This window comes from Mobula hypostoma, chromosome 4, assembly GCF_963921235.1.
Source record: "Mobula hypostoma chromosome 4, sMobHyp1.1, whole genome shotgun sequence".
Lineage (NCBI taxonomy): Eukaryota > Metazoa > Chordata > Chondrichthyes > Myliobatiformes > Myliobatidae > Mobula > Mobula hypostoma.
The window spans coordinates 150,655,380-151,097,104 of NC_086100.1; the positions used below are offsets into that span (position 1 = coordinate 150,655,380).

Consider the following 441,725-nt stretch of genomic DNA (forward strand, 5'->3'; position numbering starts at 1 on the left):
CTAGATGCAGGAAGACTGTTCCCGATGTTGGGGAAGTCCAGAACGAGGGGTCACAGTTTGAGGATAGAGGGGAAGCCTTTTAGGACCGAGATTAGGAAAAACTTCTTCACACAGAGAGTGGTGAATCTGTGGAATTCTCTGCCACAGGAAACTGTTGAGGCCAGTTCATTGGCTATATTTAAGAGGGAGTTAGATATGGCCCTTGTGGCTACGGGGGTCAGGGGGTATGGAGGGAAGGCTGGGGCGGGGTTCTGAGTTGGATGATCAGCCATGATCATAATAAATGGCGGTGCAGGCTCGAAGGGCCGAATGGCCTACTCCTGCACCTATTTTCTATGTTTCTATGAACATGTCCTTACCTCAGAAATTACCTAGGGTTACCCATAACCCTCTATTTTTCTAAGCTCCATGTACCTATCCAGGAGTCTCCTAAAAGACCGTATCATATCCGCCTCCACCACTGTTGCCAGCAGCCCATTCCACGCACTCATCACTCTCTGCGTAAAAAACTTATACCTGACATCTCCTCTCTACCTGCTTCCAAGCACCTTAAAACTGTGCCCTCTCATGCTAGCCATTTCAACCCTGGTAAAAATCCTCGGAATATCCACACAATCAATGCCTCTCATCATCTTGTACACTCCTATCAGGTCACCTCTCATCCTCTGTCGCACCAAGGAGAAAAGGCCAAGTTCACTCAACCTATTCTCAAAAGGCATGCTCTCTAATCCAGGCAATGTCCTTGTAAATTTCCTCTGCACCCTTTCTATGGTTTCCACATCGTTCTTGTAGTGAGGTGACCAGAACTGAGCACAGTATTCCAAGTGGGGTCTGACAGGACCCTATATAGCTGCAACATTACCTCTTGGCTCCTAAACTCAAGCCCACAATTGATGAAGGCCAATGCACTGTATGCTTTCTTAACCACAGAGTCAACTGACACAGCAGCTTTGAGTGTCCTATGGACTCTGACCCCAAGATCCCTTTGATCTTCCACACTGCCAAGAGTCTTAACATTAATACTATATTCTGCCATTATATTTGACCTACCAAAATGAACCACCTCTCACTTATCTGGGTTGAATTCCATCTGCCACTTCTCAGCCCAGTTTTGCGTCCTATCAATGTCCCACTGTAACCTCTGATAGCCCTCCACACTATCCACAACACCTCCAACCCTTTTGTCATCAGCAAATTTACTAACCCATCCCTCCACTTCCTCATCCAGGTCTTTTATAAAAATCTCAAAGAATAGGGGTCCAGAGCAGATCCCTGAGGCACACTACTGGTCACCGACCTCCATGCAGAATATGACTCATCTACAACCACTCTTTGCCTTCTGTGGGCAAGCCAGTTCTGGATCCACAAAGCAATGACCCCTTGGACCCCATACCTCCTTACTTTCTCAATAAGCCTTGCATGGGGTACCTTGTCAAATGCCTTGCTGAAATCCATATACACCATATCTACTGCTCTACCTTCATCACTGTGTTTAGTCACATCCTCAAAAAAATAAATCAGGCTTGTAAGGCAGGACCTGCCTTTGACAAAGCCATGCTGACTATTCCTAATCATATTATGCCTCTCCAAATGTTCATAAATCCTGCCTCTCAGGATCTTCTCCATCAACTTACCAACCACTGAAGTAAGACTCACTGGTCTATAATTTCCTGGGCTATCTCTGCTCCCTTTCTTGAATAAGGGAACAACATCCGCAACCCTCCAATCCTCCGGAACCTCTCCCATCCCCATTGATGATGCAAAGATCATCATCAGAGGCTCAGCAACCTCCTCCCTCGCTCCCATAGTAGCCTGGGATATATTTAGTCTGGTCCCGGTGACTTATCCAACATGATGCTTTCCAAAACCTCCAGCACATTCTCTTCATTGATATCTACATGCTCAATCTTTTCAGTCCGTAAAGCTTTGCAATGTAAAGACTAACAAAAGCCAAGCAATATGGTTTACACCAGAAGTGAATGGCAAATTAATTAAAATCGAATTGGATACTTGCTCAGCTATTTCAGTCATTACACAAAATGAGTCTGAACATCATTTCGAAGATATTGGACTGAAGTCTGCAGAAACAGTATCCAACAAATTACTTATACTGTTGAAAAAATAAGTCCTGTGGGAATGTCGTTCACAACAGTGAAACACAACAACCAACAAGCTACATAGGGCATGTATGTGGTAAAAACAGGAGGACCAGCATTGTGGGGATATGATTGACTGAGACAAGTGCAACTGGATTGGATATTCATCCACTATCTGAATGCCACATCACTTGCTATAGAGTCAACTGAAAGTGAATTAAGAAAGGAACTGGATGATGCCACAGAAGTGTTCAAGGATGACATTAAAAAACTCAAACAAGGATAGATATATTGAAAATGCCACACCCAAGTTATACAAAGCCCATCTGGTTCCTTATACCATCAGTGATAATGTAGCCAGAGAGCTAAATATCATGGAGGCTGAAGGACTTTTTTCCAATGTTGAGTGGAGCCCATGGAAAACGCCAGTGATCCTAGTAGCCAAGCAAAATGAGTCTGTCAGGATCTGTAGTGTAGTGATTTTAAGGTCAACCCAGTACTGAAAGTAGATTAATACTCTCTGCCCAGGATAGAGGATATATTTGCAAATGTTTCTGCAGGGAAACACTTCAGCAAAGCGGACTTAGCTGAGGCCTACCTACAGGTGGAGATGGAAGAAGAGTCCAAAGTGTTACTCACCATAAACACTCACAAGGGAATTTATTGCTATAATAGGCTTATTTTGGAGTAGCATCTGCACCTGCAGTCCAGCAGAAAGCTATGGACCAGGTGCTTCAAGGCTGCCCAGGCACTCAGTCTTGCCTGGATGGCATCATAGTTACTGGTGAGAATGACAAAGAACATCTCCAAAATCTCAAGGTAGTTTTAAAAAGATTAGAAAATTATGGGCTCAGAGCACAATGCAATAACTGTGAATTCTTTAAACCAAGCATCACTTGCTGTGATTGTGGTAAACCATTTATATAGGTTGTAACTGGGTTACCTGTCTGGACATGCCTGGACACGCCCCTCTGCTGACTGCTCCTGTGGCTCCTCTCACACACCCCTGAATAAAGACGATTGTGTCACTGCTCCTCCCACAGTCCAGGACAGACATACAGCATGGACATGGATCCATTTTACTGTTCATAAAAGCCTTTCAGTATTTACTCTACTTCCAGCCTTTTGGAGTAATTGATAGTGCATCAGTGGTCACACCACTGATGTGCAAGATTTGCACAAGTGTGCTGAGAAAATTCAAGCAACGGCAGATGCTCCAAGGCCAAATGATGTGTCACAGTTGAGGTCCTTTTTTAGGATTTCCTGCCAAAGAATGCGAAGAAATGGCAATGGACAAAGCAGTGTGAGGTGGCTTTTCAAAAGACAAAGGAAATGGTGACATCAAACACTGTACTCCATTATGATCCACATCATCCAGTGAAACTTGCCTGTGATGCCTCACTTTATGGTATAGGTGCAGTCCTGTTTCATGTTATGAGGGATGGAAATGAAAGCTCAATCACCTTTGCATCATGTTCCCTTACTGCTGCAGAGAAAAACTATGCACAGTTTGACAGAGGCCTTGAGTCTTAGTTTTGGGTGTAAAACCTTTCAATCAGTACTTATATGGGAGACAGTTACGAATCATCAACCAGTAGTGTCTATTTTCAATCCACAGAATGCAGAGAAGAGCTCTGTTTCTTGGAGGACGCAGTTACAAGATTGAATTCAAGAGGACAACTAATTATGGAAATGCTGAAGAATTGTCCCATTTACCCTTGGAAAAAATAATATTTGAAAAACTTACTAAAGAGGATACCCCTCTGCACATATTCTGCCAAATGCAAATTGAAAGTCTTCCTATTATGGCAGAGATGATGGAAAGTGAACCAGAGAAGACCCACACTGTCTAAGGTCTACACGGCAAACCAAATGGCTGGAATGTGCAGCAGAAACTCCAGTTCCCCCATATTTACCAAAACCAGGATGAACCTGCCCTTTACAGAGGTTGCTTTATGTGGGGATTGAGAGTTGTTGTACCATCCAAGCTGAGAGCTAAAGTATTGAATGAGCTAGGCATGGTTAAAATGAAACCATTGGCCTGGGCTTGATCAGCAGATCGAGCAGCTTGCCATGCACTATTCATGATGCCAACATGTCCAGAAGAAAGGCATTCAGAGTTGAGAGCTGTCAGAACTATTTCCTGCAGTCCCAGAGCCGACTTCTACAACCATCACAGAGGAGGCCCCAGAACCTGAGATTGTTTCACAGCCTAAAGTGTCACTTGCCAAGCAGAGTGACCTCCCTGGTCAGGAAAGACATTCACCCACAAGAGTACAAAATCTTCCACAGCAATAAAATCCTTAGGCCTGGATGGGATCATTTAAAACTAATATACATATGTATATAAGATACGATAAGATAAAACTTAATTTATCCCAAAGGAAATTATTGTTGCAAAGTTGCTCAGTCAGAAATTAATACTTTAAAATACAAAGTGTAAGCATTGAGGTATGAATGAATTGCATTCTATATTGAGCTGGAGTTTATAGCTAAGCAGGGAGGAGTCTTATATAGTGAATATTTGAGTAATATTGTAAATGTATTGTTTGGTTAAGCATTCTTCGTAGTCTACATAAATCATTAGGAGTTATATGTAATAGTACGTGAATGGCATACATCATCATGTCACCATTTCATATGTGTGTGTCTTGCTTAAAAATAAAAACGAAACTAAGACACACATCTCCCAGGTTTCCTTGTTTTTATTTCAATTAGTTGTATGTTTTGATGTTACAAACAATTGGCCCTCCACTCATCTCTGGAATACCTGGACAATGAGCATGCATATGTCAGGATGATCATCGTTGCCCACAGTGCAGCATTCAACATTATCGTCCCCTCAAAACTCCAAGACCTGCGCCTCAATACCTCCCTGTACAACTGGATCCTCAATTCCCTCATTTGCATACCCGAGCTCCTTCACAATCACTATCAGCACAGATGCACCACAAGGCTGTGTACTTAATCCCCTGCTCTACTTGCATTATACCTATGATTGTGTGGCTAAACATGCTCATATGCCATATTTAAGTTTGCTGATGACACTGCTGTTGTTGGCCGAATCAAAAATAGTGACAAATTGACATATAGGAGGGCGTTTGAATGGCGCCTCCACAAAAACCTCTCACTCAATGCCAGCAAAACCAAACAACTGATTATCAACTTCAGGAGAAAGAAGCCGGAAATCCATGAGTCTGTCTTATTAGGATATCAGAGTTCAGTAAATTCCATGGTGTTATCATGGGACCCACACATAATTTCTATTACAAAGAAGGTTCACATTTTTACTTTCTTAGAAGATTGTGTGGATCCCTGACCTAAATCTATGCAACATGTCACCTAAAACTTTGACCAACTTCTGTAGATGCACAGTGGAGGGTACCTTAACTGGTTGCACCATGGACTATAATGAAACCATCAATGACTCAGACTGGAAATGTCTACAGAAAGTGGCGGATACAGCCCAGTCTATCACAGGCAAAGCCCTTCCCACCATTGAGCACATTTTCATGGAGCACTGCCACAAGAAAGCAGCAAACATCATCAGGGATCACACCACCCAGCCATGCTCTCTTCTTGCTACTACCATCAGGCAGGAGGTACAGCACCACCAGGTTCAGGAACAGTTATTACCCTGCAACCAAGAGACCCCTGAACCCATGTGGATAACTTCACTGATCTCAACTTTAAACTGATTCCACAACCTACAGATTCAGTTTCAAGGACTCTTACTCATGTTTTATTTGGACAATTTGTCTTCTTTTGCACATCAATTGTTTGTCAGCCTTTGTGTATAGTTTTTCATAAATGCTATTGCCACGTACCCCGTGACGGGTTAAAGAACCAGCAGAAATGGATAACACTTTCCAGTCCAGTATTGCTATTAACTAATGGTATTTATTAGTAACTATGCAATACAGTAATATAAATGCAGATAAATCAAACAGGTTAGCAATGATTATATGTAAGTAAGTGTGGAAATATATGAAAACCAAGCTTCTTCAAGCTTAGGGGTAAATAGATAGTCTTACGATAATGAGTAAAGTTCCACACATCAAAGTTGCTGGTGAACGCAGCAGGCCAGGCAGCATCTCTAGGAAGAGGTACAGTCGACGTTCCAGGTTGAGACCCTTCGTCAGGACTAACTGAAGAAAGATCTAGTAAGAGATTTAAAAGTGGGAGGGGGAGGGGGAGATCCAAAATGATAGGAGAAGACAGGAGGGAGAGGGATGGAGCCAAGAGCTGGACAGATGATTGGCAAAAGGGGTATGAGAGGAGCATGGGACAGGAGGCCCAGGGAGAAGGAAAAGTAGGGGGGGAGAAGCCCAGAGGATGGGCAAGGGGTATAGTCAGAGGGATAGAGGGAGAAAAAAGAGAAAGTGAGAGAAAGAATGTGTGTATATAAATAACGGATGGGGGAGGTGGGGCATTAGCGAAAGTTAGTGAAGTCAATGTTCGTGCCATCAGGTTGGAGGCTACCCAGACGGAATATAAGGTGTTGTTCCTCCAACCGGAGTGTGGCTTCATCTTTATAGTAGAGGAGGCCGTGGATAGACATGTCAGAATGGGAATGGGATGTGGAATTAAAATGTGTGGCCACTGGGAGATCCTGCTTTCTCTGGCGGACAGAGCGTAGGTGTTCAGCAAAATGATCTCCCAGCCTGCGTCGGATCTCGCCAATATATAGAAGGCCACATCGGGAGCACCGGACGCAGTATATCACACCAGCCGACTCACAGGTGAAGTGTCGCCTCACCTGGAAGGACTGTTTGGGGCCCTGAATGGTGGTAAGGGAGGAAGTGTAAGGGCATGTGTATCACTTGTTCCACTCACAAGGATAAATGCCAGGAGGGAGATCAGTGGGGAGGGATTGGGGGGACGAATGGACAGGGGAGTCACATAGGGAGTGATCCCTGCGGAAAGCAGAGGTGGGGGGAGGGAAAGATGTGCTTAGTGGTGGGATCCCGTTGGAGGTGGTGGAAGTTATGGAGAATAATATGTTGGACCCGGAGGCTATTTTGGTTTTTTTTGGTGGAGAGGGGGGGGGAAATTGGGAATTGTCCACATTTGAAGCTGATATCCCACATGGTGTTTAAAAATACCAACCCACAAGTATAAAGATTGTACCAGGGGTTTAGCTAGTTGATGGCAGTTAGTCCTGACGAAGGGTCTCGGCCTGAAACGTTGACTGTACCTTTTCCTAGAGATGCTGCCTGGCCTGCTGCATTCACCAGCAACTTTGATGTGTATTGCTTGAATTTCCAGCATTTGCAGAATTCCTCATGTATGAGTAAAGTTCAGTTCAGTTCATGGTATTGAGTTGAGTAGTGATGGAGAGAGAGAGAGATTTGAATCTTCAGGTGAGCTGACGCCGTCAATCTTCCCGTTGTCCTCCAAAATCCTTTAGAAGGCACAACAAAGCCCATTCGGTGTCCAAAACCATGTGTCTGTAGGTCTATCATCTGACCTTCTATTTATCTCATCGTGCTGAATACCAACTGTCTCTCAAACAGCTCCTCCCTTCTCTCTCTGCAAGAATTTCCAAGCAGGCAGCGTCCTTGTAGAAAGTATAAACATGCTGTGAGCAGTCTTCGCCTCTCTCTTTCTTTCTCTCTCTTGTTAACAAGGTGTTTGTCTTGGGCACCTCTCTCGCTCTCTTTTCAAAAGCACAGTTCATAGGGGTAATTCAGGACTCCGTCACATTATTGTAATTTTTAAATTTTGCTATATGTGCCTCCAAGAATTTGAGTCTTGAGATAGTATATGCTAACATGTATGTACTTTGATAATACTTTTAATTTGACTTTGCCTTTAGTATCCAACTTGATACTGACATTTTAGGTATCCTGTTAGGGCAAGTTGTTTATACCTGGGCCATAATAGTACTGCCCACAAAACATATTGCAAGCCCAACCCTGCCCGGAGACACATAATTTATAAAGCATGAGTTACTTCTCCAGGAATTTCATGCAAATGATCTATATTCAATAAGCACTCAGGAACTGCCAAGAGAAATATCAATCACTAACACAGAAAGTTAATTAGCCCCTAGTATTGACAGAATTAACCTCACACATATCGCTTGAACTTTAAGAAAACTAGTTTTAGGTAAGGCAATTTTAACTTCTTCCACTGATCGGAAAACTGTTGAGCTCAGATACAAGGCTGGTGTTACACCCAACTTGATTTTTTGTCTGCCAGTGGAAGGTAATTTCTGGCAAATGAGCAAAAATAGCATTCTGATAAGTAGAAACAAGAGAAAATCTACAGATGCTGGAAATCCAAGCAAGCTGTGATGAAGGGTCTCAGCCCGAAACATTGACTGTACTGTTTTCCATAGATGTAGCCTGGACTGCTGAGTTCCTCCAGCATTTTGTGTGTGTTGATTCTAATATGCAGCTTAAGTTTAACACAAGAGATTCTGCAGATACTGGAAATCCTGAGCAATGCACAAAAAGTGCTGGAAGAACTCAGGTCAGACAGCATCTCTGGAGGGAAATAGGAGTCAATGTTTTGGGCCAAAACCCTTTACCAGGATTGGAAAGGAAGGGGCGAAGAAGCCAGAATAAGAAGGTGGGGCGATGGGAAGTACAACCTGGTAGGTGATAGGTGAAACCAGATGAGGGGAAAGATGGGTGGATGGAGGAGGGGGGTGAACTGAGAAGCTGGGAAGTGATAAGTGGAAGAGGTAAAGGACTGAAGAAGAAGGAACCTGATAGGAGAGGAGAGTAGGCTGTGAGCAAAAGAGAGGAAGGAGGGGCACTGGAGGGAGAAGGGTAGGTGAGGAGAAGAGAAGGGGGAAGAGGATGATAGAAAAGGGAATGAAAAAAGATAGAACAGGGATGGGGAGAAATTACTGGAAGCTTATGATAAAATTAGTAATTGCATGCTTAAAGTCAGAGTTTAATAAAATAGGTAACAAATATGTAAAAAAGTAGGTAACATATAACTAATCACATTAAATAGTTGGTACATTTTAAATTCAAGGCTTCTCTGCTGCTATATCTTCAGTGTACAGGCTCAATGCATCATAAGCACAAAATAATCTGCAGATGCTGGGGTCAAAGTAATACTCACAACACGCTGGAGGAACTCAGCAGGTCGGGCAGCATCCGTGGAAAGGATCGGTCGATGTTTCAGGCCTGAACCCTTCGTCAGACTGTAGAGGAAAGGGACATCATGTGAGGTTCTGTGTTATTGTTATTCAACTGCTAACTGCTTTCCCACCTAGATCATGAGTGAATTATACTAATTTTCCACAGGAGTTAATAAATATATCATTTTGCATGATTTTAAACTACTTTCTTTGCATGTTAAAATGTAAATCAGACAATGACGGCCTGCCTTGTCTAGATTACATCTTTTATGGGATTAATAGTAAAAGTAAGCTAGAAACAACTGCCCTTTATATTTCAGCAGTTTTTTGGCATGCTCATACTTTGGCACTGGCTCAAACACCACTGCTTTAAGATAATGATGATCATTTCAATATTAAAATAATTTTGCAAATTTAATGTGCTAGTTTTAAAATACAACGTCTTCAAAATTGTTTCCTGCATATGAAAGGCATTGAACTTTGCAATTTAGAGACTATGTTAGTTTTGGAGAGAAATAGATCATTCAATCATTGCCATTGGCATGACCAAATTTACTTGTATTTGTTGATATAATTCAGAGCGAATGAAATATATAGTTCAGTGACACAGGCCAGGCACCAAGACTGGTTTGTAGACCATGTTGAATTGGTTGATCTCATTTGTCAGTGAGTACTGTACTAAAATTGCTCCCAGCACTTTTGGGCCAAAGTGGGGTAAAATAATAGCAGAAGAAATAGGAACACTCCAACAAATAAGTGATTATTTAGTCACCAGGGTGGGGGGGGGAAGCTATTATATTAACCTTGGTTATCATACACGGTAGAGTTAAGTAGTTTTATTAAACTCACTGCTTGACACACATAAAAAACATAGTCTTGTAGCGGTGTGCTACACACAGCGCTAGAATAACCACACGGAGTCGGTGAGTTAGAGTTGCGATGAAAGAGATTTATTCAAACTTCGCGGCCTGCCTTAAAGCCTTCCCGTTTCCGCCCTCCCTGGGGCGGGACTGCTGTGGGGAATGCATATTCCCAGACCCTTTCTGCGCGTGGGATTTTCCCCCTGCTGGTGAAGGTGGCCTGGCGCCTTTTTTGGGGCCGGCCCTCTGCCTGCGCGCGCTGTTGTGAGCCGGTTCTTGGGTGCCAGAAAGTGGGTTGCCACATAACCCCACCCCAGAACCGGCGATACCTCCCCCAATGTCCACAGTCTGGATCGGCCTCTGTTTGGGAGGTCGGCCCCTGCGCCGCCTTTGATTGTGTTGGGTTGGGGGAAGTTGCGGACCGCGTCTACCTTGGCGGGCAGCGGGGTTGCCCTGTCTTTAGTAATCCTGTGGCCCAGGAAGTCGATGGTGTCGAGTCCGAACTGGCATTTGGCTGGGTTGATTGTAAGGCCGAATTCGCTCAGGCGGGAGTAGAGCTGGTGGAGGTGGGACAGATGCTCCTGCCGACTACTGCTGGCTATGAGGATGTCGTCCAAATAGATGAATGCAAAGTCCAGGTCATGTCCCACCGCGTCCATTAGCTGCTGGAAAGTCTGTGCGGCATTCTTTAGACCAAACGGCATTCGGAGGAATTCGAAAAGCCCGAACGGGGTGATAAGTGCTGTTTTGGGGATGTCGTCTGGATGTACAGGGATTTGATGGTATCCCCGGACGAGGTTTACCTTGGAAAAGATCCTTGCGCCGTGAAGGTTTGCTGCGAAGTCTTGAATGTGCGGCAACAGGGTAGCGGTCTGGCATTGTAGCCTCGTTCAGTCTGTGGTAGTCACTGCATGGTCTCCAGCCCCCCGTTGCCTTGGGCACCATGTGAAGCGGGGAGATCCATGGGCTGTCGGACTGTCGTATGATCCCCAATTCCTCCATCTTCTTGAACTCCTTCTTCGCCAGTCGGAGCTTGTCTGGGGGAAGCCTTCGAGCACGGGCGTGGAGGGGTGGTCCCTGGCTCGGGATGTGGTGCTGTACTTAGTGTCTGGGCATGGCTGCCATGAACTGCGGTGTCAGTACTGATGGGAAATCTGCCAGGACCCTGGTGAATTCGTCGTCGGACAGCGTGATGGAGTCCAGGTGTGGGGCTGGCTACTGTGCTTCACCCAGGGAGAACGTTTGAAAAGTCTTGGTGTGGACTAATCGCTTCCCTTGCAGGTCGACCAGCAGGCTGTGGGCTCGTAGAAAATCCGCCCCCAGGAGTGGTTGGGCCACGGCGGCCAGTGTGAAGTCCCACGTGAACCGGCTGGAACTGAACTGTAGCCGTACCGTGCGGGTGCCGTAGGTTCATATTGTGCTGCCATTTGCGGCCCTCAGGGTGGGTCCCGGTTCTCTATTGCGGGTGTCGTAACTCGTTGGAGGTAAGACGCTGATCTCGGCTCCGGTGTCGACCAAAAAGCAGCGTCCTGACTGCTTGTCCCAGACGTACAGGAGGCTGTCCTGATGGCCAGCCGCCTTAGCCATCAGCGGCGGCTGGCCCTGGCGTTTCCCGGGAATTTGAAGGGTGGTCTGCAGCGGCGGGCCTCTGTGCCCCACCACTGGTGGTAGAAACACCATTGTTCGCTGGGCTGCTCACTCCTGTCGCCGGGTTTTGTAGGCTCTGCTGCCGGGCCTGGTCTGGTCTGTCGTTGGGCACGCGGCTTGGTGATCTGTGTGACGGATGCCCCTCTCTCTTTCCTGGCATTCCACAGCACATCTGCTCGGGCCGCCACCTCCCGGGGGTTGCTGAAGTCTGCGTCGGACAGCAGCAGGCATATGTCCTCAGGCAGTTGCTCTAGGAACGCCTGCTCAAACATGAGGCAGAGTTTATGTCCTTCAGCTAGGGCCAGCATCTTGTTCATTAATGCTGACGGCGGCCTGTCTCCCAAACCATCCAGGTGCAGTAAGCGGGCAGCTTGCTCGCACCGTGAGAGTCCAAAAGTCCTTATGAGCAGGGCTTTGAATGCTGTGTATTTGCCGTCCTCCGGGGGGGGGGCGACTGTATAAACTCCTCAACTTGTGCAGAAGTCTCTTGGTCGAGTGAGCTCAGCACGTAGTAGTAGCAAGTGGACTCTGAGGTTATCTGCCGAATGTGGAATTGTGCTTCTGCTTGTTCGAACCATAATTGGTGTCACAGCGTCCAGAAGCTTGGCAGTTTTAATTTAACTGCGTGAACAGATGCAGCATCGGTCATCTCTGGTCCAAATATCGTTTGGGCTGTCGGGGTCACCAATTGTAGCGATGTGCTACACACAGCGCTAGAATAACCACACGGAGTCGGTGAGTTAGAGTTGCGATGAAAGAGATTTATTCAAACTTCGCGGCCTGCTTTAAAGCCTTCCCATTCCTGCCCTCCCTGGGGCGGGACTGCTGTGGGGAATGTATATTCCCAGACCCTTTCTGCGCGCGGGATTTCCCCCCTGCTGGTGAAGATGGCCTGGCGCCCTTTTTGGGGCTGGCCCTCTGCCTGCGCGCGCTGTTGTGAGCCGGTTCGTGATGCCAGAAAGTGGGTCGCCACAGTCTCCTGAGTAAAGTTACCATGTTGCCCATAGAAGCATCTCTGGATAAAAGGTAATGCCTTCATCGCAGGAGAGAAAATTACCAGCAAGAGGAATCTTGATTGAGCACAACAATCATTTTTTATTTAAACAGTGCTAATTGAGAATGAGCCAAAAATCTGCCCTACCTCCAACCAAATACAATTCAATACAATGACTATGGCACATTTCTGCAGAACAGCTAAAAGAGTAGATGAATTTGTACATTTTGACATTTGTTGCTTCAGTTACAGCAAATCTTACTATCAAGGATCTCATTTGTCTACTACAATCAGGTAAAGCCACAGGAAACTACATTTCATCAGCTAGAATAAATAAAACATTGGATTTGTGCAACAGCTGTTCGCCAAGAGAAGTAAAATGGTTCCAGAAATCACTCGGAAAATCAAAAAAAACAATCTAGAAAAAATTAAGCCCGAAGATCAATGTTGAAATTGAAAAATCCCATCAAATTAAAAAATAATATAACACATGGCTTTCAGCACTCCATATTAATTAGTATATACAAACGTTTTCCAAATGAATACTACCCAATAAAGTTAATGACAAGGGAGTAGGATAGAATTTCTGAAAAACAGTAACTCCATGTAGTATATGTCGCAGGTTTGTGAATTAGCTTTTAAGGCAAATATCTGGCTGGTTCTGTTAAAAACACTCTCAGCTGAGCCAGAGGATTTTGAGCTCATATAATTCAACATTTCAGTGCAGCTTTGAAGTCACATTATATTATTTGGGCAATAACTTTCAAATAAGAAATAAGCAATAATGAAATACAGTGCAACACACATAAAAGTTGCTGGTGAACTGCTGCGTTCACCAGCAGCTTTTATGTGTGTTGCTTGAGATTCCAGCATCTGCAGATTTCCTCGTGTTTACGAATGAAATACAATGATCTGTTTCTATGCAAGAATGGTGTGAGACTTAAAAGACAAATTGTAAATGACACAATTCCATATGTCTGTGGCTCTTGTCCTAAGTGGGAAGTTATTTCACAGATGCATTGACAAGTTGCTGATGTGCACAATATTTGTACTTTATAACTTATTGTCGCCAATTGATGCTAGAACGTACAATCATCACAGCAATATTTGATTCTGCGCTTCCCGCTCCCTAGATTACAAATATGAAATATTTTTTTATATATAGGCATCCATTAGTCTCGTGAGACCATAGATTTGTGCCTTGGAAGGTTTCCAGGGCGCAGGCCTGGGCAAGGTTGTACGGAAGACCGGCAATTGCCCAGGTTGCAAGTCTCCCCTCTCCACGACACCAATGTTGTCCAAGGGAAGGGCACTAGAGCTGATACAGCTTGGCACTGGTGTCGTTGCAGAGCAATGTGTGGTTAAGTGCCTTGCTCAAGGACACAACACGCTGCCTCAACTGAGGCGCGAACTAGTGACCTTCAGATCACTAGACTGAGGCCTTAACCACTTGGCCATGCGCCAACACGTGAAATACTAAGAATAGTAAAAATTAGTAAATATTAAAAATTTAAGTTATAAATCATAAATAGAAAATAGAAAAATGGGAAGTAAAGTAGTGCAAAAAACTGAGAGGCAAGTCCGGATATTTGGAGGGTATGGCCCAGATCCGGGTCAGGATCCGTTCAGCAGTCTTATCACAGTTGGAAAGAAGCTGTTCTCAAATCTAGCCGTATGAGTCTTCAAGCTCCTGAGCCTTCTCCCGGAGGGAAGAGGGACGAAAAGTGTGTTGGCTGGGTGGGTCATGTCCTTGATTACCCTGGCAGCACTGCTCCGACAGCGTGCGGTGTAAAGTGAGTCCAAGGACGGAAGATTGGTTTGTGTGATGTGCTGCGCCGTGTTCATGATCTTCTGCAGCTTCTTTCGGTCTTGGACAGGACAACTTCCATACCAGGTTGTGATGCACCCAAGAAGAATGCTTTCTACAGGGCATCTATAAAAATTAGCAAGGGTTAATATGGTGTGAATATCACTACATATTACTAATTACTACATATTGTAGTAATGCAGTGGAGAGATGGAATAAGTTCAGAACAATGAGAAAAGCTGTACTTGAAACAAACAAAATTCTAGTCGAGATGGATAAACTGGATGGAGGATGTTTTTCCCAGCTGTGGAGCCTGATGGGAAGAGTGGTAGGTAGAATATGGGCAACAGTCTCAGGCTACAAAGTAAGGTATTTAGAACAGAGCAGTGGTTTTGTTACTCAGTGAGTTGTTAACCTAGACATTTTCTAGCACAAAAGGTTGAATATATTTAAGGAGGTAAATAGATTTTTCAACAAAAAAGGCATCAATAGGTACCAGGAGACCAAGAAATATGGGGTGTAGTGTTCAATGACTAAGCCAGCATGACCCATTCCTGCATCTATTCTATGTCTATATAATAACTAAAACATTACCTCCCTACTCCTATAATCAATTCCTTTAGCAATATACAAAAACATTCAATTAACTTACTTAATTATTTGTGTTATTTATGTACCAAGCTTATGTAAATGATGCACGAGCACACTTGGCTCCTTCAGGTCCCTACAATCTCTCATCTCTACTTATTGTATCAAAATGGATGTTCTCATTTTTTCCAAATTACACTTTTCCAATCACACTTCCAGATCTTTGCCCATTCACCTTATCTAACATAACCCTTTGTGGCCTCCCTATGTCCTTTTCACATGGACTTTCCTACTGATCAGAACATTTAGTTACCATACCTTTGATGACTTTTATATTTGCATTTGCAGTTTGTTTACAGTTAACTGTTCCTGATGTTTACAGTTACTGTTCTATAGACTTGCTAAATATGCTCACAGAAAAAGAATCTCAGGGTTGTATGTGGTGACATATATGTATTCTGATAATAAATTTTACTTTGAACTTTTTCATCCAAATCATTTCTATAAACTGTAAAATGTGAGACCCCACCACCATCCACAAAATCTTGTCAACTAGAAAAAGTCTATTTAATGCTTACTGTTTCTCATTATCCGACCAATCTTCTGTCCACACCAGCATGCTGCCAATTGCACCATGAGCTTTTATGTTTGTGATGGATATTCTCTTTCCAGGGTCTGAGAGGTTTATTGCTAAACTCAGCATTCTAGCACTTCCAAAGGGTCAGAGTTTACAGTGATAAATTTCAAAATTCAAGATTGTTTAATGTAATTTCCAGTACACGGGTGCAGAGAACAAAATAATTGTTACTCCAGGTCCAATGCAGCATATAAAAAAACACATAAGATAAAGAACACAATCATAAAAGACACAATAAATATGAACACGTAAAATAGCTTACAATCATAGATTGATTATATGTATATTAAATGACACTAGGTACAGGAGTATCTGAACATAAGGTGACTCTGATAAAGTAATGATGAAGCAGTGATGGTGGAGCTGCTGTGTGGTGTGTTAGTGGGACAAGGCGATGATCAGCCTTACTGACTGGAGGAAATAACTGCTTTTGCGTCCGGTTGTCCTGGTGTGGATGCTTCGCAGCCTCCTCTCTGATGGGACTGGGACAAACAGTCCATTAGCAGGGTAGGTGTGATCCTTCATGATATTGCTGGCCTTTTTCTGGCATCTTTCTCTCTATATATGTTTTTGTTGGCGGGTTGTCTGATGCCAGGGCTGTGTTGGGCACTCTTGACTACCTGTTGTAAAGCCTTCGTATCCACTGCAGTTTCTATACCATGCAGTCATGTGGCATATAGAAAGCTGTGAGTAGCAACGTGTATAGTCCACCTCTCTTCAGCTTCCTCAAAAAATAGAGGCATTGGTGAACTTTCTTCATTGTGTAGGATGTGTTCTGGGACCATGAGCAGTACACTCCCAGGAGTTTGAAACGACTCGCAGTATGCACTGCTGTGCTTCAAGTGTAAAGCAGGTTGTGAGTGGTGTGAGTTCTCCAGAAGTCAATAACCATCACCTTTGTCTTGTTGACCTTGAGAAAGAGGTTATTTGCCTGGCACCAAGACCCGAGCTCTTCTTGTTGTTGTTGGTGATGAGCCTCACCACTGTCACCTCATCGGCACTTTGACAATGTGATTGCTGGCTGTGCAGTTAAGTGTAAGCAGAGTGTACTGTACAGCAGTGGGCTCAACACACAGCACTGGGAGGTACCCATGTTAAGGATGATAGGGAGGGAGGAGCTGTTGTGCATCCTGATGATCTGAGGTCTATTGGTTAGGAAGTCCAACACCAGTTGCACTGTGAATGTGAACATAAGAACAAGAGCAGGAGTAGGCCATCTGGCCCGTCAAGCCTGCTCTGCCATTCAATAAGATCATGGCTGATCTGGCCATGGACTCATCTCCACCTACCTGCCTTTCCCCCAAAACCCTTAATTCCCCTACTGTGCAAGAATCTATCCAACCTTGTCTTAAATGTATTTACTGAGGTAGCCTCCACTTTTTCATTGAACAGAGAATTCCACAGATTCACCACCCTTTGGGAAAAGCAGTTCCTCCTCAACTCCATCCTAAATCTGTTGTAGCATGGATGAAATTACCGGAGAGACAGTCACTGGTAGATACAAAGCAGCTTCTTTATTTGACACAACAAAATACAGTACAGTAGGCATCTTACGGAAGGTGACGCTTTCCGCAGAAAGGTCTGCTGGCTAAATGTGGGCTCGATATTTACATGCTAAACACAAAGGCAATCACTACTTAAAAAGTTACAGACAATGCATAGACAATGCCTCCTTTTGAAGTTACATACAAACATCACACCTTCAGATTTCATCCTTTCCTTCTGACGCCAACATGTCTGGGTTGGTATCCACAGCCTTTAGTTCAATCCACAATACATTTATTTGGCATTTTACGTGCTAACATAGAAGACAATTAATATTTATAATGTACAGATAATACTGTCTTTGAAACTACAGCATCAGGCACCAGAAGCATCTAGTATTTACACCTTTTAGGAAGCCCATTGTGGTGGACTCAAACCACAGTCCTTTGTCAAACAGTTAAAATAGAAGTCTGGTGGCCAAAGTCATTTAAGTGTAAACAAATCATCTACCCCAAAAAAATCCACTCTAACAAATCTACTCCCCCGAATGTTAAGGCTATGTCCTATGGTTTATTTAGACTGAGGAATAGGAGGTTGTTCACCTAGGTCTCTGGGACAATAGCGTTGAATACCAAACTGAAATCCAGAAACAGCATTCTGACGTAAGTATCCTTGTTTTCTAGGTGTGTCAAGGCCAGGTGCATGACAGACACTATGGCATCTGTCGTAGAGGCGTTCTGTCACTAAGCATATTGGTGAGTGTCCAGTGTGGCAGAAATAGAGTTCTTGATGTGTACCAATGCCAGCTGTTCAAAGCACTTCATGATGATTGGCATCTGTGCTACTGGGCAGTAGTCATTTAGTTCGGAAGGTGTGGAGTAGCTTGGTACGGGAATGATGGTGGCTGACTTGAAGCATGTGGGCATAGCAGCCTGGATGAATGTTGAAGATGTCAGTGAACGAGTGTGCACTGGGATGCTGTTTCATCCAGCAGCGTTGCGGGGATTGACTATCTGCAGTCCTTCTCATGTCTGCTGCTGTAATAGACATTGGCTGCTCGCCTGGAAGAGGGGCAGCTTTCATGCCTGGCATTGTGCTGCATACCGCAAAGCATGCAAAACATTGTTCAGTGGTTGGAGAGGGAGATGTCACTGTTACAGTCTCTGCTGTTTTCCGTGGCAGAGTTGATAATGCCCTTGATGCCCAGCCACATACACTGGGGATCGGTATTGGACAGGTGTTCCTGAATTTTTTGTGCAAAGGTGATCTTTGCTCTCTTGATGCATAAGTTGAGGTTTCTCCTGGCTGTTCTGTTGCCAGAATTGAAGGCAGCATCTTGGACTTTTAGTAGGGAGCACACTACTGCATTCAGCCAGGGCTTCTGGTTGGGCCTTGGGATGACTGTTCTTGAGATACCAACATCAAACTTACAGAAATAGTCGGTGACAGATGAGGCATATTCGTCAAGGTCTGTGTGGTGGCTTCCTTGAGCATCTGCCAGTTAATACACTCAAAGCAGTCCTAAGACATAGAGATCGTCTCATTAGAAAATATAGTGATGGTCCTCTTGCCTGGTTTCTTAATTTTCAGTGGCGCTAGGTATGCTGAGATTAACATTAAGGAGATGTGGTCCGAGCAACCAAGATGAAGGCATCAGATGGCTTTGCAAGTGCTGCGTCTGTTTGTATAAACATGGTCCATTCTGTTTGTTCCCCTAGTGGTCCTGGTGACATGCTGGAGGAATTTGGGAAAAGTGTCCTGAGGGTTAACATGAGTGAAGTCTCCTAGAATTATGAAGAGAGTCTGGATGTTTGCTTTGTAGAGAGCTGATGATACTGTAAATCTTTCTCAGGGCGTCCTTGGAATTTGCACTTGGGGGGGGATGTAGACTTAGCAGTGATGAACACTACAGTAAACTCCCTGAGCAGGACATGTGGCCAGCATTTAATTGTAAGATGTTCAATTGCCACAGAACAGTAACTGTTAACTACAGATGAGTGTGTGCACCAACCTTTGTTGATGCACATTCAGGGTCCACCTCTCTTGGATTTCCGTAAGACATAGGAGCAGAATTAGGCCATTTGGCCCATCAAGTCTGATCCACCATTCAATCATGGCCGATCTTTTTATCCCCTCCTCAGCCCCACTCCCCAGCTTTCTCCCCATAACTTTTGATGCCATGGCCAATCAAGAACCTATCAATCTCTGTCTTAAATACACTCAACAACATCGCCTCCGCAGCTGCCTGTGGTAACAAGTTCCATAAATTCACCATCCACTGTTAAAGAAATTTCTCTACATCTGTTTTAAGTGGAAATCCCTCTATCCTGGGGCTGTGCCCTCTTATCCTAGACAGCCCTACCATGGGAAACACCCTTTTCACATTTACTCTTGTCTAGGCCTTTCAACATTCGAAAGGTTTCAATGAGATCCCCCTTCATCCTTCTAAATTCCAGCGAGTACAGGCCCACGGCCATCAAACATTCCTCATATGATAACCCTTTCATTCCTGGAATCCTTGTGAACCTCCTCTGAATCTTCTCCAATGCCAGCACATCTTTTCTTAGATAAGGAGCCCAAAACTGTTCACAATACTCAAGGCAAGGCCTCACCAGCGCCTTATAAAGCCTTAGCATCACCTCTCTGCTCTTATACGGTAGACCTCTTGAATTGAATGCTAACATTGCATTTGATTTCATTGTCACTGACTCAACCTGCAAGTTAACCTTTAGGGAGTTCTGCACAAGGATTCCCAAGTCCCTTTGCATCTCAGATTTTGGATTTTCTCCCCATTTAGAAAATAGTCCCCATTTATTTCTTCTGCTAGAGTGCATGACCATGCATTTTCCAACATTTTATTTCACTTGCCATTTTCTTGCCCATTCTCCTAATCTGTCTACGTCCTGTTTCCTCACCACCACCAGCCCTTCCACCTATCTTTGTATCATCTGCAAACTTGGCGACAAAGCCACCTACTCCATCATTGAAATCATTTATATACAGCTTAAAAAGCAGTTCCAACACTGACCCCTGCAGAACACCACTAGTCACTGGCAATCAACCAGAAAAGGATCCTTTTATTCCCACTCGTTACCTCCTACTAATCAGCCAATGTTCTAACCATGCTAGGAACTTTCCTGTAATACCATGGGCTCTTAAGAGAAAACTAGACAGGTATATGGAGGAATTTAAGGTGGGGGTTATATAGGAGGCAGGATTTGAGGGTTGGTACAACATTGTGGGCCTAAGGGCCTGTAATGTGCTGTACTATTCTATGTTCTATGTTAACTTGGTAAGCAGCCTCATGTGTGGCACCTTGTCAAAGGCCTTGTGAAAATTCATTTACACAACATCCATTGCATCCCCTTTATCTATCCTACTTGCAATCTCCTCAAAGAATTCCAACAGGTTCGTCAGTCAAGATTTTCCCTTAAGGAAGTATCACCTTGTTGGTAGGAAGGAGGGGCCCACCACACAAGCAGTAGCTAAACTTCACCTCAGAGGCTAGACAAGGAAGTAAGCTAGTTCTTGAAGAGTAGATGGATACAGTATAACCTCCTAATAGTGAGGGTACCAGTAGATATCTATATGGATAGGGCATTGCAGATGGGGAACCCAATACCACCACATTTTCTCCAAATAATCTTTGATACAGGTGAGTCCAAAGCACATTATCACTCATCAGGCTTGGGTCTTATAGATGGTAGAAAAGTTTTAAGGCGTTCGGAAAAGAAACCTCTTGATTGTTTAAATGGTTGGTGTTTTAGATAAGTGAGTAGTTAATGGTGATCTTTCCATCCCTCCTTTCAATATACTGATGGTTGGCATACAGTACTTTGCTGCAGAATGTCAACCAAGCAAGGATGCAGAAGAGGTTCACAAGAATGCTCTTACATTAAGTACAGTATATGATTAATGGTAGGACTCTTAACCACAATGATGTACAGAGGGATCTTGAAAACTAATTCCATAGCTCACTGAAAGTGTCTACACAAGAGTGGTGTAACGGTTAGTGTAATGCTAACCAGCGGTCAGAGTTCAGTTCGTGACACTGTCTGTAAGGAGTTTGTATGTTCTCCCCCTGACCGTGTGTGCTGCAGTTGCCCCCAACATTCCAAAGACGTACAAGTTCCTGTTAGTAAGTTGTGGGGCCAGAGGCATGGTGACATTTACAAGCTGCACTCAGCATGTTTTTGGAATGTGGGAATGTGTTGGTTATTGATGCAAACGACACATTTCACTGTATTTTTTGATGAACCTGTGACATATATAGTTAATTCTTAAGAGTAGATATGGTAGTAAAGAAAGCATATGACATTAGTTCATTAGGGTATTGAGTTCAAAAGTCAAGAAGTTACATAAAATTGTAGTTAAGCTGCACTTGAAGTTTTGTGAATAATTATCATTGGCCCATTACAAGGGGGATGTGGTGGCTTTGGAAAGGATGGAGAAGAGTTTCACAAGAATGCTGGCGGGATTAAAGCGTGAGGAGAGATTGAACAAAATTGAGCTGTTTTCTCTGAAGCAACAGAAGCTAAGGGACAATCCAACCGTAATTCATAAGATTACGAGAAGCATAGATAAGGTAGACAATCAGAATCTTTTCCCGATTGAAATATCAAGTATTTGACGACATGCATTTAAGCGGAGATATTGAAAGTTCAAAAGCAATATGCAGGAGAAGATTTTTTTTAAAACACAAAAGTGGTAGTTGCTTGTAATGGGCTACCTGTGGAGAGTGGTGGAAGCAGATATGTTACCGGTATTCAAGTGCCTGTTAGTTAGGCACACTAATATGCACAGAATAGAAGGACATGGATCATGTAGAGACGGAAAATAATTAGCTCAATTCAGCAACAATTTCAGTACCAACATTTTGAGCCAAAGGGCCTGTTCCTATGCTGTATATTCTATGTTCAATATTCTATGAACATGGCTCCATTCACTTGCTGCAAATGATCACTGGTCAGTATCTGTGTGTGATGTTACCTGTTCATCAGTCCTGGCTTAAATATTTCCTAGGTCTTGCTGACGTTAAACTGGTGCTGATTCATTAATTTAGGAGTTGCAAATAAACTTAACATGATGAACTCCATCCTGGCATGAAGAGGGAAGGTCACTGATTAAGCAGCAGATATTGGTTGGGCACAGAACATAATACCAAATGACCTTTGCAGCAATTTCCTGGTGTTTAGACAACTGGCCCACAACAATGATATATATAAAGGTGTTAGTTATGCCTCCTCTCTGCTGAGTTTTTGCTCTAGCTCCCATTGACTTCTACCTTGCTACGGAAATGGGAACAGCAAAAGAAAGTTTAATTCAGAAATTAGAATTAAACATTTAACCCAAATTTAGATGATTTATTTACAGTTATATCAACTTTCATTTTCACTTTATCATTTTCAGAATATTGGTGTTACAGAAAGGGCAAATTTAACTTTAACCAGAGCTTTGCTTGCAAAGGATTATTGTTATATGCACAACTACATGTATGCACAGTACAATGAAAAAAAATTACTTGCACAGCATCACATGCACATTGCATCATGTAAGCAATAGTCACAGGAAAAACATACAAAATTTTCACAAACCTTTTCAATTTTTTTAAGCAGGCCTCATTCGAACTAGAAACTGCAAATCACAATTGTATAAATCACTTGAGGCATTTTATGAAGGATCAGTTACTTGAATTTGAAATGGCAGGGCTTCTATTGTAAGACAGAGTTATCATCCAAACCATAGCCATAGTTCAAACGCTCAATGAATAAGCATCAGGGAAATGCAATCTATAAAAATAAAAAAAAACTTCAAATGCTGGAAACTTGAAATAAGAACAATCAATTCTGGCGTGTTTGGAAGGAGAGGTGAAAAGGGTAGAAGAGAGGTGGCTGTGGAAGCCCACTCAACTTTGCGAAATCTGGTTAACACAGAAACGAATTAGATACAAGTTAACATTATGTACAGAATAAACTGTTCAAAAGCTACAATTTCATACGGATTATTTGTGAAGAACTCGACATGGTTTCCATATTTGAGCGGCATCCTTCCGAGCTGTATCTCTCAGGTGCCGTAATACAACTGAGCACGAAAGAACGCCAAGGTGCTCGTCTCTATAGCAACAAAACGCTCTTCCGTCAACATCCTGTAAAATTTACTCTTCCTCCTCCGCAGCCAAAACAACAAAGCCCCCCAAATGATCCTGTTCAACACTCGAATCGCCGCTTGACGCCCTTTCCTCCTAATTCCGAAGTTCCAGCGGTTGCTTCTGCTAACCAAGCTACCGGCGCTCACTGACGGCACCAGCCGCATTGCCGATCGAGTCCCCTAGTGATGACGTTTCTTTCGATGTTGGGGCACGAGAACCTCGGTTGGGTCGCGTTCTGATGAAATCGGCACTGATGACGTGACGGATGAAAAGATGGCAGCGGATATCACATTGCTATTTCGAGCGAGTGTGAAAACTGTGAAAACTCGGAACAAGGCGATCGGAGTCAACGCTGAGCCAGTCAAGGAGGAAATTCTGAGGAAGGGTAGGACCAGGCTGGAGTTCAGCGCCCGAGCGCGAGAAGTGGTGAGTGTCAGAGGTATGCAGAGAGATGGAAACAGTGGTGGAGGAGAATTTATAACAGCTTGTTTTTACGGTGCACCTCTTTTATTATTGTATTATGAAATCCATAAGCTTTCCCCAACTGTCAATGACTGGCGAGCGGTAATCACAATTGTTGTGGCGTAAAATGAGATAAAATTATCTTTTGGGTTCATGTAAACTCAAATGCTGGGAGTAAAAAGGCAGTGAGTAATAAGTAAGAAAATAATATATATAAAGAACTCATCTTTCCTGACAACATTTCACAAGCATTAATTTCTGGTTGAAGTGCATTTATTTAGGTAGACAAATAATGGCAGCTAGTGTATAGAGAATAATACCCTCAACAGTTAGACGTGTTATTTACATCTGGTGTCTGTGAGCAGTGGCCTGCTGGTTTCCCAAATACTATGGAAATAGCATCCAAATAATTTCATGTTTGACAAATGCATCACATTCTCTGCACTACACTGAACACTGAACTGTCAGATCAGTGGAATTGCATAATACTAATTAGGTTCTCATCAATACAGTACTGTTACAGGAAAGAGTTTTGCTAAAAGCTCAAAATCAGAATCAGGTTTATATCACCAGCATATGTAGTAAAATCTGTTGTTTTTGCAGCTGCAGTGCATTGCAATACATAATAATAAAACTGAATTACAATAAATATGTATAAATAGTTAAATTAAGTAGGTAGTGTAAGAAACGTAGTGAGGTAGTGTTGATGGGTTCAATATCCATTCAGAAATCTAATATCAGAGGGGAAGAGGTTCTTGAATTGTTGAGTGTGTGTGGTCAGGTTCCTGTGTCTCCTCTCCTGATGATAGCAATGAGAAGAGGGCATGTCCTGGGTGATGGGGGCCCTTAATGATGGATGCTGCCTTTTTGAGACATCACTTCTTGAAAATGTTCTGGATGCTACAGAGGCTAATGCCCATGATGGAGCTGACTGAGTTCACATCTTTCTGCAGCTTCTTTCAATCCTGTTCAGTAGCACCGCACCACCACCCCCCCCACCATATTAGACATTGATGCAACCAGTTAGAATGCTCTTCACATTACATCTGTAGAGAATTCCAAGTGTTTTTGGTGACATACCAAATCTTCTCAAACTCCTAATGAAATATAGCCACTATCGTGCCTTCTTTGTAGCTGCATTGATATGTTGGACTCTGGATAGATCCTCAGAGATGGCACCCTGGAACTTGCTCCCCTTTCCACTTCTAATTCCTTTATGAAGACTAGTGTATGTTCCCTTTCCTACCCTTTGTCTTACCCTTTCTGAAGTTCACAATCAGTTCTTTGGTCTTTACTGACGTTGAGTGCGAGGTTGTTGCTGAAACACCGTCAGCTAGCTGGTACATCTCACTCCTGTACGCCATCCCTTCACCATCTAAAATTCTGCCAACAATAGTTGTGTCATCAGCAAATTTATAGGTGGTATTTGAGCTGTGCCTAGCCACATAGTCATTGTGCAGAGAGAGTAGAGCAGTGGGCTAAGCACACATTCTTGAAGTGTGCTAGTGTCGATTGTCAGTGAGGTGGTGACGTCAGGACTGGATGAAGGGTCTCGCCCCAAAACGTTGACTGTTTACTGTTTTTTCATAAATGCTGCTTGTCCTGTTGAGTTCCTCCAGTATTTTGTGTGTATAACCTTGCTTTCCAGCATCTGCAGGTTTTCTCTTGTCCGTAAAGTTTGTGCTTGATTAGTACCTCTATGCAGAAGGAAAGAAAATTAACCAGGTTGTGGTTTTCTTCTTTGTGTTCGTGGATTGGAATTTTTTAAAATAACATACTTGGGTCCTGATGAAGGGTTTCGGTCCAAAACGTCAACTGTTTATTCCCATCCATGGATGCTGCCTGAGTTGTGAGTTTCTCGAGAATGCTGTGTTTATTATGCATTAGCCTTTAAAAAAAAAATTCAAATATACGGTTATGGAGAGAACTGTAGTTTCATCGGAGTACATGTGGATGCTTATCTCAAGTTAAACTTGATGAAAATCAGAAAATCCATTCAAAACAACCAATTATTTACATACTGATCATTGTGAGGAAGAACTTCCTAACATCAATGATTGGGTGTATATCCTGTGGTCAGGGCCATTGATGAATTAAGAGAAGTCATCCAGGTTTACCGTTCATCTATTGCTAAATATATTATCTAAAATATTTATGTGCTGCGTGTGATAGAATTTTATTGAAGAAACAATTCTGTACTTTATCATTAATCCTGTTTGGAAAATTGCTTCTGGACCTTTGGTGTATGTAATATTCTAAAGAATAGATACAGTGCCTATAAAAAGTATTTACACCCCCCCCTCCCGGATAAGTTCTCATGTTGTATTGTTTTACAACATTGAATCACGGTGGATTTAATTTGGTTTATTGACACTGATCAACAGAAAAGACTCTTTTGTGTCAAAGTGAAAACAAATTTCTACAGATTGGTCTAAATTTATAATAATTATTAAACACAAAGTAATTGATTGCATAATTACTCACCCCCTTCAAGTCAGTATTTAATAGATGCACCTTTGGCAACAATTTCAGTCATGAGTCTGTGTGGATAGGTACCAATCAGCTTTGCACATCTGAACAAAACTGCCCAAGCTCTGTCGGATTGCATGGGGATTGTGAGTGAACATCTTTTTTCAAGTCCAGCCACAAATTCTCAATTGGATTGAGCTCTGGACTCTGACTTGGCCACTCCAGACATTAACTTTGTTGTTTTTAAGCCATTCCTGTGTAGCTTTGGTTTTATGCTTGGGGTCATTGTCTTCTTAAAAAGCAAATCTTCTCCCAAGTTGCAGTTCTCTTGCAAACTGCATCAGGCTTTCCTCCAGGATTTCCCTGTATTTTGCTGCATTCATTTTACCCTCTACCTTCACAAGCTCTCCAGGGCCTGCTGCAGTGAAGCATTCTCATAGCATAATGCAGCCACCACCATGCTTCATGGTAGGGATAGTGTGTGTTTGATAATGTGCAATATTTTGCTTACGCCAAACATAGCATTTAGTCTGATGGCCAAAAAAGTTAATTTTGGTTTCACCAGACCATGGAACCTTCTTCCAGCTGACTTCAGAGTCTCCCACATGCCTTCTGCAAAACTCTCGCCAAGATTTCATGTGATTTTTTTTTCACCAGTGGCTTTCTTTTTGCCACCCTTCCATAAAGCTGTGACTGGTGAAGCACCCAGGCAGCAGTTGTTGTACGCACGGTCTCTCCCATCTCAGCCACTGAAGCTTGTAACTCCTTCAGAGTTGTCACTGGTCTCTTGGTGGCCTTCCTCACTAATTCCCTTCTTACACATTCACTGTAAGTAAAGCCCTTCGAGATTGAGAATTATCGCCAGCACTTTACTTTAGCCAGGAGTAGTACTGTCGGCCCAGATTGATGAGGTTGCTGAATATAGAGCTGAGAAGGGTGAGTTGAGTGCAGATTAGATTGAATTAGAGTGAAGAGGCAACAAAGAATGAACTATGAAGGAACTGAGAGAGTTTCTCCCATTTAGTGTCTGTAATAATAGAACCCACAGTTAACAGAGATCAATGAAGTGCAATTGTGGCTCAAGAATATTTTGCACATTGTAAAAAATACTGATTGCATTACTTAATTTGGATTGATAATATCTGATTATCACCAGCTAAGTTAGGCATTGCTACATTTGCACAGAGAATCAGCATCAGATTTATTATCACTGACATATGACATGAAGTTTTATTGTTTTACAGCAGCAGTATAATGCTTAGAAATAAAAATCTCTGAATTACAAGACTAAATAGTACAAAAAAGAAATAATGAGTTAGTGTTCATGGCTTAAGGACTGTTCAGAAATCTGTTAGCGGAAGAGAAGAAGCTGGGTGACCCTTCAGACTTCTGCACTACCTCTCCATTAGATTAGGTTATGAGGACACGCAGTCCCCTTTTATTGTCATTTAGTAATGCATGCATTAAGAAATGATACAATGTTCCTCCAGTATGATATCACAGAAACACAAGACAGACCAAGACTGAAAAACTGACAAAAACCGCATAATGATAACATATAGTTACAACAGTGCAAAACAATACCGTAATTTGATAAAGAACAGACCATGGGCACGGTAAAAAAAGAGTCTCAAAGTCTCTCGAAAGTCCCATCATCTCACGCAGATGGTAGAAGGAAGAAAAACTCCCCCTGCCATGAACCTCCAGCGCTGCAAACTTGCCGATGCAGCACCCTGGAAGCACCCGACCACATCTATTGTCAGATATTGTTGTTGTGGTGTTGGAGGTTACGTTCAAGAAAACAATGAAATGCTGCACTGCCATCACCATTTGTTCCGGCAAATTAGCCGGTTACCCCGTACAAACTACAACGGCCAACCGGCGTTTGTAGATTTAAACACTCTGGAGAGTGTTTTAGAAAAGCTCCATTTTCGGGGGAGGAAAACACCGTTTCAGTGTGGACGGAGGGTCCAAACAAAGAGAAAAAGCTTCAGTTATGGATTTTACTGGTCTAGTGTGGACGTAGTCTGAGATTCTTTTTCTGCAAACAGTCTATAGAACAGTAACTGCAAACAGGATCAATGGGCAACAAACTGCAAATGCAGATATAAATAAATAGCAATAAATAACAAACATGAAGTCCTTAAGTGAGTGTCATTGTCCCGTTTTGTTAAAAAGCTTGATGGTTGAGGGGTTGTAACTGTTCTTGATGGAGTGTGGCATCAAAAGTAAAGTCAACAGAAAAACAAAAAAAGTTCACAGAGAGACCTTGGAAAGTCTGGACTACTGACAGAACCCAAAGAATTGGTGTGAAGACAAGTTTCCTTGATCCCAAGAAAATGCCTATGAAGAAGGTAAAGTTTATAGGTTTTGAAGGTAGAATCTAGAAGTCTTCGGGACCTGCTACTGTACATATAGTTACTGATACAGACTGCGAGTATCACCTCCTAGTTTGTCACTCTCTCTCCTCCACCCACCACCTTTTCACTTACCTGATCTTTCCTGTCACCTGTAAGCTTATATTCCTCCCCCTCCCTCCCCAACTTCTTATTTCTGTGTTCCGCCCCCTTTCCAATCCAGATGAAGGTTTTGGCCCAAACCGTCAACTGTTTATTACGTACAATAGATGCTACTTGACCTGCTGAGTTCCTCCAACATTTTCTGTGTGTTGCTCATCTATTTTTGTGATAATATTGGACAGAATGGTTACATAAATAACATGTCCATTGCCAGTTAGAAGGATCACTTGGTCCTCGATGATTTTGGTTTAAAGGTGAAAACTTTTACATTTTAGATATATTTGAGTGTAATATTCCAGAACCTGCATTCAAGGAGTTCTGGAGTGTTGTACCTTCAAGCATGCAGGCAATTGAGAGTATTGTATGCCTTGTAGGTTGCGGAACTGCCTTAGGAAATTCAAGTTGAATCAGTTTCTAGTTCCTGGTCTTGTAGCCATAATGTTAGTGTGATTTAATAATGGTAGAACGGTTGATTGTTAGATTGTTTATTTTTGTACCAATAATTTCCCAACACCTAAGTGGCGCAAAAGTTATTGATCATTAATCAAAATTTATTCTGCTGCCTTAATCTCGCTTGCTTGCTGGGCTCCATGTTGAAGAAAATATTTATCTTGGACCTGGGAGGGGATCCAGGAGTACCCCTATTAACTGTTTGGAGAGGGACATTTATCATTGATGGTTTGTTTGGAAAGGAGAGAGAGACAGAGTTATTTACCACTGATATGTTGCTTTTGAAAAGAGAGAGAGAGACGAAGATTAGCAGTTGGACTGTCACTTTAAGGCATTGGAAGTGACTTTGGATTTTTACTGAGTTTGGAGTTGGAGACAGCACCGAACAGCTCGAAGGTTGCTATGGTGACCGAAGGTGGTGGACACTCGATGTTATGATTTTCAACTGGTTATTGATGTTCTAAGACTTGTTGCCTGCTTGTGCACTCCTTTACAGATAAAGGAAGGAGGGACTCTTTGAATGACAGGTGATGCTCAGCCTGGTGGAATAAATGGGAGGTCAGATGATACAGACCTCAGGACACATGATCCAGACACTGAATGAGCATTGTTGTGCCCGCAGAGAAAGTGGGTTTTGGAGAATTGATCAGACGGATCGATCCAAAGTGCTATCCCAGCTTGAAGGAGAAGGGGTTGACTGGTGGGGAGTTGTCTATGTGTCCACCCTCGCCTGGGTGATAGCTCCACCACAGGAAGACCGGTCCTCCTGGTTAAAGTCACAGTCGGTGACTTGTAAAGGATTTCGGAGGATGACGAGAAGATCGACGGCATCAGCTCACCTGAGGATTCAACTCACTCTCTCTCTCTCTCTCTCTCTCCATCACTACTCAACTAAATACTACGAACTGAACTGAACTTTACTCAACATTGTGAGACTGTATCTTTTTACCCCAAGACTTAACGAAGCTTGTTTTTTTTCATACATATATATTCCACACTTACTTTTATATATAATTATTGCTAACCTGTTTGATTTATTTACATTTATATTACTGTATTGCATAGTTACTAATAAATATTATTAGTTTATAGCAATATGAGACTCCAAAGTGGTTTCTATTTCTGCTGGTTCTTTATCCCCGTCACGGGGTCCGTGACAGACCAAAGAACTGCAGATGCTAGTCATTTCAAAGAAAAACAGAGATTGCTGCCTAACCTGTGCCCACTTCCAGCATTGGTGAGAAGAAAAACTGAACTGAAGTTTCAGGTCAAAGGCCCTCCATCAGAATTGGAAATATGAGAAGACAACTATGTTTTAAATAGCAGAGGCGAGGAGGTGGGCAAAGTGAGGGAGTATCTGTAGTAACATGTAAAGGAGCCGCAGGAACTCAGCAGGTCAGGCGGCATCTGCCAAGGGAAATGGACTCTCTTCATTTCAGTCTGAGACACTTCATCAGGAGTGGAGTGAAAGAGGGAAAATTGCACCTGGGGAGAAGGAATGGAGCAAGAGCTGGTGGGTAATGGGTGGATCCAGGTGCAGGGAGGTATGGGAAAGAGTGTGAATGCTGTAAGAAGCTGGGAGGTGATAGGTGGAAGGACTGGAGAAGATGGAATCTGATAGGAGAGGACAGTGAACTGTCGAATAAAAGGAAGAAGGTGGGGAATATAACTAGTGGGATAAATGTGTAGATGATGGGCAGATGCAATAAATAGCACTGATGAATTCACATGTGAAGGAGTGGCTCACCTGAAAGGACTGTTTCGGGCCCTGACTAGTGGTCAGAAAGGAGGTACAAGTTCAGGTGTGGTGGGGAGGAACAAGCAGACTAAGGAGTTACGTAGAGAGCAATCACTGCAGAAAGTGGAGAGCGGAGGTGAGGAGAAGATGTGCCTGGTGGTGGGATCCCATTGGGGATGACAGAAGTTGTGGGGAATTACATGTTCGACATGCAAGCTAGTGGGTGAGGGTTAGAGGAACTCTAGCCCTTATGTTGGTGGGGACGAAATGGGGTGAGGGTAGATGTGTGGGCAATAGAAGCAATGTGGATGAGGGCTCCATTGATAGCAGTAGGAGAGGGTCCCTATTTTCTGAAAAAGGAATACATCTCTATTGTCTTGGAACGTAAAGTCTCATCGCGAAACAGATGCAGTGGCGACCACTCTTCTGCTCTCTGACATGCCTATCAACCTCATCACCGAGATCCACCTATGACCCCCAACCTTTTTATATTGGTCATCTCCCACGTTTTTTCCCTGACCTAATGAAGGTCTCGATCTGAAACATTTTCCTCCAAAGATGCTGCCTTACCCACTGATTTCCTCCAGTTCCTTTGCTGCAGATTTCTAGCATCTGCAGTCTCTTGTGTCTTCTGAGGGAATATCTGACGCATGCAGATCGAATTTGTCAAAGTAGCAGTCAGTTTAAAAACTGAAATTTGAACAAAATGATCCAAAGACGGATTGAATTGGAATTGGTTTATTATTATCACGTGAGGCAAGATAGTGAAAAGCTTATCTTGCATACCGTTTACACAAATCAGATTATTACATGGTACATTGAGGTAGAGCAAGGTAAAACAATAACAATGTAGAATAAAGTGTTAACAACTATAGAAGAAGCGCAATGCACTGGGTGGAGGAGAGGAAAGAAACAGGAGGATGGGTGCTGTGTGGGGTAGTGGTTAGGAGCAACTGGGTAGAGCAAGATGAGGGAAAAAGGGGACAGAGGGGAGCAGGTTACCTGAAAGTGGAGAATTCAGTATTCATGCTGTTGGGTTGTAGACTACGCAAATGGAATATGAGGTGCTGTTCTTCTGTTTTGTGCCACTCTTCAACTGGAGCCACCTATTGCTTGTCAGCTCTTGCTTTACCCTTTCCCCTCATCTTTTTATACTGGTTACCTCCTCTCTATCTTTCAGTTTACATGAAGGATCTTGACCCAAACTATGAACAGTCCATTTTCCTTCACAGATAATACCTAATCCACTGAGCCGGTGACTCCTCAGCTAGTAGAAACATTTTCCTTGCATCCAGTCAGTCAAGTCCTTTAAGAATTGAGTATGGTTTGATGAGGTCTCTTAATCTTATAAACTGTAAAGAATATAGTCTCAGTCTATCTATTCTCTCATCTGTCAAGGCTTTACAGAGTAAACCCACCGTGCCTGAGTCAGTAAAATGAAACTTAGTGGCATCCCTTAATGGCAGGTACATTCTTTCTTGGGCAAGAAGGCTAAAGCCATAAGCAAGCTAAGAGTGCTCTCAGCAAAGCTATGTATAACAGTAATAAGACTTTCTTTATCCTATTTTCAAATTATCTTGTGATAAAAGTAACTTATTATTTGTACTCTTAATGACTTGATCTCTTTGGCTACCCGTGTGCAAGTATACCTAGGTCCCTATGAACTTTAGTATTACCCAGTCCTCCACCGTTTAAAAACAATTCTACTTTCCTGCTACGTGCATCGAAGTGGAGGACTCCCATATTTCCATGTTATGTTCCATCTGATATAATCTCACTTCCTCATAAATATGTATATACCACCATGAAGCAGCTTTATGTTCTCCTCTATGCTTGCAACACACCTAGGTTATTATTGTTGGCAAACCAAGATGTATGACATTTCGTATTTCATCCAAATACTTGATATAAATCATATAAAGCTGAGGGTCAGGCTTGGAGCCCTGAGGTATCACTGCCTCTTTGCTTTCCAATAACCAGTTCTTGATCCAAGTCAGTGTATTCGTAGTCATAGTCATAGTCATACTTTATTGATCCCGGGGGAAATTGGTTTTCGTTACAGTTGCACCATAAATAATTAAATAGTAATAAAACCATAAATAGTTAAATAGTAATATGTAAATTATGCCAGGAAATAAGTCCAGGACCAGCCTGTTGGCTCAGGGTTTCTGACCCTCCAAGGGAGGAGTTGTAAAGTTTGATGGCCACAGGCAGGAATGACCTCCTGTGACGCTCTGTGTTGCATCTCGGTGGAATGAGTCTCTGGCTGAATGTACTCCTGTGCCCAACCAGTACATTATGTAGTGGATGGGAGACATTATCCGAGATGGCATGCAACTTGGACAGCATCCTCTTTTCAGACACCACCGTCAGAGAGTCCAGTTCCATCCCCACAACATCACTGGCCTTACGAATGAGTTTGTTGATTCTGTTGGTGTCTGCTACCCTCAGCCTGCTGCTCCAGCGCACAACACCAAACATGATCGCACTGGCCACCACAGACTCATAGAACATCCTCAGCATCATCCAGCAGATGTTAAAGGACCTCAGTCTCCTCAGGAAATAGAGACGGCTCTGACCCTTCTTGTAGACAGCCTCAGTGTTCTTTGACCAGTCCAGTTTATTGTCAGTTCGTATTCCCAGGTATTTGTAATCCTCCACCATGTCCACACTGACCCCCTGGATGGAAACAGGGGTCGCCTTTACCTTGGCTCTCCTCAGGTCTACCACCAGCTCCTTAGTCTTTTTCACATTAAGCTGCAGATAATTCTGCTCACACCATGTGACAAAGTTTCCTACCGTAGCCCTGTACTCAGCCTCATCTCCCTTGCTGATGCATCCAACTATGGCAGAGTCATCAGAAAGCTTCTGAAGATGACAAGACTCTGTGCAGTAGTTGAAGTCCGAGGTGTAAATGGTGAAGAGAAAGGGAGACGAGACAGTTCCCTGTGGAGCCCCAGTGCTGCTGATCACTCTGTCGGACACACAGTGTTGTTACCACTAATTACCACCAATTCAACGTGCTCTAACCTTGTTAATTTCCTATGAGATGTGAGCAAATGCTAAGCAAAAATCCAAAACACCACGCCCCTTATCTATTCAGCTAATTCTATCCAGGTCCTTATTTAAGTAAATTTCAAGGCATAGATCTCTTGTGGAAAGCTCATGAAGCATCTAAATTGTAACTGGATCAATTGTAGATGTTGCAATAAGAATACAGATCTGAAATCCTAGGCACATGATAGCAGAAAAGCCTCTACAAGAAAACATCTTCAAACAGGTAATGGATGATTTGTGGGTAATTCCATGTACCCTCCACCTTCAGTGTGGAAAAAACTTGCCCCTCAAGTTCCCTTTTATTCTTTCCCTCTCATGTTAAACCAATGGTTTCTAGTTTTAGACTCCTCTGTCTTGGGTGAAGGACCGTGCCATTGCCTTTCATTTTATAATTTAAGGTCACCCTTGCCTCCTTTGCACCAGGGAAAACAGTGCTAGCTTATTCATTCTCTCCTTGTTATTCAGGCAGTCCCACCAACATCCTTGTGAATCTTTTCTGCACCCCATTTTAGCTTAATCACATCCTTCCTATAGTATGGCAAACAAAGCTGCACACCATATTCCTGGTGCTGCTTCTCCAATTTAACATGACATTCAAACTCTTGTACTCAGTGCATGAACTGATGATGGCAAGTATGCTGTACGCCTTCCTCATGACTCTACCTGTGCCACCACATTCAAGGAATGTGTTCTGCCACACTTCCCAGGATCCTATCATTTACCGTGCAAGTCCTGCCTGGTTTCTTCCTGCAGTGCAATACTTTGCAATTGTCTGAGCTAAGTTCCATCTTCAATTCTTCAGCTTGCTTTTCCAGTTGATCTAGATCAGTGTTTCTCAACCTTTTTTAGCCCAACACCCCCCTAAAGCACTTTCATACTTGTCAGTGCCCCCCTAAAACTCCTTCATACTTGCCAACGCCCCTCTTAGGCACAGTATACTTTCTGGCACCCCCCGGTGTTAAAATATGTCTGCCATATGCCAACATGAGAAAAGTTATTCAGTTTTGAATTTTTATTTGTCTTTAAACCTAGCTTGCACAGTACCTGTGTGCTGTACAACAGCTTCAATATCAATGTGAGCCTTGAGCTTGATGGTTTTTAGCAAGAGTTGAAATATCTGGTTCAAGTTGTGACAGCAAAGGCCTTAAGTCCCAATGTGTAACAATGTCCAAGTAGTTTCTGTTTTTTGTGAGTATGTGGTTCACTGCACTAAAACCTCTTTCAACAATGTAGAAAGATGGAAATGTAATGAAGAGCAGTTTGGCTCTTTTCCAAAGACCAGGAAACTGTATGGCAGTGTAGCCATATACCAGACAAACAAGACATTTTTGTGAATTATTTTTGCTTCTTCATCATTCTGAATTTCGATAATGTCTTCTTGCAAGCTCTCTTCCTGTTCTTCCACCTTGCAAAGAAGTGGGTTAATTGCCCAGTCTAGAATTTGCAGATCGTTCATACCCTTGAATGGCTTCTGAAATTTCTTCAGTGACTGCAGGTGTAAGCAGTACTCTTGTCTGTGAAAGAGAGTGCCATGTTTTCCATGCAGGGAAACTGTGATAACATTCTTCTCCCAATGTTTTGCTTATGTATTTCCAATTTTCTGCTAAAAGTGGACACTGCACTTTTTGCCTGGATGAAATTGAAATTTTCATCATGCAGTTTCATATATTTAGACTGATAATTTTGTCATACAGGGATTCTCCAAGAGGCGCTCATGGAGTGAGGTTGTTTTTGGCTTCGCTCTATTACTGTTACTTTTTTTTTAACCTATGATCTCCCTTACTTAATTTATTTTTACCTACACTAGAAGATTTATTCTGTACTATTGATTTATCCTTGAACTGTAACTGAAACTTGAAGAAATGAGCAAAAAAATAAGTACAAGATCTACAGTGCGAGATCCTAAAAACTGGAAGGATTCCGACGGGAACGGGAAGAAAAAGGTGAATCCAAGCAAACTGAACTATCTTATGATACTCTGTTGAATCTCTTAAATGAAAATTTTGAACAACAAAGTCAAAGTTTTAAAGAAGATATAAAGTCAATTATGGACTCTTTAAAATCGCTTGATTGTGAAGTTCAACATCAAAGTAAAATTACTGAATTGGACATTGAAGCTGGGAAGAGAGATTTGAAAATTGAGAATTTGGAGCAAAAATTATCTTTGACTAAACAAGTAGAACGTTTTAAATCCAAGATTATTGATCTTGAAAACCGATCTAGAAGACAGAACTTACATATAATTGGTCTCCCCGAGGATGTCGAGGAACGAGATCTTTCAAAATTCTTCTCTCAACTTTTAAAAGATGAGTTTAACTCTGTATTCCCGGACGATCCTCCATTGCTTGATCGTGTTCGCCGTACATTGCGTCCCAAACCGTCCTCCGAATTTAAACCAAGGCCAGTGATCCTCCGTTTCCATTATGTTCACGTTATAGAGCATCTCATTCGAATTGCCCGTTGGCAAGGTATGATTAAATTTTAACATTATCATTTCTGTTCAGTGGAAGATTACAGTCGAGAAGTGATGAAGGAGCGGCTGGCTTTTAAACCTCTGATGTCGGAGTTCTACCAAAAAGGTCTCAGTCCCGCCCTATTGTATCCTGCCCGTTTAAGAATTTCTCCTTCGGAGGGTCCACGTTGTGTCTTCCATTTCACAAGTGCGGTTCAAAGTTTTTTGGATGAGCACTATTCAACTGCTATGGATACTTTGCTCTAATTAATGTCTAGCTCTCGCAGCATCGGCTCTGTTTTTAAACGCAAACAACAGGAATTCTGCAGATGCTGGAAATTCAAGCAACACACATAAAAGTTGCTGGTGAACGCTGAAGAGATGCTGCCTGGCCTGCTGCATTCACCAGCAACTTTTATGTGTGTGGCTCTGTTTTTACACGCTTTTTCTTTAAAGCCTATAATCATCGTATGAAGAAGGTATTTTATAAGTTCAAGATTTTCGTTTTCGGTTAACAGTGTAGGCATTTTTCACATCAAAGTTTTTTCTTGTTGATGATTTCATTTTTTTTTCACTTTGTTAATTCCTAATTATTTGACATTGCCACTAACGATTTGATGGTGAATTTCTATTGTATGGAGGAATATCTTGTTTATTTTTTGCTTCGTATAATTAAGATGGCGATCTGTTTCCCTTCTTTCATAATATATTTTGTTCTTTTCACTACGCCATCTCTTCAGTTTCCTTCTCCCCATAATTCCTTTCTTTTTTTTTGAAGTGCCATTTTCAATTATTTATGTTTGTAATTGATTAATAATATGCATCGGCGCTTACTTTTTCCATTCATTTTAGAAATAACAATATGAAGATGATTATAGTACGGTGTTTAATTTTTTTGGATTTTGGGGGGGTTCTCTTTTTAACATATATCTTTGGAGCTGCCTTCTGGAGAAATGGGGGTAGAATTAGTATTAGTTCTTAGTTCTTTTTCTGGCCCTTTCTGGCTTACTTTCGGGACTTTATGGGTGGAGGGCTGGGGGCTCGTTACTTTTTTTTAATTAATTTATTCTCTTGGGCTAATTCAGTACTACAAAGATGTCTGCAGTGTCGTGACTTCCGGTTCCGCTCTGAATATTTATTCCTCTTCTGATTTCATGAGTTTACATTATGGTTAACTCTTTATATACCAAAGGGTTGATTTTCAATTATGGCTCAGTTCATTAGTTTTGTCTCTTGGAATACAAATGGTTTAAACCATCCAATAAAACGGAAAAAGATTTTTATAAAGTATTCCAAAGACTGAATGCTGATATTTTTGCGCAAGAAACTCATGTTAGGAAAGAGGATAATCAATGTTTCTTTAGGTTTTGGAAGGAGACGTTTCTTTAGGTTTTGGAAAGATGGACAGTATCACTCGAACTCTCAGGTCAAAGTAAAAGGAGTTTTAATTTTTATAGATTCCTCAATTACATTTACTCATCAAGACATTGTTTCAGATCTGACTGGTAGATTTTTGTTAATTACTGGGTTACTTTTTAATAAAAAAGTTGCTATGGTTAATGTTTATGCTCCAAACATGGATTATCCTGAATTTTTTAAGCATTTATTCACTTCTTTTCCAAATTTAACTGAGTATATGTTGATAATGGGTGGTCATTTTAATTGCTGTTTAAATCCCCTGATGGAAAGATCCATGTCTAGTCAGGCTTTACCAAATAAGTCGGCTACTCTTATTAACTCTTTTATGATTGACTCTGGAATTTCAGAAATTTGGAGACTTTTATATCCTAAGGATAAAGAGTTTTCATTCTTTTCACATGTTTATCATTCTTATTCTCAAATTGACTACTTTTTTTATTGACTCTTGTTTAATTCCATCTGTAATTTTGACTGTAATTATGACATTATCACTATTTCTGATCATGCTCCAATGAAACTTGCTATCAAGTTAATGGATACTTTCTCTACTATTAGACAATGGCGATTTAATGCTAATTTGCTTCAAGACCCGGATTTTGTTAAGTTTATGAAGGACCAGATTGATCTCTTCTTTTCAACTAATATTACAGAAGAAATCTCCAACAGGATAGTATGGGACACTTTCAAAGCATATATCCGTGGACAGATTATTTCTTATTCTGTTGGTTTGAAAAAAACGTATTAAGAATGAAGCACTTTTATTGGTTAATAAAATTAAAGAAATTAGTAAGGAGCTTTATAAACAGAGAGTCAAACTTCAAATGGAACACAGCTTATTATTAACATCCCCAATTGAAAATCAATTAATGAAAACCAGAAGTGAGTTTTATATACATAGTGACAAATTGGGTAAATTATTAGCTAATCAATTGAAAACTGCTTTGGTTAAACGTCAAATTACAAAGATTCGCAAACATGATGACACCTTGACAGTTAATCAGATGAGATAAACAAATCTTTTCAAGAATTTTACACCTCCTTATACCATTCTGAATTTCCTCTTGATCCCAATTCCATGCATGACTTTTTAAGGAAATTGAATTTTCCGAAATTATCACCCGAACAATGTTTAACATTAGAAACTCCTATTACGGATGAAGAAATAACAGCTGTTATTTCCTCAATGAATTCCGGCAAAGCACCTGGTCCAAATGTTTTACAGTGGAATTTTAAAAGTTTTCTTCTTCTGTTCTTTCTCCTTGGTTGTCTAGAGTTTTTAAAGAAGCAATCAGATTAGGTAAATTACCACAATCATTTTATGGAGCTTCTATTTCTTTAATTCTTAAAAAGAATAAAGATCCTACTGATTGTGGATTATACAGACCAATATCTCTCCTGAATGTACATTCAAAAATTTTTTCTAAAATATTAGCAACTAGGTTAGAGAAGGTATTACCTCAAATTATCTCTGTGGATCAAACTGGATTTATTAAAAATCGTTATTCGTCTTTTAATATTAGGAGGTTAATGAATATTGTTTATACTCCTTCACTTAGTACTCCGGAATGTGATTTTTCATTAGATGCTGAGAAAGCTTTTGATAGAGTTGAATGGCCATATCTATTTGGTGTGCTTGAGAAATTTAATTTTAGTCCGATATTTGTATCTTGGATTAAATTGATATATCAAACCCCTTTAGCTTTGGTTTGTACTAATAATCAAAGATCTCCCTTTTTTCAGTTATCTCGAGGTACTAGGCAGGGATACCCTCTTAGTCCATTATTATTCGATATTGCCCTTGAACCTTTAGCAATTGCTATCCAAGACTCACCTAAGATTTTTGGTATTACCCGTGGGAATGAAATACATGAGTTATCATTATATGCAGATGATTTGTTGTTATACATTTCTAATCCAGGGAAATCCATTCCCGCTATTTTATCTTGGTTGGCTCAGTTTAGTGATTTTTCTGGTTATAAATTGAACCTTAATAAGAGCATACTATTTCCCCTAAATATGCAGTTTCCAATTTATGGTTGTTTACCATTTAAATTGGTTACCGAATTTTTTACATACTTAGGGGTTAAAATTACGAAAAAGCATAAGGATCTCTTTCAGGCTAATATTTTACCTTTAATTGATCAGATTAAACTTTTGTTTGCTAAATAGTCACTAATGTCTCTGTCATTGATCGGTCGGATCAATGCTATCAAGGTGATTATTTTGCCTAAATTTTTATATTTATTTCAAGCGGTGCCAATTTTTATTCTGAAATCCTTTTTTGATAACATTGATTCCAAAATTTCTTCATATATATGGTAGAACAAAAATTCTAGGTTAGGTAAAAGACATTTACAGAAATCTAAAAAGTAGGGGTTTTTGGCTTTGCCAAACTTTAGATTTTACTATTGGGCAATTAATATTCGATATTTAAAATTTTGGTTTTGGGACTTGGACGTAACTTCCAAGTCCACATTGGGTAAATCTTGAATGTAATTCTTTACAAGGGTTTTCATTGGGTACTATTTTAGGGACTTCGCTTCCCTTTACTCTTTCTAAATTCTATAAACAAATGGATAACCCAATAGTAAAACATACTTTACATATATGGTTTCAATTTCAAAAATTTTTTGGGTTGCTAAAATTTATTTTAGCAAGTCCTATTATATCTAATTTCTTCTTTCAACCCTCTATTATGGATCAAGCATATCTGGCTTGGAAAACTAAAGGTATAGCACGATTTTGTGATCTATTTTTGGGTAATTGTTTCATGTCCTTTGAACAATTATCTAATAAATATAACTTGCCTAGATCCCTTTTTTTTTTAGATATTTGCAGATTAGAAACTTTTTAAATGCTGTTTTTCCTACCTTCCGGAATTTATATTGAACGGGTATTTTGGAAAAAATTTTAGATTTAAATCCTTTTCAGAAAGGTGTAATAGCAACTATTTATTCTATAATTATGAAAATACATCCAGACGTATCTAACAAAGTTAAGACTGATTAGGAAAGGGAACTTAAGATTACTTTACCGATTGAAAAATGGGGAAAAATTCTTCAGTTAGTTAACTCATCCTCTATATGTGCTAAACATGCGTTGATACAGTTTAAAGTGGTGCATAGGGCTCATATGTCTAAGGATAAATTAGCTCATTATTATTCTCATATAAATCCTGTATGCGATAGATGCCGCTTTGAGATAGCTTCTTTAACTCAAATGTTTTGGTCATGTCCTCCTTTGAAAAAATATTGGAAAGATTTTTTCGATATTATTTCAACTGTTCTGAATATTGATTTACAACCTCACCCTATTACTGCAATTTTTGAGTTACCAATGATGGAATCAAGTTATTTAACCTCTTCAGCTCGACGGATGATTGCATTTCTTACGTTAATGGCTAGAAGATCCATTTTGCTGAATTGGAAAGAGATTAATCCTCCCACCACATTTCATTGGTTCTCTCAAACTAAGTTGTGTTTAAACTTAGAAAAAAATTAGAAGTGTTATTTATGATCCCTCTATTAAATTTGAAAAGACTTGGAGGCCATTTATTCAATACTTACATATGATATAATTTGACCTTTTCCAAACTTACTCTATTTCTTTTTAATATATGTTGAGAGGAGTGGAGTTGATGATACTAATGGTTCTTTTTTTTTGATGTTACATAACAGCCCATGTCTTTTTTTTAGTTTAGTTGGTTAACACTATTTAGGCTAATTTTTCTTTTGGAATATATTTTTATATTAGATTAGATTAAAAAAGTATAAAGTATGAAGATTAGATTATGAGGACACTCAGTCCTCGTTTATTGTCATTTAGAAATACATGCATTAAGAAATGATACAATGTTCCTCCAGAGTGATATCACAAAAAAAAGGACAAACCAAAGACTAACACTGACAAGACCACATAATTAATAACATATAGTTACAGCAGTGCAAAGCAATACTATAATTTGATAAAGAGCAGACCATGGGCACAGTAAAAAAAAAGTCTCAAAGTTCCGATCAACTCCCGATAGTCCCTGATAGCAGGTGGCAGAAACTCTCCCTGCCATAAACCTCCAGGTGCCGATAACTGTCGATGCATTGGAAGCACCTGACCACAGCTGACTCTGAGTCCGTCCGAAAACTTCAAACCTCCGACCAGCCCTTCGACTCCGAGCACTGAGCACCATTCTCTGCCGAGCACTTCCAGCCCGTCCTAGCCGCTGAGCCACAAGCAAAGCTGACGATTCGGGGCCTTCCCCTCCGGAGATTCTGGATCACGCAGTAGCAGCCGCAGCGAAAAAGGCATTTCAGAAGTTTCTCCAGATGTTCCTCTGTTCTCTCACATCTGTCTCCATCAAATCAGGATTGTGCACAGCACCCTACTTGACAGATTACAGATATCATTCACCAGAGTGGCCACGCAAGCAGCATCACGCCACCATCTTCTCCTCCTAGAGATGTGAGTCCCATGAAAAGCCTGAATATATATATATATCATCTAAATATATATATTTTTTTTTCCTTTTTCATGATTTTTTTTGTATATTATATTTGCATTCTGTATGATTGGGAGGTTTAATACCCGTGTGTCAACTGGGTTTATATTTAAATATGTTAATTCTAACAATGTAATCCCAATAACTTTGTATCAATACTATGTTGTGTTTATCATTATGAACCCAATAAAAGGATTGAAAAAGTAATTTTGTCATACAGATAGGCTGGGTATGCCATCTCTAGCCTGGAAAGGAAAGCCATATCCTGGAAGCAGATGTGACCGAGACAAAAGAACTGAGCAAAGGGTATTTTTACAGGAGACAGGGTGGGAAGAGACATAATCAAGATAGCCATGGGAATTGGTAAGCTTATAATAGATGTTGATCGACAGTTTGTCTCCAGATGTGGAGACAGAGAGATCAAGAAAACGGAGGGAGATGTCAGAAAAGGACGGAGTGAATTTAAGGGCAGGGTGGATGTTGGAAGCTAAGTTGATGAAATTGACAAGCTCAACATGTGTGCATGATGCAGCACCAATGCAGTTGTCAATGTAGCAGAGAAAGAATTGGGGAGCATTACCAAGGAAGGCTTGGAACATGGACTGTTCTGTGTAGCCAACGAAAAGGCAGGCACAGGCACACCACTTGAGTCTGGAAAAAGTGGGAGGAGCCAAAGGAAAAATTGTTAAGTGTGAGGACCAGGTCTGTAAGATGGAAGAGGATGGTGGTGGAGGGGAACTAGTTATTTCTTTTATTGAGAAAGAAACAGGGAGCTTTAAGGCCTTCTGAATGGGGGATAGAAGTGTATAGGGTTTGGAAATCCGCAGTGAAAATGAGGTAGTCAGAGCCAGGGAATTGAAAGTTAGTGAGGAGTTCGAGAGCATGAAAAGTGTCGCTGATGTAGGTGGGAAAGGACTGAACCAATGGGATAGAATAAAGTCGAGGTATGAGGACATGAGTTCAGGGGGGCAGGAGGCAGGAGCAGGCAGAGACAATGGGCCTATCCAGACAGTCAGGTTGTTGATCTTGGGTAGCTGGTATAAGCGAGCATTGCAGGATAAGGGAACTATGAGTTTAGTGGCAGTGGATGGGTATTCACCAGAGTTGATCAGGTCGGTGATGGTGTCGGAGACAGTTTTCTGATGATCAGGAGTGGGGTGCTCTTCAAGGGTTAAGTAAGAGGAGGTGTCTGAGAGTTGACACCTAGCCTCAGCAAGGTAAAGGTCAGTCCATCACACTACAACAGCACCCCCTTTGTCTGTGTGTTTGATGGTAAAGTTGGGATTGGTGGGGAGAGAGTGCAAGGCAGTGCATTCAGAGTGGGTAAGGTTCGAGGAGGGGTGAGCAGTGCTGAATATGATTCGAGATTTCTCCTCTGTCCCTGTCTTTCCAAATACAGATAGATAATGTTTCTCGGAAATCCCTCCAGTAACTTGCCCACCACTGATGTTGTGCGTATCAGCCTGTAGTTCCCTGGCATGTCCTGGCTGCCCTTCTAAAATAAAGGGACAATTTTAGTCAACTTCCAGAGTCTTCCCCATGGTGAAGGAAGAAACAAAAAATCTGTCAAGATTTCAGCAATTTCTTCTGCTTCCCTCAACATCCCAGGGTATGCTTAATCAGGCTCTGAGGATTTATCCACTTATATGTGCCTCAAGACTGCCACCTCCTGTTTAATAATAATATGTTTCAGGACATCACAGTTCTTTTCCAGGAATTTGTTAGTTTTCAAGAATTTTTCACTGTAGATAGAGATGTGAAGTATTTATTTAAAACTTTGCCCATCTCCTGTAGCTCCATAAGTAGATGGCCACATTGATCCTTAGGGAGACCTTTCTCTAATTACCCTTTGCTTTTAACCTACTGAAAGAATCTGTAAGTGTATGGCAGCTATATACTCACTACCGTTCAGGGCCCTAAACAGTCCTTCCAGGTGAGTCTCTTTACCTGTGAGTCTGTTGGGTCATGTACTGTGTCCAGTGCTCCCGATGTGGCTTCCTGTTTATCGGTGAGACCCAACGTAGATTGGGAGACCACTTCATCGAGCACCTATACTCTGTCCCACTGAAAAAGCAGGATCTCCCAGTGGCCACCCATTTTGATTCCACTTCGCATTCCCATTCCAACGTGTTAATCCATGGCAGCCTCCACACATGGGATAAGGCCACACTTAGGTTGGAGGAACAACACCTTATATTCCATTTGGGTAGCCTCCAACCTGATGGCATGAACATTGATTTCTCGAACTTTCGGTTATGCCCCCCGCTTTCACCGTTTCCCATCTCTTTTTCCCTCTCTCACCTTATCTCCTTGCCCGGCCATTGCCTCCCTCTGGTGCTCCTTCCCCCTTTTCTTCCTTCCATGGCCTTCTGTCTCTTTTACCAACTTACTTCCCAGCTCTTTACTTCATCCCCTCTCCCTTCAGGTTTCTCCTATCACAAGGTGATAGTCAAATGCACTCTTCCTAGATGCTGTTTGGCTTGCTGAGTTCCTCCAGCATTTTGTGTGTGTTGCTCAGATTTCCAGCATCTGCAGATTCTCTCTTGTTTGTGAGTATATAGCAGTTAACATGATGTTAAAGTTAAGTCAAAAATACTATATGTGAGCATTAGAGATAGGAATAGCTTAGGATATATAATTCCTTGTGCTTCCTTCAATATTCACTGAAATTAAGGCTGATCGCTCTACCTCTGGTGTGATACCCATAACTCTTGCTTCTTTAGTCCAAAATCAATCTTGAATCTACTTAGTCATTAGACATTTGCAGTTCCGTGGAGCAGAGAAATCATATACACCCTAAAATAGGAAATTTCCCCCGAATGGGAAAATTTGTATTTGTATCTGCCTTTATAAAGCCCTCTGAAAATCGTGCATCTTTCCGTTAGGTTACATGTCATTCTTTGAAAGTATAAGCCAGCATTTTCTTAGGTTTTTTTTTTCATCAGTTGTAAATGATCTGGCACTATCTGTAAGACTTGTTCAGAAGTAACACCTTATTACCTGCTTTAAATACATATTGGATATCTTAAAATATACTTTTTCAAACATGCGGAGATTTCCTGGTTTTCATATGGCAGTTTAGGAGCAGGAGTACATCATTCAAACCCTCAAGCCTGATTGCCATTTAAGAAAAATAATGCTGATCTGATTGTAACCGCATTCCTTCTGCAAATTTTTGTCCCCTTGTTTATAAAATAACTATGTACCTTTGCCTTAATATCCAAAGATTCTGTTTTGGTTGCCTTCAGGAGAAAGAGTTCTAAAGGCTATCAATTCTCTGGCAGAGAATTTCTGAATTGGGTGATTCCTTATTTTTAAATAGTGACCTCCAGTTGTAGATTCTCCCACAGGAGAAGCATCTCCACATTCACTCAATCAACATCCTTTGGTATTGTATATGTTTGCATCATATCTAACTGTTTTAAATGTCAGTAAATGCAGAGCTATCCTATCTAATAATTCCTCAGAACAACAGCAGCACATGTAAAGTATTAGTTTTGTAAACCTCTGAACCTTCTCTGAGGCATTAATGTGGTTGCTTAAACAAGGACACATCCATTATACATAGTATTCAAGATATGGTCTCACCAATATCCTATTTTACTGAAGCAAAACTATTTTTGTTCTTAATAGGAAAACTGATGATTTGGAAGGAAAGGATTTAACTTGCATAGCTGTTTATCTTTCTCTATACAAATGTAAACCTGATTTAATAAAAGATTTTTTAAAAAGTTGTCTTTCCTAATTATTACAATGCTTACACAGTAACTTACTGAGAATTATGCGATAGGGCAGCCAGATCCTTCAGCATCTCAGAGCTTTTCATTTTTTATAATAAATGCCACGTTATATTTCCTGCCAAAATGGACATTTTTCCACATCTTTCTAACTTGTAAAAAATTCATTTATTCCTACAGCCCTATTCCTGTTGGCCAGTGAGTCTCTTACCAACAGCAATGTTGTACTATATGGTTTTAGTTTCTATAATAACCTTTGATGAAGTGCCTTATCAGATACTTTATATAAGTCTTAATGTAATATATCCACAGGTTCTTCTTTATCTGCAACACATTACCTCTTCAAAAAATTCCAGTCAGTTGTTCAAACATGATTTCCCTTAAACGTTTTGATTTTGCCTGATTATCTTTAATACTAACTTCTAACAATTTCTCAATCAATTAATAAAGTATGACTATGACTGTGACTAATGTCAGATAACTGGGCTATAGTATGTAGTGTCCTTCCCTTTTTGAATAAAGGAGTTAAATTTCCTAACTTTCAAACGTAATAGAAATTTTCCTAAATCTGGAAAATTAAAAAAGAGTTAAACCCAATGCATCTGTTTTTCACCAGGTGTTAAAATTAAGGGCACTAGATGAAGTCCTTTAGCACCCAGAGACTTGTCAGTATCCAGGGGCAATAATTTGGTCAGTACAGCTATTCTGGTGATTATAATTTTCCCCTATTCCTCCCTCTTAGTTCTTGATTTAAACCCATTTCTGGTACGTTGGTTGTATTCTCTAAGGCAGGGTTTCTCATCCGGGGTTCTGTGGAACCCTATAGTTCCATGAGAAGTGGCTAGGGGTTCTGCAAGCGCTGTATTGCACAGAGGGGAGGACAGTAGGCTGATGGTGAGCACTGTATTGCACAGAGGGGAGGACGGTAGGCTGATGGTGAACACTATTGTACAGAGGGGAGGACTGCAGGCTGTTGGTGAACACTATTGCATGGAAGGGAGGACTGTAGGCTGATGGTGAACACTATTGCACGGAGGGGAGAACTGTAGGCTGATGGTGAACTATTGCATGGAGGGGAGGACTGTAGGCTGATGGTGAATGCTATATTGCACAGAGGGGAGGATGGTAGGCTGATGGTGAACGCTGTATTGCACAGAGGGGAGGTCGGTAGGCTGATGAGGAGCATGGAGTGTGTTTTCCAAGCATTGAATGGACTCGCCCAACTTGGGCTGTGACATCAGCCTTTCCCTCCCAAATTACTTCCTCAACTTCCCCTTACGCACTGCCAGCTGACTTATGGGAATGAACAAACTCTACTGGTGTGGTAGAAATTTTCATTCTGAAGACGGTGTAGTGTGGCGATTTTTGAAGAGGAGGATTCTAGGCCTAGGCCTATGGACAATTCTGATAAGGTTAGTGATGAAGAATTACAATCTTCTGAGTCATTTCACTGCACGTGTGCAACAACGGGCAAAAACAAAGTGTCTTTTTTTTAACAGAACTATAAAGTTTACTTACACAACACATACACAAAATATTTAAGTATTTACAAGACAGTAAATAGATTCAAATTAAAATATGATTACTACTGTCTGTAAAACAGTCAATTCCCTTTTCGGGGGGGGGGGCGCGGGTGGGAAGGCACCGCTCCCGGAAATCCTCCACTATACCCATTGTGACCACATGCTCCATCTCCAAGGACAGCTGGGCATGACCGTATCCTCAGAAGAGGGGCAGGCAGTTGGCCCTGGCAGAGCCCTCAACTTTCTGCCACTTAGACCCGTGAAGCCCACCATTAAATTCCCCTCACAACCTGCTCCTCCCGCCTGTTTATAAGGAGCGCAAGGCTAAAATGCAACCAGAACCTGAGCAGCTGCTCCTTTAGATACTCAGACAGGGGCTGCAACCTCTCACACCCCATGTAAGCATGGTACAGTGACTCCTCCCAGTCACAGAATGGACAGGTAGATGGGGTGTCAGTGAACCTGCTTAAAAACTTGTTGCACGGAATTGGCCTATGCAATACCTTCCACCCAGGTCCCCAATATACAGGGGAAGGACTCCTGCATAAAGAGATGTCCACTGGGGACCTCCTCCGCTACTGGATGGTAAAACAGACTGCCTAGGCGAGTCTGGTTGGCTGACGAAGGCAAGGAAGTGAAAGATGTGCAGAAGCAGGCCATATAAGAAATGGTTTGGAGCATCATGGAACGGCACACGTTGTGCCAGACCATCTCCTGCGTAGTATCCCAAGGCCTGGGGCTGACGAGCACTTCCAGCCCATCAGATGGTGTTGCAGCCAGAACCCCTCCACTTCCCCTAGCCCCCTCAAAACCCACCGTGATAGGAGGGAGACCAGTTCTCGCAGCTAGAGCACCTTCCCCCATCAGTGTAGGAGTACCCTGTGTGGATGAGACAAGGCCCCATACCCTCAACAGCTCTCGGTAAAAGTGAGGCAATTCCCTCAAAATGGCACAGTTGATGCTGTCCACTGGAAGCTGCATGCCCTCCCACAGGCAGTGTCCCTGGCAGAGAAAGTGCGCGGCCAGTGCATGCCATCTCAGAAGGTGGTTGCTATACATATATCTCTATAGGGTCTGAGGCAGAGAGCTGCCATCTGGTTATGTACACACACCCTCTGCGATCGGAAGACCCAGGACTGCAGCAGAAACCCAATGCCTCCTGTTGCCCCAGAAGAAATCCACCAGCCTCTTCTGGGTCCTGGAGGCGAGCAGTGGACAGGACTAAAGTAATGAGCCGATACTATATCTTTATAATGAACTCTACTTATGACTGGGTTTTACATGGACCGATAATCCAAGTTGTCCTATTCTATTGTGCCTAGTTTGTGGCAAACAACTTACAAATGTAGCAATGACTCCAGCAAAATTGAAAACACACTTTACTACAAATCACAGCCGTATGACACGTAAAAGTGCTGATTATTTTAAATGACTTTTGGAATCTCAATGCAAACAGATTAAAGTTTTCGAGAAAAAGGTCACAGTCAGTAGAAGTGTATCAGGAGGCAAGTTATTTAGTAGCTTTAGGACCAGTTCACTTGAGAATGTTTAAAAAACTGTGTGAAAACCTGGACAAAGAGCAACCAATCTCCTGCTACATACAGAAATCCAGTGGCTTAGCAGAGGAAGAGTTCTCAACAGGGTGTTTGAGCTGAAAGGTGAATTGCAGGAGTACTTTCAAGAAAATAGTAGGCCAGATTTTGCTAAGTGTTTTGAAGATGAAGAATGGCTGCAGAAACTAGCCCACTTAACCGACATTTTCATCAAAGAAACCAGTTGAACAAGTCTCTGCAAGGCCCTGGAGAAAATGTTTTGACTTCAAGTGACAAGATTCTTGGATTTAAAAGGAAATTGAATCTCTGGAAAAATCCTGCTGCGAAACGAAATCTTGAAATTTTTCCACTGCTGCTTGGGCTTAAAGAGTGAGGAAGGATATCAGAAAGTCTCGAGTCTTATTGGAAACCACCTGGAAGAACTGCAGAACACAATTGAACAGTAGTTTTCCTTTCTTTCAACACAAGAGTATGACTGTGTGAGGGACAACTTCTCTGAATATTCTGCTCAGCCTGAGAACTTGACTTTGAGAGAAGAGGAAGAACTTTGTGAGTTGCAGTTTGATTGTGCACTCAAGATGAGATTTACTGACCTGCCCTGAACAAGTTCTGGAATTCTGTGAAAGAAGACTCTCCTACCATTCACAGGAAAGCAATGAACATTTTGCTGCAGTTTTCAAACTTCGTATATGTGTGAGCAAGCTTTTTCTTGTTTAACAAGCATCAAGAACAAGGATAGAGATCATCTTATTTCAGTTGAAGGTGAAGTTTGTGTGTGTTTATCTTGTTTGACCTGGAATTGAGAAATTTATTATGTTTGTCTTATAAATTTTTAAAATTTATGAAAGAAAGATGAGCTCAAGATAGGCTAAATTTAACTATCTTTTTTTCAAAAAAAGGTTGGCTAAAAATTCATCCTCTACTCAAAAGAGTATTTGGTTCAAAAGACAATTTTTTTGGGTTATTATATCTACAACTTACTGATCATGCTAATGTACTATGAGCTCTAGATATAATAATTTTTATGTCGAGGTTCTCGTACACTGATGCTTCCTCGTTGAACTTTTAGTCCAACCTTCGGACATGCCACCTACCTTTGTGTAATTACATGCTTAATCTCAAATTTTGATACTTTTTAAAATATTTTAAATGAACGATGGATGGTGAGTTCTTATCTTGAAATTTCTTTCTCTTGTTGGAATGTATTTGTTCTGTGTAGTTTGCAAGATGTATGCTGTTGTACCTCAACTGAACAATTCCTTAATCTAATTTGCTGGTTCACTTGAGCAAGCACTATTTTCAAGTTTTAGGAAAGTATAATGAATATGGAATATTCATTTGTACTGTGATAACAGAGAAACAATAGTTGACTCTTTGAGAATGGAAGTGTTCTAGAGTTTTCTGTATTTTTTTAATGTAGTAAAATTCCTTTTCTTTACTGTAAGCCTCAAGGAGAGATTTTTTTTCAAGAATCCTGACCTTAATATCAAAGCATTAACATTATTTCAGAGTGCGATCCTATCGTTAGATCATGGAATTATTTTTTCTGGGTATTTATTTAGATTTTTAATTAATATATTTATTTAGGGGTTGGCTGGTGGCGCAATGACATCGGTGCTGGACCCGGGAGTGGAGGTTCCCGGGTTCGAAACCAGTCAGGTCCGCTCCCGAGTACGCTTTCCATCCGTGCCGGGTTGAGTGTCAAGATCGCAACGCAACCTCGTAAAATAAAGGGAAAATGCTGCAGGGGTGTCTGTATTGGTGGGGTGGTGGGGGGGGGGTGGCACGCCACAGTCTCTCTCTCGTTCTGCGCCTTGTAAAAAACCATGAAAAAGACATCATCACGGATGGACGCATGCACATGCAAACGCACACGCACAGACTCACAAGCACGCAGGCACATGCTGAAAAAAATACATATATTTATTTAGGTGATTAGAATTTTCTAAAATAAAGTCCATAAGTACTGCTAATATTGAATACAATTTGAGCATTTGCTCAAACAATCCATTCTTTATCTAATAGGTCAATTCTGCTATTGGTAGAACAATCATATGGCTCATATGAATGAAATTCTGTTTTATTGCTATTAATTTTTATCATTCATTCTTCTATATATACATTGTAATATTGGATTTTTTTTCAATAAATGAACAAGTATAAGGTTTTTTTCTGTTATTTATTTAATTGAGTTCTCCTTATCTAGTTTTAGGACTTGTGAGAAGATTTGTTCACATTTTAGGTAATATTTTTGTAGGAACAAAGAAAATTTTACAGGGTTCACAAACTTTCTAGCACCACTGTAAGTAACTCAACACAGAGTGTCTCAATTTCATTGAGGCAGAGTATGAGAACAAGTAACGTTACTGGCAGTGAGCACTAGCTCCTGTACCAACGCACCCTATTGCACGGTCTTTTTATGGTATGCAAGACAGGGCAATTCCAAACCTGTTCTAACTCATTTTCCATTTGGTCCCAGTAATGTGGAAAATCTTAGTTTCTTGAAAGACCACAGCACGTTGACCCTTGCTCATATTAAAGATACTCAAGATCATTTAATGGCATTTCCCATTACCAAGTGTAAAGAACAAAGTATTCATTACTCTGGATATAATGCAGCACAAAAAACACAAAGAATAAAGAACACAATGAATATAAATACACAAGATAGCTTATATACATAGACTGATTGTATGTCCATAGAGTAACACTAGGCTATGCATAAGGTGAAGTGATATAGAAGTGTTTTATTCAGCAAAAACAGGCATCATAATTTGAGGCTGTCTTGGAAGAAGAAGCCTGCTTGACTCAATATTACATGACATTCTATATGCTAAAGATCAAAGGTAACAGGAAGATAATCCTACGGCTACAATGTATCTACAATGCTTCTTTTGAATTGCATATGGTTTTCAAACACTTCCTTCTCGCACCCACACTCCAAACACCCAAAATGAATGTTAATCCTCACTGACTGTATGCTGAATTCATGCATTTGCAGGCATCTGAGGTCTACGTCAAGTGTTTCTTTGCGATTGATCCCAACCTGCACCTCCAGGAAGACCATTGTTCTGAGCTGCGTTTTAAATTCAATCTGCAATCTACATTCAAATCTGAATCATGGCTGCTATTGAACTTTATATTTGCTATGTACCCTAACTCCAGAATATACCCTATCAGAGGAAGTATTAAAGTAGTGGTGGATTTAGTGGGTAGAGGTGTTGATCAGACTTTCTGCTAGGGATGTTTGAGCTTAATGAACAAATGATTATCATGCCTCAGTTTAAAAAAAAATCAAGACTAGATCTTGGAAATAAATCCCACCTTTCTATATGAGGTAAAATCTCATTACAGTGTAGTTTGATATTGTGTGACCATATGAAAATATATCTATATTTTTGCTTGTCATTTTAAACAAAAATTGCGGAAAAAATGAAGTGATTAACTTGATCATGTGGATTCTTAAAATTAAAATAAGAGTGGCTTAAACTCTACAATCAAAACATTATATTTTCATATTCCCTCTAAATGCAGTTTCATTCACAGAGTGATTTTCTTTAGTGGGGCTAACCTGAAGCCTTTGCTGCCTTTTTATAGTAGACTGACTGGGGCCTGCTCTAATCTTGGAACAGAGAACACTGAACTCAAATTGGATTTGATGGTCTGGAAGTAAATTATCCCTGAAGGCGGAGCTCCTTATTCCATGACTATTGATTGAAAACATCTGAAAACAATTTGCATGTAATATAGTTGATATGATTGTAAAATCTCCTCAGTCTTTGCCTGTATTTGGTACTTGTGATTTATATATTTTATGCAGCAATATTATGCATTGTGGTATAGTCTCACATCATAAAATTGACCGTAATAATCAGTGGTGACACCTAATCCTTCTTGGATAAGATGTTAAACCTAGATCCTGTTTACACACAGATGGACATAAAAGATCCAATGGCTCTATTTCAAAGCACAACAGGGGAGTGCTTCTGATGTCCTAGCAATACATATCCCACAGTTATCATTACAAAATTAGATTATCTGGTTATTCTCAAATTGCTGTTTGTGGGATATTCCTGTCCCCAATCTTATAATGGTAGTAAAATTCAAAAAGCACGTCTTTGACTCCAAATGCATTGGGATATCCTCAGGATATCAATTTGTGTGGAAAGAGAAGCGGAGTTGCTGTTTCAAAATTGGATATCTGTTCTGGTAAAAGATTTTTGACTAGAACACTAAAACTGAAATTTCATCTGTTTCTTTTTTTGACAGATGCTGCCTAACTAGTGTTTCAAGCATTTTCTGGTTTTCTTTCGGATTTTCAACATCTGCATATTTTCTTTAAATGTTTTGTTTTATATATAGAACAAACATTTATCAAAACATTATTATAGAGCAAAACATAGTCTTGGGCTATATTACTATTTTTAAAATATTACTTTGTAACTGTATATTTCTCTGCTATCATTGTTATATGTGCTGCGTGTGACTGTTGCCAGTGTGTTTTGTACCTTGGCCCCTGAGGAATGTAGTTTTGTTTGGCTGTTTTCAGGTGTACGGCTGAAAGGCAATTAAACTTGAACTTGAACTTCTAACGTTTTTCACTTGATTTAGTCATTTAGAATATGTGTTTGTTATCAAGTAAACAAGAATGTATTACCCATCTCAAAATTCTTCCAGCATGCTGACCCATTTAAGAAGATAGTGAAGGATTAGCCATGGGGTACTTGATTTGACTCAGATTACCTTTTTGAAAAAGTAAATTGATAAGTTAGAAGAATGACTTTGTTAGTAGCTACAAGAGACTGCAGATACTGGAGTCTGGAGCCATAAAACAAACTGTGGGGGGAAGTCAGTGGGTTAAGCAGCATCTACCGAGGCAAAGGAATGGTAGAAGTTTCATATAGAGTCCCAGCATCTGGACTGAGAGTGTAGAGGGAAGGTAGCCAAGGAAGAAGACAAATATAGATTTGAGTACAATGTTTGACAAGGTACCCTGTGCTGGGCTCATCCAGAAAGTCATGAGGTGTGAGATCCATGGAAACTTAGCTATATGGATTCGGAACTGGCTTGCTCACAAAAGGCACAGATTGGTAGCAGATGGAACACATTCTCGTTGGACTAAAGTGGCACACTTCAGGAGGTTCCAACACACACAAAATGCTGGAGGAAACCGATAGATCAGGCAGTTTCTATGGCGAGAAATAAACAGGCAATGTTTCAGGCTGAAATCCTTCATCAGGTCTAGAAAGGAAAAGGACAGAAACCAGAATAACAGGGTGGCAGGAAAGAGTGTGAGCTGGCAGGTGATGGGTGAATCCAGGTAAAAGGAGAGTTGTGGGTAGGGTGGAGTGACAGAAGCAAATGGCACAGTACCAGCTCTGCCTGCCTTTATGTCAGCTTTGTGAAACTGTCTGTATTACATTTATATAACTGTCTGTATTAACTCTTTCTTTCCTGTATTCACGCTTGCATCCATGCAGAGCGCGACAGTTTTATCAACTTCTTCTGTAACTTCCACCCCACCCTCTAGCTCAGGGGTCCCCAACCTTTTTTGCACCACGGACCGGTTTAATATTGACAATATTCTTGCGGACCGGCCGACGGCTTGGGGTGGGGGGGAAGGGTGTTAATCACGACTGAAATCTACGTGATGTCAACTGTAAGTCACTTATCAGTGGCTAATACACTCAATTTCGTTTCTAAAAGAGTTTATCTAACGAATTTAATATTAAACACACAGCGCATATTTTCCTCGCATGAATATAGTGATAAGTCAATTATAAGGGGGTTCCTTATGTCCAGTCTAATCCGCAATTTAGTTTTTGTTGCATTCATTGCAGAAAACTCCGCTTCGCAGAGATATGATGTTGGAAATGGAAGCAACGTTTTCAGTGCTTTCGTGGCTCTCTCAGGATATTCAGCCTTGACTTTGATCCAGAATGCCGGCAGTGATTGTTATGTCAAACGTACTTTTCAGCCCACCATCATTTGAAAGTTCGAGGAGTTGATCTTCTTCTCGCGCTGACATGGATGATTCACCAGGGGCATTCACAAATGGGTCACGGACCCATTCCTTTGCACGTCTTGGGTCATTTGCGGTTAGGAAGTAACGCTTGAATTCTGTTGACAGTGAAGATAGCTGATCGCGCACCAGCTGTGAGAAGGACGGTGCGGCCTCAGTCTCTCACAAAATCCCAGCTAATGTTGGGAACATGTCAAATATGCCCTGTCCACTCGCTGTCCCCACAGTTCCAGTTTAGCTGTGAAAGCAGACACTTTATCTGCCAACTTGAAGACAGCTGTCATTCTCCCCTGAAGTGACAAATAGAGTTCATTGAGCGGGTTGAAGATGTCACACAGATAAGGGAGTTTTGCTATCCACTCCTCGTCACTGAAGTGTGCTGCCAGTGGTGACTTTTTTCTTGAAAGAAATCTCTGTAGCTGCTCTCTTATCTCAAAATCCCTGGCCAGGGCTCTCCCCCTTGATAGCCACCTGACTTCAGTGTGTAAGAGGAGGCACTTGTGCTCTGCATCCATTTCCTCGCAAAGCTGCTCAAACAGACGTGAGTTCAGGGCTTTTGCTTTGATGTGATTGATAGCTTCAACAACGTCATTCAATACGCTGTTAAGATCAGGTGACATTTTTCAGCTAGCCAGCATTTCCCTGTGTGTGACACAGTGTGTAGACTGGCATTCAGGAGCAGCCCCTTTGACTTGGGTAGTGAAACCAGACTGGTTAAGCAGTTCCAGCAGCTGTGTTTCGATGTCCTCTGCTATGTCATCGATTCTTCTTGAAACTGTGGTAGCTGAAAGAGAAACCTGTGCCACCTTGTTGGCTGCAGCTTCTCCCAACAGTTCACAGCACATGTCCTTGGCAGCAGGCAGAATCAATTCTTCACCAACAGTGAAAGGCTTCTTTGCCTTAGCAATATGGCTAGCCCCTAAGTACGACACTCTCAGAGCAGCAGCATTTGTGGGGGTGGTGGCTCTCAGCATTTGCTTCTGTCCCGCTTGCTCACGTTTCTTTCGGTCAAAAAAACTCAACAGGGTTGTCTTTAAGTGCAGGGTGCTTGGACTCAAGGTTTCGAAGCAGTTTTAAGGGCTTCATTGCCTCATTAGACAGCTTGTCTCCACGTATCACACACAGGGGGCTTGGAGCGTGTAGTCACCGGTCACAATAAAGCCATATTTTATGTACAACTCGTTGTATTTTCTGTTGAAGGAAGCTTTCTTTTTTTTTTGGCAGTCTCGGCCTCAGCTGTGTCTGTGTTATCATCATCATTAGGCCTTTTATGTCCCCTACCATCTCTTCCAAAGAAATTCACAAGCGACGTTTGTTTTTTACTCATCGAGTAGTTGCAGGTTGATGCCTGACTGATGACCTCGCGTGTGTTCAAGTTTAACAGTGGGCGTGACAGGGAATGAGGAAAGGTGCAGCTGACTCGTATTGTTTCATATCGCCAAATCATATCGTTTCCTCGCGGCCTGGTAGCACATGCTTTGCAGCCCGGTGGTTGGGGCCACTGCTCTAACTCACTTTGTCCATTACCAGTACTTCATTCCCCTATCTCTAGAGAATGACTAACTACTGACTTGTATATATACCCAGTGAATCCCACTGTTACCTTGATCATAGCTCTTCCCACCCTGTCTCCTGTAAAAATACTGTTCCTTTTCTCAGTTCCTTTGCCTCTGCCACATCTGTTCCCAAGATGAGGCTTTCCTATTCAGGATATCAGAATGTCCACTTTCCTTTCCTCCACCATTAATGCTGCTCTCCCCTGCATCTCCTCCATTTCTCGGACATCTGCACTTACCCCATCTTCCCGCCGCCTTAACATGGATAGAGTTCTTCTTGTCCTCACCTACCACCCCATGAGGCTCCGCATCTAACACATCATTCTCCACAACTTCCGCCATCTACAATGGGACACTACCACCAAACACAACTTTACCTCTCCCCACATTCTGCTTTTCACAGTGATTGCTCCTTCCATGATTCCCTTGTCCATTTGTCCCTCCCCACTAATCTCCCTTCTGGCACTTATTCCTACAAGCGGCAGAAGTGCTATACTTATTCCTACAAGTGGCAGAAAAAGCCCATTCACTTCCTCCCTCACCTCCATTCAGGGCCTAAAACTGCCATTTACGTGAGGCAACACTTCACCTGCAAGTTTATTGGGGTTGTCTACTGTATCTGGTGTTCCTGATGCAGCTTTCTCTACATTGGTGAGACCTGACTAGATTGGGGGATCACTTTGTCGAATATTTTCACTCCATTTGCAAAAATCAGGATTTTCCAGTGACCAGCTATTTCAATTCCAATCCCCATTCCCATTCCAACATGTCAGTCCATGGCCACCTTTTCTGCCACAATGAGCCCACTCTCAGGTTGGAGGAGCAACACCTTATGTTCTGTGTAGGTAGTTTCCAACTTGATGACATGAACAATGATTTCTTCTTCCAGTAACTCCTCCCCCCCCCCCCCCGCCAACTTCACTATTCTTCATGTCCCCACTCTGGCCCTCCTCTTACCTCTTCTCACTTGCCAATCACTTCCCCCTGGTGCCCCTCCACCTTCCCTTCCTCCTGTGGTCCACTCTCCTCTCCTAAGTGATTCCTTCTCCAGCCCTTTACCTTTTCCACCTATCATCTCTCAGCTTCTTACTTCATCCACCTGCTCTTCCCCACCCACCTGGCTTTACCTATCACCTTCCAGCTTGTCCTCTGTCCCCTCCCCCAACCTTCTTATTTGGGCAACTACCTCCTTCTTTTCAAGTACTGATGAAGTGTCTCAGCCCGAAACATTGATTGTTTATTCATGTCCTTAGGTGTTGCTTTACCTACTGAGTTCCTCCAGCATATTGCATGTGTTGCCCTGGATTTCTAGCATCTGCAAAATCTCTGGTGTTTGTGGGCTCAGGACCAGTGGTGTTCAATGGTGTTCCCCAGGGATCTATTCTCTGTTATCCAGGTCAGCTATAAATATCAGTTGAGGCAAAGTGGAAGAGTGGGTTAGTAAGTCTGCAGATTACACAAAAAAGGTTGATGGTGTTGTGGACAGTATAGAAGTTTGTCATGGGGTACAGTAGGATTGAGACAGGATGCAGAGCTGGGCAGACAAGTGGCAAATGGGGTTCAATTGGAAAAGAGTGAAGTGATACATTTTGGAAGATCGAACTTGAAGGGAGAATACAAGGTTAATGGCAAAATTCTTAGAAGTACTCAGGAACAGAAGGATCATGGGGTCCTAGTCCATAGATCGCTCAAAGTTGTTGTGCAAGTTAATAGAGTGTTTAAGAAGGTGTATGGCGTGTTGGCCATTGTTAGTCGGGGACTAAGTTCAAGAGCTGTGAGGTAATGCAATCATTTCTGGTTGCCTCATTATAGGAAGGGTGTGGAAGCATTAGAGAGGATGCAGGGGATATGTACCAGGGTGCCGCCTGGATTAGAGAGTATGTGTTATGAGGATAGGTTGAGTGACCTAGGTCTTTCCTCTTTGGAGAGGAGGATGAGAGGCAATATAAGAGAGATGTGTAAGATTATGAGAGGGATAGATAGAGTGGACAGCCAGCATCTTTTTTCCAGGGTGGCAATGGCCAACACCAAAAGACATCTATTTAAAGTGAGTGGAGGAAAGTTGAGAGGAGATGTCAGAGGTAGGTTTTTTTCCACATTAGTAGATGCACTGGCAGAGGTGGTGTTAGAAGCGGATAGAATAGGGATTATTTACAAGACTCTTTAAATGGGTGCATGACTAAGAAAAATGGAGGGTTATGGGCTGAGTAGGAGGGAAGGCTTATATTGATCATCGAGTAGGTTTCTATAGGTAGACACAACATTGTGGGTGGAAGGGCCCGTTCTGTAAAATGTTCTAAAGAAAAGACCGAGCTGGGTTTCTTCTTTCTTTTTTCATTGATTCACCTTTCCTCTCCCCTGCACCACCTAGTTTCATCCACCCATCATCCCTCCCTAATCTCATTCTTTCTAACATCCATCAACCTCTGTCTCTACCCTTCCCCTCTCCTCACTGACCCAGTTCCATCTCCCTAATTTTTTTACCAATCACCTTTGAGCCTCTGTCTCGATATTCCCTTTTCTATATACTGGCCATCTTTCCTCTACGCTCTGGGTATGTCGACTCGAAACACAGTCCCTGCACCTCCGCAGATGCTGTTCAACCTGCTCAAGTTCCTCCTGCATTTGGTTCTTGAGTCATCTTGTCTGCCTAATTAAGAATATTTCAAAATGTTTCTGTTGACATTCCTTGTCTCTGATCTGAATGGTATTCTGGATAGTAAAAAAAATACTTATACTGGTCCTAAACCTAGAAAATCTTGTGTGATGGGGTTTATGAACTTTTGCACTTTGTGAATGCCGGGTTTCTATGTGTTCCATTACTTGGACAATATGTTTGAGATCAGTTATTCAAATGAACATAGAGGATTTGAAGTTGCAGAATGTTACTGAAAATTTTTTTTTTACCCCATCTCGTTATTATGGTTCATTGAAAAAGTTAGCCAACTGGTTTCATTCCCCATTATGTGATGATAATACATAAAACCATTGACACATTGTTTTAAACTATTGTGTTTATATTTTTGATGGTTTGCATTGGTGTTAAATTAAACTAAAAACATTGAATCTACTGATGCAAATAATTTGCTTCTTACCAGTGAGTTATACACTGCAATTTAAAATAATGTCCACATCTCTCTTTATCAATAAGCCATTTTTGAGGTTTTGTTTTGGTGTGCTACATTCACATTGAAATTTTCATTCCAATTCTTGCTTGATGACGGTGAGGATAATATGAGTGAGGTTGATGTTCTGGAGCATGTTGATATTAAGGGAGAGGAGGTGTTGGAGTTGTTAAAATACATTAGGATGGATAAGTCCCTGAGGCCTCATGGAATATTCTCCAGGCTGCTCCACGAGGCAAGGGAAGAGATTGCTGAGCCTCTGGCTAGGATCTTTATGTCGTCGTTGTCCACGGGAATGGTACCGGAGGATTAGAGGGAGGCAAATATTGTCCCCTTGTTCAAAATAGGTAGTAGGAATAGTCCGGGTAATCATAGACCAGTGAGCCTTACGTTTGTGGTGGGAAAGCTGTTGGAAAAGATTCTTAGGGATAGGATCTAAGGGCATTTAGAGAATCATGGTCTGATCAGGGACTGTCAGCATGGCTTTGTGAAGGGCAGATCGTGTCTTACAAGCCTGATAGAGTTCTTTGAGGAGGTGACCAGGCATATAGATGAGGGTAGTGCAGTGGATGTGATCTACGTGGATTTTAGTAAGGCATTTGACAAGGTTCCACACGATAGGCTTATTCAGAAAGTCAGAAGGCATGGGATCCAGGGAAGTTTGGCCAGGTGGATTCAGAATTGGTTTGCTGGCAGAAAACAGAGGGTCGTGGTGGAGGGAGTACTTTCCGATTGGAGGGTTGTGACTAGTCGTGTCCCACTAGGATCGGCTCTGGGACCTCTACTTTTCGTGATTTTTATTAACGACCTGGATGTGGGGGTAGAAGGGTGGGTTGGCAAGTTTCCAGACGACACAAGGGTTGGTGGTGTTGTGGATAGAGTAGTGGATTGTCGAAGATTGCAGAGAGATATTGATAGGATGCAGAAGTGGGCTGAGAAGTGGCAGATGGAGTTCAACCCGGAGAAGTGTGAGGTGGTACACTTTGGAAGGACAAATACCAACTCCATTTACAAAGTAAATGGCAGGATATTTGGTAGTGTGGAGGAGCAGAGGGATCTGGAGGTACATGTCCACAGATCCCTGAAAGTTGCCTCACAGGTAGGTAGGGTAGTTAAGAAAGCTTATGGAGTGTTAGCTTTCATAAGTCGAGGGATAGAGTTTAAGAGTTGCGGGGTAGTGATGCAGCTCTATAAAACTCTGGTGAGGCCACACTTGGAGTACTGTGTCCAGTTCTGGTTGCCTCATTATAGGAAGGATGTGGAAGCATTGGAGGTACAGAAGAGATTTATCAGGATGCTGCCTGGCTTAGGGAGTATGCATTATGATCAGAGATTAAGTGAGCTAGGGCTTTACTCTTTGGAGAGAAGAAGGATGAGAGGAGACATGATAGAGATATACAAGATATTAAGAGGAATAGATAAGAGTGGATAGTCAGCACCTCTTCCCCAGGGCACCACTGCTCAATACAAGAGGACATGGCTTTAATATAAGGGGTGGGAAGTCCAAGGGGGATATTAGAAGAAGGTTTTTTACTCAGAGTGGTTGGTGCGTGGAATGCACTGCCTGAATCAGTGGTGGAGGCAAATACACTAGAGAAATTTAAGGGACTACTGGACAGGTATGTGCAGGAATTTAAGGTGGGGGTTTATATGGGAGGCAGGGTTTGAGGGTCGGCACAACATTGTGGGCCAAAGGGCCTGTACTGTGCTGTACTATTCTATGTTCTGTGTTCCTGTAATTCATTCAAAAAATTTGACTTAATTGCTGTAACTTTTAAAGAAAAGATATTCTCCGGCTATTTTGGTGAAATGATTTGGCAATAATGGAACTGTTCCAAAGTCAGTAACCAATTTTCCCTAACTAAAACTGAACATCATGTTAATCAATTATATACATATATGTTTCGTAATGGATACAGTCCCAGACCACTGGACTACTGATAACTTTCCGGAAGGACTGTTGTAATGCTGCAAACAACAAAAGCAAGATGCCAGAGTGTTTGCAGATTATAGTGCACTGGTAATAATGTGTCTGTCATTTTACTCAGATGTTTATGGTTGTTAATGAGCACCTTAGGGGCTGTGATACTTGTAAATGTTGGTTGAAAGTTTTTTTTGGTAAGTTTTGAATTATCGCATTTACAAAAAAAGTAATTTTGTTGAGCTATGCTGTGCAATTAGACTCTAAAAATATCCCCAGATGCATATTTAAATAGTAATTAAAGATGATAATGTAACAAGTAATGAAAGGCCTATTTGCTGTTGAACAGCTTTGTCCCCTCCAGGATACAGTAAAATACAAATCAGCAAACGGTTGTTCATTTAGGGAGGTTTTTTTAAGCCATTAAATGTAAAAATTAAGTCAAGCAATGGAAAAATATATATTAACTGCATTCTGATATTTGAATTGGTTGTGTATGAACAATAAAATATGCAAAATACATTGTGTTTCTGGGCAGTAAGGCTGAGCTATTGAGGTTACATCATGAACTGCAAAAGGAAAATGTAATCAATTTTCTAGTGAGCTGGCCCTCAGAAAAGTAATACAGGTAAGTACCCCTTATCCAAAATTCCAAAATCTGAAATTGTTCTGAGTGTTGACATGATGTCACAAATGGAATATTCCACAGGCGCTGGGACGTTTCCCAGGCAATACACAGATTTTGTGCACCACAGACTGTACCGAGAAGTGACGTCACATATGTAATGAACTGATGTAAATGAAAAATTTTTTAAAAATTGCATAAAACAAGAAATGAAGGTCTCGATCATGCATTGAAAGAGTGGATTCATCAACGTCGCAGTGAACATATGCTGCTTAACAAACAAAGATCTATCACGGCAAAATGAAAATTAAAGGTAATTGTGAATATTCAGCCAGCTGGTTGCAGAAATTTAAGAAAAGGCGCGGCATTGCATTTTTTAAGGATTTGTGGTGGTAAAGTATCTGCTGATCATGAAGCAGCAGTGAAATTCATTGATGAGTTTGCCAAGATCATCTCTGAGGAAAATCTTAACGCGCTGAGTGGCTGCATCAGTACATGTGTGATGAACAAATGTAAAACAAAGACTGCTTACCCGTAGCATGTAAATTCAGAGTTAGAAATAACGGCGTTCCCAAGCCATCAAATACATATTCCAAAATCCCAAATAAATCCACAATCCAAAACACTACTCTTCCCAAGCATTTCAGATAAGGGTACTCAACCTCTATTTCAGCCTGAAACTATGTTTTAATATAGAAACATGGTGATTGTTTCCAACTTTTGTTTTTCCTCTTGTGGTGTAGTGCTACTTCATCACAAAATTAAGATAAGAGTGCCGTCAATGTTACTTTTAATCAGAGTAATAAAAATATTAAGCACTATTTTGCTTGTTATTATTACGACATTATATTACAAATAACTATTGCAGGCTCAACACTTACAGTTTTACCAAGTAGAAGGGAAAACTACTTAAGAATATGGACTGATTTAGGTAATGTCATGTACTTTTCAGCTCTATCGTACTGCTATCAAATGTATTACCTATTTGTTGTTTTTATTTTCTTTGCTACTTTTCCTGGGGTATTGAACATTTGTTTGCTTATACATACTGTTATAGTGGCCAGTTTTTGTTCTTATATACCTTACAGCAAAATCAATCTATCAATTATAGTTGCCATCCTAGCACTCACTTGTGTTGTTCTTCCCCAATAGGCATACCCTAGCAATCCACATTGCCTTCAGATACTGAGGTTAATTGTGATATACTTCCCCTTTGACTGATAATAGAAAATACAGCAGACACCAATACAGACAACAGCTTCTACTTGTATATCACTTTTAACACATTAAGATGTTGAAAGCTGATTTACAAAATTTGAGGTTGCGAAGCTACATATGGATATTTTAGAGTAAGTGATCAAAAATTTGGATCAAAGACATTTTATGAATTGCCTTACAAGAGAAGTAGACTGAAAACTAACCAAGGTCATCATAGTTGCACAGATTATGTACTTTTTAAACCATGTCGCTGTATGACTTTAATAACACTAAGTACTTGAAAGATTTAACAACTGTTATAATTTGAAGTCAATTAATAAACAAATGTCAACTCAGTATTAAACAATTCAATTAATTAATTCTGGACCCGTTTTTGATTGAGTCTGTTTTCACATTATCTCTTTAAATGGGGAATATCTTCAGATTGTTGATGTCCTTCAAGAAAGAGAAAAAGAAGTATTAACTGAACATGAAGCTTTTCTGTTACTGTGAGAATCCTGTTGCCAAATTACACGGAAAGAGATTATATTAAAACTAAGCTTTCTTTAATAGAGTATTTAGATGTTTTTTAAATTCATTTGATTTGTTTTATAATAGGATGTCTATGTTGGTTATTGCTCTTGAAGAAAATAATACATTTTGTGAAAGGGAGCAAAAGCTAGCTTGTGCCAGCTTATTTCACAGTAATAATGATGGGTTCTTCAGATTGTAATTAAGTAGGGGGAGAGCAATATTGCTGTGTCTTTTGTCCTAAGGTAATCTTACTAGTCTGACATAACAGCATGCTTAAGTGATATGCAATTTTTAAGTGTCTTTCCTTCTATAAGCTATACATGAATTATGCCTGCGAAAAACAGTTATAATCTTAAGGCTGCATGACTTTAGGACTACTGAAATTTGTCTGCATGCTAACATTCCACAGGCACTCGGCATAGGGCCAATAGCAGCAGGTTCTGCGTTGCCTTTTACAAGTTGAGAATGAATGTTTTTAAAATAGATTTTTGTAAGCACTTAATGTCTTAAAAAATCTGAATGTGAATTACCTTCAACCTTTATTCACATTTACTGAAATCTCAGCATATAGATCTACAAGATGAAGGCAAGGGGAAGAATCTTAACACTGAACATTTTTCCCGCAGGAGCATGTACTTTTAAGCTTTTGAATAATAGTTTTATTTTTTATATTTCTGTTTTAGCACATACAGATTATATGCAGGAAGTTTATTTTACACTTGACCTTCATTAACTTTCAGTCTTTTTCCATTTGTTCTTCGCCTCCAACACTATCATTTTAATCAACTAATTTATGTTCCCACTTAATTTCCTACACTTGATGCATCTTGTCTTAATATAGTCACAGTATAATGCAAGCCTTTCACCTTTTCTCCATTCTAATTAAAATGATGTTTCCTTTAAACTTGATACTGTAGTAATATTTGCAAAATTATGTAATATGTTTAATTAAGGCTTACAAAATCAGGTCAGTTTCTCCTAGCTGCCCTCTTCTTTCCTCTTTTTTAAAAGCTGATCTCTTCTTTTGCAGACAGTGACTGCTATTTGCACTTTAGTTTGAAGTACAATTCATACTATAGAATTATCTAAAATTGGCAAGGAATGGCCTGCAGGCAATTAAAATGAAGTTCAATTTTTGCACAGGCATAAACTCTAGCTATGACTTTGGACACACTCAGCAATAACATTTTCTTAATATCTAACAGTTTCTTTCAGAAAACTGATACTCTCATGAGGCTGTGATTAAAGGAACCGCCCCAGAAGAAGTAAACATTAAATTAAAAGTGAAACTATAATAGTTTGCTTATAATATTAAACAGATGTGCCCTTTTTGGAGATCATATTTCTTGTTTCTTTCTCTGCTGTGCACTATTTCAGGGACAGCTACAATTTTTTTGACAATTAGAAAGATTTAATAGCCTCTGCTCACAATTTCCTTGATTTCGAAGTTTCTCTGTCAAAATCATTCTGAGCAAATGTCTGAGCAAAACAAATCTGTTACACTAACACTATGCTATTGAGGTGTACCTGTGATTTGCTAGCTACTCATTTGTCCAGTTATCTTGAAAACTCTTTCTTGCCTCTTAAGCCAGGAAGGAAAATGGAAGAGAGGCTTTTATTTAATATATAAATCATATTCTAAAACATAAAACAAAAAATGTCAGTACCATTCAAAACTGATTTCTAGTCACTTTCAGTATAGTTGTGCTATCCAAAAGAGTGTGCTATTTGTGCTTGCTGAAAGGTACCTAAAAGAACTGGTATCAGTGTTGTTATTACATTTAGTAAGTCTATTATTTTAATTATTATAAAAACTATATCTCCCTTATGTGCCGAAGGGTCTCAGCCCAAATCATTGACTGTACTTTTTTCCATAGATGCTGCCTGGCCTGCTGAGTTCCTTCAGCATTTTGTGTGTGTTGCTTGGATTTCCAGCATCTGCAGATTTTATCTTGTTTGCTATCAGCAAAACTGGCACCTGCTTCTCAAACATAGTTTTTGAACATTTACAGTGGTGATCTTAAAATGTGGAGAACAATCAGAACAAGAATCCAGTATCATTCCCATTCTCCTTCTCTGGGATGTAATTGATTTTAATAAAATTCACTTACATACCTTATGAGTGCTTTTTTAGCTAGTGAGTAAATTAAGATAATTATAGCACTTAAACTGCAGACCCTGTGTTACCAACTAACATCACATTCTAGAAATAAAAGCATGTCTCCATAATACATCCAAAAAATGCTGGTGAACGCAGCAGGCCAGGCAGCATCTATAGGAGGAGGTACAGTCGACGTTTCGGGCCGAGACCTGAAGGGCCCTATAGATGCTGCGTTCACCAGCATTTTTTGTGTGTGTTGCTTGAATTTCCAGCATCTGCAGATTTCCTCGTGTTCAGGTCTCCATAATTTTGTATTATTGATTTGCAGTAATGTGCTTGTAAAGATGAACATTGAGAAAATATGGAGAAATTGCTAATAAAAAAATCCATTGCTCTTCATTTTTTTCCATTTTTGGTCTCTTGTTTCTTTTTTTTCAGGCATACAGCAGTATTAATTGTTTCTATTTGATTATTTATTTATTGAGATACTGTGTGGAATAGGCCCTTCTGGCCCTTCAAGCCACGACGCCCAGCAATCCTTTGATTTAATTCTAACCTAATCCTGGGATAATTGACAATGGCCAATTAACTTACCAACTGGTTCATCTTTGGACTGTGGGACGAAATGCACGTGGTCATGGGGAGAACGTACAAACTCCTTACAGGTAGCAGTGGAAAATGAACCCGGGTTGCTGAAACTGTAAAGTGTTGTGCCAAGCACAGGGCTACTGTGCAGGATTGGATGCCCTACAACTAATAATAACCATCTTTTAAATTTCAGTTCAAAACAAAGATCCTTAAGTGCAAAAGATCTCTTGCTATTATTTAAGGAGGCCGGTGGAATTCTCCTGGTATCTAATCAGCCTCATGTCCGATAATCAGCTTCACCAAAAATAAATTAATCCATTAATTTCACTGCTGTGTTTTGGATTTTGCTGGGTATGGGCTGTACTTTAAAAAAATTCCTCAGTTTTGAAGTGTTCTGTTTTATGTTTGTTTATTATAGCATTTGGACACATGGACATTATTATTAGATAGAATTCTGCCAATTCAATCCATGCCTTGATCACTAATCCAAATAAATAGGTTGAAAGAACTATACATTGTGAGTGATAATATGTTTACTTTATTGTGCATTGTTCACTCCTCAGCTCTTAATTCTTATTTATACATCTGAAACTGTTCTGCCAGTGAAAGGAAATGTCAGAAACAAAGAGAGGACATAAAATACAGCAAAAATTAGTGGGAAGTTGGAGGAGTGGGAAGCTTTTAAAAACCATCCAAAGGCAACTAAAAAAGTCATAAGGAAGGAAAAGACGGAATATGAAGATAAGCTAGTCAATAATATTAAAGGGGATACCAAAAGTTTCTTCAGATGTAAAAAGTGTGAAAGAGAGGCGAGTAGATATCAGACAACTGGAAAACAATGCTAGAAAGGTAGTAATGTGGGACAAGGAAATGGCGGGCGAGCTGAATAAGTATTTTGCTTTAGTCTTCACTGTGGAAGACAGTAGCAGTATGCCAGAAGTCTGAAAGTGTCAGGGGGCAGAAATGAATGAAGTTGCCATTACAAGGGTGTTCTTGGGAAGCTGAAAGGTCTGAAGCTGCACCCTCTCTAACATGCTGGTGGAGAGAGTTTTATTTGGGTTTTTAGCGCTGGAAATAGTTACATTCGGACACGTCTCATTAGCAGGGCAGCAGTATGGTTGCATTGTTTATTCCAGGGACCAGCTGATTGCACTTATGCCGGCCGGTTTAGCAAACAGAGCGGCGGACACCCCGGCTGAAATCTGGAGGAAAACACACAGAGGATGCAGAGGGGGATCAAAAAGGCGAGGAAGGAGGACCGGGTTGAGACAACAGAGACTTATGAAGAAGAGGAGTTCTCCACTTGGACTGCACGTGGACGTACCTGACCAAACCTTTTCCATGGAGGGCTTCCAGACCGTTCGGGCTGACCGGAAGTGTACTGAGAGCAGTAAGCGTAAAGGAGTTGGGGGCTTGCTGTTCTGGTTAACAACGGATGGTGCAATCCTGGTCATATTACGATCGAGGAACGTGTTCGTAGCCCGGATATTGAACTTTTTTCTGTTGGACTCCGGCCATATTCCACCGAGATACAACACTGGGCGTCATGGGAGGTTATTCCTGCCTGTGGCCGTTGACCTTTGCAGCTCCTCCCGTGGAGGGTCACACACCCTGAGCCAATAGGCTGGTCCTGGACTTATTTCCATCTGGCATAGTTTGCATATTGTTGTTTGATTGTTTGTGGTTTTCGTATTTCTATATTTATGCTCTGTTCTTGGTTGGTGCAGCTGTAACGAAACTCAGTTTCCCTCGGGATCAATAAAGTATGTCTGTGTCTATGTCTGTCTATGAAGGTAGGCAAGTCATCTGGAACAGATGGTCTTCACCACCAGCTTCTGAAAGAGGTGGCTGAAGAGAATGTGCAGGCATTAGTAATCCATTCAAGGACTTATGGATTATAGCACAGTTTCAGAGGACTGGAAAATTGCAAATGTCACTCCACTCTTCAAGAAGGGAAAGAGGCTGAAAAAAAGAAGTTATAGGCTGGTTAGTCTGACCTCAGTGGTTGCAAATGTCAGTCCATTATTAAGAATGTGGTTTTAGGGTACTTTGAGGCACATAATAAAGTAGGCCATAGGCAGCATGGTTTCCTTAAGGGAAAATCTTGCCTGACGAATCTGTTGGAATTCTTTGAAGAAATAACAAGCAGGGTAGACATAGGAGAAATGGTGGATGTTGTGTACTTGGACTTTTAGAAGGCCTTTGACAGGGTTCCACACATGAAGCTGCTTAACAAGTTAAGAGCCCATGGTATTACAGGAGGGATACTAGCATGGATGGAGCATTGGCTAATTGGCAGGCAGCAAAGAGCGGGAATAAGGGGAGCCTTTTCCAGTTGGCTGCCAGCAACTAGTGGTGTTCCACTGGGGTCTGTTTTGGGACCACTTCTTTTTAAATTATATATCGGTGATTTGGATGACAGAATTGATAGCTATGTGGCCCAGTTTGCAGACAATACAAAGATAGGTGGAAAGGCAGTTTTGAGGAAGCAGAGTGGCTACAGAAGGATTTAGACAGATTAGGAGAATGGGTAAAGAAGTGGCAGTTGGAATCCAGTGTCTGGAAATGTACGGTCATGCACTTTGGTAGAAGAAATAAAAGTGCAGACTTTTTTTCTAAATGCTGAGAAAATTCAAAAAATCTGAGGTGCAAAGGGACTTGGGAGTCCTCATGCAGAATTCCCTACAGGTTAATTTGCAGGTTGAGTTGGTGATGAGTAAGGATACAAGCAAGGATGCAATGTTGAGGTTTTATAAGGCACTGGTGAGGCTTCACTTGAAGTACTGTGAGCAGGTTTGAGCCCCTTTTCAAAGGCCTCAATAGAGTGGATGACACAAGGATGTTTGCTATTGTAGGAGAGTCTAAGACCAGAAGACACAGCCTCAGAATAGAGGGGTGTCCATTTAGAACAAAGATGAGGTATTTCTTTAGCCAAAGAATGGTGAATCTGTAGAATTCATTGCCACAGGCAGCTGTGGATGCCAAGTCATTGGGTATATTTAAGGGAGAGGTTGATGGATTCTTGATGAGTCTGGGCGTTAAGGGATACAGAGAGAAGGCAGGAGAATGGGGCCGAGAGGGAAATAAGAACATAAGAACTAGGAGCAGCAGTATGCCATCTGGCCCATCGAGCCTGCTCTACCATTCCATAAGATGGTACCTACCTGCCTTTTCCCCATAACAATTCACTTAATATGCAAAAATATACACAACCTTGTCTTAAATACATTTACTGAAGTAGCCTCCACTGCTTCATTGGGCAGAGAATTACACAGATTCACCACTCTCTGAGAAAGGCAGTTCTTCCTCATCTCCATCCTAAATCTACTCCCCCAAATCTTGAGGCTACGTCCCCTAGTTCTAGTCTCATGTACAAGTGGAAACAACTTTCCTGCATATATCTTATCTGTCCTTTTCATAATTTTATATGTTTCCATTGATCGCCTCTCATTCTTCTGAATTCCAGCGAGTACAGTCCCAGGCGACTCAATCTCTCCTCATAGTCTAACCCCCTCATCTCTGGAATCAACCTGGTGAACCTCCTCTGCACCGCCTCCAAAGCCAGTGTATCCTTCTTCAAGTAAGAATATGGTGGAATTCTTCATTAAGATGGAGAGTGATATAGTTAATTCACAAACAAAGGTTCTGAACTTAAAGAAGGCTAACTTTGAAGGTATGAGACGTGAATTAGCTAAGATAGACTGGCAAATGATACTTAAAAGGTTGACGGTGGATATGCAATGGCAAGCATTTAAAGATCGCATGGATGAACTACAACAATTGTTCATCCCAGTTTGGCAAAAGAGTAGACCAGGGAAGGTAGTGCACCCGTGGCTGACAAGGGAAATTAGGGATAGTATCAATTCCAAAGAAAAAACATACAAATTAGCCAGAAAAAGCGGCACACCTGAGGACTGGGAGAAATTCAGAGTCCAGCAGAGGAGGACAAAGGGCTTACTTAGGAAAGGGAAAAAAGATTATGAGAGAAAGCTGGCAGGGAACATAAAAATTGACTGTAAAAGCTTTTATAGACATGTGAAAAGAAAAAGATTGGTTAAGACAAATGTAGGTCCCTTACAGTCCGAAACAGGTGAATTGATCATGGGGAACAAGGACATGGCTGACCAATTGAATAACTACTTTGGTTTTGTCTTCACTAAGGAGGACATAAATAATCTTCCGGAAATAGTCGGGGACCGAGGGTCGAGTGAGATGGAGGAACTGAGGGAAATACATGTTAGTAGGGAAGTGGTGTTAGGTAAATTGAAGGGATTGAAGGCAGATAAATCTCCAGGGTCAGATGGTCTGCATCCCAGAGTGCTTAAGGAAGTAGCCCAAGAAACAGTGGATGCATTAGAGATAATTTTTCAAAACTCTTTAGATTCTGGATTAGTTCCTGAGGATTGGTGGGTAGCTAATGTAACCCCGCTTTTTAAAAAAAGGAAGGGGAGAGAAACTGGGGAATTATAGACCGGTGAGCCTGACATCAGTGGTGGGGAAAATGCTAGAGTCAGTTATTAAAGATGTGATAACAGCACATTTGGAAAGCAGTGAAATCATCAAACAAAGTCAGCATGGATTTGTGAAAGGAAAATCATGTCTGACGAATCTCATAGAACTTTTTGAGGATGTAACAAGTAGAGTGGATAGGGGAGAACCAGTGGATGTGGTATATTTGGATTTTCAAAAGGCTTTTGACGAGGTCCCACACAGGAGAATAGTGTGCAAACTTAAAGCACATGGTATTGGGGGTATGGTATTGATATGGATAGAGAATTGGTTGGCAGACAGGAAGCAAAGAGTGGGAATAAACGGGACCTTTTCAGAATGGCAGGCAGTGACTAGTGGGGTACCACAAGGCTCGGTGCTGGGACCCCAGTTGTTTACAATATATATTAATGACTTGGACGAGGGAATTAAATGCAGCATCTCCAAGTTTGCAGATGATACGAAGCTGGGTGGCAGTGTTAGCTGTGAGGAGGATGCTAAGAGGATGCAGGGTGACTTGGATAGGTTAGGTGAGTGGGAAAATTCATGGCAGATGCAATTTAATGTGGATAAATGTGAAGTTATCCACTTTGGTGGCAAAAATAGGAAAACAGGTTATTATCTGAATGGTGGCCGATTAGGAAAAGGGGAGGTGCAACGAGACCTGGGTGTCATTATACACCAGTCATTGAAAGTGGGCATGCAGGTACAGCAGGCGGTGAAAAAGGCGAATGGTATGCTGGCATTCATAGCAAGAGGATTCGAGTACAGGAGCAGGGAGGTACTACTGCAGTTGTACAAGGCCTTGGTGAGACCACACCTGGAGTATTGTGTGCAGTTTTGGTCCCCTAATCTGAGGAAAGACATTCTTGCCATAGAGGGAGTACAAAGAAGGTTCACCAGATTGATTCCTGGGATGGCAGGACTTTCATATGATGAAAGACTGGATCGACTAGGCTTATACTCTCTGGAATTTAGAAGATTGAGGGGGGATCTGATTGAAACGTATAAAATCCTAAAGGGATTGGGCAGGCTAGATGCAGGAAGATTGTTCCCAATGTTGGGGAAGGCCAGAACGAGGGGTCACAGTTTGAGGATAAAGGGGAAGCCTTTTAGGACCGAGATGAGGAAAAACTTCTTCACACAGAGAGTGGTGAATCTGTGGAATTCTCTGCCACAGGAAACAGTTGAGGCCAGTTCATTGGCTATATTTAAGAGGGAGTTAGATATGGCCCTTGTGGCTAAAGGGATCGGGGGTATGGAGGGAAGGCTGGTACAGGGTTCTGAGTTGGATGATCAGCCATGATCATACTGAATGGCGGTGCAGGCTCGAAGGGCCGAAAGGCCTACTTCTGCACCTATTTTCTATGTTTCTAAGGAGACCAGAACTGCACCCAGTACTCCAGCTGTGGCCACACCAGTACCTTGTGCAGTTGTAGTATAACCTCCCTGCGCTTAAATTCAATTCCTTTAGCAATGAAGGCCAACATTCCATTTTCCTTCTTGATAGCCTGCTGCACCTGCAAAGCAACCTTTTGTGATTCATTCACAAGTACTCCCAAGCCCCTCTGCACAGCAGCATGCTGCAATTTTTTACCATTTAAATGGTTATCTGCTCTTCCATTTTTCCTTCCAGAGTGAATGACCACACATTTATCAACATTGTACTCCATCTGCCAGACCCTTGCCCACACACTTAACCTGTCTATATCTCTCTGCAGACTCTCTTTATCTTCTGCACAATTTGCTTTTCTACTCAATTTAGTATCATCAGCAAACTTAGATACACTACACTCGGTCCCCTATTCTATATCATTAATGTATATCATGAACAGTTGCAGGCCCTGCCGCACACCGCTCACCACTGATTGCCAACCAGAGAAACACCCATGTATCCCAACTCTCTGCTTTCTATTAGTTAGCCAATCTTTCAGCCATGATGAAATGGCAGAGCAGACCCAATGGGTCAAATGGCGGTATTCTCTTCTATATCTTATAGTCGTATGTACATGAAAACATACAATGAAAAGTGTTATTGTTGTTGTCATTTGCAGTGTGCTGGGGCTAGCCTGCAATTATCACCACGTTTCTGGCACCACCGTAGCATGCCCACAGTCATTAATCTTTAAATGAAAACATTTAAATTGTTCCTATTTTACTGAGTTTAATATTGGAAATAACCCGATTTCCAATATTAGACTGAGTAAAATAGGAAAAATTTAAATGTTTTCACAGAAGACATCATTTCTAGTATACAGAGGTATTTTAGCTCCTTAACAGGGGCTGGATGTCACTCTTGATCCCAGAATCTAGAAGTATTCATTCAAAAATACTTACAGTTTAAAAATCTATCACTGTTTCAGCATCATTTTTTTAATATTTTATGTGATCCAGATGGCTTTACCAAGACCTTATTCTTGTCCATCACTACATGAGAAGATGCTGGTTTGAGTCAACTTGAATGCTACAAATCTGTGTTTAAAATACTTATCTAGAGTTGTTGAGTAACAGACTCCAGGATTTTGACCCAGGATATACATTTTCAATACAATATTGTGTGTTCCTTGGAAGTAGTTTTCCCTATCCCTGCTTCCTTTATCCTTTTAGAGATTGTGGACTTGCTAAAGCCTCCTTAACTGCACCTATCAAACTTCTAAACTTTTACCACCTAGGAGGATGAGGGCATTTGACTCACGGAAATCCTTCCTGGACACTTCCCTCCAAGTTGCAGATAATCTTGACTAAAAATAACGTTACTGTTCTGTCCTCAATGAATGGAATTCCTTCCCTAAGAAATAGAAACAGGAGTAGGTCATTCAGTCCTTTGTGCCTACTGTACCATTCAATAAGATCTTATGTAGTCTGTACTTCACTATACAGACTACATATGTACAACATTTCAAAGGGTGATATCTAATGAATATTTTTGGAAGGGAGGCATTGTAGTGGAAATACTTCAAAAAAATTTAAGTTGCATTTCTATTTTACATTTTTTGGTTGAATATTTGCATTCATTTATTAAATATTGATTTATTATGTTTAGTACATTTTGCTAGTAAGTATAAATAAATATGGTTTTTAGATGAACATTGACAATCTATCACAATGGAAAATGAGAAGATATCAATGGATTAAAAAAAACTGCGAGGAAAAACCTTTATTTAAATGATTTTATTACAGAAGTAAATCTTTACCTATTTGAGCTGAATGCCCTAAGTTGTGCTGAAAGATTGCAGACGACAGATTCATGGTTTGGTGGTAAAAACTGCCTTAATTTTGTAGACCTCGTGGTTAGTTACAGGGTAGGAAGTAACAGGTGACACCCAAGCTAATCAACGAACACTGGTGTTTGAGCTGAAACTAGGATCTTGCAGGAAAACATCAATTTATGGTTTGATTTCTACTGTTATAAAATATTGAAAAATTTACAAAATAAAAAGAGCTTCACAAATGCTTAGAAGACAAGAAAATAGAGAATGATGAGGTATATTTTATAGTTCATGTGCACCATTTATTTTAATTCTTAAACTATTTTTCTTCAGAAGAATTCTGTTTTCTTTAAATTGTTTCCATGCAGATTTTTCCTAAAGTAGAAAGGAAAATTGAATGTATATTATTCAGCAATTTTCTTGTCTATATAAACTACCCCACAAGGTACAGAGATGATAGACCAGATTTCCAGTTGACTGGCAACCTGCCTTTGTTGTCAGTGATCTGTCCTTGGCCCATGCCAGTTCTTCTGATGTGGTAGATGCGATAGATGCATAGTTTCCCTTGGGAGGCTGGTGCCCAACTGATCAGCAAGTCTCCTGTGCGGGGAGCATTCTGAATGTTCATAGCCACCTTCAGTTTATAAGCTTTCACATCCAATGAAGGTCACTTAAGGCTCACCATGAGTCAGTGTTGCCAGTGAGATTGAATGTTTGTGAATGTCTTCAAAATCACAAGGATATTATTAAAATTGTATTAAAACTATCATTTTAAAGAAAGATAATTAAGTATATTTAACTAACTGAAGTAAATCAAATAAAAATACTTATCAACAGATGAGCTAGCATCTGTGGAGAGAGGAACAGTTAATGTTTCAGGTCAATGGCCTTTCATTAGAAGTTGAGCTTTTATCTAATGAAATGCTATTTCTTACACTTTTTCCAAAGAAACTGCATGACCTGCTGAGTACTTCAAGCATTTTCTGCCTTTATTTCAGATTTATTCCATCAGCAATTATTCACTTTACATCTGCATGTTGGTGAACTGATAGCCATTTTGTTCTAATCATTCAATGGAACTGCTGTGTTTGTCAAATTCAGCAGGCAGATTGGTCAGTTTAAGAGCTTGGAAATATGATGAAGTCTACGTATGCTGTCCATTGAATTCTATGGGCAAAAGTGTTGTAGGGATTGCAGTTAATGGAGTGAAAGGCAGTGCTTCAACCAAAGTTTTGGAGCCCTAGGCTTCCATCCAGTTGAGTGCTTAAAAGCCAACAGACCCAAGCAAATCTTTCAGCTTTTAAGTGGATGAAATGCCTTGATATATTACCACTACAAGACCACACTGAAGAAGGCACATAGTTTCTTTTATTGAATAAACATTATACTTGAGTACAGTATTTAATAATTGCTCGAGGACAAAGTTGCATGCAAGGGACAGCTGGAGTATGTTTTCAGTATAATGTTGAAATTGTGAGGCATGTATTTGATGGAGTCCTGGAATCTCTGTGCTATCTCATAATAGTGAATACACTTAAGGAAAAGGTACTTCCTTGGCTCTCCCATGAAGATATTGTAATATAAATGCAATGTTTTCTTTTAAATGCACAGTGCCTCATGACTCACTTGGATCAGAACTATTCCAGTTTCTCTGGTCTATTGTGTATCAATTGACCTCATAAACATTGTTTTCTTGAGAGTTAAATATGGAGTTTGAGCAGAATTAAGCTCCCCTGACAGCAAGTACTATTTCGCATGTGAAGCATGCATCTCGAATAAAGCATCAAATTGCAAATAACTCTAAGGAAATAGTGTGCAAATGAAGTAATTGGTTTTGGGAAAGGAAGGGATCAAAATTGAGCTAGCTGGAAAATTGTTGGAATTCCTGCTGACTTTGTGCAATCTAGAACTATTTTAGCAGTGGGATATTATAGTCATGTTCGAGCACAGTTAGAATAGCTGCAGATTCCAGAACTTTGCAGTGGTGTTAAAGCCTGAACTCAAATGTTACTGTAATAGTTGTTGAGTTGGTTATCATTCACTTATTATATGCAAAGATTAATTCAGTCTGAAGTATAATACTGTATGGATCATTTCTGAATGACATTGCATCACCAAGAAGATAGAATGGACACCTCTATATGCTGTTCACATTACCATGGCTGATGATGTTACCATTCATACAATGCTGGCCATACTGGCTTAATTTAAAGCAAGAAGATTGAATCTTTGACCATCATGGGACAGTCTCAATCGAACTAGGAATATTTTGTGCTGCTCTTGATATTAATTAAAGGGTCACTCAGTCGACATGGGAAAACCTGAATGGGAAGTATTTGAACTTGCCACGGGCTACTCAATTATCTCCCAAAGTCTGTAAAGCTAAAACTTCTTTGTATTTAGCAATACATTCTGTGAGCACTATTGAATTACTTTGCTATGGGCAAGACTGATCATTTAAGGTCAAATGTCTGTGCACAAGAAGCAAGGCCCTGCTCTCAGAGTACTAAGAGAAGCAGATTACGCTTAAGCTTGTACAGGCCTAAAATTTTCAAGGCTGTCATCATATGTGAAGTACTGCAATAAGACCTTTCACCATGGTCTCTCACCTAATGCTCAGTTTGTGACTTTCATCTTCCTTGCTAGATGATCTCTCGAAGCACTTGCAGCAGATTTCTGTGCATCACTCAATTTATTACTTGTTGCTGCATCCCACACATGGCATTCACAATCAAATAATTTAATCAACTTTGATTTTGGAGTAGCAGGATTTGCCAATTTTCCAGATAAGTGAGACAATATCTTGAAGGGTTAGTTGTTCTGACTGGGCAAGTAAGCAACTGAACCTTGACTACTTTTTCAGTTACGTGAGCAGTTTTAGTTGGGTAAGCTCCATTCTTAGCCTGACTTGGACTTCAGAATTTCTAAGCTTTAGTCATTTTCTATTTCTACTATCAGCTGTGATGCCTTCTATTTAAGCTAAGCTAGTACATGCCTTAGAACCAGCAAACATTACCATAGGCATTTTTTGGTGCTTAGATTTGAAAAGACTTTTTATTTCACCAGCACACTGTATACTACTAACAGTCTAACATTTGCTCTGATAGAAATAGGACACTTGCTGCAAGGATGGAACTACTTTTTATAATAGTATTTGTTGGTTCCTTTAAAGAATTGCTATCCTGGCTGAAAGCAGTTTACAGAACAATGTAAAGCACATACCAATGTAAGGAATTTCTAAAGTCAGTGGGCCCTTTGGCCTTCAATAATTGCAATAGCAATGCATTAAATCTGAACCTACAGCAAAGGAAAAGAGTAGAAGGGCCCCATTTCTGATGACTAACGTTGCAAATGAAATTAAATAAATGAAAGAGGCATCGAAGCTACTAGTTTCAAATCTCATACCACTAGTTAAATGAGCAAAATATTTTATTAGAACTGAGAACATTTATTTAAAAGTGACCTGTATTTCAAAATGTGCTATTTCTTTTACATACTTATTCCTATAATAGTTTTGTTCTATTTTCAGTTTTGTTATCTTTAGTGAATCTAGCTTATCAGTTTATGAAACATTTTTTTTCTCTCTGTTTGTCACTTGTTTCATAAGTTGCTTCCCCAAGATGTTTCTCCTTACTATTTAGGCAAGAATTGTAAACAAGTGAAAGCAAGTTAACAAAACTCTTAGCTTTGAGGATACAAGTCTCTTCTTGCTAAAATAAACCAATTTGGTGTCTCATTTTCTGTTAGTTGTACTATGGAAGATGAGGCTTGTAATTGACTGGACTCCATGAAAATGTGGAAGCTCTGCATAAATTGCTGGATTAATAATTGCTCGCATGATTAAATCAAAATAGTTGAAAACTATCTTTTAAGATGTACTCCGAGGAATTGCAAACTTATTTAACAGATGAAAGTGAATTTTTAAGAAGTCTGACCTTCCAGGCATTCATGAAAATGAATCAAAACAGCTCTTTTGTGAAGTGCTCACAGCCCATCTGTATCTAATCCAGTAATTATAGACCAAGTTCAATTACCTTTTCAGCATCGGAGGAGACTGGAGACTGGGCAGTGTACAAATTTAACGTTTTGTCTAGACCACAAATAGAACACAGTCTAAAGATTTAATTTGTTTCTAATTCTGTTTTTGTAACTTGACTTTGGTTTGTTAATTTTTCAAAGTATATGGGTTTGCTTTGTTAGAAAAAATTGTAACATAGCTGAACTTTGATAAACTTAAAAATGAGTTCCAATTTCTTTAATGTTTGAATTTAGATGAAGTAAGTGGCAGTTACAAGAATCGTAGTTACAGCCCATAAATTTATTTATTCGTCTAGTCAATCTAAAGATGAACATAAAAATGTACCAAAGAAATGTATTTGAAACATGACCATTTACACAAAGCAATATGCTGTCTGTTGTGTAGCTTTATAATCTAGGATGTCAATTATGCAACTCCATTTTGAAAAGACTCTGTGATTCGTGCTAATTTGGTAGATCCCTGCAAAGACAATTATTTGGAATGTTTCACTTTTTTTTATGTGTGGGATGTAAGTGTTGCTGGCAAGGCTAGATATACTGTAGCATGGATATTGTCCACCCATAACGCCATTGACGAAGTACTGGAAGCAACGTTCTTGAACTGCTGTAGTTCGTGTGGTATAAATACTGGAGAAGATCTTCAAAGACCTTGGTGCATTGATGCTGAAGGAACAGCAATGGATTTCTGCATTAGAATGATTGGGGTGTGTGTGTGTTGGGGGGTGCGGTTGCTGGCTTCATGTTTGGAAACTTTCCATATTTCTGTTGTTCTTTCAGGTGACAGAACTTGTGAGTTTGGGAGTTGCAACTAAAATCACTAGTGAGTTGTTAATGTAACTTAAGGAGGCTCAGGTGCCTCTCTAGTGTCCTGGTGATGAAGTGGAGATCTGAGGTGTTTTCTCCTTGATGCTGCTGAGTTTTTTTGAATGTTGGTACAGTTGCATTTATCTAGCTAAGTAGAAAGCATTTTTGTTACTGTTAATAGTGATTCTGAGGACATGATGGAGGAGCATTCACTGGTAATACTACTCTTGAATATCACGAAAAAAATGTTGGATTATCTTACTGAATCTGGTCACTGGCTGGCACTTTTTTTGACACTTATTAAATCACACCTGAGAGATTCCTGGTTCAGGCTGATACAGATTACAGTACTTCATTATTGAGGAATTAAAAATGGAACTGAATATTCAACTCCAATCAGCAAATATCTCTACTTTTGACCTTATGGACAAAAAGTTGTCAGTTAGGCTGCTGATAACTGCAGGTGCAATCTCCTGTATTGCATCTTTCTTTGTGCTCAAAATGATCAGATAAGTGAAGGCTATTTTATTATTCATTCTCCTGTTCCTCTGTAATTTGTAAAAATAAGGGAATATTATTATGTAGCTGGGTTATTCGAGCAACAATAATGCGGACGTAAAATGAGAAATTCTTAGCATTACTTATCTACAGTACCGAAGTGAGTCATTTTAACAAGATGTCTTACATATCTTCTTTCTAAATTTATGAAGTAGAAAATTTAGCTGATGTTTTGAAGATGTCATAATTACTTCCCAAAAACTAATCAGGGATTTAGTTACAGAGTGATAGAGTTATAAAGCATGGAAATAGGCTTTTAGCCCAGCTCATCCAGGCCAAGCAAGTTGTCTGTCTGGGCCAGTACTGTTTGCCTGCATCTGGCCCATATCCCTCAACCTTTCCTAACCATGTACCTGCTCAAATATCTTTGAAACATTGTAATTGTACTGCCTCTACAGCTTCCTTGGACACCTGTAGAGCCAGTACCCACCATCCTCTATTTGGGAAAAACTTGTTCCAGAGATCCCTTTTTAAAAGAAATATTTCCCCTCTCAGCTTAAACCTATATCCCTTATTTTAGACTCCCTTACTCTGGGAGGTGACCATTCAGCATATCTATGCCTTCATGATTTAATATACTGCTTTAAGTTTACAACTCCGCCTTCTACACACCAGGGAAAAGAATCCCAACCTATCTAGCCTTTCTTTATAATCTAAGCCCACTTGTGCCAATCACACATTTGTGAGCCTTTTTTTTTAACCCTTTGCAGCCTAATACCATCCTTCCCATGGCTGGGTGAACAGAATTGCATACAATACTCCATGTGTGGTCTCACCAATGACATACAGTTGTAAAATGATGTCCCAAATCCTGTGTTCAGTGCCCTTACCAATGGAGAGAAGCATGCTAATTGCATTCTTCACCACCCTATCTCCACTTCAGAGAACTACTCTATGTAGCTATGCCTCTAGGTCTCTTTGTTCTATAACACTGTCCAAGGCACTACCATTTACTGCAAAGTTGTGTACTTGTCCGAGTTAAATTCCACCTGCCATTCTTTAGTCCACTTCCTAGTCGTTCTTGTTCCTGTTATAATTTTACATATTTTGTTGCAATGTTAGGCTACGTCCACACTAGACCGGATAATTTTGAAAACGCCGGTTTCGAGTAAAAATGACAGGCGTCCACACCAAGTATTTTTCAAAATATCTCCATCCACATTAAAACGGATATTTGGGCGAATCTCCTCCCACTGGGCATGCACAGGACGCACAGAAAACAAGCGAAGAGGAAACGGTATATTTGGTGCACGTTTGTCCAGTTACAGTCTAGAAAAACTTTAAAGGAATTGCTGTTGGCTCTCGTGCAGGAGGACTTAAAACTAAAAAACAACAAATACTGGAGCGTATGGAGGCAACTGACAGGGAGTTCACGGACAGACTTACCCAGCTGATGACGAACTCTGAAAAACTGACTAACTCTGTTGCATTAATAAAGTGCCTTGTTAAATGTATAAAACATGTCTGCATCAGCGTTATCTTGTATTTTCATACAACATTACATTAGGCTGTTACCCATCTATTGTCAGAGAAGTACTTGCATAAATAGGTAACCCACCTTCATACAAGCAAGGACAGAAAACAGGGCAAAGTGAGTATAGTTATTTATTCAGTAAGCTGTGGGTCAAAGTATTTGGTGAGTACATTTCTAACTCTTCTGGCTTCAGTCTTGTTGCTGTCTGTTCTGAAATTGTTAGGTTGAGTGGGGGGGTTGTGTTCAAAAAAACAATGGAATGCGGCGCTGCCGCCATCTGTTCCAGCACGTCATGACAGCATTTTTAAAGGGTCAAAAAAGCTCACTTTACAATTTAACTCTCGCGCCGTTCACACCGACTGTGCGTTATAACAGCTGTCCGGCAGTGCTTGTGGAATACCAAGCAGAAGCAGTAAAAGCATTGTTGTGGTGTTGTCTTTACAGCGTTTTTAAATCTCTCCGTTTACCCTGTCCACACTGCAATGCGCAACAATCATTTTCAAATTTACACACTCTGGAGAGTGTTTTAGAAAAGTTCTGTTTTCGGGGGATGAAAACACCGTTTCAATGTGGACGGAGGGTCAAAACGAAGAGAAAAAGCTGTGTTTTCAAAATTATCCGGTGTAGTGTGGACGTAGCCTTAGAGGTTGAAAGGTTTGCAGTGAGAATTCCTTGAAATCTGTGAAAGACCAGATGGACACTGACTGGATTATATAAACTAAATTGTTTAATGAAAAATGATGTTCTGTTTGTTATTTTGCCCTTTAAGTTCTTTTAGCATCATAATAGAATAAGTTTTAGGCAAAATGAAATAGATGCAACTGTATTAAGTATGATGTGTAACAGGGAAAGGGAAGTGTGGATGTTGTTTTGGTAAACATTACATCATTTTCCAGTGATTTTAATTATTTGAAATGCGTTTTATATACAAACGGTAGATACAATAGATCTAGAAGCTAGATCATTGCTAATGAACTCTCACCTACTGGATCAAAAAGCAACCTTTCATCAGAACTGAAGAGTGATGCAGAGGCAGAGCTATAGGACCTGCTACCTTCCTGGTCGATTGATCCAGATTCAGTTCCAATCTCAGGTGTTGCCTGTGCGGAGTTTACATTTTCTCCCTGGATTCCTTCCAGCTAGTTTGTTTTCTTGATACATCCCAAGACAAGCAGGTTAGTATGTTAATTGGCCGGTGTAAATTGACAAGTCTAGATTGGATTAGATTCAACTTTATTGTCTTTGTGCCGAGTACAGATATAAAGCCAATGAAATGTATTTAGCATCTGACCAGAAATGCGAAGAATAGTGTTATTTACAAAATAACTGCGAATAAAAAAAGTGCTACAGCACACAAATATAAAAGTACTGAGACAGTACAATACAGATGCAATACTGCTTAGCGCTGTGATGAGAGGTTCAGCAGTGTCACAGCATCAGGGAAGAAGCTCTTCCTGTGCCTGCTGGTGCAGGAGCGGAGGCTCCTGTAGCACCTACCGGATGGGAGGAGAGTAAAAAGTCCATGGGTGAGATGCATCCCTGATAATACTTTTTGCCCTGCCCAGGCAGCGTTTGCGGTAGATGTTCTCAATGGTAGGCAATTGGGTGCCAATAATCCGCTGGGCAGTTTTCACCACACGCTGGAGTGCTTTGCGGTCCGATACAGGACAATTGCCGTACCACACTGAGATGCAGTTGGTGAGTATGCTCTCAATGGTACAGCGGTAAAAGTCCATCAGTATCCTGGGACAGAGGTGAGCTTTCTTGATGCTCAGCAGCAATTAAAGGCACTATTGCGCCTTTATGATCAGATGGAGGAGTTCAGGGACCAGGTGAGATCCTCAGAAACGTGAACACCAAGGAATTTGAAGCTTGATACACACTACACTACAGTTCCGTTGATGTAGATGGGGACGTGAGTGTGACTTCTGGCGTTCCTGAAGTCCACAATGATCTCCCTGGTCTTCTGGGTGTTAAGGGCCAGATTGTTGTCGGCACACCATGCAGCCAGGTGCTGAACCTCATCCCTGTAGGCCGTCTCGTCATCCCCTCTGATCAGATCAACCACCGTGGTGTCGTCTGCGAACTTGATTATGGAGTTAGAACCATGTACAGGAACGCAGTCATAGGTGAAAAGGGAGTACAAAAGAGGGCTCAGCACACAACCTTGAGGCACACCAGTGTTCAGGGTGAGAGAGGAGGAGGAGAGGTTGTCTAACTTAACTGATTGGGGTCTGTTGGTCAGAAAGTCCAAGGTCCAATTGCAGAGGGGTACACTGATACCAAGATGGCGAAGTTTGGTGATCAGCTTACTGTGACATCTTGGTTCTTGAAACAAAATGAACTTGAAACATTAACTGTTTCTCCCTCCAGAGATGCTAGCTGACCTGAGTACTTCCAGCATTTTCTGTTGTATAACATATAGTGAACGTCTGATTTTCTGTCCTGTTGGGTGTGGTCTCTCATTGGTTTTGTTGTGCTTTTTTGATTTACTGTGTACGCCCGCTAGAAAATGAATCTGAGGGTTGTATATGTGACATACATGTACTTTGTTAATAAATTTACTTTGAACTTTGAATAGTTGAAGGGAAGTAGATGTTTGTGAGCCTGGTGATGTGGGAGTTCTGGTTTCTGTACCTTACATGTTTAGAATGCACATTTAAAAATACAGTGGATTTTGGCTAATTGAGACACATTGGGACCAGAATATTTTATCCCAGTTAAGTGGCTGCCGCAGTTAGCCAAAGCTTCATGGAAGTAGTTTAAAAAGTATAAAAATAGACAAACTGAGTTACATGTGTTTAAATGAAATACAGAACAAATTACAACACTACTGATAGTACCGCAGTACTATGAAGTATATAATATTTCTTAATACTTATTGACAGAGGAATTCAACGAAGTGTATGCAAAGAACAAAGTGCAGATAATGGACTGCTTTCATACAGTGCTATCGACAATTACATCCTCCAAATCTTCATTTTATTTGTAGCATTCAAGATGATTGTCGGTACCTTCAAATTCTTCACAGTTCCTAATGTGAAGTAGATAAATGTTTTATTTTCACTTTCTGCTGTCTCTAGCATCTCCAAGCCTGTATGCTTGAAACTACTGTGAGCAAAATAGTTCAGAATTGTGTCACGCAACACACATCAAAGTTGCTGGTGAACGCAGCAGGCTAGGCAGCATCTCTAGGGAGAGATACAGTTGACGTTTCGGGCCGGGCTGAGACCCTTTGTCAGGACTAACTGAAGGAAGAGCTAGTAAGAGATTTGAAAGTGGGAGGGGGAGGGGGAGATCCAAAATGATGGGAGAAGACAGGAGGGGGAGGGATGGAGCCAAGAGCTGGACAGGTGGTTGGCAAAAGGGATATGAGAGGATCATGGGACAGGAGGCCCAGGGAGAAAGAAAAGGTGGGGGGAACCCAGAGGATGGGCAAGGGGTATAGTCAGAGGGACAGAGGGAGAAAAAGGAGAGTGAGAGAAAGAATGTGTGTATAAAAATAAATAACGGATGGGGTACGAGGGGGAGGTGGGGCATTATCGAAAGTTGGAGAAGTCGATGTTCATGCCATCAGGTTGGAGGCTACCCAGACGGAATATAAGGTGTTGTTCCTCCAACCTGAGTGTGGCTTCATCTTTACAGTAGAGGAGGCCGTGGATAGACATGTCAGAATGGGAATGGGATGTGGAATTAAAATGTGTGGCCACTGGGAGATCCTGCTTTCTCTGGCGGACAGAGCCTAGGTGTTCAGTAAAGCGGTCTCCCAGTCTGCGTCGGATCTCGCCAATATATAGTAGGCCACATCGGGAGCACCGGACACAGTATATCACCCCAGCCAACTCACAGGTGAAGTGTCACCTCACCTGGAAGGACTGTCTGGGGCCCTGAATGGTGGTAAGGGAGGAAGTGTAAGGGCATGTGTAGCACTTGTTCCGCTTACAAGGTCTTTATGTGCTGCTATTGTGACTCCCTTCTCCCCTTCCCCCACCACCACTCTGCTGAACACCTACGCTCTGTCCGCCACTCCCCCTCCCACTTTCAAATCTCTTACTAACTCTTCCTTCAGTTAGTCCTGAGGAAGGGTCTCGGCCTGAAACGTCAACTGTACCTCTTCCTAGAGATGCTGCCTGGCCTGCTGCGTTCACCAGCAACTTTGATGTGTGTTGCAAAGAGAGAAAGAATGTGTGTATATAAATAAATAACGGATGGGGTACGAGGGGGAGGTGGGGCAGTAGCGGAAGTTAGAGAAGTCAATGTTCATGCCATCACATTACCAAACACACACTATACCTACCATGAAGCACAGCGGTGGCTGCATTATGCTGTAGGGATGCTTCACTGCAGCAGGCCCTGGAAAGCTTGTGAAGGTAGAGGGTAAAATGAATGCAGCAAAATACAGGGAAAGCCTGATGCAGTTTGCAAGAGAACTGCAACTTGGGAGAAGATTTGTTTTTCAGCAAGACAATGACCCCAAGCATAAAACCAAAGCTACACAGTAATGGCTTAAAAACAACAAAGTTAATGTCTGGCTCTCACTCTCCTTTTTCTCCCTCTGTCCCTCTGACTATACCCCTTGCCCATCCTCCTGTTTTTTTTCCCCCCTCCCCCTTTTCCTTCTCCCTGGGCCTCTTGTACCATGATCCTTTCATATCCCTTTTGCCAATCAACTGTCCAGCTCTTGGCTCCATCCCTCCCCCTCCTGTCTTCTTCTATCATTTTGGATCTCCCCCTCCCCCTCCCACTTTCAAATCTCTTACTAACTCTTCCTTCAGTTAGTCCCGACGAAGGGTCTCGGCCCGAAACGTCGACTGTACCTCTTCCTAGAGATGCTGCCTGGCCTGCTGCGTTCACCAGCAACTTTGATCTGTGTTGCTTGAATTTCCAGCATCTGCAGAATTCCTCGTGTTCAGAATTGTGTTATTGCTTATTTCTTGTCAACTATTCATGACAAGAATCACTGCTTTTTGAACACAAACGCTTGCAACTCATGCTGTTTAAAACCTGTGCAATTTAAGCATAGTGTGGTATCTATTGGCTACTCAAGTGCACATGACTGATGGTATTTAGGACCTGTTTGGCAATGATCTACTGCCCCATTTAAGCATCATAATGTCCCAAAAAAAGGTAAAGTGAATCCCAGCAATTTTCAAAATTAGTGTTTGTTCTTTAAGAATTGTCCCAAATAATTGGCTGTCACAATTAACCAATGGCTCAATTCACTGGAATCCACTGTATACATTTATCTAGATGTTGTATTTTTCTGTTATTTTTAAAAGATGAAGAATAGTTATGTTTATATAGCATTTTATCTGATTGTCAGAACATACCAAAGCTCTTCATAGCCAAGCATTGTCTTCTGAAGTGCAATTGTTACTTTTAAATAAACAAACACATCAGCCAAGATATGCAAAATTAAGCTGTTCAAATAGAAACTAAGCATAAATGACTTATGAATTTGGTGATATTGTTTGGGTTAGGTCAAGATATATGTTCTGCATTCTTTGAATAGCACCATTTTTTCATGTTTGCCTTAAAAAGCAGTATGGTTTAATATCTCAACTAAGTGTAGCCCCTCCCCCGGCCACCCTCGGTCGCTCAGCTCGCTGTCGTCTGGGGAAACAGCCCTCGGCCCCGGCAAACTGGGTAATTCATTTGTGTGGATGCTGTGTGATGTTGATATTTGTCTGCCCAAATAACAGACAATACACCAGATGCAATTAAATGATTTACAGTTTTTAGATATTACTGGAACTATATAATTAAGAGAGAATAAAATATAAAAGGAAAATAAAAGGCGCCACACTTATCAAAGTCCAATCTCTTCGTGCACAAGCAGTTGGAGCTCAAGGACCTTCTTCTTCACCCTGCGACCCCTCGGACCACCTCGACCAGCTGCCTGGGACCACCAACGGTGGTCGACCAGACGCTCCACACGAGTCCGTCTCCGTTTCCTCGCCAAACGCCCTCCTCGGGATCCGACCCCGTCAGCCGACATCACAGCACCTCGTCCATCCTCTGTCTCGCTTTCCCACCTTCTTCCCCAAAACCCGCCGCATACAGTATGTTCAAATACACCAAAAACATAACAACTATCCCAACTGGTTAATAACATATTTCTTATCACACTCTAAACCAAAACAAGCTGCTAGCGCAAACTTTCTCAACGTTTAACACAACAAAGCCGCATTCCCCAGATTAACATAACAAAGAAGCCATTTTAATTAGCCTACACAGTAAACATAAAAGACGAAACCCCCTTACATAAGAAACAGCATCTGCAGATATCCAAGAATTGTGTTATACTGTACCAGTGAATGGTATGCTAGAGTAATTCAAAAGTTCAAAGTAAGTTTATTACTGAAGTATATACAGTGGCATGCATAAGTTTGGGCACCCCGGTCAAAAATTCTGTTACTGTGAATAGCTAAGTTAGTAAAAGATGGAGCTGATTTCCAAAAGGCATAAAGTCAAAGGAGCACAGAAGTCTTGGTGACTGAGGTTCAGAGCAGTAGAGGAATTTGAAAATATAGATGAACTGAATAGAAAAATTATCCCTTCAACACCAGGATAGGATTAATCAAACTCTAAACATTCTCCTCAGCCAAGAGCAGGAGTAGCTTCAACTATGTGTGGGTAGCGTAGAAAGCTGTTGCAGTTATGGATCGCATAGAAGACTGTCATAGGTTACAATGGGACATTGACAGGTTGCAGAGCTGGGCTGAGAAGTGGTTCACGGAGTTCAGATTAGTAAAGTGTGAAGTAATTCACTTTGGAAGGTCGAATTTGAAGGTAGAATACATTTAATTGCATGATTCTTAGTGTGGAGGAACAGAGTGATCTTGGGGTCCACTACTATGGATCCTTCTTAGTTGTTGTGCAAATTGATAGGATGTCTTCATTAATCAGGCAATGGAATTCAAGTTCCATAAGGTAATGTGGCAGTTCTATAGAACCTGGCTAGACCACACTTGGAATATTGTGTTCAGTTCTGGTCACCTCATTAAAGGAAGGATGAAGAAGCTTTAGAGAGGGTGCTGAGAAGATATGCCAGGATTCTGCCTTGATTGAAGAGCATGTCTTATAAGGATAGGTTGAGCGAGCTAGGACTTTTCTCTTCAGAGCGAAGGAGGATGGGAGGTGACTTGATAGAGGTGTACAAGATAAGAGGCATAGATCAATTGGATAGCCAAAGACCTTTTTCAGGGTGGAAATACTGAGGCATAATTAATTGAAGGAAAGTGTAGAAGTACAGTGACATGCAAAAGTTTGGGCACCCCGGTCAAAATTTCTGTTACTGTGAATAGCTAAGTGAGTAATAGATGACCTGATTTCCAAAAGGCATAAAGTTAAAGATGACACATTTCTTTAATATTTTAAAAAAGATTACTTTTTTATTTCCATCTTTTACAGTTTAAAAAATAACAAAAGAGGAAAAGGGCCCGAACCAAAAGTTTGGGCACACTGCATGGTCAGTACTTAGTAACACCCCCTTTGGCAAGTATCACAGCTTGCAGATGCTTTCGCCAGCTAAGAGTCTTTCACTTATTGTTTGGGGGATTTTTGCCCATTCTTCTTTGCAAAAGGCTTCTAGTTCTGTGAGATTATTGGGCTGTCTTGCATGCACTGTTCTTTTGAGGTCTATCCACAGACTTTCAATAATGTTTAGGTCAGGGGACTGTGAGGGCCATGAAACCTTCAGTTTGAACCTCTTGAGGTAGTCTATTGCATTATCCTGTTGGAGAAGCCATCCTCTTTTCACCTTTTGCTTTTTTACAGATGGTGTGATGTTTGCTTCCAGAATTTGCTGGTGTTTAATTGAATTCATTCTTCCCTCTACCAGTGAAATGTTCCCCATGCCATTGGCTGCAACACAAGCCCAAAGCGTGATCGATCCACCACCCGTGCTTAACAGTTGGAGAGGTGTTCTTTTCATGAAATTCTGCACCTTTTTTTTCTCCAAACATACCTCTGCTCATTGCAGCCAAAAATGTTTCCAAAATGCATCAGGCTTGTTTAGATGTTCCTTTGCAAACTTCTGACGCTGAATTTTGTGGTGAGGATGCAGGAAAGGTTTTCTTATGATGACTCTTCCATGAAGGTCATATTTGTGCAGGTGTTGATGCACAGTAGAACAGTGCACTACTACTCCAGAATTTGCTAAATCTTCCTGAAGGTCTTTTGCAGTCAAATGGGGGTTTTGATTTGCTTTTCTAGCAGTCCTACGAGCAGTTCTCTCGGAAAGTTTTCTTGGTCTTCCAGACCTCAACTTGACCTCTACCGTTCCTGTTAACTGCCATTTCTTAATTACATTACGAACTGAGGAAACAGCTACCTGAAAACGCTTTGCTATCTTCTTATAGCCTTCTCCTGCTTTGTGGGCATCATTTATTTTAATTTTCAGAGTGCTAGGCAGCTGATTAGAGGAGCCCATGGCTGCTGATTTTTGGAACAAGGTTTGAGGAGTCGGTATTTATAAAGCTTTGAAATTTGCATCGACTGGCCTTTCCAATGATGATTGTGAAGAAGCCATAGCCCTAACAAGCTAATTAAGGTCTGAGAACTTGATAAAAGTTATCTGAGAACTCAAATCCCTTGGGGTGCCCAAACTTTTGCATGGTGCTCCTTTCCTTTTTTTCACTCTAAAATTGTACAAAACAATAATAATACACTCATCTTGCTTAAAATGTTGAAAAGAATGTTTCATTTTTAACTTTATGACTTTTGGAGATCAGTTCATCTTCTACTCACTTAACCATTCACAGTAATAGAAATTTTGACCAGGGTTGCCCAAACTTTTGCATGCCACTGTATATGTTATCATATGCTCCCTTGAGCCAGGCATTTAAAGGGAAAAATAAATATAATAGAATTTTGCATAACACTATACATGAAAAGACAAACAACCAATGTACAAAAGAAAGCAAACTGCAAATGAAATATAATTCTGAGAAAGTGAGTTGTAAAGGGTCCTTGAAATAGAGTCTGTAAGTTGTAGAATCAGAGTAGGCCTGTAACCCAGAACTATCAGACAAATTTATATCTTTTTTGTTTGTTTTTTGTCCCCTTAAAGCTGGAGGAATTTGTCTTTCAGCTATCATGATCAACTATTTCAGTATTTTTAACATAGATCAAAACTGTTTAGAAGCACTTAGAGAAGTAATATTTTTAAAAAATCTATGCTGTCAAATGAGCAGAATCTTTGTGCAAATTGCAATGTATTAGTTTTCTATATCTTTTTCCCTTATTTATTTTGAATGCTTTGGGTTTATCACAGCCATTTGTTGCTTAGTATTCCATTCTTCCATAATTTTTAAGACCTTAAATCTTTGCACTTGTTTGTATTGGAATTATGTGTTTTGGCATTGCAGGTGCCATGATGGTAGACATCCAAGAGAAAAGTGAGTTAATTGTATTGCAAAGCCAACCAAATTTATTGTTATCTTGCACTGTCCCACTTAGCAGTTGTCTTTTCAGTTAATGAAAATTCTCTCTCCTGAAAATGTTGCCGAACTTACTGGAAGTTTCCAGCAATTTTTCATTTAATTTGCTCATGCCTGTTGTAGTACAGTGACAGTATTCAAAGCTTAATAGCCAACATGGCATCTGAATGTTTATGCCAGTTGACATGTTCTTGTGTTCTTGTGATCTTGCATGACCAAACTACCTTCTTTCTACCTCATTGTTGTAACTATGAGCAAAGTCACTGGAGAGACACTGAAGCTAAAGGATATTAAAATATGTATTTGACAAAAATGAGCAGCAGGTATCACATTGTGACACTCTTGGAAGAAGAGGCCTGCTTGACCCAATGTTACATGACATTTTCATATGCTAAAGATCAAGGGTAACAGCAGGACAATTCTACAGTTACAATGTATCAACAATGTTTCCTTTGAATTACATATAGTTTTCAAACACCACTTCCCTTGCACCCACATTCTAGGTACCCAAAATGAATGCTAATCCCCACTGACTCTACGCCACTGATTCCTCGTGCATATGCAGGCATCTGAGGTACAGCTCCAGGAAACCCACTGTTCTGAGCTGTGTTTTAAATTCAATCTACAATCCACATTCAAATCTGAAGCATGGCTGCAGTTGAACATAATATTTGCTATATACCCTAACTTCAGAATACACCCTAACACTCATTTTCCAAGATATTAACCAGGTATCTTTGAATGCTGTACTCTATGTGTATCGTCAGAACTACATAATCTTTGAGTTCATTGCATTTTTTTGGCTTGTTTTCTCTTAAAATGCGCAATGTTCACGGGGGCAAAGTTGTTAGAAACACAGGTATAATACTGTTGGCATGATAGTATGCTGATATGTGTCATTTATTGATCTCAATTTTAGAATAACTATAGGTGCCACAGCAGTGTAGCTATTACAGCTTGGGGTGGTTCGGAGTTCAATTCTGGCACTGTTCTGTAAGGGGTCTCTGTACATTCTCAACGTGGAATGCATGGGTTTTCCTCGGGTGCTGCAGTTTCCTCCCACAGTCCAAAGGCATATTGGGTAGCTTAATTAGTCATTGTAAATTGTCCTGTGATTAACTTGGGTTTAATCATGGTTGTAGTATTGCTGGGACAGTGTGGTTCAGAAGGGCCTATTCTGCGCTGTATTGCTAAATAAAAATAAAATAAATAATACATCCCAAAAGGAAATTGAGTCCATGAAATCCATCCTTTCGCAGATAACCAGCTATTCCCGTGTCACCAATTATTTTGTGAAGATTCAAAAATGGTCTGTCCTTAGCAGTCCAAAAGTAGGCACAATTGTGATTTTGTAATGATAAATATAGCCAAAAGCGACTGCTTGTGAGGAGCATTAATTACATGATAATTTCTGTACTCATAACTATTTGTACCATGTGCTGTAGCTCTATGGTTGTAATTAAAAAAAAACACTCTCAAAAGAATTACAGGCTGTGATTATATTTAGATTCATTCTAATTGCAAGGATGTGAGAGGTAAGCCAAGGATACTAATAGATTCCCTTTAGGAGCAGATCTGTCCTGTGTTTTCTGTCTCCCTTTTGAAGACTATGTAAGGTATATTTAGGGCAGAAATATTTGTGTTATTGTTGGAGTAGGTGAGATAACAGAAGCACGAGGAATTCTGCAGATGCTGGAAATTTTTGATGTGTGTTGCTTGAGATAACAGAAGATTAGATTGGAGTGTGGCCTTTATCTTAGAAAGACAAGCGAAGGAACTACAGTCCTATGAGCCTAAGAGACAGGATCTACCTGAATTTGAAAGGGCAAGGGGTGCTTAGGGGTAGTCAGCATGGCTTATGTGCATGGAAAATCATTACATCATTTCTCACAGCGTTCAATTTTTTGAAGAGGTGACTAAAAGGATTGAGGTTTCATGGCAATAGATATTAACTACATGGCTCTGAGCAAGGCCTTTGACAAGGTCCAGCATAGTTACTTATTCTAGAAGGTTATATCACCTGTGATCCTGAGTGAACGAGCCAATTGGTGGGAGAAATCTGAGGATAGTAGTGGAGGAACACACATCAAAGTTGCTGGTGAACGCAGCAGGCCAGGCAGCATCGCTAGGAAGAGGTGCAGTCGACGTTTCAGGCCGAGACCCTTCGTCAGGACTAACTGAAGGAAGAGTGACTTCAGTTAGTCCTAACGAAGCGTCTTGGCCTGAAACGTCGACTGCACCTCTTCCTAGAGATGCTGCCTGGCCTGCTGCGTTCACCAGCAACTTTGATGTGTGTTGCTTGAATTTCCAGCATCTGCAGAATTTCTGTTGATAGTAGTGGAGGGTTGTTTTTCAGATTAGGGGCCTGCAACCATCAAGGTATTCTTCATTTCCAGTACATGAAGAACAGAAAGATTATAGAGTGAGGGTAGGACCAATCAGGGATAAAAGAGGAAACATATCTGGAGTTGGAAGAGATAGATGAGAAGTCCTTAATAAATATTTTGCTTCAGTATTCCCGAGTGAGAAGGACCTTTGTGAATGTGAGGACAGTGTAAAACATGCTGATACGCAAGAGCATACCAGGTTAAGAAAGAGCATGTGCTGGAACTTTTAGAAAACCATTAGGATAGATAAGTCCCTGAGACTGGACAGGATATACCCTAGGTTACTACAGGAAGCAAGGGAAGAGATTCCTACATCTTTTGTGATGATCCTTGTGTCCTCAGCGGCCACACGAGTTGTACTAGAAGATTGGAGGGTAGATATTATTCCTTTGTTCAAGAAAGGTATTAGGGATAGTCTGGGGATTATAGAGTCTTAAGTCAGTGATGGGCAAATTATTGGAGAGGTTTCTTAGCAACAGGATTTACAAGCATTTGGAGAAGCATAGGCTGATTAGGGTTAGTCAGCATAACTTTGTGAGGGCAGTTTGTGCCTCATGAGGCTAATTGAATTCTTTGAGGAAGTGGCAAAATAAATTGATGAAGACAACAAACTTTGCAAATACAAAAAGAAGTAATAATAATAAATAAATAAGCAATAAATATCCAGAACATGAGATGAAGGGTCCTTGAAAGTTAGTCCATAGGTTGTGAGAGCATTTCAGAGATGGGGCAAGTGAATTTGAGTGAAGTTATCCCCTTTGGTTCAAGAGCCCAATGGTGGAAGGGTAATAATCGTTCCTGAACCTGGTGGTGTGAGCCCCGAGGCTTCTGTACCACCTTCCTGATGGAGCAATGAGCATGACCTGGGTGGTGGGGGTCCCTGAAGATGGATGCTGTTTTCCTGTGATAATGCTCTGTGTAGATGTGCTCAATGGTGGAGACGGCTTTACCTGTGATGGACTGGATCCTATCCACCACTTTTCATAGGATTTTCTGTTCAAGGGCATTGCTGTTTCCATACCAGACTGTGATGCAGCCAGTCAATATACTCTCCACCACACATCTGTAGAAGTTTGTCAAAGTTTTAGATGTCATGCTGAATCTTAGCAAACTCCTAAGGAAGCAGAGGTGTTGCCATGCTTTCTTCACAATTGCATTTACATGTTGAATCTAGGACCATAGTGTGTATGTGGAATAAGTTGCCAAACGAAGTGGTAGATGCAGGTACAATTACAATGTTTAAAAAACATTTAGATTGGGACATGGATGGGAAAAACTTAGAGGAATTATGGACCAAACAAGGACAAATGAGCCTAGTTCTGGTAGATAATTTAGCATGGGCAAATTGGACCAAAGGGCATGTTTCCTTAACTCTGATTACTGATTTGTTTGCGGGGCACACACAGTCTAGCCACTGGTACAATTAAGTAAGATCTCTGGAGCACCATTTGTGCAAGAACATTTTTTCTATATATTTGGTATTATAAGATTGAGTAGTAAACTGTGCTGCAATTTATTCTAATGTCAATATTTAAACAATCTCTTCAAAAGATGCATATTGTACCTGACAATTCTACACCACTCAAAGATTCCTAGATTTCAGACAGAGTGGTTGTAATTTTAAAAATCTTGTTGACCTGCATTAAAGTATTCAAACTGGGCTGTTACCTCTGAGTGTTTCAAGAAACCTTAGTGGGTGATGGCACTGGTGTGTGTGTGTGTGTGTGTGTGTGGTCTGAGATCGTCCAATGGAATATGATGGACCATTTGGATTTTTATTGTTATGTTCTTCTTTCATGCCTCTCTAAGTCTTGCCTATAAATTTACTTAGCACTTCTCTTATGAAAAACAATGTTTTTCAGGAGGAACATGATTTTGCTGGATTCCAGGAGGAATTCCACAACTCTGAAATTTGACTGGGCATTTGTTTCTTTTTATCAGTTGTGCCAAATATGCAGGTTAGTAATAGGACAGATCTTTCACCTCAGAGCAGGTATTTCACCTCACAATACCTGCAGAAGTCCCAGTTTTCAGCTGTAGCACTGCTCTAATTTGGTGTAGTATCTTTCAGCTTGCCCAGTGTGCAACCACGTACCCCTCTGCAGGTTTGGTTGACACCTGGTTATAGATAATGGGGTAGCACAAACTTCCTCAGATTTTACTTCGCACAGAGCAGTGTGATATTCACACATCTCCCCATCAAGTTAATCAGCACCATCTTCCACAGATTTCAAGCAACACACATAAAAGTTGCTGGTGAACGCAGCAGGCCAGGCAGCATCTGTAGGAAGGGGTGCAGTCGACGTTTCAGGCCGAGACCCTTCGTCAGGACTAACTGAAGGAAGAGTGAGTAAAGGATTTGAAAGTTGCACGGGGAGGGGGAGATCCAAAATGATAGGAGAAGACAGGAGGGGGAGGGATAGAGCCAAGAGCTGGACAGGTGATAGGCAAAAGGGGATACGAGAGGATCATGGGACAGGAGGTCCGGGAAGAAAGACAAGGGGGGGTGACACAGAGGATGGGCAAGAGGTATATTCAGAGGGACAGAGGGAGAAAAAGGAGAGTGAGAGAAAGAATGTGTGCATAAAAATAAGTAACAGATGGGATTATGCACACATTCTTTCTCTCACTCTCCTTTTTCTCCCTCTGTCCCTCTGAATATACCTCTTGCCCATCCTCTGGGTCCCCCCCCCCCCGTCTTTCTTCCCAGACCTCCTGTCCCATGATCGTCTCGTATCCCCTTTTGCCTATCACCTGTCCAGCTCTTGGCTCTATCCCTCCCCCTCCTGTCTTGTCCTATCATTTTGGATCTCCCCCTCCTCCTCCAACTTTCAAATCCCTTACTCACTCTTCCTTCAGTTAGTCCTGACGAAGGGTCTCGGCCTGAAACGTCGACTGCACCCCTTCCTACAGATGCTGCCTGGCCTGCTGCGTTCACCAGCAACTTTTATGTGTGTTGCTTGAATTTCCAGCATCTGCAGAATTCCTGTTGTTTCCACAGATTTCATCTCAGTCTGGAACACCTCTTGAGCGTGTGCTGGGTTAAATTGGTGCAGAGACAGTTGTTGCATTCAAGCAAATGGGAGACATTGGCTTCTGGGTGAGTGTTATATAATTATGTTTTCATTGTTTCTTGTTGGTTCTAAGAATTTCAATTGATCTTAATATGTGGGTGTGCAATATCTTTATTCTATTTTACATATCCTTAACATATGTGAATGTGAAAGCCATTCATCAACATATATTGCCCCAACTACTCCAAGGGCTTTGCCAACCCACGAATCTCACCATGCAGCCACACTGGCTGTCAAAGCAGTCCTTCGACTGTAGTTGACTCCCTGCACTTAGAAACAAGCTGTACCAACAACACTTTCCTGATGAAATTGCTTCTATGTCTGGTTTATAACCATATAACAATTACAGCATGGAAACAGGCCATCTCGTCCCTTCTAGTCCGTGCCGAACCCTTACTCTCATCTAGGCCCACTGACCTGCAGTCCCGTAACCCTCCATTCCTTTCCTGCGAAATATAGCTATCCAATTTAACTTTAAGTGACAATATCAAACCTGCTTCAACCACTTCTGCTGGAAGCACGTTCCACACAGCTACCACTCTCTGAGTAAAGAAAATTCCCCCTCATGTTACCCATAAACTTTTCCCTTTAACTCTCAGCTCATGTCCTCTTATTTGAATCTCCCCCACTCTCAGTGGAAAAGCTGATCTACGTCAACTCTATCTATCCCCCTCATAATTTTAAATACCTCTATCAAGTCCCCCCTCAACCTTCTACTCTCCAAAGAATAAAGACCCAACTTGTTCAACCTTTCTCTGTAACTTAGGTGATGAAACCCAGGTAATAATCTAGTAAATCTTCTCTGTACTCTCTCTATTTTGTTGACATCTTTCCTATAATTCGGTGACCAGAACTGTACACAATACTCCAAATTTGGCCTTACCAATGCCTTGTGCAATTTTAACATTACATCCCAACTCCTATACTCAATGCTCTGATTTATAAAGGCCAGCATACCAAAAGCTTTCTTCACCACCCTATCCACATGAGATTCCACCTTCAGGGAACTATGCACCATTATTCCCAGATCCCTCTGTCCTGCTGTATTCTTCAATGCCCTACCATTTACCATGTATGTCCTATTTTGATTAGTCCTACCAAAATGTAGCACCTCACATTTATCAGCATTAAACTCTATCTGCCATCTTTCATCCCACTTTTCTAACTGGCCTAAATCTCTGCAAGCTTTGAAAACCTACTTCATTATCCACAACTCTACCTATCTTAGTATCATCTGCATACTTACTAATCCAATTTACCATCCGATCATCCAGATCATTAATGTATATGACAAACAGTACAGTACAGACCCAGTTTGGACCCAGTACAGATCCCTGAGGCACACCACTAGTCACCGGCCTCCAATCTGACAAAGAGTTATCCACCACTACTCTCTGGCGTCTCCCATCCAGCCACTGCTGAATGCATTTTACTACTTCAATATTAATGCCTAATGATTGAACCTTCCTAACTAACCTTCTGTGTGGAACCTTGTCAAAGGCCTTACTGAAGTCCATATAGACAACATCCAATGCTTTACCCTCGTCAACTTTCTGAGTAACCTCTTCAAAAAATTCAATAAGATTTGTCAAATATGACCTTCTACACACAAATCCATGTTGACTGTTCCTAATCAGACCCTGTCTATCCAGATAATTATATATACCATCTCTAAGAATACTTTCCATCAATTTACCCACGTCAAACTCACAGGCCGATAATTGCTTGGTTTACTCTTAGAACCCTTTTAAAATAATGGAACAACATGAGCAATACGCCAATCCTCCGTCACCATCCCCGTTTCTAATGGCATTTCAAATATTTCTGTCAGCGCCCCTGCTATTTCTACACTAACTTCCCTCAAGGTCCTAGGGAATATCCTGTCAGGACCCGGAGACTTATCCACTTTTATATTCCTTAAAAGCGCCAGTACTTCCTCTTCTTTAATCATCATAGTTTCCATAACTTCCCTACCTGTTTCCCTTACCTTACACAATTCAATATCCTTCTCCTTAGTGAATACCGAAGAAAAGAAATTGTTCAAAATGTCCCCCATCTCTTTTGGCTCCACACATAGCTGTCCACTCTGACTCTCTAAGGGACCAATTTTATCCCTCACTATCCTTTTGCTATTAATATAACTATAGAAATCCTTTGGATTTATTTTCAACTCAAAGCAACCTCGTATCCTCTTTTATCTTTTCTAATTTCTTAAGATTCTTTTTACATTCTTTATATTCCTCGAGCACCTCATTTACTCCATGCTGCCTATATTTATTGTAGATATCTCTCTTTTTCCAAACCAAGTTTCCAATATCCCTTAAAAACCATGGCTCTCTCAAACTTTTAACCTTTCCTTTCAACCTAACAGGAACATAAAGATCCTGTACCCTCAAAATTTCACCTTTAAATGACCTCCATTTCTCTATTACATCCTTCCCATAAAACGAATTGTCCCAATCCACTCCTTCTAAATCCTTTCACATCTCCTTAACGTTAGCCTTCCTCCAATCAAAAATCTCAACCCTGCGTCCAGACCTATCCTTCTCCATAATTGTATTGAAACTAATGGCTTTGTGATCACTGGACCCGAAGTGCTCCCCAACACAAACCTCTGTCACCCTATCTCATTCCCTAACAGGAGATCCAGTACTGCCCCTTCTCTACTTGGTACCTCTATGTATTGCTACAAAAAACTATCCTGCACACATTTTATAAACTCCAAACCATCCAGCCCTTTTACAATATGGGCTTCCCAGTCTATATGTGGAAAAATTAAAATCTCCCACAATTACAACCTAGTGCTTTCTACAAATATCTGCTATCTCCTTACAAATTTGCTCCTCCAATTCTCGCTTCCCATTCGGTGGTCTATAATACAGCCCTATAAGTGCTACTACACCTTTCCTATTCCTCAATCCCACCCAAATAGCTTACTTAGACGAGCCCTCCAATCTATCCTGCCAGAGCACCGCTGTAATATTTTCTCTGACAAGCAATGCAACCCCTCCCCCTCTTGTTCCTCCGATTCTATCACACCTGAAGCAATGAAATTCAGGGATATTTAGTTGCCAATCACACCCCTGCTGTAACCATGTTTCACTAATAGCTACCACATCATAGTTCCAGGTATCAATCCATGCTTTAAGCTTATCCACCTTTCTTATAATACTCCTAGCATTAAAATAAATGCATTTAAGAAATTTTCCACCTCTTACTCTCTGTTTATCACTAACGGTGCAAACAACGCTACTATTTTCTTTTTCTTCTTTCTCCCCTACATCTGTTCCTACACTCTGGTTCCCCTCCTCCCTTGTATCTAGTTTAAATCCACTGGAGCGCCTCTAGCAAACCTACCTGCAAGAATATTTGTCCCCCTCCAGTTCAGATGTAAGCCATCCCGCCGGAACAGGTTCCACCATCCCTGGAAAACTGCCCAATTATCTATAAACCTGAAGCCCTCCCTCCTGCACCATGTCTTATCCACGTGTTGATCTGTGCTATCTTACTGTTTCTATACCCGCCTGCACGTTGCACTGGTAGCAATCCTGAGATTACTATCCTGGAGGTCCTGTCCTTTAACTTGGCGCAGGACCTTCTCACTCTTCCTACCCACTTCATTGGTCCGTACATGGACCACGACATCCAGCTGCTCACCCTCCCTTTTGAGAATACTGAGAACTCGATCTGAGATATCACGGACCTTGGCACCAGGGAGGCAACAGACCATCCGGGATTCTCGATCTCTTCCACAGAACCTCTTATCTGTCCCCTTAACTATCGAACCCCCTATCACTACTGCTCTCCTCTTTTCCCTCCTTCCCTTCTGAGCTGAGGGGCCCGTCTTGGTGCCAGAGACGCAACCACCGTGACTTGTCTCTGGTAGGTCGTCCCCATCAACAGTATCCAAAATTATATATTTATTATTGGTGGAAATGGCCACAGAGGTGCTCTGCTCATTCTGTCTGTTCCCCTTCCTTCTCCTGACAGTCACCCAGCTACCTATCTCCTGACTCTTAGGGGTGACTATCTCCCTGTAACTCCTGTTTATTTCTGTCTCTGCCTCCCGAATGATCCGAAGTTCATCCAGCTCTAGCTCCAGTTCCCTAACTCGGTTTGTCAGGAGCTGCAACTGGTTGCACCTTTCACAGGTGTCGTCATCAGAGACAATTGTGCTCACCCTGACTTCCCACATACTGCAAACGGAGCACTCAACTGCCCTAACTGATGCCTCCATTACCTACTCCTAAGGTAATTAAATTACATTAAGGAACTTAACCAGCCTTACCTCACTTGGAGTGAAGCTGGTCCTCAGCCTCTGCTCGCCAAAGCCTCTCGAGCCAAAGCCTTCCTACTCTGTCTCCCACTACTCCATCACCCGCTACGAACAATGGTTTGGTAGACTTTGATTTTTAGATCATTTATCTGTTTAATTATCTTCAACTGTTTGTATTCTAATTTTGCAAAGAATACTTTTATTTAAACTTGGATGGATTAAAGTTATTTTGGTGGCTGCTTATATAATACTGAGTAGTAATTCACATCTTAGTGAAAAATATTGCATTTAGCTCTTTTAAATAAAGCAAGACTTGTATATCATTTATTTTCCTTAATTTTAAAGGTTACATCTCCTATATTTTCACTGTTCTATGGAGTGGGCGATCGGTGGGAAAGGAAGAATGGCAATATGTTCGGCACAGACTAGAAGGGCCGAGATGGCCTGTTTCCGTGCTGTAATTCTTATATGGTTATATAATATTGCAAATGATTATTCTAAGAAAGAAATTTAGATTGCAAGGAGGCTTTGAGACAACCAGTTTTGCCTGTTTCTGAAATACGAGGGGTGATTGATAAGTTCGTGGCCTAAAGTAGAAGCAATCAATTTTAGAAAAACTTAGCTCATTTGTTTTTCCACATAATCCCCTCCTACATTTACAAACTTAATCCAGCGTTTGTGGAGCATACAGATTTCTTCTTTGTAGAAGTGGTCCACAGCATGGGTGATTGATGAGTTTGTGACCTAAGATAGAAGGAGATGAGTTATTAGCTTCAAACTTTCTGCATAATTACTCAAGGAGTTGAACTGTACGTGCATGTAACGAGAGCGTCTTGGACCTCCAGGTGGTCCACAGCAGGGGTGATTAATAAGTTTGTGGCCTAAGGTAGAAGGAGATGAGTTATACAACTCTCGTTACACGCACATGCAGTTCAATTCTTTGAGTGAAAATGCAGAAAGATTGAAGTTAATAACTCATCTCTTTCTACCTTAGGCCACGAACTTATCAATCACCCCTGGTGTGAACCATTTTCTGGAGGTCCAAGACGCTGACTTCTACAAAGAAGGGATCCGTATGCTCCACGACCGCTGGACTAAGTGTAAATGTAGGAAAAATAAATGTGCTAGGTTTTCTAAAATTGACTGGTTCTACCTTAGGCCACGAACTTATCAATCACCCCTCGTATGTTGCAACTTTAAGCTCTAGAGGGTGCCAAGCTGCAACCTCTATTGAGATTGTGTCTTAGTTTTAGTTGTTTTTTTAGTTTTATTTTGGGTTTGGTATGTTCGGAGTTTGAGGCCTGATGTTCAGTGACTGATGGGTCTTGCAGTTGATGCTAAGGATCAATTGGTCAGGGGTCGATTCGGGGCCCCGGCCAGTGGGCTTTAACATCCGTGTCTGAGTATCTCTTTGAGCTCATTGGCTTAGTCGAAGGCTCAATGTCTGTATTTCTACATCTGAATCCAAGTTTGAATCTGGGTCGCTGGAAGCTGGAGGCCAAAGAATCCAGACTGTCTTGGGGTTAGAGGACTGTATATGTGCGTAGCTGGGAGGGAGGCCCAGGGGCTTGTTTTACTTTGTTGTTTTATTGCTTGTTGTGTTCTGCATTTTTCTGCTGAGCACTGTGGCATGCTGTGTTGGTGCCAGAATGTATGGTGACTCTTGCGTGCTCCCCCCACCAGCACATCTTGGGTGTGTTGGTCTTTAACACAAAAATGAGGCATTTTACTGTGTTTCGATAAACACATAATAAATAAACTTGAATCTTGAATAACTACCAGGGCTTGTTTTTGATTGTGAAAATGTAGAAAAAATTGGAAAGAAAACAATATAAAATGACTTCTTGTTGGAGCCTTCTTTACACAGACCTGGCACTTGTCAATTAAGAAATTGCTTGCATTTGTTTTGGCTGAGAAAGCCTTTCTGATCAAATAGCTGCAATTTAGGTTGACATCCAAAGCTGGCATTGCATCCATATACACTTTTTATAAGTCAATCCTTGCTTTGGTTTGTGTTACCATGCATGATTGATGGAATTGTTTATCTATGTAGGCTTTTCTGAATTACAATCACTTAAGCTAATTTAATTTTCATTTGGTAACTCCTCAATATTTAGGAGGCCAAAATGGGTAACTTGAGTTTCTGGGATTAGGAAATAAATACTATATGGAAAACAGTAAGCTTCACATCACAACAGTAATGCTCTGGTTTAGCAGCACTGACAGTGCTGCAGAGCTTTACAATGATAGTGGCCTGGCATGAAAACCATGAAAAAAATCAGCATTATGATGCTGATGCATGAATGCAATGTGGCCCTGTACTTCTGATGACTTAGGCAATTGCAGATTAAATAGATTTTTCCTAAATCTGCAGATATCATGTCTCCACACAATTTTCAAATTAATGCCAACTCTCTTGCAGTACTTGGAGCAATACTCAAGCATACAAGTGAAAGAAAAGGTAAATAAGTAAGAGGCTTGTAGAACAGAAGCATTGGAACTACTGGTGAGCCTAATGTAGACTCTAGTGACTCGATTTAAAGGTTTTAACTAAATAAATTCTGCTCAGGCAAGCATTTCACTTTTTATTCTTGGAATGTTTAACAGTAAATTATGTTTTATAACTGTACTGATGTAAAACAGAGAAGGAGCACATTTCATTGGTGAGATTAGATGCAGCCAGGCTGACTGTCTCTGGAGTCTTGATTTCCTTACGGCATGGGCCACCCCTAATACATTGTTTGCTATTAGGTGCTCTTTAAGGTCTTGAATTACAAGACCAATTGATCCCTCTGACCTAGTTTAAAGCCTTCATCATGGCAATGGGAACCTGAGCTTAAACGTATACATGCAGAAGATCGTTCAACCACAACTGGGCTGTTGTCCTTTGAGACACTTTATAATGTTAGACTTAACGCCCTCCAGTGGATCTTTGAAGTTTTATAGCATCCTTTTTAGTGTTGAAAGGAAATCACAGAAGATAGCTCACAAAGCCATCCTAAAATACTAGAATAAATGAAACCTTATACTTAAACTAATGTTTTAATGGCTGCAGAAAAGTAATGTAGTAATGTAAAAGTAAAAAATCAGTATTATCAGGAGATTAAAAAAAACATGTAACTTTAGAAATACTGTTGATCTTGTAACCTATGATATATTTATAAATTCTTCTTTCATCCTTTAGATCTAAATAATCCTTTAGATGAAAATTATTGGCTTTCTGATGTTCTGTTTGATGGTTTATGTCAGTGAGTATTTTTTTTTGAACTGGATGGGCACAGTTATGTATCTAGCAGATTTGCAGCCTCATAACCCAAGCAATGTGAATTCAATCCTGACTTCTTTGTTGAGTTTGAATGTCCTCCCAGTGACCACATAGTTTTCTCTGGGTGCTGCAGTTTCCTCCTAAATGTCATTGACATGTGGATCAGCAGGCTAATGGACCACAGTAAACTGTTCAAAGTAAGTTTATTATTAAAGTGCATATATGTCACTATATACTGCACTGATGGTAGTTTTCTTGTAGGCATTCACAGTAGAAAAAAATACAATAAAATCAATGATTTAGAAATTGCCACTGCAAATTGCCCCTAATGTGTAGGTGAGTTTTAAAACCTCGAGAAGTTGATGGGATTGTGGAAGAATAGGTACAATGAAAAATTATTGAAGAATGAGACTGCTCTATGGGCCAGGATAGATTTGAAAGGCCAAATGGCATATTGTACTGTAATAAAATATGAATCCTTAAAGACATCAACTGCATATATCAAGCAATTTAGATCATTTAAACATTGCCCAGATGTAACCTGTTAATTTATTATGGGAGCATTTGGTATCTTAAATCAGTTGACACAGTCTTACTATCTTACAGCTTGTGGATAACTTCTGTTTTAGGTAGACAATTAATCTATTATTTTTGGGACTTGAGAGTAATGTTTTATTATTACTTTGCCTGCTTTACATGTTAAGGGTTCTGCAGTTTGTAGCCTTATAAACAATTCACCTTTATAGAGTCAAGGGAGAATTGCAATTTTGGAATCAGAATACCACTTCTGGTTAAAGAACATGCAGAACTAATTTTTTGGGTAAGTTTTTGTGGATGTCAAATGATTTAAGTGTTTTTGTTCTTTCTAAGATCACTCTACTGTGTAATATAGCTATATGGTTAATGATTACATTAATTTAATTAACCAAATGCGTGTATTACACAGTAGACTGGTCTTAAAACGAAATAGATCAGAATCACTTGATGGAATGCAAGCCTCCTGCAGGGGTTCAGTTTGTATTTCTAAATCTTGATTTGCATCAAGTAAAAAAAAAGTTATCTTAATAGTTTATAATATAGAGAAATTAGACATATCTGGGCAAATTGAGGGATAAGCAGTTCATTATCTTGCATAATTGTTATATGGTTATAATTACCTTGCTGTTTTCTGGGTCATTCTTCAGCTTCTGTTTTCAGTCACTGGACTTTAGAAGTTATCTATTGAGTTTAAAATGATTTGGAACATACTGAAAAGGATGTCTAATGCCATTTAGTTCATTGTCCTTTTTCCGTGTTTTCTCTCTGCTTTTCTTACCTTGGCATAAATGACTCAGACAATTAAAGCATTTGAAACCCTAAATTTTCATACTTTTTTTCAGATTGGAAGTATAATTGGCATCATGACATTAAACAAAATTGATTTGCAACGAAGACGTAAATTTACTACAGGATAGAATGCCACAATCATGACAAGGTGACACTGGGGTACATTGTGGTGCAATGTTTAAGTTACTGTATTAGTAATTCATTAATACCTTTTGGGGATCCATCATTACCAGCCTGCTCTATATGTGACTGACAGCACTTGTGCAATATGATTGTTTCAATTCACGCGTTTATTTAAAACAATATTTAATAGGAATGTTATGAGATTGTTTGTACAAATATGCAGATTTAAAGCATTTCTCAACCAGGTGTTTTGGCCATATTCATTGGCAAAGTGCTGTCACTAGCAACCCCACAGCTCCACCGGGTGTTCATTACAGGAAACGCACAGTGACACAAGGCCTTTAAGTGAATTACTTAAACATTTTTAAAAATACAGGTGTCCCCCCGCTTTTCGAACGTCCGCTATACAAAACCTCACTGTTACGAAAGAGCTACATTCGTGCCCTGTTTTTGCTTTCAGAAGGTGTTTTCACTGTTACGAAGAAAGGCAGCGCACGCCCCGAGCTGCTCTGCCCCGGAGTCGGAACGGCATTGCTTAAACACGTTGCATTGAGATTGAACAGCCGTTAGCAAGATGAGTTCTAAGGTGTCAGAAAAGCCTGAAAGAGTAAGGGTGTTACACTTGGCGTAAAACTAGACATAATTAAGCGTCTCGATCGTGGTGAACGAAGCAAGGACAAAGTGAGTTTGGCTTGTGGAAGTTGACGAAGATGGTGTTGAAGAGGTTTTGGCATCCCATGAGCAAGAACTGATAGATGAAGAGCTGATGCAATTGGAAGAGGAAAGGATAACAATCGAGACCGAATGCAGAAAGTGAAGCAACTGCGTGAGATTTTTGCTGCAATGATAAAGTACGACTTTGATTTTGAAAGGGTACATAGGTTTAGGGGATATTTTCAGGGTGGTTTGAGTGCTTACAAACAACTGTATGATAGAAAAATGCACGGGGCTCAGCAGTCAAGCAAGCCTTCCGCATCAGCCACAGCAGACGATGAACCTCGACCTTCAACATCGAGGCGGGCAGTCATAGGAGAAGATGAGCTGCCTGCCCTGATCGATGATGAGATGGCACACCCGTGTCCCACCACCCCAACACCCAGGCCCCGGACAGATACTGTACCAATTCGCGAAGTACGCAGCGGTAGCCGGCAGACACACAGCACATCGTTAAGAAAAAAGCCGAAATAAACATGCTAATTAATTAGGTGCCACCTAGCACATAATTGTCGGCCCAGATCAGAGGCGGTGCAATCGGCAATCGCCTCTGATCTGCGCTGACATTTACGTGCCGGGCAGCACCTAATTAATTAGCATGTTTATTTCGCCTTTTTTCTTAACAATATGCTGTGTGTCTGCTGGCTACCGCTGCATTCTTCGCGGCAATGTACCGGGTCAGGGGCCCGGAGGGTGGGGGCCACTGCACCACCCAGCCTGCGACGACTTAGTCTAACACACCATCATCAGTGTGCTCGGCACTGTTTTCTCAATTCCGGTAAGTGATACTACACGGTACATACATTATTTCTACTTTATAAAGGCTGTGTGTTTTTACGTGTTATTTGGTAGATTTGGCGGCTTCATAGTTTAAAGGTTACTAGAGAGCGCGTTTATGCCAACAGCGCTTGCGTGAGATTTTCTGCCGAGAGCGCTTGCATGAGATTTTCGCTACGGAGATCTGTGCAGGCAATTGTAGAGAAGTATTTCTACTTTATATAGGCTGTGTATTTATCATATCATTCCTGCTTTTACTATATGTTACTGTTATTTTAGGTTTTATGTGTTATTTGGCATGATTTGGTAGGTTATTTATGGGTCTGCAAACACTCACAAGATTATCCCATATAAATAAATGGTAATTGCTTCTTCGCTTTACGACATTTCGGCTTACAAACCGTTTCATAGGAGCGCTCTACCTTCGGATGGCAGGGGAAACCTGTAATTGTGCTTTGTAGCTGTCGCTTTCTCTCTATCTCTCAGTAGTGAAAATTATATAGTTTTCAATTATTTCTCAGGAATTGTACTATTTTGTTTTTGTGTTAATTGCAATAAGTATGTTAGAGTGATTTTTTTGGGCTTAGGACATATACATTTAACAATTGACTTTGGCTTGACTTTCACACCTGATAATGCACTGTGGATTTAATTTGAAGTGCAGCTCTGAACAATGGGTTCCTAAAAGCTGTGATTCCCAGACCAGACAATGCTGATTAAAATTCATTTGGATGTATGTAGTCTCAAAGAAAGTATCGTCCATACATTGGATATATGGAGTCGTCTTTTGAGGTTTGACACATGAAATCTCGAGCCGCACGTTGGGCCCGCAGAACTTTCGACAGGAAGTGTCTCTGTATGATGCCTGTTGTACCTTGTTTTGTTGAATAAAGAAGCTGCTTTGTATCTACCAGTAATTCTCTGGTGACTTCTTTCATGCAACAAGTAGCCTTTTAGCTTTATGCAGAAACAGTCTGAAATTTTGTGATAAGAATGTTACCAGGGCTTTTAGTTTTGAGAAATAAGGCAACATCTTCAAATAATTCCTTTATTTGCAGACATGCAGAAAATTAGTTAGATTCTGCTAAGTAGATTTATTCTAACTTAAAACTTCCCAGTTTAGACCCTGTTGTCTAAAAACTGGATTTCACTTGTGTGAACATAGTCACCATATAGAAATACCGGTAGATATGAAGGAGTCTCTTTATTCAACAAATTATCACCAATAACCTGAGAGCCTTTGGATCCCGTAGGCACTGACCCGAGCAGGGCCAAGTATGAGTGAATGCTAATTTTAAAAATGCTCACCCACTTAGACTGCTGAGATCGCTGGCCACACAGTGGGTCACAAGAAGGTATCCCACTGCTGGCATCAAATGTTGTTGCATGAACAAAGTCACCAGAGAGAAATACTGGTAGATATGAAGCAGTCTGTTTATTCAACAAAGTATCACAAAGAAGCTGAAAGCCTTTGGAGTCACGAGAGTGAAGGAGAGGGAGAAGGAGGTCCACACACCATTTCAGTGCAAGAGGTCTGCTTGACTGTAGAACATCTTATATGCTAAAGAGCAAAGAAAAATTCAGAACAATTCAAACAAATCCATATTTACAATGCTTCCTTTGAAGTACATGTAGCAGTTTCAAGTGCCTAGATCTTTCCACCAACACATCTCCCTATTCACCCCTATATTACAGACACACAAATACACAGAAATAACAAACTTAAATCAGCATGTCTGTTTTTCCAGTTAGTTTGGTTCATGGTTCTTAGGAATCCATTGTACAGAGCTGCATTTTAGATTTAATCCACAATTCAATTCGAATCTGAAACTTAGTGGATGAAGTCATCTAAAGTAATTTGTTTCATGTGCTAACCCCCAAATTCGCTCTAACATCACGCTCCATTATAGAATTGACCACCCAAATTGATACTGTGCAAAAAATAGTGAAGTTGGCCTAAATATATATTACAGTCAAAACCATCAACTAAAACAGAATTTAACTATGCATTTCCTAATTTCGAATAGGAACCGCATATATGCTCCAACTACAGGATCTTTGCTGTTTTGATCACTGGAAGTAGATCAGACATTGAAGGAATTCTTCACAACACCCACAGAACAGCTGCATTTCAGGCTGCCATGGAAGTAAAATGCTGTTAGAGAACTTAGTGAGAAATTATATGTATGGTGCAAAGTAATCAATGAAGCTGGTATTACTTAATACAGCACAAATGTGCAAAGTTTAAAAAGGCTGCCATTAGGTGGAGACTGAGCTTGTAGTGTCTCCAACCTCTGCTGCAGGCTCAATCTATGCACTCGTGACTCTCTTCACCAGTCTTGACCTGGCTTTTCCATGTTGAGTAGTTATTAGCAAGGTTCTCCTACTAAGCAGTGGGATGCCTGACTTTCTACCTTTTTCCTCTTTTAGGTAGTTCTTGAGTTGACTATGGAGCATAGCATTTGACAAGCAAACTTCATGCATATACCACATTTGTTCCATCCAGTAAAGTAGGCAAGCATCCTGCAAAGTTTATGAACCAGATTTTTAGGACCATTTTCTTGTGATCTATTGAACCAAATGAAAAATCATTGATTCCCTTGTAATCACTGTGTAATCTAATGAAATTCATTTTGACATTTAAATGCATTGTTACATTCTAGGGCATAGTTCTTTATCATCTAAACAACTCTCTGTTTTGACTGTTTAATGATATAATAATTACCTAGATTGTCATTTCAGCAGCAGAACATTTTAATGGAAGAACCATAATTTCAATTAAGTCATTAAGTTCATCATTTTATAGACAGAGTTTACTTGTCATTTCTTTGAAGTATTATCTAAAACATAGCATCTCTGCCAACCTAATTTGATATGGCTTTCAAAGACAAACTGGTCCAGGAAGAGATGTGAGCAGCTGCCAAGGAAGTGCATACCACCAGGATGGTAGGAATGGAGCAACGGGGAGCCTGGACAAGGTGGGAGGGTGCGCTGAAGTGGAAGATCTGGTTCTATAACTGGCAGGCAGAATCTCAGTGTATCAAGTTCATGATCCAGGTGAACTTTTTCGCTTAGGACAAAAGCAAGGCACCGTCATGTCCCCTCTGTCCTGGAACATATCAGCAGGTGCCCAAAAGCCCTAGGAGAAGGCCGCTACTACTTATGCCATGACCAGGTGCTGAAGGTAGTGGTTGAAAATATCTCTTTGACCAATAACAAACAGTAAGCACCTCTCCCAACCCCGGAAGCCCATAGCCTTTGTCAAAGTTAGGGACCAACCACAGCCTCAGCAGAGATTACCAGCAGGCTTGCCCGCCATGGCGTCTGACAGGCAACTGGAAGTTGATCTTGGTAAGCAGTTAAAGTTCCCTGACTTCATCAATCATCATCCCTAAAGCCCATGGTCATTCTGTCAGGAACCTTGAAGCAGCTGATCGTGGTAGAACTGACAGTGCCTTGGAAAGACTGGACTGAGGAGCTGTTTGGGTATAAGAAGGACAAATACTAGGAGCAGGTAGAGCAGTGCCAGAGATGGGTGTGGAGGGCACATTGTGAGCCTGTACAGGTGGTGCGTAGAGGTAAATTGGCTGCTCGCTCTGCAGAATCTACTCTCTCCTTGGCATAATGAGGGCTGCAGAGAGAAGAGCCATCAGGACTGTCACAGAGCCTGCTGACTGTGCCTCCAGATGGCTATGGATCAAGAGGTGTGACCTGTGGACCAATGCTGGTTGGACATGCCAGTGCCCGAACAACCCTGGCTGGGTCGTCTGGGTGAAGGTGTCTGACGTTGGAAGACCCAAAGCACCTGATGACCCCAGGTTACATCACTGATGGTGTGTCCTAGCGCATCTGAGGATGTTTCTCAGCATCAGTGGTTAAAGTGGTATTTGCTCATATTTCCAGAGTTGGTACTTGAACCTGCAACTTCTCATTACATCAAGACTAAACCAAAGTTGACATCTAACTGTGCAGTTAACTATAATGTTTGTGTTATTAATTGATTTACTTTATTAAAGCAACCATGCTTGAGTCTCTTAATCAATAGAACATAATTGGATTATGGAATTAAAGGAAATTGGCTGTGTCAGCAAATCTATTTCCAAATGATTTGTGCTTCATTCACCCTGCATCAGTGGTATTGCTGGAAACAATGACACCAAAACAACACACACAAAATGCTGGAGGAACTCAGCAGGACAGGCAGCATCAATGGAAAAGAGTTGACGTTTCAGGGCCAGACCTTTCATGAGGACTGTGGTGCATTCGTCCTGATGAAGGGTCTTGGCCTGAAACGTTGATTCTTTTCCATAGATGCTGCCTGGCTTGCTGAGTTCCTCCAGCATTTTGTGTGTGTTGCTTGGATTTCCAGCAACTGCAGATTTTCTCCTATTTATGACACTCAAAATCTGGAATCTTCCCAAAATCTGACCACTAAATGAAGTATCACTACCAGAGCAGATGGTTTAACTCAATTTCTGCTGATGTCAGTTCTGATATTATTGTGTAGGGTATTCAATTTCATATAAACTTATGGGGCAAAAATACACAATTTAAAAACATCTGGAATGCAATGACTATATTTCAGACCCTTCCCATCAGCTTCTGTTTCACACTTATTGCAGTTGCAGATTTCTTCTGAAATTGCTGGGTAGTATCAAGTCTGAAGTAATGCATTTTGAGAAGCTAAACCAAGGCAGGACATATACAGGGCTCTCACTAAGATGATAAATAGAAATAGAAATGTATAGATGTAAGTACATAATTCCTTGAAAGTGGCAACACAGGTAGAAAGAGTGGTTAAGAAGGCAGATGGCATGCTTGCCCTCATTGATCAAGACACCTAAAGCCAGAGTTGGGACATCGTGTTATGCCAGCTCCTGTAGCCAAGCTGGTACCAAACATCTCAAGGCTGGGCGGAAGGTATGGAGATCCTGAGATGCCCAGTCATCAAGATCCCCCTCTCGGCCTCACCAGTGTAGTCCAAAGGAAAGCTTATGAAGCAATACGTTTGGTACCAGCTTGGCTACAGGAGCTGGCAGAAAGATGTTCAATGACATCCAGCTGCCTTAGGGGCTGCACTCCGGATTTGCTTTCTGGGTTAACTCCCATAACCTTCGTCACTCCCGAGGCTGCCCACAATGCAGTGGGGCTATTTACCCATAGCTGGGCATCTGGTTCTCAAGCACCAGGGTGTGTTCACACACCATTGGGCCTGTGTGTCATGTGTGCATGGGCCAGACCTCCTCCCCGTCTTTTGTAGTGTCGCCAGTGAGGAGGCACTACATGAGGCTTGCTGTTAGAGAGGCTATGTACTGGCAGGGAGAGACTTACATATTCAGCTCTCCTTTTTGCAAGACTGCGAACCAGCGGTGAAAGCTGAAAGTGAGAGCGCCAAGCACTACCCACTACACTACCACACTAGACGCATCACAACAACCATTTTGACACCTGTGACTAGTGATGGCTATCAAAAATCAGTTTTGGAGTTCTAATTTTTTTAAATCGTTATTAACAACTTCATATTCCAGCAGGCGGCACGGCACGGCAGCAGTGGCCTTTTGGATCTGGTGCTACTTTAATTTAGTTTTTTAATTTAATTTTAAGGCACAATTAGGGTTTAGGGCAATGGATAACAGAGCGACTATCTACCATCGCCAGATACTGCTACAATACTGAGATCGCCCAAAAACAAACCTTCATGAAAATCTGCTGGTTAAATTGCGCAACCTCAGCTTGCTGAGGGGATCGGGCCTGCAGTCCTTGGAGTCGCCTGATCCCAGTGGCCGGAGGTTGGGTCGTCGTAAGTGGTGTGTGAGGAAGTGAGGTGAGCGGGCAGGAGTCCGTGCCAGGAGAAAAGCAAGCCCTAGCCGACCAGCTCTCCCGTCCACTCTGCTCTCCAATGGACGTTAAATTGGACTACATCCAACTGCAGCAAAATACTCGGTGGGAATACAGCTGTTTATTTATGTAACAGTTTTTCCCTCAAGCCATCGGACTACCAACCTACTGCCCTCCGCTGTGCCTATTGTCTTGTTTATTATTTATTGTAATGCCTGCACTGTTCTGTGTACTTCATGCAGTCCTGGGTAGGTCTGTAGTCTAGTGTAGTTTTTGTGTTGTTTTATGTAGTTCAGTGTAGTTTTGTATTGTTCCATGTAGCACCATGGTCCTGAAAAACGTTGTCTTGTTTTTATGTGTACTGTACCAGCAGTTATGGTCAAAATGACAATAAAAAGTGACTTGACTTGACATATGACAGTGAAGAAAGCAGCAAGTCCAAGTTAATTGGCTTTTGCAAGAATTGCTAGTATTGTAAGAAATATTGAAGGGTTATAAAACTACAAAGTGATAGTAATAGTAATAAATTAAATACCCTCTCAACCAATCTGAGATGGACTGTATTTGAGTTCACAGCAGTATCTAGTTATTTAGAACTACTGCACAGAGTCTTGTCATCTTCAGAAGTTTTCTGATGATTCTGCCATAGTTGGATGCATCAGCAAAGGGAGATGAGGCTGAGTACAGGGCTACGGTAGGCAACTTTGTCACATAGTGTGAGCAGAATTATCTGCAGCTTAATGTGAAAAAGCCTAAGGAGCTGGTGGTAGACCCAAGGAGAGCTAAGGTACCAGTGACCCCTGTTTCCATTCAGGGGGGTCAGTGTGGACATGGTGGAGGATTACAAATACCTGGGGATATGAATTGACAATAAATTGGACTGGTCAAAGAACACTGAGGCCGTCTACAAGAAGGGTCAGAGCCGTCTCTGTTTCCTGAGGAGACTGAGGTCCTTTAACATCTGCCGGATGATGCTGAGGATGTTCTACGAGTCTGTTGTGGCCAGTGCGATCATGTTTGCTGTTGTGTGCTGGGGCAGCAGGCTGAGGTGGCAGACAGCAACAGAATCAACAAACTCATTCGTAAGGCCAGTGATGTTGTGGGGATGGAACTGGACTCTCTGACGTTGGTGTCTGAAAAGAGGATGCTGCCCAAGTTGCATGCCATCTTGGACAATGTCTTCCATCCATACATAATGGACTGGTTGGGCACAGGAGTACATTCAGCCAGAGACTCATTCCACCGAGATGCAACACAGAGCGTCATAGGAGGTCATTCCTGCCTGTGGCCATCAGACTTTACAACTCCTCCCTTGGTGGGTCAGACACCCTGAGCCAATATTGGACTTATTTCCTGGCATAATTTACATATTACTATTTAACTATTTATGGTTTTATTACTATTTAATTACTTATGGTGCAACTGTAACGAAAACCAATTTCCCCCAGGATCATTAAAGTATGACTATGAGTATGTCTATGACTAAATGCCTTTTTAATGTTGCATTTTCTAAATGATATGTATGAGGTATTTTTCCTTCTCATATGCATCTTCCAAAATCACATATCCATTCACTGGCAGACACTTTAGCTTTAGTTTTCTCAATGAATGGTGATAGCATGATCAACAATAAGAATGACTCACAAGACAGTCCTGCTGCCTCATCAGAAGACTGCAGCAATACAGGAATGTCTAGTTTGAATGTCTAGTACAAAGGCAAGTGCTGTTGGAAATCTAGTCAGATCAGTAGCTTCCTCTTCTCAACACTTAAATAATTTTTGAATGATTTCAAGGTTTTACACTAATGAATCTATTTGATACCAGTATTTTTATTTGGCTTTTGCCATTGATGTCCTTATATCCCTTTATTCAATAGTCAAGGTTTAACTTAAAATTTTAAAATTGATCTTTAATTTTCCATTTTGTATTTTGTACAACTCTAGAAAAGGCTCGGACTCAAGCTTATAAGTTTGCTGCTAAAAAAAATCAAAGCTGTTCTTAGAGCTCAAGAATGTAAACATCAATTGGAATGCAGAAGCGATAAAATTGCTTTGTCAAATACTCCACTCATTTAAGAAGAAGTAGACTATTCCAAAGACGGTTTGGGACTCAGTAACATAGACAAGGTCCCAGAATAAATTTCTGTTCTCTGCTGACTAATAGGCTGGTCCTGAAGTTATTTCCTAATTTACTGGCATAATTTACATATTACTATTTAACTATTTATGGTTTTATTACAATTTATTATGGTGCAACTGTAATGAAAACCAATTTCCCCCGGGATCAATAAAGTATGATTATGACTATGACTAAATAGTTCACTTAAAGAGCAAAGCATAGTTATCTGATACACCGGAGATTCTGCAGATGCTGAAAATCTTGAGCAACATGCACAAAATGCCAGAGAAACTCAAAGTCAGACAGCATCTATGGAGAGGAGTAAACAGATGGCATTTTGGGCTGAGATCCTTCATCAGGAGACAAGGATCTTCTCCCAATGTAAGCATGACTTTTTTGCTAGCAATGCAGGGAAGGGGGGAAGTTGCAAATAAATTGTCTTGCTTAATTTTAATATCAGTCACAACGCCACGTGGTTACTAGACTTGATTGCAGTGAAATGACCTATTTTATTTTCATTCTGTCTTAGAATAGAAGTGGCAATTTACATAGTTCTTAATAAGTGGCAGCACCATGAAAAATACATTCAATTCCTTGAGGAAATAGAGGCAGGATAGACAAAGCAGAATCAGTGACTGTTTTGTACTTGGATTTTCAGAAGGCCTTGACAAGGTGCCATATGTGAGACTGTTAACCAAGATAGGAGCCCATGGTATAACTGGAAGGATATTGACAGAGTATTGGCTGACTTGCTGAAGGCAAAAAGTGGATATCAAGGGGGCCTTTTCTGGTTGGGTGTCCATGACTAGTGTTGGGTCTGTGACTTAACATGTTGTATGCTAATAATGTGGATGACATAACTGATGGTTTTGTGGCTAAGTTTGGAATGATACAAAGATAGGTGGGGGGGAGGTAGAGTTGAGGAAGTAGGGTGTTTGTAGGAGGACTTGGACAAATCAGAAGAATGGGCAAAGAAGTGGAAAATGGAATATAGTGCAGGGAAGTGTATTGTCATACACTTTGGTAGAAGGAATAAACGTGTAAACTATTTCCTGAAAGGCGAGTGAATTTGGAAATCAGAGATGCAAAGGGAATTGGGAATCTTAGTGCAGAATTCCCTAAAGGTTAACTTGCGGGTTGAGTCAGTAGTAAGATGGCAAATGGATTTCAAGAGGACTAGAATATAACAGCCAGGACGTAATGCTGAGGTTTATAAGGCATTAGCCAGACCACATTTGGAGTATTGTGAGCAGCATAAGAAAGGAAGTGCTGGCAGTTAGAGTGCAGAGGTGGTTTATGAGAATGATCCCAAGAGTGAAAGGATTAATGTAAGAAGACTACTTGATAGTTCTGGGCTCTTCTCACTAGAAGAATTGGGGTTGGGGGGGGGATCTCATTGAAACCTACCAAATATTGAAAGGGCTAGAGAGAGTGGACATGTAGGGATGTTTCCACTCATGAGAAAGTCTAGGATCAGAATCAGAATCAGGTTTATTATCACCAGCATGTGTCGTGAAATTTGTTAACTTGCAGCAGCAGTTCAATGCAATACATAATATAGAAGAACAAAACACAAAATAAAATAATAATAAAAAATAAATCAATCAATTACAGTATATGTATATTGAATAGATTAAAAATCATGCAAAAAAACAGGAATACTATATATTTTAAAAGTGAGATAGTGTCCAAGGGTTCAACGTCCATTTAGAAATCGGATGGCAGAGGAGAAGAAGTTGTTCCTGAATTGCTGAGTGTGTGCCTTCAGGATTCTGTACCTCCTACCTGATGGTAACAGTGAGAAAAGGGCTTGGGTACTGGAGGTCCTTAATAATGGACGCTGCCTTTCTGAGACACCACTCCTTGAAGATGTCCTGGGTGCTTTGTAGGCTAATACTCAAGATGGAGCTGACTAAATTTACAACCCTCTGCAGCTTCTTTCAGTCCTGTGCAGTAGCAACCCCCCCCCCCCCCCCGCCACCAGACAGTGATGCAGCTTGTCAGGATCTCTCTATGGTACATCTATAGAAGTTTTTGAGTGTATTTGTTGACATACCAAATCTCTTCAGACTCGTAATGAAGTATAATCGCTGTCTTGCCTTCTTAACAACTACATCAATATGTTGGAACCAGGTTAGATCCTCAGAGATCTTGACACTCAGGAACTTGAAACTGCTCACTCTCTCCACTCTGATCCCTCAATGAGGATTGGTATGTATTCCTTCATCTTACCCTCCTTGAAGTCCACAATCAGCTCTTTTCGTCTTACTGACATTGAATGCCATTAAGTACCAGAGTGCGCAGCCTCAGATTACGAGGATGTCCCTTTCGAAAAGAGGTGAGGAGGAATTTATTTAGCCAAAGGTTGGTTAATCTGTGGAACTAATTGCTGCAGATGGCTGTGGAGGCCAAATCATTAGGTATATTTAAAGCAGAGATTAATAAGCACTTAAATAGTAAGTATATCAAAGGTTACAGGGAGAAGGTAGGAGAATCGGGTTGAATGGGAAAATAAATGAGGGAAATCACTTTTTCATTGTTATTTAGGGGGCTAAGTGAGACGATGGGCCACATGGCCTATTTCTGCGCCTATGCCTTATGGTCCTATTAAAATCGATTTCAGTGATGGTAAAGGCAAGGTCATCCATTTTGCACCTGAAAGGAAAAAGTGGAAAACTCTTTAATGGTTTGAAGCTAGAAATGTTGGGAACCAAAACTGAAGCATAGATCCATTGCATGACCCTTTTAGAATGTCATCTACAGGTCCAGAAAATAACCAAAGAGGTAACAGAGTGCTAGTTTTAGTATCCAAATAACTAAAAATTAAAGTATAAATATATGGTATAGCTAAATGAAATATTTATTAGCCACATCTGAAGTTCTATGAATAGATTCAAGAGCCACACTGAAGGATAAAAATATTGGCCTGAGAGGACATGTAGCATAGATTTACCTGAATGATATCCAGTTAATCAGGGATAACAGTTACTTTACAAGAAGAGGCTACATAACAAGATTATATTCACTTGGTTAAACGTTTCTAAATTTTGCAGAGCAGATAGAGTAAATGGAAACAAACCTCTGCTTAAGAAATTTAGAATGCAGGTCTAAAATTTTGAATGGAGACACAATAGACAGTGGATGCCAGAATTTCGAACAAAATAAAACTGATGGAAAAACTCAGCAAGTCAGGCAGCATGTGGAGGTAGGTGAAGGAGAAGTGGGGTTGGGTGTTGAATGAGAAGTGGGTAATTGATGTGTCATTAAGGATCCTAGCCATCACAACATGCCCTCTTCTCCTTACTAATGGCATCAGGGAGGAAGTATAGGAGCCCGAAAACTCACACTTAGTGATTAAGGATCAGCTTCCCCTCCGCCATCAGATTTCTGAACAACCTGTAAACATTACCTCATTTTTCATTGTTCTTTTCACTAATTATTAATTAATTTACAGATTTTTAGTGTCTTCGCACTGTTCTGTCGCCATAAAACAACAAACTTCACATCATCTCGGTAGTATTAATCTAATTTTGATGGGCAGAAACAGAAAAGGGAGTGATAATGGGCAGATGGAACAAGGCTGGGGAGGGGATAGGGAAAGGTGAATTAAAGGCAAAGCAACCGAGTTGGTGAGGTGGTTAGGTATGTGGGTGATGGGAGTTAGAACCAGGTGAGGAAGGATAATGAGTCTTAGTGAAAGGGGAGGGGGAATGTCGACTCGGACCATGAGAGGCCTGCGTCGGGCATTTTCATGCCTTACAAGGCGCAGATTGGAAGTCTATGTGGGGCGCCACTCCTCGCACAGACTAGAGCAATATGTGATTAAGTGCCTTGCTCAAGGACACAAACACGCTGCCACAGCTGAGACTCGAACTAACGACCTTGAGATAACTAGATGAACGCCTTAACCACTTGGCCACGTGCCCAACACAAAAGAGAGGGATGGAAAGAGTGAACGATGGGTGAAAAAACCCAGATGGTTGGTGAGAATGAGAAAGGGTTAACAAATTTCACGACACATACAAGTGATAATAAGCCTGATTCTGGTTCTGGAACATGGGGTAAAAGATGATGACCAAATGAACTCTGTCCCTGTGCTGTCTGGAGAGGTGGGAGTGGTGAGAGAAGACAGGAGAAATGGAGGAAATGTGTGTGAGGGCTCCAACTTTTATAACCTTTGCCGCCAACTTCTATCCTGCTCCCTAATTTACCTGGACTTGTTCTGAGACTTCTCTTCCTTTACTGGACCACTCTATTTGCATCTCAGGAGACAAATTAGCCACTAGTTTTAAAAACTGTAAGCTCAGGCTCATTCAACTACAGTATCTCAACTACACCTTCTCCACAATCTCTCCCTTTTTCTCAGTTTCTCTATTCAAAATATCCATTCCTTCTGAAAGCATGTGTTCTCCTTTGCCATAGTTAGTGGAGCTCTCACATGCATTTCCCACATGTTTACTGTTGCTCCCCCCTCCTCAGACAGAACAGAGTTTCCTTGATCCTTACTTTTCACTCCGCTGGCCTCCACATCCAGCATATCATCCATTACTACTTCTATCTCTATCAGAAGGATCACATTGGGACATGGGTTGAATGACCCTTGTTATGTCATTTTAGGTCTGTAATGTTATTTCTCAGAATCCGTGATATCTCCAGTTCATTGTTACTACATTCAGTTGGTGTCTTTATTGCCTACAGCTGAAGCTGGTTGATAAGACCCGCTAATGTTCTACATTGATGAAACCTTTAGCGTTGCCATGTAGACTAATCACTGCAAATATCAATATACTCTGAAGGGAAGCTAGATTTTTATATTGGACAATATGGCCATGAAGCATACTACATAAAATTACAGTTGGCACTTTTCCAAATTTTCACAATTAGAAGCAAAAATACTGCAGCTCTCATCCACTAATCATTTTGTTTTCTTTTGTTTTTCAGCTCACCAACATTAGCAAATTGAAAGATTTTCTGTTGGAGCATAGAAAAGATTACATCAATGTCACCAGGTATTACAATTAAAAAAAACACATTTCATTTTGGTTTTCCTTATGTGATTTTCAACCATTGGCTGATATTAAGATTGTTGGCATTGTTGCTGGTGTGTATGCAGTTCACTAATCTAGTTTGAAAAACGGTGCCGATTGGTTGCCACTTTGTTAAATCTCTAGAGATGTTTGGATCGGCCATTGCATGCATACACCATCCTTGGAAATAGGTACAATTGCATCATGTACTGAACTTCCAACATGCAATGTATGATGTGGTACTGAATCCCTCAACATTTGGTCATTTAAAAATAGGAACAGTTAATCTTCCTTCCTCTGAAGTTTGGGTTTTGGAAGGCTTTACAGACCATAGTGGTTTGGAACAACTGCATTGGTGAGATAGGATGAAATGTAAGAAAAAACAGAACTTAAAAAATGGAGACATGGGGTGCTGATGCAGGATCTCAACCTGAAGCTTTGGCCTTGCCTTTGTTTGCACAGATGAGTTTCAAACTCGCTGAGTTTTTCCAGCAGCTTGTATTTTTTTGCTCCAAAGTGAAGTTATTTTTTGCAATATACTTAAATGACCGAGTAAGAATAAATCATAATTTAATCTAGGGGAACCTTAAATGAATGGTTATTGAAGTCAGTGTCTCGAAATATAAATTAGGAGGAGAAAGAAATGCTTGAAGGAACAGAACAGGATCATAATGAGCTGGTCCACTCTTGGTATAACAGATTTCCACAATTTTGACAGCAGAGCAAATTAGAATCCCCACTCTGATTTGGAAGCATTTTTATGTATTTTTTTTGTCTTAAGTGAGAAAACCTTTGAAATATTCTGCACATGAGTGTAAACTTGCAAATTTTCTTAAAGAAGGAATTGCTTTGGTGCATGTAGTCAGTGAGAGCTGTGGTGGTACCAAAATTGTTGAAAACAGAGGTATTTCCTCTACTGAGAACCAGCTCCCCACCCCCATCTGCCACCCAGTCTGCCTTTGTTAGAAGTCAATGAGTTTATCAAAGTTCAAAGTAAACTTATCATCAAAGTACATATGTCATCATATGCTACCCTCAAATTCATTTTCTTGCAAGCATTCACGGTAGAACAAAGAAATACAATAGAATCAACAAAAAACTGCACACAAAGACTGACAAGCAATCAATGTACAAAATAAGACAGACTGTGCAAATACAAATAATAATGTAATGCTCTGCTGCTATGTTGTGAGGTGGTTTATATTAGCAGTTTTCTGTTAAAAGCAGTGTACCATGCTAGTCCTGACGAAGGGTCTCGGCCTGAAACGTCGACTGCGCCTCTTCCTATAGATGCTGCTTGGCCTGCTGCGTTCACCAGCAACTTTGATGTATGTTGCTTGAATTTCCAGCATCTGCAGAATTCCTGTTGTTTACCATGCTGGAAAGTGTTTTTAGCTTTGACTAAGATAAGGACACACGTTGTCCAACTTAGGAATGTGAGTCAGCCAGTCAAGGTTGTGGGATGTGAGAGAAGGTTCCAGAGAGCTGTGGGGAAGGGTTTTCTGAAGGACAATAGTTTGGTTTGGGGTCTTTTGGTGGAACCTGTGGAGTGGGACAGAAGGGAAGATGCCACAGAATGCCGTTGGAAGGAGTATCCCCATTGCAAGAAGTGTTTTATGCAGATGAGTGGCTCCAATGAGGAAGGGGAAATACTCCAGAGAGAGCGAGAGAGAGAGAGCCAGTCTGCTCAAGGTGGTCTTCAAGGGGAGTTTGAAAATGTGGTGGATGTTTTTGTGCAGAATGTGGGTCCAGCACATGCATAAGAGATACACCCCTGTACATTCCAGTAGGAGCTGCAACGGTTATGTGCAGTTGGACTGGTTTAACTTTAATGTGCCTTTTTCTTTTCTTGTCATTTTTTTCCTATTGTTTGATAAAGCTGAAATTGGCAAATATACTTTCTTTTTAATTTTATTCAGTGTACGATCTGTTTTTACTTGCTGACCGATAATTGTGTATGCACAGTATTTACACAGCATTTGCTCAAATTGAGTTTCTGTTAATTGGAATATCTAATCTTTCTGGTTTGGTTGAACCCCAAATTATACCAACCCTGGATGTATATTGTTTATAAAGGTGGCCTTTTCATCGCTGAGTCCTGTGGCTGTCAGCGGAGTTAGCTATCGAGCCAAGTTTGCAAATGAGCACGTTGAGAGGGCTACAATAATAATATTAATAATAATAAGTACTATAATAATAATATGAGTTGTAGAGTCCTTGAAAGTGAGGCCATAGGCAGTGAAATCAGTTCACTGTTGAGGTGACTGAAGTTATCCATGCTAATTCAGGAACCTGGTTGTTGAACAGCAATAGCTATTCCTGAACGTAGTGATTTGGATCGAAAGTTCCTGTACCTCGTTACAAATGGCAGCTGGAAGAAAAGAGCATCATCTGGATGGTGGGCCTCCTTGATGATGGTTGCTGCTTTCTTGTGGCAGCGCTCCTTGTAACTGGGCTCTGTGGTGGGGAGGGCTTTTCCTGTGATGGTTCAGGCTGCATCCACAATTTTTTGTAAGCTTTTCCGTTCCCGGGCATTTCCAGGCCAGGCCGTGATGCATCTAGTCAGAATGCTCTTTACTGTGCATCTATGAAAGTTTGTCAAAGTTTTTGATGACATGCCAAATCTGCACAAACTTCTAAGAGAATAGAGGTGAAGGCATGCCTTCTTTGTAATGGTAATTAAGTGCTGGTCCCAGGACAGATCCTCTGATATGATAAGGAATTTAAAGTTACTGACCCTTTCCACCTTTGATCCCTGTGAATGAGGACTGGCTCATGGACCGCCAGTTTCTTCCTCTTGTAGTCAATAATTAACTCTTTGGTTTTGCTGGTGCTGAGTGAGAGGTTGTTATTGTGGCACCATTCAACCAGATTTTCAGTCTCCCTCCCATATCTAACCAGTCCCTTGCCAGTGAGAAAAATGTTATTCTCTCTGATGTTTAACTGATCCTGCTTAATGGAAAAAGTTCTGACTTCATTAGCATTTCGAAGAGCTGATGAATGAGTTTCACTCTAGCTATGATCTGAACATTAATATTTCCAGAGGCTTTTGGGGATAAATTCAGACCTGATGGAGCCAAGATAGCCATTTTCTGTGAATTGAGTTTTGTAGGCAGCCAAGCCACAAGGGTTCAGAGAAGAAATAGATAGTTAACCTTCATTCTGTACATGTCAACCCCTCCCACATTTCCTTCAGTTCTCATCTTGTTCTTTAGAAGTTCATGACAGAATCCCCTGGTTCCTTATGCTATGCGGGTGTTTTAAGTTTGATGACTTTTATGTGTGTGGGCCTTCATTCATCTAGTCGTGTAGAGTCCAATTGCAGCTCCATACTGTTACTTCAGCTGCAATGAGTTAGTCAGCAGAGAACAGAAATTTATTCTGGGACCTTGTCTATGTTACTGAGTCCCAAACCGTCTTTGGAATAGTCTACTTCTTCTTAAATGAGTGGAGTATTTGACAAAGCAATTTTATCGCTTCTGCATTCCAATTGATGTTTACATTCTTGAGCTCTAAGAACAGCTTTGATTTTTTTTAGCAGCAAACTTATAAGCTTGAGTCCGAGCCTTTTCTAGAGTTGTACAAAATACAAAATGGAAAATTAAAGATCAATTTTAAAATTTTAAGTTAAACCTTGACTATTGAATAAAGGGATATAAGGACATCAATGGCAAAAGCCAAATAAAAATACTGGTATCAAATAGATTCATTAGTGTAAAACCTTGAAATCATTCAAAAATTATTTAAGTGTTGAGAAGAGGAAGCTACTGATCTGACTAGATTTCCAACAGCACTTGCCTTTGTACTAGACATTCAAACTAGACATTCCTGTATTGCTGCAGTCTTCTGATGAGGCAGCAGGACTGTCTTGTGAGTCATTCTTATTGTTGATCATGCTATCACCATTCATTGAGAAAACTAAAGCTAAAGTGTCTGCCAGTGAATGGATATGTGATTTTGGAAGATGCATATGAGAAGGAAAAATACCTCATACATATCATTTAGAAAATGCAACATTAAAAAGGCATTTAGTCATAGACATACTCATAGTCATACTTTAATGATCCTGGGGGAAATTGGTTTTCGTTACAGTTGCACCATAAGTAATTAAATAGTAATAAAACCATAAATAGTTAAATAGTAATATGTAAATTATGCCAGGAAATAAGTCCAATATTGGCTCAGGGTGTCTGACCCACCAAGGGAGGAGTTGTAAAGTCTGATGGCCACAGGCAGGAATGACCTCCTATGACGCTCTGTGTTGCATCTCGGTGGAATGTGTCTCTGGCTGAATGTACTCCTGTGCCCAACCAGTCCATTATGTATGGATGGAAGACATTGTCCAAGATGGCATGCAACTTGGGCAGCATCCTCTTTTCAGACACCAACGTCAGAGAGTCCAGTTCCATCCCCACAACATCACTGGCCTTACGAATGAGTTTGTTGATTCTGTTGCTGTCTGCCACCTCAGCCTGCTGCCCCAGCACACAACAGCAAACATGATCGCACTGGCCACAACAGACTCGTAGAACATCCTCAGCATCATCCGGCAGATGTTAAAGGACCTCAGTCTCCTCAGGAAACAGAGACGGCTCTGACCCTTCTTGTAGACGGCCTCAGTGTTCTTTGACCAGTCCAATTTATTGTCAATTCATATCCCCAGGTATTTGTAATCCTCCACCATGTCCACACTGACCCCCCTGAATGGAAACAGGGGTCACTGGTACCTTAGCTCTCCTTGGGTCTACCACCAGCTCCTTAGGCTTTTTCACATTAAGCTGCAGATAATTCTGCTCACACCATGTGACAAAGTTTCCTACCATAGCCCTGTACTCAGCCTCATCTCCCTTTGCTGATGCATCCAACTATGGCAGAGTCATCAGAAAACTTCTGAAGATGACAAGACTCTGTGCAGTAGTTGAAGTCTGAGGTGTAAATGGTGAAGAGAAAAGGAGACAAGACAGTCCCCTGTGGAGCCCCAGTGCTGCTGATCACTCTGTCGGACACACAATGTTGCAAGCACACGTACTGTGGTCTGCCAGTCAGGTGATCAAGAATCCATGATACCAGGAAAGTATCCACCTGCATCTCTGTCAGCTTCTCCCCCAGCAGAGCAGGGCGGATGGTGTTGAACGCACTGGAGAAGTCAAAAATCATGGCCCTCACAGTGCTCGCTGGCTTGTCCAGGTGGGCATAGACACGGTTCAGCAGGTAGACGATGGCATCCTCAACTCCTAGTCGGGGCTGGTAGGCGAACTGGAGGGGATCTAAGTGTGGCCTGACCATAGGCTGGAGCAGCTCCAGAACAAGTCTCTCCAGGGTCTTCATGATGTGGGAGGTCAATGCCACCGGTCTGTAGTCATTGAGGCCGCTGGGGCACGGCGTCTTCAGCACAGGGACAAGGCAGGACATCTTCCACAGTACAGGAACCCTCCGGAGCCTCAGGCTCAGGTTGAAGACATGGCAAAATACTCCACATAGCTGAAGGGCACAGGCTCTGAGCACCCTGGTACTGACACCATCCGGTCCTGCAAACTCGAACAAGCAGGAAATGGTGGGATACAACAATAGCCATCATGTTTAGCACAAATATCATCGGCCCATAGTTCCTGTGCTATACTGTTCAATGTTCAATCATTGGTCAACTTGTTTTGATAAAAGCAAAGGAGTTGAATCTCAATTTGCAAGAAAAGTACGGTTTCTGTCAGCTCATAAGGTAATAGAAAGAAAATCTGAAACTGTGACCCAACTGACAATGAATGTTTTCATTTCGATTTGTAATAAATGCTAACAAAAGGGCAGGCAACGTATTTGACCTCAAGAAACAGGTTGCCCATTTAATTAGCATAATATGGCTTCTTTCTTTCGATTATTCTATTGTAAACATAACAGCCAGATTAGAAACCCAGTAACTAATAGATGGTAATCAATAGTCAGCTCATGAGTGAAGTGTGTTTACAGTGTTATACCACACCAACTTGCATAAGAATGATACTAGGTTCAACATGCTACTAATAATTCTTTCACCAAGCAATTTATCTGTTTCTCTTAAATATACTTCATTTGAGTTACTTTCACTGCAATCTGCAGAATGTAGATTTCCTCTTAACAATGGACTGTTAAATCACATCAATGATCTTCAGATCTCACGATCAACTGAAGAACCTGGACTAGTCAGACGCAGCACCCTTAAGGCTCATCGACATGGTCAGAAGTGTTGCAGGACAAGGGGAATCCAAGCCAGGCTCAAATGCAGAGGGATGAAGCCTCCTCACCCAGCATCTTGCTGGCAAATGTGTGGTTGCTGGAGAATAAAATTGTGTATCTGAGGGCAAGACTGCTTTAGCAGAGACAGATGAGAAACATCTCAATTGTTTGCTGTATCGGAACTTAGTTATCTGTGGACACGACGAATGCAGCTGTCAAACCAGAAACAGAATGGAATGAACTGCGGACTCGTGTACGGCAAAAGTAGGAAGCGTGTCTTTTATGGCCACTTTTCGTTGGTGCTCTGACGTGAAGGTTCTGTCGAACTCGTGTTCCCCTGACTTGGAACACCTAATGATCAAATGCAGTTCTCATCCATGATCTTGACGGCAGTTTATATACTAACAGCGGCCAATTATAAGCAAGCATTTACGACACTGCATTATGTCATCTGAATGTTATCTTTGGAGACTTCAACCAGGCTTGTTTGAAGAAAACCCTGCCCAGTTATCACCAGCATATAACTTGTAGCACCAGAGGTCCCAACACATTGGACCACTGCTACACTAAGATAAGGGATCCCCACTGTTCCTTGCCCAAACCGCATTTTGGTAAATCAGATCACTTTGGGCCTTGTTCAAGCACTCATCTAGACACCTGAATGAATATACTTGCCCATCCATTGAAATGTTCCCACAACCAATGATCTCACTTGAAGGACTCTTTATCTTGTTAATTCATGTTCTTGTTATTTATTACTCTTTATTTATATTTGCATTTGCACAGTTTGTTGTCCTGCACTCTAGCTGACCTTTCATTCATCTTGTTTTAGTTATTATTTTCTGGTTTTGCTGAGCATGCCCGCAGGAAAATGAATCTCAGGGTTATATATGGTGACAAAGATGTACTTTGACAATAAAATTTACTTTGAACTATATTTTCTTTGTTAATGGTCTTCAGCACCTCACCACCCCATTCCGCCACATCTTACCCATTCACACCCATCCCCATCCCTGATCTTTCCATGACCTATGGGATATTCTTCTTTCCCTCAAATCCTTTCTATCAGGGTTCCTAATCTCACAACCATTATTTTGTCCTCACCAATATTTCCATCTAACCACTCCCCCTCACCCTATGCTGCACACTCCACCTGCTTAAAAAAAAGTCCAGAAACTCACTCTGAGTTCAGATTCCGGCTTTTGTTATTCTGGTCTGCAGTCAACGTAAACATTACCTTTCTACAGGGGCAGAATTGAGAGCATCCTGACTGACTATATCACTGCCTGGTATGGGAACTGTACCTCCCTTAATCACAGGATTCTGCAGAGAGTGGTGCGGACAGCCCAGCGCATCTGTAGTTGTGAACTTCCCATGATTCAGGACGTTTACAAAGACAGGTTTGGAAAAAAGGCCCGAAGGATCATTGGGGACCCAAGTCACCCCAACCACAATATATTCCAGCTGCTACCATCCGGGAAACTGTACCACAGCAGGACAGCTTCTTCCACCAAGCCATCAGACTGATGAACTCACGCTGATTTGAGTGTATTTCGATGTTACATGGACTGTTCTATTTATTATAAATTATTATGATTGCACATTGCACATTTAGACGGAGAGATAATGTAAAGATTTTTACTCCTTGTACTGTATGTGAAGGATGTAAGAAATAAAATCAATTCAAAAACTTCAAAAGACAATCTGCTGGAGGAGCTCAACACGTCAGGGCAGCACCTATGGATGCAGAGGGATATTCGATCTTTCAGATCAAAACCCTGCATCAGGTTCAAATAATACCAACCTGATTAACTGAGTAGTTTGCTGCACAACTTACTGTACTTGTGTTCAAGCAGAAGTTTATTACAAAAATCACCCCCTAAGGTTTCTCACTTGTGAACTCTTTCTTTTTCTTCCTTGCTTGGTTTTAGTTCTGCCAAATAGCAGTGTTTTCCACTTAAATATTTTCAAAATTAGTGCTTAATTGAGAGTAGCTCACTTTAAAAGAAATGGTAAATCTGACATAAACAAACTATTTGGACCATTTGTGCAGACAGTTTTATCTGAGTGAGCCATCTACTATAATTTGAATCTTTTGCTACACTATAATGAGGCATATTACGGTAGATTGAAGAGACGTGTGGTATTATTTGTCAAAAATCTTGTGTTATTGATAGAGCTTTATTGTCATTGTTGAGGACAACGAGCTTGCAGTGCTATCCATTCTGTGCAAAACAGTTTCCTGGCAATTCAATCACTAAAATCACAATGACTAAATCTAAAATAATGTCTGAGTTATTTAGAATGACATCTAAGTTACAACTGAATTAAAAACCAGCAACTCTAAAAATTAAAAGAAACAGTGGCTGTCCCATTCAAATGTTGTGCATGTCCATGTTATACAAAAAAAAAGATTAAAGATAAAATAACTTCAAGAGTCAAAGCTGACATTTAAAAAAAAACAAAGATCTCTGAAAGCAAAGGAAGGTAGCTGCCCCATTTAAACCCAAATATTGTGCATGCCCTCAGCTCAGGGCTAACATCCCTGACTAGTCAAGCAAAATTGTCATGGAAACAGCAACAAAGAATTCTTCTACCTCTGAGTGCGATGGTATTCCTGTATCTCCATCTGGGACTTGCATGACTCACAGTAAGATGAGAGGAAGCTACTGAAATGATGAAGGAAGCCGTGAACGGCGTCAGAGATGGAGGACCTTCATTGCTGCCATAAACGCCAGTGGCGTAATGGGCAAAAGAAGAAAAATTGCACATGGCCCATGTATTGCACTTAGTGATTGACAATAGTGCTTATGGACTATAGGCAGGTTGGGGGTCATTGTTCAGTTGCACAATAGCCCTGGGCAAAACACCATTTTTCAGTCTGGGACGTCCCTGCAGAGGTGTTTCTCTATCTTCTGCCGGATTGTAGGAGGTGAACTGGAGATTACTGGAATGGGATGAGTCCATCAAGATGTTGCGAGCCCACCGTAGCCAGCGTGAATTGTAGATGGTTTCCATGTCTGCTAGTTGTGTCCCAGTGAAGTTCTGTGCAGTCCTGATCACTCGCTGAAATGCCTTTTGGTCGATGTTGTTTCAGCTAGTGTATTGTACTATCATGCAGTAGGTTAATATGCTCTCAGTGACATGTCGGTAAATGTTTTCGAGGCAGATTTGCTGCCTTTGAACTCTTGAGATAGTATAGGCCCTTCCCTACCATCATGGGGGTGTTGGTGGTCCAAGAGAGCTCCTCTGTGTTGTTCACTCCCAAGAACTTAAAACTGGAGACCTTTTCCACTGCTTCACCATTTATGAGTAGTGGACCTTTTTGTCGATAATCATTTCTTTTTTTTTATGTTGAGTGAGAGATTATAATTATTGCACCATTCAGACAGTTTCTGTGCCTTCTCTCTGTGTGCTGTTTCATTGTAATTTGTAATTAATCTGTCATTGCAGTGTCATTTGCAAATGTGATGATGGAGTTGGTGGCATAGGCAAGGGCACAATCATGAATGTAAAGAATTGAGTTCAGTACACATCCCTGTGGTGTATTGTTTTTCAGGGTCAGGTTGATGTGTACTTGCCTAGTCTGGGTGTGATTGGTAAAAAAAAAAGTCCAGAATCCAATTGCAGATTGATGTATTGAGTCCCAGATGGTGGTGTTTAATGGTTGACTTGTTGGGGAGTATAGTGTTGAAGGCAAAATTGTAGTCAATGAAAAGCATTTTGGCGTACGTGTCCTTATGGTCCAGGTGTTCCATTAAGATGTGGAGAGCGATGGAGATGGCGTTTCCATTTGATCTGTTTGTCTTATAGGCAAACTAGTGATGGTCCAGAGTAGCAGGGATGATGTCCTTAATGTGGGACATAACCAGTCTCCCCAGGCTCTTGGCGGCTCTGGGGGTGAGTACAACCAGTCTGTAGTCACTGAGGCATATTATCAGTGAGTGCTTTCAGATTGGTATAATGGTTGATGTTTTGAAGCATGCAGAAACCACAGCAAGTCAGTTCATTCCCGGGACCCGCCTGGGCTCGCTGTCTGGTCCAGCTGCTCTGCATGTGTTGATACAATGGAGAGTACTTCTCACTTTGTGTGCTGAGTGTCAGCACTGTATCCTCCTCGGGTGTCAAGGCCTTCATGAATGGTTCATTGTTGTCCTCGTCAAACTGAGTAAAGAAGTTGTTTAGCTCCTCAGCTAGTGTGGCAGCACAGTTTGCACAGTGGGAAGTCTTTCCTTGATGATCAGTGATGACTTGATGCCTTCCCACGTGCATCGGGGTTAGCGGTGCTATTTGTTGTTTGTATCTGTACTTGGCGATTTTAATGCCTCTTTTAAGGTTTTTGTCTGGCTTTGCTTTGTGCTGCAGTGTCACTGGATCTTTAAATGCAAACCTGAGACCTGAGCATGTTCCAGACTTTGTTGTTCATCCGTGGCTTCTGATACGGGGATACATGGATGTTTTTATTGCTGGTGACATTGTCTACACAAGATACGATATAGTGTATGACCATGTTGGTTTATCCCTCTAAATCAATTTCCAAATTATGCGTTTCTTGGCATGCAATCAGGTTCCTGTCTGTGCACTCGAAGCAGTCCTGAAGCCATAAGACAGCTCCCTCAGGCCAAGCTGTCACTGACTTGGTAATTGGTTTCCTTAACTCTGGTCTGTAGGCAGGGTTTAGAAATAAGGACAGGTGATCGGACAATCCCAGGTGGAGCATGGATGGGCCCTGTATGTGCCCGCAAAATTGGTGTAAAGCTAGTCCACTCTATTGTTGCCCCATGTGGGGCAGTTCACATTCTGGGGAAAAAATTAAGAAATACTTTCTTAAGATTGGCTTGATTGAAATCACTAGCTACGATGAAGGCACCGTCAGGGTATGCAATTACTTATTAATAACATCATGCAGTTGTGCCAATGCTAATGTAGTGCTGACTTGTTACATTACATTTGAAATAATTTAGTAGACATTTTATTTCAGCGAAATGGAAGATCGGAGAAGTTAATAGAAAGTATTCTAAAATTAGAGGAGATTCAAAATTAACATGTGTTGCAGATGTTAATACTTTATGGAAATGCTGAACCCTAGCTTAAAGTTGTTCCATTGAATGATAATGCACACAAAGTTCTGGAGGAACTCAGCAGATCAAGCAGTATCTATGGAAATGAGTGAACATTGAATCATAAGTTGCTTACACAGCAAGTCTTTTCATTTCCTTGCATTTCAAAGTAATTTACATGGGGACTTAACTTTAGTAAAAGTTGATTTTCATTTTATTTACGTTTTAACACAATTTACAGTAGAGTGATTTATGATAAGTATAAATCATCAAATTATTGCATCATCAATGTATTTACACTCTCCTGATATTGTTGTTCAATGTATGTATAAATGGCAATGAATCCAGTAGTAAAATGCTATATTAAACCATTATTTACAATTTTCCAAGTGGTGAATTAAACAACATTCTTAAGTGCAAAAATTTGTTTGGACAATTTTTTTTAAAGGTACTTGACAGTTTTATTTCTAATTGTTTTATTTAAGATTTTCTCATTTACTCCTTAGTTTTTTAAAATATAGAAACCCTTGTCATCTTTATCAAATGGTCATATTTCATATATTAATAGATAGTGATGGGATTAAGCTAGAAAGCTTGCAGAAAGATTCACAGCAATGTTACTTGAATTGGAAAGGAGTTTGAGGAGAGATTCAATAGGCTGGAGCTGTTTTCCTCGAAGGAAACAAAGGAATAACCTTACATTGGTTTGTAATAATTATGAAGAACATAAATAAGATACCTGCAGTGAGTCACAATTTTTCTTTTCCAGTTTAGGGGAGTCGAGAGGGATTTGTTTTCAAATAAGAAGGTAAAGATTCAAGGAGGATTTGAGAGGAAAGATTTTCACAGAGAGGGTGTTGGGTTTATGGAATGAGCTGCATAATAGCTGGTAGAGGCAGGTCAATGGATAGAAAAAGTTTAGAGAGAAATGGGCCAAAAGCAGGCAAATGGGAAATCTTGGTGGGCATGGATGATTTAGCCTGAAAGATTTGTTTCCCTGAATCTGTTAAAAGTGGATATTGTGTAAATTGATCTTTTGTTTTTGGTTTGCCCAACATTCTTTGATTTTGATCAAAGAGACTTTGTTCACATAACAAAGCCCAAGAAAGGTGTGATTACTCATTGAAATATGCAACCAGCTCAACGTAAACGAGGAATATTTAAGATAGTATTTAGAGCTTTATGTTTATGTACTGGGACTGTTCCCTTGAGCAGTGGTCCCCAGCCAACGGGCCACGAGGAAACAATATGATTTGGCGATGTGGGTCAGCTGCACCTTTCCTCATTCCCTGTCATGCCCACTGTTGAACTTGAACGCACGCAAGGTCATTACCCACGCGGTCGTCAGTCGGTATGAGTAAAAAACAAACGTCGCTTGAGAGTTTCTTTGGAAGAGGTGGAAGAGGACTTAAAAGGCCTAACGATGATGATAATGCAGAGACTGCAAAAAAAAAAGAAAGCTTCCTTCAACAGAAAATACAATGAGTGATACATAAAATATGGCTTTATTGCGACCGGTGACTTGCACGCTCCAAGCCCCCTGTGTGTTATTTTGGAGACAAGCTGTCTAATGAGGCAATGAAGCCCTCAAAACTGCTTTGGCACCTTGAGTCCAAGCACCCTGCACTAAAAGACAAACCTGTTGAGTTTTTTGAGCGGAAAACACGTGAGCAAGCGGAACAGAAGCAAATGCTGAGAGCCACCACCTCCACAAATGCTGCTGCTCTGAGAGCGTCGTACTTAGTGGCTAGCCGTGTTGGTGAAGAATTGATTCTGCCTGCTGCCAAGGACATGTGCCGTGAACTGTTGGGAGAAGCTGCAGCTAACAAGATGGCACAGGTTTCTCTTTCAGCTACCACAGTTTCAAGAAGAATCGATGACATAGCGGAGGACATCGAAGCACAGCTGCTGGAATGGCTCAACGAGTCACCGTGATATGCTATCCAGGTTGATGAGTCTACCGATGTTGACAACAAGGCAATACTGCTGGTTTATGTGCAATATATAGTTCAAGACGATGTACACGAGGATATGTTGTGTGCACTGCCGCTGCCAACTAGCACAACTGGGGCAGAACTATTCAAGTCTTTGAATGACTACATGTCAGGCAAACTGGACTGGTCATTCTGTGTTGGAATGTGCACAGACGGGGCTGCAGCTACGACTGGACGGCTGTCTGGTTTCACTACCCGAGTCAAAGAGGTTGCTCCTGAATGCCAGTCTACACACTGTGTCATACACAAGGAAATGCTGGCTAGCCAAAAAATGTCACCTGATCTTAACAGCGTATTGAGTGATGTTGTTGAAGTTATCAATCACATCAAAGCAAAAGCCTTTAACTCATGTCTGTTTGAGCAGCCGAGCGAGGAAATGGATGCAGAGCACAAATGCCTTCTCTTACACCCTGAAGTCAGGTGGCTATCATGGGGGAGAGTGGACAGGGGCATATTTGACATGTTCCCAACATTAGCTGGGATTTTGGGAGAGACTGAGGCTGCACCGTCTTTCTCACAGCTGGTGTGCGATCACCTAACTTCACTGTCGACAGAATTCGAGCGTTACTTCCCAACCGCAAATGACCCAAGACGTGCAAAGGAATGGGTCTGGGACCCATTTGTGAATGTTCCCAGTGGATCATCCATGTCAGCGCGGAAGGAAGATCAACTCCTCGAGCTTGCAAATGACAGTGGGCTGAAAAGTATGTTTGACATAACGTTTCTGCCGGCATTCTGGATCAAAGTCAAGGCTGAATATCCTGAGATAGCCACGAAAGCACTGAAAACGTTGCTTCCATTTCCAGCATCATATCTCTGTGAAGCAGGATTTTCTGCAATGAATGCAACGAAAACTAAATTGCAAAGTAGGCCTAACATAAGGAACCCCCTTGGAGTATTGCTGTCTCCCATCACCCCTCGATGGGACCGTCTTGTTGCAGGGAAACAAGCCCAGGGCTCCCGCTAATTCAGCGATATTGGCGTGTTGCAATGATTTTATATGTTCATACGGGGAAAATATGCGCTGTGTGTTTAATATCCAAACATTACTTAAAATGTTACGATGCTATTGACTTAAAAGTGACTTATAATTGACTTACCACTATATTCATGGGAGGAAAATATGCGCTGTGTGTTTAATATTAAATTCATTTGATAAACCCTTTTAGAAATTAAATTGAGTGTATTGTTAGCCACTTATAAGTGTCTTATAGTCTCACCTATATTCTGGCTGTGATTAACACCCCCCACCCACCAGTCAGCCAGTCCGCAAGAATATTGTCAATATTAAACCAGTCCGCGGTACAAAAAAGGTTGGGGACCCCTGCCCTTGAGCACCTCCAGCCCAATCTGTAGAAGAGTTTGTACCTCTCATATTGACCTTCACCATTACCTCAGAACCAACAAATCCAAAATGGAAGAAAGTCATCATCAATACTGAGAGATTGGATAGCGTGAAGAAATATGGAACATAAAATCAAAGGGATCATAAGAGAAATTTAAAGCTTGCTAGTTTAGCTTTGGACAAAGTATTGTGGACAATTCTGGGGATCATAATTTAGAGAGGCAAATGAACTTTAATCCTTAGGTAACACACATCAAAGTTGCTGGTGAACTTTGCAACTTTGATGTGTGTTGCTTGAATTTCCAGCATCTGCAGAATTCCTGTTGTTTAATCCTTAGGAGATACTTTGGTGGGGGGAGGGATCACATAAAGGAGGCACATATTCAGTAAGTAAGGAACAGTGACCAAAGATTCCTAGAGGTGTTAACACAGACAGATGGGTAACGAAGAAGGCACTGCTGGGTTCTGGTGTTTTTGATCAAAGGTTCTTTGGAAGTCAAGAATGAGGCATAAAACGTTGCTTATGATCATTTATTAAGTGTTACAAGAACAAAGAAGTCAAAGGCAAGGAAGATGAAGCATGAGAGTGAGAGAGTGAAAGTGAGATATTGGGGGGGGGAGCGGGGGGAGAGAGAGAGAGAGGTCCTAATGGCAGAGGAAAGAACAAAGAAGCAAAAATGAGAAAACAACGCAATCTGGTCCTCTTATACGGATTTGCTAATTCCAGGTTCCATTTGAATTCCCACAGCTGTCTGTACGGAATTTGTACGTTCTTCCCGTGGGGTTCCTCCAGTCCAAAGATGTACCAGTAGGTAGGTTAATTAGTCATTGTAAATTATCCCATGATTAGGCTGGGGTTAAATTGGGATTGCTGCGCAACATGGCTTGAAGGGCCAGAAGGGCCTGTTCTGCGCTGTATCTCGATAAATAGATCAATAAATACATAGGTTTCATTACTTAAATTAATCAATAAGGTAGCCCCCATTCAAGTAATGTGATACCTGGCACTGGAACTAAGTTGCTTCCAGGAAGAGGCAACTGCAAAAACATTTTAAAAACACACACTGAGCAATAATATACAGGTAATGATATAAAAATACTAACAAGCATAAGAAGGTTAAACTACAACAATTATGCAGTCCAGTCTGGCAACACTGTGGATTTATTAACCAGGGCATAGAATATAAGAGCTGGAAGGTCTGAGTACAGCATTATAAAGCATTGTTTGGGCCACAGCTGGATTGCTGTGTGTACTTTTCAAGTCGAGTTTGTCATGTGCGCATGATACGGTGAGGTCTAAGAACAATGAAAACCTTGCTTGCGTCAGCACCACATGCACATAGGTGAAATATGCATAAATTAAGTAAGACTGTGCAGAGCAAGATATTAGTGCAAAGAAAAGCCACAGAAACAAGTTCAAGGAAGTACCTAGTCTGATTGCTACATTATTAGGAAGGACAAGAATGTCCTTTAGGGGGTGCAGTGTGTTCACAGGATGTCACTGAGATGGAACATTTCACTTATGAGGAGAGACCAGATAGACTTGGTCTATTTTCCTTGGAGCAGAGGAGGCTGAGATAGGAGCTGATAAAGGGAAGCAAAATTATGTAGGTTTAAATAAATAGGGCGAGTGGTAGCATAGCAGAGTTGTTTAAGACCAGAGGGCATTGGTTTAAGATAAAGAGAAGGAAATTTATAGTGAATCTGAGAAGAATTTTTTTTACCTAAGGGGTGGGGGGTAGTTGAAATCTAAAATTTGTAACCTGAGAAGGTAGTGGAGGCAGATTCTCTTACAACAGTTAAGGAGCTTCTAGACAAGCACTTTGTTGTGTATTTAATATCTCTGTAATATTTGTGTAAATTTGTGTGTGTATATATTATTTTTCCTTTATGCCTTTTTTTTTATCATCGTAGGTCACTGTTGGTTATCAGGTACTACAGGTCTACCCCATTAGCGGGTTGTTTGATAGCGATGGAGCTGGACTTATCATGTACCGTAGTTGTGTTGTTCCCTGGACTTGCTGCATACTATTGTTGTGCAGAGGCAGCGTGCGGTCTAAAAAAAAGGTGTGAGTGATTGTCTTGGACATTTTTCTTGTGATTGCAAGACCCTGTTAGATACTGTTAATGGGGAATACTGCAAGTCTGGTTCATTGGCGAGACCGACAATGGGGGAGTTGCGTTTCCTTGCTTGTGGCAAGGACTAGGCCCTTGGACCGTGGGGTCATCTTTTGCAGCTGCCCAAGAGAGGAGTCACCAAGAGGGTGTGGGAGCGATTAAAGACCTCTGTGAGCACGTTAAAGTCTGTGCTTGGTTGGGGGCTGACCCCGCCTGTCAGTGCTGCCCTCCAGTGTTCGCTCAGTGGAAGAACAAGCTGGACCAGGACAACATTCTATGCACCATCATTCAATAAACCATTTCATTCAGGGGCATATATATGTTTCTGCTATCATAACTATGTGTGCTGTGTGCTATTGGTGATGTGTTTTGCACCTGAGCCCTGGAAAAACACTGTTTCATTTGGCTATATTCATGTATAATTAAACTTAAATTTGAATCTTTTTGCTATACCACTGGGAGATGTGAATACCTCAAGATTTGTGTTGATGATTGGCCTCCATGACCAGTGATCCAGGCTTTCTCAATGCATTGGGTGATTGAATTGCAGAGGGCTGTGGCTGAGTGAGACCTAGGAAGGAGTGAATTCTCTGCCTCATTCTGGAACTTGGGAAGAGGTGGAGTGAAATGTTTATTTTATGCAGTTTGTAGCTAGACAGGAACTATACCCAGTGGAAATGTACAGTAAATTCCATAACTCACACCCTCATTTATAGACGCAAACAACAGGAATTCTGCAGATGCTGGAAATTCAAGCAATGCACGTCAAAGTTGCTGGTGAACGCAGCAGGCCAGGCAGCATCTCTAGGAAGAGGTGCGGTCGGCGTTTCAGGCCTGAAACGTCGACTGCACCTCTTCCTAGAGATGCTGCCTGGCCTGCTGCGTTCACCAGCAACTTTGATGTGTGTTGCCCTCATTTATAGATTTGCCATCCGTGAGTGTGTATCAGAATTTTATGTCTGGTTTATCCAACTGCACAAAATTCACTGCTCTCACTAAATTCCTGCTTCCCACCCCTGCAATCAGCTCTCGCAAAAATGGTTCCTGCAACCATCTATACTATAATTAGGCTAATTCTGCTACCTCCTGGGGTATCAAGCCACAAACTGAATGCAATCCATTCTTAGAAAAGTTAACAATAATATCCAATTATAATCTCTAAAATTATTGCATTAACCAATGGCTCTTCCATCATCACATCATTATTAGATTTTGCATTTTCCAGGATAATCAAGGTTTTCTTTCTTTATTTTCATAATGTGTTATTTTGAAAAGTTAAGGTTGACTAAGAAATTAGTATTGTATTTTAGCCAAATAATGAGGACTGTGTTAGTGGTCGACTAAGCATATCTTTCCCTCCCCCCCCCCGCTTTCCACAGGGATCGCTCCCTACGCGACTCCCTTGTCCATTCGTCCCCCCCATCCCTCCCCACCGATCTCCGTCCTGGCACTTATCCTTGTAAGCGGAACAAGTGCTACACATGCCCTTACACTTCCTCCTTTACCACCATTCAGGGCCCCAGACAGTCCTTCCAGGTGAGGCGACACTTCACCTGTGAGTCGGCTGGGGTGATATACTGTGTCTGGTGCTCCCGATGTGACCTTCTATATATTGGCGAGACCTGACGCAGACTGGGAGATCGTTTTGCTGAACACCTATGCTGTGTCCGCCAGAGAAAGCAGGATCTCCCAGTGGCCACACATTTTAATTCCACGTCCCATTCCCATTCTGATATGTCTATCCACGGCCTCCTCTACTGTAAAGATGAAGCCACACTCAGGTTGAAGGAACAACACCTTATATTCCAACTGGGTAGCCTCCAACCTGATGGCATGAACATTGACTTCTCAAACTTCCGCTAATGCCCCACTTCCCCCTCGTACCCCATCTGTTATTTATTTATATACACACATTCTTTCTCTCTCTCTGCTTTTTCTCCCTCTGACCCTCTCACTATACCCCTTGCCCATCCTCTGGATTTTTCTCTCCCTCCCCTTTTTTATCTCCCTGGGCCTCCTGTCCCATGATCCTCTCATATCCCTTTTGCCAATCACCTGTCCAGCTCTTGGCTCCATCCCTCCCCCTCCCATTTTCAAATCCCTTACTAGCTCTTCTTTCAGTTAGTCCTGATGAGGGATCTCAGCCCGAAACGTCGACTGTACCTCCTCCTAGAGATGCTGCCTGGCCTGCTGCATTCACCAGCAACTTTGATATGTGTTGTAGTCATAGTATAGTCATAGTCATACTTTATGAATCCCAGGGGAAATTGGTTTTCGTTACAGTTGCTCCATAAATAGTAAATAGTAACAGAACCATAAATAGTTAAATAGTAATATGTAAATTATGCCAGTAAATTAGGAAATAAGTCCAGGACCAGCCTATTGGTTCAGGATGTCTGACCCTCCAAGGGACGAGTTGTAAAGATTGATAGCCACAGGCAGGAATGACTTCCTATGACGCTCAGTGCTGTATCTCGGTGGAATGAGTCTCTGGCTGAATGTACTCCTGTGCCCAGCCAGTACATTATGTAGTGGATGGGAGACATTGACCAAGATGGCATGCAACTTAGACAGCATCCTCTTTTCAGACACCACCGTGAGAGAGTCCAGTTCCATCCCCACAATATCACTGGCCTTACAAATGAGTTTGTTGATTCTGTTGGTGTCTGCCATCCTCAGCCTGCTGCCCCAGCACACAACAGCAAACATGATAGCACTGGCCACCACAGACTCGTAGAATATCCTCAGCATCGTCTGGCAGATGTTAAAGGACCTCAGTCTCCTCAGGAAATAGAGACGGCTCTGACCCTTCTTGTAGACAAGCCTCATTGTTCTTTGACCAGTCCAGTTTATTGTCAATTCATATCCCCAGGTATTTGTAATCCTCCACCATGTCCACACTGAACCCCTGGATGGAAACAGGGGTCACCGGTACCTTAGCTCTCCTCAGGTCTACCACCAGCTCCTTAGTCTTTTTCACATTAAGCTGCAGATAATTCTGCTCACACCATGTAACAGTTTCCTACCATAGCCCTGTACTCAGCCTCATCTCCCTTGCTGATGCATCCAACTATGGCAGAGTCATCCGAAAACTTCTGAAAATGACAAGACTCTGTGCAGTAGTTGAAGTCCGAGGTGTAAATGATGAAGAGAAAGGGAGACAAGACAGTGTTGCGTTTATTATTGTATAATTGATTTGATGAGCTTGAGAGTTTTTTTACAGTTTCCTAATATGCTTTCATTCTAAGATTCTTGTGCTAATTTTTTTATTACCTTTGACACATTAAGTTTTGGTCCTATTAAGTAAAGGAATCAATTTTCTAAAGCAGCTCTGTAAAGCAAACACACTAAAACATTAGGAACATTAGGTAATGGTTGAATAGTTCCCATGCTCTCGAATCTTCAGCTGCATGTTCTATTTGACATGAAGAGCTATACAACAGCTCTTAAAGTATTACTTTAGTAGGCATCCAAGTGCTTGATAAGTGGTGTATAGACGGTCAAGGTCTAATTTAATATTATAATCAATAGTAAGGAAATTATTTAGATCATTTGTGTCTGTCAAAAAAGGCAAGTGTAGTCACCAATCACTTGCTTGAAGTCAAGGTTAAATTTCCTTTATAATTAGAGCCTGGGAATCAGGTTATCATATTTCCATCTGATCCTAGTCACCCTCAGGCATGCAATACAGTGGATGGCATCTAACCTGAGATCAAAGTGTATGCATTCTATAGAAAGACCCTGTTAATTGTTTAATACCTATTCTCTGAGTAAAGTCTAGAAATATTCAGCCACTTACTTATTTAACTTTGTTTTTGTTACTTATTCTTCAAAGTCAGTTCAATTCTACAATTCCTGATGGTAAAGCAAACAAGTAACAGAAATGTAATTGCATTCAGAATTCAAAAGAGTATTCTTTGACTTTCAGGAGTTACCACAATTCTGATTTGTAGAAAAAAAATGAACCATTAGGTTTTTTGAAGCTGAGACATTTGTAAATAATCTATGAAGAAAAATATTGGTATCAAGAGGACAAAGGTTATTTGCAAAATTTATACCAAGTTCATAATGGAATCAGTAACAGTGAGGCCAATATATATAGGCTTAAATAGGAGACAACTCTCTGCTATCCATCATAGTAGAGAGTATCCACACCAACTTCCTTTTGTACTTTTCCCACAGTTTCAAGCTATCACTATTGTATTTCATTCTCTTTCACATATTTTTCCCTTTCTATTTTTAATCCGCTGAAGAATAATTTTACAAACAGAACAAAAAGTTATGGCATCTAGATGCAAGTAACTTTTGGTGGCAGCTGATCAAGAACTTCTTATCCTGTGGTGCAGATGTTGAGAGCATGCACAACGAATCCCGGTGAAATAAAGTTGTACGTAGTTATCAGATCTTTTAAAATGCATTTTGCTTGCTACTAGACTACAATCATATATTGCTGAAATCTTGTATGGCAAACCTGAAAATTAAAATGTAAGAATATTGGTAATTAATGATTGCACATATTTTGTTGTATTATTACTCAAAGCCTATTAAAATTTTATGGAGATGAACAGGAGGCATTTTAGGGCTCTGACATGAAGCTTTAAACACCCTCTTTAATGTTTGAATGATGTTATAGTTTTCAAAATTGTGGCCATCTTTTAAGGATTCTCCATTTTTTTTCTTTAGTTCCAATTTTTCAAAATATATTTTTATTTAATATTCATTTCACTCCATAAATTAAGTGCTACAACCAGAATTCAGTTAAGCTGTTCCACTTCATGAAAAGTTAAGTTGCTTCTCACAATATATTGTTGCTGATCTTGTCCATCCGTATAAATTTGTCACACAGAAACCATAATTGTACTGCCAAGTATGTAAGTTCAGTGATACAAATATAATTTACTCATTCCTGCGATTTCACTGGGTAGCATCCTTGTTTCCATTTAGTAAATTGTGGCGCAGAAACTGATTGGATTATGATATGCAATCATTTATAATGTTACCATTGCTTTATTGGCTGTTTGATTACATTTTAAAAGTGCCTACAACTCTTTGAAGACATGACAGAGTGATACAGAAGCACAAGTTCCTCCTTCCCTTTATATACAATATTTGTAATTCCTTAATGATCCAGTTGTAAGGTTATGGAAATGCTGTTCTGGAGTCGTCCATCCTGCACATATTGAAACCTAACCCATTTTCCAAGCAGCATGTGCTTCAAACCTAGGTAGGCTGTTTATGACATTTTTCTTGCTAATTTGGCAGTAATGTAGTTCTGGTGGTGAGCTGTCTCTTTCTAAAATTAAAAACTAATGAGCCACCTGTGGAGATATGAGTGTGCGTGTCAATGACTTCTTATAGCTTTTTTTTAAATGAAGTTTTGCACGAATCATGTCTTTCATTCCAGGTGAAACACTATTCCAGTTCAAAATTTTTTTCCATGCTGAGTTGCAAATGAAATGTCTAAACTGCAAAGTTAAAAGGGAAAAGGCAGTTCTTTTACAGGAGGTTTCAGTTGCAAAGTTTCATACCATTTTACTCTGTGCTGCAAATTTTTAACAAGTAACATTTCAAGGGTGTCGCTATAAACCCATGAGCTGATTTTTCACATGACCTTGCAGTCCCTAATTTGAGACCATCTTCTAGTAATCTAATATGGTTTCAGAACATACTTTGGAGACATAAATGTTGCTGTGCATTATAAGTCGAGAATACAGGAGTGGTGTGGCCATACTGAATGTTATTCATTCCCTTTAACAGTTGATATTTATCAGCAAATCAAATTAGAGCTGGGATAATGGCCTGTCATTTCTGGCAATCCTGTCTAATTTTCAAGAGGAAACAAAGAAAGCCGATGAAAAGTCTTAACAGATTGTCAGCTGCCCAGTTATGAGTTGTAGTTGGGTAGTAACTGATAAGCAAGGCTTAATGTCAAGGTCACATTAATATGTTAGCTATAGTATAAAAGAACTGAAATTGTGGGCCTCCATAAATGGAACCACACAGTAGGAGGTAGCTAGAATTATATACACTGACCCACATAGACAGCATGCGCTGATTCAATCTCAAGGGCATCGACTGTACAGTTACCAGATGGTGCTGATTAGTGGGTGAAGAAACTAGAGCTGGTACTCGTTTATTTAATAAGTAACCTTTTGCTCATCATATATTTGCAGCAGACAGTTAAATGTTTAGTCTGTTCCAGTAAGGAAATATGAAATGAATGTAGAATTTCTTTTGCAATTATGTTTAGCAATTTTTCACTAATTTATATAAGTTACACTAGAATCAGGTATTGGCACATTCAAACTCTATTACTGAGGAAATAGAAAAGAGCTTGTGAATCTAGTTGAATTTAGAATGGGCAGAGTCATAAATATTGTTTAGTAGCAGACAGTTTAATAGAGAATTCATTGTGAAGTTATATATGCAGTTTAGGAAAGATCTATGGTGATGCATTAGACAATAGTTTGTAGCTATTTGCATGTCCAATATTTCTGCACCATTAAGTGCCTCATTGAAAGGTTTTTACGCTGTTGGCTTGACTGGCTTCAATTCAGAAACATTAATAAAAGGGTTACCCATCTCTTGGGGATTGGCTGCTAATCTTTGATATTTTCTGTTACAATAAAAATAGTGGGCTGTTTCTGTACTGAAGTAAAATGCAATATGTTATAAATTCACAGCAATCCAATCAGCATCTTAAAAAGGTAATTAATATTTTAACAATGGCTTATAATCAGAATTGACCATTGTTTTGCAAACAACAGGAATTCTGCAGATGCTGGAAATTCAAGCAACACACATCAAAGTTGCTGGTGAACGCAGCAGGCCAAGCAGCATCTATAGCAAGAGGCGCAGTCAACGTTTCAGGCCGAGTTGTTTTGATAGTTTTAGAATCTGTGCTTATTTAATTCTTTTAGCTCTTGGATTGTGAAAGATAAGATGTTAACAAAAGTCTTCTATAATGTCTTCGGACATTTGGCTACAGCATTCGGTATAATGTAATAGCAGAATATTCTTTCACAGTCTGTTCATCATTAAGGCAACCTATTTGCAATCTTCATGGAAAATTGGATGGCAACGTAGAACATGATTCCAAAAACATCAGTAAAAGTCATGGAAATATCTTAATCCCATGTAATACTAACTTTATTTGACTTGCACAATCACCATAAACCAGTTGGAGTAATTGCAGTCGATAGAATTACGATTCTCAAAATACTGATTTAAAAACATTCATATACAACATAATAAAACTGGAAATGAGCATTATAGGAAATGCTTCATGTTTATGAAATATGAATTTCAGTAATGTTTTTAAGATGCAGATAATGTATAAAATAAATTTAAAGGACAAATTTGTTTTGTTGCTGTTAGAATTGCGTACTAACACATAGCCTGTTAGCACTAACATTTTTTTAATATTTGCTGCATGTAATAGAATTAATACATTAATCCAGAAATGATGGTCTGTGTTTATGCTCTTGGACATTCCATATACTTTATCACATCTAACTCTGCTTTCATCCGCCAACTTCTGTGACTAGTTCTCCAAGAATCACTTATACCCAGAATAAAACATTTTGCATGACTTTTTGACTTAATGAAAAGTAGCTTATGAATTGGATACCATGAACTTATGATTGCCACAATTACGCATTGTTGTCTTTTCAGGAAAATTGGGTGAGATATAGCTAATTGCAAACCAATAAATCAGCTAATTTTACACAAAATATAAGCAGATAATATGTAACCTGCTAGTGAGATGCACCTATTCTCTACTACTGCTTATTACATGAATCAGGTAAAAGATTTGTGCGTTAGTAACACATATAAGTATTGGATAGCATTTGGTCAAGTATAGTTTGTGCTCAAATCATTGTGCTTCTCATAATGTCAAATTCACTGTGGGATCCCTGCATCTTTTAGTATCATAGTTTGCCTTCTAGCACTTTAGTTAACTCATCAGTAAAAGGACAACCATTTTAGTAGGCCTAGAGTGAGATATAAGTCAGTTCAGGTAGGGCAACAAATTTCACCGTTCAAGAGGTGAACCCTCGCAAGGCATCAGGCCTTAACTTTGTACCTGGTAGAGCTCTGAAAACCTATGCCAACCCACTGGAGGGAGTGTTCAACGATATCTTCGATCTTTTACTACTGTGGTCGGAGGTTCCCATCTGCTTCAAAAGGGCAACAATCATACCAGTTCCCAAGAAGAGCTGGGTGAGCTGCCTCAACAACTACTGCCCAGTGGCACTCACGTCTACTGTGATGAAGTGCCTTGAGAGCTTGATGATGACTAGAAACAACTCCTACCCAAGCATGCACCAGGACCCACTACAATTTGCCTGTTGCCATGAGAGGTCTACACCAGATGCTGGTTCTGCACTCGGCCTTTGATCACCTGGACACCTACTTCCATCTGCTGCTTATTGATTACAGCTCAGTATTCAACACAATTCAACCCTCAGTTCTAATTAATAAACTCCAAAACCTAGGTCTCTGTATCTCCCTGTGCACCTAGATCTTTGACTTACTCACCGGGAGACAACAGTCTGTGCGGATCAGACATAACACCTTATCCTCTCTGACAGTCAAGACTAGTGCACCTCAAGGATATGTGCTAAGGCCACTGCTCTACTCTCTCTACACCTACAATTCACAGTTCAAATGCCATCTATAAATTTGCCAATGGCACAACTATTGTTGGCAGAGTTTCTGATGGTGACAAGAAGGCGTACAGTAGGCGAGATAGATCAGCAGGTTGAATGGTGTTGCAACAATGCCTTGCACGCGCCATCAGTAAGAACAAGGAATTGATTGTGGACTTCAGGAAGGGGAAGTTGAGGGCACACACACCAGTCCTCATCCATGCATTAAGGACTCCCATCACCCTGGACGTGCCTTCTTCTCATTGCTACTATCAAGGAGGAGGTACAGAAGCCTGAAGAAACATACTCAATTGCAGGAACAGCTTTCCCTCTGCCATCAGATTTCTAAATGGACAGTGAACCCATGAACACTACATTACTATTTCCCCCTCTCCTGGTTATTAAACTTATATATTTACTGAAACTTTTAGTTTTTTTATTATTATGTATTGCAATGTACTGCTGCCGCCAAACAACAAATTTCACAGCATATGCCAGTGATATTAAACCTGATTTTGATTCCCTCCATGAAACATTAATTTACTAATCTAATTTCGATCAGGATCTAGCTAATCAGCACAAATAACAATGGAATACACAAAGGCTAGATATGGATTCTTACTGGTACACTTGGTCTAGTTTGTAAGCAGATAGGTTTGCTGAATCTTTCAAGAAACCATACTTTAAAATGTTCTTTTATGTCCTTCCGCCAGGTCAGAGCAAGGCATATATAATGAACCCAATATTATGCTGGCAGTGGTGTAATGCTAGGTTTATTAGCCTCTCTAGGAAGGTCATTCAGTGGATGTTGCATGTAAATTTTAATTGAAATTCAATGTGATATGGATACATTGTTCTCTAATTAATGTAAACACTGTAATTCCAATTTTAGATGACTTTGTGAAATCAAGGCCAGGGCTGCTTGCTATTTTAGTAATCCATTACAAATAGGACCTGAAAAAAAATCATAAGCATTTTGCTGGAAACTACCATTGCAGTCTCCTTTAATTGTACATCCAAAAGGAAAAGCAGGACACAGCTGGCAGAAGGTTGGCTCTGAGGTGGAGGAATGCAGAAACGAAAGTGTTTGACCTACATTATTCTTGAACAGCCACAAAAAGATTTTGACTAAACAGGAATACTTTTAGGTTTATGATATTGTGGCCCCTTTCATAAAACCTTTCAAATGTAAGCTTTCAAAATTGTATTGTGACCCTTTGTACAATATAGGTTAAGAGGCTGTTAACTATTTTAGATCAAATCTGTAGATTTGCCGGTGAAATGCAGAAGAATGGCTCTGGGCCTGTTCTTGCTGGAGTTTAGAAGAATGGGGGGATCTCATTTGAGGTGGCATGGTTGCGTAGTGGTTAGCACAATACTTTATAGTACAGGCAATCCCGGTTCAATTCCCATCACTGCCTGTAAAGAGTTGTACATCTTCCCCGTGACCGCGTGGGTTTCCTCTGGGTGCTCCAGTTTTCTCCCATGGTCAAGAAACGTACTGGTTGATAGGTTAATTGTTCATTGTAAATTGTTCCGTGATTAAGTTCGGATTAAATCGGGAGATTGCTGGGCGGCATGGCTCGGAGGGCCAGAAGGGCCTATTCTGTGCTGTATCTCAATAAAGTAAAATAAAGTAGATAGTTCAAAAGGAGAGGAAAAGACTAATTAATTTATCAAGTCAGTCTATCATGTTTAGTTCTGTATTCCTAGAAATCCAATAGCAGTGCACGGTTGGTTGGCATAACATTGAAATAATTCAACCTTGTGCTCATAAAAAAAATTGGCAGGTCTGGTTTGTACAGGGTGATGTCACTTCCTATACATTATTACTTTTTTGAGCATTGAAATTGTGCCATTTTGTTCTGGGAGTGACTATTGAGCCAACTAGATATTTCCAGGAGAATCCTGAGGTGGAGCCCCCATCAGTGAATTCCCTTGATCTAATTATCATCTTTTATTTGGGAGAAATCCTTCCATTTCCATTGTGATCATGTGATATCATCATACCCTGAGGCCCGTCACAATTGCCCAATGTCCCCCAACCCCTCCCTGTACCACCAGCCACAGCGCAGGCCCAGTCAGATCTCCAGCAGTCAACTCTTCTGATCTTTCTTTCCAGTCTTATAATCTACTTGAACATATTTGCACTGGGATGGGGGGAGAAAATCAGGTGAGATAAACAGCTGAAATGGTCATTGGTCCCCAACACAACAGCCAGTTTACCTTATCATATAGTGAAACCTCTGCTATATACTCTACTGATGCAACACAGTAATTCTTATTTATATTCGTGGATATTATACAAGAGATGTTGTATTAGAAATAGACCCTCTATCACATTTGGGGGCATTTGAAGGTTTTCTGGCTTTATCAGCAACTGGCTGGAAGTCTAAGACTGGAGTTTAGAACCAGAGCTGTCAAAAATAAAGGTAATATATACTATTAAATAAGGAGTGTTTGTAGCGCTTTGAAGCTGTCTTCTGCAACTAGGTTAATTGTTAATATTAAATCTGAAATTGTCAGAACTTGGATAATCAAAGATATAAAGGGATATCAGAAAAAATAAAGCATATTTCAGTAAAATTATTATAACATATTTATTGGGTTTATATATTTCATAGCTTAAATAGAGTAATAGAGTAGTGAATTATTAAACTTTTTAAAGCTATAAAGTAATGAGGAAAATTGTGAACTAGTTAAAGTGGAGATTTAGGAGCTCACTTATTGCCTTTGTCAATATTAACAAATAGATGACTTTTTGAATTTATACTTTAACTTCTACAACATCCCAGCCCTGAACCAATGTTGTTGTAACAGTGGAGACCTTAAATTTTTTTCCAGATTTTCTGCCTTGTTGAATTCAAAGTTAATTGCAGTAATTCAGTTTGTGGTAATTGCTAGTGACAGAATTGTTGCCTTGACTGAAACATGGAAGAGAATGAAATCATTCAAACACTATGTTCACCTTTCCTTGGTATTAGAGCACATGTTTGGAAAGAAGTATTTTTCTAACCAGCTAACGAATTCAAATAGCAGAAGGAACACTATATGGCAGATTTGTAAGGCAATTTATACTGAGCTCTGGATGTTATAACTTAGAGCTATAGTTGCAGAGAAATAAACACCAGAACAAAGAACAGATGATTTAGGAAGAGAATCCTAAGCATTACATCTAAATACATGCACTCTGGGGCAAAAAAATGTCCAATATAATACACTGAGGACAGTTAATTCTAGTGGGAGTATTTTTAAAAATTGCACCTTCTGAGTTGAAAGGGAACACTATACTTTTAGGTTTTATGTAATTTTCTCATTCCAAAATGCTTGTTATAAGAGAGTTGTAATAAAACTTTACATTCACAAAATTTAGATTATTTGTGCAAGTTTAAAAATAGATCAGAAATTCTTTCTTATTGCCTTCTAAATACACATTTCTTGGTTTCAGAAGGCTGTGCCTAGTCTATGAGCAATTAAATTGATTTATTAAACAAAGCGTAAAAATTGTTATCATTTAGAATAGTTATAGACTCAATAATTTCTCATCAGAGGTTAGAAAATAGATTTTTTATAAATCTGTTATGTAAAATTGTTGTGCAAGCTGGACTGGACATGGGTTCTTGTATATGGAAGTTTGTTGGCAGATATATGACCTTCCTGCAGTAGTTTCGGGTGCAATGCTATTGTTTATTAAGATAAATTGATAGATGCTTCAAACAAAACTGGAGAGAAAAATTCAGCTCTGTCTCATGAATACAAAATAGCTACCAATTGAAAATGCATATGCAGTGTGCTTGCATTTGAACTGTGTAGCCAGATCCTTCTCTGAAATACTTGCCTAGGCTATTGCCTGAGAATGAAGTAGATAGTTTTCCTTGAGAGAGCATGTAACATAATCCAGTGTATACAGTAGCAAAATAAACCTCGAATGTCTGTAACATAGCATAATATAGTGGGAAGGGTGAAAAATCCAAGCCTGCATTGAAATGACTGGAGAGAAGGAATAAAGGCTTAGAACCGTAGAACATTACAGCACAGAAGCAGGCCTTTTGGCCCTTCTTGGCTGTGCCGAACCATTTTTCTGGCTAGTCCCACTGACCTGCACCTGGACTATATCCCTCCATACACCTCTCATCCATGTACCTGTCCAAGTTTTTCTTAAACGTTAAAAGTGAGTCCGCATTTACCACTTCATCTGGCAGCTCATTCCATATTTCCACCGCTCTCTTTGTGAAGAAGCCCCCACTAATGTTCCCTTTAAACTTTTCCCCCTTCACCCTTAACCCATGTCCTCTGGTTTTTTTTCTCCCCTAGCCTCAGTGGAGTAAGCCTGCTTGCATTCACTCTATCTATACCCATCATAATTTTATATACTGCTATCAAATCTCCCCTCATTCTTCTACGCTCCAGGGAATGAAGTCCTAACCTATTCAACCTTTCTCTGTAACTCAGTTTCTCAAGTCCCGGCAACATCCTTGTAAATCTTCTCTGCACTCTTTCAACTTTATTAATATCCTTCCTGTAATTTGGTGACCAAAACTGAACACAATACTCCAAATTCGGCCTCACCAATGCCTTATACAACCTCACCATAACCTTCCAGCTCTTATACTCAATACTTCGATTAATAAAGGACAATGTACCAAAAGCTCTCTTTACGACCCTATCTACCTGTGACACCACTTTTAGGGAATTTTGTATCTGTGTTCTAAGATCCCTCTGGTCTACTGCACTCCTCAGTGCCCTACCATTTACCTCGTATGTTCTACGTTGGTTTGTCCTTCCAAAGTGCAATACCTCACACTTGTCAGTATTAAACTCCATCTGCCATTTTTTAGCCCATTCTTCCAACTGGTCCAAATCCCTCTGCAAGCTTTGAAAACCTTCCTCACTGTTAACTACACAACACTAGTCTCTTCGTATCATCAGCAAATTTGCTGATCCAGTTTACCACATTATCATCCAGATCATTGATATAGATGACAAATAACAATGGACCCAGCACTGATCCCTGTGGCACACCACTAGTCACAGGCCGCCACTCGCAGAAGCAATCCTCCACTACCACTGTCTGGCTTCTTCCATTGAGCCAATGTCTAATCCAATTTACTACCTCTCCATGTATACCTAGCAACTGAATGTTCCTAGCTAACCTCCTATGCGGGACCTTGTCAAAGGTCTTACTGAAGTCCATGTAGACAACATTCACTGCCTTCCCTTTATCCACTTTCCTGGTAACCTCCTCAAACAACTCTAATAGTTTGGTTAAACATGACCTACCTTGCACAAAGCCATGTTGACTCTCCCTAATAAGTCCCTATCTATCCAAATACTTGTAGATCCTATCTCTTAGTACTCCTTCCAATAATTTACCTACTACCAATGTCAAACTTACCGGCCTATAATTTCCTGGATTACTTTTAGAGCCTTTTTTTAAACAATGGAACAACACGAGCTATCCTCCAATCCTCCGGCACCTCACCCATGGATACCGACATTTTAAATGTATCTGTCAGGGCCCCTACAATTTCAACACTAGTCTCCTTCAAGGTCCGAGGGAATATCCTGTCAGGTCCTGGGGATTTATCTACTCTGATTTGCCTCAAGATAGCACGCACCTCCTCCTCTTCGATCTGTATAGGTTCCATGACCTCACTACTTGTTTGCCTTATTTCCATAGACTCCATGCCAGTTTCCTTAGTAAATACAGATGAAAAAAACCCATTTAAGATCTGTCCCATTTCTTTTGGTTCCGTATATAGCCGACCACTCTGATCTTCAAGAGGACCAATTTTATCCCTTACTATCCTTGATATACCTGTAGAAGGTCTTTGGATTATCCTTCACCTTGACTGCCAAAGCAACCTCATGTCTTCTTTTAACCCTTTCTTAAGTATTTATTGCACTTTTTATACTCCTCAAGCACCTTATATGCTCCCTGTTTCCTATACACGCCATACATCTCTCTCTTCTTCTTTATCAGAGTTCCAATATCCCTTGAGAACCAAGGTTCCTTATTCTTATTCACTTTGCCTTTAATCCTGACAGGAATATACAAACTCTGCACTCTCAAAATTTCTCCTTTGAGGCCTCCCACTTACCAATCACATCCTTGCCAGAGAACAACCTGTCCCAATCCACGCTTTTTAGATCCTTTCTCATTTCATCAAATTTGGCCTTTTTTCCCGTTTAGAACCTCAACCCGAGGACCAGATCTATCTTTATCCATGATCAAGTTGAAACTAATGGTGGTATAATCACTGGAACCGAAGTGTTCCCCTACACACACTTCCGTCACTTGTCCTAACTCATTTCCTAATAGAAGATCTAATATTGCATCCTCTCTAGTTGGTACCTCTATATATTGATATAGAAAACTTTCCTGAACACATTTTACAAACTCTAACCCGTCTAGACCTTTAACAGTATGTTAACAGCTGGTAGGGACATTTTTTGTAAATATAAAAGTATCAAATCAGATACATATACATGCACTGTTAATAGGAATGGGCCTTTCTGATTTGGGGTTGTTTCCATGTTTTAGTTAGAACAAAATAGATCTGAGCTTCTGTTTCATTTACCTAGTTACACCCATTGATACTCTAATTTACCAAAAAGTTAACAACTTCAGTCATGGCCAACTGCAGAGCTTGTCTAGTGAGGCTTTATGGGTAGAACTGAGGAATAAGAAAGGTATGATCACATTAATGGGATTATATTATAGATCACCTAACAGTCCACAGGATTTAGAGGAGCAAGTTTGTAGAGAGATTGCAGACTGAGGCAAGAAATTTGAGGTTGTGATAGTAGGTGAATTTATCTTTTCGCATATGTATTGACTGGGACTCCCGTACTATAAAAGGACTAGATGGGAAGGTGTTTGTCAAGTATGTTCAGGAAAGTTTCCTTAATCAGTACATAGAAGTCCCAACTAGAGAGAGTGCGATACTAGATTTCCTGTTAGGGAATGAAACAGGGTAATAGAATTTTGTGCATGGAATACTGTGCATACAGTGAACTGAATATGCCTGGACTCTTTTGATTTTGTGTTTCATATATTTCGTGTTTTTTGCTAATTTTTTTTGTTGCTGTTTGTGCGATTCTTTGAACGGATTCCATGGTTTCTTTGTTCCGTGGTTGTCTGTGGGAAAGATGATTCTCAGGGTTGTATACTGCATACATACTTCAATAATAAATTGTACTTTGAGCTTTGATCATAATGCCATTAGTTTCAAGATAATGATGCAAAAAAATAGGTCAGGTTGGGATTCTAAATTGGAGAAAGCACAATCTTTTTTTTTTAATTTTATTTTTATTTGGATAAGGAGTTCACAATTATCATGTACTTTTTTCACACATATAACCTTTTCCATTTTTTTATATGTATAGAACTACAATTATTTATACATTCTTAAGTACACATTGAGATGATATAAAAGCAAAATAAACATTTAAATAGATAATTATGTACTGTGGTAAATCTAACCTATTAGGCTAAGTAATGAAATTAGTTGTTAAGAAAAATGGTAATAATAGTATCCATACAACCCTTCTGGACCACTTCCACTGGTCCAAAATGTTGCATACAAGCCTATATACCAACCATTGTAGGTGTTTATATCCCAATTTGTTCGTGCTTGTTCCTGCCCGCAGACATAATTATCCAATCCCTATGTACTTATTTACTTAATTTTTTCATTTTTTTTATCCCTTTCCCAAATCTTTCCCTTTACTTGTGTTAATTCTCTATTTTCCAAAAAAAACCAACAAACATTTAGACTAGGGGTGCTTACGTTAGCAATATTACTGTGTTGATGAGAAGAGCAATATAAATCATTAGGAGAGTCATCTAAAGTCTGCTCGCATTGGGGTTATATATTCAATCCATTTATTCCAGATTTGATAAAATGTTTCTTTTTTAGTTCTCAGGGAGTAAGTCAACTTTTCCATTTTAAATATTTCCAAGATAATTTCGTACCAATCTTCTAATGTAGGTGGTATTGGATTTAGCCATTTTCTAGTGATTGATTTCTTACTTGCCGCTAAGAGGGCCTGCAGCAACTTTATATCTTCCTTCTGTTCAAGGAACAATACATGCCCCAAATAGAGCGTCTCAAAGTTCAGAGGTATCTGGGACCTAAGTACCTTAACTAATGTTCTATGAATACCTTCCCAAAATAGACTTAATTTAGGGCAATCCCAGAAAATATGAAAATGATTTGCCTCCTTGGAGCCGCACCTTCTCCAACACATCACATTTGTATCTTTATATTTTTCCTGATATGGGGTCTTGAAGTATCTTATAATGTTTTTCCAACAATGTTCTCTCCAAGTCAAAGAATTAGTCGAGGACCATTGAAAGCTGCAGATTTTCCCCCAAGCCTCCTCTGAAAGTACCAACCCCGCTTCTTTCTCCCACTTCTCTTTAATATACAGTGTATTTACATTTTTAGCATGGGAGAGTGCATTATATAGGCGAGAAACTGATTTACTAGGTATTGAACTGCAAGCCGAATTCAGAATCTTGAAAAATTCTAATTCTACTGTTGATAGGTCTGTATATCTACAACTCTGGTTAACATAGTTTCGTATTTGAAGGTACCTAAAAAAGTCATTATGTTCTAGGCCATGTTTGTCCTGCAGGATTTGGAAACTTTGTAATACTCTTTTATCTATAAATGAGAGATAGGTTGTAAGACCTTTCTTTATCCATAGCTCAAATCTTTTATCTCCTCTGTTGGGAAGGAATTCGGTATCATATGCACACCATCTAAAGAGTTTTAGCATGTTATTAATTCCACATGAATTAACCACCTTCTGCCATACTTTTAATGTAAGATTTATCCAAGCATTATTAAATTTTTCCAACTGGGCCATCAATCCTTTGTCAGCTATTGAGGCCTGAAGAGGAAAACTGTCAACTAATCCAAATTCTATTTCCTTCCATCTAGCCTTATATTCCCTATTACACCAATATAATAGAGGGGTTATCTGTGAGGCATAAAAATAATTTCTCAGGCAAGGAAGAACCATACCTCCTCTTTCCTTCCCTAACTGTAAGGTGTTATATCGAATTCTAGCTTTCCTTCCTTGCCAAATGAAGCGGGAAATCCATTTGTCCCATTCCCTGAATTGATTATCATCCACCTCCACTGGTAAAGTACGGAAAAGATATAATAACCGAGGAAGAATATTCATTTTTATAGTATTTATCCTTGAATTTAAACTTAAAAAGGGGATAAGATTCCATCTATGCATATCTGCTTTTATCTCTGAGATTAATGGCCCATAATTTACCTGTGACAGTGTTGAAAGATCCTTCAGCAGGGTTATTCCTAAATATTTTAATGATTTAGCTTCCCACTTAAGATCGTATGTATCCTGCAATTTTTTGGATGGTGTATAATTTAGGGACATAACCTGCGTTTTCTTTACATTTATTTTATAACCTGATATTTTCCCAAAGTCATCCAACAGTGTAAACAATCCTATAAATGATTTTTCTGGTTCACTCAGATAGACCAAAACATCATCTGCGAATAACGCCACTTTCTGTTCAATCCCTGCCACCTTGATACCTTTTACGATTTCGCTCTGTCTTATTAGTTGGGCAAGTGGTTCAATATATAGCGCAAAAAGGAGAGGAGAAATTGGGCATCCCTGTCTAGTGCCTCTCTCTAAAATGAAGGAGTCAGAGAGGTCCCCATTTATCTTAATTCGGGCTGTTGGGCTGTCATACAGAGTCTGAATTACTTTAATAAACCTTTCTTGAAAGCCGAATCTTCCTAACACTCTGTATAGGAATGCCCAACTAACCGAATCAAAAGCTTTCTCAGCGTCCAATCCTACTACCATTGTCTCTGTCTCGTTCTTATTAACCTGTTCTAATATGTGCAGAGTTCTCCTTATGTTGTCCTGTGTTTGTCTTTGTTGAATAAATCCAGTCTGGTCTAAATGGATTAGGCCAGGTAAAAGCTTTTCCAATCTGCGCGCTAATATAGATGTAAATAGTTTGTAATCTAAATTAAGAACACTAATTGGCCGATAATTGCCACATTCTAGTTTATCTTTACCCTCTTTAGGAATAACTGAAATAATCGCTTCTCTCCAGGAAGGTGGAGTTTCTCCTCTCTGCAAGATCCAATTAAAGGTGTTAAGTAGTAATGGGGCTAACTGTGTCTTCAGGGACTTGTACCACTCTGAGGTAAACCCATCAGAACCCGGGGACTTTCCAGCCTTTAACCTAGAGATGGCCACGTTCAGTTCTTTGACAGTTACTGGTTCTAATAAACTTTTATTTTGTAAATCTGTAAGTTTAGGTAGATCTAAAAAATTCAATACACTGTCTATATAGGGCTCATTGGGGGCCCGGGGTTGGGAGTACAGCTCTCGATAATATGTTTCAAAACTCTCTTGAATTTTCCCTATTGTACTCTCCACAAGCTTTGTCTTTGGATTCTTTATTTTATGAATTGTATTGTCTGCTTGTTGTTTTCGTAATTTATATGCTAATAATCTAGCTGATTTACCTCCTACTTCATAATTCTTTTGTCTCAGGTAAAGAAAATTTCTTTGAGTTTCCAACGTATAAATATCATCAATTTCACTTTGCAATTTCCTAATTTCCTGTTTTCGATTTGAATTACTTTTGTTGCTATCTACAACTTGAAGTTGTTTTAATTTTCCTTGAAGGTCTGCTAATTTTTGTGCATTGATTTTTTTCATGTGAATTGATTTTTTTCATGTGAGTAGTAATGGAAATAATTTTCCCTCTCAGTACAGCTTTCAATGTATCCCATAAAATCACTGGTGATGTTTCTCCCGTATCATTAAGGTCTAGATATTCTTTGATTTCTCCCCTTAATCTCTCCATTACTTTTGGGTTATTGAGTATATGTGAGTTTAGCCTCCATAGTGTTTTCCTCATTTTCCTTTCCAGGATTAGAGACATAGAGACTGGGCTATGATCCGACAGATCAATTGTTGCAATATTACAGTTTTTTATCCTGAGTCTATCTGTATTAAAGATAAAGAAATAGTCTATCCTTGAATAGGCTGAATGAGGGAAAGAGTAATATGTATAATCTTTACTAGTAGGGTGTAATTCCCTCCAGACATCTATAATTCCCAACTCCTCCATCAATGAATTCACTTTCCGAGTCAGAGGTTTATTCTGAGTAACTATTCTTGAAGAATCTAATATAGGATTTAATCTAATATTAAAATCCCCTCCACAAATTACTACCCCTCGAGAACTGACCATTAGGTCAAAAATGTGCCTATAAAATGACCATTCACTACCTGGAGGAGCATAAACATTCAGCAATGTTATTTCTGTACCTTCTATTCTTCCTGTGATTTTTACAAACCATCCTTCTTTGTCTCTAGTCTCTGAAATATGTTCATAATTAAGAGTACTTGATATTAAAGTAGCTACCCCTCTTTTGTGACTCAATTTATATGATGAATAAAATACATGCTTAAAGCCCATTCTTTTTAATTTTCCATGTTCAGATTGGCTCATATGTGTTTCCTGGAGGAAAGCTATTTGTGCCCTCTCTTTTTTCAATTTAGACATAATCTTATTTCTTTTAATTCGATTCAAAACCCCATTAACATTATAGGAAATTATTTTTACCAATTCAGTTTGCATTTTTCTCTAGTAGAAAAAAAACACTCTCCTTTTCTAACCAAACAGTAAGCAATCCCTTCTCAACAGTAAACCAAGACATATAACCACACCCTAGACATTTCTGAATGTATAACATTTGAAAATTTTCCCCGACTTCCCACAGTGAGGCCTGAGCACCGACCCGCCTCAGTTCAGAGGGATAACCTCTATCTTCACCCTGTGTTAGAGGGCCCTCAGCAGTTTGAATAATCATAGAGAATTTTCTCCTATTTATGTCTCGACCATATTACTATCATTCAAGTTATTCCGCCTAGATTATTTTCAGTTACCAGTTTTCATTTTACTTTTAAGTCCGATTTACTCTTTTCAGTCATTTCTCTTAATTAATCTGTATTCTCTGTACATTCGCGTCTGAATATTTGCAGCTTTTCCTTGTAGTTTGACACTCTGGTTCGTGTGGAGCGTCCTCGCCCCACTAACTGCCACGACTTCTGCCGAATCCTCTCCAGTAGCGACTCCGGTTGGGTGATAACTTTAATAGGTAGTCCCCCGTCCGCCAGGTCCGACGTTGCCTCCTCCACCGTAGCGTAAGTTTTTGTCCCTTCATCGTAAAAGACTCTCAACCGAGCTGGATACAGGGTCTGGAATCTGATGTTGTTTTCCTTCAGGACTCTCCGTGTTTCCGTATATTCCTTCCGTCTGGCAAGAATCCCCGGTGCGTAGTCGTGGTCTAAACTGATTTTACAGTTGTTCCACATGAAACCTTTCTTTTGCCATGCTCTTTTAAGCACCTCTTCCTTCGTTCTGTAACTGAGAAATCTGATCAGAATCGATCTGGGCTGGGCGCCTGCCGGAGGCTGTGGTGCCAACGCACGGTGAGCCCTTTCGATCTGTAGGTCTTTTGCGGCCGGTATATCAAGGTTCTCTCTAAGCAGCTTCTCCACGAAGGGAATCATCAATCTGGGTTTACCTTCGGTTCCTTCGGGAACTCCGTAGATCCTCACATTTTCCCTTCTCGAGCGGCCTTCTTGATCTATTAGTTTCCACTGGAGTTGGTCTTGTAGCTTCAGCATTTCTGCTATCACCTCCTCTGCATTTTGTAGCTTCTCTTCAATTCCAACAATCCTCGCTTCGGCTTCATCTATCCGCGAGTTTGTGTTTACTATTTCTCCTTTAATATCTTCCAGCTGTTTGCTGTTATCTTGTCGGAACTCGCGAATCTCTCCGAGAATCAAAGAGTCACCGATTCCCCCTCATTATCTTCGTCCTGGCTTGCCGTGGGAGAGCTAGGCCCTTCGCCTTGCTGCATTTCTTTATGTTTATCAGCCTTCAGAGCGGACTTTTTATTCTTGTTCTTAGACATCATCCTTGCCCCTTTTATTAATATAGTTATGCAATATTAAGTATTTGTCTAAATTCGATTTTGGGGCAGTTTACCTTCTTTTTTGTTGCGAGACCTTTTCCTTACGCCGCCATTCCCTTGATGACCTGGAAGTCCTCCGAGAAAGCACAATCTTGGTGATATCAGATCTGGCAGGTGTGGATTAGGACAGTACTGTTGAAGGGTCTCAGCTCGAACTGCTGACTGTACTCTCTTCCATAGATGCTGCCTGATCTGCTGAGTTCCACTAGCATTATGTGAGTGCTACATGGATTAAGACACACTGTTTTATGGCAAAGGTGTACTTTCTGGCAAAAGTGGGAGGCTTTCAAAAGTGAAATATTGAGAGTACAGAGTTTGTATGTCCCTGTCAGAATAAAAGGCAGGAATAACAGGTTTAGAGAACCTTGTTTTTTGAGAGCTGTGAAACCCTGGTTAAGAAAAAGAAGGAGATGCATAAAGGTAAAGGTAGGCAGGGACAAATGAGGCACTTGAAGAGTATAAGAAATGCAAGAGGACACTTAAGAAGGAAATCTGAGGGCTAAAGGAAAGTATGAAGTTGCTCTCACAGACAAAGTGAAGGAGAATCCTAACAGCTTCTACAGATATATTAAGAGCAAAAGGACAGCAAGGAACAAAATTGGTCCTCTGGAAAATGAGAGTGGTAACCTGTGTATGGAGCCAAAAGAGATGGGGGATTTTTTTTTCCATCTGTATTAACTCAGGATAAGAGCACAAAATCTTGTGAAGTGAGGCAAAGCCACAGCGAGGACTTGAACCCTGTACAGATGTTTGCTGTCTTGAGGCAAATTAGGGTGGATAAATCCCTAGGGCCTGACAAGGTGTTCTTTCAGACCCTTTGGGAGGCTAGTTTAGAAATTGCATGGGCTATAGCAGAGATGTTTAAAATATCCTCAGCCACAGGTGAGATGCTGGAGGATGGAGAATAGCTAACGTTCCATTATTTAAAAAAGGGTCTAAGAATAAGCCTGGAAATTATAGGCCAGCGAACCTAGCATCAATAGTGGGAAAGTTATTGGAAGGTATTCTAAGGGACCAGATATATAGCTATTTGAATAGACAAGGACTGATTAGGGACAGTCAATGCAGCTTTGAGCATGGTAGGACATATCTTACCAATTTTATATAATTTTTGAGTAAGTTACCAGGAAAGTTGATGAAGGCAAGGCGGTGGATGATGTCTGTATGTACTTTAGCAAAGCCTTTGACACGGTCCTGCATGGGACGTTGGTCAAAGGTTCAGTGGCTTGGCATTTAAGGTGAGGTAGTAAATTTGATTAGACATTGGCTTTGTGGGAGAAGGCAGAAAGTGGTAGTAGATGGTTGCCTCTCTGAGTGCTGTCCTGTGACTAGTAGTGTGCCACTGGGATTGGTGCAGATGACACCAAGATTGAAGGTGTACTGGACAGCAAGGATAACTATCAAAGCTTGCAGTGGAAAAATGGGCTGAAAAATGACAGATGGAATTTAATGCAGACAAGTGTGAGGTGTTGCACATTGGGAGGACCAACCAGGGTAGGTCTTACACAGTGAGCAGTAGAGCACTAAGGAATGTGGTAGAACAGAAGGATCTGGGAATTCACATCCATAACTCCTTAAAAATGGTGTCATGGTAGATAGGGTTGTGAAGAAAGCTTTTGGCGCATTAGCCTTCATAAATCAGTGGATTGAGTACAGGAGTTGGGATGTTATGTTTAAATTGTATAAGATGTTGATGAGGCATAATTTGGAGTATTGTATGCAGTTTTAGTCGCCTACTTACAGGAAAGGTGTAAATAAGATTAAAAGAGTGCAGAGAAAATTTACAAGGAAGTTGCCAGAAATGGAGTAACTGAGATAGGGAAAGGTTGAATAGGTGAGCACTTTATTCCCGAAAACGTAGAAGATTGAGGAGAGATTTGATAGAGGTATACAAAATTATGGGAAGTAATTATAGATAAGGGAAATGCAAGCAGACTTTTATCATTGATGTTGGGTAAGACTAGAGTGCATCGGTTAAGGGTGAAAGGTGAAATGTTTGAGGGGAACCTGAGGGGAAACTTTTTCACTCAGAGGGTGGTGAGAGTGTGGATTTCCACATTTAAGAGAAATTTGGATAGATACATGAATAGGAAGGTAGGGGTGGCTATGGTCTGGGTGCAGATGAATGGAGACAGGCAGATTATTAGCTTGACATGGACTAGATGGGCTGAAGGGCCTGTTTCTGTACTGTAGTGTTCTTTGACTCTAACACTCTATGAAGGTATTAACTGGCCAAACATCCACAACCTTTTGCAGAGTTCCAGATTTCTTTTATGTGCTGATTTGCTGTTTGATTTCACAAACATATGGTTTGGCTGTTATTTTAAGATTATATCACTTTGTTCTGATTTACCTCCAGAACAACTAGCGTCTCTAAATCTACACCATCAAATCCCATTTTGGTTTTAAGATTTTAATTAGATCATTCCTCAACTTCTAAGCTTATTGGAGTACAAACGAAATTTTATGCAATCTGGCTTCATCATTTAACCCTTTGAGTCTGCTTATAACGAGTGAATTTGTACTGTAAGAGCTTCAGAATTTTTCTTTAAAGCTGTTTTTTTATTTAGAAAATGAATACAAATATCCAGCAGAAAGAAATGAAAAACGTGCATATTTAATGTGTTTGGACATTCAAAAGGTTTTACAGCTAATTGCTTAGGTATGTACTATAGTTACTGTTTGTACAAATTGAAATTGTATTTTGGAGCTTTGAACAGCTTAGTGGTGGAGATTTCTCTTCAATGCTTTCATGCATATTAGCATATATTCAGATTAAGAACTATCAGATTCTCTCATGGTAATAGCCTATATGCATTTTATGCAGTGGCATTTTATAATAGGAACAATAATGCTTAATATATTCTTCATATTATCCAGATCTTCAATAATAAGAGGTTTATAGTCAGGATTATGTGATGACCAATTAGAACAAGGAAATCTGGATTCTCAGTTGACATAAAAAGAATTCAGCAGATGGAGGAAGGATAATATGTATGTAAATCTGCAACACTTTCCTTTTGAGAACCTGTGACCTACTTGCAGCTGAGTAAGCGGTTTCTTTATTATCAAAAACTCTTCTGTCAAATTTGATGCTGCAGTACTCAGAATTGAAGTTCCAAATTTACCAGACAACAAGCTGGTCATTTGAATTTATTAATATTAATTTAATGGAGCAAAATTAACACTAGAACAGGAACAAAACAATGGAGTTATATCAATGCTGATAATCTGTTTATTTTTCAATAAATCTGCCTGACCTGCTGACTAGATCAGCATTTCCATTTTCTTATGATAAAACCAAATTCAGAAATATAATATTATTCTAATGTAGATACATTGGATTCTGGTTAATTGGGCTGTTGGTTAATTGGGACAGCCACTTATTTGGGACAACTCTTAAGGAACCAATGCTAACTGGGATGTCCTCTGTTTATTTGGTACACTATGCCACTTAAAAGGGACAGAAGACCATTGCGGAATAGTTTTTAAATAGCATCAATTTCATGCCTACTGTGCTATTCCACGCCCTCACTTAGGGAAGTCTGATCACCTGGCTGTACTTCTACTCCCTGAGTATAGGCAGAGACTGAAGACTGCAGCACCAGCAGTGAGGACCAAGAAGGTTTAGACAAGGGAAGCACAGGAGCGCCTATAGGACTGCTTTGAATTGGTGGACTGGACTGTATTCAGGGATTCATCTTTGAACCTGGATGAGTATGCTGCAGTTGTTACCAACTTCATTAAAACCTGTGTGGATGAGTGTGTGTCCACAAAAGCTTACTGTACATTCACAAACCAAAAGCCTACTGTACATTCACAAACCAAAAGCCATGGATGAACCAGGAGATACTGTTACCAGGTTTGGATATGGCCCAAGTGCGGAGTGAGAGACACTGAATCAGATCGATAGTTCACAAATTTTAATGTGAACAGTGTTAAAGGGAAAATAAAACAATAAACGCCAGGCTGAACAGGACCGTTAACTAAAACTCTCAAAAGGAACACGAAGCCTACAGTGTGGATGAAAAGAACATCTAAACATTCAACGAATACCGCTAGTCTTCAGAGTCAGTTGACTTGAAAGTCCAATACCTCAGGGAAGGCCGAAAGCAAAACAGCAGCGAAGCATTGCTATGCTTTGTCCAAGTCTCAACAAGCACTACGACGACAAGTATGGAGTTAAATAATCACAATTAAATAATAATTACCTGACAAGTGCAAATTCACAAGCGCAATTGCTGTATCTACCGCGCTGCAGAATCCGTGGTTGTGACAGGGCCTTACTCTCTAGACGCGGTCTCTGAGGCGCCACAGACCTGTTCCGCTGGAAGTCCCAGATCAGCGACTTGTCTAAGATGTCCTTTGCCGGGATCTAACTACGTTCTTCTGGGCCATCCCCTTCCCAGTCCACAAGGTACTGGACCTTAACACGTACCAGGCGAGATACCAGTAGGCGCCGCACAGTAAGGACAAGGGAACCATCTACCAGGTAGGGAAGAGGGGGAGGTGGGGTGACTGGGGCCAGGGGAGAGGTAGTAACTGGCTTGAGCTGGGAAACATGGAATACTGGGTGGATCTTCAGTGATGACGGTAGACGCAATCTATAGGACACCTTGTTGACAGCCTTTTCTGCTACAAATGGCCTCACGTAGCATGGTGCCAATTTCCAGTTCTTGACTTTCAGGGGACGATCCCTTGATGCCAACCAGACCTCCTGTCCTGGCTTGAATGGCCTTACCTGTTGACGACGCCAATCAGCCTGCCGGGAATGCTGTTTCTGGGTGTGCAGCAGAGAAGCCCTGGCTCGTCTCCAAGTGCACTTGTAGCGCTGGATCAGCTGTTCAGCAGCAGAAATTCCTATGTCAATCTCCTGATCAGGGAAGAGCGGGGGCTGGAATCCCTTCTGGCATTCAAAGGGAGACATACCGGTGGAGGATGACTGGAGGTTATTGTGGGCGATCTCTGCCCAAACCAACTGGGAGCTCCAGGAGGTGGGGTTGGAAGAGGCAAGACAATGCAAGATTGTCTCCAACTCCTGGTTTACTCTCTCAGTCTGGCTACTAGATTGGGGGTGGATGCCGGACAAGAGGCTGGCTGTGGCTCCTACAAAAGAGCAGGAAGCCTTCTAAAAGCGGGAACTGAACTGTGGTCCACGATCAGACACTATGTCTTGAGGAAAGCCATGGAACCTGAACACTAGTTGAACCATGAGTGTGGCAGTCTCACGAGCCGATGGGAGCTTGGGGAGGGCAATGAAGTGAACAGCCTTGGAAAATCGATCTACAACAACCAAAATGGTAGTGTTTCCATTAGACGGAGCAGATGAAATCTATTGAGAGGTGGGACTAGGGGCGGTGGGGCACAGGCAGTAGACATAACAGACCTGCAGGACGCTGGCGTGATGTCTTGTTCCGAGTGCAGGTGGGACGAGCAGATACAAAGTCGTGGACATCCTGGAACATAGATGGCCACCAAAATTGTCTCTTTATAAACTCCTGAGTCCATTGAAAATTGAAAACTGAGTCTGGACAAAATTGAACCGTGTGAAGAAGAGAGCTCACCAGGCTTGATGAAAGTTGAGTCTCTTAGCATCCTGAAAATAGGAGAGGTTCTTGTGATCTGTCCAGACCAAGAGTGGATGCTCTGCCCCCTCCAGCCAGTGTCGCCATTCCTCCAGGGCCTCCCATGACAACCAGAAGCTCCCAGTTCCCAACGTCGTAATTCCTTTCGGCCAGAGTCAAGCAACAGGAAAGAAAGGCACAAGGGTGCAGCCAACTACCCACAGATGAGCACTGAGAGAGGATATCTCCAATGCCTACATCGGATGCATTGACGTTGACAATGAATGGCTGAGATGGGTCTGGGTGTTGCAGCAGCGGGGCAGTGGTGAAACGTCGCTTTAGCTCAGAAAATGCTTGGCCGGCATCGTCGGTCCAATAGAATCCTGCCGAGGTCTTGGTGAGTGCATTAATTGGAGCCTCGATAGAGCTGAAATTTTGGATGAAGTGGTGATAAAAGTTCGCAAACCCCATGAAGTGCCATACCTGTTTGACTGTAGATGGTTTGGGCCACTCTACAACTGCCTGAACATTACTAGGGTCCATTTGAACACTGGATAGGGTAAGTATATAGCCCAAAAGCGACAACTGGTCTTTATGGAATTCACATTTTTCAGGCTTGGCGTACAGGTTATTTTAAAGAAAGCATCTGAGTACTCTCCGGGCATGCTGGAGAACGGGAATAGATAAGGATGTCATCTAAATACGCAAACACAAACTGGTTCAACATGGCCCTGAGCATATTGTTAACCAGTGGCTGGAATACAGCCAGGGCATTGGCCAGATCAAAAGGCATCACCAGGTATTTATAGTGGCCAGTAGAGGTGCTGAAAGCCGTTTTCCACTCATCCCCTTCTCTTATGTGAATCAGATTGTAAGTATTGCGCTGATCAATTTTGGAAAATATCGTTACTCCCTGGAGGTGTTCAAACGCAGACGCCAGCAAGGAAAGAGGGTAGCAGTTCTTCTCAGTGATGTTGTTCAGGGGCCGATAATCGATGCAGGGACGGAGCTTGCCATCTTTCTTGCTCACAAAAAAGAAGCTCGCTCCTGCCGGCAAGGTTGATGGACAGATAAACCCCACGCTCAATTCCTCTTTAATGTATTCCTCCATGGCCACCGTTTCAGGACAAGAGAAGGAAAAGAGCTGGCCCCGGGGAGGGCTAATGCCAGGTAGGAGGTCTATGGCATAGTCGTATGGCCGGTGTGGGGGCAGGGTGGTGGCCTTTCTTTCACTGAAAACCTCAAGGAGATCCGCGTGTTCAGCCGGAATCCCAAACAGGTCCACATCCTTAGCTAACACAGGAGGGTATCCATGGAATGGAGCTTGAGCTGGACCCAGACAGGTAGACAGGCATGTGGGTCCCCACTCTTGGAGTACCCTCAAGAGACCAATCAATCCGTGGGTTATGTCGGGATAACCAGGGGAGACCAAGTACCAGTGGCAATTCAGGTGAATTAACAGATAGAAGGATATTTCTTCATGATGGTTGCCTTCGAGCCCCAGTTGGAGGAGTTGGGTGGAAACATGGATCTGGCCCGGGCACGGGAGCATTGGTAGCAGAGACTGTCAGGGCAGCAGAAAAGGTGGACCTGCAAGATGCTGGGAGTGGGAATGAGGCAACCTGAAGCTGCTGAATTGAGCTGGCAAGAACGTTAATGGCTGTCAGCTGATTTATACTTCTGCGTCAAATGGATGCCGTAACCTACACAAGTGGCCTACATGCGTTGTGAGCATTTATACGTGTGCATTGGTGTGTCTGCGTTGCTCTGCAACTCACGCACGTCACGCATGCGCACACACCTGCCCGTGCAAGGCTACATGGTCATGGTAGTCTTTCTCGGGGTAAACGAGTTTAAAGCAAGCGTCTTTTTTCGTAGAGGCGAAATATGTCCTCCATAATTTCTGTAAAGCTTTATGGAAAGCATTGCAGCCAGAGTTCCTTCCCCACCCTTCAGTTGCCCAATGAGAAGCTGTTGCAGCGTAGGAGGAAACGCAATGCTACCAAGCGGACCAATCACAGTTGTTGCGGTCTGCGTTGCCGCAACGCGTAGTTACATTTTGGGAGAGGTGCGCGTCAGGCTACAGCATAGGGATCTGCGTAGTCTCTGCGTAGGATTCGCGGCCACGCCGTACCTACGGCATCGATTTGACACAGAAGTATAAATCAGCCTTAAGTTTGTGGATGGTGGCTGTGAGTGCGGCATCTGAGTCCAATTGACTGCGGTGAGCTGTTGAACAGTTGCAACTTGGGACGATACCTGTTCCTCCAAGTGAGACTGGGGTTCTTAGCACGAGGTTATCTGTCTCATTGCCTCCATAACTTCATTGAGAACAGATTCCATTGCCTGTAGCTTGTCTCCTACCTGACCAATGAATTTCACGGCCAAGGTCAGCTGCTCTCTTTCTTTCTGCTGGGTCCATCTTTGTTGGTTGAATCTTGCTGTTACCAGATTCGGATATGGCCCAAGTTCGGAGTGAGAGACACTGAATCGGGTTGATAGTTCACAAACTTTAATGTGAACAGTGTTAAAGGGAAAATAAAACAATAAACGCTGGGCCAAATAGGGCCATTAACTAAAACTCTCAAACGGAACATGAAGCCTACACTGACTGAAAAGAACAGCTAAACATTAAACGAAAACCGCTAGTCTTCAGAGTCAGTTGACTTGAAAGTCCAATATCTCAGGGAAGGCCAAAAGCAAAACAGCAGCGAAGCATTGCTATGCTTTGTCCAAGTCTTGACAAGCACTACAACGACAAGTATAGAGTTAAATACTATCACGATTAAATAATAATTAGCTGACACGTGCAAATTCACAAGTGCAATTTCTGTATCTACCGTGCTGCCGAATCCGTGGTTGCGACAGGTACGTTGTCTGCTGAAGGCAAGATCTGTGGCATTCAAGTCTGGCGACCCAGGCCTGTACCAGAAAACCAGGTATGATTTGCGGAGGGCTATTTCAAGGATGGCGAGACAATTTTATATGAAGTTGGAGGCGACATTGGATGCACGGCAATTCTGGCAGGGTCTACAAGACATTACTTCCTACAAAGTGAAACCTAATACCATGAATGGCAGCAATGCTTCACTACCAGATGAACTCTATTCCTTCTGTGCCACTTTGAAAGGGAGAACATAATTACAGCTGTGAAGATCCCTGCTGCACCTGATGACCCTGTGATCTCTGCCTCAGAGGCTGATGTTAGGCTGTCTTTAAAGAGAGTGAACCTCACAAGGTGGAAGGTCCCGATGGAGTACCTGGTAAGGCTCTGAAAACTTGTGCCAACCAACTAGTGGGAGTATTCAAGGACATTTTCAACCTCTCACTGCTATGAGTTGAAGTTCCCACTTGCTTCAAAAAGGCAACAATTATACCAGTGCCTAAGAATAATAATGTAGGCTGCCTTAATGACTATTGCCCGGTAGCACTCACATAGACAGTGATGAAATGCTTTGAGAGGTTGGCCATGACTAGACTGAACTCCTGCCTCAGCAAGGACCTGGCCCATTGCAGTTTGCCTATTGCCACTATAGGTCGACGGTAGACGCAATGTCTGTAGCCCTCCACACAGCTTTAAACCACCTGGACAACATAAACACCTACATCAGGATTCTGTTCAACTGTAGTTCAGCATTTAATGCCATTATTTCCACAATCCTGACTGAGAAGTTGCAGAACCTTGGCCTCTGTACCTCCCTCTGTAATTGGATCTTTGACTTCCTAACCGGAAGACCACAGTCTGTGCAGATTGGTGGTAACATCTCCTCCTCGCTGACAATCAACACTGGCACACCTCAGGGGTGTGTGCTTAGCCCACTGCTCTACTCTCTATATACACATGACTGTGTGGCTAGGCATAGCTCAAATACCATTTATAAATTTGCTGACTATACAACCATTGTTGGTAGAATCTCAGGTGGTGACGAGAGGGCATACAGGAGTGAGATATGCCAACTAGTGGAGTACTGCCACAGCAACAACCTGGCTCTCAACATCAGTAAGGTGAAAGAGCTGATTGTGGACTTCAGGAAGGGTAAGACAAAGGAACACGTACCAATCTTCGTAGAGGCAACAGAAGTGGGTCGAGAGAGCAGTTTGAAGTTCCTGGGTGTCAAGATCTCCAAGGATCTAACCTGGTCCCAACATATTGATGTAGTTATAAAGGAGGCAAGACAGCAGCTGTACTTTATTAGGAGTTTGAAGAGATTTGGCATGTCAACAAATGCACTCAAAAACTTCTATATTTGTACCGTGGAAAGCATTCTAACAGGCTGCATCACTGTCTGGTATGGAGAAGATACTGCACAGGACCAAAAGAAGCTGCAGAGGGTTGTAAATCTAGGCAGCTCCATCTTGGGTACTTTTAGCCTACAAAGTACCCAGGACATCTTCAGGGAACGATATCTCAGAAAGGCAGCGTCCATTATTAAGGACCTCTAGCACCAGGGCATGCCCTTTTCTCACTGTCAGTAGGAGGTACAAAAGCCTGAAGACACACACTCAGCGATTCAGGAACAGCTTCTTCCCCTCTGCCATCCGATTCCTAAATGGACATTGAATCTTTGGACACTACCTCAGTTTTTTTTTTAATATACTGTATTTCTGTTTGTGCATGTTTTTAAAATCTATTCAATATATGTATACAGTAATTGATTTACTTGTTATTATTTTTATTTTATTTATTATTATTAATTTTTTCTCTGCTAAATTATGTATTGCATTGAACTGTTGCAGCTAAATTAACAATTTCATGTCACATGCCGGTGATAATAAATCTGATTCTGATGTGTTTGGATTCAAAAAGCAGTGATTTTTCTCACTGATATTTGATACAAAATAAGCAGTAAGACAATTCAGAACTGGTTTGCTCACTGTGTTTTTAAGTATTCAGGCTTGGAGGTGCCAAAAATGGCCATTGGGCAGTTTTAAAATGGTGTCTGTTGCATGTGCTTGTGTTATGTTTGGACTGACAAATGCCAATTCAAAAAGCAGTGATTTTTGATAATTTTGTCTTTTATTTTGACTTCTTGCAAGAAGGCGATGAAGTTAATCCATTATCTGCATGCACTAGGTGTCTGCACTGATTTTGTTCATTTACATTCAATCAAAAAAACACAGCAACGAAGAATTCTTCCATCGATAACTATTAGGAACTAATACACAGTTTTAATAATACTGTTGTAGTATTTGTAGTGTTCTGATTTGTTCTGTATTTCATGCAATGCCTAATTTGTTGCTCAGTTAAACAGAAGTTTATGTTTGTCTTTGTTATGCCTTTTAACAATTTCACAGAATCTTCGGCTAGTTGGGGCAGTCGCTTAATTGTGCCAAAATGTACTGGTCCCGATGTGTCCCAGTTAACTCGTGTCCACTGTATATCCATTAGAACTGTATACATCTTTAATTATCATACAAACCATGTAAGTTGATGTGTAGATGGCTACAGCAAAGCAAAATTGTAGAAGCAGATTTCCCTGTGAATCAAGTATTTTATTTCTGTTTATCATAACATTTGCAGCAACATTTAAAGTTTCTTTATCTGTCTCCTCCAAGCATCTTTCTTGACTATCTCTCTTTATTTGTGCAGCCTGTAATATATCTTTATTGTGGTAAGCTTCATATGATTCTCTTCTTTCTGCCGGATTTCAAAGAGCCCACTCAAAGTTCTCCGTCACATTTTAATTGAAATTGCTGCATGAGGGACAAACACCACAGTAATTTTTAAGCAACCTTACCAATTAGGCTTCAAAAGAAGGGGGAAAAAAATGCCATTTAACCCCAGAGCTACCACCTTCAACCTCTGAATGATCTTGCCAAACACAGATTTGAGACCTGCAGCTAGAAAATCAATTAAATTGCAATCTCTGCTCTACTGAAGTCTACATGTGCTCGTTTTGTTGAAAATTCATATGTAGACTTCAGCGGTAGAATAGTACTATCTTTAATGGGTGATAAACCATTTTCATTATAAAACAGCATTCTATGGAACATTTGTGAGCAGAGCAAATATTTGTGGCTTTCTGGAAATAACCAAAAGCCCTTAAAAATTAAAACTGACTTGGGGACCTGCAGGTGGAAATCCAGATCCCAGAGAGGATTAACCCCACTCAGCTGACAGAAAAATTACAGTATGGAAGGAGACTATTCAGCCCATCAAATCTATTGCCTTCTCTACAGAATACAGTTAGTCACAACCCTATGCCCTCTCCAAACAGTCCTTTTTTTCTCTTTCAGGCACCCATTACCAGTGAACTTGGCTCCTGTGTGTCGTCTAGCAGTGCATTCCAGACCCTTCTCAATTGGTTTTGGTTTTTTTAGGCTATATGTGTGTCCAAAGGAGCCTGGTTTTTCTTTAGGGCCAGCTAAATTCTAAAATCTGTAGTTACAGGAATGCAAAGGGAGACCCAATTATAATGTATTAAAAATACAGGTAAGAAAGTGCAACTTATCACAATTCATTATTAGATGAAAATCAGTCATAAGCTTTTAAATGCTCTATGTTGTTTCCTGAAATTGACCCTTTCAAATATGAAAAGTTCGCTGGTTAATGCTGGATGAAGATGAGATTTCTTCACCAAGCACAGATGATGTGGTCTTTTCAACCACTGATTCACAAGCCACAGTGATTCGCTCTGGAGAGCGTCATCATACTCCAGGTCAGACGAGAGATAACCCAGGTCAGGTTTCAGACCACAATACCCAGGTAGATTCTTCGCATGATGGCAGTGGTGAGGAGGTAGAGGAGAAGAGGAAGGTCAAGTGGCCAGCAATGGCAGATGAGAAGGCTTGGCGTGTATTTGATGAGGATATCAGTATGATGTTGGAGAACTCTCGCAGGGGAACATCAAAGAGAAAGTTGGAAGTGATGGGTGATATGATTTACGATGTTGGAAAGTACAGGTTTGGTTTGGTTGAGTTGAAGAAAACAAAGCCTACACAGCAGCCAAGCAGGCGCCAGAAGGAGATTGGTAGGTTGAGGAGAAGAGCTTAGATCGTTGAAACAGAGGTGGAAGGTAGCAAATGAGGGTGACAAGCCAGGGCTTGCTGATCTCCAAGAGCATTTTCGAATAAAGTTAGCATCACTCCGTCATGCAGAGTCACAAGAGAGAGAAGGCAAGAAAGTCGTTCTTTGAGAACCCTCACGAGTTCACAAAGAAACTGTTTGAACAAAGTAAGAGCGGGCAGTTTAAAATCTCTCAACAGAAGCTTGAGGATCACCTAGCAAGCACTTACCCTAAAGAACAGCAGGAGGCTCCTTTGCTTGACATTTCAGGGCTTGTGAAGCCTACCAATCCAGGAGTGAAGTTAGATCTGTCAGAACCCAAACTGGCAGAAGTCGAACGGTTCATCAGAAAGGCAAGGTCAGGCTCAGTGCCAGGACCTAATGGAGTGTCGTATAAGGTGTTCAAGAAGTGTGAACAGCTGAGGAAATACTAGTGGAGATTGTTAAAGGTGGTGTGGAGACAAGGTGTTGTTCCTTTGTCATGGAGTGAGGCTGAAGGAGTATACATCCCGAAGGAAGAGAATTCTTCTACATTGAATCAGTTCCGACCAATTTCACTCCTGAATGTAGAGGGAATGATTATGTTTGGCATTCTGGTTGAAAGAATATCTTCATTTGTGATTGAGAATGGATTAGTAAATACATCTCTGCAGAAAGCAGGAATACCAGGCTTCCCAGGATGACTTGAACATTCTAGTATGATATGGCATACCATCCAGGAGTCAAAAAGGTTGAGAAGAAATCTGGCTGTAGTTTGGCTTGATCTGGCAAATGCATATGGTTCTGTTCCCCATGTCCTGATTGAGTTTGCGATGGAATTCCTATGGATTCCTGCTAAGGTGAGGAACTTTGTTAGGCAGTACTACAACGGTTTCCGGATGAGGTTTTCCACTCAGCAGTTTACAGCTAGGTGGCAGAGCTTGGATGTTGGAATCCCAATGGGATGTGCAATTTCACCCATCCTTTTTGTGTTAGCCATGGAGGTTATTTGTGAGGGCTGCAGAATCAGTGGGACCGTCAGTGGGACTTGATGGTGGAGAGGAGTTACCACCAATACGAGCATTCATGGACGATCTTACCCTTTAGGGTCCCAGCACGGAGGCGGTGGAAAATGTACTATCTAGACTCGAGGAGCTAATGGATTGTGGAAGAATGAAGTTCAAGACCAGGAAGTCAAGGAGCCTTGTTCTTAGGAGAGGAAAGCTGGTTGACTTTCATTTCACCCTTTGTGGAGAGGAGATTCCATCCATTCAGAACCAACCAGTTAAGAGCCTCGGGCGATGGTACACAGAGGAGCTGAGAGACACCAAGAGGGTTCAAGAGACAGGAGAACAGATCAGCAGAGGTCTGATGTCTGTTGGCAAGTGTGGCTTGCCTGGCAAGTTGAAGTTGTGGTGCTTGCAGTACGGACTGATGCCACGGATAATGTGGCCACTAACTGTCTATGAAGTGGCAATGTCCCATGTTGAGGCAGTGGAACAGAAGATCAACAAGTATGTGAAGAAGTGGCTTGGAGTACTGAGCAGCCTCACCAATGTTGCAATCCATAGTAGCCAGACAAAGCTTACCATCCCAGTGCAATCCCTTGTTGAGGAGGTCAAGGTAGCCAAGGTAAGATCATTCTTGATGCGTCGAGACTCAAAAGATCCTGTCATCAAGAACACCCAGACGGATGTGAGATCAGGCAGGAAGTGGTCAGCCCGTGTAGCAGTTGATGAGGCAGAGTCTAGATTGAAGCACAAGGAGACGGTTGGGGCTATCCAGCTAGGCCGCCAGGGACTTGGATGGACAACCCACAAGTGGTGGTCATCTTCTACAGGTAAGGAGCGCCATGAGCTTGTAACACAAGAAATATGAGAGGTAGAAGAGGAGAAGAGGTTAACTAAAACAGCTGGCCTAGCCAAACAAGGGGCTTGGACCCGGTGGGAAAGTGTTGAACAACGACACCTATCTTGGAACGTTCTGTGGCAGATGGAACCGCTCCGCATTTCTTTTCTATGCAGAGCAGCGTATGATCTGCTCCCAACACCTGCCAACCTCAGCACCTGGTATGAAGATAAGACAGATAGGTGTGCTGCTTGTGGTGAGAAGGGAACACTTCAACATATCTTGAGTGCATGCAGAGTCAATCTTTCCAGCGGCATGTACACTTGGAGACATAACAACGTTCTCAAAGTTGTAACAGAAGCGGTTGAGCAGAGGGTACTGCAGCACAACTTATCTCATGCCCCATGCTGCACAGAACATCGCATATCATTTGTGAAAGAAGGCTCCAAGTCAAGGGTGTACAGCATAGGCTCACGATCAAGCATACTTTCTTCAGCCAATGATTGACGTGTCAAGGCTGACCTGGACGGGAAAGGCAGTTTCCCGGAGCAAATGGCTTTCACAACATTGTGTCCAGATATAATCGTATGGTCTGACACCAGTAGAGAAACGGTTATTGGTGAACTCACAGTCCCCTGGGAAGACAGCATCGATGAAGCCCATGAGCACAAGTTAACCAAGTATGCAGAATTAAGATCAGAGTGCAGGGACAGAGGGTGGAAGGTCTCATGCTATCCATTCGAAGTAGGCTGCTATAGGTTTATTGCGTTCACTCTCCAGAAGTGGCTGCGTGACCTTGGCTTCACTAGAAGAGAGATCAAGTCAACCAGCAGGGCTGTAGCTGAGGCAGCAGAGAAAGGATCAGCATGGGTGTGGACCAAGTATGTCCAGAGGGGCAGATAGTCAGACAGTGTATACATATCTTGCAAACCCTTCAGTAGTTGCATAGACACCTGAAGAGTAGACTATCTGTTGGATGGAAGTGACTAACGACTCTGATAGAGGCAGATGCCAAGTTTTTAAGCTCACCAGTGGGAGGTGGTGCTTTAGCACTGCTGGCCCACCACCTCGAGGGAGTCTTGATCATAAGCGGGCCGAAACTCCTGAAGACAGGTGGCAGATCAACTGATGAGCCCACTGGTGATAGCACAGGACAGTTAACATCTTAGTTCACGTGTATTTTGTAACTCTTATTAAAGCTGCCTGTATTGGTTTATTAGTCTATAATAGAATGGTCTTTTTCTCGTAACCACTCGCCTTTTACTCTTTGACTTTGTTTATCTTTCCCAATATGCATCACTCTTTCTGTTCTTCTTTTAATCTAGAGAAAACAATTAAACACATTCCTACTTTGAGTGATTTCCTCATTAACTGCAACAAGTTTATGTACCACTCTAGCCATAAAGCAGGAAGGGAAAAAGTATCATTGGGACAACTCAGGCCATTTGCTTGAGAACTTCTGGCTCCAATTCCCATCAACCTGTCTAATCTTCTCGTCCAGGTACCCAATAGAAATGTGGCATTGATCTGTAGAATATGGGGCATAATTTATATCTGGGAAGGATTCTACTATGTATTTTCAGCTCTGTGTGACATCCTGCCATGATTTTATCTTCAACTGTTCCCCTTTGGATTTCTCTGATTCTTCAGAAGATCTTTCTCATCTTCTCACCCATCTTCTAACACCAGACTTCAGCACCTGGATTATTACAGATTCTTTCTGGTTCCTATTCATATTTTCTTAGTTATTCCATAAAGTGCACCCATGTTTCATTGCCCACTAACAAGCGTTCTTTGCCCAGTATCCTCCCATTGCTCCCAGTTCCAGTTCTTCTCACTGTCTCTTAAGTTGCTACTCCTACTACTCCCGATGTACCAGTGCTCCAATTCAACCCCTTCAAGAGATATCTTCTCGTAAACTCTGGAGAATACTATTCTCATTAAATCTGTCTTTCAGCAAATAAATTTTAATTAAATATACTTTTAAAAGAGAAGCATTAATAGTGAATTATCTCCAAATCCTTTCTGTACAGAAAAAAAAATCCTGAAATGCAACACGTTGCCTGACAATTCCAGTTCTTATGTGCAGAGATGAGAGTTCTATGAACACATTCACATGCCTTCTCCCAGTAATACAATTTTATCAGAACTATTTCTTCCTCCTGTTGACTTTTTAATTATCTGCCACCATTCACAGTTGCGCTTGACAGAACTGTAGAAATTTGATGTGATCCATTGGGTACAGGAACTCTTATCTCATTTTCTCTGTCACTCAGCATTCATGTAATCCTCTTACAATTTTGCCTGTTTAATGACTCAATTCTAGGTATTCCTGAGACTTTTGGGACCCTCTAAGGGTGAGTTAGTGGTTTATCTGTAATAGATCATAATGACCAGCAGAAAGATCTGAACCTTTCCCATTTATCATGTTGGCAATGTCACACAACACAACACAACACAACACAACAGAGGTTCTCCTTGGTGTTAAGATGGGACTTCGTCTCCATCAAATCTGCGCTCTGGCCTTATTGAAACTCTCACAGTCTGATGCATTTGAACTGGGTAGATTGTTGAGGACACATAAGTTTAACCCTCATTTTAGTACACTCACCAACTGCTACATTTTACCCTTATCCCACCAGCCTCATCACCCATCTCTTTCCCCTCTCCTTCCTTCCTCCAGTTCCCCTCCTCACCTCCTCTTCTTTATTCCATGGTCCACTGTCCTCTCATATCAGATTCTATGTTCTTCAGCCCTTTGTCATTTCTGCTTACCACCTCTCAGCTTCTTAGATCATTCTCATTTGCCTTCACTCCCCCCCCAAACCTGGATTTACCTAATTTCCACCAGTTCTTGCTCCATGCCTTCCCCAACTATTTTATTATGGCTGCCTCCTCCCTTTCCTTCCAGCCTCAACACAAAATGTCAGCTGTCCATTTCCCTTCATATATGCCGTCTGACTTACTGAGTCCTCCAGCATTTCTGAGTTTATTCAATCTGATAGCTATGTTTATCAGAACAAGTAGCTCAGCTGCACTAACTGATGGCCATTGAAGCCTCCCACCCAAAGTACACTTTTCACGCTTGATATTGTTAGCATTTCACCTGATGCTCTGACACTTCATGGTGCCATGAGTTGAGGACTCCTAAAACCAATTTTTCTCACTTGTTTACTTCAAGCTCTGGTCAGTGTGTGCTGTAATTAGGACAGGATGTACCCAAAGATTGTGTCAGAGCAGATTGTGATGTTGGCTGAAAGATATATTTCTGTAAGTATGACTTTGTCAAGTTGTTGCTTGCCTGGAATGTGAGATGGTTCTCTCATGTTGGATACAAATTTCTTGTGAGTGAATTTGCAACGACTTGGAGCAATGTAGCCACATTAAATGCTTTGGTTTATGCTCAAAGATCTGTTCAATTACTATGTTGTGCTACTTAAATATTGTGTGATTTGATACAGTTGAATGACATGGCTTCATGGTCCACTGTTAGCTGTACATGCAAAAGCAGCAAAATTGCTTTGCTGAAGGACATTAGTGATCCCTAAGTTAAGTAATTCAATTTAAATTTCCGTGTCCACTAAGGGATTTTTACTTGTATTTCTTGGTTATTAGTCCAGCTCTCTACTTAACAGTAACTTAAACCATCAGAAGTATCTTGCATTACGGTATTGTAGCAGTTAGCACAGCACTATTACAGCATGAGGTGTCAGAATTTGAGTTCAATTCCGATGTCGTCTATAAGGCATCTTTATGTCCTCCCTTTGAACACGTGAGCTTCCTTCAGGTGCTCTAGTTTCCTGTCACAGTCGAAAGATGTAAAGGTTAGTATGTTAATTTGTCATTGTAATTGTCCCATGATTAGGCTGCAGGTAAATCGATGAGCTGCTGACGGCATGTCTCGAAGGACTGGAAGTGCCTATTTCATGCTGTATCACTAAATAAATAAACTAACAATAAGGCAAACACAATAATTTAAAAGTTGGTGGTAAACTATAACAATGATTCTGCCCCCTTTAGTGAAATGTAACTAAAAGTACCTAATTCAAATGACTAACTAAAGCCAAAAGTGGGTAAGTTACTAGTAAGGTTAATAGACAATTTTATTCGAAATTGGCAGTTTATAAGCTAAAACATATTGTGAAATGAATAAATAAGAGCTGTAAATATTTATGTTTTATAAATGTTACACACATGAATCATTCCATTAATTGCACAAGATATACTGAAGGCTAACATTTTGCAGCATCACAGTGAAAAGACAATTTTAACAAATCAATTTCCAATTTCAGGGTACAATTAATGATTTTTGCACAGTTCCTAATTGAATACCATCTGTAGTTTGCTGTTCTGGGAAAGTGCCTGATTTCAGCTTGGTAGGTTTTGAGGAAACTGGAATACAAAGTCAATAATCCAGTAATTAGTCACTGGATCAGCCAAATAGTTGGAGTTACTGACATTCTTACTTTATTATACAGTTGAAAAGACAATTTATTCAGAAAGCATGGTGTTTAAAGAGCAGAAGTAGAACAATATTCATAGTTATAAGAATACAGAAGACCATTCAACTGCTCAGGCCCATGACATATCCTAGGAGAACAATCCCTTTTAACACAGAAAACACTGGAAGAACTCAGCAGGTCAGTCAGCAAGTGGCAAGCAGCAATCTCTTTCAGTTCTCCCCCCCCCCCCCCACTCCTTTTTTTTGTGAATCCTTGCAATTTATGAGAATCAGGTTGATTATCACTGACATATGTTGTGAAATGTGTTGTTTTACAGCAGTAGTGCAGTGCATTACATTGAAGTTACTATGTATAACAATAAGAATATATAAATAATAGTGTAAAAGAGAGCAGAATAATGAGGTAGTGTTCATGAGTTCATTGATCATTCAGAAATCTGATGACAGAGGGCAAGAAGTTGTTCCTAAAACATTGAGTGCGTGTCCTCAGGCCCCTGTACCACCTCATTGATGGTGGTAATAAGAAGAGGGCATGTCCTTGCTGGTGAAGATTCTTCACTAGAGACACACCTTTTTGAGGCGTCGCCTTTTAAACATATACTTGATGGTGGAGAGGCTAGTGCTAGCAGACTTTACAACCCTCTGTAGCTGTTTCTGATCCTCTGCATGGCTGGACACAGTGATGCAACCATTCAGAATGCTCTCCACGGTCCATCTATAGAAACTTGTCAGATACTTTGGTGACATACCAAATCTACTATTGAAGTTGGCATGTCTTCTTCATATTGTGTCAATATGTTGGACGCAAGATAGATCTTCAGAGATGTTGACACCCAGGAACTTGGAGCTACTCAACCTACCCACTGCTGACCCCTCAATGAGAACTGCTATCTGTTCTCCCAATTTCCACTTCCTGAATTCCTTGTTCTAACTGACATTGAATGCAAGATTGTTGTTATGGCACCACTCAACCAGCCAATATATTTCACTCCTGCACGCCTTCTCATCACCATCTAAGATTCTCCCAACAACAGTTTTGTCAGCAAATATACAGATGCCATTTTAGCTGTGCCTAGCCACACAGTCACAAGTGTAGAGAGTTACCTCTCAGCTATGCTTATCAACAATTTTTGCTTTAACACTAACCTACACTAACAAGTAATTTATAATGGCAAATTTATCTACCGGTATGATTTTGGGATGAGGGAGAAAACTGGTCTAGTCATGGAAGGAATACATAAACTCTTCACAGATAGAAACTGAGGTCAGGTTTAAACCTGGTTTCCTGGAATTCCTTGATTGCCTGGAAAACCCTTATCCTTTGATAACGAGCCCATTCTGGACCATCAGGCCACTAACTCACACACCATCACTAACCATATTAATTTTGGAGATCTCCCACCCACTGCTACCAAACTCATAGTTCCCTCATCCCACACTGCTCCTTTCTACCTCCTACCTAAGAGCCACAAAACTGATTGATCAGGCAAGCCCACTGTCTCTGCCTGCTCTTGCCCCACTGAACACATATGCACACACCTCAACTCTATTCTATCTCCTTGGTTCAGACCCTTCCCACCTACATCCACATGCTGTCAGTCTCCTCAACCGCTTTCAGTTCCCTGGCCCTGACCCCATCATTTTTCACTATTGATGTCCAGTCTCTATATACTTCTATCCTTCCATCAAGAAGGCCTTAAAGCTTTCTGCTTCTTTCTCAACAAAAGACCCAACCAATTTCCCACCACCAGAACCCTCCTTTATTTGGCAGAATTAGTCCTCATCTGTAAAAAATTTCTTCTTCAGCTCCTTGCATTTTCTCTGAACTCAAGAGGGAGCCATGGGCACCCACATGGGACCCCAGCTATTCCTGACTTTTTGTTGGCTATGTGGAACAATCCATATTCCAAGCCTACCCTGGTAATACTCCCCAACTCTTTCTGCACTACCTTGATGACTGCATTGGTGCTGCTTCATGAATCCATGCTGAGCTCATCAACTTTGCCTCCAGCTTCTACCCTGCCCTTAAATTCATGTGGTCCATCTTTGACACCTCTCTCCCCTTTCTTGATCTTTCTGCCTCCATCTCTGGAGCCAAACTGTCTACTGACATTTTTGATAGGCCTACTGATTCCTACGTCTATCTTGACTAGACCTTTTCTCTCCTGCCTCCCGTAAAAATGCCGTTTCCTTTTCAAAGTTCCTTCATCTCCACCACATCTGTTCCCAGGATGAGGCTTTCCTTTCCAGGACATCAGAACCTCTGCATCCGACACATCATTCTCATAGCTTCCACCATCTTCAGGGGAATTCCTAGCACTAAATGTGTCTTCACCTTTTCCCCTCTCCCGCTCTTTATTTTCCACAGGAATTGATCCTTCCATGATTTCTTTGTCCATTCATCCCTCCCAAGTAACCTCCCTCCTGGCATCTATCCCTGTAAGCGACAGAAATGCTACATCTGCCTATTCATAAGACCATAAGACCTTAAGATTTAGGAACAGAAGTAGGCCATTTGGCCCATCTAGTCTGCTCTGCCATTCAATCATGGGCTGATCCACTTCATCCAGTCATCCCCACTCCCCTGCTTTCACCCAATACCCTTTGATGCCCTGGTTAATCAAGAAACTTTCTATCTCTGCCTTAAATACACCCAATGACTTGGCCTCCACAGCCACTCATGGCAACAAATTCCACAAATTTACCACCCCCTAACTAAAGTAATTTCTCTGCATCTCTGTTCTAAAAGGACGTCCTTCAGTCCCGAAGCCGTGTCTTCTTGTCCTAGAATCCCCTACCATGGGAAATAACTTTGCCGTATCTAATCTGTTCAGACTTTTTAACATTTGGAATGTTTCTATGAGATCCCCCTCATTCTCCTGAACTCCAGGGAATACAGCCCAAGAGCTGCCAGACGTTCCTCATACGATAACCCTCTCATTCCTGGAATCATTCTCATGAATTTTCTCTGAACCCTCTCCAATGTCAGTATATCCTTTCTAAAATAAGGAGCTCAAAACTGCACACAATACTCCAAGTGTGGTCTCACAAGTACCTTACAGAGCCTCAACATCACATCCCGGCTCATATATTTTATACCTCTAGAAATGAATGCGAACATTGCATTCGTTGCCTTCACAACCAACTCAACCTGCAGGTTATCCTTTAGGGTATCTTGCACAAGGGCTCCCAAGTCTCTGCATCTCTGCATTTTGAATTCTCCCTGTCTAAATAATAGTCCACCTGTTTATTTCTTCCACCAAAATGCATGACCATACACTTTCCAACATTGTATTTCATTTGCCACTTCTTTGCCCATTCCCCTAAACTATCGAAGTCTCTCTGCAGGCTCTCTGTTTCCTCAACACTACCCGCTCCTCCACCTATCTTTGTATCATTGGCAAATTTAGCCACAAATCCCTTAATACCGTAGTCCAAACCATTGACATACATCGTAAAAAGTAACAGTCCTAACACCGCTGTGGAACTCCACTGGTAACCGGCAGCCAGCAGAATAGTATCTCTTTATTCCCGCTCTCTGTTTTCTGCCGAGCAGCCAATGTTCCACCCATGCTAGTAACTCCCCTGTAATTCCATGGGCTCTTATCTTGCTAAGCAGCCTCATGTGCAGCACCTTGTCAAAGGCCTTCTGAAAACCCAAGTACTCCACGTCTACTGCATCTCCTTTGTCTACCCTGCTTGTAACTTCTTCAAAGAATTGCAGTAGGTTTGTCAGGCAGGATTTTTCTTTCAGGAAACCATGCTGGCTTTGGCCTATCTTGTCATGTGCCTCCAGGTACTCCGCAATCTCATCCCTAACAATCAATTCCAACAACTTCCCAACCACTGATGTCAGGCTAACAGGTCTATAGTTTCCTTTCTGCTGCCTCCCACCCTTCTTAAATAGCGGAGTAACATTTGCAATTTTCCAGTCATCCGGTACAATGCCAGAATCTATCGATTCTTGAAAGATCATCATTAACACCTCCGCAATCTCTCCAGTTATTTCCTTCAGAACCCAAGGGTGCATTCCATCAGGTCCAGGAGATTTATCCACCCTCAGACCATTAAGCTTCCTGAGCACCTTCTCAGTCGTGATTTTTACTGCACAAACTTCACCTCCTTAACACTCTTGAATGGCTGGTATATTGCAGATGTCTTCCACTGTGAAGACTGATGCAAAATATGCATTCAGTTCCTCTACAATCTCTGCATCTTTCATTACACTATCTCCAGCGTCATTTAGTATTTGTCCTATATCTACCCTTGACTCGTTTTTACCCTTTATATGCTTAAAAAATCTGTAGTATCTTCTTTGATATCAGTCGCCAGCTTCCTCTCATAATTTATCTTTTCCTTCCGAATGACTTTCTTAGTTTCCTTCTGCAAGTTTTTCAAAGCTCCCCAATCCTCTATCTTCCCACTACCTCTGGCTTCCTTGTATTCCCTCTCTTTTGCTTTTACTTTGGCTCTGACTTCACTTTTCAGCCACGGTAGTGTCCTTCTTCCCTTTGAAAATTTCTTCTTATTTGGGATATACCTGTCTTGCACTTCCCTCATTTTTTGCAGAAACTCCAGCCATTGATGCTCTGCTGTCCTTCCTGCAAATGTCCCTTTCCAATCAACTTCGGCCAGTTCTTCTCTCATGCCATTGTAATTTCCTTTATTCCACTGAAATACCATTCACCTCTTCCCTCACCTCCATTCAGGGTCCATCAATTCTTCCAGGTGAGGCAACACTTCTCCTGTAGTGCGCACCGTGTGGGCTCCTGTACATTGGTAAGACCCAGCAGAAATTGGGGGACCACTTTGTCTAGAGTCTGTGCTCCATCTGCAAAAAGTGAAATTTCCCGGTGGCCATCCATTTCAATTCCCATTCCCATTCCCATTCTGACATGTCAGTCCATGGCCTCCTCTTCTGCCTTCATGAGGCCACTCTCATATTCCGTATAGGTAGTCTCCAACCTGGTGGCATGAACAGGAAGAGGCGCAGTCGACGTTTCAGGCCGGCCTGAAACGTCGACTGCGCCTCTTCCTATAGATGCTGCCTGGCCTGCTGCGTTCACCAGCAACTTTGATGTATGTTGCTTGAATTTCCAGCATCTGCAGAATTCCTGTTGTTGGTGGCATGAACATTGGTTTCTCCTTCCAGTAATTCTTTTCCCCTCACCCTTCCCTCTTCTTCTATTTCCCACTCTATCCTTTTACCTCTTCTCCTCACCTGCCTGTCACCTTCCTCTGATGCCTTGCCTTCTTCCCTTTCTCCCATAGCCCACTCTCCTGTCCTATCAGATGCCCTTTTCTCCAGTCCTTTACCTTTCCCACCCATTTGACTTTCCCTAACACCTTCTAGCCTGTCCTCCTTCCCCTCCCCTACCTTTTTATTCTGGCATCTTTGCACTTCCTTTCCAGTCCTAATGAAGAGTCTCGACTCAGAACATTGACTGTTTATTCATTTCCATAGATGCTGCCTGGCCTGCTGAGTTCCTCCAGCAGTTTGTGTGTGTTTCCCTGGTATTATTGTGTTACTTTGTTATCGCTACAAACTGCAGCAACTTTTACCAATAAAAAGAGGGCAGTTTGCCCAGAAAACAATCAGTGATATGGATTTTACTGAGCAAATTATATGTTTATAATATCAGTCTTAGTCAAGATTGATTGACGAGGAGATACCAAACATTGCCACTCCAGATGGTCATACCATTGTCATTATAGGCAGCCTTAACAACTAATAGTTTTACAGGAAATGTTGTTGGGATAAAGTAATTGGTGGATGGAATGAAATAAGATATTTTTGAGTAATTGAATGAAGATTTTTTGTGTTTTCTTATCTACAAGGCAACCTCAAAATTTCTCAAGAGTCATTAGACATACAAAATAATCAACACAAGTAAACGTGCCAAAGATGTGTGGCAGATTCTGGACGAAAACGGAACTAGGTGGTACATGATTGCAATGTGTTTGTGTTCTAAACAGAAGGATGGAGGAGAACCAAAGAAAACAGTAAACCCTTCCAAATTCTGTGAAATAGACCACTAACTCTTAAATAAGTTGAAACATAACATCTAGCATCACATGCTCAATATGAATCAGTAAATCATCTGGATTCATTTTTGAACTGTATGTTCTTTGTTTGCAGGATGCAAAACATTTTGCAAATGTCAGCGACCATTCTGAAAAAAGAAGGCTGGCACCTAATCTAATGACATACATAGGTTACTTAGGTGCATTTTCTCTGTAATTTCTAATGCAATTAATGCATGGACATTATCTAATCCAATTTAAAAATGAATAACAATGTTAAAAAAATTAAATTATAATGTCCTAGTGTCTAAGCTTTATCAGCCAAAAAAACAGTTCTATGAAGTCCTGACGAAGGGTCTCGGCCTGAAACGTCGACTGCGCCTCTTCCTATAGATGCTGCTTGGCCTGCTGCGTTCACCAGCAACTTTGATGTATGTTGCTTGAATTTCCAGCATCTGCAGAATTCCTGTTGTTTTTCTATGAAGCAAAGATCTTTTTTAAACTTGGTATCATTTTAGTGACCAATATTTGTACTTCTTCCAAAACCTCTGTATCACTGATGACATAATGACCAAAACTAAACTCTACTTTATAAATGGAGGCCTAACAAATCCATATAGGCATTGGATGTTAGAGTATGTTCTTATAAATCATCATGGCAGTGAATACCGATTTGCTTTTGGACTTTAGTGCATTTGTACATTTTCAATACCATTGTTTGTTACCCACTCACGTGACTTTAATTCAGATCCTTCCTAGTACACACGAGACTGATATTTACTTTGCCCACATCGGATGTGCATTTTCCCACAGAGCATCTGGATCGGATTTCAGTGTTTTGTTATCCACTCAGCTGATGGTGGGTTCCTTATATTTCTACTGAGTTAGAACGGTGTAGTGCGGAAACATGCCATTCAGCCCACATTATTGTACCAGACCAACTAAAAACACCCAAACACTAAATCCTTCTACCTTCATCATGTCCATATCCCTCCATTTTCCTTACATCCATGTGCTTATCTAAACGTTTCTTAAAAGCCTTCAATGTGTTTGCCCCTACCACCATACCAGGCGATGTGTTCCAAGCATCCAAGATTCTGTGAGTAAAAAACTTTATCCATCACATCCCTTTGAACCTACCTCTCTCTCACCTTCAGTGCATGCCCTCTGGCATTAGACATTTCAACCCCGGGAACAAATGCTCTCTGTCCACTCTATCTATGCCTCTCATAATCTGATAAATCTCTATCCGAACTCCCCTCAATCTCCAGCACTCCAGAGAAAACAACCCAAGTTTATTAAGTGTCTCGTGACAGCACATGCCCTCTAAACCAGGGAACATCCTGGCAAACCTCTTCTGCATGCTCTGCAAAGCCTCAACATCCTTCCTGTCGTGGGGTGACCAGAACTGTATGCAATACTCCAGGTGTGGCCTAAACAGAGTTTTGTGAAGTTGCAACATAACCTCTTGACTTTTGAACTCAGTTCCTCGACCAATAAAAGCAAACATTCACAAAGCCTTCTTAACCACCTTATTGACCTGTGTAGTCACTTCCAAGGAGCTATGAATTTGGATCCCAAAATCTCACTGCTCAGCAACACTGTTAATGATCTTGCCTTTAACAGTGTACTGTCTCCTTGCATTTGCACTACCAAGGTGTAGCACCTCATATTTACTTGGGTTAAACTCCATCTTCCATTTCTCTGACCATATCTGCAACTGATCTATATTGTGCTATATTCTTTGCTAGTCCTTTATGCTATCCATGACTCTACCAATCTTGGTATTATCCGCAAGCTTACTAACCCACCCACCTACATTTTTTTCCAGGCCATTTATATACATTACAAACAGCAGAGGTCCCATCACAAATCCCTGTGGAACACCAATAATTACAGACCTCCAGCTCGAAAAAGTCTCTTCAACCACTACCTGTGTCTTCTATGTGCAAGCCAATTCTGAATCCAAACAGCCAATTCGATGCAGATCCCATGCATGTTAGTCTTCTGGATTAGCCTCCACAGGGGGCTTTGTCAAATACCTTACTAAAGTCCATGTAGACAACACCCACTCACTTGTCACCTTGTCAAAAAACTCTATCAGGTTGATAAGACACGACATGCCACACACAAAGCCATGCTGGCTCTCCAGAATTAGGCCATGGGTTTCCAAATGCTCATATAGCCTATCCCTAAGAATTTTCTCCTGCATTTCTCCTATAACTGACGTGAGACTCACTGGTCTGTCGTTCCCAGGATTTTCCTTTTTTCCCATCTTAAATAGAGGTACAACATTAGCCACTCACCAGTCCTCGAGAACCTCACCTGTGGCTAGAAAGGACACCAAGATGCTGGTCAAAGGCCCAGCAATCTTGTCTCTTGCCTCCTTCAGTAACCTGGGGTAAATCCCATCTGTCCCTGGGAACTTATCCACCTTAATACTCCTTAGGAGGCCCAATGCTTCCTCTTCCTTGGGCTCTAAATATCCTAATGTATTTGTACACTCAGCACTGATCTCCTGGTCTTCTATATCCTTTTCTTGGTAAATGCTGAAGCAAAGTACTCATTAGGTACCTCCCTTACATTTTCCACATCCAAGCAGACACTCTCCCCGTTATCCTTGAGTGGTCCCATCCTCTCCCTGGTTATCCACTTGCTTTTGATGTCTGTATAGAATGCCTTGGGATTCACCTTAATCCTACTTGCCAAGGACTTTTCATGGCCCCTCCTGACTTCCCTAATTCCCTTCTTTAGTTCTTTTCTGGCTTTTTATACTCCACATGTGCTTAGTTTGATCCTAACTTCCAAAGCTTTACATACTTTTCCTTTTTCTTCTTGACTAAATTCATCATCTGTCTGGACATCCAAGATTCTCTTATCTTTCCATCCTCATCCTTCCTTCTAACAGGAACGTACTTTTCCTGTACTCTGTGCAATTGATCCTCCACATGTTGAATATGGACTTAGCAGAGAAAAGGTATTCCCAATTAACGCTTTTTAGTTCCTGCCTAATGCCCTCGTAATTTTGCCCTTCACCAATTACAAACCCACAAGGACTATATCTATCCTTATCTATAGCTATCCTGAAAGTTAAGGAGTTGTGGTTGCTGTTCCCTAACTATTCACCCATTGAAAGGTCAGTCACCTGGCTAGGCTGAATACCCAACATCAGGTACAGTATGGCCCCTCCTCTCATTGGACCATCCACATATAGATTTAAGAAACCTTCCTGGATATAATAAATTCAGCCCCATCTACACTCCTTGCGCTAAGAAGATCCAAGTTTATATTAAGGAAGTTAAAATCCCCCATGACAACAACCCTATTATTTTCACATGTTTCCTTAATCTGATTACATATCTATTCCTCAATGTCCTGGTGGCTATTAGGGGACCTGTAGTACAATGCACCCTTACTACTCCTGAGTTCTACCCAAATGGATTTGGTGTCTAACCCCTCCATTATGTCTCCCCTGAGTATGGCTGTGATATTGTCCCTGATTAGTAGTGCAACTTCCCCCGCCCCCCCAAACATTTTACCTCTTCCTCTATCTTTTCCAAAACTTTGAAAGCCTGGTACGAACCCATCCATCTACATAATCATTCATTCCTGCTCCTCTCTCAACCATGTTTCAGTAATGGCTCCAACATCATAGTTCCATGTAATGATCCATGGTCTAAATTCATCACCCTTACCCATAATACTAGCATTAAAATATGCACACTTCAAACTATCTGACCCATCATACCTGTTTTTCAAATTTTGTTTTTCAACACTTTCCCTGACACCTACCTCCCAGGCTGATCCTTCCCTAAGTGACCTGGGGCTTTGGTTCATAGCCCCCTGCAAAACTAGTTTAAATTCTCCCAAGTGGCATCAGCAAACCTCCCGACCAGGAGGTTACACACCATCCTGATGTCTCTTTTGCAGCCATAGAATTTCCTTTCTGTCCCTCGAATTGTTGGGCCTCGGAGCTGGCCACCGTGCCACCAAGCCTGGCTGCTGCAGCCATGATGATGAGTCATCCTCCCAGCTGTATCCAGGGAGGTATACTTGTAGCCGAGGGGAATAGCCACAGGGGAACCCTGCACTGATTTCCTCATCCCCTTACCTGTCCTAATGGCAGACTTCCCACCTCTCCCGGAAGTTCCGGGAGTCTCCCACATATTGATGGCAGCTACCTGACACCCGCAAATTATATACAATATCCCAGAAATTGATTTTTTTTTGAGAGGGAGAGGGAGAGCGGGAGCGAGCATCCTGATTGGTCTCTCTTCGTGCTAAGTAGACCTATCAGTTTTCTCTGTGGGCGGACTTTACAGTTGACCTCTGTCTCTCCATCAGTTTAGTTCCGTGTCCTGCACCGCCATGGCAGGGTGTTTCAAAAAATATATAAAACGCACTTCACCCCAATCTACACTACAGTGTATCCCTGCCTAATAGGAGTCAAAATAATGACAGTGTTGCTCGCTACACTGTTTGCAACAGTGACCTTTCTATTGCCCAGATGACTGTAAAAGACATGTTGAGGTGAGTTTAACAGGTGTCATTTGTTCACTAGCATAGCTAACGTTATTTAAACTCGCTGGCTGGCTGCTAAGGAGCTACGCTATTGATGTCCTACGTGACGAGGCCAAACTCCCTGTAGACTTGCTTAAAGTTGTAATAGAATAAACATGATAATGTAATGTAAGTACATATTTTAATGTCACATTTTCTGCATATACTCAACTTGGTTTACAGATTAGACAAAATCACTAAACAAAGTATTACATACACCCTTGGAGGTTGACCAGGGGGGGGGGTAGGAATATGGGGTTGGGGGGGGCGGGGGTGCTACCACCCTGAAATGGTGGTGCCCTGAAATGAGTTTTTACAGGGTGGGATGTCTGTAGTGGTCACCCATTTACTGTGTGAAGCCTGTATTCTGGATATGACGACCTTCTCAAAATCTCGTCTATAATATGGTCAGCCTCCTGAATATCCTGAGTACATCCAACTCCATCTCCAGTTCCTTGACCGTCAGTCAGGAAGTTGGGTGCACTTACCGCGGATGTAGTCGTCGGGGAAACCCATCAAGTATCCTGAATTCCCACATCTGACGGGAGGAGTATTCCATCCTACTCTATACTAAGAAAAATCGAAAAAGGCTTACCTCTTCTTGTTTGAGCCTCCGTCTGTTCACGCCAAAGCCTTCCCACTCTACCACTTGAGTTCCTCCTGTGCCTTCATCCAGATGTGCTGTGGCTTATTTGTGATAGACATCCAATTGGGGTGGAAAGTTATTAATTCAAACACTACTCCAGTACAGTAATGAGATTGTGCAGCACTGTCAAGTTGCCTTACAGGTGCTTGTAAAACTTATCCTAGTAACCTTCACAGCATTTATTCTTGAACCAATGTTACTGTATACTGATATCTAGGCACTTATTGCAACATGTAGGAGCAGAATTCTGTGTCAATGCTGATTATATTTCCTACAGTACTTCACTGGCTGCGAGGATGTGGAAGGCATCCCCACAGCCAACTGAGATCTTTCTTTCCTTTGATTTGCGCGGTGAAGAGGAACAATTCTAAAGTGGTTCCATTAGGGACAGCACTCTTTTCAAAGCAAGGCCACTACCACAAATAACAAATTTTCTATCCATGAAGATGCAATCTGTTCTCTCTAACCCCAAAACTTCTTTCTAATCCCATGGGGCTCCATCTTAAATTGTAACTGTATCTTATCAAAAGTACTGTTTTAAATAGTGCCAGTTGTGTACATTGATGTTATCCATTTCAAAAAGCAGTGATTTTTGATAACTTTGTTTTGAAAAATTTCAGACCCCTGCTGAGATGCATGAAAAGATTTGACACTAGCCAAAAAAATTACCCTACTGGACCAAATTAAAAGCTATCCACCTAACACCACTCATCGTCGGCTGGCAGAGATAGCTAGAGTGTCGAAATCTACAACTGCATTCTTGATATAGCAAGATAACCTGTGAGGATGCTGGATATTGGGAAAGGCATTAAGCCTCGATGTTTTAAGGGGCTAAGAATGGATAGTTCACTTATCTGCACGATATATAATAGGAACTATACACATTTTTACAGAGGTACTGATAGTGTTCTAATATGTTCTGCATTTTATTTAAATACATAGTTTGTTACTCAGTTAAAACGTAGTTTGTCTTTATATCTTTCTAACTATTTTCATGAAACTTCAGCTAATTGGGGCAGCCCCTTCATTGGGCCAACGGTACTGGTCCTGATGTGTCCCAGTTAACTGGAATTCACTGTATTTTGAAAACATCAAATAGACTCTCTTCATTGACTAACCTAATAACTTTTCCCAAAAAAAATAGGTGAAGTATGACCTTTTCCAGAAATCACATTAAAAGTCTCTAATAAGTCCTTCACTTGTAGGCTATGTGCCAGGAAATCCTTAAAATAAATTAAGAGAATTTTTCCAGGACATTAGTTTTGTTTTAACAAGGACAGAGAATTGATGGGTCAAATTTTGCTTTAATAGGGATCTTTATTTTGGATCATCACATTCATGATTGAAAGCACAGGTAGTCCCTCAGCTTTAGCTTCAGGAAGTATAAACCAATTGAGTGTAAACAATTTGGAGGATGAATAATTTTGTTTAATTCGATTTTACAGACTTAAAGCACCAAATCCATTGATTCTAGTTTTCTTTTTGATAATGTACAGAAGTATTGTCAACATAATATTGTCAGCTTGACGCATAGTTCTGTTTTTCTCAAAATTTTGGTGAATGAGTAGATGATTGATTTTCATTGACACCAGGACATATGCTGCTGCTCACAGCACCCAAAGGCATACTGCAGAACAGCATTGCACCTCATAGAAATGAATAAGATGAATGATGACATTTGAGACTGGTGATGTTAAGCCTGTTGCAGTCAAATTTGAATACAATTGACTTAATCTGGCAGAATGGGGAAAAAAGCAGCATTTTGTCCTGTGGTGAAATAAAATAGAATAATTACAATAGACTGTAAGTTTATAGATAGGGAAATGTGTTCTCTTAACATTTGTGCAAAATATCAATTGATAGTTATACTTATCTGTTCAAACATGGTTTCACAGCTTCAACACAGCTAGGTGTGTAGAGGGAGGCATCTGCATGACCACTGCTGTTTACAAAAAATGAATTTCTTCCACAAATTCTTTCTCATGTGCCTCAGGTCCTCCCACTCACTTTTTGCTTTATTTTACTTCCTTGGCATCATTCAGAAATCTTAAATAACACACAAAAGATATGTAGGAACTCAGATCAGACAGCATCTACGTAGGGAAATGGACAGTCGACATTTCGGGTGAACGCTTCATCAGGACTGGAAAGGAAGAAGGGAGATGGCCAGTATAACAAGGAGGGAGGGAGGGTGGGGTGGAGCAAGATCTGATGAGTGATTGGCCTTTTTCCACTGTTGTCTGTTTTTTCCCCATAAGATTTATAGAGGAATAATTTGGTCCAAAAATAGTATGACATTTTATTGTGTACAAATTGGTACATGGAAGAGGAACCTAAAGATATAATGCAGTAGGTTTCCAGTTTGGTTCCTGTCAGTTGATGACAGTCTAAGAGTAAAATGTGACACAATAGAAATTTTGCCATGTTAATCTTAAAAATAAAAGTTTCAAGAGTTTTGTGATTTGGTCATAAGATTCTGTAAAATTTGTTACTTTGTGGTAGTTTGCCTGTGAGCCCTTTCTGAAATTACTGAAGACCACTAAACTGAAGCACACAGCGTTCTTAAAATGTTATTGAGAATCTAAAAAGTGTCAACAACCGATCAACACCTTAGCAGCTGAGTTCCACTGTGTATTGTGAAGAGGAATTTTTGTTGGTTTCCATTTTAATTTCTGCAATATTTAATCTCAGAGGATCTATGAATATGAACCAATGATCAAAGTTCAAAGTAAATTTTTGTCAAAGTACATATAGGTCACCATATACAACCCTGAGATTTGTTTTTTTGTGGGCATACTCAGTAAATCCAAGAACCTTAATAAAATTGATGAAAGATCACACTCAACAAGGCAGACTGGTAACCAATGTGCAAAAGACTACAAGTATAAAAGAGAACAAAAATAATAATAAAAATAAATAGGGTGTGGGAACAGTTCACTGATGGTGGCGTCAAGTTGAACCCCACTGGTTCAAAAGTCTGATGGGTAAGGGATAATAACTGTTCCTGAACCTTGCAGTGTGAATACTAACGCTCCTGTACCACCTTCCTGATGGCAGCATCAAGAAGAGAGCATGACCTGGGTGTTGGGGGCCCTTGATGATGGATTCTGCTGTCCCACAGTAGCAATCTGTGTAGTTGTGCTCAATGGCAGGGAGAGCTTTATCCATGCTGAACTAACTGTATCTACTACTTTTGTAGAATATTCTGTTCATGGGCACTGGTGTTTCCATACCAGGCTGTGATGCAACCAATCAATATACTCTCCATCACGCATCTGTAGAATCCAATGGTAAAATACACTATCTACAACATGGATATGATTATGGCAGGTCATTTCCCCACTGTATCTTAGAAGTTTCAAAACTGTGTGGTTCTTACAATCCTCAAAAGCACTGGAGTAAAGATGTGTCCTGGTTGCATGTTATATAACAGCATGTGACATTGAGTTTAGATCCAGCCTGCTCAATTTTTCCTCACAAAAAACGCCTACATCTCAAACCTAGAGAACGTTCTTATAACTATTTCCATAGTCCTCCTTAAACAAGGAGACCAAATATCTCAACATTTCTCAAATGTGGTCTCACTAGGATGTCCAATTGTATCAAGATTCCCTGAATTTTTTCATCCATCCCCTTTGCAATAAAGGCAAACATTCCATTTGCTTTCCTTGTAGTATATAGAGTGCATCAGTATTTGGGTGGATATGTTCAATCCATGTAACAAAGCCAAGATACCAATTCGTTCTAGCCTCATAGCCAAAGGATACAACTGAGACTTGACTCAGCTGGAAAGCTGGGCTGAACAGTGACAGACAGAATTTAATCCAGACATTTGTGAAGTAATGCACTTTAGGAAGTCAAAAATTCAAGTTAGACATATAGTATACACCTGGGTTACAAGGGGGTTGTATTCCGAGAAAGCCATCCATCACATAACTTTTTGTCATGTGAATCCTTGACAAAACGTGACAAATTTTGTTGTCTGATTCATGCTTTGTCTTTATTTGGTTTTCTTCTCGCAGGTTACATAAGAGCAAATTTGTTTTATTCCATCTTTCAATTTTTTAGTAACAATGTGTGAATCTATAAGGGCAAATTTCCATTCTTCAACGTGCCATAACACAGGGATAAGCAGTATAAAGTATAGACCTTAGGAGTGTTCATTATACAAAGGGACCTTGGCATGCAGCTCCATACCCTGCTGAGAGTGGCAGCACGGGTAGAGTAGTGGCAGAGGCATTTGGTATGATTGCCCTTGTAGGCTGAGGCACTGAGTGTAAGAGTTGGTACTACATCATATTGCAGCTGTACAAAGTATTGGTTAGACCTCACTTGGAGTATTGCACATAGTTGTGGTCACTGTATTACGGAAAGGATATGGTGGCAATAGAGACAGTGTAGAAGAGATTCACCAGGATTGTGCCCGGAGTGGAAGGCTGTAGTTACAAGGAGAGACTGGATAGGCTGGATTTATTCTCACTGAAACATAGGAGATTGAAGGGCGAATTTAAAGAGGCTTGTAAAATAATAAGGGATGTGGATTGGTCAGATAGAATCTTCTTCCTAAGATAGGGAAATCTAGTTCGAGAGGGCACAGGTTAAAAATGAAAGGGGAGAAATTTTAAGATCTGAGGTGAAAATGTTTCACACAAAAAATGGTGGTTATCTAGAATAAACTCTGTGTTGTGGGATTCTATGATTCTTGGATGGAAAACTTGTTACATCTGTGTAGTAGCTGGTATTCAGTGGCTATCTGAAGTTAAAATAATTCACAGATAGCTATCTTCCAATCCTGAGGAACTAGGCAAAATAGGATTTATCATCCACTTTTTTAAATTTGATTTTGTTGTAGTCAATGAAAGGATACAATTGAAGCAGAATTTAATGCACATTTCAAAGGTTCAATTTAACGTCAGAGAAATGTATAAAATATACATCCTAAAATGCTTTTTCTTCGCAAAACATCCACGAAAACAGAGAAGTGCCCCCAAAGAATAAACGACAGTTAAACGGGAGAACTCCAAACTCCCCCGCCAGCTCCCCCCTCCCGCGCGTAAGCGGCAGCAGCAACAACAATTCCCCCTCCCCCCACTGGTAAAAAAAAGCGCACCCACTACCGAGCGTGAGCTAAGCGATAGAAAAGGCACAGACCTTGCAGTTACCCCAAAGACTATCGCAATTCATCCGGCATTCGGCAACCCATAGGTTCTCTCTCTCCCTATTAAGGGAGAGGGAGGTGTCCCCCATTTTCACAGCAAGCGGGAGACATAACAACACGCTAGTTTACGATGTTAAAAAGTCCGTTTCGTCGCAAAGATCTCGGGTCTTCGGGCCCATAGCGAAAGATTTATCAGCCTCCTCGACAACACACGAGTCTCCTGCCGTGACACCGGCCCTTGATCCGTCTGTCTCCAGAGCCCTGAAATCTTAGGCTTCTAAACACTAGACTGCCTCTCAGGCTGACCCCTTGGCGTACCGAACAACGGCCGACCCAGAAACCCCGAGAACGGTCCCATTCCCGCAAAGAACCAAAGTCAGCGTGTAACTCCAGGTCAAGGTCTTCAAAAGAACCCTGAAAGGGAAAAACAGAGATATTAAAGATGGAAATAGAGCTGTTTCCAAATATGCAAGCAAAGGAGTTGCTGTCTAGCACCATCTTAACTCCGCCTCCATCTTTGCTATCAGTTCAAATAAAATTTATTATTAGTGCATATATGCCACGATATACAACCCTGAGATTCGTTTCCTTGCAGGCATACTCAGTAAATCCAAGTATCAAAATCAATGAAAGACTACACCCAACAGGCCAAACTAACAACCAATGTGCAAAAGACAACAAACAGAAATACAAAAGAGAAAAATAAAGAAATAATAATTAATAAATAACAAGAACATGAGATGAAGGGTACTTGAAAGCGAGTCCATAGGTTGTGGGAACAGTTCAGTGATGGAATAAGTGAAGTTACTCACTGGTTCAAGAGTCTGGTGGTTGAGGGGTAATAACCGTTCCTGAACCTCATAGTGTGAGTCCTGAGGCTCTTGTACCTTCTTCCTGATGGCAGCAGTGAGAAGAGAGCATGACCTGTGTGGTGGGGGTCCTTGATAATAGATGCTGCTTTCCTGTGACAGCGCTCTGTGTAGACGTGCTCAATGGTGGATAGGGGTTTACCCGTGATGGCCTGGGCCATATCCACTACTTTTTGTAGAATTTTCCGTTTAAGGACATTGGTGGTTCTATATTATGCCATGATGCAACCAGTCAATATACTCTCCACCACACATCGATAGAAGTTTGTTAAAGTTTTAGATGTCATGCTGAATCTTCATAAACTTATAAGGAAGTAGAGGTGCTGCTGTGCTTTTGTTATAATTGCCTTTATGTGCTGGACCCAGGACAGGTCCTCTGAAATGATAACACTAAGGAATTTAAAGTTGCTGAGGCTCTATGCCTCTGATTTCCCGATGAGGACCTCCAGTTTCCTCCTCCTGAAGTCAGTAATCAGCTCCTTGGTCTTGCTGACTTTGAGTAAGAGCTTCTTGTTGTGGGACAACTCAGCCAAATTTTCAATCTTCCTCCTATGTGTTGATTAATCAACACCTTTGATTTGGCCAGTTACAGTGGTGTCATCAAACTTAAATTTAGCATTGAACCTGTGCTTAGCCTCGCAGTCGTAAGTGTAAAGCGAGTAGAGCAAGGGGCTAATCACACAGCCTTGTGGTGTACTTGTACTTGATGGACATTGTGGAGATATTTTTGCCAATCCAAACTGACTGAGGTCTACAAGTGAGGAAATCAAGCTAAATTGTGTGTTTAACACATAGAGCCAAGGACATATTTTTCTCCCATGCATGTACATTAAACAAGTAAAAGAGTGTCGTAAGTAATTGCTCATTTGAAATACTGCTGGTTTGCTAACCAATAGTTTGGCTACTCTCAGTATTTTCTTCCAAACTAGTGAAATGATGGAGATTGTCAATTTAAAAATTTGACAAATGAAAGCAAGAAGCCAATTGAATTTTATATAAAGGAAGCTATAAATATTAATATTATTGTAGCCTATATAATGTTATTTTCCCACTGTAAATTGATAGTATGAATAAATTCAGTGAGTCTTATCCTGAGTATTATTTTCCACTTTATAAAATCTCAGGGCATACATTGGAAACCTTCTATAAATCCAATTTGTTTTATTATCGTCAAACAGGCAATTCATTAACCTGAAACAAAGTAAAATAGTAAAACATGAAATATAGAGCGTTGACACAATGAAGTGGATGATCTGCGTGCAGGAACTGAGCAACATTTTAGTTCTCTCCCCATGTGTAAAAGTAAGCAGAAATAAAATTCAGAAAAAAAGGAAATATTGACCTAAGTGTTCATGGTTTCTCATTACTTAGCTGGGAGCCATTGACTTTCTGAGCCCTGCTCACAAGGCAATGCCATTCTTTCTCTAACTAATCTTGTAACCCGCATTCCCATCAAGTCCCTCTACAAACTCTACCTGACACATACAAACCAGGGCCAAATTAGAGTGACCAATTAATCTAACAATCAACGCATCTTGAGGTATATGGGGGGAAATGGAGCACTCTGGAGTAAACCACTGCATTTTGATATTGGTTTTATGTGTTGCACAATTGAATATAATCTCACTTTTGAAACGTTGATGGTTTACTGTGTTTGTCAAAGTGTATTGAAGCTTATTTTTTTGTGCATTCTTTACAGCAAGAAATTTCATACATTACTTTCCAGTAAAACTTGACAAATGCATATGTAGCTGCTCTGTTTTGCAGATCAATGAAGTGGGGGTTAAGCGTGGTGAGTCAGGGGTCAGGTTGGAATTTAGGGACAGGGATGAGAGTGAGTTAGAAGCAGAGGCAGTAAATGAATAGTCTGGGTACGAGTTCGAGTCTAATTCGGAGCACCCCGTGGTCGAGCATCTGTGATCCCGGAGCATACGTTGGCAGGCGCTGAGGGGACCAGTGATCCCAGATTGGTTAGTCCCAGACCCATGTCAGAAGTCTGTATGGGTGTCGTGTCCTGGGTACATGCAGGAGTCATGAGGGCTGTGATCACCCTGGTTGCTGGGGTTGGAGGTTTGTGTGAGTCCAGAAGTTGAGGCCCAAAGGTCAAACCCAAATTCTGCAAGTCCTGAAGTTGATGCCGGAGGGCAAAACCAAAGATTGAAGTCCGGAGATAGAAGACTGAAAGTTTGAAGACCAAAGGTAGAGGCCCGAAGGAGTCACAAGGGCCCAGATCACATGGACCAGAGGACCTTACAAGTAAGTCCAGAAGTTGAGGCCCAAAAGTTAGACCCAGACTGGCGAGTCCTGGAGTTCAGGCCTGAAGGTCACACCGTGATTAGTGAGTCCTGGGGCGTGAAGTGGAAGCCCAATATCTAAGAGTCTGAGAGTCAAAGACCAAGGATGAGAGCCCCGGCGATGGCCTATACTGGGGTTGTAGTCCTGTCTGTGTGGCAGGGTGGCAAAGATACTTGTTTTACTGTTGTTTTGTTTTGTTTTGTTGTTTTGTTTCTGTTATTCTGCTGAACACCGTAAGCCTATTATGCTGGCACCAGAATGTGTGCTGACACTTCTGGGCTGCCCCAACATATCCTTGGATGTTTTGGTTGTTAATGTAAATAACAAATGTCATTGTATGTTTCAATGTACATGTGATAAATAAATCTGAATCCAACTCCAAAGCTTCTTTGATTTGTATATGTCTGAATCACATGATATTGATACATTTTTACTTTTTAACATGTCATCTTGAATTTGGCTAAGTTCGCCTCGAAGCACCACAATATGCTATGATATACAGAATGAGGAATAGATTGAACATATGTACATTATGATGGTAAGCCAAACATTGAACAGCTGAATACATAGAAAAGCTTCCAGGACCGTGAGAGTGGTGCCAGTCTCCAGAAATTAGGAGTAGAAAGGAAGTTCCATGGAAATTCAAGACTGAAAATAAAATCCAAAATATTTACAGAGTTAGTCTGCTTTGCTAATCCAAATGGTAATTATGAGCAATCAATTATGGAGTGAGTCTGGGTAATGGAAGTGACTGATTTGATAGAATTCTTATTTATTTTGTACATAAAATCAATACTAAATGAAAAGAAATCCTAATTACATTAATAATGGTTATTAAATAGAAAAAGATTAACTTTATTTGTCACATGTACACTGAAACATACAATGAAATACACCCTTTGCTTCAAATCAAATCAGCGAGGGTTGTGTTGGGTGGCTCTCAAGTGTTGCCATGCTTCTGATGCCAAGCACATCCACAACTTGAATGTCTTCGCAATGTGGGAGGAAAGAGGAAACCCAAGCAGTAATGGGGAGAACATAGAAACACCGTACAGACAGCAGAGAGAATTGAACCTCATTCTTACAACCGGCAGTACGATAGTGTTATGCTAACTGCAGTGCTACCATGTCAATCTCAAAGATGCATGCTTAGCCCTGCTCTAACCTAGACGTATGACCACGTGGCTAGGCACAGCTCAGATGCTGTCTATAAATTTTTCAGATTATATCAATGTTGTTGATTAAAATCTGAGATGGTGTCAAAGAGGTGTACAGGAGTGGCATCAATTGGCTGGTTAACTGGTGCTGCCACAATAACCTTGCACAAAACGTCTCAACATCAGCAAGACCAAGGAATTGATTGTAGCCTCCAGGAAGGGAAAGACAGGAGAATACACAATAGTTTTTAGTAAGGGGTCAGAAGTGGAAAAGATGAGCAGCATCAAGTTCCAGGGTGTCAATATCTCAGAGATCTATCTTGAGCCCAACACATTGATGTCATCATGAAGAAGGCACTACATGGCCTCTACTTCATTAGGAGTTTGAAAAGACTTATTATGTCTCCAAAGACTCTTACAAATTTCTACAGATGTACATTCTGGCTGCTGGCTTCGCAGCCTGGTATAGAGGCACCAATGCACAGGACTGCTAGATGCTGCAGAGGGTTATAGTCTCACCAGTTCCACTACAGGTACAACCTCTCCATTACTGAGGACCTCCAGGGGCGATGGCTTAAGAACTTGGCACCCATCACCAAGAGCCCTCACCATTCAGGATATTCCTCCTTTTGTTACTATTATTGGGAAGGAGGTGCAGGAGCCAGAAAACCTATAGCTGATTGTTATTGAAGTCAATCAGTCTATTGAAAGCTGTTGTTGAGATACTCCAGTAACATGGACACTCAAATAACTTCACTGGAAATGTCAAAATAAGTAGGAGGTAAATTTATTCATAGAGGACTGATTAGAGCAAAGATACCTAATCAGTAACAATGGCTTTTCAAAGTCATGATCCTGATAAAACACCATATGTTCCTTAATCTTAAATTAAATATCACTGTGAAGATATCAGAATATTGCTCAGAAGTGTGCTGCAAGGTAATTTCAGTTGTTTCCTTCAGATATGAAAATCTGACTTTGACATCAATGTTCTATCTTAAAGATATCTGTAGGATAAGCAAGTCATTATAAATAGAACCTGATCACCAGCAAGCTCTCTTCCAAGACACACACCTTCCTTACTTTATTAATACTCAGTCAAAACCTACAATTTATCGTTGACTGCTGTTAAGTAAAAATCAATGTAAAACCATCAACAAAACAACAAGGCGTGGATAAAAGTGTGACCTTGTCACTTTCTTTGAAATGTTAGAAATCTTCATCTGATCCTGTGACAATCACTTTTGCAATGGCTGGAATATTGTAGTGAATTGTGCTGAATGTGGCCAGCCATTCCCATCCATGTTCTGTTCTTACAGCGGAAAAACATATTCCCCAGTAAAAGTCCAGAAAAAAAGTTACATCTTCACTCCATTTTAATGACAGTACTTAGAAAGAGGCTTTTTCATGTTACTTTAATGCAAATAGTGGTTTGTGAATGTTTTCTTAACTTTTTCAACAAATTTAGCTTTGATATATTTTTAAATGATTCAAAATACTTTTAAAAGTGTTTTTGAGTATGAGAGAGGTTGTAAAATCATAAAGGAAAAACCGCCCAGCTATGGCAGAACGTGAAGATTTTACTGCTGTCAAAGGCGTTTTTTGGTTAGCAAATCAAACCTAAAGCCTGTTCACTGGCTTTAGGGAGCCTCGCTTTACCTTGCCGCCTTACAATAAAGAGTCAGCAAGAATCAAGCCTAGACAATAAGGACCATAGACAATTCTTGGTGATTAGCTGAGTCCATCAAGTTACAGATCATTGTGAAGAACTGTAACTAAATTTAACTAAGGAGGAGCATTCAAAATTGATCGAATATCATAGTGTACAGTGCAAAACAGGAAAGTATTTATTTACTTCACAAAATGCACAATGAATTTATTTTGTTTTAAAAGATACTGCCTTAGCCTGAATGTTACTTGTGAGTATTGATTGAAATGAAGGTCAAGCTCCATGTCACTAACCTGTCCACCAAAGTACAGGTTAGGATTGTATAGCCTCATATTCAACATCTGCAAGACACAGGTCCTCTACCAATTAGGCCCTCCTGTACAACACTGGAGGGATAAGCAAGCCAGTGTGTCCTCTCCTAAGCCAACATTCACAGCAATGAGACCTGATTAGACATCATGGATTGAGTTGAGCAGAGCACGTCATATCTACACTCCTGAAGCAGCATTCTGTTTCAAGCTGAGTCATGGGACTAGATTACCATGCAGATGGAGGAAGAGATTCAAAGATGTGCTCAATGCCTCCAAGAAAAATGTGACATGCTGTCAAACGCTTAAGAATTCTTTCCCCCCACCCCACCCCCACCTCCAAGATTGCTTGACTTGCTGAGCTCCTCCAGCAAATTGTGGCTCCAGATTCCAGCATCTACAGACTTATATTTTTTCTTTCTAACTTTGAAGAAGCCCTGATCCATTAATTGCATAGTGCATAGTATTGAGAACTACGAATCCATGCATCAGTTGCACACAGCAGTCCTCTATAGATGGCAGCGGGCACAACCTCATGAACTACCTGCTCAATCTGTAGAATAGTCTGCATTTTCTCATCAGTCACCTAAGGAACCATAAAGTGGAGTGGAAACACATTATCCTTGAGTCTAAGGGACTGCCTGAGAAGAATTGGTTGGGCTATTTATCAATATTTTAAGAAAATAATATCATAATTCACCAAGTATTTTATAGAAACTGCAGAAGTATTCTTCAAATGTCTTTGTGGGAAGATCTTAATTCGTGTTGCTAAACATAATTTAGATTCCCCACATAGAAAATCATTTTCTATCACAAACACGAGAAAACTGCAGATGCTAGAAATCCAAAGCAACACACACAAAATGCTGAAGGAACTCAGCAGGTCAGGCAGCATCTATGGAAAAGAGTGAACAGTAAATATTTTGGGCCAAGACCTTCTTGAAGGCTGAGAAGAAAGGGGGGAGATGCCTGAATTAAAGGGTGGAGGAGGGGAAAGAAGTGATAGGTGAAGCCAGGTGAGTGGGAAAAGTTACGGACTGGAGAAGAAAGCATCCGATAGGAGAAGAGAGTGGACCATAGGAGAAAGGAAAAGAGGAGAGGAAAAAGGTCAGAGTTGGGAATAGAGGAAGGGGTTGAAGGGTTTTGTTCACCAGAAGGAGCAATAGATATTCATACCATCAGGTTGGAGGGTATGAGACAGATTATAAGGTGTTGCTCCTCCACCCTGAGGGTGGCCTCATCTTGGTGCAAGAGGAGGGCATGGATTCACACGTCGGAATGGGAATTGGAATTAAAAATGGTTGGCCACCAGCAAGTCCTGCTTATGGCAGATGGAACGGAGGTGCTCTATCATATGGGGTTTCTCAGGCTAAATTAAAAAGCCTGAAATGTTTAGGACAAAAATCAAAAGTTAACTTGATCACAATAGCTGCCGCCTTCTGGGTTATAGGGTTAAAGTGAGCTAGACAATGAAACATAATTATTTCAGTACTATGTGCTTCATTGCACTTGTGAAGTATCGTTGATTGCTATGGTGCACTCAAAGTGCCAAATATTGTACTGGAAGCTTTAAAGTAGTTCAGTGTTTAACTACAGGTTTATGCTAAAATCAATACTAATCAAGTAATATTCCAAAACATTACTGTACTGAAATAGTCTGCTCATTCAACCAGCTACAGGACTAAGTGCTTTTAGATGGCTATCACAAATTTGGCAATATAACTAACTGGCTAATGGGCAAGTAAATCTCTAGATTCCTTATTTGTAAAATACTGTCTAAGCTTCAAAGAGTACAGTAGCTAGTGTATCAATCATCAGGAGAGACTTTTTGAAGATAGGAATAGATTTTGAAGAAATGATTAATGATACCAGCTTAAGTTTGAACAAGTAGAGGTGGCTGTGTGGAGGGAAACTGGTTGAAAGGAAAAACATGGACATTGGATTTCACAGATTAGGAAAATAGAACCCTGAAGCTTGTACCTGACTTCACATAGGTTACTTTAAAGCAGCGGTCTCCAACCACCAGGCCGCGGACCGGTACCGGGCTGCAAAGCATGTGCGACGGGGCCGCAAGGAAACGATATGAGTCAGCTGCACCTTTTCCTCATTCCCTGTCACGCACTGTTGAACTTGATGATAGGGTTGCCAACTGTCCCTTATTTGCCAGGACATCCCGTATATTGTGCTAAATTGGTTTGTCCCATACAGGACCGCCCTTGTCCCGTATTTCCCTCAGTAAGGTAGAGTGTTCCTATGAAACCTTTCGTGCCGAAATGGCACAAAGCGAAGAAGCAGTTACCATTAATTTATATGGGGAAAATGTTTGAGCGTTCCCAGACCTAAAAAATAACCTACCAAATCATACCAAATAACACATCAAACCTAAAATAACACTAACATATAGTAAAAGCAGGAATGATATGATAAATACACAGCCTATATAAAGTAGAAATAATGTATGTACAGTATAGTTGGAAAGATTAAGCCAAAACAGATTTGTGGAAAAAAATCGGCACGTAGGCGCATGCACACGCCATGCATGCGCACACAGGTGCCCACGCAAGGGTTCATAGTCATGGTAGTCTTCCTCGGGGTAAACACAAGTGTCCCGGGATTTGACTGCTACTTTTGTCCCTTGTTGGCAAGAAAGTTGGCAACCCTAACTGTAAAAGACATGTTGAGGTGAGTTTAACCCTACTTGAACACCGCCCCCGCCCCCAGTCGGCCAGTCCGCGGTGCAAAAAAGGTTGGGGACCCCTGCTTTAAAGGATAGTTAAGAATCAGCCATTTAGGTTGGTTTAGGTGACATATTGTCTGGCACGGACAAGGATGACAGTTCCAATGTCAATTTGCATGGGACCCAATTGGTAACCCAGAGATTGTGACATTCATGATCTTATCTATTTACATCTTCTGCTAGAACCCTTTTCTTCAGTCTGCCTCTAATAATACTTCTTAAGTGGACCTTGACAACAAGATTCTTCCCTTCAATCCACATTTTTTTCAGATTCAGATTAGTTTGTCTTATACAGTAAATTGCAAGGAATTTCTTTGCTCATGTGTTAACAGTGTACATAGTACTAACAAATACAACAATAAACAATGTGACAAGCACCAGTGTATGGAATGGTGCAGAGTATAACGATGCAAACTGAAGTAGTGAAAAAAGGAATGCTGAAATGACAATAATGGAAGCGCTCTGAGAACATTGGGTGATGATCTGGAAGAAGAGATTGGTTCAGAAATCTGATAGCATTGGGGAAGAAGTTGTTGTCAAGTCTGGTTGTCTTGGTCTTCAGGCTCCTGTATCTTCTCCCAGAAGGTATAGGGAGAAAAGAGAATGGCTGTGATGGCAGGTATCCATCCTGAGAAGATCTCATTTCCTTAAGTTTCAAATATAGACAATCCAACTATTGCCAATTTTCACTACCATCATCAAATTAAGCAGTTTTTCATGTTGAACAAAAACTTTGCAGCTTTTGGAAATCTGAAATATAAATGTAAAATTACACTGCAATTTGGACAGAATGTATGAAGAAATTATTCCATCCCAGCCTTCCTCTTCCTGATGCTACTGGATCAGACTCATTTTGAGCATTTTCTGCATTATTTTTATTTTGAATTTTTGGTCTTACTTATCATGTTTTCTTCAATTCCCAGTTTTGGAATGACGGAATATTCTCGTATGACAGACACCGAACGTGACCAGATTGACCAGGATGCACAGATTTTTATGAGAACCTGCTCTGATGCCATCCAACAGCTGAAGGCAGAAGGTAAACCCAATGCACAAAAATGAAGCTCTGCAGAGCCTTGGAAAATCTCTAAAGAGGCTACACTTCTATAAAAATGAAACTGTGACTTAGAATTCTTAACAGAATTAACAAAAACAAGTGGAGGTATTGATTTATGTTCACTGTTGTCAATTGACTTCATTTAGAAAGTTATTTTTTGCTATATTCCTTAGTGTGCCACTGCACATGTAGAAATGGATTGAACCAAAATTTCCACAACATGTCAAGCCAGAGGGATGACATCTAGGTGACCCTGTCTGATGGGGAAGGGAATTTAGGGAGTTCAACCACAACTGTCTCAGTTAGGGTGAGCAACTGGCCTTGCAACACTGGTTACACAACCTGTAGGAGCCACATCAGAAATCTAAAACACAGACAAGAAATGCTGACTGACCAAAGTCTGTGGAGAGAAAAACAGTGTAAACATTTAATGTCCAGATAAATGGTCGATGGCCAGAAATAGTAACTTCATGTTCCATTCTCCACAGATGCTGAGCTGAATTACCTTCTGAGTATTCACAGTATTTTATGTTTTATTAGCAAAGTGTCAGCACAACAGCACTTCATTTGTGCCAAGGTCACCCTGGTCAAACTTTCAAACTGTCCTTCTGACCTCAATTCATCTTAAATACCCTGAGGTGGAAATTTGTTCTCTGTTGCATGCATTTAATGTGTGATATAGTAACTTGGGTGCATTGAACTCTGTACATGTCAAGTGCATTAGTGGAAGACAGATTTCTACTCCTGTTGGTATTCTTCCTTGAATTCTGCCACTTCCCCGAAAAACGTTTAACCTCCTTCTCTGCAAACCGTACCGCACTTCCTTATGGTGACTCTGTACACTAGTTCCATGGTAAAATCTTTCTATTTTAAATAATTTAGTTGAAGTAAATTGTGTTGGATTTCTGTAAGAGCATTTATGCTGAAAATAAAGAATGAGACTCCAATGAATACTAGCAATTAAATATATGTTAAATTAAGTGAATTTTATGTGGCTATTTAAATAACAGATCACTAAATACTAAGACAGTTAACACAATTAATTATTGAGTTAATGTAGCAGGAAGTTTCAAAAAATTATGGATAATAATTGCCTTAAAGGTCACTCTTTCTGATGCAGCAATCAAGAATGTAAGTTCTCCCCAAGTAAAGGAGCATCGAGAAGGTGTTTTAGACCTGCTTGAAGCTTACCTGAAAAGTAAGTGTAATGTATGTTTTTGATTGGATCTTGGGAATTGTTTCAAACTTTAAGAAGTGCCACAGAAATATTTGCTGCATAAAATATTGCCTTATTAAATTGGTTATATGGAATAAAAATCATACATTTATGCTGTGAATCCAAGTGTGTCAGAACTCAAAATTATCAGTAACAGAGGATGGTTAGGATTCAAGAATTAGTGAACATACTCTAAATCAGACCAAAGGAGTCCACCAAAATCTTGGTGGAACATGACAAAAATGATAGCCAAGTTAATTTGCTGTAAAAATGTGTGATGATTTTCATTCGTAATTCAAATACCTTATTTGTGTCCAGTATCAAAGAGAAATCATACATGTGTTTCTTTGATTCTTACCATCTAGATTCAGATTTTATACATGTAATATCTGGTAATTTAGTGAACCCAGGGGCTAGAAGAGTATTGTCCTCCCATTACCTGATCTGTCACAAGCCTGTTTATGATTACATAAACTCTCACAAGTGGCAATATTAAAGTCCATTAGACCATAGCTCAATCTTTTAAATCAAGAACACACTTAATAATGCCCCAGGAGCTGCTGGGAGGAAGATCAGAGGGAACCCAGGAACAGCTAAAAGTAAGGCCAGAGTCCATTGGAATAGCCAGAAAGGAGGCCAGAAATTGAGGTCAAAGCTCCTGTGAACACCCAGAGAGTGAGGCCAGAGAGCCAGGAGAAGCTAAGATCAAGGCCGTGGAGCCTGAGAACAGCCAGAAGGGAAACAAGAGATCCTTGGAGCAGGAATGTTGGCAACATTCTGAAGTAGGTCATTTGATAAGATACATCAAGGTAAAAAGCCTACGTTGTGATATTTGCATTTTCAAAGCTTAAATAGAGCATTATTGATAAATTATTTAGAACTCTAACTCATGAATTAACTCTATTGTTGCTTAAACTGTTCTGTGGTTTCCTTTTTCAAAACAGCAAGATTGTTTTGACAGATACTTGCTACTTGCAGGTACTGCAAATTGATATCACTCCACAGCAGTGGTTATAAAATATTAATCAAATGGTTTAATCAATGCCCTTGAGCTAGTTGGTGTTAGAGTGGATTTCTTTTTGGGTAGATGATTTGTTAACACTTAAATGACTTTGGCCACCAGACTTCTATTTTAACTGTTTGACAAAGGACTGTGGTTTGAGTCCACTACAATGGGCTTCCTAAAAGGTGTAAATACAAGATGCTTCTGGTGCGTGATGCTGTAGTTTCGAAAACAGTCTTATCTATACATTATAAATATTAATTGTCTTCTATGTTAGCATGTAAAATGCCAAATAAATGTATTGTGGATTGAACTAAAGGCTGTGGATACCAACCCAGACATGTTGGTGTCAGAAGGAAAGGATGAAATCTGAAGGTGTGATGTTTGTGTGTAACTTCAAAAGGAAGCATTGTCTGTAACTTTTTAAGTAGTGATTGCCTTTGTGTTTAGCATATAAATATCAAGCCCACATTTTAGCTAGCAGACCTTTCTGCGGAAAGCGTCTCCATCCGTATGATGCCTACTGTACCTTGCTGTGTCGAATAAAGAAGCTGCTTTGTATCTACCAGTGACTCTGTCTCTCCGGTAATTTCATCCACGCTACAACAGTTGGCATCCATACAGATGGCAGGGATTTCCCTTAAGAGACAAAAACAGATTCAGTATTGCACACTCTACATACGAGGGGTGATTGATAAGTTTGTGGCCTGAGGTAGAAGGAGTCAATTTCAGAAAATTTAGCACATTTATTTTTCAATATAGTCCCCTCCTGCATGTACACACTTAGTCCAGCGGGCGTGGAGCATACGGATCCCTTCTTTGTAGAAGTGGTCCACAGCAGGGGTGATTGATAAGTTCGTGGTCTTAGATAGAAGGAGATGAGTTATACAGCTCTCGTTACATGCACATGCAGTACAACTCTTTGAGTGAAAGTGCAGAAAGTTTGAAATTAATAACTCATCTCCTTCTACCTTAGGCCATGAACTTATCAATCACCCCTGCTGTGGACCAATTCTACAAAGAAGGGATCCGTATGCTCCACGACCGCTGGACTAAGTGTATAAATGTAGGAAAAATAAATGTGATAGGTTTTCTAAAATTGACTCCTTCTATGTTAGGCCACAAACTGATCAATCACCCCTCGTATTTTAACAGTGTAATAGAACGAAATCCTTCCTTTAATTCTAAAGCAGAGGGACTTCCGGTAGCGCTCATGGAGTGAAGTCGCGTTCTTGACTCGCTCCATTACCTCTGAGTTTTTTTTCTCTATGGTCAGCTATACTTTAATTAACCATTAAGGCATCAACTCTTACAATACTTTGAATTAAACTGAATTCTCTGACAATTGGATGATACTGAGATCTGCTATGTCTAAGAACGAGAAAGACGGCAAGGATGGTAAACCTCCGGTTAAACCGAAAGCTACGGATCTCCCTCCGACTGAATCACCGGTGACTTTGAAAGCGATATCGGAGTTAATTCAGAGGGAAATCTCAACCTCTGTTAGGGAGATGATTCGTGCGGAAATTGCAGGCCCTGTTAAAGACCTGATTCATACGGAAATCTCAACTAATTTCCAGAAAATTGCCGGTTTAATTGATAAGATGCAAACATGTATTGCGGAACATCAGTCGGCTATATCTGATCTTCAAAAATTCGCGCAACAAAGTGAGCTTAAGATGGGGAAAATCGAAGAAACAGTTAATGTAATGAAGAAGAAACTTGACTTTTTGACTTTTAAAAACTCTGACTTGGAATCTAGAATGCGACGGCAGAATTTACGAATGATTGGCGTGAGGGAAGCCGCTGAAGGTAACAACCCCATGAAATATTTCTTCCAACTTTTAAAAGATGCATTCCCTACTGTATTTCCTGACCAACCACCGCTACTGGATCGTGTTCACAGAATCCCATCATACTCGTCTAGGTCAGATAGACCTAGGCATGTTATCTTACGTTTTCATTACTTTCAAGACAAGGAGAGACTGTTTCGATTCGCTCGATCTAAAGGTTTCATTGATTTTTCGGATCTTAAGTTCCGATTCGTGGAAGATTTCAGTAAACCAATCTGGGACCAACGGGTCCGTTACAGATCCGTGATGTCGGAATTCTATAAGAGGGATTTAAGACCAGCGCTGCTGTACCCTGCACGTCTAAGGATTCGCATGTCAGATGGAGCCCTTCGTTTTTTTGATTCTCCATCGGATGCCCAGAGTTATCTGGATCAACTTTCATCTCCAACATCTTAATTGCTTTCTTTTTAATTTTCTCCGTCGATCGGAGGCTGTGAATTGGTTGGTTTTAACTTTTCTGTGCCCTATTTGGGCAGAAAAGTTTACTTTCGATTTCTTAATATGGCTACTAAACTTTCTTTTTAACTGCGTCATCTCTTTCTTTTCCCAGGGGATTCTGGGTGGTTACTTCCCTTTTGTCATCTTACGTATTTCCTGTGCGGCCTTAAATTTTGTAGTTTTTGTTTAAATTTTATTCTGTTTTGCTTTTTATAATCACTTTATGTTAATAATCCTATTTTTTTTGTTGCTGTGTCTATTCATGAGTTTGAGGTATATTGTGGGTTTTTTTTAATATATATTTTCCGGCTTTTGTTCTGTTCTGTGTGTATTCTAATTGAGCTAACTTTTTTTTACTTATTTTTTTACTGTTTTACAATTAGCTGATCCTTTTCATATTTATACCTTTTTTTTAGGGAGCGTATACCGGAAGTCATGGGGGTAGTTTTAGTGCTTGCTTCTTTCTGGCGGGTCTGCTTTAGATTTTGCCTTGGGCTCTTGGGCTGGGGGGTGGCGGGAGGGGCTTCACGTTTTAGTTTGTTTTTCTTTGGGCTATATACATTATTGAAGTACTGGTTGCGTCCTTTTCCCCGGTATCTTTTGTATGTTCTGTTCCCTCTCCGGGTTTGTGGGTCGCGCCTATTGTCAATCCTCCCTGTTGTGGGTTGACTTTAGGATTTATGGAGTCTATTATTAATTTTGTCTCCTGGAATACTAATGGTCTTAATCATCCTATTAAAAGAAAAAAAGTTTTTAAAGTGTTCCGGAGACTTAAAGCACAAATTTTATTTTTACAAGAGACCCATGTACGGAGGGGGGACAGACTACGTTTTTTCAAATTCTGGAAGGAACAACAATTTCATTCGAACTCCAATGCTAAGATTCGAGGCGTCTCTATTTTTATAGATTCCTCAGTTACTTTTATACAACAGGATATTATCTCTGATCCGAATGGTAGATTTTTATTGGTTAGTGGTTTACTATTTAATAAAAAAGTAGTTTTGGTTAATGTTTATGCTCCTAATATGGATTGTCCGGAATTTTATAAATCATTGTTTGATCAGTTTCCGAATTTGAACGAGTTTTCATTGATTTGGGGCGGAGATCTTAATACCTGTTTATCTCCAGCTTTGGACCGTTCAGCTCCTTTACGGACTTTACCTAATAAATCTGCAAATTTGATTAATTTTTTCCTTTCTGATTCTGGGTTGACGGATATTTGGCGTTTTCTGCATCCTCAGGAAAAAGATTTTTCCTTTTTTTCACATGTTCATCATTCCTATTCAAGAATTGATTATTTTTTTATTGATTCTCGTCTCATTCCTTCAGTGATTAAATGTGATTATGATTCTATAACCATTTCGGATCATGCTCCACTTAAGCTTTCTATTAAAATTATGGCCAATATACCAAACAATAGACAATGGCGTTTTAATTCGCTGTTGCTTCAGGACTCGGACTTTGTTAATTTTATGAATGAACAGATTGAGCTTTTTTTTATAATTAACCATACAGAAGATATTTCGGTTAACACTCTTTGGGACACTTTTAAAGCCTATATTCGGGGTCAGATTATTTCGTATTCCGTTGCTTTGAGGAAGAAACAGAAGCAGGAGGAGATGGCAATTGTGGACAAGATTAAAGAAATTGATAAGAAATATGTTATGGCTCCTTCTGAGGAGCTATACAAACAAAGAACTGAACTTCAAATGGAACACAGTTTACTACTCTCGTCCTCGATTGTAAACCAATTAAAGAAAACAAGAAGTGATTTTTATGTTCACAGTGATAAAATTGGCAAGCTGCTGGCTAATCAATTGAAATCTAATTATGTTAAATCTCAAATCAATCAGACTTATAATCAAAATGATCGATTGATATTGGATCATGTGGGGATTAATCATACCTTTTGTGATTTTTATTCTTCTTTATATCAATCAGAGTCTCCTCGAGATTCTAAATATATGAATGATTTTCTAGATAAGTTAGACTTTCCTCAGATTTCACAGGATATGTCTTCTTTATTAGATACTTCCATTACAATGGATGAGATTAAGAATGTTATTTTTTCTATGAATCTGGGGAAAGCTCCTGGCCCTGATGGGTTTACCGTTGAATTTTATAAATGTTTTGCTTCTTTATTGATTCCCTGGCTCTATAAGGTTTTTGAGGCTTCTTTGAAACTTGGTAAACTTCCGGAATCTTTTAATAGAGCATCAATTTCTTTAATACTAAAGAAGGATAAAGACCCTGCTCAATGTGCATCTTATAGACCAATATCTTTATTAAATGTTGATTCTAAAGTCTTTTCTAAGTTATTAGCAAATAGACTAGAAAAAGTACTTCCTTCTATTATTTCGGAAGACCAAACGGGTTTTATTAAAGGTCGTTACTCTTTTTATAATATTCGTACATTGTTAAATATCGTTTATACTCCCTCACAAAATGTTCATGAGTGTGTTATTTCTTTAGATGCCGAGAAAGCTTTTGATAGAGTAGAATGGCCTTATTTATTTAAGGTGCTTGAAATGTTTAATTTTAGTCTGAAATTTATATCCTGGATTAAACTGTTATATCACTCCCCTGTAGCCTCGGTTCGTACTAACTCATTAAACTCACCTTTTTTTCCTCTCTTTCGTGGTACTCGACAAGGCTGTCCTCTTAGTCCCCTATTATTTGATATTGCATTAGAACCTCTTGCAATTGCTATTCGAGAATCTTCAAATATTACTGGGATAACTCGGGGATTAAAGTCCCATAAATTATCACTCTATGCTGATGATTTACTTTTATATATTTCTAATCCTGAGAGATCTATTCCTGCTGTTTTAGAGTTATTAGCACAATTTGGTCTTTTCTCAGGTTATAAATTAAATCTTAGTAAGAGTGAACTTTTTCCGATTAATAAACATCTTCCCTTATATTATAAATTTCCATTTAAATTGATTAATAATTACCTTTCATATCTTGGGATTAAAATTACTTGTAAACATAAAGATTTATTTAAGACTAACTTTTTACCATTAATAGACCATATTACTCAACTTTCATCTAAATGGTTTCCTTTATATTTAACTTTGATTGGTCGTATTAATGCAGTTAAGATGTTTTTTTTGCCAAAATTTTTATATGTGTTTCAGGCATTACCAATTTTCGTTCCTAAATCTTTTTTTGATAAAGTCGACTCTAAAATTTCTTCATTTATTTGGCAGAATAAGAATCCGAGACTGGGTAAAATACATTTACAGAAAGCTAAGAGAGATGGAGGTTTAGCATTACCTAACTTTAGATTTTATTATTGGGCTATTAATATTCGACATATGAAATTTTGGTTACTTGACCGGGATATACTATCTATTCCTAAATGGGTAGCATTGGAATTACAATCTGTTCAGGGTTATACACTTGGTTCTATTTTAGGTTCATCTCTTCCTTTTGATTCGAAACGCCTTAAGCAGGTCTCTAACCCGATCGTTAAATATGCTTTGCGTATTTGGTTTCAATTCAGAAAATTTTTTGATCTTAATCAATTCGGGTTAGCGATTCCTATTTTAGGTAACATATTTTTTCCTCCCTCTTTTACGGATCGCGCTTTTCAAACTTGGAAGACTAAGGGTATTTTACGGTTTTTGGATTTATTTTTAGATGGTTCCCTTATGTCTTTTGAACAATTATCTAATAAATATAACCTATCAAGAATACATTTTTTCAGATATTTACAAGTTAGAAATTTTCTAAGTACTATACTTCCTTCCTTTCCAATGCTTCCTCCTATATATATTTTAGATTCGATAATTAACCTTAATCCATGTCAGAAAGGTGCATCGGCTATGATTTATAATATTATTATGAAACTCAGGAAAGCTCCATTTGATAAGATTAGGGTAGATTGGGAACAGGAATTGGGGCTTACCATTTCTGTGGATGATTGGGGGCAGATTTTACAATTAGTTAATACTTCTTCTATTTGTGCTAAACATTCCCTAATTCAATTTAAAGTGGTGCATAGAGCACATATGTCCAAAGATAAGTTAGCGCGTTTTTACTCGCATATTAATCCTTTCTGTGATAGATGTTCGGGGCAGATAGCCTCTTTAACTCATATGTTTTGGTCTTGCCCTACTTTGGAAACTTTTTGGAGAGATATTTTCAATATTATTTCTAAGGTATTAAATATAGATATCTCTCCTCACCCTATTACTGCTATCTTTGGACAACCTAAAATTTCTAGTAATCTTTCCCCTTCAGCCCGTAGAATGATTGCATTTCTTACTTTAATGGCGAAAAGATGTATTTTACAACATTGGAAAGAGCTTAATGCTCCAACTACCTTTTTTTGGTTTTCTCAGACGATTTTATGTTTGAATCTGGAGAAAATTAGAAGTAACCTTCATGATTCTTCATTTAAATTTGAACAGATTTGGGGACCTTTTATTCGATATTTTCATTTAATGTAATATTTACCCTTCTTGTTTTTTTTTACTGTTTCAATGGAGGTCGGGATTGAGGACGTGATTTTAAGTTTAACTCTGTTTGGTTTCAAGTTAGCCCATTGCTTTGCTTTGCTTTTAGTTAGTTGCACGGTGGGTTTTTTTTTTGGGGTTTTTTTTTCTTTTTTTCCATTGATATATATAAAATCTAGTATACTATTATGTTATTTTGGTTTCTTATGCTTAAATTACATTGTTTGTAGTATTTTCTTTTTGGTATTGTTATCTTTTGGAAAAAAGAAAAAGAAAAAAAAAAAAATAAAAAATAATTCTAAAGCAGCATGTAGCTGAATGGAATAAAATTTTAGACTCCTAAAGTGATGAAAATCTATTTTTGGGTTATTATTCCTATTCATTACACAATATCCTCACTCCCACCCAACCCGATTTCAAAACTTGGCAAAGTATTATAATGGCATTAATTGCCCATGGACTGAATAAGCCATGAACACCAGTCAATATTTATGGTTTGAATTTAGTGTAATTGACTGCAGATTGTATAATCAGAACACTTTTTATTCCATTTATTCTCTTTTCTTATCTAGTCATCACTGGCACTTACTGGCAGTTCATTGTCCTTAAGAGCAATGTTTCTTAATAACTTTGTTGACAGTATCTCCTGTCACATTGCTGATGATTGGATGATAATTAGCTGAACTGTGTTTGTCCTCCTACCTAGACAATTTACCATTTTGTGAGTAGATGTAACTATACCTGATCCATTTGGTTGGAGGTAGAGTTGGTTCTGGAGTACAAGGTGATCCACAGCTATGAATATCCCATATGTTTGCTGTATCCAATGTGCTCAGTCGTTTCTTGATATTACAGGACGAATCATGTTTACTCAAGACTGGCTTCTGTAATGGTGGGGGGGGGGACAAACTGAAGGGGAAGTAGTGTAACATTTTACAGCGCAAGCGATCACAATCTGAGTTCAATTCCTGCCACTGTATCTGGGGAGTCTGGATTTTCTCCCCATGACCATGTGGGTTTCCTCCAGGTACTCCAGTATTGTCTCACAGTCCAGATTAGGGTTATTAAATTGTGAGCTGTTCTGTTGGTACCAGAAACATGGCAATGCTTGTAGGCTGCCCCAGTACAATCCCTGTTGACACAAAATGGCACATTTCACAGTATGAAACAGTACGTTTTCATTGTACATGCGACAAATAAAGCTAATCTAAAAATCTAGCCTAATATGAGTTACCATTTAATTGTCCACCACTATTCATGTCGGGATGCAGCAGGATTGCAGGTTTCAATCTGCTCAGTTGGTTGGCAGAATACAGCATCTGACATTGTGTTGTCTAGAGGTTAAATTCCACCATTTCAATGCCTAATATATGCATAGAATTATCAAGAAAAATTATTAGCTATCAGGATGGGGTTACTTGCTCCAGAGTGAAGGGTATGTTTTTAAAATCTTACCTCTGTGTAAAACAAAAAATGGAAATATTCCCTCATGTCAAAACCTAAACCAATAAACCTTCCTCACTCCTTTCCCACAGGAAAATACTGAATGGCTTAGATGGAACAGCAGGATTGTAACTTCAATGGGAATATCAAGCTTTTAAAGATATCTACAAAAACTTAATCTCCTTCGGACCCTGGCATTTTGAATTTATGCAAAATATCCATGGAATTCATTATTTTAGCATTTTAATACCTCACTAATACTAAAATATTGGTGCTGCTTGGTATCATAAATTGCTTAAAAAGCTTGTAACCCAAATAATTAACATTTTTTGTTCAAGCATCAATCGATCTTGTCTGCTTTGACAGATGTTTGTAAAGTGTACTCCGAACAAAGAGCAATTCGTGTCAAACGTGTGGTGGATAAGAAAAGACTGTGAGTACCATAAACTGTTAATGCAACATTTTACTTTTGCTGTATATTGATAACCAATTCAGCCCAGCCTCATAAGGGCATTGTTCCTATGCACTGTTCTTGCATTTATTGTTTGTTTTGGTTATCATTTGTCAATGATGTTTTCTCTGGCGTAGAAGAGAAGGGGGTTTCCGAAAAGAAGTATTAAAAAAATTATGAAAGGAACAGATAAACTATGTCCCTTAGCAGTAATGTCTGCAACCAAAGGACATAGATTTAAGGTGAGAGATAAATGATTTAGAGGGACAATATAGCCAGAATCAGAATCAGGTTTATTATCACTGGCATGTGACGTGTAATTTGTTAACTTAGCAGCAGCAGTTTAATGCAATACATAATCTAGCAGAGAGGAAAATAAATAATCATAATAAATAAACAAGTAAATCAACTGCATATATTGAATAGATTTTTTTTTAAATCGTGCAGAAACAGAAATACTGTATATTTATAAAGAAGTGAGGTAGTGTCCAAAGATTCAATGTTCATTTAGGAATCAGATGGCAGAGGGGAAGAAGTTGTTCCTGAATCACTGAGTGTGTGCCTTCAGGTTTCTGTACCTCCTACCTGATGGTGCAGTTCTGTTCACTGTTAACACTATGGTGTCATGAAGGGGATATTTTTGAGGTACCTCAGTATTTGTGCTAGATGTTGATTTATGGATATAAAGCCCATTTCTCCAGTGCTTCAGTATTTGACTAGAATCTCAGCCTGTAGACATACGCTAGCATGAGCACCTTCAGCATATTTGAAGTTAAAAACTGAGGTTGGGATGACCTTGGTTGTAGAGTGTAGATTATGTAGGACTAATAGTAAATTATTTCCACTCCAGCAGGAGGCTTATTGAAGATGAGGTGCAGCATTACAGTGAGAAAGATTGAAAGTGTCAGATTGCACAGTTGTAGTTTCCATGGTTAGACTGATGACTTGCATGCCATTGTGAAGCAAATATAATTTATTCAGAGAACTGAAAGTGCTGCATCGTCCTTCTGGGTGACAGAGTCAAAGACTTTAAATGAGTTTGTCCTTCCTTACAATACCTGCATTTATTATTAAAGTACATAGTGCAACTCTGATAAAAACAGGCCAGTTCTGAATGAAAGTAGGCATTGCTTTCACCATTGCTTTCTGTGCATCACTACACCTGATTGAGGGTAAGGACATTTAAAAATCAAGACTTCAAAAGTGGCAAAAAATTCATGGTCTACCAGGCAGCAGTAATCCCTGGCCTCCCATATATACTACTGGTTCTCTGTTTGTTAAATGTAGGTATCTAAAGGCACTGGAGGAACATCACCAATTGTGAGAGATTTGGAGATTTTGCAGTGACAGTAAATCTCATCCAGTGTTGATACCCTTATTTCACTTCATAGACTCTGTTACCATGTTATTTGGATGCCGACTACTGGTATCCCATCACGTACAATACTTCTACATCCAGATTCAAAATTTCATACCTTTGTTGCAGTATAGGAAGTCAACTGACTCATCCAGTCTATGCTGGTTCTCAGAACATTCTCATTAATCTCATTCTCCAATTTATTCCTTTACGGTCTTTCTCAAACTTACTGATTAAACCCATTCTGATTCTCCTACCACCCACCTACACGAGGGACAATTTACAATAGCTACTTAGCTTCTCAGCTTTGGGTTGTAAGAGGAAACCAAAACACCTGGGTGGGGGAGAAACAGAGATACATGCAGTCACATGAGGAGTATGCAAACTCCCCCTAATTGGTACCCAATGTCAGGATCAAATCTGGGTCACGAGAACTTTGGAGGCAGCAGCACTACCTGCTTCATCATATTGCAGTCTTTTGAGCTCTGTCATCAATAGATATTACCAGATGGCTAAAGGAAAAGATTCAAGGATGTTCCAGAGCTTCCTTGAAAAACCACAACATCCCCACTGAGCATCCCTCACAAATGCTGAGTGGAATGCAGGTGTTGCTTAGAAATTATATCAGTGTTGTATGCAGATGGCACACCCATTGGTTGCTCTCATAAGCAAAGGGCTGCAAATCATCAGTAACATGTAATCTGAGTTAAAGAGTTACATAGCTATTAATTTACTCATCTGATAATCCAAAAGTTTGAATTAACTAACCAGAGACTTAAGATCCATTCAACTCAATTCAGTGTACAATTCTACAGCAGCTGCAGAATTTAAATTCCAGTTAATTGGTGGAATGTGGAACAACAAAGTAATAAAGACCTCAAAAGCAGTAGACCTGATTTAATACATTTGGTCCACTAAAACCCTTAAGGGAAGAGATCTGACTTTACCCAGTTGGTCCATTATTTGAATACAGTCTGTTGGATGTTCCTCTTCTCCGAAACAGTCTAGGAAGCCATTATTATCACATTCTCAAGGGGAAAAAGAGTTGGGCAATAAATGGCTCCATGCTGAAAACTGAATAAATCGATAGATAAATGAATAGACTTCTTCAAATTGATCTCTATCAGAGCAATGATGTATTGTGTCTGGAGGAAATGCTGGGAATTGTTCTACAATCAAATCTAGCCTGGGAAAGAAGGATGGGAGAGTAGGGCCCCTGGTCCTCTGGTGGTGCTCTGGGGACTCAAGGAGAGAGGGTCTCTTCAAACATATGACGAAAAAGCAGTGAGCAACATGGAGAAGGATTGATTTGTTCACAACAATAGGAAAACCTAGTAAATGCACTATAAAATGTCATACATTGTAAGACCCTGAGTAACTTCTCAATATACCACAGTCCCAGTGGTTATACTACTCCAATTAATCTTCCAATGCATAATAAAGCTGCACATTTGCTGCAAACTTTGCCTCAGATCTTGCAGCTTCACACATTGCCAAATATTCAACCACATCAGCCACATGCCCAAACAGACAGGCATTGACTTCCTTCACTCAAGCTGATACACACTGTACCCCAAGGTGCTGTTTTATTAGGAAGCCCGCCAGAAAGACAGTGTTTCAAGAGCCTGACATCAACTCAACAAGGACGTAACCAAAAAGTACTTAGAGAATTCTGTGTGTAGCAGTATCAGAAAGTACACTTGCTTGGTGAAACAAATGCAAACTACCAACCCAATTAGAACTCCCAAGTACAGTATGTGTTCCTTAGAAATGGGTTCATTTTCTGTATGACTTCATTTTTACGCTTCCTATTTATTTTTCTCTATTACATGAATGCACGTTTTTTAATATTATTACATGTAAAATTATGGATCCTAGATTTAATTTTATTTTAATTTTAAGCACCCACCATCGACATTTATCTAACTTCATCTTAAATGTTGTAACTCTTCTATTTGTACCCAGTGTGCATCCTAAATTTAGACTGCTGCAGCTTGTTACATTAATAAATGAAATTTCATTTGCTAATTACCCTCTAGATCCATTTTATTTGTTTGCACACTTCAAGTATATCCCCTTAATAGAGTGGGTTGAAAAATTAGCACAGACTTAATTAGAATACTTTGTTGCAATTTTGTATAAATTTGCCATTGAGATAAATTTGGCAGCCTGCAATTGCATTTCTAGCAGCTCAATACTTCTGGGCCTAGGGCTGATTTCATTGCATGTATAACTATTGCAATTGTATCCCTGAGTGTTCATTTCTGATTGGATCCATATTGAAAATGGTGCTTGTGTCACTGTTTTTTGAATGAATGATTAGTGGTATTAATGCTTTCTAAGTTTTTGTAATTATTGTAAAATTGTTCTCTTGTTTTTATTCTGGTTATATTGCCATATGGGTAGTTTAAAAGAAAAAGAATGTGTTAATTATTCTTGCTTTCATTCTTCCATGTTTTTTAATTTTAATGAGTTCAGCACATATAAGAGATATTACCACCGGTATTTCTTCAGATGTTTTGGTAATTATGAATATAAAATTTTAAAGTCATAATAGAGTTGAAGTCTGTTTCCATCTAAATATTCATTCCTTATAAACAACATTTATACAGAAAGTAGTAACATTATATTCAAACGAGCAAGAGGATTGCATGATCAAGCAAGGAGAAATAGAATGGGGCTTATTTGGGAGAATAAATGTGAGAGTTATACAGCAAAGATCAACTTGCTATACACTGTTATATTTATGCTCCCTTTATTCAGGGATTTTCTGCTACTGAATTCAATCCTGCACAAGACCAAAGCATTGCTGGCTGCTGAATAGGTCAAGACAGAACACACAAAGGAAATCTGAAGTTGTCCCAAGTCCAAGTTCTCATTGCGGTGTTTGTCCTGGGGTGTGGTGAATGTCACTAGTGGCAGGGTGTAGCTATCAGGTATTGGTATGTTGAAAGCAAGCCATGAAGTCAGTGTAGGATTGAGGGTTGTGTGCGGAGACTTGGGGAGGAAAGGGCTAGGCTAAAATTGTTGGGCAAGATGTGCAAGCTGGACATTATCAGTGGTCAGGAGTTGGAGAGTAGCTGGGGACTGTGTTTACGATTTGAGGGAGGAGAGTGTTAGGGAAGAACTGTGAAATGAGTAAATATATTACTTAAACAACAGGAATTCTGCAGATGCTGGAAATTCAAGCAACACACATAAAAGTTGCTGGTGAACGCAGCAGGCCAGGCAGCATCTGTAGGAAGAGGTGCAGTCGACGTTTCAGGCCGAGACCCTTCGTCAGGACTAACTGAAGGAAGAGTGAGTAAGGGATTTGAAAGTTGGAGGGGGAGGGGGAGATCCAAAATGATAGGAGAAGACAGGAGGGGGAGGGATAGAGCCAAGATCTGGACAGGTGATAGGCAAGAGGGGATATGAGAGGATCATGGGACAGGAGGTCCGAGAAGAAAGACAAGGGGGGGGGGGACCCAGAGGATGGGCAAGAGGTATATTCAGAGGGACAGAGGGAGAAAAAGGAGAGTGAGAGAAAGAATGTGTGCATAAAAATAAGTAACAGATGGGGTATGAGGTGGAGGTGGGGCCTTAGCGGAAGTTAGAGAAGTCGATGTTCATGCCATCAGGTTGGAGGCTACCCAGACGGAATATAAGGTGTTGTTCCTCCAACCTGAGTGTGGCTTCATCTTTACAGTAGAGGAGGCCGTGGATAGACATGTCAGAATGGGAATGGGATGTGGAATTAAAATGTGTGGCCACTGGGAGATCCTGCTTTCTCTGGCGGACAGAGCGTAGATGTTCAGCAAAGCGGTCTCCCAGTCTGCGTCGGGTCTCGCCAATATATAAAAGGCCACATCGGGAGCACCGGACGCAGTATATCACCCCAGTCGACTCACAGGTGAAGTGTTGCCTCACCTGGAAGGACTGTTTGGGGCCCTGAATGGTGGTAAGGGAGGAAGTGTAAGGGCATGTGTAGCACTTGTTCTTACACGGATAAGTGCCAGGAAGGAGATCAGTGGGGAGGGATGGGGGGGACGAATGGACAAGGGAGTTGCGTAGGGAGCGATCCCTGCGGAATGCAGAGAGAGGGGGGTAGGGAAAGATGTGCTTAGTGGTGGGATCCCGTTGGAGGTGGAGGAAGTTACGGAGAATAATATGTTGGACCCGGAGGCTGGTGGGGTGGTAGGTGAGGACCAGGGGAACCCTATTCCTAGTGGGGTGGCAGGAAGATGGAGTGAGAGCAGATGTACGTGAAATGGGGGAGATGCGTTTAAGAGCAGAGTTGATAGTGGAGGAAGGGAAGCCCCTTTCTTTAAAAAAGGAAGACATCTCCCTCGTCCTAGAATGAAAAGCCTCATCCTGAGAGCAGATGCGGCGGAGACTGAGGAATTGCGAGAAGGGGATGGCGTTTTTGCAAGAGACAGGGTGAGAAGAGGAATAGTCCAGATAGCTGTGAGAGTCAGTAGGCTTATAGTAGACATCAGTGGATAAGCTGTCTCCAGAGACAGAGACAGAAAGATCTAGAAAGGGGAGGGAGGTGTCGGAAATGGACCAGGTAAACTTGAGGGCAGGGTGAAAGTTGCTCCACATGCCCTTACACTTCCTCCCTTACCACCATTCAGGGCCCCAAACAGTCCTTCCAGGTGAGGCGACACTTCACCTGTGAGTCGGCTGGGGTGATATACTGCGTCCGGTGCTCCCCATGTGGCCTTTTATATATTGGCGAGACCCGACGCAGACTGGGAGACCGCTTTGCTGAATATCTACGCTCTGTCCGCCAGAGAAAGCAGGATCTCCCAGTGGCCACACATTTTAATTCTACATCCCATTCCCATTCTGACATGTCTATCCACGGCCTCCTCTACTGTAAAGATGAAGCCACACTCAGGTTGGAGGAACAACACCCTTATATTCCGTCTGGGTAGCCTCCAACCTGATGACATGAACATCGACTTCTCTAACTTCCGCTAAGGCCCCACCTCCCCCTCGTACCCCATTTGTTACTTATTTTTATGCACACATTCTTTCTCTCACTCTCCTTTTTCTCCCTCTGTCCCTCCGAATATACCTCTTGCCCATCCTCTGGGATCCCCCCCCCCCGCCCTTGTCTTTCTTCCCGGACCTCCTGTCCCATGATCCTCTCGTATCCCTTTTGCCTATCACCCGTCCAGCTCTCGGCTCTATCCCTCCCCCTCCTGTCTTCTCCTATCATTTTGGATCTCCCCCTCCCCCTCCAACTTTCAAATCCCTTACTCACTCTTCCTTCAGTTAGTCCTGACGGAGGGTCTCGGCCTGAAACGTCGACTGCACCTCTTCCTACAGATGCTGCCTGGCCTGCTGCGTTCACCAGCAATTTTGAAATATATTACTTAGAAAGGTACCTACTATGAATCAGGCATCCAAAGCTGGGATCTGGTCATGCAGATCACAATGTAACAGAGAATTGGACTTCGTTATGAAGGTCTACACTGATATGAGCGGTATAGACCCTCATTCAAAATGCTGATGTGGGATCCAGACACGGGCTGTTCCAGCTTGTCTGCTTTAGTCCATCAGCTACACAGAAGTCCCGGAAAGAAAATGGTGGATTTCATAGAACTCACAGTTTGCTTTGTGTATCTTTTTATTTGGGGGGAAAAAATAACAATCTATTTTCTACATGATCTTGAGAAGAACTAAAAATTGTCAATAAGCTATGGAAACAAAGAGTGGTATTGAAAATTAAATAATGTGATAAATACAATGGAGTAACATAGAAGTGGAAGAGAAGAATAAAAATAATGAAACAATAATTCTCCATGATTTAAAATTTGAGCCGCAGTTGGCTCAATAACTTAGTTCATTGCTGAGTCTCATCAATCACTAAGCATGAAATGTTTTATTTATAACATTATGATTAGAAGTGATAGAAGCCCCTGAAATTTAGAAATATTAAGGGTGATATGATTAAATTAAATGGAATATTGCAGAAATCTTATTTTTATTTTATCTTTGATTGTGAGAGACGTTTTTAATTCTAAGTGAACTTGTGAATGAAGTAATATCGGGATGAGAAAATCCAGTTTGCTGTTACATGGTGTTCTAACAGAATTACTTTTTCATAGGTCAAGACTTGAGCCTGAACAGCGTAGCAAAAAGGTGTCAGTTTCATCTTCAGAGAGAATTCCTCCAACTGGGTCTGAAAGTTTGGAGGAGTTAGTTTTAAAAGAAGAAAGCAATGGTTTGTAACAGTTAAGAACTGCATGTAATTGTAATAATACTTTATAGGCATGATGTATTTTGAAAGCTTAAGAAATCAAAAGCATGAAGTGTGAGTTTACAAGACAGACTCTAGTTAATTGTAATGGAATCATGACATAAGAACATAAGAAATAGGAGCAGGAGTCGGCCATCTGGCCCATTGAGCCTGCTGCACCATTCCGGAAGATCATAGCTGATCTGGCCATGGACTCATCTCGACCTACCTGCCTTTTCACCATAATCCTTAGTTCCCCTTCTCTATCCAACCTTGTCTTAAATATGGTTACTCATGTAGTCTCCACTGTTTCATTGGACAGAGAATTCCACAGATTCACCACTCTCTGGGAAAAGCAGCTCATCCTCATCTCTGTCCTAAATCTACTCCCCTGAATCTTGAGGCTATGTCCCATAGTTCTAGTCTCACCTACCAGTGGAAACAACTTTCCTGCCTCTATCTTATCTATACTTTTCATAATTTTATATGTTTCTATAAGATCCCCTCTCATCCTTCTGAATTCCAGTGAACACAGTCCAGGCGACTCATAGTCTAACCCCCTCATCTCTGGACTCAACCTGGTGAACCTCCTCTGCACCACCTCCAAAGCCAGTGTATCCTTCTTCAAGTAAGGAGGACGGAACTGCACACAGTACTCCAGGCACAGCCTCACCAGTATCCTGTACAGTTGCAGCATAACCTCCCTGCTCTTAAATTCAATCCCTTTAGCAATGAATGCCAACATTCCGTTTGCCTTCTTGGTTGTCTGCTCCATCTGCAAACCAACCTTTTGTGGAGCATGCATAAGCATTCCCAAGTCCCTCTACACAGCAGCATGCTGCAAATTTTTTACCATTTAAATGATAATCTGCTCTTTCATTTTGCCTTCCAAAGTGGATGACCTCGCATTTACAATATTGTACTCCATCTGCCAAACCCTTGCCCACTCAGTTAACCTGTCTGTATCTCTCTGAAGATTCTCTGTATCTCCTGCATAATTTGCTTTTCCACTCAATTTAGTATCATCAGCAAACATAGATACGCTACACTCGGTCCCCTATTCCAGATAGTTGATGTATATGGTTAACAGTTGCGGGCCCCGCACCGATCCCTGCAGCACACCACTCACCACTGATTGCTAACCGGAGTAACCCATGTATCCCAACTCTATGCTTTCTGTTAGTTAACCAATCCTCTCTCCATGCTAATACATCACTCCCAACTCCATGCATCCTTATCTTATGGATAAGTCCTTGATGTGGCACCTTATCGAAGGCCTTCTGGAAATTCAAGTAAGTAACGTCCATCTGTTCCCCTCTGTGCTCATTATTTCCTCAAAGAACTCCAGTAAGTTTATCAGATAGTACCTGCCTTTGCTGAATCCATGCTGCGTCCGCCTGATGGATCGATTTCTTTCCGGATGCCTCACTATTTCTTCTTTAATGATAGCTTCAAGCATTTTCCCAACTACAGATGTTAAACTAACTCGCCTATAGCTATCTGCCTTTTGCCTACATCCTTTTTTGAACAGTGGCGTGACATTCGCCATCTTTCAATCTGCCGAGACCTGTCCAGAGTCCAGAGAATTTTGGTAAATTGTCACCAAAGCATTGACTATAACCTCTGCCATTTCTTTCAGTACACTGGTATGCTTTCCATCAGGACCAGGGGACTTATCTATCTTTAGGCCCACAAGTTTGCACAGCACTACCTCTTTAGTGATAGCTATTGTATCGAGGTCAACACCTCCTATCGCATCCATAACATCTCTCTTTGGCATGTTAGATGTGTCCTCCACCATGAAGACCGACACCAAACAGTCATTCAAAGCCTTGGCCATTTCCTCATTACCCAATATCAATTCCCCCTTCTCGTCCACCAAGGGACCTACATTCACCTTAGCCACCCTTTTCCGCTTTATATAATTACAAAAACTTTTACTATCCGTTTTTATATTTTATGCTAGTTTATTTTCATAATCTAGCTTCCCTTTCGTTATTGCTCACTTAGTGGTACTATGTTGTCTTTTAAAGTTTTCCCAATCTTCTAGTTTAATCATAGTCATAGTCATAGTCATACTTTATTAATCCCGGGGGAAATTGGTTTTCTTTACAGTTGCTCCATAAATAATAAATAGTAATAGAACCATAGATAGTTAAATAGTAATATGTAATTTATGCCAGTAAATTATGAAATAAGTCCAGATCCAGCCTATCGGCTCAGGGCGTCTGACCCTCCAAGGGAAGAGTTGTAAAGTTTGATGGCCACAGGCAGGAATGACTTCCTATGACGCTCTGTGTTGCATCTCGGTGGAATGAGTCTCTGGCTGAATGTACTCCTGTGCCCACCCAGTACATTATGTAGTGGATGGGAGACATTGACCAAGATGGCATGCAACTTAGACAGCATCCTCTTTTCAGACACCACCGTGAGAGAGTCCAGTTCCATCCCCACAACATCACTGGCCTTACGAATGAGTTTGTTGATTCTGTTGGTGTCTGCCATCCTCAGCCTGCTGCCCCAGCACACAACAGCAAACATGATAGCACTGGCCACCACAGACTCATAGAACATCCTCAGCATCGTCTGGCAGATGTTAAAGGACCTCAGTCTCCTCAGGAAATAGAGACGGCTCTGACCCTTCTTGTAGACAGCCTCAGTGTTCTTTGACCAGTCCACTACACCAAGAGTAGTTTCCCACTACTCTTGGCAACTTTGTATGCACAAACTTTTAGTTTAATACCTTCTTTTATTTTTTTAGTTATCCAAATCTGGCTCTCCCCATCCTTACTGTCGTTGCTTTTAACTGGAATATACTTCAGTTGAGCACCGTGAAAAATCTCTCTGAAAGTCTTCCACTGTTCCTCAAGCGTCCCACCATATATACAGCCTGTGTTCCCACTCTACACTAACCAAATCCTCCTCATCCCATTGTAGTCTCCATTGTTTACGCATAATACACTGGTTTTAGATTGAACTATTGCATACTCCATTTGTATGAGAAATTCAGTCATACTGTGATCACTCTTTCCAAGAGGATCCCTAACTACAGGATCACTAATTTTACCTTGCACAGGACCAGATCTAAGATAGCATGTTCCCTTGTAGGTTCTGTAACATGCTGTTCAAGAAACCCATCACGGATGCATTCTGTGAAGTCCTCCTCAAGACTGCCTCGACCAACTTGATTCACCCAAACTATGTGCAAGTTAAAGTCCCCCTTGATAACTGCTATTCCATTCTTACATGCCTCAGATATTTCTCTATTGCCAATGCCACTGTGGTGTTATTATTCGGTGGCAGATAGACAACTCCCACCAATGATTTCTTCCTTTTACTATTGCTAATCTGTACTCAGATGGATTCAATATTCTGCTTGTTAGATCTTATATCATCTCTCACCATCACCCTGATCTCAACTTTAATTAAGAGCGCCGCCCCACCTCCCTTACCTTTAATTCCCAGTCCTCTCCACCCTGCAACCAGATCTCTGTAATGTCCACTAAATCATACCGCTTTGAACTGATTTGAGTCAGAAGTTCACTGACCTTGTTTCGAATATTATGGGCATTCAAGTTAAGTGCCCTTATACTCATTGTGCTTTGTCCGCCACTAACGCGCCGTGCCAAGCCCTGTGAAACGTTCCTTTTTTAAACTTTTCTCCCTGGCCTGTGCAAAGCTCTCTCTCTCTTCAAATCAATTGGCCCACTGCTAATGAATTACATTGACAATACAGTATATGTGATGTACTAAATGCAAAGGATCATTTTCGCATTTCAGTAAGTAGACATACCAAACAAAGTTCATGTTCCAAACACCCACTATTAAGAGTAATAAAAGATGACACTATGTAAAATGTAGAATCTATTTTATATTGATTAAAAACAACTGTAAAATACTCAAACTGCATAGTAATTTAAATTTTGGCAATAGGTATATACCTTTTAACAGGGAAGACATACAGAAAGAAAATGTTTTACAAGTGAGGAAATTCTTACTTAGTTCAATAAATATCAGCATTTTGAAGGCAGCGTGGTAATTGCCAACTTGGAAATGTGCAAACTGATTTTATGCTCTAATCTAGATGAAGCAAACAGAATAAACCAAACAGTGCCGTTAAATTACAGAGAAAAAGATGTTTTAAATTCATGGAATTTCTTTGCCATCAACTGGTAATTAATCATTTTGGTTTAGTTTTCCTTTCTCTACTAGAATAACATTACCTGCTGATCATTAACAACACATTAACACAGACAAAGTAGCATAGTATTCTTCTAACTGCTCCATTAAGTCATTTGGTCACATCTTGTAATAGAGATCTCTTGGGTTCTACAAATCCCTCACCCACCTTCCCAGATACTGAAAGCTAACTTGTTTTCCCTCCTTACCTATTCTGATAAGGAAACTTAGACCTACAATTATGGGGATGAGTTACAGCAGACTGAAACACTTGAGTGTATAGACGTTAAGAAAGGGGATGTCCTGGAGCAGTTGAAAGGTATTAAGTTAGATAAGTCACCAGGACCGGACGAGATATACCCCAGGCCACTCTGGGAAGCGAACAAGGAGATTGCTGAGCCTCTGGCAATGATCTTTGCATCATCAGTAGGGACGGGAGAAGTACCAGAGGATTGGAAAGTTGCAAACATTGTTCCCTTGTTCAAGAAAGGGAGTAGAGATAACCCAGGAAATTATAGACCAGTGAGTCTTACTTCAGTGGTGGGCAAATTGTTGGAGAAGATCCTGAGAGGCAGGATTTATGAACATTTGGAATAATCTGATTAGGAATAGTCAGAATGGCTTTGTCAAGGGCAGGTCATGCCTTACAAACCTGATTGAATTCTTTGAGGATGTTACAAAACACATTGATGAAGGTAGAGCAGTGGATATAGTGTATATGAATTTCAGTAAGGCATTTGATGTGGTTCCTCATGCAAGGCTCAATCAGAAAGTAATGAAGCATGGGATCCAAGGAGACCTTGCTTTGTGGATCCAGAATTGGCTTGCCCACAGGAGGCAAAGGGTGGTTGTGGATGGTTCATACTCTGCATGGAGGACGGTGACCACTGGTGTTCCACAGGAATCTGTTCTGGGACCCCTGCTCTTTGTGATTTTTATAAATGACCTGAAAGAGGAAGTTGAAGGGTGGGCTAGTAAGTTTGTTGATGACATGAAAGTTTGGGGTGTTGTGGATAGTCTAGAGGGTTGTCAGAGGTTACAGCAGAACATCGATAGGATGCAGAACGGGGCTGACAAATGGCAGATGGACTTAACTCAGTTAAGTATAAAGTGTTTCATTTCAATAGGTCAAATTTGAAGACAGAATATAAGATTAATGGTAAGACTCTTGGCAGTGTGGAAGATCAGTGAGATCTTGGGGTCCATGTCCATAGGTTGACAGTGTTAAGAAGGCGTATGGTATGTTGGCCTTCATCAACTGTGGGATTGAGTTCAAGAGCCGTGAGGTAATGTTACATCTATATAAGACCTTGGTTAAACCCCACTTGGAGCACTGTGGTCAGTTCTGGTCACCTTATTACAGGAAGGATGTGCATACGATACAGAGAGTACAGAGGAGATTTACAAGGATGTTGCCTGGATTGGAGAGCATGCCTTATGAGAATAAGTTGAGTGAATTGAGTGAACTTGGCTTTTTCTCCTTGGAGCGACATGGGATGAGAGGTAACTTGACAGAGGTGTATAAGATGATGAGAGGCTATTGATCGTGTGGATAGCCAGAGGTTTTTTTTTCCCAGGGCTGAAACGGCTAACACAAGGGGTCATTGTTTTAAGGTGCTTGGAAGTAGGTACAAAGGGCTTGTCAGAAATAAGTTTTTCACAGAGTGGTGGGGGTGTAGAATGCACTACCAACAAAGGTGGTAAATACAATAGGGGACTCTTAGATAGGTACGTGGAGCTTAGAAAAATAGAGGGCTGTGCACTAGGGGAATTCTAGGCAGCTTCTGGAGCATGCTATATGGTCGGCACGACATCGTGGGCCTAAGGGCCTGTAATGTGCTGTACATTTTCTATTTTCTATTTTCTATGTTCTAGTTCTAAATACTAACTCTTTCTCTTTATACAAATGCTGCCCGACCTGTTAAGATTCCCAGCATCCTGGGTAAACTGATCATCACACACCTGTTTACTCAACTAAATTTGCTTGGAATCCAGGCATTAAATATCTTCAAGAAAAAATATTTTCATCTTTGTCAGCTAATCTTGGTCCACCTACATGCAGCTTTGCGGCTGCCTGTAAGCAAACAAATCTCAAGGTTGTATAATTTATACATTCTTTGATAATAAATGTACTTTGAATCTTTGAGTCTAATTAATGGAAGATTTATGGTTCAATTAATATACAGTGGGATCCAGCAAGTGCACTACTGCAACTAATCATGAGGATTCACTGCAGGTGTAGCTTCTTAATTCTAGTTATATGAGAAAGCATCATCTAACTGGAATTAGCCAAGTCTTCGTATGGACTAGGTGAAGAATTCTGGTGGCTAAACAGACCATAAAACTAAGACCAGGATGATCATATATCCTTCTTCACTCTTTAAGAAAAATACATCATTTACAAGTAAATTTTGCTCTTTAATTGAATGTGTTGGGCATGTGGCCGAGAGGTTAAGGCGTTTGTCTAGTGATCTGAAGGTCACTAGTTTGAACCTCAGCTGTGGCAGCGTGTTTGTGTCCTTGAGCAAGGCACTTAATCACACATTGCCTCTTGTGGTCTGAGTCAACGGTCCCCTCCCTTTAATTGAATTAACTTCAGCAAGAAGTGGGAATCAGACATACATGTTAAGAGACAATAGTATTACATCAAACAAAAAGATGTATATCAGAAATCCAGAAGATTAAATTGAAATTTGAATTTATCAAAGGAAAACTGAAGTACTGCAAAAGAAAGAAAAAGTCAAATACAAGAGCAAGCTGACTCTTATCTTAAAAATGGACTTAAGAACTTCATATAGATATGTAAAAAGGAAAAGATCAGCTTTGTGTCTATCATCACAGAATAAGACACAGAACATTTCTTGGAAATAGTGAATTTCTATATTGGTGAATAGATAAACAGTATAAAGATATTAACAGTAATAATGGTGAAAGTATTTGGACTGAAAGGTGATAAATTCCCAAGGTCTGATGACCTACATCCTCGTGGTTAGAAGGATATAATTCGGCCTGATCAGAACAAGGGATCAGAATTTTTCAAGTTGAAGAACAAGTTTATTGTCATCTGACTGCATATACAGTACTGTGCAAAAGTCTTAGGCATCTGAGATTTTTGATATGGTTTCAGATGGTATGACCTCCACAGAGGCCATACCATCATTTAGGCTGTCTGGGATTACCTGAAGAGATGGAAATAAGCAAGGCAGCCAAAGTGTGCAGAGTAACTGGCAAGTCCTCCAAGACAAACAATCTACCGGCTGATTTTCTTATCAAACTGCACCTAACAGTGTACCTAAGAGAATTGATGCAGTTTTAAAGGTAAAGGGTGGTCACACCAAGCATTGATTTGATTTTGTTTTTTCATTTTTTACTGCACTTTATAGTAATTTTTTTATAGTTAGGAACTTTTCATTATTTTGAAAGGAATTTTTTACATGTCCCTAAGACTTTTGCACAGTACTGCATACAATCAAACGAAACAACATTCCTCCAGTTCATGGTGTACCAGGAAAACATATATCACGCATAGGACATAAAATAAAATGTTACCACAAATAAGTCAATAAACTGTAATTCAACATGCATGTAATGCACAGTATAAGTAAACAGTAAAAGAAGATTTGAGCATTCAGAACAGAGATGAAAAGAAGTTTTTATTTAAAGTAAAACCTACATGAGTATTTAGTAAACACTCTGAAAATATTTTCCAGTATAATGCCTCTCATATAGATTACGGAGAAAAACAAGAAACATATATCATAGGAACAGGCCACTTACTTAAACCGATCTCTGCTGATGTTTTTGCTGTGTACATATATAATTCTAACTTAATCTTCTCAACTATGACATATCCTACTCATTTCTTCCTCATATGATTACCCAGTTTCCTTTTCAAAGAATCAGTCATTTACTTAAATTTAGCATCAAAGTTAAAATTATTTGACATGTATTTTCTTTACCCACAGGAAACATGTTTCCAGAGCCACAGGATAATTTAGGTCTTTGGAATGATGCAAAGAGTGATGAACTTTCACCGGAAGAAATACAAATAGTAAGTTCAGTTCTTTAATATAAATAATACTTATTTTATGGTTCCTGATCATAAAAACAGGTAATTTGTTTATGGTTAATAGTATCAAGTTAACTTTTGAGTACAATTGCAACAGACTCTGAGGAATACGAAAGCATCACCCTTAGACTTTCAAAGAAGTTTAACCATCCAAATGGCCTTTCTGTCTCATATTTGCTTTTCAGTAGCATTATTTTTGTGCTACATTTGAATTCTTGCTATTCATTACATGAAGATTTAAGATTGAATTTTCTGTTCTGTTCTGAAATATGAGACTTTCTTAAAGCAATAAAAGCAAAAGCATAATACTATATTGTGGTTGCCATGAATCTGAAATGAAAGCAAAACAAAAAAATTCACTCTCACTCGCGCTGCCTGACTGGTTGAGTATTTTGCAGATTTTTGTCTTTAATTTCTTTCAGTTATCTTTATTGTTTTTCTATACTATACAGTCACGGGATTTGCACTTCATTTAAATGTCTTTTGGGGGGAAGTTTGAAATGTAGATTTATGAATTTATGAAATGATATATGCAGTGTGCAAGGAAGGTTTGATACAAAACATCTGCATGCCTCCCTGGTATCTTTCCTAAAATAAGAAGACCAAAAGTGCAGTTATACTCCAGTTGTAGTCTTTCTAAAATTGCTCTTCAAAAACAATTTGAAGGGTGAGTTTGAGATATTCCATGGGGACAATTGAAATTATAATAAATGATTGTATATTGAGATGGAATTTGATTTGGTTGATTTGATTTGTTTGTTACCTTTTAACAAAGTATTGTAATTGCTTTTTTTTTGGTTTAGAACTTTATTTTAACATCTCAAGTTAACTTTGCCTTTAGAAAAGTTCTGCAAAAATTTGCTTGCAACCTCTGAATTTCCTAGGAGATAGCAAAAGCACTAGATTGCTCAATTAGCCCAAAAATACATCATTAGAATGGAAATTACAGGCCGCAACCAATCGTAATTTGGGAGAAGAAACATATTTAAATGAAGAAGGAGGAGAAGCAGAATAGTTTCATAAGCTGTTTGCAGGATGTCACCATTGTCTCTGGCACCATCTTTTCTAAGCCTTTAGTGTTATCTGGCATCTTTGGGACTTTGTTAGTACCAAACTAGCAGATTTCTGGACTATTGCTTATTACTCTTATTAGTACCCAAGTTTGCTTTAATAACACATGACTCAGTAGTATAATAAATTTTCCAGTGAACTTGTTGAGATTAAAGGGAGCGTAAAATAAATAAGCACTCTTGGCCATGGCTCTGGCTGCAAGCAGTGATTCTGACCCTTGGCTTTCACCCATTCAGCACACAGCCCAGATCCCAATCCTGCTGGGATTCTGGGCCTGTGGTTCTATCCATGCACCCCATGTCATGGATAGCATGAGTGAGCCAGATGCTGAACTATTAGAATCTCCAAACATTTTGATATTGGTTTATCAGAATTTTACTGTGTTTTTGTTTTACCATGATATAAAAAGAAGTCAGTAATGGAGAGTTTGTTGGTAGTTTCAGATTTTCGCCTATTCCAAAAAAATTGGTCTATCCATGCTTCTACATTCTTAGTAAAAGCTATCTCCCAGTACACTTGAATTTAGACATTTTGTCTATACTAAATGTGTCCAGGTTTGATGATCTCGTCTTTTTTTAAACTTGCATGGATTTTATTCACACACAAATAAATGAATTATTTGGATGGAGGAGAGTGAAATCAGTACTTTAAGGACTTTAGGATTGAGACTGACTCTGAAAATATTTGTTCATCTCTTATCTCTGTTTCCTGATATGTTGTGTATTCTGAAAGTGTTTGTTAGATTCAAATGTTGGTAGTAAACATTTGAACAACAAAAAAGTTTCTCCTCCAAAAGCTTTCTATGCTTACAAATTGCTTGCTCATTTTCTTTTTTTAATTTGTAACTAGAAGACATTATAATGGAACTTGAATTGAGTAGTCTAGATATGAATATATAAATACTTCATAAGTTTGCATGATAATTAATACTGTGCTTCATTTCTGGCAGTTTGAACAAGAAAACCAGCGCCTTGTCAGTGAGATGAATAGCCTGGTGGATGAAGTGAGGTAATGTTCTAATAATACAGCTCTGACAGAAAGGCATGTAAAGAAAACAATTGCAAACTAATGTTTATTTTAGAACAGTTAATGACTCAGTTAGCTGTTTATGAAAATTATTGCAGGTGAAGAAAAATATGTCCCCTGACAGATGAGTGTTTTCCTGCTTTTAGGAATTTCTTTTCCTTTGAGTTTGAATCATGACACAAGTAGTAATAGTTGCCATTTTTTTCCAAAAAACAATTGCTTATGAACTTCAATACATAATTGTACAATTTTAGCCTTATCTTCTCCAAGAATATTTCGAAACCTGCATTCAGATAGTGGAGAAGAGCTTCTAGCATTTCTTGGTGCTTGGCACTCAACTCATCCTTCTCCCCCCTCCTCCAACCCCATCCCCACAAGCTTTCAACTGATGCTGCTGACATCCAAGCTCTCCCTACCTTGTTAGGTAAGACATAACTGAAAAGTTACCTTGTTCTGTATCGGTACAAGGACCGATTTAGGGTGGTCCCCAAGCCCAAATTTATAGGCCTGCCATCAAAGATCACTAGCCAATTTCCCTATTATTAACTGAGTATGAATTGAGGACTCAGCCAAGAACTGGAGAATCAAGTGCACTAGTGAGTTAAATTTTAAAATAAGGCACTATAAAAATCCCTCCTGTGTTGTGATTCTCTCCCAGTAAAAGCAGAGAAACTTCTCCCTGGTAATTTTGTTTATAATCATTTGGATAAACATCTGCTGAAAATTAGGAATAGAAGTTAAACAGATATGCATCGAATTAGTAGATCAAATGTTGTTCTAAAGAAAATGATTTTTGTGCTGCAAAAACTGGACATGCCTGCAGGATGAAATTGCCTGGGACTGACTAATGTCTATTTCAATATTAAAGTAATAACCAGGAGTTTTACAAAATTACCCCAGGGCTCCAAGAGAAATTTCAGGGAATTTATTTCTACAGCCAGTACACATTCTCAGTTACCTCCTGCAGGAGAATTAATAAGTGGTATGGAATTCCTGATATTGCAGATGGGACAAAATCTGTGTGGTTTGTGGCCTTTGCCCTTTCTTCATTCCACTATTTTTTTGTTCGAGGTAGCCAGTAGAATATTTCCAATGTTCTTTTTCTCTTGTGTCTTCTTACAAAGAGCCATTTTAGTTATTCTCATTATATTTATCTCCACCCAGTGAAAAAGCAGCTGTTTTAAATTTTGGCACTGTTCAGGGGTTAGAGGTGGCATAATATAATCTTGGATAAAAGGGTTGTGTTGTATATTGAGCTGGAAGCCTCATTTCAAAAACACCAACAGCTTTTTTAGTACTTCTTCCTAGTGATTTTTTTTTTAGGTCTTTCATTTAGTTTTGGTTTGAAGCTTTGTTTGTGATTTTCAATCCTGGAGCATTGTTGCCAGCACATTAAATGTAAGATGCCGAACTTAAAAACTATTTGGACAGACAGTACTTTGCTGACTTGGAACACTCCATATATTTATAATGATTATTAATGTCTATAGAACAGACTTACAGTGAAGAATTTTTGCTTATAATTCGTAGGATGTGGGCATCACTGGAAAACCTAATCGCCAGTTAGTATAGAGATGGGGGCATTGGCTTTCTCAACCACTGCAGGTATCTGGTGGTGCTGCATTCACAGTGCTGTCAGTTCTGGGACTGGGATAGTATAAAGTTTGATGGGAACTCTTAAGCAATGACATTCCCTTGCACTTACGGCCCTTGACTTTCAAATTTAAAGGTTTTGGTTTGTCAAGCACTCCCGGAAACTAATTAAGCAAATAAATAAAGTCAAACCTCTAATTAAATGACTTACAAATATTTAATAAATTAACTAGCAGTTGGAGGGACTTGCCATATCAAAAGGTCTTTGCATTAGTAAAATATCTGGTGAAGTAATAAATATTGTGTTCTTTCATTACCTGGAGCTTAAGACTGACCAGACAGATGTAATTAAAAACCAGCTATCTTTTCTGTGACTAAAGTCGGGTAGCACTCACATCTACTGTGATGAAGTGTTTTGAGAGGTTGGTCGTGGCTAGAGTTAACTCCTGTCTGAAGCAGATACCTCCACAGCTTGTCTACAGCAGATGCAATCTCCCTGGCCCTCCGCTCACTTTGGAGCATCCGGACAACAGCAAAACATACACCATGTGGCTGCTTATTGGTTATAGTATGGTGTTCAATCCTATCATATCCTCAGCACTAATCACCAAGTTTTAAAACCTGGACCCCCATACCTTCCACTGCAACAGGATCCTCAACCTCCTTACTGGGAGAGCACAGTCAGTGTTGATCAGTACCTAGCATCTCGTCACTGACAGTTAATAAAGGCACAGCTCAAGGATGTGTGCTGAGCCCACTGCTCTACTTTGTCTGCAGTTATGACTGTGGAGCTAGGCACAGCCTCAAGTGCCATCAAAACAATTGCCGATGACACTACTATTATTTGCGGGCTCAGATGGCAACAAAGAGATCTACAGAAGTGAGAGATCGGTTGTTTGAGTGGTGTCACAACAACATTTCACTCAACTTCAGAAAGACCAAGGAACTGATTGTGGACTTTAAGAAGAAGACATTGGGAAAACACTCATGAGTCATTATTGAGGGCTGAGCAGTGGAAAGAGTAGGTAGCTTCAGATTTCTGGCTATCAACATCTCATGGCATCTATCCTGGGCCCAAAGCCAAAGGCATGCCAGTGGCTATACTTCATTAGGAGTTGGAGGAGAGTTGGCATATTACCAAAGACTTGCAAATTTTTTAAAAATGTATCGTGCAGAGCATTCTGACTGATTGCTTCACAGCCTGGTGTGGAGGCTCCACTGCACGGGATCTCAAGAGGCTGTAGAGCATTGTAGACTCAGCAAGTTCTATCATGGGTGGTGAACCTGAGAAATTCATTGCCACGAACCGCTGTGGAAGCCGAGTCATTTGATGTTTTTAAAGCAGAGGTTGATAGGTTTTTGATTAGTTAAGGAGTCAAAGGTTACAGGGAGAAGGCAGGTAAATGGGGTTGAGAGGGATAATAAATCAGCCATCTTAGAATGGTGAAGCAGACTCGATGGGCTAAATGGCCTAAGTCCACTCTTAAAGAGGTGGTACCTCAAGAAAATGACAAGCTTCATTAAAGACTCTCACCAGCAGGGACATGGCGTCTTTTCATTACTACCATCAGGGAGGAGGTACACGTACCTGAAGACCCACACTCAACCTTTTAAAAACAGCTTCTTCACTAACGCCATCAGACTTCTGAACTGTCAATGAACACTATTTCGTTAACCACCTTTTGCACTTTTTTCAGAACATACACTAATTTTAATGCCTTGCACTGTATTGCTGCTTCAAACCTTCATGACATATGTCTGTGAAAATTAACCTGACTCTGGTTCTGATTCAGTGTCCAAGGGTCTAGACTAAGCAGAACTTTTACTCAAATCCATCTATGACAGAAAACAACTTCAAAGTCCAGTAACCAAATACAAAGCTAATGGCAACAGTGAGTACCAAAAAGCTACCGGATGTATGTACAAACCCATGTGGTCCATTAACACTTGTTAAGGCCATCATCGCAGCAGGCATCGTCTGAGTGGACAGAGTTGGAGTGGTGATCTTGAGGGTTTAGCTCTTTAAGATTTTCACAAAGAGAAGCTTCATGTAGAGAAAACAAAACAAAAGAAAAGCTCATTTTTTTCCCCTCCCTTTCTTTATACCTGCTCAGCTGGGACAGCAGAGATGCCAGGCACGATAGTTGAATGCTCCACTTGTGCGATGTGGGAAGGCAGGGAAAACTCCCTTGTCCATGACAACTACAGCTACGAGAAGTGCACCCAGCTGCAGCCTCTAACAATCTGCGCTAAGGAGCTGGAGCTGAAACTGGATGAACCCCAGATCATTTGAGAGGCCGAGGGGGTGATAGACAGGACATAGAGAGAGGAAGGTACACCCAAGGTGCAGGCCACAGGAAACTGGGTGACATTCAGAAAAGAGGTTGAGGAGCCAGTGCAGAGAACCCCTGTGGCCATCCCCCTCAACAACAGGTATATCACTTTGGGGGGGGGGGGGAGATGACCTAAACAAAGGAAGTTCACAATGGTCAGGTCTCTGGCACTGAGTCTGCCTCTGTGACTCAGAAGGGAAGGGGGAGAAGTGGCCTACTGTGGTGATAGGGGATGCATTAGTTAGGGGAATGGACAAGAGGTTCTGTGGCAAGAACAAGGTTCCAGGATGGTATGTTGCCTCCTGGGTGCCAGGGTCTGGGATATCTCAGGTCAAGTCCTCAGCATTCTTAAGTGGGAAGATAAACAGCCAGAAGTTGTGGTCCATGTGGGTACTAATGACACGGCTAGGACGAGTGACGAGGTTCTGCATAGGGAGTTTAGGGAGCTAAGTGTTAAGTTAAAGGGCAGGACCTCCAGGTTTATGATTCCAGGATTGCTACCCGTGTCACATGCTAGTGAAGCCAGAACTAAGATGATTATACAGTTTAATATGTGGCTAAGGAGATGGTGTAGGAGGGAGGGCATAAGATTTTCGGATTATTGGGCTCTCTTCCAGCCATGATGAAATGGTGGAGCAGACTCGATGGGCCAAATAGCTTAATTCTGCTCCTATGTATTATGGTCTTATGCTCAAGAAAAGAAATTTGTCTTCTTGCTCTGACTCCAGTCAGATACTTAGCTGCTCACTGCTACAGCCTTAACTGTCTGTAAATGCCTGTACGGGCAGAGGTTTACAAATCCTGTAAAACATCTTTAATAGTTACTCAAGATTAAGTTTCCAATCTGGAGAAGGATGGTACCTTCTGCAACCACACGTTTTATAGTACATGAAGTACAGCTTTGAAGTTTAATCGCAGGTATAATAATATATTGAGAGGACCATCATCTCAGAGATTACAGCATTTAGTATGCAAAGTCTGCAACATCGTCTACTGAAGAGAACTGAGTGTGGTTTTACCAGCATTTCCCAGGTCACAGAAATATTTTTAAACTTAATTATATCCAGCCTCAAAGAAAATCTTCCTACAATTTGGCACTCTGAAAATCAACAGGATAGTTGAAATGGTAAAGTAAGTGAACCACTGCTGCAGCCTTCTGAGATTGGGGGCTAGCACGTCATGTTGCTGTACAGATGAAGAGTTTACCCTCATGTAATCCCCATGTCACACTACCCATGGGAATATCCTGAATAAGGAAAATTTTCAATCTCCAACACTGCTAGTTAAGAGATCAGTGGAAAAACAAAGCAGCAAATTCTGGAAATGTGAAATAAAGACAGGAAACTCACCCAACTGGCTGTTTGTCAGAATCCAGTTCATAACTTTATCTGAGCAATGAATTAAAAGAAATGCAGTTGTGTACTATTATCAATAACCCTCTTGTAAGCGCTGCAGATGATCAATTGCTTCCCCTCCAGTGCTGAGATTTTTTTCAAGCTCCAACTAGTTGTTATCTGTTTATTATATTTGCTTTAATTTGCAAATGAGCATATCCTTGACCTGTATGTCTCAAAAAAATATTGTTTATATTTGGAATATAATCTTTTTAAAACAGGCAAATTGAGGGAAAAGTGGTTGAAATCTCGAGACTTCAGGAAATTTTTACTGACAAAGTTCTGCAACAGGTGAGCTAAGTATTATATTTTTCCTTTACGTGTTGCTAACCTATTTTGCATAGCAGACGAATTTGGCTCTGTGGGGTGTGATGGTCCTTTTTCAAACAGTGCATTTAAATAAAGCTATAGAAAAGTGATTTGGATTCACTGGGAACCAAACGCCTTCTGAAATTCAGTCTGATCAGTTCATTAATATGTGCATTCATTGGTCAAATGTTTCTCATATACTGAAATTGGGGGTACTTCAGATTAAATTGCTAATTCAAAATACAAATAATGACACTGATTAACCGTACCCACACACGATGCCACAGGTAAATAACATGCTGGTGATCTAAGATATTAGGTCTAACGCATTACTGTGTTAAATTATGAATTGTACATGCTTTGGGGTAGAAATTTCCCTCACTTTGCAAAGATAGTCACACAATGTAACAGCAACTGTCTGTTGTACTTCACTTTTGAAATTCAATCTCAATGAAGTAAGTGGAAGCAAAGTTGGAAACTGAATGCAACATACAGGTGCTATCATGTATGTCCTGTGCAAGCCGCAGAAAACAACTTCCTTGAAGTTAGATGTAAAAATTGCTGCTGTTAAGCATTTTCATGCAATGTTGTTTTTAAATATATATCTTATATATTTTAATGTTCATTAGTATTTAAGTGCCATTTTCACAGAGATCTCAGCCTGTCATTGATAAAAGTCAGTATTTTCTGTATTAGATTTCTCTCACTTTAAAATGCATCTTCTTCCAATTTTAAACCAAATGACCAGAAACATATTTTGGAACGTTGTTTTTCCTCTTCATGCCTTGGGGTGCATCAGCAGCAACTTTGTCATTTTTTTGGCATTTGTTTTTGATGAGGCCAACTTGGGTGCTCAATCCAGCACGGATGGAAAGTGTGCAAGGAGCCAGCCAGATTCGAACCCAGGACCGCTCGCCTCAAACTCTGCACCACCGGCCGGCTAATTTTGGATGTACATAGTAGATTTTGCTTCAGTTCTTTTTTTCAGTTCTACTTCTTGTCAAGTCCATTAAAGAACTGGGAATTGCTTCTTCCTTTCTTCCAGTCAGTGAAATGGGAACAAATTGTGTTCAAAATTGTGCCTTTAATGAAAACTCTTCAAATTTCTGCTCAAATTCACTTGCAAACATAAAATCTAATATCAGCCTAATCAAGCAAAGTTAAGCAATGGATTCCATGTACTCTTATTCTCTCCCATCTGATTCCACCTATCACCTACCAACCTCTGACCCCCACCCCCAAGCACATCTGGTTCATTCTGTCCGTCAACCCATCTCCGTCTGACTCCACCTATCACCTGCCATCCTCTATACCCTCACCCCTTCCCCCTTTGCACTACTATATATGGTAATCTTCCCTGTTCCCTTTTGATCCTGATGCGGGGTTTCAATCTGAAATATTGACTTTTCCCATTTATTTCTAAAGAGGCTAATTTACCCGCTGAGTTCTTTCAGCATTCTGTTTGTATTAAAGTTTTCATATGTGATTTTAAGTGCTGTGAAAATCTTCTTTACAACTATTTACAGTTTGTTCCATGAACTTAACAAAATAAAATGATGACAATTTATGAGACTGTAATGCCTAGGCCATTGAGTCTGCTCCATGGCTAACTTATTATCTCTCTCAAACTCATCCTCCTGCCTCCTCCCCATAATATTTAACGCCCTTATTAATTGAGAACATATCAACCTCTTCTCACCTATAGGAAATCAGAAATTGCAGAAATTAACATTTAAAATTTGTTCAAAACTATTTCCCAGGTACTATGGAATGCATTGGTCAGTATAAAAAGAAAAAAAAGTCAAAATCTTTTAAAGCTTTTCTAATAGTGTTCCAAAATAATCTCATAAATTTTAAAAGCTCCACAACAATCTGCAATTGGGTGCAATACATATAAGCTCCTAGTGATGATTAATTCATTCCAAGTGCAAGAACATTTATTTTTTGAACAGTCCATTAAGAATTTCAATATTTTTTGCCTTCTCATAGTCAAGGTATTATCGCACCATTTTTATATGGTAGTCTAATTTTGTCAAGATTAATCAATTTGTTACTGGTTACCTCTCCGAACTATAGCAAGAATTTCTTAATTTAAAGCAAAGGCTTACAGAAACTTGAATTAATACAATTTGTCTTTAAAATTTTGCTTTTTGTGCCAGAGTATGCCAGTTGAATTGTACGAAGAACAGCACACAGAAAAGAAACTCCAGATCTTGGCTCTTTATTGTTTGTTCAGAGATGCTCTATTTGCAATGCTTTTTATAGAAACATAGAAAACCAACAGCACAATACAGGCCCTTCAGCCCACAGAGCTGTGCCGAACATGTCCTTACCTTGGAAATTACCTGGGGTTACCCATAGCCTCTATTTTTCTGAGCTCCATGTACCTATCCAGGAGTCTCTTAAAAGACCCTATCGTATCTGCCACCACAACGACCCTGTTATTATTACTCCTTTCCAGAATCTGTCTCCCTATCTGCTCGACCCCTTCCTGTTCCTAACTTCCACCCACAGAGACTCTGTAGACAATCCCTCCATGTCTTCTTCCTTTTCGGCAGCCATGACACTATCTCTGATTAACAGTGCCATGCCCCCACCTCTTTTGCCTCCCTGTCCTTTCTGAAACATCTAAATCCTGGCACTTGAAGTAACCATTCCTGCCCCTGAGCTATCCAAGTCTCTGTAATGGCCACAACATCATAGCTCCAAGTACTGATCCATGCTCTAAGCTCTTCCGCTTTGTTCGTAATACTTCTTGCATTAAAATAGACACATCTCAAACCACTGGTCTGAGCGCATCCATTCTCGATCACCTGCCTATCCTCCCTCTTGCACTGTCTCTTCTGTTCGGTTCCCACCCCCCAGCAATCCTAGTTTAAACTCTCCCCAATAGCCTTAGCAAACCTTCCCGCCAGGATATTGGTCCCCCTGGGATTCAAGAACAACCGGTCCTTTTTTTACAGGTGACTCCTGCCCCAAAAGAGGTCCCAATGATCGAGAAATCTGAATCCCTGCCCCCTACTCCAATCCCTCAGCCACGCATTTATCCTCCATCTCACGCTGTTCCTATACTCACTGTTACGTGGCACAGGCAGTAATCCCGAGATGACTACCTTTGTGGTCCTGCTTCTCAACTTCCTTCCTAACTCCCTGTAGTCTGCTTTCAGACCTCCTTCCTTTTCCTGCCTACGTCATTGGTACCAATATGTACCACGACCTCTGGCTGTTCTCCTTCCCACTTCAGGATATCATGGACGTGATCAGAAATATCCTGGACCCTGGCACCTGGGAAACTACCATCCATGCTTCTTTCCTGCGTCCAAAGAATTGCCTGTCTGACAACCTAACTATAGAGTCCCTTTTCCCTACTGCCTTTCTCTTCCTTTCCCTACCCTTCTGAGCCACAGGGCCAGACTCTGTGCCAGAGGCACAGCCACTGTTGCCTCCCCCAGGTAGGCCCCCACAGGGGACATTGCCTCAAGATTCAGGGGAGAAGATTTAGGATGGAAATGAGGAGAAACAGTTTTTCCCAGAGAGAGGTGAATCTGTGGAATTCTCTGCCCCGGGAAGCAGTTGAGGCTTCTTCACTAAATATATTTAAGATACAGTTAGATAGATTTTTACATAGTAGGGGAATTAAGTGTTATGGGGAAAAGGCAGGTAGATGGAGCTGAGTTTATGGACAGGTCAGCCATGATCTTATTGAATAGCGGGCAGGCTCCTATTTCTTATGCTCTTATGTAACAGTACTCAAGCAGGAGTACTTATTGTCAAGGGGTACAGCCACAGGGGTGCTCTCTAGCATCTGCCTCTTGCCCTTCCCTCTCTCGACTGTTATCCACTTATCTGTCTCCCTAGGCCCTGGTGTGATGACCTGCCTATAGCTCCTATCTATCACCTCCTCACTCTCCCTAACATGGTCCCTAAGGAGCTGCAGCTCGATGCACCTGGTGCAGATGTGGCCATCCGGGAGGCTGGGAGTCTCCCGGACTTCCCGCATCTGACACTGAGCACAGAACACCGGCCTCACACACATTCTTCTTGTCTGTATTCTACACAGGCAACCTAACATGCCTCGACCTGTTATCATCTAAGCCCCGTTGAGCCAAAGTCTTCCTACTCTGTCTCCCTCTACTCCGTCGCCCGCTCCTCTGACACCCGCTCTATAAAGCTGTCTCCTTTTAAACTCTTCTCACTATTCTCACTGGCTGGCGTCCACGCGCTTGCGTAGTCATGCCCCAATCAAACCGCTGAAGAAATAACCATCTCCTTTTAAACTCTTCATGCTGTTCTCACTGGCTGATGTCCACGCGCTTGCGCAGTCGTGCCCCAATGTATTTATGTACAAATATGTCCTTTAAAATGGTATTCGTGTTGTTTATAAAATTATTAATGGATAACAACATTTTATATGTTTAAGAACATGAAATATGTTTACATTATTGTGACTTTAGTGTGAGAAAGTTGATATTAGTATGTTCCCATATCTGTTCAATGTTTTGAAAAGAATTGTATTGGTAGAGTCAGTAATATCAGATGTTTGTGAAATGGAAATTATGGGCAACAACTTCTGTTTATCCAATTCATTAAGATTTCTTTATTCTTGCTTGTCAGGAAAAAGAGATAGACAACATTCATGAACTAGTTGTGGGTACAACTGAAAATGTTAAGGAAGGGAATGAAGATATTAGAGAGGTAAGAAATATTGTTAGTTGGTAGATGTTCTCAGTTTTTTCTAATAAAGAAGAAAATCGACAATGCAGATGAATGTTATTAACTATGCTCCAAATTATCTGGAGTAGGCTTCGCAGCCATTGCATTTCATTCTTTTCTAAAGATTTATTAACGTTTCCCTGAAAAAAATCAATGGAATATTCTCAAAATGTAAAGATATTCATTTTCCATTCTGCTGTAGTTCGTGACTCAGAATATGGAGTAAGAGAATTTATTTGATAGTTTACTATTTATGGTATTGACAGTGCCTATAGAAAGGGTGCCAAGGTTAGGAGGAATTAAAAGAAAAAAAATCTAGCATGGTATTGTGTTTGCAAGAGTTCAATAAAGTTAAAAGTTTTGGTAAGTTAAGGTTACTCTTCTTCGAGCAGAGGGGTTCAAGTAAAGATCCAAGCTCATGTTCAAAATCAGAAAAACAGTTAATAACTCAGGGAAGCAATTTAAGTAACAACAATGCCAGTAACCAGATGTCACTGACTTAAGGGAACTAGTAAAAGAGCCAAAAGCAACATAAAGAAACTATTTTAATGCAGCCAGTTAGGATGCACTGATAGGGAGAGGGACGTCATTCTTAAAAGGGGGAGAAGGTTATGCAACTCTGAAGAGCTTTGCAGTGAAATTAATTGAACAAAAGGGGTTGAATGGCCTTGGTCCATGCCACATCCTCCATTGATTTCCTTCTTTGTAACTTCCAATGCAAAAATATCTTGAAGGTGAAAATAACCACAGCAGCACACACAAAATGCTAGAGGAAGTCAGCAAGTCAGGAAGCATCTTTGAAAGGGAATAAACAGTCAATGTTTTGTGCCAAGCTCATTCATCTTTTCTGGAAACCTAGGGGATAGAAGCCAGAATAAGAAAGGGTAGGGGAAAGGAGCACAAACTGGCAAGTGATAGGTGAGACCAGAGAAGGGAGAGGGTGGATGAGTGGGTGAGGAAGGTTAAAGTAAGAAGCTAGAAGATGATAGGTGGGAGAGCTAAAAGGGCTGAAGAAAAAGTAATCTGAAAGGAGAGGACAGTGGACCATGGAATAGAGAGGAGGAGGAGGATGGGCCCACTGCATAAGGTTGGAAAAAGCAGCAGAAGTGTGTAAACGTGTAAATGTTCCCCAGGATCCAATACACCTTCAACAGGTGACATCCATCATTAAGGACCCCCATCACCCAGGACATGCCCACTTCTCATTGCTATCGTCAAGGACAAGGTACAGAAGCCTGAAGACACACATTCAATGTTTCAGGAACAGCTAACCAGAATGGGATATGGAAAAAGTGAGAAGGGGGAAGAGGGTGTAATTATCAGAAGTAAAGAAATCTATGTTCATCCCATTAGGTTGGATTCTACCCAGGCAGAATATGATATTTTGCTCCTCTAACTTGAATTTGTCTTCATTGTGGCAGTAGAGGAGGCCATGGACAGACACGTTGGGATGGGAATGGAAAATTGAATTGAAATGGGCGTCCACCTGGAGCTCCTGCCTTTTGTGGTGAACAGAGCAAAGGTGTTCAACAAAGCACTACCCCAATCTGCGTTGGGCCTCACTGATGCAGAGGTAACTGCACCAGGATCATTGGATACGATAGATGACCCTGTCAGACGTGCATGGAAGGACTGTTTGGAGCCTTGAATCATGTTCTGGCACTCCTTCCTATTCCACCCACCATCTTATTCTGGCTTCTGCCCTCTCTCTTTCTGGTCCTGATGAAGGGTCTTAGTCCAAAGCCGACTGTATATTCCCCTCCATAGATGCTGCCTAACGTGCCGAGTTCCTCCAGCCTTTTGTGGGTGCTGCTCAAGATTTCCGGCATCTGCAGAATCTCTTGTTCTATGAAAATAACCACAGGCAGAATTGAGGTGGTAGTGCTCACATAACTCTGATTCAGACTTGACTGACTACTAAGCACCTTTGGTTTAACTTGGCATAACTAGGTAAGCTAACTAAATAACTGAGCTTATCAACAGAGCAACGTAAATGGGAATTCAGGATTCAGTACCTGCTTTGCTTTGAAGGCCAGTGCAGTGGTACACAAGTTACAGGTGCTGCCACACAGCTGCAGTGACCCAGGTTCATTCCTGACTTCAGATGCTGTGTGGAGTTTGCACGATCTTCCTGTAACACTGTGCGCTTCCTTCAACATTACAACAACGTCCCTAAGTTACCCCTAGTGTAAGTGGTAGCAGGAGAACCAGGACTTGTGAAAGAGAATAGGTTAGATAGGGTTAATGGAGCAAATGACTTCCTTCTGTGTTGTAAGAAAATACATTGGATTATTTTTTCAATAATTGTTTTGAATTATTGGTACATTAAAGTTGGAAGGTGACAAATGAAGATAATGAAAGAGTGTGTGTGTGTGTGTGTGCAAAGACTTTGAACTTTAGGTCATCAGACACTCAGTATAGCAGTAGTGATCTTCATGTTTCTACTAGATGGGAATCCCAGCTCACACTAATCCCCTCATAGTAATTGACATAAATATGCTTGAAGTACCTATTTCATTTTTAATCCACTGCCTATATACATCTTCTGTGCATTCATATTTCACAATAGTAGATTGCAACAATCCATTCCAAAATACATTGTAAAATTAATGCAGCTCTCTCTTTCCGTGGGAAAATTCCAGGGTAAAATTATCATCATTAACCTGTAATACAGTTTTTACCTGGAAATCGTATTGTGATCAATTCTCAGTGTAATTGGTACAATGTCTCACAGATCTATAGAAGGTATGTGGTACATATTTGTTAACAAATACCAATAAGCATTGAAGTGCAATGGCAGACTGAAGCCACTGAATGTCACTGCTGAGCAAACTCATTATTCTTTCCCTGTAAGCATAAGCATATTTAAAAGGTTACAAATTGAAATATTAAAATTAAAGCTTATAAGGACATAACATTAGGCTTCTATATTTCTCTTAGACTTCTTCCGCCTCAGCTGATTGCAAAAATACCAGTTGTTCCCCAAATCCACTATCATCAGCACATTACAGGAAACAGCCTTCCCTCAAAGGACTCTGTCTACACTTCACGCTGCCTCGGTAAAGCAGCCAGTATGAGACCCCACCCATCTCATACATGCTCTCTTCTCCCCTCTGTCTTCGGGCGCCTGAAAACACATACCACTAGGCTCAAGGACTTTTGGTTTCTATCTTACTGTTATCACTCTTGACAGACCTCTTGTTTGATAAAATGGACTCTTGGCCTCACGGTCTACCTCGATATGATCTTACACGTTGTTGTTTACCTGCACTGCAGTTTTTCAGTAGCCTTTACACTTTACTCTGCATTGTGCTCAGTACACTGTTTAATGATTTGAACTGTATAAACACTATGAAAGACTGATGCCAATTGATTACTAAGTGAAACCTGAGGCTCAAGCTGTTTGATGGGTTTACATTTTTTCACTGAGTCCTGCCAGGTCAGACCAGAAGTCTACCCTTGCACGAGAATGTTGTTCCTACAACCACATTGGATCTAATTTGGAGCCTATGCACAGTTGAAGGGCTCAAGTCCACGGCCTCATTGGTTGCAACATCATTTTCTTTATGATTTGGCAAGGAAAGGACCACCTTGCTTTTACGCATTCCATCTCACCCCACTCACCCCCTCATTGAAATCAATAACAGCCAAAGCTGCCTTGCCCTTATAGAAAGGGTAAATAAGTACCTAATATCCCTGTCTCTGCCATGATAAATGTGAAGTAAAGTGTCTGAGTGATAATAACCCATCCCATGCCCTTCTCCCAACCAAACAGCAGCTGAAAGAGCTAAGCAGTTAACTGAGGTGACAGTGAGAGGTAATACAGCTGAGATAATTTCTCTACCTATTTTACCACTCCATCACTTGTCATCTTTCCTTTGACCCATACTTGCCCATGCCAATCAAAATGTACTTTTCCATTTTCCCAGCACTTGACCCATACTCATTTAAATTCTTGTCCACATACTTCAATATATGTATTAATATTCCTGCCTCAACAACTTCCTCAGGCAGCTGTTTTCATATATCTTCCACCCACTGTGTAAAACAAAAAATTATCAAACTTTTCACCTCTTACCTTAGAACTATGTGCCCCTCATGATTTTATAGACCTCTACAAGATAGCCCTTCTATGCTCCAAGAAGTATAGGCCCAGCCTGTCTAACCTCACCCTGTATCAGTCCCTCGAGCCATAACCACATCCTTGTAAATCTTTTTGGCACTATTTTTCTAATTTAATCACATCCTTCCTAAGCTGAACACAATATTCCAAGTGTGGCCTCACCAATGCCTTGTGCATTTGCAACATAACTGCCCAAGTTCTGTATTCAGTGTTCTGAGTGTTGGGAGCCAGCATGCCAAAAGCCTGCATCATCCCCCTATCTACCTGTGACTCCCTTTAACGGAACTATGCACCTATACTCCAAGGTGCCTCTATTCTACAATATTACCTAATGTCCTTCCATTCGATGTAGAAGTATAGATTTGTAACACTTAGCACTTATTGGAATTAAATTTTATATTGCCATTCCTCAAACCAGTCAATCCAGGCCCCGCTGTAATTCTTGATACTCCTCTTCATTGTCTACAACATTACCTGTTTTAATATAATGTGCGTACTTACTAATTATTCCTCATTAGTCAGCTCCATCTTGGGTACGAGCCTGCATAGTATCCAAGACATCTTCAAGGAATGGTGCCTCAGAAAGGCAGTGCCAATTATTAAGTACCCCATCACCCATCTTCTCATGGTACCATCAGGAAGGAGGTACAGAAGCCTTAAGCCTTAAGGATTCAGGAATAGCTTCTTCCCCACTGCCATCCAATTCCTAAATGGACAATGAACCCATGAACACTACCTCTCTTTTTTCTTATATATTATTTCTGTTTTGCACTACTTTTAATCTATTTAATATACATATATATACATATTGCAATTTATTTAATTATTTTTTTCTATATTATCATGTATTGCATTGTACTGCTGCTAAGTTAACAAATTTCATGACACATACCAATGATAATAAACCTGATTCTGACTGAAATATTCTCATTCAAATCGTTAATATAGATAAGTAATAATGGCCCAACACTGATCCCTGGGGCACACCACTAATCACAGACTTGCAGTCTGAGAAATATCCTTCCACTGCCACCTGCTGTTTCCTGCCTCTAGCCAAATATGTATTCAGTTTTCTATATCTCCTTGGATGCTTGTGCTCATGGGAACATGAGCATCTGCAGATTCTCCTCCAAGTCAGTGCTGTCTTGAAAATAAATTGCCATCTTTTCATTGCTGTCATGTCTAAATCTTGGAGTTCCCCAACAAAATGTATTGAGGGAACCCATAACCAAAAGGACTGCTGCCATTAGAGAGTCTCATCATTACTTTCAAGGAAAATGATAAATGGGTGATAAATGCTCATTCGATGTCAACACCTACATTACAACAAAATAAAATTATAAAGCTGGCTAATTCCTTCATACCGAGGTAAATCTGTTAGCTGGCCTTCCTCATTTCTTTTCCATTTACTCATTGCCCTGTTAGCCTCTCAGTCTCCCACCTCTATTTTCGAAACAGGTTAACAGGAGTAGAATCTACGTAATTGTAACAGAATAAGTTAATACCAGTGCCCATCACTTCTACTGGAAATATATAATGGGCATCTATAATATTCAGAAATGATGCTTTGTAACTAAATATGTTATTCTCTTACAGGCAATAAAAAATAACGCTGGATTTCGCGTCTGGATCCTCTTCTTCCTAGTGATGTGTTCATTCTCTCTACTTTTCCTCGACTGGTATGACAGTTAGCAAATGGTGACAGTCAAGGTTTCTATTTTGCTGCATTTATTAAAACTTGAAGGAATTTATTGAAATTAATTAACATATCTTGCCCACAGGAGAATGCCTAATGCAAAATAGGCATCTTAAATCTGCACTTGCGCTGTGGTGCAGCACGATTTTGCAATATTATTTAATATAACTTGTCTGTAAATCGAGTATTTAGTGACAAACTTCAGTGACCATTCAAACAAAATTCTGCTAGAAAGCTAAAATACATGTTTTTTGTCATAGATCATGTATTGTTGTTATGTCAAATGATGGTGATTTATAATTCAAAAGCTTTGAAATAAACTCATTAATAGAAACATCAAGCAACACTCACTTGTGTGTTTTTCAATGTAGTACTTTTAGTGCCAGAGTTACAGTAAATGACGCATTGCTCCCACAATAAATAAATGAAGTTTTTGGTTTCTTTATAAAACAGTATTTGTCATCAATAAAAGTAATGTGAAATTGCTAAAATCCAGATTCAATTTCTTTGAAAATAGAATACACTGATTTTTATCTTGTGCACTAGAAGAATGAAATTAGTACAGTAGCTCAGAGGTGTCATGCAGTAGAGACCATGAAAACAAATAGTTCAACATCTAGACTTGGATATGTTAATGAGATATAACTTGAGCACTTGTCTCTGGAGAGTAGTTGCTGTGCAGAAACAACAATTCTCTTTTTCTGAAAGGGATAAATTCAATCAAGTTTCCAGATCAAAGTGATGAGCTAATTGACCTTCATTGGGTAGCAATGATTTTGTTGATTAACAGCAGTGCTGTCTTAGTCATAATGTCCTCCATGACCATTTATCCAATTCACTTTATTAAGTTTGCACTCTACAAAGGTGTTTTCATCTTTGTTACTCAGCTAATAACCTTTAAGGTTATTGACTGGATCCATATTTTCAATGTGCTTAAACTAGTGGTTTCTAAAATGGCTACTTGTTTACTAAATGGTGGGTGGAAATGAAAAAGGATTTCAATGGCTGCATTAAAAGAGAAAACAAAGCAGAAGAACCAGAACTATATTAAAATAGAAAGCAAAGATTTTGTACAACCGTGAGGTCTATAATTCTTCAGGAAAGAATGAACTATAGTAGATTAAAAGGATATATTTATCAATTATTATGCAATTCTGAGTCAGACCCAAGCATTTTATTTATTATTATTACCTGCAGGAGTGATTGCAAACTTGGGGATGGAATGTGGGTGTTTGCTTTTCAAAAAAAAAAGAACAAAAACAACATTTTTTATTGGACTTTATTTTGTTTTATATAGTGTGTTAGTTACCCTCATTGCATCATTTTACATCCAATACAACATTTGCTCAGATGTATAAAACACATGGAGCTCTGTACAAACAGGACTTAACACCATAATCACTATATGACAAATATGGCACATGTTTTACAAAGCATGACATTTTGGCACTCATTTTAATTTGTTATGTCTGCATCTTTTTCCCTCCCTTTTTCTGCCATGTATTTTCCTCAACATCCAATGTGATTCTGAAGAAATCAGTCTCAAGCAGTCCACATCTAGTATTTTGGCACCTCTTCCTCTAAAGGCAAATGTGGCCGATCGGCTTCTGCACATTTAAAATATCAAAATAAAGGAACTATATAATTATTTGGGATGACAAAATGAAGTGCATAGTCCCCTCCTGAATTTAGGGGGCATCTAAAAAGATGAAAATAAAGGAAATACTATTAAATCCAAATTATGTTTCAGGATCATGTAAAGCATAAGTGTAAATTGTGTTTTATTTATAAAACATTATGCACAAGTGCTGATGAAACATAAATATTTAATGTCCAGATACTGTGTTTCATATGCATTGGCAAAAGGCTTTTTTTTAATATGTCTGATATAATGTAATTCTCAGACATTAAAAATACTAATGATTCATTTGTACTTTCTTTTATATACACAATTTTGATTTCTGTTAATGATAACAGAGATGCTTAATTAAATCCATTCTGCTGAATCTCTTTCTGGGGAAGAGGATGCAGGGAAGAAAGAATATTTAAGTACTATTAAAATCCTACACATTCTATGTATTCTCATTATTTTTAGAAATAGCTGCTTAGAAGGACTCCAAGAATGGCAAGGTCTAAACCATTTTTTAATATATAAAATCGTTATTTTCTTCAAAATATGGGATAGATGGTATATTCTTTGCCTAACAAATGAGGCAAATTGATTTTTTTATTTTCATAACTGTTGGAGCAGAACAGCAAATGCAGAAATCCTTCACAGTTGCAGCCTTTACAAATCCTAGTTGATTAAATGAGAGCTCTACTTTGCCAGAAGTTAATGCACTCTTTACAACTTTCACTCTAGCCCAACTTGAAACTAAGGTGGTAGAACTAACCTGTTTTACTTCAAGACCATAGCTTGTGACTGTGACCCAACTGTTAAATGTGTTTATCCATAAACTAACTGTAACCAATAATCTATCCTCTAAATGAAAAGTCATCAACATCACTGTATCAGACAATAGATTCCCCTATAAAATCTTTTGGTGCTTCCACTTTCAATTTTAACTGTTGTTTAACACTGAAGTGCAGTAATATTTCACTGTATCTGCAGATTTTAAAAGTTCGAGAATCTTGTTGTTCCAACATACCTAATTACCAAAGTACTCATTAATCACCAAATAAGTTTTATTTTAGAGAATACTCTGCTTTTTAAAAAAGGGCATGGGTGACTGGATTTTCAAAAGATCTATCCACAGAATCAGAATATGGAGCAGGTCTTTCTCTTACTTACTTTCACATCCACAACCTGAGATTATTAAAAGTACAGCAATCCTAGCTGATCTAATCAAATGAGACAAGCATGCCACCTTGGAAAGAATTTCATTAACACTTACAAATAACATGAACAGAATGAAGAGGAATGGAAGAAAAACCAAGCTGGATCAAATTAACAAGTTCTCTTCCATAACTTACTAATGTCAGTGCCTTGTACATTAAGCAGCTAAAGTTGGTTCCTGTATTGGTTTGCAAGGAACCGAGGGTCAAATCGGGCGTTTACTCAGTGGTTTTGCTAGCATCTTCACTTTCCTTCCCCAGCACTTTCTCTTCAGAGAGTGTAGCCAGCCAGGGTGAAACCGAGCGTGAAATGGTCTGTTTTGCTAAGTTATAGTGGTTAATGACAGTGTAAAATCTTCCCCGAGTAGCAGAATCTTGCTCCGAGTAATAGGTCTCCAAACCAACTGGAATGCAGCGATTATGCTAGAGAAAAGGAAACAAAATAATACCCAGTGTTTATCCACAGGCTGCTAGTAGCAGAAATTATTTGCAATGAGAAATACACATAATTCAGCTTTCATCAAGATATTATGTTTACCATAATGAAACATGTATAACTCCTTATCGTCATCTTCGTTAACTAATATGAATTTTCAGAAACAACAGAGTTCTGGGAATGCTTAGCAAGTCAGGCAGCATCAATGGAGAGAGAAACAGACTTGCTAGTCAAGGACCCTTCATTGCGATAGGAAAGTAAATATATTACTTAAATTATTTTATTTTTATTACATTTATATATACAAAATTTTAATGTGTGTGCAGTATGACCTTATATTTTCACTTTGCTGATTCTGATGTAGAATTTTTGGTCTGCAAGATCAACTGTTTAATAGTGCCTTCATCTGCTTAGTTCTTCAAACATTAAGCATCCTGTTTTTGTTTCCTCAATTCCATCATCTGCATTTTTTTATCCTGGGGTTGGGGTGTGGGGGGGTGTTGTGGGGAAGATGGTTTCAGAACTTGGGCTTATTGAAAGGATGAAGATTATTGTGCCCTCATTTCCAGGTACTGAAATAACTCTGGAATGAACACCGCTCCCCTCCCTCCTTCACCTCTCTCACCTTATTTCTTTGCCTGTCCACTACCTCCCTCTGATGCTCCTCTCCCTTTTCCTTTCTTCCATGGCCTTCTGTTCCCTCCGATGGGATTCCCCCTTCTCTGGCCCTGTATCTCTTTCACCAATCAACTTCCCAGCTCTTTACTTCATCCCTCCCCCTCTCAGTTTCACCTATCACCCTGTGTTTCTCTCTCCCCTCCCCCACCTTTTAAATAACTCCTCATATTTTTTTCTCCAGTCCTGCCGAAGGGTTTCAGCCCGAAACGTCAACTGTACTTTTATCCATAGATGCTGCCTGACCCGCTGAGCTCCTCCAGCATTTTCTGTGTGGTGCTTCGATTTCCAGTATCTGCAGATTTTCTCTTGTCTGGAATGAGTCTTATTGGAGTGATCCTTTGGTATAGAGGTGGCAATCCATTACAAAAGAAATAATTTACTTGACTCTCAGGCCAGTTTTCTTCTATTCTGTTCATATTTTTTGTGAGTGTTGATTAAGCTCTTTCCAAGGTTATCTAAATTTGAGATAAAGAGATTGTCTTTAAAGGACAAATGGACCTAAACTCTGTAGAGCTAAGGAGAATAAGATATGATCATATTGAGGCAGACAAGAGTCAAAGGGGGGTGGGGGTTTGATAGGATAGATGATACCTGGATGGCTTGTCTCTTGGTATCTTAGAACCAGGATCCACTGTCCCAGAATAAGAAACTGACCACTTAATATTGAAAATAGGAATTTCTTAGAAACACAAGAGATTCTATAAATGCTGGAAATCCAGGGCAACACACACAAAATGCTGGAGGAAATTAGCTCAATCAGAATCTTTAGAAATGATTAAACAGTTAGCATTTTGGGCCAAGACCCTTGACTGTTTATTACTTTCTATAGATGCAGCCTGACTTTGAGTTCCATCATCATTTTGTGTGTGAAACTTCTCAGGCAAGATGGGTGGGTGGGGAAGGGGATGGTTATGAATCTTTGGAATTCTCTATCCCAGACAGCTGTATATTCCGAGGCTGCTTTCTTTCTCAGATGCCTGTGCGTCTAAGATATTATCTGTATACAAGGTCAAGGTGGAAGTATTTGAACTGCCGAAGAGACAAGGGCTGTAAGAATCGGGTAGAAGTTGAGACAAAGATTAACCAGGGATCTTGCCGAATGATGGATCTATTCAATATATTCCAACTGGGCTTGAGACCTATTATTCAAAGCAAAATTCTGCTTCTCAAGGAAGATCTTATAATGTCAATGACATAGCAACTTTGAGAGGTGCCTATTTCATGTTCATACCTTGTTGCACTACAAACTTCAGTATCATTCCAATTATTATTTTAAATTTGTTTCCTTCTATCAAGCGTTAAGAAAATTTAAGGAGACAGCTGAATAAGTTTTTTTTTTAGACCAGCATTCTGTCCTTTTTTAAGTGGGTTCTTGTGGGTTTCTTTGTTTTGTTTCTACCTGTTAGGAGACTAACTCAAGGTTGTATAGCATATACATACTTTGATAACAAATGTAGATTTAGTTAATATGGTATTTCTTACACCCTGATAGAATTGGAAGTCTCCTGGATAGAATCAATCTATCATCCAAATGCCAAAATGCAAAATTAACCTCAGTTTTTGACAATTCCTAAGCAAGAGTGATTTCAAAAGTTTGATCGCTATTAAACTGATGCAAAGCCATTGCCCAAAACGTGTGAATCTCTATCTCATGCCCGATTCACTCATCCTGCTCACATTGCATTTTTTAACAGTCCCATGTCACAGAACCCCTCTTAAATTCACTTATTTCCACTCATGTCAGGACCATCTAAGACCTAGAAAATCCCTTTCCAACGAAGATTGAGCACTGGTTTTGCCTGCACGAATATAATGATCATGGTAATTCAGGGCAGAGCATTGCTGCTACCTCACAGCTCGAGCACCCTGGATTGGATCCTGACTGCAGGTGCTGTCTGTGAGGCGTTTCACCATTATCCCTGTCATCAGCAGCACGTTGCTCCTGCTGCTGCCCCAGTGTGTAACTGAGTGGTAGAATCCAGCAGAAGTTCATGGAATGTGGAGAGGATAAAGTGAGATTAGTACAGAATTAGCATCAATGAGTGCTAGATGACTGGCATGAACTTCAGGGGTCAAAGGGCCTGTTCCCATGCTATATGTATGACAAATACAGGTTTCTTGTATAAATTAGTCACAGAATAGCACTATTCACTGAATTAACCAGTAGAGGATTTCAGCTGTAAGGGGAATGACTATATCTGAATTAAAGTAACAAGCTTCTATTGTTCCATTTTAAATTTTGGCTGTTCAAATGGATGGGTCTTATTTTTATACATTCTGTATCTTCAGATTTGTAAAGTATTGTCCTGTCCAGTCTTATGTTATCCCCAGGGATGCTAGATGACTTGCTTCCACTCTAGTTCTGTGCTTTGAAGAGGCTGATGAAGTTAAAGTGGGACCTGCTGACTCTGCAGCAGGTGCATTGGTTATTTATGCACTCCTGACATTTGCAGTTGCTTCCATGTGCTCCAGAACCAGAGACCTGACATGCTCAGCACCTTTTTGGGTGCTCTTTTCCTGTTTTGAGTGATTATGAACCCTTGTTCTCATAAGCTGGTGAGGATGTTACATTTTCTTTCGAAGGACACTTTGAGATTCTCCAGAAAGCATTTTCTCTATCCTGCTTACTTCTTGTCATGACACCTCAGATGAAAGTGCTGATTTCTGGAGTCAGGTATATGGACCATCTGTTCCCCACCCACCGTAGGTGTCGCTGTGTGAACAGTGGCACAGTGCTGGTGAAGTTGCTGATATTGTTCTATCTCTCCTGACAATTCAGTTGGAAGATTTTGTATAGGCAATGTTGGTAGTTTTTGTTGAGAGCTTTGAGGTGTTACTCATAAATGATACTCCAAAGCATAGAGGTACTCTCCTGCTTCAAGCAGGCTTCAGTGAAACTGGTGCCTAAGAATATGATAACCTGCCTCAAAGATTATCAAAAGGTAGCACTTACATCCACTGTGATGAAATGCTTTGAGAGGTTGATGATGAAACATATGAACTCCTGCCTGAGAAGCATCTTAGATCCGCTCCAATCTGCCTACTGTCACAGCAGGACAACAGCAGGTGCCATTTCATTGGCTCGTCACTCAATCCTGGAATACCTGCAAAGCGAAGATGCATATGCCAGGATGCTCTTCACTGACTACAGCTCAGCATTCAGTACTATCATTCCCTCAAAACTAATCCATGAGGTTCAAGACCTAGGCCTCTATACTTCCTTGTGCAACTGGATCTTCAATTTCCTCACCCAGTCAGTTCGGATAGGCAACATCTCCACAATCTCCATTAATGCAGATGCACCAGAAGGCCCCCTGCTCTACTCTCTTTATACTTATTACTGTGAGGCTAAGCACAGCTTTACTACCATATCTCAGTATGCCAACACCACTGCCATTGGCCAAATTAAAGGTGGTAACGAATTATCATATAATATAGGAGGGAGATTGAAGATCTGGCTGAATGGTACCACAACAACCTCTCACTCAATGCCAGCAAGAACAAGGAGCTGATTATTGACTTCAGGAGGAGGAACCCAGAGGTCCATGAGCCAGTACTCATCAGGGGATCAGAGGTGGAGAGCATCAGCAATTTTAAATTCCTCAGTGTTATCATTTCAGAGGATCTGTCCCATGTCCAGCATATGTGCCATTATGAGGAAAGCAGGGCAGCGCCTCTACTTTCTTAGAACTTCACGAACGTTCAGCATGACATCTAAAACTCAGACAAACTTCTATAGATGTGTGGTGGAGAGCATATTGACTGGTTGCATCACAGCCTGGTATGGAAACACTAACCCCCTTGGACAGAAAAGCCTACTGTCACGCAGGTGAGAAACTGCTAGAAAGTCCAGCAGTCTAATGAACTGAGACAGCATGAGCTGGAAAGTCACCATGGTAACAGCTCAGAGCGATTGAGCTAACAGACGCTGGAATTTTGGATCGATTATAAAAAGTTGATCCTTCGGTCTGATAACGGCAGAGGAGACACGACACGAGAGAACTGCTGAAGCTACCTGAGAAACTACTGGTGGAGTTTAAGACCACCAGCAGGGTGGAGGCTATGGACCGATTAATTTCGACCCGTGATTACCAGTGCGGGTAAGAGCTTGCCTGTCGGTGTCTGCTGGTGGTGAACCCGTGCCGTGGGTTAGTAGACCGTTCCCTAGAAGGGGCTCTGTCCATCTGTGTTTGTGTGGGGGGTCACACAAAGTGACTCTGAAGACTTCGGAAGCAAGATCAACTAAAGCTGCTGACTTGAACATCAACTCAATTAACTCTCTCTCTCTCTCCATCAATTCAACTCGACACAACACAAAGTGAACTGAACTGCTTAAACTTACCTGACACCGTAAGACTGATATCTACCTCCTGGACTATTATTTTTGTATCCACACACACATTTACGGATATATATATATATATAAAAAAAATAGTTTATAACCTGTATTGTATTATTCAGTTTAATGATATTAATTTGTAGTAGTAATAAACATAGTCTTAATTTATAGTAAACCAGACTCCAGGTGTGTTCCATTTCTGCTGGTCCTTTTCAACCTGTCACAGGGTTCATGACAAAAATTGGGGCCTGCATCCAAGATCTGAACAAATTTGGTTGGAGCCACTTTTCAAAATTGTGTGGGGGCTTGTCTTGATTGGGGAAATCCCTTGTAATTAATCTGTGTGTGGAAAACAGCAGAAATGGAGGCTAGTGAATTTATAGAGAACCCTACTCCTCTGTTTTTGAAGAGTGCCAGAAAGGAGGTTCTATGTGACATTGCTAAGAAATGGAAACTTTCCGGAATACAGAAGAGTATGACGAAGGCAGGAATTCAGAGGAAAATAGCTGAATATTGTGTTGAGAAAGAGTTATTTGAGGAGGAGTCGCTACAGGAGTTTCCGATAGGTGATGAGGAGACCCCGTTATGACGAGAACAATTAAGAATGGAGAGACTTAAGGTCGAGGCTGCAGAGGCAGAGAAACCGAGGGAGTTTGAGAGGGAGATGCGGCGTCAAGAGGGTCAAGTGTCAGGCTGTGGTGGCGAGAGGGGTGTATCAATTAATGTCAGTCAGGAAATTAAGTTGATACCTCCGTTTGCTGAAGGCGTTGATAGGTATTTCCTATATTTTGAGAAAGTGGCTCAGAACAGGAAGTGGCCGAGGGAGGACTGGGCAATATTGCTGCAAAGTGTGTTAAAAGGGAAGCCGCAGCAAGCATATTCTGCCTTATCTGTGACCGAGTCGACTAATTATGATACTGTGAAGGAGGCTGTGCTTAAGGTCTATGAAATGGTGCCAGAAGCGTACCAACAGAAGTTTCGGGGTTTGAGGAAGTCTAGGAACCAGACATAGATGGCGTTTGCCCATGAGAAGGAGAGGTACTTTGATTGGTGGTGTGCCTCGAAAGAGGTAGACGAGGACTACCACAAAGTGAGACAGCTGATGCTGATTGAGGAATTTAAAGAGTGTGTCCCTAGTGAGATACGGACATACGCAGAAGAGAAAGAAGTTGAGACCCTTTCCGCAGCCACTAGGTTAGCGGGTAAGTTTGCCCTGACTCAGAAGATTAAGTTTTTCCCGAGCAAGGGTTATCAGAAGAGTTACCGGGATAAACCGCCGAGTAAAACAGGAAACAAGGCAGGGGCTAGTGACAGAGGTAAAGAGGAGGGGAAGCCGACCAAAAATAAGTTTTCCAGTTTTACCTGTTACTACTGCAGAAAGCCTGGCCATGTGGCGTCTACCTGTCTTATTCAGAAGAAAGAAATGGGAAAGGAGAAGGGGAAAACCCCCGACATGTGTGCGCCGGCGGCTGAGACCACACGAAGGAAGGTGGGGTCTGGCCGAATTCAGGAGGGGATTGAGTGGTTTATTATCAAGGGAATTGTGTCTGTGAAGGAGGGGTCACCCCTAGTTCCAGTGAGAATCTGGCGCGATACTGGAGCCTTTCAGTCACTGATATTAAGTGATGTCTTAGAATTTGGTGACGAGACAAAAACGGATCAAGTGAATACTCTGGAAGGTATTGGCAAAGGAACAGAGGTCGTGCCTTTGCACAAATTAATTTTGAAATGTGACTTAGTATCTGGACCAGTTGAGATAGGGATACGACCTAAATTACCGATAGCTAACTTGGACGTCTTGTTGGGAAACGACTTGGCAGGAAAAGATGTATACCCAGGGTTACAGCTAACAAGCTGGCCTGCTGTTAGTGAGACAGGCGCAGACAGTGAACTTTATCCCGCATGCACGGTCACAAGAAGTATGACAAGGAAGGCTGCAGAAGTGAAGCAATCTGGACGGGAGGGGTCAGGTGCCTGTGATAGCAAAGACAGGGGTACGGATCCTACTGACTTATCTGAAACTTTTCTACTGTCTGTGTTCGACCAGGACCCAGGTAGTGAGGCAGATAAGAGGGGTTTGTCATTGTCCAGGCGGAAGCTTGTGGAAGAGCAGGATAGGGATCCTGAAATTGCAGTTTTAAAAGAGACAGCTCTTTCTAAGGATGAAATTCAGAGGGAGACAATGGGTTACTATCTGAAGGACGGGGTATTAATAAGAAAGTGGAGGCTACCGACAGTACCTGCCGATGAGGATTGGGCCGTGGTGCACCAGGTGGTGGTTCCGAAGGATTACCGTACAGAAATTTTAAAGATGGCTCATACAATGCCTTTAGGGGGACATCTTGGAGTTAGAAAGACAGGGCACAAGTTTATGAAAGAATTTCATTGGCCGGGTGTAAGAAAGGATGTGGCGTTTTTTTGTAAAACTTGTCACACATGTCAAGTGGTAGGGAAACCGAATCAGACTATTCCAAAAGCACCACTTCGCCCCATACCAGCTTTTGACGAACCTTTCTCCTGGGTCATTGTGGATTGTGTTGCCCCACTGCCAAAGACTGCAGGTGGCCACCAATACTTGTTAACCATTATGTGCGCTGCCTCTAGGTTCCCAGAAGCAATACCCCTCAGGAACCTAAAGGCTAAAACAGTGGTGAAGGCACTTATTAAGTTCTTCACATTAGTGGGTCTGCCCAAGGAGATACAATCGGATCAGGGCAGTAATTTTACATTGGGTGTATTCCAACAGATAGTTACGGAACACTCACAACACGCTGGAGGAACTCAGCAGGTCAGGCAGCTTCCGTGGAAACGATCAGTCAACATTTCGGGCTGGAACCCTTCGTCAGGACTGTAGAGGGAAGGGGCAGAGGCCCTATAAAGAAGGTGGGGGGAGGGTGGGAAGGAGAAGGCTGGTAGGTTCCAGGTGAAAAACCAGTAAGGGGAAAGATAAAGGGGTGGGGGAGGGGAAGCAGGGAGGTGATAGGCAGGAAAGGTGAAGAAGGAATAGGGGAAAACACAATGGGTAGTAGAAGGAGGCGGAACCATGAGGGAGGTGATAGGCAGCTGGGGGAGGGGGCAGAGTGACATAGGGATAGAGGAAGGGAGGGAGAGGGAATTACCGGAAGTTGGAGAATTCTATGTTCATACCAAGGGGCTGGAAACTACCTAGATGGTATATGAGGTCTTGCTCCTCCAACCTGAGTTTAGCCTCATCATGGCAGTAGAGGAGGCCATGTATGGACATATCTGAATGGGAGTGGGAAGCAGAGTTGAAGTGGGTGGTTACTGGGAGATCCTGTCTGTTTTGGCGGACGAAGCGGAGGTGCTCGACGAAGTGGTCCCCCAATCTGCGTCAGGTTTCACCGATGTAGAGGAGGCCACACCGGATGCAATAGATGACCCCAACAGACTCACAAGTGAAGTGTTGCCTCACCTGGAAGGACTGTTTGGCCCCTGAATGGTGGCAAGAGAGGTGGTGTAGGGACAGGTGTAGCACTTGCACTTACAGGGATAAGTGCCGGGTGGGAGTTCCGTGGGGAGGGACGTGTGGATCAGGGAGTTGCGGAGGGACCGATCCCTGCAGAAAGCAGAGTGGGGTGGAGAGGGAAAGATGTGCTTAGTGGTGGGGTCCTGTTGAAGTTGTGGAGGATAATGAGCTGGATCCGGAGGCTGGTGGGGTGGTAGGTGAGGACAAGGGAAACTCTGTCCCTGTTGTGGTGGCAGGAGGATGGGGTGAGGGCCGAAGTGTGGGAAATGGAGGAGATGCGGGTGAGGGCATCATTGATGACAGAAGGGAAACCACGATCCTTAAAGAAAGAAGACATTTGAGATGTCCTGTAACGGAAAACCTCATCCTCAGAGCAGATGCAGCAGAGATGGAGGAACTGGGAATAGGGAATGGTATTTTTGCACATGGCGGGTTGGGAAGAGGTATAGTTGAGGTAGTTATGAGAGTCAGTGGGCTTGTAGAAGATGTCAGTGGACAGTCTGTCTCCAGAGATGGAGACCGAGAGATCAAGAAATGGGAGAGAAGTGTCCGAGATAGACCAAGTGAATTTGAGGGCTGGGTGGAAGTTAGAAGTAAAGTCGATGAAATTGACGAGCTCAGCATGGGTGCAGGAAGCAGCACCAATGTAGTCCTCAGTGTGCTGAAGGAAAAATTGGGGAGCAGTACCAGAATAGGTTTGGAGCACAGTTGACCAAGTGAATTTGAGGGCTGGGTGGAAGATAGTTATGGAACTGGGAGCAAAACAAATTTTGTCCACGGCATATCATCCCCAATCCCAGGGAGCGATAGAGAGGTTTCACTCTACCCTCAAAACCATGATTAAAACATGCTGTATGGAAAACAAAAAACATTGGGATGAGAGTATACCTTTACTCCTATTTGCAATAAGAGATTCAATCCAGGAATCGTTGGGGTTCAGTCCGTTTGAGCTTGTGTTCGGTCATAGGCCTCGAGGACCTTTGACCTTACTGAGAGAGCAATGGTCTGATAAGGAAGTGCGAATTGGTGTATTGGATTATATCTTAGAGTTTTGAGACAGGCTGAGCAGGGCTTGTGACCTTGCAAAACACAATCTCCAAGACTCCCAGGCTGATATGAAGCGCTGGTATGACAGACAGGCGAAGGAGCGAAGCTATGAGGTTGGAGATAAGGTCTTGGGGAAAATTGATGAGCAGAACTATGTTATCAGGACACCTGGTAGGAGAAAGACCACTCAATTAGTGCATGTGAACCTAATCAAACCCTATTTTGATTCTAAATCCGTATCAGTTGGGGTCACGACCAAACAAGATCCAGCTGCAAAGACAAGCCCAGAGATAACAGGGGAGTGTAATGAGCAGTGTCTGGTTTCAGCTCGACTCAAGAATGCTAGTGTTTTGGAGAACACAGACAGTAAAATTAACCACCTGGAACCAAAACAACAGCAACAGATAAAGGAGCTAATTGGCAAATGTTCCGATCTATTCCCAGACACACCGAGGCAGTGTAGTATAGCTACCCATGATGTAATTGTGGGGCAGGCTGATCCAGTGAAACAGCACCCCTACAGGATGAATTTAGAATGTAGTAAAGTAGTGGAACAGGAAATCGAATATATGTTGGGCAATGGTATGATCAGGCCATCCACCTCTGCATGGGCTTCACCGTGCATGCTAGTTCCCAAGCCCAATGGTACAATGAGATTTTGCACAGATTATAGAAAAGTCAATGCAATAACAAAAACAGATGCTTACCCTATTCCCAGGATAGATGACTGCATCGATAGGGTGGGAAGGCTAAGTACCTAACAAAAATTGACCTGCTAAAAGGGTACTGGTGTGTTCCCTTAACCAATAGGGCTCGAGAGATATCGGCATTTGTCACCCCCTCGGGGTTGTATGAGTATAATGTGATGCCTTTCGGGTTGAAGAATACCCCTGCGATATTCCAACGTATGATAAACTCTGTGATTCAAGGCTTGAAGAATACTGGGGCATACATTGGCGACTTAGTAGTATGGAACGACATGTGGGAGGAACACATTGTATCAGTAGAGAAATTATTTGATCGGCTCTCTAAAGCTAATCTGACAGTGAACTTTGCCAAGAGTGAGTTTGGTCACGCCAGTGCAACATATCTTGGTTACGTAGTGGGCCAGGGTCAACTGGCTCCTGTGAAAGGGAAAGTTCAGGCTATCGCTGATGGACCCATTCCAACGGGTAGGAGAGCATTAAGGAGGATTCCGTTCTCCCTGGTGATGGGACGCTAGCGATGAAGCTGCAGGGGTGGTGCTATTACAGACGGGAGATGATGGTATTGAACATCCGGTGGCATACTTTTCCAAAAAGTTTAATGTGCACCAGAAAAATTACTCGACAATAGAAAAGGAATTGCTGTCCCTCATTTTTGCATTACAACATTTCGAGGTTTACGTTAGTCCTGCACAAAAGCCGTTAGTGGTGTACAATGACCACAACCCTTTGGTGTTTTTAGATAAGATTAAAGATCAAAATCGGCGTTTATTAAACTGGAGCCTGTGTTTACAACAGTTTGATATCGAGATAAGACACTTAAGGGGTACGGACAATGTCATTGCGGATTGTCTACCTGCTGTTAAAAATGCTGACGAACTGTGTAAATACTTAGTGTACGCTCTATGAGGTAGAATGTAGTGCCTGGTGTGTAGAATCTGTGAGTGAGCAAAATTTTGCTCAAAGATCAAAATTTTCCCAAAGGGGGAAGGTGTCACGCAGGTGAGAAACTGCTAGAAAGTTCAGCAGTCTAATGAACTGAGACGGCGCAAGCTGAGACACGAGCTGGGAAGTCACCATGGTAACAGCTCAGAGCGATTGAGCTAACGGATGCTGGAATTTTGGATCGATTATAAAAAGTTGATCCTTCGGTCTGATAACGGCAGAGGAGACACGACACGAGAGAACTGCGGAAGCTACCCGAGAAACCACTGGTGGAGTTTAAGACCACCACGAGGGTGGAGGCCACGGGCTGATTAATTTCGACCCGTGATTACCAGTGCAGGTAAGAGCTTGCCTGTCGGGGTCTGCTGGTGGTGAACCCGTGCCGTGTGTTAGTAGACCGTTCCCTAGAAGGGGCTCTGTCCATCTGTGTCTGTGTGGGGGTCACACGAAGTGACTCTGAAGACTTCGGAAGCAAGAACAGCTAAAGCTGCCAACTTGAACAGCAACTCAATTCCCTCTCTCTCTTTCTCACTCTCTGTCTCTCTCCAACAATTCAACTCGACGCAACATAAAGTGAACTGAACTGCTTAAACTTACCTGACACCGTAAGACTGATATCTACTTCCTGGACTATTATTTTTGTATCCACACACTCATTTACGGATATATATATATATATATATAATAGTTTATAACTTGTATTATTCAGTTTAATGACATTAATTCGTAGTAGTAATAAATATAGTCTTAATTTATAGTAAACCAGACTCCAGGTGTGTTCCATTTCTGCTGGTCCTTTTCAACCCATCACAGGGTTCGTGACACTACCAAAAGTAGTGGATATAGTCCTGTACATTACAGGTAGAACCCTCCCTTCTCACCATTGAGCAAATCTTCATGGAGCGCTGTTGCAGAAAACGGCATCTACCATCTAGGCCATGCTCCTCTCGCCAACAGGAAGAAGGTACAGGAGCTTTAAGACTCACACCACCAAGTTCGGGCACAGTTATTACCCCTCAATCATCAGACTCCTGAACCAGAGGGGATAACTTCACTCTACTTCACTCATCCCATCACTAAACTGTTCCCATAACTTATAGACTCACTTTCATGGACTCTTGATCTCATGTTCTCAATATTTATTGTTTATTTGTTTACTTAATTATTTTCTTTTTGTATTTGAAGTTTTTTGTCTTTTGCACATTGGTTGTTTGTCCGTCCTGTTGGGTGCAGTCTTTCATTGATTCTTTTGTGTTTCTTGCATTTACTATGATTGCCCGCAGGAAAATGAATCTCAGAGTTTATATATGGTGACATATATCTACTTTGATAATAAGTATACTTGAAAATTTGAAGTCTTGGTCTTCAAGTATTCTTTTTCTTAATGATGTATATTTTCTAAGGTTTCATTGTGGGAACCGGGTTATATAGTAGAGACAGGCCCCATCCTCTTGTGTTCTTCAATTAAAAAATGAACTAAATGACCTCTGAATCTGCACAACTGTGCACTGCAAGGCGTGAGCTGTGTACGTAATTTGATAACTGGGATTTGGGTCAGCATGACTTAGAAATGTTGAACAGTTTCCTGGTGAGTACGCTGCTCCAGCAGGGAGCTTGTTGGAGGTGAAGTGCATTGTAGATAAGGAAGAGAGTTGATCCTTGTTCCACACTGGGATTAGGTTTGTGGTAGACCTTTTGGTAAGCATCACAGCTTGTGTATACTAGATGCAAAATAGTAACAAATTTCTGAGAGAAGTCAAATTTGATCCGCATTTGCTTTAATCCCCCTCAATGAAAGAATGGCAGACTTATCTAAAGCCAAAACAGTCCGTATAACAATGAGGAGCTCTTGCTTATACTTTTAGACTTGTCATGTGATGAAGATCTTGACAATTGTACTTCATGATAAATGGATTTTGCACTCTAGTTCTGGGCAATGTTATTCGGCCACTAGAACTGGGGTTCAGGAGAGTCCTTACGCTGGCATACAGCAAAAAAATCCCACTGTAATTGCTTTAATTGGCTGTCTCTTTTAACAATCACACATACTGCAATGCTGATATCCTTATGGAATTCTTTCTAGATAAGGGTGATGTATTCACTCAGAACTACACCTTTGCTGTATGTTGATGGTCAAAAGAAATTCTGTTTCTTCTGGAGTCCTTGTTTTTTGATGATTCTTTTAATTACTTTCCATGACAGGAGTAGCCTCTTGCACTGCAATAATTAAAGCAGGTGTGGCCACTTCCTGAAAAGAATGCAGCTGTTGTTAGATCCATACACAAACCACCCCGAACCACCCCAGCAGCAAGAGAAGTGCAGGAGATGCAAAAAAGTTCATTGCCAGCAAGCAATTTGTACTTTCAATAGTGACTACTCTAGCAGTGAATAAAAGGGAGGCAATTTATAACAGAGTGGCCACCTTGAGAAGGGCTCCTTTGAAGTCAAAGTGGTGCTGCTGGTCAGAAGGCTTTGATGAGCAAAAAGTAAGAACAAGGTAAGATTTTTCTTATCGTTTTCCCTCCAACTCCACTAGTTTATTAAAGGGGCAGTAATGTTAGTCACTGGAGAGATCAGCTCCTTCTGTTCAGGGAACAGTTTGGTGTCCCCAACAACCACATTTGCAGGAGGCATGTCTAAGTGCAGCTCCTCTTGGTCTGCATGGAATGGATGGAACCTGAACTCACTGAGGAGCTTTCAGGAGGCATAGAACATCATGTGTAGTTGCTTCAGGGAGGTGCACACACCAAAGTGGTAGATGGGTGACCACCAAGTAGATAGGGTCAGAGTCTCCTGTGGCTATCCTGCTAGTAAGTATACCAGTTCTCTGGAGAGAGTAACAGCAGCGCCAGATCAATGACACCACATACCGTATGTTTCTACTATAAAGCATAGTAGGGCAAAGTTTAACTTGTAAAAGTAGTCAATGAGAGGCAGGGCTTTGCCTTTGATGGACTGGGCTGTCTCAGCTTTCTGTAGTCATTTCCATTCCTGAGCATTGTCTGGTCAGTTCCAACTGATCTCTTTTAGCACTGATACTCCATAAATACCTCCTCCCATCTCTTTTCATTTCCTCCTTTGTGGATATTCCTTTGTTCCTTTTGCCCTTGTTTACCTAGTGAGTTCTACTTAAATGCTGTTGGTGTAAACAGCATACAAAGTATTTTTTTCTAAATTCCCCACTGAATTTAGCAGTAACCATTTTATATTTATGGCTGCAATCATCTTGCCTTTTCTAGCAAACTTGCTTTGTCCCGGAGCAGTGAATCTACTTGAATAATGCACTATCGGTTTCTTTGATTAGCTCATTCCAGACAGATTCTGGATTGAATAAATACAAACTGCCTGTTGCTTCAATGCCATCAAGGCAGAACTGTGTAAAGAGGCACATATGGGTCTGTAAAATTGTAAGCAATTGTGATTTTAAAATACATTTTCAAAATATCAGAAATAATTATTAAAATATGTCATAGAGTAGGGGTCCCCAAAGACTACCATGACCATGAAGCTTTGCGCGGGCACCGGTGTGCGCATGCTACATGACATGCGCATGTGTGTACGTACTGATTTTTTTTTTCTGCAAATCGGTTTTGGCTTAATCTTCCCAATTCTGTTAAGTGAAACTACACTGTACATACATTATTTCTAATTTAGATAGGCTGTGTATTTATCATATCATTCCTGCTTTTACTATATGTTAGTGTTATTTTAGGTTTTATGTGTTATTTGGAATGATTTGGTTGGCTGTTTCAAGTTCAACAATGCGTGACAGAGAATGAGGAAAGGTACAGCTGACTCATATTGTTTCATATCACCAAATCATATTGTTTCCTCGCAGCCTGGTAGCACATGCTTTGTGACCAAGTGGTTGGGGACCACTTTCAGAAGAGAACTTGTGCTAATGCACAATCCTCTAAGCAATCCCTTGGGCTTGAGGGTGACTGATTGCACACCACTTCTGAAGAGGCTGATGAGGCTATCATGACATAGTGAAAAAGAGGTCCTTGACCAGAATGGGTGGCCGATATGGAAGATGGTATACTCCTCCCACTGTTTACTTCAAGTATCTGCAGGCTCTTTATGCAGTTCAAGCTACCAATGCTTCCCAAATTGGCCATCATAGACCAAGGATTCCCAAAAGTCAGTGGCAATGCTACACCTTTTGATGAAGACTTTGATATCATCTTGGTATAATTTCCTATGTCGCCTAATAATATTCTCCCAAGGTAGAGCTCGGAATTTTTTTTCTGGAACACTCTTTTTAGTCATGTGAAAAATGATGCATACCATTGAAGATGCACTGATTCAATAAGGACCTCCATGCCAGGGATGGAAGAAGATGCCGATATTCATTTGTTTATCTTCAGAATCAGATTTATTGGTATTGATGTAAGTTGTGAAATCAGTTGTTTCGTGGCAGCAGTACAATGTAGGCATAACAAATTGCTATTACTTACAATAAAAATAAATAGTGTGAAAGAGGCATAGCGAGTTAACGTTCATGCACTGTTCAGAAATCTGATAGGGGTAATGAGAAAGCAGCATGTCCCAAATAATGAAGATCCATAATGATGGTAGCCACCTTTCTGAGGCACCTCCTTTGGAATGTGTCGTCAATAGTGGGGAGGCATGTGCCCATGATAGAGCTGCTGAGTCTATGCTCTTCGAAACCTCTTACAATCCTATGTATTGGCATCTCCTCACCAGATGGTAGAGCAACCAGTCAAAAAGCTCTCCATAATACATCTGTAAAAATTTACATCTTTGGTGACATACCAGTATATTTTGCAGAGGCAACAATGCTGGTACTTCCCTATTTGGGTTGATTACAATAAGTGATTTACATCTCAGAAACGTTCAGAAGAGCAAGGATCAAAACTGCCTCGCAAACAATGAGTCTGTGTGCCAGACCTAAGTTCTTATCTTCAAACATTTCTTCTCAGGCTCTCATAAGCCTTGCAATTATACTGAAGGCAATTCTGAATTTCATTGCCTTCACAGAGCAATGGCTCCCAAGTTTTGAAACATGTTTTCTGCTTTTCCAGGATATTATTAGGGATGGTATCTATCTGCAGGCTGAGAATAAACAGGGAAGACATAAAACAAGTACAGAACTTTTTCTACTTAGGAAGCTGGGTGACATCAGATGGCAGGTGCGACATGGACGTCAAAAGAAGAATAGGGATGGCAAAAGACACCTTTACGAGAATGAAGAGTATACTGACCAATACTAAACTAGAAATGACAACCCGCCTCAGAGTACTGAAATGTTACATTTATCCAGTTATGTTATATGGCTCAGAACGTTGGACAATATCTAGTAACATGAGGAAACGAATTGTAGCAGCAGAGATGTGGTTTTTGAGGAGGATGCAAAGAATATCATGGGCGAAACAAATATCTAACGAGGATGTCATGAACAGAGCAAACACAAAAAGAGAAATAATGTATGAGATCATGAAAAGGCAATGTAACTTCATTGGACATGTGATTAGGAAAGAGGAGTTAGAATGCACGGTAATTATGGGAAAGATTGAATGGAAGAAAGCAAGAGGAAGACAAAGACAAATGACGATGGAGACAGCAGCCAGAGAACTCGAAATGAATACCAATGACTAGTCATAGTGATACTTTATTGATCCTGAGGGAAATTGGTTTTCGTTACAGTTGCACCAACCAAGAATAGAGTATAAATAAAGCAAAGTACCATAAATAATTAAATAGTAATATGTAAATGCCAGGAAATAAGTCCAGGACCAGACTATTGGCTCAGGGTGTCTGACCCTCCAAGGGAGGAGTTGTAAAGTTTGATGGCCACAGGCAGGAATGACTTCCTATGATGCTCTGTGTTGCATCTCGGTGGAATGAGTCTCTGGCTGAATGTACTCCTGTGCCCAACCAGTACATTTTGTAGTGGATGGGAGACATTGTCCAAGATGGCATGCAACTTGGACAGCATCCTCTTTTCAGACACCACTGTCAGAGAGTCCAGTTCCATCACCACAACATCACTGGCCTTACGAATGAGTTTGTTGATTCTGTTGGTGTCTGCTACTCTCAGCCTCCTGCCCCAGCTCACAACAGCAAACATGATAGCACTGGCCACCACAGACTCGTAGAACATCCTCAGCATCGTCTGACAGATCTTAAAGGACCTCAGTCTCCTCAGGAAATAGAGACAGCTCTGACCCTTCTTGCAGACAGCCTCAGTATTCTTTGACCAGTCTAGTTTATTGTCAATTCATATCCCCAGGTATTTGTAATCCTCCTCCATGTCCACACTGACCCCCTGGATGGAAACAGGGGTCACCGGTGCCTTAGCCCTCCTCAGGTCCACCACCAGCTCCTTAGTCTTTTTCAGATTAAGCTGCAAATAATTCTGCTCACACCATGTGACATTGATGCACTTAGACCATAAGACAAAGGAGCAGAATTCAGCCATTCCGCCCATCGAGTCTGCTCCACCATTTTATCATGAGCTGATCCATTCTCCCATTTAGTCCCACTCCCCCGCCTTTTCACCATAACCTTTGATACCCTGGCTACTCAGATACCTATCAATCTCTGCCTTAAATACACCCAATGATTTGGCCTCCACTGCCACCTGTGGCAACAAATTTCATAGATTCAACACCCTCTGGCTAAAAAAATTTCTTTGCATCTCTATTCTGAATGGGCGCCCTTCAACTTTGCCACATCCACTCTGTCCATGCCTTTCATCATTCAAAATGTTTCTATGAGGTCCCCCCTCATTCTTCTAAACTCCAAGGAATACAGTCCAAGAGTGGACAAACATTCCTCATATACTAACCCTCTCATTCCCAGAATCATTCTAGTGAATCTTCTCTGTACCCTTTCCAACATCAGCACATCCTTTCTTAAACAAGGAACCCAAAACTGCCCACAGTACTCCAAGTGAGGTCTTACCAGTGCCTTATAGAGCCTCAACATCACATCCCTGCTCCTATACTCTATTCCTCTAGAAATGAATGCCAACATTGCATTCGCCTTCTTCACCACCAACTCAACCTGGAGGTTAACCTGAAGGGTATCCTGCACGAGGACTCCCAAGTCCCGTTGCATCTCAGAACTTTGAATTCGCCCCCCATTTAAATAATAGTCTGCCCATTTATTTCTTCTGCCAAAGTGCATAACCATACATTTTCCAACATTGTATTTCATTTGCCACTTCTTTGCCCATTCTTCCAATCTATCCAAGTCTCTCTGCAGACTCTCTGTTTCCTCAGCACTACCAGCCCCTCCACCTATCTTTGTATCATCAGCAAACTTAGACACAAAGCCATCTATTCCATAATCCAAATCGTTGATGTACAACGTAAAACGAAGCGGCCCCAATACGGACCCCTGTGGAACACCACTGGTAACCGGCAGCCAAACAGAATAGGATCCCTTTATTCCCACTCTCTGTTTCCTGCCAATCAGCCAACACCCTATCCACGTGTGTAACTTTCCCATAATTCCATGGGCTCTTATCTTGTTAAGCAGCCTCATGTGTGGCACCTTGTCAAAGGCCTTCTGAAAATCCAAATATACAACATCCACTGCATCTCCCTTGTCTAGCCTACTTGGAATTTCCTCAAGAATTTGTAATAGATTTGTCAGGCAGGATTTTCCTTTAAGGAAACCATGCTGAGTTCTGCCTATCTTGTTATATGCCTCCAGGTACTCCATAGCCTCATCCTTGACAGTCGACTCCAACAACTTCCCAACCACCAATGTCAAGCTAACAGGTCTATAATTTCCTTTTTGCTTCCTCGCCCCCTTCTTAAATAGTGGATTGACGTTTGCAACCTTCCAGTCCTCGGGAACCATGCAAGAATCTATCGACTTTCGAAAGATCATTGTTAATGCCTCCACAATCTCCACAGCTACTTCCTTCAGAACACGAGGGTGCATTCCATCTGGTCCGGGAGATTTATCTACCTTTAGACTATTCAGCTTCCTGAGTACTTTCTCCGTCGTAATTGTGACTGCGCACACTTCTCTTCCCTGCCACCTTTGAGTGTCTGGTATACTGCTGATGTCTTCCTCAGTGAAGACTGATGCAAAATACTCGTTCAGTTCCTCTGCCATCTCCTTATCTCCCATTACAATTTCTCCAGTATCATTTTCTATCGGTCCTATATCTACTCTCACCTGTCTTTTACTCTCTATATACTTGAAAAAGCTTTTAGTATCCTCTTTGATATTATTTGCTAGCTTCCTTTCATAGTTCATCTTTTCCCTCTTAATGACTTTCTTAGTTTCCTTTTGTAAGCTTTTAAAAACTTCCCAATCCTCTGTCTTCCCACTAATTTTTGCTTCCTGGTATGCCCACTTCTTTGCTTTAATTTTGGCTTTAATTTCTCGTCAGCCACAGTTGCATCCTTTTTCCATTCAAAAATGTCTTCTTTTTTGGAATATATCTGTCTTGCACCTTCCTCACTTCTCACATAAACTCCAGCCACTGCTGCTCTGCCGTCCTTCCCGCCAGTATCCCCTTCCAGTCAACTTTGGCCAGTTCCTCTCTCATGCCACTTTAATTTCCTTTACTCCACTGAAATACCGACACATTGGATTTCGGCTTCTCTTTTTCAAATTTCACAGTGAACTCAATCATGTTACAATCACTGCCTCCTAAGGGTTCCTTCATCTCAATCTCTCTAATCACCTCCGGTTCATTACACAATACCCAATCCAGTACAGCCGATCCCCTAGTGGGCTCAATAACAAGCGGTTCTAAAAAGCCATCTCACAGACATTCTACAAATTCTCTCTCTTGAGATCCAGTGCTGACCTGATTTTCCCAATCCACTCGCATGTTAAAATCCCCCACAATTATCATAACACTGCCCTTCTGACAAGCCTTTTCTATTTCCTGTTGTAATTTGTAGTCCACGTCACTGCAGCTGTTTGGAGGCCTGTATATAACTGCCATCAGGGTCCTTTTACCCCTGCGATTTCTTAGCTCAACCCATGAAGATTCTGCACCTTCCGATCCTATATCACCTCTTTCTTATGATTTGATATCATTTCTTACCAATAAAGCCACGCCTCCCCCTCTGCCTACCTTCCTATCCTTCAGATACACCGTGTATCCTTGGACGTTCAGCTCCCAGAGACATGCATCCTTTAGCCACATCTCAGTGATGGCCACAATATCAACCTGCCAATCTGTAGCTGTACAACAAGATCATCCACCTTATTCCTTATGCTGCGTGCATTTAAGTATAACACCTTAAGACCTGTATTTGGTACTTTTTGCTTTGATTGCACTGCAACTCATCCCAATGGCTGCAAATTTGCCCCATCACCTGCTTGTCTTTCCTGACATCTTTACTGCTCACTATCTTAGCTTTACTTCTGTTTTCCCCTTCCTCCGCTCTATCATTCCAGTACCCATCCCCCTGCCAAATTAGTTTAAACCCTCTCTAACAGCTCTATTAAACCTTCCCGCCAGGATATTGGTCCCCTTCGGGTTCAGGTGTAACCCGTCCATTTTGAACAGGTCATACTTCCCCCAGAAGAGTTCCCAATCATCCAAGATTCTGAAGCCCTGCCCCCTGCACCAGTCTCTCAGCCACACATTCATCTGCCTGATCCTACTATTCTTGCCCTCACTAGCACGTGGCACAGGTAGCAATCCCGAGATTACTACCCTGGAGGTCCTGCTTCTCAGCTTCCTTCCTAACTCCTGGAAATCTCTCTTCAGGACCTCCTCCCTTCTTCTATCTATGTCATTGGTACCAACACGTACCAAGACAACTGGCTGCTCATCCTCTCCCCTCAGAATATTCTGGACCTGATCCGAGTCATCCCGTACCCTGGCACCTGGAAGGCAACACACTTGACCCGAAACAGGAGTGTGTGGGCCATGGCAGTCAAAGCTCAAACTGGGCATGGCACCTGATGATGATGATGTGCAATGGGGACAAGTTAAGGATCTTGGTTCTGAAAAGGTCCTTTCTTAAGTGCCCTTTGGTGAACAAATCCATGATTAACTAGGGTTTGGTTTCTTTACAGACACTAAGCAAGAGCATTTGTTTATTACAGTTCATTAGCTAAGGTTGAGATGAACTTGGCTCTGCAATGGATGTGACATAGTTTGAAAACTCTTAATTTATCTTGTGGATTAGCTCCATGCAAGCAGGAACCTTGATGGAGATGTGACAGATGGTAAGATATTAGCTTTATTTGGCACATGTACATCGAAATATACAGTGAAATGTGTCATTTGTGTCAATGACCAACACAGTATAAATATGTGCTGGGGCAGCTCCCTAGTATTGTCAAGCTTCCGGCATAACATCGCATGCCCACAACTTACTAACCTAACCTATATGTCCATGAAGTGTGGGAGAAATCCAGAGCACCCAGATGAAATCCACATGGTCACAGAGAGAACATACAAGCTTCTTACAGACAGTGGCTGAAATTGAACTCCCATCACTGGCACTGTAATAGCATTACGCTAACAGGTATAGTACTGTGCTGCCCACATTATTAAAACATCCGTCTGAACATAATGTTATGGACTCACTGGTGACTATCTAAGTGTGATCCGACTCTAGTAAGCCCCTTTAGCAGTGAACTTCCCCCCTCCCCTTGCCTAACATAGTATTCAGACGTCCTCATGTTCACCCTGGTCCACACCCCTCCAATCCCACAGGCCCCAACTGACATCATTGTCCATGCTCCAGCCCACCTCAGTCACAATCCTCTAAATAAATATTGACTCTACTGATGCCCTCCAGTGCATGTTTTATGTCCATATGTCAAATTAACTGTATGCCAATGATATCTCAATATTACAATCGGATCACACAATAAATAAAATGGATAAATTAGTCAAATAAAGACACTAAACTGAGTTCAAATTTATCAAATTGAAACAACAATCCAAAAACAGGTGAAGTCTGCAGCAAATCTCTATAGGCAGTAATGACTCTACATGACTACTATTTCCTTTCACTTGCTTGTGTTTTGCAGTTGGATGTTTTATTGCTGAGACTTGCAGATATTTGAGATTTTTTTTACATTAACTGACTTTAACGTAGGTTACGATTTTTAACGAAGCCTGCTAATTGTGCTGAGTCATCCAAAATGCTAATACAGATGAGATGGTTTTATTGGCAACTCAATGGCTTGTTGCACTTTTAATAGTGCATTACGCTAATGAAAAGGAGAATATTTTCTATTAAGTTTACTGAGGCAGTGAAATTTCATTTTGGTAAGAAAGATAATTGTGAGTAAGACTCAAAGCCATCAATAAAAAATTTAATGCTACTATATTTTGTCCTCAGTGGATAGCTAAAACAAGCATTAGTCCCTTGGCTATTGAAATTCTTCCTTGCCAACAAATTAACCAAGCTAACATTGTGAGCAAACAACTAGGATTTTATTCCCTTGTATCATGCTTCCAAATGCAAATAATTCAACCTACATTTCAGACATGAAAACACGCTTTAAAATGAGTTCTAGATGGACAGTCTACAATATCCCCAGGGTATAGTTGATATTCACCAACAACCGGCGTCAGTTTCTATACAGACATGGAATAATACAAAATGCCTTTTATGGCAGAAACAGTAACTGCTATTTGTACAAAGTATGAACTTTTGGTCTTTCACCTTCAGGCAAACTACTCAATATGTTCTGTGGCTCAAATAGGACTTGCATCTCCTGTCATGTCACATAGATAAATGTGCTGTAGATCAACAAATAGGCAGATTGCCAGCAAGACGGATCACATTGAAATACAAACATCTGAATTACAAGGGGAGGTTGCATTGATTAGATCTTTATTTCCTGGAACATAGCACATTGAAGGGTGATCTGATAGAGGTGTATAAGATTATGAGGGGGCTTACACAGGGTAAAAGCACATAGTTCTCTTCCCCAGAGGAGTTCTAAAACAAGAGGGCATAGATTTAAGATCAGAGGTGAGAGATTTAAATAGGATATCGGGCAGGTGTTCACACAAAGGGTGGTGCGTCTTTGGAATGAGCTGCCAGAAATAGTGGTTGAAACAGGCACATTAACAACAGTTAAAAGCCATCTAGATAAGTACATGGAAAGGAAAAGTTTAGAGGGCTACGAGCCAGGTGGGACTAGCTAACTGGTGAATGCAGTCAGCATGGTTTGAGCCCAAGGGCCTGTTTCCTTGCTGAATATCTCCGTGACAAGTTCAATGATGTGATTGAACTGAAGAGTATGTATAGGAATCCTGACATAGGGTCTCAACCTGAAATGTCAGCAATCCTATTGCTTCCACAAATAGTGCCTGAGCCACAAAGTTCCTTCAGCTGTTTAGTTTTTTCACTCCAGATCCCATTATCTGCACTCTCTTGTATCTGCAGGGATTCACCTGGGCTGGAAAATTAATGCGTTGAAGAAGGACCTATTTCCTTTACATGAGGTATTGAAAATCAAGAGGCAAAGGAGGGAAATTAAAATGCTTTCAAGCCAGGGGCTGGTAGGGATTTGAAATTATCGAATGGTAGCACAGCATATGTCTAAAGTAAAGGCATCCGTTAGTCTTGCGAGACCATGGATCTGCACCTAGAAAGTCTTCACTCTCCAGGGCACAGGCCCGGGCAAGGTTGTATGGAAGTCCAGCAGTTGCCCATGCTGCAAGTCTCCCCTCTCCACGACACCAATGTTGTCCAAGGGAAGGGCATTAGGACCCATACAGCTTGGCACCAGGGTCGTCACAGAGCTATGTGTGATTAAGTGCCTTGCTCAAGGACACAACATGTTCCCTCGGATGGGGCTCGAACTCACGACCTTCAGGTCGCTAGTCCAATGCCTTAACCACTTGGCCACGTGCCCACACAGCATATGTCTAAAAAGTGGCTTAAAGTATACTTGAAAACCATGACCTGGAGGGATGTGGATCAAGTGCTGAAAGATACTTAAAGTGGGTAGCTCTTTTTAATACAACTGGATATATTAGCAATGTAAAGGTTTAGAAGAGTAATGCACAGGAATAGACCCTTCAACCCACTATGTCCATACTGAAAATTATGACAATCCTAACTAACCTCATCTGGCTGCAAATGGTCAACATCCTTCCATTCCTTGCCAGTTCAAGTGCCTGTCTAAATACTTATTAAACAATGTGATCATATTTACTTCCAGCACTTCCCTAGGTGGCACATTCCTGGCTCTTAACCACTCTATGTGTATAAAAAAACTTGCCTCCTAAATCTCCTGTGAACTCTTCCCCCTCTCTTCTTAAAACTATATTCTTAGTATTTGACATTTCCACCCTAGGAAAAAGATTGAGAATCTACCCTATCTCTACTTCTCATAATTTTATATACATTTATCAGGTTGTGCTTCCTCCAGAGTAAACAATCCAGGCTCGATCAATTTCACCTCATAGCTAATACACTCAGATCCAGGCAAAAAACCAGTGAATTTCTTCTGCACCTTCTCCAAAGTCTGTACATGCTTCCTGTTACACACTGATCAGAACGGAACACAAAACTTCAAATCTTCTTTTGGTTCCAGTTTCTGCATTGTCAGGAAAAGTCAGACTGGTTGTGGGATTGAGAAGAGACTGGGAGGCCCTGATGGACCTGGGGAAAGCCATAAACATATGCTAATAAATAATACAATAGAAAATGTGTTGCTAAGCTGTACTCAGATGGTGGTACTAAGTAGAAGCAGCTACAGTGCCTATAAAAAGTATTCACCCACCCCCTTGGAAGTTTTCATGTTTTATTATTTTACAATATTGAATCACAATGGATTTAATTTGTTTTTTTTTGCCACTGACCAACAGAAAAAGACTCTCGTGTCAAAGTGAAAACAGATCTCCACAAACTGATCTAAATTAATTACAATTATAAAACACAAAATATTTGATTGCATAAATATTCAACCCCTTTAACATGACACACCAAATCATCACTGGTGCAGCCAATTGGCTTAAAAGTCACATAATTAATTAAACAGAGATCACCGTGGGCAGTCAAGGTGTTTCAATTGATTGTAGTAAAAATACACCTGTATCTGGAAGGTCCAACTGCTGGTGAATCAGTATGCTGGCAAAAACTACACCATGAAGACGAAAGAATACTCCAAGCAACTCCGCGAAAAGGTTATTGAAAAGCAAAAGTCAGGAGATGGATAATAGAAAATTTCTAAGTCACTGAATAATCCTTGAAGTACAGTTAAGTCAATCATCAAGAAATGGAAAGAATATGGCACAACTGTAAATCTGCCTAGAGCAGGCCGTCCTCATAAACTGAGTGACGGAGCAAGAAGGGGACTAGTGAGGGAGGCCACCAAGAGACCCATGAAAATTCTGGAGGAGTTACAAGCCTCAGTGGCTGAGATGGGAGAGACTGCACATACTTTTTCTTTTTGCTTTTCCTTTGCCACTCTTGGAAAAAAAACTCGCACGAAATCTCGGCTAGAGTTTGCCAGAATGCATGTGGGAGACTCTGAAGTCAGCTGGAAGAAGTCCTATGGTCTTATGAAACTAAAATTGAGCTTTTTGGCCAGACTAAATGCTATGTTTGGCATTTGCCAAACATTGCACACCATCAAAAACACAGCATCCCTACCGTGAAGCATGGTGGTGGTTTCAGCAGGCTGTGGGGATGCTTCACTGCATCAGGCCCTGAAAGGCTTATGAAGATTCGACAGTAAAATGAAATGCAGCAAAATACAGGGAAATACTGGAGGAAAACCTGATGCAGTCTGCAAGACAACAGTGACTTGGGAGAAGATTTGTTTTCCAGCCAGACAATGACCCCAAGCGTAAAGCCAAAGCTACACAGTAATGGCTAAAAAGACAACAAAGTTAATGTATGGAGTGACGAATTCAGAGTACAGACCTCAATTCAATTGAGAATTGGTGGCTGGACTTGAAAAGGGTTGTTCACTCATGATTCCCATGCAATCTGACAGAGCTTGAGCAGTTTTGTAAAGAAGAAAGGGGAAAAATTGCAGTGTTCAGGTGTGCAAAGCTGATAAGAGACTTATCCACACAAACTCAAGGCTATAGTTGCTGCCAAAGGTGCATCTACTAAATACTAACTTGAAGAGGGTGAATACTTGTGCAATTAATTATTTTGTGCTTTATATTTGTAATTCATTTAGATCACTTTGTAGAGATCTGTTTTCACTTCGACACAAAAGAGTCTTTTTCTGTTGATCAGTGTCAATAAAAGCCAAATTATATCCACTGTGATTCAATGTAGTAAAACAAGAAAACATGAAAACTTCCAAGGGATTTGAATACTTTTTGTAGGCACTGTACATTTGGGAGTAATGAAGATGAATAATAGGTGAGCACATAAGTAAGAGGGAAAGAACCACAGGGAACATAAACCACAATGTCCTACTGATCAAAATGGTTTATCTCTGTTATGTATTTATTTTGTAACTAGTTCTCTGCTAACCCACTTGAATCTTGACATTGATGGTTATCACCCTTATAGGCTCCAGAGTTTCAATAGATTATTGCACCAATTATATCTGCATAATTTGGCTATTGTTGCACGTTTGGTTAAATTAATTAATACACATTACCGTTAGTATGCAGTCAATGGTGGCACAAGAATGCTCTTGTAACTTCCATCTGATCAATCAAGGATAATCTGGTCCATGATGTGTATTTTAACTCGTACCAGTACAACTGTTAATTCTTAGTTACAATACCAAATGGTTTTGTAGACAGACAAATGAGATGGATGGTGTGCAGTAAAGGAATATAACCAGCAGCTTTAATTTGTGGCATGATACCTGCCAGGAGATTAAGCCCAATCGTGCTACACAATCCCTGTGTAATTTGTCCAAACAAATAGACAGTGTCATATCTTCTCAGCAGTGATGTTTATCCTACCCAGCAAGCTGAACTAAAACTTACTTTTAAAAACTGGCAGCAGCTGCTATTCACCAGGCAAGTAGCTAAGCATAGCATTTCACTAGGATACAGATGGTCCATCAAACTGACATCAAAGTTAGTTAAAGTGCAATACCCCTTGGAAGGAGATGCCTATGGTTCCATTTAAAAGTCAATTTTCCTATCTGTACATTTGCAGTTATTAAATTAAAAATTAGATGGTGACCATTTAACAACTAGATCATCTATTCTCCATATTGATTGTACCTAAAAAACCTATTTCAAGTGAATAGAAAAGAAGCCACATTGCCATAATCAGCAGGTTAGACCAATCATATAGCAACTCAATTGAAAATAATTTTAAATACTATTTTCATTACCGATGGACCAACAGAAGTCAGCATGCATCGAAACAGGAGTAAAATATAATGAGTGAAGTATAAAGAAAGACATCTAGTTAACATTTTAAACCCATCTGTCTATCCAAATGGATACAAGATCCCACAGCATTTTTAAAGTGAAGTGTACTGGCGAATACTTCTTTATCAATTAACACTAGCAGTCAAATTAATCAGTTATTTCTGATACATAGGCTCAGATAATTTTAATGCTAACACTATTTCTCTTAACACAGCCTCTATTTGATATGCTGAGTGCTTCCTTCCAGCTTTTTGTTTTTTTTAATATATCGTAGATTTCTGGCATCTACAGTTTATTTGATTCTCAGTTAATTTGTATTCCTATTTTATGAAATGCAACAGTACTTTCTATGAAGCAGTGATTGCACTTCAATGATAGGCAGAGTATGAAGTGTTCTGGGCTGTCAGGGGTTTGACAAAGCAAGCTCTTCTATCCCTGGCATTTTGAACAGTTGAACAGTAGTAAGAAAGGTCAATGAAAATGCCTGTCTGAAATAGAAGCTGTATTTCTGCTCAGTATAGTAAAACCTGCAAATATGGTGATTACCAAAAGCAACCTGCAGTCTTTCCACACCACATTCACTGTCAAAATGTCCAAGCCAAGAACATATGAAAGAGAACTGACTGCTAATATTAACATCTGGAACAGTGGAAGATATTTCACCATTCCTGAATTAAGGAACAATCAGATTTATAGTCCTTACTGTAGTCTTATATGCAGTTTTCTAATACATATTTACAAATTTATGGGGAAAGATGAGATATGGTTCAGGCTGGATTCACTTCGACTGTGGCTATTATTATTGCGCCAACTGGTACAACCCCTTATGCAAATCACTGGTAGAAATCTGGCACCCTTGGAACCATATCCCAACTTGCAGTTAGTAGTTTAATGACAGAATTGGTGAGCTATTCTTAACATAGCAAAATATATTTAACAATAAATACTATATTAAAGATGTTTTGTTCATAGTAAACACACAGTAAATGATTATAATGCTTCACAGGCACGTATTTTGAGAAAAATTTCTAAGGAATTAAAGGAGGTCAATGTTAAAAGGAAATTATTAAAAAGAAAGGGAGTGGTCAAGAATTTGAAAGGACTTTCAAAGCCTCTGGTCTAGAAAGCTGAAGTTACGATGAGGTAAAGAACATACAAGGGCCAGAAGAAATGGAATTTGATGTTCAGAGTTGGGACAAGGCAAAAAAATCTGTAGAAATTTTTTAAAAATTATAAAGTGTTGGACCACTGAGCTGGATATTCGGCCTCTACAAGAAACAGAGACTTTATATCTAGGAACGTGCTGTCAATACCTCCAGTTAATGTTTTTTTGGGTGTTTTCCCCCTAGCCGTCAGACTGTGCTTTTGTATTGCCACGTGCTCTTCTTTGTTTTCATGCCCCACGTGCTCCTGCTCTACTTTGGACCCTGTATTACAGAGTACTCTGCCTCTCACCTGTTTTTCATTATTACCTGTTTTGCTGCCACTTCTGTCTTATTGTGCTCCACCTATCATCTGCCTCTCTGTTTATTGCTCAGTGTATTTCAGTCCTGTGTTTTCACCTGTTTGTTGCCAGATTGTACCAGTGAGTTTTCCGGAGCCTTTCGAGCATTCATATCTGAACTCTGTCCATCCGAATATCAACTCTGCCTGTTTCCCCATTCTGGTTTTTGATTTCTCTGGAATTTTTGATCTCTGCCTGAATTTTGACACTGACTTCGTTGCCCCTCTGGATTTGCTACTCAGTAAATATCACGGTGCGCACAGTACTTGGTCTGCGATTGGGTCCCTGCTTCAGCACCTTGACATGTACTTGCATTGAAATTTGGATTAATCTCATTAATGTGTTTTTTTTATATTAGGAACAGTCTCACATTATCTTTAAGTCTAAGAAAAATTCTCACCTTGAAGACAAATCCATCTGGGCAGCTGTGCTCATATTTGTAAGCTTTGTAAACTACCAGGAACACTATGCATGTGAGAAATGCCAATGCAAAGAGAATGAGAACTGTAACCTGCAAAAGAAGAATTGGGACAGTATTATTTTTAAGCAAATCACATGCAATTGCATTTGATTTCCAGCTCCTAATCTTAAGTAGAGAAATTATGCTTTGAAATTTACCCTTTACTGTATGTTACTGAAATGACAGATTGCTAAACTGAACATCTATTAATCAAAGTCAGTAATGAGCAGAAAAGTGTGAGGAAAATGGAGCTAATCATATTTCATCACATAATCCCTTTTTCAATGTTGCATTCAGTCAAGAACTGGTTACAATGGAGAATGTAATAATAAATTACTTCTATTAAAATAAACTAATAATATACCAGTTGTTAATCTCCCAATATACATTGACGATGGGCCCAAAGCCATTTGGAGGCAAACAACTTGTTCACCAGAGGACATCATAAACACAATGGCAAATATTATACTCCAGGTACAGAATGAGCACACCACATTGGACCCTTCAGCAACAGTTTATTTTTCACCTCAATAACACAATGCACTGAAAATGCAAACACGAGGAAATCTGCAGATGCTGGAATTTCAAGCAATGCTCCACCTAACCCTTGTACCCCATCCATTACTTATTTATATACACACATTCTTTTTCTCTATCTCCTTTTTCTCCCTCTGTCCCCCTCACTATACCCCTTGCCCATCCTCCGGGTTCCCCCCCCACCCCTTTTCCTTCTCCCTGGGCCTCCTGTCCCATGATCCTCTCGTATCCCTTTTACCAGCTCTTGGCTCCATCCCTCCCCCTCCTGTCTTCTCCTATCATTTTGGATCTCCCCCTCCACCTCCCACTTTCAAATCTCTTACTAGCTCTTCTTTCAGTTAGTCCTGACGAAGGGTCTCGGCCCGAAACGTCGACTGTACCTCTTCCTAGAGATGCTGCCTGGCCTGCTGCGTTAACCAGCAACTTTTATGTGTGATGCTCTGAAAATGTTATTCTTAATATGATTAACCAATCCCCTAACAGAGCAAGACGTAATTACAATACTTAGAGAATTCCATTAAAACTGAATTGAGAAGGACATTTCAAGGTAGTACAAAGAACATCAAATGATTGTTGATAATACAAATGTGCAATTTTTTGTTGCTGCTAATCTTTCTATGCTTCAAACAAACTAGGGTAATTGACTGTGAAATTATTCATATGGTTGAAATCTTTGTTCAGTGTTGTGTGCAAATGCATGCCTCGCTTTCAAATGGTAGTTAGGTCCATTAGATCCAACATCTGGGTACTAATTCATAATTTACTTGACCCAATGGATTACATGGTTAACGAAGCCTGCTACAAACTCAATAAATATTAATAGATGTTGTAAAAGATGAGAAAATCAATTTATAACAAATATTTAAACAGTTAAAAGTAACCATCTTTAATAGAAAGTTCAGATTTAAAGTTAGAATTTAATGAGCTGATCAATTTGGTGTTTAACATTACAGGCAATAAAGAATTGATTACAAAAGCTTTTCAGGTCATTCTGTCATATCAAGCCTTACCCATAACATTTTGACTGTGGACATCAGAAAGGGCAAGTCAGGAGAATATGCACCAAGTCCTCAATGAGGGTTAAAGGTGTAAAGGGTGAAAAGCTTCAAGTTCCTGATTGTTAATATCCTTCACTAAGGACACTGGTGCGTATTTGTCCGACTAATCTGGAAAGTAGCGCAGCAGAACTTACCTGGAGGCTGCAGAACCAAACATATTCAGGGATTGACTAGTGATATCAAGCAAAGTTATGATGAGTATGTCAACTTATATGACCAAGACCTGTTTGGTCAAGACACAACTGAAATGGGAGAGTCAGCTCTGTCCCTACTGAGCCAAGAGAGACAACTGCCTTGGCAAGAAGTGACAGAAAACACAGACAATGACCAAGAACAGTAAGAAGGCATAGGCAACTGTTCGGAAACTCAACTCAGACAAAAGACCACCACAAAGAATTGCTGCCTTAACACCCAATCAGGTTGCCCACAAACTAATACTAAATGGTCGACCAAATAACAAGGAATGGAGGCAAAAGAAAAAGCAACATCAGGAGATGGAGTCAGCTCTCTCAAACAGGAATAACAACCTCCCACCTCTCACCCTAGAAGAATTAAAGGATGAAGTATCACAGCTAAAATCCAACAAAGCTGCTGGCATAGATGGGATTCTTAATGAATTCCTTAAACATCTTGGACCTAAAGCACTCCACTGGCTTCTGTCCCTTTTTAAACTGTTGCCTAAAGTAAAGGCATCCGTTAGTCTTGCGAGACCATGGATCTGCGCCTGGAAAGTCTTCACTTTCCAGGGCGCAGGCCTGGACAAGGTTATATGGAAGACCAGCAGCTGCCCATGCTGCAAGTCTCCCCTCTCCACGACACCAATGTTGTCCAAGGGAAGGGCATTAGGACCCATACAGTTTGGCACCAGTGTCGTCACAGAGCAATGTGTGATTAAGTGCCTTGCTCAAGGACACAACAAGTTGCCTCGGCTGGGGCTCGAACCCATGACCTTCAGATTGCTAGTCCAATGCCTTAACCACTTGGCCACGTGCCCACACTGTTGCCTAAGATCATTAAAAATACACAAAAAGTGGAGAAGAGCCAAAGTTGTTGCTCTCCTAAAACCCAATAAAGACCCCAACATTCCCAAAAATTACTGACAGATTTCCTTGCTCTGCACCCTCTATGAACCCTACAAGAGACTCATACTGAAAAGAATATCCCCCTTAGTCGAAGATCTTCTAACACCAGAAAAAGCCGGGTTCAGGCCAGGCCGCTCTTTCTGTGGTCAGGTCCTGAACTTAAGCCAGTATATTGAGGATGGCTTTGAAACGCAATAAATTACAGGGGCAGTATTCATTGACTTAACAGCAGCATACGACACTGTGAATCACAGAGGCCTTCTACTGAAATTATCTAAAATGTTAAAGAATGAAACCACAGACAAAGTAATAAGAAGCCTCCCAGAAAATCACAGATTTTATGTAGAAATGAATGGAATTAAGAGTAGGTGGCATCCACAAAAGAACGAACTACCACAGGGATCAGTCCTGGCACCTCTACTATTTAACGTTTACACAAATGACCAACCAACCTTTCCTAACACACGCAGGTTTATCTATACAGATGACCTATGCATAGCAACACAAGCTAACGCCTTCCAAGAAGTTGAAGTACGACTTACAGCAGTCCTCGAAGCAATGAAGTAGTATTATGAAAAATAGTCTCTGAACCCAAATCCATCAAAAACTCAAGTGTGTGCATTTCACCTGAGGAATCGAGAAGCAGCTCGGAAACTCAAGATCTTCGGGTGTGGGAAGGAGCTCGAACACCATCCGACTCCAATTTACCTGAGTGTGACACTGGATAGGACGCTCTCTTTTGCCACCTACATCCAAAATCTCCAAGGGAAAGTTGGCTCTTGCATTTCTCTCTTGAAAAAATTAGCAAGCACGAAATGGGGAGCTAATGCTCACACACTTAGATCAACTGCCTAGCACTCTGCTATGCACCTGCAGAATATTGTGCGCCTGTGTGGGGCAGAACAGCCCTTGGGAAGAAAATAGATCCGTTGCTTAATGAAGCCTGCCAAACAATCACGGGCACACTGCGCCCACTAACATCATTTACAGACTTGCGGGCATTGCTCCCCAGAGATCCGAGGACACACTACAACAAAAATTGAAAAAGGTAAACAGAACTCGGATCCATGGCACCCACTACATCATCATGTGCCAGTTTCCAACCGCCTAAAATCGAGGAAAAGCTTTGCTGCAGTGGAGGAACTACTGCATGGAACATCCCCCCAAACATACAGGATTAACCTTTGGCAACAAACAGAAGCCAGAACCCCACCAAACAATACAGTGCAAGACCCCACAGAAATGTTGCCAGACAGGGCACTGCTTGACAGACGGAAGTGGTGCACTCTCAACAGAGTGAGAGCGGGAGATTGTAGGACGGGAGACAATATGGTGAAGTCGGGTTTAAAGACCAGCGAATCCTGTGAGTGTGGCGCGAGAGTGCAGAACATTGAACAGTTCTGTGCAACTGCCCACTCTCACCTGATTTAGCCGACACTGACCTGCTCAACATCAACCAAACAACACTAGAGTGGCTGGCTGTCTAGTGTGATAAGCTATGATGACTAAGGACACTCACCATCCACAACATGCCTCGTCCCGTTACTATCATCAGGGAAGAGTACAGAAGCTTGATGGTCCATTCTCAATGATTTAGAATTAGCTTCTGCCCCTCTGCCATCAAATTTCAGAATGATTCCTGACCATGCACACTCACTGGTTATTCCTTTTCTTTTCCAAGATTTATGTATTTTTGTAGTTTATAGATTATTGTCTTTGCAAGGTACTGCTGCAAAACAACAAATTTCACGTAATATGTCAGTGTTGTAGTAAATCTAATCCTAACAGGATCACAGCTAATTAAAACAGGACCAGCAATTTACAATCAAAAACAAATTTTTTACTTACTGAATATTTTTGGATGCATCTTATGGCTGCTGATCATGAAAATCACCATGAAATTTCCCTATCATGCACCTTTTTTCGAAATTGCCTATGTTTGTTATTTCAATTCATTATTCAAATCAATAAAAATGTTGCCCACAATGTAAGCTGAAAAATTTTCTATCTTGGCCAGGCATGCCTTAAGTAGGGTGGATGCTACATTGCAGGACAAATTTTAGAAAGGCTATAAATTTCCAAGAAGGACATAGATATTTGAGAGTGATGCCAAAATTAAGGATGGCAATTTTGTTGGTCCAAATCAAACGGGTCATCAATGACAGGCAATTTGAAGAACTTTGAGTGAGTCCGGAGAAAATCACATAGAAGGCATTCAAGGATGTTGTTGAAATTTTTCTGGGCAACTACAGAGAACCCAACTACATACAGCTGCTTCAAGCAGACAAAACCATGAAGTGCAACATGTCACTGAAGATTCATTTTCTGCATTCCCATTTTGATTTTTTCCCTGCAAATCTTGACACCATCAATGACGAGCATGGTGAAAGGTTTCATCAGGACATTGCGGTCATGGAAAAACAATATCAGGGCAATTGGAATCCATCAGTGCTAGCTGATTAATGCTGGATGTTTAAGCAAAAAGCTTCAGATACTGAATACAAATGGAAATTATCAACAAAGCATTTTAGCTTAGTTTAAACTATGCAACACGTCAACACCATCATGCAATGAAACACATTATATTCAATAAAAGTTAATTTCTTGGTTCTCCAAACTCCTACGTGATACAAGTAGTCTGAAATTATATTTGTGTTCAGTTTCAAGCAGGCTATCATAAACAAAAAAAAATTCTGAGGAAACAACACTTCCAAAAAAATCTGTTGTCCAGTGTTACTGTGGTTCAAGGCTGAAATGCAATTGCTTCGGACTGAGCAAAGAATTGCATTTGTAGTGGCAGAGACTATAATATGCACATTGGTCCATGGGCCACGTCAGGACACTCAGACAATATGCTGACGCTGATCACATCTCTCCGGGCAGATCATCTGAAGCAGGTCTTTACTTTCATGCCTCAGTGAAATTCCAGAGAGGTAGGGCAAATAGGATCAGGCCTCTGGGGTAGAAAATAGTGTGAAATGTGTAGACTCATGGAAACTTCCTGCCTAATAGCCATAAACAATCTTAAAGGGACTCAAGATGCACAGCATCTGTGACGGCCAAGGAATTACCAGTGTTTCAGGTTGAAACCCGATACAGGTTTCCCCTGCCATCCGAAGGTACAGCGTTCCTATGATACCGTTCGTAAGCCGGATGTCGTAAAGCGAAGAAGCAATTACCATTTATTTATATGGGAAAAATTTGTGAGTGTTCCCAGACCCAAAAATAACCTACCAAATCATGCCAAATAACACATAAAACCTAAAATAATAGTAACATATGGTAAAAGCAGGAATGATATGATAAATACACAGCCTATATAAATTAGAAATACTTCTTCACAACGATTGCCTGCACTGTTCTCCGTGGCAAAAATCTCACGCAAGCGCTGTTGGCATAAACACGGCGCAAGCGCTCTCCAGTAACCTTTAAGCTATGAAGCTGCCAAATCATACCAGATAACACGTAAAAATATACAGCCGATATAAAGTAGAAATAATGTATGTACAGTGTAGTATCAGTTACCGGAATTGGGACAGCGCCGAGCACACTGATGATGGTGTGTTAGGCTGAGTCAGAGGTTGGGGCGATGCAGTGGCCCCCACCCTCTGGCAGCAAACCGATACCGATCCGCAAAGAATGCAGGGGTACAGCAGTAGCCGGGAGGCACCAAGCACATCTTTAAGAAAAAAGCCGAAATAAACAAGCTAATTAATTAGGTGCCACCCAGCACGTATTTAAGTAGCTTGTTTATTTCGGCTTTTTTCTTAAAGACGTGCTGGGTGCCTCCTGGCTACCGCTGCATTCTCTGCAAATCGGTATCTGTCCGCAGCCCGGGGTTTGGAGTGGTGGGACACTGAGGTTTCGATTGTTATCCTTTCCTCTTCCAATTGCATCAGCTCTTCATCTATCAGTTCTTGGTCATGGGATGCCAAAACCTCTTCAACATCATCTCCGTCAACTTCCACAAGCCAAACTCACTTTGTCCTTGCTTCGTTCACCACGATCGAAACGCTTGATTATGTCTAGTTTTGCGCTAAGTGTAACACCCTTATGAGCTCTTTCAGGCTTTTCCAATACCTTAGAACTCATCTTGCAAACGGCCGCTCACAGGAACGTGTTTAAACAAAGCCGGCGAGAATGCCGTTCTGAATCTGGGGGAGAGCGACTGCTCGGGGCGCATGCTGCCTTTAATTGTGCACTGATTTTTTTCACGCGCTGCTTTTTTTTCCACGCGCTGCCTTTCATTGCGCGCTGCTTTTTTCGTAACAGTGAAAACACCTTCTGTTAGCGAAAACAGGGAACTAATGTAGGTCTTTCGTAACAGTGAGGTTTCATAAAGCGAACGTTCAAAAAGCCAGAGACACCTGTATCAGGACCGGGAGTGGAGGGGGGAGATGTAATTGGTAATTGGTGCTCTGAGGAGAGGGGGCAGATGACGAGTGAGTTGCGCCAGCTAGGGAACGGGAGAGGGTCTAGAGTTGGGAGAAAGTGGCAGGTGAATGATAAATGGAGTAGAGTAAGAGAAATAAAATGAGAGGCACATGGAGCAAAGTGGCGAGAGGGGAAATTAAAGATTGATACAGCTGCAGGAATGCAAAGGGCTACCACTGCCGGATTTGCGTAGGTTATGCCAGGTTACTTACACATAAAAGGGTTTTCATAAAATAAATTGGAAACTTGTTTTGCATCGATGGCTATACAACCTGCTGAACAATCCCTGCTCAGATTCACCAGGGACTCTTTCAGCAAACATCAGACCATTAATTAGTGCACTCCAGGGACATAGCATTTGTTTTATGGGTCCATATAGTACAATCTAAAAATAGAGTCCACAAATTCTGCAGTGATTATAGTATGCACAGATGTTAGAATTGCTAATATCTTGCCTGAAATAAATACATACATGGTTGCCAGTTTTTAAGCTGCATTCTCTGTTCTAACTTGACCTCTATAAAGCAAATTTATGAACATGCACCTGTTCTGTAATACTCAGTTGGGTCCAGCAACAGTAGTACAAAAATGGAAACAACCATTCTTCTTTATTAGCAAATGAGAAAGGTTCAAATAACAGACTAATGAGAAATGTGAACTTAAATGTGAAATTAAGTAGATTTTTCTCTCCCCCGGTTATTCCATCTCCAAAAGGCAATACAAGTACCAGCAAGACCATATCATAACCAACCAATCACTCTACCTTTATGAGCTGTCATCACACTGTCAACGAGAGAAAGGCAATCCAACATTTCTGCCAACCCCAACCCCATCATGTTTTCATTTTCGATAATACCTTTTCCAGGGTGTATGTTGTTTCACAAGGGTATATGTCGCCATCACCTCTTCATAGTGTATATTTCATAGGTGCATTGGATAACATTGTGAAAGGAGATATCAAGCTGATTTTATATTTGTATGTTAAAAAAAACCAGAATATTAGGAGCAAATTAGGCCATTAGGCCCATCGAGTCGGCTCCGCCATTCCACAATGGCTGATCCATTTTCCCTCTCAGCCCCAATTTCCTGCCTTCACCCATATCCCTTCATGGCCTGACTAATCAAGAATCTATCAACCTCTGTCATAAATATTCATAAAGAATTGGCCTCTCTAGCTAAAGAAATTCCTCCTCATCTCTATTCTAAAAGGAAGCCCCTCTATTTTGAGGCTGTATCCTCTGTTCTTAGACACTCCTATCACAGGAAACATCCTCTCCACATCCACTCTGTCACCGTTCGATAGATTTCAATGAGTCACCCCTCATTTCTGCTAAATTTCAATGAATACAGGCCCTGAGCCATCAAGCACTCTTCATATGACAAGCCATTTAATCCTGGAATCATTTTTGTGAACCTCTTCCTTGATCACTGCATGTGTCATTCTGTCAATGTCATTCCATCAGTGGTCTTGCTCAGAAACCTTGCTCGACAGCTGTTGTCATGCTAAACTGATGAAGTCCGACACTCAGCTTCCTAAACTCCAAGACAATCAATTGTCAGCTCAGTAGGCGTGTTTCACTGTTTGTGATGTTACCACTGATGTACCTTTGCATAAGAATTTTAGGACTCTAATGCACTATGCAGCTATACAAAGTTTACTAGTTGACTTTTGTTTATAAATATAGCATGCTTTGCTGTATGATTTTTGTTTGGAAAGTTTATTCTGTGGTGTACTTTTTTTGCATTTCAACATTGTGTGTGGTGAGCATCAGAAGGAAGATTGAACTGTTGATAATTGTGAAAGTAAAGGATAAGAAAGAAATGAATCAAGATGCAAATGTGGAAATCTGTAGGTTTCAGAAAACATGGCAATAATTTTAACATTATAAAAAAATTTTTTGTCATTCTCATAGAAAATTACAGCACAGAAACAGGGCATTTGGCCCATCTAGTCCATGCCAAGCCATTTAAACTACCTACTCCATCAAACTGTTCCTAAGACCATAGCCCTCCATAACTCGCTATTCACGCACCTGTCCAAACTTCTCATAAACATTGAAATTGAGCTTGTATGCACCACTTGCACTAGAAACTCATTCCACCCTCTCACAACCCTCTGAGTGAAGAAGTTTCACCTCATGTTCCCCTTAAACTTTTCACCTTTCACCCTTAACCCATGACATCTGGTTGTAGTCCTACTCAACCCTGGTGGCAAAAGCTTTCTGGGCTACTTTCGATGAAACTATAGCTATCATCTGATATGTGCCGAATGAGCATGAATCTAGGCTGAAACCAGCTTTTGTGTTACAAATAAAATAATATTTAAAAATTACCAGTATTTAGACTGCCATCACATTACCACTCTCATGCCATCATTTCAGCTTGCAGATCAGATTCTTCTAGTGTTATCTTAAATCATTTTCTGTCCAGACAACAGCTAGGAAATAAAGACTATATCAGATGAGAGCAACACACATAAAAGTTGCTGGTGAACGCAGCAGGTCAGGCAGCATCTCTAGGAAGAGGTACAGTCGACATTTCGGGCCGAGGCCCTTCATCAGGTCTAACTGAAAGAAAAGCTAGTAAGAGGTTTGAAAGTGGGAGGGGGAGGGGGAGATCCGAAATGATGGGAGAAGACCAGATGAAAAATGGCAACCAAGTGATAATCATAAACTACAGAGCACAACACCAAAGGTTCACTAAATTATTGGCTATCCAGATATTGTATTAAAATTTCCCCTATAGTTCTTTACCAAACTTATTAATTTGTAGCAAATCCCTACCTACTGCAAATTAACAAATTAAAATAACAATGTTTAGGGTAAATATTAGTATCACAGAAAGTTGCTGAAAGCAGAGGTAACTGTTTGAATTATGGAGAACATAATTACTCCCTTATACAACTTAGAAGGAGGTGTTCACAGCCAGTCAAGTCCATGCTGGCTCAGTAAACAATCCTATTCATTTTATTTCCCCCTTGTAAATATTCTCCCAGCATTCTCATCAACTGCTCCCAGACTCTGCTACTCACAATTTATACCATAATTAACCTATTAACCTGGATGCCTTTGGAATGTGGGAGGAAACAGGAACACCCGAGGAAAGCCCAAGCAGTTACAAAGAGACCAGGACACGAGGTGGCAGCCCTACAATGTTATCCACCACTGCCATTAGGGTGGTTTAGTGACTCATTCAGAACAATTAGATGCAGAATACAGGTTTATATCTTCTGCATCCTTGTTTGCCTTGAGGTAAACATTCACACGTTTGTTTAACTTTACAAGTGCAAAGCAGTTTTCCACAACAAACCCACCAACTTTTCCTCATTTTAACCAGGCCAGTCTGAAAAAAATCACTAAGCAATTACCATCAACAGATCACTTGCAATACTAGAGGAAATAACAGACTGAACTATTGCTACACCACCATCAATAATGCCTACCATGCTATTGCATGCCCTCACTTCGGGAAGTCTGATCACCTGGCTGTACTTCTACTCCCTGAGTATAGGCAGAGACTGAAGACCGCAGCACCAGTAGTGAGGACCAAGAAGGTATGGACAAGGGAAGCACAGGAGCACCTGCAGGACTGCCTTGATCAGGGATTCGTCTTTGAATCTGGATGAGTGTGCTGCAGTTGTTACCAACTTCATTAAAAGCAGTCTGGATGACTGTGTACCTACAAAGACTTACTGTACATTCCCCAACCAAAAGCTGTGGATGAACCAGGAAGTAAGCCGTCTGCTGAAGGCTAGACCTGTGGCATTCAAGTCTGGCAACCCAGGCCTGTACCAGAAAACCAGGAATGATTTGCGGAGGCTATTTCAAAGGCAAAGAGAAAAATGTCAAATGAGGTTGGAGGTGACATCGGGTGCATGACAACTCTGGCAGGGTTTGCAAGACATTACTTCATACAAAGCAAAACCCAATAGCATGAATGGCAGTGATGCTTTACTACCAGATGAACTCAAAGCATTTTAATGCCTGCTTTGAAAGGGAGACTACAACTACAGCTGTGAAGATCCCTACTGCACCTGATGACCTTTGTGATCTCCATCTCAGTGGCCGATGTTAGACTGTAGAGAGGAAACCCTCACAAGGTGGAAGGTCCCAATGGAGTACCTGGTAAGGCTCTGAAAATGTGTGGGCAACCAACTGACAGGAGTATTCAAGGACATTTTCAACCTCTCACTACCATGGACGGAAGTTCCCACTTGCTTCAAAAAGGCAACAATTATACCAGTGCCTAAGAAGAATAATGTGGGCTGCCTTAATGACTATCGCCATGTAGCACTCACATCTACAGTGATGAAATGCTTTGAGAGGTTGGTCATGACTAGACTGAACTCCTCCCTCAGCCAGGACCTGGACCCATTGCAATTTGCCTATTGCACAATAGGTCAACAGCAGATGCAATCTCAATGGCTCTTTATATGGCTTTAGACCACCTGGACAACACAAATACCTATGTCAGGATGCTGTTCATCGACCTTAGCTCAACATTTAACACCATCATTTCCACAATCCTGATTGAGAAGTTTCAGAACCTGGGCCTCTGTACCTCCCTCTGCAATTGGATCCTCAACTTCCTAATTGGAAGACCACAATCTGTGCCGATTGGTGATAACATCTCCTGCTCACTGACGATCAACACTGGTGCACCTCAGCGGTGTGTGCTTAGCCCACTGCTCTACTCTCTATATATACACATGACTGTGTGGCTAGGCATAGTTCAAATACCATCTATAAATTTGCTGATGATACAACCATTGTTGGTCAAATCTCAGCTGGTGACGAAAGGGCATACAGGAGTGAGATATGACAACTAGTGGAGTGGTGTCACAGCAACAACCTGGCACTCAGCGTCAGCAAGACGAAAGAGATGATTGTAGACTTCCGGAAGGGTAAGACGAAGGAACACATGCCAATCCTCATAGAGGGATCAGAAATGGAGAGAGTGAGCAGTTTCAAGTTCCTGGGTGTCAAGATCTCCGAAGATCTAACCTGGTCCCAACATATCAATGCAGTTATAAAGAAGGCAAGACAGCAGCTATACATCATTAGGAGTTTAAAGAGATTTGGTATGTCAACAAATACACTCAAAAACTTCTATAGATGTACCGTGGAGATCATTCTGACAGGCTGCATCACTGTCTGGCATGGCGGGTCTACTGCACAGGACCGAAAGAAGCTGCAGAGGGTTGTAAATTTAGGCAGCTCCATCTTGGGTACTAGCCTACAAAGTACCGAGGAGATCTTCAAAGAGCAGCGTCTCAGAAAGGCAACGTTCATTATTAAGGACCTTCAGCACCCAGGGCATGCCCTTTTCTCACTGTTACCATCAGGTAGGAGATACAGAAGCCTGAAGGCACACATTCAGTGATTCAGGAACAGCTTCTTCCCCTCTGCCATCCAATTCCTAAATGGACATTGAACCCTTGGACACTATCTCACTTTTTTAATATATTGTATTTCTGTTTTTTGCACGATTTTTAATCTATTCAGTATACGTATACTGTAATTGGTTGATTTATTATTATTTTATTTTGTGTTTTTTTTCTATGTTATGTATTGCATTGAACTGCTGCTGCTAAGTTAACAAATTTCATGTCATATGCCAGTGATAATAAACCTGATTCTGAATCCTGAATCTAGGATTGATTTACTGAGATCTATTTCCCCAGCAGAAGACAGGAAATCAGGTATGGAGCCATTTGGTGAATACCCTCTCAAAATACCAGCATGAATTTGATACCAGAGGTAAAGGCTATGCAATAAGACAGCCAATGTGAATAATAAATTGAAATGTTCTCACCTATAACATCTATTTGTATTCATTCCACAGCCATGTAATTAGACAAGGTGGTGAAGAAGGTGTGTGGCATTCTGGCCATCAGTCAGGGCATCAAGTTTAGGAGTAGAGACATTATGTTGCAGTTGTACAAGACAGTGGTGAGACTGCACTTGGGAGTATTCTGTACATTTTCGTCACCCTCTTACAGGAAATACATTGTCAAGTTGGAGAGGGTGCAGAACAGATTTACGAGGATGCTACCTGGACTAGAGAGTCTGAGTTATTGAAAGAGGTTGGCCACACTGGATTTTTATTCTTTGGAGTGTAGGAAAATGAGGGATGATCTCAAAGAAATTTGTATCATGAGGGTATGGATAAGGTACAAAGCCATAGTCATTTAATCAGGTTTGGGGAGTCCAGAGCTAGAGGGCACAGATACCAGATAAGAGAGGAGAGATTTAAGAGAACTGAGAGGGAACTTCTTTTTACACAGAGGGCAGTGAATACTTCAAATGAGTTGCCAGTAGAAGCGGTCAAAGCGAGTACAATTACAACATTTGAGAGGCATTTGGATAAGTTCATGGAGGGGACTAGCTTAGAAGGTTATGGGTTGAATGCAGACAAATGGTATCAATGTGGACCCGTTGGGCTGAAGTCGTGTGGGCGTGTGGCTTATTTGCCAGTTGAAAGCTACTTTCACAGTGTCAGCTGTTGATTGGTCCGTTTGAAATCTGTAGCAGCTTTTTCCCCAATTGGTTGCCTTGTGTACAATAGCTCTGGTGTCCTGTTTCAGATATCCAGGGTATAAAGAATAGCACGTGTGAGAGGCTCTCTTTCTTCCCTTTGTCTCCAGGGCACGCTACCCTGAACCATTGAGAAGGTATGCTCCACACGCACTTTTAGCCAAGTATCTGCTTGTTAATTACTTAGTTTTATAGTTTGTTACTTGAAGGGACCTAAATGTTCTGTTGAATTCTTACTGTTTGCAAATAAACGCTTATTCATAGTCAGTGTTTTCACTCTCACTAAACCCATGAACCTGCTTCAACATTACAGCTTGTTTCTGTGCTGCATTAATCTACACAATTCCACTTATGTTAAGACGCCCAATTAAAAGTTGTGCAAAATACTCAAATTAAATCATTTAAAAAATAAAAAGATTCTTACAATGTACCTTCATTTTGGAAGTTTTTGTTGTAGCCTTGAATCTCAGCACAATGTTAATACTCAGCTTGAGGTTTTATGTTCCCCACCCAAATGATCTTGCCCTTCAATTCACCATATCAACATTATTTTCTTTTATAAATACCTTGTGGTATTTGGAAGAACAAAGTATTGAAACAACTTATTTTATGCTACAGGAAACTGTGTAACAATCTAACTCCACTTTGCCACCAATCCATCATGACTGAATGGCCCAACTCACCTAACCACAAGAACAGCACTGATTGAAGCATTCAATAAACATCACCACTCCTGTGTTCAAGGTTTAGAATCACAGAATCATTCTTTGTACAGCAATCTTGACAATCCTATTTCTACATTCATGCCCTGCAGCCCTTCAAATTATCTTGCCTTAAGTGCCTCACCATTTCCCTTCTTGAAACACTGAGAGACTGCTTGCATTAGCAGTGGGTTCCTGATGACAGCCACCCTTTGTGAATTGAATTGAATTGAATTTATTACTTACATCCTTCAAATACATGAGGAGTAAAAATCTTTACTTTACATCTCCATCTAAATGGGCAATGTGCAATTTATAGTAACTTATAATAAATAATGTACAACAGGTAAGCAGTGTGATGGCCTGGTGGAAGAATCTGTCCTGGAGCCTTTATGCTATGATACCGTTTCCCTCTTTTTTCCTGCTAGAATCGTACAGCACAGAGACTTCCAGCCCATTGTACCATTCTACACTAATCCTACTTCACTGCATTTGGGTCTGTAGCCTTCTATAACTCGGTGATTATTTGTCTAGAAATAACAGACTCTAACCAGCCACTGTGTGAAATATATGTCTTCGGAATCCTTCTAAACCTCCTACCTTTCACTTTAAACCTACATTCTCTTTCCTTAGACACCCATACCAAAGGAAAAACAGAATATTACCTACACTATCTTTCCCTCTTCTTAATTTTACACCTTGTCAGGTCGCCCCTCAGCTCCTCCACTCTGAGGAAAACAAACCCAGCTCATCCAATCTCTCCTTATAACAGAAATGCACCAATCTTGGTACAACATGATGAATCGCCCCTGTAGCACCTCCCGCACAATCGCGTCCTTCCTACAGGATGGAGACCAGTTTGGAAGGAAACGCAAGCTAAATATCAGCACATGAGAGTGTCCAATACATGTTCCTAACTAGATAATCTCAAAGAGTTTTTGGTGAGCTTTATTGATATAAATTTTGTCCTCTATTTTATTTTGTGCTTTGGACTACGGTGGGATTTGAACCCACAATCTTTGGCATTTGGTAAATGGTACCTTCTCATCCATAACTGATACCCTGTTATTAAACGATATACTAATTTAATCTCCTTGCACTGTGTGTTATTAAAGATTTGTAAGAAATGTAATCTTGTTTCCATCCCTCAATCTGTCAAACTAGTGATCATTTTGATTCTCATTGGATTTTTTTGATAAATCGGCCAATGTGATACAACAAGTGAGCAGCCAGTTGTCTTGGTACATGTTAGTACCAATGACATAGATAGGACAAAGGAGGAGGTCCTGAAGAGAGATTTCCAGGAGTTAGGAAGGAAGCTGAGAAGCAGGACCTCCAGGGTAGTAATCTCGGGATTGCTACCTGTGCCATGTGCTAGCGAGGGCAAGAGTCGTCAGATCAGGCAGACGAATGCCTGGCTGAGAGACTGGTGTAGGGGGCAGGGCTTCAGATTCTTGGATAATTGGGATCTCTTCTGGGGAAAGTATGACCTGTTCAAAAAGGACAGGTTACACCTGAACCCGAAGGGGTACAATATCCTGGCGTGAAAGTTTAATAGAGCTGTTAGGGAGGGTTTAAACTAATTTGGCAGGGGGATGGGTACCGGAATGATAGAGCGGAGGAAGGGGAAAACAGAAATAAATCTAAGATAGTGAGCAGTAAAGATGTCAGGAAAGACAGGCAGGTGATAGGGCAAATGTGTAGCCATTGGGATGAGTTGAAGTGCAATAAAGTTGCAGTGAAATCAAAGCAAAAAGTATCAAATACTGCTCTTAAGGTGTTGTACTTAAATGCACGCAGCATAAGGAATAAGGTGGATGATCTTGTTGTTAAGCTACAGATTGGCAGGTATGATATTGTGGCCATCACTGAGACCTGGCTAAAGGATGCATGTCTCTGGAAGCTGAACGTCCAAGGATACACGGTGTATCAGAAGGATAGGAAGGTAGGCAGAGGGGGAGGCGTGGCTTTATTGGTAAGAAATGATATTAAATCATTAGAAAGAAGTGATATAGGATCGGAAGGTGTAGAATCTTTATGGGTTGAGCTAAGGAATAGCAGGGGTAAAAGGACCCTGATGGTAGTTATTTATAGGCCTCCAAACAGCTGCAGCGATGTGGACTACAAATTACAACTGGAAATAGAAAAGGCTTGTCAGAAGGGCAGTGTTATGATAAATTGTGGGGGGATTTTAACATGCGAGTAGATTGGAATAATCAGGTCGGCACTGGATCTCAAGAGAAAGAGTTTGTAGAATGTCTGCGAGATGGCTTTTTAGAACAGCTTGATGTTGAGCCCACTAGGGGATCGGCTGTACTGTACTGTACTGAACCGGAGGTGACTGGAGAGATTGAGGTGAAGGAACCCTTAGGAGGCAGTGATCATAACATGATTGAGTTCACTGTGAAATTAGAAAAAGAGAAGCCGAACTCTGATGTGTCGGTGGTTCAGTGGAGTAAAGGAAATTACAGTGGCATGAGAAAGGAACTGGCCAAAGTTGACTGGAAAGAGACACTGGCGGGAAAGACGGCAGAGCAGCAGTGGCTGGAGTTTATGCGAAAAATGAGGAATGTGCAAGACAGGTATATTCCAAAAAAGAAGAAATTTTCGAGTGGAAAAAGGATGCAACCGTGGTTGACAAGAGAAGTCAAAGCCAAAGTTAAAGCAAAGGAGAGGGCATACAAGGAAGCAAAAATTAGTGGGAAGACAGAGGATTGGGAAGTTTTTAAAAGCTTACAAAAGGAAACCAAGAAGGTCATTAAGAGAGAAAAGATTAACTATGAAAGGAAACTAGCAAATAATATCAAAGAGAATACTAAAAGCTTTTTCAAGTATATAAAGAGTAAAAGACAGGTGAGAGTAGATATAGGACCGATAGAAAATGATACTGGAGAAATTGTAATGGGAGATGAGGAGATGGCAGAGGAACTGAACAAGTATTTTGCATCAGTCTTCACTGAGGAAAACAGCAGTATACCGGACACTCAAGGGTGGCAGGGAAGAGAAGTGTGCGCAGTCACAATTACGACAGAGAAAGTACTCAGGAAGCTGAATAGGCTAAAGGTCGATAAATCTCCTGGACCAGATGGAATGCACCCTCGTGTTCTGAAGGAAGTAGCTGTGGAGATTGCAAAGGCATTAGCGGTGATCTTTCAAAAGTCGATAGATTCTGGCATGGTTCCGGAAGACTGGAAGATTGCAAATGTCACTCCACTATTTAAGAAGGGGGCAAGGAAGCAAAAAGGAAATCATAGACCTGTTAGCTTGACAACGGTGGTTGGGAAGTTGTTGGAGTCGATTGTCAAGGATGAGGTTACAGAGTACCTGGAGGCATATGACAAGATAGGCAGAACTCAGCATGGATTCCTTAAAGGAAAATCCTGCCTGACAAACCTATTACAATTTTTTGAGGAAATTACCAGTAGGCTAGACAAGGGAGATGCAGTGGATGTTGTATATTTGGATTTTCAGAAGGCCTTTGACAAGGTGCCACACATGAGGATACTTAACAAGATAAGAGCCCATGGAATTACAGGAAAGTTACATACGTGGATAGAGCATTGGCTGATTGGCAGGAAACAGAGAGTGGGAATAAAGGGATCCTATTCTGGTTGGCTGCCGGTTACCAGTGGTGTTCCACAGGGATCAGTGTTGGGGCCGCTTCTTTTTACATTGTACATCAACGATCTGGATTATGGAATAGATGGCTTTGTGGCTAAGTTTGCTGACGATACGAAGATAGGTGGAGGGGCCGGTAGTGCTGAGGAAACGGAGAGTCTGCAGAGAGATTTGGATGGATTGGAAGAATGGGCAGAGAAGTGGCAAATGAAGTACAATGTTGGAAAGTGTATGGTTATGCACTTTGACAGAAAAAAATAAACGGGCAGACTATTATTTAAATAGGGAAAGAATTCAAAGTTCTGAGATGCAACGGGACTTGGAAGTCCTCGTACAGGATTCCCTTAAAGTTAACCTCCAGGTTGAGTCAGTGGTGAAGAAGGCGAATGCAATGTTGGCATTCATTTCTAGAGGAATAGAGAATAGGAGCAGGGATGTGATGTTCAGGCTCTATAAGGCGCTGGTGAGACCTCACTTGGAGTACTATGGGCAGTTTTGGTCTCCTTATTTAAGAAAGGATGTGCTGACGTCAGAGAGGGTACAGAGAAGATTCACGAGAATGATTCCGGGAACGAGAGGGTTAACATATGAGGAACGTTTGTCCGCTCTTGGACTGTATTCCTTGGAGTTTAGAAGAATGAGGGGAGACCTCATAGAAACATTTTGAATGTTAAAAGGCATGGACAGAGTGGATGTGGCAAAGTTGTTTCCCATGATGGGGGAGTCTAGTACGAGAGGGCATGACTTCAGGATTGAAGGGTGCCCTTTCAGAACAGAAATGCGACGAAATTTTTTTAGTCAGAGGGTGGTGAATCTATGGAATTTGTTGCCACGCGCAGCAGTGGAGGCCAAGTCATTGGGCGTATTTAAGGCAGAGATTGATAGGTATCTGAGTAGCCAGGGCATCAAAGGTTATGGTGAGAAGGCGGGGCAGTGGGACTAAATAGGATAAAATGGATCAGCTCATGATAAAATGGCGGAGCAGACTCGATGGGCCGAATGGCCTACTTCTGCTCCTTTGTCTTATGCTCTAATGGTCTTATGGTCTAACAAGAGAATAAAGCTCTCTTTTCATAGTGGTGTCAATGAACGATCAAGACCTACAATGAAGGGCAACAGTAAGGTTAACAGTCTGATTAAACTTTGTATGAATTAAAACGCCACGGCAACGTAGCGATTGGCACAACACTATTACAGCTTGGGGTGTTAGAGTTTAGAGTTCAATTTCAGTATCCTCTGTAAGAAGGTTTGTTTGTTCTTCCCATGTGCCTGTATATTTTGTCCCACAGTCCTAAGATGTATTGGTTAGTAGGTTAATTGATCTTTGTAAATTGTCTTATGATTAGGCTATGGTTAAAAAGGTGGGTTGCTGGGTGGTAACACTTGTTGGGCTGGAAGGGACTGTTCTGTGCTGTATCTCTAAATATATATAAAAAAAATTAAACGTAATTGCTACAATGCAAAGTTGAGCTCAAAAGTCAGTTACTTCGACATTTTAAGGCCAGACACTATACATTTATTTAGAGCCTTTGATGTAGTAGAACTTCTAGGTGCTTCTCAAGAGCATTAGCAAGCAAAGAACTCTGCTCTACAGAGATATTAGAATAGGAAACTTGATTGATGTGATATATATAAATGATGAAAATATAGGTAGATTGGTCAGTAAGTTTGTAGACAGTATGAAGATTTGTGGTGTTGTGGACAGCATAGAGGGCTATCAAAGTATAAAGCAGGATATAAATCAGTTACGGTTTTGGGAGGAGAAAAGGTAGATGAAGTTTAATTCAAGCAAGTATAATAGTTTGGACTCTGGAAAATCAAGTATAAGGGGAAAGTGTACAGAAAACGATAAGACCCTTAACAGTACTAAGTATGAATGGATCTTGTGGTTTAAGTCCATAGCTCCCTGAAAGTAGTCACAATGAGATAGAGTGGTAAAGAAAGGATATGGCATGCTTGCCTTCACAGGATGGGGCACTGAGTACAAGAGTAAGAAAGTCACATTGCAGCTACACAAAAGATTGGTTAGACCATTGAAGTATTGTGTGTAACTCTGGTGGCCACACTACAAGAAGGATGTACAAGCTTTGGAAAGGGTACAGAAGAGGTCTATCAGGATACTGCTTCATTAAAGGGTATGAGCTATAAGGTGAGGTTGAACAAAATTGTCTTCTCTGGAGCATCCGAGGCTATGGGTAGACCTGATAGAAATTTTAAAAATTATGAGAGCAGTAGATAGTGTAGACAGTCAGAATCTTTTTCCTAGGTGAGAAATGTCAAATATTAGAGGACATGAATTTAAGGCAGAGGCAGATGTTTGAAAAGAATGTTTGGCTTTTATCTTTGTGTACACAGAGAGTGCATGATGCCTAGAATGGGATGCAAGGGCAGTGGAAGCAGATACAACAGTGGTATTTAAGAGGCTTTTAGACAGACAAATTAATACATAGTGAATGAAAGGATATGGATCCTGAACGGGCAGAAGGGATTTAGTTTAGCATTGTGTTCAGTGCAGATGTCATGTGCTATATAGTGCTATGAGGTAGACTGAAGAGAGCATTTTAAGGGGTGGAGAAATTAAATGTTCAAAATGGAATTTTGGAACTTAGAACATCAGGGGAACAAAAAGTGATGAAAGGAGAGGCTCCAGTTGTTGGAATATGAAGTTCCTGGGGGGGGGGGTTACAGACAGGAAAAGGTTAGATAGATGAAATGGGTAAAGAAAAGGTGGTACTGCTGGAACACAGCAGGAAGAATTAACAGTAGGTGATAGTCAATGTTCCCTCAAATCTGAACAGGTGTGTGGCTGCACAGTAACTGAAAAGCCTTTGTGGCTGTGCAGCTGGTATTTTATTTTATATAATGTTAATATAATTTTGTAATCTGTGTAAATATAATTGTGAAATATCCTGCAATTATGTATTACTGAATAAAATCTGTAAATTTTCTAAATAATAAATGCATCACAACCTTTACTTTGAAACATTTTACAGCTTCAGTGCATTTACTTTGTCAGTGTTTCAAGTTACAACACTGTTACAAATTTCAACAATAAACACAGAATGGAAGTCGGTAACTCACTGGTATAAACCACCAGCCCACTGAATACCAATACCATCTAGTCAAAACATTTTACCTTTTCCATTGCTCCTGTCAGTTGTTTTGACTGCCTGACATCATTTATGAAAAAGTTTATGAAACGTGACAGATTTTCTTTGTTGCACTGTATTTTGTTATACTCTTCAATGAATAAATAAATTAAAAGTATGTGATTTTTCAGTTTTCATTCTAAATATTCATAGTATGCATGTTACAAAAAAAATTTTAAAGTGTCGTGCAGTTTTCAGGCTGTGTAAAAAAATTCCTGCTCGGATCAATGCTTGGTCCACACAGCTTAAAAAAAAATTAGAGAACGTTGGAAGTGCAGCAGTAGAAGGACACCACTGCAGTCGATTCTCTCAGTTTAACTGGATATGTATTAATGAAATTAAGGTAAAAAGAGATTGTTGAAATCAGTTTTGTGACAAAATACACTAGCTGTGGGGAGGTGACATTTCATCTTTGGTAGACTGCATTTTGAAAAATAAATTAAAATTGTAAATCTTCAAATTATTTCTATTGGGAAAAAGACTCAAAAATGATAATGGCCTTTGTGTCACAAGAACATATGAGCAATAATAAGAAAATATGTCTGTTCTGCCATTTGACCATGACTGATTTATTTTCCCTTTCAACCCCATTGTTCTGCCTTCCCCCCTTATCTTTGACACCCTTACTAATCGAGAACCTATCAACTTCCACTTGAAATATACCTGATAACTTGGCCTCCACAGCCATCTATGGCAACAAGTTTTACAGATAACCCACGCTCTGGCTAAATAAATTCCTCCTCATCTCTGTTTTAATGGGATATCCCTCTATCCTGAGGCTGTACCCTCGGGTCATTGCCTCTCCCACTATTTGAAACATTCTCTCCATGTCCACTCTATCAAGGCCTTTCAATATTCAGTTGGTTTCCCCTCATTCTTGTAAACTCCAGCAAGTACACACGCATAGCCATCAAACAGTCCTCTGATTTTAACCCTTTCTCAAAAAGAATGCTAACATTACATGTGTCTTCCTAACCACAAATTTAACCTGTAAGTTAACTTTTAGGGAATCTTGCACTTGGACACCCAAATCCATTTGCACCTATAATTTCTGAATTTACTCCCTATTAAAAAGAAGTCTACACCTTTATTCCTTCTGCTAAAGCTCATGAAAATATACTTCCCTGAACTGTATTCCATCTGCCACTTCTTTGCCCATTCTCCTAAACTATCCAAGTCCTTGTGTAGACTTCCTGCTTCCTCTGCACTACCTGCCCCTCCACCTACGTTTGCATGATCTGCAAACTTGGACAACAAAGCCACCGATTTAGTCATGGGGTAAGTTTGACCTGAATGAAGATATTAAACAAGCAATGGGAATGAGGGGTGCAACAATAATTGAAGGACTGCATTTTATGAAATGATCAAAGATACCAGTAATACACAATCAACATTGTTTCTGAATATCCAATTTTCCTAACATGGATTATGAATTTCTGTGGTCAGATTGCAGAGAGAGATGATTAAAAGATACTTAATTTTCATAGCACCAAATCCAGAATTGGTGGGATCAAGCAGAAACTGCTCAAAAAAGCCATCTCGTAGGTATTCTACGTATAGATTCCTTCCCTTGAGATCCAGTATCAACCTGCTTTTTCCCAATCTCCCTGCAAATTGAAATCCCCTATAACCATCGCAACATTGCCCATTTTACATGTTTTTTGCTATTTCCTATTGTAATTTGTACCCCACATCCTGGCTACTGTTTGGAGGCCTGGATATAATTCCCATCAGGATATTTTTACCCCTTGCAGTTTCTTAACTCCGCCCACAAGGATTTTACATCCTTTGATTCTATGTCACTTCATTTAAGGATCTGATTCCTTTTTTTTAAACCAACCCTATCCCCTATCCTATTTCTACCCTATCCCCTATGCCCTGTATTTTCAATAGGATGTGTATCCTTGGATGTTTAGCTCCCAGCTATGATCCTTCAACCACAATTCAGTGATGGTCACATCATGCTTTCCAATCTCTAGCTGCACTACAAGTTCATCTACCTTATTTTGTTTACCGTCTACATTCAAATATAACACCTTCAGTTCTATATTCACCACTCTGCAACTCAATTTTGTCTCCATGCTTCTTGAAGTTAAATTTGTATGCCTTTGTAAACTTTGTCTTACTCTTCATTCTGGAGACTTCAGTAACCTCTCCTGCATTCTACTTCCCTTTTACTTTATCCATTCTGTCCTAAGCTGTTGACCCCCCCACCACAACTATTTAGTTGAAAGTTCTATCCACAGCCCTAGTTATAGATTCACAAGGACTCCAGTCCCAGCATGGTTCAGATGGAGCCCATCCCATTGGAACAGCTCCCTCCTTCCCAAATATGAGTTTAATATCCCACAAATTCAAACTACTTACCCCACACCAATCTTTCAGCTACACATTTGGTTCTCTGATCTTATTAACTTGGTGCCGATTTGCATGTGGCTTAAGTAACAACACAGAGATTATTACCTTTCTGTTCTGCATTTTAATTTAGTCCCTAGCTGCTCGAATTCCCTCAGCAGAACCTCCTTCCTTGTTCTTCTAAAGTTGTCGTTACCAATCTGGACAACAACAACTGAATTTTTCCCTTCCACTCCAAATTCCTCTGAAGATGAGATGTCCCAAATCCAGTCAACACAGCTTTCAGGACCTTGCAACAGAGAATTATGACAATACCCTTAACTATACTATGCCCAATCGTGATCATATTTCTCTTCACTCCCCCTTCTTGAATGGCTTCCTGAACCACAGTACCAGAGTTTGGTCAATCATCTTTACTACAGTTTCAGTTAACTACAAGTGCATGGCATCATTAATGTGAATAGGTAAGAGGAAGCTGTTTCAAACAGCTATGAAAAGAACTAAGATGAATTTAAATTACATTGATCATACTTTGGAAACAGTGGGGTAAAATGTAAAGGAACAGCTGTGTATAATTCTCATGATGCTTTGCTTTTGCTGATTTCTCTCCTGAGGTTTCCATAATTCCCTATGATATAGGAGGAGGTTTAGCCCATCAAGTTTATGCTGCCTCATGAAGCAAGCAATGTAACCCGATTCCCCCACTAGTTATCCCTGTAATTATCCTTGTAAACCTATTCACACCTTGGACTAGTTACCAAATTTCTTCTGCATGATAATTCCATGCAAACTGTATTGAAAATCTCATTTGGCTCCAGAGGGCATTGCACCAACATCAAAGCATTGTGCTGCTGAGTATGTTCTCATTATTCTGGGTTTCACTGATATTCCACCAGCCCAACCACCTAACAATTGCATGCAAGAGCCACTCACCTCTAACAAAAAAAAATCGGTACTATAAACAACCATTTCCCTTCATAGGTGTCCATTGTTTGACATTAATTCATGCCTTCTCATTATCATTTTCCAGAAACCGTAGAAAATGGGCAAAATATGGAAGTAGAGAACAATCATAATTTGTGCAGTTTAGATATAGAGCAGATTACACTTGAACTACAAGGGGACCAATATCCTTTCAGGGAGGTTTGTTAGTGCTATTGTAGAGGCTTTAAACTAGGTTTGCAGTGCCAGAGCTGACAGTGGAGCTGGGGTGAAAATAAATGATGTTAAAAGTTCAAGCAAAGCCACAAATAGAAAGGTTGTGAGTGGTGGTAAAAATCTTCTGAGGTGTATATATTTCAATGCTAGGAGTATTGCGGGGAAGGCAGACGAGTTGAGGGCGTGGATTGACACGTGGAATTATGACATTATAGAAATTAGCGAAACTTGGCTACAGGAGGGGCAAGACTGGCAGCTTAATATTCCAGGGTTCCGATGTTTCAGATGTGATCGAGGCAGAAGAATGAAAGGTGGGGGAGTAGCATTGCTTGTTAGGGAAAATATTACAGCAGTGCTCAGGCAGGACAGATTAGAGGGCTTGTCTACTGAGTCCTTATGGGTGGAGCTGAGAAACAGGAAAGGTATGGCCACATTACTGGGGTTGTACTATAGACCACCCAATAGTCAGCGAGAATTGGAGGAGCAAATCTGCAGAGAGATAGCAGGCAACTGCAGGAAACATAAAGTTGTAGTGGTAGGGGATTTCAATTTTCCATATATTGATTGGGACTCCCATACTGTTAGGGGTCTAGATGGTTTAGAGTTTGTAAAATGTGTTCAGGAAAGTTTTCTAAATCAATATATAGAGGTACCAACTAGAGGGGATGCAATATTGGATCTCCTGTTAGGAAACGAGTTAGGACAAGTGACGGAAGTGTGTGTAGGGGAGCACTTTGGTTCCAGTAATCATAACACCATTAGTTTCAACTTGATCACGGACAAGGATAGATCTGGTCCGAGGGATGAGGTTCTAAACCGGAAGAAGGCCAAATTTGAAGAAATGAGAAAGGATCTAAAAAGCATGGACTGGGACAGGTTGTTCTCTGGCAAGGATGTGATCGGTAACTGGGAAGCCTTCAAAGGAGAAATTTTGAGAGTGCAGAGCTTGTATGTTCCTGTCAGGATTAAAGGCAAAGTGAATAGGAATAAGGAACCTTGGTTCTCAAGGGATATTGTAACTCTGATAAAGAAGAAGAGAGAGTTGTATGACATGTATAGGAAACGGAGTAAATAAGGTGCTTGAGGAGTATAAAAAGTGCAAGAAAACACTTAAGAAAGAAATCAGGAGGGCTAAAAGAAGACATGAGGTTGCCTTGGCAGTCAAAGGGAAGGATAATCCAAAGAGCTTTTACAGGTATATTAAGAGTAAAAGGATTATAAGGGATAAAATTGGTTCTCTTGAAGATCAGAGTGGTCGGCTATGTGCGGAACCAAAAGAAATAGAGGAGATCTTAAATGGGTTTTTTGGTCCATATTTACTAGGGAAACTGGCATGAAGTCTATGGAATTAAGGGAAACAAGTAGTGAGATCATGGAAACTGTACAGATTGAAAAGGAGGAGGTGCTTGCTATCTTGAGGCAAGTTAAAGTGGATAGGGTATTACAGGGTATTCCCTTGGACCTTGAAGGAGACTAGTGTTGAAATTGCAGGGGCCCTGGCAGATATATTTAAAATGTCGGTGTCTACGGGTGAGGTGCCGGAGGATTGGAGAGTGGCTCATGTTGTTCCACTGTTTAAAAAAGGATCAAAAAGTAATCCACGAAATTATAGGCCGGTAAGTTTGATGTCGGTAGTGGGTAAGTTATTGGAGGGAGTAGAGGGAGTACAAAGAAGGTTCACCAGATTGATTCCTGGGATGGCAGGACTTTCATATGAAGAAAGACTGGATGAACTGGGCTTGTACTCGTTGGAATTTAGAAGATTGAGGGGGGATCTGATTGAAACGTATAAGATCCTAAAGGGATTGGACAGGCTAGATGCAGGAAGATTGTTCCCGATGTTGGGGAAGTCCAGAACGAGGGGTCACAGTTTGAGGATAGAGGGGAAGCCTTTTAGGACCGAGATTAGGAAAAACTTCTTCACACAGAGAGTGGTGAATCTGTGGAATTCTCTGCCACAGGAAACTGTTGAGGCCAGTTCATTGGCTATGTTTAAGAGGGAGTTAGATATGGCCCTTGTGGCTACAAGGGTCAGGGGGTATGGAGGGAAGGCTGGGGCGGGGTTCTGAATTGGATGATCAGCCATGATCATAATAAATGGCTGTGCAGGCTCGAAGGGCCAAATGGCCTACTCCTGCACCTATTTTCTATGTTTCTATGTTTCTATGAGACAGAATCTACAAGCATTTGGATAGACAGGGACTTATTAGGGAGAGTCAATGTGGCTTTGTGCGTGGTAGGTCATGCTTGACCAATCTATTGGAGTTTTTCGAGGAGGTTACCAGGAAAGTGGATGAAGGGAAGGCAGTGGATATTGTCTACATGGACTTCAGTAAGGCCTTTGACAAGGTCCCACGTGGGAGGTTAGTTAGGAAAATTCAGTCGCTAGGTATACATGGAGAGGTGGTAAATTGGATTAGACATTGGCTCAATGGAAGAAGCCAAAGAGTGGTAGTAGAGAATTGCTTCTCAGAGAGGAGGCCTGTGACTAGTGGTGTGCCACAGGGATCAGTGCTGGGTCCATTGTTATTTGTCATCTATATCAATGATCTGGATGATAATGTGGTAAACTGGATCAGCAAATTTGCTGATGATACAAAGATTGGAGGTGTAGTAGACAGTGAGGAAGGTTTTCAGAGCCTGCAGAGGGACTTGGACCAGCTGGAAAAATGGGCTGAAAAATAGCAGATGGAGTTTAATACGGACAAGTGTGAGGTACTGCACTTTGGAAGGACAAACTAAGGTAGAACATACAGGGTAAATGGTCAGGCACTGAGGAGTGCAGTACAACAGAGGGATCTGGGAATACAGATCTACAATTCCCTAAAAGTGGTGTCATAGGTAGATAGGGTCATAAAGAGAGCTTTTGGTACATTGGCCTTTATTAATCAAAGTACTGAGTATAAGAGCTGAAATGTTATGATGAGGATGTATAAGGCATTGGTGAGGCCGAATCTGGAGTATTGTGTTCAGTTTTGGTCACCAAATTACAGGAAGGATATAAATAAGGTTGAAAGAGAGCAGAGAAGGTTTACAAGGATGTTGCCAGGATTTGAGAAACTCAGTTACAGAGAAAGGTTGAATAGGTTAGGACTTTATTCCCTGAAGCGTAGAAGAATGAGGGGAGATTTAATAGAGGTATATAAAATTATGATGGGTATAGATACAGTGAATGCAAGCAGGCTTTTTCCACTGAGGCAAGGGGAGAAAAAAAGCAAAGGACATGGGTTAAGGGTGAGTGGGGGAAAGTTTAGAGGGAACATTAGGGGGGGCTTCTTCACACAGAGAGTGGTGGGAGTATGGAATGAACTGCCAGACGAGGTGGTAAATGCAGGTTCTTTTTTAACATTTAAGAATAAATTGGACAGATACATGGATGGGAGGTGTATGGAGGGATATGGTCCGTGTGCAAGTCAGTGGGACTTGGCAGAAAATTGTTCGGCACAGCCAAGAAGGGCCAAAAGGCCTGTTTCTGTGCTGTGGTTTTTCTATGGTTTCTATGGTTTTTCTAAATGGCACTCCAGTATCAACCCTATACAGAACATTTTTGGACTTACAAATTATTATTTTCCCTGCCTTCAGAGGTGGATATAGGCTACTGAGATCATAAACTGACACTCAAGGAACATTAGGTCAAAAGTTTACAGCTTTAAAACCCTTGAAGATCCAACAAGTTCCATAATTCCTCCAAGTATAGGGACAGACTTGGCTGCTGAGACATATTCACAATAATGCTAATCTTCAGCAAAGGCGAGGCTATCAATCTTCCCTGTTGAGGATGTTTTGTAATACACAAGTCCTCAGTGTTCATACATTCCAAATTATGCAGCTTTTAAGTTGTACTCTGTCTGGGGAGAGCTTCATCTACAACATTTTACCATATGGTTGAGCTGTCTCCTTCAATCTCTCTTGTATATGATACAAATGGAACATCTGCCAATGTGTAATACATTTTCTGCATCTCTGATTAAGGAAGATGTACAGAATGTGTGATGGGGAAGTTCCAGATGAAGTAATAGTCTTTCTATTTTACTGCCTTGCTTTGCTAATAGACTGCTCCATATACTATACCTAGAAGTTTGGGACCAATTGGTATTCTGTGCAACCTTTGCTCATACCACTCAGATGGCCACCGACAGCCTCTTCCTTCCTTCATTACTGGCCAGTACATCTCTCCAGATCCTCACAACCCTAGTTGCACATCCAGGGAAGCATCACTAGACAATGTTGAAAGCAGTGTGCAAGAAAGCAAAAGCGGGGGGAAATGTACTGAGAGAGACCCAGTTCGATGCCCTTCAGACCAGGTCACTTGAAAATAAACTGGATATCCTGCGCCTAAGACTGAAATAGCGAGAGATGAAGAGCAACTGTGCACTCATTCTTACAGAAACATGGCTTCAGGACACCATCCAGCTGGAGGGTTTCAGCATGAGGATTCCAGGCGATCTCATAAGTTTTACATAAATAAGCACTGGTGTGTGAATGCTTTAGCAGTGGCATCCCACTGTTCACTAATGATTGAGTTCACTTCAGTACAGAGTGAGTTCCCTATAATTGTGTTGGTGTATATATACACCCCCCCCCCACCACCATGCCACTAATGCCAGTGAGGTACTGCATGAGCTCTACAGTGCCATCAGTGACTTTCACCCTGATTGTTACAGGTGACTTTAACCATATGAACCTCAAAACAATCCTGTCTAAATTCCACCTGCATGTTAGTTTGCCACCAGAGGTGAAAGTACATAGACCTGGTTTATACCAACATGCCAGGTGCATGTGAAGCAGATCCCCGACCCTACATTGGGCTCTCAGATCACTTATCCACTATGCTAATTCCAGCATACAAACCACTGATTAAAGGGGCCAAACCAGCACGAAAGATGGTGAAAACCTGGCTTGAGTGGGCAACCTCAGCATTACAGGACTGCTTTGAAAACACGAACTACAGCATGTTCAGGGAGGCTGCTACCTATTGCAACCATGTTAACGTCAAAGAATATGTGGCTTCTGTGACCAGCTACATAGAGAAGTGCACTGAGGATGTTACCAACACGAAACACATCCCTGTGAGGGCAAATCAGAAGCCATGTCTTACTGCAGAGGTCCAGGCACGACTGAGGAATCACGACAATGCCTTTAGATGGGGGATGTGAAGGCACTTAGGGAAGCAAGAACTGCGCTTTCCACGAAATAGGAGCAATCTCAGAGAATATACAACCATTTCTGTGATACCAGAGACACAAGGCGCTTGTGGCAGGGAATTTAGAGGATTACAGACCACAAGTCTACCCTGCCCATCAGTGACCAGAACGCCTCCCTCTCCAACAAGCTAATTCTCTTTTACACCGGGTTTGACACACAAAACAAAGTGCTGGCAAGGAAGGCACCCCTCCCCCCAGGGGAGCAGACATTCCATCTGCTGAAGCTGAGGTGAGGGAGACCCTGGTCAGGATCAACACATGCAAAGCTGTAGGGCCTGATAACATACTAGGTTGAATTCTGAAAGACTGTGCAGTCCTGAGAGATATATTCAACATCTCTCTGGAACAGTCCATTGTCCCATCGGTTTTCAATGCAGCAACCACCATTCCAATGCCAAAGAAGACAATAGTAAACTGCCTAGCAACACACATCAAAGTTGCTGGTGAACGCAGCAGGCCAGGCAGCATCTCTAGGAAGACGTACAGTCGACGTTCAGGCCAAGACCCTTCGTTAGGAACTTCGATGTGTGTTGCTTGAATTTCCAGCATCTGCAGAATTCCTCGAGTAAACCGCCTAAATGACTATCATCCAGTGGCATTAACATCAACCAATATGAAATGCTTTGAGTGGCTGGTCATGGAATGCATTAAAACCTTTCTCCTGGCTACATCGGCCCATTTCCAGCTCATATAACTATATAACAATTACAGCACGGAAACAGGCCATCTCGGCCCTTCTAGTCTGTGCTGAACTCTTACCCTATCCTATTCCCACTGACCTGCACTCAGCTCATAAACCTCCATTCCTCTCCTGTCCATATATCTATCCAATTTAACCTTAAACGACAACATAGAACGTTGTAGCTATTAGTGAAACGTGGTTGCAGGAGGGGTGTGATTGGCAACTAAATATTCCAAGATTTCGTTGTTTCAGTTGTGATAGAATAGGAGGGGGAAGAGGGGGAGGTGTTGCATTGCTTGTCAGGGATTATATAACAGCTGTGCTCTGGCAGGATAGATTAGTGGACTCGTCTAGGGAGGCTATTTGGATGGAATTGAGGAATAGGAAAGGTGTTGTGACGCTTATAGGGGTGTATTATAGACCACCCAATGGAGACCAAGAACTGGAGGAGCAAATTTGTAAGGAGATAGCAGATATTTGTAGTAAGTACAAGGTTGTGATTGTGGGAGATTTTAATTTTCCACACATAGACTGGGAAGCCCATTCTGTAAAAGGGCTGGATGGTTTGGAGTTTGTAAAATGTGTGCAGGATAATTTTTTGAAGCAATACATAGAGGTACCAACTAGAGAAGGGGCAGTGTTGGATCTCCTGTTAGGGAATGAGACAGGGCAGGTGACGGAGGTATGTGTTGGGTAGCACTTCAGGTCCAGTGATCACAATACAATTAGTTTCAGTGTAATTATGGAGAAGGATAGGACTGGACCTAGGATTGAGATTTTTGATTGGAGAAAGGCTAACTTTGAGGAGGTGCGAAAGGATTTAGAAGGAGTGGATTGGGAAAATTTGTTTTATGGGAAGGATGTAACAGAAATGGAGGTCATTTAAAGGTGAAATTTTGAGGGTTCAGAATCTTTATGCTCCTGTTAGGTTGAAAGGAAAGGTTAAAAGTTTGAGAGAGCCATGGTTTTCAAGAGATATTAGAAACTTGGTTCAGAAAAAGAGAGAGATCTTCAATAAATATAGGCAGCTTGGAGTAAATGAGGTACTCGAGGAATATAAAGAATGTAAAAAGAATCTTAAGAAAGAAATTAGAAAAGCTAAAAGAAGATACAAGGCTGCTTCGGCAAGTAAGGTGAAAATAAATCCAAAGGGTTTATACAATTATGTTAGTGGCAAAAGGATAGTGAAGGATAAAATTGGTCCCTTAGAGAATCAGAGTGGACAGCTATGTGGGGAGCTCACTTATTGCTCAAATCGATCCACTGACAACGCTATAGTCTCTGCCCTCCATTCTGTCCTGTTCCACCTGGAAAATGGTCTCATGTGCCCTGCAGATGTTTATAGACTTCAGATCAGCGTTTAACACCATCATACCCCAGAAACTGGTGGGGAAACTGTCCTCGCTGGGCCTCACTGCATTCCCCCCCCCCCACTCTTTAATTATGAAGTCATTCTTTCTTATCCTGGATCACAACAAAAACATATGTTCATTCCTTCCTATTATGTAAAATACATTTAAAAGTTTGTGATAAACATGCATCCTATAACTGAAAAGGCAGGAGTCTGATCCTGGATATTATAAAAAGAGTCCCCATGAGGCACACAGAAATACTGTCTGCTTGATGGCATGTGATTCAGACCATATGCACTGCTGTCTGACTCCAGGGTCTGCCACAGCTGGGTTTCTGTCTATGGCAGGATCACCCCGATTAATCCGGCAATGTCACACATGCTGCCTGACTGCAACTCATTCCAGCTGGCATGCTGGGGGTCATTGAAAATCCATCATTGAAAATAATGATTGCTTCCAGTGAGTTCACTTATTCTGTTATTGTGCTCATTGTGCAATTTCAGCATGCCTTCTACGTATACATCTTAATTTTCTTGTTTACATTTTTATTTACCATTACTGCTGGCTGATGATCAATTCACACAATAATTCTGAAAAGCAATTAAATGTCGTGTAGCACTTGCAGTGCTATATCATCTTACTCGTTCATCCTGAGGATAAGTCTCATCACATTAGCTGCAATTTTCTGCTTTCAGATCAAATAAACATTATACAGTTTGAAATTGCAGTAGATATTCAAATTTATTAATAAATCCACAATCACAGCAGATATAATTGAGCTCAATTTTGGAAGTACATCCAGCAAAAAATACAACTATCTCCCACAATACAACTTAAATTAAAAGAAGTATCAGTTTCAAGCTTTCAGCATAATTGCCTAAGGACTGGATTTCACCCAATTTTGGCAAACTACATTTGACGCTAATGCCATACCACCATACCAGGAGTCAGTAATTTTTTTTTAAATCTTGCTTTTTCCAATTTAAAAGAGAAGCTAACTCAGAGAGCAGCTACTGCATGAACCCATATGCTGTTTCATTTGCACATTGCCCATTGGGAAAAAGGTTAATGTTGTTGAAGGTACTCTCCATTGCCAGCCACAAAGGCAATGGAACAGAAAAGCTATGGAACTATGCAATAAGGTCTCAATCAAGAGTATCTCATGCAGAGATGCTGCTACGTTATCTTTCTAATCCTGCAATAGCGGCTGCTGGAGTCACTCAAAATAACTTCGGTGTATAGCATATCATATTTCTTGACACAGGGCAGTGATAATAAATCTGATTCTGATGTTCCAGTACAGTTTCTCTAATTTACAGTTGGGTCCCAACTATCTATACAATGAACACCTCCTCCCCTTTGTGATCTCCTGATCTAATTTCTGTTGGCAAGTCAGATATCCATATGACAATCTTGCCAATTGTTCAAAATAGAATGAAAAATGTCCTATGCATTAGGGCAACAAGGAGTGTGATATTCAATTTCTTCATGAAGAGAATGTCTGCCAGTAATGTGCACAAACACTTCAAAATCCTTTTAATGCATGACTTAAGTCTTTTAAAACATTATATGCAATTATTTCCCCTACTTCCATTTTCAGGCAAAGCATTTTCTGATATCAGAAGGTGGTCTCAGTATCTAAGAAGTGAAATGAATAGGTGTGCTCTGGTAGAGAGGATTCCATTGTCATGGCAAACCAAAGACTGAATACATTGAACAGATTCCACTGCCTCAAAATAGAATCTGATCGATATGATGATGCAACAAAAGCCTTTTAGAATGGGAATTTTATTGTCCCAGGTACAGCGGTACAGTGAAAAACTTGCCTTGTTTACTTGTTCATACAGATCAACTCACACAGTGTATCGAGGCAGTACAAGCTAAAACAATAACAGAATGTAGAACAAAATGTAACAGCTGCAGAGAAAGTGCAGGTAAACAAAAATGTGCAACATCATAACAAGGTAGATAGATCAAGAGTGGATATTATGGTACTAGGGAAGGATTCAATAGTCTTATAACAGTGGGATAGAAGCTAGTCTTGAGCCTGGTACACATGCTTTCGGGCCTTTGTATCTTCCGCAATGGAGAGGGGAGAATAGAGAATATCGAGTGTGATTGTATTCTTTGATTATACTGGCTACTTTATTGAGGCAGTGAGAATTATAGAGAAAAGTCCAAGCAGGGGAGGATTGTCTCCCAGAGCTGCTGAGCCATGTCCACAGCTCTCTGCAGTTTCTTGCGATCATGGTACAGCACTTGCCACACTGAGCTGTGATGCATCCAGATAGGATACTATTTATGGTGCATTGAAAAAAAATGGTAGAGGTCAACAGAGACACCAAATTTCTTTAGCTTCCTGAGGAATCAGAACGGCATTGGTAGACTTTCTTGGTCACGGCATTATATGATTGGATTAATAAAACTGAAACTATCTAGTAATTTAATAAAAGCCATACAAATAACACAGAAAATTGATGATATTTAGGCGGCACAATGTTGTTACAGATAATGCAGCTCTCTCACAGCTCCAGTGAACCACATTCATATCTCTGTGGCATCTTAGTGGAATTTGCACATTATTTGTGACCACACAGGCTTCCCCTGGTTGCTCCAGCTTCTTCCCACAATCCAAAGATATGTCAGTTGTAATTCATTTGCTACAGGCAGAACTGTGCTTTCCAGTAGTGTATTTTCAACTATATACAACAAAAGGGAAAATACAGAGTACAACTAATTGTAATGGGATTGATAAAGTACCAGTAAGAAAGGAGTGAAGGCAAGAAATGGTTCATTACCAATTTGAGTGGTTAATTATCAAATTTAATGTTTTCCTTGTGACGCATTAACACATAAAACAATATTTTTCAAAATATCACATCTCTGATAGATAGCCATTGCTGAAAAACACTATTTTATACTAAGCAAAGTCTAGTTTGTTGCCAGTCAGTGTGACTGCAGTAGTCAAATCGCTTTGCAGCAGTCTTGGTACCGACAATCTCTCAACAAACTATTAATTTGATAGTTGCCTTATGGATGTTGAACAGAAGAATCTGTCTACCAAATCCACTAAATAAAGAGACCATGGACAGAATTCCTTTCAGTTTTTCTTGAAGTTAAAGCATATTCCATAGGATATTCCCTCTGTAATTGGATCCTCAACTTCCTAACCGGAAGACCACAGTCTGTGTAGATTGGTGATTACATATCCTCCACGCTGACGATCAACACTGGCGCACCTCAGGGGTGTGTGCTTAGTCCACTGCTCTACTCTCTGTATACACATGACTGTGTGGCTAGCCATAGCTCAAGTACCATCTACAAATTTGCTGACAATACAGCCACTGTTGGTAGAATCTCAGAAAGGCAGCCTCCATTACTAAAGACCTCCAGCAACCAGGGTATGCCCTTTTCTCACTGTTACCATCAGGTAGGAGGTACAAAAGCCCGAAGGCACACACACAGTGATTCAGGAACAGCTTCTTCCACTCTGCCATCCAATTCCTAAATGGACATTGAAGTTTTGGACACTACCTCACATTTTTAGTATACAATATTTCTGTTTTAGCACATTTTAAAAAATCTATTCAATATACGTAATTCATTTACTTGTTTATTTATTATTACATTTTTTTTTCTCTCTCTCTGCTAGATTATATATTGCATTGAACTGCTATGGCTAAGTTGACAAATTTCACATCACATGCCGGTGATAATAAACCTGATTCTGATAATAAGTCTTGACCTCAGAATCTATTTCATACTGAACTTCAAAGTTGCTGGTGAACGCAGCAGGCCAGGCAGCATCTGTAGGAAGAGGTGCAGTCGACGTTTCAGGCCGAGACCCTTCGTCAGGACTAACTGAACTCTTCCTTCAGTTAGTCCTGACGAAGGGTCTCGGCCTGAAACGTCGACTGCACCTCTTCCTACAGATGCTGCCCGGCCTGCTGCGTTCACCAGCAACTTTGATGTGTGTTGCTTGAATTTCCAGCATCTGCAGAATTCCTGTTGTTTGTTGTCATACTGAACTTGCAGCTTTTGCTGCACTTACTCTATACTGTAACACATGGTTCTGCACTCTGAATTAATTGGGCATGCACACAAGAAAACGAATCTCAGGGTTGTACATGGTTAGACATATGCACTTGGATAATAAATTTAATTTGAACTTAGTTATTACTTTATTTTGTACTATCTCAATGCACTGTGGTAATGAATTGACCTGTATAACATATAACCATATAACAATTACAGCACAGAAACAGGCAATCTCGGCCCTTCTAGTCCATGCCGAACTCTTACTCTCACCTAGTCCCACCGACCTGCATTCAGCCCACAACCCTCCATTCCTTTCCTGTCCATATAGCTATCCAATTTAACTTTAAATGAACCTGCCTCAGCTGCTTCTGCTGGAAGCTCGTTCCACACAGCTACAACTCTCTGAGTAAAGAAGTTCCCCCTCATGTTACCCCTAAACTTTCACCCTTTAACTCTCAACTCATGTCCTCTTGCTTGAATCTCCCCTACTCTCAATGGAAAAAGCCTATCCATGTCAACTCTATCTATCTCCCTCATAATTTTAAACACCTCTATCAAGACCCCCTCAACCTTCTACGCTCCAAAGAATAAAGACCCAACTTGTTCAACCTTTCTCTGTAATTTAGGTGATGAAACCCAGGTAACATTCCAGTAAATCTTCTCTGTACTCTCTCAATCTTGTTGACATCTTTCCTATAATTCGGTGACCAGAACGGTACACAATACTCCAAATTTGGCCTTACATGCCTTGTACAATTTTAACATTACATCCCAACTCCTATACTCAATGCTCTGATTTATAAAGGCCAGCATACCAAAAGCTTTCTTCACCACCCTATCCACATGAGATTCCATCTTCAGGGAACTATGCACCATTATTCCTACATCACTCTGTTCTACTGCATTCTTCAATGCCCTATCATTTACCATGTATGTCCTATTTTGATTAGTCCTACCAAAATGTAGCACCTCACATTTATCAGCATTAACCTCCATCTGCCATTTTTCAGCCCACTCTTCTAACTGGACTAAATCTCTCTGCAAGCTTTGAAAACCTACTTCATTATCCACAACTCCACCTATCTTAGTATCATCTGCATACTTACTAATCCAATTTACCACCCCATCATCCAGATCATTAATATACATGACAAACAACATTGGACCCAGTACAGATCCCTGAGGCACACCACTAGTCACCGGCCTCCAATCTGACAAACAGTTATCCACCACTACTCTCTGGCGTCTCCCATCCAGCCACTGCTGAATCCATTTTACTACTTCAATATTAATAGCTAATGATTGAACCTTCCTAACTAACATGGACAGCATGCAAGAGATTTTCATTGTACTTCTGTGCATGTGACAATAATAAACCAATTTACCAATTGAGTCCTTCAAAAAGTACACATTCAGCCCATCAAAGAACAGCCTCATTTACTTCCCTATAACATATTCTCTCTTTAAACTTAGATCACAAACAAAAATTGAATATTATCTTAGAAGGTTACTACAGTGAGTACAAATGCCCTCTCATTGGATACTGCACTTTATTTTATTTCCTGTATTTTGGGAAGCATGCAAGATTCTGTATAGACTGCAATGTTCCAACAAGAACTGTCCTTTGTTATTCAAATAACAAGCCATGAGTAACAAAAGACAGTAAGGACATTCTGAACGCTAAAAAGAGGGCGTTTAGAGATGGAAATAGGGAGGAGCTGTGGGCAATACAGAGGGACCTGAAAGCCAGGATCAGGGAGGCTAAAGACAGGTACAGGAGGAAGCTTGAGTGGAAACTCCAGCAGAACAACATGAGAGAGGTTTGGAGGGGGATGAGGACCATCACTGGGTTCCGGCAAACTAGCAACAGAGGAGCTGAAGGCAGTGTGGATAGGGCCAACAAACTTAACCTGTTCTTTAACAGATTTGACATTGTGGCCCCTGCCCATCCCCAACGAGTCATCTGTTGTCAGCCCCTAACCAACACATATTCCACTCTCCCCTCCTACCCCTCCTCACAGTCCCCCACCCTGCTCTCATAACTATACCCCTTCCCCACACGAAACCACCACGGTGGGCTTCACAGCTGAACAGGTGAGAAGACAGCTGAAACATCTCAACCCAAGCAAGGCTGCAGGACCGGATGGTGTCAGAACCAGGGTGCTCAAAGCCTGTGCCCCTCAGCTATGTGGAGTACTTCGCCATAATACATTGCACAATGATCCCATAGGTATGAGTGGCATAAACGTCATTGTGCTTGTAAATCTGAGTCATGAAATTAGTGTATTCAAAATTGGCTGTGTGGGAGAAGACAGAGAATGGTAGTGGATGCTTGCTTCTCAGACTGGAGGCCTGTGACTAGTGGTGTGCCTCAGGGATCTATGCTGGGACCATTGTTGTTTGTTGTCTATATCAATGATCTAGATGATAATGTGGTAAATTGGATCAGCAAGTTTGCTGATGACACTAAGATTGGAGGCGTTATGACAGCGAGGAAGGCTTTCAAAGCTTGCAGAGGGATCTGGACCAACTGGAAAAATGGGCCAGAAAATGGCAGATGGAATTTAATGCAGATAAGTATGAGGTGTTGCATTTTGAAAGGACAAATCAAGGTAGGACATACACAGTAAACAGTAGGGCACTGAGGAGTGTGAATAAACAAAGGGTTCTGGGAGTTCAGATACATAATTCCCTGAAAGTGGTGTCACAGGTAGACAGGGTTGCAAAGAAGGCTTTTGGCATCCTGGCATTCATGAATCGAAGTACTGAGTATAGGAGTTGGGATGTTATAGTGAGGCCAAATTCAGAGTATTGTGTGCAGTTCTGCTCACCTAACTATAGGAAGGATATCAGTAAGATTGAAAGAGTCCAGAGAAGATTTACTAGGATGTTGCCGGGTCTTCAGGAGATAAGTTCCAGGGAAGATTGAACAGGTTAGGACTTTATTCTTTGGAGCATAGAAGAATGAGGGGAGATTTGATAGAGGTTTACAAAATTATGAGGAGTATAGACAAAGTAAATGCGAGTAGGATCTTTCCACTTAGATGGATAATCCACTTAGATTAGGAGAGATAAATATGAGAGCACATGGCTTTAGGGTGAAAGGGGAAAAGTTTAGGGGGAACATTAGGGGGAACTTCTTCACTTAGAGTGTGCTGGGAGTGTGGAATGAGCTGTCATCTGACGTGGTAAATGCGGGCTCACTCTTAAGTTTTAAGAATAAATTGGATAGATACATGGATGGGAGAGGTCTGGAGGATTATGGACTGGCTGCAGGTCAATGGGACTAGCAGAATAAAGTTTTGGCACAGACTAGACAAATGGCCTGTTTTCTGTGTTGTTGTGTTCTATGGTTTTATGTACTCAACCTGAGCCTGAGGCTCCGGAGGGTTCCTGTGCTGTGGAAGACATCCTGGCCTGTCCCTGTGCCAAAGACGCCGCGCCCCAGCGGCCTCAATATCTACGGACCGGTGGCATTGACCTCCCACATCATGAAGACCCTGCAGAGACTTGTTCTGGAGCTGCTCCGGCCTATGGTCAGGCCACACTTAGATCCCCTCCAGTTCACCTACCAGCCCCGACTAGGAGTTGAGGATGCAATTGTCTACCTGCTGAACCGTGTCTATGCCCACCTGGACAAGCCAGCAAGCACTGTGAGGGTCATGCTTTTTGACTTCTCCAGTGTGTTCAACACCATCCGCCCTGCTGTGCTGGGGGAGAAGCTGACAGCGATGCAGGTGGATGCTTCCCTGGTGTCCTGGATCCTTGATTACCTGACTGGCAAACCACAGTACATGTGCTTGCAACACTGTGTGTCCGACAGAGTGATCAGCAGCACTGGGGCTCCACAGGGGACTGTCTTGTCTCCCTTTTTCTTCACCATTTACACCTCGGACTTCAACTACTGCACAGAGTCTTGTCATCTTCAGAAGTTTTCTGATGACTCTGCCATAGTTGGATGCATCAGCAAGGGAGATGAGGCTGAGTACAGGGCTATGGTAGGAAACTTTGTCACACGGTGTGAGCAGAATTATCTGCAGCTTAATGTGAAAAAGACTAAGGAGTTGGTGGTAGACCTGAGGAGAGCTAAGGTACCAGTGACCCCTGTTTCCATCCAGGGGGTCAGTGTGGACATGGTGGAGGATTACAAATACCTGGGGATACGAATTGACAATAAACTGGACTGGTCAAAGAACACTGAGGCTGTCTACAACAAGGGTCAGCGCCGTCTCTATTTCCTGAGGAGACTGAGGTCCTTTAACATCTGCCGGACGATGCTGAGGATGTTCTACGAGTCTGCGGTGGCCAGTGCTATCATGTTTGCTGTTGTGTGCTGGGGCAGCAGGCTGAAGGTAGCAGACACCAACAGAATCAACAAACTCATTCGTAAGGCCAGTGATGTTGTGGGGATGGAACTGGACTCTCTGACGGTGGGGTCTGAAAAGAGGATGTTGTCTAAGTTGCATGCCATCTTGGACAATATCTCCCACCCACTACATAATGGACTGGTTGGGCACAGGAGTACATTCAGCCAGAGACTCATTCCACCGAGATGCAACACAGAGCATCATAGGAAGTCATTCCTGCCTGTGGCCATCAAACTTTACAACTCCTCCCTTGGAAGGTCAGACACCCTGAGCCAACAGGCTGGTCCTGGACTTACTTCCAGGCATAATTTACATATTACTATTTAACTATTTATAGTTTTATTACTATTTATTATTTATGGTGCAACTGTAACGAAAACCAATTTCCCCCGGGATCAATAAGTATGACTATGACTATTCTCAGTACACTTGGTTGTACCAAGCAAAATGTCAAATTCTGATAACGTGGTTGGAAAGTTGAGTACAATAATAACACGTTTTCCAGATTTCCAGCATATGCAGAATCCCTTGCATTTATAATAGTTTTCAGTGGCAAGGCTGGTGTCTCATGTTACTGACACGCTTCATCTGGAAGTGCATCAACAATGTTGTTTCCCAGAAGTCAGTCTGGGCCGGCACGTAAATGTCGGCCCAGATCAGAGGCAATGCAATCGGCAATCGCCTCTGATCTGGACCGACGTTTACGTGCTGGATGGCACCTAATTAATTAGCTTATTTATTTTGGCTTTTATCTTAAAGATGTGCTGGGTGTGTTCCGGCTACCGCTGCACCCCTGCATTCTTCGCGGCAACATATCGGTCCGCGGCCCGGAGGTTGGGGACCACTGATATACACAAAGCTATCAAGGCTGCAAAAGAAGGGACAAGATTGAGTCAAGATTCACAACGAATAGCATGTGGCAGGGGCTGCATACCATTGCAGACTTCAAAGCCAAATGTTGTGGTGCCGCCAACATCGTGGACTCTCTCCCAGATGAGTTCAATCACTTTTATGCTCGGTTCGAGGAAAGTCACTGCTACAACCTGCAACCTGGTCACCTCTGAGGCTGAGGTAATCAGATGCTTCCAACGAGTGGACAGTCACAAGGCTGCAGGACTGGACAGCATCCCAGGGCGAGTACCTAGGATGTGTGCAGCACAAATAGCAGGTGTGTTTACAGACATTTTTAATCTCTCCCTCTCCCAGTGCAGAGTGCCCTCCTACTTCAAACTATCCACCATTGTCTCTGTACCAAGAAAGACCAAGGTAACATGTCTGAACAACTGGCGGCCTGACGCACTCACCTCAATAATAAGCAAATGCTTTGAGAAGCTGGTCAAGGATTACATCTACTGCTTACTACCACCCACACTGGACCCTCTACAATTCGCCTACCGACACAACCAATCAACAGATGATGCAATAGCCACTGCTCTAAATACCGTCCTTACACATCTGGAGAAGAAGGATGCTTATGTGAGAATGCTGTTCTTGGACTACAGTACAGCATTCAACACTGCAGTTCCATCCAGGCTCGACAAGAAGCTCAGAGATCTCGGCCTTGACCCTGCCTTGTGCAGCTGGATCCTGGACTTCCTGTCAGATCGCCAGCAAGCTGTAAGAGTGGTCTCCCTCACCTCCAACCCTCTGACTCTCAATACAGGAGCCCCTCAGGGTTGCGTACTGAGTCCCCTCCTTTACCCCCTGTATACCCATGACTGTATTGCCACCCACAGCTCTAATTTGCTGATGACAGTACATTATCTCAAACAATAACGAGGTGGCCTACAGGGAAGAAGTCATCTCTCTGACACAGTGGTGTCAAGAAAACAACCTCTCCCTCCATGTCGCAAAAACAAAGGAGCTGGTTGTGGATTGCAGGAGGAATAGAGACGGGCTAACCCCTATTGACATCAATGGATCTGGGGTTAACAGCTTCAAGTACCTCAGCATCCACATCACCGAGGACCTCACATGGTCTGTACACACCAGCTGTGTGGTGAAAAAGGTACAACAAGCCCCTCTTTCACCTCAGACGGTTGAGGAAGTTTGGTATGGGCCTCCAAATCCTAAGAATTTTCTACAGGGGCACAATTGAGAGCACACTGACTGGCTGCATCACTGCCTGGTATGGAAACTGTACCTCCCCTAATCGTAGGATTCTGCAGAGAGTGGTGCGGACAGCCCAGTGCATCTGTAGTTGCAAACTTCCCGTAACTCGGGACATTTACAAGGAGAGGTATGTAAAAAGGGCCTGTAGGATCACTGGGGAGCTGAGTCACCCCAACCACAATCTATTCCAGCTGCTACCATCCGGGAAGTGGTACCGCAGCATAAAAGCCAGGGCCAACGGGCTCCAGGACAGCTTCTTCCACCAGGCCATCAGACTGATGAACTCATGCTGATTTGAGTGTACCCTATGTTACTTTGACTGTTCTATGTATTATAAATTATTATAAATTACTATGATTGCACATTACACATTTAGACAGAGATGTAACATAAAGATTTTACTCCCCATGTATGTGAAGGATGTAAGAAATGAAGTCAATTCAATAAAGCAGCAGCTCCAAAATAGGACCAAAGGAAGTACAGTTTGGACCAAATTAACAAATGCAAAATATAAAAACTATTGAATCATTTAAGAATTAGTTAGAAATTGCAGTAGACAGGCTGAAGGATCCCTGAATGAATACAACGGTAGGTTGTCCTCATCAGTGTTATTTTCTGTCTTGGTGAATGATAAATGATTTGTCTTTATGCATCATTTATACATTTACCAATCAACTCGAATGATTAGAACCTCTGAGAGTAACAGATAAAATCTTGAGTGTCAACTAACAGACAACACTATAAAATTACACTAGAAGAAAAGGGTAAACTATAAAGACTTCCTCAGGGAACACAGAATTTAAAAGCCTACAAGAGCATGGAGAAAACTAGCAGGGCCCATGATAAGATGTTGAATAATGAGGTCAGAACAAACCTGAAGGCTAAACGAATTATTTTTCTAAATAAGAAAATCAATAGAAAGAAGTAGGCCTCATATCAAAGCCAATTGAGGGTAATTAAAAAAAATCAGCAAGGGAATTGAATAGAGCACAAAAAATAGAAGCAGAAGTAGGCCAATAGTCCTCTTATTGCCTGCTCCACCATTCGATAAGATCAAAGTAATCTTTTATCTCAGTGCCACTTCTCTGCCTTTTGTTTAGATAATCTTAATATCTAAAAGTCTATCAATTACTGACTTGAATATACCGTGCAGCTGATGCTCCACTATTTTCTCAGATGCTAAGACCAGCTACCCTCAATTTTCCCTTAACTGTTTGACCAACCATTATTTTAAAACTGCGATCAGCCTGTGTCTTCTTCCATGGAGACAGACACAAAAGATCTGATTAATTTCTCTACTGTTTCCTTATTCTCCACTATAATTTTCTCAGGTCTCATTAAGGGGCTCACATGAAATTTTTCTGATTTTTTTTCTTTTTACATAATCATATATTCTTTTAGTCTATTTGTATGTTTCTTATCAACCCACTTTTGAATTCCACTTTTGCTTCTTTTACTACAAAACCGTTCAATACAATTTCCCAGTCCACTTGTAGAATTTGCCTTCTTAATATGCTTCACTCAGATTTAAGGCTCCAACTTCTGATTGAACTAAATCACTTTCAGATCTTTATATATTATAATCATTCTTCCCTAAACTCCCATAAATACTGAATCATTAATTAACCTCTTCTCATTCCACAATACCAGATCTAAAGTAACTTATTCTCCCATTGCTTCCTCAATATGCTGATCTAGAAAATTATTCTTCATACACTTCATGAATTTATCCTCAACACTAACTTGGTAATTTGGTTTCTCCCATCTATAGTTAGATTAAAGTCCTTCATGATTATTGTATTATCTTTGTTCTTTCTGATTTATACCTTCATCTACAGTAACATTGCTGTTCTTAATAATGTTGTTTCCAATTGTGTAGTAAATATGTTATTAATAGAGGTCAATCATTAGTGGAAGACGAACTTTCTCAAACTTTCAGTAATTGCTCCCCCTTCACCATTCCCATTTCCATTTCTCACACCATCACCCTACCTGCCCATCACCTCCCTCTGATGCTCCTCCCCTTTCCCTTTCTTCCACACTCTTCTACCCTCTCTGATCTGATTCCCCTTTCTCAAGTCCTTTATCTCTTTCACCTATCAGCTTCCCAGTTCCTTACTTCACTCTTCCCCCTCTCCTAGTTTCACCTACCATCTACCACTTTGATATTCTTCCTCCCCTCCCCCCACCTTCTTGCTTTAACATCTCATCTTTTTTTCCAGTCTTGATGAAGGGTCTTGGCCCAAAACATTGACTGTTTACTCTTTTCCATAGATGCTGCCTGGCCTGCTGAGTTCCTCCACCATTTTGTGTGTGTTGCAATCCTTAGTGGCGTTCCACAATGATCAATATGACAAATATTGGTTTTCCCCATCTCATCAATGTCCAGATGAAAACATTTGGAAACTATATATATATATAATTTACAGCCATTTAAAGATCTTATATGCATATTGAAATCTTACACAATGGTGAATTTGTAATTACTATGAGCTCCAGATGCAGAAGTGGAAATGAGAGCATGCCTGACATATTTTCTCAATTATCTAATTTTTGTGTAAAGCTCGCACCAATTGTAAGCACTTCATTCTATCATTTATGAACCTAGACTCATGATCAGGGGAAAAGATAATAGCAGTATGGTACATTACTTTCTTAAGGATCATGATCAATTCTCCAAGGCTTTAGAAACTGCAGATAGAGTACTAGGATACACTATACTGCAAGGATGATTCAATTTAAAGGAAAAAAAAACTGTATTTTATCTTACATCAGCTTAGTTAATCCCCACCTAGAGCAGAGGGTCTAATTATAGTTCTGTCATGTGCTGAATGATACTGAGGTTCAGGAAAAGTATAAAGAATAGATATCCAGTTTGAAAGCCCTCAGTTACCATGACAGGCTTCTGCAGTTAAGTCTTTTAACTCCAGTAAAGTACTGACTGGGCTGATTCAAGGTCTTAAAAATAATGAAATGAATGCCAGTAAGTTAGGAGAAACAAACGAACTGCACATAAATTAGCAAGCAGTGGACTAAGTTAAATGTCTTTTCTTTCTGCAAGGATCATTGACTGTAGCATAAGTTATCAGCTCATGGAATGAGAGCAGATTCACTGCAAACATTTATTCAGAAGTTAGATGGATTCCTAGAAGCAACACATTACCAAGATATTGGGCGTTAGATCTCACTGACATTATTGCTACTTAAACTACACAGCACTATTTATCTTTGGGGCTTAAAGAGAAATTTGATAGAATTTTAGCTGCACCCATAATCATACCAGACATCCTGGTACTGCCACAACTCCCACTGGTACTGCCACAACTCCCATTCCTCTTCCAGATCTCTGCTCCTGTTAAAAGATTACACTGACCATGAGACATAGGAACAGAACTAGGCCATTGGCCTATCGAGTCTACTCCACCATTTGATCCTATTTTTACCCTCCTCAGCCTTCGATGCCATGTTCAACAAAGAACCTACCTATCTTTGCCTTAAATACACCCATTGACCTGGCCTCCACAGCTGCACGTGGCAACAAATTCCACAAACTCCACACCACTCTGGCTAAAGAAATTACTCGGCATCCCTGTTTAAATGGATGCCCTCTATCCTGAGGCTTTGCCCTCTTGTCCTAGACCCCATGCCATAGGAAACATCCTTTCCACATCAACTTTGTCTAGGTCACTCAACATTCGGAAGGATTCAATGAGATCCCCCTCGTCCTTTAAATTCCACAGAGTACAGACCTCAAAGCCATCAAACGTTCCTTGCATGATAAACCTTTCATTCCAGGAATCATCCTTGTGAACCTCCTCTGAACCCTCTCTAATGACAGCACATCTTTTCTCAGATGAGGAGCCCAAAACAGTTCACAATACTCAAGGTGAGGCCTCATCAGTGCCTTATAAAGCCTCAGCATCACATCCCTGCTCTTGAATGCTAACATTACATTTGCTTTCCTCACCACCAACTCTACCTGCAAGTTAACCCTTAGGGTGTTCTGCACAGGGACTCCCAAGTCCCTTTGCATCTCAGATTCCTGGATTTTCTCCCCATTTAGAAAACAGTCTGCACATTTATTTCTATTACCAAAGTGCATGACCATGTATCTTCCAATATTATATTTCATTTGCCACTTTCTTGCCCTTTCTCCTAATCTCTCCAAGTCCTTCTGCATCACTTTTTCCTCAACACTATTTCACTACCTGCCCCTCCACCAATCTTTGTATAATCTGCAAACTTGGCAACAAAGCAATCTATTCCATCATCTAAATCATTTATATACAGCTTAAAAAGAAGTGGTCCCAATACCAACCCCTGTGGAACACCACTAGTCAACGACAGCCGACCAGAACAAGATCCATTTATTCCCAATGGCTGAAGTTCATTGGGGCCGACAGGCATGCATCTTTGATTACCAGGATATTTTAACTACACAATAACAGAGGTTTTAACTACACAATAACATGATGCTTTGTGTTTGCATATTCATGTTCAGAACCATGATTTACAACTGTGATCAACCTGAAGTGACAAATAAACCAGCTCAGCTTCCTCCTGAAAGCTCCATCATCACAAAAGCTATTCTTCAGCTAATTCAGTTCATTCCATGTGATATCCAGAAACGGCTGAGTGCAGACGTCATCCCACCTTGGTAAGGTAAGAAAGACTTCTACCACAATGGACAAGAACAGTAGGAGCATGGAAATAGGTTTCCCCTCCAAATAATACACCATCCTGACATGGAAGTATATCACTAGTCCTTCACAGTTACTGGCTTAAATACTGGGGTTATCTATCCAGCAGCAAAATGGGAATAGCTTCTGCAGAAGCACCTATTGCTGTCCAAGCAGCCCACCATCATCTTCTAAAGGCTAATTAAGAACTGGCGACATATGCTGACCTTGCCATCAATACCCAGATTTTGCAACTGATTAAAATGGGAGAGTAAATGGCCTGGTGGTTAAGTTAAGGTTTAGGGACGATGAGGGGTTAGGCCAGCTGTAGTAGATGAGTCCAGGTTAAAGTACTTTGCATTCAAATATCAGTGATCCTGGAAGTCGTGTTGGCAGGTGCTGAGGAGATCAGTGATCCCCAGGATGGAGACATGTCCCGTGTCAGTGGTATGTACGGGCGGCAAATCCTGAGTACAGGTGTGCATCACAAGGACTGGTGACGCCACTTAGCCCCCACCCCACCCCTCCCCCATCAACAGGGTCGGAGGTCTGTTTGAGTCCGGAAATCCAAGTCCAAAGGTCAAAACCAGTAGAGTCTGGAGGGCAAAGCTGCAAGTTGAAGTCCATATCACACAGGTGAGTCCAGTAGTAGAAACCTAAAAGTCAAAGACTGAAAGTAAAGGCCCGAAGGAGTCAAGAGGGCCCAGGTCACCGAGTTCGGAGATATGTTCAAGTCCAGAAGTTGAGGCCTGAAGGACAAATCCATGATTGTCAAGTCCTGGGGTAGTCAGAAGTAGGAGACCAAACATCTGTGAGTCTGAGAATCCACAGACAAGGACTGGAGGCCCAAAGGTGGCCAATCCTGGGGTTGAAGGCCTGTCTCTGTGTGTGAATGGACAGGTGGGTGGCAGAGATGCAAACTCTGTTGTTTGTTTTGTTGCAGTTGCTGTTGTTCTGTCGAAAATTGTAGACATACTATGTCATTGCTAGAATGTGCAGCAACACTTGTGGGTTACCTACAACACATTCTTGGATGGGCTGGTTGTTAATACAAATGACACCTCTCACTGTATGTTTTGATGTACATGTGACAAATAAATCTGAATCTGAATGTAACTATTGACCTAAATAAGTAGCCATTGGTTCTAACATCTGTTACGAGAATACACATAAAATTAAGATGTTTGCTGGCCTGGGCTAGCATCAGTGGCATCAGCAGTTGGTCTGCCACCTGCCCTCAGGGGAAGGAGAGATAAGGAACAATGGAGCAGCGTCTGGAGATGTGTAATGAAGGGATGTGGGAGGAAGAGCTGTCTGGAGCGGCTCCCCCCTTTGAACCCTGAACTGTTTGAAGTGATGGACAGGCGATACCCCAGCAGGGGGATAAAAAGGGACAGGTTCGCTAAGACAGACACACGCCACCCGAGGTAACGAGACCCTGGAAGCGGTGCGCCTCTCACGAGTGGTGAGAAGTACCGGACAACGCACAGGGTGGAAAGGTACGATCAGCGGGAACCCGGTGTGTGTCCGCCCTTGCCTGGGTGCCGGGTTCACTGCAGAGGATCGACCGCATCTGGAGGAGGGGTCACAGTCGGTGACCTCATGTGACATCACCAAGGACCCGCCCAAAAGCTGTTTGTGAGCCATCTCGCTGGTCTGTGAGCCATCCCGCTGGTCTGTGAGTGAAGCCGTTCTGAATGATGAGTTGTTCCTATTCTATCTCTCTCTTCCCCCACGTTGTCCACCGCCATGGCAACGATTACTGCGAACTGAACTACTAAACTGGACTGAACTTTGAGTCATTTTGAAGTTGGTCATTTACCCCTAGACAACGATAGAGCTTGATTGATGCTGTTATCTTAATTCTGTGCACATGTGTGTTTATCATCACTGAACTGTTGCATTTATTATCCTTTCGATTACTGTGTTGCTTGTTTCTGTAATAAAACTTTCTTAGTTCTAGTACTCCAGACTCCAACTGAGTGATCCATTTCTGCTGGTTTGGCAACCCAGTTACGGGGTACGTAACATAAGTGGGGTTCTCGTCCGCGATTTTGAACGCTAAATTTGGGACGGAGTAAATTGTTTGGGTTAAAATTCCCGAAAGAAAGAAAGACAAACAGCAGAAATGGAGGTTGAGGAATTTATAAAGGCGCTGACCTTGGAGGCATTAGAGGATGCCAGGAAATCGGAATTGATAGCTGTGGCCAAACGGGTGAATCTTGCTAAGGTGAAGTCGACAATGAGGAGAGAGGAGATACACAGAGCTATTGTAGAGCACTATGTATCTAAAGGTGTGTTTCCCCAAGGTGAGCTGGGGGTGGTGTCTATTGAAAAACCTGCTGGAGACGCGGTACAGATACAGCTTGAAAAACTGAGACTCGAGCACGAGTTCCGGGTACGGCAGTTAGAACACGAAGAGAAGCAGTTAGAAAGGCGGGAGAAAGAGAGAGAGTTAGAAAGGCAGGAGAAAGAGAGAGATTTAGAAAGGTGGGAGAGAGAGAAAGAGTTAGAAAGGCGGGAGAGAGAGAAAGAGGTAGAAAGGCGGGAGAGAGAGAAAGAGGTAGAAAGGCAAGAGAGAGAAAGAGGTAGAAAGGCAAGAGAGAGAAAGACAGTTGGAGAGAGAGGAGAAACAGAGGGAAAGGGAATTTGAGCTGGAGAAGTTAAAGATAAGGGCCGAGCAGGGGCTCGTGCCGAACCAAGGTGGAGGGTTCCGGGCGACCCAGGAGGTTAGGCTGGTTCCCCCATTTGACGATACCGATGTGGATCGGTACTTTCTCCATTTCGAAAAAGTGGCCATAAGTCAGGACTGGCCAAGGGATAAGTGGGTTGTTTTACTTCAGAGTGTACTGAAAGGGAAAGCCCAACAAGCTTACTCCGCTTTATCCGCGGAAGATGCCCAGAAGTATGAGGTGGTGAAGGAGGCCATCCTCAGGATTTATGAGTTGGTCCCGGAGGCATACCGGCAGAGGTTCCGGAATGCGAGGAAGCGGTGGGACCGCACGTATTTGGAGTTTGCTCGCGAGATGCAAACATATTGTGAGCGTTGGTGCGCCTCGAAGGGGGTAGAGGGGGATTATGACAGACTGCTGCAGGTGATTCTGATTGAGCAGTTTAAAGGTTGTGTCCCTGAGGGTATGAGACCCTACCTCGATGAGAAAGAGGCAGCCACGTTAGCCGCAACTGCTAAGTTAGCGGATGAGTATGCGTTGACGCATAAAATGAAGGTTGCCCCGAGTAAAGGCTACCAGAAGGGTAGTCAGGACGGCGGGGAGAGTCCACCGGAAAAGTCAGAAAGTAAGCCGGGGACTAGTGAAAAGGATAAGGTAGACCGGGAGCAGTCTGGTAGGAAGTCTCCTGGGGTCGTCTGTTATAATTGTGGGAAAGTCGGACACTTTGCGTCCAGGTGCTTTGCCCCAAGGAAGGAGACGGGGAAAGGAAAAGCGGAAATTTTGAATGGCTGTATTGAGCTGTTAAGCGAACCGCTAGGGAAGGACAGGTCTGAAAAAGTCCAGGAAGGGCGCGAGAGGTTTATCTCGGCCGGACTGGTGTCAGTGAAAAAGAGGTTAAAACCAGTTCCAGTGCGGATCTGGAGAGACACGGGAGCGTGTCAGTCACTAATACTGAAGAGTGTATTAGAGTTTAGCTCAGAGACCCAGACTGGGGAGGTAGAGGTCAAAGGTGTTGGGGAAGGGACAGAGTCAGTCCCTTTGCACCAGATACATTTACAGAGCAACCTGGTCTCTGGACTAGTCACGATCGGGGTGAGGTCCGAATTACCGATGAAAGACGTGGAAGTCTTGCTCGGTAATGACATCGCCGGAGGGATCGTGTTCCCAGTCGTGAGATTGACGGGTCAGCCTGCCAGCATGGAGGCCCCGCCCGCGATGGTGAATTTGGCTGAAACATTTCTGCCAACCTTGTATGAGACAGGGTGTAGTGAGATAAGAGGTAGTGAGGGAGCTGGGACGGACGTAGCAGTAGCCAGGAAAGAATTTGTGCAGACGCAGGAGCGAGACGAGGGGCTGATGGTTTTTGCCGAGACCGCTCTCTCTGACACAGCCTTGACAAGCTATTGTGCGGATGAGGAAGTGCTAAGGAAGAAAGGGAAATCAAGTACAGCATCCGCAGATGAGGAGTGGGGGGTGGTGCAAAAGAGTTATGGGGATGAGGTTTTTAACATGGCCCACGAGGTACCCCCCGGTGGACATTTTGCGGTGCTGGAGGAAACAGTTGGTGGAATCATGAAAGAGATTTACCGGCTGCCCAGGGGGAAGAATGTTATTGATCATGACCGACGCGAACTGAGACGGTCACCGGCTTTTGATATGCTAACAAACCCAGTCGGTGTTAGCGTGGAAATCAATGATGCTAGGGGCCCCTTGATAAGAGGAAAAAACCATTTTGAAAAGATTAGGATGGGATCGGTCAGATGGGAGAAGGCTATTGTTTTGGCCAGGTCTACTGATAAGGTCTCTCCCTTAATCCCCGAAGGAGTAATTAAACGACTCGCACCCATGTGTTTGATTGTCCCGAGGAAATGCAAAGAACTGGGACGTTGGGTGATTGTGGTTACAATAGGGCAGCCAAGTAAACAACACCCATATTTTTCGAGTAATTCAGTGACTAAAGGGCTGATGAACACAGAGGTGTGTATTGGCAATTTAACACGGCTGTCTGAAGCCAGTTTGATAGTGAACCTTGAAAAAAATGAATTCGGCCACACGAGAGTCACTTACCTGGGAATTGTGGTGACACAGGGGCAGCTGGCAGTGATGCAAGCTACAGTGCAGGCTATCGCTGACCTCCCAACCCCGACAGACAAGAGGGCCCTCAGAAGGCTTTTGGAGATGGTGGGGTACTGCAGGAAGTTTTGCAATAACTCTGCGGTCAATACCCGTCCCCCTCCTACTAAGCCCTTGCGAGAGAAAATTGAGTCGGAATGGGACGACCCTTGTTATTGTGGTCCAGGACAAAAACCAAATGAGAGGTTACATTGGTCGCAATTCATCAGTGTTTTTGGCCACTATGAAGTTTGCTGAGTTGGAGCCTGGTCTAAGGGATTATTAATAACACGTGTAAAAGGAACAGAAAATGTGATGACTGTCTGTCAAGGTGTTGACAGCTTCAAATTCTCTGTATTAGCTAAATAACTGTTAACGATGTATATTGTGTATGTATCAGATAATGTAGTCATGTTTGTAATTTTTACCTCCCGGTAAAAATCCTTAAAGGGGGGAAGTGTTACGAGAATACACATAAAATTAAGATGTTTGCTGGCCTGGGCTAGCATCAGTGGCATCAGCAGTTGGTCTGCCACCTGCCCTCAGGGGAAGGAGAGATAAGGAACAATGGAGCAGCGTCTGGAGATGTGTAATGAAGGGATGTGGGAGGAAGAGCTGTCTGGAGCGGCTCCCCCCTTTGAACCCTGAACTGTTTGAAGTGATGGACAGGCGATACCCCAGCAGGGGGATAAAAAGGGACAGGTTCGCTAAGACAGACACACGCCACCCGAGGTAACGAGACCCTGAAGCGGTGCGCCTCTCACGAGTGGTGAGAAGTACCGGACAACGCACAGGGTGGAAAGGTACGATCAGCGGGAACCCGGTGTGTGTCCGCCCTTGCCTGGGTGCCGGGTTCACTGCAGAGGATCGACCGCATCTGGAGGAGGGGTCACAGTCGGTGACCTCATGTGACATCACCAAGGACCCGCCCAAAAGCTGTTTGTGAGCCATCTCGCTGGTCTGTGAGCCATCCCGCTGGTCTGTGAGTGAAGCCGTTCTGAATGATGAGTTGTTCCTATTCTATCTCTCTCTTCCCCCACGTTGTCCACCGCCATGGCAACGATTACTGCGAACTGAACTACTAAACTGGACTGAACTTTGAGTCATTTTGAAGTTGGTCATTTACCCCTAGACAACGATAGAGCTTGATTGATGCTGTTATCTTAATTCTGTGCACATGTGTGTTTATCATCACTGAACTGTTGCATTTATTATCCTTTCGATTACTGTGTTGCTTGTTTCTGTAATAAAACTTTCTTAGTTCTAGTACTCCAGACTCCAACTGAGTGATCCATTTCTGCTGGTTTGGCAACCCAGTTACGGGGTACGTAACACATCTAACAAAAGAGGATGTCTCGTTTGTTTTAAATAATCCAGGAAAATTTATCCTCCAGCACTCTGGGAATGGTGCAATTACCCATATGAAGCTTCTGTGTGCCAAGTCTAATCCAAAACTCCTTATAAACCACCTTTCTCTTGGAGACTTTGTCTCAAAACAGGCATGACCATGACTGGAGCCTTTGTAAATGAAACAACAGTAGTCAAGATATCATAGATGAGAATTCTGTTAATTCAGAAACTTACAATATCTTGCAAGTATATTGATGTGACTTTCGTTTCACCCTTACCACTGTGCAGCAAGATATTGGCATGATGCCCAGTAACTAAAGGGATGTCTTTAAAGCCAACTTTGCAAGAGTATCAGATTGCCACGAATTATGTCTGCTAGCCTCTATTTTTCATGTTCTCAGCAATAAAATTAATAATGGAAGTGGTAACAGAGAGAAAAATACTGGAATGCAGTAATTAAATATCAGACCTTTCAAACATAGGATGGAAGGTTTTAATCGGTTCCTTCATTAAGATAATTGTTATTGCAAATTTAAGCTAAGATCATCAATGTGAATCACTTGAAGAGCAACAGCAGAGAACTTTCAAGACTGCATACTGTATCCAACAGATGCTGATTAATGTTATAGACCAAACAAGTACACAAATTCAATTTCAAACTAACAAATGACTCGTCCCTATAGAATCCACAGGAAAATCTCATTTGGTTATTAGGTCATTCTGAAGCACAACAGGATCTTTACGCAAGAGATGTGAAAAATCATTCTTTTCTTTCTACCCAGCATTTCCGACTGGTAACATTTCAGTCACTGAGAAGAAAACATCTGGAATTAAGATTGCAGTGGTGATGGGTTGGGAGGGGTAAACAGAATTCTAAAGGCAATGTTTTCCTGGCAGAATTCAACTGTTTTTAGCTTTTTATCTGCCCATGACTATATTTAACTCTAGTAACTTTGACTTTTGACTTCTTTAACCTTCCTTCACTAGAAAACAGCTGCTGACCCTAAAGAGTGGACTTGTCTCTGAATATCTTTGTTTTTTGTACTAAGTTCTTGTTTTTACATACTTTTCTGTCTCTTCGCTGTCTTGTATAATTTATACACTCTCTGTTATCTGTCCCCGTGTGCCTGTAACGCTGCTGCAGATGTTTTTCATTATATCAGGGCCTCACCACACTCATGCACATGTCAATACACTCAGTTTAATTTGGCTTGTGAATGGATGTTGGAGCCCTGAAGAAAGGCTACCAACTGGTATACTGCAAAGCATAGGGAAGAGAGAACCAAAGGAAGAAAGGAAATTAATTTCCTTTAAACATACCTGGAGTTAAAATTTCTATCCAAGTTATACATGCACATTACTGGTAGAATGAAGCCAACATAAATGCTTCAAAACAAGTATTTTTCAATAGAACGTACAGATGCCTCTGACTGCTGCTATCATTTGCACCTTGTCAAGCTGTGTGAGCATTGTAGCTGACAGTGCTCAATGTTCTACTGAGGTAGAAGAGTTAGCATTCAGGTGACTTTCTAGTGTACAGGTAAAATGGGCAATTGAACTGATTACCATGTCCATCTCAAAAGATAGGCAAGATCAAACTCTCCCCACCCAACATATATTGAACTGAGCATTTATAATTTTCAAAAGGTGTGAGGAACCAATGCACCTGGCAGAAATATCCGACACTGAATGCAGATTTTGAGAGCATGAGCAAATTTACTTCCCACTGCCTCCCTGACACTGAAGATGTTCGCAAACCCAGCACTTGCAATGTATTTCATGAGCAAAGTACAGCCCTGACAATCAAAGCAGACTGTGCCATCTTTCACCACAGTGGCTCTATCTAGAATTCATTATTATCACTATAAACGCAGGGCTGATTCATATGTGCAGAGAGCTAACATAGGAAGTGCTGGTCAGGAAATTGCATCCCAACTGCCCATTAATTGAGTGAAGAGATCAAGGCCTGTGATTTAGCCACAGGGTGCCCTATGAGAATGTTTCCTGAATAGGGCCACTTGACTGAACAAGTGAGGTTTGAGCAAATCAGGTCTCATCAATGGTTGATAGCAGATTAAGGTAACCTAGCAACTGGTAGCAGCTGTTTTGTGTCAGCCAAATGTAACTCATTCTTTACAGTCTTTTTCTTGACTTCCTTTTGATATTTTTACACCATTTAGAAACAAAACACCCAACAGCATTCAAATTCTTGAATGCAGCGGGCATGCAATTGTCTACAAATGTTCTTTATTTAAATTTCCTGCAGCCATTTGCAAACATCCTTTAAAAAGAAAATAATACAACTGAAGTTTATGGAGCAATGCAAATTACTGATTTTAGTCTGGCTAGGAACCTGCTGAGTGGCAGAAGACAAAGAACAGGGAGACTGGGCAGGTACTCAGATCAGCAGTGGTGTTGCACAAGAATATGCTGACACTATATCCATCCAAAATATTTATTGTTTGCAGGTTTGCTGATAAGGCAAAGGTAGCAGACTCTGTAAGCAGTACAGAAGGAATTAAATTTTTACAAATTAATATTAAAAAATTAAGAAAAATGTTAAAATTATGGCACACAGATTTCAATGTAGACAAATGCAGGCATCTACTGGGGATGAAGTAGAGTACTTTCTAAATGGTGAAAATATTGAAGTAATGGAGGTCCAAAACAATTCAAAGGTCATGAACAGACTTGAAAATTAACGAAAAGGCCGATGGAATTCTGGCTTTTATAGCTGACATACTTGGGTAAGAAGTTTTGCTACTGCTGCTCAAAAAACATGTTAGGCTACACCTGGAGTACCGTGAACAAATCTCACTCCACAACTTCAGAGGGATAAATTAATCTCAAAGTGTGTAATGTAGATTTATCAAAGTACAATCTAGACTCCAGGATTGAGATTAAACAAAAGAAAGTTGTATTTTCTTGAATTTAAAAGGTTTATGAGTGATGTGATTTGAGCTTTCAATGTATTAGATGAAATGGGCAGACGGAGAGAAGCTGTCCCTGCAGTTTGGTGTGTCTACGTCAGAGGACATGTATTAAAAAATATCTAAGACAGGACTTTCTGCTGTGTGGTTTGGAAATATTTCTATATGCAATGGTTTTCTCTCCTAGTTAAATATGTAAATAAAATGGACATGCTTGATGGCCTTCACCATTCTGAGTTTTCAATTTCCTAGTTTTTCACCTTAGTTGTCCATTCCCTCTACACCTACACCAAAATGCTGGAACCAATGGCTATTGATTTATAGTATCTCATCTTCTATCTAGGGACATACTACAGTCCCTGAGACAAAATGCTAAAAAAAAATTCAGATAACCAACCAACACATAAGTCTGTGCCAGAACTGCCCAGTTCTTAAGGTATTGTTAAGTCAGCCTATTCTGTCAAATCAGTTTGTGTTTCTTCACTGATGCTGCTTGGCCTGCTGCAGTTTCCCTGCATTTTCTTTTACATTAAATTTCCTGCAATTTGCTATGTCACAATACCACCTTTGCTTTTTACCCTTCTTCCCCATGTTCTCATTAATCTCTCACTATTTTGACTTCCTCAAGTCAGATCATATGCAATTAACATGCTTTCATCTCCCTCTTTCAGAACAGATCTATACCATTGACATCATCCATGTACGTACCTCTAAATTGTCTTGACCCTTTCCCATTTTCTGCAAAACATTCTTGTTTTGAAACTTTCCCTAATTAGATGACCTAAAATGTCAACTTTCTCTCTCCATAGACATTATCCAATCTGTTGAATTCTTTTCCAGCATTTTCTGTTTTTATTTCAGACTTCCAGCATTTAGTTTCCAGCTTTTCAGTTCACCCATGTTCTAATTTGCATAATACATCTCCCTGTGCCACCTTAAATATTTGCATAACCACACCACCTTGACTTCAATTACTTGCAACTCATTACACTAAGTTTGTCAAAAATGTTTTTCCCTTTAAAAAAAATCATGCTGACGATCCAACAGTATTATTATTTTCTGAATGTCCTGTTACCACTTTATTAATAATAGATTCTATTTCTCCATAGCTAAGTAGTCTACAGTTCCCTACTTTCTTTCCCTCCTTTCTAATAGTGGGGTCCTGTAAGCTACCATCAAATACATACTTCAAATATTGTCAGTAAGGTCAGTCAATAGTACAGTCATGAAATCTAAAGATGAAAACGGCAAGATAATCACCAGGAAATGAGAAAACTAGAATATTCATAAGATCATTAGAAGCAGAGATAGCAAACTGACTGTCATGCCATTTATTAATTTCAAGACTGATCTTCTAAGTCCGTATGTTGTTTTCCAGCACTTTCCCACTATTCCCTTGATCAGATTAATGTCTAGGTGTCTATTATTTTGTGTTTTGAATGAAAACATTAACTAGCCTTAATCAACCTCTAGGATAAAGTATTCCAAAAGCTCACCATCGTCCAAGTGAAGAAATGACTTCTCAACTCAGTCTTACTGGTTATTTCGAAACTGTGCCTTCTGGTCCTAGACTCCCAGCCAGGAGAAATATGTTCTCTGTATCCAACCTGACAAGCCCTTTCAGAATTTTGTAACTTCTCTTGAGATCTCCTCTAATTCTTCGAAACTTTAATGACTACAGTCCCAGTCTACTCTGTCCCTCTTCATGTGCCAGGCTGCCAGCCCGAGAACCAGTCTAGTGAAAACAAACCAAAATCCCTGCGGCCATTCTCATGAACTGCTATGTCATACATCTTTGTTGCTAGCCTGGACATTTTGGGTATTAATTGAAGCTTGTTCATTATAGTAAAAGATCACCTCACTTACAAAGACCATTAAGTACAATCAAAACAGCAATAAAAACTCATACAATTCTTTCAACTATGATTACCTTGAACCGTTCCGAAACCCCATCGGTGAAGCTGATGGTAAATTCGGCAATCTTCGGTGCCTGAAGCTTGCTTTTCTTTTGACTTGGCTGGTACTCTGCCCTTGTTTTAACTATAACCTGTGAGTGAAAATAAAACAAAATCAGACTGGCCATTACAAATCCTACCAAATACATACATATCAGCTAAAATATTGAATTCACTTAGCTGTTCAAGATCACATGGAATGTCAATCCCACCAAGCTTAATACTACTTCTAAAGTAAACCACTGTGGTGTGACTTTCAAAGAGCTAATATTTGTTCGAAGTGTCCCAACGGTCTCAAATGTAACAGTAATCATAAGATTTATTTGTTTGGACTAAGGGAAAATAAGTTGTAAAATATCATGGTTGTTATACAACATGTTTACTTAAATTGATTTTTTAAAACTATTCCACCTATAAACAACAGCTCAAAATGGTCTTTCCGATTAATGGTAGAGCTGATATTTTCTGTACTTTGCTGGATACTTTCTGAAATTTTCATCTAATCACATTTATGCCTTACTGAAAACCTAAGGGTACCTCCAATTTTCCACTAAAATACAACTTTTCACCATAAGTCAAGAAGTCATCACTTTAAACTATTATCTGTGCTGAATTAAGCAAATCTAAGTGTTACTTTAGACCTTGACTGTTTAATGACCTGTCTCTGTTTCTCTGACATTAACTCAATAATTAAAGCAATGTTTTCATCCTTGTGCTCAGTTTACTAGCTTAATTAAAAATAATTTTACAAACACAGGAAATTATACCTTCAGGGTGCATTCTTTCTCTCCCTAAGAAACCTGAACACCAGATGTCTTCTCTTCAGCAGAACAATACAACAAATTAGCACATTTGTGTTTTTCAATAGCAGAACACAATTGGATGGGAAGCTCTTCCTACTCCTCAATACATAAATTAGCTACACACATCAAAGTTGCTGGTGAATGCAGCAGGCCAGGCAGCATCTGTAGGAAGAGGTGCAGTCGACGTTTTAGGCCGAGACCCTTCGTCAGGACTAACTGAAGGAAGAGTGAGTAAGGGATTTGAAAGTTGGAGGGGGAGGGGGAGATCCAAAATGATAGGAGAAGACAGGAGGGGGAGGGATAGAGCCAAGAGCTGGACAGGTGATAGGCAAAAGGGGATACGAGAGGATCATGGGACAGGAGGTCCGGGAAGAAAGACAAGGGGGGGGGACCCAGAGGATGGGCAAGAGGCACACCCAGAGGAACAGAGAGAGAAAAAGGAGAGCGAGAGAAAGAACGTGTGCACAAAAACGAGCAACAGATGGGGTAAATTAGTAAACATAAATTAGCTAACTTTTTTCCTGGGACCTTACATCATGGTTTTGAAATCATCAGCTCCAAGACAGAACTTTTATTCTGTTCTTAAATCCAAGTGCTTCCAGTCAAGGGTCTCATTAGGAAAGTCCTTTCAGGCCCCAAAACTTTACCAGCAATGCTCGCCATCCTAATAAAGTACATGCAACCCTGGAAAGTTTAAAGGTGATCCTATTAAGATCTACCTCAGGGGTCACTCTACCCCAATCAAATATGGTACAACAGAATCAACAATTCAAATTTATGTTAACTATAAAGCATTTTGGCGCATCATGAAAATATTTTCAAGATCCTATTGTTTCAAAGATAGATATTTTTGAAATATATTCTTTATATTTTTGCATCCTGTATGCTATTTGGACATTAAACTTAAATAATTGGATTGAATGGACTCTCATATTAACAACACAATGAAATAATCCAAGAGTAAAATATTGCAGATGCTGAAAATCTAAAATAAAATGTTGTTGAAAATGCTGAAAAGGCAAATAGCACCTATGAAGAAAGAAAGAATTAATGTGCCATGTTGACGCCCTTTCGAAACTTTATCAAAGTTTGATACCCAATCTCAGAGGTTCTAATGTAGGCAATCAGAAGCTTTGTAAAGCATACACATTTTAAGAAGCATCTGTAGCTGCCAATGGCCAAGACCTAAGCATGCACAAGAGACCAGAATTGGAGTAGAACAATACCTTGGTGGGGTGGTGGAGGCCACAGAGTTGGAAATGGAGTAAAAGGACATTGCTTAAATGTTGATGGCAAACAAAAAAAAAGCAGAAGGGACTTGGTTTGAGCTAAGAGACAGACAGAACAACTTTGGATGAATTTGATCTCAAGGAGATTAAAAAATGGAAAGTTGGCCAAAGGCGAGTTTAGAATAGACAAGCAAAGAAATACGAAGTTATGGAGAAATATTTCAACAGCAAATATACTGAGACAGTGGTGGAGTTAGGAAGTATCATGGGAGTGAAATAGACAGACATAGTCTTGGTGAAAATATACAGAGGATAACCTCTGGGACATTCATAAAACCATAAATATAGGAGGAGAATTAGGCCATTTGGCCTATCTGCTCCACCATTTCATCATGGCTGATCCTATTTTCCCTCTCAGGCCCAATCTCCTACCTTCTCCCCGTATCCCTTCATGCCCCGATCAATCAATAATCTATCAACGTCTGCCTTATATATACGTAAAGACTTGGCCTCCACAGCCACCTGTGGCAACGAATTCTACAGATTCCCCACTCTCAGGCTAAAGAAATTCCTCCTCATCTCCTTTATCCCTCATTCAACATTAAAGGAGGTCATCATTACCATGCTATGCACAAGCTTTTCTACAATGCAACAGGATCTACAATTCAAATTTATTTTAACTATAATGTATTTTGGCCCACCATAAAAAATGATGAAAGCTTGAATATACATACTTATTCCCCATTCTTCCCCCCACCCCTTGTACCCCTCACCATGGTAACACTGCCCTCTTCTGGTGACCCCATTTCCAGGATCTTCCTTTCGCTTTTCTGCATTCTTGAACGTTCCTGATCTTATCTACATGGCCAAGCTTAGTTATGTATCCCAATTCTGAAATTGTGGCCTATCCTCTGCTCTTTTATTAATTTTATATATTTTTATTAGCTCCCTCATAGTGCCTGGAAAATTTCCTACATTAAGTGCACAACATTGTCAATGCTCCTTGCTGGACAGTGCACGTCTAAATGTCAGCTATAGTCAAAATTAGTAAATGTGCTCCCTTCTGTTAAGAGTAAGGGTAGCAGAGTGAGCTGAATACTCTACTACCAGTGAATACCTCCGCTCATATGGAGCAAAAAGCATAAAACAGAGGTTATGTAACATTTATGAAGCCCAATTCCAGCACTACTCAGCACTTTCAAGAGAAAAGAATGAAATTAGCCTGGAAAACAGATAACTTTTTACTTCAACAGAAAATCAAAATACAGATATATTCAGACTTGAAATGTGTTGGTGCAAAACGTGAATTACAATAATTAGAGGACAGCTCAGTAGTGTAGTGGCTCATGTACCACTATTACAACACCATCGACCCAGGTTCAGTTCCACTGCTCTCTGTAAGGAGTTTATACATTCTCCCCATGACTGCATGGGATTCCTCCAGGTGCTCTGGTTTCCGCCCACATTCCAACGACATACAGGTTAGCGGGTTAAATTGGTTACATGCATGTAATATAGTGGCATGGACTTGTTGGGCCAGAAGGGCTCGTTACCATGTTGTATCTCTAAATAAAATATAACTTAATAAAAGGAAAGCTCCACATGGCTAATAACTAATCTTTCGAGAAGACATTCAAGTTTATTCATAAGTAATTGTGAAAAGGTACACCAGATCAATAGTAGGTAATGAAAGGGGAAAAAATTGAAGGCAAACCTAACTGTTCAGCTTCATTCCAATGTTGAGTTTGGTGCCAACTAAAAGGTAAGTTAAAATAACAGCATGCTTCAATTGATTATGTATTGAGCTGGTAAAAGGCCAAACAAAAAAAAAAAATCAACTAATCACTTACAACTTCCTAGCATAGTTGATCAAAACTGAAGTTTAGAATGTGCTGTTGTTCCTTACAGATTGAAATGCAACACTGCTCTGCAGCAGTGAAGACTGACCATGGACTTCAGATGACAACTGTATTCGTTCACTGTTAAAGCAGTTTGAGACTTATTCATAAATGTAATCCCTTTCACAGCCTTAGGCTTGTCCATCTTCCCAGTCCTTTCATGAAAACTGGAGAAGGTAAATCAGCTGCATTTTCCAATCCATTTATTTAATGCCAGCCTGGTTGTTTCATTAGTTACTCACTGAGTCCATCACTCACACTTTACCATCAATATAACATCCTTCTTATCCATCTCTGACAAAAAGCTTTTAAAATCTCCAGGACCCCAATATGCTTATCTCTTACTTGAAAGCTAATTTTAGATCACTGTAGATGCTGCTACCATTGTTACTGTGGCTTTCTCAATGAGTATACACCCATCAATTTGTTGCTGAAACAGGCTTGGTAAATTGGAAACCAATCAATGTGTTCCTCATTACTTATTGCAATACATCCCTTTGGATCCATGTCAGCTCCTAGCAGAAAAATTTCATCGGTATTTCTCTTTGGTACATTGGCCACTGTGCCACAATAAGGCATAATTTACAGTAACTAGTTCACCTGCCAGCATATCTTTGGGATGTGGGTAGAAACTGAAGCATCCAGTTAAGACCATACAGTCACTGAGAAAAGATGTAAACTCTACCCTACTCTACTTCACACTTCTAGTTTTAAGAGAGCTGGGACCAAGGGATGAAGGTAGGAGTGGATAAGTGACTCACCCCAGTAAATGAGAACCAGATCCCTCACTTAAGTTTATTAACAAGATCATACCTCTTTCATCTTTACTACTGAATGAGTGGGATTCTTTGGACCTCAGAAAATGCAGCAAATGTAAGAAGCAAGGACTCCAGCAACTACTCACCTACAACCTTGTGATCAAACCACTTCTCTGCAACTCTTCCTTCAAACTCATTTAGTGACACTACTTCCTCTTTGGTGACTACCTCTTCTGGAGAATTCCCCTCCCAACAAGTTGCCTAGCCTTTTACTGGTCTGGCTTCTAACATCATTAGGGGAAGGTATCTGAAATTTGGCCCTTTCAGCCTGCTCCATCATTCATCAAGCTCAGAAAGAATATTCTCTTCATTCTATTTTCCTGCACCATTCCATTCCCTTGATTCCTTTAATATCCAGATATCTATTGACTTCTGACTTTGGTGAAATGAATGACTGAGCCTTCACACCATCCCCTGTAGATAATTCTGAAGATTCATTATTCTCTGAGTGAGGAAGATTCTCCTCAGAGCAAAATGTATTGTCCCTTTGTCGAAGGTTGTGCATCTTGGGTCTAGATTCCTCAGCCAAGGGGAAAATGCTCTTTCCATCCATCCCATTTAAACATGTAATATAGTTGGGACAACTTTAAAACAAAACACAAACATGCTGTGCAGTTTAAATCCCATCATTTTCAGATAACCAATCGGAATCCGTCCTTCATCCTTGTCTTGAAAATTCCACTCCATTAAAAAGAGCAGCCACTACATCTTATAGCACATTTGGAGGTCATTCATGATGTCTTTATTGGGGTGAGCAGAGGCCATCACTGACAATTGTATCCGATTTTAAACAAGATTCCTGTGACTGCAAATCTTCTTTCTTCATGTTCATCATTTCATATTTTGTCTACAACTCAAGCTAGCCAAGTAACTATACCAATCCTTTCCAAGGTTACTGCAGTACAAAATACGGCATCAGTAAAGGGCATGATGGATCAAAATTTTCATTTATGTTTTCAGATCAGCCAACCAGTTGACAGATGACACGTCTTTAAGTTCATTACTCTCGTTTAATCTGATTCCCAAGCCAGTCTTTATGATCAGTGACTGTGGGAAAAAAAAGAGCACTGGATGGCAGTAGCTCAGATGAGCAAAGTTTGATCGCAGACTCTTTAAGATTTTCCCAATTATGCTATATCCAGTGCTCTGGTTTAATTGCTTTGGTTTAATTTTTTTTTGGAACAACTACATGGAGGATTTTTCTTACTGTTCTTAAAATAGTATTCAGTAAAATTGGGTATGTTTAGTTATACAAAAAATCTTCATTCAAGTGATGCTTCAACTTTCATTCTTTATATAGCACATTTTAATTGAAAAAATAAAGTAATTTCAAACTTATTTAATATTCTTTTTTTTCTTCATGTGATTACAAACATCTTTTGCCTTTCACCTCCATTTCAAACTGTTCTTATTCTCTTCTGACCTTTTACTGAAATAAAAATATGCCACACTACTAAATGGACCATTTCACAAAAAAATGGCATTATGCATGCCACATCTGGGATTTTTAAGCAGAATAAATGAAAATGTAAATAGGCATGATTGGCATTAATAACAGCGTTTTATAGAAAATAGATTTTGTATTTGGTGTTTAATCAGTTAAAACCATATAATGCAAGTCCTATCATAGTTCATTAACATTTCTCAATTTTGCCCCACAAATATATTTGAGTAACATAGAAGTGATAGTGGGAGTCCTGAGTTTTATCAACATTCAAGATGTTGGCCATGATTCATGAAGGAGGCACATGTGTGTTTTTAAAATAATTTCATCTACTAATGATTTTTTTGTAGTGATGTGTGATTCCATGCAGTTACTAAATAGAAAAAGTTTATATAATTTGCAAGTTAATAATAATTAAAGGGATACCCAAAACTCATTTCATCTGTGAACATGGGATTGCACAGTCAAGTGCCTATATCTTCTCTTCTTACACTTTATCTCTGAGTAGCATCAGCCACAAGCTGCTATTGCAGATAAGCAAGATCCATTTGATGAATCCTCGCCAAATGATTCTGTGGAAAAAGCAATGCTGTAAGCTGACAGTAGCCCTGTCGTATCTTCAAGAAAAAAACACTGTTGTATTGCAGGCTCTGACCTTCACCACTAAAGGGGAATATTTTCATACGGCTACAATAGAAGAACTCAACCTGCACTTGGACTCCTTTTTGTATTGTACATTTTCTTCACAAGTATCCCACCTTCACCAATATCACAATTCAAGATTTATATATCTTTTTTTCTCTTTGAGGGGTCTAAGGTTGAGTCAATATATTTTGCAAAGCAAAATGATTGTCCTTAATATTCAAAATTAGGCTGGAAGAATTTATTACAATGTTTTCACTTATTCATAGATTAGAAAATGACAATTTGTATTAAAAGGTAGGTCAACCTGTTACTAGAAGTCACATTTGCTGCTTACTGAAGCTAAAACACTGAGAGGCAATTGCACCATTAAGCAAAGACAGACCCTATCTGTTTTGAGAATAAGTTAAAGTTGTTTTAAACTGGAATCCCAAGAGAGATGGGGTTATATGTTTTATTGACAGGTTTAAAGAACAAAGAAGTTGGAGAGACAACCTACCTAATTGTGTTCAATATGCAGAAAAGGCAAAAGGAACACACAGGCAGTCAGCATGACCTCAGGAGAAAATATTAATTAATTTCAAAATCAGAACAGTCAGACTCTGATAACTGACCTTTAATGTTGCAGCAATTCACTAGGTGTGGGGGAGCACATTTTTGCTTTTGTTCTCTCATAAGAATATTGTACATAGCAGAATGAAGATGCTAACAACAGGAATTCTGCAGATGCTGGAAATTCAAGCAACATACATCAAAGTTGCTGGTGAACGCAGCAGGCCAAGCAGCATCTATAGGAAGAGGCACAGTCGACGTTTCAGGCCGAGACCCTTCGTCAGGACAGAATGAAGGTGCTATTTATTTATTATTATCACCGAGTCATACAACATGGAAACAGGCTCTTCGGCTTGCTCAGTCTGTGCTGACTAACAAGCATCTATTTATACCAGTCCTGCTCTAATCCCCATTTTATTCTCCCACATTCCCATGAACTCCCTTTAGATTCTGCAACTCACCTACACACTGGAGGCACTGACAGTAAGCCATTAACCTGTCAACCCATGTAGTTGGAACATGGAAGTAAACTGGAGCATCCAGAAGAAACCTGCGATCACAGGGAGCGTATGCAATACAAATAGTACTGGAGGCTGGGATTGTGCCCGTGTCATTACAGCTGCAGAACAATAACCACATCTGCCATTGTGCCATCCCTGGTAGAGCTGTGGTTTCATTTGCTTCCTTTATACTCACTTCAGATTATACTTGGTCAATTTCACAGTAACTAGGAAGCACACCAGTTTTTCATTGCTATTCATCTCAGGTTACTACAAACTTCTGGTTTTGCTAGGCACACAGACCATACCCAAAAGTGGGTAATGTTTAAACCCAAGATGTCAAAAGCAAGCCAACATTTTTAGCTATCAAGATGCTAATATTATTGTTTAAGGAAAACACATTGATAGGAGTAACACCTTGAACTGACTTTTGAAAGTTGGATAATGACTTTCCCTGTCATTTTGTGTTTCTAATGTTTTATTTGTAACTCAGGCAGATTAATCAATTAATCATGTCATACTGATGATTAATTTTCCTCTGCATCACACTAGTTACTCCAATGCTATGAGGAAGTGTGTTAATTCATGCAAGTCTTTGACAAAGTCCCACATGGGAGGCTGATCCGGAAAGTTCCACCGCTTGGCATCCAGGATGAAGCAGTAAACTGGATTTGATATTGATTTCCAGGAGCAGCCACAGAATGGTAGTAGATGGTACCTTCTCTGACCAGAGGCCTGTAACTAGTGAAATACACAGGAGTCGGTCCTGGGTCTATTGTTGTTTGTTATCATCAATGATTCAAGTTCAAGTATAAATTCAACTTTATTTTCACTTCAACCATTTACATGTATACCACCAAACAAAACAACATTCCTCTGGACCAAGAGGCACCACAGAGTACATTTAACTCAGACACATAACACAGAATGATATTACCACAATTAAATTAACAAATAATAAAGTGTATTACATGACAAGTGAAAAATAAACAGTATAGCATTACTGCCGCTTCATATGTGGCGAGACCTGGGTGGTGGCAAGGAGTTCAGTAGTCTCCAACCTGGGGGAAGGAGCTGCTTCCCATCCTATCAGTCCTTGTCCTAATGCTACTGCCTGATGGTAGGGGGTTAAAGTGATTTTGGACAGATGGGAAGGATCATTGACAATGCTAAGGGCCTCTGCATATGGAGCTCCTGGTAAGTATCTCAGGTGGATCGAAGTGAGACCTTGATTATCCTCTTAGCAATCTGCACAATCCTTTGTAGGGCCTTGTAGTTCCCATTGTTATATACCCCGTAACTGGGTTGCCAAACCAGCAGAAATGGATCACTCAGTGGAGTCTGGATTACTAGAACTAAGAAAGTTTTATTAAAGAAACAAGCAACACAGTACTCTAATCAAAAGGATAATAAATGCAACAGTTCAGCAATGATAAACACACATGTACACAGAATTAAGATAACAGGATCAATCAAGCTCTATCGTTGTCTAGGGGTAAATGACCAGTTTCAAAGTGACGCAAAGTTCAGTTCAATTTAGTTCAGTTCAGTTCGCAGACAGTGGGGGGGAGAAGAGAGAGAGCAAAACGAACGAATATTCAAACGGCTTCCACACACCGACCTTTGCAGTCAGCTTTCGTGCGAGCCCTTTGTGATGTCATCTGAGGTCACCGACCGTGACCCCTCCATTTCCAGATACGATCGTTTCTCTGCGGTGAACCCGGCACCCAGGCAAGGGTGGACACACACCAGGTTCCCGCCGATCGTGCCTTTCCACCCTGTGCGTCTATGGCTTGTCCTGCGATCAGCCGTCCAAAACTTCCCACCGACTTGTGGGAGACGCACCGCTTCCAGGGTCTCGTTACCTCGGGGTGTCGTGTGTGTCCTGCCTTAGCGAACCTGTCCCTTTTTATCCCCCTGCTGGGGTATCGCCTGTCCATCACTTCAAACAGTTCAGGGTTCAAAAGGTGAGCCGATCTTGACAGCTCTCCTTCCGTTAGACTCTCCCGTCCCTTTATTAACATCTCCAAATGCTGCTCAATTGTTTTCCTTATCTCTCTCTCTCTCCTGAAGACAGGTGGAAGACCAACTGCTAATCCCACTGGTGCCAGCACAGGACAGCTAACATCTTAATCTATGTGTATTCTCGTCACACTTCCCCCCTTTAAGGATTTTTACCGGGGTAAAAATTACAAACATGAATACATTATTTGATACACACAAATACACATCTTTATCAGCTATTTGGCTAACACAGCAAATTTGAAGTTGTCAACACCTGACAGACAGTCAGCAATCACATTTTCTGTTCCTTTTATATGTGTTATTAATAATACCTTAGACCAGGCTCCAACTTAGCAAACTTCATAGTGGCCAAAAACACTGATGAATTGCGATCAATGTAACCTCTCATTTGGTTTCGTCCCGGACCACAATAACAAGGGTCGTCCCATTCCGACTTAGTTTTCTCTCGCAAGGGCTTAGTAGGAGGGGGAGGGGTTGTAACCGCAGAGTTATTGCAAAACTTCCTACAGTACCCCACTATCTCCAAGAGCCTTCTGAGGGCCCTCTTGTCTGTCAGGGTTGGGATGTCAGAGATAGCCTGCATTGTAGCTTGCATCGCTGCCAGCTGCCCCTGTGTCACCACAATTCCCAGGTAAGTGACCTTCGTGTGGCCGAACTCATTTTTTTCAAGGTTCATTATCAAGCTGGCTTCAGCCAGCCGTATTACATCGCCAATACACACCTCCGTGTTTGTCAGCCCTTTCATCACTGAATTACTCATTCTATAGGAGTGTTGCTCGCTAGGCTGACCTAGTGTAAACAAACACCACCCAACGTCCCAGTTCTTTGCATTGCCTCGGGACAATCAAACACACTTGTGCGAGTCGTTTAATTACTTCTCCTAAAGAGTCGCTTTGTTCGGGGATTAAGGGAGAGACCTTATCAGCAGAGCTGGCCAAAACAATAGCCTTCTCCCATCTGGTCGATACCATACTCATCTTTTCAAAATGGTTTTTTTCTCTTATCAGGGGGATCCTAGCTTCATTGATTTCCGCGCTAACACCAACTAGGTTTGTTAGCATATCAAAAGCCTGTGACCATCTCAGTTCGCGTCGGCCATAATCAATAACATCCTTCCTCCAGTGCAGCCGGTAAACCTCTTTCATGATTCCACCAACTGTTTCCTCCAGCACCGCAAAATGTCTTGTGGGCCAGGTTAAAAATCTCATCCCCATAACTCTTTTGCACCACCCCCCATTCCTCATCTGCGGGTACGGTACTTGGTTTCCCTTTCTTCCTTAGCACTTCCTCCTCCACACAATAGCCTACTGGTTCCCTTGTTAATTCTGCGTCAGAGGGAGCTGTCTCTGCCAAAACCATCAGCCCCTCATCTTGCTCCTGCGCCTGCACAAATTCTTTCCTGGCTAATGCTAAGTCTGTCTCAGCTCCCTCACTACCTCTTGTTTCACTACACTCCTTCTTTTCACTTTCTACCCCCTTCTCGTACAAGGCTGGCAGAAGCGTCTCAGCTAAATTTACTACCGCAGTCCTGTGATGAACCTGTGAGTCCATGGGCGGGGCCTCAATGCTGGCAGGCTGACCTGTCAATCTCATGGCTGGGAACACGATTCCCCCGGCAAGGTCATTACCAAGCAAGACTTCCACGCCTTTCATCGGTAATTCGGACCTCACCCCGATCGTGACTAGTCCAGAGACCAGGTTGCTTTGTAAGTGTATCTGATGCAAAGGGACTGCCTCTGTCCCTTCCCCAATACCTTTGACCTTGACCTCCCCAGTCTGGGTCTCTGAGCTAATCTCTAATACACTCTTCAGTATCAGTGACTGACACGCTCCCGTGTCTCTCCAGATCCGCACTGGAACTGGTTTTAACCCCTCCTTCACTGACACCAATCCAGCCGAGATAAACTTCTCGCACCCTTCCTGAACTTTGGCAGACCTGTCCTCTCCTAGCAGTTCGTTTACCAGCTCGATACAGCCAGTCAAAATCGCCGTTTTTCCTTTTCCCGTCTCCTTCTTTGGGGCAAAGCACCTGGACGCAAAGTGTCCGACTTTCCCGCAATTATAACAGACGACCCCAGGAGACTTCCTACCAGACTGCTCCCAGTCTACCTTATCCTTCTCACTAGTCCCCGGCTTACTTTCTGACTTTTCTGGCGGACTCTCCCCGCCGTCCTGACTACCCTTCTGGTAGCCTTTACTTGGGACAAACTTCATTTTATGTGTCAACGCATACTCATCTGCTAACTTAGCAGTTGCGGCTAACGTGGCTGCCTCTTTCTCATCTAGGTAGGGTCTCATACCCTCAGGGACACAGCCTTAAAACTGCACAATCAGAATCAGCTGTAGCAGTCTGTCATAATCCCCCTCTACCCCCTTCGAGGCGCACCAATGCTCACAATATGTCTGCATCTCACGGGCAAACTGTAAATACGTTCGATCCCACTGCTTCCTCGCATTCCGGAACCTCTGCCGGTATGCCTCCGGACCAACTCATAAATCCTGAGGATGGTCTCTTTCACCACCTCATACCTCTGGGCATCTTCCGCGGACAAAGCTGAGTAAGCTTGTTGGGCTTTCCCTTTCAGTACACTCTAAAGCAAAACAGCCCACTTATCCCTCGGCCAGTCCTGACTTGTAACAACTTTTTCGAAATGGAGAAAGTACCGATCCACGTTGGTATCGTCAAATGGGGGAACCAGCCTTACCTCCTAGGTCACCCGGAACCCTCCACCTTGGTTCAGCACGGGCCCCTGCTCTGCCCTTATCCTTAACTTCTCCAGCTCGAATTCCCTTTCCCTCTGTTTCTCCTCTCACTTCAACTGTCTCTCTCTCTCTCTCTCTCCTGCCTTTCTAACTCTCTCTCCTGCCTTTCTAACTCTCTCTCCTGCCTTTCTAACTCTCTCTCCTGCCTTTCTAACTGTTTCTCTTTCTCCCGCCTTTCTAACTCTCTCTCTTGCCTTTCTAACTCTCTCTCCTGCCTTTCTAACTCTCTCTCCTTCTCTTCTCGCTCCAACTGTCTGTCCCTCTCTTTCTCTTCTCGCTCCAACTGCCGTACCCGGAACTTGTGCTCGAGTCTCAGTCTTTCAAGCTGCACCTGTACCGCGTCTCCAGCAGGTTTTTCAATAGACACCACCTCCAGCTCCCCTTGGGGAAACACACCTTTAGATACATAGTGCTCTACGATAGCTCTGTGTATCTCCTCTCTCCTCATTGTCGACTTCCCCTTAGCAAGATTCAACCGTTTGGCCACAGCTACCAATTCTGATTTCCTGGCATCTTCTAATGCCTCCAAGGTCGGCGCCTTTATAAATTCCTCAGCCTCCATTTCTGCTGTTTGTCTTTTCTTTCTTTCGGGAATTTTAACCCAATCAATTTACTCCGTCCCAAATTTAGCGTTCAAAATCGCGGACGAGAACCCCACTTATGTTATGTACCCCGTAACTGGGTTGCCAAACCAGCAGAAATGGATCACTCAGTTGGAATCTGGATTACTAGAACTAAGAAAGTTTTATTAAAGAAACAAGCAACACAGTACTCTAATCAAAAGGATAATAAATGCAACAGTTCAGCAATGATAAACACACATGTACACCTAATTAAGATAACAGGATCAATCAAGCTCTATCGTTGTCTAGGGGTAAATGACCAGTTTCAAAGTGATGCAAAGTTCAGTTCAATTTAGTTCAGTTCAGTTCGCAGTGGGGGGGGGGGGGAAGGAGAGAGAGAGAGCGCAAAATGAACGAATATTCAAACGGCTTCCACACACCGACCTTTGCAGTCAGCTTTCGTGCGAGCCCTTTGTGATGTCATCTGCGGTCACTGACTGTGACGCCTCCGTTTCCAGATACGATCGTTTCTCTGCGGTGAACCCGGCACCCAGGCAAGGGTGGACACACACCAGGTTCCCGCCGATCGTGCCTTTCCACCCTGTGCGTCTATGGCTTGTCCCGCGACCAGCCGTCCAAAACTTCCCACCGACTTGTGGGAGACGCACCGCTTCCAGGGTCTCGTTACCTTGGGGTGTCGTGTGTGTCCTGCCTTAGTGAACCTGTCCCTTTTTATCCCCTGCTGGGGTATCGCCTGTCCATCACTTCAAACAGTTCAGGGTTCAAAGGGTGAGCCAATCTTGACAGCTCTCCTTCCGTTAGACTCTCCCGTCCCTTCATTAACATCTCCAAATGCTGCTCCATTGTTTTCCTTATCTCTCTCTCTCCTGAAGACAGGTGGCAGACCAACTGCTGATCCCACTGGTGCCAGCACAGGACAGCTAACATCTTAATCTATGTGTATTCTCGTCACACCATACAAATGTGATGCAGCTAGTGAGTACACTCTCAATGGTGCTCCTGGAAAAACTGGTGAAAATAGAGACGGGGGGGGGCGGGGTAGGAGAGCCTTGTTCGCCTCAATACTCTCAGGAATTCGGAATTTGGATCCCAATGATAATGTGGTAAACTGGATCAGCAGATTTGCAGAAGACACCAAGATTGACGTACGTAGTGCTCAGTGAGGAAGGCTATCAAAGCTTGCAGTGGAATCTGGGCCAACTGGATAAGTGGCAGATGGAATTTAATGCAGACAAGAATGAGGTGTTGCACTTTGGGAGAACAAACCAAGGTAGGACTTACACAGTGAACAGTCGGGCACTGAGGATGAAATAGAACAGAGGGATCTGGATCCATAATTCCTTGAAAGTGGTCTCACAGGTAGATAGGGTTGTAAAGGGAGCTTTTGGCGCATTGGTTTTTATAAATCAAAGTAATGAGTACAGGAGTTCAGATGTTATGTTGAAGTTGTATATGCTGGCGAGGCAATATTGGAGTGTTGTGTGCAGTTCTGGTCACTTATCTGCAGGAAAGATATCAATAAAATCAAAAGAGTATGGATAAATTTTACTAGGGTATTGCAAGGCCTTAAGAACCTGAGTTATAGAGAATAGGGTAGGACTTTACTCTCTGGTGGGTAGGAGAATGAGGGGATACTTGATAAATGTATACAATATTATGAGGGGTATAGGAAGGGTAAATGCAAGCAGACTTTTTTCTACTGAGGCTGGGTGAGACAAACGATAGATCATGGGTTAAGGGTGAAGATGAACTGTTTTAAGGGGAACATGATGGAGAACTTCTTCACTCGGAGGGCAGTGAGAATGTGGAACAAGTTGCCAGTGGAAGTGGTGAATTTAAGTTTAGTTTCAAAATTTAAGAGAAGTTTGGATAAGTACATGAATGGGAGGGGCATGGGGGGGCTATGATCCAAGTGTGAGTAGGTGGAACTAGGCAAAATAACAGTTTGGTATGGACTAGATGAGCTGCAGGGTCTGTTTCTGTGCTGTAGTATTCTGACTCTAAATATACAAAGAGGTAAGAGTTCAGTTCAAAATGCTCCACTTTACCAGCAAGTTTTTTTAATGCCAGGAACATGTTTTCTACTTAAAACTCAAATTGTCTTCCTGCAGCAAGATGTCTCAAAGTTGATTTCTGAATGTTCATTGCTATGATTGCCATTTTAATTAACTCTGCCATCAGTATTATCATGTGATGGCCTCCAGGGGAATTGTGGGCCACCTGTCCGTCTTTCAGGTGCTCAATTGCAATGACTGCCAATATATAATGATTGAATGTTTTAATTTTACTTCCAGTGGCAAACCATGAAGTAGCTCTAAATATTGGACATTTAGTAGCTCATTAATGGTGCCCTGGGGGATAGGTTCTTCTTTGGCTGTGACTGCATTAACTACTGGTTGCACTCATCTGCTGACTGCTTATTTGAAGTGGAAAAACAAGTTCCATAGTTCAGTTATATTATACATGATTGGATGTCTCTTAATCTTTCTCTTAAATGGTCCAGATCTGATTTTATTCTAAAATAATTGCTGAATGACTCAGAATAATGAAAAATTTTCCATTCCTTCCTACTTGAGCTACATCAGGAAGATGTCGTTACTGCAGCTGTAAACCCACAGTATCTAGTAAGATAATGCACATCATAACATCACCAAAAGTAGCAAAACTGCAGTCAAACAAGAGTATTGTTTCAATAAGCTCCTACAACAAAACTAATAGGAGATGAATAACATAGGTTTTTTCTCTTGTTTTGATGACAAACTCTGCCATCTTCATCAGGGATGGTGCTTGGGCATGTCTAGTCCACTGGTATTTATACCCCCGTCATCCGTCCCTCCTGATTTGAAGAAGACTAACCAATCAGCTTTCCGCTGTCCCACTTTGTTTACAATCAAATTCCAGTTCTTACTTTGTGTGACACCTTTATCTTTGTTAAAATTCTTTTCTTCTAGGTGTATTTCAATGACTTAATTCACCAGGCAATCCCAAAAGCCATTGTTAGTTTGTAGTTTTGTGTCGAAGTCAATCCTATAGCCATTACGAATGCAATGTCCTGCTACCGTCGATTTCTCTGGGCATTTCTTCTTGTGGACCATCCACAAACCTGTAAGGAAGCTCAAATTACAACTGATGCAGGACAAAGATGACCAGGGACTCAGGATGGCTGGCATTTACAGGACTTCCTGTGCATCACACTAAGACAGGATGGACTGTGGAAACCCACATCAAGAAGCACAGGAGGTGTATCTGTTCGAGCGACCCAGAAAAATTGGCGGCAGCAGGACTTTGCATTCTCAGTGGCCATAGGATTGAATTCAATGGCACAAAACTACTGTGTCATGCTTTTGGGACCGCCTGGTGAAGGAAGCCAGTGAAATAAAACTCAAGGAATAGAATTTTAACAAAGACAAAGGTATCGCTCAAAGTAAGAACTGGAACTCAATTGTAATCAAGGTGGGACAGCAGAAATCTGATTGGATGAGGACTAACCAATCAGAAGGAACAGATGACAGGGGTCTAAATACCACTGGACTAGACATGCCCAGACATCATCCCTGATGAAGATAGCAAAGTCTGACATCAAAACATCAACTAAAATAGATACCTGTACCCAGCAGGAAACCCAAAAATACAAGCATCCTTTCTTTTTAAATAAGTGCAGATCTCAAAAGCATCAATGCATTTTGTAGAAGTAGTTTCTACGCATCGATTACACTTTATGGAAAAAAAAATTTAATTGCAGAGGAAAATAATCCCTAAATCAGACTGATTACAGAATTTCAAACTATTCATAATTACTCTCACAGTTAGGAAAGCTTAACATTTTTTGCAAAAATATAGACCATTGTTCTGCTTATAAGACATTGGAGCAGAATTAGACCATTTGGCCTATCAAGTCTGCTCAACCATTTGATCATGCCTGATTTATTTTCCCTCTCAATCCCATTCTCCTGCCTTCTTGTAACCTTAATGTCCTTACTAAGCAAGAACCTTTGAACCTCTCATTTTAATATACCAAATATCAAAGCCTCCGCAACCTTCTATGGCAATGAATTCCACAGATTTACCAACACCTGGCTAACGAAGTTCATCGTTATCTGTTTTAATTGGACTTCAACCTTTTCTGAGGCTGTGCCCTCTGGTCCTAGACTCCCCCACTATAGGAAATATCCTCTCCACATCCGCTCTATTTATACCTTTCAATATTTTGTAGGTTTCGGTGAGATCCACCATCATTATTCTAAACCCCAGTGAGTACATGCCCAGAGCCATCAAAAGCACCACATACATTAACCTGTTCATTACCAGGAACATTCTCATGAACCTCCTCTAGACACTCACCAATGCCAGTACATTCTTTCTAAAACAAGGGGCCCAAAATTCCTCACAATACTCCAAGTGTAGATTGACCAATGCTTTATAAACCTCTGCATTATATCTTTGCTTTTAAAACAAATCCTCCCAAAATGAATGGTTAACTTTTCAGTTGCCTTACCACAAACTCAATCCTGGAGGTTAACCTTTAGACAATCCAATACTAGTACTTCCAAGTCCATTTGCACCTCTGATTTCTGTATTCCCTCCGCTTTTGAAAATTGATTTATGACTTATTCCTTCTGCCAAAGTGCATGACCATACAATTCCCTACACTATATTCTATCAGCCACTTCTTTACACATTCTCCTAATCTGTCCAAATCCTTCTGCAGACTCCCTGCTTCCTGAACATTGCCTGTTCCTACACCTATATTTGTACTGTTCACAAGCTTGGCTGCAAAGCCATCAATTCCATCATTCAGATCGTTAACATATCATGTGAAAAGTAGCAGACCCAAAAGTGACCCCTATGAGGCATCACCAATTACCAGCAGCCAACCAGAAAAGACTCCCTTTATTGCCCCTCTCTTCCTCCTGCCAGTCAGCCAATTCTCTGTCTATGCTAGTAACTTTCCAGTAATACCATGGGAGCACCTGGTCAAAAGATTGAAAATCCAAGTAAGCAACATGCACTGACTCTCCTTGTGTATCGTGACTGTTATTTCCTCCAAGAACTCCAATAGATTTTTAGGCAAGATTTCCCTCAAGGGAACCATACTGACTACAACAACACATCCATCACCTGATCCTGCATCCCTATTTCATTTAATTTGTTCCAATTTGGTATATTTTTAGGTAACAACTATTTAAAAAACCTTACCTGTTCTTATCTGCTATTCACCTGCGCCTTCTTGGCAAAGCCTCAGATCTTAGACTCCTCCACTGGCTCCCCACACATATACCAATCCAAAATGGCATCTGCCTCTCCTTGGTGAAGCCTCTTGAGCTAAAGTCTCATTTCCCCACTCTAACTCTGCTCACTCCAAAAAATAGCCACCACTCTGTTTAAATCACACTTATTTTTATTGGCTCAAGTGAAACTCCAACATAAGGGGATTTGCTGCTTTCAATTATTCCTGCCCTTGCACAGATCTCACTCTCACTATCCCAAAGTTAAACTCATGCAATGTGCCTTGCTCTTCACTAACATATGCAATGAGATGTACTGTTCGCTAACAAACACGAGATTGACTATTCAGTAACACACAAATGACACTTGCTTGTTCACTAAAGTTCAATAAACTTGTTGGGTAATAGAATCCTACAACAAGGTGTCATTCTGCCATTTTTAAAGACACATGACCTGCTAATTACACAGGATAGCACCGCTCATTTAGAAATTCAGAGTTCAATGAATCTACTGCAGAGAGAAATACAAGTGCAAGTTTTGTTGAGCAAGAGAACGTACTGCACACAAGTTAATAATTTATAGATAAATATTAAGTGTATTATTTAAAAAGTGATATTATTGTTTAATAAAATTCAGCCAGTTTTACACCAAACTTTAGAAACTTCATTAAAAATTTAACCAGATCTTTGTTAAGAAACAAACAAAATCCACTGTAATAAATCAAGACATTAACAATCAGGGCTGAATTGCAGCTCAGTCGAGCGACTCAGATTCAATTCCGATATCCAACATTGACACATAGACAGTACATTCTTTTTGCAAGATATGGATTTTCCCTAATTGCTCTGATTTCTCCCATATCCCAATAAAGTGCTGGCCAGTAAGTTAAAAGGCCACTGCAAATTACCCATAGTGTGGATGGGTGACCAAAGAATAAGAAAGAATGAATGGGCATATAATAGATCACAACAAAATAAAACGGGGACTGGAATTGATTAAATTGTTCTGACAGTGTAGCCTCAATATGCTGAATGACTGCCTTCCATGGTGTACGGAAAAGCAAAATAATAAACTGCTGTGTGGACAAATGTTGTTAGACTGATTATTTACCAAAATGGAAATTATTTAAGGAAAGGTCCTTTACTGGCTAATGGATACATTTCTGAAGTTTCTCATTGTACTTTGATTAACACTACTACACCTTAAACACAAGAGATTCTACAGATGCTGGAAATCTAGAGTAATGCAGGAACTCAGCAGGGCAGACAGCATCTGTAGAAATGTATAAACAGTCAAAGTTTCAGGCTGAGATCCTTCTTCAGGACTGGAAACAAAGAGGAAAGATGCTAGAAGAAAAAGCTGGGAAGAAGGGAAGGAAAACAAGCTAAAAGCTGATAGGTGAAGGCAGGTGGGAAAGGTAAAGGGCTGTATAGGAATGAATCTGATAGGAGAGGAGAGTGGACCATGAGAGAAAGGGCAGAAACAGTGACACTGGGGGAGGTGATAGGCAGATGAGGAGAAGAGGTAAGAGGCCAGAGTGAGGAATAGAAGAGGGGAGGAGGAGGGCAAAAAGAAAATTACCAGAAGTACAAATTGATGTTCATGATATCAGGTTGGAAGCTAACTAGATAGAATACGAGCTGTTGTTCCTCCACCCTCAGAGTGGCCTCACCATGGCAAAAGAAGAGGCCATGGACCAACATGTCAGAACAGGAGTGGGGAATAGAAATTAAAATGGTTGGCCACTGAGAAATTTTCCTTTTAGCAGATGGAGTGGAGGTGCTTGACAAAGCCGTCCCCCAACGTACATCGGGTCTCACCAATCTAGAGGAAGCCACATTGGGAGAACCAGATACAATGGACACCACAACAAATTCAGAAGTGAAGTATTGCCTCACATGGAAGGATAGCTTTGGGCCCTAAGTGGAGGTAAGGGAGGAAGTGAATGGACAGTGTAGCACCTTACCCTTGCAATAATTCACTTCAACACAGAAATATAACCAATCTGTCTAATTAATTGGACAATTCTTCCATTACCCAAAAGGGCATTGGCCATATGCCCGGGGCACGCAATTGGTTCCAGCATGGCCCCGGGAACAGTTTTTCCTGCAGGGAGCCTGGCTTGCTGTATTTCAGCATAGTTTGAGCACAGCTCAGGGTCTGCCTCAGAACAGACAGCCTGCCACTCTCACAGGACAGCTTTGGCAGCTGCTGTTATTTCGCCCCCAGGTTCTCCTGCTGTCAAATATGTTAGCTTTACCAAGCAACTGTGAATGTCTTTGACATTTAGTCAGTAACACATAGGACCTGTTAAAAAAAAAGAAAAACACCTAAAATAATTAATTTAATGCCTTGAAAAGCAGAATAAAAAAAGCTAAATTTCTGAGATAACAAATGAATTTTTTTCAAAAACCCTTCTCTTGGTCATCATTATTTCCTATTCACCGGAATCAAACTGCTGTGCTTACACCAGATTTTAAAGTGGTACATTCTCAACTTCCATGTTTCAGAGCCTGGGATCTGGAAAAACACAAAACTACCCCAATGGATTGCATAAAGAACCCCTAAATGGAATCTCAGTCAATACGTCAGTACTTCAGTACTGGAAACCAAGGCTTTCACAGTTAGCTATGATGTGACTGTTACTCTACGAGGAGAAAACCTGCCTATAATTGCAACCTCAAGATATTTCAAATCAGTTGCATATAACAAATTTATCTACCCGCTTGTTAAAAAAAACTATTACCCACCAGTTTCAACGCACTACCTCAATATTTTTGCTCTCCTTTTGCACTTAGTGTAATTTTTAAAAATATATTTTATTGTAATTTACAGTTTTTATTATTATGAATTTCAATATACTGGTGCCACAAAACAACAAATTTCACAATATATGCCAGAGATATTAAATCTAATTCTGATTCTAATCCACTATGCATAAACTATATTTCAAGTCAAGTCAAGTTTATTGTCATTTAACTACATATATGTATATAACCTATATAATGTGTATAGAAATAAGACAACTTTTCTCCCCACCAGCATGCAAAGCACAATAGTACACATGATAACTTAAGAAGGCAAGGATAAAATTTACCAATGAATAACACATAAATAACAAACTAAAGTGCATTAATATTAAATATTGTGAGGTACGGAACAGATTAACCATTGACACTTCGAACAGGATGTGGCCAGGAGTTCCAAAGCCTAATGACTGGTTTATTATCACTGGCATGTGATGTGAAATTTGTTAACTTAGCAGCAGCAGTTCAATGAAATATATAATCGAGAAGAGAAAAATAATAATAATAAATAAACAAGTCAATTACAATATCCTCTCAGCTGTTCTCACAGTCCTTTGTTGAGGCTTCAGGTTTAATATTCAACTGCTTCCATACCAGATGGGAATGTAACTTGTCAGAATGCTCTCAATGATGCTCCTGTAAAATGCAGTTAAGATGGGGGCAGTGGGAGCCTTGCTTGTCTCAGTCTTCTTAGGAAGTGGAGACACTGCTATGTCTTCTTGTTCAAGGAGGTGACATTAAGAGACCAGGTGAAGTCATCCATGACGTGAACTCCAAGGAACTTGGTGCACTCAACTCTCTCTGCAGAGGTGACATTAGGAGACCAGGTGAGGTCACCATGATGTGAACTCCAAGGAACTTGGTGCACTTAACTCTCTCTGCAGAGGGGGATGATTTGTCTGCACCTTCTTGAAGTCCACGGTGATTTCCTTTGTCTTCTCCACGTTCAGGCTTAGATCGTTCTTCTCACACAAATCCACCAGCCACTCCACTTCCTCTCTATACTCCATCTTGTCATCACTCTTGATAAGGCCTTACTGTTATGAAGTCAAGTATCCATTTGCAGAGGTTGGTGTTGAAACCGAGTGAGGACAGTTTCCCCACCAGTTTCTGAGGTATGATGGTATTGAACACTGAACTGAAGTCTATAAACAGCAGTCTGGCATATGAGACAGGGTAGAGGCTATTGCATCATCAGAGGATCAATTGGAGTAATAAGTGAACTGGAAAGGGTGCAGTGTAGCTGGGAGAAAGGCCTTAATGTGCTCCGAGACGAGCCACTCAAAGCATTTCATAATGGTTGATGTTAATGCCACAGGACAGTAGTTATTTAGACAGGTTACTGTTCACCTTCTTTGTCACTGCAATGATGGCTCCCACCTTGAAAACCAAGGGGACAATGGATTGTTCCATCAGTCCACTGTGTATATGGTCGTTCCATCAAAAAAAAATTACAAAGTAAACTTTTCTCTTTAATCACCAGCTCATTTATCTTGAGAGAACTAGATGATCTGCACAAGAACAATTCACCATAACCTTTAGACTGCTTCACAATCTTAGCACCAGAAAAGTACATTGCCCAATAATAAAAAAAGTTGCCACTTTCTGGTGCTACTGATAGAGCAAGAAGTTTCTATGACAAAATATGGACAGACTAATGTCCAAAACTAAGAAATTCATCTGTGCATTTAATGACATGCATGAGATTGTTGTGCTATGTCGAAGTGAAAGAAAACCAGTCAGGCATGGGTCACATCCCCTGGGTGCAGGGGTGATGCTGGCTAAGTTATTTTGTGTTCCAAGAGGCCAGCTTTAACAGCTTGACTGTTCCAATGTTGCTCAAAGACAAGCGCTTCTCAGTACAATACAACAATTTCCTGGGCAGCATTCCATTGAAAGTCACATCAGCTGCTTAATCATGATAATCATCCAAAAGTGCCCAGCTGAAATTCTACATCAGCATGCTTTGAACCAGAAGTAATTACAACTGTGTTCCACTACACAAATACCCAATTTTCTCAATTTGCTACTGGACAAAAAAAAAACAATGCATCCACATTTATATTAAAGCAGTTCTTGTCTGAACTACTTTAAAAGAGCTATTAATAAGTTATATAAAATCCTAAATAATAGGAATATAAAACATACTGATAAAATTATCCTCTCTGCAGTCCACATCAAAACTTAAAAGAACAGCATGAAAACCCAAGACATAATTTTAGTCCTTATCAACACTGCAGGTCTTGGGAAAATAACCACTCATAGTGTGGATTATTCATATAACTTTCAAACAGAGTTTAAATTACAGGAATTAACCCTTATTCAAGAGGATATATGCATCCAAGTGGCATAATTACTGCTATCCCAATGTCATCAGATTAAAATATAAACTCTTGATCACCATACCAGTCAAAGACCGGTAAAACATGTTAAACAGGTGAAGCATAACAAAAAGGCCAAACATGTTAACATTAGTATTTTACCCACTATTGTTCTCAAAGGAAGTTGTAAACAATGTTTCAAAAACATGTAGGTTTCTTCTTTTCCTAGATTGTTTTGAATTTAGTGCCTTTTGTAAAAAAAAATCCAAGGAATTCAACAGGGCACAGTGGTTAAACATCTATCACATGGAATATTTTTTCAGTTTTGTGTCAACATGCATTGAGTTCACTAGAATTGTTATACAGAAAGCAAAGTACATGGGATTAAATTAAAATAGAAATAAATTTTTAAACAACAATTATTAAAATACCTTTCTAAGGACAGACTAAATGTGTTTTTCAGGTCCAGGGTGAATATAGCACAGCAGATATGATTTAGTTAAAAGTGAAAATATTGTATGAAAATGCGAAGTTCATACCAAGTCAGTCACATCTTGCATCTGTGAAATCTACAACAGCACTTGGCACAGATGAGCAGGGCATCATTGCTATCATCTTGCAAATACATTGTTTAACCCATGGAAGTTGCCATTCACTTTATACAGCAATGACAGAAAACACTCAGATTCACCATCATTACCATGAACTTGATTGCAAATCATGTAATCTTCATCACCACCTCTTATATTATTGAATAGTAACAGATATCAAGCAACACAAAGCCTACAGTAGTTAACTGCAATCTTTGCAACTGCAAAACTGTACCCACAGACTATTCTTGGGGGTAACTGCAATATAATATTCTGATCAAGCACTGCTATCTACTTTTTTAAGGAAACATCAATCCTATAATGAACAATTGCATTATACATTCTGTTCAGAAGAATGTTGAAAGCTCACACATCAAACTGTCATTTTCCAACAGCTTTATAGCAAAATTAGCACTAGAGGTACATGGGCTCTGCACAGTTACCTGGGTTTCTCCTTCAGTTCATTTCTTCCTTTCTCTGAAATTTCTCTCCTCCTGCCCCAATAATGGCACTGTTTCTCTGCTGGTTTCAGTTCTATGGAAATTGGACATTGCCCTTGTAACCCTTCAAGAGCAAGACTGGAGCACAACTGTATCTCACACAAATCCAATTCTAACTTCCTACACCAGCATTTTGGAACAGGAGTAGGTTTTTAGCCCCATTCCCTCCCTAAACTTGTTCTACCATTCCATTAATTTATGGATGATCTGCATTTTACCAGGATCTTGGTTCCACGGCTCATACCACCTCTTCCCGAATTCAAATCTAGTGATCTCAGTGCCAATATGTTCAATTGACGACACATTGGGGAGGAAGAGAAAAATATTCAGCATTTCACTGTGTGACTGTGAAAGCTTGCTTCCCAACATCACCCTTAAATATTCAATGCCTATAAAATTGGATAAAGCTCAATGAACATCAACTGGGATTCCCTCCCTAATGAAGGAACTGGAGTTTAAATGATGGGGTCTGATGTCACAGCTGACTTCATACAGCAACATCGCAATCTAGACCAGTGGATTGCTAATTCTGTTTTTGAACAAAAGGCAAGAAAGCAATTATTCCAGCAGGTTTTTGGAGATGTGCTGATACAAATATACAGGCAATTTCCCCATCATGAGCAATTAAGCTTTCAGATAGGCTGCTTCATTAAATATCAGACCTAAAAGGCCTTATAAATAACCCTGACAAAATTGTCAGAGGCAAGTAAGGTTATTTACATTGCAGCAGAAGCATAATAAAACACAATAAGCAACATTGATCAAAATCTTCAAAGAGCTAGGATATAAGGGTAGCAAAAAAAGAGATGGAAAGGCAAAGGCAAACCATGGGGCTGAATCATGGGCATGAATGGCACAATCAGTTACAGTAAACAAACCTACTAGTGAAGCAAGGTCAGAAACAGGTTTCAGAAATAGAGAAAGCGGAGGCCACAGAGGAATACGAAAACCAAAATGACAAGTTGAGAATCATTTAAAAAAAAACAGGGAGGTGCTGGCAATAAATCATGCCTGCTCCATCATTAATATGATCCTGGCTGATTTGTAATCATATTTTCACCTTTGATCTCCATATCCTTAGATTCTCTGGACTTTTAAAAGTTTTATCATTTAGTCTTGAAATACACGGCCTATAAAAAGTATTCACCCCACCCCACCCCCGAAGTTTACTGGTTTTGTTTACAACATTGAATCACAGTGGATTTAATTTGGCTTTTTTGACACTGATCAACAGAAAAAGAGTCTTACGTGTCAAAGTGAAAACAGATGTCTACAAAGTGATCTAAATTAATTACAAATATAAAACACAAAATAATTGATTGGGTAAGTATTCATCCCCTTTAATATGACTCACCAAATCATCACTGGTGCAGTCAATTGGTTTTAGAAGTCACATAATTAGTTAAACGGAGATCATCGTGTGCAATCAAGGTGTTTCAATTGATTGTAGTAAAAATATACCTGTATCTGGAAGGTCCAACTACTGGTGAGTCATTATCCTGGCAAAAACTATATCATGAAGACAAAAGAATACTCCAAGCAATTCCGCAAAAAGATTATTCAAAAGCACAAGTTAGGAGATGGATACTAGAAAATTTCCAAGTCACTGAATATCCCTTGGAGTACAGTTAAGTCAATCATCAAGAAATGGAAAGAATATGGCACAGCTGTAAATCTGCCTCGAGCAGGCCATCCTCAAAAACTGAGTGACCGTGCAAGAAGGGGACTAGTGAGGGAGGCCACCAAGAGACCTGTGACAACTCTGGAGGAGTTACAAGCTTCATTGGCTGAGATGGGAGAGACTGCGCATACAACAACTGTTGTATGGGTACTTCATCAGTCACAGCTTTAAGAGAGAGTGGCAAAGAGACAGCCACTGTTGAAAAAAGCTCACATGAAATCTTGACTAGAGTTTGCCAGAAGGTATGTGGGAGATTCTGAAGTCAGCTGGAAGATGATTCTGTGGTTTGATAAAACCAAACTTGAGCTTTTTTGTCCAAACAGACTAAATGCAATGTTTGGTGCAAGCCAAACACCATACATCATCAAAAACACACTATCCCTACCAGGAAGCATGGTGGTGGCTGCATCATGCTGTGAGGATGCTTCACTGCAGCAGGCCTTGGAAGGATTATGAAGATAGAGGGTTTAAATGAATGCAGCAAGATACAGGGAAATCCTGATGCAGTCTAAAAGAGAACTGTGACTTGGGAAAAGATTTGTTTTCCAGCAAGACAATGACCCCAAACATAAAGCCAAAGCTACACAGGAGTGACTTAAAAACAACAAAGTTAATGTCCTGGAGTGGCCAAGTCAGAGACCGGACCTCAATCCAACTGAGAATTGGTGGCTGGACTTAAAAAGGGCAGCTCACTTACAATCCCCTTGCAATCTGACAGAGCTTGAGCAGTTTTATAAAGAAGAAAGGGGAAAACTGCAGTGTCCAGATGTGCAAAGCTGATACAGACTTATCCACACAGACTCTTCTTACTTTATTTACTTTATTGTCGCTAAACAATTGATACTAGAGCGTACAATCATCACAGCGATATCTGATTCTGCGCTTTGCGTTCCCTGTACAAATCGATATTAAATATTAAAAATATTAAAGACTCAAGGCTGTAATTGCTGTCAAAGGTGACTTGAAGGGGGTGAGTAATTATGCAATACTGACTTGAAGGGGGTGAGTAATTATGCAATCAATTATTTTGTGTTTAATAATTGTAATAAATCTAGACAAATTTGTAGAAATTTGTTTTCACTTTGACACAAAAGGGTCTTTTCTATTGATGAGTATCAAAAAAAAGCCAAATTAACTCCACTGTGGTTCACTGTAGAAAGACAATAAAATATGAAGATTTCCAAGGGGGGGGTGAATACTTTTTATAGTCCCTGTGTATTCAACATCTGAACTTCCAAAATAAACTTACACCTAACGCTGCACTTCAGAAATCAATTTGTTAGTGGTAATAAACAAAACAGAAAAAAACCTTGTACACTGTGTGCTGCTAAAACCAGATCAAAACTTTACAGTTATTATTTCCCTTAGTAGCTTCAGCCAAATAGATTCTGTCATTGTATCTGAGTTTACCTACACAACCCACTTGCATTAAAGACCACATTAGAAATATAACATAGAACAGTACAGGCCTTTCAGGCCACAATGTTGTGCCAAACTTTTACCTATTCCAAGATCAATCTAATGCTTCCCTCCCACATGGCCCTCCATTTTTCTTTCATCCGTGCTATCTAAGAATCTCTTAAATATCACTAATGTATCTGCCTCGACCACTACTCTTGGCAGCGGGTTTTTACCACCCACTGATCCCATGCAAGATAAAATTCTGGCATCCTCCCTATACTTTTCACCAACCACTTTACATTATGCCCTTTCATATTAGCCATTTCAGCCCTGGGTAAAATACATCGGCTATCCACTTTATCAATGCCTCATTACATCTTATATACTTAAATCAAGTTAACTCTCCTGCTCCTTAGTTCCAAAGAGAAAAGCCCTGGCTTGCTCAACCTATCTTCATAGGGCATGCTCTCTGGTCCAGGCAGCACTCTGGTAAATCTCCTCTGCATTATTTTAAAAGAACAACAGATTAGCAGTTTCAACATCCTTCCCATAATGAGGTGACCAGAATTGAACATAATACTCCAAGTATGGTGCAGAATTTTAGAATTTCAACATTACTTCATGGCTTATGAACTCAATCCCCCAACTAATGAGAGCCAACACACCATACACCTTAACCGCCCAGCAACTTTGAGGGATCTATGAACACAGACTCCATTATCCCCCCCTATTTCTCCACAATGTTAAGAATCCTGCCATTAACTCTGTACTTTTCCTTCAAGTTTAACCTTCCTAAATGTATTACTTCATACTTTAACAGACTGAACTCCATCTGCCACATCTCAACCTAGCTCTGCATTCTATCAACGTCCCATTGTAACCAACAACAATGTTCTACACTATCCACACCACCACCAAACGTCATGTCATTTGTGATTTTAGTAATATACCCTTCCACTTCCTTATCCAGGTCATTTATAAAGATCACAAAGAATCCCAGAATAGATCCCTGCTGAACACCATTGGTCACCGACCTCCAGGTGGAAGACACTCCATCTACTACCTCCTGTGGGCTAGCTAATTCTGAATCTACACAGCCTGGATCCCATGCCTCCCCTCTTTCTAAATGAGCTTACCAAGGGGAACCTTGCTGAATGCATTACTAAAATCCATATACTCCACATCCACTGCTCTACTTTTTTTCCAATTGCTTTTAAAAGAACAGATTAGCAGTTAAACATAACAACTGTACACCAGACTGCAGATTAACCATTGCCCCTTTCTAGGCTACAAAACACTTTCAACATCTCAGATTGATTCACTTGAGTATGATCTGACAACAAAAAAGAAATTGACACTCAGCCACCTTAAGAGCCAGGAAGAAACCAAAACTTTGATGAACAAATTTTAACAATTGTCTCAAAGTAGGAGACAGGAGGTTTGCTGCAAGTGAGAAAGCATTATTAAGACAGTGAAGAAAACAAAACATAGAACAGCCAAAATTGACGAATGTGGCTATTAGTAGAAAGAACATTCTGATGCTCTCTATAAAAATAGAAAATAATCATTCTTCAATTCCCTTCAGGACACTTGCAAACAAAGTAAGATTTGTCAAAAATGTAGAAATGACAATCAGCAGGTGACCAGTCACTGTTGGCTGACATTTCAGAAGTACACAATGAAGCCTAATTTTGTTCTAGCTCATTGTCTCAAAGTGAATTAAAGCTGTTTTGTGATATTTGACTACGAAACATATTAGAATTTTTTTCCAGGCAGTATTAGTTTTTATATCTTATTTTCTGATTGCGACATTAAGTACTGGTCTTAGCAGTACAATTTTGTGTTTACTGCCAGGTAATACTTAATATAGCCCAATGTCAAAATATTTCACAATGCTTCCATGAAGCACCATTGGGTTATTTTGCAATAGTAAAGACACTAGTTACTATCGTACAAATTGTCACTATGTAAGTACTCTGAGGAATGAACTGTACAGGTAAACTTTTCATCAACTAAAGCAAAGGGTACAAAAGCAAGAGTGCTACTTTAAATTCCAGTGAAACAACCATTAGAACACTACTAGAGAAATGCATTCAATTCTTGTCATCATATTTTGGTAGAGTTACTAAGTTATTGGAGTGAGGGGGCAGAGAGAAAAAAGTACTAGAAAGATGTCTTCCCTGGAGCAAAGGTCAAATGAAAATTTGGTGACAGTGTTAAAAAAAAATTACAGCAGGTTAGGATAGGATTGACAGAAATAGTTTCTGCTAGTGGATGCCTCAAAGGCCAAGAAACACATTGTCAAGGTGATGGGTAAAAGGTACAAAATATTTTTTTGAAGAATTCACCGCCTGCAAGAGGGTAGAAATAAAATTAATGAGGATTTTCAAAGGGGATTAAAATAGACACATACAGGAAGTTAATTTACAACACCACAGAGAAATAACGGAGCAGTGGGACTGACTAGACTATTTTTAGAGAACCAAATAGCCCTAATAAACTTGAGTTTTTAACAATTCAAATTAACATTTATTGTTTAAAACTTTAGACTGTTACTTTCTTAGTTCTTCTCTCTCAGGAGAGGATAGTTTGTCAAAAGATCATCAAAACCAAGAAGTGACCATTTATTGTTACATTTTATGTATTAGGAGTTTATTTCAACAGTTGTAAGTCTGTGACATTTCATGCAAAGTATAAGATCTGGTGCATCACATCTTAAGTTAAATAAGGATATACACTCAGCGGCCATTTTAGATGGGTACATCTATACATCCGCTTGTTAATGCAAATATCTATTCGGCTAATCATGCGGCAGCAACCCAATGCATAAAAGCATGCAGACATGGTCAAGAGGTTCAGTTGTTGTTCAGACCAAACATCAGAATGGAGAAGAATGTGATCCAAGTGTCTTTGACTGTGGAATGATTTTTGGTGCCAGGCAGGGTAGTTTGAGTATCTCAGAAACAGCTTATCACCTGAGATTTTCACACACAACATTCTCTAGAATTACTTACTTACTGCCCATTATGCCACTGGCACTTAGGGCAGCAATGAAGGTTCTCCATCTTCATTGCTGTTTCCATAATAATTTGCTTTACCAATCAGGGTTGTTAGCCTTGAGCTGAACCCCAGAATCTGCAGGACCAGTAGAGCACTCTTAGTCTAGCCTCTACCCTTTGACCTGTTTGGCATGGGTGGCCCTACCAAGAACCAAAGAACAAGGCCCTGACTCCAGCCAACATAGCCTTCTGGGTCATTGAGGCACGCAAGCCTCTAAACTTTACAAAAAGTTTGTGGTCCACTCTAGAAGGTTTACAGAGAATGCTACAATAATTTTTTTTTAAAATAAGAGAGCGACAGCTCTGTGGGAAAAACAGCCTAGTTAATGAGAGAGGTCAGAGGAGAATGGCGAGACTGGTTCAAGCTGACAGGAAGGTGATAGTAACTCAAATAACCATGTGTTGCAACAGAGGTATGCAGAAGGGCATCTCTGAGCACACGACACATTGAACCTTGAAGTGGATGGGCTACAGCAGCAGAAGACCATGAACATACATTCAGTGGCCACTTTATTAAGTACAGGAGGTACACTGCGTGCATAACATACACATTAAAGATGTTATTGCTTATTCTCATGGCATAGCTAGCGACAGATCAAATTATATGTTCTACTGATAAAAACTGTTAAGTATGGATCAACACACTGTGATAAGTGTAGGTAACAGCACATAGCTACGGTACAATCAGTCTCAGGATTTATTTATTTTTGAGTGTGGTGCAGAACAGAACTTCTATTACCTAAAGAGCAAAACATCCAGTAGCCAACATTGTTCAAATCTGAATGTTTCTGATTTTACCTGTGAACTGATCTGCCTCTAAGGCCATTCTTGAAGTGTTTTATACAATGAATATTCTGTAGTTGGAGGTTATCTTTGTTTTAAAGGATCTGCAAGTTGAACTCTGCTTTCTCTTCTTGTAAACAAACCAGTAAGAGGTCAGGAAGACCAGCAAGAAAAATATTTAGCTTTTTTTCCATTCCTGTATGTTTTTATTCTTAATTTAATTCATGTAATATAAAGCATAACTGCTGGAGTGTACAATGCACCAACTGATGTGGGCAGGGTTGGTGACTCTTACCACATAATAAAAACATGTATTAATGGAGATTGGTACTTGATGGTTAGCATGGAAATAGTGGGCGGAAGAGCCAAATTCTGCAGAGGGTTAGTCTACAACTCTGGACTACAATGGATCTTCAACATAAAAATACGAGATTTAAACCAAATACTTGGTCCATCTCAGCTTCTGAAATCCCATATTCCTTAGATTACTTTCAGCTTAATTACCTCACACCAGGTGCTTCTTTTGTTCTAAGGTACCTTAAGGATAATCAAATATACATGCAATGGAAAGTCCTGCAAGATTTGATAGTGAAGTTCAGAAATCACCTTTTTCTCCATAAAAAACATGTTTGAGTCATAGAGTGATGCAGCAGAGAAACACCCCCCCCCCACCCAACCCGTCTATGCCGACCAAGGTTTCAATCCTTAAGCAAAAAAAAACATGAAATCACTTTCAATCCATGAAAGACCTGGCTGCCTTGTTTATTTTAGTGAAGAGAAGCAAATTACTGGCCCATCTTCTCTCTGCAAATACCAACAAGCTGTATTTTCTACATCCTCTATATGTTATAGTCGTTCAAGCTTACCTTATCAGGCGCCGGGAACTGCAGCTGGTTGACATCCAGTGGTGTGATAAGAGGGATGGTGTCAAAACCATCTTCAGGGGCTGCAGCCTTCCCATTGCTCTTGTCAGTCAGATTGTTTCCCAACTTCACCATGGCTGCGAACAATAGATGAGGAGTGTTTATTCTTCATTTTGAACTGGGGGGAAATCAACTACACCAATGGAGCTTTAAAGACACAGAATATGGAACTAGCAGCCTTCCGTCAGAATTCACTACAATCACCGTCCTGGGACATCCGCGTGAAACATACGCATGACCTTTGGCAATTCTATTTATTTTAAGCTACCTTTTTAGCTTATTCGAAAGAAAGGTGCTAAAGACGAAGGAAATCATGCTACTGTCAAACCTATCCACCGTTTGCTTCAGGAACCGGGGCACAAGCAAAAAAAAACACTTGTTTGGATTAATCAACTAGAAAATTCAGGATTTTAATTTGACGCAGTGCAAATTTCCGCACAGATTATTCAGACCCGACGTGATTTACATTTTTACAAACAAAAGCGAATTACTTGTCACAATTTCAGAAGCAAGCAATCGTAAAATGCACCAAATGTCAAATGCATTTTGCTTCCTGTTCCTCAAAAGCAATTTGATTTTTTTTTTATGCATCGTAACCCAATTTACTGCAAGATGGAATAAATCTCGTTTAAAAATCACGTTGAACAATGCCGTTGTGTGAAAAGAGATGCCTCAGTAACATGGGAGCATCTTCTGTCTTGCTGAGGTAAGGCACGACAGAGCTAACTCGCACCCGTCCCCCCGCAAATTAAACCACGGAACAGAATTGTTTTGAAAGAAAGCCGCCTCACCTGATAATTCTTCCAAAAAATACAAAGGTTTTTTATTGTCTTCTTTGCAAAAACCTTTCCCACTTCAGCTGGAAAATGGCGGAAAGTAGCTGCTGAAGAGCGTTGTCCAGGATGCAGTAAAGTCATTGATCGAGTTTGGAGAATGTTTTCATTTTCAAGCCTCGTCTGTGGTGACGCAGCCGCGCTGTCGGCAACAGAGCGGGCGAATATCTTTCCGCTGCGCCCACACCGCATCAGTTCACCAGCAGGTTTTATTTCTGAAGAGCCTAGGTTGTCGTTTTTTCTAATCTAGTTCCTTTTTTAAAAAAAAAGAAAACCCTACGGGCAAACACTAACGATAGCGCGGATGGTGCTGGAAATTAATATTTCAGTTCAAAGACCATACCCCGTCCGAGTGCCAAAATGTGTCTTGTGCGATCCGTTCTCTCTTAGGCAAGGGTTAAAAAAGACTGCTTTGCATTTACCTAGCGGCTTTATTTTTAACGCAAAAGAGTTTCACAATAATGGTTGGGGATTAAAATTTCACACAATCAATTAAATGGTATTAGGACAGTACCGTGGGGGTGTTGAGAAGCATTTTAAAAAGAGGTAGACGAAGTCTAGAAATGAAATTTCAGAGGTAAAGGACGGGATTTTAATTAATCTTTCCCTTTGTTCTCGTGGTAATGATGTTTAGTGAATTACAGACTAAGATTAGTGTATAATTAGGTTGACGATTCAATGCAGTACCGAAAGAAGATTGAACTGGTAGGGATGTAGTCTTTCTTTTGAAACGCTGATCACTCTGGCATATATAGATAGATACCAAAGAAATAGGTTTTGAAGGTAAGCAAACTCTCTTACTGTTTTACTAACAGTTACCCCTCAATTAACATCACAACAAAAAAAGGTGGTCTGCTTATTGTCATATTGTTGTCTTTGACAGTGTCCATCTTGATTATGTATGCCAAGAATATAAAAGTGACTACATATCAATTGTTATTAGGACATTCTGAAGTCCCAAATGAATGCAAGTTCAATTTCTTCTTTCATAAAATTAGGTCTGCAAATGGCATTAAGCTTATGGTCTGATGATGCTTAGCATGAAACATTTAACATCCAAAATATTCAGATAAATTAAGTAGATGGACTAATCAATAGTTGATGAATTTTAATATTGATATGTGACACTGCACAAAAGAATGCACAATATGCATGACCATAGCAAAGGTAAAATTAATGTAGGTGCAATAGTTGTTCGTTTCAATTGCTATTCAATTTACAAATGTGCTCAAAGTACTAGTAAAACTACCAAATATCTTAGGTATCAATTATTAGAAATTAAATGGTCTAAAACTGTTGCAGCTTGGTACATCCTTGAGTTCACCACATAAAAATACAATTTATTATAAATCACACTTTTGAATCAACTTACAGTCTGTTAAACCTACTTTGTGTTTCCCGCTCTTTGACACAGTTTCATCTTAACTTTGACCATTGTAAGTTCAAGTGACCACATATATTCTAGAAATTGTTAAATGTCATTTCATATTTTTATCTTCCCAGCGCATTTTAATGGCATGCTATCTGCCAGCTCATCATCTTGGACTTGAGAGCAAGAACTTTTCTGATCATTTCTTCCTCAACTTTCCACCGGTTTAATATTAAATGCAAATTTAATTATTCTTCAACAGCATTGTGTATGGGAAATCAGACAGATTTTAACAGAGAGGAGCAAGGGACAGAAGGTTGGAGAGCACAAGAGAACAAAGAGGAGGAGCAATGGAAGACAAGGCTACTACCAGTCCCTTTCCTAATTATCTTCTGTATTCTGCCTCGTTTCTTCCCTACCGTTTTGGGGTTTAGAGATTAGACCATAACACATGCTCATCCTCCTTATCACCTCACATCTACTGAACAGGAGCTTTGTGCTGTGGAACAGGTTTTTATTTTTTAAAACTTTAGGTTAGCAACATGAAAGAAATAGTAAATTGAGCTAGATTTTAAATTGATTTAATTTTTAAATTGCTAATATTCTAATTCTACAACAATATTGCTTTGAAGCAGAAGTGATTGTTCAACATTGATGTAGAACCTGGTATATAAACGTACGAAGAGAAGTTGAGAAGAAGTATGGAGATCATGGGGTGCAGTGAATGACATGGAAGGAAGAACCACTAGCAGAAATAAGCAGTAGGAAGAGAGATGAGGGAGCAAAACATCAAAATGAATATGACTTGCATCCAAAACCATTATTACTCTACCTTATGCAGCTCAGTTTTTGGAATTTCCTCTCTAAACCTTTTCACCTTGTAACCTTCCAATATGTCTTCGAAACAGGCCACTGCCCCTGGAGGTTTCAAAACAGCCACCATCATTCCAGTGCCCAAGAGGCGAACAGTAACTGGTCTAAATGATTACCGCCCCATACCACTGACTTCAATAATCAGGAAACTTTGTCATATGGTGTAAGCAGAATTATCTCCAGTTTAATGTGAAAAAGACTAAGGAGCTGGTGGTAGACATGAGGAGAGCTAAGGTACCGCTGACCCCTGTTTCCATCCAGAGGGTCAGGGTGGACATGGTGGAGGATTACAAATACCTGGGGATACGAATTGACAATAAACTGGACTGGTCAAAGAACACTGAGGCTGTCTACAAGAAGGGTCAGAGCCGTCTCTATTTCCTGAGGAGACTGAGGTCCTTTAACATCTGCCGGATGATGCTGAGGATGTTCTATGAGTCTGTGGTGGCCAGTGCTATCATGTTTGCTGTTGTGTGCTGGGGCAGCAGGCTGAGGGTAGCAGACACCAACAGAATCAACAAACTCATTCGTAAGGCCAGTGATGTTGTGGGGATAGAACTGGACTCATTGACGGTAGTGTCTGAAAAGAAGATGCTGTCCAAGTTGCATGACATCTTGGACAATGTCTCCCATCCACTACATAATGGACTGGTTGGGCAAAGGAGTACATTCAGCCAGAGACTCATTCCACCGAGATGCAACACAGAGCGTCATAGGAAGTCATTCCTGCCTATGGCCATCAAACTTTACAACTCCTCCCTTGGAGGGTCAGACACCCTGAGCCGATAGGCTGGTCCTGGACATTTCATAATTTACTGGCATAATTTACATATTACTATTTAACTATTTATTACTATTTTCTATTACTATGCTATTACTATTATTTCTATGACTATTACTATTTACTATTTACTAATAGTAATATTACTATTACTATTTCTATTACTATTTATTATTTATGGTGCAACTGTAACGAAAACCAATTTCCCCCGGGATCAATTAAGTATGACTATGACTACGACTATGACTAAGTGCTTTGAGTGCCCAGTAATTGATTGTATAAAATTCCACCTTTCAATTATATACCTTTCCTGTTCACCTACCATAAAACCAATCCACTATAATGCCATAGACTCAGCCCTCCACTCAGTCCTGTCCCACCTAGAAAATGAAGCCTCATGCACGAGGATGTTGTTCATTGATGTCGATTTGTAATTTAAGCCTATCATCCCTCAGATACTGCTGACTCACAACTGTACTGCCAGACTCAGTTCAAACTGTTTCATCAAGTTCACCCATGGTTGGCTTCATCAGCAACAATAACGAGTTAGCATACAGAGAGGATGTAGAGAGGCTTGTCAAATGGTGTAAGAACAACAACCTGAGTCTCAACATGGACAAGACAAAAGAGATGGTTGTGATTTCAGAAAGGCATAGATTTACTACTTTCCATTGCACATCAGTGGCTCTGCCCTAGAGAGAGTTCAAACTATTGAACTCTGGTTAGCATTCAAGGACTTGGCAGCTAACCTCGATGAGTATGCCTCAGCTGTCACGGACTTTATTTGGAAATGCACGGAGGACTGTGTGTCTCGCAAGACGATCCGTTTATTCCCTAACCGGAAACCTTGGATGAATTATGAGGTCAAGTCCCTTTTAAAGGCTAGAGCTGTGGCTTTTAGGTCCAGGGATACCAGTCACTACATGGAATCCAAGCGTGAACTCCGGAAAGCCATTAAAGGCACCAAGAGGCAATGTCAAGCCAAGTTGGAAGCCGAGGCTAACCAAAGGGATGCCAGTAGATTATGGCAGGGTCTAAATGAGATCACTGTGTGCAAAGAAAAGGCTGGGAATATCAATAACTGTGGCGCTTCTCTTCCTGATGAACTTAACGTATTCTACGCAAGATTTGAACAGAAGAGGAGCGTCCCGCTCCCTCCGGATGAACCGGACCTGGTGGCATCGAGATTCATCGTCACCGAGGAGGACATTAGAAGGGCCTTCCTGAAGATAAATCCAAGGAAGGCGATGGGCCCAGATGGTGTCCCGGGATGGTTTCTCGGGGCCTGTGCAAGCGAGCTAGCTGGAGTGTTTGCTGACATCTTCAACTGCTCCTTGCTTCAGTCTAAGATCTCCTCGTGTTTTAAGAAGGCAACGATAATCCCAGTGCTGAAGAAGAGCAAGGTGGCATGCCTGAGTGACTATCGACCTGTGGCTCTGACATCAATTGCTATGAAGTGCTTCGAGCGATTGGTTATGGCACACATCAACCACAGCCTACCGGTCAACTCGATGCTTTGCATTTCGCCTACTGGAGCAACAGGTCAACGGCAGTTGCCATCTCTCTGACCCTACATTCCTCCTTAGAACACCTGGAGAATAAAGATGCATACGTAAGGCTCTTTTTCATTGACTACAGCTCTGCCTTTAATACCATCATTCCAAATAAACTGATTCCTAAGCTCCGGAACCTGGGCCTTAGCACTCAGATCTGCAGCTGGATCTTCAACTTCCTCACAGACAGGACCCAGGCTGTAAAAATACGGGACAAGCTCTCCTCTACAATCACTCTGAGCACCGGTGCCCCACAAGGCTGTGTACTCAGCCCCCTGCTGTACTCACTGTACACCCATGCTTGTGTAGCCAAGTTTCCATCAATCTCAATATATAAGCTTGCTGATGACACAACAGTTGTAGGCCGTATCTCAGGTAATGATGAGTTTGAGTACAGAGAGGAAATTAAGAACCTAGTGGCATGGTGTGAAGACAATAACCTATCCCTCAACGTCAGCAAGACGAAGGAATTGGTTGTTGACTTCAGAAGGAGTAGCAGACCGCACGACCCAATTTACATCGGTGGTGCGCAAGTGGAACAGGTCAAAAGCTTTAAGTTCCTCAGGGTCAACATTAGAAATGACCTGACTTGGTCCAACCAAGCAGAGTTCACTGTCAAGAAGGCCCACCAGTGCCTTTACTTCCTGAGAAAACTAAAGGAATTTGACCTGTCCCCTAAAACTCTCACTAATTTTTATAGATACACCGTAGAAAGCATTCTTCTAGGGTGCATCATAGCCTGGTATGGAAGTTGTCCTGTCCAAGACCGAAAGAAGTTACAGAAGATTGTGAACACGGCACAGCACATCACACAAACCAGTCTTCCGTCCTTGGACTCACTTTACACTGCACGCTGTCGGAGCAGTACTGCCAGTATAATCAAGGACACGACTCACCCAGCCAACACACTTTTCGTCCCTATTCCCTCCGGAAGAAGGTTCAGGAGCTTGAAGACTCATACGGCCAGATTTGGGAACAGCTTCTTTCCAACTGTGATAAGACTGCTGAACGAATCCTGACCCGGATCTAGGCCATACCCTCCAAATATCCGGACCTGCCTCTCGGTTTTTTTGCACTACTTTACTTTCCATGTTTCTATTTTCTATTTATGATTTATAATTTAAATTTTTAATATTTACTAATTTTTACTATTTTTAATATTTGTAATCCAGGGAGTGGGGAGCACAGAATCAAATATCGCTGTGATGATTGTACGTTCTAGTATCAATTGTTTGGCGACAATAAAGTATAAAGTATAACTATTGGTGTGCTCATAACAAATAATCTACCCTGGACCAACAACACCTCTTCACTAGTCAAGAAGACACAGTAGCATCTACACTTTCTGAGGAGATTGAAGCGTGCAAAGCTCCCACCCTCATTCTAACAACTGTCTACAGGTTCACCTTCGAGAGTGTCCCATCTGGCTGAACCATTGTTTGTCACGGAAGCTGCAAGACCCTACAGAGGATAATAAAAACCATAAGACCATAAGATATAGGAGCAGAAGTAGCCCATTTGGCCCATTGAGTCTGCTCCACCATTCAATCATGGGCTGATCTAATTCTTCCAGTCATTCCCACTCCCCTGCCTTCTCCTCATTCCCTTTGATGCCCTGGCTAATCAAGAACCTATCTATCTCTGCCTTAAATGCACCCAGTGACTTGGCCTCCACAGCCGCTTGTGGCAACAAATTCCACAGATTTACCACCCTCTGATTAAAATAATTTTCTGCATCTCTGTTCTAAATGGATGCCCTTCAATCCTGAAGTCGTGCCCTCTTGTCCTGGACTCCCCTATCATGGGAAATAACTTTGCCATATTTAATTTGTTCAGGCCTTTTAACATTCTGAATGTTTCTATGAGATCCCCCCTCATTCTCCTGACCTCCAAGGAATACAGCCCAAGAGCTGCCAGATGTTCCATATATGGTAACCCCTCTCATTCCTGGATTCATTCTTGTGAATCTTGTCTGAAACCTCTCCAATGTCAGTATATCCCTCCTAAAATAAGGAGTCCAAAACTGCACACAATACTCCAAACATGGTCTCACAAGTGCCTTATAGAGCCTCAACATCACATCTCTGCTCTTATATTCTATACCTCTAGAAATGAGTACCAACATTGCATTTGCCTTCCTCACCACTGACTCAACCTGGAGGTTAATCTTTAGGGTATCTTGGACAAGGACTCCCAAGTCCCTTTGCATGTCTGCATTTTGAATTCTCTCCCCAGGAGGCGGAGAAGATGGCGGCGTGATGCTGCTTGCGTGGCTACTCCAGTGAATGATATCTGTAATCTGTCAAGTAGGGTGCCGTGCACAATCCTGATTTGATGGAGACAGATGTGAGAGAACGGAGGAACATCTGGAGAAACTTCTGAAACACCTTTTTCGCTGCCATTGCTACTGTGTGATCCAGAATCTCCAGAGGGGAAGGCCCCGAATCCTCAGCTTTGCTTGCTGCTTGGCGGCCGGGACGGGGTTGAAGCACTCGGCAGAGATGGTGCTCGGTGCTCGGTGTCGAAGGCTCAAAATTTTTGGACAGACTCAGAGTCAGCTGTGGTTGGGTGCTTCCAATGCATCGACAGTTATCGGTGCCTGGAGGTTTATGGCAGAGAGAGTTTCTCCCTTCTGCCACCTACTATCGGGAACTATCGGGAGTCGATCGGAACTTTGAGACTTTTTTTACCGTTCCCATCGTCTGCTGTTTATCAAATTATGGTATTGCTTTGCACTGCTGTAACTATATGTTGTAATTATGTGGTCTTGTCAGTGTTAGTCTTTGGTTTGTCTTTTTTTTTGTGGTATCACTCTGGAGGAACATTGTATCATTTCTTAATGCATGCATTTCTAAATGACAATAAACGAGGACTGAGTGTCCTCATAATCTAATCTAATCTAATCTAAATGATAGTCTGCCCATTTATTTCTTCCACCAAAGTGCATGACCATACACTTTCCAACATTGTATTTCACTTGCCACTTCTTTGCCCGTTCCCCTAAACTATCTAAGTATCTCTGCAGGTTCTCTGTTTCCTCAACACTACCTGCTCCTCCACCTATCTTTGTATCATTGGCAAATTTAGCCACAAGTCCATTAATTCCATAGAGGATCATTGTGGTCTCCCTCACCTCTCCCCTATTTGTGACATTTACCAGGAGCTTTACAAACAAAGGGCCTGAAGCATTGTTGAGGATCCCTACCACCCATCCCACAATCTCTTTGAACCATGCACTTAAGCATCAGGACTAGGATTGCCAGACTAGGTAACAGCTTCCTCCCTCACGCTGTGAGGCTAATGAATACCCTGCCACCACCAAGATTTCGTCAATAAGACAGTAACACAGTATCCTTTACTGTTTACCTGTGCTGTGCACTACATGCATTTTAAAGTATATTTTAATTAACTTATTTCTGGTAATGTTTCGGTTTATGTGCTGTGTGTGATATATGTTTTGTGGGTGGTCTATGGTCCAGAGGAATGTTGTTTTGTTTGGTTGTGTATATCGACAGAACCAGTCTACTATCGATGCCATAGCCACAGCACTACACACAGTCCTCACTCACCCGGAGAAGAGGGATGCACATGTTAGAATTCTGTTCCTGGACTACAGTTAATCATTCAACACGACAATTCCCTCCAGACTTGACAGGAAGCTTAGAGACCTCAGCCTACACCCCATCTTATGCTGCTGGATCCTAGACTTCCTATCAGATCAACAGGTGGTAAGGATGGGGTCCCTCACCTCTGCCCCTCTGACCCTCAACACAGGTGCGCCCCAGGGTTGTGTTCTGAGTCCCCTTCTCTACTCCCTTTACACCCACGACTGTACTGCCACACACAGCTCCAATCTGCTGATCAAATTCACAGATGACACGATTAGCATTATTTCTAGCAGTAATGAGACAGCCTACGGAGGAGAGGTTGACACCCTGACACAGTGGTGCCAGGATAACACCTCTCCCTCAATGTCCAAAAAGCAAAAGAGCTGATTGCAGATTACAGGAGGAAAGGAGACAGTCGGCCCAATCAACATCAATGGGTCTGCAGTTGAGGGAGTGAGTAGGTTAAAGTTCCTTGGTATACATATCACCAATGATTTCACCTGAACTGTACACACCGGCTTTGCGGCAAAAAAAGCACAATAGCGTCTCTTCCACGTCAGATGGCTGAAGAAGTTCACCATGGGCCCCCAAATCCTCAAGACCTTCTACAGGGGCACCATTGAGAGCATACTGATTTGCTGTATCACTGCCTGGTACAGGAACTGCACCAATGTTGATCGCTGGTGTGACGAGAATACACATAAATTAAGATGTTTGCTGGCCTGGGCTAGCATCAGTGGCATCAGCAGTGGTCTGCCACCTGTCCTCAGGGGAAGGAGAGATAAGGAACAACGAAGCAGCATCTGGAGATGTGTAATGAAGGGACGGGAGAGAGAGAGCTGTCTGGAGCAGCTCCCCCTTTGAACCTTGAACTGTTTGAAGTGATGGACAGGCGATACCCCAGCAGGGGGATAAAAAGGGACAGTTCACTAAGGCAAGACACACACGACACCCGAGGTAACGAGACCCTGGAAGCGGTGCACCTCTCACAAGTCGGTGGGAAGTATCGGAACTTAAACGCACAGGGTGGAAAGGTACGATCAGCGGGAACCCGGTGTGTGTCCGCCCTTGCTTGGGTGCCGGGTTCACTGCAGAGGATCGACCGCATCTGGAGGAGGGGTCACAGTCGGTGACCTCAGGTGACATCACAAAGGACCCGCCTGGAAGCTGCTTGTGAGCAATATCGCTGGTCTGTGAGTGGAAGCCGTTTCTGAATGATCAGTTGTTCTCGTTCTCTCTCTCCTTCCCCCCACGTTGTCCATCGCCATGGCAACGATTACTGCGAACTGAACTAAATCGAACTGGACTTTTGTGTCACTTTGAAATTGGTCATTTACCCCCAGACAACAATAGAGCTTGATTGATGCTGTTATCTTAATTCTGTGCACATGTGTGTTTATCATTGCTGAACTGTTGCATTTATTATCCTTTCGATTACTGTGTTGCTTGTTTCTTTAATAAAACTTTCTTAGTCCTAGTAATCCAGACTCCAACTGAGTGATCCATTTCTGCTGGTTTGGCAACCCAGTTACGGGGTACGTAACACTGGGCACTGCAGAGAGTGGTACAGACAGCCCAGCGCATCTGTAAATGTGAACTTCCCACCAGTGAGGACATTTGTAGCAGCAGGTGCAGAAAGAAAACCTGGAAGATCATCGGGGACACCAGTCACCCCAACCATAAACTGTTTCAGCTGCTTCCGTCTGGCAAATGCTACCACAGCATTAAGCCAGGACCATCAGGTTACAGGACAGCTTCTTTCTACAAGCCATTAGACTTCTAAATTCACATGTCTGTACATTGCAATGGAGTCATAACACAAAGATTTTTACTCCCTCGTGTTGTGGGATGGATGTAAGATTTAAATAAATTCTATTCCAATTCAATTCTATTCCGACGTATGTAAAAGTCAGATGACAATAAATAAACAGGACAAATTCTGCAGATGCTGGAAATTTAAAGCAACACACACAAAATGCTGGAGGAACTCAGCAGATCAGGCAGCATCTATGGAAATGAATAAACAGTCGATGTTTCGAGCTGAGACCAGTGCTAGAGTCTCAGCTTGAAATATCAACTGTTTATTCATGTCCATGATGCTGTCTGACCTGCTGAGTTTCTCCAGCATTTTTGTGTGATGCAGATGACATTAAACTTGAACTTGAAATCGACTTCTTTGAGAAAGTTTTTAGCAGATTGGTTTTGACTATGGTTTGGCATCAAATTTGTTTGTTAAGCTTCATGTGAAGGACAGAAGTGCTAAGAGAAACTGAGTAGAGAGAAAGAAGAGGAGGTGTGGTGCTGACAGTTAGCTTTAGTGGCTACAGAGGAAGCTAAGTGTGGGAATCGAACAAAAGGAGACAAAGAAAGGAAAGTTACCAGAAAATCATGTAAGTATTTGCAGTTAATCTAGCTAATTAACAAATAATGGAGAATATTAGTGCCATAAAGTAGGTGAGACTGTAGTCTATGTATGATAACAAAGTCTCACAAGCAGCATTGCAGCATTGTCACAAATACCAGATAATCTATTTTTTTCACTGCCAATAGCTGGACAAGATGCTCAATGATGGACTTATGGTCTAATGGAAGGGAAAGGGTAATTTTAAAGTAACATAATATGATAGATTTGGGAATAAAGGCGAAGTAATATTTGTGGACTAGATGTGTGGGTCGTGACTCACTGAACAATTGCTAGTACTTTGTAAGTTTTTAAATTCTTTTTACTCCCCTGCCCAAATCCCTTTCTCCATCACAAAGAGGAGATAAACAAAATATGATACTAAGGAATATAAAAGATCAAGGGAAGTGGTAAAACACACACAAAGGACTATGGAATATCTGGACGGTATCAAAATTTTCAAATGAATACACTTGTTCTTTTATACCATTGCCCTTATTTGATACCTTCATTCCAAAATAATAGTCAGAATCCAGCAATATAGTAGGGATATTACACAAATAATATAATTTTAATTAATTAGTTAATTAAAAGAGTGCATGTGATTATTGAAACTAGTTTTGTTTACTAAACGAAAAGTAACTCAAAAATATCATGTTTCCAAAAAATATCACGTAAGCTTTATACAGACAGATCACAGATGAGGCTGTTACATACAGTAGCAAATGCTAATTTTTGAAGAGATACAGATGCTGAGGTGAAGCATCTCAGCAAGGGGCAAGGATGATTATGGAACAGACATCTTAAGTTACAATGACAAATTTACAGACTGAGCTTTTTCTATAGCAATGGAAATAAGGAACAGATTCATGGAAACATTAGTTAATTTATCCCTTTAGCAGGAAGGGTATTAAAAATTAATGAAAAATCATACTTAAAATTTACTGTCTTTTACGTGGAATATATGGACACTATTTCCTATTGAAATCTTGAAAATATTCTTGTGGAAAACAACTTCTGAACATCATTAATGAATGTATTAAGTCCAGACGTATTATAATTTTGCATTAACTATGACTAAGGAGAAGTTTAGTAGAGCTTCCTATAGATCTGAAATAAGTTGGATAGACATTGGCTCGATGAAAGAAGCCAGAGAGTGGTGGTAGAGAATTGCTTCTCTGAGTGGAGGTCTGTGACTAGTGGTGTGCCACAGGGATCAGTGCTGGGTCCATTGTTATTTGTCATCTATATCAATGATCTGGATGATAATGTGGTAAATTGGATCAGCAAGTTTGCTGATGATACAAAGATTGGAGGTGTAGTAGACAGTGAGGAAGGTTTTCAGAGCCTGCAGAGGGACTTGGACCAGCTGGAAAAATGGGCGGAAAAATGGCAGATGGAGTTTAATACTGACAAGTGTGAGGTATTGCACATTGGAAGGACAAACCAACGTAGAACATACAGGGTTAATGGTAAGGCACTGAGGAGTGCAGTGGAACAGAGGGATCTGGGAATACAGATACAAAATTCCCTAAAAGTGTCGTCACAGGTAGATAGGGTCGTAAAGAGAGTTTTTGGTACATTGGCCTTTATTAATCGAAGTATTGAGTGTAAGAGCTGGAATGTTATGATGAGGTTGTATAAGGCATTGGTGAGGCCGAATCTGGAGTATTGTGTTCAGTTTTGGTCACCAAATTACAGGAAGGATATAAATAAGGTTGAAAGAGTGCAGAGAAGGTTTACAAGGATGTTGCCGGGACTTGAGAAACTCAGTTACAGAGAAAGGTTGAATAGGTTAGGACTTTATTCCCTGGAGCGTAGAAGAATGAGGGGAGATTTGATAGAGGTATATAAAATTATGATGGGTATAGATAGAGTGAATGCAAGCAGGCTTTTTCCACTGAGGCAAGGGGAGAAAAAAAGCAGAGGACATGGGTTAAGGGTGAGGGGGGGAAAGTTTAAAGGGAACATTAGTGGGGGCTTCTTCACACAGAGAGTGGTGGGAGTATGGAATGAGCTGCCAGACGAGGTGGTAAATGCGGTTTCTTTTTTAACATTTAAGAATAAATTGGACAGATACATGGATGGGAGGTGTATGGAGGGATATGGTCTGTGTGCAGGTCAGTGGGACTAGGCAGAAAATGGTTTGGCACAGCCAAGAAGAGCCAAAAGGCCTGTTTCTGTGCTGTAGTTTCTATGGTTCTATGGTTCTATGGTCATTATTTAAGAATAGATCATAAATTATTCAATAAGAAATTAACTTATGAACAAAATGGCTTGTTCTTTCTCATTTTTATGAGAAGCTAGAGGGTCCAGGAGTACAACGCCCCATAAATAAAAGGATGGCACGTGTTGATTAGGCCCTAAAGAGATAAACTAAACATTGGAAATTCTTCCAGATTTCTATTTTGATTCTGCGTTTTTTTTTGCTGCAACAGCAGCATTTACTGCTACCGTATAGTATATGAAAAGTGGAGAAGCTGTGCTAAGGTTGCATCATATCTTGCTTAGACCACATTTGGAGCATGTGTACAGTTCTGGTCTCCACAGGAAAGAGTTTAGATTCTTATAAATGATATCAAAAAGGATGGTTTGTATTTTTCAGTACGCTGTGTCCCTTTACCATGGAAAATAGCCTTAATCCAATAATGTGCTATAAAATGAGGTTTGTGGAGATGAACTAAAGCAGAGATCTTCATTAAGAGATTGTGGGACTCACTACTAAATTGACTGGTATAGGTGAACTGTATGGACACATGTTAACCAGAAAAACATATAAGAGAGGAGGCACAGGTTACCTAGCTTAGTTGAGAAAGAGTAGTAGGAGGCTCAAGATGGCCACAAACACTGCAAGAACTAATTAGTTTGAATGACCTACTTTTGGCACATTGTTTTGGGAAGTATCATATTTAATATACCATAGAACAACTTCTTCCTCTACTGGATATCATCAGCTGAATGGTTTTCTACAACATTCGAAAACACACAGAACAAGGAGAAGTAATTCCAATGAACGTTTCTACAATCAGATAAACTGATTTTAAAAATCTTTTATTGGTTCATTATAGCAGACAATAAAACTCTTAATAACCATTGAGAGTATGCAGTACTGTATTACTTGTGGCAGTTAGACAATTGTTATATCAATACTGATAGCAAGCTGTTACAATTGTAAATGTTTGTTTATAAAACAGTTACACTGCTGTTGGAAATGTTGCGTGACTATTGGTAGCAATTCTGGCTTCATATTAGTGGTAAGAATTGATAAGCAAGACAATTGTTTAATATTTCTGTATCTATTAATGGTGACATTAACTCATTTGTTTTGAGCAGATTAATGTGACTACAATATTAAAATAGCAGACGTGGATACTTCAGTATTGAGCTCTGTGTGAACTCTGCTTTCCTGTATACTGTAAAGAAAGTGGGGCTAGGATATATTTTTCTTTTGCACATGAATCTTAAAGAGCCTACCGTTCAAGAGAGCCACGTAGCTAAATTTTGATAATGTAGTAAGGCTCTCAGTTAAGTGTTGTCATGGATTGGGATCAAGTTCAGGTGAGTGTGACGCCCATTCAAGGCATGCTACCAGAGGTGAGGGGAGTTGCTGAGGTGGCTAGGCAACAGGAGGAGTTGGGGGGGGGCAATTAGATAAAGGGAATATTACTAAATATGGGGTGAGGAGTTAGGAGTGATTATTTTCACATGTAGAGCATAGATCAGTAGAGCACAAGGATAGGCTCTTTTGGCCCACTATGTCTGTACGGACCATGATGCCAAATTAAACTAATCCCAGCTGCCAGCACCAAATCTATATCCTGTTATTCCATACCTGTTCATGTGCCCATCTAAATGCTTCTCAGACATTGAACCATATCTGCTTCCATCAATCCCAGGCAAGGGTCAATGTGACTAGGCAGAATAACAGTTTGGCAGGGAGTAGATGGGCCAAACGGCCTGTTTCTGTGCTGTAGTGCTCCATGACTCTATGGCTGTATGACCTTTCTAGCAGCATATGTTGCCTACCTTCGTTTCGCAGTCAATTTCTAGGGCTTGTTGGTGGTGGCTGATTTAGGGCAAGCCTAATTTTGAATGAGAGAGTTCAAGCCATTTTTAAAACCGTTTATTTAATGTGAAGGATCTGCATTGGGCATGAATAAGGAACACCCGATAATTGTTCTTACTCAATATGGTTATGCCTATCCATTTGCACAATCATATTTCCCTTCCTTTATATTGAAAACAGTAACCAGGAAGAACATGAGATGTGCTGATTCATTTTGACAGCCACAATTTATTCATTGTTATTATTGATATGGGAGAACATTATTCAAAGAGGGTACTGAGAGAGGTGATAGACAGAATGTTACTTATGACTCTTAAAGTAAGATTTCAAGTGGAAATGTCAATTGCAGTCCTGCCCAGAACATTACATGGTAAGCCACTGTGTCTATTTTTGGACTGATGGAACCGGAATTGAAAGGTCTGTATGGTCCACCAGATAACTCAGTAAAATTATAGTTTCAGTGCATGCTGCAGCTTTTTCCAGCACAATGGGTACCAGAGTGAACATTACTCAGATCTACAAAAGTGGTGTAAAGGTGGAATCAATAGCCTGAACTTAAAATGCACATCCATATAATATTGAACCACTTCATTTCAACCTGTACAATAAAGTTACAAATAACCCTTCCCCACAGAGCATGGATAATCATGACATGCTGACCATGTTTTATTCCCCCACTTTCTCTCTTTCTGTTGACACTGTAGTGCTGGAGAAGTTCCAGGAAGATTGAAATTACTCTGCTTTCCAGAGACTCAGAGGAAGATCTGAGAGTTTACATCATTCAAATTGCTATTCTTCATTCGAGCCAAAAGCTTGACATCTAGCTTTTCCAATAATAATGCTGACAACACATCGTCAAAGTGAATGGGCCTTTACACAAGTAACAATGAGTCAACCCAGCCCTGAGTGGCAGCCTGCTATTTAACTGAGATAGGAATTACAGACAAAATAGTGTATTTTCTCACCCATCATAGCTGTGCTTTTCCCACAGAATACTGATGAGAAGGCTTGGTTTATCACCCATTTAACTCAGGAGATGGTACATCTTCATTTGGAATAACTTTACATTGATCATACATGTACAGATTGATAAACCAGATTCATAGTGTTGCACAATGGATGATGTGAAGCACTGTGGATGTGTTATTATAAAATCTTCACTAACACTTGGAGGAAATTTCTGAAATGCTCATTCGCTGCTGTCGTTACTGCGTGGTTGGGAATCTTTCGGAGGGTAGGCCTCAAAATCCCTGGCTTTGTCTGCTGTTGGCGATCGAGGTTGAGGTCGAATCGTTGGGATAGAAATGGCACTCAGTACACGGTGTCGGAGAGCTGATCAGAGCTCGAGGTTTTCGGATGACTGTGGTCGGCACGGCAGGGAGAGTTCTTCCTTCTCCCGTCTGCGTGAGATGTGGGACATTTGAGAGACTTTGAACTTTACTGTGCTCATGGACTTCTTCATCAAGTTATGGTATTGTTGCACTGTTGTAACTATATGTTATAATCATGTGGTTTTGTCAGTTTTTTCAGTCTTGGTCTGTCCTGTGTTTTGTGATATCACACCAGAGGAAATATTGTATCATTTCTTAATGCATGCATTACTTAATGACAATAAAAGAGGACTCCGTGTCCTCATAATCATATATTATAAATAACAAACCACCCATTCTGTGGGGAAAAAAATTAAAATGTTGCATATATTTATTTGCTATTATAGATATTAATAATATTGTGAATGTTTTCACCATTGGATTATGGTTTTGGAGCCATAGAAATAATCTTATAAGGCTAGGAACTGGATGCTAGAACAGCAAATATTTTTCCACCATTTGAAGCAATGACTAAGACAACTGCACTGCTCCAAAGAGCACTGTATGAGGTTATTCTTACCCTCGGCCATTAGGCTCTATGATGAGTCAACCTATAGCCAGGGAAGTGATGACCTCCTCCTTTAGACTAAGGTAACTTCTTTTTTATTCTTTCTTATTTCTCTTCTAATATTTGTATATCTGTGCACTTGTAATGCTGCTGTGACACTGTAATTTCTTTTGGGATCAATAACATTTCTAACTGTCTATTGATCTATACCAAATGTCTATCTACGCATTGGGTCATCTATGGTAGAGGCATCTGTCCTGGTGCACAGTTATTGCCTCTTGCTGTTCTATGTGAAACACAGTTATAAATTCCAGTTTTCTGTAACTACTTTTTGAGTTCGGTAGCATCATTGTGCCCTCCTCACCCCCCCCCCCCCACTTCTTCCACGTCACTAATCAAGCATCTTATTTTCCTGGGAGATGATAAACTCCACAATAAATCCATTTGAATAATAGGGCAATTTAGGGAATTACATGAGCAATTCCTGTTACCATTATTTGTATTTGCAAGTTTCATACATATCCCTTAATATGCCTCTTGAGATTTTCCCAAGGTGGATTAAGAACATGAAGTCTCACTAGGTAAATGACACTTGATAGAAGCGGAATAAATGCTTTGTTACGTAGTAAATCAAGTATGGAACACAGCAGTTATGGTTGCTCTATACCTTCACATAAAAATCATAGAGTCATAGAGCAATACAGCACTGAAAAGGGATATTCAGCCCACTTAATCCATGCTGAACTATTATTCTGCCTAGTCCCATCTCCCTGCACCGGCACCACAGCTCTCCTACCATCCTTGTACTTACCCAAACTTCTCTTAAGTGTTGAAATGAAACCTGCATCCCCAACTTCCACTGGCAGCGCATTCCACATCCTCACCACCCTCTGAGTGAAGTCATCACTCTTAAATTTCCCTTAAATAGTTCACCTTTCACCTTGGCCCATGACCTCTAATTCTACTCTCACCTGGAAAAAGCATTTACCCTACTTATACCACTCATAATTTTACCACACTTCCACATATAAGACGTGTACTGTACCTTGTCCTAAAGAAGGTGACTTCTAAATTTTCTTTTGCATTATCTGTGTAAATTACCTCAGAAATTTCAGTCTGGGAATGACAGTGACCTTCCAGTTTATATTGAAGCTGATTACCTGTGTCTGCATTTTTACATCTCAGTTAGTTTACAACCAACAAGGACACCTGCCAAATGGAACAGAACAAGAGTCCATGGGAAATGTTCACTGATTACTAAATCTAGCAAGTTAATTACTTACTGTCTTTCTACTGGATTGAATGTTCATTTTATTTATGTGAGTTCTTAATGTGGCAGTGTTATTTCCTCTGTGCCAGTTGGAAACTTATACATAGGGAAACAAACTATTGTCTGAAGGTTCCATTAAAATGTTGCTGCTAGGTGGTATAACTGAAACTCAAGGTAATGATTGTGCACATAGCTTGTGGTTAAAAGTCCAATGTATTCTGCAAAGTTAGGAAAGAAAAAGAAATCAGGCAGGTTTACTTCTAAGTTCAGTATCTTCACATATGTGCAAATAGAGACTGTAGATGTACAGTATATAATCCCTTTGGTCATCAATAACTCATCCGTCCTAATCATTTATTTCCTCTCACATCTCCATCAACCCCAACTACTCACACTCCAGTTCACCTGCCACCAATCTACACTAGAGTAATTTACAGTAGCCAATTAACCTACAAATTATAATGACTTTGTCATGGGTAAGAAACCAGTGCACCCAGAAAAACCACACAGTTCAAAGTTCAAAGTACATTATTATCAAATTACGTGTGCAGTATACAACCCTGAGGTTTGTCTTCCCCACAGACAGCCACAAAACAATCATGGAACCCATTCAAAGAAAAAGTTATTGGGAAGAACCTGCAAACTCCAGATAGACAGAACCCTGGCTCTAGATCAAACCCAGGCTTCAGGACCTGTGAGGGAGTAGATCTAACTGCTGAGTCGCTGTTTATTGTTTATAAATAAACACATATTGTAGTAATCAATATATTTTTGGAATCATACACACTTGAAAAAGAAGCAATATTCCACAATGGCCTTAAAATAAAAATAATTTGTGTGTATGTGGGGGGAGAAATTAATGGACAAATTTCAACGAAGAATTATTCCATATCCTTCAAGAATATGTAATCACTTAAAAGACTTTATCCCCTGGTAGGTGCTAGAGGTCACAACATTTGAACGTATGTTGAAGAATATTTAGTGATCGGGGCAATACATCATGTAGATGGGGAGCACTATACCCACGGTCTGTGATGGTGAAATAATTTAATGAGTATTGTGGTAAAATTGGGAGCCAATTGAGAGTACTACTTTGTCATAAAGCATAAAGATAGGTCCTGTAGCCCCTATACCAATAATCTATACCAATCATATTTACCAGCATTTGATCCATAGCCTTCTATGATTTAGTGATTCAAGTGTTCATCTAGGTACTTCATAAATGCTGTGCAAGTACCTGCTTCCACCAGTGGCTAGGTGACAAAAATGCCTCTTCAAATCCTCTCTAAACCTCTTATCCACCCACCCAAAACCTATGCTCTTTAGTCTTATGTACTTCCTATTATCAACTCCATCTAGGTCCCTCATATGTTTGTATGTTGCCTCCTCAGCTTCCTCCACTCCCAGGAACAAACCTAGCCTATCCAGTTTCTCCTTTTAACTAAAATGCAAAATCCTGGTGAATCTCCTTAGCAGCTTCTCCAGTGTAATTACATCCTTCCCATAATGTAGCAAGCAGATGTTATACTATAGGAAGGATATGGTTACACTGGAGAAGATGCATCTGACTTTGTGAGGCCCATTTTACAAACTGATTAATATTGTCATGTAAACATTGAATTCTAAGTAAAATGGACACAACCTTGCATTAGATATGTATAATTAACTGGGGAAATGAAAATGAATCCTTAAGCTCTCTGACTTCTGGTTTCATAATGGAAGGAAGCTTATTGCCAAAGTAATTGTGGTGATATCCAGATGCTGAAGCCTACAGTCGCCTTCCTGTTTGCCTCATTCAAGACATTACAGAGCTTTGCTTCCGGTTCCCAGTGACTTTAGTTGTGTGTGGCTCCCCATGCCAACTCAGCTCAGTGCTGGTTTGATGGTAAATATGGACACTGATGTCCCTCTGCAGTTCATTTCTGTTGTTTATCCTCAAGAGAAGAGGTCTAGGAATGAATGGTCCTGATTATCAATGTACAACTTATTGGTGAATAAAATAAATTGGTCAATTGGTTTATTATTGTCACCTGTCCTGAGGTACAGTGAAAAAATTTGTTTTGTATGCCATCCATTCAGATTATTTCATTACATAAGGCATAGGGGTAGTACAAGTGACAACAACAGAATGCAGGATAAAGTTTTACAGACACAGAGAAAGCGCAGTGCAGGCAAACAATAAGGTGCAAAGGCATAACAAGGTAAACTGTAGTTCAAGAGTATTAGGGGACTGTTCAATAGTCCCATAATACTATCAATAACACTTCCCTTCACTTTGCTGATGTTTGAGCATAGGCCATGCAGGATTTTTTCAACAGAGAATTCTGCAAACCCTTAAGCACCTACAGAAAGTACAACAGAATTTGCAGTGAACTCGATGAGGAGCCTTCATGTGAAACATAAGTTTTGTTTCTTTTTTTTAAATTCAGATTCTTACATGTAGTTTTAACATTTATTTGGGTATTTCCTTATTTTTGTTCACAGGTCACACCTGGGCAATTTCCACTTTGCCTTGCTGTATATGTAAATGTAAAAGTTTGGCTTTCCTTTCAAAATTATAATGCTTACTAGTAAAGTAACAAATATATTTTTAATTTTGTGCAATCATCAAACAACCTACCTCTTGACTCCATTCTTGTTTTCATTTGGGGATCCTTATTGTATCCAAAAATTAGAATAGTTAATTGTGTCTTTGGTGATACTTTAAAATGGATACCATCAGTTTGGTTGCTCATTGTACATTTCTTCAGGGAGGAATATTTAACAGACAACTGAATCAATTTTACTTCTTTTTCATCATTATTCAAAGTTAAAGTGGTTCTCAGTAATTTTCTGCTTTTAGGTGGTACTTCAAAAATGGGCTTTTTACAAACTGAAGATGTAATTTTTCCACATCACTTGCTGGTGAAGTATCTTGACTTTCTGAAAGTGAGGTTGAACTGGATAAGAGCATCTGAAACTCTGGCAGAAATTACTGAGCAAAGTTATTTCCTCCAAAAGTGACTAAACTTTCCCAAAACGGCTTCCAATCTGAAAATGTATCAAATTTTAGTAGAAAAGCTAACAGCTACCCAGAGATGTTTTCCTGACAAAAATGAAATACCAGATTTGTTCTAAGCTATTATGCTTTAGGATGTAATTTCAGCTTCCTGGCTAAGTAATACCGTGAAATCACATATATATTTCCATTGCTCCAATACCTCAAGGGCATTTTGTTTGTATCTTAGAAGGCTTTCAATGTAAAGCTTCCCTGTAATTCTATTGCTTTCTGAGGTTGTCCATGTATTTGTTGTACAACCTGAGACATTGATAAAATTAGTGGACAATTTACATCAAAATCTAAACATGTCTTGCAGATTTCTGTCAATGAAGCTGCCTAGAATTGCATAAGGTACTCCAAAGGTAAACTGGTAAATTGATTTATTATTGTCATGTTTACCAAGGTAAACTGAAAATCTTTTGTTTTGCATGCCCACTGTACAAATCATTTTATCATATCAATGAATTGAGTACAAGGGAAACCAATAACAATGCAGCATTAGGTGTTGCATTTACAGAGAAAGTGTGGTTTGGGCAGACAATACTGTGCAAGACTTTATTGAGGTAGATTATGAGGTCAAGAGACCTTCTTATTGTACTAGGGGACCCTTCAATAGTCTTAGTGGGATAGAAACTGTCCTTCAACTGGATTATACCTGCATTCAGGCTTTTGTATCTTCTGCCTGACAGAGGAAGGGAGCGTTGGGGCGGGGGGAAGAATGTCCAGGAAGGGTGGGCTTTTTTATTTTATTGGCTGCTTTATCAAGGCAGTGTAAAGCATTGACAGAGTATTTCTACTTTTAGTTGTGTTGTTTATTTTCCTAAAATCATATCCTGCCAGAGCCCAAGTTGGCTGACTTAATCAAGAAGTAAGACATTGGAAATTTTGAATTGAGAAGTAGGGACATTAGTAAAAGGGTTTATTTGGAGGGGAGGAGTTTTTGATGAGCAAAGGGAGGAATTTGAAGCAAAAATCATCAATGCACCATTAGCTAAGGAGCTGTGCAGTTAGAAAGTGTCTGTAAAGACAGTTTGGGTTCAACTGCAATGAGTGCCACTCTCCAGGTCAACAAGCTAACCATGCACTCCAAATAAGCTTTGAATCAGGAGGAATCAATACCTTTAAGAGAGGAAAGAAAAATGTAGAAGATACTTAATACTGCAGTCTTTGTTTAAAAGATATGAACATTTTAAAATTTCAACTTCATTTTCAGAGAGCATAATTATTTTTTTATTCCCATGCCCTTGAACTCTGCACTTCACCTTAGTGTTCACATATGTGACAATATTTGACTTCTTGTGATGGTAAAAATGGTGCAGTTGCTCCTTATATGCCTCCACTATATTTGGGACAGATGAAACCTCATGATATGCATTATTGTCTGCAATTAAATTTTAAAATGTCATCACAAAGATCTTTCTTAGCAAAAGGCCTCTTTAGCTAACATTTATACACATAATTAGGGACAACCAGATTGTGCAACTTTATGTTTAAACATCTGTTTTCTTCCACAAGTGAGATTAATTTGATATGCAGACATACATATTTGCAAGCTGTCTTGTAGAAGAATGTTGATTTATTAGCCTCATAAACACAACTAGCTGTTTCTGACCATTGAATTCCTGTGTTTGTACATTCTTTTTTATTCACTCCATTTTTATTACCTTTGATCATGGTGGCTAAATGCGAAGTTAACAGTTTATGTATGGCTTCAAACGTGCTATAAAATTACCAGTTTAACAGATAGACTTTGGTTATTTTTTCATCTGTTTTCCAGACAACAATAATTCATATACATTTAGTGCCTTAAGCAGAACTCACCAAGACACTTCCCATTGCAAGGAGTGCTGTTGGGAGGGCAAAATTGACAAATTTTACAGGACTGCGACATAATCTATGCAGCGTCTGAAGAATATCCAATGCTACATTGCTGTGGACTATTTTCAGGTGTCCTTTTCTTTAAGCAGGGCTTAAACCCCTGACATTGCTATTGAAAGGGCTCACAACTATTTTGGACCAAGAAGTAATGCTTTAGTGAGCCATGACATTTTTAAGTTAGCTATTTTTAGCCAGAACTCTTTCCAACTGCTATTGCTCTTGATTGCCTCCCCCACCCCTATTCCCCAACATCCAACTCCCACCTCAAATCTGTTCTTAATTAGATGAATTCTTGATGTTTATGTTCTGAAATATACATGGAATGTATAGTACTGGGAACTCACCCACGTCTGTGAGTCACAGAGTCACAGTTAATAACCTGCTGCTGCCTTGCTGTTTCTGTGATCCAGGTTCAATGCCGACTTCTGAAGCTGTGTATATGGAATTTACTTGTTCTCCTTATTATGATTTCGAATTCCTTTTGGTGATTCCATTTCTCCCATATCCAAAGATTAAGTAGGTCATTGGCCTATTGTATTTTGCTCTTAGTGTGTGAGTTAGTGGTACAATCTTGAGAAATTTATGGGAATAGAAGGAGAATAAAAATTTATGGTCAGCATGGACTTTTTAGGCTTAAGAGCTTACTTCTCTGTTGTATGACTCTCTGGTCTGATGTCATAGTTTGGGTTAGTCTTGTGTATTTTGTTTAGGTTTGTTGTCATCTGCCTCAAATACAAACAAGATATCACAGAGTCTTGAGCTGCATCCTTTACCATTCAGCTGAACAACTTATTTGCACTAGTTGAGGTAAAGTATGAAATTCAAACTGTCTCTTGACTCACAATACAAATGAACACCTAAGATGAAAATTGGAATAAATAGAGAAAGTATGAGGTGATTAATTTGGCATAAATTTCTCTACAGACCCAACATGTAGATTAGTAATTCTATATTAACATTAGAGCAGAAAATGCCAAACAAAGGAGAATGACAAGAATCTTTTGCAGTTGCAGAACTCATTCTGTTTTCCTTGAAACATCCTAAAAGGTAATTAAATCTCCTCTCCGTTCATGTACAGAAAAACAACTTGAAAACAAGTTTAGAAAATTGATAGCATGCTGGAACAATTCAGGTTTCAGTAATCAGTACAACTGCTCATCATTGTAATGACTGGTTGCTACAGCATCTTCCAAATTGCAATATTGAGAATTTCTGAGAATATTAAAATATTCTTTACTCATTCTGCTATGCTTTCTGCCATATATTCCTGAACACTAAGCAAGCAATTCACCTCAGCTACCTATTTTCCTAACATTTTATCTTCCCCAGTTTATCATAAGACAAAATTTTCAATTACAGGACTCTCTTTCACTTCACATTCACTCTCAAGAGAAGCATGTTTATCTAACCTCTCGTCATTTGCTGCCACACATACAGAACAATAACATAAATCATATCAACTCAGCATTGTCCTTATGCCATTGTGATGAAAATGATGCAATATATCCCGCCTCTTCCTTTGCTCCCAATTAAATTAAGGATTGTTGAGTACTCCTTGTGAACATATGTATGTTTAATATTCATTTTTACAGCTCCAGCAGGATAGTCTCATCAAGGCACCATCTGTTTAGCTGTTGTAAAAGTGGAACACAGAGCAATCAACACAAAATTTGGATTGTTTCATTTTGGTCAATTGAATGCTTACCATATGTGTTTAACAACCTTATTTAAGAATTTCCAAGAAGTTACCAAGAATCTGAAAACTCAGATTCTGTTTGACAAACAAGAGAAAATCTGCAGATGCTGGAAATCCAAGCAACACACACTGTTTGACGTATAGAGTATACATTATTACCCACAGGAACAGAATCCAATTTATTCAAGTCCAGAAAAGCTAAGCAGAAATTGACAGAACTAGAACGTAGGGAGGGTTCAGTTCAGCTCCACACCATTGTAATAACAGGTTGTTGCAACTTCCTCCTGATTAAACAGAATATTTTAAGTATTCTTCAACACTATTAAGTATACTTCTGATAGGTTATATTGTAAATTCATGTGTAACCTCTCGGAGAGTATCCTGGAGTTATATGAATTATTCAGTTATTAATTCAAACAAGAAGCAGGCTTCAGTTACCTATTGAACAAAGTAACCTTGGTGTTTGAACATTCAGGGGCATTTGTCATTGAAGATTTGTAATTCAAAGGATGCATTGTCAAGTCAAAATATTGAAGAAAACAATGCCTTCATAACTATTGAAATTGTATCGAATCACCTACTGTAACCTTTGATCTTATGGATATAAAAATATGATGTACCTTTGGGTTTGTGAGCCCCTACCGAGAGTGTTTCCAGAATGATGCCTGCTTGTTGTGATGAATAAAGATTTCTGTATCATCGGTTTCAGTGTCTCTCTGATGACACTGTTCACAGCCACAACATAACCTTACCTATGAATGTTACTCTCAAGTTATTTGTGGGATTCTCCATTGACCTCCTTTGCACATAAAGCAGACAAGAGAAGTTTTGTTGAAGAAATGTAGGACAGCAGTCTGAATCTTGAGATATTCAATTAGACAGGTGCAAACACTCCTAGAATTGTCAAGTAATAGAAACATAGAAAATAGGTGCAGGAGTAGGCCATTCGGCCCTTCGAGCCTGCACCGCCATTTATTATGATCATGGCTGATCATCCAACTCAGAACCCAGCCTTCCCTCCATACCCCCTGACCCCTGTAGCCACAAGGGCCATATCTAACTGCCTTTTAAACATAGCTAATGAACTGGCCTCAACAGTTTGCTGTGGCAGAGAATTCCACAGATTCACCACTCTCTGTGTGAAGAAGTTTTTCCTAATCTCGGTCCTAAAAGGCTTCCCCTCTATCCTCAAACTGTGACCCCTTGTTCTGGACCTCCCCAACATCGGGAACAATCTTCCCGCATCTAGCCTGTCCAATCCCTTTAGGATCTTATACGTTTCAATCAGATCCCCCCTCAATCTTCTAAATTCCAACGAGTACAAGCCCAGTTCATCCAGTCTTTCTTCATATGAAAGACCTGCCATCCCAGGAATCAATCTGGTGAACCTTCTTTGTACTCCCTCTATGGCAAAGATGTCTTTCCTCAGATTAGGGGACCAAAACTGCACACAATACTCCAGGTGTGGTCTCACCAAGGCCTTGTACAACTGCAGTAGTACCTCCCTGCTCCTGTACTCGAATCCTCTCGCTATAAATGCCAGCATACCGTTCGCCTTTTTCACCGCCTGCTGTACCTGCATGCCCACTTTCAATGACTGGTGTATAATGACACCCAGGTCTCGTTGCACCTCCCCTTTTCCTAATCAGCCACCATTCAGATAATAATCTGTTTTCCTATTTTTGCCACCAAAGTGGATAACTTCACATTTATCCACATTAAATTGCATCTGCCATGAGTTTGCCCACTCACCCAACCTATCCAAGTCACCCTGCATCCTCTTAGCATCCTCCTCACTGCTAACACTGCCACCCAGCTTCGTGTCATCCGCAAACTTGGAGATGCTGCATTTAATTCCCTCATCCAAGTCATTAATATATATTGTAAACAACTGGGATCCCAGCACTGAGCCTTGCGGTACCCCACTAGTCACCGCCTGCCATTCTGAAAAGGTCCCGTTTATTCCCACTCTTTGCTTCCTGTCTGCTAACCAATTCTCCACCCACACCAATACCTTACCCCCAATACCGTGTGCTTTAAGTTTGCACACTAATCTCCTGTGTGGGACCTTGTCAAAAGCCTTTTGAAAATCCAAATATACCACATCCACTGGTTCTCCCCTATCCACTCTACTAGTTACATCCTCAAAAAATTCTATGAGATTCGTCAGACATGATTTTCCTTTCACAAATCCATGCTGACTTTGTCCAATCATTTCACCGCTTTCCAAATGTGCTGTTATCACATCCTTGATAACTGACTCCAGCAGTTTCCCCACCACCGACGTTAGGCTAACCGGCCTATAATTCCCCGGTTTCTCTCTCCCTCCTTTTTTAAAAAGTGGGGTTACATTAGCCACCCTCCAATCCTCAGGAACTAGTCCAGAATCTAACGAGTTTTGAAAAATTATCACTAATGCATCCACTATTTCTTGGGCTACTTCCTTAAGCACTCTGGGATGCAGACCATCTGGCCCTGGGGATTTATCTGCCTTCAATCCCTTCAATTTACCTAACACCACTTCCCTACTAACATGTATTTCGCTCAGTTCCTCCATCTCACTGGACCCTCTGTCCCTTACTATTTCTGGAAGATTATTTATGTCCTCCTTAGTGAAGACAGAACCAAAGTAATTATTCAATTGGTCTGCCATGTCCTTGCTCCCCATAATCAATTCACCTGTTTCTGTTTGCGGGGGACCTACATTTGTCTTTATCAGTCTTTTCCTTTTTACATATCTATAAAAGCTTTTACAGTCCGTTTTTATGTTCTCTGCCAGTTTTCTCTCATAATCTTTTTTCCCCTTCCTAATTAAGCCCTTTGTCCTCCTCTGCTGAACTCTGAATTTCTCCCAGTCCTCAGGTGAGCCACTTTCTCTGGCTAATTTGTATGCTACTTCTTTGGAATTGATACTATCCCTAATTTCTCTTGTCAGCCACGGGTGCACTACCTTCCTTGATTTATTCTTTTGCCAAACTGGGATGAACAATTGTTGTAGTTCATCCATGCAACCTTTAAATGCCTGCCATTGCATATCCACCGTCAATCCTTTAAGTGTCATTTGCCAGTCTATCTTAGCTAATTCACGACTCATATCTTCAAAGTTACCCCTCTTTAAGTTCAGAACCTTTGTTTCTGAATTAACTACGTCACTCTCCATGTTAATGAAGAATTCCACCATATTATGGTCACTCTTACCCAAGGGGCCTCTCACGACAAGATCGCTAATTAACCCTTCCTCATTGCTCAAAACCCAGTCCAGAATAGCCTGCTCTCTAGTCGGTTCCTCGACATGTTGGTTCAAAAAACCATCCCGCATACATTCCAAGAAATCCTCTTCCTCAGCACCTTTACCAATTTGGTTCACCCAGTCTACATGTAGATTGAAGTCACCCATTATAACTGCTGTTCCTTTATTGCACACATTTCTAATTTCCTGTTTAATACCATCTCCGACCTCACTACTACTGTTAGGTGGCCTGTACACAACTCCCACCAGCGTCTTCTGCCCCTTAGTGTTACGCAGCTCTACCCATATCGATTCCACATCTTCCCGGCTTATGTCCTTCCTTTCTATTGCGTTAATCTCTTTTTTAACCAGCAACGCCACCCCACCTCCCCTTCCTTCATGTCTATCCCTCCTGAATATTGAATATCCCTGAACGTTGAGCTCCCATCCCTGGTCACCCTGGAGCCATGTCTCTGTGATCCCAACTATATCATAATCATTAATAACAATCTGCACTTTCAATTCATCCACCTTATTACGAATGCTCCTTGCATTGACACATAAAGCCTTCAGGCGCTCTTTTACAACTCTCTTAGCCCTTTTTAATGCTTGCCCTGGATTTGTCGGCCTGCCACTTTTACTTTTCCCCTTTGTACTTTTTGCTTCTATGCTCACTTTACACCCCTCTGACTCTCTGCACTGGTTCCCATCCCTCTGTTGTGAACTAACCTCCTCACACCTAGCCTCTTTAATTTGATTCCCACCCCCCAACCATTCTAGTTTAAAGTCACCTCAGTAGCCCCCGCTAATCTCCCTGCCAGGATATTGGTCCCCCTAGGATTTAAGTGTAACCCGTCCTTTTTGTACAGGTCACACCTGCGCCAAAAGAGGTCCCAATGATCCAAAAACTTGAATCCCTGCCCCCTGCTCCAATCCCTCAGCCACGCATTTATCCTCCACCTCATCGCATTCCTACTCTCACTGTCGCGTGGCACAGGCAGTAATCCCGAGATTACTACCTTTGCGGTCCTTTTTCTCAACTCCCTTCCTAGCTCCCTATATTCTTCTTTCAGGACCTCATCCCTTTTCCTACCTATGTCATTGGTACCTATATGTACCAGGACCTCTGGCTCTTCACCCTCCCACTTCAGGATATCTTGGACACGATCAGAAATATCCCGGACCCTGGCACCAGGGAGGCAAACTACCATCCGAGTCTCTGGACTGCGTCCACAGAATCGCCTATCTGACCCCCTTACTATCGAGTCCCCTATCACAACTGCCCTCCTCTTCCTTGCCCTACCCTTCTGAGCTACAGGGCCAGACTCTGTGCCGGAGGCAGGGCCACTGTCGCTTCCCCCGGGTAAGCTGTCCCCTCCAACAGTACTCAAACAGGAGTACCTGTTGTTAAGGGGCACAGCCACCGGGGTACTCCCCATCACCTGCCTTTTCCCCTTCCCCCTCCTAACCGTGACCCACTTGTCTGCCTCCCGTGGCCCCGGCGTGACCACCTGCCTTCCACTCCTCTCTATCACCTCCTCGCTCTCCCTGACCAGACGAAGGTCATCGAGCTGCAGCTCCAGTTCCGTAACGCGGTCCCTTAGGAGCTGCATCTCGATGCACTTGGCGCAGATGTAGACGTCCGGGAGGCTTGGAGACTCCAGGGCCTCCCACATCCGACACCGAGAACAGCAAACTGCCCTCACAGTCATAATGCCCCTCTCCTCAAATAGCAACAGAAAATGAATGTCAAACCTTCCTCGCCTCGCCCGCTTCCGCCTAAGCCCGTTGAGCCGAAGCCCTTAAGTCTTCACTCTGCTCCCGGCTCACTCCGCCGCCCGCAAACTACGCTGCCCGCTCTCTGAGGCTCTGTTCCTTTTAAATCTGCCGCGCTGCACTGCCCGACGTCACACGCCTGCGCAGTCCCGCCTCCCAGAAAGCCGTTGGAGAAAAAAAAATAACGAAAATTTCAAAAATCTCTTTCTCGGCACTCCCACTCAGACTCTCAGACTCCTTCTTCGAATCAAATCCGAAGCAGGATGTCTGCCCTTTTAAATCTGCCGCGCTGCACTGCCCGACGTCACACGCCTGCGCAGTCCCGCCTCTCAGAAAGCCGTTGGAGAAAAAAAATAACGAAAATTTCAAAAATCTCTTTCTCGGCACTCCCACTCAGACTCTCAGACTCCTTCTTCGAATCAAATCCGAAGCAGGATGTCTGCCCTTTTAAATCTGCCGCGCTGCATTGCCCGACGTCACACGCCTGCGCAGTCCCGCCTCTCAGAAAGCCGTTGGAGAAAAAAAATAACGAAAATTTCAAAAATCTCTTTCTCGGCACTCCCACTCAGACTCTCAGACTCCTTCTTCGAATCAAATCCGAAGCAGGATGTCTGCCCTTTTAAATCTGCCGTGCTGCACTGCCCGATAATCCACAAGTGTATCCTGTAAACTGATCATGCTTGAACACATGCATACAGTACATTATTAAAACCTGCACTAAAGTATCACACAGAGAAACATTTGTCCTAATCTTATCAGTATTGACCCTAATTTTACATCTGGAAATAGTTATTCTGGTGCACTATACCTCTAATTTCATTCTTTGAATAAACACAACAAAAGTGCTTCAAAGACTTGTTGATATTTTGAATCAAAAGCAACCACTCACAAAACACTGGGGGAACTCAGCAGATCAGGCAGCATCCATGGATATGAATAAACAGTTGATGTTTCAGGCTAAAACCCTTTTTCAGGACTGAAAAGGAACAGAGAAGATGCTAGAATAGAGAGGTAGGGGAAGGGAAAGGAGGATAGCTAGAAAGTAGGTGGGTAGGAAAGGTAAAGAGCTGCAGAGGAAGGAGAGGAGAGTGGACTATAGGAGAAATAGGAAGGGAAGGAGGGGACATGGGGGAGGTGATAGATAGGTGAGAAGAGGTAAGAGGCCAGAGTGGGGAATAGAAGAAGAGGGGATAGGGAGGAATATTTTTTTACTGGTAGGAAAAATCAATATTCATGCCATCAGGTTGAAGGCTACCCAGACGAAATATAAGGTTTAAGTCAAAACCTTGCATTGGGACTAGAGCATTGACAATTCCTATCCTCCCATAGATGAGTTCCTTCCCAACCTAGGGTCCATGGACCCCTTGGTTGATGGGGTGACTCTAAGGCCTAAAAAAGGTTGAGAACCCCTATTCTAGCATATAGCATATTGCTTGTTGCTCCAGATCCAGAGAACTTGCATCATAATGGCATTCACATTAATAGGAGTTGGCTCGTCCCTAAAATATCAAGGTGCAACTTGTGGTACAAAACACAAGTAAATCTGCAGATGCTGGAATCCAAAGCAACACACACAAAATGCTGGAGGAACTCAGCAGGTCAGGCATCACCTGTGGAAAAGAATAAGGAGTCAACATTTCAGTCCAAGACCCTTAGTCAGCACTGAGAAGGGAGGGAGAAAATGCCAGAATAAAAAAGGTGGTAGGAGGGGAAGCAGCCTAGCTGGAAGGTGATGCAAGGTGGAAGGGAAAGATCAAGGGCTGAAGGAGAAAGAATCTGATAGACAATAGATAATAGGTGCAGGAGTAGGCCATTCAGCCCTTCGAGCCAGCACCACCATTCACTGTGATCATGGCTGATCATCCACAATCAGTACCCTTTTCCTGCCTGCTCCCCATATCCCTTCACTCCACTATCTTTAAGAGCTCTATCTAACTCTTTTTTGAAAGAATCCAGAGAATTGGCCTCCACTGCCTTCTGAGGCAGACCATTCCACAGAACCACAACCCTCTGTGTGAAAAAGTTTTTCCTCAACTCAGTTCTAAATTGTCTACCCCTTATTCTTAATCTGTGGCCTCTGGTTCTGGACTCCTCCATCACTGGGAGCATATTTCCTGCCTCTAGTGTATCCCTTAATAATCTTATATGTTTCAATCAGATCCCCTCTCGTCCTTCCAAATTCCAGTGTATACAACCCCAGTCGCTCCAATCTTTCAACATATGACAGTCCCACCATCCCGGGAATTAACCTCGTGAACCTATGCTGCACTCCCTCAATAGCTAGAATGTCCTTCCTCAAATTTGGAGACCAAAACTGTACACAATACTCCAGGTGTGGTCTCATCAGGGCCCTGTACAACTGCAGAAGGACCTCTTTGTTCCTATGCTCAATTCCCCATGTTATGAAGACCAGCATGCCATTAGCTTTCTTCACTGCCTGCTGTACCTGCATGCTTACTTTTAGTGACAGATGAACAAGGACACCTAGATCTAGTTGAACTTCCCCTTTTCCTAACTGACACCATTCAGATAGTAATCTGCCTTCCTGTTCTTGCCACCAATGTGGATAACCTCACATTTATCCACATTAAACTGTATCTGCCATGCATCTGCCCACTCACCCAACCTGTCCAAGTTAGGGGAGGAGAGTGGACCAAAGGAGAAAGGGAAGGAGGAGGAGAACCAGTGGGAAGTTATAGGCAGATTAGAAGAAGTAAAAGACCGGAGAGGAGTATAGAAGAAGTGTGAGAAGTAGAATCTGTTCACCAGAAGGAGAAATCAATATTCATACCATCAGGCTGGAGGGTACCCAGACAAAATATAAGGTGTTCATTCACCCTGAGAGTGGCCTCATCTTGGCACAAAAGAAGGTCATGGATTGATACATCAGAACAGGAATGGGAATCAGAATTAAAAAGTTTGGCCACCGGGAAGTCCTGCTTGTGGCGAATGGAGTGGAGATGTTTGAGGTAGTGATCCCCCAATTTACCACAAGTCACCAATGTAGAGGAAGCTGCATTGGAAGCACTGGACACAATAGAAGAACCCAGCAGATACGCAGGTGAAGAGTTGCCTCATCAGGAAGAACTGTTTGGGGCCCTGAATGGAGGTGATGGAGGAGGTGTATGGACAGGTGTAGCACTTAGGCCACTTGCAGAGATAAGTACCTCGAGGAAGATTAGTGCAGAGGGACAAGGGAATCATGGAAGGAGTGATCCCGGCAGAAAGCGGAGGAGAAGGGAGGTAAACATATGTTTAGTGGTAGAATCCTTTTGGAAATGGCAGAAGTTGCGGAGGATGATGTGTTGAATGCGGACGCTCATGGGGCGGTAGGTAAGTATAGGAGGAACTCCATAACAGTTAAGGCAGCGGGAAGATGGCCAGCGTGGATGTACGGGAAATGGAGGAGGGCAGCAATAGTAGAGGGAAGGAAACCCCGTTCTTTAAAGAAGGGGAAATCTCTGACGTCCTGGAATGGAAAACCACGTCCTGGGAACAGATGCAGTGGAGGTAAAGTAAACTGAGATAAGGAACATTTTCACAAGAGATGGGGTGGAATTTGGAGACAGACAGTTTGAGAAAGAGGAGGGAGGGTACAAAAGATCCATTTTCATACAAGACATTGACAAATTTAAGTCAAACATCTTGTACTAGATATGTATGGAGAAATATAGCTCATGGTCAGCAGAAACATAATGAACTGAAGGGCTGTTTCTGTATTTTCATTCCATAAACAGCACAGACTAGGCAGGGCTGGCAGTGAGGAAGGAAAGGTCTTGTGATGCTCCACAACGTGAGCTACATTAAAGAGCTGAAAATTACTAGTACTATAAAATGGGGCTTCTTAACTAACACCTTCCCAACTGTTTCACAATCAATCATCACTGGAAAAAAAACACTGCTCCTTTGAAAGACATCTAACTGAAAGGTAATGTATTTTTTGCATTGAAATTTAATTCAGTAGTTTTTGAAAGTTTTCCTCCTTTAACTGTCCACCATTTAGAGAACTTAGCTGTGGTTCACAACAGCTTACAGTGACTGGATGAACACATGTTTTTAAAGTTCATTTTTCACAAAGAAAATAAAATGCCATTAGTTTCAATGTAAATATGCAAAAAGATAGGTCTGGTCCATGGATTCAGATTCTATGCTGGAGAAAGGATCTGGCAAGTATGGACTGGCACAGACTGTTTTCTCACAAGGGTGTATTTGGTAAGTGGGAGTCCTTCAAAAGTGAAATTTTGAGAGTACAAAACTTGTATATGTATGTACACATATGTATGCACACCGATAGTAGTTTGCCTCCCAGGTGCTAGTGTCCGTAATATTTCTGAACACATCCACAATATTCTGAAAAGGAAGGGTGAGCAGCCAGAAGCTGTGGTACATATTGGTAACAATGACATAGGAGGAAAAGGGAGGAAGTCCTGAAGAAAGAATTCAAGTAATTAGGAAGGAAACTGAGAAGCAGGACTTCAAGAGTAGTAATCTTGGAATTACTGCCCCTGCCACGCAACAACAAGGATAGGAATAGAATGAGGTGGCAGATAAATGCGTGGCTGAAGAATTGGAGCAGGGGGCAGGGATTCAGATTTCTGGATAATTGGGAACTTTTCTGGGGCAGATGTGACCTGTACAAAAGGAACGGGTTGCACTTAAATCCAAGGGTGACCAATATTCTTGTAGGCAGGTTTACTAGGGCTGCTTGGAGTGGTTTAAACTAATATGGCAGTGGGGTGGGAACCAGTATAATAGAGCTGAGAATGAACCAGCAAGTTTAAACGTAGATGATGGGTGTGACATAAATGTAAGGAAGGATAAGCCAATGATTGGATACAAATGCAGACACAGCAAAGATTTAAATTGACCACAGAGGCAAAATTGAAAAGGGCAAAGAATGCAGGACTGAAGGCGTTGTATTTAAATGCGCGTAGCATTTGGAATAAGGTGGATAATCTCAAGGCACAATTACAGATTAGTCAGTACAACGTTGTGGACATCACTGAGTCATGGCTGAAAGAAGGCTATAGGTAGGACCTTAACATCAAAATATATACTTTCTATCGAAAGGACAGTCAGAAAGGCATCGGCGATGGTGTGGCACTGTTGGTAAGAGATGGAATTACATCATTAGAAAGAGATGACAAAGGGTCAGAGGATATTGAATCTTTGTGGGTGGAGTTAAAAAACTGCAAGGGTAAAAACACCATTATGGGAATCATATAGAGGCCTCAAATAGTAGCCAAGATATGGGGTTGAGGTCGCAAAGGGAGATGGAAAAGGCATGTAATAAGGGGAATGTCACAATTGTAATGGGGGATTTCAATATGCAAGGGGATTGGGAAAATAAGATTGATGTCGGATCGCAAGAGATGGAGTTTGTTGAATGGCTATGAAATGGGTTTTTAGAGTAGCTTGTGCTTGAGTCTACTCAGGCAAAGGATATCTTAGATTAGGTGTTGTGTAATAACTCAGATCTTATTAGGGAGCTTAATGTAAAGGAACCCCGAGGAAGCAGTGATCATAAAATGATTGAACTCGTACTGCAATTTGAGAGGGAGAAGCACAAGCCACATGTAAGAAGACATTGTTCTCAAATGGTAGGAGTAGGTAACAGTGGCTGACAAGGGAAGTTAAGGACTGCATAAAAGCCAACGAAAGGGCATGAAAGTTAGCAAAAGTGAGTGGGAAGTTGGATGATTGGGAAGCTTCTAAAATCCAAAAACAAAAGGCAACTAAAAAAGCTATAAGAAGGGAGAAGATGAAATATGAGGGAAAAATAGCCAGTAATATAAAGCAGGGTACTAAAAGTTTTTCAGTTACATAAAGAGTAAAAGGGAAGTGAGAGTTAATATTGGACCTCTGGAAAATGATGTTGGTAAGGTAGTAATGGGGACAAAGAAATGGCGGATGAACTTAAGAAGTACTTTGCATCAGTGTTCACTGTGGGACACACTAGCAGTGTGCCAGAGATCTGTGAGCGTCAGGGAGCAGGAGTGAGTGCCATTGCTATTACAAAGGAAAATGTGCTAGGCAAATGCAAAGGTCTTAAGGTGAATAAGTTATCTGGACCAGACGGACTACATCCCAGAGTCCTGAGAGAGGTTGCCGAAGAGATATCAGATACATTGGTCATGATCTTTCAAGAATCACTGGATTCTGGCATGGTTTCGGATGATTGGAAAATTGCAAATGTCACTCCATTCTTTAAGAAGGGAGGAAGACAAAAGAAAGGAAATTATAGGCCAGTTAGCCTGACCTCTGTGGCTGGAAAAGTGTTGGATTTATTATTAAGGATGAGGTTTCAGGGTACTTGGAGATAAATGATAAAAAAAAAGTCAAAGGCAGCATGGTTTCCATAAAGGGAAATCTTGCCTGACAACCTGTTAGAGTTCTTTGATGAAGTAACGAGTAGGGTGGACAAAGGAGAGGCAGTGAATCTCATTTACTTGGATTTTCAGAAGGCATTTGATAAGGTGCCACACATGAGGCTGCTTAACAAGATAAAATTCCATGGTGTTGCAGGAAAGATACTGCCATGGATAGAGGAATGGCTGACAGGCAGGAGGTAGCAAGTGAGAATAGAGGGGGCCTTTTTCTGGTTGACTGCTGGTGACTAGTGGTGTTCCTCAGGGGTCAGTATTGGGACTGTTGCTTTTCACATTGTTTGTCAATGATTTGTATAATGGAATTGGTAGCTTTGGGGCAAAGCTTGTGAGTGATACGGAGATAGGTGGATGGGCAGGTATGCTAAGGAAGCAATGTGATTGCAGCAGGACTTAGACAAATTGGAAGAATGGGCAAAAAATGGCAGATGGAATAAGGTCTTGGGAGATGTACGATAATGCATTTTGGTAAAAGGAACAATAGTGCGGACTATTATCTAAATGAGAGAAGGTTCCTACATCAGAGGTGCAGAGTGATTTAGGAGTCTTCATGAAAGACTCCCAGAAGGCTAATTTACAGGTTGAGTCTGTGGTAAAGAAAGCAATGTAGTGCCGGCATTTATTTTAAGGGGAATAAAATATAAAAGCAAGGAGATAATGCTGAGACTTTATAAAACACTAGTCAGGTCGCACTTGAAGTATTGTCAACAGTTTTGGGCCCCATATCTCAGAAAAGATGTGTTGTCATTGGAGAGAGTCCAAAGGAGGTTCATGAGGATGATTCCGTGAATGAAGGGGGTCAATATATGAGGAGCATTTGGCAGCTTTGGGCCTGTACTCACTGGAATTTAGAAGAATTTGGGGGGGGGGCAATCTCAATGAAACCTACTGAATGTTGAAGGTACTAGATAGGGTGGATGTGGAGAGGATGTTTCCAGTGGTGGGGCTATCCAGAACTAGAGGGCACAGCCTCAAAATTGAGGGGTGACCTTTTAGAACAGAGGCAAGGAGGAATTTTTTAGCAAAAGAGTAGTGAATGTGTGAAATGTTCTGCCACAGACTGCAGTGGAGGCCAAGTTCGTGGGTATACTTAAGGCGAAAATTGAAGGTTTCCTGATCGGTCAGGGCATCAAGAGACATAGTGAGAAGGTACATGTATGGGGTTGAGTGGAATCCGGCATCAGCCATAATGGAATGTTGGAGTAGACTTGATGGGCTGAATGGCCTAATTCTGCTCCTATGTCTTATGATCTTATGGTCTTATGTGCCTGTCAGAAAAAAAGGTAAAGATAGCATGTATAGGAAACCTTGGTTTTCAAGAAATATTGAGGCCCTAGTTAAGAAAGAGAAAAGGTGGTGCATTGCAGGTAGGAATAAATGAGGTGCTTCAGGAGTATAAAAAATGCAAGAGAACAAATAAGAAAGAAATCAGGAGGGCTAAAAGGTTGCAACACACATAAAAGTTGCTGGTGAACGCAGCAGGCCAGGCAGCATCTCTAGGAAGAGGTACATTCGATGTTTCGGGCCGAGACCCTTCGTCAGGACTAACTGAAGGAAGAGTGAGTAAGGGATTTGAAAGTTGGAGGGGGAGGGGGAGATCCAAAATGATAGGAGAAGACAGGAAGTTAGTGAATGCCCCACCTCCCCCTCATACCCCATCTGTTACTTATTTTTATACACACATTCTTTCTCTCACTCTCCTTTTTCTCCCTCTGTCCCTCTGACTATACCCCTTGCCCATCCTCTGGGTCCCCCCCCTTGTCTTTCTTCCCGGACCTCCTGTCCCATGACCCTCTGGTATCCCTTTTGCCAATCAACTGTCCAGCTCTTGGCTCCATCCCTCCCCCTCCTGTCTTCTCCTATCATTTTGGATCTCCCTGTCCCCCTCCAACTTTCAAATCCCTTACTCACTCTTCCTTCAGTTAGTCCTGACGAGGGGTCTCGGCCCGAAACGTCGACTGCACCTCTTCCTAGAGATGCTGCCTGGCCTGCTGCGTTCACCAGCAACTTTTATGTGTGTTGCTTGAATTTCCAGCATCTGCAGAATTCCTGTTGTTTGGGCTAAAAGGTTACCCTGGCAGACAAGGTGAAGGAGAATCCTGAGGGATTCTGCCACTACAGTATGTTAAGAGTAAAAGGATTGCGAGAGACAAATTAGCCCTCTGGAAGATCAGAATGGTAATCCATGTGTGGAACCAAAGGAGATTCGGGAGATCTTGAATGAATTTTTTGCATCAGTGTATTCTCATGAGATGGAAACAAAGTCTATAGAAATGAGGCAAAGCCGCACTGACTACATCGACCGTGTACAGATTACAGAGGAGGAGGTGTTTGTTGTCCTGAGGCAAATTAAGGTGGATAAATCCCCAGGGCCTATCAAGATATTCCTTCGGACCCTGTGGGAGGCAAGTGCGGAAATTGCCGGAGCCCTAGCAGAGATATTTAAGTCATCCATAGCGACAGGTGAGGTACCAAAGGATTGGAGGGTAGCCAATGTTGTTCCACTGTTTAAAAAACATTCTAAAAATAAAACAGGAAATTATAGGCCAGTGTGTCTGACATCAGTAGTGGGAAAGTTATTGGACGGTATTCTAAGGGAATGTACACATGAGCATTTGGATAGACATGGACTGATTAAGGATAGTCAGCGTGGCTTCATGCATGATAGATGATGTTTAACTGATCTCATGGAGTTTTCTGGGGAAGTTACCAGGAAAGTTGATGAAGGCAAGGCAGTGGATGTATCTACAACATACATCAAAGTTGCTGGTGAATGCAGCAGGCCAAGCAGCATCTATAGGAAGAGGTGCAGTCGACGTTTCAGGCCGAGACCCTTCGTCAGGACTAACTGAAGGAAGAGTGAGTAAGGGATTTGAAAGTTGGAGGGGGAGGGGGAGATCCAAAATGATAGGAGAAGACAGGAGGGGGAGGGATAGAGCCAAGAGCTGGACAGGTGATAGGCAAAAGGGGATACGAGAGGATCATGGGACAGGAGGTCCGGGAAGAAAGACGGGGGGGGGAGGGGGTGACCCAGAGGATGGGCAGAGGGACAGAGGGAGAAAAAGGAGAGTGAGAGAAAGAATGTGTGCATAAAAATGAATAACAGATGGGGTACGAGGGGGAGGTGGGGCATTAGCGGAAGTTAGAGAAGTCGATGTTCATGCCATCAGGTTGGAGGCTACCCAGACGGAATATAAGGTATTGTTCCTCCAACCTGAGTGTGGCTTCATCTTTACAGTAGAGGACGCCGTGGATAGACATGTCAGAATGGGAATGGGATGTGGAATTAAAATGTGTGGCCACTGGGAGATCCTGCTTTCTCTGGCGGACAGAGCGTAGATGTTCAGCAAAGCGGTCTCCCAGTCTGCGTCGGGTCTCACCAATATATAAAAGGCCACATCGGGAGCACCGGATGCAGTATATCACCCCAGTCGACTCACAGGTGAAGTGATGCCTCACCTGGAAGGACTGTTTGGGGCCCTGAATGGTGGTAAGGGAGGAAGTGTAAGGGCATGTGTAGCACTTGTTCCGCTTACACAGATAAGTGCCAGGAGGGAGATCAGTGGGGAGGGATGGGGGGGACGAATGTACAAGGGAGTTGTGTAGGGAGCGATCCCTGCGGAATGCAGAGAGAGGGGAGGAGGGAAAGATGTGCTTAGTGGTGGGATCCCGTTGGAGGTGGCGGAAGTTACGGAGAAAAAGTGCTACACATGCCCTTACACTTCCTCCCTTACCACCATTCAGGGCCCCAAACAGTCCTTCCAGGTGAGGCATCACTTCACCTGTGAGTCGACTGGGGTGATACACTGCATCCGGTGCTCCCGATGTGGCCTTTTATATATTGGTGAGACCCGACGCAGACTGGGAGACCGCTTTGCTGAACATCTACGCTCTGTCCGCCAGAGAAAGCAGGATCTCCCAGTGGCCACACATTTTAATTCCACATCCCATTCCCATTCTGACATGTCTATCCATGGCCTCCTCTACTGTAAAGATGAAGCCACACTCAGGTTGGAGGAACAACACCTTATATTCCGTCTGGGTAGCCTCCAACCTGATGGCATGAACATCGACTTCTCTAACTTCCGCTAAGGCCCCACCTCCCCCTCGTACCCCATCTGTTACTCATTTTTATGCACACATTCTTTCTCTCACTCTCCTTTTTCTCCCTCTGTCCCTCTGAATATACCTCTTGCCCATCCTCTGGGTCACCCCCCCCCGTCTTTCTTCCCAGACCTCCTGTCCCATGATCCTCTCGTATCCCCTTTTGCCTATCACCTGTCCAGCTCTCGGCTCTATCCCTCCCCCTCCTGTCTTCTCCTATCATTTTGGATCTCCCCCTCCCCCTCCAACTTTCAAATCCCTTACTCACTCTTCCTTCAGTTAGTCCTGACGAAGGGTCTCAGCCTGAAACGTCGACTGCACCTCTTCCTATAGATGCTGCTTGGCCTGCTGCGTTCACCAGCAACTTTGATGTATGTTGCTTGAATTTCCAGCATCTGCAGAATTCCATTTGTTTGGATGTATCTAGAAGGATTTTAGCAAGGCATTTAACAAGATCCCATTTGGGAGGTTGGTCAAGAAGGTTCAGTGAGTCAGCATTCAAGACGAGGTAGTAGTAAATTAGATTGGAGAATGTTTTTGTGGGAGAAGCCAGAGAGTGGTAGTAGATGGTCGCCTCTCTGACTGGAGGCCTGTGACTAATAGAGCGTTGCAGGGATCGGTGCTGCGTCTGTTGTTGTTTGTCATCAATATCAATGATCTGGATGATAATGTGGTTAACTAGTTCAGTAAATTTGCAGATGACACTCAAGTTTGGGGGTGTAGTGGACAGCAAGAAAGGCTAACGTGGCTTTCAGCGGGATCTGGGCCAGCTGGAAAAATGGGCTGAAAATGGCAGATGGAATTTAATGCAGACAAGTGCAAGGTGTTGCACTTCAGTAGGACCAACCAGGTTAGGTCTTACACAGTGAACTGTAGGGCAATGAGGAGTGTTGTAGAGCAAAGGGTTCAGGGAATACAGGTCCATAATTCATTGAAAGTGGTGTAAAGGGTAGATAGGGTTGTAAAGAAAGCTTTTGGGACTTTGGCTTTCATAAATCAAAGTATGGAGTACAGGAAGTGGGATGTTATGTTGAAGTTCTAGAAGTCATTGGTGAGGCCTAATTAAGAGTGTGGTGTGTACTTTTGGTCATCTACCTACAGGAAAGATGTGAATATAGAAGAAAGCATACAGAGAAAATTTACAAGGATGTTTCTGAGTCTGGTGGACCTGAGTTATAAGGAAAGATTGAATAGCTTTGGAGTTCATTTCTTGGAATATAGAATAGTGGTTGCCAACCGGTCGATCTTTGAGACTTTCCCAGTAGATTCCGAAAAAAATGAAAAATAAATACACAAATTCATTATGCCTGATAAACCTTTTGATGCAAAAGCAAATTTTACCCCTACAACGCATATGTGAATCATATGTAGTAACTTCTACTTTGAAAAAGGACCACTCGACAACTTCATGTTCAAAGGAACAACTTTATCTGGGATGGCAATACCAATGCAGCAGAGGGGCTTATACACACATGCGCAGAAAAGACCGGAAATAAAACCCTGCAAACCCGGAAACAACCTCTGTTTACAAACAGCTTTCCATAGCGGGAGTATTACTATATTACCATTATCCTAATTGGTATTAACTTATCTTTATAATGCTCACATTACAGCACTTTAATTCTAAGTTTCATTATTTAATTTTATTTCAACATGAAAAATAAATGAATAAAAATTGACTGTTGCACTCAGTGTGATGACTGGGGGTGAATACTTCCTGTTAGTTCCCTGAAATTTGGCTCATAATTACAGACAGCCAGTCTGAGACAGTCTGTGAGGTGTTTGTCCGTAAGACAGCTCCTGTTCTTAGATTTAATAATTTTCATCTGTGAAAATGCAATTTCACACAGATAAGTTGACCCGAAGTAGGCACTGACTTTTAGCGCACATGTGGTGAGATGAGGAAACTCCTCCCTGCTGACAAGCCCCCAAAAGTCACCATCCCCTTGATCTTGCTTTAAGCTCCATGTCATTTTGCAAATCAATTATTTCCATTTCAATATCACTTGGCACACCAAATACTTGCTGGAATTTGGCTGCTATCGGTTCTATATCAATCGGCAGAAATGAAATAAATGCAACAATATCTTTCATGACGTTCAACTCCCCAAAACACCAGTCGAACTCTTGCCAGTTTGTCTAGGTAAGCACAGTACTGCTCAGGGCGAAAAGCATTTTTTTTCCTTGACGGCCTATAACAGTTTCTCCAAGTTGGGAAAGTGTGTCAGCCTCCTGTTCTTTAAATTTGAAATCCAAACACCGAGCTTAGCCTTAAACGCATTTACTGCGCTTATCATATGGAGCAGGTGTCAGTCTTTTCCCATGAGCTTGTTGTTAAGTGCGTTTAATTTAGCTGTTAGGTCTGTCAGAAACCCTAAATACAGTAGCCACGCATCACCTGACCATTCCTCGTACTCCTCGTTTCTTTATCTCAGGCAGCAAGTCAACAAACGCACAGCGCCCCTGCAAACCTCCTGACAGACTGAATATTCGAATGGACAATTTCCTTTGTTAGACTGAATGTTGAATCTGCCACGTTTTTCAGGTGTAAGCTGTTACTGAGACACTAGTATAAGTTTCAGGGGTATGCAAGCTAATGACACCACTGTTTTTTGTTTCCCAGTTCTTTTACACTTGGGGAATGTTGGAATTTAAAGGAGGAGAAGTGTTGTAATATGAGCATTATAAAGATAAGTTAATACCAATTAGGATAATGGTAATATAGCAATACTCCCACTATGGAAAGCTGTTGGTAAACAGAGGTTGTTTCTGGGGTTGCGGGATTTTACTTCCGGTCTTTTCTGCGCATGTGTGTATAAGCCCCCACCCCACCACATTGGTTTTGCCGTCCCAGATAAAGTTGTTTCTTTGGACATGAAGTTGTCAAGTGGTCCTTTTTCAAAGTAGAAGTTACTACAAAAGTTATGAAGTATTGTAATATTCTTAAAGAAAGGCAGCTATGGCCTGTTTGATATGCTAGTTACAGTGCTTTCTTGGTTGAATTAATTTAAAAGTTTGGCAAAAGCATTTTATGTAATTCAAATACAATTAGCCCTAATAAAAGGCCTCAAGTTAGAAGTAGAATCTGAGTTGTTTTTTCTCTAAACAATTTAGTAGGTAGATCTTGCCTTTCGGTAAGGCCGAGGTACGGGATCTTGGGTTTAAAAAGGTTGGCGACCACTAATATAGAAGATTGAGAGGTATACAAAATTATGAAAGGTAGAGATACGGTAAATACAGCAGAGGTTGGGTGGGACTACAACCAGAGGTCATAGGTTAAGAGTGAAAGGTGAAACGTTTAAGGGGAACATGAGAGGGAAATTTTTTCACCCAGAGGTCTGTGAGAATGTGGAACGAGCTGCCAGCACAAGTGGTGCATGCGAGCTCAATTTCCATGTTTGGATAAGTACATGGATGGTAGGGCTATGGATGGCTATGGTCCTGGTGCAGGTCGATGGGAGTAAGCAGTTTAAGTGTTTCAGCATGATCTGGATGGGCCAAAGGGCTTGTTTCTGTGCTGTACCTTTCTATGACTCAATGACTAAGATTCCTCAGTGGTCCATTTTCGTGCTTCTGCAGCAGGGGTCATAGAAATGTAAACATCTATCAAAATCTTCTTCAGAGTTTCTTGAGTACATTGATGGTGATAGGGAGTTTCTTTGAGCATTGGATATGCCCTCAATATGAAATGAAAACGTTGAAGTTAAAAATGCATGATGAGAAGTCTGTAGTTAACCTGAACATTAGGTTACCACACCTTCTGCAATCCTTGATTAACAATATACACTTAGTAGTCATTTTATTAAGTAACTGTACACCTGTTCATTAATGCAAATATCTGATCAGCCAATCATGTGGCAGCAACTCAATGCATAAAAGCATGTAGACATGGTCAAGAGGTTCAGTTGTTGTTCAGACCAAACATCAGAATGGGAGAGAAGTGTGATCTAAGTGACTTTGACTACTGAGTGATTATTAGTGCCAGATGAGGTGGTTTGAGTATCTGCTGATCTCCTGGGATTTCCACACACAACAGTCTCTAGAGTTTACGGAGAAGGGTGTGAAAAGTAAAAACAAAACATACAGTGAGCAGCAGTTTTGAGAGTGAAAACACCTTGTTAATAAGAGGGGTAGGAGGAGAATGGCTAAACTCGTTCAAGCTGACAGGAAGGTAACAGTAACTCACATAACCACACGTTACAACAGTGGTGTGCAGGAGCATCTCTGAATGCACTACGTGTTGAACCTTGAAGTGGATGGGCTAAGCAGCAGTGGACCACAAACATACACTCAGTGGCAACTTTATTAGGTACAGGAGATATCTAATAAAGTGGATACTGAGTGTATATTGTAACTCCAAGATAAAGCTTTCTGAACCAAGTTGAACAAAAGTTTTAAAAAAGCAAGATGCAGGATTTTGTATGGAATAGGGATTGCGGGTGCATCTAAAAGCATTGTAAAGAAGCTCTGAGACATCTATGAGCTATATTAGGTCATAAAACCAGAAAATGCAATATATTAGTCCCGCTTTCTGTCCTATGGAGCTAGAAACAGGATTAATTTTTCAGCTCAGTTATCTTTTATCAAACGTTTCAAAGGTACATTTAATGTCAGAGAAATGTATACAATATACATCCTGAAATTCTTTTTCTTCACAACTATCCACAAAAACAGAGGAGTGTCCCAAAGAATGAATGACAGTTAAATGTTAGATCCCCAAAGTCTCCCCCAGCTCCCCCCTCCCACATGTAAGCAGCAGCAAAGCAACGATCCCCCTTCCCCCACCAGCAAAAAAAGCATCAGTGCCACCCACCGAGCATTCAAGCGTGCAGCAAAGCATCAATAAAGACACAGATTTGCAGTACCCCAAAGACTACTCGTTCACTTGGTAATTTGACATACCACAGGTTCTCTCTCTCCCTAATAAGGGAAAGAGAGGTGTCTCCATTTCACAGCAGGAGGGGAGACATAACAAATAACTCACTGACTTATGATGTTAAAAGTCCGTTGCGTCACTTTTTCTGAGCTCTGTGTCCAAAGAACTCAGGTATCTGGGTGCACTGCTTGCGATCTTCCATCTGCCACGACGCATCAATTCCCTGCAGAGGCACCAACCACAAGTCCACCCTCCTCCAGAACCACGAAATCCCAGAACACCAAAGGCAAGCTAATCTTCCAGGCTGCGTCTTTGGTATATCAAATAACAGGAAATCTGTAAATTATTTAAGTTTTAAGGTATGGAGAATAGAGAAGAGAACAAAGGGGATGGTCTGTGATAGGGTGGTGAAATCCTTACATTTAATAGATAGTAGAAATGACAAAGAACTATCTCCAACATAATAACCACCTCTTTCCTATTATGCGTCAATATGGATATTACAGACTTTAATGGCCTACTTGCATTATTGTGTACAGTTCTGGTCATCTTTTATATAAAAAAAAAAGACAGTGTCAAGCTGAAGAAGGGGCAGAGGAGATTTACAAGGATTAGATTATGAGAACACTCAGTCCTCTTTTATTGTCATTTAGAAATGCATACATGTATTAAAAAATGATACAATGTTTCTCCGGAGTGAAATCACAGAAAACAGGACAGACCAAAGACTAACACTGACAAAACCACATAATTATAACAAATAGTTACGGCAGTGCAAAGCAATACCATAATTTGATAAAGAACAGACCATGGGCACGGTAAAAAAAAAGTCTCAAAGTCCCGAGTCGATTGACTCCTGGGTCCCCGATAGCAGGGGGTAAGTGGGAGAAACTCCCTGCCATAAACCTCCAGGCACCGTCAACTTGCCGATACCTTGGAAGCAGCCGACCCCAGCCGACCCTGAGTCCATCGGTCCGAAATCTCCGAGCTTCCGAGCAGCCTCCCGAGCGCCATCCTCTGCTGGGCGTCTTCGACCTCTCCCCGGCCGCTGAAACACACAAAGCTGAGGATTTCAGGGCCTTCAGCTCTTTTCACAGATGCTACCTCATTTGCTGAGTGTTATCTTGTTCAGCATTTTCTATTTTATTTCAGATTTCCAATCATTGCATTATCCTGATTTTACACTGTATTGTGTACTATTTCCATACCAAATCCCTCCAAGTCTGACATCTTTTCTACGTGTTTACAGTTCCGTCACAAAATTCAGGGATAAGATGTCAGGGGTAAGTTTCTCACGCAGAGACTGGTGAGTGCGTGGAATGGGCTGCTGGCGACAGTGGTGGAGGCGGATACGATAGGGTCTTTTAAGCGACTCCTGGATAAGTACATGGAGCTGAGAAAAGTAGAGGGCTATAGGTAACCCTAGTAATTTCTAAAGTAAGTACATGTTCGGCACAGCATTGTGGACCAAAGGGCCTGTATTGTGCTGTAGGTTTTCTATGTTTCTATATTTCTATGCTTCTATTACATAGGCACAGCCATTTGGCAAGCGTTTAAGCAGGTTTTTATTTCTATTGCAATTGATCAACAAATCCTTCTTTTTTCCTTTGTGTGCCCATCTAAATTCCACCTAAATAAATATTTTGGAGAAACAACACAGTATTTAACACACTTACTACATATTAACAGGAGTGGGGTTAATGACAGGGTTGGGGTTTCCAGTAGGAGTGGAGATTGCCTTTAAATACCATGTTACCCAATCTTTTTTTTTGCAATTGCATATCTGTTTTCAGCACTCTCAAACAGGGAATTAGGTGAGATGTCATTTTGTTATTTGTTCACAGATTCTACTTTGTTCCTTTCCATGCTCTTCCTTTCTCTTCATTACATTTTCCCCTCCTGCTCCATACCAAGATTGAGGAAAATCTAAAATTGATTTGAAAGCTTAATAAGACCAAAGCAAACGTTATTCTGCACAAGTAAGCACTTAAGTAGAGCTGCCCAGATTCCCGTGCATTATACGGTGGTTAGATTTTCACTTCTCTTATTAAGCTACAGGAGAGAAAAGCTGCACTTGCAGCTAATGACTGATCATTCCGTTAGCTCAAGCAGAAAATTCAAGCCCATAAGTTCTCTAGCTGGAGTCAGAGCTAGGCACATTGGGCAGAGTATAATCACATGCTGACTCTGAGAGTGTAATTAATGTTGGAAATAAGTCTTGCATGATCCAGTCAATCTGATCCTCTACAGATCAACTGTCTGCAGATTTATATTGGAAAATAGGCACTTTGTTTTGAAGTAACTCCCTTATTATAGGTATACAAAGCTATTTTTAAAAAAAGAATAAAGGTTTAATTCTACTATTTAATTATGCAACACTTTATACAACCTTTTGTGTTTCTTAAAATACAAAATGAAATAATGAATTGGCCATCAAAAGTCACATTTCTAATACAATTCAATCTTGACATGATTTCTTTTTTAAGACAAGATAAGGAATGGTAATGTTAATGTTTGCAATTTCACATTCTGATCTACTCCCTGAAGTGATATTTCATTCTGAGAGGTAGGCAGACAGTTGATTGGAAATGCTCCACATGGCTGCTAACATTACTGATCAGACTTCAACTGATAAAGGGAAACATTTGTTATGAGGAAGAGCAGTTTTATGCTCCTCAAGGATCAGCCAAGTTCTGTTAATGTTCATCATGCCAATAGTGATTTGAAGATTGGATTGTCAGATAATGCTAATTTCTAAGTCAGAGTCATAGCAGTAAATAGCAACTGGAGTTTTATAGCTATCAATATGTAATTTTCTTGCACATGGCCTTCGAAATTCTATGCTATGCAGAGCTCAGTGGCAATTCAATGCATAATGTGAGAGGAAGGCATCACTTGACAATTTTCTATCCGAACTTGTTCCAATCCCCTCCTGACCACCCTTCAATTCTGCATGTACCATAAACATAGACACAAAAACTCATCCAAATTTGTTTCCTGTATCTTAACACATGCAAAATTCCCCACAACTTCTCTCATTTATCACTCCTGCCCTAACTGACACAATGTAAAACCGCAACAGCAAAACCTCAGTTTTAAACTTCTCATCCTTGTGACCAAACTTGGCTTGGGTTTCTTCTCCCTTCTTATGCAACCTTTAAACCACATCCCTCTGCTATTAAATTCAAGGCTATCTCTAATATGTTTTACTCTATCACCTTTTAAAAGCAGGTGGAAACATCTTACAAAATACCTGCAATGATTTAACAACTTTAAGATGCTCTTGAAATGTATGGTATGGACCTCAAGTTTGACCATGCGCCTTAATGATGTAGCGGCCATCACTGAATCATAGCTGAAGGATGGTTGTAGTTGGGAGCTGAATGTCCAAGGTTACACATGGTATCGGAGGGACAGGAAGGTAGGCAGAGGGAGAGGAATGGCTCTACTGGTAAAGAATGGCATCAAATCAGTAGAAAGATGTGACGTAGGATTGGAAGATGTTAAATTCTTATGGGTTGAGTTAAGAAACTGCAAGGGTAAAAAGACATTGATGGCAGTTATATACAGGCCTCCCAACAATGGCATGGAGGTGGACCACAGCTGACAACAGGAAATAGAAAAGGCACGTCAAAAGTGCAATGTTATGATAGTCATGGGAGATTTTAACATGCAGGTTGATTGGGAAAATCAGGTTGGTAATTGATCCCAAGAAAGTGAGTTTGTTGAATACCTTAGAGATGGCTTTTTAGAGCAATTTGTCATTGAGCCTACTAGGGGGATCAGCTATACTGGATTGGGTGTTATGTAATGAACCAAAGGCGATTGGGGAGCTTAGGGTAAAAGAACCCTTAGAAACCAGTAATCACAATGTGATTGAGTTCAGCTTGAAATTTGACAGGGAGAAAGTAAAGTCTGACGTAACAGTATTTCAGTGGAGTAAGGGAATTACAGTGGTATGAGAGAGGAGTTGGCCAAAGTAAATTAGAAGGAGCTGCTGGCAGGGATGTCAGGAGAGCAGCAATGGTGTACGTTACTGGGAAAAATGAGGAAGGTGCAGGACATGTGTATTCCAAAAATGAAGAAATACTCAAATGGCAAAATAGTACAACTGTGGCTGACAAGGGAAGTCAAAGCTAATGTAAAAACAAAAGAGAGAGCATGTAACAAAACAAAAATTTGTGGTAAGATAGAGGACTGGGAAGTTTTTAAAAACCTACAGAGAGCAACTAAAAGAATGAAAAAGATGAAATATGAGAGCAAGCTAGCAAATAATATCAAAGTGGATAGCTAAAGCTTTTTCCAAGTATGTGAACAATAAAAGAGAGATGAGAGTGGATATAGGACTGCTAGAAAATGAGGCAGGAGAAATAATAATGGGGGACAAGGAGATGGCAGACGAACTAAACAAGGACCTGCAGTGAGATCGCTACACCGAAGATACCGGAAGAGAGAAGGGGGGGGGCGACGATGAGGATGGGATGGATGCCTGGAGTACAGGAGACCCCCGGGGATGTGCCTCTTGAAAACAGGTTCACCCTCTTGGAAGCTGTCGGGACAGAAGACAGTGCCAGTCTGAGAGGCGGACGGGTTTGTGAGTCAAAAATTGGCACTGAAACAAAGCCGAGGAGACAGACGTCAGGCAGAGCCGTGGTAGTATGGGACTCCATAGTGAGAGGTACAGATGGGGGTTTCTGTGGCATTCGGCGGGATTTAAGGATGGTGTGTTGCCTCCCTGGTGCCAGGATCCAGGATATCATGAACCGATTGCAGGGCATCCTCAAGGGAGAAGGTGATCAGCCAGAGGTGGTGGTGCATGTCGGCACAAATGAAGTCGGGAAGAAGATGAGAGACATTTTGCAGCATGACTTCAGAGAACTCGGAAGAAGACTGAAAAGCAGGACCTCCAGGGTGGTTATCTCGGGTTTGCTTCCAGTTCCTTGTGTTGGAGAGGACAGGAACAGGGAGATAGGGGATCTGAATGTGTGGCTGAGGAGCTGGTGCCGGGAGCAGGGATTTAGATTCTTGGACCACTGGGATCTGTTTTGGGGTAAGGATGAATTGTACAGAAGGGACGGGTTGCATCTTAACAGACGGGGCACCAGCGTTCTGGCAGGCAGGTTTGCCACTGCTACACGGGTGTGTTTAAACTAAGTAGTGGGGGGGAGGGGATGAACTGGAAATATAAGAATAGAGTTAAAGGGAAAGAGAGAATAAGAAAAGTTAAGAAAGACAACAGAATTAGAGGGGCAGAAAGCTCAGGAAGGGATTGGAGAGTATGGCCAAGTGCAATAGGAATCAATGTGAAAGGCGAGGGGAGTAAAAGTATTACTTTAAAAGGATTAAAAGTATTATATATGAATGCACGGAGTTAAGAAATAAAGTGGATGAGCTTGAGGCTCAGTTGAAAATTGGCAAGTATGATGTTGTGGGAATAACAGACATGGCTGCAAGAGGACCAGGGATGGGAAATGAATATTCAGGAATATACATCCTATCAAAAGGACAGACAGGTTGGCAGAGGGAGTGGGGTGTCTCTGTTGGTGAGGCATGAAATTCAGTCACTTGCGAGGGGGACATAGAATCAGGAGACGTAGAGTCAGTATGGATAGAACTGAGAAACTGTAAGGGCAGGAAGACCCTGATAGGAGTTGTCTACAGGACCCCAAACAGTAGCCTGGATATAGGGTGCAAGTTAAATCAAGAGTTAAAATTGGCATGTCGCAAAGGTAATTCTACAGTTGTTATGGGGGATTTCAACATGCAGGTAGACTGGGAAAATCAGGTTGGCACTGGACCCCAAGGAAGGGAGTTTGTGGAATGCCTCAGAGATGGATTCTTAGAGCAGCTTGTATTAGAGCCTACCAGGGAGAAGGCAATTCTGGATTTAGTGTTGTGTAATGAGCCAGATTTGATAAGGGAACTCGAGGTAAAGGAGCCATTAGGAGGTAGTGACCATGATATGATAAATTTTAATCTACAATTTGAGAGAGAGAAGGGAAGATCAGAAATGTCAGTATTCCAGTTGAACAAAGGGTACTATGGACCCATGAGGGAGCAGCTGACCAAAGTTGAATGGAAAGATACCCTAGCAGGGATGACATTGGAACAACAATGGCAGGTATTTCTGGGAATAATACAGAAGGTGCAGGATCAGTTCATTCCAGAGGAAGAAAGATTCTAAGGGGAGTAAGGGGACGACTGTGGATGACAAGGGAAGTCAAGGACAGTATAAAAATAAAAGAGAGGAAGTATAACATAGCAAGTATGAGCGGGAAGCCAGAAGATTGGGAAACTTTTAAGGAGCAACAGAAGATAACTAAAGTGGCAATACAGGGGGAAAAGATGAGGTACGGAGGTAAACTAGCCAAGAATACAATGGAGGATAGTAAAACCTTCTTTAGGTACGTGAAAAGGAAAAAATTAGTTAAGACCAAAGTTGGGCTCTTGAAGATAGAAACGGGTGAAATTATTATGGGGAACAAGGAAATGGCAGATGAGCTGACCAGGTATTTTGGATCTGTCTTCACTAGGGAAGACACAAATAACCTCCCAGATGTAATAGTGGCCAGAGGACCTAGGGTCACAGAGGAACTGAAGGAAATTTGCATCAAGCAGAAAATGGTGTTGGGAAAACTGATGGGACTGAAGGCTGAGAAATCCCCAGGGTCTGATGGTCTGCATCCCAGGGTACTTAAGGAGGTGGCTCTAGAAATTGTGGACATATTGGTAATAATCTTCCAGTGTTCTATAGATTCAGGATCAGTTCCTGCGAATTGGAGGGCAGCTAATGTTAGTTATCCCACTTTTTAAGAAAGGAGGGTGTTACGTACCCCGTAACTGGGTTGCCAAACCAGCAGAAATGGATCACTCAGTTGGAGTCTGGAGTACTAGAACTAAGAAAGTTTTATTAAAGAAACAAGCAACACAGTAATCGAAAGGATAATAAATGCAACAGTTCAGCAATGATAAACACACATGTGCACAGAATTAAGATAACAGCATCAATCAAGCTCTATCGTTGTCTAGGGGTAAATGACCAAATTTCAAAGTGACTCAAAGTTCAGTCCAGTTTAGTAGTTCAGTTCACAGTAATCGTTGCCATGGCGATGGACAACGTGGGGGAAGAGAGAGATAGAACAGGAACAACTGATCATTCAGACACGGCTTCACTCACAGACCGGCGAGATGGCTCACAAGCAGCTTTTGGGCGGGTCCTTGGTGATGTCACCTGAGGTCACTGACTGTGACCCCTCCTCCAGATGCGGTCGATCCTCTGCAGTGAACCCGGCACCCAGGCAAGGACGGACACACACCGGGTTCCCGCTGATCGTACCTTTCCACCCTGGCCGTTGTCTGGTAATTCTCACCGACTCGTGAGAAGCGTACCGCTTCCAGGGTCTCGTTACCTCGGGTGGCGTGTGTGCTGCCTTAGCGAACCATCCCTTTTTATCCCCCTGCTGGGGTATCGCCTGTCCATCACTTCAAACAGTTCAAGGTTCAAAGGGGGGAGCCGCTCCAGACAGCTCTCTCTCCCACGTCCCTTCATTACACATCTCCAGACGCTGCTCCATTGTTCCTTATCTCTCCTTCCCCTGAGGGCAGGTGGCAGACCACTTGCTGATGTCACTGATGCTAACCCAGGCCAGCAAACATCTTAATTTTATGTGTATTCTCGTCACAAGGGAGAGAGAAAACAGGCAATTATAAACACGAGGAATTCTGCAGATGCTGGAAATTCAAGCAACACACATCAAAGTTGCTTGTGAACGCAGCAGGCCATGCAGCATCTCTAGGAAGAGGTACAGTTGACGTTTCGGGCCGAGACCCTTCGTCAGGACTAACTGAAAGAAGAGCTGGTAAGAGATTTGAAAGTGGGAGGGGGAGGGGAGATCCAAAATGATAAGGAGAAGACAGGAGGGGAAGGGATGGAGCCAAGAGCTGGACAGGTGACTGGCAAAGGGCATATGAGAGAACCATGGGACAGGAGGCCCAGAGAGAAAGCAAAGGGGGAGGGGGGGAAAAACCCAGAGGATGGGCAAGGGGTATAGTGAGAGGGAGAGAGGGAGAGAGGGAGAGAGGGAGAAAAAGGAGAGAGAGAGAGAGAAAGAATATGTGTATATAAATACACACTGACTTGAACATTGACCTCAAACTTCCACTAATGTCCCACCTCCCCCTCTTACCCCATCTGTTATTTATTTATATACACACATACTTTCTCTCTCTCTCTCCTTTTTCTCCCTCTGTTCCTCTCACTATACCCCTTGCCCATCCTCTGGGTTTTTCCCCCTGTGACAAAGGCCTGTCACTAACTACAGAAGGCACACGGTGCACTCGGTAAAACACTCATCCCCAATAGTAATAGTGACTGGGTCTGAAACAGAGCTGCTGTATGGAGCTGTCTCATATAGAGGCAGCAGCAACCTGCACAGGTGTGCTGACGGTGGAGTATACTATCTTTAATTGGATAATTGAGTTAATTAGCTTTTAGTTGGTCTAGGGGGAGGGGCTTAGCAATTATAAGCCACAGGCTTTGGGGTTAAAAAGGAAAGGAAGATATAAAACAGATTTGGTAAATGCATTTAACTGCTATGTGATGGAAAAGTATAGTGATTATACTCACATTTATACGGATGGTGCGAAGGAACCTGAAACAGGAGTGACAGGGTTTGGGGTGGTTATACCAGCAAAAGAAATTGGAATCAGCAGAAGAACATCTAATAAGTTAGGGGTATTTACAGTGGAGATGCTGGCAGTGTTGGTTGCGTTGCAATGGGTGGAGAAAGCCAGACAAGTCAAAGCATTGATATGTTCAGATTCATCCTCAGTTCTAGCAAGTTTAAGGTCTTTTCACACAAACAGTCGGCAAGATGTACTTTATGAAGTCCTTCAGTTAGTTACAAGAATTGCAAATCAGGGAGGTCAGGTAAAATTTCTATGGGTTCCAGCACATGTAGGGGTGAAGGGGAATGAGAGGGTGGATGAGTTGGCAAAGAGGGCATTAAAGAAAGAGAATGTAGAAATGCACATTAGTATCAGTAAAGCAGAGGTTAAGTGTGTAATCTGGGAAAAAGTCAACCAAATGTGGCAAGAAAGATGGGACAGGGAGGGGAAAGGGAAGCATTTATATCAAATACAAAAGAGTGTTGCAGGTACTAGGGTAGGTAATGGAAACAGAAGAGAGGGGACTGTGGACTAGGTTAAGGCTGGGGCACTGTGAATTAAACAAAACATTGAAAATGATAGGGAAACACCAGACAGGATTGTGTGAGGAATGTCAGGAAGAGGAGTCAGTAGAACATGTAGTTCTGAGTTGTGGGAAGTGTGGGATACAGAGAGAGATGATGAGAATTAATCTAAGGGAATTGGGGGTGCAGGAATTCACATTAAAAGGGTTGCTGGGCATGGGTGAGAGAGCAGAGGTCGGGGTATTTTTAGCTTTCTTAAGGGGTACTGGGGTTTTTTACAGGATATGATGGATAAACAGGAATAGGGTACTAGGATGGTCAAAGATGGGAGGGTAAAGTGTAGGTGTGTGCAAGTGCATGTGCGCGCGAGATTGGGTGAAGGGATTTAGATTTTCTGTCTAGTGCACATTCCGGAGCAGAAGGTGGCGGTAATGCACCATTAAGCTGGATGCCAACCGCCGTAAAACAAGACACAGACAGACAGACAGGCTTTGGGGTTAGTTTTCTTTGGTGTTTAGTCTGAGGGTGGCTATATATATATATAGTTTTTTTCCCCAGTTTTTGTCTTGTTTTGAGGTAAATAAAAGTACCTCAATTTATTTTTGCAACTCAAGCCATCTGGTTATTTTTCTTAAACAATTGACCCACAGTTTTTTGTGACACCCCCCTCCCCCTTTTCTTTCTCCCTGGGCCTCCTGTCCCATGATCCTGTCATATCCCCTTTGCTAATCACCTGTCCAGCTCTTGGCTCCATCCCTCCCCCTCCTGTCTTCTCCTATCATTTTCAATCTACCCCTCCCCCTCCCACTTTCAAATCTCTTACTAACTCTTCCTTCAGTTAGTCCTGACAAAGGGTCTCGGCCCGAAACGTCGACTGTACCTCTTCCTAGAGATTCTGCCTGGCTTACTGCGTTCACCAGCAACTTTGTGTGTGTTACAGGCAATTATAGACCAGTTAGTCTGACATCAGTGGTGGGGAAGATGCTGGAATCAATTATAAAAGATGAAATAGTGACATATTTGGATAGCAGTGGCAGGGTGGGTCTGAGTCAGCATGGATTTACGAAGGGGAAATCATGCTTGACTAATCTACTGGAATTTTTTGAGAATGTGACTATGAAAATGGACATGGGAAAGCCAGTGGGTGTAGTGTACCTGGACTTTCAGAAAGCCTTTGATAAAATTCCACATAGGAGGTTAGTGTGCAAAATTAGAGCAAATGGTATTGGGGGTAGGGTACTGACATGGATAGAAAATTGGTTGGCAGACAGGAAACAAAGAGTCGGGATTGATGGGTCCTTTTCAGAATGGCAGGCAGTGACTAGTGGGGTACCGCAAGGCTCGGTGCTGGGACCGCAGCTATTTACAATATACATTAATGATTTAGATGAAGGGATTAAAAGTAACATTAGCAAATTTGCAGATGACGCATAGCTGGATGACAGTGTGAAATGCGAGGAGGATGTTATGAGAATGCAGGGTGACTTGGACAGGTTGGGTGAGTGGGCAGATGCATGGCAGATGCAGTTTAATGTGGATAAATGTGAGGTTATCCACTTTGATGGCAAGAACAGGAAGGCAGATTACGATCTGAATGGTGTCAAGCTAGGAAAAGGGGAAGTACAACGAGATCTTGGTGTCCTTGTTCATCAGTCACTGAAAGTAAGCATGCAGGTACAGCAGGCAGTGAAGAAAGCTAATGGCATGTTGGTCTTCATAACAAGGGGAGTTGAGTATAGGAGCAAAGAGGTCTTTCTGCAGTTGTACAGGGCCCTGGTGAGACTACACCTGGAGTATTGTGTACAGTTTTGGTCTCCAAATTTGAGGAAGGACATTCTAGCTATTGAGGGAGTACAGCGTAGGTTCACGAAGTTAGTTCCCGGGATGGTGGGACTGTCATATGTTGAAAGATTCTAGCGACTAGGGCTGTGTACACTGGAATTTAGAAGGATGAGAGGGGATCTGATTGAAACATATAAGATTATTAAGGGATTGGACACACTAGAGGCAGGAAACATGTTCCTGATGTTGGGGGAGTCCAGAACCAGAGGCCACAGTTTAAGAATAAGGGGTAGACAATTTAGAATTGAGTTGAGGAAAAACTTTTTCACACAGAGGGTTGTGGATCTGTGGAATGGTCTGCCTCAGAAAGCAGTGGAGCCAACTCTCTGGATTCTTTCAAGAAAGAGTTAGATAGAGCTCTTAAAGATAGCGGAGTGAAGGGATATGGGGAGAAGGCAGGAAAAGGGTACTGATTGTGGACGATCAGCCATGATCACAGTGAATGGTGGTGCTGGCTCAAAGGGCTGAATGGCCTACTCCTGCACCTATTGTCTATTGTCTAAATGAGTATTTTGCATCAGTCTTCACTGTGGAAGACACAAGCAGTGTGCCAGATGTTGTAATGTGTGAAGGAAGAGAAGTGGGTGCAGTTACTATTACAAGGGAGAAGGTGCTCAAAAAGCTGAAAGACCTAAAACTACATAAGTCACGCGAACCAGATGAACTGCATCCTAGAGTTCTGAAAGAGGTAGCGTTAGAGATTGTGGCATTAGAAATAATCTTTCAAGAATCATTGGACACTGGCATGGTGCCAGAGGACTGGAAAATTGCAAATGTTTCTCCACACTTTAAAAAAGGATGAAGGCAGCAGAAAGGAAATTATAGACTAGTTAGCCTGTCCTCAATGGTTGGGAAGATGTCAGAGTCAACTGTTAAGGATGAGTTAATGGAGTACTTGGTGACACAGGACAAGATAGGATAAAGACCAGCATGGTTTCCTTAAGGGAAAATCCTGCCTGACGAATCTGTTGGAATTCTTTGAGGAGATTACAAGTAGGTTAGATTAAGGGGATGTAGTGGATGTTGTATATTTGGACTTTCAGAAGGCCTTTGACAAGGTGCCACACATGAGGCTGCTTACCAAGTTAAGAGCCTGTGGTATTACAGGAAAGTTACTGGCATGGCTAGAGCATTCGCTGATTGGGAGAAGGCAGTGAGTGGGAATAAAAGGATCCTTGTCTAGTTGAGTGTCAGTGACTAGTGGTATTCCGCAGGGGTCAGTGTTTGAACCACTTCTTTTTAGGCTGTATTTATAAATGATTTAAATGATGAAATAGATGGCTTTGTTGTGAAGTTTGCAGATGATAAGAAGATTGGTGGCGGGGCAGGTTGTGTTGAGGAAACAGGTAGGATGCAGAAGGATTTGGACAGATTAGGAGAATGGGCAAGAAAGTGGAAAATGAAACATACTGTAGGAAAATGCACGGTCATGTACTTTGGTAGTAGAAATATATGTGTGGACTATTTTCTAAACTGGGAAAAAAAACACAAATCTGAGATGCAAAGGGACTTGGGAGCCCTTGTGCAAAACACCCTAAAGGTTAACTTGCAGGTTGAGTCAGTGGTGAGGAAGGCAAATGCAATGTTAGCATTCATTTCAAGAGTTCTAGAATACAAGAGGAGAGAGGTGATGCTGAGGCTTTATAAGGCACTGGTGAGGCCTCACTTTGAGTCTTGTGTACAGTTTTGGGCTCTTCATCTTAGAAAAGATGTGTTGGCATTGGAGAGGGTCCAGAGGAGGTTCACAAGGATGATTCCAGGAATGAAAGGGTTATCATAAGAGGAACATTTGATGGCTCTGGGTCTGTGCTTGCTGGAGTTTAGAAGGATGGGGGAAATTCCATTGAAAACTTTCGAATGTTGAAAGGCCTAGATAGAGTAGATGTGGAAAGGATGTTTCCCATGGTGGGAGAATCTAGGACCAGAAGGTACAGCCTCAGGTTAGAGGGGCATCCATTCAAAACAGAGATGCGGAGAAATTATTTTCACCAGAAGATGGTGAATTTGTGGAATTTGTTGCCATGTGCAGCTGTGAAGGCCAGGTCATTGGATGTACTAAAGGCAGAGATTGATAGGTTCTTGATTGGACACGGCATCAAAGGTTACGGGGGGAAGGCCAGGAAATCGAGTTGAGGAGGAGAAAAAAAAGGATCAGCCATGATTGAATGGTGGAGCAGACTCGATGTCCAAATAGTCTAATCCTGCTCCTATGTCTTACAGTCTTAATTTCAACCTATTATTTTTGTCAAGTTTTGTTTAATAGTACTGTATTTCAATTAATTAATCTTGAGGTATTTAGTTATGTTAAAGATACTGGCATAGAAATTCCTTCAAAAGTTACAAAAAACAAATGGTGTTGAAAATTGAAAATTGGGTAAACAATATGATTTTCAGTATTTGAAAAATCAACTCCAGAAATTTTGGCGAGATTTTCGTTGGTGATGGCATCATTTTACCAGTGAAATACTCTATTAAGTGAGATCAACAGTAATAGAGCATTTCATAACAGCATAAGAAGCAAAATTAGGAGTGGCTATGTAGCTCTATTCTACCTTTCAATAAGATTACACAAGAAACTGGGGCTGAGAGGAAAATTAGATCAGCCATGATGAAATGGTGGAGCAGACTCAATGGGCCAAATGGCCTAATTCTTCTCCTATATCTTACAACCTTATGATGGTAGACCTTTTACCTCAGTGTCACTTTCCTCCCCTAACCGCATATTCTTGATAACCTTGTTATCTAAAAATCATTGGTTTCTCTTGAGATATGAATTATAAAGAGGTTTAATTGTCATTCAACCATTCCTGAATATCCAGGAATGCAGCCAAATGAAACAGTGTTACTCAGGGGCCAAGGTGCAAAACACAATACCAACAGTCACACACAGCACAAGGCACATATAAGTTAGCAAGCACAAATAAGATGCCAGTAAAATACAGTCACACAAAAAAGGATACACTCCAAGATCCAGAGTCCATGAATATTGCAGAAATCTACAGTCAGTGACTGAGCCAAGATGGCCCTCCTGGACAAAGAATTCTAAATCTTCACTAACCTCAGGGTGAAAACTCACCTCTGTCCTGAACAGAAAATACCATATATCGAGACAGTGACCCCTGATTTTGAACACCCTTGCCAAGTGGAACATAACCTTTGCATCTAACCTGTCAAATCTTATGAGAATTTTATTGCTTTCAATGAGATCACCATTTATCCAGATAAATGTAAGCCAGTGAAGAGCAGATCACTTAAACTCTTTTCACATCCAAATTGCCATCCCAGGAATCAATCTAGTAAATCTTTGATGTATTACTTCAATTACTTATAATTTTCCATCGGTAAGGTGACCAGACCTGCACACAATAGTCAGGAGTGCCCTCTATTAATGGGAACAAAATTTTCCAACACTTATACCTATGTCCTCTTGTAAAAAAATTCCAACATATAATTTGCCTTACTAATTATTTGCTTTATATTCACTTTGCCTTTCATTCATGTACAAAAACTCTAAGCTCTCGCTGAACACCAGCTCCTTTTAATCTCTACATTAAGTTACTCCTCTTGTTTCTGTCAACTAAGCTCACATTTTTCTAAATTAAATTCCAAATGCCATGTCTTCTCCCAATCAAATAAGCTACCTATATTTCCCTCAAACTTCTCGGCAAATTTCTCACAGCCCACACTAGAAATCAGTTTTGTATCATCAACAAACTTGGTTGTACTTTGATGATTCTCTTATCCAAAACACTGACATAATTGTAAGTCACTGGAACATCATCCCTGGATCCCACTAATCATAGCCTCTCAACCCTATTCTGTGTCTTACCCATTAATTGATCCCTAATCCACACTGGTACATTACCCCACTGCCATGCATTCTAATTGTGTTTAATAATCTTTTATTTGACACATCCCAAAGGCTTTCCAAATATGTTACACCAATTAGCTCACCCTTATTTCTTTTGCTAGTTGCAATTTCAAAAATTTCCAACCTGAATGGACAGTGAAAATAATAGTTTTTTATGTGTTCTGAAAAACTACATAAGTTTTAGAGCCAACGATCAAATGTCAATCTTTATTCTCAATGAGATGTTTGACCTTCCACCACCTCAGGCATGTCTCAGTGTAGACTTGGGTGATCTGCTTGTGGAGCCAAACATCCTGGCCATTCTGAGCATTCAAAAATTCAGGATTGTTGTAAGTCTCTACCACATTTCAGATTACTATTCACTGTTGCACCAGTGAAGTCACCCGAGTTCCATACTTGAAGAAACATGTCTTTATCTATCTTTTATTCACCAACAAGAAGAATTCTACTTTTATTATAACTCTTTAAGAGCTTGCCAGGGAAATTGCAGCCACAATGCTAAATGTCAGCGGTTGAAAGAGGTTATGACAAGATGAATAGACAATGTCCACTGAAACTGGCTTAGCACAATGTTTCACAGAGGAAAGCAACAGCATTGTCCTATCAACCTTGCAAGTGAACATTTCAATCATGGAGACACTCTAACAAAACAGTCTTAGGATGACCTACATTGCTGCTTTAAAACCATTAAATGCAGCAAGGTCATTTCTAGGCCAAAGCAAGTTGTCATCAATTTTCCTGCCATTTTCCGTGGCAACTTTGAAGGATCTATTGACACAGACCCCAAGATCCCTTTGTTCCTCTACACAGCTCAGAATCTTGCCATTAACCATATAGTCTTCTTTCGATTTCAATCTTCTAAATTGTATTTCAACATATGCAACTGCTTAATCACCAAGCATCATCTCCATGGTCCAAACTTCTCCCTTTGGATATTATTCACTGATTGGAAATGAGAACTAGCAACTTTCCTATTTTATACTCTCAGAGGTTAGATTCAAAATTCATCAAAAGTAGTTAAATAAGTCTTGAGATTGCTGCAACATCTGGGGTGGTTTAGATGCAGGAACAGTATTCCTTAACTCTGCAATGTTAACCTGACCCATTATGAGTTTAGTAGAGTTGGATTTTTTTGCAGATGACTCTTCAGGTTGAATAACCTGATACCATTTATCTCCTCTACAAATACAGATTACCTTGGGCCACAGGGATCTCATTCAACCTTTGATATGGCTTGTCTATAGATCATCTAGGTATATAAAGACTTTTTCATCTAGGGGCCTGATCTGGTCACAATCTGACCATGATACAGGTTACAATCATTAATGATTACATCACATAACAGAACCAATGAGGCCTGCTATGATAGAAATGAAAAAATAAATAGGAATAAAATGTTAATGAGCCATTTAGAACTGAGGCTGGCAGTAAAGAAAAAGTTCTTAGTTGGAAAAATATAGAACTGTATCAACTGAAACTCTGTGGGAATGTGAAATTCATGTTTCAACAGTACCTTTCAATCCTGTAACCTCCTAGAAAGAACAAGCCAACGGGTTCATGGGATCACCATCACCTTGCAGTTCCTCTCCTTCAAATACCATATATATTAAACTTATTGCTGTTTTTGGCTGGTAGTTTTAGGACTCTTCAAAATAGAGCAGAGAACTTTATTGCAGAATACATTGTGCTGAGCTCTTAACCTCCTCTAAAATCAATCTAACCCTTTCTTCCTGCATAGTCCTCCATTTTTCTATCTTTCATGTGCCAATTTAAGATCTTCTTAGATTTCCCTAATGCATCTGACTTACCATCACCCCTGGCAATGCATACCATGACCAACCGCACTCTGTATAAAAAATTAACTCTGACATCCCGCCTATACTTTCTTCCAATCACCTTAAAATAATGCCTCCTTGTTTAGTGATTTCCACGCTGGGAAAAAAGTCTCAGGCTATCCACTCAATCTATGCCTCTTATAATCCTTTACATCTCTATCAAGTCGCCTTTCATCCTCCTTGGCTCCAAAGAGAAATTCCCTAGCTCACTCAACCTATCCTAGAGAACTAGGCAACATCCTGGTAAATCTCTCCTGCACCCTCTAAAGCTTCCACATCTTGCTACAATAAGGTGACCAAATCAGAATACAATATTTCATGTGTTGTCTAACCAGGCTGCAACATTTACTGTACCTTGCAGCTCTTGAACTCAATTCCCACCTAATGAAAGCCAATACAGCATATGCCTACTTAACAACCCCTAACATTTTCTGTGGCAACTTTGTGGAATCTGTGGTCATGGACCCCACGATCCCTTTGTGCCCTGACACTACTGAGGATCTTGCTAATAATCCTGTAGTCTGCCTTCAATTTTAAGCCTCTAAATTGTATCACTTCACACACTTCTTGGTTGAAATACCCAGTTAGTATCTTCATCACACAGAATGCACCGTTCAGAAGAACAACCCAAGATCTGCAATTCCTTGCGAATAGTAGTTATAGTCTAAGAATGAATCCATCTTCTCTCTGAGAAACCTGCATGGTACATTATGGGGGAAGAAATGATTCGTGGTCTGAGCTTTAATTTTTCGAGACACTGGTCAACATTAACATCCCCATTCCATTGCACAATTTTCTGGTGAGAAGACCTGTTGGGAGATCATAAAACCCCTGTTAGACAACAATTCTACTTTCATAATCTGAAAGTCCCTGGCTTCCCCTACCACTACTAAATAAGTCAACAGAGGGAAAGCAAATATGTAACCTGACATCTTCTAGAAGAGCATTCAATACTGATTGTAAAGCAGCTGACAAAACATCAAATGCTAGAGAGCATACAATGAGGAAAATGCATTTTTGATATTGTCCAATAATTACTGAAGACTATGGAGTCACTGGTAGGAGCTTGGAATTAAATATAATCTTCACTGAAAAATCCATCTTTTAGTTAAGTCCCTGAACAAAGCTGTTCTGAATAGCATTGCCTTTGGCCTCCACTGGAAAAGTAGAATATTATCACCAACTCATCACTTCCATCGTCCTCTGTGAAATATCTGGTAGTACATTGCTTCGTATGTTATCTGACTGCCCAGGCAATAGATGGTATTTATATTGGTATATGATCGAGTGAGGCAAGATGTGAGATCAAAGGGGGCTTACACCTTTTGAGTTTGTTCCTCAATATTTCTTATAGGAATCATAAGTATTTTTGTTCTCATTTTCAGCTTCATCTCTAATTATTTTTACTATTATCTTTCACATCTCTTCATGCATGAAACTATCATTTTCTACCTCCTTTGTCAGTCGGTGTGATTATTTTATAAGAGCATGCATGACTCATTGCAAGCTGTTCGCTGTGATTCCTCTCATTGCTTCTATTATAATTGTTCTCAGTACATTGAGTAATGATTTGAACTGTATGAACAGTATGCAACTCAAACTATTTGCTGTAGTTTGGTACATGTGACAATAATAAACCAGTACAATACCAAGGAATTGCTGGGTATTTGAACTTGGTATTTGTGAGATGCAAAATTGTATAAAATGTTCTGTGTAAATACCATGCCAGGAAAATATCATGGTGATTGACTAGAATTCTACTATTAACAAGCGGCATTCAGTCTCCCATCCATCTCCCACTGTAACATCGTCAGTGGCCTGCTTGGTTCTCTATAGTTAATGATATAAATCCCCTTTGCTTCACATGCATTGTCTGAAGGCTTCTTCTCTAACATAAACATGAGCATATCTGCAGATGCAAATCAAAGCAACACGCACAAAATGCTGGAGGAACTCAGCAGGCCAGGTGATTTGTTGGTAATAAATATTTAGAGACTTTTTCATGCTGGCCTGGTTTAAATCCCCAAAAATAATGGTGAAGGCAGTAGGAGGCGCTATTTCATTCCTGTTGATTCCATTGCTCAGTTCATCTAGAGCCTGATTAACACGAGCCTGAGGTGGGATGTACACCACTACCAAGATGAACGCTGAAATCTCCCATGGCTGATAAAATGGATGACGCTGGATCACGAGATGTTCCAAGTCTGGTGAACAGGATTGGGACAGAACTGCCACATTTGTACACCACGAGGAGCTGATCATAAAAGATATTCCTCCTCCTCTGCCTTTGACTACAGATAGTTCCATAGCAAGAGACACAAAATGTTAGAGGAACTCAACAGGCCAGTCAGCATCTATGGAAATGAATGAACAGCCAAAACCATTCTTCAGGACTCATTCCCATTCTCAGCCAGGGATTGCTGTAATTCAGACAGGCAGTTTTCTAGCCTAAGATATAAGGTATACTCTTATGGAATGAAATATTGAACTATCCGACCAACTTAAACAGATGAATTGGAGTGACTGTTACACTGGGCGATGTTCTCCTGCCAGAAGGTAAAATGTTATGAAGCTTCCAGAATATTGTGCTGTCCATGACATGTGACAATTATTATACAGTTTATGGCTTTTCAATAATGCTTTGTTTCAGGTCTGTATCTTACGATAAAATTCAGCATACGGACTCTTTGTCATGGACACAAATATATGAATTCTGACAGTTACAGTGGAGGTTCTAGTTGCAAGTTATGACATAAATATGAAACAAAGGTTTGAATATAAAGTGCATTTTACAACCTGAAGAAATTATAATGTGCTGCACAGCCAAAGAGTTCTTTTAGATTCATCTATTTCTATTGCATTGCAGGAAATAGCAATCAATTTGCAACCACTAACCTCCCATAAATAGCAAGGTGCTAATGACTAGGCAGTCTGATTTTTTTTTGCTGATGTTGATTTGGGAGTGTATATTTTTCCAAAACACTATGAATAAACCCTGTTCTCTTCTTCAAATTTCAAGGGAATCTTCTGCATCCACCTGGGAGAGCAAAGAGTGCCTTGGTCTAATGCCTCACGCAAAAAGCAACAGTCCTTCAACACTAACTGAATGTTAATGCAGAATCTGAGTCAAGAATGTTATTAACTGTGGTGTTTATCAATACAAGTTTGTCAATTCTTTGGTCCTCTTAATTTACAATATAACAAAAACTGCACTTCACAAAAATACTTTGTTGTCTGAAAAGTCTATAAATTCTGTAAGTAGTGAATAATGCCATGCAAATACAAGTCTTTCTTTCTCTGATTACAGACAGGTAATACAAGAATAAGGTGTACAAGAATAATCCTGTGAATCTCCCCTGGATTCTTTCTATAGGGAAGCATGTTGTCTCACTGAGATGACAAGACTCCAATCAGGAATTCACTGTGGGAAATTTGCAACACACATCCTAACACTTACACAAAGTGTTAGAGCCTCAATTTGCATGGTTATAATGGTCTGTCTTTAAAGGGGTATGTCACCTTGGCAATAGATCCTCTGAAACAAGACAATCTAAACAGTAAAGAATATGATGATACAATTGGTGATTAGTTATAGGAGAGTTGCCTTAATGAAAGTTAATTCACATTTTTATGATTTTTCTAAAGCAGTTCATAAAAACTGAGATGGAATCATAATGAAACATTCACACCAACAAATAGCTTTCACTAACAAGAGAATCTGCAGATACTGGAGGAACTCAGCATGCCAGGCAGCATCTATGGAAAAGTGTACAGTTGATGTTTTGAGCTGAGACCCTTCATCAGGACAGTAAGATAGGCTTTCTCCAACAGTCACTTGGGATTGAGGATAATTTGCTTCCTCTCAGATTCTATGGATTCTGAGGCCTGGAGGTACTTGATGAGGTGGATGATTGGGTAGCTAGGTACATGGTTCATTCGTCTATGACAGGGGTTCCCAACCTTTTTAATGCCATGGACCTTACCTTTCCTGAGTGGTCCATAGACCCCAGGTTGGGAACCACTGCTCTATATGGACTTTTGTGTGTGTTCTTGTCAAATGGACTCAAAAGTTCTCAAGGTCATCTTGAATGTGCCTTCTCTATTTTGAGTGATTACGGACAAGGGATTCCCATAGATCAGTAGGAATGTCTTTTTTTCCAGGAAGCTTTGAGGCTGTGCTTGATTATTTTCCTATTCCTACCTGTTCATCCCTTTCTGCAGAATTTGGAATAAAATTTCTGCTTTGGGAGTCTACTGAAGGGTATGCAAATCACAGTGTTGTCTCTTTTACACTGGAGGAACCAAACACAGATTAGGTGACTGCTTTGCATCTTTGAATTCAATCAGCATCTATTATTTAGTAGACTTTCTGATGGCCCTTTAACTTCCATGAGAATTAACAAATGCAGTTGCTGAAACTAAACTTGTATCTCTTCATGGGCCTTGTCTCCTACATATAAATAAAATAACACCTAGGAGAAGTCAGTCGTTTAGCCCCTCACTTGTGCTTCATTATTCAATAAGATCACAGGTGATCTACCTTCGTTTCACTTTTCTCCCAAACCCATATCCTTTTATTCCTTTCGGATTCAAATCTTCAGCCATCTCTCTCATACATGTACTCAATGACTTCAGCCTCCATATCCCCCTTGGGTTGCAAATTGAGCTTCTCATCTCCACCAACCCATTATCTCAAGACTGGTTCTAGATACTACAGCAGGGCAGACATCAAACCTCCACCTATTCCATCAAAGACCACGAGTATTTGGATAGCAAAAGATCACCACTCTTTGTGGAAAAGTATGAACCAGGCTGCATAACCTTTCCTCCACTTGGAAGTACCGAGCAGGGGCACAAAGTTCCACAATTTGGATTTTAAAGTGCCCCCATGACATAAGACCATAAGATGTAGGAATATATTATCACAGCAACCTATGAAACAGCCTATGAAGTTAAGGATAGGAAAGGAAAGATAATACTGTGAATATTGTGAATTAGGGGCAAATTAGGGAAAGAATAATGAATTAAAAAGAAATAAAAAGGGGAAATTAACAGAAAAAGTAAAAATAAATGCAGTACTTTTTATTTTTATAAATGGAGGTTGGTGGTTCCAAGTTAACTGCAATTTAAATCTGTGACAAGTTACTACCAGCACAAGTGAAATGCTGAAGTTCACAGGGCAGAAAAGAATGAGTGGCATTATAAAGCATACATCTGATTATACAAGAAAAATAATCACAGATTATAAAAGAAAAATGCTGGGAGTGCTCAGTAGAAAAGAGAAAGACATTTCAAGTTTTGTTTCCTGTGTTTAATTCAGATTTTCATCTCCATTTTTTTTACTTTCATGATGACAAATTAACCAACAATTTGCGATTCACAGTGCAAATTCATTGTTACTGTGCCGCTAATTCTGACTCACCCATTCATTTTGGGCCTTTGAGACCAATCAATTGATCACTACTGCCATCTCCTGGAGAAATAGTAGCCTTGCAGCATATCGTGACTCAATGCTGAATCCTTCACAAACACCAGATAATGTGCAGATGCTGGAAATTCAAGCAACACACACAAAATGCTGGTAGAACGCAGCAGGCCAGGCAGCATCTATAGGAAGAAGTACAGTCTATGTTTCGGGCCAAGACCTTTCGTCCTGACGAAGGGTCTCATCCCGAAACTTCGGCTGAATCCTTCAGTTGGTTGTACCTGTTAATAGGATTAAAATTCTGTCACATTTCTTTTAACGTATTCATTAAACTGAGGAAAATGAATAAATTAATTAACATTTCAAGTATTAGGTTATAAGATACTTAGATTGTGGATCTTATATGTTGTAAGTGTTAAAAGGTTTCATTAATGATATATGGCCCTTCAGCTCATGTCTAGAATCCTATATATATATTTACTTATTTATATAGAATCCAAAGTAAGTCGTATTCTAAGATAAAAAAACAAAAATACTCTTCTAAACATATAGGTTTCCTTCATGAAAAGCAGTATCATTATAACTTTGTTACCTGTTCAGTATTCTCAATGTATTTAATAGAATTACCTATTAAAGTAATGAGATTAATTTGATTGTAAATAATAAGTAATGATGAAAATCAGTTAATAAAACTATTGCTGTAAAGCACCTTTCACAATTTATAGAAGTCTGAATGCCACAGTGGATGAAGCTTAGTAAAGCAGGAAGAACAACAGTCAATTTGAGCACAGTAAATTCCCACAGCAAAAATGTGAAATAACTAGGTACTATATTGTTTTAGTAATGGTGATTGAGATATATATTTCTGACTGGCACTGCTATCATTGGAATATACTCCACTGGAGAAATAAAGGTATGGCCTCAATTTAATGCTGTATATCACTTCTCAGTGAAAAATGCATTTCCTCAGGATAGCATCTGTAAATTAGATGTTTACATGTTATTGTCCCAACTCTCTCCCTCACAGATTTCTTAATTACCTTCACTCATGCCACAGAGTGGAAAATTAATACAAAATTCTCAATTCCTGCAACTGTCAACATTCTCAGTTCAATGTCAAAACAGCCTCATTTTCTCCCACCCCATGCTGTATCCAGACTACTCTCATTTCCGCTCCTTCCGATGCAGTGACTCAGGTCCCACATCTGCTCCTCCCAATGCAATACCTGACTATCACAGTGAAATATCTGTGTAGTGAGTAGGTGGGAGGGAGGAATGGGACTTGTTTTGTTGCTTGCTGTGTTCTGTGTTGTGGGCATGCTATGTTAGTGCAGATTGTGTGGCAACACTGGCAGGAGGCCCTGACCACCTTCGGGTGTGTTGGTTATTAAAGCAATTGACACATTTCACTGTATGCTTCAATGTGCATGTGATAAATAAACTTGATGCTATTTGCTTACTTTTATTGTTTGCACTTTTTTTTTTCTCTTTTTCTCTTCAGTTTGGTTGTTTGGCTGTTTTCTTATGTCTTAATGGGTTCTTTTGGGTTGTTTTGTTTTGTAACTCACTGTAAGAAGACAAATCTCAAGGTTGTATAAAGTATACGTATTTTGATAATAAATATACTTTGACCTTGACTTTGAATCTTGAATGTCTCATTACACTCCCCCATTCAAATCAGAATCAGGTTTATTGTCACCGGCATGTGCCGTGAAATTTGTTAACTTAGCAGCAGCAGTTCAATGCAATACATAATGTAAGAAGAAGAGAAAGATAATACTAATAATAAAAAAATACGTAAATCAATCACAGTATATGTATATTGAATAGATTTTAAATAGTGCAAAAAAATCAGAAATAATATATTAAAAAAGTGAGGTAGTGTTCAAAGGTTCAATGTCCACTTAGGAATTAGATGGCAGAGGGGAAGAAGCTGTTCCTGAATCACTGAGTGTGTGCCTTCAGGCTTCTGTATCTCCTACCTGATGGTACCAGTAAGAGAAGGGCATGCCCTGGGTGCTGGAGGTCGTTA

General features: G+C 41.0%; 2 protein-coding genes across 2 annotated transcripts; one reads left to right on the forward strand and one right to left on the reverse strand.

The window, feature by feature from the left end:
* The first annotated feature begins 23,602 nt into the window (after positions 1-23,602).
* stx18 (syntaxin 18) lies at positions 23,603-249,032 on the forward strand. Its single transcript, XM_063045081.1, has 11 exons — positions 23,603-23,787; positions 119,755-119,822; positions 203,476-203,591; positions 204,730-204,807; positions 214,392-214,458; positions 221,932-222,047; positions 230,207-230,292; positions 232,331-232,389; positions 237,949-238,018; positions 242,651-242,731; positions 248,469-249,032. The coding sequence occupies exons 1-11, from the start codon at positions 23,635-23,637 to the stop codon at positions 248,562-248,564; spliced, it is 990 nt and encodes a 329-aa protein (XP_062901151.1). The 5' UTR covers positions 23,603-23,634; the 3' UTR covers positions 248,565-249,032.
* Positions 249,033-249,811: 779 nt separating this feature from the next.
* LOC134344949 (neuronal vesicle trafficking-associated protein 1-like) lies at positions 249,812-372,921 on the reverse strand. The gene is made up of 5 exons (XM_063045082.1): positions 372,704-372,921; positions 371,856-371,989; positions 339,339-339,455; positions 281,223-281,333; positions 249,812-251,826 (listed from the first exon to the last, which is right to left on the reverse strand). Exons 2-5 carry the CDS (start codon positions 371,985-371,987, stop codon positions 251,623-251,625), a joined length of 564 nt encoding a protein of 187 aa, XP_062901152.1. The 5' UTR covers positions 371,988-371,989; positions 372,704-372,921; the 3' UTR covers positions 249,812-251,622.
* Between the last annotated feature and the right edge of the window lie 68,804 nt (positions 372,922-441,725).

Excerpts from the sequence above, each read along its gene's own strand:
- stx18 (XM_063045081.1), top strand. The coding sequence starts at position 23,635 with ATGGCAGCGGATATCACATTGCTATTTCGAGCGAGTGTGAAAACTGTG. Across the intron at positions 203,592-204,729 it reads CCAACAGCTGAAGGCAGAAG|CAATCAAGAATGTAAGTTCT; the intron begins GTAAACCCAATG and ends TTTCTGATGCAG. Across the intron at positions 242,732-248,468 it reads GGAATGAAGATATTAGAGAG|GCAATAAAAAATAACGCTGG; the intron begins GTAAGAAATATT and ends ATTCTCTTACAG.
- LOC134344949 (XM_063045082.1), bottom strand. The coding sequence starts at position 371,987 with ATGGTGAAGTTGGGAAACAATCTGACTGACAAGAGCAATGGGAAGGCT. Across the intron at positions 339,456-371,855 it reads AGTTCCCGGCGCCTGATAAG|GTTATAGTTAAAACAAGGGC; the intron begins GTAAGCTTGAAC and ends TTTCACTCACAG. Across the intron at positions 281,334-339,338 it reads GGGTTTCGGAACGGTTCAAG|GTTACAGTTCTCATTCTCTT; the intron begins GTAATCATAGTT and ends CTTCTTTTGCAG.